The sequence below is a fragment of the Meriones unguiculatus genome, chromosome 4 (genome assembly GCF_030254825.1).
Source record: "Meriones unguiculatus strain TT.TT164.6M chromosome 4, Bangor_MerUng_6.1, whole genome shotgun sequence".
NCBI classification, from domain to species: domain Eukaryota; kingdom Metazoa; phylum Chordata; class Mammalia; order Rodentia; family Muridae; genus Meriones; species Meriones unguiculatus.
In genome coordinates, this window is record NC_083352.1 from 74,794,452 (window position 1) to 75,318,083 (window position 523,632).

Below are 523,632 nucleotides of genomic sequence, written 5' to 3' on the forward strand. Positions count from 1 at the left end.
ACATGGTAATTCATAACAGTAGCAAAATTACAGTTCTGAAGTAGCAATGAAATACCTTTATGGTTGGGGTCACCACAACAGGAGGCACTGGAGTAAAGGGTCACAGTGCTAGGAAGGCTAACTCTAGGGGAAGGGTGGTGAAATAACCAGTTTTTACAACAACACTATCATGTAGATATTATTAATCTACATGTTACAAATAAGATGTTTGAGGCTGGGGATGTAGCTCAATCAGTAGAGTGCTTGCCTGGCGTGCCTAAAGCCCTGCATGCACTCCACAGCATCGCATGCCTTTAGTCCCAGCTCTTAGGAAGAGGAGTCAGGAAAATCAGAAGTTCAAGGTCGTCTTTGGCTATACGGTGAGTTCCATGCTGGTCCGGGCTGCATGGGACCCTATCTCAAGAATGATGACACGAAATGAAATAGCACCATGTTAGTCTTATTTTAAAAATCCACATGAAATATTAAAAATGTAATCCTCTTACTAGATGTTTAAAAAGCAGAAGTATAGCGAGCTGGGAGAAAACTGGAATTTATTCCTGGTAAAAACCAGACAGTAGCCGGGTGGGGATGGTGTACACCCAGCACTCAGGAGACAGAGGCAGTCAGATCTCTGAGTTCTAGGGCAGCCTGGTGTATAGAGTGAGTTCCAGTATAGCCATGGCTACACAGAGAAGCCTATCTCGAAATATAAAAGATAAAACAAACAACAACAACAATAAACTAACAGCAGTTAGTTACTGGATCTTGACAAATTCCGGGGGAGGTGGGGGAAAGCTAATGATACAAAGCGAAAAATGATACAAAGAAAAAAAAAAGCTGGCAAAGAATTTGAACAGAAAGGTCCTCAGAGAAGATACATAAATGGCCAATACACAGCTGAAAAGATGCTGGACATGGCTTGTCACCAGAGAAGTAAAAATGTCACCACTGTGACATGCTACTTGGTGCACAGTAGGACTCCTAAAATAAAGGACAGACAAGAGCAAGTATGGGTGAGGATGCCGAGAACCTGGGACCTTCATACACTGTTGGCCCCTAGGAAGGCAGCTTTAAAGTTCCAGGGAAGTCAAACATGGGCGAAAGACCCAGCAATTCTACCTATAGGTGTGTGAACAAAAGAACTAAAACCAGGCAGTCATATGTGCAGGTACAGGAATGTTCACAGAATCAAGATCATGAAAGCCAGGAGAGGATGGAACTGACAAGCAGGAAAATGCCCTCCATGTCTGGTAACTATTGTTAGGGCCACACTTTGGGCTCACAGGAACAAGGCTCACTCAGCACTTGTGATGCCCCCCGGAACTCCTCAATCCACCCCCTATACTAAACCTCTCTGTCCCAGGGGCTGGCTCCTGCTTGCCTTCCCCAGCCTGATCCCTACATAACTCAGCCATTTTGGCTAAGCTGGTCTCTTGGTCTCCTAACCCAGGATGTCGCTCTTCGTTGGTGCCTCCTCTCTTGCTCTCTCTCCCTGCCTTTCCTCTTCCGTTCCAGTTAATCTGCTGGCCACATTCAGCCTGTACTCTTCCCTCTTCCTGCTTTCTTCCTTGTATCTACAATAAAAACAATCTTCCCCATACTTCTAGCTATGGCCGCTTCCTTTTATTTCATGTTTTCATTCAACCGTGGAAAGAAAACAAGTTTCCACAACTGTGGCAGCACGGATGAGCCTAATAAAAGAAGCCAGCCACCAAAGGCCATGTATGCTATTGTATTTTTGAAAGATGTTCAGAGTGGAAAATTCTGCAGATACAGAAAGTTTTGAGTGGCTTTGAGTGGCATGGATGAGGGAGAAGGAATGGTTAATGTTAATGTTAATGTTAATGGTTAATGTTCCATTAACCATATTAATGGAATCATGGTTTCATTTGGAGTCAGTGAAAACAATTTCAGTGTTGAGGACCCGACCCAGGGCCTTGTGTACCAGGCAAGCACCCTGTCATGAAGGTGCACCACCAACCCCCAAAAATGTTTTATAGTAGTAATGGTTGTGAAAGCCTGAATATTCTAAAATCTGTTGAATTACATTTTATAAATCCCATAGGATGTAAATTATACATCACATTTCTGAAAAAAACAAAAAACAAAAAACAGAAAACAAGGAAAGAATTAGATTGTCATTTAGTAAGAACCTTAAAGAGAAACAAAATGATTTTCTTTTTTTCCTCCTTTTATTAAAAACAGATTATTTTGTGTAAACTAATGTTCTGTTTAAAGTTTAAATTACAGTGCTTAAGAGAGCCATAAAACAAAATCCTTCTAACCTGTAAGCCCCACTTGCCCAAGGACAGATAACTTCCTGGAATTCTGGGGGCTGTTGTTCGTGTCAGATAAGAAGCCTGAGAAGCTGTGGGCTTTTGATTCTGTAAGCAAGCTTGGTTGCCACAACTGTACAGGATGTGTGCTTGATCACACCTTGGTTGGAAGGCCGTAGCAGGAAGTACGTCAGGAGAATGTTTGCCCCCTTGTTGGTCGTAGGCAGGAAGTACATAGCCTGTGGGTTTTGCCTTTACAAGCCCCAGACTAAGGTAATTTGATGCCATGTTCTGAGCATGAGTCACAGGTACGGTCCTGGCCAGTATTTAATAAAGCCTCTTATTTGTCAAAATTCTTTTCATGGTCAGGCTGGTGAATCTCTGGACCCCAGACACTGACATTTTGACATGCATTATATTCTGATTGCAGTTAACCATTCCTCTACTCCTCCCAGTTTTCTCTCCACCTTCCCTCCCGTCCTGATGCACCCATTTTGTTTTTCTTGATCCTAAACATTCCAAACATCCTTGGCCTAGGTGAAAATAGGGAAGAAAGAACTCTTGCAGGCTGCTGACTTAGCTTGGTAAAAGACTTATTTCCAAAGTGAAGCTCAGAGTTTTCAGTGAAGATGGCAGGGTGTGGCTGTATAGCTTCCTTGTAGTATAAGCTCCCTGACTTACACTACTTCCTGTTTCCTGGAAACAGTGGCTAGTGCGATTCACGACCTTTTAGGTAGAGGTATTTGTATTTTGCTAAAACTCGGTGAAGTTAGCTTTCAGAAAATCCATCCTTCTGAAAATGGGTAAAAATGGTAGCAGACATAATTTCACGTAAGCCAAGTGAGAAATACCTTGCAATTTCCATTTTATTTAAAAAAAAAAATGTGTGTGTTACACACACGTGTGACAGAGAGGATGAGAACGTCCTAATTTTCGTGGGCACTTCAGTGACTTTCCAACACTTTGGATGAGTGCTCTCTTCCTAACCCTGGCAGAGACGGCGTCTGGAAGGACCTAGGCCTCTGAGAAGTGAGTTTCAAAGGTGGAATTTTTGGCAGCTCTTTGTTAGCAAGTATCAAAAGATGTTTAACTCACAAAAGGATTTTTAGTCTCCAGGAGTGAGATTTAGGTTAGGAATTAATGCACTGACACAGTAATCAACCAATTCTTCAAACTCAAGGCCCACAGACACCCTCGGCAACATGCTCTAGAATTTTCTTCATTATTTGTCTCTTTACGTTTTGGATCAGTTCAGGTGAGAGTGTAGAAATCTACTGGCCGAGCTTGTCCCTGCAGGCATGGGGAGCATACCTGGAATCCCAGACACTTAGGGAAGGTCCTCTTAGCCAGAGATCAGTTGATCAAATCAGTTGGGCAATAAAGCACAACCAATCAGGAATTAAGAGGAGACAGTGAGAGGGGAAAAGAAGGAGAAGAAAGGAACACAGAAGAGGAGAGGCTAGAAAGGGGAGACAGTAGAACTTATATAAAGTCCTCTCAGAAGATATAGGTGGCTTTTAAGGGAGCTATGGAAACAATTCTTCCTTTGGCTTTGAGCCCAAAGGAAGACACTACTGCCTTTCTTTTCATTTTTATTAAACACAAAAGGCAAGAAGAAAATCAATGCTTGAGTTTTTTTGCATCTTTTCTCCTCTTTATCATACACACACAAACAAACAAATAATAAACTTTTTAAAAATTACCAAGAATCATTGATTAGTGGCCTAATCTCTGGTCCCTTCACTTCCCTAATGTTCTAAGCCACTCAAAGACACTAAACAAGATGAGGAGAGAACATTACTGAAAATAACATAACATAGAAAATTAGATTCCTAAAGTGACAACCCACTTTTTCCCACCAAGTATTAATGTTTGGCAAAGCCAATTAAATAACAAATTTGAATGGAAATGCACATACTTTATGAAATTCGCTTTTCACTAGGGTGAATACAGCCTGTGTTTATAGGTCATTTTTGTATTAAATAGTGAGCCAGCGTAGTTAAGTAGGCACGACATTAACAGCTAGTACCAATGCTAACAACCATTAGCATCTTTTGAACATCAACACAGGCACTATTAAGGTTGACAATCATCATGTCACTAGTACTCATTATAATGTTTTAAAGTATGCATTATTGTTATCCCCATCTATGGATTCAGTATGTGTGTTTTTCCTGTTGAAATTCTTTAAGAATAGTTGCAAATGCAGGTGCTTCAGAGAGCAGTTGATGGAGCTGGGAAGGGCCTTCAAGCTCACCTGATATCAAGTCCACCTGCTTCCTGTGATTCATTTCGGAAGAGTGTAGACTGTACCTTACCGCTTCATCATCAGATATTTTGAGGGTTCTACATTAGCGCACAAATAAGGCTCACCATGAATTTATTTGGTGCAGGGATAGTTTTAAACCTCATGGTGAATATTTGCATTTAAATTAAACAGAGCTATGAGCCAGCCTTGGAGGCTGGGGTTCTGCTGGAAGGCCAGCTTCATGTCCTTTCTAAAGCTTGGGCGGGCAGGGCATGACACTCTTCAAAATAAATATTTCTTAACACAGGAGAGGGTTTCCAGCTGCCCCCAAGGAAACAGAAGGAATAGATGCTTGGAACTCATGGATAAATCATCATTGTCTTCACTGATGAATGACTGTTGGACTATTGATGAGTTGAATTATACTGCAAGAGCAAGGGAGAAGAAAGCCCCAATGTATAGTAAAAATCCAAATTACATTTGACAGGGAAGGGATCCATGTAGGAAAAGAAGTCTGCAATCTTAGTAACACATGCTGGGTACAGCATAAGCAATAACTTTTGAGGTTTGCAGAATAAAAAATGGCATCACTGAGACAAAGGAAGAAAAGAGAGAAACGGGTGTGGAGGCTCTCAAAGGGGGACTAGCTTTGTTCCACTTCAATACAAAACTGTACTGTGTTTGTATTGAAATATAAATTCTAAACAATGCTTTATCTGCACACCAGTCTGCTTGCAGTAAAGATGTCCTCCTTGAAGCACACACGAGAAATCTCAGATGGTTAACTATTAGGAGAAGAGGATAATGAATCAGCCTTGATGCTTGAGCAAAAGTAAGGGGAAGATGGAGAGTTGGTGAGGTTTTGTGAACCAAAGCCTTAAGGAAAGGATGACAGCTTCTTCTGGTGTAACCTTTGATATTTAATGCATTTATGAATTATAACTCCATTATGTCTGCTATTCTTACTCTATGTGAATACTTATAATTTATTAAACTCAACTCCTGGGGGAAAACGCTGAGTGCCCAGCCAAACTTTTATCTGAGAAATGAATTCTAGAGAAAAGAAATATTTTGGAAATGAATTTGTGATCTCCATCTACTGCCCCTTTTGCGGTTTTTAATTGCTTTCTGTCCAGCTGGGAAGCTAATCTGGAATGTTCTCGGGGTTCTTGAGTTCGTTCTAGTCTTCCACCTAAAGCAGGTCACAGCTGCACCGGGAACATCCTCGGAGGTTTCCGTGCTATCTCCTGTAGTCTGCGTGTTGCTTTGACCTGCCAGTACCATTCGCCTTTCCTAGAAAGCCTACTCCTGAACCTTATAATTGCTACCACCAGCCGTTTTTATTCTGTAATATCCATAGTCCTACAAACCCAGGTTGGCGAAGATGAGCAAATATTTTACCAAGTGTGCTGTCTTTGGTGATAGCAAAGCAAAACCCAACAATCCAACTAAAGTGATGCGATTCTTTACATGCTTGTTTCCAGATGCTCATTTCATGGTTTCTCTTTATGTTTACATTATGGTATTTGTAAGACAGATGGGACCATTTGTCTGAAACTTTAAGCAAAATAAAGAGATGAGGAAAAAAATCAGACTAATTGCTTAAGGAGTTTTTTTTTTAATTTTTAACTTTAACAGGCACAGGTGTTAGGAATATTTTAGAGTAATTTGATGTATGTGTAATATTTTCTGAAATATTTACTAATATTTGCATATGAAGTCATAGGTATTGAATGTGATGCAGAAAGAGAGGAAAAGTAATGGAAAAAAATAAAGGAGAAAAGGAAGAAACTTTTATAAGGGAAAATGGAGACAACAAGAAAACCAAAAAACAAAACAAAACAAAACAAAAACAAAAACAAAAAAACAGGAAAAGAGGGAAATGTGAAGGGATTGCTTTCTACAAAGCTTGGTGGGGTTACCAATATGTCTCTGTATATGTCCATATATAGCTCCATCCATTTCTAAATATTTTATTTTTAATTGTGTGAGAGCCCAGTGCCCAAGGAGGACAGAAGAGGGCAGAGCTGGAGTCTCAGACAGCGGTGAGCCTATCTTAGGAACTGAGCTTCCGTTTTCTCCGTTTTCTCCAAGAGAGTAGTACATGCTCTTAATATCTGAGCCAACTCCCCAGCCCCGATATACAGCTTAAAAAGTGTTTTATGTGTATGGATAAGTGTTTTATGTGTTTTATGTGATGTTTTGCTTTCATGTATGTCTGTGTATCACACGCATGCCTGGTGCCTTTGGAAGCCAGAAGAGGGCATTAGATCCGCTGGAACTGAAATTGCATATGGCGGTGAGCTGCCATGTGGGTGGCAGGAATCTAAATCTAGGTCCTCTGGAGGAGCCGCTAGTCTCTGGCCCCATATCCATTTAAGTAGGTGTGTTTCCCAGTTACACAAAATTTGTAGAAATACGAGTCCTAAAGGCTTCTTTTTTCCCCATTACTTCACCTCAAAGAAAACACTTTTAAAGATGATCTTTACCTCTCAATGTTCTTGGATACAAGAGCAAAAGCATAGTTGTTGATTACATATGTTTTCAAAAAAGCATCATTTTCATAGATTTTCCTATCCTAATGTTTGCTGTTAAGAGGTCCACTTTTTTTTTTAATCTAGACGATAATTGCATAGCTAGAGAATCTTTATCTTGTACCAACAAAAGGTACTAACAATGCTGAAGTAACTATAGAGCCATGTGTATACAAGCTATTTTGATATTAAAATCAAATTCCTCTGGGGAAACAGATAGCTAACTCCTCCAGGGGGCAATGGATATAGGCCAGGCTCAAATGTTTGGCCCATCGAGAAAGGTCATTTAAGAGTACCTAGCTCGGGTACCAACATTTTTTATTTCACTTTCATACACTGAGTCAGTTTGGCCACCAGGATCACCTTGCAATTAGCACTCAGCCTGCTGCATGGGCTTTGCCTCTGTGGAATGCTACAAACCTTGAGAATACGTGGCTGCTCTAGTCAAGTCTAGCGCGCTTTAAAGTAACTATTAGCATTGTCATTTGGATTTGTGCTTCCCTAGTTTTTTCCAGATGTCTCCGCGAGATGGTGTAGCCCAGGGAACCCACTCGCTCACAGTGTCGCGGTTGTTGGCTCTTTGCCTGTGTGCAGCTACCTTGTGCTGTGTTCCTGTACCAGAAGCAGCTAAGGAGCAAGCCAAATGGCTACATGGTACTGATGGCCAGCTGCTGTGAAAGTCAGAGCCAAGGATAGCCTCATCTGAACATAGGAATCAATGGGATCCAAATGTGTTCCACACCCTCGAGAAAAGAGTCCCCAAATGGGAGATCTCTCAGTCCTACAACATGGCTGATACCCACTCACACACCTAGCTCCTCTTCTCAGCAGAAAACGGGGTATTTTGAAATGTGCGCCGCCCATGCTCCTGAACACAATGCTACTTTTCATCTATTTCTGGAGACTTTTCTTTCCTTTTGTTGCTGGATCCCCTACATAATTGTAAGCATCTCGCAGGCAGCCACAATGGCGAGCGGCGGGCGGACGCTCCCTCTGCAGATGCAGACAATGTCTGCCTGGCTGGCACTGTTTGATTCGGCCATTAACCCACTTTTACACGCCCTTTTGAGAGAGAGAGAAAAAAAAAAGATGCAGAAAAGCTCTTAAGAACTTAAACGAGAAGAAGCTTTTTAATTTCATTTCCTGACGCGGGATGTTTCTGCAAAGCAATCTGAAAATACTGTGGAAAAGAATCAGAAAGGCCTTCCAAAGATTCATAAACATCCTCTGGGTCTCATTTAGAGAGAATGATACACATAGTCTACCTTGGCAGTGAACTACCCCGCGACTCTCAAAGCAACTCAGCCAGATGAAGAAATGGAAACATACACTGCAAGCAATGTTCTTGGTGGAGAGAAGGAAAGATGCATGTGGCCCTTGGAAGTAGGCAAATCACAAGCAAGCTGCCCTTTCACGCCCTCATTCCCAGGCTGTGGAATGTCTCAGAACTGGGGAGATTCCCTAGTTGGGAAGTTCAAGTTTTCCTTCCTGACCTCTCAGAGGCAGAGATACAATGGCAGAGGATTCTTTTCCGTTCTTCCACACCCACCGGTTTCCCCATGCTGCCCATCCTCCAACCAGCTTCAGCCTAACCCCTCTGAGGTTCCAAGATTTACCTGTGACATCTGATTAAAGGGTTCAGTACTTGCTCTTCCCTAGAGTAGGAACCGTTGTCACAAGGCAAGCCCTTTACTTGCAGTGTGCTCTTGCAGAACTGGGCAGCACAGTGGATTTATTGACATTTATTGGATCTGTCCTGTGCATCCTATGGAAAGCTGTTATTCTTATCTCCTGCCCATTCTCTACTACTGAAATCTAGGGACTGCCCTGGCCCCCACCAATGCTCCCAACTGTTTCTCCACACATCAGTTCTCTGCTACTGACATCTTGCCCAGTGCTGGAGTTGAATCACATCCTTCCCAAACTTTTATTCAAGCCACTGCTGCAGTCTCTGTGAATGCACCTGCTGGGAAACAGGGTCTGTGCAGATGCTCAAGTGCTATGGTTTAGGTGTTGCTTGTCCTCCACCTGCATGTGGCAGTAGGAGGTGTTCATCCTCTTGCAGTCATCCCTTTGCTGTGTGACATCAGCATGGGATCCAGGGCTGATCCAATGCCAGCACCTTGCTCTCGGATGCCCACAGTTGTGAGCTAATGAATCCTCCTCCTCCTCCTCTTCTTTGTAAAATCAGCCTGTTGCAAGCATTTCTCTATAATAACAGAAGTCAGACTAACACTAGCATCAGCACACAGAGGAAAGATGATGCGATGTCGTCTATGTGATAACAACAGCAGAGGCTGGCCTGATAGTCTCTGAACTCTGGATCCCAGTGCAGCTAGGTGGGCAAATGGTGACTGTTCCTCTTCTATAATGAGAGTCATGTACATTTCCATTAGCCTGTTTCTAGAAAACAATTGTACCACATTTATTTATCCATGTGTTTGTTTGTTTGTTTATTATGGGGCTGCTAGCACGTGAGTGCTGATTCTGTTGTGTGGTTACTACTCTTTACTTTTGTTTTTCTTTTCTTTTTCCCTTTTTTTTTGGGGGGGGTTTGAAGACAGGGTTTCTCATTAGTCCAGCTTCAAAAAGTCCCCATAGTCTATCAGAGACTCAAGAATTTTTTGTTTTTTGTTTTGTTTTGAGATAGGGCTTCTCTGCCTAGCCTTACCCTGAACAACAAAGCTGAAAGCAGTTGGAGGAACCCTGTCTCAAGAAACCAAACAAAAAAACAAAAAACAAAAACATTGTTGAGTCTCTGATAGACTTCGGGGACTTTGTAGTTGGACTAGATAAATTCTGCAGTATGTATGGGTATCAGCCTGTGTGGGCCAGTGAGTGGAATGTGGTGGTTTCAATAGAAATGCTCCCCCACCCCTGTAGATTCACGCATGTGTTTGAATGCTTGGCCCACTGGGAGTGGCACTATTAGGAGGTGTAACCTTGCTGGAATAGGTGTGGCCTTGTTGGAGGAAGTGAGTCATTGTGGGAGGTTTTGAGGCCTTCTATGCTCAAGCTATGCCCAACATGGATCAAAATGTAGAACTCTTGCCTCCTTCTCCAGCACCATGTCTGCCTGCCATTGATGATAATGGACTAAACCTCTGCAACTATAAGCCAGTCCCAATTCAATATTTTTCTTTCTAAGAGTTGCCATGGTCATGGTGTCTCTTCACAGCAATCAAACCCTAACTAAAGTACATGTCGAGAACAAAAGCTTGCTATAATCACACACACTCACCAGCTGATCAATAGCACTGTCCAAGAATATGGGATTCACTGGGTAACAGTGGTGCATCACACCCCCACACCAACAGGGCACCAGAGAGAGGCCACAAGCCCAGAGAACACTATGAAGAAGACTGGTATTAATACCACAGTACCCATAGGCAGAAAACACCGTGAATGACAGCATAAGATGAGTCTATGCTAGTGAGAAGATGAGATAATTGCATGTGGAAAGACTAACTAAAAGAAATCTAGTGTCTTGCACTTGTGACAGAAACAATACCTTATGTTTATAATGCACAAGATACCAGGCAGCCCATCGCTAAAGCATCTGGACAGCTGTTTTCCTACTCATCTGCAATACATATGTGTGTCTTTGTGGTGCTAGCTACATAGAAAATGTTCAGTATATAATTCAATGGCATCAGACTCATTCAAACTGCTTTGTCTTTATCATTGTTACCAATTTTCCCATCATCTTCATCATCTCACACTGATATGATGCCATGGGTGAGAACATCTCATTCCCTTTCCTCCTTAGTCCCTGGTAACCGTGAGCATAATTTCTGTCACTTCCACTTTGGTTTTTCTAGGTACTTCATGTAAGTAAAATCTTATAGTTGTCCTTTTGTGTATGGCTTAATTTTAATTAACGCAATTTTTTTAAGGTTCACGAATGTTGGAATTTCACTCTGTTTAAAGACCTAGTGTTCCATTGTATGTTTAGATAATATTTTGTTTATTCATATATGTGTTGATGAACATTTAGGTTGCTTCTATTTTTTTGTTATCATCAATAATGCTCCTATAAGTTTTTATGCCACAGTTGGTCTGCTCTTCACTGTTTCTATATCCTAAAGCCCCAGAAATTAGATGAGCACATACATCAACTACCTGATGTTTTTTTCCCCTTGAGTTTGTAGGTACACTGAGGTACCTGAGCCAAAAATAGAACATTAATATCACGCTGCTAGGATGAAATAACTCTTCATTCATAGAATGAGTTCTGTTAGGGTGTTCAAAGAAATAATGTATTAACAATCAAAAATGACTAGTAGAAAAGTGTAGAAAGAAGTAGGTTTTAATGATGGAGAGCTGTGACTAGTTGCCTGTCAAGAGCAAGGCTATGGGACAGACTTCTTCATCATGGATGTGAACACAGCAAACTGTTACACTGTAGTAACACAGGTCATTGTTAAATTTTAAGTTAGTGCAAAAAGGAGTAGGGTTCATCATGGCATTTTGCACATGTGTATTTCATACATGTTTTATTATAATCCTTTCCCATGACCCTTTCCTTCCCTTCCTGTCACCTCCCGTTGGTCTCTCCTTCTGCCTTTATGACACAGATATTCTATTGTCTTCCCACTCCAGTCACATCTCCTCTTCCCTTCTTATAGTCCCCTTTCTAGTTTTAACACACACACACACACACACACACACACACAGATTCTCCATATGAAAAAAGGTGCCATTTGTCTGAGTCTGACTTATTTTATTTACAGTGATTTCTACTTCCAATATTTTGAAACTGTCATGAATTCATTTTTCTTTACAGCCAAATACAATTCCACTGCATAACACATATTTATAAAAAATTCTAAATTACAAACTTGAAAAAGTTCTATACAGGTTTGGTGACACATGTCTGTAGCCCCAGAACTCAGGAGGCTGAGTCAGGAGGACAATGAGTTGCAGGCCAGCTTGAGCTACACAGTGAGACCCTGTCCTCCTCCCACCCTGTAAAAACAACTCTTTCTCCATAACCTTCACACCAACCCATGAACATTCTGTAGCCCCAGAACTTTCTTACTTAGAGCTCAACTCTATAATCTGTTGTCCCCTGCTTTTTGAATGTGTGTTTCTCTCCTTGAAGCATGGTAGGACAAGGTTTGTGTTTCCTTTAGTGTGTGCACATGCACGAATGCCATACGTGTAACATACACAGAAACTTGTCAGTTTGGCTTGTGTGGTCCACTTAGACCTGGAAATTAAATTCTGGAACATGGAGAGATGAAGCTGCCGATGTTATCAAGACAAGACTGCATCATCATCTAGTTGAACAGGAAGCCTCCCCTATTGAAAATCCTGCCCACACAGCCGTTGCTACCCAGCAAACTCAGGTTTGCTCAAGCCCACAGGAACATAGAAAATTCTGCTCTTGCTGGGAAACAACCTGTGTAGAAATGTGGACAAGGGTGTAAATGACAAAGCCCGAAATCTGGATAAATAACAGTTTTCCCTCTTCTTTTCTCATTGCTGAGGATGGAACCCAGACACCCATCTAGGCAAAGGAATTGATCTCACAGTATGGCTAATACTGTTCCTTTTTGTTTGTTTGTTATTGTTATTGTTGTTTTTTGTTTGTTTGTTTTTTGACACAGGGTTGCTCTGTGCAACCTTGGCTGTCCTGAACTCACTTTGTAGACCAGGCAGGCCTCGAACTCACAGAGATCCACCTGCCTCTGTCTTCCAGACTGCTGGGATTAAAGGCATGTGTCACCACGCCTGGCTGCTAATAGTGTTCCTAATGACATTTACTTCTCTCTCAGACATCCCAGGCAACCATGAAAATGTGAAGGGGGATTCACCCAAAGAACCAAAGAATCCAGCATGCTCAGAATCCAGCTACTCAAAGAGTAGCAAGGGACAATTCTACAGGTTGAACTCTGCCTTTCTTCTTTCCTTCCTTCCTTCCTTCCTTCCTTCCTTCCTTCCTTCCTTCCTTCTTTCCTTTCTCTCTCTCTCTCTCTCTCTCTCTCTCTCTCTCTCTCTCTTTTGTTTCTTTCTTTCTCATTTCAATTTTCTTTCTTCCCCAAAAGAAGAGTGTTTTGTGAGTATGAAAGTGACCTGGCACAACTGTCTTTCCTTGAAAGTCATATTGTACATGGTAGACATGAGCCTTGTTAAAGCAACTTCCTCTAAGGAGCTGCTCAGTTCATGTTTCCTCTTGGAAAACTCATCCCTTATTAAAACAATACTGATTAAGATTCTGTCAACAGACAATATGAACACTGAGTCTCTTTCTCTCTCTCATTTTCCAAGACAGGTTCTCTCTGTGTAGGCCTGCCTGGTTGTCCTGGAACTCACTGTGTAGACCAGGCTGGCCTCAAACTCAGAGATCTATCCGCCCAGCCTGACACTAGTTACAGGTGACAGGACTCTCTTCTGGAATCTGTGGGCAACTGCACTCATGTGCACATATTTTCCCCCCACATGTATAATTAAAACAACAAAATAGATCAATCTAAGATGGCCACTGTGGAACCAGAAACCACCCCTACCACTAATCCCCCACCTGCCAAAGAGGAAAAAACAGAATCTAATCAGGAGGTTGCTAACCCAGAGCGCTATATTAAACACCCTCTACAGAACAGGTGGGCACTCTGGTTTTTTAAAAATGATAAAAGCAAAACTTGGCAAGTGAACCTTCGATTGATCTCTAAGTTTGATACTATTGAAGACTTTTGGGCTCTATACAACCATATCCAGTTGTCACTTTTTAAGGATGGTACTGAGCCTATGTGGGAAGATGAGAAAAACAAACGGGGAGGACGATGGCTAATTACATTGAACAAACAGCAGAGACCTCGATCGCTTTTGGCTAGAGACACTGCTGTGCCTTATTGGAGAATCTTTTGATGGCTACAGTGATGATGTGGGGGGGGGGCTGTTGTCAATGTTAGAGCTAAAGGTGACAAAACAGCAATATGGACTACTGAGTGTGAGAACAGAGACGCCGACACACACATAGGGAGGGTATACAAGGAAAGGTTAGGACTTCCTCGGAAGATAGTGATTGGTTATCAGTCCCACACAGACACAGCTACAAAGAGCGGCTCCACCACTAAAAATAGGTTTGTTGTTTGTTTAAGAAGACGTCTTCTGAATATTCTCACAGGAGACTGCATCACGCAATTGAGATTGGGAGCTGAACCAAAGCCTCATCAAAGCAGAGTGGACTGCATTGAAGCTGATTCCATCTAAATGTTGCTAAAATATAAGAGAAGTCTTATTCCCCTTTGTCTTGTACTTCTGTGTTCATTTTTATCCCCACTCCCACCCCAATTTTTGCTAGTGTGTCCACTATCCCAATCAAAGAATTACAGTATACATCACCCCAGAACCTGCAGGTGTGTTCCTGGCCCGCTCTGTAACAGCCGGTTAGAATTACCATGACACACACACATGCCTTTCCACAGTATTCGAAAAAGAACATGCATTTCTATTACTTTAGCAGGAAAAGATCTGTTTCTATTCCACTCTATGCAGGAGCAAATTTAGCTGCTGTGAGTCTGAGTATGGCTTTCTAGCAACCTTCTGTTTCCTTTCACAGCATTGTCCTTGCTGCCCTCTCGCTGATGGCTGCTAGACTTTAATTTATTTGCTTCCCTTCTTGATAACATTAGTGATTCTGATTTCAGTTTTTCATTTGTTTTGCTTTTGGTTTTTCCTCATGTAACATTGGTGAGGGATCCAGGAATATGACAGAAAGGTGGAATAAACATTAAATTTGTGCATTCTTTGGTAAATTTTTTTGTGTTTTTGTAACTACAAAGCTTTGCTACAAATTTATGCATTTCATTCAAATCAGTGATCTATGTCTGTGTGATCCCTAAACATAATTGTGGACTATAAAAATGTAACACCATAATTACACTCCTAACTAGAATTAGTATGTCTGCTTTTGTATCTTTATGCTGTACTTTAACACTTTGTATTACTTAGGTTATTTTGCTTTGGTTACAATGGCTCAAGTAGAAAAGCGGTCCCATTCATATTAAGACAGTGTACAAAACTGTGAATAAAATGCGTACAGTGAATTGTCTTTAAAAAAACAACAAAATGAATAATAATAATAATAAAAAGCCTTACTGGGCATGGTAGCATGGGTCTGTATCCCTGATTTCAGGAGAGTGAGTTAGGAGACCAGCCTGTGCAACATAGTGATAACCTGTCACAAAATAAAACAGAGAACCCCCCTCACACACACATACACACACAAGTTCCATTTTTATGTGTGTGCTATTTATACCAAGAACTAAAGAAAAGAATTGTTCTGTGACCTTTATATATCATATTTATCTCCGTGCCTTTTCTAGAAATTGAAGCCAACATATACAAGAGTCAAATAAAAAATAGATTCAATTTTTTTTTCAGGATTTAAAAACAAGAGCATCACAATTCTAATCCAGAATTCATTATATGGGCATCAATGGTAAATTTCCTTGTGAACTTACTCTTCTATAAGTTAATAACAAGGCAATATATGCTAAGAAACCTGTAAGCATCTTTTATTGAAAAGATCATGGTTGATTAAAAATGTTATTTTTCATCTTATGCAAACATATTTTATTGCTGTGCAAGATTGCCCTCTTGTGTTCTCTCTAGCTAAATCGTTATCACATTTATTGATTTAGTATTCTAACTTTTCTAACTAAAATTGACTTGCTACTAAATTAACTTCAAAACTAAAAAATGAAACATGACACAGATCAGAGTGTGACTTGTTGAATTGGGATAAACCTTTATCATCAACTATAAGAACTACGGCCTAATATTAAGAAAAACCAGGGTCAAGTAGAAGTAGTCACATAATAATAATTTTCTTTTCAGTGTTTTCTAACTGAAACAGGTACCCATTCCCATTGCTAGCAGAAATACAAGTCAGGTGTACATGCAAGCACACACATGCATTCACACACATAAACACTTACTACTCATATGTACACCCACACAGGTGCATACACCTTCTTCTTTTTGTGGGATGCCAAAGTGTTCTATCATGACGTTACATCTCCAGTTCTAGTTTTCCAGACAGGGTCTCACTGTGTTGCCTAAGATGGACTCAAACTCCCCATTTCTCTTTCAACCTCCCAAATATTAGAATTATTGACTGGTACATCTGTTTTGGCAAATCAAATTAGCACTATTCATTATGAGCCTACATTTGCTTCTAGGAAATATCTTAAAAGCACAATTCTAAGCACCCTCCCCCAATTTTATAGCCAAACTGTTCATGATAGCTTTATTTCCAATACAAACCTAGTAATGACTTAAGCATGGTTCCATGTTTAATTAGACTTGTAATACAATTACACATTAACATTTTATCATAGGGGATGAAGAGATTGCTCAGTATTGCTTTTGTGGAGGATCTGGTTTTGGTTCCCAACAATGATGCGAAAGCTCACATCCTCTTATAACTCCAGTTCCAGGACACCTGACACCCTTTTCAGGTCTACGGATGTACCAGGCACTGTACATGGTACACACACATAGAGGCTGGTACTAACATACAAATACTTAAGTGGTTATTTTTTTATTGTGATATTTTAATGGAAATAAACTTTCTTCTATTATGCTAAGTTAAAAGTATCAGGAAATGTGTGTGTGTGCGTGTGTGTGTGTCACAGTGACTTCTGAGCAAGGCTCCTAAAACTACATCTTAAAACTAAAACAGAAGGTTGGTGGAGAGATTTGTGCTTGCCCAGCATGCCTGGACCCCTGATTTCATCCCCAACACGTCAAAACAATAGTGACAACGACAAACACAGAATGCTTCAAAATATTAGCATTTGTCCTTTGGTGGGTTTCTCTTTATTGTTCATTCGTCTGTATTTTTATATATATTTCATACTCAGCATATATTTACTCTAGTGTTTTGATGGGTGAAATACTCAGGTTTGAGCACTGATAGAACTGAAATAATGTCCCTCTTCCCATAGGTATGTATTCTGAACCTTGCTGTTTAAACCCAGAAAACAAACAAATAAACAAGAACCCGGACTTCAGCATTCAGCTCAGGAAACAGCAACTCAGTGAGTACAGGTAGGAAAGTGGGGGCCTGCGTTGCTGAGCGACAAAGGTTTGTACATCGGACAGTAACTCCCCACACCTGATTCTTCAGAAGAGGAAGAAAACAGTCAGATAATGTATCTTTTCCCAAACACAAAAAAGAGTAAAGAAAGCAGTAGGTATTTCTAAGCACTGTGTATGCTAGTTTGGTTGAATGAGGCTGGATACTAAATGAAGGAGTAATGGAGTCAAGGATGACGCCAAACTTTAACTCCGGCCATCGTGTAGGACCCCTTTGGCTGGTAGGTAGCTGGTCGCCCTACCCGAAGTTTCTCAACAACCCCTTCCCTTACCTCCCACTGCACCCCTGTTCATTTTCCAGACTGCAGCAAGAACATACTTCCTGTCGTCTTTTGGGGTGAAGCTAAAAGCCTTTAGGTAGCTCGCAAGACCCTAGAGACCCGCCTTCTGCCTGCGCAGCTCTGCCTGAACTGTCATTAAGTACTCACTATACTGCCCCCTGGTGGTGGTCATTTTTGTTAAGACAGCTGTGCCTTTTCTCTGGCTCAACTCTTACAAACCCTTTAAGTCTCAGATGAAATGTTGCCTTCCTTGGGAAGCCTTAGTGGTCCCTGCTGCATCCTTCCTGGTGTAGTCCTTCACGGATGTTGCTGAGGTCTCTGTGTTTGGTGCTGGGGTAGAATCCAGGCTCTCATGCATCGCAGGGTAGTAGTTTACACTAAGCTGTTCCCCTAGCCTCTCACCCTTAACTCTGCTTTGTTTGTCCTTCCCTCCCTCCAGATCGTGGACTCTGTGAGGTCATGGCTAAGTCTTCCCTTCTCTCCTTGGCACAGACAGTGCTTAGCAAGGAAGCGACAGCTGTCCATTAAATGGAATGAGTGAGTGAATGAACGAAATAACCTGATCGTTTTTTTAACCTCTGCACACCTCCAGCAAAGCATTCCTAGACACCACTGTATCGAAACAATTATGATCCAGAGGAGGCTAGGAGTATTGCATCTGCTGTCAAATTCTCAGTTTTGTGCTGTGTGTCTGTGTATGTCTCTCCCCCTACTCCTTTAAAAAACAACTTTAATGTTGTTTTTCAAATGTTTTAAGGGGGGATGAAGGAATCAGTTTTGATATATTGACTGACCTCTAATACCATAAAGACACCTTTAATAATGAGGAATGAACAAAATAGAATTCATCAATGATTACAAATAATCTTTAAACACACAAGAAAATGTTCATATAATTTAAATTAATATTAACTACTTATTGATGTCATATACTTAATTATTTAATTAACAAATGGAAAGTATGCTCATATTTTGAACTTTGAAATGTTTATATACACTTTTTTTTTTTTTAAACAGGGTTTCTCTCTGAAACCCTGACTGTCCTGGAACTTGCTGGTTGTTCAAGGCCAGGCTGGCTTTAAATTCAGAACTCAGAGATCTGCCTGCCTCTGGCTCCTGAGTGCTGGGTTTAAGAGTGTGTGCCACAACCACCTGGGTATGTACACAATTGTATTTGCTATGAATAAAGCCTGTTTCAGGTTTTCCTTTCTAAAAATATTTTTAAAGTATACGAACTGAATGATTGAAATAAACTGCCATCTTTTATATAAAAATATATTAAGTATTTATTTAATTGAGATATAGGAAGTAGCTGGATGTGATAGCATACACCTTTAATTCCAGCAAATCAAAGAGGCAAAGCAGGTAGATTTCTGTGACTTTGAGACCAGCCTGGTCTACGTAGAGTCTACATAGGTCCAGGACAGCCAGAAATACACAGTAGACCCAATACATGAATGCATGCATACATACATACATAATGCACACACACACACATATAATTAAGACCAATCATGGTCTATGAGGGCCATTCTGTGTAAAATATTTTTTTCTTAGAGTTTTTCGGTGTTTTCTCTGAATGTACATGTATCACTTTTGTTAAAGGATCATAAATTTAAAAACCTTTATACTAGAATGAATTTTATGTCAATTAACCAATTTACAGTTATTCTAAGTGAGTCAGAGACCAGGCAAAAAGGATGCACCGGGCTCTAAGTAGCAGCAACCACAGCTGGCCAGGAAAAGCTCCTCACCTGCTCCACTTACCTCAACAAATCTAGGAAGTTGCTTTTCTTTTGCCTAACAATAGGTCCCAGTGATAAGCAAAAGCACTCTCCCCCAAAGCTCCTTGAAGTGCAAGAAGACTAAGAGGATCAAAGGAGCCACCAGCCACTCCCGGAACTTCAAAGGTTTCTTTAGTGGGAACTCTGAGAAGCGGCTGTCCCTTTTTACTTTGGAGACTTCCATTGCTGTGTGGAAACACATTACCTCGGAAGGTTACTGAAGCATTCTCTTTCCTCACTACAGTTGCACTAGCTGTTTTGTACACATGCTAAAAATGAGTTGCAAATCAAAGTACATATTAGGAATAGAGACCTATCCACTCCAATGAGCATTGTAGTAGTACTGGCTTAGAATTATATTTTTTGTTACTTTCTAAAGTTAGGGGGAAAAAAAACAAACCCTTGGTTGTTTTCTGAGTTTTCTCACATACAAAAAACAGTAAGAAGAGCTTTGTTTCAGATGATTTGTATTGTATTTAATGTAACATTAAAGTTTACAAAGTCTTTTCATAGCCTTGGTCTCACTCAGCCTTGAAAAATGTCCTTTTACTAAGACATTTCATTCAGGCTATGGTGACATGAAACCAAAATAACAAAGTCAACCACATAAACTGCTCTTTTATTGTAACCATGGCCTCCAAATGTTCAGTTTAATGATAAAATTGCATCTGTAAGTAATGATTTTAAAAAATGTTACCTTAAGCCCCAATTGTATCATTTATGTGATAAAAGAAAGTCCTATGTAATTAAACTTGGTTAAAGGCATTTATACCAATAGTGAGCTACATTCTTAAAAGATGTAAAACAACTAAATCTTACATCCATAACTTCAGAAGAAATTCGTCGCACAAAGACAGAATTTCTACTTTTAGAAATATGACTCTGGGAAAGAGCACTTGCTGTTCTGGTAGAGGACCCACATTCAGTTCCCAGCATGCACTTGGTGCCTTACATTGGTCTCTAACTCCAATTTCAGGAGATCTGCCCTCCTCTATGGCCTCCAGAGGCACTGCACACTCGTGATGCACAGACACCCATAAAATGAATATATGTGGCAAGATGAAGTTACATATAAATAAATGCAAGTTTATTGGAAGTGGCTCTCAGCCGTCATGCAGAGAGAGAGAGAGTGAGAGTCAGAGGAAGCAAAATGTCTGGGTTTTATAGTGAAGAGCCTCAGGGAGAGGGGAAGCCCTGCCCCCGGGCTCGGGAATTCAGGGTAGAGGGCAGGGTACGTCAGCCACACCCCACACTGGGTAGGGGTTTAGGGATGTTTGAAATCAAACAGTATGTTTAAAAATTTCTCTTCTAGAAGAAGCCACAGACAGACAAGCGAAGGGATGTTTCAAAGAAGCACAGACATAGATGTTTAAAGCATAGAGGTTGGTTGTTCTTTGGGAAGTGTGCATATCTGTGTAAAACCAAATAGAGTGATGGTTTCAGGCACCGGTGGCATTATGAACACAGCCACAGGGGCTAGAAATGACTTGGCATATTTGGAGAACTTTGAACAATTCATCTCTGAATTCACTCATTCATATAAACATTCACTATTATGAATACTTTGAGTTGGATATGTTACTAGAATAATGGAAAATGCACTAACACCAAGAGAAAAAAAAAGAAATCCCGAAGGGCATGGCAAGAAGAAATTCCACACAGGAACATAGTGATAGGGGCAGTAAGGAGGCGAAAGGTCCAGCTTTGGGTACACAGCAGGTGACTGTTATCAGAGAGAATGGGGTAGAGACCAACACCTTAGTTGAAGAATGACCCTGCACTTGAAGAGGGCAGGTGCCACAATGTGGATTAGTTTGTGGTGAAAGGCACTTGATACAGTACAGGAGAAGGGAGAGTTTCCAAAGGGAGCATGTTTTTAAACTCTGCACGGACCGTTCAGGGGCGGCTATGACTTGGAAGATCCAGAGGCCCTGAACCAGGCTGCGTAACTCTTGTAGGTCGTGGGAGGTGTGAGTGGTGGAGAACGGGGTGCCTTCCACCCTCTGGACTGGGGGAAGTAAGCAGCAGTGGAGTGGGGTGGAGATTTCAGACATAGATGAGTTGATTGGCTAGGGTGGCAGCCATGGTTAAGAAATAGTTCACTTTCTTGGTGAAATGGCAGCAGTTGCCTGTGGCAGTGTGATAAGCCAGCAGTGATTCCGCTGTGGTTGGCTGAGACTGGCCCCAGAGACTGGCTGAACAGTATCTGAAGTACCAATCGCTAAGGGCACAGCGAAGTTGGAGACCAATAATTTTCAACAGCTTTCAAATAGAGGAAGGATAATTCTCCCTAAGGCCTCTCACCAGCCCTGTTGGACCTACAGGACTGTTCCAATGAGTTCTGCCAGCTGAGTAGGAGGTAAAAGTAATGGGATGAGCACTGTTTGACCATATCCCTGTCTAGCTCTGCGGCCTCAGGTCTGTGCCTTCAGTTGAGACTGCCAATTACTGTTCTCAAAGGAAGGCAAAAGGTTAAAGAACAGATCATCACCCCAAGCCCTCAATTCGAAGAGAAGAATCAATGTTAATTAAAGCACTTTAAACAGGAAACCTCAGAGTGTACCAGGTTAGGGAGTAAAACGACTGTTTTCTAATATCTATCCATTGGCTAAATTATGCAACCCCCCCTGGATTGGAGATATGCCCTTTCTTTCACTAGAAGAAAAAAGTTAAGGACACACACACATCCCATGCTTTATGTATAATAGATAAGATTAGTAGGATTTAGAAGCAAACGACATGTAAAATAAAACTACACAAATACTTAAATTATTCAGTGTTTGTGCCTACGGCACATCGTGTTCCCCTGCTGAGTTAAGGGCACTCAAAGCATCTTTTCATTATTAATGTCTTCATTCCCACGGTTACCACGTAGGTAGAGACACAGCTCAGTTTCTCCCCTAGACCAAGCCAACAAGAGAAAAATGTCTTGCTGATAGAGAGACTTGGAAAAGAATTTTTCTTCTTCAGGGAGATTCCAGGAAGTTGCTTCAAGATGTTGTTTTGAAATTGCTGTTGGTCATTTTAACTGGTTTAATGAAGAGAGTGTTTTTCTTCTAAAATTTAAGATGTGTCCTTTTGTTATTCGAAACAAAACAACAAGTGGGTTTTTTTTAAAGTGACTATTGCATCATAGGATATTACAAAGCAATGAAAATACCAAATACAGGAGAAGCTGTATTACCCCCCGCCCCAGCTCTGAGCCATTTCTTTTTCTGTGAAGCTTTTGCTCATGAAGGTAGCTTTCTTTTTTAGCATTTCACAGCAGGAAAATATGCCTGCAGCATTATAGTGAATTAGCTCTATTTCCATGCTCAACAATGTTATCATCATGTCAAGTAAAAAAGTGGAAAAAGAAATCTTTTTATTTCCTAAGTAGAAAATCAAACTCTCCTCTCTCCTCTCTCCTCTCTCCTCTCTCCTCTCTCCTCTCTCCTCTCTCCTCTCTCCTCTCTCTGTCCCTGTCCCATTGTATGAAGCTACACAGACCTTGCCCCAGAGACCCTAGCCACCTCCCTACAGGCATAAATACACTGCCCTCCCCACAATAAACCAGTTCTCTGAAGCTGTTCCTGGGCATGCGTCCTTTGCCCGAGCAATGGCTTCACCAAGATCCTGCCACACCCACCAGCCCTGGCCAAGCTTCATTCTCTCCAGTCCAGCCCAGTGTGCAATGGGTCTGCATACCCCAAAGAGAGAAGCGAAAACAGAGCAGCACGGGGCTGCTGGCATACGCATATAATTTTAGCATTTGGGAGGTTGAGGTGGGAAGGATGTAAGTTCAAAGCCAGCCTTTGCTACACAGTGAATTCAAATTAAGTCTGGGCTACATGGTAAGACCCTATCTCAAAAAGCCACAATTTGGGAGCTAGAGAGATGGCTCAGAGGTTAAGAACACTGGCTGTTCTTCCTAAAGGTACTGAGTTCAATTCCCAGAAATCACAGGGTGGCTCATAGCCATCTATGGTGAGATCTGGTGCCTTCTTCTGGTGAGCAGGCACAGATGCAGGCTGAATGTTATATAAATAAATAAATAAATAAATAAATAAATAAATCTTTAAAAACCTTAAAAAAAAAACCCACAATTCCATTCCATTTCAAACATATGAATACATTATTGAAAATACACATTTTTCAGGCCGGATGAGTGTGGTGACCCTCTATATTCTCAGCACTCAAAAGACTGTAGGGAGAAAATCATGAGTTTGAGGCCAGCCTGGGCTGCACAATGAACATATATACGGGAACTGGAGAGATGACTCCGTGGTTAAAAGCATTTGTTGCTCTTGCAGAGGATCCAGTTTGGTTCCCAGCACTCATAAGTTGGCTCCCAACAATCCATGACTTGCTCCATGGAATCTGATGCCTTCCTTCTTATGACCTGCATAGGTACCAGGCATGAACATGCACATACATGCAGGCAGAAACCCATACACATAAACAAATCTAAAAAGAAAGAGTTAAATACACATGTATATGTCTATTCACATGTATATGGGTTTCAAAATACATAGTTTCTAAGCATTACATGGAAATTCGGCCAAAGAAACATGATCTGTGCAAATCATGAAGGAACGATGCCCAAAAAGCCTCACACAGTCCTCAAAGAAATATTTAAGGGAAACTTTCATTTAGAATAAAGTGTCTTAGCCATTCCCTTTGAATACAGCTGCATCAAAAAAAAAAAAAAAAAAAAAAAAAAAAAAGCACACACACATACAACTCCAAGTATAATAAAACAGAGTGACTAGTCTTCAAGGTTTTTCTGTATTGTTAGTTGATGTGAATTTGGTCACACTTAAGGGATAATTGGATATTGACTCTCAAAAAGTTATTTTCAAAAAAATTTCAGCATTATGGGACAGGGAGATGATTCATAGGTTAAAGGAGGTTGCCACCAAGCCTGATGACCTGAGCCTGATCCCAAGGACACACATAGTGGCAGGAGAGAAACAAGCCCCATTAGTTGTTTTCTGACCTTTACATGTGAGCTGTGACAGGCATATCCTCTCCTCTCTCTCTCTCTCTCTCTCTCTCATACATACACACACACACACACACACTTTTATTATTATTCAGAATTGTGAAGACCTCCTTAAAGACGACTGTTTATTTTTTTGTTTGTTTGTTTGTTTTGTTTTTTTATTCCCCCAGCTAACACATAAAGGAGCCTTAAGCTTTTTTGGTCCACTCATTCACAGTCTAAAGTTCTTATAGTAACAAAGTAAATTATTCTAGCATCCTTTATAATTAGGCAGAAATGTCTCTGACATCTGAGAGCCAGTGAGTTCTCTTTGTAACCCAGTATTAAAATCTCAGTAATGACCTTCCAGGTCAGATGACATCTAGAGATGTCATCTGGAAGATGCTTCATTTGCATACTCAGGGCCTGTAAGATCGGGGTAGAAAAACCTTATAAGCTCAAACACTGGATGAAGGCTGGTAAAGGTCAAGGTAATAAATTCTTACTAGGGTTGATGGTGGGGCAGACTGACTTTATGGTGCCATGTTGGCAGGGGCTCCTGCCAGGAGCCAACTCCTGTTTTCCTCATCTGAGGTATCTGGGGTTGAAACTCTCCTCAACCCTTCCTCTGTAATCCTGTGCCATTATGGTCACACAGGCCCAGGTTTAGAAATTAATTTTGTTTTGTATTTTTGAAGAGGAAAATGGGATTATGCCACACTCATGCATCTTATTTCCTTTCCCCAGAAGGTATTGGGGTAGGGTATGCTTTTATATTTGAGACAGGGTCTCATTATATAGTCTTGCCTAGCCTGGATCTCCACATATAAACCTGATTGGTTTTGAACTGTGGTGTAGTTCATTGGTTTTGGGATGTGTTTCCATGTAAATGCCTATGGAAACTCAGAATTTCCAAAATGGCCTGTCCTGGTTAGGGTTTCTATTGCTGCAATGAAACACTGTGACAACAAAACAAGCTGGGAAGAAAAGGGTTTATTTGACTTATACTTCTATATCGTTGTTCATCATCAAAGGAAGTCAGGACATGTACTCAAACAGGGCAGGGACCTGGAGGCAGGAGCTAATGCAGAGGCCATGGAGGGGTGCTGCTCACAGCGCTCACAGGCTTTCTCTCCAGGACTTGCTCAGCATGCTCTTTTAAAGAACCCAGGACCACAACCCAAGAATGGCACCACCCACAATGGGCTGTATCCTCCCACATCAATCATTAACTAAGAAAGTGCCTTAAGGCCTGATTTTATGGAGGCATTTTCTTAATTGAGGTTCCCTCCTTTCACATAACTTTAGCTTATATCAGGTTTACATAAGACTGGCCAGCAAAGCAGTCATAGGAGCTAGAAGAGTACCAATAGCAATACCTTTCAACTTTTAAAAACAATAGCATACTTTAACATTAATAGTCCTTAATTTAATTTAGGGCAGGGAGATGGCTAGATTGCTGTGGCAGCAAGAGGACTCTATTGAGTTCTAATCCCCAGAACCTATGTAAATGCTGGGTGGGTATGCTGGCAGTCCTGTAGTTCCAGCCTGAGAAGGTATAGAAGAATGATCTCTGGAACAACCTGCTTTGCAAAACTAGCTCTATTGGTGAACTTTGGGTTCAACTGAGAGAAAGATTTCTAACATCAGAGTCAAGGGTCCACATGCACGAATACATCTGTGTCCACATGTGACTGATACACACACTCAGTTCACATCCCAGAAGGAAAATGCCAAAAGCCCAAAGCTAAAAGCTCAGCTGATAGCCGGGGAGGAAAAGGTTTGCTAGCTCAGCCAACAGCCCAGGAGAAAAAAGCCAACAGCTAAAAGCCCAAGAGCTAGAGAGCTCAAGCCAAAGGCCAAGGAGCTGAAGAGCTCCTTCATCTCCACAGTGTCTTAAAGAAGATCAGGTGTGTGCTTTCTCTGTCTCTCTGAGTTTGTAAGTTTTCATCCCAGCCTCTGGCTCTTTAGTAAAATAGAACGGTTGGGATTTTCATTGTTTATAACAACACACGTTTTAAAGTTTAGATTATGGCACAAAATTGCAAACACCTTCTGTCATGGAAGCCTACCCCTGAAAACATTAATTTCTGGCATACCTGACTACCTCTATAAACCATTTTAAATAAATAAACAACCATTTTAATACATTTTATTTTTTAACGTGTATGGATGTTTTGCCTGTATGTGGGCATATCTTGGAGGCCAGAAGAGGTTGTAGCATCCCTCGGACCTGGGATTACAGACCAGTTGTGAACTGCTGTATTGGTGCTGGGAATTTAACCCTAGCAACAAGTGTTCCTAACCACCAACTCACCTCTCCAGCTCCTACAAACAACTTAAAACGAAAACTAACCAAATTAACTTGATTAGTATGCACGTGAGTCGTTTACGGGGACTCCCACCATAAGTGGAAACCTTCCAGCTGTGGTCTAGAGCAGACAGAGGTAAGCCCCACGTTCAAATATATGCTGAGGTTCTAGTTTCCTACACCTGCTTAGCAAGCCCAGGGGAGGATCCCTGAACTGTTTCCAACCTAACACAATTAACAATCACAGTTTAGGAATGTGCCTCGTAACCGTCAGTCTCTTAGGCCGTATCTGTCACCCTTCCCCGGGTGTGCCCTTAGTTGTCCAGCACCTGTTAGTCACATTTACACCTTAAATTTGCGGGATGGAGGAATAGGGCAAGAGGGTGCCCTGCAAGATGACTAGCTGTTCTTTTGTCCCGACCGGGTGATTTCCTACTGCAACATGCCGTCTGCACAGCTCAAAGCTTTACATTCCCTCTATTTCGCCGTCCAGTCCGGAGCTTGCTGCCGTTTTAACCGCGGCTCCCTGCTCCCCGCGCCAGGTGAGAGTGAAAGTTGTACCAGCGCAGAGGCGAAAGGCGCCGGAGCCTGGCTGTCCGAGCCCGCAGCCCTCGGGTGCTCAGCCTGGCCTCCCGGGAGCCTGCCGGGCGACTTCCGCCGGCCGGAGCCGCGGGAGACCCACCCCCGGCGCGCGGCCTCCCGGAAGCCCTGCGGAGACTCCGCGGGCCCCGCCCCTGCCCAGGTCACCTCCCTCCACGCCCCTTTTCTGTCCCGGCAGCCGGCAGGCAGGGAAGTGTCGTAAAGCTTGGCCCAGGAAACTTTACCCGGGGTAACAGGCGAGGCGCTTTACGGCGGCGGCGGCGGCGGCGGCGGCGGCCGGGCGAGAGAGGCTCGGCGGCGGCGGAGCGGCCGCGGCGGCGAAGGCGGCGGTGGCTGAGGGGAAGGAGCGGCGGCGGCGGGCAGCGGCGCGGGGTGAGCCGCGAGGCGGGGCGGGTGGGAGGCGGTGACACGGCCGGCGGCGGGGCTCGGGCGGCCGGGGACGGTGGCCGGCACGGCGGCGCGGCGGCGTGGGGGCGGCGCGGCGTTGGGGACACTCGGTGAGGGACGGTTTCTGCCTTTGTTCCCCCCGCCTCGGCCGCCCCCGGCCCGCCGGTCCGCACTGCCTGGCGCCGGTCGGCCGCCTCTCATGGCCTCCTCTCTCGGCTGTGTCGCTTCTAGGATGGCGGAGGTACCGCCTGGGCCTAGCAGCCTCCTCCCACCACCAGCGCCTGCGGCCCCAGCGGCGGCCGAGCCCCGCTGCCCGTTCCCGGCGGGGGCCGCGCTCGCTTGCTGCAGCGAGGACGAGGAGGACGACGAGGAGCACGAAGGCGGCTGCGGGAGCCCGGCGGGCGGCGAGGCGGCGGCCAGGGCCAAGGCGCGTTCCTGCCTTCGCTGCCCGCAGCTGCCTCCGGAGCAGCAGCAGCTCAACGGATTGATCGGCCCAGAACTGCGACACCTCCGGGCCGCGGCGACCCTCAAGAGTAAGGTTCTGAGTGCAGCGGAGGCGGCCGCCCCCGACGGGGCCCCCAAAGTGACTGCCACAAAAGGAGCCGAGGGACACCCTGTGGAGAGAGCTCCCCACTCGGTCCCCAACAATGCTAGAACTGCACTCCCCGGCCGGCCAGAGGCAGCGGCGGCGAGCGACCCCGCGGCGGCCCGAAATGGACTGGTGGAGGGCAACGACCCGGAGGTGGAGGAGGAGGACGAGCAGGTGCGGCTGCTGTCTTCGTCTTTGACCGCCGGCTGCAGTTTAAGGAGCTCTCTGGGCAGGGAGGCCGAGCCCGGGGAGGATCGGACGATACGATACGTCCGCTATGAATCCGAGCTCCAAATGCCTGATATCATGAGACTGATCACCAAAGATCTGTCTGAACCCTACTCCATTTATACGTATAGATATTTTATCCACAACTGGCCACAGCTGTGTTTCTTGGTAAGTGCATGGAATGAAAACGGTGAGCCCGGCAGAGATCCTGGCCCCTTGGGGCAGGGAGTGTGAGGGCCCAGTGTGTGGCAGTGGATGTATCCTTCATTTTCATACCTTACAGATGGGAAGCGCGACAGGTCGCACTTTCTTAGTTACTGTGTGGAAGGTAAGAGCTCGTGATCTGGGTCAGCTTGGTACTGCTGTTGTTACAGCAGCAATCCCGTGCAAAGCATGTTTCACATGCCGGAGTGGCTTCTGTCCTGTTCACAGTGGCTTCTAATCATGTTTAGCCTTCCTCCTCCTCAGAACACGTTGCAGTGATTTAATTGGAACGTGGTTCTGTTCACTTTCAGGCTTTAGTTACAACCATAATCAGGGAAGATTGTGTGCGGTAAAGGTGAAAACCATGGCGGACATGGTTGTCAGTAAACTTGCTGTGGGCCACATTGGGGAATGAAATCTCAGAGCCATTTTCATTGATTATGGACATTGTTTCCTTCAATAGGGCTGTTAAACAGTTAGAGTCAGCATGAGCTCAGGTGTGCCATTGCAGAAGGTGTCACTAACACATCCGGTGGCTGAGAGCCCCGTGAAACATGAACAGAAGGCCTTTTTGTGGGATGTAGGAAACTTAAGTATGAAACTATTCAAAAAGGTACCATGGTTTGTGTGTGGTATAGCTAACAGAAGGTTTTTTCTTTCTTTTTGTTTTTTTTAAACATATATGTAAGCAGAACAGATTTGTCTATTGGATGAGATGAATAATTATATTTACCTTCCCAGCACGGGTAATCTCTTAACAGTTACACAGACCCAGTTTTGGTCTGTCTGAAACCTTTAACTTAGATACCGTTAGACCTCAGGTGTACGCTATGTTCCGTGAGCACAGCACAGATTCATTGACATTTGCTAAAGGCAGCGGGCTTCTTAAGAGAGTTAAGCTGCCACTATTTATTGTTTTAACCTTGACTTAATTGCACTCAGTCTTCTTCTTCATGTTTTGACAAGATTTCAAGTCGTGTGGTTGTGGTTGCTTCCACAGCGTGGTGGTGATCCAGAAATACTGCTGGATAGTGGAGATACTGGTAGCTTGCTAGCTAGCTTCCTTGTTAATTAGGCTTCAGCTTTATGTTAGAACATTTGTTTAAACTTTAGGTACTGCTTAGTGTTCCAGAAAGTGTGTGCGTGTGCATTCTTAGAGTGTTGTATTAGAGAGGAGCTCTGCTGGATGTGGTGGTTCAAAGCCAGCCTGGTCCATACTTTGAGTTCCAGGGCAGCCAGTGCTGTATAGAGAGACCCTGACTCAAAAAAAACAAAAAAGTGCTAAGACATGTCAGTGAGTTTGGGGCAGTACTTACAACGCTGTTATAGATCTCATCAAATGCCATTCTTCAAAATTGTGGATTGATTTAATTGTAAGGTAAACCACAAATGGAGTGTGTAATGTGTAATGGAGTCATATTTTAAACTGAGGATGTGGCTCAGTGATAGTGGGCTTGAGTCATGTTCTATCTAGACCTCTGTTTTTCTGGCATTTTAGACTATGGTAAACTTCAGTCTGTTATATAGATCCCTTTTAATTGGCCAGTTAATTTGTACTTCAGCCTTCACTAGCCAAAGTTTAACATTAAATTATGACTATTTAGAAGTTGAAATGTGTACAAGTAGCTTGCTTCTAAAGTTTCTCATATGAAAGTATGGAGCATGACTCTAGAGCTAGCAAACTAGTTATACAACAGGCAGGTTACAACTAGATCTTTCACATTGGTATGGTTTCAAATTGAATTTCCCATAAGAACTAATTTTTACTAATACTAATTTTTTTTAATTTTTTTCAAATTATATCTGAAAGGACAACCCTAGAGATAATGTAGACCCACCTTTATTTTTTTAATGGAAATAAAAATCGTGGTGATGTATAATGTTCAAATCTATTCAGTAGCAGAGAGGTAAAGGTAGAATCCAGGCTTCCTGACCTGTAATGATGACAAATAAGATTTGGAGCCATGACCTACCCTTGACCTATTTTATGAAACTCATCATGGCACAAAGCTATCTCCACCAAGAGGCAGTTGTCCTTTTAAACATCAGTTTTAGGGGCTTAGAACCTCCAGAATGCCCCAGGCTAACATGTAATAGACCATACAGAGTTATGTGAGGTTAAACCTTAAAAATTGCCTATACTTGGTTGAGTCATAAAAACGAGTTTCTTAAAATTCTTCCTAATATTTGTTAACACTGTGGAAAATAGAAACCAGTACAAATTATGAGTCACTGTCAATTACCATAAGCTTTACCCCTTTATAGTTCGTAGAATTTTCACAGTTTCGGTGTTTTTTTGGAAGTTCTTAAATTTATGACTAACAGTGTACTACAGTATTTTCATTTATTTGTTCTAAATTTAACTTTCTGGTGCCCTCCAGTGTTCTCTTTGTAGTGTTCTGGAATTTGGGAATCTGTATTTTGCAATACACATTTTTCATAGTTCTATAGAGACTTGACAGGCTTTTAGCTTTGTGAAGTTAAAGCAGAGATTTGCTACTATACTTCAAAATGTGTACAGCAGCTTTTGTTTGGAAAATTCAGTAAGTAATTTAGTGATTGTTGTAAATGTTGATAAGCAGTTTATTAAGAAAAATTGTAATAATTGATTTTCATAATGAGCAAGTCATCATGTTTTTGTTTTTAGATAATATGCACAACTTGATTTATTCTTTTACATTCTTAAATTTGGGAAGCAATGTGTTTGCTAAGTTAATAATAACGTAATGTTTTGTTTGGTAAGTTACATGGTCAGGATAAATATTTGAAAGTCTGGTGTAGTGTGAAATTATTGTCTAGCTATATTTACTCATTTGAATTTTTCTTTCTGAGTGGTTTTATTAACTTTACAATATAGCTGTCCTATGGTCTTTGTATTTTCATTTCACATGAGCTAGCTTACTAGGTCAGGGCAATTTTTTTTTCCCCTGGCTGTTGTTACAGGTACATAATTTGGTCTGTGATAACTTTATGTATATGTGTACACAGGTCCATATATTTGACAGTCCAGATCAGAAGAAGGTATTAGTAGGGTTGGCCATGGAGCTCAGTGATGAGTACATGCATGTTATTGGCCCTGCCTTGGTTCATTCCTCAGCATTAAAAAGGCTGTCAGAATTGTTCATTTAGATAACTTTTGTCTTTGTTTCAGGTCTTAATACAAAAAGAAAGTAAATTGATATGTTATGAATGAGAAAACAAAATGGAAATTTTTTTTTTTTTTTTTTTTGGCCCAGAATAATTATGGAATGAGACAATGGGATGAGCTATTATCAGTTATTGAATTTAAGATTCATTCAAAAGAATTTCCTTTTAATCTAGTTCAGGTTTATGTGAAATGGATTAAAGTTATCTTGCCTACAAAGACTTTTTCAAAGTTTACTTAAAAAGGAATTGAGAGCTGGGTGTGGTGACACACACCTTTAATCCCAGCACTCAGGTGGATCACTGTGAGTTCAAGGGTGGCCAAGTCTACAAAGCCAGAACAGCCAGGGCCATTACACAGTGAAACCCTATCGTGAAACACCCCTCTCTGTCCCCAAAAAAAGAAATTGAGGAAACTTATTAAATAATAGACCACAAAATGTTATAATAAATTCATGCTAAAACAGATAATCAGTATATGCTAGGCTTTGCTTACTAGCTTTTTGATTAATTCCTGATGGTGTTGAAATAGGTATTTTTGGAAAGTTAATTTACAAAACAAATACTGCTTGCTGAGATACCGTCCTATTTATATTTTTCAGAATATACTATTAGAACTTTTTAGCAGTTTTGAAATACTTGAAAGTATTTGCTTTGACAATACTGAAATACCAAAATGAGTTGTCAGCATTATTTAACAGTTAGCCTTTAACACTGATAACCTGATAGTTTCATTAAACTATAAATAAGTTATAGTATTCTATTACACTAATGTAAAGATTGGAATTTTGCATGTGTTTGTGTGTGTGTGTGTGTGTGTGTGTGTATTTGGGACAGCATGTTTCTGTGTAGAGCAAGCTGGCCTTGAACTTAAGGATCCTTCTGACTCAGAATTGTAGCCTACTGAGTGCAAGCTATTGAATGCTTTATGATATGACCCATACTGTCTGGAATATACTGAAAATAGTTTTTGTAGTGCTAAAGTACATTATGAGTGGGCTCTAAGTAATACCTTCTAAATAGTGCTTTTTCTGAATAAATGTTTGGTACTTTTTTCTTCATCAAAGTTAACTGTCAGGTGTATTTTCAGTTATATTATGTTTTATATTTATCTTTCAGTAAATATTTTTTGTAATCATCTGCTGATGGGTAACTTGTACTGTATTTTATTGTATTCTAATAAGTAGACTTTTCTTTAAAATAATTTGTTCACTTACTCCTTCTTTCCAAAATGTAAATAGGTCTTTATTACAAACTATTTTATTTATGAGCACTTGGTGTGTAGTCTCTAAGAATTCTTGAGTGCTTTATCTTATACAAATTGTATCTCCCTGGCCTGAAGGCATTAATAAGCATTAAAAAAAATCATACTCTGAAGAACGTTTGAATTTTAGAAGTTTGAAGAGTTGAGATTCAGTTTTCTGGAACTTTCTGTGATTACTGTCTTGCTCTGGAGTTCTCCTGGTCTCTCAAAAATGCTGACCAAGAGTCAGTTGCTGTTTTCCCTTGGTAATTTTGCAGTACCTGATGGCAATGTGTTCTTCATAACTGTTTGTTTATTTTTAAGGCCATGGTAGGGGAGGAGTGTGTAGGTGCCATCGTTTGCAAGTTGGATATGCACAAAAAGATGTTCCGCAGAGGTTATATAGCCATGTTAGCCGTGGATTCCAAATACAGGAGAAATGGCATTGGTAAGGAAAATGTTATTTCACAAAGGTTGAATAAATAATTTTCATTTTCGTGTTTTGAAACAAAAGCTTTAAAAGTCCATATGCAGGAATAAACTTCAAGGTAAGGGAAGAAGAGTTTTAATTTTTTTTTATGAATTTATTGTGTGTCTGTGTGTATATATGGTTATACATGTGGCTGAGGACAACTTTGGGAGTGAGGTATCTTCTCTCACATGGGCTCTAGGGATCGAACTCATTATCAGGCAGTAGAGGCAAGCACTTGTGCCTACTTGGCTATCTCACAGTCCTTAAAGATTGTTTTTTTTTTTTTCCCCAACATTTTCAAAACATCATTAAAAATAGGTTTTATAAATTAATGTTTTTTTGAAAGATTGTCTTTTTAACAAGTAGCAGGTAATCAGTTTTTATCTTCAGGGTTTTTAAAATAATCACTTTCAGAGTTCTTTGTATTATATTCAGTACTGGAGGAAGTATTCCTATTTTTTTAGAGAGTTATGAGGACATTTAACACCAGCTTCTGTTCTCGAATTCAGTGGACTTTACCAAAGCTAAAATTATGGAGTAGTTGTTATCATTACCTAATGGTAATCATCAAGCCTGTTTTGAGAGCCCCAAAAAAGCTAATTATTTTTTACTATTCCAAGATTCATGTTCTTAACCCTTTTAAAAGTTGCATTCCTTGTTTTCTTTTTCTTTCTTTTTTTTTTTTTTTTGTGCGTGTGTGTCTGTCTCTCTGTGTGTGTGTATGTGATAAAGTACATGAGAAGAAGTCAGAGAACAGCTTGTGGGAATCTTCTATTTTGTGGGTCCCAGGGGCCTGGTTTGATCCCTTGCTTAGCCATCTCTGGGTCAGTATATATAATGTTTTTAACTGTCTTCAGAATCATCTAGATGGTTTGAAAGAAGATGGTTAGAGCCCTCCTTGACAGTCTTGTTGGTGAGACTTTCCCTGTTGCCTGTTTTGTAAGCCTAGTTAGACCTACTGTCCTGGTGTCTAGTACCTGCTGACTCTTTTTTACAATGGAGAATCAGATGGAGAAATGCTTTTTGGGATGTGTAAAATAAGGGATTTTACATTTTAGGCGAAGTCCATGTTCATAAAATATTATTTGCTGCTACTAGTACTATTAGCAGTTTTGTTACTTACAGCTTTAAAAGAATATAGATGTTACTATCTAATACTCATATTGAATCCTTTGGAAGTCAGGATCATGTCATGAGAAATCCCTGTAAATATATTAGGGTTTTGTTTATTTGTTTGACATTTGGTTATAGTGTCCATTTTTTCATTAAACTGCTGGGCTTAAACACATTCCTTCCAAATACCACTTGCTGAGCTAATTTAAAAGGTAATGGACTTTGTTTTTGGACAGGGTTAATGGCTTTCTACAAAAATTTGTTATGAATTTGGTTTGTTTTAGAGACAAATTTGAAACTTTAGTGCTTTTGGAAAGAGCTAAGGATTCATAAACAGTATTCTTGATTGGCAGATTCCAGTGGTAGAAACTGTTGTTTTAAGGTCACATCTTGGCCTTGCCTCTTGAGATGTGTACATACTTACATGCCTGGTTTGAAAACAAAGAGAAAAATAGAATAGAATTTAAAAATAAAATTTAAAAATAGAATTTGTCTTCTTTTGAGACAGGGTCTCCTGTGTAGCTTTGGCTGGCGAAGAAGTCTTTGTAGACCAAAATGTCCTTGAACTTACAGAGGTCCATCAACCTTGCCTCCAAAGTGCTAGGACTAAAGGTGTAAACTATCACACCTGGCATAATTTGTCCTTCTTAAAATCTCATTTGGCAGTTATTTCTTTTAATGTTTTATATATATATATATATATATATATATATATGACTTAAAGTTATGACAAAATTTTCTAGACATACCACCCACATGAGTAGAGTGCTGGCTTTGTTTTGCCAGGCTCACTAAATTTTACTGCAGCTGCTTTTGTCTTGGCCCCTGTGGTCCATGTTAGGTTGTTTGCCTTGTGTGTCCATAGATTTGGATGACATTTGACAAAATCAGCTCTGGTTATTTAGTAGCTTCTTGCTAGCTCATGAAATTCTGGGTTCCTCTATTCTAGCTTCCCCTCTTACCTTTTCCAGTATCTTGTAACAATACAAACTTCTGCTTGGAGCTAAAAATTACACCCAAGAAAAGGGGATATATCAGGAGATAGTCTTTCCAGGGCAGCCTTATTGCTATGTGGAGGTTCCCTGGGCTTCTTCCAGCTGATACATGGTTTATTTTTTACTTCAAGGTGATCAGTATATATACATTCAAGATAAATCCTACTATTTGACATTTCTTTGCAATTATGATTATCATAATTTAGATTCTTTAAGAAATTAATTACATTTTTCCTTCATTAATACTCAGATCTATATTCTAGGTACTAACTTGGTAAAGAAAGCTATATATGCCATGGTTGAAGGAGACTGTGATGAGGTGAGTCTTTAAAGTGTTTAATCCTGGTGTACTGGGCAGGATTCTACTGGATAGTATAAGTTTTACAACATTCTGTAGTAATAATACCACAAGTTTTATTGTAGGCCTACTACACAGATGCAGCTAGTAGAAAAAAATGTTATTTTGTTTAGAAACAACAATAATTGTGATCTAGAGTAAAATTTAAGATAATGGACTTGGATTTACTTATAATACAGAGTAAAATCTAAACATACTCAGTAAGATTCAAAAGCTTTGCTATCAGCTGAGTCATTTAAACATGGGAAAGCTAAACTTGTGTGGAGAACATTTCACTCTAGGAAAATGTATCTATTAAATAATGAACAGCTTGTTTGCGTATTAATGTAAGAACACATTTTTCTTCATCTTGTCTGTAAGGCCTCTTTTTGTCTGTAATTTCTTTATTCTTATAGCCCTATGTTTCACACATGCTTAGTAAATCCTGGGGATAACTGGGGATGTTAACATTGTACAGTGTAAGTAGGAATAGTTTTACACTAAAGAAGGAATACTTTTCTAACAGCAGTGACAACTAAGAAAGTTGTTATTGTACTAATTCATGAGCAGCACAAATGGCATTATCTTTTGAAAAAAGTTACTTTTTTTGTCTTTTAACACAGTCTCACTATGTAGCCCTGGCTGGCCTGGAACTATGTTGTTCAAGGTAGCGCTTGCCTTAACTTCTCAAATGCTGGGATTAGAGGCTTGTACGGATGCTCGGCACATGTCTTTACTATTAGAAAAGATGTCAGGTGCACGGAATTCGGTGATTTATTTTCTTTAACCTTAGTAAGGGTTTTGATAACTTTCTAAAGTGGAGGATTTTTGTTTTGTGTTGTTGTATGAGACAGGGTCTTTATTTCAGGCTGGCCTACAGTGTAGTATAGGCTAGCCTGAAACTTGCTATTATCCCGCTTCAGTCTCCAGAATACCTGGCTTATAGAAGTGTGGCCTACTAAAGCAAAGTTTTTTGGTATAAATAGCCTGTCTCTGTGTATTTACTAAAATTCCTCCTACCATCTTGTTCCTTAACTGTGTCCTTTGTACTGAAAGCTGGTTATTGACAACATTCACATTTTTTTAATCATATTTTCATGAAGCTATACTTTTTAGGTTTTATAGAAGTTGCTTAGCAGTTTGGAGAAATCTTTAAGTTGATACTATATTTTGATTTTCTGCTGCTGAGAATTATTTTTTGTGAACAGTGATGCTTAGGACCAGGAACTACTTTGTTTCTGGAGTAAGATTTTCATGAGTTATATTAGTCATTGCCTGTGAGGCAAGATGGTTACTTACTGAATAAGTGTTGCAACCAGATTTTTTTCAAAGCTTCTAAGATAGGCTATGGAGATTTTGAAAATACTGTTAGTATGTGGTTAAATCTTAATTTTATAATGCATTTTAGGATTGGATGCTGTTATTTATCTATTTGATGTGTGTGTGTCTATGTGTGCGTCTGTGTATGTGTATGTGTATGTGTATGTGTATGTGTATGTGTATGTGTATGTAGAGGCCATAGGTTGACATTGGTTGTCTTCCTTAATCACTTTCCACCTTAAATTTTGAGATAGGATCTCATTGAACTTCGACCTCATCAGTTCAGCCGGGCTTAGTAGCAGACACCTTTACTCACTAAGCCATCTCACTGGCTGCATACCACAAGGATCTTGAGTGAATTAATGGTTTGGCTTATTTAAAGAACTCACTGTGAGACACATTAATTTCTTAAGCATCTTCTGTGACTCTTTCACTTTGTGTGAAATTGTTAATTCTGCTTTTAACTGTTGTACAGAACAATAGTTACCATTTCATTTATCAGCCAGACCTAGTCAAGGTCCGCAGGGAGCCAGATAACTGGTCACAGTTGAGCTCTCTGTGAGCTTCCAGCCTACAGTATTAAAAAGTGCTGTCTAAATTGTGCCAGTTTGGCTTATCTACATAATAGTTTATTCCTAGGAGAATTGGTGGATCATCACTGTAATTATATTTCTCTGTTAAAGAGAATCAAACTCATTAAGCTTTAAAAAAAAAATGTGTGTATGTATGTACCTGTGTGTGCATGTGTCTGCCTGCCTGCCTGCCTGCCTGCTAGTCAGCTGGCCAGTCAAATAATGTATAAAGGTGGTCAAGAAGGTCAGAAGAGTAGGCCCGTTAGAACTGGAGTTACAGATAATTGTGAGTTGTCTGATACTAGTTCTGGGAACTGAATTGGGGTCCTCTGTGAGAGCAGTACATGCTTTTAACCACCCAGGCATGCCTTTAGCCCCTCATTGTTTCTTTTAGATCAGAAAAACCCAGAATCTTCTTTTGGCTTCTTCTTTCATGCTTCTATGTAAAGTAAAAGAGAAGCTTTGTAGGAAATGTCTAGTATAAACCTAGATTTAAAAAAAAAATGTTTATAAGAGATGAAGTGATAAAATGTTGAAAAATACTTTTTTCTTAGTATATCCTACTATGTTAAGGAATACATGATCTTTCTAAGAAGGAAATATTGAATGTACTAAGAAAATCTTTATATTTTAATTAGAGTAGCCATTTGTGTCATTTTTTAAAATATAATTGGGCTTAGTTAATCTATTAGGATAGTAACAAGCCAGAATTCAAATATCTATACATATGTGTATGTATATATATTTGAAGATTTTATTTTGTATGTGTATATGTAGGTATGCCATGTATGTCTTAGGAAGCCAAAAGAATGACTCGGTCTTCTAAAGAGCAGCAAGTGTTCTTAATTGCTAAGCCATCTCTCCAGCCCTAGAATTCAACTTGTAACCACACTTAAGTTGTATCTGTGTAGTTGTAGTTACCTTTATATACATTTAGGGCAGTGGTTCTTATCTTGCATCAGATGTTTACATTATGATTTGTGACAGCAAAATTACAGTTATGAAGTAGTAACAAAAGTAATTTTATGATTAGGGGTCACTACAACATGAGGAACTACAGAAACTGTATTAAAGGGTTGTAGTGTTAGGAAAGTTGAGAAGCACTGGTTTAGAATATTTTAGGTTGCTAATTATTAGTGAAAGTGAACCTAGAGCCCCTGGCCCTGGTTGATTAGAACTTGTGTTCACTGCTTTATCTTCCCCTGGGAAATAATGTGTGTGTGTGTGGGGGGGAGGGAACTGAAGCTTGGTTACTATGAAGTTGTAGCTTATGCTTGGACTTCAGTTTGTTTTTGTTTACTGGATTTCTTTTTAAAAGATTTGTTTATTTATTTAATATATATCAGTAGTGTTTTGTTTTCATGTACATCTGCACACCAGAAGAGGGCATTGGATCTCATGGGACTATAGATGGTTGTGAGCTGCCATGTGGGTGCTAGGAATTGAATTCAGGACCTTTGGAAGAGTAGCCAGTGAGTGCTCTTAGCCAGTGATCTATCCAGCCTGTTTACTGACTTTCTTGAGTTTCATTCATCCTTAAAGTATAGATCAGTGGTTCTCAGCTTTCCTAATGCTGCAGCTCTTTAATATAGTTCCTCTTGTGGTGTTGACCCCCACCATAAATTATTTTCATTGCTACTGCATAATTAATTTTGTTACTGTTATGAATCATTATTAAATATTTTTGGAGATAGAAGTTAGTTTAAGGGATCATGATCCATAGATTGAGAACCACTGATATAGATAACCATGTCTATTTCTTGAGGTTGCTGTCTAAATAAATGTAGCTATCCTTTAAAACTTTTTTTTCACTATTTATTACTGTGAATAAGTTAATAATTTTGCATTGTGGTAACCTTAGCTTTTTTTTTTTTTTCAAATTAAATTGCCTTTTTTAAGCAGTTTAGTCATTGGGGCTGGGGAGATGGCTCAGAGGTTAAGAACATTGGATGTTCTTCCAAAGGTCCTGAGTTCAATTCCCAGTAACCACATGGTGGCTCACAACCATCTATAATGAGATCTGGTGCCCTCTTCTGGTGTGCAGGCACACTTGAAGGCAGAATGTTGTATAAATAATAAACAAATCTTTAATACAGTTTACTCATAATTAGAGATTTGACCTAGTAACAAGAATTCCAAAAATTTCCCAAGAGAATTATTCATATCTGAAAACTTGTTCTAGTTTTAATAGCATTCATTATTAAAACTTAAATTTTGTTTGTTCATAGCAAATTTTCACTATGTAGTTTTGGCTAGCTCAGTGGTTATGGAGATCTCTTGCCTCTGCTAGGATTAAAAGTGTGTATTATCATATTTAGCCTATAGCTTCTATTTTTTTTTCCCTAAGAAGAGAGAAACTGACTTAATTTTTAAATAAATAAATAAATAAATAAATTTTCTTCATGACTTGTATTTAAGCCTTCCTAGAAACATTTCCACTTGATACTGAAATAATTACTTGATTTTGGAATTTTAAAGATTTTGGTTTATCATGTGATTACTTTTATTAGTTACTTGCATAGGCCTTTGGAAAATGATGCTTTCTCTTCAGGTATTCTGGTCATCTTAAAAAGCATGTTAATAGTTCTAGTGCATATTCAATATATGTCATATAATGAAAGGTACTAAGGACTCATTTAACAAATATGAGAAATTTCTGTGTGTGGGCAGATGTTAGGTGCAAAGGAAGCAGCTGGAAGGTATACAGTGTTCCCTACCTTTCTTTAGCTCACTGGCTAGAATTGATATAGTTAGCGAGCATTGGAGGATGCCATAGGAGAAGTGTAGTGTTGTAGAGCAATGTAAAAGGAAACTTGCATTCTACTGAATCTGTTAGCAACCAGGCCAGAATCTAGGAGGACAGAAAGACCATTCTTCAGACAGAAGAGAAGATAGTTTATATGAAAGGTCTAATCCAGAAAATGTATCCAACTTGTATAGAGACCACATGTTTCAGAATAGCTGTGAGTTTGGTTCAACACATTTGTAGATGGTGTCATATTGCATTGTTAAAAGCTTGGAGATGTTAAAAACAATGGAGGTGAAATAGATTGTGGTTGGTAGACAGTTTAATGTTGAAGATGAAGAGGAGGAAGAGGGAGACTTAGAGTGAAACTGACGATGTACATGGAAGCCATATCTTGATGGGTCTTTTAGCTTCAGATAAGTTTTAGATTATTAAGTTTGTTTTAAGGACACAGTCAATAAGTCATTTTAGTTAGGAAATTATGAGAGGATCAACTTGTAGAAAATGGGAGACTTGTTGAGCTGGTGGCAGTTTAGGGTGCTGTCAGTATGAAATAAAAATAAGAGGACCACTTTGTGAGAAAATTTGGGAGGCAGAATTGACAGTACTCTGTACTTGGATTGGTATAGGAGAGTGGAGAGAAAAGAGTTCAAGACTCATGGGTTTCAGGTTGAGGAGCAGGGTGGTGTGATGAAGAACCTCTCACTGAGATGCAGAGGTGTGCAGGTCCTCAGTGGGTTCGTATATAGCAAAATGAGGTTCTATCTTTTCTCTCTGTCACTTGAATTCTTACCCAAGATAGAACAGAAAGATCCTCATGTGCTTTGCTCTGATTTTGTTTATTGTACTTCTTCATTTTTCCCTCACTCTAAATGTATAAAGGTTATGACATCCTAACATAACTGTGGCTCAATGTGTTGATGCTTCTCAGTGACACAGGTGAGGATCAATAGAAAGGACAAATAGAGCAAAACGTTTATAAAAGTTGGGAGGGAAGAGGGTGTTTAGGTAGAGGGAAGTAGGAATAAGAAGGGCACATACTTTTCAGAAGTATCAGCTCTATGTTGTCAGAGCCACCAGTTCATTGATAGTCCAAAACACTCAAGTGGAATGTAATACTCTGTGATCCTCTGGTAAGTTTTGGTCTGAGTAATATCTAGACCAAAATATCTCAGTGACATCAATATCAGCTGGTAATTTGTTTAAAATGCAAATGTGTGGGTCCTGTGTTAGGCCTCTGTGTGTGACACACACACACGCACACACACACACACACACACACAGATGTATGTGCATGTGGGTGTGCATGCAAGTTGGAAATCTGAGACCAACAGAGAGTATCTTCTTTGGTTGTTTTCTGCCGTATTTATCTTAATTATTATTGTGTGTGTGTGTGTTTATGATGTGAGATTGCATATGCCTTTGCACACTTGTGGAGATAACTTTGTAGAGGCAGTTTTATTCGTACACCATTATGTGGGCTCCCACAGTCAGGCTTAGGTTGCCAGGCTTGCTCTGTACACATCTTCGCCTGCTTTGCCATCACCAGCCTTTATTTTTTAATTAAATTTTTATTTTTTTACATTAATTACATTTCATTTGCTTTGCATCCCAGCTGTAACCCCCTCCCTCATTCCCTCCCAATCCCATGCTTCCTCCCTCATCTCCCATGCCCCTCTCCAAGTCCACTGATAGGGGAGGTCTACCTCCCCTTCTATCGGACCCTAGCTTATGAGGTATCATCAGGACTGGCAGCATTGTCCTCCTCTATGTCCTGGTAAGGCTGCTCCTCTGAGGGGGGGTGTGTGTCAAAGAGCCTGCCACTGAGTTCATGTGAGACAGTCCCTCTTCCCCTTACTAGGGAACCCCCTTGGACACTGAGCTGCCATGGGCTACATCTGAGCAGGGCTGGAGAGATGGCTCAGCCGTTAAAGGCTAGGCTCAAAACCATAATATAAGCTTTTATTTTTTTTTGACACGGTCTCTTCATCTAACCTGTAGCTTACTGATTTGGCTAGACTGGCTAGTGACCTTTACGGATCTGCTTGTCTCCACTCCCTCACAGCTGACTTTTATGTGAGTTATAGAGACCTGAACTTAGGTCCTCATGTTTGTGCAGCAAGTAGCTTACCCTTCCTAGCCCTCAGCAAACTTGTAATCATCCCAAAAGGGGACTGATGGATCCTAATGTTTAAATTCCCTTGGTCTAGGTTTAATACATTTTTTTTTCCTGCAAAAGGCTAGATACTAAATATTTGAAGCTTTATAAGCCATGGGTTTTTGTGACAACTGTTTAGCTCGTTCTCTGTCAATAAAGGAGCCATAGGCATGTGCACACATGGGCATAGCCATGTTCCAATAAAACTTACCTTCTTTCTCCCCCCTTCCTCTTTTCCTCTTTATTTAGCACCTTCCGCCCTTTGATTCTTTGCTGAAGATTGGCTCCAAACCCTTCTCTGTGTGCTGGACAAGCACTCTACACTAAGCTTTATCCTCACCCACCAGGGAAATGTTATATATGGAAGCGGACATCATTAAGATGTTTGGCTCAATTCCTGTAGTTTGCAGACTAGTCCAGACTCTAGACCTGCGGTTCTCAGTCTGTGGGTTGTGACCCTTTTGGGGACATAGAGGAGGGGGCCTATGACTATCACAAGGGTTGCCTAAGACCATCTGCTTATCAAATATTTATGATACAATTTCTAACAGCAGCAAAATTACAGTTATGAACTAGTAATGAAAATAATTTTATGGTTGGAAGTCACTACAACATGAGGAACTGAAATGAATTAAGGGGTCACAGTGTTATGGTTGAGAACCACTGCTTTATACCAATGTGGAGTTGTTTCCAGGTTAATAGAACACCTTAGTTTTCTTCACAGGAAAATCATTGTTTTGTTGTCCAAGTCCTAAAAGTTGAGACATCACAAAAATCAAGAGAAAAGGTCTCAGTGATTTCACCCATCTTGACTCAAAAATAATTACTGTTATTATTTTGATGATTTTTTTTCTGTACAGCAGTACCTTTTTATCATAGTATTTTAACAAATCTAATTTTAAAAATGTTTGATCTGCTTATATACTTTGTCAGTTTTTAATTATGAAATTATAACAAGCTTTTTCCTTTTTTGAAGGTTGTTTTGGAAACAGAAATAACAAATAAGTCTGCTTTGAAACTTTATGAAAACCTTGGTTTTGTTCGAGATAAGAGGCTGTTCAGATACTATTTAAATGGAGTTGACGCACTGCGACTTAAACTGTGGCTGCGCTGAGAGACTGACAGCAAGGAACGGCTCCACCCACATGGAAGTGACTTTTGCATGCAATGCAATTTGTGCAGAATTGCTTTGCAGGTGGATTTAGTAATTCCCATGCAGCTGTTATCTGTCAGTGTCCATTGAGTGTCGCACAATATTTGTTGCACTTTGGCATGGCGCATTTGTTCTGAATTAAATGAGATTGTTTTAAACTTCAAGAGTTCTTTTGGTACCAACAGGATGTGCCAGTTAGTAGCCAAGAGTTGTTCATTTGCAAAGTCTGCTGACAGTGCTATTTCCATAGTGATCATTTTATCACAGAATCAGTTAAGTGGGACATGAATTTTGTCCTTAAAGAAGCCAATGTAGATTGTAAAAGTCTCTTAAGTATGCTAACATTTCACACAAAATCTGCCATAGTTTTCTGAAGGGGGTGAGGGAAAAGCTTCAATTTAGGTTTTATTTTTTCAATATTAAATTTTCCATTCTTGAATATTAGTACCTCAGTGATTAGTGGATGAAAAGTGTAGGGTGGAATTTGTCTTACAATGAGTAAAGATGACAATTAAATTGCGTCTGCCAGTGCCTGTGTAGATAAGTATTCTTGTCTTCATCTCTAGTTTTTGAATGCATGCTGTCTTTTCTTTTTCTTTAATACCTTTGCAAGCAAACTTGTTTTTATTTAAATTCTAAATTTGATAATAAATTATTTCAGATTTTTATAATTTGGACAGTTTTTCCAGGTGAGTGACAGTGGTTTGCTTTAGATGTCCCTTCTTTCCTTACAGTAAGAAGCTGACTCTCCTTGGGAAACTGAGAAATGGCTTAAAGGGATGGAGCTGGGATTTGTGGGGTTTGGATGCACTTTTTTGTTTTTGTATTTTGAGAATAGGGGAATTTTTGGAAAAGAATAGAAAATTAATGTAAATTGGTATGATTTTATTTAATCAAAGTGATTGCTAAGCTGTGAAGAACAGCTTCTATAAAGTAGCTGGGGAATTTTGTTTTGTTTTTTGTTTTTGTTTTGCTTTTTACTTCATTTGAATTCACATTGCTTCCATTTCTGAAAATATTTCACTTTTGGTTCTTTGTCTTAGAAATGAAATTTCAAGGAACATTGTATCTGTTTTAAACTGCATTTATTTTTTCACTCAATAGCAGATTCTTGGGGAAACCTTTGCTTTGTTCCTCCAGAAAGAAGAGTGGGATGAAAAAAAATTTTTAATGAGTTCTTTGGGTTTTCTGAGCAGCCAAGGTGTTTATTAGTTAAATAAATGAATTTTGGCTAATCAGTGTAATGTTAACAAATTTTAGCTCACTGTTTTGAGTAAACCTGTGGTGGATAATTTCTTTAACTAGAACACCTAAGCACTCATAAGGAAAAAGATGCATTTTCTGGAAAATGTTTTAAGGAATCTGGCATTCATGTTGTTATTTTCAGTTGAATATGCTTTTCTTCTGCTCTAATACTTGGTTTGGATTTTATTTTATGGCTGTAATTACTGTATTTTTTTTAAAACCCTACCTCCATTAACAGTTGGTAAAGGCCCCTTTTCAGGAAAGTTTGTCGCTTTTTTTTTTTTAAAGGAAAGCTGCTCTTTGCTCAGTATAGTATTTTGAAAGTGAACATGGTAACAAGTACTTTTAAAATAAAGATGCACAGTTTATATTTGAAAATAAAAACTTCCTGCTGGTGGGATCATTTATAGTTCCTTATTTTTAAGAAAATGTGTCTTTCCATTTTATATTGCTCTTTAAAGTTTAATGCAGAATTCTGGTAATATTAAAAATGTGATGACCACATAGTACTCAGCTTTTCTGCTAACCATTTTGAGTCTGTTCTGGTCAAACTTAATTTAGGCTTCAGCATTTAGAAGAATGCCAGTCATCATGAGCCCCTGTTTTTACTTTCATGGTGAAGGAATGTAGCTGAACAGTATACTTGACATCAGATTTTGTTTTGATTTGCTGATGCATAAGTATGAATTGTTGATGAACATACATTTTCTTGAATCACTCTAATGGGTATAGTTGTAAAGTAGATACATGCTAAATTTATCAGTTCAGAAGTTTTGTTCTTGCTAGGTTGTCAGTGAAAGTACCATTACTACCTTTAACTTCAGATTTGCTGAATTAACTGAACTGATTGTCTGATGACCTTAACTATGTGACTAAAATATCTGATCATTACAGTGCTGCTCAATGGATGGCTACATATTGAGTATCAGTGTATACATTGATGTTTTTAATTACTTGACTTTTTTTTTCTAAAAGATTAACCTCTAGTTTGATAACCTAGTAACAAAATTAAAACTTTCCAAGTTGAAATAACTTCAAATATTAATTTGATAGTAGGCTTTCATTTTTCCTAAATCAGCTTTAAGTGGTTCCATTTATAATTGACAGTGGGTTCACTTGGCTAAAACTGAGCAAAATTGGTGCAACTTTCTTTTAGTGGGGTGCTGCCTCTTTAAGACTAACTGTACTATCCACTGACACTGGTTTGGCAGTTGATACTGTTGAACATTTAATACATGCTACCATGAAGCTATATATGTTAGTATTGAAGAAAGCTAATGGGTATGCTACCAGTCTTGATGTATGAGCTGAATATATTCCCTTACATTGGGATAAAACTACATATTAACTATGGAATAATCAAAGTCCACAGATCATAAAAAAAAAATTAGTGCTTGATGTTGAAGCCAGCAAAATAAGCTTAGTATTAAAAAGTTGGTTTTAACATTTTTCTGCCCCTTCTCCAAATTTCTTTGTACACACATGAGACAGATCTCTGGAAAGGAGTTTGTCATGTCTGAAATCGTAGTGTGCCCTGTGTTAAGGTATTGGTTGCCATGTATAAGATTGGTTGTGTATATTTATTATGGTGTTCATCACTTTTCAGGAGCATAGAGGAAATCAGGTTGGTAGTACACCAGTGACTTTTCAGTACACCTCTACATCACTAGAATGAGTGCTATAATGTCCAGGGCTTTCAGGTTTGTAAAAACATAACCATAAGTTATATTGCCATCACATGATTTGAGTATCTGAACTATCACGTGTATCTCAAAAATAATGGACTGCTGTTTAATGACTGGGCATATTGCTTCATAATCTCCTATTGACCCCTATCCTTTTGGAGAGAGAGATTTAATGGGATTTGAAATGTGCAAGCTGTCTGAATAAGATACAGTCAAATAAAGTATGGTTAAGTTGTGTTTGCATTTTTCTTTAAGATACAGCTGTGTGCATTTTATAATTTGTTCTCAGATAAACAAAAAAGCAACCTCTCCAGCTTCTCACTGCCCTCAATCAAGAGTTATTTGGAAGGAATGATAAAGTTATCTGTCTACTTTGCATTCTGACAAAGTAAAATTGAAAATAAAATTACAAACTTGATTGCTAAATGTGCTCAAGTTAGTCAGCTGATATAGCAGTTCCAGGGAGAACATTTTTTAAGCATTCATTAACTGAAAGTAGTTTACTCTTTGTTCTCATTCCTAGCAATTTATTCATAAGACAGTTTCTATCTTTATTATTTGTGCAGTGCCTTCTTGTATAAGTAGTATTTTTTCCTTTTGTAAACACTGAAGTAGAGCAGGATCTAATGGACTTCTGACCAATTCTTGTGAGAAACTGAAATTGGTAGTTTTATATGCTTTTATGTTTGCAGTACTGAGTATCAGTGAGAGGATGAGATGAGCTCTGAATTGTGGCTGCTAAGTTTTTATCACCTCTCCTGAATATCTTGTTCTTTACAGTAGTGTGAAACTTGCATTAACAGTTTTGTTCTTTGTCACAGTGTAAAGTCTCTGACTGAGTTCATGTTGTACTTGGATCTGAATGCTTCATAAACTCAGTGTAAATGAGAACGAGAAATGGGAGACAATTGGTGTCCAGACCTTGATGATTTATTTTATAAATAGCTTAAAAACAGTTTAAAAAATTCTCAGCATATAGGACAAATATAAAAAGCATATGTAACTACCAGTTTAATTTTCTCACAAGAATTGGTCAAAAGCCATGAGATCCTGCTCTGCTTCAGTGTTTAAAAAAGAAAAAAAAAAAAAAAAAAAAACCAAAACCAAAAACAACTTATATAAGGATGAGTGCCAGAGACCAGATTCTGAGACTGTTGACACCTTTTAGCTTTAACAACTGTAGCATTAGACCAATGGTTTATTTAGATTAATTTGAAATACTTGCCTTTCTGAATAAAATAGGTCTCATTTCATTGGTAGTCAACCTGGATCATAGAGAAATGTCATACCTAAACTTTTTTAAAAGCAGATGAGGCTAAAGGCAAATGTTAATTCCAACAAGTTAGTATGTCTGTTTTCATGGGGCATCACTTAATCCTCACTGGTCGTTTGGTTAGCTGTGCTTCATTAAAAGGCAGCAGTGAACATGACACCTCACAGAAGATCACTTGGCGTGCTACAGCCTTTCGTGAGCTCTCAGCCTGCTGGGTCAGCAGCTTGGGTTTTGCTTGTTTGTTTTGAGACATGGTTTCTCTGTGTGTAGCCTTGCTGTTATGGACTCACTTTGTAGACCATGCTGGCCTCAAACTCACAGTGATCAGCCTGCCTCTGCTTCCCTGAGTGCTGGGATTAAAGGTGTGCACTGCCATGCCCAGCTAGTGATTAATTTTTGTGTGACAAAAGTTGAAGCACTGATATGTGCTTTCTAATACATTAAAAAAATACACTATAGGGCGTGTGGTGAAATATCAATATGTTTATATTAAAAATCAGTTTATCAGTATTTTTATATGCTAAAAAAGAATTGTACTTTTAGTTGTGCATTTTCATTACTACCACTTTGCTGTATAAATACATCTTAATTTCTTAATACCTCAGTCTCCTGAGAATAGACTTTTTTTTTTTTTTTTTTTGGTAAATAACTTGCTATTTCTCAGGGAAGAACCCTGTCTCTTGAAGTACTGGCTATGTGGCTATGTTATATAGTGAATCAACTTCAGGTTTCCTTAAGAATACTTTAGAGACTTGACTGAGGATATTTAGTAAATGCGCTCTAATAATATTTGCATTTTATGAAATGAATCCCCTTATTTGTTCACTTATAACTGCAAAGTTTGTATGTATTTGATACTTTCCTTTCATGCAATAGAAACCATTTTATAAAGTCAGAATGTTGTATGAATAACTACCTCCCAGAGTCCTATTAATGCCCCAAATAGGGGCTTTCAAATAGGCATTCACAAGTCTTCTTGCGATTTAAGTGATTTCACAGTTAAAGTGAGAGGTGGTAAAAATGCATGGTTTTCTAGTTCATTAACTGAATTAAGAAAATAGTGACATCTTAAGGGAACTGTTGCATTAATAAGTTCCACAGATGCATGATGCTTCCCAAGTTGTTTAAGATAAAATGTAATTGCTATAGGTTGTTTATATTTGTGATTCAATGCCCTAATATGTAAGGAATTGATTTCTGTTATCTTTAGGGCCAGGTTTTCTGTGATTGTTAATGGTTATTGATCATTTTTAAGGGAACTGAATGTATTGCGTTATATTTAAACTTGCTGCCTGTAGGTGCTGCTCTGCTCCAGACTGGCTGTACCTGTGGCTGCACAGTCATCATGAATACCTGCTTTTACTATGGATGCAATGAAAAACTCTTAAGCCCATCAAGTATTGACTTAACTAGGTAAATGTAAACTAATTTCAAATTCGTCTCCAACTAAGCCTACTCTTAGAATTGAGAAACAGTGCATTTATATGAATGAGAGCATTGTGTTTTAAGCTATGTGGTAATTATTTTTCTTCATATTAGGAACATTGAAAGTTCATGATTCCAAGCAAATTTCTTAATGATTCTGAACTTTTGGTGAAAACTAGAAGATTATGGAGAATAAATGGCATACTGTTATCTAATGCATAGTAACTAATTCTTAGCTATTAGTAATATAGAACAGCTTTCATTGTAAGTGCTAAAGTACCATTTGAACAGAAGTAGATACTAGAGTCTTAAATTTAAAAAATGTGTGTGTGTGTATAAATGTTTTCTAGCATCAAAACAACAACCAGAAAAGCACCCAAGTGTGTCAGACATATACCTCCTGGCTGGCACTGTAGAAGCAGTCATGAGTGACTGCTGTACTATCAAAACCACTGTGCAATTCATAGAAATCTAAGGAAGAAGAAAGTGTTGAAAGGATTGCAGGTTACCTGTATTCTTTGAACACATGGCAATCTTCAAATCCTAAGGGAAGCTTGAGAACATTTAAGTAGTTAAGGGGTAATGAGTCAGAACTATAGAAGGCCAATTTGAACTCTTGGGTGCATAAGAGAAAACCTGTGCCCAGAAAGCCCTTTAGACATAGGTAATAAAAGCAATGTAAATCAGCTTTTATCTCAGCAGCCTAGTTTTCTCTTTTTAGATTATAACAAGCATTTTGTAGCATCTCTGTAAAGAAAATTCTTAAAGACATTGGTGAGTGTTGATGCTTTTATACTAGCATGTGTATGTGCTTTTGTTAGGGACAGTAGCTCACACAAACAGCAAGAAAGAGTTGAGTTCCTCTTTATGAATGTAGGCTTTAACATTCCCCTGCCGAGAGCTAGGAGTGCTGCTGGCATGCTCTTTAGAGAACAGCTTCTTTAGGATGTACATCTGCCTAGAAGTGGTTTGCATAGTATTTCCTTCTTTCCCAGAGCACCCCAGATTCAAGGCCTGGTTGGTATGGAAGTAATGGCCTTGCTGCACTTCCCCCCAATTTGGAAGGACCAGAAATCCTCATGGGTTGGCTGAACCTTCGTTGGCACTACATCTTACTTCAGGTTTCCTCATCTTAGCCCAGCTCCCTAAGAATATTTCCCAACCAGCTTCCAGAGTGCTGATCTCCATCTCAGATCCTGTTTCCCAAGGCATCCCTCTGGGAACACAGTATGGCTAGGATGGTCAGAGGTGATTGGAGGCAAAAGTCTTCATAGATAGTTTTAATAATAGTTTGGTGTTTTTTTTCAATTCGGGATGATAGGCTATAGGAGAACTGAGGCGAGAAATTCAGATTCACTGAAATCTAGGCTTAAGGAATGAGCAGTGAAGGGTCGAAGCCCTTTTAACTAGGGTTAAAAGCATTACTTGAGTTGACTTTAGATTAAAATCATCTATGACTACTTAAGTTATATAGATATTTTAAACTTCATTTTCTTACCCAGGAGACAGGGATAAGTCGTTTTATGTGTTTGTGGTAGTGATTAAATAGCAGTTGCTGAATGTGGTTAAGTACTTGTTTATCTTTAGGGTCATCATTGTTACTGCTTAATTCTGGTTCATTTAGTGTTCAACCACACAGAGGAACCAAAGATAGCTAGGAAATGACATCAACCTGTCCATTGCATTATTTGCAGATAACATAAGAACAGACCCCAAATACAAGGAATACACAGTAGCTGTCTTAGGAGTGGATGAGTTAGTTCATCGAGTGCCAGGTGGTCTGGATGATAATGTTCCCCACCTGCTAAGAGTCCTTCCTGTCCATGGAATGAGGCTCTGGGCGGGAGACCTGTTTCTAGGTTGAAGAGCCAGTTTTTCATTGCTATCTTGAGCAAGAGCAGGGCCTTGGCAGTCTCAATGGTGTTTTGAAAATTTACTGAATAATCATAAGATACAGCTTGACTTCTGTGATCCCCAGATCTAAAGGGTGGGCAGAAGGGTTTACAGTCTTTGTTCATGTTAGAGACTGAGGAAACTCCAGGAAAGCATGTGTCAGGAGAGTACAGGACTAAGGGTGAAGGGCTAGGCGATTTCCACAAAGCATATCTTGTGCTTCTCAGACTTCTGTTAGGATGGGTTTATGATTCACAGAGGGCAAGATATGAAACTACATCTGTTATCAATCACTATCTGTCTAGTTATTATACTGAATAGTTACCACTTGTGAGTTTTGGATTCTCTGTATGTCATAGTTACCATTTAAATAGTTTTAGCTCTCATCTTGCATTCAAGTGAGTAAAGGTTTTAGGAACCCCCTCTCCCCACTTAAGCCTCCCCACTATGGCTTCTTTGCAGTACATCACCGTGAGTAACTGGAATGAGTAGTTCAGCTTGAAGTGCACACAGATTTAGGATACACTCATCACTCTAGGGTGAGCTCTGCTGGGCCTATGTCTGGGATGGTAAAAGGGACTGAGGACTCAGAGCTTTTGACAAATTACCCATTTCTTACATAGGGCATGAGAGACAGTGGCCAGTAACCTTGATGTGTGTGTAAGGTACTGCGCCACATCAGCTTGAGGAGTTCTGAATCAGGATGAAAGGCAGCAGGCATTGGACGTGGGACATGTGGCAGCACAAGACTGGAATTCTGTCCTTCCCATGGAGTAATTCAGAAGAGTTTCAGAACTAGGTTTTCAGTCATTCTTAAAAGGCGATGAACCACAGAAATAATATTGACCTTATACCTGTTCTCTCCCCCATGATCTGTAAACAGATTACACCTCCCATGTACTCAGTGCTTGCTCTCTGTTTCAGTGGGAACTTCAAGAGTATCGTATTTACAGTCAACAAATGTAATTTAGGACAAAAGCTTATTGATAAGTCAAAATCTTTTGTGGGTGCTACTAGAGTCTATGTGGTCTTAGACAGGCCCAGTGTGCATATAGCAATTTAACATGAGAGATCAGTGTGCGGCTGTTTTTTTCTTTGCTGTGTGTGGGATTCTGGTAGCAGAAAACATCTTTTTTGTGGGGGTGGGTAGGGTGGAGCTCCTTACTATATAGCTGTAGAGCTGTAGATGTCCTGAACTCAGAGAGAAAAGGTCTTCACAACTGGCAACCTGAGCTCTGTTTCCTAGAGTAGTTATCACCCCTTGCAGCTGAGGAGGGAAAAGGCCCAGGCTTTATTAGTATGATTTCTAATAAATCATGAGGGAGAGTGATTTCTAACAATTCTTTGCTTCTACTACCTGTCTTGGATTTCCTGTGCTATGGATCTAGGTAAAATACAAAAAGGTAAAACTCTAAGAAGATAGGGAAAATGCCAATAACCCTAAAAGGAAGCACCAATCGAATTTAACTTAGTATAGTCACAAATATATCTGTAGCTACTGGTGATGTGTTCGTAATAACGGTTGACACAATTGCGAATGTAGTTCTTTTCATAATTGGAAGTCAGCAGCATGCCTATAATAATGTACCTAGATCTTAGTGTGTACTGATAGCATTTCCTTTGTGAAAGAGATGACCACAGTTCCAGCAGATCTGTCAGGGAGTGTGTGAGGGCATGTTGCTCCGTGATTGTCTGCTGTGTATCCATACAAGGAAGACTGCAAACTCCTGGGCCCAGACCTGGAGTTTGAGATTGGATGATTTCCTTTTGTGTAATCCTGGCTCTTGGACAATCTTAGTTTATTTTTATAGATACTATTCAGAAATAGCTATTTAATTTTTTTTTTTAAGATTTTCTTTGTGTTCAAATGTTTGCTTGCATCCATGTACATTCCTGGTGCCCTGGGTACCCATGTGGGAAACTGAAAACAGAACCTGGGTCCTTTGCAAAAATAAGTGTGCTCTTGTGCCATATGTGGTGGTGCATGCCTTTAATACCAGCACTGGTTAGGGATGTGGGGGACACCTTGTCTTAAAACCAAAAAAGTGAACAAACAAGTACTGTAACTACTAGACCATCTTTCCAGCCCTATATTTGTCACTTTTAAAAGTTCAACTGAGAACAAAATATAATTACGTCTAGAAATCCTAATTAAAAGCATAAAGGAAGCAGTTAAAATAAGTATTTGTTTTAGACTCTAAGCAACCCCTTCCACCTTTCTCTTAACCAAAGTATCAAAACACCAGTTTGCCCCAGCAGTGAGACATTCCAGGGCGTTCAGCAATATGGTGACAGAAATATGACCCAACACATCTCGCTTGCAGAGCAGTTTTTCTTTTCCTTTGTTCTGTGTTTAGCTACTTTAAGTTGTTTTGCAATTGGTAAGGTGGTAGGACTTAGGGTGGTAGGGTTTTGTTCCTAAATTATTACCATAACCAGAGTATAGAGGGTACCAACAAATTTTGAAGCATGGCACAGAATCTTATATAGTGGCTAATTCTATGGACTTTAGCACTAAAGAGCCAGGGATCAGCCATGATCCTGGGGTGTATAGTGCACAGAATGACTGGCTATCTGTGAAGCTAAGAATAATTATCCTAATTTAATAGGAAAATGGAGATAATTAAAAACAGGGCAATTAATATGTTTAGGAGAGAGAGACTGTGGATCAGAATATTTAATGTAATTGAATGTGATTGAAACCAAGGCAAGCAATCACTCAGTTATATTTTTGACCCTGGGTTGCTTCTTACTTTTATTGTTATTGAAAACTGCTAGTGCTAATATTTTCTAAAATAAAATATTTAACTTGATAATCTAAATACGATAATTTCAAAGAAAGAAATTCAGGCAAGGAAAACTGGATATAAGTTATGTGTGTAATAGCTTATACCTTGGTGTGCTGGCTAGTTTTGTGTCAAGATGACACAAGCTAAAGTTTTCTTACTGGAGGAAACCTCAGTTTTTTGTTTTTTTTTTTTTTGTTTTTTTTTTTTTAAAATGCCTCCAGGTTAACAGCACTTAAGCTACAGGCATCCATATCTTTGCTGCCTTTGTCTTCTTCCAAGCCTGCCTGAAAATGTCACACTCTAACCAGGACATTTATAATAAGAAGTACCATTTTTTTTTCCTTTTTTCAGTTTTCGTAGTTTTATTTTAAACACAAATAAAACAGACACAAGCTACCTACTCATTTTCTTCACTGTGCATCCTGGTGTTGGGATTGGTGACTCTGATGGCCACCTGTGCTGTTCTTTCTACAATGGCTTTTCTGTTTTTGGAGGAAATACTGTGAGCAATCTCAGCACAGTAAGATCTGTTGCATATCCAGCATCGTAATATTGTGGACCCAAAACTTCTGGAAACCACTAGGCAGCATGTACTTGATTTTCTTGTTGCTTCTGTAATCAATGTTGGGCATCAGGATCTGGCTCTTGAATCTTCTTCGAACTCTGTTGTCGATATCTCTGGGTTTCTGGCAGTTTCACTTAATTTTGACATATCTGTCTGACTGGTGCCTGATGAACTTCTTGACCCTCTTTTTAAAAAACTTGGACTTTACCAGAGGCCAGAGGGCAGCCACCTTGTAGGTAGCACCGAGGAAGAAAAGACAAGAACTACTTTGAGGAAGAATCCAATGAGGAAAGTGTGGTTTTAATGCCAGTCCCAGCTACCGAGGAGCCCACCACAGAACATCCTATTGTATTGAATGTTTCTTCAACCATAGGCTTCATACTGCCTGCTCCCCCTCTGCCTCCTTCTGAGCAAATCAAACCCTCAAGAAATCCAGACCAGAGACCCCTTTCTATTAATGATGTGTCCCGGAACAGTCTTCGGGACTGGTGTTGTCACCGTAATTTGAGTATGGATGGCAAGAACGTTGAGGTTGAGCTATTCATATTCTAAACAAAAATGTCAAATTCCTAACATATCTCTTGAGACCAAAATGAAGCTGGTTCCCAAGAAGCCCACGTTTTAGCCACCAGAGGACTGCAAGAGTAGGAAGCAAAAGAAGAGCTGTATAGTGGAAGTTGTGACATCTGCTCAGAGTCCCTGTTTGCAGTCTGGGGAAGAACTGCGATGAGAGCTGTTCATTTTAAGGCTGTGAATCGTTGTCCTCTTCTCCCTTCTGTAGGGGCCTTTCTGCCACAAGACTTTGGATGCAGATGGTATGTTGTCCACGGCACATTCCTCCCTGCCAACAGGAAAGACTAGGTTTGCCTTCAGTTTCACACTGGTCATTCCTGTGTTCTAGACACTCCCCAAGGATAATTTCCTTTTACCAGCCTGTGTTTTTCCATCCCCAGGAATGGAAGATAATATGCTATGCCCTGAATGTGTTCGAAGCAATAAGAATATCACGACAAACTTTACAAACTTTACTGTGCAAAGAACTACAATACGCTACCCTAAATATGACACCTTAGACAGCATCAAGGTTTTATTGTGATCTGAAGGGAATGGAAGAAGCAAAGAGAAGCATTTTCTGTCCCCTATAATGGCTAAAAAAATACGTGGACATCAGTCTTCTGAAGTTAGTTCTCCTGTCTTGGTACAGTGTGGAGTCTACACACAAATCGGCAACCTACTAATAACACCCTACTGAATCCTAACATTTCCTCATGAGTTTGTGTTGGACGTTTTAAATGGCTAGCTATCTAGGAAATTATTTTGTTTCAGTGGGTTTGTTTTGCTGTACTTTTTTTTTTTTTTCGTAAATTTTTGTTGTTGGGGAGAAGTTTCAAATTAGGAAAGTAGAAGTAATCTTTCATTTTTTTTTTTTTTAAGTAAGGCTTTATCATGTATTAACTGTAACTGGCCTAGGATTTCTATGTAGACCAGGCTAGCTATAACTTGGGCTAATCCTCCTAAGTTTTGGGATTACATGCCTGAACCATGTGTTGATATATTATTGACTATAGGGTAGAGTTCATTGCTTGTACTAGACATTCTGTGGATGTTGACATGTGTCTAGAATACTATACATTAGAAAGCTACCTTTCAGATTGGCTTTTACCTAGCAGTATGCCTGTAAGAAAGTAAAAATAAATGCCTTCATAAGATCAGGCTGTAAGCAAACCTGTATGACATTTCTTAATTGGTGATTGATGGGGGAAGGCCCTGTCCATTGTGGGTGTTGCCACCCCTGGGTTGATGGTTTTGGTTCTATAAGAAAACAGGCTGAGCAAGCTAGGAGGAACAAGCAGCACTCCTCCATGGCCTGTGCACCAGCTCCTGCCTCCAGGTTCTTGCCCTGTTTGAGTTCCTACCCTCGCTTCCTTAGATGATGAACAGTGATTTGGAAATGTAAGCCAAATAAACCCTTTCCTCCCCAAGTTGCTTTGGGCATGGTGTTCATCACAGCAGTAGAAACCATGAGTCACTTGGCTAGCTAGCTGTCAGTAGGTCAGACATGGTCACCCCCCCCCACACACACACACACTGAGCTTTGTGATCTGTTGTCTGACAGGAAGAGCTGCCTTATTATTTTTTTTTAATTGAAAAGCGTTAGAGATCCTAGATAATACTCTTGCTCCATCTAGATTGAGTTACTAATGTTCTTTACACAGCTCTTTCCCAAGGTGAATGCTGACTGCTTACTTATTTATGGAAATTAAATCTTTCCTTTTACATGTGATTCTTTGTTATTAAAGAAGTTGGAACTTCTTCAGTACAGCAAATGGGTGGCAATATTATTTTTAATTTCCAGTTTATGAGGACAATATACTTTAAAAAAATACATGTGAAGTAGTTTTAAATTGATAATTTGCAAAATAAAAGGCTTTAAGAACTTTAAAATGTCATTTTGATAAGTTTTTCCTTCTTTGCATTTCACCATTATTCTTTGAGGACTTACTTTCTAATACAAGAAGAGGCTGTGGGGTCACCAGTCCCATTCTTGGTACAACCTGGGAATCATTCTTAACACAGCTCTGCTTCCTTTTAGTGAAGAATGATATTTGTAAGCCATGATCTTGGTGTTCATTGTTATTGGGTGTCACTGATTTTAGGCTTTCTTGGCAGACCAAGAAATACATTTATATATGTGATACACATACATATGCACGTGTACAAATAGACACATCTATCTGCCTGCCTCTAGACTCCCGAACTCAGGTAAAAAAAAGTCTACACTCATTCCTTCGATTATAGTCACAACACAGGGTTTATTTTTCCTTGTCCCTATGTGTAGCTTCCTTGTCTGATAGTAAAAGATCAGGCTCCAGTTACCCTCAATATATTGACTTATGTGACTAATAATCCTGTTTGGAGCTAGCATTGTTACTGTTTTGCCCCAGTTACAGCAACCAAATTCATGGCCTTAACTTTATGAATGGAGTGGAAGAGAGAGAGCCTGCCCAAAGTAGAAGTTCTGTTCAATGTAATGTATTTCCCTACTTAATTCCATCCTGAGTTCAGGACAGAAAGTTAAAAAGTGGAAGGTTCAAATGTCTTTTTGCTACTCATTTTACTCAGTTTCTCACGATGCACTCATTTTTAAAAATATGATCAATATTTAGGAATCCACTCAAATATACTGGTTGGAAGTGCTATGAATTACAGTCTTGGAACATTTAGCAAGATTGAAGAACAGATAATCTGCCTGATGAGTCCTCACAATCAAACCTTCCTTGTTACCACTCTCATCCTGGTTATCCCACAATACATGTTCAGCAGCTCTGGGGAATGTCAACAATTTAATGAAATCCCAGAAAGCTCAGGAGGAGGTAGCTCAAGGAGCAGCACAAGAAACACTGGATTAACATGTTCTTACTTGATCCTAGAAGAGTCCCTAGGCTCTTGAATATTGAATTGGTTACTGTGGCCTGTCAAGGCTTTCGTGAGCAGGTTGGTGTCTTAGTGCCTCACTGCTAGTGCCTTCGATCATGTGTGAGTTTGTTCATCAAAACTTTGTGTCAAGGGAGTTTTGATTCTTACAGATGTGAGACCAAAACTAGAATCTGGCGAGACTCGACAAAGCAGCAAACTGTTCTCCAGGTGCTGCTGACATGCCAGGTCTTCAGGCAAGAAAGCAGTATTTAGCCTTGGCTGGCTATTCTTGTTAAGCAAGACTGGGAGGTGACTATGGGCAGACTGAGGGCAGGGATTTGCTGGTTACAGTCTGTGCTCTCAGTTCTCATGGAACAGAGTCAGATGATTGAATTAGCTATATTGTCATAAAACAATCAGTAAGCTTATACTTAACCACGTGAAATACTTTAACAATGATTATTACATTCAGTCTTCATAAATCACCTGGTGCTAAATGACTTTATCCACACATTCCATAAATAAGGAAAGGGAGAGATGGGAGTGACACTTGCCATGATTATCCAGATACCATGTGGTCATGGAAACTCTCAGTCTTTGTCTTAAATTCAGTGTTTGGGCAATAAAACATTGTGTTGGGCAACAACTTGTAATACGACTTTTCCTTCCCAGAAGGCTATTACTGAGGGGAACAGACACTGTCATGCGTGAAAGTGCAAAGCCAGCAGACCTACTTTATGTTTTAGACCTAAGTACCAATAAGGTCATTTATTTCAGAGTGTTGTCTTCGTTTCCCAGAGTTATTTGCTCAGACAGAAATGTCTTTTACTTAACAGCATTTGGTCCAGTTAGTAGCCACACAGAATCTGTGTAGCTTTGGATTAATGAATGCCTACTCACTCTATTATAGAAACCATCGGAAGAGAGAGGGAAGGCATTTGCTCTTATTCATTTCTCCCTGCTCTTTGCACTGATATGAAAAAAAAAATTGTTGAAAGAGTAACTAGTGATGAGAGGATACAGGAAGAAAACTCGACAAATTTTGTTTCAGAGTGGGACCTTGAGAAAAACCCAAAGCAAACAAGCAAACCTTGGGTCTTGTTTTTTTTTTTTTTTTTTGCTTCCCAGTCCCCTCTCCCCTATCTCTCTTCTCCCCTTTCTCTTTCTCTCCCCTTCTTCCTCCGTTTTCTCTTGCTTTCTTACCCCTGATTCCTCACTTTTACTCCATTGAGAACTCTTACTTAATGAGCAAAGGTTATGTAGCATTGCATTAACAAGGAAAATGTGAGCCATTGTTGAAAAAGGCTTCAGAAATTCTGTGATGCTTCACCAGAGTCTGAGAGTAACTGAAGGATTCCTCTAGGACTACTATTTTTATAATAAAAAATTCTCTATTTTTCCTGATCTTAAAAAACCATATAGTCATCCTCACTCAGGCAAACAGGACGGACATTGGAGGAGAAAACAGGAAACAGGACAGGAGCCTACCAGAGAGGGCCTATGAAAGACACTACCCAGCAGTGTATCAAAGTAGTTGCTGAGGCTCATAACCAAACTTTGGGCAGAGTGCAGGGAATCTTAGGAAAGAAGGGGGAGATAGTAAGACCTGGAAGGGACAGGAGCTCCACAAGGAGAGCAACAGAACCAAAAAATCTGGGCACAGGGGTCTGTTCTGAGACTTGATGCTCCAACCATTCAGGGATATAACCTAGAACCCCTGCTCAGATATAGCCCACGGCAGTTCAGTCTCCAAGTGGGTTCCCTCGTAAGGGGGACAGGGTCTGTCTCTCTGACATGAACTTCTTGGCTGGCTCTTTGGTCACCTCCCCCTGAGGAGGGAGCAGCCTTGCCAGGCCAGAGAGGAAGACAATTCAGTCCTGATGAGACCTGATAGGCTAGGGTCAGACGGAAGGGAGAAGGACTTCTCCTATCTATCAGTGGACTTGGAGAGGAGCATGGGAGATGAGGGAGAGAGGGGGCTGCAGCTGGGATACAAAGTGAATAAACAGTAATATAAAAAATTAAAAAACTATATAGTTCTATTTAGCTATAAAACTAAATGGAAAATTTCACAATTGCATAAAAAATATTAATGTTTATATACTCTTCATCCAGTCTTAATAATAAGGAGCATATGTCAGGGCAGTTTCATTTTTCTCAGTTTTTGTTTTTTAAAGTACACGCCAACCCGTGTCATAAGTACTCTAGTAATTAACTCATCATGTAAGGTATTGTGCTTTCTGTGCTATCATAATCCACAAAAAAATAATTCAGTTGCTAGAATATAATTCTTGCCTATGCTCAAGTATCCATTGTTTAAAATTATCCTAAATTGTTTAGTAACAAACATACTTCATACTGCATCACTTCAAGTCTTTTTAGTCCATAGCAATTCTTTCTCATTTTATCTTTTAAATTGCCATTTGTTGTATAAACCCAGTCATTTATATCATATAATCTGTCTTTTAGGTTTGACTTATTGTCCCTTTGCCCAAATTGTTCTTTTTATCCTTTTTATTAAAACAAAAAAAGAAAAAAGGCTCATAGTGGCATGTTCTAGAAGTTCGGGGTGGCATTCCAGACCACTTGTACAGTGCATGCAGATTAGCTCAGGATAATTAACATACTCATCACTTCAGTCTTCCGTGGGGCTCTTGACTTTATATATTGCAAGAAAGTCCACACTTTGTCTTATCTTCTCAAAGATGTTTTTATAGTGAACAATTTGGAAGACAAAGATCATGTCTCTCATCTGCAGCAAAGTATAGGCATGCTCACCCATAGAACATTAAAATTCCATAATTTTAGTATGCTTTTCCTTGAGTGCAGCTCGCCATGGGCCTCTTTATGTTGCTCTGCTGGAACTAGGGCTCAAAACTAGCTCATGATGGTCGTTCTCTGGCTATTGCTGTTGCTATGGTCAACAGACTGTCTTTGTTTTCTGTATTAGTCGGGGTCTTGAGAAAACAAATCAATAGAGTACCTATGTATGGACCCTATCTCTCATCTGTCTGTTCCTCTTGCTCCTGTGTATAAAGTAAAAATTCCCTGTTTAAGAGTTACTAGAGGCACTGGAGAAATGGCTCAGCTGTCAGAAACTCATACTTATTTTGTAGAAGACCTGAGGTTGGTTCCCAGTCCCCATAGTGAATGCTTTATAACCACGTGTAACTCCAGTTCCATGGGATCTGATGCCATTTTCAGAACTCCATTGTGCGCTTGCATTTCATAGTAGTCTCTCCACATACCCCCACATAGTATTAAAATAATATAAATCATGTTTTTTAAAAAAGTTGCTTAAGCTGAGTGTGGTGGTACATGCCTATGTTCTCAGCACTTGGTCGGTGGAGGTGAGAGGTTTGAGATTTCAAGGTTTTATCACTGGCATATATAATATGAGGCTAAGGCCATCCTTACATGACACCCTGCTTTCAAAAAAATAAAATAAAAAGAAAAGAAAAAGTCCATAAATATTTTCTCTGGTTATGCTTCCATTTGATAATTGAGCTCTTTACATGTAATTGCAATTGACTTGTAAAACTATTCTCTAGAGTAGTTTTAGGTTTCCCCCAAGAAAACAGAAAATACAGCTTCTGGCAGTAGGAGACGGCCAGTTGAGACCCCACATTCCCCACTACTAGTAGTCCTCAGTAGGCCCACCTTCATAGACTGCAGGCAGTCTCCTCTGCTCTGGTTTCCACACACCCCCAAAGCCTGTGAATTCCAGCTCTCCTGCTCCACTTTGTCTCTCCCACACCTGACGACCCCTCAGCCTGTTCCAATTGCCTCTTCCCAGTCTGCCTGTAAAATCTATTTCCCCTTCTCTGGGAGATCCATGCATCTTCCTTAGACCTCTCATCTTTGTCTAACTTCTTTCGATCTGTAGACTGTAGCTTGGTTATCATTTATCTAATGGCTAATGCCCACCATAAGTGAATACATACCGTATTTGTCTTTCTCTGTTACCTCACTTAGGATGATTTTTTTTTTCTAGTTCTATCCATTTGCCTGCAATTTTCATAATGTCAAAATTTTTTTTTTTTTTGAGACAGGGTTTCTTTGTGTATGGCCCTGGTTGTCTTGGAACTTATAGACTTTATAGACAAGCCTGGCCTCCAACTCACAGAGATCAGCCTGCCTCTGCCTCCAGAATGCTAGGGTGAAAGACACCCTGTGATAACATTTAAAAAACAAACAAACAAACAAACAAAAAAACAAAAAAACAGCTGAGTAGTACGCCATTGTGTAAATGTCCCACATTTTTTTCTTTATGCATTCTTCTGATGAGGAAATCTAGGTTTAGTGTGCCTGATTTTATGTTGAGGTTTTTGATCTACTTGGATTTTAGTTTTGTGCAGGGTGATAGGTATTTGGAGTCTTCTATATGCAGACATCCAGTTTGATGAGCACTATTTGTTAAAGATGTCTTTTTTTCCGGTGTATGTTTCTGGCTTCTTCATAAAATATCAGGTATACACATATATCTGGATTTTTGTCTGGGTCTTCAGTTTGATTATGTTGATCAACATCTCTGTTTTTATGCAAATACCATGTGGTTTTTATTACTTTAGCTCTGTAGTACAACTTGAATCATCAGGCTTTTTCCAACAGCAGATGGAAACAGATGCAGAGATCCACAGCCAGGTATTACATGCAAAGAGAGTTTAAATGGGTGGTCTTCATCAAATGCTTTTCCCCAGAGCTCAGGTAATCCAGTGGAGACTGTTAAGAGCCAGAGGGAATGGAGGACACCAAAAGAACAAGGCCCTCTGAATCAATTAAAAAAGACAAATATGAGCTCACAGAGACTAAAGCAGCAAGCACAGGGCCTACATGGGTCTGCACCAGGTCTTCTGTGGACATACTACAGCTTTTAGCTTAGTAGGTTTATGGAACTCCTGACTGAGAACAAGTGGGTCTCTTGACTCTTGCGCCTGTCCTTAGGACTCCTTGCCTCCTGTTGGGTTGTCACGTTCAACGTTGATATAATAGTTTTTGCTTCCTCTTATTATATTTTATTTTGCCATATTTGGTTGCTGTTTCTTAGAAGTCTGTTACTTCCTAATGAGATACAGAAAGGGAATAGATCTGGAGGGGAGGATCTGGGAGGAGTAGATGGAGAGGAAACTATAGTCACGATATATTGTATAAGAAAAGAATGTTTCCAATAAAAGGAAAAAAGAAAGGAAGAAAGATAAGAGATAGATAGATAGATAGATAGATAATACAGAGTTCCCATCCATGCTCTGTTTCCACATGTACACATAGTAATATTAGCATCTGTACCACAGTGGTATGTGTTACAACTGTCATCACCCATATCTTAAATTTACATTAGGGATTCAGTTTGGGTGGTATAAATTCTACAGGTCTGATAAATGTATAACGTGTATAAAGAATGACTTTATGGTCTTAAAAAAATATCTTTGTGCTGTGTTCATTACCTGCCCCCATCCTTTGGCTACCACCTTTTTTATCATTGTTTTTGAAGACTTACTTTTCTCAGAAAGTCATATAATGGCAGCTGTGTAGCCTATAACCTTTTCAGGTAGGCCTTGTTTACTTAATATACACTGTTCTGTGACTTTGAATGGCTTGTTAGTTCATTTCTTTTTTTAATGCTTAGTAACATATCCTTTGTCTAGATTTAACAGTTTGTTTATCCATTCACCTACTGAGGAACATCTTGTTTGCTTCCAAGTTTTGACAATTATTAATTTGGCTTTTATGATCCCCTGTATGAAGGTTTTGTGTTGACATAGTTTTCTGTTCTTTTAGGACAGGAATGTGGTTATTTACACAGTAAGAGAATATCTAGTTTTGAGGGGTGGGGGTGGGGACCTGCAAAACTGTCATTCAACATGGCTGACCTTGCCATCAACAGGGAGAGTATTCAGCTGCTTCACTTTTTTTTGGACTCCTGGACTCCAGTTGTAGACCACGCTGGCTGTAAACTCCTAGAGATCTGCTTGCCTTTGTCTACCTAGTGCTGGTATTAAAGGCATGCACCACCATGCCCAGCTTGCTTCACAGTCTTACAAACATTTGTTGTTGTTTTCAATTTTGACCTTTGCAACAGATATGGAATGCACCTAGTTATATTTTAATTTATAATCCCTTAGTAACAAATGCTACTAAATTATCTTTCTTATGTTTACGTTCTTTCATCTGTTTGTTTCTTTTTAAACTAAGTCTCACTCTGTAGCCCCTGAGCTGTTTGGGAATTCATTATGTAGCCTAGGCTGGCCCTTAACCAGACATGATCTTCCTGCTTCATTCTTCCAACTGCTGGGATTATAGGTGTGAATCCTGTGCCCAGCTTACTTTCCATCTTCTTTGCTGTCATGTCTGTTAAGATCCTTGCCTGTATTTAATCATCATTCAGTGTTTTTTTTTATATTGGTTTCAAGTTTTAAAAAAATATTTTGAGTAGTTCTTTTATCATATATTATTCTTTTTTTTATATTTACAAAATATTTATTTGTTCTGTTAATATAGTGAATTACATTGATTTTCAGATGTCAATCCAGCCTTACATTTCTGGGAGAAAATTCATTTGGACATTATTATCAGTCTCATATTTTTTTGGTGCAATTTTGTTAGGAGTGTTTACATTTATGTTCCTAAGAGATGTGGGTCCTTGGTTTTTGTTTTTGTTAGTATATTGTAACACAGTTTTCAGGAAATGGTGTCTGAGTACTGTTAGTTTCAGAATATGTTTATGAGTAATTCACTCTTTTTTTAATTATTATTGATTACACTTTATTCATTTTGTATCCCCCCATAAGCCCCTCCCTCCTCCCCTCCCGATCCCACCCTTCCTCCCCTTTCTACATGCATGCCCCTCCCCAAGTCCACTGATAGGGGAGGTCTTCCTCTCCTTCTTTCTGATCTTAGTCTATCAGTTCTCATCAGGAGTGGCTGCATTGTCATCTTCTGTGGCCTGGTAAGGCTGCTCCCCCCCAGGGGGAGGTGATCAAAGAGCAGGCCAATCAGATTATGTCAGAGGCAGTCCCTCTTCCCATTACTATGTAACCCACTTGGACACTGAACTGCCATGGGCTACATCTGGGCAGGGGTTCTAGGTTATCTCCATGAATAGTCCTTGGTTGGAATATGAGTCTCTGGGAACTTCCCTGTGTTCAAATTTTCTTGTTCTGTTGCTCTCCTTGTGGAGTTCCTGTCCTCTCCAGCTCTTGCTATTTCCCACTTCTTACATGAAATTCCATTCACTCTGCCCGACAGTTGGCCATCAGGCTCAGCATCTGCTTTGACAGTCTGCAGGGCAGAGGCTTTCAGAGGCCCTCTGTGGCAGGTTCCTAGGTTGTTTCCTGTTTTCTTCTGGCTTTCAGAGGCCCTCTGTAGCAGATTCCTAGGTTGTTTCCTGTTTTCTTCTTCTTCTGATGTCCATCCTCTTTGCCTTTCAGGATGGGGATTGAACATTTTAGTTAGGGTCCTCTCTTTTGCTTAGTTTGTTTAGATTTTAGTGGGTTTATCGTATGTTGTATGTTTATATGAGTGAGTATATACCGTGTGTGTCTTTTTGCTTCTGGGACAACTCACTCAGGATGATCCTTTCCAGCTCCCACTATTTACCTGCAATCTTCATGATTTCCTTATTTTTCATTGCTGAGTAATACTCCATTGTATAGATGTACCACAATTTCTGCATCTATTCTTCAGATGAGGGGCATCTGGGCTGTTTCCAGCTTCTGGCTATTACAAATAAAGCTGCTACAAACATGGTTGAGCAAATGTCCTTTTTGTGTACTTCAGCTTCTTTTGGATATATGCCTAGGAGTGGTATGGCTGGATCTTGAGGAAGCACTATTCCTAGTTGTCTGAGAAAGCACCAGATTGATTTCCAGAGTGGTTGTACAAGTTTACATTCCCACTAGCAGGGGAGGAGGGTTCCCCTTTCTCCACAACCTCTCCAGCATGTGTTGTCACTTGAGTTTTTGGTCTTGGCCATTCTGATGGGTGTAAGGTGAAATCTCAGGGTTGTTTGGTTTTGCATTTCCCTAATGGCTAATGAGGTTGAGCATTTCTTTAAGTGCTTCTCTGCCATTCGATATTCCTATATAGAGAATTCTCTGTTTAGCTTTGTTCCCCACTTTTTAAGTGGATTACTTGGTTTGCTGCTTTTCAGCTTGTTTAGTTCTTTATATATACTGGATATGAGTCCTCTGTCAGATAAAGGGTTGGTGAAGATTCTTTCCCAATCTGTAGGCAGTCACTTTGTTTTGATGACAGTGTCCTTTGCTTTACAGAAGCTTTTCAGTTTCATGAGGTCCCATTTATTGATTGTTGCTCTTAGAGCCTGTGCTGTTGGTGTTCTGTTCAGGAAGTTTTCTCTTGTACCAATGAGTTCTAGGGTATTTCCCACTTTTTTTTCTAGCCGATTTAATGTGTCTGGTTTTATGTTGAGTTCTTTGATCCACTTGGACTTCAGTTTTGTGCAGGGTGATAAGTATGGATCTATTTTCATTTTTCTACATGTAGACATCCAGTTGGACCAGCACCATTTGTTGAAGATGCTATATTTTTTCCATTGTATGGATTTGTCATCTTTGTCAAATATTAGGTGTCCATAAGTGTGTGGGTTTATTTCTGGGTCTTCTGTTTGGTTCCATTGATCCACTGTTCTGTTTCTATGCCAGTACCATGCAGTCTTTATAACTGTTGCTCTATAGTACAGCTTGATATCAGGGATGGAGATACCTCCAGAAGATCTTTTATTGTAGAGGATTGTTTTAGCAATTCTGGATTTCTTGTTATTCCATGCGAAGTTGAGAATTTTTCTTTCCAGGTCTGTAGAGAATTGTGTTGGCAATTTGATGGGAATTACATTAAATCTGTAGATTGCTTTTGGTAAGATGGACATTTCTACTATGTTAATCCTGCCAAGCCATGAGCATGGGAGATCTTTCCATCTTCTCATATCTTCTTCTAATTCTTTCTTCAGAGACTTGAAATTTTTTTCATACAAGTCTTTGACTTGCTTGGTTAGGATTACACCAAGGTACTTTATGTCATTTGTGGCTATTGTGAAGGGTGTTGTTTCCCTAATTTCTTTCTCAGCTCTTTTGTCTTTTGTATACAGGAGTGCTACTGATTTTTTTGAGTTAATTTTGTATCCGGCCACTTTGCTGAAGGTGTTTATCAGTTGTAGGAGTTCCCTGGTAGAGTTTTTGGGGTCACTCACATATACTATCATATCATTTGCAAATAGTGATAATTTGACTTCTTCCTTTCCAATCTGTATCCCCTTGATCTCCTTCAACTGTCTTATTGCTCTAGCAAGGACTTCCAGCACTATGTTGAAGAGATATGGAGAGAGTGGGCAGCCTTGTCTTGTCCCTGATTTCAGTGGGATTGCTTTAAGTTTCTCTCCCTTTAGTTTGATGTTGGCTATAGGCTTACTGTATATCACCTTTACTATGTTTAGATATGTGCCTTGTATCCCTGATCTCTCCAATGCTTTAAACATGAATGGATGTTGGATTTTGTCAAATGCTTTTTCAGCATCTAGGGAGATTATCATGTGGTTTTTTTCTTTCAGTTTGTTTATATGGTGGATCACATTGATGGATTTCCGTATATTGAACCACCCTTGCATACCTGGGATGAAGCCTACTTGGTCATAGTGGATAATATCTTTGATGTGTTCTTGGAGTCGGTTTGCAAGTATTTTGTTAAGTATTTTTGCATCAATGTTCATAAGGGAGATTGGCCTGAAATTCTCTTTCTTTGTTGAGTCTTTGTGAGGTTTAGGTACCAACGTGACTGTGGCTTCATAGAATGAGTGTGGTAATGTTCCTTCTGTTTCTATTTTGTGGAATAGTTTGAAGAGAATTGGAGTTAGCTCTTCTTTGAAGGTCTGGTAGACTTCTGCGCTGAAGCCATCTGGTCCTGGGCTTTTTTTTTTGGTTGGGAGACTTTTGATGACAGCTTCTATTTCTTTGGGGGATATAGGACTATTTAATTGATTTATCTGGTCCTGATTCAGCTTTTGTCAGTCAAATCGATCAAGAAAATTGTCCATTTCATTTAGATTTTCAAATTTTGTGGCATATAGACTTTTGAAGTAAGTCCTAATGATTGCTTGGATTTCCTCAGTGTCTGTAGTTATATCCCCCTTTTCATTTCTGATTTTGTTGATTTGGGTGGTGTCTCTGTCTTTTAGTTAGCTTGGCTAAGGGTTTGCCGATCTTGTTGATTTTCTCAAAGAACCAGCTCTTGGTTTCATTGATTCTTTGAATTGTTTTATTTGTTTCTAATTGATTGATTTCAGCCCTGAGTTTGATTATTTCTAGCCTTCTGCTCCTTCTTGGTGTGTCTGCTTCTTCTTTTTCTAGGGTTTTTAAGTGAGCCATTTAAGTTGCTTGAACGCGCTGTTTCGAATTTCTTCTTGAAGGCACTTAGTGCTATGAACTTTCCTCTTAGCACTGCTTTCATTGTGTCCCACAAGTTTGGGTATGTTGTGTCTTCATTTTCATTGAGTGCTAGGAAGACTTTAATTTCTTTCTTTATTTCTTCCCTGACCCAGCTGTCATTTAGTAACAAGTTGTTCAGTTTCCATGTGTATGTCTAGGCTTTTTGCTATTTCTGTTGTTGTTGAGTTCCAGCTTTATTCCATGGTGACAGACAAGATACAAGGGATTATTTCAATCTTCTTGTATCTGTTGAGGCTTGCTTTGTGACCAACTATATGGTCTATTTTGGAGAAGGTTCCATGAGGTGCTGAGAAGAAGGTAAATTCTTTTGTGTTTGGGTGTAAAGTTCTGTAAATGTCTGTTAGGTCCATTTGATTCATGACCTCTGTCAGAGACATTGTTTCTTTGTTTAATTTCTGTTTTGTTGAGAGTGGGGTGTTGAAGTCTCCCACTATTAATGTTTGGGGATCTATATGTGGTTTAAATTTTATCAATGTTTCTTTAACAAATGTGGGTGCTCTTGTATTTGGGGCATAGATGTTCAGGATTGTGATGTCTTACTGGTGGAATTTTCCTTTGATGAGTATGAAGTGTCCTTCTCCATGTCTTTTTATTAATTTTGGTTGAAAGCCTATTTTATCAGATATTAGAATGGCTACTCCTGCTTGTTTCTTGGGTCCATTTGCTTGGAAAGTCGTCTTCCAACCTTTTACCCTCAGGTAATGTCTATCTTTGTGCCTTAGGTGTGTTTCTTGTATGCAACAGATTGCTGGGTTTTGTTTATGTATCCACTCTGTCAATTTATGTCTTTTTACTGGAGAGTTGAGTCCATTGATGTTGAGAGTGATTAATGACCAGTGGCTGTTAGATCCTTTGATTTTGATGTTGGCTGTGGTCATAAGGTTGTGTGCTTGGTTGCTTTTTGTTTTACAGTAGTAAGGTTAATTATTTCCTGTGTTTTCTTGACAGAAGCTAATTTTCTTGGGTTGTATTTTCCCTTCTAGTGTCTTCTGTAATGCTGGATTTGTGTGTAGGTATTGTTGAAATTTGTTTTTGTCATTGAATATCTTGTTTTCTCCGTCTATGAGGACTGAGAGTTTTGCAAGGTATAGTAGCCTGGGCTGACATCTGTGTTCTCTTAGGGTCTGCATGATATTCATCCAGGCCCTTCTGGCTTTCATAGTCTCTGTTGAAAAGTCAGGTGTGGTTCTAATGGGCTTGCCATTATATGTTATTTGGCCTTTTTCCCTTGCAGCTTTTAGTATGTTTTCTTTGTTCTGTATACTTATTGTTTTGATTATTATGTCGTGGGAGGATTTTCTTTTCTTGTCAAATTTGTTGGGTGTTCTGTAGGCTTCATGTATTCTTATTGGCCTCTCCTTTAACTTGGGGAAATTTTCTTCAGTGATTTTGTTGAAAATATTTTCTGGGCCTTGGAGAAGGGAGTCTTCTTTTTCCTCTATACCTATTATTTTTAGGTTTTGTCTTTTCATATTTTCTTGGATTTCTTGGACGGTCTGTGTCAGGAATTTTTTGGATTTAACATTTTCTTTGACAGATACATTGATTTCTTCCATTGTATCTTCTACACCTGAGATTCTTTCTTCCATCTCTTGTAGTCTGTTGGTTATGCTTAGTAGTTCCTGTTTTCTTCCCTAGGTTCTTCCTCTCCATTTTTTCCTCCATTTGTGTTTTCTTTAATTTTTCCAATTCTATCTTCAGGTCTTGAGTTGTTTTATTTACTTCCTTCACCTCTCTGATTGTACTTTCCTGTTTTTCTTTTAGTTCCTTCAACTCTGTTTCTTTTATTTCATTCAGTGCTTTAAGCATTTCCTTTCTAAGGGCCATAAACTGTTTGGCTGCAGCTTCCTCTATTTCTTTACGGATGGCAATATTCTGTTTGAGTTTTCTTCCTCTATGTCTTTACGTATCTTATTTGTTTCCTCTGTTATCATCTTCATGAGCATAGTTGTTAGGTCATCTTCTTGGATTTCAGTTATGCTGAGGTGTCCAGGGCTACTTGCCCCTGGGTAACTGGGTTCTGGAGATGCCATATTGCTCTGTCTTTTGTTGCTTGAGCTTTTACGCTGGCCTCTACCCATTGTGCTATCTTAGGTGTTCGGGGTTATTTTCTGGTGGTTCTTGGGGATCCTGTGGCAGAGAGAATCCCCTTGGCAGAAAGCTGGTTTTTCCTGAAGGAAGTCTTCTCAGCTTTTTGGGTATAGTCCCTGGATGGCTGGCGTTTTTTCAGGAAAAACTGCTGCTCACCTCAGGGATATAGACCTGAGTAGTAACTGTGGTCTTTGTTAGTTGAGAGGGTTCTCCTCTCACCCAGGGAAGTCCTGAGGACAGCTGCCCTGTTTCTGGTTTTTTTGCTGTAAATTTAATGATCAGCTGCTGTGACCCAGTTGGACATCTGGTGCGCAGCAACTGTTTGTGCCTGTGTCTGGAGCACAGCTGAGTGATGGCGGCTCGGCCCTGCTGGTCTGCGAGACTTTTTCCAGGGAAGGATTGGGTGATTTAAGTCAGTACAGTTTCCTTCCTTCCTTGTGGATTCTCTGGAGAAAGGGACTCCCAATCTCTTTTTTGCCCTTGGGCGCACCGCTCCATCTCAGCCAGCTAGCTGGCACACAGAAACTGCCTGTGTCTGCTTTTCCGGCCTTTGGGAGCCTGGGCATCTGCCTAAACTGGGTAATTTTCCCGAGACCTTTTCGGGGCAGGGGTGTCGGCTGAGTGCTCTGAGATCAGACCAGCCGTTTCCCTCCCTGTGTGTTTGTACCAGACAGTGAAACACAGTCTCTGGTGCCCTGGAGCCGACAGTTCTGTCTGGGGCAGCGAATCAGGTGCGCAGCCCGGGCTCTGTGCTTGAGCCTGTATCCCCGGCTCTGGCTCCGGGCTGGCTCCTGGGGCACCTGCAGAACCCGAGTCTTTTCCAGGGCATGTCTGGGTGACCTAAGCTCGGTCCCAATTGTTTCCTGCACCGTTGGGTTATCTCTCGACTGAAAATTTCAGTCTCTGATAGTGTGGTGCGCACGGTTCAGTCTGGGACCGTGACCAGAGACACTGGCTTGTGGCTCTGGGCTGGGGCTGGGGCTCTTGGCCGGCAGCCAAGCGTCTGGTGGAACCGGGATCTCTTCCATGTTTTAGCCGGTTGAGTTAAATTAAAAGCTGATTGAATCCCCCACCGTAGGGTATCCTCTCACCTGGGAAACAGAATCGCCTGTGTTTTATTGCCGCGAGTTCTGATTGCTGGTCCCTGTGCCGATCCTGCTGTGCTGCAGCTCAGAATGAGAGTCCTCCTGGTGCCGCCATCTTGCCCCGTCCCTATATTATTCTTTGTATAATTTTCTCTCTGTTTTTTACAGATTAAAAAATGTTGAGTTTAAATTTTCAGTTATTTCTTTCACGACTTGTGCCTCTACTGTCATAGCTAAAAAGTCATTGTCATATTAAAATCACCTAGGTTTTTTTTTTCTGTTGTCTTGTAGACATTTTATAGTTTTTCATATTATTGTAAAGTCTAGATTCTATTTGAGTCAGTTGTTAAGGGTTTCAGATCTGTCTACATTCATTTTGTTGAATGTGGAAGTCTAATTGTTCTATTTCTTTGCTTTTTAATGGCAATGGAGATTGAACCTAGGGCTTTGAACATGCTAGATAAGCATCCTACCACTCAGTGCTCTAGAGCGGTAGAGGTCCTGAAAAGAGGCCCTGTCATTAATGAAATGACAGTTCATTTCATTAATCTGTGAGGGTGAAGTCTTAGTTTCATTGGAGACCACAGGATATTGGATGTTCCAGGACTGTGAAATAATCGCCAAGGAAAGTGCAAATATGGAGTGGAACTGTTCCAAGGGAAGAGCTATGTTTGCTGCTGGAAGAGTGGGGCTATTTAAGCCCGTTAAAGCCCAGATGATTTTATCATGATCTCCAGATGCTGGATGTAGAGCTGCTAGATTTAGCGTTTGTCCTTCTGGATTTTGGTCTTTACTCTGATCCAGTCTTTCCTTGCTATGCTCCATCGTCCTTGCTGTTTGAATATGAATATGTTTATTGTGTGCCATCATATATTGGAAGTATGTAACTTTTTATTTTCATATTTTTATTTATAGATTTCATATGTGAGTATACCCTCTTCTCATGTATCACTAACCACCCCCTCTCTAGTTCATGATCTCTCCTTTTGTAATTGTAAATATAAATATTTTTGTTTATGTATATAACACACATATTCATACAATCTACACACATATATTCACACACATACTGTGTCTAATTAGTGTAGACAGAGTGAAATTTCACAAGGCCCTATCCCAAGATGAAAAGCTAATGGCTAGTGAGAGAGGGTATGCCAGAGTTTTCAGGGACAATCCCAAGTTTAATTTGTCAGCTCTAAATAGTGTCAACTTGACAGAATCTAGAATTTCTTAGAAAACAAAGCACTAGACTGGATTGAGTGGGAAGACCATTCTTCTTGTAGACAGCACCATCCCATGGAGTCCAGGACTGATAAAAAGGAAATTGGGTAATGAGTGCCAGCGTTCATCCTCTCTGCTCCCTGACTGTGGACAAAATGGCAGCAGCTGCTCCATGCCCTTACACCATTCTGATGTCTAGTATTTTCAAACCATGACTCCAAATAAACCATTCCTTCAAGTTGTTTCTGTCAGGTATTTTGTTGCAGTAATGAAAAAAGATAACCACTTCTAGTCTTTTTGTAGAATCCTGAGGACCATTACACACACCACATGACAAACACTAGCTTCAAATTTCTAACCTACAACAGTTAATTTTTCATCAGGTTTTATTTTTCGCCGTTTGCTTCACAACATAATTTTTTTGTTTTATGTTTTTTTTTTAAATTTTTGTTGCTTAAACAGAAAGCTAAACAACAAATATGCCTGAATAAGACATGTCATCTCATATTTACACCCTCCCTTAAATCCTCTTGTTCACTGATGAAAACCTGTTCTTGCAAGGTTAGTTTTTGGGGTGATCTAAAACATCACAATTGAGAGGTCAAGACTGGGGAAGGTCGTTGAGGTTGAAGACAGGCTACCTACCTGTCTCTCTTATATTAACCTGGTCCTGAGGCCTGGATTCAAGATCAAGAGTGAGGATCATTCAACTGCTGGTCAAGGGGAAATTAAACCACATCATTTTTGTAACCTCACCACTGACCCTGCCTGCATTCTTACTACCAGGTCCTATTGTTTGAAGAAATTTGCTCAGGGTTTTGTGTGACTGTGTTGCAGCAAGGATTTCTTTTTTCTTACCTGTTGGACTGAGACAATGGGAAAGACAGTCACTTTAAATTTAAATATTTCTGGTTGGTGATCTTTATTGACTCTATTTGCTTTGTGTTCCTGTCTGCAAGCTTTGGCATTTCATATCTTTCCACTGATGATGTTTTGTTAGCATAATCATCTTATATAGGCCAGTCTTTATTGACTAGTTCTCAGTTGTTAAAAACCCTTTCAGCTCACCTATCTTTATGTTACTATTTGTATTCAACTCTATTGTAGGCTGACTTATTACCATAAAATTAGAGGAGCATTAGGGAATTCAGAAACCCTGAATTTTCACCCCTTACTCATTCCAACCTTTCTGCTTGACATGTGGGTAGATAATTCATATCCCAAGACTTGACATAGAAGATTGTACCTTGCAGCGGACAGTGAAAGAGGTGTAGAGTAGGCTAACAGATTCTGCAGAGAAATAGGGATACTAAAAAGATCAAAAGCAGAACTGAGGGAGAGAAAGTAAGTTGTGGGATCGATTCTGCCTTCAGAACTCTTCTGGCAATGCTTCTTGTCCTACAAGTTCACAGCTTTCTCGGTTGGGGAGCACTTTCTCGGTTGGGGAGCACTTTTTAATAACTGGGCATGGCTTGATATACCTGCTTTTAATTACTCTCCTGGAAATAATGTCTTATTTTAAAGCCTTGGTATACCTTTGATAGCCTATATTTAGGACTATCTCTGAAATAATTAGGCAGGAAAGAAGTCATAAGCTAGATAATAGAAACTTTGCAAATAATAATGAAGTAAGAAAAGCAACTTAGAGCAAGAGTGAGATCCTCCTGCCTGCTTTCTAAGAAACAGCAAGAGGAATATCTCTGGCAGCTGATTTAGACCCAGAGCAGCAAGCAGACCAGACAGAAAGAGGTGAGGTGGCAGGGTCAGAGAGGAAGTAATTAAAAATCTTTGCTGTTTCCAAATTTCTTTTTTAATTAATTCATTCATTTTATACTTTACATCCTAGTTGTAGCCCCCTTCCCCCCCCTTCCAGTCCAGTCCCCTTGCTCTCCCCTCCCCCTTCCTATTCCTCAGAAAGTTATGAGGGTGGATATTCAGACCTAGGGAGAGCAGGGGCAAGAGGACAGAAGGCCTGTAGAGAAAAAAGAAACTGAGGATGGGGGCATTTCCATGACAAGCTGGAGATGTAGGTCAGGGTAGGCTCCTGGGAGGATATGAGGGGGATCCTGGCAGAGATTCCTAGTAGCTGAGGCCGTAGAGACTGAAGATGAAGAGGACATCCTCTAACTAGACTGGTCTAGTAAAGGGAGGGGAACACCAACCCACCCACAAAAACTTCGACCCAAAATTTGCTCTGCCTACAAGATGTACAGGGATAAAGATAGAACAGATACATCAGAAATTGAGGAAATGCCCAACCAATACTTGGCCCAACCAAAGACCCAGCCCGTGGGAGAGTGCCAACCTCTCACACTATGAACAATACGCTGCTAAGCTTGCAGACAGGAGCTTGTCAGAATTGTCCTTTGAGAGACTCTGCCGAGCAGCACCACTAAACAGATGTTGAGACTCACAGCCAAACATTGGGTGATGAGTAGGGAGCCCTGTGGAAAAGTGGGAGGAAAGAGAAAAGTACCTGGAGGTGACAGGAGCTCCACAAGATCAATAGAGCCAAGTAACCAGGGCCCAGAGGGGCTTGTTGAGAATGGAGCATCAACCAAGGACCATGCATGATGTGGACCTAGGCCCCCCTACAAAGAGGTAGTGGATGGGCAGCATAAGCTTCGTGTTTCCTCTAGTAACGGAATCGGGGACTGCATCTGACATGGACTCACTTGCCAGCTTTTTGATAACTTCCCCCTGGCTGGACTGCCTTGCCAGGCTATAGGAGAAGAGGACATGTTCAGTTCTGATGGAACTTATTGAGCTGGGGTGGATGTTTCCAATGTTATTTTGTGACCGATTTTATTTTTTAATATTAAAAAAATTCATATTTATTTACTTTACATCCCAAGGGTATCCCCTCCTCACAGTCCTCCACTCCCCACTTCCCTTCTCTTTCCCCCCAGAAAAGGGGAACCTCCACCTCTCTCCATATTAACCTTCCTTAGCACATCAAGTCACATCAGGACTGAGCATACCTCATATCCTGAGGCCAGGCAAGGTAGTACTTCCAGGGAGAAGTAATCCATAAGCAGGCAATAGAGTCCATGTTAGAAACAGCCCCACCTCTACTCTCCAGGTGACCCACATGAAGACCAAGCTGCCGGTCAGCCACATATGTTCAGGGGGCCTAGGTCCAGACCATGCATGCTCCTTAGCTGATGTCTCAGTCTCTGTAAAATCCCATAGGTCTGGGTTAGTTGTCTCTGTTGGTCTTCTTGTGGGGTTCCTGTCCCCTCCAGTTTCTTCCATCTTTCCCCCAACACTTCCATAGGACCCCCAGAGTTCCGTCCCATGTTTGGCTGCAAGGCCCAGCATCTGTCTAAATTAGCTGCTGCCTGGAGCCTCCCAGATGACAGTCAAGTTAGGCTCATGCCAGCAAGCATAGCAGAGTATCATTATTAGTGTCAGGGGCTGGCTCTGTACTGTGGGGTGGGTCTCAGGCTGGGCTTATTATTGGTTGGACGTTCCCTCAATCTTTGTTCCTTCTTTATCCCTGCACTTCTTGTAGGTAGGGTAATTTTTGGATCACAGGTTTTGTCAGTGGATTGTTCCTTCCACTAGTCCTGCCTGACTAGGAGGTGGTCACTTCAGTCTTCACGTCCCCTGCTGTCAGGAGTAAATTAAGGAACATTCATCATGGGAACAGCCAACAGAGGGCTCTCAAAGGAACTTGAATGCTCTTAAATATTCATGTGGCATATTTGAGTAGTTTTTTACCTCATCAAACTTTGAAAAGGAAAAACAAGTCAAGTGAAATGTTGCAAAAGGCTAAAGCTTCAGTGTGTATCACTAATTGAATTTTATGAAAAGCAAGGTAGTGCAGCAAAAGGTCAGTAGGTGGCAAATGTCTACAGCCCACAGATTCTATATCCCACACCTGGTTCTAGACAGTACTGAGGTTCCTGGATGACTCTGGCATTTCACTTAGTCTCTCTGTGTCAGTGCTCTTGATATTAGATGTAGATACTAATGCTGGCCCACAAGACTTCTGCAAGGACCAGTCATGCTAAGCAGTTAAAGAGTGCCTGGCACATATCTCAGTTCATGCAACCAGCTCTTGTTACAGCCATTGTTATCCTTTTCAGATCCTGGAGTTAAAGTGGCAGAGGACGAGCTATAGTGCAAGCAAACCAGCTCTCTCACAGGAGGCACTGGGATCAAACCTCTTTTCAGGGACCACATTCTGATGTTTTGAAAAATACTTTTGAGCTATGGAGTCTTCATCAGCTTATGGTATATCTTCTGAACCTCACAGTTGGGTCTGATTAAGGTCATCCACTTAGATGTTCACTTTCCAAGAACTTCTGAGATGTCTCTTTCTTTACTGCTTAATGAGCCTTACTTATCTAGAATGAGAAATGTGTTAGCACCTGCAGAGTTGGGGTGATACAAATGCCTCCCAGTGGACTAGGTGACCAAACACATAGGTTATTCACAAACATCTCTTAATGAACTCGGTGCCAGATGTCAAATTGGGGAGCACAGTTGTTAATAACATAGGGGAACTTGTGGCCCATTCTCTAGAGGAAACCATGGCCCAGGGAGCTTGTAGGAGGAAGTTTTGTTTAATTTTGTGTGATGGAGCTGAGTCTGGACAACATATGCTTGTGCCACTATTTTTTTTTTCAGAGTTATTTATTTTTATTGTGTGTATGGATGTTTTACCTGAAAGTATGTCCATGTACCACATGCATGCAGTACCTGCGGATGTCAGAAGAGGGCATCAGATAGATCCTCTGGAACTGGAATTACAGATAGTTGCGAACTGCTATATGGGTACTGGGAACCCAACCTGTGTCCTTTACAAGAGCCACATGGGCTATTGACTGTTGAGACATCTCTTCAGCCCCTAGTATTCCAGATTTGACAATTTCCTAGTGAAGGCTTAATAACGTGTTTTTGTGTTGATTTGTTTTACTGACGTTTTGGAAACTTGTATTGTTTCCAAATACATTCTAAAATACATTTGTAGATTATGTGAGGTAGTATTAATTTTGAGCTTTATTCCACAGTGATCTTTCCCACCTGATTTTACTTACCTCTTTCTTGAACACTTTCTCTCCGGGCAACTTTCTTACAAAGTAGCCTGAGAGATCTTAGTGTCTCCTGCAACATCATGGGATGTTTCTTGAAAAGCTGGCTTTACTTATATAAAATATATTCTCATCTATTTTTACAGGATTAAATTTGCCTTTATTGATGATCAGGTGATTTAAACAGGCCTTTCTTGAGTATCTCAGGCAGGTCATGAATTTTGATTCCCCTGACTCAGCCTCCTCAGTACTGGGATTACAGGCATGCTATGACCATGCTGGTGCTGCCTCTTCCTCCTGCTCTTCTTCTTTTTCATTGTTGTTGTCATCATCGTTGCTCTCTTCCTGCTCCACCCCCCTCCCCCAGTCCAGGCTTCTCTTGTAGTCCTGGCTGTCCTGAAACTAACTGTAGATCAGGTTGGCCTCACACAGAGATGCACCTGCATCTGCCTCCTGAGTGCTGGGATTAAGGGCAACTGCCATCACTGCCCAGCTACCACCATGCTTCTAAAGGCAAACCAGAGTCAAGCTTTGAGATGCATGATGCTGTGGAAAGTCTCCAGGATGGACACCTTTTGGTACCTTTCCTTGTGTGGACCCTTTTCATCATTTAGAATTTGACCGACTTGAATTAACTGATAGACTATGTGGAAGTAGTTTAGTGTGGATTCAATGACTAAACACTTGTCACATCTGTGTTCTCCAGCTTCCTCCAGCTGGTTTATTTACTGTCAGACATACTGGACTGGTTTCAAGGGAAAATTTACTGCCTTGCTGCACAGACTATGTGAAGAGACTCAGACCATGTAGAAAGTGATCAAATCTCAGTTGTCTTGTGCCCTAGCTCAGCCTCCATGTGACTCCAGTCTTAGTTGCCATCTGATTTCAAATTACATAAAGTAGGTTAAGATATCAGCAAAAGGATAACCCCACTCAGCCAGCTCCCCACAGAAAAGTAAGACAATCAAATGACCTTGGTTTCAGCCCCTCAGTTTTAAGGCATAGACTTACATCATACATGACAATCCTATTAACTACAAGACTCCAGGTGACATCCTTTCTGTGTACCAAAGTATACTTCCCTCAGAGTAGTTCATATGCAAACATGAGTGATTTTGATGAAAAACAAACAAACAAACAAACAAACCAAAGTAGTCAGTGCTCTCACCCCCTGGGTAATGTTCAGTGTTTTTATTCTCTGTCGTAAAACTCATCATAAGATGGGATCCTCTCTGTCTTGGTCCTCACCAGTGCTTGTGGTCTCCTTTCCTCTTCCTCAAGATTGTCTGAGTCAGAGCTGGAGCTGCCCCAGAAAAGCTGCTCCCGGGCTTCTTGTTCACGGAGCCATGTCTCCACCTTGCCAATTTTCTGGACACCATAGTCATTCTCTGTGTGGTATTCCAAGAATTCTTCATCCTGTGGACTTCCTGCAAAAGAGCAAAAATATTTTTAATTTCTCCTTGAGAATGATTATTGAAAATGCTTTTATTATCATAGAATAACTTACTCTCGGTTAATACTGGAAGAAAAATTAAATATTAGCCTTTTCTGTAAACTGTAAAACTGTTGTTTGCCATAAGAAATTAAAATCTTCTTGTCTTCTTCTATCTGGTAAAACCTTTATGCAAATGTTTTAATCACCCTACCCCTAACCTGGTAAAATTGTTGTTTATACAAAAGTCCTGCTGTGTTCTTGGACTTAAGTAACTTAAGTGTCCATCCTTTGCCACTTCTCTTCATTTCTTTTCTACAATTCTTTCAAAACTAGCCAGTTTCAAAAGATTGTAGGTTGGACTCCAGCCAATGCAGAAAAGACACAGTCACTATCTGTGTTAGAAAAAACTATGAGCACTGCCTGTCCCCATGTGCCTGCTAGCTAGTTTGGATTCTGGCATACCTTTTTGCAATAAGAATTGCCTTGCTACTTTTGCTTTGTTCTAGTTTTCCTTTGTGCAACGTTGAGATTATTCATTGTTTTAAACAAGAACAACACACAGAGACTGTTAGTCCTGTAAGTATTAATTTTTAGCTACTATTTAAAATTTCTTTAATGAACTGAAAGTAACAAGACTAGTGAAACAAACCTAGATCTCCAACTCATCCACACTATCTTTTGCCACAATATTGCTTTCAGCTGAACCATCTAAAAATTAGGGCACAGGATGTAGCTCAGTTGGTAGAGTGCATTATTAGCATGCATGATACAGACTGAATCACCAAATAAAATGGGGTGATGGCAAATGCCTGTATTAAGAAATCAGGAGGCAGAGGCAGGAGGCCCCGGTGTTCAGGGTCCTCCACTGATGCACACTAAGTTAAAGATCAGGCTAAGATACATGAGATCTGTCTCAAACAAAAGAAACAAATAAAACCAAAAAAACAAAAACACATTTTTATACTTTTGTCATTAGGAGAACAAATAATTGAATGAGCCAATGAGTAATCAGACTGGGTAGGTAGAAAGGAAGAGGAGAAAGCAAGCTGGAGGACCAGTATCCATCTCTACCTGCTTCCTGGCTGCAGATGCACTGTGGCCAGCCTCTCATTCCTGCTGTCATGTCTTCCCTGATGTAATGGACTATATCCCGGAACTGTGAACCAAAGCTTCTACAGAGTTCTTGTCAGCAATTTTGTCATAGCAACCATAAAAATAAGTAATAGATTTCTCTTTCTGGAAACTTCAGCAGCAGGTGAAGTTGCCTGTAGACATCTCCTTCCACAAGAGCCTAATTAATTCTTATCCCATTTTAATGAGAACAGTTAGAATTTTTACCTCATGCTAGCAAGTTACATTTTCTAGATACATTTTGTTAGGTGTATTAGCATACACATCCTGTTATCACAAAGAAAAAAAAATCCCATAGACTTTAAGAATTGATTGTACTCTCTGAGAGCAAGTCCATCTGAGGTCAGCTGATCTCCAGAATCCCTTGGAGAACTATCTGGAGATGCTTATTCAGGATGAGGATGGGACCTGGGAAAGTCCCCACTCCCCAGGGGATTCTGCTGCTGACCCAGTCTCCATATGTTGAGACAGCTGTCCCTCCCTGCATGTCTAGCAGAGGGCTCCAGCTGGGGTTCCTTTTTCTGTTCCCACCCACCGAGGTCCTTGATAGGGGCATATGAAGGCCAGCATCTGTGCACTCTTCAGCTTTTGTCTAGAACTCGAGAGTGCAGCCTCTTCAATGATGGGTAAGGGCTCACAGCTTAGGCCTGCATACTTTCCAGGGCTGTCCTAGACAAAGCTGTGAATTCTCAATATCCGACGGAGGTTGTGGTAGCAGGCAGGTCATGCAGGTCATGCAGGTCATGAAGATGTGACCTTGAATTCTGGCTGTGTTACATTATGGGTAAATGTCAACTCTCACCTTCTAGTTGTGTAAGAATTAAAGGAGAGAATGTGTGTCAATAACAGATCACAGTACCAGCTGCTTGGTCTGTTTTGGAGATGTGGAGTCCAGGCTGGAACCCAAAACTCACTATGCAGTTCAAGGAATTCATGGTGATCAAGACCTGGAATTACAGGTTTAGCTGAGAGAGAGAGAGAGAGAGAGAGAGAGAGAGAGAATCAACAGACTGCAGCTGGAACAGAGTGAAGCCTCTTTAAGAAACCTCAGAGAAGCAATGAAAAGCCCTTGTCTGCAGTCCTTTCTTGGTCCCTTCAAGCCTGACACATTTTCCAAGGCCCTTGCTGATGTAAGTATATTTGGCTTGTTCTCAGGAGATGATTTGGAGTGCTTAACTTTAGCTGAGGCCTTTTCTCTTAGTTGTTTGTCAATATTTTTTTTTCAGTTATGAAAGTTGTTTATTTGACAACAGAGCCTATCTCTGTCTGAGACTGAGGCACAGGTGGATGCCCCAACCTGATTTTCAATTATTCTGCTGTCATTCTGTGTCCAGTGGGAACGTGGGCCTTGTCAGGTACTGTCCTAGGAAACCCCTCTTCCCCATCCCCTCACATCTCCCCTCCATTCATCTCCCGCCCCCCCAACCCTGGCTGAAGGAGATGCAATCAGAGGATAGATAGTGGCCAGATCCTGGAAGGTTGAAGGTCCCCCATTAAAGAGTTTCTCCTCAGGTTCATAGAAATCTGACTGTGTTTTTAAAAATTGATTTTTATTTATAAGCATGTGTTTGTATGCCTGTATGGCATGTGAGTGCAGGTTCTGGAGGGGTCTGGAAGAGGGTATCAGATTCCCCAGAGCTGGAGTTACTGGCAGTTTTGAGCCACCCTACCTGTGGGCTGGAAACAAAACTTGGGTCCTCTGGAAGAATGGCAAGTGCTCTGGGCCCCTGAGCCAGCTTTCCAGTCCTGGTGACTGATTTCTAAGCCTTTCTAAGCAGGAAAGTGATACGGTCAGATTTGCAAATAGATCCATATTTATCACCCTGCACAAAAGTCAAGTCCAAGCAGATCAACGACCTCAACATAAAATCAGATACACTAAATCTAATACAAGAGAAAGTGGGGAATAGCCTTGAGCCTTGAATGAATAGGTACAGGAGACAACTTCCAGAACAGAATGCCAATAGCTTAGGCACTAAGACCAACAATAAGTGGGACCTCATGAAAACGGAAAAGCTTCTTTTAGTAAAAGGACACTGTCAATAGGACAAAACAGCAGCCTACAGATTGGGAAAAGATCTTCACAAATCCTCCATCCAACAGAGGGCTAACATCCAAATATATAAAGAACTGAAGAAATTAGACAGCAACAAACCAAATAACCCAATTTAAAAAATGGGGTAGAGAGCTAAACAGAATTCTTAACAGAGAAATCTCTAATGGCAGAGAAATACTTAAAAGAAACGTTCAACATCCTTAGTCATCAGGGAAATGAAAATCAAAATGACTCAGAATTCATCTTACACCCATCAGGATGGCTAAGATCTAAAAAAAAAAAAAAAAAAAAATCAAGTGACAACACATGCTGGAGAGGATGTGGAGAAAGGGGAACCCTCCTCCATTGTCAGTGGGATGGCAAACTTGTACAACCACTTTGGAAATCAATTTGGTGGTTTCTCAGAAAATTGGGAATAATTCTGCCTCAAGACCTAGCTATACCACTCCTGAAGATGCTCTACCATACCACAAAGACACTTGGTGAACTGTTTACAGAGCAGCATTATTTGTAATAGCCAGAATCTGGAAACAACATAGATGTTCCTCAACCAAAGAATGGATAAAGAAAATGTGGTATATTAAAACAATGAAACACTACTCAGCTATTAAAAACAAAGAAATTATGAAATTTTCAGGAAAATGGATGGAACTAGAAAAGATCATCCTCAATAAAGTAACCCAAACCCAAAGAGACACGCATGGAATATACTCACTTATAATATGTATAATACTTATACATAAGTATTAGCAATAGAGTACAGGATAGCCATCCTACAATCGACAGACTCAAAGAAGCTAAGCAACATGGAGGGCCCAAGAGACGATGGTTGAATATCACTCAGAAGGGGAAATAAAATAAACATCAGAAGTAGATGGAGAGAGAACTGGGTAAGGGGGGGGGAGTGGAACAGGGAGAGCAGAAATCATATGGTGGGAGAGAGGGATGGGGGAGGACTAGGAGAGAGAACAAATATTGCAGAGCAGGGCATTTCTAGGATGGGAAGAGGCTCCCTGGGGTCTATCGGGATGACCCTAGCTGAGACTCCTAGCAGCAGGGGATGTGAAGCCTGCAGTGGCCACCTCCTTTAGCCAGGCAGGATATTCAGTGGAGGAATAAGGACACAGTACCTCCCACCTAAAACTTTTCCTGCCTACAAGATGTGCAGGGACAAAGATGGAGCAAAGATTGAGGGAATGACCAAACAAAGACTGGCCCTACTTGAGATCTGTTTCAGGGAAGAGAACCATCCCCTCTCTGACACTATTAATGTTGTTCTGCTATGCTTTTATATGAAGCCTAGCATAACTCCTCTAAGAAACTTCACCCAGCAGCTGATGGAAACAGATGCAGATACCCACAGCCAAACACTAGGCAGAGCTCAGGGAGTCCTGTTAGAAGAGTAGGGAGAACGATTGAGGTAGCTGGAAGGGTAGCTTGTCTTCATGTGGATTCCTCTAAAACTGGAGCAGGGGTCCTCTCTGAGTCTCATGTCTGCCTTTGGATCCCATTCTCCTAACTGGGTCACCTTGTCTGGCCTCAGTGGAAAGGATGTGCCTAGTCCTGCAGTGGCTTAATGTGCCAGGTTGAATACCATGGGGGACCTCCCTCTTCTCTGAGGAGAAGGAGAGGGGAGGGTGAAGGGGAAGGGAGAGATGTGTGAGGTGGGGCTGAGATGAGAGAAGGGGGCCGCAATCAGGATGTAAAGTGAACAAATAAATTAATGAACAAGTCAAAATATGCTTGCATCTCAGTCTCAGAAAACGGAGGCAAGGAATCTTGAGTTCAAATTTGATTTTGTCTTAGAACAAAACTAGGGAGCCAGTGATGGAGGAGTTGGGTAGAGTCTTTGTCTGCCTTGTACCCTGGCATATACAAAGCCCAGTATGGCATATACAAACCAGGGATAGAGGTATCATACAGTGCTTGGGAGGTGGAGGCAGGAGGGTCAGAAGTTAAAGGTCAACTTTGTCTTCTTAGTGAGTCTGAGGCTAACCTGAGCTACATGAAAGCCTGTTTTAGAACAACTAAACTCCCAAACCAAACCAAAACAACACATGAATATTTTACTAAAGAAATGACTCACCTGGGTTTCTGTTTATGGTTTCATCAGGGATTATGGTAAGCACGTCACAGCCATCGCTCCTCAGTGTGTTTTGGGTGATTTTGTTGCCATTATGGTCCTTCAGCTTTTGCATATCAAGTATGGATTTACTATTAAGACTCATCCTCAACTCCATCTGGGCCTGAAAATAATCAGTTTGAAGTGGTTACTGTTCTTTCAATCTGTCTTCCCCAAAACAGATTAGCATCAAAAGTGGACAGTTCACAGACCCGGACACCCTTGAGCATACTGGAGTGGTTGTCTTCCAGTCACATGGTGTGGGAACTTGAATCACAGGCTTGTTAGGGGAAATAGGAGCATGCTCATTGCCTCACAGAGGTGTGGCCAATAAAATGAGGATGCCTGCTGCCCTCTGTCTGTAGGTGAGGTGTTTCGAATTGCAGAGGACAGACTCTTAGGATGCTTCCTTGGGGTGGGGATGGGAGGTGCGAAGGGTGTGCATCTAGGGTAGGACAGTTGCAGAGCTCCACTGGAGAAAGTGTTCCAGTGCTTCCTCCCAAACTCATAGGTTGGAAACAACCTCCCACCCCCACCCCAATCCCTATGCTAATTTGTAGGTGGTCCTTTAAGAGATGGTTCACCCTCAGGACTGAGTAAACTATTGTCACAGGAGGAGGCTAGTTCTCCCTGGGAAGAGCTATAAAGGCAGGCTTGTCTGTCTTGAGTTGCTCTTGCTTCTGACCCCTCAATCTCATGGGCATTGACACCTGCCATGTTCTCTGCTTATATTGTGTTGTGCTACCTCCTATCAACTGCCAGTATCTCAGTCTTAGACTTCCCAGCCTCCAGAACAACAAGCAATATATTCATTGTCTCTATTAATTACCGCATCTCTGGTACTCTCTTATGGCAGCAGAAAAGGACCAAGACAAAAGCCTTGCTTATTTTTTTTCTTTTGGGAACAGGACGTCACTCCATAGCTCAGGCTGTCCTGAAAGTTTCTATGTAACTCAGGCTGGCCCAGACCTTGTAGCAGTCCTCCTCTACAGCCTCCCAAGCGTGGGGGCACAACCATGCCCAGCAAAAGGTGTTTCTTGATAGGAACTTCTGTGGCACAGGTTATCGGAAGAGGCCTGCGTATCAGAATAAAGACTGACTTCAGTTCTCTCTGTTACTAAACCAAGAAATGAATATTATCGGCCCCATTTTCTGGCTGCAGCCAGAAGGTCAGAGGGCAGCTTGGGCTTTGTGGTGCACACCTTTGATCCTAACAGTCAGGAGGCAGGAGGCCATCTTGGCTTACAGAGTTAGTTCCAGGCCAGCCAGGGATATATAATGAGACGCCCATCTAAAAAACAAAACTAAAAGACAAAGAAAAAGGGACACTGGAGGGATTAGTGAGATGGCTCAGTGGCTAAGGGAGCTTGCTGCCGAGTCTGACAATCTTGAGTTTGATACCCAGAACCCATATGATGGAAGGAAAAAAAAACCCCTATTATCAAAATTGGCCTCGGACCTCCAGACACATACTACAGCACATGTTGTGTGCCCTATGCCCCCACAAAATAAAGAAATAAATGCATACATTAAAATTGAAGCACAGGTCTAATCTTGAAGAGAAGTTAAATTAAAAAAGGCTGAAGCAAAGGCCATCTTCCTGTTTTTGCCAGCCTGTGCCACAGCAGCTTCAGCTCTGGTGCTGAGTCTAGGCTGTACTCGGTGGGACACTGATGACGCCCTCCAAAGTTGGTAAATGTGACCCTCTTCTCTTTACCTGTTGTCTTTTATGGTTCATCTCCAGCATCTGCATCTTATGTAAATACTGTCTTTTCTGAGGAGTGTGCCTGGGAAGCTGAATCTTCTTCTCAAGTTCCTGCTGTGAAGGATGACATGTTAATGTGGGGTAATTGTTACTGACCTCTGCAGTCCTACATCTTTCAACCCTTCCTGGAGCAGAGGATCGTAATCCATCATAATCCACAGCGATCTTCTGTCAGGATAAAGGTACGCTAGTGTCTGTCCCTGAAAAGTTCTTTGTGTAGCTGTCAGTGAATGAAGTGGCAATCTGCTGTGTCTCTAATAGTGTTTTAAAGGTTATTGCAGAGTTTTGCAACCCTGGAATGCAAGGGTTTTGACAATTTCACTTTGATAATCTCACTTGCACACTGTACCATTTCCCCTGCCAACAGATGCTTTCAGTGTGTGTCTAGAAAAGTCTCCCGGTTTAGAACGGGGCCTCCCTTTCTCCTCTTGTGTCCTCTGCCACTGATTAGCTGGCTGTGAATTGAGGGAAGAACCCCCAAGTGGGTCAGTGGACCCTGTTTCTCTACTGTAGCACAGGGGTACGCAGCAGTTAAGGGAGGCTTTGAAATGACTACACATAAGTCTGGTGGTCTCCCTTTAGTTTGCCGTGAAATTCAGTGACATAGTTAAGGTGAGTACTGAGGGCAAGCAGAGGTGACTGCATTTTCATTTGTCACCTGCTGTTGGCCAGGGTGAAGGAGAGAGCTGGTGACAGCCCTTCGTGCTGCCATGTGGACAGTGTGTCGAACAGTGCAGAAACTTAGGGGGAGGCTGCCCCACCCACTGTCAGCACCCTAAGCATGAGCTTGAGGACTTGTAGTACCCCTGTGCTTCTTACTAGGCCATGCAGCTGCAGAGTGAGTCAGGACCTGGTTTGAAAATGACCCCCTACTAACAGCTTTCACTTTTAGTCAGCAGGACAAAGCTGACTGATCCTCCCTGGAGCCCCAGAATGGAGGGGTTTTTAAACCCTGGAGGCACTGGGGTAGACTTGTTTATTGCTGGCTTTCTCCCACCACAGATTTGAAAACTTCTAGAACCATCAGTTTCCATGTAAGATGCCCTTTTCATCTCCGTGTCTCCATTTCCTCCACAAAGCAGACATGGCCTGGCCTCATCTGAGACTGAAGAGCACTTGCCAGTTGGAGGCAGGCACGGGCAAGCACTGACGCTTCAAACATTCTGCCTGCCAGGCACGAACCGTCTGCTTTGACTTTGAACTCTCGTGTGAAGGGGAACCATGAAAAGAGTGACTCCCCCGGCTTCACCCACATCCCCCAGTCAGCAACTGCCACAGCTCACCTTCGCTTTGTGCCTTGTTCTTGCTTCTTGCTGGCTCAGAAGCCTCTCAGAGGTAATTAGTTGTGGCAGGTCAATGGGTTCAAGCTTCTAGAAGTCCAATATTGAGAGAATTCAGCATCCCTCTCGCCATGAGACGATGAAACACAAAAGCAGAGACATCAAACTCCCTGAGCCCTGTGTGAAGGCAGCACTTGTTCCTGGGCATGCGCAGGGAAGGTGATTCCCACAGTGCCACTGGTGTCATCTGTGAGAAAGGCTTTTTGACCTGTGGGGTTCCTTATTATTCTATCACATTGTTTCTAGGGAGCCAGTAAACCCAATCTTAGTCAGAGTTGAGTGCTTCTCCCTTTGTAGTGAGGGACCACGTTCAAAGTTACTAAACATCTGGGGTCTTAGACTGGTGAGGTGGAGGAGACACTGGAGACACACCTGAGCTTCCTTTAACCACACAGTGCTGTCCCAGTCCTTTCGAAGTGACCTCTTTGGAAGGTCTTTAGAGAGGCTCCCTCAGTAGTCATGGGTGACCAGACACACTTGAAAGGAAAGTGCAGCATGCTAACGCGTGGTAGGGTCATCTTTTTCTAGCAGTGGCTAGGCTTTATGAGAGGCATTTTATTAGAGCTTAAAAAGGTTCACTAAAACTGAAAAGGAGTATATCCATGGGTCTAACTGCCCCCCCACCATGTGTGTGTGTATGTGTGTGTGTTGTACATGTATGTAAGGTACAGCCGTCCATGTAGGTCTATGTAGAGACCAAGGGTTGATGTCAGGTGTCTTTCTGTAGCTCTTAACCTTATTATCCCAAAGTCTTATCCCAGTCTGTGCTGGGTTTACAGATGTTTCCTGTCATAATTGAATGCTTCCAGATCTGGCTTTTTAGGTTTTGCTTGTTTGTTTGTTTTGTGGGTATTGGGTATCAAGGTACTATCCTTGACCAGCAAGCACTTTACCCATTGAGCCATTGCCCCAGCCCACTGCCCAGCCTTCCTTCACCTCAGGAGAATTTGGGCTCTACAAGGCTGAGCATGGGAGACAAAGCTGGTGTGCTGACATGCAGAAGCATGTCTGCAGAGTTTGTTCGTGCAGGGAGCCAGAGCTGTGTTCTTCACATCCAGGCAGTCTGTGTTCAAGGCAGGAACTGTCTGTCTGTCCTGGGCTCACCAGGGAAGCATCCCTAGACACCTCAGCAGTAATCACTGGTGACAACGAGACACAGTCCCAGTGAGGTCTGGCCCTGTACCCTAACCCAGCAAAGCAGCAACAAGAGGTGACAAAGCAAAGCTTGTTTGTTTCTCTCACTCTCAGCTTTTCAGGGCATGAAGATGGTGGTTCAGGAGGTAACAGCTGATTGTGCCAGAACGCTGGAGGGAGAGACTGAGGGATAGGGAACCCTCTAGATACTCGTGGGAGGAAGAATCTATGACAGCTGGGGATAGGGGCTTGGATAAAGGGAAAACAGAAAGGTCCATGTCTCCTCAGCATGGGTGAGTCTTCAGGATTTGTGTATTCATGAGGCTGTATCGCTGTGTAGCCATTATTCCATACTATGTCCATGAGGAAATGCACTATCACATGTCGTCCTCAAGTGAACCTTGTGTATAAATTATGAGGGTCTTTGTTCTTTCTTTCTATCTATCTATCTATCTATCTATCTATCTATCTATCTATCTATTTATCTATCTATCTGAGACAGGGTTTCTCTGTGTAGCCCTGGCTGTCCTGGACTCACTAGACTAGGCTGGCTTTGAACACACAGAGATCCATCTGCTTCTGCTTCCCTGAGTGCTGGGATTATAGGTGTGCACCACTGGGCTAGGCGTGTCTCCGTTTCAGAAAGGCTAATGATGTGTCCAAGTTTGCCCTCCTGGAAAGTGCCATCACTAGGATTCAAGCTCAGGTGTGTGCCCAGTCTAAAGCTATCTTCTTCGCCTCATTGTTTGCCTCCCAATTGCATGATCCTTGGAATACCCTTGCACTGTGAAACAAAATCCCAAGGTGCTCCACTGGGGCTGGAGATTCCCCAGGTTTGGGGTATGTATGTCTTGGGAGTAGACAGTTTTTAAAAATCTCAGAGAGAGACTGGGGATTTCTCAGAGAGAGATTGGGTACCTTGATACCCAATACCCACAAAACAAACAAACAAGCAAAACCTAAAGACCCCATCTTTGAAGGATGGGGTCCGAAGTGATCCCACACTGCAACAGATGAATAAAGGACCCACATTCAAGTGGACCATAGGCGACTTGCGTTTGTAAGATAAAGACTGAGTCTGAAGAACTCAATATATTTAAGTCATTTCAAAGGTAATCTTTGGACCAGCCTTGTGGTTTGATAGTATGAATGCCTGAGCCACAGATGGCTCACTTTCTTTGTTCTCAGCTTTCTCAGCTTTCTAGTTAGGCTCACAATTCTCATCAAGGTTACTGTTTATGAATGCTCTAGGCAACTAGTTTCTGAAAAAAAAAAAAAAAAAAAAAAAAAAAAGAATTCAGTGAACACTCATTCTCTTTACAAAGCCACTAGATGGCAGCAAGTGACACTGCAAACACTTCCACCTGCATAGACTTCGGACTGGGAAGCAGTACAGAAAAAAATAGTTGGGAAAACTGGCTTTGTTTAAATGTGGCAGCCCAGTGATACTCCTTCAGGGCCCTGGGTTCACAAACACCTCCCTTTCCACGGAGGAGAAGATGATGCCTCACTTCATCCTTTGCATAGGAAACACACCGGAAGGACTTACTTAGAGAAGTGGTACTTTTTCATTTTTTAATATTAGGAAATATCTTACTTGTTTGAAGATTTCTTCACTTCATGATCAATTTAATCAGTTAGAATATGCGCTAGGGCTTTGGGAATGGAGAATAAATCAACCAAACACCACACACCTCTGCACTTGGTGGTAATCACTGACCTAGGATTTTTTTTTTAAGATTTATTTATTATGCATATAATGTTCTGTCTGCAAGAGGGCACCAGATATCATTATAGATGGTTGTGAGCCACCATGTGGTTGCTGGGAATTGAACTCAGGACCTCTGAAAGAGCAGTCACTGCTCTTAACCTCTGAGCTATCTCCCCAGCCCTGACCTAGGATTTTTATTACTACGAAAAGAAAGGTGGGACAAATAACCCAAAGCAAATGTAACATTTGTCTGGTGCTATGCCTTAAGAACATGTGTTTTCAGACTCTGGGAAGTGCCCTATGACAGCTCTATGTAGATGATTATCAAGACAACTTAACCCCAGGAGGAATTTCTGATCAAGTCCTTGCAGTGCAGTTGCATTTCAATAACATTCTTTATACCAAACAGATCTTCATGCAAGCCAACACAACACCAAAATAAAACCAACTAATCAAACGAACAACAGCAACAAAACAAGAAACCCCAAACACAACATGATTTGGCTTTAGTACAAGATAAATACTTCTCTAGATCAGAAAACAGAGCAGCCCTTACATCTAAGGCTCAGAGAACACTGTGGAAGAGAGGGTAGAAAGATTGCAAGCCAGAGGACCAGGACTGTAATATTGTGTCTTCTACACATGACATGGAAGCTTCAGCAAGCTCAACAATATGGCTGCCTAAACAACATCTAGAAACACCAATGGACATGGCACATGGAGCCGGGAAAACACACAAGGCCCCTCACCTAGATGAAAGCTACAGGCCATTAATGGCTTCTGAGGCCAGCCTAAACACATGTGAGCAACTTTAAATTAATGCAGAAGTTATCTTTATAAACTTAGACATAGGTGTGTACATTTAATAGTAACAACTAAAAAGAAGAGGCCATGAGTTTGTGGTGAAGGGCCTTGAGAGAAGCTGGATGGAGGAGGAGAATGGAAAAACATAAATTCAGTACTCAAACATGAAATTCTCAAAAGTAAACAGTATTTAAAAACAAACAAAAAAAACAGAACAGAAATGAAAATATTTGTGGAGAGCCAATCCATATGACACTAAGGGTAGGTGCTGGCTGTGAGTAATTTATAGTCAACACGGGGTATCGGAAAACACTCCATAGAGGATCCAGGCTCACAATTTGAAATGAGGGCTGAGTTCTCCATCATGCTGCTTATTGTGCAAGAGCTGCAGGGCTGGACTGAGTAGCAAAGGATGTTGATTTAGCATGTAAGAGGCCATGGGTTCATTGCTCAGTACTGGAAAACTGAAACAAGGTATCTGGGGCCAGGGAGGTAGCTCAGCAGATAAAATGCTCACCATGAAGTGTGAGAATTAGCACTCGGGAGCTGGAAATGGGATTCCCAGCACAAACTAGCTAAATGCTGAACTGGCAAATTCCGGGCTCAGTGAGTCTCTGTGCCAATAAATAAGGTGGAGGATGATTAGAGAAGACATCTGACATCAACCTCTAGCCAAGACACACACACATACACACACACACCGTAAATACATACCTCAACCTGTATGCTGGATGATTCATTTCATAAGACTTAGCAAAATATGAATATGAGGAAGATAAGACTCCACAGCAACAAATTCAAAAGCTTTGGTAAATGGATAATTTCCAAGAAATGCTCAGAATAAGATACTCAAACCAACTCAGACCTATAAATTAAGCTAGTAGGGAAAATTATCACTTTCCTTAACAGTCCAAGAGTCTAAAAATGGTTTTGGAGACACGTTTTACTGAATGTTAGGGGAATAGAGAAATCCTGTGTTATAATAAATGCTCTGGAAAAGAGGACAAGGAATCTTCTCATTTTACAAAACCAATTCAATCTTGATGGTAAAGCTGGCATAAAACTGTATTGAAAAAGTGTAGACCCATTCCACTCATTATAGCAGATACACAAAGCCTTAGGAAATCCAGCTCAGCAATTATGTGTTTACTTATCTCATGACCAAGTCAGTTTTACACCAGAAATGCAAGCATGGGTCAGCATTATAGATGTTACATTGTATCCACTGGAGAAAAGAAAACCCACAGAATCGTTTGTTTTTCTGTGAGTGGGCACATGTCTGTGTGTGGGTGTACGCGATTGTTTTAATAGATGGGGACACATCCATAACTTTTAACACTCAGCAGTAAGAAAGTCCTAGCATCCAAGCCTGAAGGAAATACCTAGAATTGAATGCTATGGTGCCAGGTGGCTTCCATTGGTTTCTACAATCCCAGTCACCCACTCGCCAGCTGGTCTCTGCCTGTACCCTTGCAGCAGTTTCTTGCCGCTGGCTTCCCATCGGGTGTGGCCACTGAGGGATGACAATGAGGTTAGGTATTGGGCTTCTGGCTAGTCACAGTGTAGCATCGACCGGGACCCTCAGTGGAAGGTCACCCTTATCCTCAGCCCTGCTTTCTCTGCCGGACTTTCTCCTTTTGGGCTCCAGAAAACTCTCCCCTTGCCTTGGCCTAGAGCTGCTTACTCATCATCCCTTTCTAACGGTTACTGCAGTATCTTTGGCCATTTCTCTTAACCAGACTTCTATTCATTGATAGTCAAAAATTAAACTTCCCTGAGTTACTGTAATTTCAGTGTGCCACATGTTTCCCTTGGGGACTTTGGTGCCAGCATGGATTCAGATCCTACTCTATGTGTTATATATGCTGAGTACCTTTTACTTGAATTTCTTGGGACCAGTAGTATTTCAAATTTGGGATCTTATATTTGATTTTCAAATATTTGCACGTATATAATGAGATGTCTTGGTAATGGGACTCAGGTCTAAAAAGAGTTTGTTCCGTGTGTTTACGAGGCACCGTAGCTGAAGGTAATTTCACACAGCATTTTCAGTGTTTCTGCTCTTTTGGCTGCAAACTATCCCATGAGATTAGGTATGGCTTTTTGTTTCCTCCTCCCGTGGCAATGTCAGTGCTTAGATAAAACTGGATTTTGGAGCATTTCAGAATTCACATATTTAAAATTAGGGATTTGCAAGTAAAATACCAATATGTTCAATGGGGAATAGTGTGCAGGGGAAAAGACAGGATAGAGAAGGTCTGAGGAAATCAACAACAGTTAATAGTTTGTTCAGGGTGAGCCTTATAGGGATACTAAAATTTGAACAGATATCTGGAAATCAAAGAATTATCCTGCTAGAGAACTTGGGTCTATACTCAGGGTTGGGGTGGTAAAGAAGGTACCAGGAGAGACTGTTAGGCTGCATGGTTGGAGGAGAAGCTGGGCAGGCCAGAATGGCACTGCTGATCAGTTCTACATGGGATTGGGGGGAGAGTAGGTAGGTGGAGATGCTGTCGATTTAAGCTCCCAGGCAGAGAGGCTTAGTTCTCACCTCCAGGAAGAGGTGCTCTCTAGTTCAGAAGTAGAGATGCTCAGGAAGTGGAGAGTGCCAAATACCTAACTCAAATTATTTAGGATGCAATTAGGTTTGGTTTAATAATTAAAAGTACTTTCAGAATTTTCTTTGGCAGAGATCAGGCTATTAATTAGCATGTCATGGGAACCCAGCATTTATTATTCTCTCAAAAACCCATTTGTGGTGAAAAATGTGCTGAGCCTCATTTGTGAAGATAATTATAGATGGTATCTTTGGGAGTGTCTGCCAAGTTCCTAGTGATTTCTCTTTTATCTGCGAGCTGACTCCAGAGCCTGCAGGGTGCCTCCTCTGCCCACAATTCTATGGCACAAGCATGTCCTCTGCTCCCAGCTCATTGGATCAGAGCTAGAATCATTAGTAGAGCTGAGCCAATAAGATCTTTCCTCCACAGGAATTTGCACGCCCAGCCATGGTCAGGCAACTCTGCCCATTTGATTGGATATATAAGATTCAAGTTTAAGGTGTCCCTGAGGAGCACAGAAAGGTGATCTTTGGGGGAAATGAAAGCAGATATACAGAGGAGAACGCAGGAGAGCTACATAGGATTTGGTCTTTCAGAGTCTCCTGGCTCTTGGGTTCAACAAAACACCCTATATCCTTGTAGTTCAGCACATTGCTATCTTTGTACACTTGTGTTTTACTGCAGCCAAGGATGAGCCCCTTTCATTTGTTCACTCTTAGAATTAGTGTGGTACATGTTGTCAGTGGCTGAAGACATCACACTGTAAAACACAGTCTCTGCAGTCAGATAATGAGGCTTGATTCTTTATTCTTAAGGTGGTCTGCTAGTTTGTGGGTTATAGTGTCAGACTCTGAAATATTAAAGTCCTCTTTTTGAGCGTGGTGGAATCCAAACCTGACCTTAACATAGTTTGGATTGGTAATTATTAATACTATTCTGTGATGTAGAGAGTACAACACAAATATATTTCTCTGTTTGTAGTGATTTTTTCTGTTTGAGCTAGCCAGTGTCAGGGATTCTCAGGGACATATATTAAACACTCCTTTAAAGGGATGCATTTCATTTAAGAATAAAGCCAGCTTTAGGTTGCTCAGCTAAGCTAAAGATATGCTCACAACTGTAAATTAGACATTAATTTATTACATTTACCCTTAACCTTGTTCAAACTAAACAATACCTTTGCACTTCCTGAAATTTCTGGAAGAAATGCTCTTTTGGAACCAAAGGTAATACCCACTTCAAATAGTAATTTTGAGTGTCCAAAGAAGACAAATAAATAAGACCTGAATGACACAGAAACAGTCCTCCACAAAGAGCTCCCTTAACCCCAGAACCAGTCTGGGCATCAGGATGAATTGTGGAACAGGCAGGGTTAGGCTGTTTCCTTTTCTCGATTCATACATAGCCCCACGCTTTCTGTTACCTGACGTTCATTTCCAAGGACCCACTCTGATCTCTTTCCCTTTTCAGGATGAGATGTCTTATTAGAATTTATGCCTCTCTAAAGGGAATTAATGACATCTGGCACTAGTGTCCCCAGCTTTAACAACTGCGTATAACATCGAGTATGAATAAAGGATTAAGGGGAGATAGAGGTCACTTACACTGACTGTTAGAAATACCAGAGGCCTGGCTAACAAAGCTGGTATTTTCTTTCCCATATTGAGCTAAAGGAGTACACGAATGACATAGATCAAGTTGCCTCTGTGGTGTTTGACTTGAACAATAGTAGTTGCCATTTTACAATAATCAACTAAGCGCTAGTTTCAGTTCCTTAAACTCTCTAGCCTATGTCCTTGTTAAGATACTTTTTTGGGTTATGAGCCTCAAAAGTGACATCACAGCTAAAGGAAATCCTAATACTATGGTCTTTGCAACTGTCAACATTTTTTTGTAACCATATTTCATTAATAAGGTATTTAAGGTTCTTTTATGATTATAGATGAAAACAGATGTAAGCATTAAAGTGAAGACATTCATTAAGAAGACTTTTAAGTTCATCTTACTTGAATTCTTCGGGGTGGATGCCTTTTGATAATACTTGTTTCTTCATGCTTCAGTGGGATGTCAAGATACATGGCTCTGGATACTTGAAGGATTGGGGGAAGATAATAAGCCATTAAAATCAATTTATTGTCAGATTAGGCATCCAGGCTGAGCACTGTGTAGTAGCCATCTATATAATTTTGAATCTTTCCATTAGATGTGCCTGACTCACTGGTCATATGTAGAGATGAGACACACAGAGCAGGGCTCCTCCATGAATGCAAGTGATAACATTTTAGTCTGAGTTCTTTATTTCCTTATCCTCCAAGGTTAATTTTTTAAAAAGGTTGAAACATTAACTATGTACTGACCACAAGTATTACTCAACAGAGAATTTAGCCTGGAAAATAGAATCTTATTGATATTGAAGAGCCTTATGACAGTCCCCTCTGTGCTGGAGGTCAAGGCCAGAGCCTCACTTCTACTAAACAAGGGCTCTATCTCTGAGCTTTATCTCCAGCCCACTAGTTTAATACTATGAGACCTCCCCCAAAATAAAGGGAAGAGGGAGAGTCCATTTGTGTTACTGATGCAGAGTGTGAACAAGAGAAAAGGTGACCCAGATGTATGGAATGTGTGCTAGATGACACCCGTAAACATGAATTTCTCATCCCTAGCTAGCACCTCCGTATTAATTATCGCTGTGGTCACCAGAAAACGTTTGACCTGTCGTAAAGATCAACCAAGAACAACTTGGAACCATTCAGGCTCAGAGCATCCCCTCAGGGTTGGAAAAAGTCCCTTAGTTCTGTGATGCCCCCACAAAGAACGCAGGGTTAGAGAAGGCTGATTCACCTACTCTCCCTCAGGTACTAAATCCGTTCTGTTTGGGTTGGTATCAAAATTCACACTGGGAAGTTTACTCCTAAAGTGCTACTCTCCCAGCACAAAGCCCGAGGCATTAGCTCTCCCGGAGACAGTGACTCACGCTCAGACTCCAGCTGGAGCGTGACTGCCGTCATTTATCGCATCTGCAGCTTTGTAATTTTCATAGACTACCGGAGTGGGCATACACACTGGAATCACAACAGACGAAGCTGAGACCGGACAGTTTCCCCTTCTTATTTGGAAGGCGAAAAGTCCTTTATGAGGAATTGACACAAACATTCCAATTCGGCCAACAAATATTCAGTCCTCGCTGGAAAATATTCTTCACCTCAGTGGTCTAGACTTTCAGAGATCAAGCAGACAGTCAGGGAAATCCTCCCACAGTACTCCCGGGCCCCAGGCACGCAAAGCTCACGTTTGGTGTTGGTGTACCTGCAGGGTATCTTCTACACCGCGGTTCTCGAAGAGGCGGTAGCTGTCCTTCCAGAGTTCCGTTTTGGTCCGGCAGTCTCATGAACGAGTATGAGCTCTTGCCTTCCAGGTCGTGGTTCAATGCAAAGAACGCAGGGCCGGCTAAGGGAGGCTTTGTTTCTTCGCTTTGGATAGGTGCGACACCAATCGCCTGAGGGTGAGCCTTGGAGAGACACAGACCCATTTCCCTTGAAGATATTTAGAAGAAAACCGTGATGGAAGGTTTGAGGGCCTTTATGGAGCTTGTTTAAGTGTTTTGAGGCAATTACCCCAGCTTACCAAAGCAGGTGTTTCCTTCATGACATCTTTCCAGTCTGTCCCCCGACACCAGACACTAACTTCTCCGGCCACTTCCTGGGAGGCTGGTTTCCATGGAGACTTCCCTTTAACTTCTACTTTGCCATTCCAGAACTAAAGAATGCGGTTAAACATTGACTTGGTTATTCTACTCTCTGAAAAACTCAGTGGCAGGGATAGAAACTTCTATTTATCATTAAACAAATATCCAACCCCAGGCCATTACCAGAGATGCTGAGCAGGGTTTTAGAGAAATCTTAGAACTGCCCTTTCATAGCAAACATTTTGGAAAGAACAAGCAGCCCAGAGGAGCAAAGCCATTGGAAATGAGAGGACAGATGCTAATGGCTCAGGACTGTGTTAATCTAGAATTCTAATTAGAGAATGTATCTTTCAGTTAGGAAAAGAAGCAGGGGAGTGGATAATACTTCCTTTGATTGTTCTGCCAAGGACTGGAGCTGCCTTTGAAGGATATGCGCACATTGTAGGAGAATGAAAAGGAAGTAAGACTCCTTCCTTCCCCATCTCTGTGCCAGGAATAAAGGAGCAAATTTATTAAATAGTCATCCAAATAAAAATTATTTTCAAATACAGCCTATTATGTTTTTTTTTAAGTAGAAAATAAAATGGAGGGAAATGCACCAATGTGTTGAACAGAGGATTATGGCTGATTTTTATTTCAGTCATTTACTTGGAATGGGACTCACATTCAGGTTCAAATTTTATGACCACAGATTGCAGGTGATTTTGGCATAGCTCCATAAAGGAATTAAAAATGTTTCCCATGTTGTGAAATCCATTTGCTAAAGGGATGAACATGATGATTGGAAAGTCTTCCTAGTCAATAATAGCTATTTAGGTTTAATTTTTTGCCTTATTAGTATGTAATTTTGAGAGGTTTTATCGCTGCAGAATATGAGCCGTATTTGAGGAAGCTGGTCAGTTGTAGAAATGATTAAAGAGACAAAGCTGCTACTTCTAAACCCTGTGACTGTTACAGATCATGTGGTGTCCTGACCTGCAAAATGAGGTTACTACTAAGACTTTGTGAAGAATGAACCGATTGGCTCCATCTAGAGCTGTTAGAATAATGCCTGTGTGCTTTTCTTCCCAGGTCAGGGTTGTCACATGTCCACACGCAGGATAGCTTAGGCTCCAGGAAGACAGACACAGTCCTGTGTTGAGTTAATACCTAATGAGGATAAACAAGGACCAATTAATTGATTTTTGTTTTCAACTAGGAAAACAGCACTATTTAAGAATTATTGTTTAAATCCAAGCATGGTGATACATGCCTTTACTTCCAGCACTCAGGAGGCAGAATCAGGCTTTCTCTGTGAATTTGAAGCTATCTGATCTACTTTGTGAATTCTAGGACAGTTAGGGCTACATAGTGTAACCATATTTAAAAAAAGACATCATATACATAATCTTATTAAAATAATAATGGAAAATAAAAATTGTCATTGAATTTGAGCTACAAAGTTAAATATAAGATGCAGTTTCTTAACTAAAAGATAAAAGAGTTGGAGCACATTAAAGAGCTCTCATCTCTCAAAGCCTGACTGCCCCCAAACTATTTAGGACACTTTATAATGATCATTTCCCCAGTTTTAGGATTGTTATGAACACACATTATTGTGAACAAAAACTTACAACCAAATTTGCAAATAGAAAGTGATACCATAAAGTTAACATTTTTTATTTATAAAATTTTTAATTAAAATTTTTATTTTCTTGAGAATTTCGTACATGAGTATATCATTTACTTCATTCCTCCCCTTTTTTCCCTCTACAAATCCTCCCATGTTATCCCCTTTTCAAATTCATAATCTCTTCTTTTAATTATTATTGTTTTATAATCTATAAACCTATTTTATATGATCTATATCTATCATCTATCTATCTATCTGTCTGTCTATCTGCCTGTCTATCTATCTCTCCATCTATCTCTACCTACCTACCTATCAAACCTATTAAGTCCATTGAATGTTGCTTGTATGTACATATGTATAGAGGGGACCACTTGGGACTGGGAACATTAGGGAACTCATTCTTGAAGAAGACTGATTCACCTTCTTTCAGCAGCTGTTGGTTGCTAAATGTGGGGCTTGGGAGATACCCCGACCCAGGCTGGCGTGTCATCTGTTGCTGTCCTAGTGCAAGTCTTGTTTGGGCAGGCAGACTGTTGAGACTTCATAGGTAGCTGCCCCATCATGTTTTAAAGACACTACCAGCAGCAGGTGTCCTCTGGCTTTCCCGAACTTTCCACTTCTGTTCCTTAGTTTTCCCAATGTAGGGTTACATTGTAGTTGTCCTAACTGGAGATGGGCAAAAATGAGACTCAGAAATGATTAACTTTTTTCAAAAGCTATTTTAAGTGCAAATGTTCATTGTTTTATTTTTCTTGTGTGTGTTTATGAGTGTATATGGCTGTGTGTGTACTTGTTGAGGCCAGAGGTCAACCTTGAGTGTTATTCATCTGAAACCATCCACCCTTTTCTTTTCTGAGACAGGGTTTCTCCCTCATGGACCGATTCAGTTAGACTGGTTGGTCAGCCCCAAGGATCGGCTGCTTGTCTGCACCTCTCCAGCAACTGGTATTCCAAGCATGCACGACTGTGCTTGGCTTTTTAGATGGGTTATGAGGATAAACTCAGGTCCTCATGGTTGAACAGCAAGCACTGTACTGACTGAGCTATCTGCAAAGCCCTATTTTTTTTTTTTTTTTTTTTCTGAGACAGGGTCTTGCCATGTAGCTCAGAATGGTCTTTAGTTCATTATGGAGCCCATGCTGGTGTCAAATTGATGACTCCTTTTCTTCCCAAATGCTGGGATTATAAGCATCACCACCATACCTGGCTGGAGTAACAATTATTAAAGATTAAGGGCACAGAGAAGAGAGAAAGTGGTGAGGTTTTAGGGGATATGGAAAGATCAGGAAAGAAGAGCCAGATGTGCTATTTCTGATGGTATGTAATCAAAGCCTCTAGCCTGGCACAGCAACACAGGCAAATATGACCTGGAGATTCCAAAGAAAAGTACAGGAATTAGTAGTGTCAGAGCCTGGGCCTTGGCACCCCTAACAAGCTAATTCACAATAAACCACTCATTCACAATAATCCAGTAGCAAAATGCAGAAAAAGGAGATTCATCCAATGTGGCCTCGTTAGGAAGAGGAACACTTCCCCTCCACATCAGCCTTCAGGGGGTGCACATGCTGTTTAGGTTTAGGTAGAAGGTAAGAAGTAACCAACTGTATTTTTTAAAAGTGTGCTCATCTCTGCCAGGATGCTTCAGGAATAACCTCGGTACCAGCTTAGGGTGCTAAGGCGCCACAATGAGCCTAGCTTAAGACCAAACCTATGAAGTTAGTTACTTTTCTCAGAGAAGAATCTTAGCTTTTGTTCTTGATTCACTCCAACTAGCCTTAGGGCAAGAGTGTTAAGCAGTGTTGTTTAGTAACTTTAGGTTCTAGAGAAATTCAATGAGATATGTGGGGTTTCCTGCTCTCTAAGAAGAGGAGTTTTACATTTGAATGACAGGAAACAAGATCCAGGGCTTTAAGTGTGAGCTTGATATCAGAGAGATATTGTGTTTCCTAAAAGAATTCTGACAACTGGAGAGTAAGTTAGAGCCAGCAATAGGTTTTTTCTTTTTTGATGAAAATACCATTTACCTCTGTCCTCAGGATTGTGATTTGACCCCCTTGCCTTCATTTTGATGGACTTCCCAGAGTCATCCACTCTTCTTGGCCCCACCTACTGCTAGGAGAAGGAAAATGCCCAGGAAAAAGAATTCTAGATTTATTTGCAGGTACTTTACAAACCACTGTATGAATCAGTCAACTCTTACTACAGTAGCACATCGAAAACCAGACAACCACTCACTGGCACCTTTTGTTAATGAGGAGTAAATCTTAAAGTTTAAACAATCTATGAGCAAAGAAGTTTCCATTTTTAAGTGGACCATAGGCAACCACAACTGGATGTCTGAAATGTTGCTGTTTCTTGGTAAATAGAGAAGATGGGCTGGAGGACCAAAACTTGGAGATCCTTAAGTCCTTTATAAAAAAAAATTTGCAAAATGGGCTGGCAAGATAGCTCCAAGGGTAAGAGTACTTGTAAAGCCCAAGGATCTGAGCTGGATTCTGGGATCCACATGCCGGAAGGAGAACACCAACTCCGAAAAGTCGTTCTCTGACCTTCACATGCGTATTATGGCACTTACCGTCCACACATACACACACTTGTGCACCCCCCCCCCCGCAAATAAATAAATGTAATGAAAACTGCAAAGGACGCACATTTAACTTACAAATATCCCCTATACTTAATATTGCTTATAGCAGTAACAAATACAATGTCACACTGTCTGAAGAGGAATTTTACTGCATTGTCTGTGGAATGACAGGAAGTATATCTGCACATATTCAGATATTGTTTAGACTCTTCCTCCATCGACACATAGTGGATGTTGAGCTTGCCACAGAGAGCCGGCGATGAGGCGCAAGGTGCGCACTTTGGCAACAGCCTTAGGACTGAGTGGTTGTCGTTTCAAGCCAGGCGAGTTAAACTGCCTTTTGCTTGTTTGGCATGTGATTTTCATGGAAGTCCACAGAATTTAAGCCAACCTGCACATAAATATTCCTTGGGGTATGTATTTAATTCTATATACACGTTAATTATTGTACATTCAGTCAATAGAGTGTAAATCCCAAATGCTTGCAGGATTCCTAAGTTATGGCCTCGTAAGCTTACATCCTCTCCCGGAATTGATCTGTAATGGAGAAGCAATCACAGGGGGCTGGGCAGCGATGTGAATTATGTGTTTGGCTGCCAGCTAAGCTGGGCTGATGCACGATCCGAGCCTTAATGTGCCTCCCAGTGATGACTTTCCCCTGTATTTATCGATGCACTGCGTGCAAGGTGACAACGAAGCCAAGACCCACTTGGTTTGGAAAGTGCTTAACCAAAAGAGCATGCTGAGGCTTCTGGTAGAGGCCGGCTAAATGAGTTCAGCTGAATAAACTCAGCATCTTTGGCCTTCATTCCAGCACTGAATTAAATACTAAAACCACGTATTGTGCTATTCTGAGTGCAGCCAGTGGATAAATTCTTCAAAAGACATTGCTAAGGAATTTTCTCTGATGAAGGAAATTTTGCCTATGTTTCACCGCTGAGAATGTTAACATTTACTTATGATACTTTTAAATACGTCTTTAGAAAAACCCTTCTTTTCTTCCCTCCCTTTCTTCTTTCTCTCCCATCTTTCCCTCATTTTCATTTTAAATATGGAGCCAGCAGTGGAGATGTGAGCGTTTAGCCTCTGGGATAGTCAATGACAGAGTGAATACAAGTATGATGTAGCATACGTCTCAAAGTTCGGGGTGGGAGATGTCCAGGCAAAGGCTTGGCATCATTGAATGTCACTCTGGCTAAGGCCAGGAACAGGAATTCCAGAAGATTTCAAATGTCAACCAGGGTTTTAGAACCCATCGTCTCTGAGATCAACTCAAGAGACCAAACCAAACCAAACCAAGACTGATGTAAAGTTTAGAAGACAGAATATAGGAGACCAGCCTTAAAGGTCCCCCCACCCCCGCTTTCTTTCCTCCTATTTCTCATCAAATGCAATGCCAGACAGTGGCAAAGGCCACCCTCAGTGCTCTGGCCCTCTGAATGGCAGTACTGTTCTTTGTTCGGATGCTTAGAGCCCCACACCTGACCTGGGACACTCGGCAATGCAGTAAGAACAGGAGCTTCCGTTATCTGTGGCAGGGCTGCTGCAGGCCAGATCTCTAGCTACTCTGATGCTATTTATTATTTCCCTGGGGGCAGGATTTATATCTCCATGACACACCCAATTCTAACTCTGTCATCTCTCTTGGGGTTTCAGAGTGCAAATTTCTGCATGTTTTTTTGTGTTTTCCTTTCTTTCTTTCTTTCTTTCTTTCTTTCTTTCTTTCTTTCTTTCTTTCTTTCTTTCGTGAACAGAAGTCCAATCTGCATCATTATTAAGCAAAAGGATAGGAGCAAACGATTTGCTGATCTTCTGCTTGCTTCCTTGCTACCAACCTGAAACTCAGGAAAGCTCATGGATCTTGGAGTATTTGGCTTTACCTATAAATGCATAGAACAACAGGTTCCATCTGTTTATTTCATTTACCTCTCATGAGAAAGCAAAACATATTATATGGAAGTGTTACAGGGTGTGTGTGTCTCAAGTTCCACTGAAGAATGTCAAGGACTTTTCTATCACATTAAGCTTGGACCCTTGAGTATTCCCAAGTGCTGTACACAAAGCCTTGCTGACAATTAGACCAGTTGCCTGTTCTACTGCCATGCCTGGCTCTCCTCAGCCTGTGTCAAGGGGCTATGCTTACAGGCAAGTACTCTTAGGGTTATCCTTGTTGTGAGTAAACACCATGACTGATAACCACTTGAGGAGGAAGGGGTTTATTTGGCTTACACTTCGACAGCACTGTTTACCATCTAAGGAAATCATGGCAGAAACTCAAACAGGGTAGGAACCTGGAGGTAGGAGCTAATCAGAGGTCATGGATGGGTTCTGCTTACAGGATTGCTTACAGGGTTGCTCCTCATCGCTTGCTCAGCCTGCTTTCTTCTGGAGCCCAGAACCACCAGCCCAGAGATGGTATCACCCACACTGGTACCATCATTGGTCACTAGTTAAGAAAATGCTCTAAAGGCCATCTACAGCCTGATCTTGTGAGTAAGTTTTCTCAGTTGGAGTTCTCACCTCTTAAATGACTATAGCTTGTGTCAAGCTGACATAAAACTAGCCAGCACAGCAATGCTTGGGATTCTCTTTGTCAGATTGGTGTGACACTATTACTTTATTTTCCCCCCAGGGCTGAGTTCTTTGCACAGATTTGAAGGTAGCTAAATGAGAGATGGCACTTCCCATAGGTTATGTGGTGTGTCATATGTAGAGAAGCTGACAGGGACGAGCAGGAAGGCTGCCATAACCTTAGGCTTGGGGATGTCCACAGGCAAAAGAAACTTGGTCAGTCCAGAGATTCCCAGAGATATAAAGAATGTTGGTTGTGAATGCTTAATCTTCACAGGTGCTGTGCGAAAAGACTTTTTGGCATTTTCTTAACTCATCTGCCCATCTCTGTGAAAAAGAGTAGCATCCTATTTGTACATGTGTAGAGTAGTTAGGAAACTAAGACTACCTGCTTCTAAGATGTAGAGCTCATCTGTCTGCCTCCGTAGCCTGTTTGATTTCTAAAAGGTTTGGGTCTGACATGTAATACAGACATGTAAGAAAACATTTATAGAAAACCATAAATTCCTGATGGGTAATTATGATGAGATCTCTTATCTTTATGCAGTCTCCTTTTCTCCCTGCTCCCACCATTCTCTCCTTCTTTCTGTTGCTCTCTACACTTCAAAATCCCCTCTGTTTTAAAAATTTTTTATATTAGTATATTACATGTGGAGTGGACCCCTCCCTCCCCTCTTCACAGCCCCCCCTGCTTCCCCTCCTTCTCCCTTCCCCTCTTCCTTTATCCCCAGAAAAGAGGCTCTCTCCCCCACCCCCTTATTAACCTCCTTCAGCACATCAAGTCACATCAGGACTATTCTTATCTTCATCCCCTGAGGCCAGGCCAGGCAGCCATGCCAGGGGAAAGGGATTCAAAAGCAGGCAATAGAGTCCATGTTAGAAACAGCATCCCACCCCTCCACTCGCCAGGCACCCCATATGAAGACCAAGCAGCCCATTGACTACATGTGTGCAGGGGGCCTAGGTCCTATTCATGCATGGTTCTTAGTTGATGCCTCAGTCTCTGAAAGTCCCCACGGGACTGGGTTAGTTGTCTCTGTTGGTCTTCTTGTGAGGTTCTTTTTTTAAATTTAATTTTAATTTTATTAATTACAGTTTATTTATAATTGTAGCCTAGCTGTAGCTCCCTTCCCCAATCCCTCCCAATTTACCTCCCTCATCTTCTCCTATGCCTCTCCCCCAGATAGGGTCGGTCCTCCTCCCCTTCCATCTGACCCTAGACTATCAGTTCTCATCAGGATTGGCTTCATCGTCTTCCTCTGTGGACTAGTAAGGCTGCTCCCCCCCTTAGGGAAAGGTGATTAAAGAGCCAGCCACTGAGTTCATGTCAGAGATAGTCCTTGTTCCCCTTACTGGGGAACCTTCTTGGACACTGAGCTGCCATGTGCTATATCTGTGCAGGGGTTCTAGGTTATCACCATGCATGGTCCTTGTTTGGAGTATCAGTCTCAGAAAATACCCCTGTGCCCAGATTTTTTGGTTCTGTTGCTCTCCTTGTGGAGCTCCTGTTCCCTCTAGTCTTTCTATCCCCCCCCCCTTCTTTCATAAAATTGCCTGCACTCTGCCCAAAGTTTGGCTATGAGTCTCAGCATATGTTTTGATACACTGTTGGGTAGAGTCTTTCAGAGGCCCTCTGTGGTAGACTCCTGTCCCATTCCCTGTTTTCTTCCTCTTCTGATGTCCGTCCCATTTGCCTTTCTGAATGAAGATTGAACATCTTACCCAGAGTCCTCCTTCTTGATTAGCTTCTTTAGGTATACAGATTTTAGTATGATTATCCTATATTATGTGTGTCTAATATCCACTTATAAGTGAGTATATACCATGAATGCCTTTCTGCTTCTGAGATACCTAACTCAGGATGATCTTTTCTAGATCCTACCATTTGCCTGCAAATTTCATGATTTCCTTGTTTTTAATTGCTGAGTAGAATTCCATTGTGTAAATGTACCACCATTTCTGTATCCGTTCCTCAACTGAGGGACATCTGGATTGTTTCCAGCTTCTGGCTATTACAAATAAAATTTCTACAAACATGGTTGAGCAAATACCCTTGTTGTGTACTTGAACATCTTTTGGAGCGGTATTGCTAGATTCCTAATTGTCTGAGAAAGCACCAGATTGATTTCCAAAGGGCTTGTATAAGTTTACGTTCCCACCAGCAATGGAGTAGAGTTCCTCTCTCTCCAAATCCTCTCCAGCATGTATTGTCACTTGAGTTTTTAACTTAGTGTAAGGTGAAATCTCAGGGTCGTTTTGATTTGCATTTCCCTGGTGACTAAGGATGTTGAACATTTCTTTAAGTGTTTCTTTGCCATTTGATGTTCCTCTATTGAGAATTCTCTGTTTAGCTCTGTACCCCATTTTTAATTGGATTACTTGATTTGTTACTGTTAACTTCTTAAGTTCTTTATAAATTCTGTATGTTAGCCCTATGTGAGATATAGGGTTGATGAAGATCCTTTCCCAATCTGTAGGCTGTCTTTTTATTCTGACGACAGTGTCCTTTGCTTTACAGAAGCTTTTCAGTTTCATGAGATCCCATTTAATGATTGTTGCTCTTAGAGGCTATGCTGTTGGTGTTCTGTTCAGGAAGTTGTCTCCTGTGCCAATGACTTCAAGGCTCTTCCCCACTTTTTCTTTTAACAGGTTTTGTGTGTCCATTTTTTATATTGAGGTTTTTGATCTGCTTGGACTTTAGTTTTGTGCAGGGTGATAGATATGCATGTATTTGCACTTTTCTACATGTAGACATCCAGTTGGACCAGCACCATTTGTTGAAGATGCTGTCTTTTTTCCATTTTATGGTTTTGGCATCTTTGTCAAAGATCAGGTGTCCATAAGTGTGTGGGTTTATTTCTGTGTCTTCTATTTGATTCCATTGATCCACCGTTCTGTTTCTATGCCAGTACCATGCAGTTTTTATAACTGTTACTCTATAGTACAGCTTGAGATCAGGCATGGAGATACCTCCAGAAGATCTTTTATTGTAGAGTATTGTTTTAGTGATTCTGGGTTTCTTGTTATTCCATATGAAGATGAGAATTTTTCTTTCCAGGTCTGTAAAGAATTGTGTTGGTAATTTGATGGGAATTGCATTGAATCTGTAGATTGCTTTTGGTAAGATGGCCATTTTTTTCCTATGTTAGTTCTGCCAAGCCATGAGCATGGGAGAGCTTTCCATCTTCTGATATCTTCTTCTATTTCTTTCTTCAGAGACTGAAAGTTTTTTTCATACAAGTCTTTGATTTGCTTGGTTAGAGTTACACCAATGTACCTTATGTCCTTTATGGCTATTGTAAAGGGTGTTATTTCCCCAATTTCTTTCTCAGCCTATTTGTCTTTTGTATACAGGAGAGGTACTGATTTTTTTTTTAAGTTGATTTTGTATCCAGCCACTTGCCTGAAGGTGTTCAGCTGTAGGAGTTCCACAGTGCAATTTTTGGGGTCACTCATGTATACTATCATATCATCTGCAAATAGTGATACTTTGACTTCTTCCTTTCTGGACTGAATCCCCTTGATCTCCTTTAGTTGTCTTATTGCTCTAGCAAGGACTTCAAGTACTATGTTAAAGAGGTGAGGAGAGAGTAGGCAGCCTTGCCTTGTTCCTGATTTCAGTGGAATTGCTCTAAGTTTCTGTCCATTTAGTTTGATGTTGGCTATAGGCTTGCTGTATATTGCCTTTATTATGTTTAGGTAAGTGCCTGTATCCCTGATCTCTCCAGGACTTCAAACATGAAAGGATGTTGGATTTTGTCAAATGCTTTTCAACATCTAAGGAGTTTATCATGTGTTTTTTTTTTTTTTTCAGTTTGTTTATATGGTGGATCACATTGATGGATTTACGTATACTGAACCACCCCTGCATACCTGGGATGAAGCCTACTTGGTCACAATGGATGATATTGTTGATGTGTTCTTGGATTTGGTTTGCGAGTATTTTATTTAGTATTTTTGCATCAATGTTCATAAGAGAGATTGGTCTGAAATTATCTTTCATTATTGGGTCTTTATGTTGTTGAGGTATCAAGGTGACTGTGGTCTCATAGAATGAATCTGGTAATGTTCCTATGTTCCTTCTGTTTCTATTTTGTGGAATAGTTTGAAGAGTATTGGTGTTAGCACTTCTTTGAAGGCCTGTGCTGAAACCATCTGGCCCTGGGATTTTTTTGGATGAGAGACTTTTGATGACAGCTTCTATTTCCTTAGGGGATATAGGACTATTTAATTGATTAACCTTTTCTTGATTTAGCTTTGGCAAATGGAATTGATCAAGAAAAGAAAATTTTCCATTTAATTTAGATTTTCAAATTTTGTGGTGTATAGGCTTTAGAAGTAAGACCTAATGATTGGATTTCCTCAGTGTCTGTTGTTATGTCTCCCTTTTCATTTCTGATTTTGTTTATTTCTTTTAGTTAGTTTGGCTAAGGGTTTGTCTATCTTGTTGATTTTCTCAAAGAACCAGCTCTTGGTTTCATTGATTCTTTGAATTGTTTTATTTGTTTCTAATTTATTGATTCATCCCTGAGTTTGATTATTTCCAGCCATCTACTCCTCTTGGGTATGTCTGCTTCTTTTTTTTTTTCCTAGGTCTTTCAGGTGAGTCTTTAAGTTGCTTATATGAGATGTTTCCAATTTCTACTTGAAGGCATTTAGTGCTATGAATTTTCCTCTTAGCACTGCTTTCATTGTGTCTCATATGTATGGGTATGTTGTGTCTTCATTTTCATTGAATTCTAGGAAGTCTTTGATTTCTTTCTTTATTTCTCTCCTGGCCCAGCTCTCATTGAGTAGAGTTGTTCAGTTTCCATGTGTGTGTAGGCTTTTTGCTATTTCTGTTTTTGTTGAGGTCCAGCTTTAGTCCATGGTGGTCAGATAGGATATAAAGGATTATTTCAATCTTCTTGTATCTGTTGAGGCTTGCTTTGTGACCAACTATATGGTCTGTTTTGGAGAAGGTTCCATGAGGTGCTGAGAAGAAGATAAATTCTTTTGTGTTTGGGTGAAAGCTTCTGTAGATGTCTGTTAGGTCCATTTGATTCATGACCTCTGTTAGAGTCATTGTTTCTTAGTTAAATTTCTGTTTTGTTGACCTGTCCTTTGTTGAGAGTGGGGTGTTGAAGTCTCCCACTTTTAAGGTGTGGGGAATCTATGTGCAGTTTCAGTTTTATTAATGTTTCTTTTACAAATGTGGGTGCTTTTTTATTTGGGGCATAGATGTTCAGAATTGTGATTTTTCTTGGTGGAATTTTCCTTTGATGAATATGAAATGACCTTCCCCATCTCTTTTGATTAATTTTGATTGAAAATCTATTTTATTAGATATTAGAATGGCTACTTCTACCTGCTTCTTGGGTCCATTTGCTTGGAAAACCATCTTCCAGCCCTTTACTCTCAGGTAATGTCTATCTTTGTAACTTAGATGTGTTTCTTTTATGCAACAGATTGTTGGATCTTGTTTACGTATTCATTCTGCAAGTCTGTGTCTTTTTATTGGAGAGTTGAGTCCACTGATGTTGAGGGAGAGTAATGACCAGTGGCTGTTAGATGCTTTGATTTTGCTGTTAGTTGTAGTAGTGTGTTTGTGTGTTTGGCTACTTTTAGTTTGGTCTAGTGAGGTTATTTATTTCCCGCGTTTTCGTGAATGTAGTTAGCTTTCTTGAGTTGTATTTTTCCTTCTAGTATCTTCTGTAATGCTGTATTTATGGATAGGTATTGTTTAAATTTGTTTTTGTTGTTGAATATCTTGTTTTCTCCATCTATGATGACTGAGAGTTTTGCTGTTTATAGTATCCTGGGTTGACATCTGTGTTCTCTTAGGGTCTGCATGTTCTATTAGGCCCTTCTGACTTTCATAGTCTGTGTTGATAAGTCAGGTGTGATTCTGATTGGTTTGCCATTATATGTTACTTGGTCTTTTTTCCTTGCAGCTTTTAGTATTTTTTCTTTGTTCTGTATACTTATTGTTTTGATTATTATGTGGTGGGAGGATTTTCTTTTCTGGTCTAATTTATTAGGTATTCTGTAGGCCTCTTGTATTCTTATAGGCCTCTCCTTTAAGTTGGGGAAATTTTCTTCTATGATTTTGTTGAAAATATTTTCTGGGCCTTGATGGAGGGAATCTTCTTTTTCCTCTATTGCTATTATTCTTAGGTCTTGTCTTTTCATGTTGTCTTGGATTTCTTGGATGGTCTGTGGCAGGATTTTTTAGATTTAACATGTTTTTTGACAGATACATTGATTTCTTCCATTGTATCTTCCACACCTGAGAGTTTTTCTTCTATCTCTTGTAGTCTATCTCTTGTAGTCTATTGGTTGTTTACCTCTGTAGTTCCTGATTTCTTCCCTAAATTCTTCCTCTCTGTGATTTCCTCCATTTGTGTTCTTTATTTTATTCAATTCTATCTTCAGATCTTGAGCCATTTTGTTGATTTCCTTCACTTGTCTGACTTTATTTTTCTGTTTTTCCTTCAATTCCTTCAGCTGTTTGTTTGAACATTCCTCGGTTTCTTTTATTTCTTTCAGTGATTTAATTATTTCCTCTCTAAAGGCCACAAACTGGCTGCATCTTCCCGTATTTCTTTACGGATGACAATAATCTGATTTCCTTTATCTTCCTATATTTCTTTTTTATTCCCCTGTATTTCTTTATGGATGGCTATAATGTGTTTGACTTTATCTTCCTCTAATTCTTTACACATTTTATTTGTTTTCTCTATTATCCTCTTCATAAGCATAGGTGTAAGGTCATCTTCTTAAATTTCATTTATGCTGGGGTGTCCAGGGCTGCTTGCCCCTGGATACTGGGTTCTGGGGATACCATATTGCTCTATCTTTTGTTGGTTGAGCTTTTACACTGGCCTCTACCCATTGGGCTATCTTAGGTGTTGGCTGTTAGTTTCTGGTACTTCCTGGAATCCTGGGGTGGAGAGAATTCCCTTGGCAGGAAGATGATTTTTCCTGAAGGAGCCCTCCTCAGATTTTTGGGGATGGTCATCGAATGGCTAGTATTTCTCAGGAATTAACACAGCTCACTTCAGGTGTATAGACCTGAGTGGTAACTGTGGTCTTCATTAATCAGGGGAGCTCTCTTCCCACCAGAAGTCCTGGAGACAGCTGCCCTGCTGTTGGGTTTTTTGTTCTGAATTTAGTGAGCTGCTGCTGTTCTTACACTGTTTTCTAGGCACAGCCCTCTTGAAGAACCTGGGAACCCTGTGGTTTGGGTCAGTTTAGCTAGGGATATGTGGTTGCCCCTTGGAGCAGTATCTGGGGGCTGATCTCGGGGATCCCAGGCTTCTATAAGTCTGAGGTTGGAGCTGTGTGCTCCAGTACCCAAGCAGTAATTAGTGGCAGGTTAGCACAACGCTCATGCTTGCAGCAGGAGGCTAGAGTCTAGAGCCTGTGGGGACCCAGAAACTTTTCCGGAGCTGGATATTCTGAGGTCAGACCTGATGTTTCTCCCCACTGTGGGGTTTTCTACCAACAGGAAGATCCAGTCTGTGGTGTTTTGGGTCCACAGTTGTGTCTGGGGTGGTGCATAGAGCATTCAGACACAGGTGAGTGGTGGCTCCAAGCTGGTGACTGGACACCTTCAGGAACCTGGGTACTTTTTCCCAGAACTTCTCTCTCTCTCTCTCTGTCTCTCTCTCTCTCTGTCTCTCTGTCTCTCTGTCTCTCTGTCTCTCTGTCTCTCTCTCTCTCTCTGTGTGTGTGTGTGTGTGTGTGTGTGTCAGCTGAGTGCTCTGAGTTTGGACCTGCTATTTCCTTCAAAGTGGGGTTTCCTCCCGACAGGGAAACCCAGTCTCGGGTGCTGTGGGGGCCACAGTTCTGTCTGGCATGGCTGAGTTGGGCTTGCAGCAGTTCTCTGGGCTGGCGGCTGAGCACCCACCGGACCCTAGGACCTTTTCCAGGGATTGACTGGTTTACCTGAGAGCAGTCTCGTTTGCTCCCTTCACCATGGGGTTTTCTCTCTACTGAAAATCCCTGTGTCGTTGTTTTGGTGCCCACAGTTCAGCCTGATACAGTGATCAGAACATGCACACGTGTAGCGACTGAGAGCCTGCCAGAACCCGGGAACTCTCCCAAGTTTTAGCTGGGTGACATGAACCCGATTGATTCCCATACTGTGGGGTTTCCTCTCACCTGGGAAACACAATCACTGGGTGTTAGGGCCCAGAGTTCAGTCTGTTGGTTGCTGTGCCTTCACTGCTGTCCTGCTTCTCAGACTCAGTGTCCTCCCGGTGCCGTCATCTTGGATCTCCCTCTTGTGAGGTTCTTGTTCCCTCCAGTCCTTCCATCTTTCCCCCAACATTTCCTCATGACCCCCATCTCACGCTTGGCTGCAAGTTCAGCAACTATATCAATCTGCTGTTGGCTGGAGCATCCCAGACAACAAGGGCTGGCTCTCTACTGTGGAGTGGGTCTCATGTTGGGCCAGTTGGGGCTCTGCTGGTGAGGTTGAAGTCTGGCATTTTCCAGATAGCCTCTGAGCTTGATATAAAGATCATGGACTTGCTTTCTCAGTGGGGTGCCCTCTCTGAACCCTAAAAACCTCTAAGGAGCGTCACATAGGGAAGATTACAGGCTGTCCCTTTCCTGATAAGAAACCTGCTTAGCAAACACTTGAGTATTCTTGGAAATACCCTACCCTATGCTAAGGAGATCTTATCTGTCAGCGAATGGCCTTCAATTGTACCTGAAGTTCTCCCACCCACATGTTAATTATGTACTATGTTCTTTTTTGTGTGATAGAAACTTGTTACTACATATAAATGAGGTACTGTACCGCTATATGTAAATCAAGTATCCATAGCACCTCCAGCTGCAGTGCATCAAGCACATTCACTCTCGAAACCCCTCCACTGCCCAAGGTTTATAAATCCCTAATTTCACAGGAAATAAATGTGCTGCATGATACCACCAGCTTTCCACCATGACTGCCTGAGACTCATCATTTATTCCGGGAAGGGAGGGTTCCCTTCCTCTCTGGAGAGTTGCCTTTGAACTCCCAGGGGTTGGCTGCTAGCCAGGCTGACTGGAGCCTGCCTGACTGCCAGGAGCTGGATGACTGCTGGGGAAGCAACCGCCAGGCCTAGATCTACCTTCTGGACCTGCCTTCTGGTCTCTGGGCCTGAGCCTCACCAGGCCTATATTTCAGCTGCAAGCTGACCAGGCATGAGCTTTCACTGGAACCCCTGCCATTAATACGTCGGCTCAGCCAAAGAACTGTAACACTTCATCATTGTCTGATACTGACAATCTCATTTAAAAGAACTGACTGTAGCACCCTATGGAAAACTCACTTTCGCCTTCCCCAGGACGATTGGGAGCTTTGCCTAGCACATGGGCCTCTCCCTAAAGTGCTCCAGCTATTCCTAAGAGAAAACGGTTCCTCTGTTCTTTATCCAGAATCCTACATTCCAGACTACCACAGGACAAAGAAGGATACCTTATTCTCTCTTCTGTCCTAGGCTCTGAGGAAAGAACTCTTGGTTTCTAATCAGTATTAAATCTTCAAAATAACATAATGAGTAAAAATCTTTAAATTCTCATTAAGCTGTTTATGAGTTTTATTGTAGCACAAATGAAGAGCAGTGACCATTTGGAATTGCAGCTGTCAATCTGTAACTATTGCATTGTATAGTCTCATGTGAAGTCTTTGAGTCATTCCCTTTGAAGAAAACTTCCCTAGAAGCAGAACTTGTTTTTAAGAAGACAGAATACATGCCAAGAAAATGTGCCAGGAAAAATGTGGCATCTCCCTACTCAGAAAACAGATGACTTCCCATCCTGTAGTTGACCTGTATTTCCTCCTGGATGTTCACTGCATATTTTATTATACTTTGTCCCATTCCCTGAGCCTGCAGAATAGGACACCTAATTTGAAAGAGTGAACTGCTTGTTCAGAAAGTGAAAGGACGAGTCAGAACATTCTGTAACTGTTACGTGACTTCTGGATGTTTCTGTGTGGGATAGATCAGCCTCCTGGGAAACCAGCTTAGTCTGGAATTCTTATGTCATGTCTCTGAACACCCACAGTGTACTGCCAGTCACAAAGATACATGTATCAATACTCCTGCAACCAAGAAACTAGATGAAATGCCTTGTCACAACTAGGGAGACAACCAGCCATGGTCCCATCATCCCCTCATGTTAAACAATATTTGATTTAGCCCAACTCTAATAGAGTACAAGCGCTCAGAACAAGCCTTGGCTGAACTTGACCTTCAGGCACTGAGGTCCCACCTCGCCCTTGGAAAAGTCTAATTCTGTATCACTTCAGCTCTGATTTCCTTTGCTGAAACAGTAGCTATTTTTTAATAGAGAAGTTGTAAACAAGGTGACTAGTGCAGCATTGTGGACAGAAATGAAAGAACCCTGGCACCAGGAAGCCTATGTTCTTGAGCTACCTTTTTTTTTCTCTGCTAGCACTAAAAGTTACTCGTTTTTCTCACCTTTTGACAACACAAGGCATTGTATCATGCATGTCATGTAACCTGAGTTAGAGGCCATAACTGATAGCTTGACTCAGGAGCCAGTTCTCTGCTTTAAACCCAAGTGCCATTGTTTTTTGGCTGTATGACTCCATGCTTTTGGGCACCTCAGGGTTATTATGAAGGTTAAGCCAGTTAAGATGTGTGAAGCACTTAATGGAAAGACTATCATGGTGGATGCTTATGAGCTCATTAGCGATCTTATCAGGAACAGAGCCCTATAGATCTGGTAAGCAGGCAACATTTACACCTTAAGAACGAGGAGATAATGATCCAAAGCAGATTCTAAGTGGGTTCAAGATGAAGTCTGGATTTTACCATGCTCTTACCTGTGGTTCACCCTTGGGCTTCAGTTCCCCTAGCTGTAAAAGAAGAAAATGTAGGCTGTGAGATGTTTCAAGCCCTAATAGTCTATACCCACTGCTGTCTCTCTTGTTCTGCGCTCGACACCATCAGTTTTAAATATACTCAGATCTTGGTTTGTCTACAAAGTTTTTATTTCACCTCCCTGTGGTAACTAACGTTCCTCATTCCAGTGACCAAATATCTGAATGAAAGCAACTTGCAAATATCTGAATGAAGGGTTTGACAGCTGCAGTCCTTCATGGCAGGGGAATCATGGCAGTGAGCATACAAGGCAGTCGCTGAGCCCACTCCAGAGTTAGGAGGCAGAGTAGTGATGCTAACTTTCTCCCTTTAAATCAGTCAGGAGCCAGCCCATAGCAGAGGGCTGACCACATTCAGGAAGGGTTCCTGCCTCTATTGAATCGCTCTTTGGAAATGCCACAGCCACTCAGACAGGTCCAAAACTGTGTCTGTTAGGCAATTCCAAATCCAGTCAGGTTGATAATGACGATTCACCAATACACCTGCTGTCCTTTAAGGGCCAGCTCCTGGTTGCAGAGGGCACACCCACTGGTCTCTCACACACCCTTCCACAGTGAGATCAGTGATGGCTCCTCTGCTTGCATATTTTTGGTTTCTCTCTGATTGGGTATCTTTGCAGAATTCAACCTGTCAAGATATTAAGATCCATTATTATCTGCCAACTTTCTATTCTCTATTCTCTGTGCTTGATAGACCTCCCCTTTAAATATAGAGTCAGTTTCATGTGGCTTATAATCTTGTGGCTCTTTCTCTCACTCTTCCCTTGGATGTTGGTAGTGGTGTCCTTTCCACATCAGTCATTGAGAACTGTATTGCCTGTTTCCTTTTATGGCCTTGCATTGTCTCAGTATGCAAACACATACTTGATTATTATGCTCTGGATGACATTCAGGCTGTTTTTTTTCTTTCTTTCCTTTTTTAGTTTTAAACAAAGTTACATGAACATCTTGCATATATTTTTAATGCACAACTGTGAATGTGTTCTAGCATCTTTCTTTCTTTCTTTCTATCCATCCATCCTGACTTGATGGGCTATAGAGCATTCTGCTTAACATTTTACATCGTCTTTATGTGAGCTGTCACCTCTAAGCTCAGATCTAGACAGGAATGCTTGTAGAGAAGGAAACTTAGTAGATCCAGCTGCAGAAATCATAAGCCAGTTTTGCCCAGTATCTTCCTGTTGAAATCCCCACTGGTTTCTTATTAATCTATTAAGTCTTCTCATCTCTCCAGGACACTGATAGGAGAAATCTATCAGTTCTTTAATTTTATTTTCAGGTCCATGGATGTTTAGCCTGCATGTGTATCTGTGTACCGCATGTGTGTCTGTGCCTGGCGGTGTTAGATCTCATAGGAATTAAACTACAGACCATCATGTGTCACCATGTGGACTCTGGGAGTTGAACTTGGGTCCTCTGAAGAGCAGCCAGTGTTCTTAACTGCTGAATCATCTTTTCAGCCACAATGTAGTAGTTTTTGACTCCTGCTCCAACCTGGACTTTCTGGATTCAGCTTTCTCTTGTCCTTTTTCATAGTAGTCTGGTGTTACAGATCTGCTTACAATCCAGATCCCTTAGCTTCTAAAGCAAGTGTTTATGGGCTTCTTGTCCTGGACTCAGCTACTTTCTAGTCCAGCGGCCGCCCAACCTTCCTCATCGTTGTTCTACATTGGAATACAGTATTAATCATTTTTCCCATTTCTAAACATATCTGTCATTTTCCCTTTCATATTATTCAATTCTAGGTCTTTATTTTGCTGTGCTTTCTAAGCACTCAAACTGGTAATATTTGCCTCCTCTAACAGTGTAATAGACTCTAACACAGTTTATTCCCACAGCTATACACCCCGCCTTCACCTTCTGTACGCTCCATTAATGCATTTCTAATGGTCCCTGTGACATCTCCATTTGGTTGTTTCCCATCATTTTAGTTTCAATATGTCTAAATCCAACAGAACCATCTGTTGGTGATCCTATCCCATCTGTTCCTTTCCCCACTTCCTTACCTCTATGAAATGATACCACACTTCTTTAATAACCCAAACTAAGAAATCTTGGCATTATATCCCATTTCTTTATTTATTTTCCACTTATAAACAATCTATCACTGAGTCTAAATAAATTTTCTTCTTTAAAAATATCATTGCATCCTTAATAAATGTGAATTATATTTAGAAAATATTAATGATTTTTTTGGTCAGCTTTTATTTTTCTGCATGAAGCCCAAGACAAGATTATAGTTGAAAAATGAGAGGAAAAAAACAAAACAAAACAAAAAAACAAAACATTGAGGCTGACTTTTGGTTGAAAGTGAATTGTGCGCATGTGTTTGTCATACTTCCTGTCTGAAATACCTCTATGATGGCTGTAAAAGTACATTTTATGAAGGCAAAGATACATTAAGAAATTATGGTAAAAAAGGACCAAAGATAAAGATAATGTGAATCTTCTTGAGGCAGTTAAAACCCAGGTTGCTCTTCTTTAATTCTGTCTAATCCAGAAAAAGATTAGTGGTTTATTCTTTGCCACCCTGTTGTAGGTGGGTCCTGCCAAGCACAGGGAAACACTTGCATTTAAAGTCTAGAAGCTTTGGTTCCCTTCCCAGCCAAGCACTCAAAGCTCAAGCTTCTTTGAGGAAGGAGATGAGAAATCCCTGTCTGGGTATTCTGGCCAGCTTAAGAGAGAAGGCCGAGACACTGATGTAGACACTCTCAAGGATATTATCTGGCCTCGTCATCTTCCAGGAGGATCACAGTCAACAGCCCACAGCTTACTAAAAACAGACAGACAAGCACACACACTTCAAACAGCGAGAAGTTCATGACCTCGCGGTTCTGGACATGGAGCATGGGCTAAGGGGTCAGCAGGGTCATGCTTTCTCTGTGCCAACCCATCTTAAGAACAGGCCAAGAACGGGCATCAGAATTGTTCAGAGAGCCTTGACTATGGGAGGCAGAACCTGAAACAAAGTAATAAAACCTCAAGATTCACACAGATAGAAGGAAAGGGGAGCAAACACTCTAACCCTTGATTGCTACTCTGAGAAAAATAAGTGAATACTTTCTATCTGTGAAATAAGGATACAGATGCTATGGGGTGAGAACAAACAAAGAGAAACTGAAGCAAAATTTAGAGAGCCAGACAGAGTTCTTGATGTCATCTGAGAAATTAAAAAAAAGGAAAAACCATAACAGACATTTAAAAGAATTTTTATGAAGAAAGTGAAAAGTAGCCAATGATGTATTCCAAGGTTCTAGCAAAACAAGAACAAACTGCATATCAGTAAATGACAAGAAAATCAGTGAAATGGAGACTAAAAGAGCAAGCCAAAAATTAATGAAAGAATTGCTTTTTTGAAAAAAAAAAAAAAAAAGCAAGATCAACAAACTCCTAGTCATAGTAACCAAAAGGGGAAAAAAACTCTCAAATTAATTAAGATAGAAATGAAAAATGAAAGGTTACCTATGAAATACATAGAATAATTAGAGAAAACTCTGAAAATGCACAGTCTCCAAACACTGGAAAATCTAGAAGAAATGGGTAAATTCACAGATATACATGGCTTACCAAAACCAAATCAATAAGATATAAACAACTTATAATTGAAGCAATAGAAAAAGTCTTCCAACGAAGAAGAGTCCAGAAATGGACAGATTCGCTACCAAGTTCTATCTAATCTTTCAAGAAGAGCTACACTACTGCTTCTCTGCCTACCTCGCAGACTACACTGGAGCCTCTCTACACAGCCTACAGTAGTGCTCCTTAATCACTCCACAAAGTAGACTACGTGAGTGATCCTCTAACGACCCTGTAAAGTAGAAAATGACCAACCAATTCTAAGAATCCAGCATTACCCTGCTATTAAAACTATATTAGAACACAATAAAGCTATTGGACAATTTTCTAGATAAACACAACAAAAGTTCTCATGAAGGTCTCATAAACAAATATTACAAACATATTAAAAAGGTCATAGACAATGACCAAGTTGGTTAAATGCCTAGGATGTAAGGAAGGTTCAACACACCCAAGTCAGTAAGCATAATACGACACACAAATAGATTTAACGGAGATCATATGATCATCTGAATCAAGGAGGAAAGGCCTTCAACAAAGTTCAACTTCCTTCACGATAAAAAACCCAAAGAAACAAGGATTATAGATAACAAACCTCAGGATAATAAAGGCCACACATGACTAATGTATAGCCAGTAGCATACGAGGAGGAAAATTTGGAATGAAGCAAGAATGCCCACTTCTCCCACTCTTATTTAGCACATCTTAGCTACAGCAACAAGACAAAAAGGAAACAAAAATGTTACTGCTAGGCAAAGCAAAAGTACAATTTTCTCTATTTGGATGCCATGGTCTTATACTTTAAAAGCCCTAATAATATTATGGCATTCTTCACAGAACTGGAAAAAGAGCAATCCTAAAATTCACATGGAAGCACAAAAGAGCCTCAGCAGAAAGACCATTGCTGCAGAATCATAATACCTGGTCTCAAATTATATTCTAGAGGCATGATGATAAAAACATGGTACTGGCACAAGAGCAGACATGAAGACCAAGGGGACAGAGTCGAGGGCCCAGAAGCACACCCTTCATGTTAGAGCCACCGAATTGTAAACAAACGTGCCAAAGCGTAAATTAGAGAGAAGACAAAGTCTTATCACATGATGCTGGGAAAGGTAGATTGCTGCCACTAGGGAACGAAACTAGATCTATATATCTCTCTCTGCGTAAACACAAACTCCAGGATATAGGCCTAGATAAGAAGTTTCTGAAAAGGGAGTCAGGAAATAATCCCATTTCTTTCCTCTCACATTTTTCCTCCAATTTTCTATTAGTATCTCCCATCAGGTAAGGTTCACTGGAAAGTCAGATGGCTTGAAATCCAAGTCGCTGCAGCCTGGTCAGAACCAGCCTTTCAGGTCTCAGTATTGGTTCACTGGGCATAAAGAACCCAAACAGCTTATAGACAGTTGACTGTGCTTGCTGCTGAATCTTCTCCCTTGTGTAAGATGCATTATAGAAACATTAAATTCAAAGTTGCTTTGTCAACTTTGACAAACTTTTTTCTTTCAACTTTTAAGAATGGAAACTCCTTACTCGTGGGGGAGGTAGAGGTGTCATAGCAGTTAAGAGCACTTGCTGCTCTGGCAAAGAACCCAGTGGTTGGGTCCCAGCATCCAGAGCTCACAATGGCTTGTAATTTTAGTTCCAGAGGATCTGATGCCCTCTTCTGCCCTCCATGAGTACTTGTGTAGATGTGGTGCACTTTATACCCATTATACAATAAAAAAATCTTTATGTGTATTACTAAGTCTGCCAGCAAGAGTAGCCGCTCTCATTTGCATTTTTTTTGTTTCATAATAATTATATTACAGCTATGAGGAAACAGCGCTCTATGTAGCTCTAGTTTAAGGCATGGATGTTGTCGGTATTATTTTAGTTTTAATTTTTTATGTTAATTACAGTGTATTCCTTTGTATCCCAGCTATAACCTCCTCCCTCATTCCCTTCCAATCTCACCTTTCCTCCTTCATCTCCTTCCATGCCCCTCTCCAAGGCCACTGATAGGGGATGTCTTCCTCCCCTTCCATTGGACCCTAGCCTATCAGGACTCATTAGGAGTGGCTGCATTGTCTTTCTCTGTGGCCTGGTAAGGCTGCTCCCCCCCTCTGGGGGAGGTAATCAAAGAGCCAGCCACTGAGTTCATGTCAGAGACAGTCCCTGTTCCCATTACTAGGGAACCCACATGGAGACTGAGCTGCCAAGGGCTACATCTGAGCAAGGGTTCTAGGTTATCTTCATGCATGGTCCTTGGAGTATCAGTCTCAGAAAAGACCCCTTTGCCCAGATTTTTTGGTTCTGTTGCTCTCCTTGTGGAGCTCCTGGCAACTTTGTTGGTATTGGAGAAAGGTGCTTGCCTACAGGATTTTAACTCTGGGACCATTTGGATGTAGGAGGCATAGCATCATCCTGAGAAGTCATGTGGCCTTCCTGAAAGCATGTACAGACCTGTAAAGCCCTAAGCTCATCTTTTTATTCTTTCATTTTAAGTGTGTGTGTGTGTGGGGGTGTGTGTGACTGTAGGCACAGACATGCCATAGCATGACTGTAGAGATTAGAGGACAGCCTTGGGTTGTTTGAGGCAGAGTCGCTTGTTTGTCAGTGCCGTCACATCACCCTCCATCTTGCCAAATGTGAGTGCGGGGGTTATAGATGCAGCCAACTTTCCATGGGTTCTGGGCATCCAAACTCAGTTCTGCACACTTACAAGGCAAGTGCTTTACTCACTGATGCAAGCTCTTTTTCTTTCAGAGTTTTCTCTATTAGAAGCAAGCAGCCAGGCCCATAGCCCTCAGAATATATTTTCACTAGACTTTTCTAGAGTGGCACTCAGAGCTGTATCTCCCATTGAGACTTGACTTCAGGTGACTAGAGGCAGTGCTTTGGGTAATTATTTTGTCACTCTGTACCTTGGGGTAACAGTGTACATTTTATTAATGAGAACATAGCCAGTGATACTGTTAAATCCAGCCACTTTACAGAGCCAATTCTAGATTCCCAGCATCCCCTCTTCTGTTCTCCTGGAGTCACTTTTGATATCAATGACCTTTTCAATCAAGGTTTATTTAGGAGAAAAGACTCTCGGTGAGATTGGTAGGACAGAATTTTACTATAGTGTTAGGCCTTCGATAGTGATGTGGGGAGAGACATAAGTGAGCTTTTGGAATAAGTGAAGAGATCAGAGAAATCTTGACTCGTCAGTGTGACCATCCAAGCACTTTTGGTTGTCCCCATCCTCAGAAAGTTTGTGTAAAGACAAATGGTGGGCAGTCAGGAACTTCTGTTTAGCCAGCAACTCTGCTCACCCTTAGCCTTACCCTCGGTAGTTTCTGTGGATCAGGGAGTGGGCATCATCTGGGAAGGAGGCAAACAAACAAACAGAAGACCTTCACAGAGTAGCCATAATGCTTTCATTTCTGCTTCCCGAATTTTCACACTCTAAACTGAAACTATATAGAGTTAACCACAAACTGACCGTGTTGACACATGGTTCACCTGTTGTGTGACTTTACCTGGGAGACACGAGTAAATTGTCTATTCAGCCCAGCCAGGAAACCGATGAGGGACCAAACAATTCTGAGATTTTTGTTGGTAAAACTGCCCAGTGTTACAGGATTGGGGCATTTAAACTGGTGCACCTGATTCCCATGATTTTCTGATATTATTCGTCCTTCTTCAGTGTTTTGATTATTCTGACATTGAATTTTCAACTTTCGAGCTGCTGATATTTTGAACTAAAACATTCTTTACTGTGGAAGATTGTCTAGTGCACTGTCATATGCTAAGCAGTCTCCACCCTCAACCCTCTCTCCAGTTACAACCACCAAAGTGTATCTCTAGGCATTGCCAATTGTTTGCCGGAGATTAAAGCCTCTTTCTCCCCCTCAGTGAGAGCCAGTAACCTTTAAACTAAATATTAATATAAAAATACAAAGAATATGCAAATGTACTTGACAGAGCTAGAATAAATCACTTGGGGCCACTGTACTTAGAAAAATAAAAAATTTGAGTGATGGGGAAAGAGAAGCCATACAATCAACAGCTTTAAGCAGATTCCTTCATATGCCTTGCATCATCAGATTGGCTGTCTGATTTTGATGGCAACTAAACCAAATAGTGCTCCATGAATGTGTACCTACCTTGCACTGGTGTTTATTTTCACTACCACATGGCTTTAACTATTCTGTCCGAGAGCCCCTTTGCTTCAAGGAGAGCTTATAGGGTCACAGCATTAAGAATATCTCATAACTGCTTTGCTTGTGTGTGTATTGGGTAAGGGGAGAATGTTAATGCTATTAGGGTGGGCAACTAAGAAGATTAGAACCCAGAGACTGGGCCCTTTGTCTTCCACTTCTTTAGGCAGACAATTCTGGGAGGCATTTGGAGTGTTGCTCTGAAGGGCCCTATGCCCTTAGCCCAAATGCCCATAGCAGTGACCTCAATGTTGCACCCTCATATTAGTTTTTTGTGGTTTTTTTTTTTTTTTTTTTTTTTTACTTTGTTCCTTAATCCATCACCCTCCATTAACCCACGTGTTTAACCCCATTCCAGGGAAAATAAACTAAGACTAAAGCCTTTATAGTTTTTATAGCAAACAAGATACTGTCCTAGTTAGGGTTACTATTGCTGTGATGAAACATCATGACCAAAAGCAATTTGAAGAGAAAAGGGTGTATTTGGCTTATACGTCCAGATCACTATTCATCATTTGAGAAAGTTAAGAACTCAAACAGGGCAGGAACCTGGAGGCAGGAGCTGTTGCAGAGGCCATGGAGGAGTGTGCCCATGGCCTGCTCAGCTGCATTCTTACAGAACCCAGGACCACCAGCTCAGGGGTGCTCCTCACGCATAATGAGATGGAACCTCTGCCAGTAATCACTAGCTAAGAAAATCCTTTACAGGCATTCCCACAGCCCAACATTATGTAGGCATTTTAAAAATCAAGGTTCTCTGTGTCAGATGTTTCACATCAAGTTGACATAAAACTAGCTAGCACAGATCCATCATCTAAAAATACATTTGCATTCAAAATCCAGCCACTAGAAGAAATTGCATGTTGTTCTTCAGTTTATTCCCACGGTAGTTAAAAATTCCATGGATAAGAGGACACTGTGTTCCTTTCCATTTTTAGCTTGCTATGTGCTTCAGATCTGTATCCAATATGTATGATACCTACTGGTCTAGAGTGGAGGATACATACTTTGAAAAAAAATTAGCAAAAAAGTCTATGCCTTCTATGGAGCTTACACTCCATTAATAGAACACTATAACCTAAGAAACTCACTTATCACAAGTTAGCTGATTTGGGGAAGGTATGTGGCACTCATAGCCTGAGAGCCCGAATCCAAACCAGTTGTCTCTCAACCTTGCATGACAGGCCTTGTTTTCCACTGCTCCCCGGAACAAGCTCATGTTTCTCTCAAACAAGTTTTTCCTCCTTGTTCTGCAGCACTTCAAGCTACTGAACCTCCAGCACCCCCAACTGTATCAGCTTTAGCATCTCCCAGTTTCTGAATCACCAGGCACCTCCCCAAGGCAACCCTCTTTGCCTCTGGGGTTATTGTCCAGCTAGATTTTCAGCCTGACACATCTATCACCATGGACACACATGACACTGATAATACACCAACTGCTTCCGTGATTTGCAAGCTTACACTTTCACGGGGTGATTCTCCGGCAGGGCAAGTGAAGCGAAGCAACAGGATCTTGCTTTAACAAAGACAGTGCCAGGTACCTGGGCATGGAAAACGTGCTCATCTGGGAACTGTAAATAGGATAGGAATGGCTGCAAGAAATACGATGTGGCAGGGTGGGGAGGGGGTACTTTGCAAATTGACTGCAGGTATTTTTCCTAGGAGAAATCAGGTGCTCTCAGTACCCACTCCAATAAAGCAAAGAATGACTGTTAAAAGAAACATCAAGCATCCTTCCCTCTTCAACAGGAGCAACTGGTGTTTTCCAGGGCCTGGGACAATGTAAGGCTCTTGGGTGCTTTCAGGTGCATGTCTTGCAATCCACTCTTCTCATATCCTGGGCTTGTAGAGGTGATACATACTCTGTGTGCACTTATAAGATCTGCTGTTGGCACATGGCTGGAAGCTTTGGAAGCTGTCCCCTTGCCACCTGGACTATAGATCCTATTTACTTCCATTGTATAGGGTGAGTAGGTGTCCACAAGGTGGAGCACACCAGATTGGAGTGGGGTTTGGAGTTCACTTAGGCCTCACCAACTGCCCACCTGTCCCAGCTTGTGGTTAGAACACTTGCTGTGAGAGGATAGGAGGAGGTTCCTAGGCAGAGCAGCCTGGCTGACAATTTCTTCTGAGTAATCTTCTGCCTGGTTTTCACAGTGGAGGTGAATCTCGATTCCAATGTCAACTCAGAAAATTCTCCTGGGAGTCTCAGAAAACAGAGACAAGTCCATAAAAAAAAGGATCTTCACCAACCCTATATCTGACAGAGAGCTGATATCCAGAATATATAAAGAACTAGAGAAATTTAAAAGCAATAAATCAAGCAATCGAATTAAAAAATGGGGTACAGAGCTAAACAGAAAATTCTCTGTAGAAGAATATAGAATGGCAGAAAAACACCTAAAGAGATGCTCAACATCCTTAGCCATCAGAGAGATGCAAATCAAAACGACCCTGAGATTTCACCTTATACCCATCCGAATGACAAAGGTTAAAAACTCAAGTGACAACACATGATGGAGAGGTTGTGGAGAATTTGGAATCCTCCTCCATTGCTGGTGGGAATGTAAACTGGTACAACCACTTTGGAAATCAATCTGGCACTTTCTCAGACAATTAGGAATAGTGCTTCCTCAAGATCTAGCTATACCACTCCTAGGCATACATCCAAAAGATGCTCAAGTACACAACAAGGACATTTGCTCAACCATGTTTGTAGCAGCTTTATTTGTAATAGCCAGAACCTGGAAACAACCCAGATGTCCATCAACCGAGGAATGGATACAGAAATTGTGATACTTTTACACAATGGAATACTACTTAGCAATTAAAAACAAGGAAATCATGAATTTTTCAGGCAAATGGTGGGATCTAGAAAAGATCATCCTGAGTGAGGTATCCCAGAAGCAGAAAGACAGTAAGATGATCAATACTCACTTAGAAAGACAAATGGGATGGACAGAGGAAGTAGGAGAAAACAAGTAACAGGACAGAAGCCTACCGCAGAGGGGCCTCTGAAAGACTCTAGCAGTGTATCAAAGCAGATGCGGAGACTCATAACCAAACCTTGGGCAGAGTGCAGAGAATCATATGAAAGAAGGGGGAGTTAGTATGACCTAGAAAGGACAGGAGCTCTACAAGGACAAAATATTTCAGGGCCTGGGGGCCCTCTATGAGACTGTTTCTCCAACCAAGAACCATGTAAGGATATAACCTAGAACCCCTGCTCGGATGTAGCCCACGGTAGCTCAGTAACCAAATGGGTACCCTAGTAAGGGGAACAGGAACTATTTCTGACATGAATTCAACGACTGGCTCCTTTACCTCCCCCACCCCCACCCCGAGGGAGGAACGGTCTTTCTAGGCCACAGAGGAGGACATAGCAGCCAGTCCTAGAGATACTTGATAAGCTAGGGTCAGATGGAAGGGGAGGAGGACTTCCCCTTGGAAAGGGGCAGGGAGGAGATGAGGGAGGGAGGGTAGGATTGGGAGGGAATGAGAGAGGGGGCTATGGCTGGGATACAAAGTAAACAACCTGTGATTAATATAAAAATAAAATTAAAATTAAAAAAGTCCATAAATATAAGCTTCTTTCCTATTAATATCTCTGGAATACTTTTAGAATTATAAGGAACTTTCATAGTGCAGCCATGGAAGAGCTTTTTATGTGAGAAATAGGCCCAAAGAAGTCATAAAGAGAATGAGAGCTCAAGATTGCTGCCTTGGTGATCCACTTTTAATACTTCCTATACGCGCTTACACTCTTCTTTGTCTAAGAATTTGTCAGTCATTCCATCAGGTGCTATTATTTTGTCTGGGAGTTTGTGTAGATCATGAGCCTCAAATTCAAACCCCACTTTGGCTGCTACATGACAGCATGAACTTGACAGGACTCTCAGCCTTGGTGGACTTAGATTAAGAGGCTCAGGCCACATCTCTCAGAAGAGCTTCTGGTCTGCCGTTAGAGAAAATTCTGCATATACTGCTGAAAACAGCCTTACTGGAAAATGAGCTCCAGTTCCAAGTGTTCCACAGTGGTTGGTTGAGTTCCAGTTAAATATCTGTGTAAAAGTCCTGTGGTTATACAGGTCCTGGCCTGTATAACTGTGCCTATTATCTAGCACTGATGAATTAAAGTAGAGGCTTAAACCAATCAAATGTGGTAATGAATGCCTTTAATTCTGGCACTTTGGAGGAAAAGGAGGCAGATATCTGTGAGGTCAAGACCAGTCTGGTCAACATAGTGAGTTCCATGTCAGCCAGGGCTATGTGGTACGATCCTGTCTGAAAAAGAAAACAAAACAATGAGTATTTCATGATCTGAACAACTCCATCAGTTGGCTAGGCTCAGGTGGGAGACCTGTTCCATCTGGGTCATATGTGGCTACACTTGTCTGTGAATTGGTGGAGGCTAGGATTTTCACAGTGGCTTTGTTCATGTACTGGGATGTACAGTCTGTCTGCTGGATGCCTCTAGCCTGGCTCTTCACAAGGTTGGCTGACTTCTCTGCCTTGCAGCTTAGGGCTTTGAAGAGACATCAAGGTAAATAGGGTACAAAGCCTATTAGTGCTGACGTCAAGGAGAAAGACACCATTCTCTCTGTGGCATCAGGCATTGAAGTGAGCAAGGGCCACTCAGATTCATGAAGGAGAGGGAACTAGTCCGATGTAACTATTCAGATCTTAAACAAACTCTATCTACTACTTTATACCAAAGCTGACTTTCTTTCATTTACTGGTTATCTACCAGGCCTCTGAGGGCATCTTTGAGTCACTGATCTGACCATATAGCCCAAATTGCAAGTAAGAGAAATAAGATGCAAATGGACAACACAATTGACTTTTTGTAAACAAAACAAAACTGAAACCCCCTAACCTTGACTTTATTATTTGTTACCTGTTCATTCTTTCAGCATCTCAGTAGAGAAGTTGATAGTTGGGAAGGTCAGTATTTTGTGCATTAAGAAAGACCTAGTCAGGTTTTCCTGGGTCTTTGGCAGTATACTTGGAGTGTACTTACTGTTCCTTGCGTTGGGGTAGTGATCTCTTAACATCTCATGGGATCAGCCAGGCTCTGTAGGCTTAGGCCCTCCAGACAAAGCAGGTTTCATTTGATGTCCTTGAAAAACCCCAAGGAAATAAAAGTGTTTACAGAACTATCCCTTGGAAGCACTTCATTTATTATCTTAAAGCAAATAATAAAAGCAGAAGTGAGGCTCAAGTGAGCAATATTACTTTGTGCAAACATTGCAGAAAATGCCTTTCATCTTGCACTGTAGACTCCGACAGAGCAGGAACCAGGCCATTCAGTAGCTCAGTACATTGAACAAAGAAGAGAAACAGTAGGTGTGCAGTCGGTGGAGGCACGATGGATTTTTAGGGGCTTGGTGAATGAGACGCCTTTGCTTCATGCATGGATTGGTAGTAGGGGTTGGTTTGCAGGCCAGTTTTATTCTGAGGTTAGCCCTATCATCTTCTGAGAATCATTTAACCTTCCATTTCTCATCTCTTGTGCTCTCCTAGGTTCAAAAATTCTATACCTCTTTCTTAAAATACCGGATCAGGAAATGGGAAAAATACATCAATATTCTCTAAATTTTCTCATTTCTTGGCTTCTGAATTTTCCTACTGAAAAATAAAAAAATCAATCAATCATTCTTGTGTATAATTTTGAGAAATGAAAAAGGCTTGAGTTGAAAATATTTGTGGTAGATAGTCAGTATGGATCCTTCTGATTCATTTATATTTTACATGTCCAAATCTTAGAGTAAGCAAGTGTTTTGGGAAAGGCAGAACCTGGGTTTATAGAGTAGATTGACTTCAAATTTTAAAATAAATTATTATGTGTATATATGATATGTTTTTTTGTGGGGAGGCATACATGCAGCATTTCACACGTATGAAGGTCAGAGGACAACTTTGTGGAGTTTGTTCTCTCATTCCACAACTGGGTTCCAAGAATTGAACTCAGGTTATCAAGCTTGCAAGGCCTTTACCCACAGAGCTAACTATTGGAAATAGTTTTCATTTGCCAAAAAAAAAAAAAAAAAAAAAAAAAAAAAAAAAAAAAAAAAATCTAACAAATAGACCAAGAAACAACAACAACAAAGATCTAGGAAATATTATTCCTAGATTAGGAAAACAGTCACTTACTGAATGCCATATTAAAGATGTATGTAGGGATATAATGCCTGACATTTGGTACCCAGTAAAACTTAGTAAGTGATTGAATGCCTGAACCAACAAATGATCTGGGATATTCTTCTTCTTCTTCCTCCTCCTCCTCCTCCTCTTCTTCTTTAAGCTACACAGGATTGAATCCATTACTTGTTTCTTTCATTCTCTCTACTTTTCTGTCCTGAAATTGTGTTTGCTTTTCATACTAATCAGTGATTTCCTTTAGCTCTGCTTTCCTCAGCATACAGGAGGATGTTAAGTCTCTGTAGTTTATATTCTCAGTCTCTTGTTGGAAGAAGGTGGACTATTTATTTTTGTCAGAGACAGCAGTAGAGCTTCAGTGATGCTAACAGGTCTGAAGTTCAGGCTCCCTTGTTTGCCCACTCTAACGGTTCAGCACTTTTTTAACAGGTGTGAAGCTATTATCACCATCCTCCTATGTGAAGGTGCAACACACATGCGAATAACTCTGTGTCTTCATGAGTTTATAAATGAGATCCTGGAAAACATGTGAGAGTAGAAATTAGGAGTGTTTGGTTAAAGTACAAGAAATACAAAGTTAAAGAGTTTTTTGAAATGTGAGATAAGATTTCTGATAGAAGAGATGGTAGAGGAAGAGAATGGAAGGAAAAAAAAAGGAGTGGGGGAAGTGAAGTTAGAAAAGATGGGCTAAAACTCCACACTGAAAAGTTGTCACAAATTACCCTGTCCAGGGCATTTTCCTATGGCTTTTGAACTTGATTAAGCATCCCCACAGCTGCATAAGACAATTTCTTGTATTTTTGTGAGAAAATTTCAAATACAGTTGTGTTAGTGATTTTTCTATTGCTATGATAAAACACCACAACTAAGGCAACTTATAAGAGAGTTACCTGTACAGATTTTAGTAAGATCCTCAATCCTCATTCAGAAAGGCAAAGAGAATGGACATCAGAAGAGAGGAAGAAAACAGGGAACAGGACAGGAGCCTACCACAGAGGGCCTCTGAAAGACTCTACCCTGCAGGGTATCAAAGCAGATGCTGAGACTCATAGCCAAACTTTGGGCAGAGTGCAGGGAATCTTATGAAAGAAGGGGGAGACAGAAAGACTTGGAGAGGACAGGAGCTCCACAAGGAGAGCAACAGAACCAAAAAATCTGGGCACAGGGTCTTTTCTGAGACTGATACTCCAACCAAGGACCATGCATGGAGATAACCTAGAACCCTTGCACAGATGTAACCAATGGCAGTTCAGTATCCAAGTGGGTTGGTTCCATAGTAATGGGAACAGGAACTGTCTCTGAACTGATTGGCCTGCTCTGTGATCACCTCCTCCTGAGGGGAGAGTATCAGACCACAGAGGAAGACAATGCAGCCAGTCCTGATGAGACCTGATAGACTAAGATCAGAAGGAAGGAGAGGAAGACTTCCTCTATCAGTGGACTGGAGGAGGGGCATGGGTGGAGAAAATGGAGGGAGGTTGGGATTAAGAAGGGAGGAGGGAGGGAGCTACAGGTGGGAAACAAAGTGAATAAACTGTAATTAATAAAAATATAAAAAAATAAAAAAATTAATTTCCACAGTACACTCTAAAAGAGAGAGAGAGAGAGAGAGAGAGAGAGAGAGAGAGAGAGAGAGTGTTACCTGGCCTTACATTTCCAGAGTGTTTGGAGTGTCGATTCAGCCGCTGGAGCCGGAAGCTGACAGTGAGCAACTTGAACCACAAGCAAGAAGCAGAAGAGACAAAACTGCAATAACACAAGTCTTCAAGCTCTCCAAGTTTTCCCTGGTGAAAGAAAGTGTTGGGATCAGTAAGCAGGCACTTCTATGGCCAGCTTCAAGGGACCTGATAGACCGGTTATCAGGCAGTTGTGAAGACACCTAGACCACCTGCTGATCACCTAGAACTACCTGCGCATGTCCCTGGGTCACCCTATAAGAGAACTGGGGCCCTCCCCTTTCTCTCTCTCTTCTTCCTCTTCCTCTCTCTGGCTCTGTTTCTCTCTGTCTCTCTGTCTCTGTCTGTCTCTCTCTCTCTCTCTCCCGCTCTCTGTAACCCCCTTCCCCTAATAAACCTCTCATGTGGAACCAATCTCGTGGTGTGATTTGTGGACCCGAGTGTAACCTCTACAGGCGCATGTCTCCGCACACATTTCCTAACAGAAAGACCTTACTTACTCCAGAAAGACCACACCCCCTAAACCTACCCAAACAGCACTACTGACTGGGGATCAAGTATTCAAATACCTGGGACTATGGGTGTCATTTATCATTCACAGTACCATAATAATGTTCATGGGTTCTGCTTCCCAGGTAGAAACTCTGTTCAACCTGTCTCCTAATTTAAAGAACACCATCCCAAACTCTTTGATTCCTGACTTGAAGTTGGTGGTTATTATTTTTTTAATGGTCTATTCCTTAATTTACTTCTTTGAATGTTTTGAAATTTTTTTATTAAGATGCTTTCCAAACACAGTTTCTTTACTGAAAGGACTTGACTGTGAGGCCCTCCTTTCCTCAGTGAACGTGTGACCTATGAATTTGAGTGCAGTTCCAGCAGTGGCTTACAGTTCATATCCTTTTGTGTCTGAGTCTTGGATAGGTGATTTATGCTTACATCACTTCAAAGGCATCTTCTCCTATCCCCTGATAATCTGTCTCTTTCTCCCAACATGTTTTCTTCTAAAAATTATTTATCATCTTTAGATAACACAAAAACATGTACTTCAATTTCCACAGTAATCTTTAATCTTCCTTTTGTTTCTAGTGTCCATTTTTTCTGGGGATGAGAAAGCATAAGACAATGGTCACTTAAAGCAGATCAGTTTTGTCAATAACCAGAAGGTCAATTTTTATTGTATTTCATCTTTAAATAGTCTACACTCCAATTTTCTTATTTTATTTATGTGATAGAAGCATTGCCTACTGCATTAAGGATCCAGATTAATATTTTTTATCTTTAATTTTTTTTTTTTAGGCATGGACTCTATGTATTCCTGACTGGCCACCATAAGTAGTCCAGGCTGGCTTGGAACTCTCAGAGATCCACCTGATTTTGACTCCTGAGTGGTGAGATTAAAGTTGTGTGCAGTAAGTCTCAGCAGATTTGATTCTCTTAATGTTCCCCATGGAAGGCTGTGGCAGGAAAGAGATACTGAGAAGATCCAATTAGAAGTTGGAAAGAGGCCTGCTTCTATTCTTCTCTGCTTCCTCCATGCCCTGAGCTTCTCCCTCTGCCCACTTGCCTGAAAACAGATGCTCTCTTGGCTGATGGTTGATGCTCAGAATGCCAGTGACTCAACAGGCTTGAACCTTAGATAGAAATTGAGTCTGTCACTTATGTATGAAAACTACAGAAATAGGTGAACCCTTAGACTACAACACTATGTGGAGGTAAATAGTCTTAGCAAAGCAAATTGCTGATGTGTGGACCTAGGTCATTGAGGCTAAAGGGAGCTAATTGTCATTCAGATCCTTTATCCAGACATTTCTCTGTGCTTTGCTACAGCGAGGAGATGAACTGACCTTTCCTCCTTCTGTACATTCACCACCTATTTTGGTGAGGCCCAGAGCAACCAAATGATTTATAGAATTCCCAATGAAGGTAAGGCATGCCAAGTCAGATGAACAGGTGGGAGGGCCCTAAAATCTGAAGTAGTAAGAAAGATGGAGGGAGCAAGAGGAAGGAGGGGAGCAATCTTCCCATGAAGAATTCTCAAAAGACTAAGGGCAAGCTCCTGTGCCCAGTGAAAGAACCTGGAGACATCCTGAACAAGTTGGAGATGCCATCCTGACTGAGAATATTGAATGTTTAAATTCAACACTTAAAATAAAAAAGAAAACAAAAAAAACAAACTGGAAGTAAATGCTAAATAAACTTGTTTTGGGGACTTTGTGTGCTTAGTTGGGTGACAATGAGACCATTGTGTTCCATTTTGTTTTAGGCTTAATCCTATTCTACAACCACCCTACTTCACAAAAAAGAGCGTATGACAAGAGTATAGTTAAAAAAAAATCACATGTCGTTGTGTCAGAGAACAGCTCTGGGAGATTCTCAGTCAACTGCACCAGACATCCAGTCCCTTTGAGGCTCTTAAAGTCCTACCACCTACTGCAACAAGTTTGACTTCATGTGTGTGAGCAGTGAGTCCTTGGAGGTTCATTTAACTTACCACTCCTGCCCAAAGCACATGAATAATTCATACTGCACTTAACACTCAGGGAATGATGCAAGAGCCGACCCCAAGTGCAACTTTTCAGCTACTGTTTAATCAATGGATTCCTTGGTTAACTATGATCATGGGCAAAAATAAAAGCAGAAACAAACAAACAAAATAGGTGGTGAAATTAAATTGAAAGGCTTCTTGAAACAAGACATTTATATTGATAAAAATTCTTTTACAAAGCCCAAAACTTTCACCAGCTGCTTTGGGGTGAGGGTCTGGGATAAGTAAAGTATAAATTCTGGGAAATACATGCAGAGCTTGTCTTATCAGACAGCAAAGGATCACCAGGTTGTAAAACTATATGCATTCCTGGCATTTCAGGAGAAACAGCTGTACAACTTATTCCACTGAAGAGGTAAGCTGTGTGTTTAACTTTCTTGGCTTCTCCAGGGATTATCTGTGTGTACAATGCTGTTACAGGAAATAGATGTTAGACGCAGTTAGGTGTGTCCTAAAGAGATGCAGCTTGTGTGTGCCTCTGAAAGCCTCCATAGATAAGAATGCTACAGGATGGAAAGTTCCTGCCTATTTTAAGTCAAGTTGCTTGGGAGAGGTGAAATGGTGAAATGGTTTGGCTCCTATTGGCTTGGAGACACCCACCATGACCGTGATGTAGTTCAGCCTGCCAAGGTGCAGAGGAGGAGCTCGAGTCTTCTTTTAGAGCAACTGAACCTTTACTAGCTCTCTCTCTCTCTCTCTCTCTCTCTCTTAGTTTGGAAGGGCCCTCATGCAAAGAGCTCTGGGTAAGAGGTAGGGATTTTCTCTCCTGGCTTGGAGGAACGGCAGAGGAGCAGCGATCAGGACATAGGTAAAACAGCATTCTAGAAAGAGCTAAGGAGACCTCTTGGATTTGGAGGAGCTCAAGAGAAAGGTATGCTAGCAAGGTAGAAGGACATAGATGGATTTCTAAAGAGCTAGCAGTTTAGTTGTGGAATCAGGCTTGTAAATACATATTTTGTATACAGTTCAGAAAATAAAGTTACCTCACTGAGCTAGCAGTTTACGCCTCAGTTTGCACCTCCTGTATAAATATGAATATAATTTAAATATGAAATAATTTAAAAGGATAAATATAAATATAAATATGAAATAATTTAAAAAGATAAATATTATACAATGCCTTTTAGCCTTCTGTATTTACTGACAGATTCTGATCAATAACTCTCCTTTCCCAAGCTAGCTCTACTTTCCCACTGTCTCCCGTTGTTCCCTCTGCTATGGTCTAAATGTTGTGTCCTCTGGAATTTCCATACTGAAATGCCAACCCTAACATGTTATTATTCCTGAGCACTGCAGCTGGCAAGGGGCAGGACCAGCTCACAGGCTCTCATTCATGATCCCAGGGTCAGCTCTCCTGACTGCCTCAGGTGGTGAGGAGTGAGGGGACAGAGGGACCCCCACCTCAGGCTAGGGGCTGGCTCACCCCCATCCTCAACCACATCAAGGACTACTCTGCTGCCCAGGCAGGTGCAGGGCCTGCCTTTCCATATGCTGCAGCTGAGGAAGAGCAGGGCCAGCTCCCTCACTCTCATGACCCCAGGGCCAGCTCTGCAGGTGGTAAGGCGTGAAGTGGGCAAGGCATCACCCCCAAACCCAGTTACCTCACAGCAGAGGAGAGGTGGGGCAGGGCCTGCTCTCTTGAGGCTTCTTACCCTTAGGGCAGGCTCACCTGACCCCCAACCCTTCTCAGGACACCAGGGTTCGCTCTGCTGTGCTGTCCAGTTGAGGACCGGCTCTTCCAAGTGCTGCAGCTGGTGGGGCCATGGCTAGCTTTCCCAAGTTCATAGCCCTGTGGGCACCTTTCCCAACTGTCATATGTGGTGAGGCACAGAGAGGATGGCATCACCTTTGCTCCTGTGTCACCTCATGCAGACAAGTGGCAGGGTCAGCTCTCCCACATTCGTGCCCTCAGGACTGGCTCACCATACCCCTGCTTCCAGGACCAGCTCCACTGTGCTGCCTGGGTGAGAGGCAGGGCCCACTCTCCCGAGTGCTGCTGCTGGTGAGAGGTGGAGTCAGCTCTCCCGAGTGCCAGTAATGCACAACCTGAACATCCATGTTGTCTCCACTGGCTGCCTAGGCCAGGGACATCCCCATGTTCTTTAGTGTGTTGACCCCTGCCACTGTGTAGCCGTGAACTCAGATATGGCCCTTGGGCGGTTCGGGCTGGGATCTCACCGTGGCCCCAGGTGGCGGAGCTGGCCACTCACAACAGGCTCCCCTCCTCCCCCCGCCCGAGTCTACAGTTCCACTTCTCTTTACCATGCTCAAGCTGCTCCACGTCTCTTTCTCTCCCGTCTGGCCAATTCACACTCGTACACTGAGGCGGCTTCCACTGCAGGCTGGCCACACTGCTGGTGGCCCACTGGGTGGTATCCTCCATTAGTGCTGCCTGTCTGGTGTGACTATGGCCCTCTTGAGCCACGCGCAGGAGTGCAGGTTTGTGGATGGCATGGTGGCCCACAGGTCTCTGTCTTCCTCCTCCTGCGTTGTCTGGATTTGATTTGATTTGATATTTGGGTCCTGGGCATAAGATGGCTTTGGCCACCAATGTAGGCATCAAGCTAGGATGAATGCTGTCTGCTCTGCCCTGACATAAGAACACCACCACCAGCAAGCTGTCTTTTTGCCCATTGCTGGGTGTGTGGGGTGGGAGTGGGGTGCTTTCACATGCTGTTTCTTAAGCGCAGGTATTTCATTGCAATCGCCTAGATGACTGTTATAATACATCCTTGGAGTAAATGATTCTTAACCTGGTAGAGTAGTGTCCACCAACAGGAATATAATGTAAGCTACAGATGTGAGTCTCTGTGACTTGAGAATTTCTAGTTGCTGCCATCAACAAAAGAAATGGGGAGGGGGTGTAGCTCAGTGGTAGTGTAGCTCAGTGGTGGTGTAGCTCAGTGGTGGTGTAGGTCAGTGGCAGAGCACTTGCCCAGCATGTGTGAGGTTCTGGATCCAATCCTCATTACCTAACTATAAAAATAAAAGTAAAAATACACGGATGACATCGCTTTCAAAATACATTTTATTTAACCCAACATATATGTATATAAATTGCTCTCAAATATCTATGGGTATAAAGCTAATATGAAACAGTTTACATTCTCTTTTGAAGAAACACAAAGTCTTCCAAACCCAATGTGTTTGACATAACATTTCAGTTGGTACTCGGTGCATTTCGAGATGCATATGTGGCTAGTTAGTGCCTAATGTGTAGGACCATGAGCCTTCAGATCCGCAGAGGTCTCTGAATTTATTCTTCCAGAATAAAACAACTAAATTTATGCTATTTTGAAAATCTTGCCAGGGTTCTTAGTCTGCTAAAGTCTGTCCCTAGAGCTAGGTGAATGATCCTTGGTCTTATACTTCCTCAGACCCCAGGACGATCCAGAGTTCTTGTGTCCAGCAAGTTGCCTTCGTTCTGGGGGCACACACATGGATTCATGCTGCCAACCACCATTAAAATATGCTCTCTGTCTTTGGGCTCTTGGTACTAACATCCTACTCCACGAAGAGCTCTCTCTCTTTTTATTTCACTTCCGGTTGCCACAGGGATTGAGGAGAAAATTCAAGAAAACAAAAGGACCCACAGTTAATAGAGCCTTCTTGTTTTACTTGCCAGAGATACACCTCAGGACCCAAATCAGACACCTTTTGTGTATGTGACAGGGGTTTATGGATCAGCAGGGAAGAGGATTTGTACTTCACTATCAGGGTGTTCTAATGCCCTGCTGGTTATAACATTTCTTCCTTTATCTCAGATACTGTCCTTCTCCCAGTCATTTGTCCTCTGGACCTTGACAAAGCGCCTGCAAGAAATTAACAGGCATGCAAACCCTGGATGAGCAAAATTGATTCGCCTATAATCTGTTTGTGAAGAGATCGGGACGTGGTTGAAGTGATTTTAATTTCAGAGCCGAGGCTGCTAGTCTGTCTTTTTGTCAGGCAATTAGTTCCATTGGCTGGGCATGAACGCTATGACTCAAAGTGCTGGGGGGACCAGGCATGGATGCGGCAGGAGCCTGGTCTGCTTCTTCCAACTTTGCCCATGCCAGCCTTCTTTTGTCTCTCTGGTTTATTTTGGGTGAAATTCTCTGCCCAGAACCAGGCTATGTGGCTTTGTGAGGGCACTGTGCCACGAGCCCCATAGTCGAAGGACGTGCCTGGGAGCAAAGCTGTGTGCAAAGGCCTAGACAAGGACCTGAAGGAGGCAGACGAGTCCTCTCAGAGTTGTTGCTTATGACTCTGGCACCCTGTTAAGACATGCTTTTAAGTTTTCAGTAATCTCAGATGACAATCAATCCTGTCTTATTTTGTTGACTTTGAAGGTGAGGGCCAGGAGAGGCTACCCTTTGTCAGAGTCATCTAAGAAATGCACATCGTGTTTACACATGGGTACCCTTGTTCCTGAGCTATACTGGCTGCTCAGTAACTCGTAGAGGCCGTTGCCTCTGGGACTCTGGAAGTGAACAGTGTTTCCACAAAGAGCTCATCAAGGTGCTTTTGACCACCGAGCAGGGAGCAGTCTTACTCCCTCTAGTGTCCTCCAAGATCTAGCTGCAGCTGGCTCGTCAAGGCACAGCACAGACACAGCGCTATCTGCTCAGTGACTGGAGGAAAGCATTGCCTTTGACTCTCACGATGACCATGAGAGGCAACAAGGAGAGGCATTGTTCTTCCTTATAGGCACCTCAATCAAAGGCAAGGCTGGGGTGGCACAGGATTTATAACCCTGAGGGGCATCTAAATAAAGTTTGAAGCTATTGCTTTAGCCCTCAGCACAACAACTTACTCCAAAGGTAACTGGATTCCTGCAACACAGCCTCTTTCTTGCACATCTGTGTATCCACCCCTCTTTCCACAAGACATGGAATATTTTTAAGATTACAAAGATCCCCAATCTACAATGCTGCCCAAGATTTACACAGGGACCAGTTGATAGCAATCTCACATAAAAAAAAAAACCAAACAAACAATTTCAAGTAACAATAATGTTTGAGTGACTAAAATAGTGAATAACACAGTAGCAAGATTATCTTCACATAGGCTGAGTTAGTTACGGGGATCCATATTAGCTAAGTTAGTTATAAAGGCCCACCGTACATTGAATGAGTGCTTTCTAAGATAGAGGATTCTATTTCTCGAAATGAACCACGCAAAAGAGCAAAAACAACTCATTGCTTAAAGATGTCAAAATGCAATTTAAAATGTCATGTATGTAATGCAAGCTTAGAGGGTTAGTCAGTGATTACTGCAATTTAACAGTAATTTAATGAGGCAACAGTAATGCTTGTACCAATATGGCATTTAAATAGCCAAAAGTAACTGTACATAGATAACAAAATAATTCAATTTACTAAGAACATTACATTTCCTTTGTGCCATTTTCCAAGAAGCTTAAAACATGTCTTGGAGCTTAAAATGTTTGCTGAGTTAATGTCATGTCATTTAGTTATGCCAGTATGCTGGCAGTGACTCTTCTAAAAGGAATAGAGAAATCAAAAGTTTGGTGCATTCAAGCTTTTATTATGATGCTAGGCCCTCTGAGTTCCTCTTTCTTGCCTGGGATTGCCTCATTTATGCTTTCAGGAAACTTAAAGAGGAGGGTAAGTGGGGAAGAAGGAGAAGGAGGAAGATGAGGAGGAGGAGAAGAGGCAGGAGGAGGAGGAAGAAGAGGAGGAGGAAGAAGAAGAAGAAGAGGAGAACAGAGACCATAAATGCTTGTTTTAATTGTCCTAAATCTCCAATGAAGCATGGAGTATCTTGAGGGTTAGACACCAGAACCAGCTTCTCAGGGTCAAAGTCCCTTTAATCAGTCCAGCATGCTTGCACAGAATGAAGGAGGCTCTCATGCATCTGACTTCTTTCAGTTACTAACTCAACCAGCCTCATCTGTGGCAATGCCTTCCCTCACTAAGGCTGATCTTATATAGTTCAGGCATGGGGATATCCAAGCACAGAACTGTGGGTGTGCATTCTCCTATGGGCTGCCTGTAAGAACTAGAACCAGGACTGCCACACAGATCTGCTCAGAAAAGCTCATGGTCTACTGGAAACTCAAAACACTAGGCTGGCAACAATGATAGACAGGGCTAGCATTTGCGTAGGTGTTTCCCAGAGATTGATGGTCTCCGGATTGTGGGGCTATTGAGAGACAGTGAAACCCTTGGGGGTTGGGACTAGTGGGAGAATGTTAGGTCACTGAGGTATGACTTTGAAGGGATATTGGAGTTCTGGACTCTTCCGTGCTACTTCCTATTGCGAGGTGAGCAGTCTCCTCCCCACATGTTCCCGCCACCATGCTATCCATCAGAGGCCCAAGGCAACAGGTCCAAATGTCTGCGGACTGAGACTCTGGAGCAGCAAGTGGAATAAACCTTTCTTACTTGTAAGTTGATTCTGTCAGATATTTTGTCACAACAAAAGAGAGAGAGCTGACTAACGCAGTGGGCACTCAGTGATATATCGGGGCTAAGTAAATCATTACATTATTTAGACGAGGGGATAAGAAAAGACTCCTAGGAAAATAGCCGTAGGTAATATGAGAAAGTCTAAGTTAACATTGATTCATGCAGAGAGAGAGAGAAAGAGAGAGAGAGAGAACAAGAAAGACAATATGGCTTAACTGAATAATCTTTTTAAAACTATTTATTTATTACGATTTACGCACTTTGTATCTGGCTGTAGCCCCCTCCCTTATCTCCTCCCAGTCCTGCCCTCCCTCCCTGCCTCTTCTTCCCTTATGCTCCTCCCCTAGGCAACTGATAAGGTGGTCCTCCTCCCCTACTGACTCTAGCCTATCAGGTCTCATCAGGACTGGCTGCATCCTCTTCCTCTGTGGCCTGGCAAGGCTGCTCCCTCCCCCCAAGTGGGATGTAATAAAAGAGCTGGCAACTGAGTCCATGTCAGAGACAGCCCCTGCTCCCCTTAAGTGTCAAGTGTCCAGGGAACTATAGGGCAGTGGGGCAGGAGTAGGCTCTCTACTTAGATTCCAGTATGGTAGCCAAATGGGAAACGCATTGCAAATGAACGAAATGGAAAAGATAGCTTCCCCATTTAAGGTGCTTAAAGGCAACTTGTTGCTACTGTCTCAGACAGTGTGATAGACTACATACATCATCCCATAAATAGAGAAAACCTAGACAAATACAATTTCCAGCATCACAGAACATCCTAGTCTGTATGGAAGATATAGATAGTGTTCATTAACACATAAAGTTTTAGTAGGAATTCCTGTCATAAAAGCTAGCTATGGGCAGTCAATAATGTGCTTTGGAGGACATGTCAAGGTATATAGATTTGATTTTGTGGACAGTGAGATGCCCTTAAAACAATTATGTAGAAATAGAATCAAATTTACAGTAGCAAGTCACTCTACAAGGATCACAGAGGCAAGGCTCCAAGTTAGATATCAGGGAAGAGAACAGGCAGACATGAAGGCTGCTCCCTGGCTTGGGTAGCTAGGAAAGGATGATCTTATTAACCTAGCCTGGAAACAGAGAGGGCTAAGTCTGGGGAAGAGTGTTTAATTTTACTTTGCTTTTGCTACATTTGAGGTAGCCAAGTGATCCGATAAAGTGATTCTAATATAAGTTCTAAAGCTCAATGTACAAACTTGGCTTGCAGGAGGAGTAATTTTGAAGTCACCAACATGTCGGAAACAGTTGACACCATGGGAACAGTTGAGAGAGTGAAGAGAGATTCTGTGACAGTCAAGAAGTGTGCAATGGGACCATCCTAGGAAGAGGAAAGCAGAAGGAGAATCAGGAGGTGGTGGTGGGTGAGACTATTTTAGCAGATTGTGGGTAGATGATCACCATATCAGCTGCTTCTAAGTAAGTTCAGAGTTGAAAGGGTTGATATGATTGTTAGCATGTTAAAGTATTGTTAAGTCATTAGTGATTCGACAGAAGGCACCTCTAAAATAACGATGTGAGCAGAGGGTGAAGGTTAATGGGGAAAGGAAACAGAACAGGAGTACAAGATGAAATGCCATAAAACACAGAACATTCTTTCAGGGAACTTGGTGGCGAGGGAACTTAGAGATGTCTGAGGTCCTCTCTATCCCACATCACCATTGCATGATGTCTCTCATGAAGATATCAGGCAGGGTGTTACCTGAAGCATGTTGACAGTTCATCTGGGTCTTTTTTGTCTTTCCATCTTCATCACTCCCAGTGTAATCCTATGCACAGAAGGACTCTGTTGGTGTTTGTTTCATGACTTCCTAGCTTTCATATTTCAGATTCAAGGCTGGAGTAAATATAAAATACATATTATTTTTATAGGTTTTCCAATTTGACAACTAATTCTTTTTTTTATTTTTATTAATTACAGTTTATTCACTTTGTATCCCAGCTGTAGACCCCTCCCCTCCCAATCCCATCCTCCCTCCTCCTTCTTCTCCTATGCCCCTCCCCCAGTCCAGTGATAGGGTTGGTTCTCCTCCCCTTCCATCTGACTCTAGTCTATCAGGTCTCATCAGGATTGGCTTCTTTGTCTTCCTCTGTGGCCTGGTAAGGCTGCTCCCCCCTCAGGTGGAGGTGATCAAAGAGCCAGCCACTGAGTTCATGTCAGAGATGGTCCCTGGTCCTATTATTGTGGAACCCTCTTGGACACTGACCTGGCATGGTCTACCTCTGTGGACGGGTTCTAGGTTATCTCCATGCATGGTCCTTGTTTGGAGTGTCAGTCTCAGAAAAGACCCCCATGCCCAGATCTTTTGGTTCTATTGCTCTCCTTGAGAAGCTTCTGTTCCCTCCAGGTATTTCTATCTCCCTGTTCTTTCATAAGATTCCCTGCACTCTGCCCAAAGTTTGGCTATGACATCTGTGTTGTTTCCAGCTTCTGGCTATTGCAAATGGAGCTACTATGAACATGTTTGAGCAACCAATCTTCATTAATAAAGGCAAATGAGACAGACATCAGACGAGGGAGAAAACAGGGAACAGGACAGGAGCCTACCACAGAGGGCCTCTGAAAGACTCTACCTAATAGGGCATCAAGACAAATAATTCTTAATGAAAAAGGTTTCAGTTACACTTAAGAAAAAGATGAAAAAGCTTATGATTTAACCAAATATCTTATTTTAGGAACCCATGTGAATTGTGGAGAGTTCTCCTTCCAAACAGAATAAGTAAAACAAAGAAAGTACATTTTAATAAAAATTTTATTATGATTATTTACATCAGTTCCTTGATATGCATATAAATGTAAACTTTTATTGTTGGCAATATTTCACATATCGTTTATTCAAATTCAGCATTGATACTTTCATTTGATGTACAGGTAGTGAGAAAATTTATATTCACAGAATATACACACAGGTGCATCCAAAGGTCATTTTCTTTTTAAGCCAGCGGTATGGACACTGTCCCGTTGGCCCTGCTTCTGCTCCGCAGGTGTACACTGACATCTGTCAGGTCCTCCACGTGCTCCTCGCTCTTCTTCTCCTTCAGGCTGTTGATGAATCTTAGAGTGATTTCATCCCACTCCTCGGGCAGCAGCATCAGGAGAAATCCGATACAGATAATGATGGTGGCAGCCAGGCGGACCACATTGAATATTACCTCCTGCTTCAGGAGATCCACAGCTAGGGAAGGAAAATATCACACCAGTCAAACCCTGTGGTTGTTAATGAGCCTTTCTGAAAGCCAGGACTGTATCTCAAGCCTTCCAAACACCGTAATCATTCTCCATCACCATCTATGTCCCCTTCTTTTTCTTCTCCGTATATCACACTTGTCCTTCCAGGCTCAGCTCAGAGTTCATGCACCTGAACTTCAGGACCTCTTCAGTTTTCTCTCTAACCCTTACTTTCCCAGGGAAGTATGCTTTCACCAGTCTTCAGTAGTACTGGACCGCTGCTGTTTTGTTTTTAATGACTCAAACCTGTTCTTTTCTTTTTTTTAAGTTCTTTTAAAATTTATTTATTTTTATTAATTACAGTTTATTCACTTTGTATCCCAGCTGTAGCGCCCTCCCTCATCACCCCCCAATCCCACACTCTCTCCTTCATCTCCTCCCATGCCCCTCCCTAAGTCCACTGGTAGGGGAGGTCCTCCTCCCCTTCCCTCTGACCCTAGCCTATCAGGTCTCATCAGGACCAGCTGCATTGTCTTCCTCTGTGGCTTGGTAAGCTGCTCTTCCCTCAGGGGGAGGTGATCAAAGGGCCAGCCACTGAGTTCATGTCAGAGACAGTCCCTGTTCCCATCGCTAGGGAACCCACTTGGAGACTGATCTGCCATGGGCTACATCTGTGCAGGGGTTCTAGGTTATCTCCATGTGTGGTCCTTGGTTGGAGTATCAGTCTCAGAAAAGACCCCTTTGCCCAGAGTTTTTGGTTCTGTTGCTCTCCTTGTGGAGCTCCTGTCTCCTCCAGGCCTTTCTATCTCTTCCTTTCTTTCGTAAGATTCCCTGCACTCTGCCCAAAGTTTGGCTATGAGTCTCAGCATCTGCTTTGATATGCAGCTATACCACTCCTAGGCATATATGCTCAAGTACATAACAAGGACTTTTGCTCAATCATGTTCATAGCAGCTTTATTCGTAATAGCCACAATCTGGAAATAACCCAGGAAGAGGGAGAAAACAGGGAACAGGACAGGAGCCTGCACAGAGGGCCTCTGAAAGACTCTACTTGCTCTTTTCTTGGCCTTTTATAAGTACTGTCTGTTTTCAGGGTTTATTGAGGAGAAATTCATGTAACCTAAAATGAACAACTTTATGAAGTGAATTGGTACACTCACAATGTGCTCTGACCCCACCCCACACAAGATCCTTTTCCCTCCTTGCATCCCATTTCATTCAGCTAAACTGTTCTTCAGAGTGATGCCCAAAGGGCTTCCAGTCATAACGCTTTAGAGAATGCCACACGTATGAGCTCTCAGCAGCATTCTGTGCCTGCATCCAAAAGCAATTGTTTCCCTGTGTTAGAATTATCCAGTTCCTCTGGTTCCCCACTCTGTGCTACTTTCATGGTCCTATGGGTGGAAACTGTCTTATCCAGGATCTGTCACCAGTGCTAGCAGGGTTCCTGATATATGCTTAGTCGACAGAAGTCATTTGTTGAACAAATGAATCCATGGATGAAGAAATGAACTTACTTGACAACTCCACTTCTCTCTGAGTTTGTTTTCCTCTGAGCATCTTATAGCTTTTGGAGTCTAGATCACACAATTTTTTAAAATTTATTTTTACCTTTATGTGCATTGTTTTGGCCTGTATGTATATCTGTGTAAGGGTGACAGATCTTGGAGTTACAGACAGTTTTAAATTGCCATGTGGGTACTGGGAGTTGAACCCAGATCCTCTGGAAGAGAGGTCAGTGCTCTTAAACCGCTGAGCCATCCCTCCAGCTAGCTCACACAATTTTGCACCCAATAATAAACTTCTTTGTAAAGGCCCTAGCTGTTTTGTGTATACCTACTATCTTTTCCAAATTCATCTCTAAGAAAGAAATAAATGCATTTCTTTCTTTCTTTCTTTCTTTCTTTCTTTCTTTCTTTCTTTCTTTCTTTCTTTCTTTCTTTCTTTCTTTCTTTCTTTCTCTCTCTCTCTCTCTTTTGGCTTTTTTCAAGACAGAATTTCTCTGTGTAGCCTTGGCTGTCATAGGCTCACTTTGTAGACCAGGTGGCCTAGAAATCATAGAGATCCGCCTGCCTCTGCCTCCCTAAGTGCTGGGATTAAAGGCATGTGCCACCACCAGCAGCCACTGTAAATTCCTTAAAGAAACACCAATGTAATTTCTTTTCTTTCTTGTACACAGCCCTGATCGCATAGTAAGTGCTTAAACACTGCCTAATTGTTCTGAAGACAAAACAAGATGACTTAAGAATCCAGAATGTTAAATTCGATATGAAGGAAACATCACTCAGAGAACTAATTTCTGTGGCTAGTTTTACTAGAAACTTGCTAGAAAAATATTAATAGCTTTTTCTCTTGTCCTTGAAGTGGGACAAATTGCTTTTCCTGAAGGGCCACCTGCTCAGGTCCACCTCCCAAGAAGCTTTCCACAGCTCCCCAAGGATCATCGGATGGGGAGCCAGCACCCTGCTCAATGCCTGCGCTTTCATTAGTGATGACTTCACAGTCCTGTGCTGCGATGCCTTTTGTTTCCATAGGACGTCCTCTAAAAATACCATGAAATTAGGTTGTCAGGGAAATCACATGAAACCCAAATGATACATTTGGTATTTAATTCTAAAAGCACGACCAAGGAAAACAAGTGCCTTTGTGGTTGCAGATTTCAAATCTGCTGCATACTCTTATTGCCTGCCATCTCTTGATATTTAGAAAACATCTTCCAAAGGAAGAGACATAATTCTGATTGTGAGAAGTAAGAGCCTAGAGCAAACACGCGGGCCACGCTATACCAGTACCTGCATTTCCGGGGACGCTGAGCACTGTCCCGATGGAGATGAGGATTGGGTATGTCAGTACTACTCCAACGTTCACCAGGATGTTGAAGGCTGTAAAGAAGGGGGGTACAGGACGAGGGAGAGCACACCGGTCAATATACAAGAACCAACACCTTTGCAAACTGTGCTTCCTCAAGGGTCTGCAGGTTCACTTAACCTTCTCATTTTGGTGCTGGGACCATGGATGGCTCGCTTGCATCAGTTAAATTCTTTGGTCCTCCTTTGCCACTCTGCCTGAGCTCTTGCCAGCTGGCTGACAGAGGTGTGTGGAAGAGGTGAAGTCATCAATCTTCCACACCGCATGTGAGTGCCAGAAGGGCAGTCTGGGGCTAGCCAAAGCTGAAAGCAGGGGACTGACTGAGCTTTGATACTTCTGTCTTTGTTACTTTGCTATTTAAGTCACAATATAGGGCAGTTTACAGGCTCTGGTGCCACTGACTAAGATAAGGTCTATTCAAGGACAGCAGGTCCTGCGCGCACGCGTGTGTGTGTGTGTGTGTGTGTGTGTGTGTGTGTGTGTGTGGAGGGGGTGTTTCTCTTTTCTTTCAAGGTCATATGGACAAATAAGGATGGGCTCAATTCTCTGGAGCCTGGAATCCATTTTCCCACAGTGATTATGCACAGATCAACAGAGGTCATGTCCACAGAGTAAGCTGATGCTCTTTAATTAATACTTTTGGACTTTTTCAGTTAAAAGACCATTACTTAAAGTAATCATCTAACCCTATCCAAGATTAACAAAATTATACTTTTCCAAGACTTATAAATTATAGACTATCAGTTTAACAGGTTAAATTAAACTTTTCAGAGGTTTAGAGATGAGTATTCACAAGTACAAAAGGTCCTTTAATCTGAGATGGTCTCTATGAACACGGCTGAAGCAAGCATGTTGCCCATGTGTCTGAAGATTCTAGACTCAAAGAGGGTTCTAGAATTATTTCAGTAAGGATGCTGTGCATTTGTTTTTGTTGTTGTTTTTGTTGTCATCTATAATTAGCTTCACCAATGTAGTTATCCAGAGTCATTCATGCCTGGTGATTAGATGCAATGGGTTTGTCCCTGGAGCCTCATGAGCAGACAGCACTGGCCATCAAGACAGGGGATCCTAAGTTTCTAAGTGTTCCTTTATCGTGGCCAGGCTCAATGTGAATGCACATTCCAGCACCTTGAATCTTTCCTTAATCTCATGGAGTCAAACAGAGAGAATCCAAGAAGTTAGGGGTTTACTAAATGCATCAAAGCTCTGCTGAATTCCTCCACTGTCCTTTTCTCAATGGCACCGGATTTTGGCAGACTGAGTGAAGGCAACGGTGTTGCAGATCTGAGGCTTCCTTACTCAACAAGGCCCAGGTGGTTTCCAGAGAATGGGTTGTCTATTTTTCCTTAGTTCTTTAGTCTTCTTTGATAACCTAAGGGAAAGCATTTCTAATTCAATGTGTGGATCCAACCCGAGTTTAAATGCAGTTCAGATATGTCAGATGGATGTTTGAGGCTGACCCATATTCAGACTAAAATAACTCCCCGGAGGGCAGGTCACAGCCATAGCTGCAGGAGACGTGGAGTTCAGAGCACATGCTGGTATTTGTCCATTAGCTCTGCCACTCAGACTGGCCCAGCTAGATTATGTCTGATTGCCAGGGAGAAGAGGGATGGAAACACAAACACCGGGAGCAAAGCTGTGAGGATTCTAAAACCCTGGAGTACATAGTACAGGAAAGAGGCTGTCTCTTCAATTTGTCACGGCTCTGCTTTGGCACGGTGAGCTCTGCCAGGCACTGGTGGGCCTGGTGGAGCAGCTGCAGTGCCAGTTGGCAGCATGCCTGTGGAGTGTGGAAACATGCTACTTAGAGGATCCAGGGTCTGACTGCCCCAGGTGGCCCAGCCTGAGAAGACTTACATTATAGATGTGCCCATGACTCTCACTGGTGGAGGGCTACTTTACAGAAGGCACAAGTTCCATGTTCACAGAGTGACCAAAAGTAAGTGACATTTTGGTTATGCTTGTCCCCAGGCCACATTGTTTCTGGCCAGGAAATAATCTGAGTGCTTTTAATTAGGATACTTTGATCTTATGGCAACACTGCCAACTTCCAAACATGTTATTGATTTCCACTCAACTTAGAGGCAATGAGAGATGATAACCATAAGGTTTTGGCCTTGGAAAGCAGAACTCCAGGGACCAACAATTAATGCTTGATCCTTCTCTTGAATGTTTTTAGTTTAAGGACCTTCCATGAGGGATCTAGGCTGGAATGGAAAAAAAGATGAGCTAATCAATGATCTTGCTAGAATCAAGACATTTTTCTCTTGGAACTGCAGTGCTGCTACTATTTCCAGTGTCACCTTAGCTTACAAGGTAGGAGAAAGGCAGTGGTGGCTCTGCAAGACGAGTGTGGCTGGAAGATGTGGAGCAATAGCATGGTTGACCTTGGGCACTGTATGGAAAAAGCAGAATGAAGCTGGATTTCTTCAGAGTAAGCACTGGAAATTGGAGTGTGCTGCTTTCAATGGCTTGCAAGGAGAAAGGGGGTCATTATATTTTAGACTCTTCTTATATCAAGTACTAGTAGGTGAACAGCTTAAAAGTCAGAGGGAGCTCAGTTAGACACACAGAAAAGAGTCCTTTTCCTAGGACACCTAAAAGAAATACTCCAGATGACCTTTATTTGACCTTCAACTGGCTGTCTATTTAGCCAGGGCTACCAACCTCAGCACCTGCCATGTTTCTTCTCTCCTGGTAGGGACTCCTGGTGCAAACCCATTCTCCACACTCAGCAGAGTGAGCTGCTTAAAAGGTAGGTGTGAGCCTGTCCCTTCCAGCTTCAAGATGAAGTGGATTTTGAACCCAGGCCCTCAGTGTGGCTTTCCAACTTCTTCATGATCTGCTTCTCTCTCTCGAATGATGCTCTTCCCTTCCCCTCTGCTCCCCTCTCCTCTGCTCCCCTACCTTTCCTCCCCATCCCCTTTTCTTCTTCACTTTCCTCTCAGCTGAACCCAGTGCTCTGGCTACTTTGAACCCTTGCGTGCATCATCCATGATCACTTCTGCCTGTTACACTATGCAGGTAGGAAGCATAATAAGTTTCATACCACATCATGAAGTCTAGATGAGGCTACCACCAGTGGTGGGCAGAGTGACCTGAACTTCCAACTGGACACTTTAATTCATGGCATCCATACTGTGGATAGCTCTGAGATAATCAAGCAAGAGCCTACCAAGAATCTTCCATGCATTCATTAATCAAAACCAATGTAATCTGGGTCATGGAGCATAAGAACACCAAAGGGAATAATCAAGGGAAAGATTATGTGATATAGAGAGTGGCAGGTACAGGTTCTGGCCACTTACCTAGCCATAGCCCAGCCATCCCACAGAGACAGCCCCAGGGCAGAGCTGCGAAAGAGGACCAGTGCTCCACCTTGGTGAAATACAGGATGATGGGGGTGAAGGAGATGAAGATCAAGTTGAAGAACCCCAAGGTGGAGACAAAGTGTGCAGCTTCACCAAAGTTGGCACTTCCCAGAAACATCTTGAACAGAACCTGGGAAGGAGAGAAACTCTTCAGCCACAGACCGAGAGTCTTTGCTGCAGGAGGAAGGTGAATTCTATTAAACTTACCAGCCTAGAGCTTCGTTTCCATGTCTCCATGCCCTGGCACCTCCGTGTTACTAAATGGGCTGGGATGCCAAGGAATTAAAAGGCCCTACATTGTTCACAATGGCACAATGACTGTCATAAAGTGAATTTCTTGTTTGATAAATTTCTAGGGGTACTTGATGGTAACACAACCATCAAGATGGGCATAGCATGAAGGATAAATAAGATTATATGAGGCCACAAAAATCTTCTAGTGTTGAGATGCCACCAATTAATTCTTCCTTGCAACTGTGGGATTCATTGCATCCTTATTATGATGGACTCTGAAAACTAAGTGGGCAGACAGCTTGTCATTAGATTAAGACAGATACTGAGGCCTTAGATTTGTAAGCACTCTCCTCCCTGAGCTGAAGATGTCTTCCCAAGCATGTGCTGTTCTCTGAATTAAAACAATTTCTTTCTCTGGATTATAAGGCCATGTGTAGAGGCAGGTGACAAGGAGAACTGCAGAGCTGACATAGACTCAAAGGACAGGCAGAAGTGGGATGCCAGACCTGGTCTGTATGCTTAACTTCCTTTTCCACCCTTGCTAATCCATTAACAAATATGACCAAATGCAGTAGCAGATTGTATCTGCCTGGAGTTAGAATTCAGATATGATTTTGTGCATGTGGACAACTGTTTCCTAGAATGAATGAATTCTATAATCTGGACAGGAGAATTCTTTCTCTATAACAGCCATCCTGCTTTCCCAGCAGTTCCCAGTACTGTCTTGAATTTTAACTTCATTAGTGTATTCGTTTTTCCACTTAGGAGACTTACTCTTGCTGTTCTTTGGTCCCATCAACCATGTTAGCACACAGGAGAATGGGTTGGAAACTCATGGGAAATGCATGAACTCTTGTCAAGCTTGTCACACAGAATCAATGGACCCCCCCACCCCCAAAATATGTCAGTATGGTATTTGACTTTGTGCCCATGTGCCACAACAGTGATGAATAAGCAAACCTCCAGGAGGGAAGTGGGGGTTTATTTTTGTCTGCCAGAGAGCTTGTTTCATCTATGCTTTTCATTTCATTGAAACTCTAGGAGAGGTGAAATTGGAATTGCCCTTTAGATCCACCAGGAAGTTGCCTTTTAAAGAAGCTGAGCTTTTGGAGAATAATCTTTTAGATTTGCTGTCTGAGTCCTTGCTTCTGAAGTTAGGTGCAGTGACCTTGGTGACATTTTCCTGGATGACAGGGAATTCAGGGGGAAAGTACACAAAGTTCATAAAGCAGAGGACAGAGTCTCTAATGGTTTGCTAATGGTTTGGGTTCTTTATAGTGTGGTCTCTTTATAGTGTAGCAAACAGCATACTCTCAAATGACAGGTTATTATTTTTAATACTTCCATGGAGTTAAATTATCACCATCTATTCAAATTAAAAAACCAAGAGGAGTCACTTTCTTTTACATTCTTGCTGCAACTGCCTGATAACTGGGGTCAGTGTTGGCTCCAGGCCAGCGTTGCAACCTTAGCTCACTACATCCTTGGAGCGTTATTAATCTTTCAAAGCTTCAGTTCCCTCCTCCACTTAGGAGAATAAGGATCCATGGCATAAAGACAACAGGGTGACATTTTCTGTCAGATGCCCACAACACAGCAAGGGGTGGGGGGAGGCTATTATTTACTCTTTATTTAACTTACTATCATTTAACACATCTGTATTTTTCTAAAGTTTTCATTGCACTTCCTTATTTTTTTGCTTAAACCTATGCTATGAGGAAGATACAGACATACCTTATACAGTGCAGATGTGGAGGCTGAGCCCACGGCAAATGCCACACCTATGATGGAGTCCGCGTGGAAATTATCTGCGTATGCCATCATGACAATTCCGGTAATTGCCATTATTGCAGCAACTATCTGTTAAGCAGAATGGAAAGAAACAGGAAAAAAATTATGCTTTCACATCCCAGCTCAAGCTGTTTAAACCCCATCAAAGCTCTACCTACTTCCTTAAGGCTAATTACCTCCTCTCTCATCAATGTTGACATGTAAGAAAGGTCAGTATTCTTGTGATGTCCTTAACCCAGTCTAGCTTCTATGTAGCCCACGGAATCAATTAACCTGACCCATAGGAGCTCACAGAGGCTGAATGGGCAATCAGGGAGCCTGTATGGGTCCTCTTCATATCTATTATGAATGTGTGGTTTGGTGTTATTGTGGGGCTCCTAACAGTGGGAGCAGAGGCTCTCTTTGACTTTTTGCTGGCTTTTGGGATCCTTTTCCTTCTATTGGCCTGTCTCATCCAGCCTTAATATGACGCCTAGTTTTATTGTAACTTGATATACTGTGTTTGCTTGATATCCCTCGGAGGCCTGATCTTTTCTGAAGGAAGTGGAGAAGGAGGAGGAGGGGGAGGAGGAGGAGTTGATCTAAGGGAGGGGAGTAGGGAAAGGTTGGAGAGAAGGGAAGGGAAACTGAGGTAGGAGGGGGGAAGGAAAACTAATAAATAATAAATAAAAAGTTTAAACAACACTATAAAAGAAGGATCAGTATAAAAAAGAAACCAGTCTGCTTATGCCACAGGCATAGGTTATAAAAAGCTGTGCTGATTAAAGACGAGAAACTTTGAATTTGTTTTGTTCATCTTTCTTAAGATTAATGTCTTCATTGGTGAAATGGATTTAACAGGAAGCCACATTAAGCATTTTTATCTATATTGAATTTTTCAGACAATTATGCACACATTTATTTAGTTCCTTGGATCAATGCACGTTTCTGAATATGTCCACCTCACCAAGACTTGATGCGGGAGGTGCAATTTGATAGAACTGAGAGGAAATCCCTAGATGAATGATGGAAAGACCTTCAGCAACATATACAGGAGCAAGCCAAATCTGCAATGGTCACTTGGAATGTCCTGTGAGTCCTCTTCTCCACACTTTTACATGCAAATTGATTCATTTTTAGAAGATAAACCACAGAAAGATAATTCCATTTGATTATCCTTTATTTTACTACTTTGCTGTAGCATTCTTTAACTTTACAAAGAGAAATATCAATAATCCGACCAGGGTTCTAACAATTTGCTGTAAGGAGATATGGTATGACATTGGGATGTTTAGGAGTTCATTCTGAGTGATCTGTTGCCTTGCATCTGTTTTATTAATTTTCCTGCCCATGTACACTTCAAAGTTAGAGCAAACAGCAAACAGCAAAACAAGAACCCTGCAATAGGGGACATGACATTACCTCACTGACTTTAAATTTGAGAAGAGAATCTGTAAAGAATTTAAATGTAGGAAGATTCAGTTCTGAGTATTTCAAAGCCAATGCCTCCGAAGCTGCTTTTTCACATCTGGGATGTGTCAGTCCATTTTGCATTATTTAAGATAATGAAATGTGAGTGAAAACTTGAGGGCAGTTCAGCGTGTGCTTCTGATGGTATATAACCCAATGACGCTTTTGCTAATGACCATCAACGGCAAGCACACGGGGGCGTCAGAATGGCTCTTCATTTAACTGTCCTTTACAGAAACCAGCAGCAACCCTTGGGAACAGACCCTTTGTGTCAGCAGAAATAGAATACCTTCATAACAAGTTACCAGGGAGAGGAGCAAATGTTGACTCCTTGGCACTGCCAGGTGCACGTTCTTGTTATTACTTGCCTCAGTGTGTGTGTGTGTGTGTGTGTGTGTGTGTGTGTGTGTGTGTGTGTGGTATTTAATACACACACTGGAAGGTGCCAGGGACACTTCACAAGTAAAAAATAATAGGCTTCTAAGTAAACCCCATGAGGGGCTATCTGTACTGGAGAGTTCTGGAAGGCAATAATTTGCTTTGACTGGGGATTAGTCAGGGATATAGCCCCTGTTCAGATAGGGGCTATAACCATTTTGGGCAGTCTCATTTCTGAGAAGTGAAAAGGCATATTGATCAACTGTGTTCTGGCTTGATTTTGTGTTTAAATTGTCTTCACCACCTAAAATGTTCATATGCAGAAAGAGAGTTCCCACAGAACACTGAACTTGGAAGAGTAAAATACTCAAAAAAATTTTACTGGCCAACCATCAGCTCTATTTTTCTAATCAAATAATTATTTAACTACTTCAAACAGTGAATAAAACACTGTTAATCTTAATGAACTTGAGCATGAGTAGTTGTGTTTATGACATAATACATGTATTTAGGTCATTGCGTGTTACATGGAATTCTGGATGAAGGAAACTAGAAAAACAAACACTACTGCCAAAAGGCAAAGCAAGCAAACAACCCAACCAACTAACCAAAACTCCATCTTTTCTTTCCGCACTAACCAGGAGTAAAGATAAGTGTGCATGAAAAAATTTCTACTGTAAATTTTCTCAAGATGGCTAAAGATGACATCATTTTATAGCAATTGGAAATTATAGCCATCACGAGCCTCTTTAAGAGCTTGTGAAAATATTCGCCTGAACTATTTGAATTGACATGCCAATTATACCAGTATCTGCTTCAATTGCTTGCATGGGGAGAAGTGGTTTTCTCATTAGGGAGCCAGATAACACTTAGTTAAGTTCCAAAAGCGTGAAAATCTGAGTATTATGAGGAATTAGGAAAACCCTTCCCCATGGCAGAGGCAATGATTTATAAGACATATAGTACATTCCTAGCACAGAGGTAAATGTTTTCTACATTTAGACTTAAACTTTACAATAATCTAAACAGATAAGTTCTCCACCGTGTACTCTAAGAAAGTCTGTGTTTCTGATGGATACGGCTGGAGTTGAGGAATGGGTCTCAGCTTGTTGGGAACATGCAGGGATGCGTTGAGTGGAAAGTCTGTGTGGAGCAATTGTTCGGATCATCCCTGACCAGCTCTGCTTGGCACCACTGGCTCGAACTTCAAAGAGGAAACACTTGAAACATTTCTATAGCAAATACCCTAAGTAGGGATCCAAGCCACATTTTCAGACTCAGTCTCAAAGACTTGGCCATTCTAGTCAATGGAAACATGGAAGGTTGCTACTTAGCACAGTGATTCACCCTCAGGAAGCCTGAATCTTAAACAAGCTCTCCTACATGCCCATTAATGTTGTGACCACCAGAGAAAACTGGGATACTCTGCCTCCCATGAAAACCTCTTTGCTCTCCCCCTCCCCCAAATGGAGTCTCTAGTGTTACCTGTTTGACTTCTGAAAGCATGGTTCTTCTGACAAATTATTCCAGGCTCAGTTTCCTAACCAACTCCAAGCACCTAAGACAAGCCATGCCATCAGCATCCTCTTAGTCTCATCTGGTGAGAATGCTAGCCACCACTGTGGCTAGCCACAAAACTGACAGCCCTGTCGTTTTTAACTTCCGAAGCTCTCTGCTCTCCTACACCGGTGTGGCTACTTCAGGTGAGCACCCCAGAAAATGGATTCAGCCATCACAATTTCCCAGCACGCCAGCCAAATGACACACCTTCTGAGCCAGTTACCTTCCTTTGCAAGCTGTCTCTCCAAGAGTTCTTGGCATTGACTTTCAGGGGCAATTTGTAGAGAGCTAGGGGACCATTTGGGCCTCTTGTTGAAGCCGAAACGCTTGACCTATTATACACCATTTGTAGTCCTAGAGGAGAATCAGGCTTCTTTTACCTTTCAAAAAACCATTGTAGTCTAGAGAAGCATCTGGATTTTGGCTGTTTGTGTTTCTGTGCATTTTTCTATTTTCCTTTTTCTGTGCAAACCTTCAAAAGCCACGAGGATCTGATACTTTCTGTATTATCCCGTTCTTTGTGATTCCCATTCACAAATGGTTTCCAGAATTATTTTCTGCCTAGCAATATCATCCATGCTAGGGCCCAAACATTGAGAGGAACTCATTCCTACACTCCTGCTACAAAGTTCCTCTAAGGAACTGGAACCTTAACATGTTTCCTTGAGGCCAGTTCTGCTTTTTGAAGCTAGATGAGTATGGAAGAATTTCACTGGTTCACAGTGGGTCCTTGAGCCCCAAAGCCATCAAGAAGTCCTAGAGCAAAGGTATTAACCCACCATGGTGACCATCATTACCCTCAAGTTCAAGGCTATATATCCCTGGTTGAGACTGAGGCACAGTTAAGAGCTCAGCCGTTGAGAGCTGTATGAGTGGATTTAGGTAGATCTATTTTCAAGGCATCACAGAACCTTTCAACTTCTATGCATGTTATATTTAAAATTATGTAAAGAACTATCTCTTTTATTCTGAACCATAAATTGAACAAGAGAAATAAAAGAGGTGTGGGGACCTATCGCCATCAAGAAGAAGCAAGAAGTTCTTAGAACATTAAGGGTACCGGACCCTTGAATTTCTAATCCCTCCATGACTAATTTTATTTGTATAAAATCCACTTAAAAGTGAGGTCTTAAGAAGACCTGGGTTGGAAAGAGGGAAAGAGATCCAGAGAGAAGGACTGACAGCTGTGGACAGACACAGTGCACCTTGACTCAGTGACTGAGGGTGTAGTCCTTGTGAGAATCAAATATGACGATGATCAGAACCTGGCTTTCTCCTTTCTTGGCTCCATTCATAAGGCTTGTTCTTCCAAGAGGGGCCTAATGGGGATGAGTCCACTGTCTGTCCTCTGCTGCTGCCCCTGGGAAGCATGAAGGCCCCTGTGAGTTTGCACTGTGTGTGAATGAGCAGTAACAAAAAGCAGATGTAAACTGAACATACTAAGCGAACATGAGGTCATCTTGGATCTTCTCTGAGTGTTCAGGGTTAGCACACTCCAGTGGTGGCTCTGCTCCCCCATCCCATTTTAGAGCCGTTGTGGGCTCAGTTTAATTCAAAGTACAGATTAAGAAATGAAAGAGTTGGCGCTCCTTCCGCTCTCTAGCTGAGGGCTCTTTGAAAGTCTCCAAAAGAGCCCCACTGGTGATGTTAGCTGCTTGGGAATAACGTAATGGGGAAGAAATGTGGTTGTCACAGGGACAGATACTGAAGGAACATAAGTTCATCCCCTCTGTCTATCTGCTAAGAAAAGTTGCGATCTGTTCAGATGTTCAACAACCACCGATTTTCTAAAATGTCTCCATTTCACTAATTTGAAAATGGAAAAAATGAAATAAGGAGACAACATGTAAGAGAGGATCAAGGTATCAAAGAAAGGTTTCTAAATTTCTAGTCTGGTAGCTAATTCTTGTCAGAATTAACAGGCACCATGGACAGGGAGGGAAATGCCCAGTCAGAGAGGGGTTCTGCTGTGTTCTTTGCTTCTTCGGTACTGGTGACAGATCCCAAGGTCTCTAGCAGCACTTTTTAATGGAGCAACTGCAGTTGTGGTTTTTGTGATTTTTAAAAAATGTACTTAAGTACACAGGATCTCAGAGGTGGGAAAACAGCCACACTGAAGGTTGCAAGAGGTGGATTATGGCTTTCTAATATTTCCAGAATTACGAAGTTTATAAATTTCCAAGGAATTATCACAAATCAGCTGTAAACAACTACTCCTAAAAGAATGTTCAACACACCACAGATTACCAATAAATTGGATGAAATGACTTTATAATAGAAAAATAATGAATAATAATTTTTCTTTCTATCTGAACTTTAATCAATAGCCCAGGAAACAAAATACTAACAAGTGATTCAAAATGGATAAACAATTGTTATATGAGTATTATCATTGTTATATGAGTATTATCCAGATACTTTGAGATGAAAAATAAAAGTAAAGAAAGCCATTGTTATTTATCTTAAATAGGATCTTTCCTTGAGCCATGCAAATGAGAACTTAAATCCAATGACTACCTGCTTAGAACCTCCCCTTTCCCCACTAGAAACTTTAGCCTGAGGTAGAAAGAAAAATGTTAACCTCGTGACTGAAAGCAGCCCTTTGAGGTTGGTTTTTGGAGTCCGGTGGGAATGACTTCTGGGGGCACTGAGCCTTGGATTATTTGTGGATGGAGACATTTAGGCTGCTAACGCTGCATTCACTCTCTTTTAATTTCTCTAATGATCTAAATATATATATGTGCTCTATGTGCCTCAAGAGGAAAAGAACTGCTGATTTGTCAAAAGGCAAAATGCTGACGATGTTTTGATGCTTCCCAGATTTCACAGCGTGGTTGTGGGCATCATTGAATTAGCTTTTGATAGTACTCTGGAGTTGAATATCGCTAATGCATCATGGAGAACAGTGAAGCACACCTGTTAATGATAAAGGAAAGCTTCAGATATCTACCAGCTCTCCTGACACCCATACTGTTTTGATGTTGCTAATGTCTCCACTTTGTGGGCAGATTTACTCACAAGTATTTGCTGGCTAGTTAGCATTTCTTCTCTCAGATTTATTCTTCACCTGTCACCAGAGGCTTCTGGGACAAGCTGTCACAAACTTGGGGACTTGAAACAAAGAAGATGGGGGCTTACACGGGCCTGCAGGCCAGGAATTCAGACTTACCCAAGCTATAGGGGAGAGTTTATTCCCTACATCCTCCAGAGACTGCTGGTCACCCTGGCACTTCTGGCATGTGGGTATGTGCCTCCAGTCTCTCTCTCCTCACAGCATTCTCCTTTAAAGTTTCTCACAAGGACTTTTGTGTTTAGGATTTAGAGCTTACCCTCATCATCTAAGGCGATGCCTTCTCTCCGTGACCCTTACTGACAAAGCATGAACTCATTCATTATGTCTTCAAACAGCAGCTGAGCTTGGACACTGTGCTCTACATTATTCTAGGTGCTGTTAACACCTGGGTTAACACACACATGGCTATCACCAGGGTAGATCTAAGGGTACTCCATGAGGGTCCCTATACGTAGCTTAACACTCTGTTGCCCCCTAAAAACAGCTAATTATTAAGCTACTGCTTATCTTTGAATGTCCCACAGGGCCTAAATACAGAGGTAGCCCTTCCTGAATGGCGGCATGAACAATGCAGGAAAGGTCCCTGTTCTCATGGGACTACCAAAGTTCCCAGTAGTTGACAGCCAACAGCAGTCCATCTGCTATAAACACATGACACCCCAGGCAGTTTGGGTACCAAATATAAGGTGATAGAGAGGATATGTACATCCTAGAAAGAAATAAAGAAAGAAGGAAAAAGAAAACGTTTCTTATTTTATTTCTTATTAAATATATCTTTTGACTGTTCATGTCAAGCTTCTACTCTGAATTTCTAAGAATTATCTCTCAAACTCAATCAGAAATTTAGTAACTGCATTTTTTTTCTTTTCTTTTTTTTTTCTTCTTCTCTAGAGAGATAGAATCTTTCCATTACCAAAACTGGCCTTGAATTCCTGATCTCAAGTGTTCCTCCTGCTTCAGTCTTTTAAGTGACTACTGCTACAGGCTGCATCAGTGGACCTGGCTCTTAATTTTCTCTGGAGAGAAAAAAAGCTGTTTTAGTCAAGGGTTGTACTTTCTCTCTTTAGAGATGTCAATTTCAGCATTTGGAAAGAGGCAAAGAAACTAGACATACTGCCAATAAGAACAATATTTGTGTGGAAAAAAAAAACACATTTCAAACCTAATTTCAGACAGCTTTTCCAGAGAATAATAAATTACATGATGCTGATACTTTATTTAAAAAAACTGCTCATGTGGTTTTCCTTGTAAAGCATTACTCCCTGGATATGGACAGGGGGCATGCCAGATATGAATGGGATCCAGCTTGAGAAATCTACACGGCTCCTGAGAAATCTGTTTCTAACATGGGATAATCACACAAAAAGTATATGTTATACATAATTATATAAAAATTATATATATATAATTTGAAAAGCCATGCTACTCCTGAAATGAATAAGCTTAGGACTGAGATGGTATGTACACATTTAACATAGTTCAATTAAGGATTTGTACCCCAAAGTACAAGTTGTTTTTCTTTCCATTCCTAGATTAGTCACACTAGATATATAGCCACTTTAAATAGTATTGTGCCATTACCAGTGACTTTAATTACTGTTTCGTAATCCTGTCTACTTACACCAATATTAATTAAATCCATCTGGGCAAGGGCAGGCTGGGGGTTGTTCCAAAATATGCTGATTGGCCAAAAGCACATCACAGTCTTTACTGCGGCTTATTCTCTCAGACCCTTCTTTACTGAGGACAAGGAGTGATGGCGATCCTAAGCCTACAAGCTCATTCTAAAACAGGAACTCAGTTTCTCAGGCTCAGGCCTACTTTCGTAATCCACTGACTCCCCAGTAGAAACAGCCCTTTCTCCTTTCACGCTGCTGCTGTCACTGCCGGGGCTTCCTAACACATCTTCGAATTGAATCAGTGGGGAAGTTTTAAAGACACTCCACGCAAGAGCAGTGCGGTGCTAAGACTGAGGACGAGGGAGGCTCCGCGCATGGAATTGAGTGTGCCATTACCCGCACTCCCATGAATCTGTCCTTGAGCACAATCCAGGACAGCAAGAAGACAAAGGCTTTGTTGCAACAGAACAGAGCAGAGACGTCAGTGGCCGTCAGCTTCTTTAAAGCCAGTAAATACAGGTAATTTGTCAAAGTCCACAGGATAGAAAAAGGAGCAGTTCTTTTAAGAAAGAGCTTCAATGTTAGGCCATCTTCACCAAAAATCCGACTGCATTCCCTAGGAAAGAAAAAGAGGTTAATACATAGCTACTCTTGGGGACCCATCTTGTCTGGCTGACTCTTTGTGGACATTGTTAGGGAAGAGCACAAACATCAGGGTCCATCAACCATCTCTGGAGTGTGCTGAGCCCAGTTTTGACATCTGTATGCTTTAGGAAGTACATGGGGGGGAGGCGTCCTAGGAAAGAGTCCACAGCTGATTTGCATAGAACAGGGCCCTCTCCTCATCATAGTCTCCTGAGTTGACCAGTCATTCTGCTGCTTCTGAAGGTTCTCTGAGAGGCCTGGAGAAACTCAAACATGGGTAGTCACTGAAATCACTAGCTACTGAAAAAACAAAACAAAACTTGAGGCTTCCCATGTGCAAAGGTGATAGGATCAAAATGGCTGCTGTAGTGTATGTGGGCTGCAGATGGTTCCCAGAATCCTGTGAACAGACAACTTCCTTGTATGCTAGTGAAGCCTCACATACCTTAGGGTTTAATCATTATTTTTGCCTCTTTTCAAAATCTCTGTTCAGTGACAAAGTTCTGTCATTTTTTTTTCTTTAAAGGTCCCCTGTGGGGAGCCATGTGGTAACATTTATTTGTTGTTGTTGTTTTTTATTAATAATTTTTTTTATATTAATCACAGGTTATTTACTTTGTATCCCAGCCATAGCCCCCTCCTTCATTCCCTCCCAATCCCACCCTCCCTCCCTGATCTCCTCCCTGCCCTTCTCTAAGTCCTCTGGCAGGGGAGGTCTTCCTCCCCTTCCATCTGGCCCTAGTTTATCAGGTCTCATTAGGACTGGCTGCAATGTCCTCCTCTGGGGCCTAGCAAGGCCACTCCCTCAGTGGTGGCAGGGCAGGGGGGGAGGGGAGTCAAAGAGCCAGCCACTGAGTTCATGTCAGAGACAGTCCCTATTCTCCTTACTAGGGAACCCACTTGGATGCTGAGCTGCTATGGGCTGTGTCTGAGCAGGGTTCTAGGTTATATACATGTGTGGTCCGTGGTTGGAGAGTCAGTTTCAGAAAAGACCCCTGTGTAGAGTAATAAAGAATGGCAGAGAAACACTTAAAGAAATGCTCAATGTCTGTCAGTTTTCTTAAAGCAGAAAAATAGAAAAAAAACAAACCACTTCTGTGACAAGCCTAAAAAGTAAGTATTGGGGCTGGAGAGATGGCTCAGAGGTTAGGAACACTGTCTATTCTTCCAGAGGTCCTGAGTTCAATTTTCAGCAACCACATGCTGGCTCACAAACATCTATACAGTTATCTGATGCCCTCTTCTGGCAGGCAGGTATACACACAGATAAAGATCTCATATACATAAAATCAATCAATAAATCAATCTTTAAAAAAACAAAAGTAACTATGAAACACAGGTTGGGAGTTCCAAGATGACGGCAACCACCACGGAGGGTATCTGAACAGCAGCTCAGTAGTGAGAGAAGAGTGACCGGCAGGCTGTACTGTGGACCCCAAAACCCCTATGTCTGTGTTTCTCAGGTGAGAGGAGAACTCATGGGGAAACACAAGGGTCCAGCTTCAGGCCACCTGGCTACCGGGAAAAATTCCCTGGCTCCTGCCCAGTTACTACTAAAGCCCTAGGCCACCCCAGAAGCCCACCATCTGTTTATACCTTTCTGGTACCAGCATCTCGACGCTTCGATCTTGGGAGCTCACTCTCACTGTCCATGGAGTGGATACCTTCTGGTACACAGTTTGAGGATCCTAAGCTGGGCACCTACTCTCACCGTCCCGTGGACACCTTTCCAAACTCAGGGCCCATTCTCACCATCCAGGGCAGGTAAGCAGCTTCATCGACAGGCCCCCTGATGTTTGAGACCCAAGGAAGCAGCCCAGACACTGCTCCAAGGCTCAAACCACCTCCCTAAGGAGACCAACAGGACCTCTGTGCTCAGTTTCTCTAGAAAGTCTGCGTCCAGCAGGCACAGTGTCTGAGCAAAGGGCCTGGGCTCACTAACTTAGACCAAGAAAGCCAGGGGTGGGGCAGCTGCCTCCAGAACTTCCCTCTGTGCAAGGAGGATCCTGAGCTCCTGAGAAGTCTACACGCTCCCAGGATCAAACCACTCAGCAGTCTGATCTTTCCCACCAATCTGAGAAGGCTCTTGCAGGAACATCCCGCTTCCTGCTCAGGGCTCTTTCTGCATCCCCGAGAACAGGCAACACAATCGACTAACATCAAATGCCAGAGACAACCGAATGGCTCATAAGAAAACACAATTAACAAAAGCCGAAGGAATATGGCATTCCCAGAACCCAGTTCTCTAAAGGCAAGCAGCCCTGGCTGTCCCAACACAACTGAAACACAAGAAAATGACCTTAAATCTATGCTTATGAAGATGGTAACAGAGGAAACAAATAAAATCCGTAAAGAAATATAGGAAGATACAGTCAAACAGACTGAGGTCTTTAGGGAGGAAGTAATTAAATTACTTAAGGAAATACAGGAAAGTTCAAACAAACAGGTGAAGGAATTGAATAAATCATATAATGAAAGGCAGGAAAATACAAAGAGGTGAAGGACATCAACAAAATGGTTCAAGATCAAAAGATGGAAATAGAAACATTAAAGAAAGCAAACTGAAGAAATCCTGGAGAGGGAGAACTTAGGGAAGAAAACAGGAACTACAGAGTTAAGTATCACAAACAGAACACAGGAGATAGAGGAAAGAATCTCAGGTGTAGAAGACGCAATGGAAGAAATCGATGCATCCATCAAAGAAAATGTTAAATCAAAAACCTTTCTGACATAAAACAGCCAAGAAATCAAGGACACCATGACAAGAAGAAACCTAAGAATAACAGGAATAGAAGAAAAGAAGAGTCCTGGCTCCAAGGTCCAGAAAATATTTTCAACAAAATTACAGAAGAAAAATTTCCCAATCTTAAGAAAGACATGCCTATAAGCATACAAGAGGCCTACAGCACACCAAATAGATTAGACCAGAAAAGTAAATTCTCCTAACACATAATAATAAAAACACTAAATGTGCAGAAGAAGGAAAAAATAATAAAAGCTGCAAGGAAAAAAAGACCAAGTAACATATAATGACAAACCTATCAGAATCATACCTGACTTCTCAACAGAGATCATAAAAGCCAGAAGGGCCTGGGCAGATGTCTTGAAAACCCTAAGAGATCACAGATGCCAGTCCAGACTACTATACCCAGCAAAACTTTCAATTATCATAGATGGAGAAAATAAGATATTCCATGACAGAACCAAATTTAAACAATATCTATGCACAAACCTTCCAGAAGATACTAGAAGGTAAACTCCCACCCAAGGAAGTTAACCACAACCAAAAGAACCACAGGATATAAAAAAAAAATTAACAGCAAAACCTAAAGTAGACCACCACACAAACTTACTACCACAACCAACATCAAAATAAAAGAAACTAACAGTCATTGGTCATTAATCTCTCTCAATATCAATGGACTCAACTCTCCAATAAAAAGACACAGACTAACAGAATGGATGAGTAAACCAGACCCACCATTCTGCTGCATACAAGAAACATACCTCAACAACAAAGATAGACATTACCTGAAAGTAAAGGGCTGAAAAAGGTTTTTCAAGCAAATGGACCCAAGAAGCAAGCTGGCATAGTCAATCTAATATCTAGTAAAATAGACTTTCAACCAAAATTAATCAAGAGATGAATAAGGACACTTCATACTCATCAAAGGAAAATTCCACCAAGAAGACATCTCAATTCTGAACATCTATGCCCCAAATACAAGGGCACCCACATTTGTGAAAGAAACATTAATAAAGCTTAAACCACACATAGATCTCCATACATTAAGGGAGACTTCAACACCCCACTCTCACCAAAGGCCAGGTCAATGAAACAAAAACTAAACAGAGAAATAATGATATGAACAGATGTTATGAATCAAATGGACCTAACAGACATCTACAGAACTTTTCACCCAAACACAAAAGAGTATACCTTCTTCTTAGCACCTTATGAACCTTCTCCAAAATTAACCACTTAATCAGTCACAAAGCAAGCCTCAACAGATACAAAAAGATTGAAAGAATCCCTTGTATGCTGTCAGACCACCATGGACTAAAGCTGGACTTCAACAACAACAAATATAGCAAAAAACCTACACATGCATGTAAACTGAACAATTCTCTACTGAATGACAGCTGGGTCAGGGAAGAAATAAAGAAAGCAATTAAAGACTTTCTAGAATTTAACGAAAAGGAAGGCACAACAAACCCAAATTTATGGACACCATGAAAGCAGTGCTAAGAGGAAAGTTCATAGCGCTAAGTGCCTTCATAAAGATATTCGAGGCATCTCATACAAGCAACTTAACGGCTCACCTGACATCCCTAGGGGGGAAAAAAAAAGAAACAGACACACCCAAGAGGAGCAGACAACTGGAAATAATCAAACTCAGGGCTGAAATCAATAAAGAAAACAATTCAAAGAATCAATGAAACCAAGAGCTGGTTATTTGAGAAAATAAAAAAGATAAAAAAAAAAAACACCCTTAGCCAAACTAACTAGAAAGCACAGAGACACTATCCAAATCAACAAAATCAGAAACGAAAAGGGGGACATAATGACAGACACTGAGGAAATCCAAAGAATTCATTAGATCTTATTTCAAAAGCCTATACGCCACAATATTTGAAAATCTAAATGAAATGGACAATTTCCTCTTACTAAAGTTGAACCAAGATCAGGTAAATAAATTAAATAGACCTATATCAACTAAGGAAATAGAAGCAGTCATCAAAAGTCTTCCGTCCAAAAAAAGCCCAGGGCCAGATGGTTTCAGCATGGAATTTTACCAGGTCTTCAAAGAAGAGCTAATAACAATACTCTTCAAACTAACCCACAAAACAGAAACAGAAGGAACATTACCAAACTCATTCTATGAGGCCACAGTCACCTTGATATCTAAACTGTCCAAAGACCCTCCCCCATAAAAAGAGAATTTCAGATCAATATTCCTATGAACATTGGCACAAAAATGCTCAATAAAATACTCACAAACAGAATCCAAGAACACATCAAAGATATCATCTATCATGACCAAGTAGGCTTCATTCCAGGCATAGAGGGGTGGTTCAGTATTCGGAAATACATCAATGTAATTCACCATATAAATAAACTGAAAGAAAAAAAACTACACAATCATCTCCTTAGATGCCAAAAAAAGCATTTGACAAAATCCAGCATCTTTTCATGTTTGAAGTCTTGAAAAGATCAGGGATACAAGGCACATACCTAAACATAGTAAAGGCAAAATACAGCAAGCCTATAGCCAACATCAAACTAAATGGTGAGAAACTTAAATCAATTCTACTGAAATCAGGGACAAGGCAAGGCTGCCCACTGTCTCTGTTTCTCTTCAACATAGTACTTGAAGTCCTAGCTAGAGCAATAAGACAACTAAAGGAGATCAAAGGGATAAAACAGAAAGGAAGAAGTCAAAGTATCACTATTTGCAGATAATATGATAGTATAGATGAGTGACCCGAAAAATTCTGCCAGGAAATCCTACAGCTGATAAATACCTTCAGCAAAAAGACTGAATACAAAATTAACTAAAAAAAAAAAAAATCAGTAGCTCTTCTCTATAAAAAAGACAAACAGGCCAAGAAAGAAATTAGGGAAACAACACTCTTTATATTAGCCACAAAAGACATAAAGAATCTTGACGTAACTCTAACTAAACAAGTGAAGGTCTTGTATGAAAAAAAAAAAACTTTAAGTCTCCAAAGAAAAAAAACTGAAGAAGATATCAGAAGATAGAAAGATCTCCCATGCTCATTCTTGGCAGGATTAACATAGTAAAAATGGCCATGTTACCAAAAGCAATCTACAATTCAATGCAATTCCCATCAAATTACCAACACAATTCTTTACAGACCTTGAAAGAACAATTCTCAACTTCATACGGAAAAACAAAAATCCCAGAATAGCTAAAATAATCCTATACAATAAAAGATCTTCTAGAGGGATTTCCATCCCTGATTTCAAGCTGTACTATAGAGCAACAGTAGTAAAAACTGCATGGTACTGGCATAGAAACAGAATGGTGAATCAATGGAATTAAATCAAAGACCCAGAAATAAACCCACATACCTATAGAAATCTGATTTTTTTTTTTTTTTTTACAAAGAAGCCAAAACCATACAATAGAAAAAGATAGCATCTTCAACAAATGGTGCTGGTCCAACTGGATGTCTACATGTAGAAAAATGAAAATAGATCCATACTTATCACCCTGCACAAAACTGAAGTCCAAGTGGATCAAAGACCTCAACATAAAACCAGACACATTAAATCGGCTAGAAAAAAAAGTGGGGATGAGCCTTGAACTCATTGATACAGTAGACAACTTCCTGAACAGAATGCCAACAGCTCAGGCTCTAAGATTAATAATTAATTAATGGGACCTCATGAAACTGAAAAGCTTCAGCAAAGCAAAGGATACTGTCAACAGAACCAAACAATAACCTGCAAACTGGGAAAAGATCTTCATCAACTCTACATCTGACAAAGGGCTAATATCCAGAATCTATAAAGAACTCAAGAAATTAAACACCAACAAATCAAATAATCAAAATAAAAAATGGGGTACATAGCTAAACAGAGAATTCTCAAAAAGAAGAATATCAAATGGTGGAGAAACACTTAAATGTTCAAAGTTCTTAGTCATCAGAGAAATGAAAATCAAAATGACTCTGAGTTTCCACTTTACACCCATCAGAATGGCTAAGATAAAAAACACAAGTGACAGTACATGCTGGAGAGGATGTGGAGAAAGGGGAACCCTCTTCCATCGCTGGTCAGAGTGCAGACTTGTATATACAACCACTTTGGAAATCAATCTGGTGCTTTCTCAGAAAATTGGAAATAGTTCTACCTCAAGACCCAGCTATGCCACTCCTGGGCATATACCCGAAAGATGCCTCACCATATGACAATGATGTTTGCTCACCTATGTTCATAGCAGCTTTATTTGCAATAGCCAGAATCTGGAAACAACCTAGATGTCCCTCAACTGAAGAATGGATACAGAAACTGGTACATTTACATAAAGGAATACTACTCAGCTATTAAAAACAAGAAAATCATGAAATAGTCAGGCAAATGAATGGAACTAAAAAAGATCATCCTTAGTGAGGTAACCAGAACCAGAAAAGCATTCATGGTATATACTCACTTATAAGCATATATTAGCCATATAATATAGTATAAACAAAATAAAATCTACAGACCAAAGAAGATAACAAGGAGGCCCATAGCACCATGCATGTTCCTGCATAACACCAATGCAGGAACATGCATGGAGCAGACCTAGACCCCCTGCTCAGTTGTAGCCCATGGCAGCTCAGTCTCCATGTGGGTTCCCTAGTAAGGGGAGCAGGGGCTGTCTTTGACATGAACTTGGTTACCTGTTCTTTGATCACTTCTCCCTGGTGGGGAGACCTTGCCAGACCACAGAGGAGGAGGATACAGGCAGTCCTGATGAGACTTGATAGGCTAGGGTCAGATAGTAGGGGAGGAGGACTCTTCCTTTCAGTGGACTAGGGAAGGGAGCTGAGATAAGAGGAGATGAGGACAGACCTCTACTCTTGCCTGATGCATCTAAAACAAAAAGGGGGAACTGTAGAGAGCTGTGGAATGCTATGCCTTAAAGATGGAGCTGGTTTCCGCCTTCCACCTTCCCGATGGTGAGTGCTCTCTGTCACGAACAACTCCACATTTGGCTAAGGCTGAGGATCTGGCTTGCTTCCATGTATGTGGACCTATCTGCATTGCCCACATGGCACGCCTGGGTTGGCTACCCAGAGGCTATTTAAGCTGTGGGCTGGCTTTCCCCAGGGTCCGAGGATTGTTCAAGGTTTCTGAATAAACTGCATTGAAAAAAAAATAACAACAACCACTCAAAAAAAAAAAAAAAAAAAAAAGAGGAGATGAGGGAGCAGACTACAAACACTATATAAAGTGAATAAATTGTTAAAAAGTAAAAATAAAAATAAAATAAAGCATTATGTCCAAATTGCAAAGTCCCCAAAGACCAGCAGGAAACTGATCATGTTGCAAAAACAAAGAGCCTTTATTTGGAGCTTAAGCTTGGACTTCAGTGGATCAGGGAGGGAGCCCTGGCACTGCAAGCTGGGTTGTTATTGTGGTTTGAGCAAGGAACGGGACTTTCAGTTACGTGATCAATGCACACTTAGCAGGAGCAAAGTGTCATAAACTGATGGTTGGTGCTGATCTAGGGGACTGGGTGGCCTTCGTGGAGTGCCCAAGTAACAAGATGTGCCTAGGTAACAAAAAGTGCTAACAAAAAGTGCCCAGGTAACGACATCATTTTGACTACCTAAGCAAAGGTTTCAAACTAACTTTAAATTTGACTGGTTAAGTGTTTAGGGAATTTTCAAGGTAGTTACTAAATTGTTGTTTCTGATTTTCAGGAAGGTTATTGAGTAATTGTATCTCATTTCCATGGGCTACAGTTTCATGTTCTGAGAAACAGAAACATGAGGAAAAGGTAACTCTGGACTAGTTACCAGGAAACAGAATCTCAGGCCTACAGTATCTTATGAAGCCTTTCATGGCAGCACAGCTGCTTGGGTCCTTCAAGAGAAACTCAGGTTGTACTTATGTTCAGTAAGTACTATCCATTTTGGATGATTCATTTGAACTTAATATATGAAAATCAATGAAATCTCTGATTTGTTTGATTTATGATTAAATTAGCTACTTATCTTTTGGTACCATTATAATAAAAATATTAAGACAGTAACATTTATGGATGTGGTAACAGTGCCTGTGTTACTATGGGCAGAAAAGACTCTCTCGGGAAGTTTACTTTAATTGCAATCATGAAGCGGAACACATAGTATTTGCTAGGCAATCATCATTTGCCAGCATGATAATTTTAAAAGGAGTATAAATATCTTGTTCAAAGCAACAATTTTCTAATATTTGGGCATATTTATAGTAGAATGCATTTTTATGACTTCAGACAGTACAAAGAGTAGTCTGGCTTTTACTGAAGAGAGACCATTGTTCGGAAAGCACCTAACATACTCTCAATCCTAGGTGCTAACTCTTCCATTTTACACACAGACATACACACAGTTTATAGCTCATGTGTGTGCACCCGCGTGGGCACGGACACACACACACACACGCCACATAGAACCTTTTTCACTCCAGGAATCCTGTCCTGTGAGTTGGCTTTCATGTGAGATAGATCCTCAAACTGGGGGTTTTCATAAAAGGAAAATGAAATTTCCTCAAGGGAAGTTTTAACTTGACAGAGACATGACTTCAGTGAAGGGAATCAATACCCTAATGGCTAAGTCTTTGGTAAAGCACACAGAAGTCTCACCTATCACGCAGAAAAACTAATGGCCCTTTTGCAGCCTGGCAGCCCCTGGTGACAGTATGAGGCAGCTTTGTACAGAGGGCAAGTGGCTGTGTTTCCAGACTATCCCAGATGCAAGGTTTGTTCCTGACAGGGTAGAGCATCTGCCTGGCCAGAAAGCAGGAGGGAGCTGAGAGTCTCCGGTTTATTATTTTATCCACCACCAGTGGGTGCCTTTGTAAATACATCTTTACCAAAACACGCGAAGAAAACCATTTCTTCTTAGATGGTTTCTCGCTTCTTATCCTTGGCTCTGTGCCAGTTCTTACTTGGAGACCACAGTCACCAGATGAGAGTTTCAGGCAAAGCCATGGGGGCAGGGAAGGAATACAGGCCCATGGGCAAAGTGGCCGACAAGGCTGAGTGCGAGCAGAGGTTGTTCTCATTAGCTGGTCATGTCTCCAGGTCCTTCTTTGTTCCTCCTTTTTGAACCCCCTCACGGCTATCTGCCCATATGTAACTACTGTTGCAGACATTTCAAATCTTCCTCCAACCCTTTCCCTTCTACATTCTAGGTGACCCATGTAAAACTATATGCAATATAAGCATTAGGTACTAAGAAACGTGAACACTCAAAGAACGTACATTTACAAGAGTCAATAAACAATGTGCTTCTCTTTGGGGTGATGGGAGCAAAATATCTAGATAAGAGGAATTGGCAGGTGGAAAATCTTGGGATGAAGCTAGAGGCTGGGGAAAATAAATTAATTATGCTCATCTGCATAGTATCAGCTATCTAGTTATTAAGCACTTTCTGTATGCCAAATGAGCATTTTCTGTATATCAAATGTCACTTTAGGGGTATTTCATCAGAGACTGATGTATCTTTGACTTTAACTCATTCTTTCTGGATATATCTTTTTTCCATTAATGATGTATCCTTATTAAAACTATATCAAATCCTATTTTCTCTGTAAATTTCAAATGCACCTGGGGCACATGAACTCTGGCAGAATTTAATTGGAACAACAGATTCATCAAAGTCCATGTCTAGGAGGGCGTGTCTTCTCACCTAGATTTGTCACTTTATGGAACATCCCTTTGATGTTAGTGATAAGAAAAAGAAAACAATGAAATTCTTCTACGTTGCTCAGGAGAAAAAATAGTGAGAGATCTAGTGCTGTGGGAAAATTCTGCTCTCAGTCTTTCACAGTAACTCAGGTCCCTTTGGTTCAGGCTTGAAAGCGTTGGGAGCACCTTCTTAGCAGATGTTGCTAATGAGTCTGCAGGGAAAAGAGATCAAAGATCTAAGAGTTTAGTTCTCATTGCTTTCACTAGAGAACAGTCCTCCCAGAGACAGTGTGCTCTGCTTCATAATAAAAGCCTTTTGAGTCCATTCCACAAACTGTCAGCCTTGCCCTATGCTGACAGGTGGAGGCATCTTGTCAAGGTACAGAATGCAAAGCTCAGAGTCGGTCCATTGCGAGGCATGTAGGGGAGACGCAGGTCGTTCCCCACGGCGCGGTTCAGCCTGCTGTAAATGTGTTCTCCTGGACAAAGTGGCATGGCTTGCTGTGCGGCGCTCTTAAGTTTTTAATTGTTTTTATCACAAGTGTATCTCATCCACAGGAGCTTCTGGGGAGAGCTCAGCTAGCACATTATCTGACACACACATCTGCTTTTAAATATGACAGCTACAGTTTGAAAATCTGTAACTCTTTCATACTTCCTTGGTATATTAAAAGAAAAGAAAACAGCATCATTAAACAAACATTTTGCCCCAAGAAGATTTCTAATTACCATAACCGAATACAGGGTATGTTTAGCAATCATAAACAATTATGAAGCTTTTCTTAAAAAAATATTGTTTTAGTTTCTTTTGTTTTTTTTTTTACTAAAAAGTTAGATTTTTAAATTTTATTTTATGTGTATGATTATTTTGAGTGCATGTATGTATGTATACCAGGTGTGTGCCTGGTACCCAAGGAGACCAAAAGAAGGCATCAGATGCCCTGGAGGTGAAGCTATGGGTGTCTGTAAGCCACCATGTGAGCACTGGGAAGCAATCCCAGGTCCTCCGAAAGAGCAACAAGCACCCTTAACCACTGGTCCACCTCTCAGCCCCTCTTTTTGTTTCTTTAAATTGGATATTTACGGCTACATACAGAAAACTAGCTCACAAGGCGACTTCACTATTCCCTCACACTTCCAAACTGGCAGCAAGAAATGGAAGCTGCTTTAAAATCTAATCTTAGAATGTGCCAATCATAATAGTCATTTTTTTTCTTGTTGAGCACAGAGGGAATAAAGAGGGGTTATTTGAGGTCCTATAACCTTTGCTGTCACTCTGCTGAAGATCAGGTGCTCTGACCTCCCGAGGATCCTGCAATGAGCATGGTTATTGCAGATGTTTCTTAGCTCTATTTATTTCCTTTCTAGAGAAGGAAATATCTTGTCTCTGTCTGTCTGCCTCTCGCCTCTCTTTTTGTCTGTCTTTCTCTGTATGTAAGTGGGGGGGGGGGGCGGAAGATAATTTGGCTGTCACTGGCCAGTCCCCATCCACCTTGTTTTTTTGCATCAAGGCCTTTCATTGGTGTGGAGCTCACCAAGGAGGTTAGGATGCGGTCCTGTGAGCTCCAGGAGTCCTCTTGTCTCTACTTCCCCAGTGCTTGGATAAAAACATGCTCAACCATACTTAGAATTTTTTTCTTCTCTTGTTTGTTCTGGGATAGAACTCAAATCCTCATGTTTACAAGGCAAACCTTTTACCTGCTGTAGTCCACAGAAATAAAACAAAACAAAAACCAAAACCAACAACTAAACAAACCCCGAAATCAAAAAATTGTGACCCAAGCATTGCCTCTGCCTTCCGGGAATGCTGTACACAGGCTGACATTAGCTCTGCCGGGTTACGATCACTCCCAGAGGGGACCTGGCTTATACCGAACAAACACCAGAACCTCGAGACAGCAGGCTAGCCTGCGCTGCACATATTTCCCAACAACACACCAGAACCTCGAGACAGCAGGCTAGCCTGCGCTGCACATATTTCCCCAACAACACACCAGAACCTCGAGACAGCAGGCTAGCCTGCGCTGCACATATTCCCCAACAACACACCAGAACCTCGAGACAGCAGGCTAGCCTGCGCTGCACATATTTCCCCAACAACACACCAGAACCTCGAGACAGCAGGCTAGCCTGCGCTGCACATATTTCCCCAACAACACACCAGAACCTCGAGACAGCAGGCTAGCCTGCGCTGCACATATTCCCCCAACAACACACCAGAACCTCGAGACAGCAGGCTAGCCTGCGCTGCACATATTCCCCCAACAACACACCAGAACCTCGAGACAGCAGGCTAGCCTGCGCTGCACATATTCCCCCAACAACACACCAGGCTCGTGTGTTTCACCAACAGAGACTGGAATCTCTTCTCGTTGCTCAGAGCTAAGCCTCCCAGCTCAATAAACAAGGCAATTTCATCTGTTAAGGCACCAGAGTGTTGGAAATATTAAGCAAATATTAAGTTTACATAACAGCAATGAACTTTATTAATATAGTTTTCCCCCCTCTAGAGTTTAAGACATTCGGAACACATGACCTTCAGAGACAAAACAAAAAACAAAAAACAAACAAACAAAAAAAGAATCTGAATTCAAATCAGGGTCCTATCATACACCACTAACCTTGGACCAGATTTCAGCCTTTTTGAAATCTATTTCATCTTGTGTTAAGTTGGAGATACTGACACCACCTGAAAAAGTATTTCTTACCATGGTGATGACACCCTAAGGCAAGGGATACAAGGTATTTATATCCCAAAGAGTGGAGACTATGCACCTCTACATGAGACCGGTCTCCTACAGATCATTCAACATGGAACCTACCTGAATTTTTTCATTGGCGACTGCTTTTCTTGAGCCGTGGCTAGATGGCCAGAATAATAGACTGGGAAAAACATAATGTTCCAGTTTGTTGAAAACCATGTCATGAAAAAGGGACAGTAAAAATTCTTGTAAGTAATTTTTACAATTTGTGTGGTTCCAACCCAAGATGATGACACTGACAAGATGATCAAGAGTCCCCAGATGGTCTTCAGAACCACCGACGTGCAGGACAGGCAGCGAGCCTTGGGTCTGCTCTCGCGGCTGCTGCTCTCAGGATGAGTCTGTGTCCCATCATCCCCTGGAAATGGAAGAGGAATACAGGTGTGGAGGAGTGGTAGGGAAGACAGCAATCAAACCTGTCGGCTCCTCTCAGATATACATCACTGCTAGTCTGACGACCAGGCCAGCCAGAGTTTGTCTTCTGCCATCATCAGAAGAGCTCTCCCTTAAATAATTTTTTTTTGAGATTTTACATATTTTTCTTTTATAAGTGTGACGGATTTGAATGTATGTCTGTGTAGCATGTGTGGCAGTGCTGCTGACAGTTAGAAGAGGGTGTCTAATCCCCAGAAGTGGAGCCACAGATCGTTGCAAGCCACCATGGGATGCTAGGAATGGCACCCACGTCCTCCGGATGATTGGGCAGAGCGCTTAACTGCTGAGCCACCTCTAGCACCCCTGCCCCCAACTCATTCTTTCCATGGACTTTGCTTTGCAGGATCCAGTGTGGATCTGGATCCCACTAGGAGGGAAAGATGCTCATCCATGTGGTGAATGTTACAGAGGAGGCCTGCTTTGCCTTTAAGAGGGTTCTACACCTCAGCTTCTAACTCTACAAGAATGCATGCAGGTTTGCTGACCTCCCATCCCCACCCAGCCAAACCTTCAAGAGCCGTCCAGGGCTCTACCAGATCTCTTCCTCTTTCTGTCTGTCACTAAGGCAGAAACTCCCCCAATAGATTAAACTGCTTGCTCTTCCAGCCTATGTGGAGGGGAGGAGCTCAGCTGAGCCAAAGCTGCCCTGTGTCCACCAACATGAAAGGTCAGTGAGAAGTAAATACTTGTCTTTATATTCTACTGACAGCTTTTAAAAACGGCACCAGATGACTCTTAAACTGAAAGCAGTGTGTCCCAAGAACAGAGCAAATTCAATGATACAAAGTCATTTCCCGTCTTGTAACAAATTGTTCAGTGTGTTTCAGGAAACATAATAGGTTTTGTCTGCATTTTAACTTTTACTAAGAACATTCAGTAGTATTTTTTTCCATATTAAAATAGTCAAAACCCTCTGGCGTTGATAGCCATCATCGCTCTTTCTCCTGATAGGAAAAAAAAAAAAGCTAGAAATGAACTTGTATACGTCTCAGGGAACTAAAATGGAGGACAGTCTCCTAGCTGAGATCCTACGAGGAAGCATCCCACAGGGACACAGAACTGCCTGCAAAATTTTATGTTTCTAGGAATGTATCTGACATGCAAGGACTATGCTTGAGGGGAAGCAGGGTGGGGCTTTTCTCAGCTAGCCTTTCTGGAGCATGCCTGAACGTGTTCCCACTGCTTGGTGAAAGAAAGCTGACTCCCTTCCGTACACCTGGGGTTACAACCTTTACCGGGCTAGGGCAATGTGCATGGAATCTTATGTAAGAAGTGGGAAATGGTAAGATCTGGAGAGGACAGGAACCCCACAAGGAGAGCAACAGAACCATAAATTTGAACACAGGGGTCTTCCCAGATACTTATATTCCAACCAAGTATCATGTATGGAGATAACCTAGAACCCCTGCACAGATGTAGCCCATGGCAGTTTAGTGTCCAAGTGGGTTACACAGTGATGGGAAGAAGGATTGTCTCTGACATGAACTGATTGGCCTGCTCTTTGATCACCTCCCCCTGAGGGGGGAGCAGCCTTACCAGGCCACAGAAGGTGACGATGCAGCCACTCCTGATGAGATATGATAGACTAAGATCAGAAGGAAGGAAAGGAGGACCTCCCCTATCAGTGGACTTGGGGAGGGGCATGTGTGAAGAAGGGGGTGGGAGGATGGGAGAGTGGGATCGGGAGGGGAGGAGGGAGGGCCTTATGGGGGGATACAAAGTGAATAAAGTGTAATTAATAAAAATAAAAAAATAAAATTATATTTAAAAAAGAATAGAAATGTGAACACAGCAATCACTATGGAATTTCTTAGTCTTATAAGTAGTACTGAATTCTTGGGGTCTTGGGTAACAGTAGGTGAAAAGGGCCATTTTCTGACTTATTCAATAAACTCTTTGGGGACTCTTAGACCTGGTTCTTTCCTTGAGTCTCAGCGGGGTCAGGATGGGTTAAAAAGTGAAAGACTTGAGTTTGCAGTCTGGAAAAAGATACTGACACAAGGTTGAGTTCCTACAAAGATGAGGCTCCATAGAAGAGCCGAGAATGTGGCCGGGAGGTATGCCCCTAAAGCAGAGACACTGAAATGAAACAGGCAGGGGGTTTAGCTAGCTCCCTTGACTATGCCTGGATATTATCTGCTCTCCATAACAGGACTGCAAATGTCCTGTGATTTATGCAGAGAGAAGAAGGGAAAATGAAGATTAATAAAAATGTTAGAATGAGAGACTATTCTGCCAGATCAGAAAAGAAACACAAACCTCCTTGTTCAGATGAAAAGAACTGAGGTTTGGGGGAAAGGTTCTGCAAGTCAGAAAAACTCCAGGTGTCTCTGCTCTGAGCACACATTCAGTCTAGGCTTTATTCACATAAAGGAATCTACTCATAAGTCAACAGGACTCTAGAAGAGACCTTTTATTTATTTTCCTGCCTCATTTTTACTTACCACCCCCCCCATTAAATTCACAAACTGTCATTTTTGTTCATTAAAAAGTTTCTTAACATTCTTCTTCGTTTTCTGTTTTTAACTAGCCAGTTATGTTTTTTGTTTTTTTACACTTACTTGTTTTATTTTTTAATTTTTATTTATATATGCTTAATTATTATAATTTATTCACGTTGTATCCCCGATGCAGCACCCTCCCTCATCCCCTCCTAGTCCCACCCACTCTCCCTCTTCTCCCCCTATGCCCTTTCCCTAGTTCCCTGATAGGGGAGGATGTCCTTCCCCTTCTATCTGACCCTAGTCTATCAGGTCTCATCCGAACTGTCTACTTCAGCTTCCTCTGTGGCTTGGCATGGCTGCACCCCCCAAGGGGAGGTGATCAAAGAGCTAAGTTAATGTCAGAGATAGTCCCTGTGCCCCTTACTAGGGAACCCACTTAGAAGTTGAACAGTTTATGTGCTTCTTTTGAACATAGAGTCTAGGTCTTTTCCATGCAAGGTCCTTAGTTGGAGTATCGGTCTCTGCAGGGCCTCCTGGGCCCAGGTATTTTTAGCCAGTTATTTTGAATGATACATTCTTCATTGTGTTTAATGCTTTTTGAAATTTGAAAGAGATTTTGGCATATGGCCAGCCAAGCTGAACAATCAGATAGAGGAGATTTTTGAATGCAGACAGAAGAGGAACAGAGGGGTTGATCATGGAAGAACTTCAATAGAGTACCTGACATTGGACAAGGAGGGAGACACACTAGTCAGGAAAGACCTTGCAGTGTTGGTAACTGGTGAACTAAATCTCATAGACTGGAGAGGGAACTGTTAGAACACAGTTTTTCTTTTTTCTTTCTGGGAAGGCATATGTCTGGTCATTTGATGAGAAGATAGAAAGTGAATATGAACTTGGGTCTTTAGAGTATTCATTGAGAAAGGAAATAAGGTGTCCAAAACCAAAAAGTCATAGTCTTTAGCAGCAACTGACAAATCCAGCTGCATCTAGAGAGTCATACTTTGCTCATGGGTGTGGCTGAGATCCACCTAGAGACCAGTAACCCAAGAGTTGGCAAGTGGTCAGGTGGAGGTGAGGAAAGACGGAAGATATCATGTGATCAGAAACCGCTGATCAGTTAAGTGCCACACAGAAGACTGCATGGGTGTCGGGGACTTGCAGTCATGAGAAAAGCAAAAGCGTGGTGCTGATGTTTTCCTTTTCTTTAGACAGACACAGAATGTTATCCCTGAATTCCACAGCTGAGCTAAAAGGTGCAGGCTTTGGCACCCAAAGACAAGAAAATGAGCTACCTTGTAAGTTTCATCAGAGGTCATTGACTAACTATGTTGTAAAAATTTTCAACAATAGATCTTGGAGTTTGGTTCTCTAAGACACTGTCTATCCCTAATAAACTACATCTCCCTATGTCCCAACTTCTTCCTCTCCCCATTGATCCCCATTGATCTCTGCACTCACTCAAAAGAGTCCAAGGAACATTTCTACCTTCTGTGTCTAAGGCAATGTCTTTCCTGGCTATCGAGAAGGCTAAGAGGCATTGCTGTGTAAGAGCAAGTCTCCCACATACCTGTTCTGCTCTGTCTCTCGACTCTGTGTCCACAGACTCCAGAGGATCCTCGGCTCTGAAGTTCAAGAATAGGAGCAGAAGAATCTTCAGTGACCGACAGAGGGGACAGTTGCCTGCTGATGCTGCTGTGTGAACTGGGGCAGTTGGATCCTGGTTTGCATCGAGTAACTGATGATCGGGAGGTACCTGGAAAGACAAAGTGCACACCAGTTTGAGAATGTCTGAGCAGAAGTGACTTCAATGTTCTTGGCAGTCAAGTTCATGACTGAGACAGTCTCAATGAACTCCTCTAAGAAGGAAACACACATAGGCAGGCTCCTTTTTTAACAGATAACTAGAGGTGACTATTAGAAGATGATGCTTGGGTGGAAATTTGCATTTTGTATTAAGACTGTCAACACAGCCAAACAGTTTACTTGAGAAAATCATGGCATTGTGCTACATCTGCTTTTACCCCTTTCGCTCTTTAAGTGGCACAGCTGCCAGCAACACCTTCTATCAAGGCTCACTGGATGCTTTTCTACAAGTTGGACTGCTAAAGCCCATTTTTATCCGTTGTGTTTATCCAGTGTGGTGCACAAACCTCAGCCTTCGGGGATCTGCTCCACAATATCTCATGCCTCTTCTGATTAATGTTCCATGTATCCCCAGCACAGCACGAGCTTCATGGGCCAGTGACCAGCCCATCTGTGTGAGAGCTTCAGCACAGCCCTTGACTCTCTCACCCCAAATGGCGCCTTGGGCAACGTTATGAGGTAAATGTTGGTACAGTGCTGTTGACCAGACTTCGGCCTTTATTTGAACCCCGCTCATTTTATCACTAACGTATTCCAGGATGCCATGTTCCATCCAGCCACCTGTGGTCTGCTTTGGTTTCTCATTTTCCCTAGTTTTAAATAATTTTGAATTTGAGGAGTGACAAATTGTTCCATGGAATTTCTCTCAAGTGAAATCTGACCTGTGTTTTTCACATGATAATGTTGGGGCTGTGGGATTGAGACACAATGGAAAGATGGAGTATCTTTTTGGTATCAGTCATGTATGTTACCAGTTTGTCGTTGGTGATGGTACCACATGGCTGAGATAGGATTTTCTAGGTTTCTTTATTTTTTCTTAAACAGAAAACATTTCTTTTTAATGTTTTGTTTATTTATTTTATGTGTTGAGGTGTTTTGGTTTCATGTGTGTTTGTGTACCACACAGATGCCTAGTGCCTGCATCAGCGAGAAAAGGGTATTGGAACCCATGGAACTGGAATTATAGTTGTTGTGAGCTGCTGTGTGGATACTGGGAATCGAACCCAGGTCCTCTGGAAAAACCATCAATGCTCTTAAATGTTAAATGTTAAACCATCTTCTCTTCCCCAATTTGTTAGGATTCTCACTCTCTTTTCTTGTGCTTGATTTCATAGGTAGTGACTAAGTCCTGTCACATTATGGGATAAAAGACAAAGGGTTTAAGTCACCTTGACTATTTGAAATTCTTTCACAAATAAAATTTTTCTCTTTTATTCTCTCATTTACTTAGTCAATAATTTATGATTGTACTGACTGATACATGACTCAGAATTTGAGTAATGATCAAACCTGCATTGTTGACTTTTTCTCAAACTGCTCAAGACGAGCTTCCAAGTCTTATTGACATAACCTCATTACATTGCCTATTTTTCTTTATTATTATTTACAATTTATTTGCTTTGTATCCTAGTTGTAGACTCCTCTGTCATCTCCTCCCAGTCCTACCTTCCCTCCATCTTTCTCCCTTCTCCCTTTCCTATAGTCCACTGATAGGGGAAGTCCTTCTCCCCTACTGTATGACCCTAGCCTGTCAGGTCATATCAGGACTGCCTGGATTCTCTTCCTCTGTGAGCTGGCTAGGTCAGCCCACCATGGAGAAATGATCAAGGAGCAGGCAACTGACTTCATGTCAGAGACTGTCTCTTTTTTCCTTGCTAGGGAACCCATGTAGAGACTAAGCTGCATATGGGCTACATCTGGGCAGGGAGTCTAGGTCCTAGGTCCTAGGTCCTAGGTCCTTTCTATGCATCATCTTTGGTTGATGCATCAATCTCTGCAGGACAGAACAGCAAGAGCTCAGGCTCTAAGGTCAACAATCAATAAATGGGACCTCATGAAACTGAAAAGCTTCTGTAAGGCAAAGGACACTATCAATAGAACAAAATGGCAGTCTAGAGATTGGGAAAATATCTTCACAAACCCTACAGCTAACAGAGGGCTAATATCCAGAATATATAAAGAACTGAAGAAATTAAACACCAACAAACCAAGTACAATTAAAAATGGTGGATGGGAGGGGCAAGATGGTGGCACCGGGAGGACTCTCATTCTGGGCAGCAGCACAGCAGGATCTGCACAGTGACCAGCAATCAGAACTCTCAGCCATAAAACACAAGTGATTGTGAGGATATCCCACGGTGGGGGACTCAATCAGCTTTAACTCACCTGGCTAAACTGCGGAAGAGATCCCGGTTCCGCCAGGTTCTTGGTTGCCAGCCCAGAGCTATACGCCAGTGTGATCTGGTCATTGTCCCAGACTGAACTGTGGGCCCACAACATCACAGACTGGATTTTCCAGTCGAGAGATAACCCCACGGTGCAGGAAACGATTAGGACCAACCTTAGGTCACCCAGACATCCCCTGGAAAAGACTCGGGTTCCAAGGGCGCCCCAGGAGCCAGCCTGGAGCCAGAGCTGGGGACCCAGGTGCCTGCACAGAGCCCTGCCTGCCTGCGTGCTTGATTCGCGGCCTCAGATAGAACTGTGGGCCCCAGGGCACCAGAGACTGCGTTTCACTTTCTGGTGCAAACCCACAGGGAGGGAAACGGCTGGCCTGATCTCAGAGCACTCAGCTGATACCACCACCCCGAAAAGGTCTCGGGGAAATTACCCAGTTTAGGCAGACGCCCAGGCTCCCAAAGGCCAGAAAGGCAGAGCCATGGGCGGGCGTCTGTGCCTGTGGGTTCTACTCGCCACCCCAGACAGAACGGTGGTCCCCAAAGCAAAGACTGGGTGTCCCTGTCAGGAGGAAACCCCACAGCAGGGGGGAATCATCAGGTCTAACACTCAGGATACCCAGCACTAAAAGACTTTCTTGATTCACACAGACTCTAGGCTCTAGCTTTCTAATGTAGGCAGGAGCACTGTGCTCAGCCGCCATTATTAAGTACCCCTAGGGCACTGGGGCACACAGCTGCATCCTCAGACCTACAAAAGCCAGAGAGCCATTACAGCAGCCCTCAGATACTGTGCCAAGGATCAACCAGTTATCCCTAGCTAGACTGACAAAACTGTGGGAATCCCTGGTCCTTCAAGAGGGCTGCACCCACAGTATCCGGACCAGAGCAGTGCCTGCAGCTGACATCCCAGACAGGGACACACAGCTTCTGGTCCAGACTCAGGCACCCAGCCTCCACACCAGAGTGGAGCCCTCAGTTACCAGCCTCCAGACCAGAGCGGCGCCCCCAGGTGCCAACTCAACCTAGGTGCACATTCTCCAGGCCCAGAGCGGAGCACTCAGCCTCTGGCCCAGACTTGCTGGGTGCTCCTCTCACTTTTCCAGACAGAACTGTGTGCCCCAGGATAACAGACTGAGTTTCCCTGTTGGGAGAAAACCCCACAGCTAGGGAATCAGCAGGTTCTTCAAGAGGACTGTACCTGGAAAACTGTAACAACAGCAGCAGCTCACTAAATTTATAACGAGAAACCCAGCAGTGGGGCAGCTGTCTTGGGAACTTCTATGGGTAAGAGGAGAGCCCCCCCTGCCCAACAAAGAACACAGCTACTACTCAGGGCTATACACCTGAGGTGAGCAGTGGCAATTCCTGAGAAACACTGGCAATACAGTGACCATAACCAAAAAGCAGAGGAGGACTCCTTCAGGAAAAATCATCTTCCAGGCAAGGGGATTCTCCCTTCTTCAGGAAGCACAGAAACTAACAGCCAATACCTAAAACAGCCCAATGGGTAGAGGTCAGTGTAAAAGCTCAACCAACAAAGGACAGAGCAACATGGCATCTCCAGAACCCAGCCATCCAGGGGCGAACAGCCCTGGACAACGCAGCATAATAGAAAATCAAGAAGATGACCTTACATCTATGCTGATGAAGAGGATAATAGAGGAAACAAATAAAATACGTAAAGAATTAGAGGAAGATAAAACCAAACAGATCATGGTTATCCGTAAAGAAATGGAGGAGTTAAAGAGAAGCAGATTATGGCCATCCGTGAAGAAATATGGGAAGATGCAGCCAAACAGTTTGTGGCCTTCAGAAAAGAAATAATTAAATCACTGAAAGAAATAAAAGAAACAGAGTTGAAGGAACTAAAAGAAAAAGAGGAAAATACAATCAGACAGGTGAAGGAAGTAAACAAAACCACTCAAGACCTGAAGATAGAACTGGAAAAATTCAAGAAAACACAGATGGAGGAAATAATGGAGAGGAAGAATTTAGGGAAGAAAATGGGAACTACAGAGGTAAGCATAACCAACAGACTACAAGAGATGGAAGAAAGAATCTCAAGTGTAGAAGATACAATGGAAGAAATCGATGTATCTGTCAAAGAAAATGTTAAATCCGAAAAATTCCTGACACAGACCGTCCAAGAAATCCAAGACAATATGAAAAGACAAAACCTAAAAATAATAGGTATAGAGGAAAAAGAAGACTCCCTTCTCCAAGGCCCAGAAAATATTTTCAACAAAATCATTGAAGAAAATTCCCCCAAGTTAAAGGAGTGGCCAATTAGAATACATGAGGCCTACAGAACACCCAACAAATTTGACAAGAAAAGAAAATCCTCCCACCACATAATAATCAAAACAGTAAGTATACAGAACAAAGAAAAAATACTAAAAGCTGCAAGGGAAAAAGGCCAAGTAACATATAATGGCAAACCCATTAGCATCACACCTGACTTTAAACAGAGACTATGCAAGCTAGGAGGGCCTGGACGGATATCATGCAGACCCGAAGAGAACACAGATGTCAGCCCAGGCTACTATACCCTGCAAAACTCTCAGTCCTCATAGACGGAGAAAACAAGATATTCAATGACAAAAACAAATTTCAACAATACCTGCACACAAATCCAGCATTACAGAAGACACTGGAAGGGAAAATACAACCCAAGAAAATTAGCTTCTGTCAAGAAAACACAGGAAATAATTAACCTTACTACTGTAAAACAAAAAGCAACCAAGAACACAACCTTATGACCACAGCCAACATCAAAATCAAAGGATCTAACAGCCACTGGTCATTAATCTCTCTCAACATCAATGGACTCAACTCTCCAGTAAAAAGACACAGATTAACAGACTGGATATGTAAACAAAACCCAGCAATCTGTTGCATACAAGAAATACACCTAAGGCACAAAGATAGACATTACCTGAGGGTAAAAGGTTGGAAGTCGACGTTCCAAGCAAATGGACCCAAGAAACAAGCTGGCGTAGCCATTCTAATATCTGATAAAATAGGCTTTCAACCAAAATTAATAAAAAGACATGGGGAAGGACACTTCATACTCATCAAGGGAAAATTCCACCAGGAAGACATCACAATCCTGAACATTTATGCCCCAAATACAAGAGCACCCACATTTGTTAAAGAAACATTGATAAAATTTAAACTACATATAGATCCCCACACATTAATAGTGGGAGACTTCAACACCTCACTCTCAACAAAGGACAGGTCAACAAAACAGAAATTAAACAAAGAAACAATATCTCTGACAGAGGTCATGAATCAAATGAACCTCATAGACATTTACAGAACTTTACACCCAAACACAAAAGAATTTACCTTCTTCTCAGCACCTCATGGAACCTTCTCCAAAATAGACCATATAGTGGGTCACAAAGCAAGCCTCAACAGATACAAGAAGATTGAAATGATCCCTTGTATCTTATCTGATCACCATGGAATAAAGCTGGACCTCAACAATAACAGAAATAGCAAAAAGCCTACACACACATGGAAACTGAACAACTTGTTACTAAATGACAGCTGGGTCAGGGAAGAAATAAAGAAAGAACTTAAAGTCTTCCTAGAACTCAATGAAAATGAAGACACAACATACCCAAACTTGTGGGACACAATGAAAGCAGTGCTAAGAGGAAAGTTCATAGCACTAAGTACCTTCAAGAAGAAATTTGAGACAGCTCATTCAAGCACCTTAATGGCTCACTTAAAAACCCTAGAAAAAGAAGAAGCAGACACACCAAGAAGGAGTAGACAGCTGGAAATAATCAAACTTAGGGCTGAAATCAATCAATTAGAAACAAATAAAACAATTCAAAGAATCAATGAAACCAAGAGCTGGTTCTTTGAGAAAATCAACAAGATCGACAAACCCTTAGCCAAGCTAACTAAAAGGCAGAGAGACACCACCGAAATCAACAAAATCAGAAATGAAAAGGGGGACATAACTACAGACACTGAGGAAATCCAAACAATCATTAGGACTTTCTTCAAAAGTCTATATGCCACAAAATTTAAAAAATCTAAATGAAATGGACAATTTTCTTGATCGATTTGACTTACCAAAGCTGAATCAGGACCAGTAAATCAATTAAATAGTCCTATATCCCCCAAAGAAATAGAAGCTGTCATCAAAAGTCTCCCAACCAAAAAAAGCCCAGGAACAGATGGCTTCAGTGCAGAATTCTACCACACCTTCAAAGAAGAGCTAACTCCAATTCTCTTCAAACTATTCCACAAAATCGAAACAGAGGAACATTACCAAACTCATACTATGAAGCCACAGTCATCTTGGTACCTAAACCTCACAAAGACTCAACAAAGAAAGAGAATTTCAGGCCAATCTCCATTATGAACATTGATGCAAAAATACTTAATAAGATACTTGCAAACCGAATCCAAGAACACATCAAAGATATTATCCACTATGACCAAGTAGGCTTCATCCCAGGTATGCAGGGGTGGTTCAATATACGGAAATCCATCAATGTGATTCACCATATTAACAAATTGAAAGAAAAAAAAAACACATGATAATCTCCCTAGATGCTGAAAAAGCATTTGACAAAATCCAACATCCATTCATGTTTAAAGTATTGGAGAGATCAGGGATACAAGGCACATATCTAAACATAGTAAAGGCAATATACAGCAAGCCTATAGCCAACATCAAACTGAACGAAGAGAAACTTAAAGCAATCCCACTGAAATCAGGGACAAGACAAGGCTGCCCACTCTCTCCATATCTCTTCAACATAGTGCTGGAAGTCCTTTCTAGAGCAGTAAGACAGTTGATGGAGATCAAGGGGATACAGATTGGAAAGGAAGGAATCAAATTATCACTATTTGCAGATGATATGATAGTATACATGAGTGACCCCAAAACCTCTACCAGGGAACTCCTACAGCTGATAAACACCTTCAGCAAAGTGGCCGGATACAAAAGTAACTAAAAAAAAAAAAAAAATCAGTAGCACTCCTGTATACAAAAGACAAAAGGGCTGAGAAAGAAATTAGAGAAACAACACCCTTCACAATAGCCACAAATGGCATAAAGTACCTTGGTGTAACCCTAACCAAGGAAGTCAAAGACTTGTATGAAAAAAATTTCAAGAAGAAAGAATTAGAAGAAGATATGAGAAGATGGAAAGATCTCCCATGCTCATGGCTTGGCAGGATTAACATAGTAAAAATGGCCATCTTACCAAAAGCAATCTACAGATTTAATGCAATTCCCATCAAATTGCCAACCCAATTCTTTACAGACCTGGAAAGAAAAATTCTCAACTTTGTATGGAATAACAAGAAACCCAGAATTGCTAAAACAATCCTCTACAATAAAAGATCTTCTGGAGGTATCTCCATCCCTGATCTCAAGCTGTACTATAGAGCAACAATTATAAAAACTGCAAGGTACTGGCATGGAAACAGAATGGTGGATCAATGGAACTGAACAGAAGACCCAGAAATAAACCCACACACTTATGGACACCTGAATTTTGACAAAGTTGCCAAAACCATACAATGGAAAAAAGATAGCATCTTCAACAAATGGTGCTGGTCCAACTGGATGTCTACATGTAGAAAAATGAAAATAGATCCATATTTATCACCCTGCACAAAACTGAAGTCCAAGTGAATCAAAGACCTCAACATCAAACCAGACACATTAAATTGGCTGGAAAAAAAGTGGGGAATACCCTAGAACTCATTGGTACAGGAGAAAACTTCCTGAACAGAACACCAACAGCACAGGCTCTAAGAGCAACAATCAATAAATGGGACCTCATGAAACTGAAAAGCTTCTTTAAAGTAAAGGACAGTGTCATCAAAACAAAGCGACTGCCTACAGATTGGAAAAGAATCTTCACCAACCCTTTATCTGACAGAGGACTCATATCCAGTATATATAAAGAACTAAGGAAGCTGAAAAGCAGCAAACCAAGTAATCTACTTAAAAAAATGGGGAACAGAGCTAAACAGAGAATTCTCTGTATAGGAATATCGAATGGCAGAGAAGCACCTAAAGAAATGCTCAACCTCATTAACCATTAGGGAAATGCAAATCAAAACAACCCTGAGGTTTTACCTTACACCCATCAGAATGGCCAAGATCAAAAACTCAAGTGACAACACATGCTGGAGAGGTTGTGGAGAAAGGGGAACCCTTCTCCACTGCTGGTGGGAATGTAAACTTGTACAACCACTCTGGAAATCAATCTGGCGCTTTCTCAGACAACTAGGAATAGTGCTTCCTCAAGATCCAGCCATACCACTCCTAGGCATATACCCAAAAGAGGCTCAAGTACACAAAAAGGACATTTGCTTAACCATGTTTGCAGCAGCTTTATTTGTAATAGCCAGAAGCTGGAAACACCCAGATGCCCCTCAACTGAAGAATTGATGCAGAAACTGTGGTACATCTATACAATGGAGTATTGCTCAGCAATGAAAAATAAGGAAATCATGAAATTTGCAGGTAAATGTTGGGACCTGGAAAGGATCATCCTGAGTGAGTTGTCCCAGAAGCAAAAAGACACACACGGTATATACTCACTCATATAAACATACAACATAGAATAAACCCACTAAAATCTGTGCATCTAAACAAACTAAACAAAAGAGAGGACCCTAACTAAAATGTTCAATCCCCATTCTGAAAGGCAAAGAGGATGGACATCAGAAGAAAAAGAAAACATGAAACAACCTAGGAACCTGCCACAGAGGGCCTCTGAAAGCCTCTGCCGTGCAGACTGTCAAAGCAGATGCTGAGCCTAATGGCCAACTGACGGGCAGAGTGAATGGAATTTTATATAAGTAGTGGGAAATAGTAAGAGCTGGAGAGGACAGGAACTTCACAAGGAGAGCAACAGAACAAGAAAATTTGAGCACAGGGAACTTCCCAGAGACTCATACTCCAACCAAGGACTATTCATGGAGATAACCTAGAACCCTGACAATACAGCCACTTCTGATGAGAACTGATAGACTAAGATTAGAAAGAAGGATAGGAAGACCTCCCCTATCAGTGGACTTGGGGAGGGGCATGCATGCAGAAAGGGTGGGGGAGGGTGGGACCAGGAGGGGAGGAGGGAGGGGCTTATGGGGGGATACAAAATGAATAAAGTGTAATTAATAAAATTTAAAAAAAAATTTAAAAGAATGGTGTGCAGAGAATTCTCAACAGAGGAATATCGAATGGTGGAAAAACACTTGAAATGTTCAATGCCCTTAGTCATCAGGGAAATGCAAATCAAAATGACTCTGAGATTCCACTTCACACCCATCAGATCAAAAATTCAAGTGACAACACATGCTGGAGAGGATGTAGAGAAAGGGAAACATTCCTCCATTGCTGGTGGGAATGTCAAATTGTAAAATCACTTTGGAAATCAATCTGGTGCTTTCTCAGAAAACTGGGAACAAGACCTAGCCATACTGCTCCTGGGCATATACCCGAAAGATGCTCAAACATACAACAAGAACATTTGCTCAACTATGTTCAGAGCAGCTTTATTCATAATAGCCAGAATCTGGAAACAACCTAGATGTCCCTCAACCGAAGAATGCATACAGAAATTGTGGCACATTTACATTGCTTATTTTTAAGTTTTTTACCTCTGAGTACTACAGGATTCTCTCTCTGAGCTTGCCTTTTATTTTTATGCCCCTCTTTTAGAATGGATCCTTATTTATTTAAAGAATGGTGTTTAGCAACCAGTGTCTTAGTGTGAATGAGTTCATTGTTATTGGGGTTCCTCTGACTCTGAGTACTCACTTGTCAGAGCTAGAAAATATGTATACATATGTCAAGTTAAAAACATGTGTATGCATATGTATATGTGTTCCTAGTCTTCCATGTATACATACCCTGAAGTTTATATGATTTTTTAAAAATCTGGGTAAGATGTTCTATTCCCAGTGTGACCGTAAACAGCACTTGCTTATGGTCTACCAAGGATCTACCAAGTTGATACAGAGTATGAGAATCAACTTAGACACATACATACCAAGGTAGGTATGCAGCTCTCTTCACTCTTTGGACCTTTGTATTTGCTCTTCATGGAAAGGCACGAGTGCCCTTATTACCAGTGAGGAGCAGAACATCATTATCTTTGTGCTGCGGCAACCTTGTCTTGATGTGGTTGTTCTAACATGGTAGAAAATGTCTAACGAAAACTGGAATCTTGAACCATCTATCAGTGACATCCTTGTTTAATTTGGCTTTGGATTTATCATGGCCTATATTAGGTTGATAACCATGCAAACAGTCAGACTCACAGCTGGGGAGTAGTGGTATCAAGGAAAAGGGAAGCTTGCATTCTTCAGCTCTCAAGAGCTAACAAGAACTAATGACAAGTGTGTAAGTACACCCTTAACTCAGTGTTCATTCTGTCATCCAGTGAGATCCACCCATTTTATCATATTTTTATTATATTTATCATATTTTCTTTCCCTCCTTTTTTCTTAAGCCTGGAAGAATGAATAGAGATATCGAAAGATTCAGTCAGCTGCATCGTCCATTACTAAGTGTCTCAAGTTGACCTGACTAAAGTGCATTCTTTAACAATGAATTCAGAATGTAGAGACACTCAAGAATCCACAAAAGTGTCAGTCACACACTGGTGCCTCTACTTAAAACAATACCACGTGTTAAGAATATCTGGGGTCTTATTTTCATATCCAAAATGTTCCCTGAACATTGCACAGAGATGTTTCTAATTGGACAGTGTCAGTTCAGGGTCAAGAGACTGAGATTCACATATTCTCAATGATGGAAGTGTTTCTAAAAAGGGTTGATTCACAGATACTCTGAGGGTCTTTCAAAATCAAGTCTTGCTTCTATGAGGTGTGCCACTTGACCATCTTTTAGGTTAATACAAGATTTCCTTTTGTGGTTACCCAGAATTTTAGATGGGAAGGAGGAAGTCTAGAAATATTCTGGGCTGCAAGATAAGATGGGGTTGAGGCCATGACCCCTAAAGCAACTTATATATAGGCATCATAGGGAGGTGCCGAAATTTGTGTTGAGATCAAGCTCAAAGTCTGTGCATACTAAGCAAATATTCCACAACTGAGCTACACTGCAGCCTGCAAGCAATAGATTTGTAACTCACATAAGTGATTTCTCTTTCTTCATTGTTTTTATTGGAAACACTAGATTCTGGCATCTTTGGTGGATGATTCTTCTAACAAACTCTTTCAAATAATGTTTTAATGAAAGCAACTGAGATTTTCGAATACTTTTTGATGGATGGAAGAGCTGTGTGTGCTATTTTTCATGACGATGTTAAAGTCAACAAAAAAACCCTGATACAGAAATAGAATTCTAGACTTTCTGTTAGTTGGCAGTCATAATTATCTGATTTCTTTTCTCATAGAAACACATAATGGTTCAACAAAACACGAGGTGGAAAGCTGTATTTCATTAAAAGAATCATTTGTGTGCTAGCAAGTTGCTTAAGCTGCAAACTGCCTTTGGAGACAACCAAATTCAGTTCCCAGCACCCATGTTGGGCAGCTCACAACTACTTGTATGGATCTCTAGCTCCAGGTACTTCACACCCTCTGCTTATCTCTGCAGGCACCAGCACACATCAACACACACACTCCAGCACACATGCACATATAACTAAAAACAAATCTTAAAAAGTCATTTGTGTTGAGTTTCATGGACAGAAAATATTCGACTGTAGTAGGATTCCTGTCATCAGTATTGGCTGGTGTTTAAGAAAACTTTCATGAGGTTTGCCTGAGGGTTCCCTGTTCTTTGGTAAGCATTAGAGTTATTGAAAAGAGTTGTTTTGGTGGGTGGTCCACACAGTAACGATACAACTTTCCATTTTGATCTGTTGTACTTATGTATGTATTTATTTACTATTTATACTCGTGGTGCTGGTGATCCTCTGGGCACAGCAAGCCTATACTTTACCTGTGAGCCACGGTCCCAGCTCTGTGTTCTTTAAGAAATCAAAACATCCCAGCCCCAGAGCTATACATTATGCTTGTTTTGTGCTCTGGACCTCTTATAACTGGCAATTTTTATTCATCTTATTATTTTTTTCTAACATAATATTTTATTGATTATTCATTTTATAATAAATAAATATTTGTTAAAATACTTGCTGTTTATATCATTGTCTGTATTTTTGTAGATCTTACATGTTTTATATTTAAGAAATTTAAAAATGTTTTGAATATTTCTTTTTATTTCCTTTTTTATTGGTGCATTGATGTTTTGCTTACATGTATGTCTCTGTGAAGATGTTGGATCCTCTGGAGCTGGAGTTACAGACAGTTGTGAGTTGTCATGTGGGTGCTGGGAATTGAACCAGAGTCCTCTGGAAGAGCAGCCAATGCTCTTAACCTCTGTGCCATCTTTTCAGCCCATTTTTCTTTAGATTTGTTAACTATCTTATTCCAAAAGATAAGTGTCTAACTGAAAAGCTAGGTTTTCAAGATTTGTATTTGAGAGATTTGGGTAGTTACACACTAAAAAAAAAAAGAACCTTTACAAATTTTAATTAATTTTTATTTGCTTAAAATCTGTACACGGAAGAAAACCCAATAGCATGCTCCTTTATATACATCTCATGCTTTAAATGTGCTTACTTATTCTGTCTAGAATATGATGTATCCTATGCATCTACAGTTGATTTTAATACCAAAGAGATAGCTCTACAACTGATTTTTATGACATAAAAATCATTGCTTAACACCTACTGTGTGCCGGGAAGCTTCAGCTACATGATCTCCTGGTGTTTCAACAACACTGCAGGAGAGATTCCACTATCCCCACTTTACAGATGCGGACAGGAATCTCTAACAGCCCAGGCAAAAATTAGTGCGTAGTAAAAAAGCACAGTTCTCCAGCATAGTTTCCACATCAGCAAATCAGTTTTATTAACCCACTTGTATACACGAGAAACTGGCGATTTTATTGGAAAGATGACTTGAGATCTTTTCTGCCTGGGTATTTTATATCTCAGACATTGGTAAAAGAAGGCAGAGTTTGGGTAGGACGAAAGCTTAAAAGATCGGCCAACACAGGTCAGGTCTGGATTCCCACAAGCTCAGCTTGCGTCTGTGAATTGCCTGCTTGCTTTGCTTTAGGCGACACACTGTCTTTCTTTCATAGTGACCAAGCCTCTGATTCCCCTCCTGTGAAGGCTTGATTTCCTTGTAACCTAAATGAGGTTGCTCACTTACACACAGGGTTACAGGTGAAGGGACCTTCAGTTCTTACGCGCCTTACTACCGCCCTCATGCAATGTCAACATTGCCCACCAACCTCGGGAAACACATAAATCCTGGTTCTAGAAAACCTTTGCTTACAAATTCCTCCCTGGAGCTTTTCTAAAACACATTCCCTTTCAAATGGCCCTGTTGAATTTCTTGATTGGCAGATTTGATAGAACATTAATAAAGGAGCCTCATCATTCATTATTGATCCAAACCTGTTTTGAGAGAAACCTGTGGCTTTTGGACAGCTTTTGTGATGACCTGGTCATCAATGAGATTGTGACCTAATGTGGGTATAGCTGTGCCTTAGCTCTCTGCTAAATGCAGGAGAGGAAAATAAGGCACAGTGCTTGCCCTCGTTTTGTTATGGTCCAGGAGGGGAAAAGCCAATTACAGAAGCAATTTTTGTAAAGTGAGCTAAATGCCAAGTGGGTGGAAAGGCTAGTCTCCGGGAGCCAGCTCATGGTACAGCCCCTTGCCAATGTTAATGGTCCACAAATGCCTTCTCCTTTAGGACCTGGGCTTTTAAGCAAGAAGCTTATGTATCAGTTCACAAAATATTTATGCCTTTCTAATGAGCAGGAGGGAAAAAGGACAGACACGCCCGCTAGGGGAAGAGCTGATGCTGTTCACACACATCAGTCACCCGAGGAGGAAGGCCAGACCGAAGCTGGCAGAGGCAGCTGCCTAGGCAGGTCTGTGGCTTAAACCACAATAGAAATAGAACTGTTTCACAGATCTGCCACCAAGGACACCAGGAAAAGCTAAACAACCAGCATTATGCCATATTTATAAACCTACACATACCAGGTGGGTAGGCAGAATTAGCCCTTTAACCCAAAGCCACTTGACAAGTCTCCTGCTGACATACATAGAAAATCTGTCTCAGTTTCAGTTCCTGTGGCTACGATAAAATACACAGGCAAAAAGAACTTAGGCGAACGGGTTGTTTGAGCTCTGTGTCCTAGGTCACAGCCCATGGCAAGGAAGTCAAGTCAGTAGGAGCTTGGAGCAGCTGGCCACATTACACCCACAGTTGGAAGAAGGCAACACTGAATGTACACTTTCATGCTTGGCTTGGTTTCTTCACGTCATACAGTCTAGAATGCCTTGCCCATGGAATGGACCTGCCACGATTAAGATCTGTCTTTCCATACCAATCAACAATGTAATCAAGATAAACCACCACAGGCCTGTTCAGAAGACTGTCTCCAACAGTTTTAGAGTTTTGCCAAGTGACAATACTCACAAGGATCTTCCCCATCTAGTGAAATCCCATTTTCCCACCCAAAAAAATCTCAAGGCCTGATATCAACCCTCTGCGTCCAGCGTCCACTACAGATGTGTCACAACAAGTCATCCTGTCCAATTATTCCATTTTTGTCCACTTACCACATTGGCCGGCAGTCATCCGGGAACTTAATCTGACCATTCTATTTCCATGTTAAGCCCATTCAAATGGCAGTAGGGGATTATCTTGGTTATAACATTATTATTTGATGTGGGGAAACACATCTTAATTGTGGGCAGGTTCATTTCTTTTCTTCTTCTTCTTCTTCTTCTTCTTCTTATTATTATTATTATTATTATTATTATTTATTACAATTTATTCAGTTTGTATCCCAGCTGTGGCCCTCTCCCTTGTCTCTTCCCAATCCCACTATACCTCCCTCTTCTCCCCCTATGACCCTCCTCTAGTCAGGTTCATTTCTTAAGCACAGTCTAGGGACAAGGCTTAGTGGTAAGGTACTTGCCTTACACAATTGAGGGCCTGTGTTTGCATCTCTGGCACACATGGAAAGCTGGTATGGTGGTGTGTGTCTATAATCTTAGAGAATGAAGGAGGGGATATGGAGAAAGGCAGATCCCTAGAAGCTAGCTAGCCCAGCTTACTTGGTGAAGTTCTAGGCCAATCAGAACTCCAATTTTAAGCAAATGTGGAAGGCATTTGAAGACCAACACCTGAGCTTGCCTTCTGATTTACACACCTGTACTGTGCCCACATAAACCTGTACCCACATGGATAAACACACACACACACACACACACACACACACACACAATTAGTTTTGTCTAAGTCAGCTGAATTGACAGAACATATTCATAAATCTAAAGAGAAATTGCAAGGAAGGATGCAGAATGTGGTCTTAGACAAGTACATGGAACTCATCCTTAGGAAGATGACTCGGGTTCATTAGGGGATTCAACATTAGAGTTCATGAGACACATTTGGGCTGGAGAGTTGTCACATATTAACACATGACAGTAGCTGTGGGAACAGCCAGGAGTTAAACTGGGCTTGCTTTCTCTCTCTAGTCACATGTAGAAAGCCTAATCCTCCAGTACCTGAGGATGTGACTTTCTTCTGAGACAGTAAGAGATAAAATTAAAATGAGGACATAGGGGGGAGTCTCATTCCATACAACTGACGACTTTATTAAAAAGAAATGTTACAGACACATACTTGGAGGGAGAATGCCATGGGAAGAAGATGGAAGAGATATGGCTGGTGCTTCACAAATGTCCAAGAAACCACCAGAGGTTAAGCAAGAGGCTTTGAGTCATGGATCTCTGAAGAAAGTAACTGTCAAAAGCTTTACTTCCAGGTCAAGACTTCCAGCCTTCAGAACAGTAAGACAGTAGATCTTGGATGGTTAATGTACTGAGTTTGTAACACTTTGTTATGGCATTCCTAGAAAATTGATAGGTAGATGAGGCCATTTCAAGGGAAAAATTTTAGCTGATGAATGCAGATAAGTAAGGCTAAGACTCCATAGAAGCCACAGAGTAAAATGGCAGCTGTGTCGATTCATTTCATATCAGTGTGACACAAGCAAGAATTGTTTGGGAAGAGGGACTCTGAATTGTCAAAACACCTCCATGAGATTGGTAAATCTGTGAGGCATTTTAAAAATTGTTGTTGTTTTTGTTTAATAACAAAACAAAATTTAATCATTAATTTATTATTAATGATTGATGTGGGAGGGCCCAGACCACTGGGGGCAGTGTGGTTGGGAAGGTGGTACCGAGTTGTATAAGAAAGCTGGCTGAGCAAGCCACAGAGCAAACCAGTAAGCTGCATTCCCCAATGGCCTGTGCTTCAGTCCCTGCCGTGACTTCTTTCGTGATGGATTGAAGCTGTACGATGAAGCAAACCCTCCCCCCGGTTGCTTTTGTTTGTGATGTTTATCACAACAGAAACCGCATCCAAGATGGCAGCAAACTTATGAAAAAGCACCCAGAACGGTCAGAGGAGGGTAAGCACATTACAGAAGAGTATAGAAAGCAATAGAAGAGAACAAGAAAAGGTGAGTGTGTACAGACAGTCTTTGATGACATAATGGCTCTTGTCATTTTGGAAAGAGCACTGTTGGTAGAAAGGGTCACAGATGGACTGGTTAGAGATGAGAAATACAAACAGCCAGTTTAGACAGCACACAGATGCAGAGGGAACTGCTATTGCATAAAGCATATGGATTTTTTGAACATGTAGAAATTAAGTCAAGCACAGAAATCTTATATGTAAGTGGATGGAGGATGGATGTGTGTGGGTGGGTTTTGGATGCATGGATGGACACATGAACAGATGGAAAGGGCTAGGCAAGTCAGGGTAGCTTTGTTAGAAGAATTGTGATCCTCACCCACAGTGCAGAGAACTTGTGGAAATCCACTACGGTTTGGTGATTTAACAGGAGACAGCGTCGAATGTTTTTGACTCCTGGAACATTTTTCTACCTAGAACACAGGCGAACTGAGTTGAGGTTTTGCCATCTCCCAGCTCCCATAGTTATTCCTTTGGTAAGCAAACAGGGGCAAATTATCTTCTGGGAGCACTGTAGTCAGCCATGGGAGGCAAATTACAGCAGCTGCGAAAGTGTTAGGATGCTTAGTGCACCGTTGCTGACAGTTGAGTATAATATAAAGGTTTCCTTTTACAGTGCCATTATGCATGCTGTCCTCTTGAAAGCTCACATTTCTCTGCTAGAGTGAAAGACAATTATTCTGATGTTCACACCATCTAGAAGACAAATTTGTAACAGTGGCCCTGGAACAAAATTAAGGTACCCTTCATAGCACTTTCCAAGCATTCCTTGAAGCCATCTCTTCTTCCCACCCTTATCCCTCTATGTCCCTCCATAACCAAGTGTCTACAATTCTAGGCTCCATGATTGTCGAGAGAAACAGCCATTTTAGATGGTAGCCAGCTCTGGAGAGCAACTGGGTCAACCTTGTCCCACACTAGCCAGCAGGCTAATTTTCTTCACGTTGGTTCAGTTCACTTACCCATAAACAGGGCTTTTGTGGTGGTTTGAGTGAGGCTGTGCTCCACAGCTTCATGCATTTGGATACTCGGTCCCCAGTTGGTGGTGCTGTTTGGGAAGTTTACAAAATCTTTATGAGGTGGAGCCTGGCTGGATGAAGTATGTCACTGGGGTGGGCTTTGAGGGTATACAGTTTCATCATTCTTCCTGTTTGTTCTCTGTCTCTTCTTCCTTTTTTATTTTAAAATAATTTTATAAGCTATATTGTAAAAGCCTTGCAAATAAAAATATCACAGCAAAATTAAATGAGCCCCAAATCTATACTCCACTTACTGTGTTCAGTTGAAAGTATGATCATCCCATATCTTATTTTTCTATTGTTGTGATAAGACACTGTGACCAAGTCAACCTACAGAAAAATCATTTTATTTGAGCCTTGTTAACAGTTTCAGAGGTTTAGAAAGAGCCCCAGGGCCTGGAGAGGGAAGCTGTGGTATATTAGCATGTTTTCCCTTGGTGCAAAAAGCTGGAGCCAGGTGCTGCTTCATAGAGGACATAGAGACCAAAGTCCAGGGCAGCTGAAGGAGCTTGAATTTATGAGCCCTTTGGAGGGGGAAGAGCTGTGGCTGTCTAGCTTGTAGGGAGCAGGTTTTCTATCAGCCTTTCTTTCCAGGCTAATATGCCATAGTGTGTTATTAATATACCAATAATACATTAAATAATAATATCAATCACTAATAATAAGATATATTATTATATAATAATAAGGCAAATAATATTTACCTTAGTAGTATATGAACCAAAGTTTGCAAGGTTGTCTCTGCTGCCAGCACCTAGGGTGGCAAACCCAGGTGGAAGACCCTCTGGAACGGAAGAAATAGACAGTGAATCTACTTATGAGCTCACCCGCTCAACCAAGAGATGACTACTGTCCCCACGTGCATGAAGCACTATAATAGGTACCCATCAGGCCAAATGGATAAAATGGACATAGTCTCAGTTGCAAGGCTTATAGTAAGTGAACAGACATATGGACACAGCATGAGTAAGCAAATTCACCAACAAGAAAAATCTATGTTCTGTGTATTATGAAGAAAGCAGGAGGAGAGAGTGAAAGAGAAGAGCAGAGTAGTATCTAGCTAGGTGAGGCAAGAAAAGTCTTTCTGAAGACAGAATAAATAAAATGGGTCTTTGAGGGTAAGGAGGTGATGACTGAAGGTGAATCGCTAGGGAAGATGCTACAGCCAGAACAGCTTTCTATGTAATAAAAATTAAATAAACCAGTGTGGATGAAGTATAGGAGACAACAGAAAAGCAAAGGGCAAGTTAGAGAAACCAGAAATTTTGATGCAAGAAGTTTGGACTGCTCATACATATTTGTCTCAATTAGCATAAAAGAGGCCATGGGGAACAGGACCAGAAATGAACCATGTGAAGCTGTGGGGTAGAGCTGTCCAGAGGGATGAAGAGTGCTATTCCGAAGGCATGAGAGAATCAAAGGCCTGCAAACAAAAAAGAATAGTAGGCAGGCCAGAAGCAGACTCACAGAGGTCAGGGGAGAGTCCAGGAGAAGAATTTCAGGAGAAGCAAAGACCACCACATCACACACCAATGCCCCTGACTTCCAAGGGTGATGCTCTGATAAACCCAGAGACAGCTGAGAAGGTATTAAGAATCTTAGACCCGCTGTGCTCTAGCTTAGCAGCCTGCTCCTTGAGTATTGGCTGTTTGCTTTGGTGGTCATGTGCCTGACCAGGAACTGTAGCTTGCACCAGAGCGTCTTCTACAGCACATGCCTGGCCCAGCAAAGCCCAAAACACAAAATGTGAAGCACACTCTCTACTGAATGTGCATTGCTTTTAAAGAGTAAAGATTGCAAATCAAACTCTCTCCTAAGCTGGGACTCTGTACTGTCTGAGGATGCAGGAAATGGAGGAGGGAAGAAACAGCTGCTGGCTGTGGCTGTCAGAGTGTCACAGATGACTTAAGAAAGGAGTTCTACTGGAGTGGAAGAGAGAGGGGAATGGGAACGGAGGCTGAGGCTGGAAAAATTGGAAAGTAGATGAGGTTGAAGTCCAGTGAAGGGTTAGTCAAGGTGTTTGTGGAAATTTCAATCGTAGCGATGTTTCTTCAAAAGGACAATTAAAGACAACAGGTGAGTGCCCTTACTCAGGTACTGGTCAGCGGGTGGTGCAAGAACACCCAGGAAGTCTGAAGAAGGTGAATGCATTCTCTCCAGCAATTGCTTGAGGGGTAGTTTGTCACCTTGGTACAAAAAGCTAGAGCCAGGTGCTGCTGCATACAGGATAAAGAGACCAAGGTCCAGGGCAGCTGAAGGAGATTGGAATCATGAGCCCTTTGGAGGAGGAAGAGCTGAGGCTGTCCAGCTTGTTATGAGCAGGTTTTCTGTCAGCCTCTTTTCCCAGGCTAATATGCCACAGCTTCCCTCTCCAGGCCCTGCGGTTCTTTCTGGAAGCTCATCGTTTGCCTCCACGACTCAGTTCAAGTGTCATTAGTTGAGCAATTCTTGGTCTTCTTCTGCATCCATTGTAATTACCAAGTGGTACTACTCTGCTTTGTGATTTCTGGTCTGATTATTCCCTTTCCCACATCCCTCCCTGCCCCAGTTGAGCCTCTTGACTTGTAGCTTTCCATGAGGCTTTGTGGAAGCTGCTTTTTAAGAGGGCAAGACAGTGCAAATGTTCCTCCATCTTGTATTTTTGCTAAAGCTGTTTCATGTTTGATGGAGAATCTCATGAAAAGCTACCCAACTGTATTCTAGGAACCCGAGGTCAGGACATCCTTGCTAACTTAGCTTTCATTGAATTGCCTGAGTGCACTGCTCCTTTCAGCTAAGCTTCTGCCAGACCACTTACAAGGAGGTCACCCCACAAGCTGGTGAGTGAGCTGCCAAGACAGCATTTCTGCCTTAAAAAACCCTGTGTTCAGATACTTGGGGCTACACTTAGGTCCCTGAGAACCCAAGTAGAGTCTCAGACAGCTGGAATAAATTCTTTCAATTAGCTATAAACTGTGTGTGTCCAAGTGGCCATCTTTGGTGGGCTACCCGTAACGTTTTGGAAGCCCCACAATAATTAAATAGACGGGATCAGACATTTAGGGGCCTTAGGATCCCCAAGAACAGGGAAGAGTATGCAGGCAGGAAAGAACTCTTAGGGGCCAAATGACCTGAGATGTTCCATAGCCCCAAGAAAATCCTCTTTGACTGGTTACTGTGGAGCATTCTGGAGACACTCAGATGCCACTACACAAAAGAAAAGAAAAAAAGGGAAGGGAAGGGAAGGGGAGGGGAGGGGAGGGGAGGGGAGGGGAGGGGAGGGGAGGGGAGGGGAAGGGAAGGGAAGGAAAAAAAGAAAAGAAAAGAAAAAAGAGAGGAGAAGAGAAGAGAATAGAAAAGAAAAGAAAAGAAGAGAAAAGAAAAGAAAAAAGAAAAGAAAAAGCTAAATAAAAAGTTATCTAGTCTTAACTCCTTGGTCTGTAAGAGGCTCCATCTGGTTAGTGACAGGAGGGGAGGTCGGCCGGGACTACAGACGCTGTGTCCAGGAGTCACCACTAGACTCTCCTCGTCTGTCCAGGTGAATGAATGTGTGGCAGCTGCCCCTTTTTGTCTTTACTATGTATCTCTGTTTGACTGCGTCCCCCTGTGTGTCTCTCTGTCAGTTCTGTTGGCTGGAGAAACAGATCTAAAATGGAAGGGGGGCTGAGCCATCTGAGACCACAGCCACAGCTGCCTGGCAGTGTACCGGCAGGCTCATTGGCCATGCCATCTCTCCTTGCTCTGTGGCGCCCCCCTGTGGCGATGACTATGGTCACACTATAGCTGGCTAATACTGATGTTGCTGTAGTGCTGCCAGTGGCTCCTGAGACAAGGCTGTAACCACCAGTTCCCTGTAATAACCAATGGCTTTCTCTGGTGTGACTCTTCCCCTCCCTCCCTTGGCTTAAGACCTGTGTTTCCTTGCTGCGGACCTGAATTTTTTGGTGTAATCAGGTCGCCCACGGAAACCCCAAATGTCTGGCTGTTCTCTCAACCTTGCTACAGGGAGAAGGAAATAGTTTCTGGAGGTGCACGCACCACTGCCTGATCTAAGTAGCTGGTTGCACAGGGCAATAGGGAAGTAATTCTTCAGTCCTACTTTGGGGTAGGAGGGAGTGAAGGTTCAACTTTGTCCCCATTCCTGGTCTATGCCACCTTTTCTCAGTGACTTGTTTAATTAAGATCCAAACCCCTCCATTTTCAGAGAATAAGAGCTGCAGGTCCTTACCCATCTGTTGAAAAATGTTTTAAGGTAAAAGGGTGTTGGAAGATTTTTTTTTTTAAACCAAATGTTATTGGGAGGGTTAAAAGCAGCAGCTGGGTAACTTAAGGTAACTCAGGTCTCTTGAAGGACCTGATGAATCATCTGCCGGGTTTCTGGAAAGGATCTGTGAGACATACCAGGTATTTACTGGCATAGTCCCAGACACCTTTGAATATCAGTCTCTTATCTCCTATGCACAGGGAATGAGGCTGCTGGGAGGTGGCGGGCCAATGCCTGGGCCATGTCTGGCTTTCAGCATGCTTCCTGGGGGTTTTACACCCCGTTACTCTGAGGGAGGAGGAGAGGGTAAGGAAGAGCTTGTGGGAGCTGGCTGCCAGTGCCCTGGAGTAACTGCTTTAAAGAAGGCAAGAAAGAAAGCATCAAGGCACGATGAGTATTAGAAGGTGAAGAGAGAGAGGGAAGAGGGAAAGAGTGTAAGGAGGGGGGGGGAGAAAGAAAGGAAGAGAGAAAACTTGAAAGAAAGGAGACCTAGATCAGACAATTGGTATCTGTGTCTGTTAATCTGGTCCCTTAGCTGACCATCTTATAGCCAGCATCAGCCAGACCATTGGTTCTTATTCTGACTGGGCTAACAGTGGGACTCTACATCATCATATGCATGGCCAACTAAGATATTGGTCCCTAGGACCAAATATACCTGCCTAGAACAGGATGAGTCGATGATTTGGCTCATTCCCATAGAACCAGTGGGTAATGAACAAGGCAAAGGTTCCTCCATCTTGTATTCTTGCTAAGGACATTTCATGTTTAACCCAGAATTTGATATTGATGGAACATCATATGGAAGATTGTTCAACTCCGTCCTAGGAGCCCAAGGTCAGGATGTCCTAGCTAACTTATTTTAGCTTAAATCTATTAAAATGCCTAACTTGTACAAAGCTCCCCTTCCAGCTAATCACTTAGCTTCTGGCAAACTGCTTGCTAATATGAAGGCCACTCTCAAGCTGGTGAATGAGATGTCAGGATGTCATTTCTGCCTGTGAAAACTCTGTGTTCTGGACACCTGGGCCTAAACCTAGGCTCCTGAATATCTGGGCATAGTCCTAGGCAGATGGAATAAAGGGTTTCAATTAGCTATAGACTGTGTTTGAGTGGTCATCTCTGATGGGCTTCCTGTAATACCTTGACTCTTCGGGAGGAAATTAAGATAATATTTTATGTAATGTCGATTTTTTTCTTTTTGTAATGTCTATTTACTTTCATGTGTATAGTCTTCAAAATCCCAACTACACATGCTCAAAGCTGTTTGTCAAATGACTAATAAATAAATAAGATTAGAAATGCTGTAATTAAGGATAAGAGCCAATCTTTACTTTTATTTATGTATTTACTACTATTATTATTATCATTGTTGTTGTTGTTAGCACTTGTAGTCCAGACTAGCATTAAACTCACTGTGTAGCAGAGTCTGACCTTCCACTCTTGATCCTTCTGTCTCTGTCTCCAAAGGGCTGGGATCACAGGCCTGTGCTACTATGCCTGGTTTCAGTTTCCTCTTGTTTTGGATCCTTGCTATCTCCATGAAAGGGTACTGGGTACTCACTACATATTTAGCAAATACTGGTGAAGTTGGGGTCTTAGGAAAGTGAGCAAGCTGCATATGCAGTCAAGTGTCGTTCATATCTCCGTCTCTGAGAGGTAGACACTTAATGATACTGTACAAGCAGTTGTCCTTAGGTCCTCAGGAATCTGAGGTGTAAGACAGTCGTGGTGGTAGGAACCTTCAATTCTAGCTGTCAGGAGCACAGGCAGGTAGATCTTTATGGGTTTGTGGCCAGCTTGGTCTACACAGAGAGTTTCAGGCCAGCTAGAGCTACATAACAATAATCCAGGTTAAAAACAACAACAACAAAACCCAAGACAGCAACAACAGCAACCAGAACTGGGCTTCTGAGGCGGGATCATTTGGCGCTTCTGCTCCTGTCTCTTGGGAGAGCTGCGAGCAAGCCTGTGCTCACACTTTTTAGGAGTCTCTGAATTTTCACCTCCCAGATGGAGTCCATTAGGGATTTAGATGAGAGTGAAATATCTGCAGCTGATAATGATAGACTAGAAGTCTCAGGGCAAAAGTCCCAGGAAGGTGGGACTTTGTCCCCTCCCTGCTATTCTTTCTCTTCCCTGCAATGCAAGCTTCAGAAGTTTCAGGTTCTCCCTGCCCTGGAGTCCTGGCTTATGCAAGGGAACACCTCAACTTGGGTAAAGCATTAAGGAGATGCTTTCCTAGGACAGCAAGAGTCATTGTGGACTTTGTTCCATCTGAGGTTTAGCAACATGCTTATCTTTGCCCACAGCAGCTTCTATGGAGTTTGAATGTGCACTTTGGCCCAGCTCCATCTACTGAGATCGTAAATTCTTTATACTGGTTTATACTGACCAGACTGGACTTGGGGCGTCTAATGTCCTGGGTGGAATGCCATCTTCACCTCTCACTGGCCAGCAGGTTGTCCTCCCTGTCCGTGCTTTAGGTTGTTCATTGGCAGAGGGGAAGGTTTCTTCAGTGAAATGGCACATCTGGTAGTTATCTTATTTGCAGAATAAGACTGCTGGCTCTCATCAGTTTTCACTAGTTACATTTTACGGAGAAATTGAGGCACAGGCAATCACTGACTTGGAAACTGTTCCTTTTTCTTTTTTTAATCAGTTGAGGATTCTGTGCATGCACAGACGTCTGTGTTCACACCCACCCTAAACATATGCTCTTTTAAGTGTGAATCCATTTCCACACATAAGCCATGGGGAAGACTGAGTTTGACTACAGTTTAGCACTAAATCCCCACCAGTGCATCCTAGTGCTGACATACTGTATGTTTGTAGAGAAAGATCATGCAACGTAAAACTGGTCATTAAGTGAAATGAGAAAACACCGACTCAAAGGGTTTCATGATTACTTTGAAAGTGACTGATGGTGGGAAAGCAGATTTGACCTAAGGAAGAAGTTGTAGGGACTGGAGAGGGTCCTCAGAGAAACTCTTCACATTTTCCAAATGTTCTCAGCACTGGCAGCCTTCATCTTAATTCTGCTCCATTCCCATCAAACCCCAAAGCTGCCTTCTATGACACATACTCCCCAACCACCCCAACCAACATCACTTTTTTCCCCCTCAGTAATGATAAACACTTATTTTATCTCATAATTAGCAGAATTGAGTATTGCTCAAGGAATAAAAAGGATGAAAGAGGAAGAAAACAAACACAGACTTTAACTAAGACCAGGACAGGAGAGATGGCTGTGATGGTTTGATGATGGCTGTCGTAGGCTCATATGTTTGAGTGCTTGGTCCACAGTTGGCAAAACTGTTTGGGAAAGATGAGGAAGTGTGGCCTTGTTGGAGGAGGTGTGTCACTGCGGGTGGGTTTTGAGGTTTAAAAGCCCACACTATTTCTAGTTAGCTCTCTCTCTCTGTCTGCTTCCTGTGTGTGGATTGGATGTCAGCTCCCCGCTGTTGCTCCAGCACCATTTCTGCCTGCGGCCATACTTCCCACCATGATGGTCAGGGACTCTAACGCTCTGGAACTGTGAGCCCCCAAATCACATGCTCTCTTTTATAAGTTGCATTGGCCATGTATTTTGCCCCAGGGGAAGAGAAATAACTACGACAGAGGCCTTTGGTTATAAGATCTTGCTGGTGTTGCAGAATTCAGTTCCCCGCACTCAAACTGGGTGGCTTATCACCCACCTGTAATTCCAGTTCCAGGGGATCTGACAGGTTTTTCTGACCGACATTGGCACTTAAATGTATGTGGTACAAATATAGACAAACACACATATACACATATATACACACATATACATATAACATAAATAACAAAACATAACAAAAATAATATACAAAATTAAAAAGAATAAGGAAAAGTTGAAAGAGAATTGGAAGCATAAGAACTTAAAAGTAGGGGTTTTGTGTGTGTGTGGGTGAGAGAGAGAAAGAGAGAGAGAGAGAGAGAGAGAGAGAGAATTGTACATCAGGCAATCATTTTAATGAAGAATCCAGTTGTCATGGCAGATGAAAATGTCTGTGTTTGCCAGATCTCTACACCTCAACTACAATGCCTTCCTCATCTTGAATAAGGATTAAATTTATCTTTTGATCAGCCTTATTCATAATTTGGATTTTAAAAAACGCCCTGTACATTTCACTTTAAAACTCCAGCCGTGGGCTGGACTAAGAGCATGATCAATTAAGTTTGAGCCTCAGAACCTAAAAGCCTGGTGTAGCAGCTCACACATGTGTGACCTCAGCATTGGAAACATTGTGGAAGTCAGTGTCTGGCCAGCCAGCCTACCTGCTTGGTAAATTTCGGAAAAGTGAAAGGCAAGGTGGATAGAACCCTAGGAATGACAGCTGAGTCTGTCCTCTGGCCTTCACACATACACCCATGCACGCTCCCACACGTAAACACACAGGCACATACACCCATACACACATGCACACCTGTACATGCTACACATACACCATAGCAGATGAACTCACACACATACATAATAAACGAATTAACTAAAATTACGAAAATAAATTAACTAAAAACTCAACTGTTCTCTTTTACTTAAAGATAAGCTTTTGCATAACATTTTTGTTAGATTATTTTATATTAATGTATTCATCATGGATATATGAAACAAATATCCATTCTTAGGTGAATCCGATGAGTAATATAAGCAAATTTACCTTACTATCTGTTCTTAAATATAACATTTATAAAGCTGCTTCAGTAAAAGCAATTCTAAAATATTCCTTTACTAAATATACTACTCACTTATGAAACATGATATTTCAATTAATGAAAGACATTGCTGTTAACAAGTGAGAATTGTAATTTTCTTCCTTTAAAGTTGCCTTCAAAGAATCAGAGTATTATAAAAGTCGGTATTAATTATTTACCATGTAATTTTTTAAAAATGCTAAGTGTTCCACTTTAACGCTGTTGTTTCCTGCTTCATTCTTTAAATATGGAGTTGGGCCAGACTCTCTTGAAATGCCGGCCGGTCTCCTAAGTATGACAACTCAATATGTAGAAAGTAAATATTTTACTTGATTCCCCCTGTATTCCTTTATTTCTCCAAGTGCTGGGTTCTTACACAGATCTTTCACTTTCATTTTTACCTACCAAAAGCTAGGTAAATTACTAAAATATGATTGAAGTTAAAAATCACAGATGGCCAGGGGCTGGAGAGATGGCTCAGTGGGTAAAAGCACTAGCTGCTCGTCTAGGGGACAGAAGTTGTGTTCCCACAGCCACATTGGGTGGCTCACAACTGCCTGTGACTCCCACTTCACATGATCCAAAGCCCTCTTCTGTCATTCATGGTCACTGCATACAAGCATGTGCATGAGTAAACAATATCATTAAAAATTAAAAAGTAGGGGTTGGGGATTTAGCTCAGTGGTAGAGCCCTTCCCTAGCGAGCACAAGGCCCTGGGTGCAGTCCTAAGCTCTGGGGGAAAAAAGTAATCTTTTTATATAAAAGGCCTAGAAATCACCATGGTAAGAACTAACAAAACAGTTCACACCCTGAACAACCTAAAACCTAAATACATAAATTCTAAGCACCTTTAAAAACACTTTCTCTTTGGGGATGTCTGTCTGATTTCTCTGAAGTAATTTCCAACCATAGAAATAAAAATTAATTTAGCTAGCAGACTTTCAGCAATGCCTCATGGATAGCCACTCATGCTGTGGTGGTGACCATGATTACAGGACCTGAAGCCCAGGGAGACAGATGTCAGGGTGGCGGGGAAGGGGGCGGGGGATGTGCATATGATGGGACACAGGGATGGATAAGACACCATTCTGCCAGAGGGGGCCTTCTCAGAAACAGTTTTCTCCTCCTTGGTACTTCCTCTGACCAGCTCTGTGCCTCTGTTTAGAGCAGCCAGCGTCCGGATGCCTTTCTGAGGATGCTGCTGAAAGCTACATGTGCTAATTTGCCGTTTCCTTGGAAACCATTTGCCACATAGTCAAACATCATTTGACCCACACAAAATATTTTTTTTAATCAGCTGTCAGACTTAGTGAGAATCTATGCAAGAACAAACAAACAACAAACAAATAAATAAATGGAAAAATCAAGATCGCTTTCCTTTTAAAGTGTGAGAGTGGTCATCCAAAGTGGCCATCCTTTATGAATGGGTAAGCGTGGATGAGGGCCGGAAGTCTATGGCACAGCCAGAAAATGTTGAATGCAGTGTCCCTGGCACATGCAATGACTGCAGTGATGTCCGTTCATGTTGATGAGGAAGGGAATTTCTCTGGACCATACAGGCAGATTAAAAAGTTACCGTATGCAGAAAAGAAAAAGCATGTTCTCGTTTAGGGATCTCAGAAACGACTGCTCTGTGTGCATTCACTTACTCACAGCCAGCAAGGACAGATCTGTGGGTTGCTGTACACGTGGCCTGTACTCAGGAAGCAGGGGCAGACATGGAGAGTGTCTAGGAGGACCTACAAGAGAAAGACTCCCAGCTAGAGCTTCCTGCAGGGAGAGAAAAGCTGACACTGCCCTCAAGAGTACTTTCTAAGATCGATTATGCTTTTTAGAGCAGTTTTAGGTTTCTAACAAAGCTGGGGAGAGGTTACCGAGATTCCCCATTTGTAACTTTCCCCAACCCCGCCAGCTCCCAACAATAAGCATGTTTCAGTGGATACACTCCCACGACACACTCATATCAGTCAAAGTACATTATTATCAGTCATTTGTGTTAACACAATGCCTCTCTCTTCCTGCTAGGCAATCTACAAACCTTTGCAATGTATATAATGGCATGTAGCCATCCTTATCATTTCTTCCCAGTAGTTTCTGGATAGGTTACTCTCTCAGTGTTGCTGGGACAAAGTACCCAACAGGACAACTAATCGGGACAAAGATCCATTTAGGCTCATCGTTTCTGCTTGGTTGGAATAGCATGGAGGTGAGAGGCTACAGTATATGAAATTCCTCTTATGATAGACAGAAAGAGAGGGTGTCTGGGCACAACCTTTAAAGGCATATCCATAGTGATATGCTTCCTTGAAGTCCCTGTCTCCTAGGCTTTCCAGAATGCCCCCAAATAATGGTCGCCAGCTGGTGGCCAGGTGGTCCACACACGAGCCTGTGGGGCACAGCTCATGTTCAATTCTTAACTGTTATGGTGAATGGAGAATATCTGTGCTTTGCTTGTACATTCTTCCCTGGCCCCAACTCTGAGGCAGTGCAGATGCGTTTTACATCGTGTCGTTGAAACCACACAATCTGTGGAGATCTCCAATTGGCTTCTTTTGCTCTGGGAGACCCACTGTGGCCCTCATGACGCCGTCTCACAACCTGACAGCTCATTTCTTTCACCAGGGATTGATATTCTGGTGTTTGGATATGCCACTGTACCCCCCATTCCTGTACTGGAGATCATCTTGATTTTTTTCTAGGTTTGGGCAATTATGACTAAAACTGCTATAGACATGCATAGGGTTTTGTGTGGGTACAGGTATTCAGCTTCTGTGAGTAGCCAGGAGCACAGGTGATGTGTTGTATGGAAAGGATAGGTTGGGCTTTGGAGAAACTGTCTTCCAAAGGTGTGTTGCAATAGGATTCCTTCTGCAACGAGCTCATGCTGTTCCCATACTCAGCATCACGTAGTGGTATTTCATTGGCTTTATATGTGCTTCCCTAATGATGACAGCTGATGTTGAATACCAAGCAGGAACTCAGCTGATCACACTCTTGGTCTGAAGAGCTCCTGAGTGTAACTGTGGAGGGCAGACAGGATGAGGGGTGAGTTCAGGTGAGCTGTGATGGTGACTGCGGTATGAAGCCTCCAGTATTAGAGACGAGTGTGACAAGGTTTGGTGGCAGATCATTTCCTGCAAGCGCTTTGAGAATTAATGAGTGTGTGTGAACATCAAACCCCAAACCTCTGGCGATTGCAGCTCTGGATTTCAGTGTCTTATGAACAACCGAAGAAGAACCGATACTGGGGTGGAAGAAGCTGGCACAGATCAGGTACAGTGGGCTCTGTGATCTGGTTTTGTTTTGTGTGTGTCTGTGTGTTAAGCTTGGGAGGCTTAGCGCCTGATGGCTTAAACAGTCTGTTGCTGGCAAGATAACACTGGGACAGCGAGAAGGAGAAATATGCAAATTGTCTGGGGAGAGGTTTTAGCAGCTACAAGTTTGGGTGAGAGGAGATAACACATAGACAGGATTAGAAGAGGAACCAGGAACCAACGTTTAGAAACGAGGCTGAGATTGAGGCACTAAAGGAGACCGATGCTTAACCAGTAGACACTGTAAGCCTGAAGCCAGGAAGGCCACAAAGATAGTAACCAAGCCGCGTTTGAATTGGCACAAAGAATTATTCCAGGAATTATAAACATATTCTTGGAAGCCAATGAACTGTTTTGATGTCTGAGAACAAATTTAAGTAAGTTCTGAAAACTGCACCAGACAATTTATGCCAACGTGTACAACTATACCAGCATAGACAGTACCTGCAAGCACTCGGTGGCTCCACAGCGTGCGCAAACATGATTTTTTTTTTCTCCAGGAAAGACGGGGCTGTAACTCAGAGTGTCCAGGTTTCACCAAGAATAACACTGCCTTCACCTCTCCATAGGATCTTGTTACTGTTTTGCTAGTTTAGGTCTCACGTGACTTTAGCAGCCACTTAAGAAAACAACTCGGGGTGAGAGGCAAGATGGCAGCGCCGGGAGGACTCTCATTCTGAGCAGCAGCAGCAGGATCAGCACAGTGACCAGTAATCAGAACTCGCGACCATAAAACACAGTGATTGTGTTTCCCAGGTGAGAGGATACCCCACGGTGGGGGATTAAATCAGATTTTAACTCACCCTGCTAAACTGTGGAAGAGATCCTGGTTCCGCCAGACACTTGGCTGCGGCCTCCAGCCCCAGCCCCAGCCCAGAGCCACAAGCCAGTGTCTCTGGTCATGGTCCCAGACTGAACCATGCACACCACACTATCAGAGACTGGAATTTTCAGTCAAGAGATAACCCCAGGGTACAGGAAACGATTGGGACCAGCCTTAGGTCACCCAGACATCCCCTGGAAAAGACTTGGGTTCCACGGGCACCCCAGGAGCCAGCCCGGAGCCAGAGCCAGGGACACAGGCTCCAGCACAAAGCCTTGCCTGCCTGCGCGCCTGATTCGCCACCTGAGATAGAACTGTGGGCACCAGGGCACCAGCGAATGAATTTCACTGTCCAGTGCAAACACACAGGGAAGGAAACGGCTGGTCTGATCTCAGAGCACTCACCTGACACTCCCAGCCTGAAAAGGTCCCCGGAAAATTACCCAGCGTAGGGAGGCACCCAGGCTCCCAAAGGCCGAAAAGGCAGACACAGGCAGTTTCTGCGCACCAGACAGCTGGCAGAGACTGAGCCGCCATCATTCAGCTGTGCTCCAGGCACAGGCAGTTTCTGCGGCCAGCCAGCTGGCAGACACTGAGCAGTGTGCACCAGGGCAAAAAAAGACACTGGGAGTCCATGTCTCCAGAGAATCCACAGGAAAGGAAGGAAACTGTACTGACTTAAATCACCCAATCCTTCCCTAGAAAAAGTCTAGAAGACCAGTGGGGCCGAGGTGCCAACACTCAGCTGTGCTCCAGAAACAGGCACAAAAAGTTGCTGCGCGCCTGATATCCAACTGGGTCACAGCAGCTGATCATTAAATTTACAACAAGAAACCCAGAAACAGGGCAGCTGCCCTCAGGACTTCCCTGGGTGAGAGGAGAACCCTCTTGACTAACAAAGACCACAGTTACCACTCAGGTCTATATCCCTGAGGTGAGCAACTCCTGAAAAAACACCAGCCATCCAGGGACTATACCCAAAAAGCTGAGAAGACATCCTTCAGGAAAAACCAGCTTTCTGCAAAGGGGATTCTCTCCACCACAGGATCCCAAGGAACCACCAGAAAATAACCCCAAACACCTAAGATAGCACAATGGGTAGAGGCCAGTGTAAAAGCTCAAGCAACAAAAGACAGAGCAATATGGCATCTCCAGAACCCAGTTACCCAGGGGCAAGTAGCCCTGGACACAGCATAACTGAAATCCAAGAAGATGACCTAACAACTATGCTCATGAAGATGATAACAGAGGAAACAAATAAGATACGTAAAGACATAGAGGAAGATAAACTCAAACAAAATATTGCCATCCGTAAAGAAATAGAGGAAGCTGCAGCCAAACAGTTTATGGCCTTTAGAAAGGAAATGCTTAAAGCACTGAATGAAATAAAAGAAACAGAGTTGAAGGAACTAAAAAAAAAAGAGGAAAATACAATCAGACAGGTAAAGGAAGTAAACAAAACAACTCAAGACCTGAAAATAGAATTGGAAAAATTAAAGAAAACACAAAAGGAAGAAATAATGGAAAGGAAGAATCTAGGGAAGAAAACAGGAACTACAGAGGTAAGCATAACCAACAGACTACAAGAGATGGAAGAAAGAATCTCAAGTGTAGAAGATACAATGGAAGAAATCGATGTATCTGTCAAAGAAAATGTTAAATCCGAAAAATTCCTGACACAGACCATCCAAGAAATCCAAGACAATATGAAAAGACAAAACCTAAGAATAATAGGTATAGAGGAAAAAGAAGACTCCCTTCTCCAAGGCCCAGAAAATATTTTCAACAAAATCATTGAAGAAAATTTCCCCAAGCTAAAGGAGAGGCCAATTAGAATACATGAGGCCTACAGAACACCCAACAGATTTGACAAGAAAAGAAAATCCTCCCACCACATAATAATCAAAGCAGTAAGATATAGAACAAAGAAAAAATACTAAAAGCTGCAAGGGAAAAAAGCCAAGTAACATATAATGGCAAGCCCATTAGAATCAACAGAGACTATGAAAGCCAGAAGGACCTGGACGGATATCATGCAGACCCGAAGAGAACACAGATGTCAGCCCAGGCTACTAAACCCCGCAAAACTCTCAGTCCTCATAGATGGAGAAAACAAGATATTCAATGACAAAAACAAATTTCAACAATACCTACAAACAAATCCAACATTACAGAAGACACTAGAAGGGAAAATACAACCCAGGAAAACTAGCTACCTTCAAGAAAATGCAGGAAATAAATAACCTCACTTCAGTAAAACAAAAAGCAACCAAGCACACAACCTGATGACCACAGCCAACATCAAAATCAAGAGATCTAACAGCCACTGGTCATTAATCTCTCTCAACATCAATGGACTCAACTCTCCAATAAAAAGACACAGATTAACAGACTGGATACGTAAACTAAACCCAGCAATCTGTTGCATACAAGAAACACACCTAAGACACAAAGATAGACATTACCTGAGGGTAAAGGGTTGGAAGACGACTTTCCAAGCAAACGGACCCAAGAAGCAAGCAGGAGTAGCCATTCTAATATCTGATAAAATAGACTTTCAACCAAAATTAATCAAAAGAGATGGGGAAGGACACTTCATACTCATCAAGGGAAAATTCCACCAGGAAGACATCACAATCCTGAACATCTATGCCCCAAATACAAGGGCACCCACATTTGTGAAAGAAACATTGATAAAATTTAAAGCACATATAGATCCCCACACATTAATAGTGGGAGACTTCAACACCCCACTCTCAACAAAGGACAGGTCAACAGAAGAGAAATTAAACAAAGAAACAATGTCCCTGACAGAGGTCATGAATCAAATGGACCTAACAGACATTTACAGAACTTTACACCCAAACACAAAAGAATTTACCTTCTTCTCAGCACCTCATGGAACCTTCTCCAAAATAGACCATATAGTGGGTCACAAAGCAAGCCTCAACAGATACAAGAAGATTGAAATAATCCCTTGTATCTTATCTGATCACCATGGAATAAAGCTGGACCTCAACAATAACAGAAATAGCAAAAAGCCTACAAACACATGGAAACTGAACAACTTGTTACTAAATGACAGCTGGATCAGGGAAGAAATAAAGAAAGAAATTAAAGTCTTTCTAGAAATCAATGAAAATGAAGACACAACATACCCAAACTTGTGGGACACAATGAAAGCAGTGCTAAGAGGAAAGTTCATAGCACTAAGTGCCTTCAAGAAGAAATTTGAGACAGCTCATTCAAGCACCTTAATGGCTCACTTAAAAACCCTAGAAAAAGAAGAAGCAGACACATCAAGAAGGAGTAGACGGCTGGAAATAATAAAACTCAGGGCTGAAATCAATCAATTGGAAACAAATAAAACAATTCAAAGAATCAATGAAACCAAGAGCTGGTTCTTTGAGAAAATCAACAAGATCGACAAACCCTTAGCCAAGCTAACTAAAAGGCAGAGAGACACCACCCACATCAACAAAATCAGAAATGAAAAGGGGGATATAACTACAGACACTGAGGAAATCCAAACAATCATTAGGACTTACTTCAAAAGTCTATATTCCACAAAATTTGAAAATCTAAATGAAATGGACAATTTTCTTGATCGATTTGACTTACCAAAGCTGAACCAGGACCAGGTAAATCAACTAAATAGTCCTATATCCCCCAAAGAAATAGAAGTGGTCATCAAAAGTCTCCCATCCAAAAAAAGCCCAGGACCAGATGGCTTCAGCGCAGAATTCTACCAGACCTTCAAAGAAGAGCTAACACCAATTCTCTTCAAACTATTCCACAAAATAGAAACAGAAGGAACATTACCAAACTCATTCTATGAAGCCACAATCACCTTGGTACCTAAACCTCACAAAGACTCAACCAAGAAAGAGAATTTCAGGCCAATCTCCCTTATGAACATTGATGCAAAAATACTTAATAAAATACTTGCAAACCGAATCCAAGAACACATCAAAGATATTATCCACTATGACCAAGTAGGCTTCATCCCAGGTATGCAGGGGTGGTTCAATATACGGAAATCCATCAATGTTATCCACCATATTAAGAAACTGAAAGAAAAAAAAACACATGATAATCTCCCTAGATGCTGAAAAAGCATTTGACAAAATCCAACATCCATTCATGTTTAAAGTATTGGAGAGATCAGGGATACAAGGCACATAAATAAACATAGTAAAGGCGATATACAGCAAGCCTATAGCCAACATCAAACTGAATGGAGAGAAACTTAAAGCAATCCCACTGAAATCAGGGACAAGACAAGGCTGCCCACTCTCTCCATATCTCTTCAACATAGTGCTGGAAGTCCTTGCTAGAGCAATAAGACAGTTGCAGGAGATCAAGGGGATACAAATTGGAAAGGAAGAAGTCAAATTATCCCTATTTGCAGATGATATGATAGTATACGTGAGTGACCCCAAAAACTCTACCAGGGAACTCCTACAGCTGATAAATACCTTCAGCAAAGTGGCCGGATACAAAATTAACTAAAAAAAAAAATCAGTAGCACTCCTGTATACAAAAGACAAAAGGGCTGAGAAAGAAATTAGGGAAACAACACCCTTCACAATAGCCACCAATGACATAAGGTACCTCGGAGTAACCCTAACCAAGGAAGTCAAAGACTTGTATGAAAAAAATTTCAAGAAGAAAAAATTAGAAGAAGATATGAGAAGATGGAAAGATCTCCCATGCTCATGGCTTGGCAAGATTAACATAGTAAAAATGGCCATCTTACCAAAAGCAATCTACAGATTCAATGCAATTCCCATCAAATTACCAACACAATTCTTTTCAGACCTGGAAAGAAAAATTCTCAACTTCGTATGGAATAACAAGAAACCCAGAATTGCTAAAACAATCCTCTACAATAAAAGATCTTCTGGAGGTATCTCCATCCCTGATCTTAAGTTGTACTATAGAGCAACTGTTTTAAAAACTGCATGGTACTGGCATAGAAACAGAATGGTGGATCAATGGAACCGAACAGAGGACCCAGAAATAAACCCACACACTTATGGACACCTGATCTTTGACAAAGTTGCCAAAACCATACAATGGAAAAAAGACAGCATCTTCAACAAATGGTGCTGGTCCAACTGGATGTCTACATGTAGAAAAATGAAACTAGATCCATACTTATCACCCTGCACAAAACTGAAGTCCAAGTGGATCAAAGACCTCAACATAAAACCAGACACATTAAATCGGCTTGAAAAAAAAGTGGGAAATACCCTAGAACTCATTGGTACAGGAGAAAACTTCCTGAACAGAACACCAACAGCACAGGCTCTAAGAGCAACAATCAATAAATGGGACCTCATGAAACTGAAAAGCTTCTGCAAAGCAAAGGACACCGTCATCAAAAGAAAGCAACTGCCTACAGATTTGGAAAGAATCTTCACCAACCCTTTATCTGACAGAGGGCTAATATCCAGTATATATAAAGAACTAAAGAAGCTGAAAAGCAGCAAACCAAGTAATCCAGTTAAAAAATGGGGAACAGAGTTAAACAGAGAATTCTCTGTAGAGGAATACCGAATGGCAGAGAAGCACTTAAAGAAATGCTCAACCTCACTAGCCATTAGGGAAATGGAAATCAAAACAACCCTGAGATTTCACCTTAGACCCATGAGAATGGCCAAGATCAAAAATTCAAGTGACAACACATGCTGGAGAGGTTGTGGAGAAAGGGGAACCCTCCTCCACTGCTGGTGGGAATGTAAACTTGTACAACCACTCTGGAAATCAATCTGGTGCTTTCTCAGACAACTAGGAATAGCGCTTCCTCAAGATCCAGCCATACCACTCTTGGGCATATATCCAAAAGAGGCTCAAGTACACAAAAAGGACATTTGCTCAACCATGTTTGTAGCAGCTTTATTTGTAATAGCCAGAACCTGGAAACAACCCAGATGCCCCTCAACTGAAGAATGGATGCAGAAATTGTGGTACATCTACACAATGGAATATTACTCAGCAATGAAAAATAAGGAAATCATGAAATTTGCAGGTAAATGGTGGGATCTGGAAAGGATCATCCTGAGTGAGTTGTCCCAGAAGCAAAAAGACACACATGGTATATACTCACTCATATAGACATACAACATAGGACAAACCCACTAAAACCTGTGCATCTAAAGAAACTAAGCAAGAGAGAGGACCCTAACTAAAATGTCCAATCCCCATTCTGAAAGGCAAAGAGGATGGACATCAGAAGAAGAAGAAAACAGCAAACAACCTAGGAACCTACAACAGAGGCCCTCTGACAGCCTCTGCCCTACAGACTATCAAAGCAGATGCTGAGCCTGATGGGCAACTGCTGGGCAGAGTGAATGGAATTTTAGGTAAGAACTGGAAAATAGTAAGAGCTGGAGAGGACAGGGTCTCCACAAGGAGAGCAACAGAACAAGAAAATTTGAACACAGGGAACTTCCCAGAGACTCATACTCCAACCAAGGACTATTCATGGAGATAACCCAGAACCCCTGCACAGATGTAGCCCAGAGCAGTTCAGAGTCCAATTGGGTTACATAGTAATGTGAAGAGGGACTGCCTCTGACATAATCTGATTGGCCTGCTCTTGGATCACCTCCCCCTGGGGGGGAGCAGCCTTACCAGGCCATAGTAGAGGACAATGCAGCCACTTTTGATGTGAACTGATGGACTAAGATCAGAAAGGAGAGGAGAACCTCCCCTATCAGTGGACTTGGGGAGTGGCATGTATGCAGAGGGAGGAGGGAGGGTGGGATCGGGAGGGGAGAAGGGAGGGGCTTATGGGGGGATGCAGAATGAATAAAGTGTAATTGATGAAAAATTAAAAAATAAATAAATAAATAAATAAACAAATAAATAAATAAATAAATAAAAAGAAAACAACCCGGAGCAGACATAAGGAACCTAAGGTAGAGAGTAGCCTAAGATGTTAGGATTGCTGAAGGGAGGGTCAGGCTGTGCTCCATAGAAAGGCAGCCTGCTTAGGTCGGAGTGCTGCCCCCTCCAGGTGCAAATGGGAACAGCTGGGCAGGAACAGTTCAACCGTGAGTCAGGTACCCTGTGTAGAAGACCTACATGAAGGGGACACTAGCCCATTCGAGCTCGTGGCTCTAGCAGGCCTTGCCCTTCTCCCCAGTTTGCTCTGCCTTGCAAAAAGTCATTTAGATTGCATTCCTAAAGGTAGCCATCAAGGTCCATTCTTTTATTTGGCCATTTCCTCCTCCTGAGGCTGACTACCAAGGTCCAGTTATCAAAGTATTGAAGTCCTGCAAGCAAAAGTCCCCTTTGGCTCACCTTACTAACAGGCCAAGTATTAAAACACACCTCATCCTAACACGGGGTTTCCCCTTTTCCTGTTATAAACCACCATTTGCCTGTGGGCCACATATGTCTTCTCTCTATCCAGAGACAGTCCTGTTGCCTTTCCTTCCTCCCAAAAGCCCTTTCCCCTCTCCATTGTCTCCTTTGTCCCTTCTCCCTCTTCATCTGTCTCTTGGCGTTGCCCCTTATATTTGCCCTCTGTCCGTCCAGGGCAAATACAATTCTTTTGTGCTGAGAACTTGGTCTTGGGGTTCCGAGCTGAAGTCTGTCTCTTACACTGTTTTCTAGCCTTCCTTTTTTCTTTTCTCCCCTCCCCTTTCTTGCAGTCCTGAGGATCCAACCCATGGGCTCGTGCATTCTGAGAGAGCATCTTATCACTGAGCGACACCCCTAGCCCCTCACTTTCTACTCTTCATTGCGGAGAGGGCACCGGACCAGCGTTTTCTGCAGCTCTGCTCCTAGTGGACCATTCCTTCCTGGAGCTCATCTCACGTCACTCTCCCATTAAGTGAGATGATGCCTACTATTCGCTTTGCTTCCAGATCAAAGCAAGCAAACAAACCTCAAAGGGGCTGATAGAAGTAATTATTTCTCATTTTAATGTTTTCCAAAGAAATAATCTAATAATTCTTCTATCTCAGAATCTTATGCTAAACATTTTCTAGGGATCAGGCACTGTTTGAAGTTCAGAAAATAGAAAGTAAGAAGTCAGCTGGGTGACTTCAGCTCACAGACTACTGGCACATTTTCACAGAGTTGACAGACAAAACTTTCTGCAACGTGCAGGTTAGATTTACATAAAAAATTTTTGTTGTTTATCTGACTCAAAGTTAACCTAACATTCTTTTTATCATTTGTTTATAAGGTTTGGTAACTCTATAAATCACTAGGATGACTAGACTTTCAATGAGCCACCCGGACAGTAGGGGCCTCTATTATATATATAATATAAAGTTGACTCCCAGTCCTTGGTTTTCCAGAAATTTATATCTACTGACAAAATGAAAAATACAAGCTGGCATTTGTAAACCACATTATAAGCAGACAACAAATTACAAGGCCTAAGTCAAGGCGAGTTTTCCCCTTAATTATCACATGTAAATATTTTTATTTACATAAGAAGCTAGTGTATGTGTCTCATGAATCCTTAGAGCTTCCAGTTTACTGATGAGCTCAGAGAGACCAAGTGGCTTGCTCATGAGGAAATAATACACCCAAGCTGTCTTTGGATTTACAGCTCTAGGGCTTTTTACCCTCCAAAGGTTAGATGCTAGTATCAATAAGAGGATCCCAAAACTGGACTTCTATACCTTCAGTTCTGGATGAAGCCCTGAAGACAGAGAACATTAGTAAATGTATCAGATCTTCCTCAGATCCTAAAGTCATGACAAGTTCCCTAATCACATTATAAAGACAAGTCATATCTGTGCCAAAGCTTCAGCTTCCTTAGGTGGCCTGTGATGGAGAGGAGTGCACCTCCCTCAATGAAGGTGAAAGGACAAAAAATGGACACATGGGCTGCTTGGTATATGCCCACTGGAGTTTCAAGTTCATAAGTTCTATAGAGATGAGCGTCCCAAGGAGAAGGTCATAGGTGGAATTCCATTTCTAAGATGTCCTTGTGGGTTAGCGAGAATAAACAGCAGTGCTGGAAGCAATTAGCTTTCCCAATGACCAGGGTATGTGCTAGGGACCCATGAGGGACCTAGCCTGGAGTTTTTCAAAGGGATCTTACTCATGATGATAGCCACAGAGGCAATGTGGAAATAGGGTTGGGGATACCTTCACCCGCTGTGGTGTGAGGAGACAAAAATTGCAGGGAACTTTCTGAAGCACTTCACAGCCACTAACTCTAATTGCCACCACAGTCCTGTGAACTACCAGGATTATATCATTGTGTCTATATTATAGCCAAGGAAATCCAGCTGTACACGCAGGAAATCCTCCAAATTCACAATGTTGGAGCTGGAGAAGTCTAGTCCAGAGATTGGCTCATTATATCCTTACTTTACTTCCTTTTTATACCACTCTACTATTATTCTATAGTTATTTTTATCCAGGTCTATAAACCGTGAGGTAAAAGGTTCTTAACGATTGACATATGTGGTCAAAGAGCACACACAAAGATTGAGTTTTCCTTTTCTTGACTGTACTACAGAAGAAGACATGCTAACTTTTTTTTTTTTCAGTTATGGAAGCATCCAGCCAGATTCTCTGTCTCCTACCCCCCATAGCATCTAAAGACAATTTCACAGATAACATAAATGAAGACAAAGAAATGTAAAACACACCATAGAAATGCTGGGTTTTGTATGCAGTTTCTGGCTATGTCTTAGCTTTTATCTAGTCCCTGGTGGCAAGTATGTGGTGAAAAATGAAGAGATAAAAAACAAAGATAATTTTACTTTAACTCGTATAAGAAAATATGAATGTATAAAGCACCCGCAGTCCCATGCAGTTTGTGTGGAAACATATGCAAACATATGAATATATGAAATATGATCCTCTCTGAGGAAGTTTCTGCTAGGACTATTGAATTAAAGGCAGCATCAATCTTCTAAGGTAATCAATCGAAGGGCTAAAAGTCACCTCCTGAAGGGCTTACCACCAGTAGATGACATCATTTAGAATATTCCAAATGACTGGTTTGAAAATGTGAACATCATTACAAATGCTTCCTGAGGAGATGAGGGCATGAGGCCAGCTGGGTTGGTGCTTTGGAGTCAAGTGAGACTAAAGCAAGAGTCAGTCTATGGTAGGGAAAGGCTGGCGACAGGAGGGAACAAATTTCCTAATGTCTAAACTCTTTACTATGGGCGACAGATATGCTTTCCAAGAAGAAGCTCTTCCCCCATTTCACTGTGTGGTTTATAAAGCCATCCCCCCAGCTGGGAAGAGCTTCACTCATCATCTTAACGTATAGTTCTACATCCCCATTGCATAAGGTTCTTTTAAAACCAATGAGTCAGCCCCAGACTTTGGGCTAAATCTTTGGGAATGGTACTCTTTAATTTTCAGGGTTACATACATCAGTACAATGCAAGTGTGGTGTTGTTAGGGTCATCTTTGTCATAGAAGATGGAGAGAGACAGTATCCTTATTGCCTGGACACTTGTGTCAAGCTTTAAGAAGTCAGCATCAGCATGTCACCTGGGACTTATTAGTTTCATGATACATTGTGTTTGTGTGTGTGTGTGTGTGTGTGTTTGTATGTATAATGTAAACCCAGTTTGAGTTAGGGGCTTGCCACTTATAACGACAGTACTGCCATTTCAATGGCAAGGAAGGCTAGTGATGTGACCTAGTCAGCTGTTGCCAGCACTCAGAAAGCGATTAGAAAAAAATGGCTCATTAGCTATATCAGAAGGCTAAATTGCTTATTCAGACTGTGACTTGACAGGATAAAAGAACCAAGAGCCTCACATTGCCATGTTGCCTCATTAACGATACCAATTATCCTTCCCATTTTTCTTTTCTAAGACCATTGTCTCATTCCTTTTTACACACAAACACATATTACAAAGAAATAAGAGTCACAGAAGTGTTTTCGTCTCTCCTGCCTTCATGTTAGTAAGGCATTTCTTTTCTTGAGAATAGTGTGGTGCTCTGTGGCTTCTGTGGCTCCATCATGGTGTTCGTTCTTTCTGCTCAGGAAAACAGAGGACCACAGAACATCCAGCCACTCAGACGATACATTTATCTGTGTTACCAGCACTGGAAAAAACTTTTGAAATTTGTTTTCATTTTGAAGCTGTCATAATCTATATGAAAATCATTACAGAAATATGATTGCCTTCTTGATGTGGGACTATATGATTTATTAGAGATTTGATAGAGGACAGGTATCATCTCAACAACTGTCTACTAGTAAGACTATCAACAAGCCCCCTGCCTTATGAAATTTGGTTTTCTGATGTTCTGGAGGAACAAGAGGATGACACAGGCTGATTGGTCCACAGATCTCTAGGAAATGCCAACTTGCTGATGACCACCACTAACATCATGAGGGTATTAGGCATCATCTCAATGTATAGACTGAGGACATGACTGCCCCATGGTATGTGAAGGTTTATTGGAGAGAGAGAGAGAGAGAGAGAGAGAGAGAGAGAGAGAGAGAAGAGCCTGAGGCATCTGAAAGAGTCAAGAGTCCAAAGCAGAGGGAAAAAAGTAGACTGAACATGGCCAACAGAATGGACATAGCCAGAGATAACTGGGAGAGAAGGAAGGGTAGCAGAGGATAAAGAGCAGAGAAAGCATAGTGAGAATAGTGAGAGCAAAAGCCTAACACAGTGAGAGTAGCTGGTTATAAGAAAGGAGGAGGAAATGGTCAGGTAACTCGTGGGTGCATTGAAATGTATGTGAAGGGAGTGGGATGGGGGCAGCATGGACCTTGATATGCTGATAGGCACCACAAGTATATCCTAACTGGGCAGCCATATGTCCATTTTGCCAGAGGTAAACGAAATGACTGCTTTTGGTAGTTGGGGACTGGCTTCATAATTTTTTGAGGAATGCTGCCTTTCAACCTCCAGAAATCTCCTACAGTTCATGTTGAGAGTATTTCTGAATATTTGGACTGCTTTCTGGAGTTTGGGGAATTAGAGTTTCCTTTGAACATGACACTCAAACCTTTCCTTAAAGCCAACTCTTTTCCCTCATTAAAAATCTCTCCTCTAGCCAGGCACAGTGGTGCTCAACTGTAATCCCAGCACTCCAGGAGGAAGAGGCCGGCAGACTTCTGTGAGTTTGTGAGCTCAAGGCCAGCCTGTCTACAAAGCAATTTCAGGACAGAGAGAAACTGTCTCATCCCCACCCCCCAAAAAGGGCCCTCCTCCTAATACATCCCTTCCTTTGACCAAGACAAACTTACATCACACAATATATCAAGGCCCTAGTCCTGAAAGGCGGGCATGTGAGAGGAGGGAAGGTTCAAGTTCTTCTTCAAGGGCCTCTACTTAATGATTCTCTTGAGAACTACTCTAGTGGACTGGGCTCTCCCACATTAATCATTAATCAAGAAAGTGCCCCAAAGACTTGCCCACATCAGTTGTATGGATCTATTTCCTCAACTGAATTTTTCTCTTTGAAGCTGACTCCAGCTTTTTTGTAAAGCTGACAAAACAAACAAACTAGCCAGCATACATAAGCACTACAAGCCTTTTATATGAGTGTTGCTAATTTGAGCACAGGTCCTCACACTTAAACACTGATCCACCTTCCTAGCCCCTGCACTTGTTCTGGGTGGGTTTAGTTTCCCTCAACATCGTGAGCCCATGGTAGCCCCCCCCATTGCAGCAGCTCCAGTTCTGTAAATCCCTCTGAGTAAACGAGAAAACAGTGTAGAATCTACCCCCATCCATCTAGACCCAGTGCTAAGTGAAACTAAATACAGAATGTCTCCAGATCTTAGAAAAGGGGAAATGTCAGACAGTTTCAAGCTGAGAAAACATACAGACACAAAGGGATTGAGTCAGCTGTAGACTTAAGCATTTTCTGTCACTTGAATTATGAGTCAGAGTAATTCTTCTGCTTATTTCAGTATTAGTCTCTGACACCCAACAAATCCCAGTAGCAACCTTGTACATCATATGCCGAATTCCATTTCAAAGACTCAAAAAACCCACTTTTTTTTTTCTATTTTCTTAGTAAGGCATTACCCTTATTTTATGAAGAGGAAAATTGAGATTTAGAGATGTTAAGTACAACAAATAATGTTATATAGCAGGTATAAAAATCACACAACCCTAATAAATCATATTGGATAATGCAATCCCCATAAATTTGGGTTTTGCACATTGTCTTTTTTAGAAGAGTATTTAGAAAAAGTTTCATCATTTCATCAAAAGGGCCATTTGAGGTAGAAAAGGAATCAACCAAAGTGTTATGAATAATATTAAGATAATATTAAAATATAAATAGAATCACCATAGACCTGCCTGAAGACACATCATTGAGATAACAGGAAATTTATGATGTACAGACACTAGGAGGTTAGATGAATTGTGAGTGAATTGGTGAACGGGGCTTGAGTTTGGGTAACAATGTTTTTCTCGTCTTTTCATCAACTCACTTTTCATACTAGAAGGTATTAACATCAGAACTGAAAATCAATACTGTGTTACAGAATAACAGATTTTACATAAACAAGTACAGAGAGCATAAAGAGGAAGAAGCAAAGATGATCAGTCATGAGCGGTGAGGCTGTTTCTGGTTAATAGCAGATTCACTGGCTGCATTTTAATTATTTTCTCAGAGGAAAGATGACCGTTTAAACACTGGTTTAAAAATAGAGAACTTCCCAGAGACTCATACTCCAACCAAGGACTATTCATAGAGATAACCCAGAACCCCTGCACAGACGTAGCCCAGGGCAGTTCAGAGTCCAATTGGGTTACATAGTAATGTGAAGAGGGACTGCCTCTGACATAATCTGATTGGCCTGCTCTTTGATCACTTCCCCCTGGGGGGGAGCAGCCTTACCAGGCCATAGTAGAGGACAATGCAGCCACTTTTGATGTGAACTGATAGACTAAGATCAGAAAGGAGAGGAGAACCTCCCCTATCAGTGGACTTGGGGAGTGGCATGCATGCAGAGGAAGGGGGGAGGGTGGGATTGGGAGGGAGGGGAGGAGGGAGGGGCTTATGGGGGATGCAGAATGAATAAAGTGTAATTGATGAAAAATTAAAAAAAATAAAATAAATGTCATCCCACTGTGTAAAAAAAAAAAAAAAAAATAGAGATGACAGGCATGCCAGAAAACCAAATAGGCTGTTGACAGACCTTCTCCTCTCTTTCTGTTCCTCTAGACACAATCTGTTAGTCTCATCCTGAGTGCTGCAACAAAACAACAGCTTCAACTGTCATTCCTCTCTGCCCACATGCATCTCCTGTGGACTCCACAGACCATTCCCTCCTAAACTCTTACCACTCCACTCATTGCTCCATCATTCCACCATCCCAAACCAGCAGGCATTCTCTGTGACGACACCAGCTGAACAGGCCAGTAGAAAAGACCACACACAATCATAAAAAAAAAAAAAAGAAACCAAGGAACAAAACATCCACCTAACAACAAGCCCAGAAATCAGCACTGAGAACTATAATCATCCCAAACCCAGATGCCTAGACATGAGCACAAGAATATGTTCAATACCAGCCAGAGCAACGTGTCTCCGCTAGAGCCCAGCTATTCTATCATAGCAGGCCCTAGACATTCCAAAATAGGTGAAGCACCAGAAAAATAACCATGAAACCCAACTATATGAAGATGATAGAGGCCCTCAAAGAGGAAATGAATACATTCCTTAAAATGTTGTAATTAGCTTAAACTTTTTACATAACTATAGCCCCTCCTTTGAGACCTACTTTAGATTTTAGCATACCTGTAGCTCCTCTGTTAACACATGCTGTCACCTTTAGCATATCAGAAGTCATTTTGATTGTCTCCATTTTGATTGTAAAGTGAAATAGAGTTGAAGTTCTCAGGCCCAACCTGCCTGAGACCAGAATACAATTCAATAGTTTAATACTTGCTGCTTGGGATAAAACAATAGATGATAAATGTATGTTCTGCTTGATTTAAAGATAAATGTGTGTTCTGTTAGAGTTAAAGATAAATGTATGTTCTGTTAGAGTTAAGACTGCAACATACTATTTTACTTTACTCCCAGAAAGCTGGAACTCCCCCCCCCAAAGCTTCCCTATCCTAAATTCCAGTCAATCAGCTTAAAGTGCATTATCTAGCTACCTAGATACAATAAACTTGAAGCAAAAAATAATTCTTACTTGTATGAGCACACTGTACCTGAAAAAAAGAAGATTTTTCCTGCTTGGTTGTGTCTTTTTTCACTTTAAAAACTTAATTTGAACACAGCTCATGGTTACAGTCTGGCTCCCAAGACCAGATGTGGCCCTGACTGGTCAGTTTTTGTCCAGTGTTCAATAAACTTCTTTCAGTCTGAGTCCAGTGTTTGAATGGTCAGCATGTGGCTATTCCTGAACCCATAACAAAATAAATCCAGTAAAACACAAATAAACAATTCAAGGAAATGAATAAATTCCTTAAAGAAAGCCAACAAACACACAAACAATGAAGGAAATGAGTAAAACGGTTTAAGACCTGAAAATGGAAATAGAAGCAATTAAGAAAACACAAATTGAGGGAAATGAAAAATTTGGAAATGAAAAATTCTGGAAATGAAAAAAATTTAAATGCAAACTACAGAGGTAAGATTCATCAACAGAATACAAGAGGTGGAAAATAGAATTTCCGGCATTGAAGATATGATAAAAGAAATGGATATATCAGTCAATGAAAATTTTGAATCTAAAAAGTTTCCTGACACTAAACATCCAGGAAATCTGGGACATTACAAAAAGCTCAAACCTAAAAATAGAAATAAGGGAAGGAGAAGAATCCCAGCCAGGTCAAAGGCCCAGAAAATATTTTCAACAAAATCATAGAAGAAAATTTTCCTAAACTAGAGAAGGACATGCCAATTAAGGTACAAGAAGCATACAGGACACAACATAGCCTGGACCAGAAAAGAAATTTCTCTTGATACATAATAAACAAAACACTAAACATACAGAACAAAGAATATTAAAAGCTGTAAGGGATCCAGGCTGCCACTGAGGACCATGTTGATAACTATCGTTACACTGCCCCCTGGGGACCAGCTTGATGTCCATGAAACCATGTTGATGTACACTATCCATGCTGCTGTTAGAAACCATGTAAAAGTATCCATGCTGCTGCTGGTGGACTGGGACAGGTGGTCATGGAAACAGGAGGGATCAGGTTGGGGTGAAAGATGAGATGGGGGGAGACAGTGTAGGGAGGGACAGCTGGAATTGGGGGGAATGGGGAGTGGTGTGGAAACCCAGTGAACTAGAAACTTCTGGAATCTGTAAAGGACATCCTAAGGAGGACTTCTAATTATGGGGGATACAGAATCTGAACCGGGCATCTTTTGTAGCGAGGCAAGGCTTCCAATAGAGGGATTCAGTTGCATTCAATTGTGTTGTTGGCCAAGGGGGTCCTATAGTAATTCTCAAACAACCCAGGTTGATGCTAAGACAAAGGGTTGCTGTTAAAATTATTTACATATAACTGTGTTTTTTCTCTTAACCCAGCTATCACACAAATAATTAAGACTTTATTATATTAACAAGTTTCTCAGCACAAGAAATGAGCAGTTTTAACTCTATTTTTAATCCTGTAAACTAATTTGGCTCCCTCCCAGCATGTATCCCAGAGATATTTGCATTTTGCAGCTTTTCTTGTGGAGCTCTCTCTTCTGGTCCCTCTTGGACATCTGCCTGTGGCTGAATCCCCTACTTCTTTTCCCCTGGCTGGCAGGAAGTCCAGCTCTCTTCTTTTCCTTGCTCAGCAACTGGCCATAAGCTGTTTTATTGGCATATCAGGGGGCAATTGGGGAGCAGTGTTTACACACTGAGACAGGAGAGTCTCAAAACAAGGACTGCAACCAGATATGTGGGGTACAGAAATCAGCATTTGCTTAACACAATAACCTTATGCATACAGGTTGCTTTCTGAAAATGGATAGAGGGTCCCTATTGCCAAGGAAGACATCCACAGAACTCAGTGAACATAGAGAAGTTGAGCTGGTGTCTGCATGGTATCTTTACCCCTGCATTCCAGTCTCTGGTGAAGGAAGGTATTCTGCAGGTTACCAAAAGAGAGATGTAGCCACCTACTCAGCCACAAAACCTCTCTGTCTTGCCTGCAAAATATGCTAAGACAATGGTGGCACAGAACTCATGGGAGTAGCCAACCAGTGTCTGACTTGACTTAAGGCCAGTCTATGAGAAGGAAACCATACCCAACCATATTGCTTGGTAAGCAAGCATCAGAGACTAGATATCTCATTGACCTATAGTAAAACCAAACATTACTGCTCTAAAAAAAAATCAATATATTCTGCCATACACATAGAACAGTGTCTTATCTAGCCATCATCAGAGAAGCTTCTTCTGGCAGCAGATGGGGACAGATACAGAGATCCACAGCAAGACATAATGCAGAGTGAGAGACACAAAATTGGAGGTCTCCATTAAATCTCTCCCCTCAGAGCACAGAGAATCTTGCAAAAGAGGAGGTGGAAAAATTCTAAGAGTCAGAGGAGATGGAAGACACCAGGAGAACACTGCCCTTGGATTCACATGTGAGCTCACAGAAACTGAAGCAACAAGCACAGGGCCTTCCTGGGTCTATATCATGTCCTCTGTGTGTATATTATAGCTATTAACTTAATATTTTTATGGCACTCCTGAGTGTAAAAATGGGTGGGTCTCTGACTCTTTTGCCTGCTCTTGGGACCTTTCCTCCTGTTGGGCTGCCATGTCTAAATTTGATATGAAAAGTTTTTTCTTTATCTTATTATATTTTATTTTGTTATATTTGTTTGTGATCTCTTAGAAGCCTGTTCTTTTCCTATGAGAGGCAGAAAGGAAGTGGATCTGGAGGGGAGATGAGGTAAAAAGGAACTGGTAGGAGTAAAGGAAGGAAAATTATAATCAGAATATATTTTGTGATAAAAGATTCTATTTTCAATAACAAAAATAAAAAATAGAGATGACTGAAAATCAGTTGGTTTTCATGGGCTGTTTCACTGAAAATCTTACAAAAGCCAACAGATACGGTTCAGAAAATATCCAGACACCTTGGCCACTGGGTGAGTCCAATTTCTCTGGACCTCTTTCTCATCATTTAGATGAGAATGTTAGGCTGGGTAGCTGTAGCTTGCAAGAAGCAGCTAAAATAGAAACAATTCCAAAATAACAAAGATCTAGATAAAATTTCTAAATAAAGTCATATAATTGGTCAGTTATAACTTCATGAGCTGTGTTACTAAAACTCAACCTGCAAATGCTTCAAAGTCCCCAAATTGGTAAAACTTGAAAATAGTAGAAAATGATTCATGCTATGTGTCAGTGTTCTATTGCTGTGAAGAGATACCATGACCACAGCAACTCTTATAAAGAAAAACATTTAATTGGAGCTGGCTTACCGTTCAGAGGTTTAGTCCATTATCATCATGGAGGGAAGCATGATGCTGCGCAGGCAGACAAGGTGATGGCGAAAGAACTGAGAGTTCTACACCAAGATTGGCAGGCAGCAGGAAGAGCTGTGAGCCGCTAGGCTTATCCTGAGCTTCTGATACCTCAAAGCCCACCCCTAGTGACACACTTCCTCCATCAAAGCCATACCTACTCCATCAAAGCCACACCTTTAAATAGCACCACTTCCATTGAAACTATGGTTTCTTTCAAACCATCACATTTTAAAATACCAATATTCTATGAAAAATTAAAATAAAATTTAATTCAAATAAAGTAAAAATTCATGTGCAAAGTCTTAACAATTCAGATGTTTTTGTAGAACACGACCTTCTATGCTGACATACAACAATTTATCTTCATTCATAGACATCTTAAGAATGAGAAATATTAGCCAGGCACAATGGCACATGCCTGTAATTCCAGCATTCCAGAGGCAGAGGCAGGCCAGGCTGGTCTAAAAGCAAGTCCAGGACAGTCACAGCTATACAGAGAAACCCTTTCTTAGAAAGCGTGGGTGGGGGGAGAGAAAGAGAGAGAGAGAGAGAGAGAGAGAGAGAGAGAGAGAGAGAGAGTGTCATTTGTCTGGACTCACAAAGAAATAGATTTGTCTTAAAAGAGAAGGATAAAGGCAGGTAAGATGGCTTATTGAGTGAAGACACTTGCTGATAAACTTGATAATATGAGTCTGTCACTGGCAGCCACAGGGAAGGAGAGAATCAGCTCTTGAAAGTTGTTTCTGACCCCCACAGGGAAGGAGAGAATCAGCTCCTGAAAGTTGTCTCTGACCCCCACAGGCATGCGTATACCCCACACATTTTCATTCTCTCTCTTTCCCTTCTCCCTCTTCTCCCCCTCTGTCTTTCTCTTTCTCATTTATGTACATACTAGAAACTCCAAATTAATGTAATACAAATGTCAAAAGAGATGGATAAATAACTTCTATATGCATACGAGCCTCTGTTTCTATTCTTTTCTCTCTTTTTTCCTTTCTTTTCTTTCTTTCTTTCTTTCTTTCTTTCTTTCTTTCTTTCTTTCTTTCTTTCTTTCTTTCTTTCTTTCTTTCTTTCTTTCTTTCTTTCTTTCTTTCTTTCTGAGACAGGGTCTCGAGACAGGCCTTGTACTCACAGAGTTCTTTCTGCCTCTGCCTCCCTGAGTGCTGGGATTACAGATGTGCATCACCACCTCCTGGTTGAGCCTCTGTTTTCTTAAGAGCCATTATTTTGGAACTATTAAAGACTTTCTTGTTTGGACATACTGCTGAAGATTTCATCATCAGCCCAAATCTATAGATATATATTGATTGCATAGACACAAGGGCGACATCTGTATACCTGGAGTGTCTGCATGTCTGGGCTTCCTGAGCCCTGCACTTCAGCAGAGCTTAATCGCCTGGTCTCATCACATTAGGTGATCCCACAGTTGTCAGTTAATAAATAAAATACCAATAAAGTCATTTTATAGGGTGCAAGGGGAACGTGGTTTTTTGACCTTGTCTAGACAAACTTTTAATTTACCTCAGCTGCCATAACCATTTCTTTCTGTGCTTAACTTTCACCATTGGTCAAAAGAGCATCGGTGCTGCAGAGTGAACTGACACCCTCCTTGGGGGCTTGTTTCACAACAAACACAGACAACAGATTATCTTGTTCTTAAATTGTTTCAATATTTTTTTTTCTGAAAAATTAAATGTGTTTGGAATATGTAAAAGCATCCTACTAATGGTGATCACCATATTTCATAAGATGTAGATATTTTTTCCATCATGGTCTAACAGCTCTGAAATCAACTTTTATCTTAGAACCAATGAGCTCAGAATTGCTGTCAGCCATGGAGCAGTTGAAGGGTCACTGATAATGTCTTTGAGTGTGCGTACTTTACTGTAATTCCAACTGGCATTACCAGACAACTTTAATCCTTTGATATCTCTTGGCATCTGCACATCATTTAAGGACCATCTAAGCAAGCAAAGAGCATTGTGGGGGCTGTCTGAAAGTCCTCATTAACCCTGACAAAGATTCTCTGCCTGGATAAATTTTAGTTAAGGCTCCTGAACTTCTCTTGAGCTAATTTCCGTTTTAAAAGGAAACCTCCCAGGTTCTTTCAGCATGTGTCAGCCATTCTCGATATCTGCTTACACCAGATAGGCAATGGAACTCCTCATCCTCCCACATCCACTTCTGTTGTCTGACCACCACGGCCTGCTTCCACCCCAAGTTTTGTCAGCTCTCTTTAGCAGAAATGCTCAAATATCTGCTCTTAGAGATTTTTCACCCCCAACTTCTCCCCCGTTCCTTGGCCCTTCTGTGTTCAAAATTGACCCTAGCTCTACATAGAGCTATTCCCTATTCCCTTGTAACAGTGCTGGATAAAATCTGGTTTTAATCCACTGTCTAATTTGGTAATACCATCTGCTAAGGTATAACAAACTATAATGTGCTATATGGGTGTCAACAGCCTTGCAAAAAATTTTGAAAGCAAACCTGGAGCATTGTCTGAAAAGTGGACATACGTCATCACTCATGACAGCACAGAGGAAGTTGCAGCGTGGAAAACTCAGACATCCCCAAGAGAGCTGCTGAGTGACTTCCATGACATAGGCATTTAACTTTTCACATATTTGTAAACTAGACATTAATTTTATGTCTAAATTAGACCCATATGGTTTCTTTCAATAAGCCTCACAATATGAAAACAGTATGTACTGTGATTTATTGCTACTTTTTTGTTTACATAAAATACTGGCTTACTTATTTATTTGAGATAGAATCTAGCTATGTAGCCCATTCTAGCCTCAAACTTCCTATGTAGTCCAGGGTGTCACTAGACTTGTGAACCTCCTGCCTCATCTTCTGAAGTGCTGGGATCACAGGTGAGTATCACCGTGCTCTGTTAGTATGTATAAAGCCTTAGATTTGACTACATACCGTGAATTTCAACATAGAAGCCAAGTGTGGTAAATCAGCAGGTCCCTGAAAGGTCAAACATAGAACGCCTTTGGGAATGGTGGCTAGGCTCCATGCAGAGGGAGGGAGTCAGATACGTCAGCTGCAAACACGGGGAGAAGAGCAACACTGCTTCAGCCTCCCCCTAACATGGTATCTTTTGTGTGGAGAGAAACTCTTATGCAGTATGTGGAAGCATCAACTGTCAATGAAGAGGTGTCGGTCTATGAGCTGAGGCAGGAAATAGGAGGTGGGGGTTCTGGGATAGAGTCAGAGAGAGATTAGCTGTACTCTGAGGAGGGTGGACATGTGAAACTAAGGAGAGGAAACCAATCATGCGGTACGCATAGTATAGAATAAGTGGGCAAATAAGTTACGGGCCAGCCAGGTGAGGAGCCAAAGCTTATGGCCTGGGGCTTTGTTTAGGAATGATAAAGTCTTAGTCATTTTAGAAACTGAGGCATGAGTGAAAAAGCCCATGCATCTTTGCCTTAATCTTCATTTAAGAATGTAAACATAGCTTATTACCTTTTCCTTTAGAAATGCAGAAGAAACTGGGTTTTTCAAAAAGCATGTTTGCTTCTTTTTCCTCCTGAAAAACAAAATCTACACTTCCTTTGACCTTTGGCCCCGACTGCGAGTCCTGGCACAGTATCTATGAGACCGACTTTTTTCTACCAGCTAAGACTCAAATTTAACTTGGTGAATTTTTGTTTGCTAAATCTGTGAACTCTAGCCCTCACCTACTCTGCTGTAGTCACTTGCTCTCCTGTCTTTTCCCTAAATGCCCAAGCATTTCACGTCCTCCTCATCCCTCAGGCCGCAACTGCAGTGGCACACTTCACATGTCTTGCTGACCACTGAACATAAATCAGCAACTTCTCTTGCCTCTGCAATAGTTCTTTCCAGTTTACCTTCTGGGCACCACTATTCTAAGTTCCAGGTGTATGGTCCAAGACCCCTCTTCATCTTTAATCTCATTCTCTCTGAAATGATCAGTCAGGCCTGTGGCTTCAGCACTGTCTACTGCCGAGATTATAAATATTTTCAGCTATTTTTTAGAATTTTTCTATAGCTCCTCCAAATCACACATCTAGCTCCTGGCTTGATGCCCCAACTTTGAGTGTCCCAAACGGACCTGTTTATCCTCTCATCTCCAGCGAGGTTTCTTCTCTCAGGCATATGCATCTCAACAAAGGATAGTGTCTCTAGCCAGTTGATATTCTTCTCCCAAACCTCCTGCCTCTCACTCATTAGCATGCTCTATTGTTTTTGTCAAAGCCATACCCTAGTCTATCTACTGCCCATCACCTCTTTCCAGCCCCCAACCCACACTTTCATCAGCACCAGCTACCGTTGTCTACTGATACTTCTCTTGGCTTCCAGAACTTCATCACACTTCACACTTATTCTCCAGAGATTCCTTTTGCCTTTCACCAGCTCCCAGTGATGCTCTCAAAGGGAGTAAGTATTTAAACACCAGAGCCTGAACGTATGTCTCTTCCTGCCTGTCAGTTCTTCCATGGTGTCTCACATAGCTGGAAGACACCATGGGGTCTCTATATGGACCCCACATAGATGGATGTTGTGGGGTCTCAGAGCAAAGAGTACATCTCCAATGAAGATGTCCTAATCCAGTATCTAATGCAACCATCCATCCGTTGCATTGCATGACAGTGCCCCTCATTTTTTCTTTGATACCCAGCTATGTGCTTTCCTGTACACAGCAAGTCTCCTCCACTGGAGTAGAAAGTTAGTAAGACAGGGACCTGGTTAGTCTCATTTGCTACATTTTGTGCCTCACACACAGTTAGGTGCTTAAAAAATATTGTTGCCTCGCTGACTAAATGACCAAGTAATTTGACAAGACTTAATTCCCAGATCTTGTGAAAGATCCCTTTGGCGTCCCGACCACCAAGAATTTTGAAAAATGGTGCATCCCGAGAGTGCCTTGGGATGGTGATAGGTTGAGCTGTCTCTGCTGCCACAAGCTCAGCCTGTGTTCTAGCAGTAGGGTGTCTGATATCACCCTCCTCCTTGGTGCTAGTGATAGTCAATGCACAGCAGCAGCTACCAATACCATACTGTTTAATCCTCAGTTTACTGAAAAGCAGCCCCATTTCATGCAGCAAGAAAACCTCATGTCAGCCCTTTGACTATGAAGAGTCCAGAATCCCTCCTCAGAAGCCAAGCGAGGAGCTTAGGCTAGGCACCAGATTTAGATGGTACTTTCTGCATTCATTTTAAATTCTGAAGGTATGGCTTTGGAATGTGTCTCTGTGTGAAGTGTGTACCAAGGTTCTGCCTCCAGTTCTCTAGTTCTCAGAGCCCAGGTCTCAGAGAGCTAGAGGGGCCAACAGTAAGTGAAACACAGGAGAGAAACATTTGTTTTCATTAGTCAGCAGCTGGCTCATGAGTGGAGACAGCACTGGACTGCTCAATGTTGCTTCAGGACAGAAATGATCCAAGGGTAGAGAAGCCTGAATGGGTGAGTAAGCTTCTTCAGTTCAAGCAAAGAACAAGCCAGGCTGTCTCATTGGACTGTCAGCATCCTCTGTGCCCTTGGGGACCTTGGAAAGAAAGTTTCAAGAGGAGAAAACAGACAGCCATTTGCTGTGTACTCTGAGCCCTAACATAAATCTTTAGTGGGATGCTAACATTATAGTCGGTGCACGTAACACCAGATAAATATATGTGGGGATGACTGGAGTTTTTCTATAGCATTATTCAAGTCTTTTAATATTTTAAGGACTTTCACTGAACCAGGAGCAATAGATAATAAGAAACCCCATGAACAGGCTTGCCAGCATCTGTGTGTTTGTGTAGGTCCTCCAGTATCCCGGGCCATTTTTAAGGCAAGTGCCTCTTTGTGGTAGCCGAAATTTGACCAGGATTTACCCTTATTTCTTACCACGAGGAATGCAACATCAGTGGTTCTGAAGCACTTTTCTTCTTCCTTTTTAATTGGCTTCTCTCAGTAGGAGGTGAGTTTGCCTTTAGAGACTCTCTAGCCACCTTTGCAACACTTCTTCCATTGTTGCAAATGCATGGTATGGGCGTCTCAACATGCATTCAGGGATGCTGCTAAACATCCCATGATATGAAGGACAATGAACTCCTCCACAAGGAGTTATCCTGTGAAAAATGCCAATAGAGGAGAGATAGAGAAACTCTGATTTACACCACAGTGTACAAAATCCTCTCTGTTCCAACTCTAATTATGAGTGCAAGAAAAGACCAGAGCTATGGAGCCAGCTCTCAGACAGTTCACCTTGCAAGTGATTTTTAATCTAGAATGTTTTAACCAGCTACTTTATTTCTTTTGTATTTAGAACTGGGCCATGCCATAGAAAATTCTGCTAGACTCTTTTTCTCTAATCATTTTCCATTCCATTGGCTAATTTCCCTTTATTTTGCAGTCAGTCCCTTCAGGCTCTTGGAAGGCTGTATCCTTGCTGCTTTAAATATAAATCCTCACATAGTCCTTAGAAAGTTCTACATCACCAAAGCTACATGGCCATTTACAAGGATTCCTTTAAAAGGTCTTTTATGGCTGCTTTTAAATAAATTATATGCTCAAAGTACTGGAGCATGAGAGAAGAAATAAATTTAGAATTCTTGTTGTGAAGTGCTCGCAATAACCCCCTGGACCAAATAAAACAAGGCCTAAGAGTGATAAGGCATTCAGTGTGATAAGGACTGTCTGCTCTCATTGGGAAAAGAATCCATAAGGGACAACATGTCAGAAGAGCAAGCAGAACTCCAGTTCCCACACTGAAGGACCAAGGTCTTGCAAGCAGTGGGGACCATCACTTGACTTACACCTGAAGTAAGTGTGCCTTGTTACCGCCTGCTGTTGAGTCTGTGTCCAACCTCACCAGAGTATTCAGACCTGGCCTCTCAGGATACTTCTTATCATCACAAGTTTTGATTTCTTTAAATTGCTGGGAATATAAGATTGTTTAGCTGCCTACTCAAGAGTGGCCTGGGCTCTTGAAAATGCTTACGTTGACAAATGCCATGAAACAGCTGTTATCTGTTGCCTCTTGTTGGAGAGAGGCTCTTCACAGATGGCCAAATTGTCAGGGCTGGGGGCAGAGCTGACTAGTGACGGCTTTTGTAGGGCTGCATAACAAAGGCCCACTGAGTGGTTTCAGCAATAGAAATGTATTGCTTTACAGTTCTGGAGTTTGAGTCCAAAACCAAGGTATCATTAGAATTGGCTCCTTCTGAGAGCTGTGAGGAATCCTTTTCATAACTATCAAGAGTCTGTGGTTCGTGGAAATCCGTGATGCTTTTATAGATGCATCCTCCAGTTTCTGCCTTCATCTTTACACAAGATCATGCCCATCCAAATCCCTCTTGCCCTGCCCTTTTCAACAGGGTACAAGTCAGATTACATGATTCTTCTCAGACTCTGCTGCAGTCATCTCAACTCGTTAGCAATGTAAAGAGCCATTCTTCCAAATATGCCCAAGGTTCTGGGACTCGACACTTCGGCATGTGAGTTCTTGGAAGACACAGTTCAACCCATCACAGGAAGCGAGAGAAGCAAGGATTTAGAGCTTCCAGCATTCTCCTATTTAATGACAGAGGAGGACCAAGCGCCTGCAAAACCAAACCACAGGACCCTGCAGGTATGCCATTCTTATTGGTTCTGTTTCCCGTGGTGGCCCTTAGTGTTACAGCTAGGACTGATTCTTCAGAGCATCCCTCTAGCTGTCCTAGAAACGTCTGTCCCTGCTGTCAAGAGTCACCCTGCCAATCAGTGTGCTCTTTCAGATGCATCTGAAAAGGGTGCATACAATTAACTAGCTCCTTGTTTATTCCCTTTTCTTTAAAAATAAGAAGAAAATGACAAACAGCTTATAAGTAATTCCTTCTCAGAGTTGTGTGTTGTTCAACAAACAGTTTGGTGCCCTGTTTGGGGAAGGGCAGGCCACTCTGCCAAGTGACATGGAGGGAAACAGCACATCTGTCATAACTGTGAGGAGGATTGATGAAAAATATAGTGCTTCGGCAAAACCCAGTCTCAGTGTGTGAGAACTGGCTCTGACATGCTTTGTGGCTGAGGGAGGATGTACTTAGGATGGCATGACTGCAGCTTTTGGGGGGGCTACGGACAGAGTGTGATCCTGGTGGCAACAAGGCTAAATCAAGTTGAAATCAAGTTTCAACATAGATAAGACCCTAAACATGAGCCTAAGTAACAACTGAATCTCCCCCACCCCTCTCATAAACTCTCATGGAATTCCTTTCTGCTCAGATCTCTTCCATAGTTGCCAGCTCTTATGTTTGTCCTTTGCTTTCTATCTTTCTGTGGCAGCCAGAAGAAAGAAGGAAGAGGCAGGAGGATCCCACCATGACTGTCATCTGTTTCGCCTTGGCTCTTATGAGAATGTTGCCTGTGTTCAGAAGCACTGGGTACAACTCTCCAGCACAGATTTTTCCTGACACAGCTATGTAAGCTGTAAATAGAATTAAGAGGCATCTCATGCTGTGGGTTTCCTCCTTATGTTGATAAGTGTTTCATCTGAAACCAACACATTGCTGGGAAAACAGTCATAATAATACACACACATCCTTCCCCAGATCCTGGACCTGCACTGGTCCTGGTTTTTCTCCACTGTGACCTCAGAAACATCACACATGAGACTCTGTCTATGGAAGCCATGTTGTCACCTGTTGTTGGATATTTCTTCTCTCTACAAGCTAAGGCACCTACACAGAAACCAGACCATCACTGCGATTTATTTAACACAACAATGTTTAATAGATTTAAACATTCTAAAATACTTGAGGAAAGAAACCTAAGATTAGGTGGGAAAGACTGTCTGCTCACCATTAATGGACCATATTTAGCATCATGTTATGAATACAGAAAGCTGCTGTACCACTTAGAGGAAGTTGCTTAACTTCTCTGATCTCAGGTTTTAGCGCTATTGATAGACCAGTTCTGCAAATCAAATGAGAATGGTCACAAAATGTAACTAGTGTGCCTGACACAGTGATGATGCCCAGCAGTTATTATGAGAGGATTATAAAGATTCAGGCAAGTTGCTTTTCTCCTTAGAGACTATTTTTCTTCACCCAATAAAGATCATAATTGTCACTTAGTCTCATCCAATAAGAGTGTAAGACCTTCAAGGACGGTAGTATGAGTCTTGGATGAAAGCCTCTCTGTGAAGTGAAAAATATGCGTTTTTTTTTTCTGTTGTTTTTTTCAGAGAAGATGTTTGCTTTAGTTTACCATGAAATATTTGTTTTTCTGATAGCTCATTAATAAAACCAGTGCTGAGTGTGTACACTTTCAAATGTCTCAATTCATTATTCTAAGTGCCTCTTTATCAAGTGGAGACATCTGTGTTGAACCAGCTCTGATTCGGTGCTTGTCACCATGACGGGAGCGTTTGTCAGGTCGACAATATATCTCTTTCCATGTTTGCATATGCTTAAGATGCTCAACAATTAGCTGGAGAGCAAGGAAGCTCCCGCAGCGCAGAGAAAGCAGACGGGACGGCAAAAGCTCAATGCTCAGGTCCTCAGAGACCTCCTGATATTTTTGCTCTTGGTTTTAGATGCAAAGACACACCCTTGGTTCTCAACCTGGACACTTCCTAAGGTGAGATCTGGTTTAAAAACATATGGCTCTGGCTGCTGGGTTTCTTCAGAGAAGTGCTAGATGTGTTGAAGCCTACTGAATGGATTATGCTTCATAAAAACAGAGATATTTTCCCCTGGCAGCCCCAGTCCCCATACAAAAAAAAAAGGCCCAGAACAGCAGCTTCTACAACAGTGACTAGCAAGCCCATCTATGTCTATGAGTGAATGCATAAGCCCATTGCTTCCCCTGCTTCCACATTTGAACACTGGTGGGCAGAGATGCAGAGATGTAAAAATAGGACTGTCAAATAGTCAGGGTCAGCAAGATCCTTTTCCTTCTAAAAGCCAGAGTCCTGGGAGTCATCATTTGGGAGACTCCTCATCTCCTGGGGTGCACACCTTTCGTGGCTCCTTCTGTGTCTGTATGACTGATAGAATATGTACAAAGGATAGTGTGTCACTTTCAAGATTAAGTTATAAGTGATTTGTCTTTGTTGCTGTTGCCTTTTATGGAAACACTTGCTCTGAGGTCCCAGCTGCCATGTGTGAGCAGCCCTGGGGTGAGGCCAGTTTGTCAGAGCAGCAGGCCTCCTGCCAGCATGCATGTGAGGGTGTGACCTGCAGCCTGGCCAAGCCCCTCAAATACTCTGACTCAACCTCCTAATTGATTTGGACCCTAAATAACAGAAACATTCTTAGAATCTTGACTTAGAAACTCTGTACAGTCATAAATACTTATAGCAATATGGTGTAACTCTATATAATGTAGATATAGTAATAGAGATCCAATATATTCACTGTGGCAATGCATGCCAGTTTGGACCGTTCAGTTTCTGCTGCACTGTAGATAAGCTCCGACAATCATTGCTTCACCCAGAATTAAACTGGGCAGAGCATTTTAACAAGACCCTTTGATAGCTTATCATACTATGAATACCCTTTAAAGCACTTCATCATTGCAGGCTCATCTTTGCGGAATGAAATGATTAATGCCAAAGTTCTTGCTACTTAAGATATTTTCAAAAGAATCCAGGGTTTTTAGGGTGCACAGCTAATCATAAGAATCACGGGCTAAGGAGAAGCACTGAGTGGTAACCTTTCCCTCAATGTGCTTTCATTACTGCCTTGACACATCAATCCTGAATGCACCTCATGCCTGATGGACCACCAGAGCTCTAGAGCAGTTGTTCTCAACCTTCCTAATTCTGCAACCCCTTAATATGGGTCCTCATGCTGTGGTGACCCCCAATCATAAAATTATTTTGCTGCTACTTCATAGCTATAATTTTGCTACTGTTATGAATCATAATGTACATAATTGTTATGCAGGATATAGGATATGTGACCCCCAAAAGGGTCATGACCCACAGACTGAGAACTGTTGTTCTAGATTCTCCAGGACATAATTTATTGATGTATTTCCCCAAGTCAACCTGGAGAAGTCAGACATATGACTCAACATTATTGACTTTTTGGTTTCCCTTCCACCTTTCTATGGACTTTTAAGTGTGTCAACAAAAATGATTTTAAACCAGCAATAACAAACCAGTAAGACCCAATCCTAATCTTATTGATGTTAGAAGGAAGTTTCCTGGAAGACTTGCCTTCGAGCTTTTCAGGCTAAAGAAGGACAAATGTCACAGACCTGCTGGTGATAGGTCACAGAATCAGTACCCTTTCAGAACACTTTAGCAAATGCTCGACTCTCCATGTAGTTTTGTGAGAAGAATTTGCTGGGTGCCCCTCTCCAAGCTGTGATTCACCGTATAAATAATGAAATTGAGTAATCTGAATTCTAACATGTTTCAAGAGGATGGAGATGTAACCTGATATAAAATACTCGCCTAGCAAGTGTAAGGCTCTGGATTCTCTCCCCAGCACTGTAAAACACAACCAAATGTAACAGAAGTAAGGAGCCAGGCAAAATGCTACAAACTGGTAGCCGTTCTCTGAATCTTGAATGTAGGGTTGTAGACTCAAAGGCATTTAACAACCCCCCAGGCAGTAACATAGAGGATAGGGTCACATGGAGTTTGCAAAGTTCGTTCATGATTTAAAAGACATTCAGAACAAAAGCTTTTCTTTAGACATTGCACAGGGCGTGGGACGTCTGATACCTTTGCCCAGATTTGGGCTACCACAGTTCACAACAGCACTGTAACATGCCGTTAGAGAACCATAGATTTCATGTCATGCCAGAATTCTATAACCCACGTTCAGCTTTTTCTCTCCCTAATCACCCTTTCAGATAGGCTACAGGAAATTAATCATTATTCCATTTTACTTTCTAGTGTCCACTGGAAGCAAGCTGATGTTGCCCTCTGGGCAAGAGGATGGGGCATCTTCCAAGAGCTGGGCAGCTATGCAGGATAGTCCCTACTATCCAAGCTCAGTCTCCATTCTTTCCTCCTTCTGCGGTCCCCAGGTAACTTCTGGGGACTCTGTGAACCGGGATCCATTGCCTTCCAGCGTCTAGTTGGGATTGGCCAGTATAAGTCTCAGCGAGAGACAGTGATAGGAGAGGGGTCCCTGAGGCCTGGCCAAGAGAGCCTGTGCTCCTCTGCATCAACAACTCCAATGTGGTGACTGCCTCCAAGTGCTGAGCAGAGTGACTCGTTCCAAAAAGCCACTGCCGGGCTGGCCACTTCCTGTTTTCCCACTCCTGACTGATCTTCCTTAACTTTGATCAGCCCTCAGCAGCTGCTCCCATCACCCTGAGATTCAGTCACTTCCTGGAGGTGTGTCATGTCCTCCCTTCCAGACCCTGTCCAGGCCACAGCTTTACTGTTCAACAAGCAGATTCTACTCTATTAGTATGGAAGTTACACAGTCTGCTCAGCAGCAGCCAAATACACAGAAGACTGGGCAATTTGTCTTTCAGTAAAACCAAACACTAAACGTGCTTTAATTATAGAATTAACATTTTTATCTGACTGCTGATCGATGATTCAGTTCTAGAACAAGAGTTTATGCTGTTCAGAGGGAAACCAGACAATCACAATATTGACTTTATCTAGAAGAATACTCCTGAGAGCCTCGTAATTGCTGATTCTCATTATCAGCAGATGCTGGGCCCAGTAGCTTCTGGAAGCAGTAATGGAAGCTGCCGAATAAGTTACTTATTCTGACATTGCAGGGAATGTGAGCCAGGAAGAAGTTAAAACCTAAAACCTCTACACAATTGTTCAGTAGTCACAGGTTATCAGCAACACATCTGGGACAAGTGTCAAATTCATTTCCATGGGGTTCTAGCAATGGAATCCACTGTAGGCAGATGCAAATGGAACTTGAAGATTTCCACAAATTGGTCTGCTGGTGACATCATGAGGGACCTATAGGTTATTGCGTTATGAGGCTTTTGTGTAATGCTGATTTCTGTACCCCCATATCTGGTTGCAATCCTTGTTCTGAGAATTTTCTGTTTCTATGTTGTGTAAACACTGCTCCCCAATTGTCCCCTGATAAAGCAGCTTGTACCCAGTCACTGAGCAAAGGAGAGAAGAGAGCTGGACTTCCTGCCAGCCAGGAGATGAGGAGTTAGAGGAGGAAGTAGGGGATTCAGCCATTGGAGAAGTCCATGAAATATCAGGAGATGAGCTGGAGCAGGAAAGCCAAAAAGTGCAAGTATTGCTTGGATGTACACGAGGAGGAAACCAGTTTAGCTTAGAGGGTTAGAAATAGATTCATAATTGCTCTGTCATTATGCTGTGAAGCTTAGGATTAATCAAATATAAATGAGTCTCATATTTATATCATTTATGTGATATCCAGATTAAGAGAGAAACAAAAGCAGTTTTATAAAAATAACTGTAGCAGGGACCTTCACAAAGAGTAACAATTCAGTGCCATGCCTATGGGAAGAAGTTAAGGGATGCCCGGGGCCACCATGCAAAGCCATGATTGAGATATTGAAAATTAGCAGTTCCCAGTCATGGTACAAGCCACATATGTGGTTTATTTGGCCCAGAGGCCATTTTTATCTTTAAAAACTAGTTATCAATACTTAACATTTGGGAGATTTTATATAATAATGTGGATGTCAGTTTTTATTAAAAACTAAATTCTCATAGCAATACAATAATATACATATGACAGAACACTTGATTAATGGGTGGAAATAGTCATGGTGCAAACTAAGGGACTGAGGGATGAGGAGGATTTAGCATTGCCACAACCTAGAAACACGTTGGTCACGGATCTGCTGATGCCAGGCAGTCACTGGAGAGATGCACGCAGAGCTCACATTTAGGTCAGCCTGGCATTCAGTGACTACATCAGCTCTTGTTTTAAAGTTCCTAAGGAAGAGCTATGTCCAAAGGCATGTCCTTCATCACCGTAAGATCCAGCATGTGGAATGTGGCAGGATGCCAAGGATCCGAGTTCTGAGTCATGGGTTAAAGTACAGAATGAGCCTGTTTCTCTTCCCCACTGAACGTAAATACAACAGTGACCCGGAAGCACCCCTCTGAGAACTAGGCATTCTGACCTCGAGGCTTGTCCCAGTGACTGAGATGTATGAGGCCACAGTGACAGAGGAGACCCGGGCTTGACATCAGTTTTGCTACATTTCTGAAAAGGGTGGGCAGGCAGGGTCCGTGTGCCCCCTGCTTCATGGCAGGCTGACTTAACAATGTGATTCCACATCATGGTGAGGCTGAACCATCCTGGAGATCTTCTTTCACATCTCTCTTCCCTTGTGCCATACAGTTTACACATTTAAACCACACACACATTTCACCACCCCTGCCACATCTGGGAAAAACCAGAAGTTTACAGAGAGGGAGACATGTGCTTGAATGTTGCACATTTTATTATTTAATTCAGGTCTTGCTGACTCGGTTCATAATCCCCAAGACCCAATCCATTCACACCACAACTTTACATTTTAAATAACATCAACAACAGTTATCACCCACTCAGCAGTTGTGGGCCTTTCTTTAAAAGTCCTCATTTAATCTCTTAACAACCTTGGAGGTAAACAAAATCACTATCTAAATCTTAGGAAACTGAGTGTTAAGGGGCCTTGGTTGTGACAGGATTCCTATGAGATTTTAGGAGACCTTGCTCAATCATCCTAGAAAGGAATGTCTGATAGTCTGTCTCACCAAGGGGAAACAATTTCAGGAAGAAGAGGCGCTTAACAGATCTACAGCTACAACAATTTCCTCATTCCTAAGCGCCTCCCTCCCTCCTATAGAGGGTTGCCTGCAGCTTTTCCCCATGGAGGACCCTTCAGTTTCTGTGTGAGAGACACTGTTCCTTGCTGTGTTCACTAATAAGGATAGTCCCATCTGTTGAAATTCAGACTTTGGTCTCTTTCTATCCTCTGTCTTTTTATGTTTCTTCAGAAATGTAACACTGAGGTTCAATGACTTCAGCCTTTAACACCAAAACCCAGGATCCCAGTCAGATATCCATAGGGAAAAGAACCCAGGGGCCCAGTCATTCAGCCACAAGGAAATGAAACCAGGGCTCCTGTCATAAAGCCATAAGGAAATGAGCTCAGGGCTCTCTGTCATACAACCCTAAGGAAAAGAACCCAGGGCCCCAGGCGTACAGCCACAGGAAATGGGCCCAGGACCCCTATCATACAGTCACAGGAAAAGAACCCAGTCAACACCTTAGCGTGTGAATTCTCAGCTGTGGTAAGAACACCACTTATTCGACATTTCCGTTTCAACTCTGGGGAATCTTGAGTTGAGGGCCCAGTTAACCTGTATCCAGATTCCCAAGCCACAAAACTGTGAGCTTATAAGTGTACATTGTTGGGTTTCAGACCTGGGACAAGAGGCTGAGGTGCCTATTTAACATATCAAAGCGGATTGGGTCTCCAGCATCCCTCGTCCCTACCTCTACCCTACACTCTACCCAGAACTTTCCAGCCCAGGGGGTGGGTTTTCCCTCCCCCAATGCTGTTCCCTATACAACCCAGACATTTTGTTCTCTCTTTTTCTCTCTCTGTCCCTTCCCATCTAGCTATCTGCATGGCAATTTCCCTGGTCCCAGCAATTTCCCTTGGGACCCATGAACCTACCTGAGAGCTGCCTCCAATAGACCTGCTTTTATACTTTTAATTTGGCTTGAATTGGCTTATTTTGTCAGCAGAGAAAACCTATCATACATGAACATAAGCTATCAAGTTCATTGTTATACAGCAATGGAAAACAGAAAAACAAACAATGAAAGAAGGATTATGTCCTTCCCTACCCTTCAGTGCTCCCAAAAGAAATGCCTGATTTGTTTTTCAACTGATAGTGTTTCCTCAGGAAGCAAAAGACAGGCAGGCCACCCATCAAAGTGGCTTAAGTGTGTCATTTATTTCCAGACAGTATGTGTCCAGGAAAATCACCTGTACCCGACATTCAGCTAGTAGAGGAAGGATTTCTAGAAGCTGCAAAGACACTGACCGCTGTATCTGTCCACAGGGAGACAGTGATGACAAGTAAGGAGCTTTAGTGTGGAATGTTCTAGAAAGATTAAACACATGGGATGGTCTGGAGCTAGAACTGGAGCTATGAAGCCTGCAGTGAGGAATAGACATCAAGTTAAACAGATTTTTGATTGAGATCATCCACGACGAGGAAGCATAAATTAGGCCAATGAAAGAGAGTAGAGAAGGTTGTGCAAAACAGCAGGGTCACACACGTGAGCACTATGCGCAGAGGCTCATGTGCTCTCCAGGGTTTGTGGAAATGGCATAAGAATGGGGGAGGGGAGGGAGAAGAAAAGGTGTTACTGCCGAATCATAGGGCACATAGCCCCTAAATGCTGTTAAAGAAAGTGTCACATTAAGGGCTGCTTCCAAGCACCTTGCTGTTGGGGGAGGAAGGAACAGACCTAGTACTGCTTTTCCTTGATAAGGAACAGGCAGATCTAGGGCCACCTTGTATGGTCCTTTCTCATAGAATGTAAATAGTCCATCATACAAATACACCTGATGCCATTAGTCCTTGGAAGAATGCAAATGAAAACCAGCCAGATACTATCCCAATGCTCATGGAAGAGGCTAAAGTAAAGCAGGTGGACAGCATCAATCACAATAAAGCTATTAAGCCAACGACCTTCCACACACATTGGCAGGAATCAGAAATGGCAATCTCTTTGGGAAAGGGTTTGATTTTTTTTTAAATAAACACGTCTGTTTTGTAACCACTTCCATCCCCAAAGTGAAAACACATTTATAAAAAGACTTGCACAAGGATTATAGAAGTATTATCCATAGTAGCCAAAACAAAAAGCAAGCAACAGACAGAAACAGAAAGCAAAGAAAATGAAACTGGATGGTATCCAGGCATACATCACTAGAAGAACAAAGAAACAAACTACAGTACAACAGGGCACTTCCTCACGATAAAAACAGAATAGACTGTATGTTAAGGACCACAAAAGATCTAGGCTTTTACCCTACTTGTAAGCTAACCTGCCAGCCCACCACGTCTTAACCTATGCTGATAGAGGACGCAGGACTCCACGGTCAGAAACAAATGATTTCATTGTGCACAGCTACCACGGACGCCAGAGGGGATACCTTCTTGAGGTGCCATTCCAGTGAAGAGGGAGCTAACATACCAAACTGCATCTTTCACAGTGGGTGGTAGGCACACCTGCCCTTTGCTCCTACACGAGACAAGATCTATGTACAAAGCCCCTCACCACACAAACATCCCTGAAAAATGTTTCTGCCAAGAGCTATATTAGCTCAAATCTATCTATATCTATCTGTCTATCTATCTAACCATCCATCTATCTATATAGATATATCACCTCAGCAAGATGTTAAGAAATTCTATAGGTGGTGAATCACTTATGCACAAAATTCTAGAACAGTGTTTTTGATGTAGTTGTTAGAGAGGGAGTCATGTCAGGGAATTCTGTGCGAGAACTGTGGTTTCTACAGGTGTACAGATGTGTGAGTGATAGCACACATCTATTTGCATGTTTCATCTGCATAAGTTGGCATACATCGTACAAAGATATTAGGGTCTAGTTAATTATCTGACTTAGATTGCACAGTGCTGGAGTAAGTTCTCCGGGGATGTTCCTCTCTTAGCAGCAGAGGTTCATGGCCCTTAGCACAGGGATGTTTGCAGAGTGAGAAGTTTTGGAATGCAACGATGCTCGTGCTCGTTTAGAGTGGAAGTGTGCTGCTGCCTGTAATTTGTGTTGCAAAGTGAAAAGTAAGCTGGGCGAATGGCTGGATAAGGGGATGACTAGGTGCAGAGCAATGCACACAGCAGGTACAATAAGATGTTCTTGGTGGAAATCTAGGTGTGTATGTACAAGTGTTCTCTGTAAAACTTGTTTGTTTGAAATAGTCACAATTAAGAGGTTGAAAAAAGTGCATGAAAATCCATAAGAATAAGACAGTGATGAACATTAAGAGATGATCTTTGAAAAGTCATAAAAGGGGAATTGATTAATTACATGACTTCCAGGATTATACAATAATTAAAAATACCATTGGCACATAAACAAAATGAAAGGACATTGTGGAAAATAATTATAACCTATTCTACTGTTGAGTTGTTAAAAATAAGCGTTTGCATAAATAACAAAGAAAAAGATTAATGCCAGTTAATGCAAGGATTAGCGAATCTGTGAAATTAGCATTTAGGAAGTTGAGTCATGAGGGCCGCCTGGGTACATGGTCAGTTCCGAGCCAGCCTGGGCTATGTAGCAAGGTTGATAAATAGAAAGGAACACAATATCAATACAATAACAAAATGTGCAGTATCATTAGTAACCAACGATGTAAACTAACACATCGGTACTAGGAACTGACAAAGACAATTTTATATGACCGTGACTGAGAACAGGGTTGCTGTGACTTGAGATTGACTGACTAGCCTGGATGCCTGAGTTTGAATCCTGCTCTGTCAGGTGGACAGCACACCGTTCTTAACCTCAACTTTCTCAATATTCTCTCAATATCCATCTCTAACCATGAAAACCAGTAGCGTTTATTCCCTGTGTGATAAGAGTACTTTTCTACCCACCCATACCCTTAGGTGCAGGCCAGAGGGGAATCTAAGTTGCTAGAAAACAAAAACAAACAAAACCCCTTGGCCTTCTTTAGATAAACGTATCTTCTTGTATAAAGAATCCCAGATTTCTCTACGAAAATATTTTTAAAAATATCGTTTGAAGGCTCTAAATGTAAAACTGTGGTATTATTTTTCACCAGAAGTACAATCCTGATTCAGGAGCCAACCTCCCGCCCCACGTGCCCCGGACCAAAAACAAAACAAAACAAAACAAAACAAAACAACAACAACAACAACAAAAAAACCAGCTGCTTTCAACTCTGAGTTCCTTTTCTGCTCCAGGGAAATTTCTATTACTTCTCTGCTTCCATCACATGTGTTAGTTCAGTAGATGACTCAGACCCTCCTCCCGTTGTGGACTAGCCTTGAGGTTAAAAAAGTCAAACATGAAGCCCAGTGACAGTGGTCAGGACAGGAGAATCTGCGCTGCTGGCTTTGTGGCTCAGCTCGGATGCAGCTCATTCACACCCTCTATACTGATGGAGGTCTGCATGGCTTTCTGGAGCTGTGCTAACTTTCTAAGTTCCTTCCTTCATCAGTGAGAAAATACCCCATTCGTATCTTTCAGTAACTCCTTCCCTTCATTTTCCTCTTTTCTCACGGGGACAACTCTGAGGAAGGGAGGCAGAGTGACTCTTCTACACTCATTTTGAAGGCGGTGGGGAGGGGTAGCTTGCATCCTCTCTCCAGCATCTTACACTTCAGGGAGCTTAGGGGTCCCCCCCCCTTGGACCTCTCTAGCCCAGAAGTAGCAGTAGTCTCTATGGTCATATCCCCCACCCTTAATGGCTCAGAACAAGCTCTCCTTGGCTCTTCCCTTGGCAAATGGATCTTTGAATTAAAACACCAACACAGACCAGTCTTCCCTTCTGCATCTTCGCCTCTACGGGTGACCCTCCTTAGGGGGTCTTCTCATGTCCCTGGGCTCGGAAAAGGAGAAGGTGTCTTGTCCACAAGAGGGTTTATAAGCCAACACTGCAGATCTGTATTCGCCAGCCCTTGTCCTCGGGTCGGGGGAGGGGTGGTGGTGGTTGCTGGGATAACCAGTACTTTTTGTTTTCAGTTTTAAGCCTAAACTGTAAATATGAACCATGTGAAACATGCTACTTTATGCTACAGCATGACTTGAATATTCTAGAAATCCAGAAAACAGACTATAAGTGGATTAATATATGTGATTTATGTGCGAATATCAGCTACTTACTGTTTTGTAGGAGAGATGGGTTAGTTACATCTTTATTGAAAATACGGGTAAGCGGTCTCATTAATTCTGAGCACGACAAAGATATTGAGTCACCTTAGGCCCCTAACCTCTGGTGGCAGCAACTGAATCTACACCATCCTGCTGATTTAAAGGTCTAGGTCATACAGGATAAGAGGTGCAGTCAGGTATGGCCTCAGAGGAAGAGTCGGAACATCACTTGACCTGGTCACCGGAAATTGGACCTCTAAATTTATTTTGCTGCCTGGAGGGGATTTATAAACAAAGAATGTCTTTCAGCTAGAAATGGACAATTATAGAGAATTTTCTTTGCCAATGATATGTAATTTCCTGAAAGTGAAAATAATCTTCCTAAATGCTAATGTTTTTCAGTTTTTCCTCAGTTCTTTTTGGAGTGTGATTATTTCCAGAATAACGCAGTTCTTTACTGTCCTAAGCAAAGTTTGCCAATAAATTCTCACTCTCCTTCATTCCTCCATCTCTTTAATTCAAGGTCATCATTACGAACTGCATTCAGTGTTCACCTGGCAGGAACAGGTGCTTTTGACCCATACACTAACCACATTTACCCACTTCTTAAAATTGTTTGCTTTTTACAAATTTGTCTTCAGAGATGTTTCCCTTAGAAACAATTAGGTGACCCTTCTCACTGCTGTATTCTGGCCAAATGAAGTCTTACAATGTGATACTCACTGAACTCAGAAATCAGACAACCACCACATTCCTTTGAAACTCATGAGCAGGAAGAATCAATAAGCTCACAAGACAATGTCTGAGCAGTATCCCAATAAAAAAAAAGTGTGACCCTCAGCACATGTGACCCACAAGTTTGCTGCCCTGGGCCACTTCACTCCTGGTTCTTGGCTATGTTTGAGAAGAGCAAGCTTACCAGAAACCTGAGTTCCAAGTAAGTAAGGCTTAACTGAAGCTTTTAGAGTGAAACTTGGTACAGAGAGAAAGTGTATGTTCCTATAGCATTGGGTTATTTCTTTTAAAAAAAAATCCACAAAGAGTTGGAAACGTAAGGAAATGTTTTAATGTTACCAAAGAGGCAGTTATTTACCTGGCTCATATCTTGAAATTAAATTAATTCCTAAAGGTATTTATGCCACATGAGCTATCCCTAGGCCCATTTAAAGGATGCTATTTCCAGGCATGAGTTCAGCCATTCAGGACAGTCTTGGGATTTTAGGGTGAAAAAAAAAATCAAATTAGTCCAGCTGGCCAATAGCCAAAAGCCATTAGAAACCTCCAGTTCTCTTGGAAACAGCTCCCTGATCTTCGAACTCTCTTGCCTTGGCACAGTGATGCTTAGCAGGAGAACCCCGTTTCTGATTGTTTCTGGCATGGGCTGCAGGCAGGTGAATATGTTGTTAGAAGCGCATTGATCTTGCTCCAAAAGCCAAAGGGAGAGTTGTTTCCTCTATCACATGTAAGGATATTCACATATTCTGGCTAGGGTCAGAGGCCTGTTGATAACTGTAGATGAATTTTATGACTGTAAAATGTAGACCCCCACAATATAATGAGAAAATAATCACCAATGTGACTATCCAATAAAATTTCTGATTTAGTAAAAATTATTCTTGCCTGTCTATCTAGTGATAGATGACTTGCTTGCTGTCTTTCTACCATCTCCTCAGTTCTTTCCACCACAGAGGAGACCCCGCCTCCTGCAATGACTGAATTAGGTTCCTTCTCCTAATTCATATTAGTTATAATCTACAATGTCTCAGAATGTGAGAGCACTGAGATAGAGCGTTTGTGGTCACTAAGTCAAAACAAGAGCATTAAGACAGAGCCGAAGCTAGCAGAACCAATGCTTTTAAGAAGTGAGTACGGCAAGCACAGAAGGCAGACCATGTGAAGATGACAGGGAGAAGACAGACACTAACACATTCAGAGAGACCTCAGCTCTGCTGATGTCTTGATTTCTTGCTGATATCTTGGCTTTCTGCCCTCCAGAGCTGAGAAAAAATAAATTCTTCTGTAAGCCATCCAGTTTGTAATACTTTGTTATGGTGCCTATAGCTAGTTAATACAAGTTTCTTTGTAATTAATTTTTTTCTTTACATTTTCTTTCTATTTATTTATGGGGTAAGAGGACAAGCTTAAAGAATCAGTCATCTCTATCATGGAAATTCCAGAGATTAGGCTTAGTGTCTTGGTGTTAACTTGTTGGGACAGTTAGCTGCTTTGATATTTAGATCTCAGAGGAGACTGCTTTCACCATGGCCTTCACTGGAGTCAGTGATAAATTTCCAAGTCTATTTCCTTTTGTCAAAATCTTACCTCCTGTTTCACTTCCTTGTGAATTTAACTCATTGTGCTGAGATGCTTTTGCTGTGGCAGTCTGAAATAAAGCAAGGCATCTAGCTTCCACTATAGCCTCTTGGAAAGGTCCCATGTGTTGTATGTTGGTTTATTAATTTTAATCCTCACTCCCGACTCAAGAACTGTTTGACTCTGCTGATGGGCTCTGGCATTAACTGAGCCATGTTGCCAGTCTGTAATACAAGATTTCATTGGTTGAAATTCTATGAGAAAATGCATCAAGATATACAGCCTCAGTGGTACCAAAGATGGATAGTACTTGGAGTTATAACTTGAGAATACATTTTTTCTCAGCAGCTGGACTTGTTTAAATATATTATGTGGGCCGTGTGATGTAGCTCACTTGGTGGAGTGCTTTATTAGCATGCACAAGGCTCTGGGTTCCAGGAAGCTCAAGGTCATTTTTAAGTATGTATCAAGTTGGGATACATGAGATTATGTCTCTAATAAATAAATAAATAAATAAATAAATAAATAAAATAATCAAAACAATGAAATCATGTGTATTATTTCCCCAGTAGTTAGCTCTTGTATATCCTGTTCCAAACATAAAATGTCTTTCCTATTCTGAGCATTAGTCTTACTTTCCAGGCTGCGAGAAACCCTTTGCAGTTGTATGGTTTACAGTCTTGTTGGCTCCTTCATGGTTGTTTGCCAGCAGGATTACCTCTCCCTTCACTGTGGAGCCAACTCCTGTATTCCTTTATCATTCAGACAAAGAGGAGACACCCCTACAAGACAGAGGAGACCTTACTACGAGACAGATGTCTTGGCAGGTATTGCCATTCAGTGTCCTGTGGTTCGTCCTGTTTCCTCTTAGTACAGGCTACAAAGAGCTGACCAACTAGTACCGAGTCAACTCTTTTAGGAAGAGGAACTTCATCAACACACTGAGATGTCATTTCTGAAGAACATAAAGAGAGAGCCTTAATTTGGGGCAAAATTTTCAATACTGTCTGAAGATCATAACAGCTGTGCCCTCGTGTCAAAAATATTACAAGAGAAGGTGGATTGTCACACTGGAGAGTATGGAGTTACTGATATGCTCCAACAGAAGGGTAGTTCAGATCCAGGTGCATATTAGAGTCTCTGAGGTATGCTGGGAGGATTCCAACAGCTTTCATTTGGAGCCTGACCTAATTAGCATGGAGTAAGGTGCATCACTTGGCATTTCCAAGGAATTTAAGGATGGGTCATTAATGAGGGAAGAGGTGTTGGTGAGAAAGAGAGACTGAGAGATAGATGGAGAAAAAAGGACATTGATTTATTTTTGTTCCTAACTACTGTGTTTAGAAGTGTGGAAACCAGCATTGCCTTTGAAAGCAAAACTTGGAATAAATTAGGTTTGATTGCAGCTAAGAGCATCATATTACAACCTTGGAAAAACAACTAAAATTGCTGCATTGCGAATGGATGTTATCTTTAACTACAGCATCATCATGAGACAGCTTTATAAATTACAGGGTACAATGGGTTATTTTGAAGAGATTGTGGGTTCTCTATATTGCCTACTCAGATAGGGATAAGAACAGAATACAACTGTGTATGTTTATAGTTTCAATTGAAGAAGCCCCTAACAACGCTCAAGATGAGATGAAAGGTGATTGCAACTCCAGAGCAAGCATGTTTGTTTCATAATGAAGTTGGCACCACCTCAACCTCAGTGAGGTGTCAAGGTGAGCAAGCTTCCCTTTAGAAGTTACCAGTAATCTACCCTCTAACTGTAGCCCAGCTTGTGTGGCTGTTCTATCTAATATGAGTTTGTTGATTTCATTGAGTCGTTCAGATGATAAAAAATTGGAAGCTCAAGTAGGATTGCCAGTTGTTTAAAAGCCTCTCCATTATTTTCCATTATAAATTAATATAATCTTATTCGTTCACAATTCTAACTAGCAACAAGGAGAACATGGTTGAACCAGTGTGACTAGCAAATGATAGCTGTTGGGAGAAGGAGGGTCAGCTTTGTTTAAGGGTGTGAGCCATCCCTAGTAAGTAGACATGGCTCCAGTAGAAGGCCCCATCCTCGAGAGTGTTTGGGCAGCACAAACTGGACTCTGTGGGTTTTAAAAATCAGTAAATGAATAAATAGTAATGTAAATAGGACATAAAATTGGGTTGGTGGAGAGATGGGGTAGATCTGGAAGCAGTTAGGAGAGGGAGCTGAGGATGGTTATGATATATTTTATGAAATTCTCAAAGAATAAAGTTATTAAAAAATAAAAATAAAAACACCTTATAATCACATTACATTGTCAACTAAATAATATAACTATTTTCTTTAGTAACTAATGGACTAACAGGTTATGAGAAGGAAAACTACTATTTATTCATAGGAGATAACAATAAATAAAAGTTTGAAATGAATATGTTACTTTAGTATTTAGTTTTCTACATTCAATACTTTATTGATGTATTTTTATTTATCTTTTTGTAGTTTGTTTCATGATAAGTTAGTACAAAGCATTAAAGCTAGTGACTGGTGAGATAAAGAACAACAAACTATAGTTATTATAATGAAGGCTGCAGATTACATGCTTGAAAAGGTTTAAAGAAGAATTGGAAAATTTACTTGTATTTCATGTGACTAAAATATAAATATGTATGTATATATTAATATACTTAACACATTTAAGCATATCAGTAAAGTCTATATAATCCCATTAAAAATTGTACAATATGAAGCTTAGCACTGTGATGGTTAAAGAAGCTCTGTTTTATGCTAGGCATGCATCTTGGTACCCACTAGTTGTATGTCTCTGACTCCAGTCCCTGGAAGATAAATTCCCAGTAACTGTGACTCAGTGACCCTTCACCCGGAAATGGACAGCTGTGGTTATCTGCTTGTTATTTGTAGACATTCAAGCACTACATTGAGGTTGCCTTGACTACCTAATCTTGACAGAGCAGAACAGCCTTTGCTTGCTTGTGCAGACACTGAAGTTCTTCTTGTAGTTTTTGCCTTTAAAAATCTTCCCCTCACCCCCTTTTATCTGGCAGTCTTTAATTTGGCTCAGAGACTGCTGACTTCCTAGAAGCTTTAATAAATCCAAATTGAGTCTGTGGTCTTTCCCGGGGTCACAAACTCTACAACAGCACCTGGGAAAGTAACCACACATAGGGATAACGGCTGAGATGATGTTTAAGTTGCCATTACAACTGTAGTGATGATTTTTTAAATAAAGATAATAAATACAAACAACCAAGGAAAGCCTTTGTCCTAACTCACCTACCCAGTCCGTCAAGTAATGTCTCCTACTTTTCTCCTGGGTCTCTCCCCCACCATTTAACCCACAGCCTTTAGGTGACTTACATGCTTGCCTGTAGAATGCCAACCATCTCCCAGCGGAGTGCCAAGCTGTCCTAGCTGCTCAGCTGTTCTTAGGAATAAGGCACAATTAAAACAACAAAACATCATCAAGGACAAGAATCTCTGCCCTGAAATCATTGTCCCATCCCCACCATAGAACAAATTTCCATCTCATTAACAGATGAGTCTTGTGAATATGAAATTGAGCATATCACTGTTTTGCCTAAGGTTGGTCTCTGGCTACCCAGCACACATGTTTTAGTATTCTAACCAATTTATCCCAGGCCAAACTGGAGAATTCCACTTTTTTTCCTGTTACATATCTAATCTTTGCACACCCTAGTCCTTTCTTCTAAACTATCTTTCTGTACTTCCTGTCTTAATCATAAACAATTCTATCACAAACCCAAAGCATAAAATTGTATTGCCAACTGACCAAGCCGGCATCTTTTGGGAGAAGTCAGTGGTTGCCTCCCTGTTACACGCACAGACTCTTACAGAGGGTTAGTTATTTGGCAATAAGTATCGAGTGCCTGCGGTGTGATGGAATATAAAATCAGAAAAGATATACTTTCATATTTTCATGGAGCTAATATTCAAATTGTGTGATACAGTTAGTCAATAAACAGAAAGAACAGTCCTTCCAGTGAGATGCCGGCAGAAATCCAACCGGGACATTTGGAGCTGAGAATTGGAGATAAGCAAATGGAGACAACTTAACTCTTTTTCAGTTTTTTTTTTAATTATTTACCTTATTGTTTTTTTAAATGTGCACTGGTGTTTTGCCTACATGTATGTGCATGTGTCAGATTAGAGTTACAGACAGTTATGAACTGCCATATGTTGCTGGGATTTGCACCTGGGTTCTCTGGAAGAGCAGTCAGTACCCTTAACTGCTGAGCCATCTCTCCAGCCCCCGCTCTTTCAGTTTTTAATTGACTTTCATGTCTATGGTGTCCTTTAACTGTGACCCACAAAAGAGCAATGGCATCTTATTACTTAGGGTAAATAAGAATAGCACAGTGTCTAGCTTACAGTAAGGAATCAATACACATTCTACAAAAGAAATTAAGAAAGGAAAGGAGGGAGTGAGGAAGGAAATTAAGAAAGGAAAGAAGGAACATGTAAAGAAGAAAGAAAGGGAGGGAGGAAATGAGGAAGAAGAGAGTAGGAAGGAAAAGAAGGAAGTAGCAAAGAGGGAGAGGAAGGGAGGGCTGGGGAAGGGGGAAAGAATTTATGTTACAGAAGTTTCAGAAATAAATCTAGAAATACTTTGGCTGAGCAAACAGAATGTTAATTATAGCCATTTAGGTGAATTGTTGACCCTGTATCTGTAATCATTGTGTTAGTTTTCCACCACTATAACAAGGTTTGCCTGTAAATAGTTGACTGTATAGCTGTCTACTCTGAGCTGTTGAGTCACTTCATCTCTCTCTGTGGTGTGTACGTGTGTATGTGTGTGCGCACACGAGTCAAATCCAGGACCACGTGTACCTCCTTTATCAACAAATCCCAGTGATGAGGGATGCTCTCTGGTTGCTCGTACTGGAACACCAGCAAGGAGCTCCAGATTCCCCAAAGATCCCTTACTTACTGTGTGAAGGGCTAAGCAGCAGCCAGCAGCTCATATCATATCATAGCACTCATATCACCCATTTTTCTTATTCCTGTGTAAGCCTCCACCTCTAGACAGAGCCGGCATGCTAGGAAGTCATGGGTACACAGTGGGGCTGGCTGTATTAATGCTTCCAGATGAGCCTGTCACCTACTGCATCTGCATCTGTCATCTGCTGCATTTTATAACTTCTCATGTACCTAGTTAAGAAATTTAAACACAGCCAATGACAAGGAATGCTACACTATTGCTCCGCTATTCCAAAAGCTGTTTAGTTAATTGGTCTTTCAGCAATGTGTAAGAGAGCCCATTGTGACTCTCACAGAGCAGCTCTTTCCAAAGAAATAGTAAATGTGGGCTTTTGTTTTGGCTCACAACTCTGTCTTGAAATAATAATAATAATTTTTTTTTTCCTGAAAAGAGTTGCAGTGACCAAATGATTTGGGCCTTAAAGCCACCTGTTAGTTAGGGCGAAACTTTCCATGAATACAAAGTGGATCCTGACACCTCCTCTCAGTCTCTGAAGTCCTCCGCTGACTTAGCGGAGGTCAGCAGAAACCCGGACAGGATCTGAGCACAGGTCAGACATCAATCTTTTCCCAAGAACTTTAAATTGGCTTCACTTGGCTGAGTCAAGCCAGAAATAAAGCAGTTTCATATAGCTCAACTCCTTAGTGGGAAGCATGTATCATACAAAGGCAAACAATTAAAGATGTAAAATCAAAGGGAACAGCAGCTTCCTAGTCAACTGAGGGCAATCAAGGACATGTTTGTGTTTGATGGTGGGATGCAGTGTAGGAGACATGACAGGGCTTCTGGGTGCGGTCAAGAAGCACCCTTGGTTTCCCTCATGTTTGGCTACTAGAATGTGCATAGATACATCCACTGACTACTAAATTGTTTCTTGAACTTTGAACAAAAATAATGTATATTTTGAGTGTCTTGCTTTTTTCATTCTATACAGTGTTGGTTAGATTCACATAAACATTTTGTGCAGTTTCAGTGAATTCATTTCATTTTATGAATATATCACAGGTAATCTAGTCTCTTACCAATGGATATTTCATTTTTTTCTCCTTTGTGAATTGCATGCTCACCATGCAATACCTAGTTTTAAACAACAAACAAACAAACAAACAAACAGCAACAGCAGCAAAGAAAACATGGGTTCTAGGGATTGCACTCAGGCCTTCATGTTTGCAAGACATGAATTTTGCTGACTGAGCTATTTCCCCAGGCCAACCTTTTCTCATTATCTTAATTCCTCAGTATTTAGAATAGTGGTGGAAAGCTGGCTAAGATGATCTTTCATGGCCTTTTCTTTTTTTCTTTGCATTGCTTTAGATATTTATATAATAAAAACAGAAATAATGCTGGAGGCATCTTCACTTAACTATCTCTTTCACAAGGTACAACAAAAGCTTTAAACATGTCCTTATTGTGCTGGTTTGACTAAAAATGGCCCCCATAGGCTCATAGGGAGTGGCAGTATTATGAGGTATGTCCTTGTTCGAACAGTTGTGGCTTTGTTGGAGGATGTGTGTCAATGTCGGCAGGCTTTGAGGTCTCAGAAGCTCAATCCAGGCCAGTGTGACTCAGTCTTTTCCTGCTGCCTATGGATCCAGCAGTAGCTACCTTTCCAGCACCATGTCTACCTTTGTGCGACCGACCCTGCTTCCTACCATGACAATAACAGACTAAACCTCTGAACTCTAAGTCAGTGAAAAGAGTCATGATGGCTCTTTACAGCAATAGGAATCCTAACCAGGACACTTAATACTGTGATATTTGTGATATATGTCTTGTCACAGGCTTCTAGTATGATTTTTAATTTCTGTTTCCCTAATGATGACCGATGGTTTATTGCTTTCTTGTTATGCTTTTGATTTAGGTGGCAGAGTGATGCTAGCTGCATAGAAAGAACAGGGAATTACTCTCTCCAGTTCTAATTTTTAGAACAGATTGTGCAGGGTTGGTATTATTTATTCCTCAAATGACAGGTAGATCTTATTATCAAAATCATCTGGACCTAGTGAGCTTTAAATTCTTTTACTATACATAAGAAATCACATTTCTAGTTCCTCTTTTTTATATTAGCCTTTTAAATGTTTTCCATAATGACCCTATTTTGCCTGAGAAAGTTTTGCATGTCCTGGGTGTTACAGGTATATAAAATACATACGAAAATTAAAAATGCTCACTGATAATACATCATAAACTAAGTAATTTTAAAACAATTCTTTGGTATACATATAATTTTACCATTTGTTAAAAATGAAAGCAAATTTTCACAGTAGTGAGATATACTAATTGAGGTTTACATAAGGAGTTTCATTGTGGTTGTATATTCAATGCTAAAGGAAGGAGAGCATCTTCAGTGTGTTTTTAGAGTTGATAAACACTATTTTATAATTCTTACTGCCAAGAGCATGGCTAACATAAAGAGGAAGCACAAAGGCATGCTTAGGGACATTTTAGACATTGTTGAAAATTCTGACTAAGCCCAAGTCAACATTTATTTAATGATATTTTAATCTGAAGTTCAAGTCAGCCTACAGCAATTTTTCAAATCAAACATTTTTTTCTGCATTTAATTATACAAATCCACATTTAGTTGTGTGAACCCACGAGATTTCAAACCAGTAATTATGAAGCTGTAGCTTATACCATTCTAATCACTTCTCCTTCTTATCTAACTAATTAGATAAGGGTAAGTGGCTATTGTGATATTGACAACTTTTGTCTTAACTTTTGGTTTATTTGTTTTGTCAATTTGTTTTTCAGTTTCATCTTTTCAGAGAATCAGTTTTTTTTTTTTTAATTCATTGATTTTTCTCTACTTTTATATTGTTTTAGTACCTTGCTCTCTGGTTTTAAAAATTTGTTGGTTAGTTTGGTTGGTTTTAAAACAAATTCTTGCTATATTGCCCAGGCTGGTGTGGAATTCCTGAGCTTCCTGCCTCTGCCTCCTGGATGCTGGGATCACAGGACTGAACTGCCATGCCTGGCTCAGCTTCACATGTATTATTACCTTCTTCTTGATTTCAGGTTTCTTCATTCTGTTTTCTTTCTTTCTTTTTAAAAACTTTCTGAATATAAGAACGTAGATCATCAAGACACCTACATTTTTCCAATGTGAGTATTTTATTATACAAACGACCATCAAAGATCACTTTAGTACATCCTACAGATTTCAATGTTTTTTTATTTTCATTCCATTCAAAATGTTTCAGTTCCCGTCAGATTGCCTCTTCCACATTTATCTTTTAGTAAGATGCTGATTAATTACAATATGTTGGAATTCTTCAGATTCTCTGGTGTTCTTTTTAAGTTCAATTCATTCATGGAAAAATATGCTTAGTAAGATTTCAATTTCAAAAATATTTGCTAGGATTTAAGTTATGATAATTATAGAACATTAAAAAAATTTATATTAGCAAAATTGTGCTCTGTTGAAGACTCCACAGAGCTTACTTGCCTATGTATGAACTAGACAGCAAGCACTTAGCAAAGGCAGAATACTGCTTCCATTTGACTTGAGACTGTACTACTATGAAAATAAATTTTATAGTCTACAAACTAAAAAAACCCAAATAAATAATTTTCCTAAATGATTTATTATTTATGATTTGAAATTTCATTAAACAGAAGTACTATTTGCATATAAATAGGATTCATTAGTATAGCGAACTCAACACCTGGGAGACAGAGACAGGCATATGCCTGTGAGTTCCAGAACTTCACAAAGAGTCCCTGTCTCAAAACAAAATCAAACAAAAAAACAAACAATCCAAAACAAACTGGGCACAGTGGCACATGCCTGTAATCCCAGTACTCTGGAGGCAGAGGCAGGCAGATTGATGTGAGTTCAAGGCCAGCCTGGTCTATAGAGTCCAGGACAGCCAAGGCTACACAGAGACAGAGAAACTCTTTCTCAAATACACCAAAAACCAAACTAAAACAAAACAAAAACCTCAAAGACCCCAAAATAAAGAAAACAAACAAAAGGAAAACAACCCAAAATCTTTAAAAAATTATTTGCTAAAGATAGTTCACAATTTGATATGCATTTTCAAATAAGCTGTATATAAACAACCATATACACACATGTGTTTGTATACACATATATTTATAGATGCTTATATATGGATACATATAATACACTTATGGAGAAAAAAATCATACTGTTAAGAAGCTTTGTAATCTACTTGGTGTCTGTAAGAAAGACAGATTAGTGGCTGACACTAATATTCTTCTCCAGATATATCCATAGAAGTGTAATTACTTTTGAAGGATGAGCATCTTTTTATAGGTTCTTGAGGCATTCACACCACTGTCCAATGAAGATTTGTATATTTGTTCTTCTAGTTAATTTACCAATCCACCATTATAGAGTATAATAACATAGCATTTTGAAAACAGTTTATGAAACCTTCCAAGCTATGCTGCTGTGGAGACTAATGTGTCATAAAGCTATGCTGAACACGGTTCCAGCCCAGACCTCAGAGGAGGAATGTGCCCCATCTGTAAGTGAATCCCAGTAGGACGACAGCAGGCACCAACAAAACCAAAGCTGGGAATGTGCTGATTCACTGATTGCCCTTGGAGTGTGTCGATCAATTTAGAAGTCAATGAACTAGTTAAGGACAGTGACCCTCCAGGCACTCAAAGTCCTTTTACCTAGGAAGCAAAGCTGCCTTCTGTGAGTGTAGATAATGTGGAGATGAAGGTGTTTTGTAGCACACAGGCTATAAATGTGTATCTTAATAAGAGGAATGCTGCTTTCCACTACAAAGACTTCTTAACCCAATGAAAAAGTCTTCTTGATAAGAATGAAATTAAGATGCAGGGTTTGGGAACCATTTTTTCTATGATAGAGCTTTCAGATTCCATGGCAATGTGTAGAGAGCTGATGACTATGTCATGAACATTCTTTGAAGCTTTTATCTTTATGGTCTTCTGTATTCAACCCCATTTTTTAATAGGAAATATTTGAAAATTATGGTCAGTAATGTATGACCAATCCCAAGAATCTCTTAAATGCAAAAAACCTCTGATCACCAATGAAAAACACAAAACACAAAACAAAACAAAACAAAACAAAAAAACTGGCTCATGAAACAAGTTCCAGATATTTATTCTGTGTATTGAACCAAGCCTCAAGGTAGGAAGTTTGGGTCATTCATCTTTTAAATACAAAAATTTCCATAAAATACATTAATCATACCAAAAGAGACATCATTCCAGAGTCATCATCTTACACTAAGAAAACAACAGCATACCTAACTTGTCGCACTCAATAACGCCACCCAGGAGGAAGAAACCAGATTGGGATGTCACCAATATTCCCTGATGGTAGGGTTCCCTCACCTTTTGGAGTGTATGGGAGGGTGATAACAACTGGAGATAGAAACAAGTTAGTCAGATTTAACCAGAAAATGTATACTTCTTGTTCTTGTCCCAAAGCAGGAAACATTGCTGCTTCTGTTCAGGCCAGAGACCAAGAAAGCCAGGAAAGAGTTCTTATCTCGTTATCTCTTCTAAATGGGCACCGCTGACAGTACATGAGGGTGCCACTGAAATTCCACTAATCCATTTTGGAAAACAGCCTTGGAACTGGATCTCCAGGTTTTAGTGGGGGAACTAGATTGCATATATTCCCAGTCTCAGCCCATCCTCTAAGTGTTATTAGGCTCTCAACTTTCAGGGAGTACAATAGTCTTGGTGGTCACTGGAAAAGAATAGTAGGGTTCTGTTGAGGACCATTTCTTCTTAGTCAAAAGAACGGAATCAACCAATGGTCCCGGGTAGACACATGACATTCAGATCCACTCTAAAATTAAAAAATTACATACTATTGTTTTTTTTTTTTTCTCTCAAGAGTTGATCTAGCTACACCTGACAATTCGATGGCTAGGAGTCCACCCAACAGGAAATCTGACTACCTGAGGACATACTAAAGAGAAGAGAAAAATGTTGGTGAGATAATGTACCCATTCTTCTACAAGCCCTCCCTTGATGCAGTCCCTTACAGAGACACTAACATGTAGCTCTGCTAAACCTCAAACTCAACAGTCCTCCAATCTCCAGATACAGGTTTATTCCAGCATGTCCAGTTCTGTAGAGCTTTGGTGTAAAATTAAGTCTAATTGCACAAATAACTTGTTTATTCTATTTATTGTGTGCATTCAGAAAGGTGAAAGAGACCAAATGTGCAACAGGAGCATGAGGAAGACAGCCCTGATAGAGAACACGCGGCTGCTGCCTTGACTGCAGGGTGGGTGTGTTTGGAAATCCATTCACTTAAATTGGTAGGTATCCAATATCAGCCTGTTCTAGTCACTCTATGTCCTTATACTTTAAATAAAATGCTGTTACCAGTGGTAGCTGTGTGTATCTGCCTATATGACAGGTAGATATTCATGTGAAAATTCCAAGCAACTCTTTTTTGTCATCTTTGATTTAGGTTAATAAAAGATTTCATTCCACAAGTTGGTAATGATCGTTCATCAAATTGTCTGCTCTGCACATCTCTCAGGAGGGCTTATACGAACAGAAATGTGGAAAACATGTCAACTTCTAATCCAAACATTTTGGGACTAAGGGTTTTCAAAGCTAATTTGTTTCAGGCTAGTGAAGTATAGTACCAGCCAAACATCTTTTCTTTTCAAAGATGCTTTTCATTGTGAATAACATTTTCTCTGTAGTTTCCCATGAGACGGATCAATCTAATCTTTGTCTCCTGTATGAGCACATTTGAGCAGAGAAGGCTAAACTTATACACAGATAGAAAAGGAGCCCCTAGTGCTTTGTTAAGGCTATGTCAGATGAGGTGGTTTAAAAGAAAGTGGCTCTCACAGGCTCAGAGGGACTGGCACTATTTAAGAGGAGTGGCCTCACTGGAGGAAGTAAAATTACCGGATGTGAGCCTTGAGGTTTCACATGCTCAAGACACACCCAGTGTGGCAGTCTTTTCCAGATGGAGCACGCTCAGCTACATCTCCAGCACAATGTCCACCGCACGGCACCATGCTTCCTGCCCCTACTGTAATAGGCTAAGCCTCTGACCTGTAATGGAGGCCCACTTAAATAGTATTCTTTTTTTTAATTTTAATTTTTATTTTTTATAATTGATTTATTAAACATTCCTTTTTCTATAGTTTCTTCTCTTGAGTATGTAACACTGTTACATATACCAAACACTTCTTGACATGTGCATTAATACAGATGGTTAGAATGGTAGAAAAGAATTCTAGGAACTCCATGGACATCATATATGTCAGAATTCATGTGATTATGAAACATCTTCGTGTTTTCACTAACACCATTTGATTTTTATTTATTTAATACAAAGATAACTGTAAATTAAATTTGCCTGGTATATTACTCTATCATTAATTAGCTTTGTTCAATTGTTTTGCTGTTTTGAGTCTTTAAATCAAGATAAAGTTTTCTAAGTCTTTCATTTAAAATTATGATAATCCAATACTACATTTTGTTCATAAATTTTTTTTCATCAATTACACTTTATTCATTCTGCATCCCCCCATAAGCCCCTCCCTCCTCCCCTCCCAATCCCACCCTCCCTCCTCCCTCTGCATGCATGCCCCATGCCCCTCCTCAAGTCCACTGATAGGGGAGGTTCTCCTCTCCTTTCTGATCTTAGTCTATCAGTTCACATCAAAAGTGGCTGCATTGTCCTCTACTATGGCCTGGTAAGGCTGCTCCCCCCCAGGGGGAGGTGATCAAAGAGCAGGCCAATCAGATTATGTCAGAGGCAGTCCCTCTTCACATTACTATGTAACCCACTTGGACTCTGAACTGCCCTGGGCTACATCTGTGCAGGGGTTCTGTGTTATCTCTATGAATACTCCTTGGTTGGAGTATGAGTCTCTGGGAAGTTCCCTGTGTTCAAATTTTCTTGTTCTGTTGCTCTCCTTGTGGAGACCCTGTCCTCTCCAGCTCTTACTATTTCCCAGTTCTTACCTAAAATTCCCTTCACTCTGCCCAACAGTTGCCCATCAGGCTCAGCATCTGCATTGATAGTCTGTAGGGCAGAGGCTTTCAGAGGCCCTCTGTGGTAGGTTCCTAGGTTGTTTGCTGTTTTCTTCTTCTTCTGATGTCCATCCTCTTTGCCTTTCCGGATGGGGATTGGACATTTTAGTTAGGGTCCTCTCTCTTGCTTAGTTTCTTTAGATGCACAGGTTTTAGTGGGTTTGTCCTATGTTGTATGTCTATATGAGTGAGTATATACCATGTGTGTCTTTTTGCTTCTGGGACAACTCACTCAGGATGATCCTTTCCAGATCCCACCATTTACCTGCAAATTTCATGATTTCCTTATTTTTCATTGCTGAGTAATATTCCATTGTGTAGATGTACCACAATTTCTGCATCCATTCTTCAGTTGAGGGGCATCTGGGTTGTTTCCAGGTTCTGGCTATTACAAATAAAGCTGCTACAAACATGGTTGAGCAAATGTCCTTTTTGTGTACTTGAGCCTCTTTTGGATATATGCCCAGGAGTGGTATGGCTGGATCTTGAGGAAGCGCTATTCCTAGTTGTCTGAGAAAGCACCAGATTGATTTCCAGAGTGGTTGTACAAGTTTACATTCCCACCAGCAGTGGAGGAGGGTTCCCCTTTCTCCACAACCTCTCCAGCATGTGTTGTCACTTGAGTTTTTGATCTTGGCCATTCTCATGGGTGTAAGGTGAAATCTCAGGGTTGTTTTGATTTGCATTTCCCTAATGGCTAGTGAGGTTGAACATTTCTTTGAGTGCTTCTCTGCCATTCGGTACTCCTCTACAGAGAATTCTCTGTTTAGCTCTGTTCCCCATTTTTTAAGTGGATTACTTGGTTTGCTGCTTTTCAGCTTCTTTAGTTCTTTATATATACTGGATATGAGTCCTCTGTCAGATAAAGGGTTGGTGAATATTCTTTCCCAATCTGTAGACAGTCGCTTTGTTTTGATGACGGTGTCCTTTGCTTTGCAGAAGCTTTTCAGTTTCATGAGGTCCCATTTATTGATTGTTGCTCTTAGAGCCTGTGCTGTTGGTGTTCTGTTCAGGAAGTTTTCTCCTGTACCAATGAGTTCTAGGGTATTCCCCACTTTTTTTTCAAGCCGATTTAATGTGTCAGGTTTTATGTTGAGGTCTTTGATCCACTTGGACTTCAGTTTTGTGCAGGGTGATAAGTATGGATCTATTTTCATTTTTCTACATGTAGACATCCAGTTGGACCAACACCATTTGTTGAAGATGCTATCTTTTTTCCATTGTATGGTTTTGGCATCTTTGTCAAAGATCAGGTGTCCATAAGTGTGTGGGTTTATTTCTGGGTCCTCTGTTCGGTTCCATTGATCCACCATTCTGTTTCTATGCCAGTACCATGCAGTTTTTAAAACTGTTGCTCTATAGTACAACTTAAGATCAGGAATGGAGATACCTCCAGAAGATCTTTTATTGTAGAGGATTGTTTTAGCAATTCTGGGTTTCTTGTTATTCCATACGAAGTTGAGAATTTTTCTTTCCAGGTCTGTAAAGAATTGTGTTGGTAATATGATGGGCATTGCATTGAATCTGTAGATTGCTTTTGGTAAGATGGCCATTTTTACTATGTTAATCTTGCCAAGCCATGAGCATGGGAGATCTTTCCATCTTCTCATATCTTCTTCTAGTTCTTTCTTCAGAGACTTGAAATTTTTTTTCATACAAGTCTTTGACTTCCTTGGTTAGGGTTACTCCGAGGTACCTTATGTCATTTGTGGCTATTGTGAAGGGTGTTGTTTCCCTAATTTCTTTCTCAGCCCTTTTGTCTTTTGTATACAGGAGGGCTACTGATTTTTTTGAGTTAATTTTGTATCCGGCCACTTTGCTGAAGGTGTTTATCAGCTGTAGGATTTCCCTGGTAGAGTTTTTGGGGTCACTCACGTATACTATCATATCATCTGCAAATAGGGATAATTTGACTTCTTCCTTTCCAATTTGTATCCCCTTGATCTCCTTCAACTGTCTTATTGCTCTAGCAAGGACTTCCAGCACTATGTTGAAGAGATATGGAGAGAGTGGGCAGCCTTGTCTTGTTTCTGATTTTAGTGGGATTGCTTTAAGTTTCTCTCCGTTCAGTTTGATGTTGGCTATAGGCTTGCTGTATATTGCCTTTACTATGTTTAGATATGTGCCTTGTATCCCTGATCTCTCCAATACTTTAAACATGAATGGATGTTGGATTTTGTCAAATGCTTTTTCAGCATCTAGGGAGATTATCATGTGTTTTTTTTCTTTCAGTTTGTTAATATGGTGGATAACATTGATGGATTTCCGTATATTGAACCACCCCTGCATACCTGGGATGAAGCCTACTTGGTCATAGTGGATAATATCTTTGATGTGTTCTTGGATTCGGTTTGCAAGTATTTTATTAAGTATTTTTGCATCAATGTTCATAAGGGAGATTGGCCTGAAATTCTCTTTCTTTGTTGAGTCTTTGTGAGGTTTAGGTACCAGGGTGACTGTAGCTTCATAGGATGAGTTTGGTAATGTTCCTTCTGTTTCTATTTTGTGGAATAGTTTGAAGAGAATTGGTGTTAGCTCTTCTTTGAAGGTCTGGTAGAATTCTGCGCTGAAGCCATCTGGTCCTGGGCTTTTTTTGGATGGGAGACTTTTGATGACCGCTTCTATTTCTTTGGGGTTATAGGTCTATTTAGTTGATTTACCTGGTCCTGATTCAGCTTTGGTAAGTGAAATTGATCAAGAAAATTGTCCATTTCATTTAGATTTTCAAATTTTGTGGCATATAGACTTTTGAAGTAAGTCCTAATGATTGTTTGGATTTCCTCAGTGTCTGTAGTTATATCCCCCTTTTCATTTCTGATTTTGTTGATTTGGGTGGTGTCTCTCTGCCTTTTAGTTAGCTTGGCTAAGGGTTTGTCAATCTTGTTGATTTTCTCAAAGAACCAGCTCTTGGTTTCATTGATTCTTTGAATTGTTTTATTTGTTTCTAATTGATTGATTTCAGCCCTGAGTTTTATTATTTCCAGCCGCCTACTTCTTGGTGTGTCTGCTTCTTCTTTTTCTAGGGTTTTTAAGTACGCCATTAAGGTGCTTGAATGAGCTGTCTCAAATTTCTTCTTGAAGGCACTTAGTGCTATGAACTTTCCTCTTAGCACTGCTTTCATTGTGTCCCACAAGTTTGGGTATGTTGTGTCTTCATTTTCATTGATTTCTAGAAAGACTTTAATTTCTTTCTTTATTTCTTCCCTGATCCAGCTGTCATTTAGTAACAAGTTGTTCAGTTTCCATGTGTGTGTAGGCTTTTTGCTATTTCTGTCATTGTTGAGGTCCAGCTTTATTCCATGGTGATCAGATAAGATACAAGGGATCATTTCAATCTTCTTGTATCTGTTGAGGCTTGCTTTGTGACCCACTATATGGTCTATTTTGGAGAAGGTTCCATGAGGTGCTGAGAAGAAGGTAAATTCTTTTGTGTTTGGGTGTAAAGTTCTGTAAATGTCTGTTAGGTCCATTTGATTCATGACCTCTGTCAGGGACATTGTTTCTTTGTTTAATTTCTCTTTTGTTGACCTGTCCTTTGTTGAGAGTGGGGTGTTGAAGTCTCCCACTATTAATGTGTGGGGATCTATATGTGCTTTAAATTTTATCAATGTTTCTTTAACAAATGTGGGTGCTCTTGTATTTGGGGCATAGATGTTCAGGTTTGTGATGTCTTCCTGGTGGAATTTTCCCTTGATGAGTATGAAGTGTCCTTCCCCATCTCTTTTTATTAATTTTGGTTGAAAGTCTATTTTATCAGATATTAGAATGGCTACTCCTGCTTGCTTCTTGGGTCCGTTTGCTTGGAAAGTCGTCTTCCAACCCTTTACCCTCAGGTAATGTCTATCTTTGTGTCTTAGGTGTGTTTCTTGTATGCAACAGATTGCTGGGTTTAGTTACGTATCCATTCTGTTAATCTGTGTCTTTTTATTGGAGAGTTGAGTCCATTGATGTTGAGAGAGATTAATGACCAGTGGCTGTTAGATCCCTTGATTTTGATATTGGCTGTGGTCATCAGGTTGTGTGCTTGGTTGCTTATTGTTTTACTGAAGTGTGGTTATTTTTTTCCTGTGTTTTCTTGAATGTAGCTAGTTTTCCTGGGTTGTATTTTCCCTTCTAGTGTCTTCTGTAATGCTGGATTTGTTTGTAGGTATTGTTGAAATTTGTTTTTGTCATTGAATATCTTGTTTTCTCCATCTATGAGGACTGAGAGTTTTGCGGGGTTTAGTAGCCTGGGCTGACATCTGTGTTCTCTTATGGTCTGCATGATATCCGTCCAGGCCCTTCTGGCTTTCATAGTCTCTGTTGAAAATTCAGGTGTGATTCTAATGGGTTTGCCATTATATGTTACTTGGCCTTTTTCCCTTGAAGTTTTTAGTATTTTTTCTTTGTTCTGTATACTTACTGTTTTGATTATTATGTGGCAGGAGAATTTTCTTTTCTGGTCAAATTTGTTGGGTGTTCTGTAGGCCTCATGTATTCTAATTGGCCTCTCCTTTAGCTTGGGGAAATTTTCTTCAATGATTTTGTTGAAAATATTTTCTGGGCCTTGGAGAAGGGAGTCTTCTTTTTCCTCTATACCTATTATTCTTAGGTTTTGTCTTTTCATATTGTCTTGGATTTCTTGGATGGTCTGTGTCAGGAATTTTTCGGATTTAACATTTTCTTTGACAGATACATCGATTTCTTCCATTGTATCTTCAACACCTGAGATTCTTTCTTCCATCTCTTGTAGTCTGTTGGTTATGCTTACCTCTGTAGTTCCTGTTTTCTTCCCTAGATTCTTCCTTTCCATTATTTCCTCCATTTGTGTTTTCTTTAATTTTTCCAATTCTATCTTCAGGTCTTGAGTTGTTTTGTTTACTTCCTTCACCTGTCTGATTGTACTTTCCTGTTTTTCTTTTAGTTCCTTCAACTCTGTTTCTTTTATTTCATTCAGTGCTTTAAGCATTTCCTTTCTAAGGGCCATAAACTGTTTGGCTGCAGCTTCCTCTATTTCTTTACGGATGGCAATATTCTGTTTGAGTTCATCTTCCTCTATGTCTTTACGTATCTTATTTGTTTCCTCTGTTATCATCTTCATGAGCATAGTTGTTAGGTCATCTTCTTGTATTTCAGTTATGCTGGGGTGTCCAGGGCTACTTGCCCCTGGGTAACTGGGTTCTGGAGATGCCATATTGCTCTGTCTTTTGTTGCTTGAGCTTTTACGCTGGCCTCTACCCATTCTGCTATCTTAGGTGTTTGGGGTTATTTTCTGGTGGTTCCTTGGGATCCTGTGGTGGAGAGAATCCCCTTTGCAGAAAGCTGGTTTTTCCTGAAGGATGTCTTCTCAGCTTTTTGGGTATAGTCCCTGGATGGCTGGTGTTTTTTCAGGAGTTGCTCACCTCAGGGATATAGACCTGAGTGGTAACTGTGGTCTTTGTTAGTCAAGAGGGTTCTCCTCTCACCCAGGGAAGTCCTGAGGGCAGCTGCCCTGTTTCTGGGTTTCTTGTTGTAAATTTAATGATCAGCTGCTGTGACCCAGTTGGATATCAGGCGCGCAGCAACTGTTTGTGCCTGTGTCTGGAGCACAGCTGAGTGGTGGTGCCTTGGCCCCACTGGTCTGCTAGACTTTTTCTAGGGAAGGATTGGGTGATTTAAGTCAGTACAGTTTCCTTCCTTCCCTATGGATTCTCTGGAGACACGGACTCCCAGTGTCTTTTTTGCCCTGGTGCACACTGCTCAGTGTCTGCCAGCTGGCTGGCCACAGAAACTGCCTGTGCCTGGAGCACAGCTGAGTGATGGCGGCTCAGTCTCTGCCAGCTGTCTGGTGCGCAGAAACTGCCTGTGTCTGCCTTTTCGGCCTTTGGGAGCCTGGGTGCCTCCCTAAGCTGGGTAATTTTCCGGGGACCTTTTCAGGCTGGGGGTGTCAGCTGAGTGCTCTGAGATCAGACCAGCCGTTTCCTTCCCTGTGTGTTTGCACTGGACAGTGAAATTCATTCGCTGGTGTCCTGGTGCCCACAGTTCTATTTCAGGTGGCAAATCAGGCGCGCAGGCAGGCAAGGCTTTGTGCTGGAGCCTGTGTCCCTGGCTCTGGCTCTGGACTGGCTCCTGGGGTGCCCATGGAGCCCGAGTCTTTTCCAGGGGATGTCTGGGTGACCTAAGGCCGGTCCCACTCGTTTCCTGTACCCTGGGGTTATCTCTTGACTGAAAATTCCAGTCTCTGATAGTGTGGTGTGCATGGTTCAGTCTGGGACCATGACCAGAGAGAGACACTGGCTTGTGGCTCTGGGCTGGGCCTGGGGCTGGCGGCCGGCAGCCAAGCGTCTGGCGGAACCGGGAACTCTTCGGCGGTTAGCCAGGTGATTTAAAAGCTGATTGAATCCCCCACCGTGGGGTATCCTCTCACCTGGGAAACACAATGACTGTGTTTTATGGCCGCGAGTTCTGATTACTGGTCACTGTGCCGATCCTGCTGCTGCTGCTCAGAATGAGAGTCCTCCTGGCGCCGCCATCTTGCCCCTCCCCTAAATAGTATTCTTAAAATAGTTGCTGTGGTCATCGTAACTCTTCACAGCAATATGATCCCTAACTAAGACAGCATGGTGGAGTAACAACAAGAACTGAATGTTAGAAGCATGCAGACCAAGTCAAATACTGGTCTTGCTACCTGCCAACCAGGCAATCACCCCTGAATGCCATTTTCTTCATCTGTAAAACGGTGTGAATTGTGCTATCTTTGCAGGGATGAATTTGGGTAACCAAGTAGGTAGAAGCATAGAAAATGGCACACAATGGATGCTTGGATATCTACTCGTTCTCATTTTCCTTTCATATCTTATAAAAAGAACAATAAATCACAATGGGAGTAAATCAGGACCTTTTGTTACTAACCACGAACAAATGTCAATGCACCAATTTGCAGTATGGGGCTTTCCGACTACAGAAGGCAGGGTAAGGGAGATGTGTGCAGCCCTCAGAGAAACTGCTTGAAAGTAGCCAAAAGACAGATGTGATTAAGCTTTTTGTTCTTGTCATCACATTCCATCCAAAGCATTAATAGAGGGAACAAACACCAACATGTGGACAGTGGGAGAAGTGAGCCAGTGTGCACAGGGTAAGCCGATTCTCAAAGCCAGCAGTCGAATCTGCTTAAAGCATGTAGTAACTCTTAAGAGGTATAAGTTAAACCTCTTAAGTATAAAGAGGTTAAACTTAGCATACACTTTTTTATTACATCTATCTATCTATCTATCTATCTATCTATCTATCTATTGTGTGAGTGTGTATACTTATGCTATGGTATATATGTGGAGGTTAAGGAATAACTCATGGGACTCATTCTGTCATTTCACCATGAAGGGTCTGGTTTGAGGATTGAATTCAGGCCAACATTATTGGCTGCAAGCACCTTTACCCTCTGAGACATCTCACTGGTCCATAAGCAAAGTATTTTAATACTTCTTACTTATTAGAACAGGGCTAAAAAGCTACTCAAGATATGCTATGCATTTCTTCAGAAAGAAACCTAAAAGCTGCAAAGATTTGTCTTAGAATTGATTTCACATTTTTTCAGTATTTCTATTGTTATACCTGAGCGTTTGAAAAGAAGTGCTTTAAAGGACTCCTCTTTATTTTTTAGAAAAGCCTACATGGGCACGACAGTGAGCCCCTCCCACTCCCCACCTTCAAGGCTGCCTGCTAGAATTTTTTGCCACTGCCAACTCAGATCCCAAACTAAGAGTTGTTTAGCAAAATGTTTCTCACTTTGTCTGAAAGAAATAACTATTTCTCTATACTGGACTTATATTAGATTATTCCAAATCATTTTATTTAAGTAATAAAGAGAAGAAAGAGCTCATTAGATGGTCTGAGTAAGTGTCTGACTTCTTGTGGCTATTTGGTAGCAAGTTTCTTATCAGACCTTTCACTGCAAACAATGCAAACCTCTGGACTGAGGCTTGGATTCCCAGGACCACTTGTGGCTCCGATAACAAGGCTCTGGGAGCTTGACACCTGTGCTCACATGGCCACAGTGTCTTTTAATATGATTCGAGTCAATGGCAGATAGTGATTCTTGCTTTTAGACAGCTCCTGATAAAAGCTGATTGCTCACACATCACCTTGACCCTTTGAAGACTCTATGGTGCCTATTCTTATATATCCTGAAATTTTAGGAGCTGATATGCCTCCTTGAAATTTTCTGGCTTACTTGCCACCGTTACTGTGGTTGCAGGAGAGAAGGAAGAGTTGGTTAAGGAAACAGAAGCATGAGGAGGCTAAGGTTTGTTCTCGCTACAGGTAAACTTGGACCTCTGTACAAATTAGGAGCTCGCTTCTGCATATCTGCACGGCAAGTCAGCTAGAATGTCTGTGTTTTTATGTTACATGTATGAGAGAAAGAGTGTGTGCCTACCCTTAGTCACTCTCGTCTGAAGTACTGGCAGAAGCTTACTTTGCTTACAGATGGGCCCTCAAGGCTTCCTTCTCCAGAGTCACTGGAATGATTCTTAGCCAGGGCCTCTTTTCCAATTAGCTAGATAGCAGCCACCTCTGTGCTGGCCACAGGCTGTCACCAGGAATACCTTATTGAAGAAATAAGGACAAAGAATACAAGTTCTCATCTGTCCGTGTTAGACAGGCCTAGGAAAGTGTTCTGCAAGGGAAGTGAATTGATGGTTGAGAAGGACGGCCTTCTCAGATGGATACTTGCATACAGATGGCCCGGTACTAACACAGCACTGATTATTAGTAGCGATCAGTGCCAGCATCTAATTTACAACAGCACAAAACATAGAGCACACATGCAAGCATTCAGACAAACAAGGCTATCAGGATTAACTCCAAGCCTTTTCACTAACTTAATGACTGTGGAGATATTAGCCACGGTGAAGCTCTTAGTCTAGAATAATAGGCAGTAGTAATTCTGATGCATCTACAGTTACCATAAAATCTTACATCATTTATATATGAACTGGGCTGATTCTTGTTTAACCTCTTCAACCAAGGACTTTCATTTCCTACTATAAACTGTGCCTAGATTTTCCCACCATCCCTTTCTAGTCCCCTTAACTCTTTCCTCCACAGTCTAAAACTTGTCAACAAAATCTTTAGTTGAAATCTTTAGACTGTGTCATCTGTCACCTGTTGAGGAACTGACACTGTTTTATTTTAATTAATTGTAGGCATTTCCTGAAAGTCAGTCTTTCCTCTCTACCTACAGGTAGCTAGTATGGCCTTTGACTTAGGCCTTTGATTTCTTTCTGCTTTATCTCCTCACCTTCAGCCTCTTTTCCATTTTGAACACAAAGAACAATATATTTCAGGCACAAAAAGGTGGACTCACATGGCTAATGATTATTCAACGGTGTTTCTTCAAATGAAGCCCCATATAACTTCTCTTTAAAATGAACAAAGGGCAAGTGTTCAGTTGCCAAATGACCAGGACTGAGCCTTTTTATTCCTATGCTGGAAATGTTTATGATAATGTCACTTATTTATTTCATATTTATTTCTTTAGTCTACCATGTGGCAGGCCCCATCCTAACCAGAAGAAAACAACAACAGCCAATTAGACAAAACGCTCCTCACTGTCCAGGATCTTGCTATGTGCTGTTAAAGACCCTGGGGTTGGTGTGTGTGTGTGTGTGTGTGTGTGTATGTGTGTGTGTGTAGGTCACACTGCTAAACATGAAGAGTACCCTGAAGAAGAAATCCAGATGCTGGCCGAGCATCTGGCAGGTGACGTTATTCACCTCAGATGCTTGGGAAAGCTTCTTGGAGGAAGTAAGCTTTAAGTTGAGACCCAAAGTAGTGAGGTTGGAAAATAAGTAGAGGGGTAGAGAGGACAAGAGGGAAGGGAGAGTATGTGCAAAGGGTAGGAGGGCAGGAGGACAGGAGGGAGGAAAGGGGATCACATGTTAGGCAGTGTGGTTGCGGCAGAAAGGACACAAGGTGAGGCTGGAGCGGCAGTCTGATAATGCACATCCTTGTGACCAAGTTAAGAATGTAGGATCTATCTTAAAGCCAACAAGAAGGTATTGAGGGCCTGTGAGGGGTGGAGTGGCACCACCAGGTTGTGAAAATCTCTCTGATGTCTGCGGGGAGGATGGATTGATGAGGGTGTGAACAGATGAGGGAACACTGATTTTCAGCCAGACACTTTTAGTCAACGCAAAAGATTATTTTGTTTGAACTAAGGATGGTGAAGGTGGAGAGAGTAAGCAGGCCCCAGCAATACTGAGAAAAAAGAGCCAGCAAGAGGTGGGATCTGGGAGGATGTGGAGAATGAAGAAGGTAACTTCGTGTCAATTTAAAGTTACAGGGCTCAGTAGATAGATAGATGAGGATCCTGCTTCCTGAGAAAGGGAACATGGCACCAGGACGGCGTTGGAGCACCGGGAACTCTGTCCATTGGGCTAATTGAGAGAAAATAGTTAGGAGTGTCTGGGTCACACAGCAGATTCAAACATACCTGCCAGAGTTAGGCAGCTGCTGGATAACACTGATGTACACTAGCAATGCCTCTCCTCTGGGATTAAGTTGATGTTGAACGGGCCATCATTTGATGTGGTTCACTTTGAAACTTCCCTGCAGCTTCCATCAACAAGATGCTAGAAAGAGCATATAGAAACACACATACCTATACATACTTCAGCCGATCAGCTCCAAACATAATATAGAAAAGTGTCAAACTCAAGGGAAGAAAAATAAGCCGTATGCAGCACGGCGCTAAGATCAAATCAATCCATGTACCCCAAAGCTATTTTAGCACTATTGGAAAACACTTATTCAATTAACTTACAGCCTGCAGTGAAATTCAAGTTTAAAACCTGCTTCACACTTAGGCTGATACTAGGAAAGGCAGGGGAGAGAGTACAGCGTTTGTTTCTAATTTTAAATAAGAGTGCACTGTGGAAACGAGCTAGGGAAATAAGAACACCTCATGGCATATGGAGGTGCCATCCTAGAGCCTAGATGCCTGTCAGTGGTCTCTGTCTTGCATGCGGGGCGGGGGGAAGCCCCACAGGGACACTGAGGTCTATTTCCCTGGGCCTGGCTGCCTGCACTTTATTTTCTTAGAAGCCTATGCCACTTCCTCAAGCTGTGTCCCCTGCTGTGGAGGCCCAGGGTCCACTGATTTTATCTTCATGCTAAATCACAGCTGTGAACTACACAACATGATACTGTTCTCCAAGTACAGTCTTATCCCAAAGGTCACTTAAAATTAGGGATTTACTTTACTTTGCTTCTGTCTGGCGCTGGTACGTTACTTGTATTGATGGAAGTATGCTGGCCGTGCGCAGTAAAATTGCGTATTTATAAGACTCAGATTTGATATAATTAGCTACTAGCTTGAGTTAATATTAGTCTATAAGTTTAAGAGCTATTCAATGTATTAATATAAACATCTTTATATTTGTTTATTTATGTATTTATTTATTATTCTTGCTGACAGAGTCTCATGTAGGCTGGCCTTGAACTTCTCCTGCAGCCAAGGAGGGCTGTAAACTTCTGATCTCCCTGCGTATGCTTTACTTCCCAAATGCTGCGTCTAGAGGTATATACCACCATGTCCAGTTAGTGAGTTCAGAGAGTCAAATGCAGGGTTCCCTCAATTAGCAGAGCAAGCCCTCTATGAACTGAGCTCCAGACCCAGCCCAAAAATGTTGTGTGTGGTTTTCACACACAATATTTTGCATGTGAAGATACACGAACAGATTGGCTTTAGTGTGGATGTTTTCTTTTTTTCCTCCAATCCCAGGAGAAATTTATACCTCACATTTAATTACCTTCTGTGCTTACTGTTATTTCTGAACTGCTTTAACAAATAGATGTTTTTTTTTTTAAGTAGAAAAGGAATATTTTAAATTTATATGGCATTTGTTTCTCTCTCAAGAAAGTATTTCACATTTACAGTTGGTAATGATGAAAGAGCTAAATGACTGCTTGAAATAGGAGCAATTTCAAATGTATTTAATAGAAAAGTTAAAAATTGAGTCTACGGCTGGGTAATTGTCATTGTCTAGAACAATACTTCCCTACCTATAGGGGGTATTAAATAAACACTGTTCGTGATTTTGTTTTATATTTTCTGACACCTTCAGCTTCTTGAGAGAGAACACAGGACTCTCATTAAGCATCTTTGATGAGTAATCCTGGATGTCAGCCGGCTTGAGAACTGCTTTGGAGATCAGTGAAGTGCACCCTGAGGGCTCCTGAAGGTGTTTTCAGAGAGGATAAACCATCTGACTGTGCGTGGTACCATCCCTCATAGTCTGGGGCCTGGATGGAATAAAGGAAAAAGAGAAAAGCTCACAACACCAGCATTCTCTCTGTGTGCTTCTGGCTGCCCTGGTGTGAGCTGTTCTGCTCACACCTTCTTCCACCACAGTGCACGGAAGCCTTTGAGGCTGTGGTGCCCTTGAGTCTCCCCTTCTTCAGTTGCTCTGCTCAGATGTTTGGCTAGAAAGGGAGAGACGGTCCGAGGAGAGATCCATGAAGCCAGGAGCACCCGTCTCGAATCCCGAGTTCCTCTTTATCCTGCCCCATGCCCCACTGCAATGAATCTCCAAATTCTGCCTAGCCTCTCTTTTAATTAACTTCTCAATTTCTCCTTTCAGCTCTGTCCTCATGGCTACACTTGGCTTGAGCCTTATCTGTCATCGTCCAGTCCTCCGGGGTTCTGGGCTCATGCTTCTCCACAGAGCCTTTCTGCTGTTCAAGCAATTGTGCACAGCACAGGAACTGCAGCCTTTCAAAACACAGAGCTCATCATTTCCCCGCAGTCTGGTGTTTCTGGTAAGTTCTTGAGCCTAGTTTCCCTGAGATGACTTTCCCTTTAAACTTTGCCCTTTTCCCCTTTTCTTGCTCATAGAATAAGCCTGATGTTGAGTGCAAGAGTTTTCTTCACCTTCTCCAGTTTTCGTAGCCCATCTCCACCCTACAATCTAAGTAGGACCCAAGACCAATTACCCGGTTCTGAGTTCACACTCTCCTGGTGGACTTCTTTACACACCACACATTTTCTTCTCTCTGCTGGGGTACTATGTCACCATCTCATCCTTTATGTCTGAGCCAAACTGGGTAGAGGCCTCTATTTTTTTTTTTTTATTATTTTTATTTATTTATTTATTTTTTTTTAGCAGAAGGTCTTTTCTTTTCTTTTTTTTTTAACCTTTTTAAATTTTTTATTAATTACACTTTATTAATTTTGTATCCCCCCATAAGCTCCTCCCTCCTCCCCTCCTGATCTCACCCTCCCTCCCTTTTGCATGCCCCTCCCCAAGTCCACTGATAGGGGAGGTTCTCCTCTCCTTCTTTCTGATCTTAGTCTATCAGTTCTCATCCAAAGTGGCTTCATTGTCCTCTTCTGTGTCCTGGTAAGGCTGCTCCCCCCTCAGGGGGAGGTGATCAAAGAGCAGGCCGATCAGATTATGTCAGGGTCTCAGTGTCCAAGTGGGTTACATAGTAATGGGAAGAGGGAGGCTTCTATTTTTGCATTTATCACACTATTTAGTAATTCTGCTTCCGGGTTTCTGAATCCGTGCTTTCCTCTTTAGAACACAGGTAGAGCAGAGAGGTCTTCCACATTTTACCTTTACTAGTGCAATTTCAGTTTTTGGGAAATTACGCTAATGTGTATTATTTTGCTATAGACTATCAGAAGCTTCAGACAATGATAGAATTGCCTAAATAAGTCTAGTGTTGTTGCTGTAATTCTGTCTCATTCACATCTTTGTTTATTGTTCAACATTGCTACAAATGATGGCTAGGTACATATGTATCATCAGAAAGAAGTTATATCCAAAGCTAAAAGAGACAGAAGCATGTGTGGGTATAATCTTAATATTTGAACCAAGAATTAAGAAGTATCTGGAAAAAAATATTCAATTTTAAAATCATTCTTTTCTTTTTTTTCTTTTTTTAAGAAAAGTATTTTTTTTTACTCCTAACGAGGTTTAAACATGTTGTCTTAGAAGAAAGGCAGTGACAGCTGAAAGGGACAAGTTGTTTCAGGGTGTAGAAGAACAAAAGGACTCAGGTAGGAGCTGAGAAAGAGGAAATGTCCTTAGGAGAGAAGACTGTGAAGGCTTTCACACCCTCCTCTGAAAACCTCAAAGGTCCTGGTAGGGAGATACCATGGTCTTATTCTCAGTGCAAGGCCATCTGTTGTGAGTGTGCTAAGCATTTGTGTCTTTCTACCATGTTAGAATTTATATCACACAGTAAGCAGTCTGAAGTAAGTATAATACACATATGCACATATGTGGATAAAAAATTAATACAAATTGAAGAGGCTGAAGTAGAGTTCAAAACTGTTCAGAAGCTGCCTCAGAGGGCCTGCATTGAGATATGGACCATACTATACCGGGAGGGGCTCCTGCTATAGACTGGGTTTGAGAGTAAAGCAGCCGGGTCTAAATAAGAGGTGAAAGGCCAGGATCTGAGAGCAGGAGAAGATGGGTTCAGGTTCATAGCGGATGTGCAGGTAGTCCCTGTCAACAGTGTGAACAAAGCTGAGCCAAAGCTCGCTTGTTGGTCCCTGACACCTGTACCGGGTATAGATCATGGCTTCATCTGTAGTCACGCCATTGTGATGACAGGTGCTCATCACTCTGCGAGATGCAGCAAGGGAGCTTCATCTTCCCCTCAGTCTGGTGTGTCTGGTAAGTTCTTGAGCCTAGTTTCCCTGAGATGACTTAAGACACCTACGTGTCCCTACGGTCTCAGTTTACCTGTCTGCACTTCCACTCCCGGGGATAAGTCACTGATCTGTCTGCCCTGGACAATTTGTGATACAGAGATGGTTGATAAAAAAAATTCAGTTCAGTTTTGATAGCTAGATTAAAGGAATCAGACAATTTCTCTTCTGCTCTTTGTTTTTCTTTTCTTTTTGCACAATTTTCTTGCCACTTAAAAAAAAAAAGGATTTTACACTTGAGACCAAATGTCATATTGTGTGGTCAAAGACACATGCTGTTCAGAACGCAGCTTATTAAGGTCGTGGGGATAGCTCCCCGCCATGAGGCTAGCATATACAATATTTGAATTAATGTAAAAGTAATGAGGAACACTTTAAGGAAAGGGTTATTTTCCCTGTTAGGTTTTTCAAAGAGGAGACTTTGACAACGGCTCCCCTCAAATCATTTGATGCCACCTCTTAGTGTTATTGAGGAACACGTGACAACCCAGATAATTTTGAGTCCCATGACATAACCCAGGTGATATTGTGGAGGCTGGATTCCCCAGGAGAGTACCCATTGCTGTGCTTTACCCAGCCTCTTTTTTCACCGGTGAGCAGCAGCTGTGCCTGCCTTCATGTCCGGGCATTAACAGTAGGCCCAAGAACTTACCAGACACACCAGACTGAGGGGAAGATGAAGCTCCCTGCTGCATGTCACAGAGTGATGAGCACCTGTCATCACAATGGCGTGACTACAGACGAAGCCATCGTCTGCTCCCCTGTGCATGTGTCAGGGACCAACAAGCGAATCACTGTCCCCGGAGCTGTGGCTCAGCTTGGTGCCCACTGTTGACAGGACTACCTGAACATGGTATCTGACCCTGAACCCGTCTTCTCCTGCTCTCAGACCCTGGCCTTTCCCCGCTTAGCTGGACTCTGCAGCGTTAACCTCACCTTCAGCAGCAGCCCCTCCCAGGGCTACCCTGCTTCTTTAGCTCAGTACAGGCTCTCCCAGGAAACTCATCCTTACACCAGTTGTTCTCACCCTATGGGTTTCCACCCCTGTGGGGGTCCCCTAACACTACTGAAAAGCACAGATATTTACATCATGAAGGAAATTACTAGTTTTGAAATAGCAATAAAAATAATTTTATGGTTGGGGGCTCACCATAACAAGAACTCTGGGAAAGGGTCACAGCATCAGGAAGGTTGACAACCACTACCTTAAAGAGAAGCTTGAAGATTCTCTGTTCTTTTTTTTTTCTGTAACTTACCTTGCTACTAGATGCCATGCTATTAGATACCAAAGTAGATGTTAGGGGGAAAAAATCAGTGATTATAAGTAAGTCACTTGTTTTTGCATATGCATACTAAAAATCTCAATTCACCTGTCCAGTACCAACTTAGATACGGTGAGAGCACTGTGTGAAAACTTCCATGGTATTGATCTCAAATGTTCATTCTGCAGTCCTCTCTCTTTTGTATTGTTAGTATTTTCATTTGGGTCAGCCTCCTTGTAAATAGCAAACAAAATGATAGAAAAAAAAAATGCAATCTGGTCCCTGATTGTGTAGAAATAAAAGAAGTGTCTTTGATTTTTGTTCTTAAGAGGCCTCTTCACTGTGACTAACCTAAACTTAATTAAAACAAAAACAAAACACAACAAAAAAACTGAAAAACAAAACAAAACAAAACAAAAACCAACAACACACCACTGCCTGAGTTGGTGCAGCCCTGAAAAGTGCTGGCAATACAGAGCGCCTTATTTCATCTCTCCCTGTTTCATTATTTAGATCCACACGCTTCTTCAGCGACAGGTACCTATATTTATCTCCTAAGTCTGCCAAAAAAAAAAAAAAAAATACTGCAGTTGCTTTGTGGGCTGAGTCTACAGATATGAAAAGGCCAGTGCTCTTCAGAAAAAGCTTTTTACACTTCAAACCAAATGTCATGTTGTGTGGTCAAAGACACATGCTGTTCAGAACGCAGCTTATTAGAGTTGTAGGATAGTTCCCAGCCATGAGGCTCGGGTATATTACATTTGAATTAGTGTAAATGTAAGAAATACTTTTCAGAATGGGGTTATTTTCCCTGTTAAATTTTTCAAAGAGGAGACTTTGACAAGCCAAATAGACCATTTGATGCCACCTCCTAGTTTTATTGAGGAAAATGTGACAACCTAGACATTTTCAAGTCCTGCAGCATAGCCCAGGTGAGATTCTGGAACCGCACTGTCTAGGGGAGAAAGTGTTGCTTCACTTTATCCAGCATCTTCTTTAACAAGTGAGCAGCAGGGCGTGGCATGAAGCAGGGGCTTCCACTAGACCCTGTGCAGCAATTATGGCTGCCTGAAATCAGATATTGTTTCCTAAAGCGATGTGAATTATTTTATATGGGTGCATGGGTAGAGGATCAATGCAGACCTTTCCCTCCCCTTGGAGGTAAATCTGCGAGAGTTTGCTGTGCAGGAGCCTTCTCTTCTCTTAGAACAACCAGAGACAGATCTGTGGTCTTTCCTGGTGGGTGAGATGCTCCTGTCCATTCCCACAAGTAGTACTGGTCTTCCTAGTGAGAGTGCTTCAGACCCACCTTCAGTGACGGCACTCTCCTATGTATTTGCAATAAGACAGTAAAACATCATTTCCTCCAAGTCAGAACCAGAGTTGATTTTTGCTACTCATAACTGAGATTCTAGCAGGTTCTGAAAGCAGATATACGCATTAACGAAATGTTCCTGCTTGTGCCCAAAGCAGAGAAAAGCTTAAATCTGCTCTCATTTAGTTCTAAGAACTGATGGGGTTTCAGTGTTATGCCAATATTATCTTGGAGTTAAAAAAAAATCACTGAAACCAGAAGTTTTTTGGAAGAATAAATATTCAACTTCAAGATAAAAATCAAGATGAAAATGCAACACACATAATCTAGCTAAACCCAGGGCTAGATTAAAATTTAGGAGAGAATAGTAAAATCATTTGGAAAGACATTATCACCATCTAGACACTCATTTAAAATAGTTTCATTATATTGTTATCTATTCCCTGCTTAACAGTCTCAGAATGGTGAATTTTTCTGTTTGGAATTTAATTTTCTGAAATGTAAAAGAGGATGAATTACAAAACGCTAAAACGGGGCATTACATCACACAAAAAATCATTTCTATAGTGGAGTCTTGACTAAAGCACTTTTGAAGCATAGCTTTACCTTCTGGTGGTGTGGATGCTGCAATTACAGGTTTTTGTTTCTCAAATTCTAAACTTAAAATCAAAATTCTGGAATTAAGGCCCAAATAATTGACAAAAGGGACCTTTTAAAACTAAAAATTTGCAGTACAGCAAAGGAGAGGAGTGATCAAATGAAGAGGAGGCCCAGAGAGTGGGAAAAGATCTTTGCCATCTACACGTCTGATAAAGAATTAATGCCCAGAATAGATAAAGTATATATAAAAACAAAAAGAAATCAAGAAAACCAACAACCAAATTAAAAATGGGCTCTGGATCTGAACAAAGAGTTCTCAAAAGAAAAAAATAAAAATGGCTAAGACACATCTAAAAAGTGTTTAACATTCTTAGTAATTAGAGAAATGCAAATTGAACCTACTTTGAGGTTTTTGTTTTATCCCAGACAAAATGGCTAAGAGGAAAAAAAAAAAAACTGACGATAAATGCTTGTGAGGATGAGGAGAAAGACGGTCATATGGGGTTGCGAACTAGTGCATCCACTAAGGAAATCAGTGGGGAGAACTGTGGAAAGGATGAAAATAAGTGTACACATATGACCCAACTATTCCACAGCATATCCCCAAAGACTCAGTATCCTCCTACAGACACGCTTTCTTGTCATGTTTAAATGCTGCACAGGAAATGAAAGCAGCCTAGCTGTCCATCAACCGATGAATAGATGATACAAATGTAGGGTGTGCTGGGCAGTTTCATGTCAACTTGACACAAGCTAAAATCACCCAGGAGGAATGAACCTCAGATAAGAAAATGCCTTCCTAAGATCAGGCTGTAGGCAAGCTTGTAGGGCATTTTTTCTTAATTAGTGATTGATGGGAGGGAGGGGTAGCCCATTGTGGGTGGTGCCATCCCTGGGCTGGTGGTGCTGGGTTCTATAAGAAAGTAGGCCGAGCAAGCCATGGCATCAGTAAGCATCACTCCCATCCCATGGCTTCTACATCAGCTGCTGCCTCCAGGTTCCTATGCTGTTTGAGTCTCGGTCTTGACTTCCTTTGATGATGAACAGTGCTGTGGCAGTACAAGCCAAATAAACTCTTTCTTCCCCAAGTTGCTTGGGTCATGATATTTTGTTGCAGCCATAGAAACCCTAAGACATAATGCATATACTTGGTATATTTCACTGTAAAGTAAAGTGTAATTATGAAATTTGCAAGTAAATGGTAAGAACTGGAAATATACTCAGTGTCTTTCAGGCACAGAAAGACAAATGCTGTGTGTTCCTTCTTATTTGTGAATCCTGATCTGAACCTTTAGATTTGAGTATGTAACCTGGAGGAACTGCAGAAGACAGGAGAGTAGAGAGGGAAAACAGTGGGAGGGATAATGATCCTCAGAGAAGTGGCTAGCAGGACATTAGTGCAATAAAGGAAGAAGAGGTGGTATGGGGGATCTTGTCTGGACATAGGAGAAGGGGTCAATATAAAGGGGGAGGGAGGAAAGAGATAAATAACACAAAGGATGTTTGAAAAAGCCACAGAAAAACATATTTTATAACCTTACTTAAAATACATATATCGTGTATGGGTATATATATATATTTTTGTTTTCTAGTGGTGTTATGCCACATGGGGGTTTTAATGCCCCCACCATAAGCCATAGACTAGCTAACAAAAACCCCAGTGCTAGACAAGAGGAACACCTTCATGTTGTTGGTCAGGAGGCCCAAGAGACCCATCAAACAACACAGGTGTTTCCATTGTCCTTGGTTGCTTTCCAGAATTTGATGAAGATATCTCACTTTAGACATGTGACTTGGAGAAACAAAGCTGGAACTTACTCTGATAGGATTGGATGGTGCTATTTAAGTATATAAGGAGAAAAGTAATCAATAATCCCACCCATCTTGTTTATAAAACTTACAAACTCTAACAAGGACTGGATAGGCAAGATATCCCCATGGTACAACAGTGGCACTTATATTTTGGGGGTAACCAACAAATCCGATAAGACTTACAGTCAGCTCAATAGGGGGAAACTCAGGATCGGTACTGTAAATCTAGCCAACTACTTATGGATAGAAAACTAGGTCATAGCTGTGTGGTGGTGGTGGACGCCTTTAATCCCAACATTTGGGAGGCAGAGACAGTCAGATCTCTGTGAGTTCAAGGCCAGTCTGGTCTACACAGTTTGTTCCAGGACATTCAAGGTTTCACAGAGAAACCTTGTCTCAACACACACACACACACACACACACACACACACATACACACACACACACAGAGAGAGAGAGAGAGAGAGAGAGAGAGAGAACTAAGTCAAAGATCTTACTGTAGAACCTACTGCTTCCATTTTCCTAATTCAATATAGGTTTTAACTGTATTTTAAATAATTATCCTTATATCCACAGGTGAGTATATCTCTCACCCTCATTAAAGAAACTTCTTTTGCAACAGATGGATGAAACTACAGACATTCACAAATGGTCAAATTCAGAGAATAAGAAAGTGACGATATGGTCACCAGTTCCAATTGGTGATCTAGAACATATTCCTGTTCTTGATGTTCAGTGAACAGCATAGACGGGGAGGTGGAGAAAAATTTCATAAACAGAAGACCAGGATGCCTGGCGTAAGACAGTGTCTTTTGGACATGACAGGGGTACTGTACCCATGAAATATTAACAGTATACTTGTCTAGACCAGACCTGCATAATGCCCATACCAGTTGACACACCTATGTGTGTACAGGAAATTCCACAAAATTCCATGTAGATGAAAAGCTATAGGCAGTGGAGGGCTGGTGGGTCCTGAACACATGAACATAGGAGCAACATGAACTGGATTCAGTAGTTCCTTTGTTTGTTCTAGTTTTTTTGTTTTTTTTTTTGTCAACTTGACACAAACCTAGATATATCTATGAACACGAACTCACAATTGAAAAATTCATTTCACCAGACCGGCTTATGGGCTATGTAGAAGTAAAATGTCAACTTGACACAAGCTGGAGTCATTAGAGAGGACGGAGCTTCAACTGAGAAAATGCCTCCATAAGATTCGGCTGTAGCAATACCTGTGGAGCTTTTTATTATTATTATTATTATTATTGGTGATTGATGGGAGGGCCAGCCCATTGTGGGTGGTGCTATCCCTGAGCTGGTGGTCATGGCATCTATAAGAAAGCAGGCTGAACAAGGTCTGAAGAGTATAGCCAGTAAGGGGTCTCCATAGCCTCTGTGTCAGCTCCTGAAATGTGAGTGAAATAAACCCTCCCTTCCTCAAAGTTGCTTTTTGTCCTGGTTTTTCGTCAGAGTAATAGTAACCCTAACTAAGATACCATGCAAATATTTACACATCACCATGTTGTAGCCATGAGCCTTTTGGAAATCAGAAGTTGAGTCCCCCAGCAGCAGTGATTAGGCAGATTGTGCAGTGATTGTGCAGAGATTAGGCATGGTGTTAAAGAGCTTCTGCTGGAACAGCAGAAGTACCTGATGAAAAGTTTCACAGGCCATTCTCATTGGATGATAGGACTGAAGAGTCCTCTGATCTTTATTGGAAGGAAAATCTACTCACAAAAGAACTATCTAGAACATCATACATCAAACTGTTAATACAAGAAGATAGAAGTTACTGTCAATTTCTAACTATTTAAAACAACTTTCAAAGTCTGTGCGGGAAACAAAAATGTTCACTTCAAAGTTCACATTGCTTTTTGAAAACAAGCCACCTGCTCTTTCCATGAAAGGTTTTAAAGTCTTTGAAGAAAAGTATTATGAGACTAAAACAGGAACAATATACTTTGCAGGTTAAGGTTTCTGTTGGCAGTTAAGACAGGTAAGTTCCTGTTTGTCCTGTGTTGAGTCCTTGCAAGTTAAGGATTCTATTTGTAATTAAGAATAAGTTCCTGTTCATTGATCTGATGTAAACTGCAAAATGTGTGTTTCAACCCACACTGAACTTGTGATCCCATTCACATGATGCATATCATTAACCCTTGTTTTTTTTCTTCTTCACTGTCTCTTCCTAAGAACATATAACATTCAACTCTCTCACCCCTGTGAAGATATTATTTCTCCTATAAAAGTGACCTAAAGAGGTCAGCAGGATTACTCTCTCAAATCCTGACTTAGGGTGAGATAGGTGGTTGGCCAGTCTTGGGTGCACTCCAAAATACAGCATGCTTTAATTGAACAATCATGGATTTTTTTTTTCTCCTTACAATTCTCAGGATTAACAGTATATTAATGGAGCAATGGAATTAATGGTTGAAGAAAGAGCAGGTATCCTGGTATGTCTATGAAGCCAAAAAAGAAAGAAAGAAAGAAAGAAAGAAAGAAAGAAAGAAAGAAAGAAAGAAAGAAAGAGAGAAAGAAAAAGAAAGAACCCCAACACCTTGAATACAGGTAACTTATCTCCAGAAATGGCCAGCATTGGCTGCTGTGCAGCAGGACTCAGCTGCTGTTTGGTATGAGCCAGTGGCCAGAACACAGGGCCGTGTAGGCAATCTCTCTCTAGGTCTGCAGTCTACTGGCCTCACAAGCGCGTACTTTGAAATGAGAGTTTCACGCTGAGAAATACCAGCAAATTTAAAAAATCTGTTCCAGGAGCTGGAGAGATGCTCAACAGTGGACATCCCCTGCTGCTCTTCCAGACAATGGAAGGGCCTTCTCAGCACCCAGGCTGCCTGTGACTCCAGCCCTGCCCCCAGACACAAATGGATCAAAATAGAAATATTTTAAAATCGGATCCAAAAAATGTGTATTTTCTTTAACAAAAATAAAGCAACAAAAACTCATCATGATTTCTAAAACTGCCTCATGTAGTCAAAGAGAAGTAAAGAGATGTTCAAATATACAAGGCATTTAGCTAGAATGGGAAAAATAACCCCAAATCTCATTTTTTTTTGAAAAATAAAGTATAGTTTTTTCCAATTAGTTGACATTATAGAACATATTTTCACTTTAGAATTTTATATCAAAAAGCAAACACCTAGCTGAGCACAGTGATGCATGTCTGTAATCTCAGCACTCAGGGAGCCAGAGGCCAGGCTTGTCTAGAAAGTGAGTCCAGGACAGCCAAGGCTACACAGAAAAACCCTGTCTTAAGAAACAAAAACAAAACAAAAAACAACAGCAACAAAACAACCCAAAAAAAGAGTAAATACCAAACCTTTTATGGTATTGTTTCTATTTTGATTATGTAAAAGAAAATCTTCAGGTACCTTAAGACAGCTTTAGTATTGTTGCCTCAGGGCCTGGGTGTGACAAAGCCATTTTATTGAAAGGTCAGATCTCACAGAGGGCACTGCCCCTACTAGTATTTTAAATACAAAACATGGACATAATCTTGCCATTTTTATAATGAAAAGGAAAACGAAGAAGCCCTGGCAATGATCATCTGATTAGCTAATTCCCAATCAGCCTCCCATCCAAGAGTCCCATGCTGTATAAATAGACAGTAGTATTCCTAGGCATGAGAATTTGGCAGTATGGTGACATTTACCTATAATCTCATCATCTGGAGGCAGAGGCAGGAGAATCTCAAGTTGGAGGACAACCTAGGCTACATATTGAGAAGTTGTCTAAAACGTCATTAAAAATGGAGAACAGTTTTGGCTAGGTAATGTGATAATTAGTAACATAAAAGAAAAAAAGTTCTGAGTTTGTTCCCCACCCCCTTGCTGCCAAAAAAGCCAAATGCAGTGGCGTACACATGTAATGACAGTGCTGAGGAGGTGGGGACAGGTGTCCCTGGGGATCAATGGCCAGGTAGCCTTATCTATGTAAGTGCCATCCAAGCCAGTGAGAAACTGAACAGGATTTCAAGAAGGCAGGAACCAGGAGGCAGGAGCTGACGCAGGGACCATGGAGGGGTGCTGCTTATGGGCTTGCTTCTCATGGATTCCTTAATGAACCCCAGGATTAACAGTCCAGGGGTGCTCTCCCCTCATCAATCACTAATTAAGAAAAGGTACTACAGGCTTGCCTACAGCTGAGTCTTTCAGAGAAATTTTCTCGGTTGAGGTTCCCTGCTGACTCTAGCTTGGTCAAGTTGACAAAAAACTATAATGTGTGTGCACTCACTCCTAGGACAGGTGCTTTTTGAGGCAAGGAGTTTTCCCTGAAAGACGGTGACCTAGGCCAGAGTTCACTAGACATTTAATATCATGGTGATGTGGAAAGTGTTTAGAAGACAAGCAGACCCGAGCTGGCATGGTGCCTCCACCCTGTCACCACAGCAGGACTATGAGTATCCAATAAAGTGACATCAAGTGTCAAGCACATGAGGGGTACTTAATGGGCATCTTCTCCTCTCCTCTCCCTCTCCTCTCCCTCTCCTCTCCCTCTCCTCTCCCTCTCCTCTCCCTCTCCTCTCCCTCTCCTCTCCCTCTCCCTCTCCCTCTCCTCTCCCTCTCCTGTCCCTCTCCTGTCCCTCTCCTCTTCCTCTCCTCTCCCTCTCCCTCTCCCTCTCCCCCTCCTTCTCCCTCTCCCTCTCCTCTCCTCTCCCTCTCCCTCTCCTCTCCTCTCCCTCTCCTCTACATCTCCCTCTCCTCTCCTCTCCTCTCCTCTCCTCTCCCTCTCCTCTCCCCTCCCCTCCCCCTCCCTCCCTCCCTCCCTCCCTCCCTCCCTCCCTCCCTTCCTTCCTTCCTTCCTTCCTTCCTTCCTTCCTTCCTTCCTTCCTTTCTTCCTTCCTTCCCTAAGTGAGTTTTCACACAGTCACAAAGGAAACCCACAGAGATAGAAACAAAGACAGAAACCTGATTGATTTCCCAGCCATTCACTAGGGAGAGGCATCTACTGAAATGTCAGCATGGTAGTTTTCCCTATAGCCAGAGATCCCTCCCTGCAATTCATATGTAAACAAGATCCAAGAATACAGTGGGTTCAAAAATATTAAGTGAGGACGACACTAGAAAAATCACGGGAGAGATTTACTGCAATAAAATCTGTCATATGTTCCTTTTAGTGACCTTCTCAAAAGGCTGTGGCATATCTGGGAAATGGAAAACAAAACAAAACAAAACAAAATCAGCCAACCAACCAACCATCCATCCAAACAAACAAACAAACAAAAACCTTGTGAAAAAGGAAGAAAACCCCATGACAAGAAAAAGGAAAAAAATCTTCAGTAGATCAGGCTCTTCTTAATTACCTTTCTTTAGCTTAGTACCCAGGAACAGTGGGGCAGTATTTCCAGTTAGCAACATCTTGGTGGCTTCACTGCCCGTGAGTCTTCTGGGTAAAGCAAGTCCCCTAGAGATGCTGTGATCAGCATCTCTCTGAGGAACAGCAAGCTTGCTGATCCTAACAGGCAAGTTCTAACAGCCCCAAGAGGTGCCATTGTTTTACAAGGAAACAATAGCTACCAATACAACGCCTCCTATAAGTACCTGCTGTGTCATGGGCATTGACACAGCACTGACACCAACTCTGAGCCAACTGTATTTTGTTCCCCTCATACATATTGTGCTCTGCTTTCCTTCTTTCCTCAAATGTTCTACACCCATGAAGATGGTTCTGATTCAGAAGTCCAACTATTAAAGCACAGGTTTCTCAGCCTGTGCCACCCATTCATTGCCTTAAAACACCAGTGCTTTATTATGGATTTTGACTCTGCAGTTTGGTGGAACTGTTTCTCTCCTGGATTCAGCTGAGCTCATTCATGCTTCTGCATTCAGAAGGTCTAAGTTGGCCTTACTTATGTCTGCACTTGATAGAGGTGATGGTGTGGGTGTCTCACTTCTCTTCTTAGCCACACATTTTATTATGTGGAACTAGCTTTTTTACATGATTCTCTGTGCGGGATGGTTTTATGTCAAGTCAACACAAGCTAGTGTTGTTTGGGAAGAGAGACTCTCAATTGAGAAAAATCCTTCCATTAGACTGGCCTGCAGGCAAGTCTTTTGGGAATTTTCTTTATTAGTGACTGATTTGAGAGGACCCAGCCCCTTGTAGGTGGTGCCGCCTCTGGGCTGGTGGTCCTGGTGTGTTTAAGAAAGCAGGCTGAACAAATTCTGAGGAGTAAGCCAGAATTTGTACTGAAGTAGTGCTTCTCCATGACCTCTTCTTCAGTTCCTGCCTCCAAGGTCTTGCCTTGAGTTTCTGCCCTGATTTCCCTACATGCTGGACTACAAGGTGTAAACTGAAATAAACCTTTCCTTCTTAAGTTGCTTTTGGTGATGATGTTTTACCACAGCAATAGAAACCCTAAGTAAGACACTTGTGGAACATTACTCCTGTGTTCTAAGGATAGAGAGTAAAAGGTCCCTGGAATCTTAAGGTCTAGCCTTGGGTCTTCAAAATGCTATTTACATTGTATGCCAAAGAAGAAGTCCAAAGGCTAGGTAATTTTTCAGAGGATGAAAAATAGACTCTGTCTCTTGATGGGTAAAGTGGCAGACATGTTGCAAAACAAGGCTGGGAAGAAATATTACAGTTATTTCAGAAAGCAATCTACTGCAGAGAGTTCTAAGCACTGGTTTAAGCCACTTGTACTAGTTTAAGCCACTTGTCCTGCCTGCTCAGATGGAAAAGAGCCCTCTTAAGCCTCAGACTCAGCCCAGTGCTTCTGACTATGATCTCCTAGGACTCAGAGTCTAAGCCTTCCATCAGAAGTGTAGTAACATGCTTCTATCCCTGTTTACAAGTAGAGTGTTGAAGAAGCAAAATAGCTACATTTTTCTTTTTTTTATTTTTTTCCTTTTTCCTTTTTTCTGTCTTTCCCTATTTTTTTTCAAATAGGGAAAATGGGGGAGGGGTGTAACTTGGAAAACCAGGAGCCCAGAAAAATCTTTAAGCCCACCACCTACATGAGGTGGGCTTAATTCAGATGGCACAGTAGTCGATCTGCCTCTCAGGATGTCACTGTGAGCACAGCTCCTTCTCCACATACTCAGCAAGTCTGACAAGAGCCAGGAGGCAACTGCACAGCAGCAGGTGGCGGCTCAAGTCTGGAGTGGTACTAAGAAGTAGAGCTCTGGCCTCTGCTGCGATCTGACTGTGAATCCGAAACATCTACTTTTCCCCATCCGTGTCTGTCTTTGTGTGATGATGTTGCAACTGCCCACAGAATATGCAGAAGACATGTAGATGAGACAAAATGGGGTGGCAGGTGGAAGGGGAGTGAGGCATCGTGGCTCAGTGCAAAGAGCTTGACCAGTGTGAGTATTTCAAAGGCCTTGGGTTTGATCTCCAGCTTAGAGATAGGGAGAAGAGAGAAAGAAACACACAGACACACAGACAGAAACATACATACATACACACACACACACACACACACACACACACAGAGAGAGAGAGAGAGAGAGTATAATACAAGAAGATGATTTCCTTAATATTTTGACTGCTGCTTATCTGTGGGACACTGTAAGAGACTGGGGTCTAAATGGAAATTTAACCCGAGGTTTAAAATATTTCCTTTGTGAAAAGGCTATTCATCAAGTTCTTACATAAGAGTGGGAACTGAAATTTCACTCCATATCATAATAAATGGTTTTGGGAAACACTGTACTTTTCTTTCTATAAATAAATAACCAAACTGAAAAGATTTTTAAGGTGAGGACCTGGGAGTGTAGATTAATGGTAGAATGCAGCCTAGCTTGTGAAAGACTGCAGTCCCCAGTACTCACACACATACATACACACACACACACACACACACACACACACACACACACACACACGATACTTTGAAATGCCTGATACTGTGTATGGGGAGAGATGGGACAGTACGGGGAATGTAAAGAATTTCATCTATTCCCAAAGCAACTATTGACTGGTTGTTGATCTTTTAATCAGTTACAGTAGGTGATAATCTACCAGAGTCATTGATCACCTCTTTTCCAATCTGTTTCTCAGGAGCCCACAATCCTTAGGATATTGTCTGCCTCCTTTTCAAGGCTAACTGAGGCTAGCTAGTTATTTGGTTGAAAAGAAAAAAAAATGTCTGCCTCTACCCTTTGACTCTTGACTGTGAGGGGTGATGCTTCAAGGTGAACAATGTCCAGAACTGTGACCAGATAACTGGAAAAGTGCCCATAGCAATGACAAAACGGGTCATTGAGGTATCAGAAGTCAAACATGTACCCTGCAGCCAGCAGGGTTTGCCAAAGCCTCCAGCTTTAGAATATGTGAGTGCAGATCTCAGCTATGGACACATTATCACTCCTCTGAACTCTCCTGTAGTATCTGAATGCACATTTTATTACTGTAAGCCATGCTACATTGGGCTTTCTCAAAGAGGCAGAAATGCAAACAGTTCCAGCAGGATGTATCCGGGCAGCTGGAATGAAGCTGCAGATGAGCAGAAGCTTGGCAGCCACTGTCTCCCAGGGCAGAGTGGTAGAATTAATCGTTTCCAAATGCAACTAATTGGATCTTCTACTCCGAAGTAAATAGTAATAAGGTTTATTAAATTACAATATTTATAAGCAGAGAAGGCTCAGCATGAACCAGGGTGGTCAGAAGAAAGAAAATTCTACCAGGGAAAGGCTTTAAACAGGCTTTGAGTAAGAAAGTTTTAAGGAAGGCTACAAATATATGTACTAAGAAAAATTTGAGAGGTGTCCTAATTATGCCTGCAGCTCCAGGTTCAATAATTTACAAAGTCAATTTCTCAATTCAAAGTGCTGCTCCATCCCTACTCTGGGAGAGATTACATTCCATCTGACTCCTGTGGAGTGCTTTCTGACCTGTACCCAGTTATTGATTCAACAAATTATTGCAAGTGCCTATTTATAAGGCCCTCATTCATCTCAATATCACAGGCAACGGGAATCCAGACAGAAAGAAAAATGACCCCATCTTAGGAAGAGGAGTTTCTAAATGTTTACCTGGCTTGAAGATTTTCCTGCAAGCAAATCTACCTGAGTCCACCTGCCTGGCAGGATCCTGCCCCACTATGTTCTGCTGTTCCCGTGCATACCTATGTCCTGGTGTGGGTTATGACATGAAAAAGTATTTTTTTGAATAACAAAATGAGCAGGCATTTCAGCCAAATTAACTCTTATTTCTCAAAAAATCAGTACACGTCTTCCTGATTGCAGATTTAACATTTCAAGCTGATTAGTGCCCACAGGCAGACTTTGTTTCATTTAAATTTTTTTTTCATAAATAAACACATATATACCTTGTCTACACTTGAAGCTGCAGCTTCAAATGTGATTCAGGAGAATCTCAGGATTGAGGATAGCCTTCCTTCAGACTGAACACAAATTATTTCAATCTCTCTTTGCAACTTGTAAAAATAATACCTTTGCACAGTTCCCTGGCCATGAGCAAACTTTGCATAAGTAACCATTTATTCCGAATCTCCTGGGAACATTCACAGCTCACACAATGTCTCGGTTACTTTTCCGTTGCTATGACAAAACACCAGGGCCAAGGCAACTTATCAAAGAAAGCATTTAATTTGGTTTACAATTCCAGGGGGTTAGAGTCCACAGTGGCAGAGTGAAGGGACAGCAGCAGGGACAGCTGAGAGCTCACATCTTGTTTCACAAGCAGGAGGAAAACAGCTGCTCACTGGAGATGGTGCAATCTTTGGGACACCTTCTCCAACAAGGCTACACCTCCTAACCCTTCTCAGACTGTTCCTCCAACTGGGAACCAAGTATTCAAGCATAAGAGCCTATGGGGCTATTCTTGTTCAAACCACCTTGCACACTATTCTCAGGGGTAGGGTTTCTAAGAATGGAAACTCAGGAGCAGATAGCGTTGGAATAGAATCTACAGGATGCTTCCAGTGCTGATGACAACATTCACAATCTCAGGTATTATAAAATTTCCACAAAACATGCCACAATCATCCTGAGGAAGGCTACATCATTCCTGGGGTCTTAGATACTTAAATACTTAGATACTTAGATACTTAGATACTAAAGAATCACTCAGCCCCACAAGGTCCAGCTTTCACTAAATACTATTCACTTTCTGTCCCCTTGGTCACTGGGAGGTTTCTATGGATGATGTTTCAGTGTCAATCTGAGCTGTTCTCTGCAGACTCATGTTTGATACTCTCGTTCCACAGCTGGTAACATTTAGGGGGTAAGGCTGGCTGGTCAGTATAAGCCACTGAGGTTGGGACAATGAAGGCATATGCTGTGCCTGGTTCTCTCCTTTCTCCTCTGTCATGATGTGAATACACTTCTCCTCATGCTCCTACAATCATGAATTTCTCTGCCATGCCTTCCCATCCTAATGTACTGACATCCCTCAGAGATCATGAGGTCAAAGAGCTCAAAATAACTATATTTTTTTCTTCAAGTTATTTTAGTCAGGTATTTTCATAATGCCAAAGCAACTAGCATATGTGATAAAGTGAAACAATCTGGCTGTTTTGGTTAAGGTTCTATTGCTGTGATAAATACCATGACAAAAAACAGCTTAGGGACGGAAGGACTTACTTACTTACTTTGTTTGCACTTCTGCATCAAGTCTACCACAAAGGAAGCCGGGACAGGAATTCAAACAGGGCAGGAACCGGAAGACAGGAGCAGATGCAGGGACCATGTACGATTGTTGCTTACTGGCTGCTCCTCATGGCTTGTTCAGCCTGCTTTCTCAGAGAACCCAGGACTACCAGCTCAGGGGCGGCCTCACGAACAGTGAACTGGGTCCTTCCCCACTGATTACTAATTAGGAAAAGTTCCTACAGCTGGATCTTTTGAAGGCCTTTTCTCTATTGAGGTTTCCTCTCAATGACCTTAGCTTGTGCCCAGTTGTCATAAAACTAAGCAGCACACTGGCGTTGCATAATGGGACTTATGTTCTTAAGCAAATAGCTAGGTTCAACCAGGAAGTCCATGGTCTCCACAAGCAAGAATGAAGAGTTGTCTTAACAACATCCCTTTGTTGTTGGCGGAAGTAAACAACACAGCAGACTCCAAAGACCCTCCGCTCTTCCTGAATGAACTTCCTCTCCTCATGTTGTTCTGGGATAGCTCAGCAGGGATGCTTGAGGTGTGTGACTTAAAAGTAGACATTATGGAGTCTTAGTCAAAGCCTCATGAAACCTCCTTACCCTATTGATCACATTCCTTAACCCTGCTGAGTCTCCTCACCTCAAACTCAGAGGTAATAAATAATTCCTACCTGCAAGTTAAAAGTGAATAGAAAAATAATCAGTGTGGCTTACCTCACACAGCACAGGCCTTTAGCAAATGCTAACTATTGTTATGTTTTATTGAAAATGAAGGTCACTGACAACCTGGCTCTTGGGAAACTGGTACATCTATTTGGGACCATTGTTTTTTAAGCTGCAGAATTCTATTTTTGAAATGGTTTAAAAACATCTATGATCACTATCCATATATTTCTCTTTACAAGTATACACTGACATAATGTGGGTCATTTTATTTCAGGACCGTGGGTACGTTTTTAATTGTGGCTGTGCTCCTTCTCCGTGGCTTGCACAATTCATCTCCAAATAGGCTGAAACTCTGAAGCTGCCAAACTACTTTACACTCTGGAAATCCTCAAGGAATGCTTGCTGGGAGAAAGATAATAGTCATTCCAGTGTGTGTATGTGTGTGTGTGTATGTGTGTGATTGGTTGTTTTGTGCAGTTTCAAAATAACTCAAGGGGTAGCTATTTGTAAACATCATCTATTAACCAGAAATGCAAGGACAGGAAAAATGTGTTTTTAAAAGACAAGAGAATGTCTGTGAATAGGTGAAGGGTACATGCAGTCATGAGTATGTCTGCTAAGCCTGTGTTCAAGTCCATTTCTCTTAATTCTCTAACTTATTCTCTGGCTCTCCCTCTCCCTCTCCCTCTCCCTCTCCCTCTCCCTCTCCCTCTCCCTCTCCCTCTCCCTCTCCCTCTCCCTCTCCCTCTCCCTCTCCCTCTCCCTCTCCCTCTCCCTCTCCCTCTCCCTCTCCCTCTCCCTCTCCTCCCCTCCCCTCCCCTCCCCTCCCCTCCCCTCTCCTCCTCCTCTCCTCTCCTCCTCCTCCCCTCCCCTTCTCTTCTCTTTCTCCTCTTCTCTTCCTCTTTTCCTCCCTCCCTCCCTTCCTCCCTCTGAGTCTTTCTCTGTCTGTGGTGTATCATCTTGTTAGTATGAATGTGTACAGCAAGTGTTTATGTGGTGGGTATGCATGCATGCACATGTAGAGAGGCCAGGGGTTGACATTGGGTATCTTTTTTTAATCATCCTCCACGTTTATTTTTGGAGGCAGGTCTTGCAGTGACTCTGAAGCTCATGGGTTTGGCTAGAGTTGCTGGCCCTAGAGCTTCAGAGATCTGCCTAGGTCAGCTCCCTCTCCTATCCCCCTATGCCACCCCACCCCCTACATTGGGGTTGGCAAGCTGACACCATTGTGCCTGGCTTTTAACATGAGTTCTGAGGATCTGAAATCAGGTCCTAATGCTTGTGCAGCTGTCCGTTTGCCAACTTAGCATCTCTCTGCTGGCCCTTTAACACTGTTTCTAAGAGCCCTGAAACCCCTCTCCTAGGGACAGGGTGCCTATGGTCATCTGCCCCCAACAACGAAAGGAACCAGAAAGAAACTCTAAGTAGGAAAGCTTTTGAGATAGCCTGTTCTCTAGGGGAACTCTCCTCCATTTGCTGGTGGGAGTGCAAACTTGTACAACCACTGTGGAAATTAATCTGGCATTTTCTCAGAAAATTGGGAATAGTGCTACCTCAAGGTCCAGCTATATCACTCCTGAGCATACACCCAAAAGATGCTCCACCATCAAGGACAACAAGGACACTTGTTCAACTATGTTCATAGCAGCTTTATTCGTAATAGCCAGAAACTGGAAACCACCTGGATGTCCTCAACTGAAGAATGGATAAAGAAACTATGGAACATTTACACAATGGAATGCTGCTCAGCTATTAACAACAACATCTTGAAATTTGCAGGAAAATGTGTGGAGTAGAAAATTTCATCTTGAGTGTGGTAACCCAAACCCAAAAAGACATGCATGGTACATGAGTAGAGATTAGCCATAAAGTACCGGATTACCATGCTACAATCACAGACCCAAAGCAGCTAAGTGACAAGGAGGGCCCAAGGGAGGGTGCTTGAATCTCACTCGGAAGTAGAAATAAAATAGGCATTGGAGGTGGATGGAAGGAGAGATCTGGGTAGGAGAGAAGATGGGGAGGAGAATAGAGTTGAAGATTAGGAGTATGGAGATTGGGGGAGAGAGGGCATGGTGAAAGAACAGAAAACGGAGGTAGGGGTCCTCTCTCAGATTTGCCAGAGACCTGGAATAGGGGAGGCCCTAAGAAGTCTATGGTGGTCAGCCTAGCTGAGACTCCTAGCAGCAGGGGAGATATGGAGCTGAAAGTGGCCACTTCCTGTAGCCAGGCAGGGCTTCCAGTGGAGGGATAAGGGCACCAACCCCTCCAAAAAAACATTTGACCCAAAGCTTGTCCTGCCTACAAGATGTACAGCAGCAAAGATGGAGCAAAGATTGAGGGAATGGCCCACTAAAGCCTGGCCCTACTGGAGACCCGTCCCATGGGAGAGAACCAGTCCCTGGCATTATTGGTGTTACTCTGCCCATCGCGTAGACAGGAGCCTGGCATAACTCCTCTGGGAGGCTTCACCCAGCAGCTCATGGAAACAGATGCAGAGAACTACAGCCAAACATTAGACAGAGCTTGGAGAATTCTATGGAAGAGTTGGAGAGATGATTGAGGGAGCCAGAGAGGTCAAGGACGTGACAAGAACACCTTCAGAATTAATTAATGCGGGCCCATGGGGGCTCACAGAGAGTGAACCGCCAATCAAAGGTTCTAGGCCCCTTCCACATATGTAGCAGATATGCAGCTTGGTCTTCCTGTGGATCCCCCAAAACTGGAGAGGGGGCCCTCTCTGACTCTCTTTGGATCCTGTTCCCCCAACTAGACTGCTTTGTCTGGCCTCAGTGGAAGAGGTTGTGTCTAGTTTTGCAGGGCGGGTTGTACCCATAGGGGACCTCCCCCTTCTCTGAGGAGAAAGAGAGGGGAGAGTAGAGAAGAGGAATGCATTTGGTGAGGATTGGGAGAAGAGGAGAGGGGCCTGCAATCAAGATATAAAGTGGATAGCTAAATTAATTTAAGAAAGAATATAAAAAATAATATAAACATCATTCCATTAGGAATTTCAAAATCCTGGAAGTAACATAAAGCAAAAATAAAATACATATTTAAGAAATAATACCCCTCAAATATTTCTCTTACTGTTTTTGAGTTGTTTTTTTTTTCCTCCAGAACAAATAGTGCATAATTTTGATATGAAGACTTTATACATGGAGCTGAGGTCTCAAAAGGACTGATGCTTACTGTGGGGGCTGAGCTGGACACAGAGCCGCCACCCACAGCCTGCAGAAGACAGGCTGTTCTGCAGTGGTAATTCAGAAGCACTTTGTGCCCTTGAAAGAAAATGTGACGTTCCTACTGGGGTCCTCCATGCTTCAGAAGCACAGTGCTAAGGGCAGAAGCACAATGCGAAGGGCAGCCTTTCTCTTATGTGCTTCTCTGAAGATGATTTTAATTTAGCCTCCCCATTTCCTTAAACATTTGCATGTGAAGCATTTCAAACAGGTTAAAAAAGCAAAAAAGTGGATAATGGACCTCCAGGTACCCAACATCCAGAGTTATCAATGAGCTATCTGGGTCCAATCTTCCTCTCCCTATACTCCTTATCCCTCTCTCCCTGGATTATTTTGAAGCAAATCATACATTCTAAGATTTATCTATGAATATTTAATTATGAAATTTTAAAATAAATATTAGAATTCTATTCTCATGCCTAACCATAATGCTGTCGTGCCAGATGAAAACATTCATAGTAATTCCTTGATGCCATTAAATATACCCAACCCATCTCCCCTTTGAATAAACTTACAGGGGTTAATTGTATACAAATGGATACATTATCTCAAAGCCTACCACTGCCACTAAGCACCCTAGTGCATATTAAATTATCTGTGGAGAAGACTGTAGAGCAGGGCTGCAAGATCAGAAGTCTATTTCAGTAAAGAAAGTGATCCTCTTTCCAGAGCACTGGCTTTTCCAGGGCACTTACACAGCACATTTAATCCATCCACTTAACCAAACATGATGGAGGGCCTGCACATGGAAAGTGGAAAGCCTTTTATTTTTAGGTTCAAGTTGTAGAACTGTTTACCTGACCGAAACATCACAGAACCCTAATAAAGTCAGCCTGGCCAAGTGGCAGTTGGCTAATTCTTTGGTTTGTTGAATAGAAATTGTCTGAAGTTTTCACTGTTGGTTAGAAAAATCAGGACTATGTACTAAGGGAAGTGACTGAGTGAGGGCTGAGGCAGATCACATGTATAGGTTTGATTCTATGGGGTTTTTTGCATTTGTATTTATCATCCTGTAGTTTTGTACCATGTATTTATCACCATATTTAAGATACAGACCCATTCCCATGCAAGGACTTTTTGTGTTACCCTTTTTTAACCAGCATTTTAAAAGCATGATTCAGGAACAAACAGAATCAGCGTCATCTGAAGTGGAAATATGTGGGACTTATGACGCTGGGGCCGATTTCAAGAAGAGCTAGACTAGAAAATGCTGGATGGTGGGCTCGGGAATCTTCACATTATCAAAACTGCCAAAGAAATATTTGTTTGTGTTGTGGGCTGAGAACCTTTGTCACAGTCCCACATGCTTTCATAGTGTTTACACACTGTTTTCTTTAAAACTAGATCTGAAAGTATAGAGTTGTCACAAAAAAAGAATTAAAATGGTTGCATACAAACATAGTGAATCTAGAGTGAGCCAAATGGATGGGACTTACAGAGTTAATTTGGGATCACAGATTGTGTGCTTGCGAGTGCATGACCTGTCATGGCCATCTTGTTGACAGAGTCCCAAGGTAGCCTAGGATATCACATTGCAAGAGACAGAGAGCACATTCCATAGATGCTTCTCTCCCTGTTTTTACAAAGCCACCAGCACTTAATAATAGGGACTAACCCCAATGGCCTTATCTAATACTAATGACTCCCCAAAGGCCTGATCTCCAAACACCATGGTCCAGGCAAACTTTCATCTTCCTTATAACACCCACTGAGGATTACAACTGTATGTGGAAGCCTAGAGGGTGTTCAACCCATACCTAGACCACAGCACGTAGGGCCAAGTAACATTGCAAAGCTTAGGCTAATATGCCCCCAAATGCTCAATATGAAACAGAAGTCCTTGCTAGTTCCTATGTGCTGTGCTAAGAATTTATAAACACAGGGTCCACATTTTACAAATGAAGAAACAGGAGCTCCAAGGAAAGATGCTTCCAGCAGATGTACAGCTGGCAAGCGGTTGGCTTGGAATTCAAAAGCACCAAACAGGTGTACCTGACATCAATATTCACACTTTGTGATGCCAAGATTTATATATAAAGCATGGAGTAGCTGCCATGAACCTGCTCCAGATTTTCTATTTTCAAGATTGAAAATTGATCCTAATGTTGCTGCTTTTTTTGGTCATCCTTTGAGTTAGGGGGAAGAGTTCTAACAGGACAGTGCTATGCAAAATATGTGACCAGACAAGAGAGGTAAAAAAGGGAGGGGAAGCATTGTCAAGCTTTCATAACAACTTGGCATTGCTGGGGCAGCCAAGAATGGATTCGTCTCACCAAGCACAACACCAGCTAATTCAGGCTGCCGACTGTGTAACAGGGTCCTGTGTTATTCAAGCCACATGTAGAACTACAGAGCAGGTCTGTGCACTTCTCGATGGAGGCACCGTGGGTAGTGGTAACGCCGGCCACCAGATGTCCTCCTCTGGCCTCATGCGCGTGTACAGTAGGATGTGCCTGTAGAAATGCTCTCTCTCTCTCTCTCTCTCTCTCTCTCTCTCTCTCACACACACACAGTAGAGCCCCCCCCCGAATTCTCTCATATACCACCCTGAGGGCAGCACCAAGAAGGGGCCGAGCACGCTACAGTTTGTCACCCAGCCATCAGCCCTGCTCCAGGGCCTACGTGACTGACTGTCTTGCTTTAACTCTTTTGTTTTATTGTCTGAGGCAGAAAGTTCCTGTACCATAACTGCTGGAAAGAAAGGTGTCCCAAGATGGGCAGCTCTATCAATTTAGGATTTGTGCACAGACAGTTCCTTTCTGTTTCAGGTCTAGTCAAAACACCAGGACAACAGGAAAAAAAAAATCCCTCTATGCATCCTTCACGCAGAGACAAGATCCTGTGCAATTATTACAGCAAGTCTAATCCTTCCTGATTCAGTGTTGCCTTCTGTTTGGATGATCGCCCCAGGGTGGAAGGAAACTTCCACTCAGGCCTCCTTCAACTGCTGCAGACTTTTCTGACAAGACAAACTTATTAACCTCCCCACCCCCAGCACTTAGACAGACTGTGCTCATAGTTGTAGGTCACTGCCTGGAACCCCAGGGTCCTGTCCCTCACCTTCATGCTGAGCAGTTGTTCCTGACATTCTCAATCACTTTAAAACAAAGGCTTCATTTTCCATTTGCCTTGATCCCTATGAAGTGGGCAGCCATCCCATGTCTCTTATATTATTCTGTCTAACACAGGCCTCCAGGACTCTAGGAGAATGAAGACAGGAGACAGTGAATGAGAAAGGGATGGAAAAGTCACTGCTTTCAGCAGGCAGCGGCATGGCCACAAAGTGGTGAGCAGCACAGTGTGTCCCATTTTCCTCTCATCCTCCTCTGGACTAAAGCCAGAGGTGGTGGAGAGGACGAGGTCGGCGTGAAGAAGCCAGGCCGGGAGAGTGGTTTGTTTTCCAGGACTAAGCCCTGGAAGTGGGCTGTGATGTGCTAGGCAAGGGGCACCTCAAAACCAATCTGCCTTACATGCCTTGCGGATGGCAACACCTGTTCTGATCTCCAGGGGCACCTGCCTCCAGTGGACGTCAATTAGGCAGTGTCTGATCACAGTAGGGCTCACCATGAGGGTGAGGGTCTGGGCATGACAGAGACATACTCAGGGCTTCAATTGGTAAAGCTGAGCCATGTGTTTTATGACCAAGAACACTCAGCCACCAAAACCTAAGTAACGATATGGGGTGCGTGTAGTCCATGGTGCTCTTCCATAACAAGGTCCCATTACCCCTTCCCCCATACACATCTTACTATGACTGGAGATGAAGGGAAATAAAGAAAAAATTAGGAGTGGCAAGCATAATCCAAAGGACTTGTGTGAAATGACAGCGGCACCATTAGAATGTGGGGTTGACAGTGAATTCTTTCCTGCCCCCTTGCAGGTGGGAGTTCATACAGAAGGTCAGACTAATTATGAACAAGAATAATATATTAGCTTGCTCACCTAAGCTTGGAATTCCATCACATCTCATGTTGTCTCTGGTGCTGCACTGAAACTTCAGCTCTCCATTATAAAAGAGCACAAAGATGATGTGCATACAATTTTCAGCTTTAGTTTCATAATTTCAAAGTCCTCCTCAACAAACCATTTTTTTTTTTTACTCACATTTGACCATAGCAGTGGTTCTCAATCTGTGGGCTGCAAATCCTACCTGGGTCACATATCAAATATTTACATTATGATTCATAACAGCAGCAAGATTACAGTTATGAAGTAGTAAGGAAATAATTTCATGGGTGAGGGTCACCACAACTTGAGGAACTGTATTAAAGGGTTGCAGCATCAGGAAGGTTGAGGACCACTGGACTACAGTTTTACGTAAGCTGCTCTGTACCACCCAGTCTCATTGGTCTTCAGCTCTGTCGGGCTTTCAGGAAAGATACCACTCTTGTGCACATGTTGTGAGGAATGAGAGCATGCTGAGTGATTTGCCCAAGGCCACAGAGCTGTGAGAAGGGCACCAAGAGGGGGGCCAGGCCAGATTCGCTCTCCAGCACTCTCTGCACTGTGCTGTGAACTTCTCTGACATCGTACAGTGAAACTGCTAATGTTTGGCCAAGGCAGCAGGCTTCCTCTTCTCTGCTAATCCTTATCTCCTCAAGGCAAGAGAACTTCTCGGGGCAGGTGCTCTGTTTTCCTCATTCCTGCCTGGAAGCTTATCAGAAAACAAGCATCCAAGGTTATAAATATCCTTCCAAACACCACTCCAGCAGCATGTGCTATTTTACTTTCATTCAGTTCAAACTTCAGAGAAACTCTGGACTCCTTTGCTTGTAAGTTTTTCATTTCATTTCCAAATGTTTCAGGGAGAGAGTCCAAATGTCTGCCTGTTATTGATTTCCAATTTAAGTCCATTGAGGAAGAGAACTTTCCATTTATGACTTACGCCTCTTCAATTCAAGACTTATTTTCATGATCAGAATAAAGTCAGTCTTGGGTATACTTTAGCATAGTCTTCTGTTTATTATGTATAACATTTTGGAATTAAGTTAACATGTAACATCTTGCTGTTTGCTTTCTTGTTGTCCCATCTGTTGTATGTTCTGTTTCCATATTGGTGCTACCTCCTTTCAGGGAAGTAAAGGTTTCTATTATTTCATTTCATTTCCATTGTTGTTCTACTAACTATAAATGTGAGGGTTCTCATTTAATTATTCTAGTACTTTATTTGCCATTTTTAGTGCACATGTGTGCACGTGCACACACATCCACATAACATTGCGACTCATCTTTGAGCAACAATACAACCCAAGACACAATGCAGATTAAGAACTTTGCAGTGGTATGCTTTCATCTCTTCTCTCTCAAATTCCATGAATTCTTTTCATCATCCTCTTTACCTTTACTTAGGCACTCAGCCCCACACTTTACTATTAGGTTATCCTTAAAGAACAGCTACTTTTCACGGCAATTTAAATTGTATCTTAGTTCCTGTTGCTGGAATTAAAACGCCTGGATAAAAGGAATTTAAGATTTAGGATTTCTTTGGCTCACATTTCAAGGTGGAATCCATGAAGCTTGGGAAAGTCAAGGCAACAGGAGCTTGAAACAGCTGGTCTCATTGTAGCCATAGTCAGAAGAAGAAAGCAATGAATGTGAGTTGCTGCCCAGCTCCCCACCTCCATTTACACAGGCCATGATCCCATCCTGGGACTCCTCACCTCAGCCAGTGCCATCAAGATTACCACTCCACAAAGACTTAGAGGTGGTTCTAGATGTCATCAAGTCAATAATTCACAGTGACCGTCATAAACAAAACAGTCTTAGCTATTTGCTCACATAGACTAAACTTACAGAATTTTCCTTCCTTTATATACATCCAGACTCCATTTGTCATTCTTGGTCTCCTCCTCATTTTCTTTCTCCTCCTCCTCTTTCTCCTTCTCCTCCTTCTGTTTCTCTGCCCAGCTCTCTATTTCTCTCTCTCTTTTAAAAAATTAAGTCTGGGTATCAAAACTAAGACCTTCCTCATGCTAAGCAAGAGCTTGACTACTGAGTAACAAACCTCTCTACCCCTGTTTTTTATTCATTTATTTTCCTTCTATTGTTTGGGAACATGGTATCATGTACCCCAAACTTGTCTTAAACTGGTTCTGTAAGTGAGAATGGACTTAAACCAACTCCTGGTCTCCCCCTGAAGGGATTGGTATTGGCTCCAGACATCTAAGACCAAATTCTCAGCACATAGGAGATTTATTTGCTCCAGAGGACAGGAATAAGAGACAAAGACAGGGAATAGAGGAAGAGGGAGAGGGGAAAGGGGACAGTATTTTTCCAGGGGAACAAAGGACCACCTCTTAATAGTGAGTAGACCAACACGGCCCATAGGCAAATGGTTTATAAGGGTAAGAGGGGAAACCCTATGTTAGAATGAGGTGTTTAATTTTAATTGGACATATTAATTAGGTGAGCCAAAGTGGGCTTTTGATTGCTGGACTTCAATACTTTGATAGCTGGACTTTGGTGGTTAACCTCAGGAGGAGGAAGTGGCCAAATAAGGAACTCGACCTTGGCGGGTAGCTTTAGGAATGTAATCTAATGGTTAAGAAGGCAGAGGAAATGGGGAGAAGGACAAGGCCTGTCAGAGCCATGTTTGTCCTGCACAAGCTGGCCAGAGTCCCGTCTCTGTGCTTTTTCTGAACATATCCCTTGCTTTGAGAAGCTGAGCCTTTGCCTTACCTTGCAAGCAAGTCAACAGCATGTCCTAATACCACAGGAAGCATTACACTCAGGCTCTTCAGGCTGTTCAATTTGCCTCCAAACAACATAACAAGCCTTACTATGCCTGGGACTTCCTATGGAACCAGCCTCTACCAGTTAAACTAAATGCGTTCTTTAATATTAAATTATGTAGTCTTCCTTGCCCTGACCAAGAAAGGCAGTCAAGTAAATTCTTCTCTTGTAAACTTTACTAAATTTTTTTTGATCGAGATAGATTCCTCATTCCTTTCTCATATCTTATTTTCTGTGTTGCTCAATAAATACAAGTGCAAAGCTCTTTGTTGGGGACAGATGACAGACAACAGAGACAGAAGACACAGGGAGAAAAATGGAAAACAAAACAAAGAATTCAAGTTTGGGCTTGCTCTTGGTCTAAACTACTCCGAAAGTTTTGTTTGTTTGTTTTAATGTGGCACCATTGTGCCCAGAACTAAGGTAACTAGCATGTACCATTCTGGCTGGCCAACCTAGCCTTTTTTAATTTTTGAATCATAATGCCACAAATTTGCTCAAGATGGTCTTGAACTTACTTTGAATTGACAATTTTTCTTGCCTGAGCCTCCTAGGATCTGGGACTATAAGCATGAGGCCTCGGTCATTTTTCTGTCTTTATGTTTCTATTTTGTCTGCCCATGCCAATGTCTCTGTCTGTCCCAGGTCCGTTTCTACTAGTGACTCACTCTCTCTTTGGTGCCCCATCGTCCCTGGCACTTTGTAGCAAAAGGGAGTTCAGTCTTGCTACCCAGGCTAACAGAATTTTATGCTGCAGACCTCCAGGACTTTGCCTCTTTCCCACTGAGCAATTCATTATTTCTTAGATATTTTTGATATTAACCCCTTCCCAGATAAATGCTTGGCAAGTATTTTCTCTAATTTTTAAGGCTGCCTTTTCTGTCCGTTGCCTTTGTTTTGCACAAGCTTGTAGTTTGATGTTTTTGTACTTGTCTGTTCTTGTCTTTTGTTGCTTATGCTTTTGATGTCAGATCACAGGGATCTTTGCCAAGACCAATGTTATCCACTCTGCCTTCACCAAGACCAGTGCTATCCACTTAAGCCTTTGCCAAGACCAATGCCGTCCACTTCTGCTTTCACAAAAACTAATGCCATCCTTCTTGCCTTCATGCTTCACTTTAGAGTTTCAGCTCAAGACTGAACGCTGCATTCCCTCAGGACTCACCCAGTACTATGTTCTCTTAATGATGAAAAAATAAATTCAACAACAAAACATTCAGATTCAGTGTAGCAAAGACAATGACAAAGATCCACTGACTTTTTCTCACAGGAAAATTTGTTCAAGGCTTGGACTCAGTGAACAGGGACTCTGAAGAGCCTTACTGTGTCATGAGATCTTGTAGTTAGCAGATCAGCATGAAAAATCTGAATTTTCAGAAATTTGTACCCATGTTCACCTGGACACATGCTATTGATTAGGTGATTTTACAGCTTTGAAATGGTGGCTGAAGTTATCATAGACAATGTGTGTCTCATGGTGCTCTGGTTATCTTTTTATTTATTTTTAACTTGACACCATTAAAGTCATCTAAAAAGGGAACCTCATTTGAGAAGATAGTTCCATCAGATTGGCCTATATGCAAGTCTCTGTGTGTGTGTGTGTTTCTTGACTATTGATTGATGTAGGATGGCCGATCCCACTGGGAGCAGTGGGAGAAGCTGGCCTTGGGTGATACAAGAAAGCATACTGATCAGTGGGAGGGGGGTGTAATCCAGTAATGTTTCCATGGCCTCTGCTTCATCCAGTTCCTGCCTCCAGGTTCCTTCCTTGAGTTCCTATCATGACTTCCCACCATTAGGGACTTTAACCTGTGAAATGAAATAAACCCCTTCTTTTCCCAAATTGCCTTTGGTCTTGGTGTTTGTTTATCTCACTAATAGAAATCAGACTAAGACACATGGTAATGCAAATGAATTGCCTGAAGATACAAATAATTTCTATCTGAAAGAAATGTGAATGTAGTTTCTCTGTTTTGTAGAATACTAACCACTTTTAAAGTCTAAATGATCAATCTCAGACAAGTGATTTTAGTTCAGCAAATAGAAACATTTCTGTTTTTAAACTTCCCTTTAAATCAGCCTGGTTGGCTAGTTTTCCCATGGATTTGATAAATGCATTCTAAACGTGTTCAATTTTGATTTTGTGAGCCACATATTTCATTTAATACTTTTTAAATGCACTCGCCAGTACCCATATACTCAGCCTCAAGATGCTCTATTTTTCTAGATGATTTATGTGTAAATATGTTTCATATTTGTTTGGAGGGGTGGGGAGAGAGAAAGTGAATCTCCTTAATACAATTATGACATAAAGAATATTTTCAACTAGAAAAACTAAGATTGAAAATTATTGAATATTTAGAGTAACTATCATTTACTGTCTCTGTGATCTTGGGAAAGTAACCCAATCTTTTGTTTATTAATGTTTCATCTTCTACAAATTGATGATAATATTTGTTGGGCTATATCTTAGTTACCTTTGTATTGCTGTGGTAAGACACCATGGACAAGAAAACTTGCAGAAGTAAGAACTTTCTACTTATTTGAGCCTTATAGTTTCAGAGGGTCAGAGTCTATGACCACCATGGTGGGAGCACGGCAGCAGCAGGCAGGTATGGTGCTGGAGCAATAGCCGAGGGCTTACAAGTTGATCCTCAAGTATGAGGCAGTGCGAACTAACTGGGGATGGGGATGACTTTTGAAACCTTAAAATGACACAACTCCTCCAACAAGGCTCTATTTCTTAGTCCTTTCAAAACACTTCCACCAACTGGGGAATAACTATTGAAATGAGCCTATTGGGGCCATTCTCACTTAAACAGGTTGTTGTGAGGACTAAATAACTTGGGATCTACCTGCAAATGGCTCAATGTAAATGCCACACTGTAAGTGATTGCAAACTAAAATTACAGCCATTTCAAACCACCATTCCTCCAGGACATGAGCTAAACAGGATATAAGTTGACAGCTCATTTATAGCCATTCACTACATAAATATTGAAGATGATAAACTGTCTCTTTGAGTGCTCCCAGATTTGACCTGTAGTCTGCTAGGAATTTTGCATTTGCCTTTTCCTTAAAGAAAGCTTGGCTGTTATAGAGAGCCAGGATTTTTGAAATCTCACTTGGAGAAAAAACTTGAAAACACTATTTTAAAAACACAATCAGGGGATGAAAAACTTACTCAACAATTAATAGCATTTTTTTTAAACCTGGATTCAGTTTTCAGCACCCATACGTGGCTCACAAACCTGTGTAATCCAGTTTCAGGGGATTTGATGACCTCTTCTGACCTTTATAGGTACCAGATATGCACGTGGGTCACTTACATACATACAAGCAAAATATCCATTCAACCAAAATAAATACATTTAAAAACAAACTGTAAGTAGTTTTATAGACCTTGAGGAAAACATAGATTGGAAGATGAAACTTTGATCTAAAGGGGGAAAAAACTTCAATTACACAAAGTCTATCACCAAGACCCTTCTAAAGATATAGAGGTTTGAGGTTGTCACTCCAAAGAGCTGAATATTTTGAATAACAATGTAGAATTTATCTTATTGGTAAGCCATTTCACTTTGTAGGTAATATCTTAAAGCAATGGTCTTCAAGCTTGAAGGTTTCTTTCTCAAAGATTCATTTTTATTTATGTGTATAAATTTTTAACTTCATTGTTTACATGTACCACATGTGTGTGGTGCCTATGTAGGCCTTAAGAGAGTATTAGATCCCCTGGAATTGGAGTTACAGAAAGTGTTGAAACAACATATGGGTGCTGGGACCCAAACCTATGGTGCTGTGGAACCAAACAAATGGGTGCTGCAAAGGCATCAAGTCCTCTTAATCTTTGAGCCCCCTGATTGCTTTTTAAAATATATTAGAAATATTCCTCATTATTTTATTATTAGTTTATTTGGCTATATAAAAACATAAATGAAATATGGCTTGAACACCTATTATGTTTCAGGCATTGTTATAGGTGCTGGTGATGATCTGAAATGAAGAGAGTCTATGGATCATGCAATGACTACAGTGGCTTGTAGATAGAAAAAACAATTGTATTTTGTGAAATGTATGCATACTGTTCAGTAGCAATCTAATAACACCAAAAGGCCACAAAGGGTGTGGAAGGGAGTACACTCGATGCTGTCAGTTGGCTGGAAAAGGGATAACCCAGGTGGGCAGAAATGAAGACTCAGAAAGTAGGCGCCATAGGAAAGTCAAGAACCTCTCTTCAGATACCTGTCAGTAAAATACAGAAAAGACATAGGTCATTCTTTAGTGATGGAAGGCTGAGAGAGAAGACTAGCGAATCAGAAGATAAGGAGAGATAGATAAAACGTGGATTAGGAGGTCTTGAATAAGCTATGCCTTATGTCAAACAAGCTTTTTGGGAGTACAACATCTTTTTTACTATTAAAAAAAAAATGGGACATATGATTCCCTGCATTCTGTCAAAGGTTTGGTTATGAGTCTCCTCATCTGCTTTGATACATTGCTAGGTAGAATCTTTCAGAGGCCCTCTGTGGTAGGCTCCTGTCCTGTTACTTGTTTTCTCTTACATCCAATGTCCATCCCATTTGTCTTCCTAAGTGAGGATTGGTCATCTTACCCCGGGACCTCTTTCTTGTTTATCTTCTTTAGGTATATAGATTTCAGTATATTTATCCTATCTTATAGGTCTATATAAGTGAGTAAATACCATGTGTATCTTTCTGCTTTCGGGATAACTCACTCAGGATGATCGATTCTAGGTCCCATCATTTGCCTGCAAATTTCATGATTTCCTCAAGGAGTAGCCTTGCTAGGCCACAGAAGAAGACATTGCAGCCAGGCCTGAAGAGACTTGATAAGCTAGGGTCAGATGGAAGGGGAGGAGGTCCTCCCCTATTAGTGGACTTGGAAAGGGGCAGGGAGAAGATGAGGGAGGGAGGGTGGATTTGGGAGGGAAGGAGGGAGGGGGTTACGGCTGGGATACAAAGTAAATAACCTGTGATTAATATAAAAAATAAATAAATTAAAAAAAGAATAGTAAAAAAAAATAATGGGACAAAGCAGAAACTCTCATACAATGGGGTGAAGTCAGTGGGAAGCTAATCAAATAATGTCACACAAGGAAAACATGGGGTATCTCAAGAACATGGCAGACTGAGCACACAGCAGCCAGGACAGATAGCCATAGCCTTTTATGGTGGGAAGAGTTAGGATCTGAAGCCACAATTCCCCCAAGGGCCAAGACATTACCAGTTCTGACAATCACACTCCTTGCTTTAGAGAAGGGACTCTGATCCATCTCTACATATCAGGGCCTCAGGAGAAAGCTCCCAAGAACCTGGCTCCAGCCTATTACAGGCTCTGCCAAGTATGTTCCTGGTTTTAGACAAGAAACTACATCCCTTTTCCATACATCAGGGCCTCAAGAAAAGCCCTGGATAAGCCCAGTCCTTAACATGTACTACAGTAGGAACCATAGATTTGAACCTCTTGAGAACCCACAAGAAGTCTGAACTTTGAAAAAGTATTGTCTCCAAAATATTGAAAATGCTATTCAACGTTAATAGAGGTTTAATTAAATGTCTATGAAATACAGCATTGTGTCAACAACATTAACTGTTAAAATTAGTATTCATTAAGAAGTCATTACACTTTGGAAGTGATTAATTGATCACACCATCTCATTTTGAAAGAAATCTCAGAACTGCATGATTTCCAAGAAATCATCCGTAAATCTAAATTAAATGACTTGCCAAATAATTGAAAAATATACTCATATCATCAGTACCAGCAAGGCCACACCTACTCCAACAGGACCATACTTCCTAATAGTGGCACTCCCTATGAACCAATGGGGGCCATTTTCATTCAAACCACCACACCAGAAAGCTGTAAAATAATAAGAAGAAATAATACCAAAAAAGAGAAGGAAAAAATAATTAAAGACAGTACTGAAATAAATGAAATACAAACAAAAAGATGACAAAGAATTGATGCAACATGGATTTGGTTCTTTGAGAAAATAAACAAGACTGACAAACACTTAGTCAAATTAACCAAAAGATGAAGAGAGAATGCCAAAGTTAATAACATTAGATATGAAAATGAGGACATTACAATAGACAACAAGGACATTCAGAGAATTTACAAGGGCATCCTTTAAAAATCTGTTTTCTACCCACTGGAAAACCTGAAAGAAATGGATGAATTTCTTCATAAATATGACCTTATCAAGTTAAATACCAATGAAATAAGCAATCTAAACAGTTCCATAATTCCTAGTGAAATAAAAACAGTAATTAAAAATCCCCCAACCCCCCCCAAGTAATTTGAAAGCCAGATAGATTCAGAACAGAATTCTACTATACCTTCAAAGAATTAACACCAATGCTTTTTAAATTATTCCACAAAACAGAAACTGAAAGGATAGTTAGTAATTAATTTTGTGAGGGTACTATTATTCAGACATAATAAAATAACTCAAAAGAAAAATTATAGACCAATATCCCTTATGAACATAGATGCAAAAACATTTTCAGTAAAACATTTGCAAACCAAATTCAAGAACACAATAAAAAGACTGCCTACCATTATCAAGAAGGCATAATTCCAGAGATGGAGGGATGACTCAACGTATATAAATTTGTATTGAAACATAATCCACATCATAAAACAGACTGAACGACAAAAACTGTCTTATTGGACACAGAAAAGGTCCTTGACAAAATGCAACACTCTTTCATGAAAGAATTTTTGTTTTCTTTCCTTTTGTTTTGTCTTCTCTGTCTTTTGCTTGTTTGCTTTTTATTTTTGTGTGTTTTTTTTAGTGTTTTTTTTTTGTTTGTTTCTTTTTGAGAGAAAGCAAGCATAAAGTTGGGCAAGTAGGAAGGTGGGAAGGACCTTGGAGGAGTTGGGTAAGGGAAATCATGATCAAAATATAGCATATAAAATATTAACAAAATAAAATTAGTAAATATCTCAAATAAGAAAGAGGCAACATTGGTTCTAATTTTCAGTTGCTTTAAATATTCTTGATTGTAAGAGATAACCAAATTAGAAACAGAAATAATGAAAAAATCAAACAATGCATTCCCTTCTGAGAGCAGGACAGCTCATTTACCTCAGTAATATTAGTGTGAGCCATAATCATTACGAGCATCTCCCATAGAATCAGAGTGACACACAGCTTGCACTAAGAATCCATTTTGTCGTTCTGCATCACACCTTTCCCATAAGCTACTGTAGTACTTTCTCTTTTTTTTGCATTTTTTATTATTTTATTTTATTTTTTTACATATTAGTTACAGTTTATTAACTTTGTATCCCAGCTGTAGCCGGCTCCCTCATTCCCTCCTAATATCACCCTCCCTCCCTTATTTCCTCCATGTTCCTTTCTAAGTCCACAGATAGAAGAGGTCTCCTCCCCTTCCATCTGACCCTAGCTTACCAGGTTTCTTCAGGACTGGCTGCTTTCAATGAGCTTCCACAAGCAAGAACTGCTGCGGAGCCAGGGCCCCTCTTGGGCCAGATCTCTGTCCTTTTCAGACATGATTGTTTTGAATTCAGTCATAAGACCTAACTAATATGCCTGTGTTCTTAGTTCACTCCTGTGCAAAAGCAGGATTTATTCTCTGATAAATATGCGTTAGACTATTAAGCAGTCTTCCAAAACTTCTGAATCTGTGTAGAATTAGCCTAAAACGTCACCAAAAAATGTTTAATTTCTGTTGTCTCTGTCTTTTAACAGTCAATTAATGGAAACTGGCCTTCCTCAGTTTTGAAGAGGACTTTGTGCTTTCTCGGTCAAGACATCTCTCCTGAACACTATGACAGAAAACTGCAAGGCACGAGGATGTCCAGAAAAGCAGTCAATGCTGAGCCAACAATGTCCTCTGTGCAGTGCTGTCTGGTGTTGAGAAATTCTGTAGCCATCTTTCACCCCACCCTTGGAAAAAAAACTTGAAAATGAATTTTCTATCTCTTTTGTGAAACTCAATGTAATACTAGTACTTGGAATGAGTTTCAGTTGCAATGTCACATAGCATGAAGCCAAAGCTTTTTTTTTTTAAGAGCAATCATAGCTTCCATATTTTACTGATGCTTTGCATTAATCATTGAAAAATACCATCTGCCCTTTTGCCAAGAGCCCCAACCTGGATTTAGATGAGAAAGTGCAATAAAAATCCCTCAGACACAAAAATCAAACTCTGTGAAAACACTAAGCCTCAGATAAGTTCTGTGTACACAGAGTTTGTCTCAGGTGACTCATTTGGAACAAGGAAATGGAAGCCCCACTTCACCAAGAGAAGAGCCTGTTAAAACCCAGCTCATCAATGGCAGGAAAGTGCACTTCAGGGGACCATTCAGATGAAAGCGCTGAGGCTCCAGCTCTCCCTGCCTGACAAGTGGTGACAGTGGGAAGGCAAAAGTTTCTGAAGGACAGGGCATCTACCCTGGTGTGTGGTGTGTAATGAGATGATGTTGTTCTGCCAACCTGCGGTGTGTGTGTGTGTGTGTGTGTGCCTCTGTGTGTGTGAATGTGTGTGCCTGTGTGTGTGGTTGGAAGCAGGATGATGGGCATGGCTTGCATCATTTTACAATGGAAAAGTCAGGAATAATTGTATTTCTGGCTTAGCAGTCATGATTGAGATGGGTGCTATCCTGAAACCAGTAAGCAGGACTCCAGAGAAACGAAATAAAATCAAGCATTCCAAGTGGTGGGGGTAGGGGGAAGCAAGGGCAGAGGCTGACCTTTGGTATTTCCTGCTGTCATGGCCTCTCCTGAGCTCTACGAGTGCTCCAAGGACCTTGAGCTGTGCAGATGGGGGAATCTCTGGGCAAGGACGGCCTAGTGTGCACAAGGGCTGCTGTGTAAATGTGACCTTCAAGGACTGTCCAGTCAAACTTTGCAGGTTTTGTTCTCCAGGGCAGGTGGAGAGTGTGGGAACTTAGACTTTTCCTGGAACTTTCAGGGCAGTTTATTACCGCATAAGTCAGAGTGTAAAATAGTGAACTATCTTTGTCTTGATGCATTCGCATTCACACCCCCACTCCTTCGTTTGTCCCGCACGTTTGGGGACCAGAATTTCTGCACTTCCGGTTTCCTAATGAGAAACACCAATGCACTCTTTCTCCTGCTGAATCTCAATGGTCAATTTCAGATTTCATTTCAGGCTTCTCCTGTAGTCTCCTGGGAGCTCTACATCTCATAACCAATTTCACTGTTATTTCAGGGCCTGATGAGTTTTCTGGCATAAACGGATTCTTTCAGGTAGTATAGCCTTACTTCATATTCGTCTCATGCCGTTTCTCCTTCCTCTAGTCTCTGCAAGTCCATTAAGTCAGACCTCATTACTCACTCTGAACCTATTGGCTCTAAATTAACCTGACAGGAAATCCCTCATCTTGCACACGTGACCTCCATTTTGGCTCATAGCACACAGCTCCCTTTAATAACTATAAACACTATCAGGGTCACATACACGTTAGGCAAGCATTGTATTACTAAGCTACATCCTTGCCCTAAAACCATCTTCCTGACACGAAGTCTCAGATTCCTCAGCTCTGTATTTATAAGTGGGGCCAAAGATACATTTTATAGTTTAAAGCATACCTCAGACAAAAAGTGTTGTAAGGTTAAATGTAATTTTTAAAGGCTACATCTATCTATCTATCTATCTATCTATCTATCTATCTATCTATCTATCTATCTTTTTTGAGACAGGGTTTCTCTCTGTAGCCTTGGCTGTCCTAGAACTCACTCTGTAGATTAAGCTGACCTCATACTCATAAGAGATTTGCCTGCCTCTGCCTCCCAAATGCTGGGATTAAAGGCGTGTACCACTACCTCCTGGCTTAAACACTTTTCCTAAACACAAAGAAATTAGGAGGTGAGCTTAATTTTTTAAATGTTTATTACATTTTATTAGGGGTGTGTGAATATTTTGTGTATGAGTGTTTGTGTGTGTGTGTGTGTGTGTGTGTGTGTATGTACGTGTGTGCTATGCTATACAGGTAGAAATCAGAGAGGACATGTTGAGGAACTTGGTTCTTTTCCTTTACTTTGTGTGTCTCAGAGATTGAACTCAGGCTTTCATCCTTCTCATCAGATGCCGTTACCCACTAGGCCTTCTTTCCAGCCCAGGAGATAATATTTCTAGTCAATAGACCAAGATAGGATTGAAGTGAGTCCACCTGAATACAAAGTTTCCTAACGTTCTAGGCTCTCCTTTTACAAAGCCGTCCAATAGTTTAAAAAGCACAGCTATATTTTTCTAGAGACAGTAGCTATATTTCACAGAATGTATTCATAATTCCACTTAGCATAGCACGCATTATCTTTAGCTTTCTGATCTGGTTCCCAATGCCTTGTGTATCCTTGTCTATCCAGGCACATTTGTGCATAGAAATATGGAAACATGTCTGAGAAACAACAGCAGACTCCAGGCTTATATAACATACTGAACAATACGCACTGCTAGTCACATTTTCACTACCAGGAAGTGAAATGTCATGCACAGTGATTTAACAAAAGGAGGGGAATTTTGTTTTCAGGTTTTCTCTTCTGAAACTCAGAAAAATATATAATAAATGTCAACTCAGGGAATTATTTTTTGCAATAAAAGTAATTGGATGATAACCAGATATCTGAAGCTCCCCCACAGACACATATGCAAGCTGAATAATATTAGTTTTTTGCTGAGAACATAATAATATGTTAGACATATGTCCAAAATGAACATCACTAGGAGTTACAGTCAGGACCATCTTATAGATGGTAGATGAGATAGCAGGCATTATCTCACTGACATTTATAGCTCACAGTGTGTTAACAGAATGATTATGGGTTGTTTCTGGTGCTCACACATGTTGCGTCCTGTGACTTCACTCCAGCCTTTGAACACACTCACGCTTGCACCATGCAGCCGCCATGCCCTGCAATGCCAACAAGTCACCCTGAAACATTTCAGCTAGGATTCAAGACTGCTATGTGTTATGAGTTGCAGTGTCTTTACTGTACATACAAAGCTCTCTGACACTATAAAAATCTAAAGCTTTAATTATTGAAATCAGAGACTTTCAATATTTTCCTGTTGCTATTCCTCAGCATCAATGTATAAAATCAGTGCATCTTTGGATGCCGTTGTGTGAGAGAAGCAGATCATTAGGGACAGACTTTGAAGGTTATCCACCACGGTCTGCAGCCTGTGTGTGATGCGGCTGAAACAGCTCCCACCACACTCTCATTACTATTGACCAAGCCTCTGCACTGTGCCTTCCCTGCTCTGAAGGACTGAGATTCTCTTAAGCCATGAGCAAAAATAAATTCCTTTAGTTGCTTCTGTCAGGAAGTTGGTCACCGAAATGTAAAAAATTAGTTAATGCAGAAGTTGCTACTGGAAGAGTGGGCATGTGGATGCTATGGCACCAGAGTCAGACACGGGACTTTTAGGCTTTGGAACTGATTTAAAGGAGGACTGTGGAAGACCCTGGAGCTGGAGACAGAGAGCATGAAATTTCAGGTCAGCATAACATTCAGATTGTATTACAATTACTGCTCACTATACAATTATTGTCTTTAGCTGAGATTGTAGTGAGACTCAGTAGTGAAAGAAGTACAGAAGGATTTTGGAAAAATGCAGTTTGGGAGCACACATTTATTTAAGTCTGCAGACAATGAAAATGCAGATGAAGCAGGTATAACCGTTAAAGAGATTTGTGTTACCAGAGTGACACGATACATTCTGCTTTGGGATAGAGGAAATAGAAATAGAGGCTCAAGGGCAAACTCTTTCCCATTGAAGCCAGGTCAGTTTAGTGGCACACAGCTTTAATACCAGCACTTGGGAGGCAGAGGCAGGTGGATCTTTGTGACTTCAAGGCCAGCCTGGTCATTATAGTGAGCTACCAGACAGCTAGAGCTATTTAGTATGACGCTGTCTCAAAAAAGACAAATAAATAAGTAAGTAAAAAAAAAAAAAAGGTAAAAAGAAATACGTAAGTAAATAAATAAATGAAATGAAATAAAAGAAATCACAAATGAGCCAAGAAGCAGCATCGTGATTCAATCTGAAATTCCAGTCCCTGGCAGCCACCTCCAAATCCAATAAACCAGAAGTTACTAGACGGAGAAGACACAAATCTTACCCCTTTGATTAAAAAAAGGATAGCATAAGAAAATATGTGTTCAATTTCTAAACAGAGTTAAATGAAAGAAGTGATGCATAAATTAAAATATGAAAGTATTTCCAGAGTAAACTTATGAATAATTAAAAGATTCATCATTAAGATATTTTAAGTTTTTATTTCTAGAGAATAGACCTCTTGACCTTGTGCTTCAGGCTTTGTGACTAATAGTCACTGTTTGTCTTCATCTAGTGCAGGACACTTCATTCCCTCAGCTAAAGAATAAACTGTTAATTCTTCATCTTTACAGCCTAAATCAGAAACAGGAATGTTACTGGGTAACAAGAAAACAATATGACTTCCATCTATGTCTCCTGTTTCAATCTGACACATGATTTGTCAAACTTGTGAGCAAAAGCATTAACAGAGTGGACAAAATACAAAAGAACAGAAAGACAACAGAAGGTCCTCAGGACAGCAAACCCCCAAAAAATGAGTTACAGCTCTTCCCCTTCCCAGTATTTTTCTTATATTTGTTTCATGTAGACATTGCCATTCTCCTGAATTATACCTTCTGAATGAAGCAAGGAGGCACGAGTGGCTCCTGGCCACAGAGCAGAGAAAGGAACTAATGAAGTCGTTAGATGCCAAGCCGAGGGCACATGTGGTGAGCGTGCACACTGTCTCTTTACAGATCTCGCTTGACGCTCATGAAATCTCAAATGACAGAGAACATAAATTATTAACTACTTTATAAGCACTGATAAGATTAGATGTGCTCTTGCCATTCAGGCAAAAATATGTAAACACGCTAATTTGAGCTTGCACGTATCTGAAATATCTAAAACATCCTCATCTCATAGCTCTTTACTATACAAATGAAATGCTGCTCTAACTCCCCAGTGATGTTGAAGACTCAATTTTTTTTCTCCCAAAGGCACCTTTAGACGTAGCTTGTCAACCTGACCTCCAAGAGATCTGTGAGTCTCATCCAGCGCCCAGCAGCCCCCAGCTCTGTCACCTCTGCCAGAGGTGGATACATGCTTGCTGCCTGCTGGGCATTTTGCAGGCAGGACTCATTCCTGTTCCTTCTGCCTCAGATAATCTATTATTTTGTTTTTAGCATTTCCAGTGTAGGCAGGCCAGCTGGATTCCTCCTGGGAAGTGGCATTGAGATTATTCATGGGGCGCAGAATGAGACCAGACACCCAAATTAAAGGGGAAGAAGGACTTTAGAATACCCTGTTCACCATGGCCATTAAAGTATATTGTTCCTGACTAGCCCTGTGTTCTTGTGCCAATCACCTAATCTCTTCAGACTTCAATGTCCTTATCCATAAAATGACAGAATAATACCTTCTGTTCAAAGATTCTATAATGTGTACTTGCTTGCGGTGATAGGGCATTATAGAGCAGTGAAATTTACAGAAGCCTATTTAGGAAGAAGAAGGAAAAAAAAAGAATGATAAAAGGTGCTTTTAAAAGTACCTAGACAAATTCAAGTTTATTTATACAAGTCAGATACAGAAAAAAACTCTGAAACTCCAAACAGCATGTAAAACACTGTGGTAAACAGAACTGTTCGTGTCAGATTGTCTCTGCTCTCTAACGGTACACTTGTAACTGGGGATGTTGGAATGTATTTTCCAACCCCTTTATACTGGACTTGGAATGTGACTTGCTTTGATCAATGGGATATGAGTGAAAGTAATACAGACGGGAGCTTGAACTGTGCTTGTGATTTGGGATTTCTCACCTGAGCTTCAGCTATTGCCAGTGGGAAAATGTAGCATAGTGACCAATGTCCACGAGCCTGAACCCTAGAAAAAAGCCATGGAACAGCCCTGAAGCTGTCCAGCTGAGCCAGGCTGAACAGCAAACACAAGTGCATTGTACCGTTGCGAGCCAATGAGATTTCAGTGTTAGGCCACAGCATCATTATAACAAGACCTGACAGACTGACTCTGAGAAGAAGCAAAATATAAAAAACTAGAATGACCAGGTCCCGCCTCTGAGAAAAAGGTATCGGACGGGTCTGATGCTCTTTGGGTGGATGACACCTAAATGAACATCAGTACAAAGTCCCAATTTATTTCTAATATCAGAGATCAGACCTCTACTCTTGCCTGATGCATCTAAAACAAAAAGGGGGAACTGTAGAGAGCTGCGGAATGCCACGCCTGAAAGATGGAGCTGGTTTCTGCCTTCCACCTTCCCGATGGTGAGTGCTCTCTGTCACGAACAACTCCACATTTGGCTAAGGCCGAGGATCTGGCTTGCTTCCATGTATGTGGACCTATCTGCATTGCTCACGTGGCATGCTGAGGTTGGCTACCCAGAGGCTATTTAAGCTGTGGGCTGGCTTTCCCCAGGGTCAGCTGATTGTTCAAGGTTCCTGAATAAACTGCATTGAAAAAAAAAAAAAAAAAAAAAAAACCGGAATGAACTGCCTAGAGGGATCTAAGATATTAAACACCTACCTATACAGAACCCACCCTGCTGCAGAATTTAGAATCAGCTGCTCTCAACCCAACTGCAAATGTGCCAAAACAACAGTCATATTGGATTGAAAACCACACACAAATTGCAAGATGTTTTGCACCAAATTTAAAATAAGCACAATTAATAATCTTATGTAGTTAGTTTGCTGACAAAATTAGTCTTTTATTGGGTAGGAGGCAGAATTGTGGGAAAGATGTAAATAATCCTGAAGCTTCATTTGGAACATTTGTCTTTGCAAACTACCATACATTGCCTTTCCTGTTTTCTCAGATAAGAATGTTACAGTATAAGAATGTTACGTATCCTAACCCATGAAGTATCCTGCACACACCTGCCGCACCTGCTTTTCCCAGGATCCAGAAGCTACTGAATCACAACAAATAAACTTTGTGCAACTCATGCACCTCTCTGTTCTATAATTAAATTGTACTCTTAACGCTGTCATATGACTTTTATGCTCTCCTGCTGTTTGGAGCCAGGGTATAGTCTCATTCTGTCAATTTTAGGATCATTTTGGTAAATGCAACAGAGTCTCAGTTTCAACAGACTGAGCAGGACCAGATTAAATGAAGTGGAGGATAATCAGCGAAAGCTAAATCAAACACGAGACTAAGAACACACTGAGAACAATGATGTAAGTTTTATTTCGTGCCACCAGGTAATAGGCTCTATAACTCGGGGCTTGGATGTAAAATCCCAGTGGGCTCATGTGTGAAGACTTGGTTCCCAGCAGGAGGTGCTGTTTAGAGAAGTTGAAGATTCAGGTGGAGCACGGCTGGAGGAAGTACTTCACTCAAGGGACTGCCTGCGGGTTTGCAGCCTAGCCCCACTTCCTGCTCTGTATGCTTCCTGACTGCCGCTGCAATGTGCCGAGGCAGCTTCCTGCTCTTGTTTTGTCTTCTTGCTGCTGACATGCCTCCTCGCCAGGATAAACTGTATACCTCTAGAACTGTGAGCCAAACTAAACCCTTTCTCCCTTAGGTTGCTTTTGCCGGGTGTTTTATCCGAGGAGTAGAAAAAGATGCTAAGATAATAAGCAGCCAAATTTTAAAGACGTTTAAAGTTTGTGATAACTTATAACTTGCTATAATTGCATGATTGTAATGTTAAGTATAAAAAGCAGCATAGAAATGGTTTGTACAGTAAATAGCACAAGGTGTAAAAGGGAAAGGCTTCGGAGTCCAGGTTTGGGGGCATTATTAGAATATTAGCACAGTGCTTCAAAGTTGTGGGATACTTTTTATTTTTGGTTTGTTTTGTATTTACCATATTTCTATTTTAAATATCATTTGAAATTCATTTTCCTAAGTGGTAATTTTTCTCTTTCAAAACTCTGAATTTTTTAATTGTTTAATATAATTTGTTTTTGTCTTCTTTCACACATTTACCCCAAACAGGTGAAAAAAATTAACATTACATTAAACCTTACATGTTTATATCACATTAGTAACAATGTATTTTTTATTCCATAGCTAAAATGAAAGCTGGAATTTTAAAAACAGCACTCATCAGAATAATGAAATTACGTAATTTCTACAAAGGAGCTAAAAGTGCTTTATAGCATAGTCATTCATTAAAAAAGAAAGTGTCATTTTGTTATTGTGCATTTTGACATTACAAACAATAGGAGAGTATTGTCTTTCAAAGACATATTAATAAATTTGTAATTATTTTTAACAGAACAGATTGGCTTAACTCAAAATTTATATTAAAATAAATTATAAATGTCCTCAAAAAATAAAGAATTAAAATTTTGTTCATCTAAGAAAACTTCAAAGATTACTTAATAGAATATCTTGATCTCTGTTTCTTCAAAAACACATAGAAACCAGGGATATGGAATGATTTTCCTAAGGCCACACAGAGTAAAATGTAATGCTGCCAGATGCTCACTGATTTATGAATGTCTCCCAAATGCATCATTGAAAATACATCACCACTGGCTGTGCAGAGAAGGTGTGCGTGTTTTTTTAAACAGTCTCATGCTGCAAAAGTAATTTTCTTAAAACCAATATTTAATGTTTTCATTTCCAAAACAAGAACTTGAATAAACTAAAATGACTTTTCACTTGGCTATGTGAGAGAATTGCTACTAATAACTATTGTTAAACAGCCCGCAAGAACATGATATTCCATCTCATTGCCTGATAGTAATAAGATTGGCAGAACAGGTAATAAATTAAAAAAACAAAACAAAACTGTGCTACTGGTTTTAGCTTCATGAAAATATATGAGCTTTTGATATTTGATCATTTTGTGTATTTAAAATCTAGTAACATTGGGGCTGGAGACATGACACTCAAGAGCATGGGCTGTTCTTCCAGAGGACCAAGGTTTGATTTCCAGCACTTACATGGCAACTTACAACCATCTCTAATTTCGGTTCCAGGGGATCTGATGTTATCTTTTAGCTCTCAGGACAGCAGAAATTCATATAGTGTACAGAAATGCATGCCGTCAAAACACCCATACACATAAAATAATAATAAAAATAATTTTAAAAAATCTGGTAACATTCATTAAAAAACAGCCTTATAAGCAATGTAACTCTACCTTTAAAAGCATTCAGAATGCATTGTTGATGCTACATGAAATCAATCATATAAGACTACTGTTTCCCACTTCAAAGTTTTCCCTAAATTTCTAGGAGGGCTTAGGAATAATTGCTGGAGTTTGTTTAATGTATAATTTTTCTTATTACCTGTAAGAGCCAAGAAAGAATAAAAATGACTCCCTACCTATCAAACGTATACATACCAATTACATCCCAACTGCTAAGAGCATCCATGTATGTCTTTCTTTCTGTGGAGCAGGACTATATTTTATTTTTACCATGTTAAGGAGAAGCCACTTCAACCTGCCTATGTTGTCTAAAACGAGTGGCTTGGATTTGTGGGAAGAAGTGATGATCTAGTTCCAAAGAATAGGGCCGACATTCTAGGTGTTATTTTATTTTATTTAGTTTTTTGATTAATTTCTTAATTAATTTTATGTGCGTTGGTGTTTTGCTTACATGTATGTTTTGTGTGAGGTTGTCAGATTTCCTGAAACTGGAGTTACAAGACATTTGTGGGCTGCCATGTGGATGTAGAGAATTGAACCCAGGTCCTCTTGATTAGTAGCTGGTGCTTTCAACTGCTGAGCCATCTCTCCATTTGTGTGTCTCTCTGTGTGTGTGTGTGTATCTGGTGTGTATGAGTGCATTGCCTGCACATATGTCTGTTTTCCATATGCATGCATGGTGCCTATGGAAGCAGTGAGGTTCCATGTGGGTGTTGGGTATCAAACCTAGGTCCTGTGCAAGAACAAGTGCTCTGAGCCACTGAGCCAGACCTCCAGCCTCAGTTTAGGTTCTTGATATTACAAAGAAGTTCTCTCCACGCCTGGTAAAGTACCTCCTTTGAAGGAATGCTGCCCCATGAATGCTCTGTAGGGCAGGCTGAGCGTCTCTGCCTACATCTGGACCCGCATTGTTAGCCATTCAGGTAGCCAACAGAGCCAACCCTCTCAGCATCGCCCTGTCTTTCCCGTAGCGTGGCCTCATCCCTCATGCTACATCTTGTATCTCACCTTGTTTAGAAGCCCATGGCACTATAGCACTCTCAGTCACCACTGAGGGACTTGACAAAATTCCAAGCCAATCCACTGCCTGATGTGTAAAGTAGCTGTTACTCATCGTTTATTACAGGGTTCCTCCATGTGAGGGATTCACTCACCAATGCTTCAGTCTACTGTTTCTACCATTATTTATTAATGTTTTCATTTAAAAGGCTCATTTTTTTCCTTTAAAGTATTGTTCTAAAAGGAAACTATTTTAATTCCATGAAAGGAAAGTACATACCCCATTTGTCAAAAATTAATATCTAAAATACACAAAGCATTTGATTATATACTAGGTGCATTATAAAAGCTGGAGGATGACTCCATGGGTAAAGCTATTGTCACACACATATGAGGATCTGAGTTCCCATCTCTTGCTTTAGGGCCTGTGAGAGGGTGGGCAGTCAAACAAGAGGACCTCATGAGCTCCCTGGCCAGCCAGTCCAGCCAAACCACTGAACTCCTGCCGGTTTCACTGAGAAACCTTATTTGAAAAATAGGATGGAGCATTGACTGAAGAAGGCAACCCAACACCACAAGCGCCCTGCACACACATGCACACACATGTGCACACAGAGCTTTATAAATATTAACTCTTTGAAATCTCATAAAATGAGATTTAGTATTTATGATGGGGATGATATGGTCAACAATTCTGCCGATGAGCCGATGAAGGTATGGAGAGATTAGGTATTTACCGAAGGTCAGGCAGTTCACAAGGGTTGAACCGCATCCTGACCACATGACTCACAGTCAGCTCTTAACTACATAGTGGCCACAATGTCAAAATCAGTGAAAATAAACTAATGTTATCACATTAAAATGAAACTCAGGGCATACTAACCAATTATCTACCAAAAATTCACACCTGAAAATTCTGAGCCTATCCCGTTTGTTTCTTAAAATGCCCATGCTCTGCTAATTCTGTGACAGGAAATAGTAAGAAATTGCTCTTTCTTATTCAGCTTTATTAATATTTTTTTTCTACCAGAGAAAATCTGCTTCTAGAGAGAGCTGAAGAGTTGGCTCAATGGCTAAGAGCATGGGCTGCCTCTTCTACGTGACCTGGGTTTGATTCTCAGCACCCTCATCAGATGGCTCACAGCTGCTTGTTACCATCGCCAAGAGATCCAACACCATATTCTGGAATTCCTGGGCATACATGTAGTACACACACACACACACACACACACACAAACACACGTGTATGCACAGAATAAAAAAACAGAACTGACAGCCACATTCCTCCAAATTGTGTTTTAGTGCGTATTGACTGTAATGTACTGGCTTTGCTCTCTCAGCCAGCTTTTCCCTAAGACTGACACTCTGAATGAGCAGGACTCTTGCGGCTTAAGCCCAGAATTTGTTTTTCTTCCACAGTCTCCTTAAAACTGGCCAGGTGCTGTCTCTAACCCTGGCCTTTAAATAAGCCATGCATGGATAAAAGAATATTGACTAAAACTTAAAATCACAATTGTAGGGGCTGCTTTTGAGTCACTCATGCTCCTATAGTAGCCTTTCATCCATGCTTTTGTAATAACCCCAGCTAACCCTAGGTGGAAACATTTCTTTGGCACATTGTTGGTGATGTATCTGGAATGGCTAAAATGTGTCCTCTCTCTACAGAAAAAGTCATGAAACATTTGGCACTCAACCAGAAAAATTACACAATTGAAGATCTGCTTTGGAGGAACAGTTGCTTTGCTCATAGGATGGGTGACAATATACACAACTGAAGGTAGGCTAGCCATCCTTCTTCACAAAGTCTGGAATGATATGCCTTTCTGTCGTAATAATTACTGCAGTGTTCTTGCTTGTGATAATAAGATATACAGCTGAGGCTGGTCCACCAAGAGCAGAGTCTACATGGCCATCTTCTGTATGATATGAGATGGCACATCTTGATCTTTCTCATAAGTGCAGGGATACCCTTGTGACAGCTGATGGTGTGGGGGTGAGCATGTATTGAAGTCTTGAAAGTGGAGCAAATGGGGCATTATTGTAAGCGGTCTGTGATGGTGTTGCTTAGCCTTTGTTGTGGGTGATAGGACGCAAAACCAGAACTCTGATCCCTTCCCAGAAAGAGCTTGCTAGTGTAATGGAGGAGTTACAATGAGAAAAAGACATGCAGATGTCTAGCCTCTGATTTGGCAGAAAAGTGAGCCAAAGGGAAGATGGGATGGAGAGGTTGGTTTGCCATGTTTTGTGGCTGCGTGTGGATATATCAGGGAGAGTACAAATTAGATCTCTGCAAAATCGTTCCTCCTGGAATCCAAAAACAGGTAGTTTGCATTGATTTGTATAAGACTGGGAAATTCTAATGATTTCAGGTGGTGAACTTTCTGTTTCTCCGAGTCCTAAATACCAGTTTTTGAGAGCATAAACAGAATATATATTTCCCAGAAGCATTCTGACTGCAACAAAGCAAGGCTGGTTTGTATTACTCAACTGAAAGAAAGAGGAAAGGAGGGTAGCGTGTAAGGAGCAATGATCTCAGAATATAGGTTTAAATTCAGTCTCTACCTGTAACTGTGTGACTTGAGATGGGAGTTACATAACTTTTAAAGGCTCAGTTTTTCATGTCAAGGAAAAGATCTTTCTAGGGTCAGTATGACAATTAATAATAATAATAAAATATAAAATATGACAACCACCAAGAGGTCTAATATTTTGTACATGCATGCCAGATGCTGAGCAAGTAGCCTTCCCATTCCCCCTCAGAGCTCACAACAGAAACTGAAACATATGGTACAAAGTACCTTAGGTTTGCAAAATGCTTTCAACATTTTAAACACCTTCACAGCTGTTTCCTTACTTTGTTTTTATTAGGAATAAAAGGAAGGCAGGAAGGCATGAAAACAGGAAGGCAGGAAGACAAGGAAGAAAGGCATGGTATAAAAAAAGAAAAATCAGAACTTAGAAGCTGCACAGGATGTTACATAACAAAGACACAGGCCTCTGGCTCTGTCGGACCTGAGACTGTGGCACACAGTGGTCTCCAGGAAGTTGCTGAGGACAGGGCTCGAAAATTAAGTTCCTAGGAAACAGCGTCCACTTAAAACAATAGGTCAGGCACCTGAGTTTGCTGTGGGTTTGACCTAGAAATTAGTTTGGAGAAGAAAGGCGTCTCCTGTTGCAACTGCTGGCAAGTGGAGCTTCCATGGCACCTGGCCTTGCTAATCACTGATGTGCATTCCCCAGTGGGACCCGGGGGATGTGGTAGAAGCAGCTATCCTATTAAAACTTCCTAAATATAGCCTCCAGCACCATGTTTGCTAAACCCTGTTACATCTCAAGACCCGAATCAAGAAAAGCTCCACCATAGATAAGGAGACCAAGATGAAGCTCAAATTGTGCCCCATTCCCCCCCCCCTTCTACTCATGCTTGCACGAAGCCCCTCAGCATTTCCCAAGATACAGATCATACTAAAGGCAGGCATCATCCTGGGCAGACAGTTCTCTCCTTTGGCCTTTGACTGAATCTTGGGAGCTGGAACCTAGAGAAATGGGTGCACCAAAAATGCACTGTTGTATTTATTGCAAAATATATGGGCCAAATATCTGAGTGATATTGCCCATAGCAGTTGGCCTTGCTTTGGGAACATATGACAAAGTCAGACAAGGTGTCCCATGCCATGGAGGATAGTGCCATTTTACCCAGTGGTCAAATATCCCGGGGCCTTGTGAATTTGGTGTTAGTACAAGTTAATGTCGTTGTTGAAGTACACAACTCGAAACAAGTCTATTAGCTCCAGCAGCAGCTGTAAGACAGATGCAAAAATAGAAGCATCGCTTAAGATTCTTTCCAAAGTGAATTCACCTAAAAGCAGTGTGTCTTCACTTTCTTCATATTACCATGACTACAGAAAACAACAAGTGTGCATTATAATTCTATGACAGGATGTGACTGTGGTTCCGTTTGGGACCACACCTCACAAGAGGTCCTGGGACATGCCTTTTCTCCTCTAGGCATCAAGGGATACTGACAGCCGGGAGCAAGTAGCATGTGTGTAGCTGTTGTGTGCCAGGTTCTGTTCTAAGCATCCCATCAGTTGGCTTATGTGATTCTAAAGCTAATCTTCAAACACAAATATTTTTATTGTCTTTTTTTTAATAAGTGCATCTAAAACAGAGAAATTGAGTAATTTGCCTAAGTTTACTCAGACTCAATGAAGGCCAGGTCCAGCCTGGCAGTTAGACCCAGAATGCTCACATCCCAGTATTAATATCTCAATACCGTGATAGTCCCCACCCCCAGCCAGAAGTCCGCTCCAGGGCACTCATTCTCACAGCTCCTGACACCCAGTGTCTCATGAACATTAATAGATATAAAGAGCAGCTCAGTTGCGTGTGTGGAGAGAAGCCCAGGAAGACACAGAGCCAGTGGGTTGATAGAGCAGGACAGTTCAGAGAAGTAAACAATGGCCAGATGATCATGGAAAGGATTCACAGAAGGATTGCCAGGGCTGGCTCTATAGCAGAGCGTATATTCTGTACCCTGAGAGAGTGATTACAGTAGAGATACTTAGAGTTTTGAATGAGTGAGTTTATTGAGTATATAGCAAGTTGAAGTAAAAGAATAATCAGTAGAGGATAGGTATAATAGACAGACAGACAAATAGCAAAATAAAGTCAGAGTTGACTTGGGGAGCCCCAAGCTGGAGTTCCCAATAGAGTCCTGGTCAAACCAGAGCTCCCTCTGATGAGATTTCTAAGTAAAAGAGCAAATCACCCCCGAAAGGTGACGCCATCCGCCGGAGGCTTACAAGCAGCAGCAGCAGATGTCTGGGCTAGAGTACCAGATGGAACTTTCTGTCTGATGAGCTTCCCATGGCTGAACTCTCACCTTTTCTTGTCCACTGCAGGCGTGTTTATACAATGGGATAAGCCAGTGGTCCTCAACCTTCCCAATGCTGTGGCCCCTTTGTAATGAGACTAAATAACTTCTAATAATAGAGTTCCTCATGTTGTGGTCAGCCCTACTATAAAATTGTCTTTGTTGCTACTTCATAATTGGAATTTTGCTGCTGTTGTAAATCCAATATAAATATCTGTGTTTTCTGATGGTCTTAGGTGAGCCCTGTGAAAGGGTTGTTAGACCCCGAGAGGGTCATGACCCGTAGGCTGAGAACCGCTGGGATAAGGAATAGCAGCCTCCTTCAAGACGTTCTCAAGAACATGATGTTTTTAACACCTGCAGCTGCTTTTCTGCTCTTTTCTTTCTCCGTCACTGAGTTAGAGAGGTCAGCCCATACTCAGACACGGGACGTGGGAAGACACTTTGGTGCACCCGTGCGTGGGTCTGCAGTGGGGTGGAGGTGAACTCTGCTTCCAGAGCCCGCTTCTCAGTGCGGAGCAACATTCAACAGTTTGTTGATTTAATGTGCATTAAACCAAACCACACAAGGTACAAAGACAGGTGAAACTAGTAAATTGCCGTAGTACTCAGGGCTCTGGGGTTCACTGACTAGTGAATCATGGTGGACTTTTTGGAGTCTAACCTCAAGGTGAGAATTAAGCTCATTCTACTTTTTGCTACAGGTGACACTGTTCGAATTGCTCCCACACCGAAAGGCCAGGCACAGCCGGAAGTGTCTGCTGTACTTCATATGCACCTTGCCGGCTGGAAACTAAATTTCTGAGAGGCAGAGGGTGTTTTGCTTGTGTCTCAACAGTTCCAGTTGTCATAGGCCTTCTTTTTACATAGAAGGCCACAAGCGTAATACTTTTAATAAACATTTCCTACCTAGAGTTGGCTTATAAAACAATTACAGACAGTAGCTTAGGAAAGCTTGATTTTATGAGCCTATGAGAGTACATCCAACTCACTCTGCTTTTCACTCTCAGCAGATTGTACAAGTTGCTGTTTTGTTATAAGATTAGAAGGTTAGAAGATTTTGCCCAATCGTAGGTTAGGGAAGGACACTGCACCTGCTCAGTTAGGTGGGGCTGATCCACGACATCTGGTAATCAAGTATACTGAAAGTTCTCTCAACTTGAGAGGTTTTTGTGCTTTGATGGGTCACTGAGACGCAACCTCTTGTCAGTCAAGAAATGCTCGTACCTTCAGCTTCCAGATTTTCTTTTGCATAGGCAGCAGCAAACATTAAACTAAAACATGATAACAAAATGGAAGACTTAGAGCAAATTCTGAACAGAGTGCTTGCGCGCTAACTCTGTGCTCGACTCTTAAATATTAAAGCAAAGTCTGGCCCCAGCCATAATAGTGGTTTAGGAGGCTGAAGCAAGAGGATTGCTATGGGCTCAAGGCCAACTTGGACAACATAGAAAGCGCTAGGTCATCTGGATCTACATAGGAAGACTCTCAGAAAAAAACAACACAGAACAAAAGAAAGCAAAACAATAGCAACAACAAAAATGGAATCTCCTCTCCAGACAGAGGGATAACCCCAAAGTAATGCATAAAATTCAATCTGGGACTGGTAAGATGGCTCAGTAGGCAAGAGCACTGTGGCCAAGCCTGACAACCTAAGTTTGATTTCCAGGAATTGACTCTGAACAACTTTACCCTCTGACTTCCACATGCATATCATGGTTATGGGCACACACACACACACACACACACACACACACACACGTACGTGCACTCGCACACGCATATGCTCCTGCCCTCCACCCCCTGGTTGCTTCCCCTCTGTCAAGCAACTCACTCCTAGCAGCATGCTGACTGTTAGCACTCTGCTAATTCTAAGCCTATTAAATCAAATGTCATCTGATGCACTTAATAGCTGGTGTTTTTCTGACACCAGCGAGGCTGAGGCTGGGCACTCACTCTTTTTCAAAGCTTTTCAAATGGAAAATGGTGAACTAAGGTTAGCTTGAAACACAAGTTGTCACTCTAAACATCTCAACTCCTGGTGTGGACGTAGGACAGGAGTGGAATGTGGTGGAGTGAACATAAATTAAAGGAGACCTAAGCTTCCTTTCAAATAATCCTTGCCATGGAAACTGAAAATCCCCTGCTCCACAGAGGGGAAAAAAGGAAAGAAAGAAAAGAACAAAGACTTGGGAGTTTTATGCGTGACAGCATCTCAGTAAACATTTGAAACAAGGATAATACGTAGAGTTTGTGGCTCAATCCAGATAGCGCCTTGCTTTCACAAATAAAATTTCACTGCCCCCAGCCCCACTCATTTGTTTCTATATTCTCTGTGATGGCTTTTGCAACACTGCAGCTGTGGAGCTGACGAGTAGCCAGAGATAAAATGCCCTGCAAAACTACAAAAATTATGAAGCACACTACAGAAAGCCCCCCAACCTTTCATTTAGAATAATGCCAAAGTCACAGGTGCTGATCAGAGCAGCAATTCAGAGTGCTGAAAAAGTCTTTCCACCAGCTCCCAGCCCCGCTTCTTCAGAAAGTAGAATTTAATTAGAGCCATTAAATATTTTTAGGCATTTGTGTAGTTCATTTGTTGAATTGCCCTTTGTTCTCACGAAAGGCATGCGCGTCAGGCTTAACTAGGGAGACAGAGTGTAAGAGTCTTGCTGTTGATCCTGGTACCTGACATCTAACATCACACACAGACCATGTTTATTATCATTATTATATTTCCACATTAAGTGAGTGTTTGACGTGTGCCTGACTTCCATGACTGAGGAAAACTTCGTCGAACCCACTAAAATGCACAGTAAAAAAACAGTGGAAAATTCATCCCATTAATTCTTAGCCTGAGGTATACCTACCTCAGTTTACTTCATCAGTGTGGCCCATGCAGCCCCGGCATTTGTTTGATGTTGTGTGACACCTCCTTGTGTGGCATTTCCCTGTGACCCCTACTCATTATGTTTTCCTTCCCTTGTCCCAAGCTCTTCCTAAGCAGGCCGTCTCCCAAGATGCTTAACCAGCCAAGAGGAACAGTGGCAGTGCTAACATTTTCTCTGGTAAGAACTCTTCTTCCTTTGTCTATGTGCTCAGGTCCTGAGCACACGAGCACACAAACCGTAGGGTGTAGAAAAAGAGGTAGCTTTCAAGATTGAAAAAAGCGTGGTGAAGAGTCAATACACAGTAAAGAAAAAAGTGGGAGAGAAGGGGAAAGATGTGAAGGATTACATGAGCAAAATGGTATTCCCATCAAGAAGCAATAAAGCCAAGCTGTCAGGAGACGAAGTAACAGTGTAATGGTTGAGCTTCACACAGGACACACAACTTGTGGTCCTGTTCTTTTCATATACGTCTTCCTTGTCTCAGAAAGGGTGCACCTTCTGTCGTGCTTCAGAAACCTGCTAGTCAGAGAGAATTACAGCATTGATTGTAATCTCTCATTCTTTACTAGACCCGGTACCATTTTCAGAGGTGACACACATTTTTCCTTTTTTTATTTTTCATTAAATAGAGCCTAATGGCTACCCTATAGATGAGACTATTATGTACAAATAGGACATTCTGAGAGATGCAGATAGTACGTTTTGGAACAAAACCACATCAAATACTGAGACTCAGTCAGCAGCTTCCAACCCTCTTCAACTCTCATTCCTCCTACTCACATAGAATGTGAGTGTCCTTGCATTGCATATTCTTAATATTCAGAAGCCTTGGTAGGGACGTACATGATTTGGGATCTGCCATTTCATTCCTATGAACAAAACATCTATTATCTCAGAACCAGAAGGCATATTATTTTTTTAATAATATGCTAGTTTCATATCCTGAATGTGTCGCTATATTAATAACAAAACAGTAGTCTACTGTATAGATATTGAATCTCACTTACTCATAGCTTGGCATGCTGAGCTAAGAATGAGCTAGGCATGGTGTCTAGTCCATGGTTTAAGGGCCTATTCTCTTTCAGAATTGTGTAGACACAGAGTCAGCTATCTTTGAGCAATAGGGTGTGGGAGTTTGTAGGTAAATGCTTCATCCATGTGGCCCCCAAGGGTACAACATGAGTTGCATTCTAGAGGCAGTGGTAAAGGGAGTAATGACTCCTGTTGTCCACAGCAGTAACAATTTAACAATGAACTTTTCACTTGCTATTGCCTTCCCCCCCCATCATTCTTTTGAAAGCTCCATAGAGTCACTTCTCAATGACTAGTTCCTACATTCAATCATGAATCAGAAGTTTCACTTTCTAGAAGTAGCCAAGCCAAAAGACTTGATATTGAGATTTACTATTGAAAGCAGGACACAGAATGGGACTGTGGAGTTAGGGAAAATCAGGGACTGCCATTCTTGCCCTCAACTTTACTGGGTGGAGATGGAGTACATGTAGAACAAGACTTCCATTTTTACCAGTATACAGGAATGACAATGATCAGGATTGCAAGGTTAGTGGGGGTTGGTTTACTCAAACATAGGGCAAGACTGTCAAGAATTCAGTATGGGACTTACCATTTTTTAAGTAGAGTTTAGGACACCTCTGAGAGCCTGGTGGGGAGAGAATGGACCTAAGACCTAGACATAGAAAACCCTGAAAATCTTGAATATCTACACTCTTTTGAATTCTTCATACTCTGATAAATAGTAGCTGGGGAATGATCTTGTCTTAGCTGGAGACCCTAAAAAAGCTTTGCTTAAGGCAAGTACTCCATGTGATGAAGTTTGTCTATATCAATGGCTACCCCTCTTCCTCCATCCATAACAGGATGCACTGTAGCCTGTGGAAGGGAGTAAGTCCCTGCTCTAGTAGGAATGAGGATATAAGCTCACAGGACGTCGGGGTCCAGTGATGAGTGGTAAGAATCCAGAGAATGGGGAATGCAGATAAGAATGGATCTTTGGGGGTTTTATTCACTTGGAGAATGTGTGCCTCTTCTCTCCAGAACCTTCTGGTATGTTTATGATCCTGGTTCCATAGGGTTGTTTCCTAGCCGTGGACACAATCACATCTCTTTGATGTTGAAGCTGTGATAACTTCATGAGCTGTGGTTATATGGGTCCATCAAGCACTCCAGGGAGCCTACAGGCAAAGGAATTATCCTGGTAGAGGTTGAAGTTATTCACCTTGATTGCTCTAGAGATCTAAGATTGATGCTATGCAACCTGAGAAAAAAGGAGAATGTTTTGGATACCAGGGAATTCCTTATAGGTGGATGGTTGTCATTATGCATCTATGCCTGGTAGTAATGTTAAATGGGATATTTCTGCAACCCTGGTCCAGCAGGTGTTAAAAGTAAGAATAAAGAGATGTTCAGACTTCTGAGGAATGCTGATGTGGGTTATTGACCAAATGAGCAAACAAGTGAGTGGCTTAATCTGCTTAGCCAGTGTGTAAGAGTGAATGGACTCTAGAATAGGTTACAGAAGAGCGAGATGATGAATATCAATTGCAGCCTTGGGACCAATTGCATGTGAGGACTGTGGCTTGCTCTAATAACCCTGCTATTTTACACTTGTCAGAGGATTGCAGCAATTCTGCTGATAGCCTGAAAAAAAAGACGTTTTACCAAAACCCCACAGAAAAGCTCACATTTAATGATAAAACCTTAAAAACATTCTCTCTGTATATAGTTGATAATTCCTACTACTAAGATAGCTAATTAATCCCCTACAGACATCTCAAGCAATAACTTAAAATCATGAAAAAATAAAAAGAATGAGAATTGGGAAAGATGAGATAAAATAAACATTATCCACAGTATAATTGTCAGAATGTGAAAAGTGAGAAAACCTTTAAATACATTACTGGATTGATAATAAAATAGGCTAAGTTATAAAATACAACTTCTAAAACCAACAATTCATTTATATTTATAACATTGAATTTTAGTTAAAATTTAAAGGCAACTTTACCATAATGAAGCATAAAAAGATAGTTTTACATGAAACAATTTAAGAACCTTATGGGGTTTTTTTAGAGGTAGAAAAACAAACCCTGCAATATTCAAGCTTCTCATAAATCTAACGTATTTGAAGGGGGACTGAGAAACTCTCTAACAAACAGTAGGCTTATAAATGGTCCTATTGCTACTATAAAACATGACACACGGGGATTGTGTATAGGATCACATATAGTTGGGGGACTAGATATATCAACAAATGGTGCTGGTCAGACTGAGGGCAGTATGTTATGTATAAATAGGAAAATAGATCCATATCTACAAAACTCCAAATGGATCAGGAACCTCAACGTAAACCAATCACTCTGATGCCAATAAAAAAAGAAACTAGGGGATAGACTGCCATTCATTGGCACAAAAAAGATTTTCTGAACAGGACACCAGTAGCGTAGGCACTAAGACCAACAATTAATAAGCTGAACATCATGAAATTGAAAAGCTTCTGTAAATCTCTTCAATCATTTGGAGAAAGTGGCAACATACAGAATGGGAAAAGATCTTTACTAATTACAAATCCAGTAGAAGGTTAATGTCTAAAATATATAAAGAATTAAAAAAAAACCCTGGACATCAAGAAAACAAATAATCGAGCCCTTCTCCCACAATTAGCAAAGAAACCCATTGTTGGTGGTGGAGTTCTCATGTCAGGGGCAGAGCAGATGGACAGGAACCTGGAGGCAGGAGCTGAAGCAGCGCAGTGAAGGTGGCTCTGGTGGCAGGAGTGTGGGAGAGGCCATCCCATCACTCATCTGCCCTGAGGTGGCACAGGTGTGTAGGTGATGTCCCACCCTCACCCCTTCCCCCCTCTGCAGTAGGAAAAGCATCCCACAGGGTCATGAGCTCTGGTGAGCTAGCCCTGCTCCTCACCAGCAGCAGCACTTGGGAGAGCCAGCCCTGCAACTTGGACAGTGCAACAGAGATGACCCTGCTCATGGAGTTGCAGGTGGCAGCCCAGAGGGCAAGAGCAAGGGAGAGCTGGCCCTGCCACTCATCTGCCATGAAGTGGCATGGGTAAGGGGTTGGTGCCTCCCTCCCCTCATCTCTTGCTACCCATGGCAGGCAGTTGGGAGACTTGGTCCTGGGGTAATGAGAGCCAGTGAGCCGGTCGTGTCTCTCACTGACTGTAACAAGCAGGAGAGTGGGTCCTGGACCTTGCCTGGGCAGCATGATGGAGCTGGCTCTGGTGAAGGGGGTGTAGGTGAGCTGGCCCTTAAGGTGAAAGTAAGTGGAAGCTGGTCCCACCACTCACTTGCTACTTATAATAGTTGGGAGAGCTGCCCAGGAGGGTATGAGAGCCGGAGAGCTAGCCCTGCCCCCTCACTGGCTGTAGCACTCAAGAGAGGCAGCTCTCCACCTTGCCTGGCAACACAGTGGAGCTGGTCTTGGCGGCAAAGGCATGAGCGAGCCAGCCCTGAGGGTGTAAGAGCAGGAGAGCTCTTCTCTCCTCCTCCTTCTCTCCAGCCCCTCAAAGTCTGCAGCACTTGGGAGAGTAGGTCCCAAGCCTTGACTAGGAAACACAATGGAGCTAGTCTGGAGATGTGGGTCCAGGCTGGGGTGGGGGGACTAGCCCTGAGGGAGTGCAAACAGGAGAGCTGACCCTGCCTGCTGCCAGTAGCAGCTTTGGGTGGCCTACATGCAGCAGTGCTGGAGAGCTAGCCCTGGTGGTGGGAATAAGGGAGGGCGGGTGCACTGACCAGCTCAGCTACCACCCAGGCCCAAGTTCAGGGCTCTGAGTTACCCCCTCCCTGCCCCCAACTCTATATCATCTATGCCATCTGTGAACTGTTTGGACATGTGAAAGGACCAGTCCTGCTGTTCCAGAGCTTCAGGATATCCATGACACAGGGCAACAACAGGATAACTGGGAGAAGTCCTGATGAGGATCCAATATTGATGATGTCACAGAAGCCAGAGATCTCGAACCAGACAAGTGACTCATTGCAATGAGCATTTGCAAGTGAAGAGGTGTAGACAGAGGGATATATTGTGGGACACACTGGGACACACTACAGCTTCCACAATGAGATGTTTTCTATGCTTTTGTTGTTTATGTGTGTGTGTGTGTGTGTTTTATTTTGTGGGGAAGGTTGCAAGCATGGAGGGTGGGTATGAGAAGATGGGGAGATGAGTGGGACTGAGGCCCATGATTTAAAACTCACAAAAAATCAATTAAAAGGTAAAAAAGAAAATAAATAATCCATTAAAAATGGCATACAGAACTATACAGAGAGTTCTCAAAAGAAGAAACACAAATCACTGAGGAACACTAAAAATGTTTTAACACTCTTAGCCATTAGGAAAATGCAAGTTAATACCACTCTGATATTTCATTTTATACCAGCCAGACTGGCTGAGATCAATAAAACAAATGACAGCTCTTGCTGACAAGGATGTGTAGAAAGGGAAACATTACTCATTTGTGGTGGGAGCACAATCCTTTACAGCCATTATGGAAAGCAGTGTGTTATTTCCTCAGGAAGCTTGGAGTAGATCTACTTCATGGCCCAGCTATACCACTCTTGGGTGTATATCCAAAGGACTCTACATCCTACTAAAGATATGTTTGCTCATCCGTGTTTATTGTTGCTCTATTCATGGTAGAAGTTGGAAAGAGGGGGCTGGAGAGATGGCTCAGAGGTTAAGAACACTCACTGTTCTTCCAAAGGTCCTCAGTTCTATTCCCAGAAACCACGTGGTGGCTCATAACCATCTATAGTAAGATTTGGTGTGCAGGCAGAATGTTATATAAATAATAAACAAATATTTAAAAAATAAAAAAGAAGTTGGACAGACTCTAGATGTTTGTCAAGCGATGAAAAGATACCAAAAATGTGGTACACTTAGACAATGGGGTATTTTTTATCTGTTAAATATGAGATTATAAATTTACAGATAAACTGATAAAGCTAGAAAAGTCATCCTGAGTGTGGTAACTCAGACTCCCCCCCCAAAAAACAAACAAACCAAGCATGGTATGTATTCTTTTATATGTGGATTATAGTTTTTAAGCATTTGATAGCTATGCTGTAATCCATAAAAACAGAGGTTAAGTATAAAATAAGGAACTAGGGTGAGGGAAGGTTTGCCCAAGAAAGATAAAATATAATATATAATATATAGTATATAGAGAGATAGGAAAGAAAGATGGGAGGATTAAACAGAGAAAGGAAGAAAAGAAGTAGGTAAAGGAGGGAATATGGGGAGGGGCAACTAAAACAAGGACCATTTGAAGAATCATATGGAAACCATCTAAGTTTAAACATCTTAAGATATATACACATATGAGTGAAATCTAAATGGAAATACCAAATAACATGGAAGATAGAGCCCTAAACTAAACTCTTAACACTAAGAGAAACCTCCAATACCTGGAATGGATTATATCTAAATGAATTGTTGGCCAAAGGAGCACCAAAGAAACCCATAAACAACACAATAGAATTGTGTCAATTCTATTGGTCGTTCTTTACAAACTGATCATAATGCCCTATTGCTAAAGAAAACACATCTCAATGAACATGGAGAAGTTGAGCTGGTGCCTAACTAAAGCCTTCAGCCCTACTAACTGTTGCTCATAATATTGGAAGGCACTCTGCCTGCTACCAAGGAAAAGGTAAGCATCAACCCAGCTACATAGCCTGTGATGTGCAGTAGTGACCTGTGTGATATGCTGGTGCATAGTGGCTCAAAGCTTGTTAAAGTAACCATCAATATCTGATTGGATTTAAGGTCCAATCCATGTGATTAAACCCAGCCCCAACACTGTTTGGGTAGCCAAGAACCTGAGATCAAATAGGCTATGGATTCATGGGAAAACCAAATGTTATTGTTCTCCTAAAGGAACACAGGGATAAAATGACTTCTAACAACTTTCTGCTATACCTATAGGTCAGTGTCTTACTCAGCCTTCATCAGAGAAGCTTCCTCTTGCAACAGATGGTAACAAAAACCAGACACCCACAGCCAGACATTATGCAGAGTGGGAGAGACCTTGGAACACTCAACCCTAAATGAGTTAAATGAGCCCCCTCACGGCTCAGGGAACCCTGTAGAAGAGCAGTCAGAAAGAGTCTAAGAGCCAGAGGGGATGGATCATCCCAAGGAAACAGTTGCTTCCAGATACACAGGACTGGCACACATGTGAGCTCATTGAAACGGTGGCAGCATGTATAGGGTCAAAGCCAGACGGTGTGGCAGCACTGAGAAGGGACATGGACATGGGTCCCCCATCTGTAACCCGGAAGCTATCTCCAACTGACCATAGCTCACAAAGGAAAAGCTAGTTTCTCCAATGGAGTCTTACTGGTGTCCAAACCATGAGCAGACCCCACACCCAGCAGGAGATGGCTAACACAAAAGAAACTCAGTGTTATTTTGGGGATATCTTTTTTTTTCTCATGTTGTTTATTTGGTCATTTTTGTCTTATAGGTCTTATATATATGATTTTGTGTTTTTATGGTTTGTGTGCATGTGTTTCATTTTTGTGTTTTGTTTTATTTTATTTTTTGAAATTTATCTTTTTTTTAAACAGAGGAAAAAAATTGTGGAGGTAGATTGATGAGGAGAATCTAGGAGGGGCAAGTAATGTGGCTGCTATAGAAAAATTGAGGAAGGTCATACTGTCAGGCACCAGCTTGAGATCTTTTCACTACTCAGGGGACCTCCTTCAATTTTATGTTCTTGCCTTCATCCTAGCCCTAGCCCAAAGTACACAAACAGAAAAAGTCAGTGTCCTGTAGCTTCCCGAGGCCATGCAGACGTCTCTGAAGCTGAAGTCCTCACAGGAAACCCTAGGGACCTGCAGGCCTTTACCTTCGTCTTGGGGCATGTTGCATTGTCTGATTCGGACACTCACCTGCCTAGAGGTAAATTTCTCAGACTCTCGCTTTGCAGCTTTTATCCCCTTTCTGTGTCTGTTGGTACCTTTCTGTCAATTACATCATTGTTCTGTAGTCTCACCTAAGTAACACTTAGAACTAAAATTAGATTCTAAATCAAAGAAGAGAAAGGAAATAAATCAGAATCCTCGTCGTCGGGTAGAGAGTCGACTGCCTGGCAGGGAGAGGAGGTAGCATACAATGGCAGACCTATTGACTATGTTCATGTAAAGAGTCTGGTTCTTAACCAAATCAGTCTCTCTTTCCCTCCCTCCACCCTTCTCCTTCTTTCTCCCCCCATTTCTTTCTCCCATTAACAGGTTTTTAAAATTAGAATGTTCCCAGTTGTAAATAATGTGAGTAACTTAATATCAGCAAAGAAATAATATTGTTGTCCTAAGGATAAATGACCAAATGTTCAAAAGGCCTCCTGGGGCTCCAGGTGTTTCTTGATGCAAATCAACATACCTTAAAAATCCTTGTGGTAAAGCAGTTCCCTTAGTCACCCCCCTGCTCTGAGTTGGCACTCCTTACCAGTGTGGCTTCTGTTTTCTCTTTGGACAGATTTTTAAATCTGGGGCAGCTTGGGTGTTTTTGTTTGGGTTTAGCTGCCTCCTATTCTGTAAGCTGGTTCTATGAGAGTTCCCAGACAGCTCACAGCCACAAAGAGACAATTTCTAAGCAAAATCTACCCATAATGTAGACTTTTTTTGTGAACCCCTGGTTCAGATTTGTAAGGGCCAAGACCTTACATCAAAGACAGATCATGCCATCCTCTTATATAAAGCCTACAGCACCCACAGCATTTTCAACACCATCCTTTTTCTTACCATCCAGCTTTCTTACCTTGGGGAAGCCCTGTGTGACTTGGTACCCCTTACCTTTCTGAATCATTTTACAAAGATCTGTCCCTTACTTTCCCTGTTCCAATGTTCCTTGCTTCCTCCCTTTCCACCTAGCTCATCCTCATGGCACAACCCATAATAAACTTATCTTTGGTTTGCTCATCATTATCGGTATCTCTGTCTAGTAAGTAGGAGTCTTGGCTGTCTGGGCAGCTTGCAATTTGATACTATATTCATCCTGATCCTAACAGGTCCATGTTTTTGCACAGAAATCCAATGCATGATGAAAAACATCTTAATTTTGAAAAAAGAGAAAGAGTTTAGCTTTGTGACTATTTGACATATTATTTGATCGAATTACATAAACATTTTGAGTATAGAAGTGAATGAATAAGAAAATAAGTCACACATAATTTCACTGTTTAAATAAATAATGGAATAAATGTATAATTTACTATTTTGTCTTCTGTACTCTTAGAAATGTTTTTCTTGAGACTGGACAGATGAATCATTATTAGTTAAAAAAACTGGCTGGTTTTCCAGAGGGCCCCAGTTTAGTCCCAAGTACCTCCATGGTAGCTCACAGCCATCCAGTTCTAGGGGATCTGGCATCCTTTTCTGGCACTCCACACATGTGAACAGATATCAATCAGACAAAAACCCATAAACATACAAATAAATAAACACAACTTTAAAGGAAATGTTTTTCTTCTATACAGACAGTTTCTCAGAGTTGAACTTCCACTGAGTTTATATTATATTCCCAAGAATCAAGAACCTTTTGGGACCTTCCAATATGTTAACAACAAAGGCTCCACCTCCCCAGAGTTTGGATTAGTTAGAGAAAAATAGATAATAAATAGACACAGATATAGATAAGTTGATAGATTATAGATAGATAAGAGACAGATAGTCATATACATAGATGATAGTCATATATATAGACAGATAGATGATAGTCATAAGATAGATAGATGATATATATAGAAATAATATGTATATACTATTAGATATTATGCTAGTATATATATATGCATATATTATATATACTAGTATATATATATATACTAGTAGATAGATAGTCATATATACAGACAGACGTTAGTCATATAGATAGGTAGACGGATAGATAGACAGACAGATAGCTAGATAATTGATAAAATATAGAAGCAACATGTTATATTAAAACAAGGTATGGAGAATGATGTATAATCATAATGTTAGGTTTTGAATGAGGTTATCACTCACTGATTCCTTAAAGAGGCAAGGAAACCAAGCTTGAAGAGGCAAGAAAAAAGATGCCCCAGCCAGAAAAAAAATACCTACTGAAAAATTCCTCATCTGGAAACTAACCTGGCTTGTTCTAGAAAAATATTTCAAGGATGGTGTAGCTGTTACGGGATAAGATAAAGCAGCAGAATGGAGTTGTAAGACTACTTAGGGCTATGGCAGCTCATTGATGAGGCTGAAAGGAGACAATGCCAACAAGTTACCAAAACACTCTATGAAAGAAAACTGGACCCAGGTGGAGAGAGGTGCAGGAACATAGACTCAGAATACATGTTGATAACAGAAATGGCAACATAACCAGAATGTGGAAGGTGGGGGCAGGACAGGAAGGTGCCAAAATCTTAGGTCTGAGAAACTAGAAAGGAGGGAGTTGCAAGTTTTAGATAAGGAAATCAAATGAGCAGAGACTGGGGGTGGGATTTGGACTGTTGAAGATAAATAGTGTTTGCTTTAAACAACAAAATAAATTTATCATTAATTAATTGGCTTGTTATACTTGCATATTTATCATAAAAATTGATGAAATTAATTATGGAATTTCCACTTGTGTACCTAATAGATATGTACAGCCTCCATTGTTTCCTCTTGACTCTGTTGCTTCTGTGAAGAGTGCCATTGAAATTTTGATGGTGACTGAATCAAATCCATGATTCACTTCCAGTAATATGGCAATTTTCACCACATTGAGTCTGCTAACTCATGAACATGGTCTGTTTCTCCATCATCTAGTGTCTTCTTCAATTTCTTTCCTTAATGTTATGAAATTCTTACTGTAGAAATCTTTCACCTCCTTGATTAAGATTGTTTGTAGCTTTTGTCAGAGGATAAGGGTTGAGACAGGGTCTCTCTATGTAGTCTTGGCTGTATTGGAACTTGTGATGTAGACCAGGCTGGCTTCAAATGCACAAAGCCAATGCCTTTGCTTCCCAAGCTCTGGGATTAAAGTCATGTGACACTATGCCGGGATGTTTGTAAATATTTTAAAGGCTATGATAAATGGTATTTTCTTCTTGATTTCTTTCTCAGAATATTCATTATTGGTATACTGAAAAACTCCTGAGCTTTGTATGTTGACTCTCTATTTTGCTGTTTTGTTGGAGGTGTTTAGCTAATCTAAAAGTTTGCTAGTAGACTCTCCTAGGTCTCTTATATATGAGCATAGAATCTGCAAACAGAGATGATTTTCAAAAACAATGCTTGATGAATAATTATTTTATCACATTAAAAAGGAGGAGGTAGGAAGCAGTAAATAGTGAGTGCAGATAAGTGGAGAAATATTACAGTTTTTTTTTTTTTGTTTTCTTATTGCTGTGACTAAATACCTGATGAGAAGCAATTTGAGGGATGAAAAAATTATTCTGGTTTGTGGTTTGAGGGATTGAATCTACAGCAGAAGAAAAAGCATGCTCGGAAGAGTGCTTCAGACTAGGGCAGTGGGAGCACTCACATCTAGAAGGATCATGAAGCGGAGAGTGATGAATCTGGTGCTCATCTGGCATTCTCCTTTCCTCTTTCTTATTTAGTCTGATACTCTAGCCCATTGTGTGGAAGTAGATTTTCCCTCCTCAGGGAAACCTCTCTGAAAATACCCTCAGGGGCACACCGAGAGGTATGTATTCTCGGTAATTTTCAATCCAATCAAGTTGACAAATAAGGTTAGCCATTGCTGGTATTAGATAACTAACATAAATCATAAATAGAAAAAAAGATTCTTCTCTGACAATTAGATGTGTTTATTTGAGAGGGTCTCTAAACAGCTATCTAAGGGATTTGATACTCTCTTCCTACCCACTTACACTAGCTTCCCAGAATGCATCAGTTCACCAACTAATAAAATACACCCTCCCAAGCTTTCGAGCATGTTCTGTTGAGAAAGTAATTACTGATTTTTTCTCTTGAGGGAATTATTGTCTGTCCTCATTAAATATAACTCCTTGTGTCCATAACAATGGAAGGTGAAAGAACTCAGGATTTTTACCAAGTCGTCTAACATGTCCCCTGACGTCGTGGAGGAAAACAAGAAGTGATATGCAATCGCAAAAAATCAGATGCAAAGAAAGAGCAAATAAACAAGTTGTTTAATGGGCCCTTGGGTATCTGCCTTTCTACACGCATGAACAGTTTAGTTTCCTCAGCTGAAGATTCTCTGGCTTCAACAGATAACCTGCTTTACATTTTGGTCAGCAGGAGCTCTTCCGTGAATCCCAAACCCTTCTAATTAGCTCTCCTTCCAAGCTGCTTCTCAGACAATTTTTGCCCAAAGAAATCAAGAGTTCTGTACAAAATAACGTAGCCTGTCACGCAACATGCTGCATTCCAACGAGTGCCAGCCGAGAGCACAGAAGACCCTCTAGATAATTAAGTGGTCTTGAACTTTACTTGTATACTGGAATCCTTAGTAAGACGATTTTTTTTTTGAAGAAAAAATTCCCCAGATTCAATGTCAGAGATTTCAATTTCTTTGGTCTGGGAAGAAAGAAGAGACTTTTTTTGAAGCTCCGCACAAGATTATTCTTTTAGGATTAAAATAATCACATCAGAAATCAGGATTTTCATATTTTCATATAAATCCTGATTTTATAGACAAACAACCAGTAGATTCGATCCCTCAAACCGCAAACCAGAATAATTCTTTCAGCCCTCAAATTGCTTCTCATCAGGTATTTAGTCACAGCAATAAGAAAACAAAAAAACTGAAATATTTCTCCACTTACCTGTACTCACTTTTTACTGCTTCCTACCTTTACCTTTTTAATGTGATTGCAAAACCCATTGAAAGAGGATATTCTAAATAGCATCTTATAATCCAATACCATAGGAAACTTCAGGAGGGGTGATTATATACAAAATATAGACAATGGTATATTTACATTTTGAAAAGATATAAAATTCTCTTTCCCTAGCAGCAGAATGTCCTGGTCCCTGCACATCCCTCCCCACAATCCTTTCAGTTTAATTTTTTTCTGAATCTTATAAAAGCACTGTATTTCCTGGCCAAATTCTTTATGAACATATGGGGAAAAAAAATCACATGTCTCAAAGTATTCCATAGAACTTTCCATGGTCTTGGTGGCCATCTCCTTTCACAGGTAGCTCGTCATCTAGAAATCTGGGCAGGGGTTAGAATATTGCTCTTACACAAACTGTAAACCGAGCAACACAAGGTGGGGTTTGGCTTTCCATCATGAGAAACAAAGGGAGTGAAGCTTTGCAGGAACATCTTGAACACAGAACAAGGTCATGCAACAGTGGTAACTAGAATTCAGGTTCTGCAGTCCGTGTGAAACTTGGCCGGGCCCCCAAGCAAGTAGATGCTGCTAAGATCAGAATGCACAGGCACAGCCTTTCATAGACAAAGGAGCAGTGAGCTGCAAAAGATGTAGAGAGGCACTGGAAGCAGCTCTTGAGCTGTAGTTAGGCTTTCTATTGAAGGAGGAGAAAACTGAACAGTAGGGATTACTTTTGCAAAATCATTCTGGCAGGAAGAGAGAGAGAGAGTCTATAGATGGGGGCGTGGTCATGAGGGTAGTAAAGATGGAGGGACCTAAGTCAAAGCTCGAACAGCTCCCATGGAAGTGTCCATCAACTGGTGTACAGCTCTGACATTTAATAAGAAAAATACCAGGGAGGGGCAAGATGGTGGCACCGGGAGGACTCTCATTCTGAGCAGCAGCAGCAGGATCAGCACAGTGACCAGTAATCAGAACTCGCGGCCATAAAACACAGTCATTGTGTTTCCCAGGTGAGAGGATACCCCACGGTGGAGGATTCAATCAGCTTTTAACTCACCCAGCTAAACCGCGGAAGAGATCCCGGTTCCACCGGTCGCTTGGCTGCCGGCCGCCAGCCCCAGCCCCAGCCCAGAGCCACAAGCCAGTGTCTCTGGTCACCGTCCCAGACTGAACCATGCACACCACACTATCAGAGACTGGAATTTTCAGTCGAGAGATAACCCCAGGGTACAGGAAACGATTGGGACCGGCGTTAGGTCACCCAGACATCCCCTGGAAAAGACTCGGGTACCAAGGGCACCCCAGGAGCCAGCCCGGAGCCACAGCCCTAGACCCAGGCTCCAGCACAGAGCCCTGCCTGCCTGCGCGACTGATTCGCCACCTGAGATAGAACTGTGGGCACCAGGGCACCAGCGAATGAGTTTCACTGTCGGGTGCAAACACACAGGGAGGGAAACGGCTGGTCTGATCTCAGAGCACTCAGCCGACACCCCCAGCCTGAAAAGGTCCCCGGAAAATTACCCAGCTTAGGGAGGCACCCAGGCTCCCAAAGGCCACAGGCAGTTTCTGTGCACCAGACAGCTGGCGGAGACTGAGCCGCCATCACTCAGTTGTGCTCCAGGTACAGGCAGTTTCTGTGGCCAGCCATCTGGCAGACACTGAGCAGTGTGCACCAGGGCAAAAAAAAAAAGACACTGGGAGTCCGTGTCTCCAGAGAATCCACAGGGAAGGAAGGAAACTGTACTGACTTAAATCACCCAATCCTTCCCTAGAAAAAGTCTAGCAGACCAGTGGGGCCGAGGCACCACCACTCAGCTGTGCTCCAGACACAGGCACAAACAGTTGCTGCGTGCCTGATATCCAACTGGGTCACAGCAGCTGATCATTAAATTTACAACAAGAAACCCAGAAAAAGGGCAGCTGCCCTCAGGACTTCCCTGGGTGAGAGGAGAACCCTCTCGACTAACAAAGACCACAGTTACCACTCAGGTCTATATCCCTGAGGTGAGCAACTCCTGAAAAAAACACCAGCCATCCAGGGACTATACCCAAAAAGCTGAGAAGACATCCTTCAGGAAAAACCAGCTTTCTGCAAAGGGGATTCTCTCCACCACAGGATCCCCAGGAACCACCAGAAAATAACCCCAAACACCTAAGATAGCAGAATGGGTAGAGGCCAGTGTAAAAGCTCAAGCAACAAAAGACAGAGCAATATGGCATCTCCAGAACCCAGTTACCCAGGGGCAAGTAGCCCTGGACACCCCAGCATAACTGAAATCCAAGAAGATGACCTAACAACTATGCTCATGAAGATGATAACAGAGGAAACAAATAAGATACGTAAAGACATAGACGAAGATAAACTCAAACAGAATATTGCCATCCGTAAAGAAATAGAGGAAGCTGCAGCCAAACAGTTTATGGCCTTTAGAAAGGAAATGCTTAAAGCACTGAATGAAATAAAAGAAACAGAGTTGAAAGAACTAAAAGAAAAACAGGAAAGTACAATCAGACAGGTGAAGGAAGTAAATAAAACAACTCAAGACCTGAAGATAGAATTGGAAAAATTAAAGAAAACACAAATGGAGGAAATAATGGAAAGGAAGAATCTACGGAAGAAAACAGGAACTACAGAGGTAAGCATAACCAACAGACTACAAGAGATGGAAGAAAGAATCTCAGGTGTTGAAGATACAATGGAAGAAATCGATGTATCTGTCAAAGAAAATGTTAAATCCGAAAAATTCCTGACACAGACCATCCAAGAAATCCAAGACAATATGAAAAGACAAAACCTAAGAATAATAGGTATAGAGGAAAAAGAAGACTCCCTTCTCCAAGGCCCAGAAAATATTTTCAACAAAATCATTGAAGAAAATTTCCCCAAGCTAAAGGAGAGGCCAATTAGAATACATGAGGCCTACAGAACACCCAACAAATTTGACCAGAAAAGAAAATCCTCCTGCCACATAATAATCAAAACAGTAAGTATACAGAACAAAGAAAAAATACTAGAAGGTGCAAGGGAAAAAGGCCAAGTAACATATAATGGCAAGCCCATTAGAATCACACCTGACTTTTCAACAGAGACTATGAAAGCCAGAAGGGCCTGGATGGATATCATGCAGACCCTAAGAGAACACAGATGTCAGCCCAGGCTACTATACCCTGCAAAACTCTCAGTCCTCATAGATGGAGAAAACAAGATATTCAATGACAAAAACAAATTTCAACAATACCTACAAACAAATCCAGCATTACAGAAGACACTAGAAGGGAAAATACAACCCAGGAAAACTAGCTACATTCAAGAAAACACAGGAAAAAAATAACCTCACTTCAGTAAAACAAAAAGCAACCAAGCACACAACCTAATGACCACAGCCAACATCAAAATCAAGGGATCTAACAGCCACTGGTCATTAATCTCTCTCAACATCAATGGACTCAACTCTCCAATAAAAAGACACAGATTAACAGACTGGATATGTAAACAAAACCCAGCAATCTGTTGCATACAAGAAATACACCTAAGACACAAAGATAGACATTACCTGAGGGTAAAGGGTTGGAAGACGACTTTCCAAGCAAACGGACCCAAGAAGCAAGCAGGAGTAGCCATTCTAATATCTGATAAAATAGACTTTCAACCAAAATTAATCAAAAGAGATGGGGAAGGACACTTCATACTCATCAAGGGAAAATTCCACCAGGAAGACATCACAATCCTGAACATCTATGCCCCAAATACAAGGGCACCCACATTTGTGAAAGAAACATTGATAAAATTTAAAGCACATATAGATCCCCACACATTAATAGTGGGAGACTTCAACACCCCACTCTCAACAAAGGACAGGTCAACAAAAGAGAAATTATACAAAGAAACAATGTCCCTGACAGAGGTCATGAATCAAATGGACCTAACAGACATTTACAGAACTTTACACCCAAACACAAAAGAATTTACCTTCTTCTCAGCACCTCATGGAACCTTCTCCAAAATAGACCATATAGTGGGTCACAAAGCAAGCCTCAACAGATACAAGAAGATTGAAATAATCCCTTGTATCTTATCTGATCACCATGGAATAAAGCTGGACCTCAACAATAACAGAAATAGCAAAAAGCCTACACACACATGGAAACTGAACAACTTGTTACTAAATGACAGCTGGATCAGGGAAGAAATAAAGAAATTAAAGTCTTTCTAGAAATCAATGAAAATGAAGACACAACATACCCAAACTTGTGGGACACAATGAAAGCAGTGCTAAGAGGAAAGTTCATAGCACTAAGTGCCTTCAAGAAGAAATTTGAGACAGCTCATTCAAGCACCTTAATGGCTCACTTAAAAACCCTAGAAAAAGAAGAAGCAGACACATCAAGAAGGAGTAGACGGCTGGAAATAATCAAACTCAGGGCTGAAATCAATCAATTGGAAACAAATAAAACAATTCAAAGAATCAATGAAACCAAGAGCTGGTTCTTTGAGAAAATCAACAAGATTGACAAACCCTTAGCCAAGCTAACTAAAAGGTAGAGAGATACCACCCAAATCAACAAAATCAGAAATGAAAAGGGGAATATAACTACAGACACTGAGGAAATCCAAACAATCATTAGGACTTACTTCAAAAGTCTATATGCCACAAAAATTGAAAATCTAAATGAAATGGACAATTTTCTTGATCGATTTGACTTACCAAAGCTGAATCAGGACCAGGTAAATCAACTAAATAGTCCTATATCCCCCAAAGAAACAGAAGCGGTCATCAAAAGTCTCCCACCCAAAAAAAGCCCAGGACTAGATGGCTTCAGCGCAGAATTCTACCAGACCTTCAAAGAAGAGCTAACACCAATTCTCTTCAAACTATTCCACAAAATAGAAACAGAAGGAACATTACCAAACTCATTCTATGAAGCCACAGTCACCTTGGTAACTAAACCTCACAAAGACTCAACAAAGAAAGAGAATTTCAGGCCAATCTCCCTTATGAACATTGATGCAAAAATACTTAATAAAATACTTGCAAACCGAATCCAAGAACACATCAAAGATATTATCCACTATGACCAAGTAGGCTTCATCCCAGGTATGCAGGGGTGGTTCAATATACGGAAATCCATCAATGTGATCCACCATATTAACAAACTGAAAGAAAAAACCACATGATAATCTCCCTAGATTCTGAAAAAGCATTTGACAAAATCCAACATCCATTCATGTTTAAAGTATTGGAGAGATCAGGGATACAAGGCACATATCTAAACATAGTAAAGGCAATATACAGCAAGTCTATAGCCAACATCAAACTGAATGGAGAGAAACTTAAAGCAATCCCACTAAAATCAGGGACAAGACAAGGCTGCCCACTCTGTCCATCTTTTCAACATAGTGCTGGAAGTCCTTGCTAGAGCAGTAAGACAGTTGAAGGAGATCAGGGGGATACAAATTGGAAAGGAAGAAGTCAAATTATCACTATTTGCAGATGATATGATAGTATACGTGAGTGACCCCAAAAACTCTACTAGGGAACACCTACAGCTGATAAACACCTTCAGCAAAGTGGCCGGATACAAAATTAACTAAAAAAAATCAGTAGCCCTCCTGTATACAAAAGACAAAAGGGCTGAGAAAGAAATTAGGGAAACAACACCCTTCACAATAGCCACAAATGACATAAGGTATCTCGGAGTAACCCTAACCAAGGAAGTCAAAGAATTGTATGAAAAAAATTTCAAATCTCTGAAGAAAGAATTAGAAGAAGATATGAGAAGATGGAAAGATCTCCCATGCTCATGGCTTGGCAAGATTAACAAAGTAAAAATGGCCATCTTACCAAAAGCAATCTACAGATTCAATGCAATGCCCATCAAATTACCAACACAATTCTTTACAGACCTGGAAAGAAAAATTCTGAACTTTGTATGGAATAACAAGAAACCCAGAATTGCTAAAACAATCCTCTACAATAAAAGATCTTCTGGAGGTATCTCCATCCCTGATCTTAAGTTGTACTATAGAGCAACAGTTTTAAAAACTGCATGGTACTGGCATAGAAACAGAATGGTGGATCAATGGAACTGAACAGAAGACCCAGAAATAAACCCACACACTTATGGACACCTGATCTTTGACAAAGATGCCTAAACCATACAATGGAAAAAAGATAGCATCTTCAACAAATGGTGCTGGTCCAACTGGATGTCTACATGTAGAAAAATGAAACTAGATCCATACTTATCACCCTGCACAAAACTGAAGTCCAAGTGGATCAAAGACCTCAACATAAAACCAGACACATTAAATCGGCTTGAAAAAAAAGTGGGAAATACCCTAGAACTCATTGGTACAGGAGAAAACTTCCTGAACAGAACACCAACAGCACAGGCTCTAAGAGCAACAATCAATAAATGGGACCTCATGAAACTGAAAAGCTTCTGCAAAGCAAAGGACACCATCATCAAAACAAAGTGACCACCTACAGATTGGGAAAGAATCTTCACCAACCCTTTATCTGACAGAGGACTCATATCCAGTACATATAAAGAACTAAAGAAGCTGAAAAGCAGCAAACCAAGCAATCCACTTAAAAAATGGGGAACAGAGCTATACAGAATTCTTTGTATAGGAATATCGAATGGCAGAGAAGCACTTAAAGAAATGCTCAACCTCATTGGCCATTAGGGAAATGCAAATCAAAACAACCCTGAGATTTCACCTTACACCCCTGAGAATGGCCAAGATAAAAAACTCAAGTGACAACACATGCTGGAGAGGTTGTGGAGAAAGGGGAACCCTTCTCCACTGCTGGTGGGAATGTAAACTTGTACAACCACTCTGGAAATCAATCTGACGCTTTCTCAGACAACTAGGAATAGCTCTTTCTCAAGATCCAGCCATACCACTCCTGGGCATATATCCAAAAGAGGCTCAAGTACACAAAAAGGACATTTGCTCAACCATGTTTGTAGCAGCTTTATTTGTAATAGCCAGAACCTGGAAACAACCCAGATGCCCCTCAACTGAAGAATGGATGCAGAAATTGTGGTACATCTACACAATGGAATATTACTCAGCAATGAAAAATAAGGAAATCATGAAATTTGCAGGTAAATGGTGGGATCTGGAAAGGATCATCCTGAGTGAGTTGTCCCAGAAGCAAAAAGACACACATGGTATATACTCACTCATATAGACATACAACATAGGACAAACTCACTAAAACCTGTGCATCTAAAGAAACTAAGCAAGAGAGAGGACCCTAACTAAAATGTCCAATCCCTATCCGGAAAGGCAAAGAGGATGGACATCAGAAGAAGAAGAAAACAGGAAACAACCTAGGAACCTACCACAGAGGGCCTCTGAAAGCCTCTGCCCTACAGACTATCAAAGCAGATGCTGAGCCTGATGGGCAACTGTTGGGCAGAGTGAATGGAATTTTAGGTAAGAACTGGGAAATAGTAAGAGCAGGAGAGGACAGGATCTCCACAAGGAGAGCAACAGAACAAGAAAATTTGAACACAGGGAACTTCCCAGAGACTCATACTCCAACCAAGGACTATTCATAGAGATAACCCAGAACCCCTGCACAGATGTAGCCCAGGGCAGTTCAGAGTCCAATTGGGTTACATAGTAATGTGAAGAGGGACTGCCTCTGACTTGAACTGACTGACCTGCTCTTTAGTTGGATATTGCCTGAGGCATTTTAGTCTGCCTCCTTAATGGGTTCCATTCTTTGAGGTCTCACTGCCTCTAGAGTGGTGACAACTGTGAATATTAAAAAAAAAAATCACTGAAAATCTTCACATAGGTTGTATAGTTGGCATCACTGACAGTTTGAAGGAGAGTGGCTTCATGGAAAAACATGGCACAAAGAATAATCTCACAGTAAATATAATTTAGAATGAATGGAAAAGAGAATACAGAGACAAGCACAAATTTTATTTCCATTCTTTTTACTTATTCATTTTAAAACAGGATCTCACTGTGCCTGGCCTATCTCTGGCTCTTGGGCATTAGGATTAGAGGTGTGTACCACTATTAATCACAATTTTCATTTTTTAATTATTGCATTCCATTATCTATTCTCTGTGGCAGATGGGCATATGGAAGGCAGAGAACATCTTGAAAGGGTCAGAAAGCTTCTAAGAGCCTGTTCTTGCTCTCTCTTGCCATTTGGGTCCTAGGATCTAACTCAGGTTTCAGTAGCATGAGTAGTAGCTGAGTAGTAGCCTACATGAATACATTTATTGTCTCTGTTCTTGACTATGGATGAGATAGGACCAGGTCCCCTCAAGCTCCTGCTGCCATGACTTCCCACTTTGATGGAACAGAAATAAATCCTCTCTCCCTTAGATTACTTTTGTCAGGGTATTTTACCACAGGGAACAAAACTAAGATACTTCTCAACCCCATAAGGTCCATTTCTGCACAAGTCATCCTTGAAGTGAGTTCAATGGGGCTGATAGTACCATCTGCTTATTGTAGGAACTGGGGTACAAAAAATGGAATAAAGGCAAAACAATATCTGATTGCTAACAAGACATTGCACAGACATTTTGTCTGGTTTTAGCATTTTTCCCTCTCAGCTCTGATTTTCCCACTGTGCTCTTACTTCACTTTCTACATTACTTACCTCACACCAGTCAGTCAAGCCATAGCTAGTGCGGTGGTGAGGGTTGGGGGGCACTCTTGATTCCTCTTTCTTCTCTCTTTCCTGCTAGCAGATACCACATTCTGCCACTCTCACTCCATAAAATTTCTGGAATCTTCTTCCATGTTATTACACTGTGATAACCCTGTGCATTTCCTCTCCTTAATGTGGTACTGTTGCTGGGAAACAAATCTCCTGGCCTCCACTCGGTTTTGTCTCTTCTCTATTTGAACTTGGAGAGGAACAATTTTTATGTGACAGTTACACACTCAAACCCAAGATTCCTCACTGTTTTTATGATAAAACCTGAATCTCTTTGCTTGACATTCAAGATGCAGGAGGCTTGGGCACCTACTTTTGAAAAGATTTTCTTTTACTGCTTTGCTGTATTTCATTTCTAGAAGGCATTGCTCCACAGGGCATCTGGCAAGAACTTCAATAATAAAAATCTTAAAGTGTTGCAATACAGACTAGATAACACTGTCCAATATGCAGACTCCAAAACATTTTCCAGTGATCCGGGATAATGATACTCATATATCTCTGTGGTTCTCTCTCTGTGAGCATGAACTGGATCTAGTGATTTACTTCAACAAGTACAATACAGAAAGATATATGGCATCCTCTTCTAAAAACGGGCTGTAGACGACTCTGGCTTCTACCTTGCTTTCTCTCTATTCTGGCTTGCTTGTTTTGGTGTTGTGAGGTACTCTGAGAGAAGCCTACAGACAGGGTACTAAAGGAAGCTTCAAGCTAATAGCTCACAAAGAAACGGAGCCTCCATTCAATGCCTAGCAAGGAGCTGGATCCTATCCACAACCACATGAGTAGGCCAGGAAGGGAATCCTTTCCAGGTCACTCTCAAGGTCACTGACGTCCTGAGAGAGACTCAAACAGAACAAGAGGACCCAACTAAGGCCATGCCTGTATTTCTGACCCACAGAAACTGTGGAATATGTTTTGCTATAAAGCCTTTAAGGTATAGAGCAATTCATTAAGCAGCGACAGATTAACAGTAGCTGCCTTTGCTGAACAGGCAATTAAAAATAATTTGATATTATAATAGGTAATTATCTACTCATATCTAATTTTGGCATGAAAATTAGAAGAAATATTTACTCATTTGACAGGATTTGATGAGTATCTCTTCTGTGAGAGGCATTTCACATGGTCTTGGAGGAGAATAAAAAGCTGAGGAAGGCTGGCAGCCTGCCATGACACTGATAGTGAGAGTCTGAATGAGATGATACTAGAAAGAGAGAGCACACCACTGAGTTGAAGTGTTTCAAAGATATTGCAGTCTATTGGGGATATGAACAGAACCCAAACCAAACCATAGCTAGGTGAAAAAAACGAGTACTACAAGTTAAGGGAGGTTTCAATAAAAGCATCCACGAAGTTAAGGGAGTGCACAGAGGGAGGACAAGCACCCTTAGGAGGATCAGAGAAATTAAACTGAATTTTTACTGGAAATGTAACTACAAAGCATTGGGGGAAGGTAATGTCAGAGGAAAGACCCAACTTAGAAAGCACAAAGCTGGAACACCTAGATTGAAAACAAATGCATTAAATTCAAATTGAGTGTCCTCAAACCAAATTCTCCTTACCTAAGTCCCATAACTCACAACTGTTAGTCACTCTGAGCCCACTTGCAGTGGATGAGGGCAGGTAGAAGGGAAAGGGCAACCCAATTTCCTGGAGCCTTGGAAGATACCCATGCAAGTGAAGGAGTCTGAATTTCCTTTACATTAGCTTCTAAGTATGTGTGCCTCTGGGGACAGGCAAAAGACTCATTTTTCCCTCTGGGTTCGGGTTTGCAGGCAGGATGGTAAGGACCACTACCAGGCTTTAAGGAGCAAGCTCACTGTTTTCTCTATGGACACTTCTCCAGTTCTGATAACTATTGATATGATAACAAAACAGGTTAACAGGAGAGGCATAATTTTTTATATTCCTCAGTTCCTTTGTGCATGAATTGTAAAAATCTGCTCCCAAATGGTTTACAGACTCTATGTAATGCAAATTATAGGAAAATTGTGATATGTGACACAGGAAGCTGATTTCAGGAGATGTTTGATGCCATGAAAGGTCACACTGAGCGCTGGCTAGTTCATGTCAACTTGACACAAGCTAGAATAGGAAGAGAGGAGAGAACCTTGTTGAGAAAGGGCCTACACAAAATTGAGCTGCAGGCAAGCCTATAAGGCATTTTTTAAACTAGTAATTGATGGGGGAGGTCCAAGCGCATTGTGGGTGGTGCGATTTCTGGGCTGGTAGCCTTGGGTTCCATCAGAAAGCAGGTTGAGCAAGTAAATGGGACCCCCTCCATGGTTATTGCATCGGCTCCTGCCTCCAGGTTCCTGCCCTGTTTGAGTTCTGTCTTGACCTCCTTCAATGATGGGCAGTGGTGGGAAGGCAGAAGCAGAGCAAACCATGTACTCCGTAAGCTGCTTTGCTTATGGTGTGCTATCAGAGCAACAGTAACCCTAACTAGGATACACTGCAGCCAGCACAGCTGAGACACAAACGCGGGACCTTTGGTGCCAGAGAAGCCTCATTTCAATAGTTGGAAGACATCTCTGGGTTTAGAACTCAGCTCCAAACTTGCTAACTATGTTACTCAGACAAATTGCTTCTTTTCTCTGAGCTTCACTTTCCCACTCAATAAATTACAAGTTATAAAGTGAACACTGCCACATTATTGAAAAGATTAAAGGATGGAACCTGTGTGCTTGGCATGGCACATTCTCAGTAAATGCAAGTAATTATGGTGCTTGCTGTGCTGTGCTCTTTACACTGAGCCAGAAGGCAACCTATCCTGGCAGCCTGTCTGTAGTTACTTTGGGACAGAACAATGCTTAGGCCTGTGGAGCTGGAAGGCATGTGACTGGCAGGAGCTGGACCAGAGCAAGAGTGAGGTCAAGGCATATCCAAACCCCGAAAATCTCATCTTGAGGCTTGCAGGAGCAGGAGTGCTTCCTTCTGCTCTAGCCCTGATGTCCTGGTGCACATAGCCTTACACCTCTTACCTCTTTCACCCCTGAGATGGTGGCCAGGTTAAGGGTTACCTTCCTCTCTCCTTATAAGGTCATGTTCAGCAAATACCTGGAATTCTTCATGCAAATAAGGCATTCCCAGCACCTTGGCCCTGGCCAGTGATGCACACTCACCCCAAAAGTCTCTACCCACTCCCCAAAGTTTAAATGGCCTTTGTTCTCCCTTCCCCCAACTAAAGAAGTTGCCCCATTGAAGCTGTCTCCTGAGAAGGCTGTTCCGCATACACTCATTGCCACTGAGATCTTGCAATGCACCCACTTGCCACAGCTAAGCATCCCTCCCTCCAGTCCAGCAATGTGTGCAGTAAGCCTGGGTACCCCCAGGAGAAAGCAGAACCGGTGCTACATAGACCACATTAATAAAAAGCAAGAGACATCTGCAGCCTCTTAGCATCTTAGCACACCCCTTTCCACACATGCTTTCCACGCAGATGCTGTTCCCTATCTGGCACCCCAGCTTTAGGTGTTTAAAATGCTTCGTTCTACACCCCCCCTTTCCCATGTGAACTTCACCTGTGCCTCATGCCTTCTAGATTCTGTACTTTCTGAAGTAACATGGCACTATACGGCACTGCTTGCAAAGCTGAATAATGCACTTCCCTGTCCACCCCATTGCCCTGAAATCTATCTTATTAGGATTCCCACAGTTACACAGTTTGTCTACCCGACACAGAAAATCAAGATATTAGATCAGGCTGAACTTTCAGGTTCATCTGACATAAGTCATTTTGTGTTGTGATTTTATATTGCACAATATTGTTTTGTTTGCAAACTTAGTTTTTATGGCTGTGTGGTATTCTATATGGATGTAGTTTAATTTATGAAACTACTTCCACACTGCTGAACAGTCAAAGGTGTATATTATTATGGAATTTATAAGTAACATTATTACGATTGCACTGTTTTATGGATAAATTGTTAAAGGTTGAATTACTAGATTAACATCGGATTGACTATTTTATTATTTTTTTTTGTGTCTATGGGCGTCTGTGCACTGCTTGTGTACTGGTACTGGCGGAGGACAGAAGAGGGCATCATATTCCCCAGAATTGCTGTTGCGGATGGTTGTGAGTCACCACACGGCTCTGGGAAATGTATGGAGGTTCTCTGGAAGATCAAAGTATGCAAAGGTTCTCTGAGGAGTCAAGGAAGCCTTGAGAAAATGACAAGGACCCATGAAAAAGTCATAAAGCCTTCCCTATACGATGCAGGCTTAGAATTGGAAAAGCCCGAGTAAATGCTAGCAGTGTGCAAACTCCCACAACTGCAACTTCCTCCACTTCTGCTTACAGCCTGAGACTGTTCCCTTGCAGAGCTCCCAGGAGACTAGTTAACTCCTCCCACAATGTTGTACATAATGTGCCCAGCTTCCTCATGGTTGTGCTTTAGTTGGTATTTACTCCATTAGAGTGCACAAAACTGACCCCAAAGTATGTGTCTGTTTTTTCCTGTGCGTCACTGTCTTTCCTTCATTCTCTTATCAGCCCTCATTAGGCCAAAGCACCAGGCCTCAAGGATCACAGTAGCACCCAGTGTTCTTCACCACTGAGCCTGTAACTGGCTATTTCTAAGTGTACAGCTCACTTACATTTAATTTTTTTGAAGTCCCTCACTAAAATGTCACATTTATTTGCATCAGGTTTGTAGAAATTTATTATCCCATTAAAAATGCAAAATGTTCATTTTGTCGGAGCTCCATATGCAACGGCTGTATGACCAAGCCACAGCTCTACTCTGCAAAGATGGTGTTAAGTGGTCTATGTGATAAACTCTTCAGACAATAGATCAGTCAAAACTCCACGGATCTGAATGTGCTCTAGTGGGGAGGGCGGCAGCGGAGGACAGCTGAGGATAAGATTGTTACTGAAGGGGTGCTACAGAGTTCAAGACTTGAGTAGAACGGGACACAGCCACCATTTCCCTTGAACCTCACGGAGGGTCAGGGAGAGGAAGCTGGTGAGGAAGAAAGTACAGGCTGTGACAGTAGATGCAGTCCAGCGGGGACAGGTGAATATGCCAGCTTCATTCTCCTCCAGCCCCTAATCTTTCCTTAAAACCCAGCTCCATTCCCAAGGGCAGAGCAATGGAGCTTGGTGGCTGTGGACAGAATATTTGTTCACCTCTTGGAGGCGGAGTATTACTGAGTAAGGGTAAGGGCTACACTACATAGATTGGCGAGGTGCTGTTACTTGCTTTCCTCATCAATGTGACGAGATGTCTGACAAAAAGAAACTTAAGGTATGCTTGTTAGTTTTGGACAACTGCCCACCTCAGGAACTCCTCAGGAAAAGTGAAACTCAATTGAGGAATTGCCTCCATTGGAATGGCCTTTGAGTATGAGGGCATTTCTAGAGAGGTTTAACTGAAGAGGGAAGGGCCACTCTAAAATGGATGTATCACCCTACAGCTGGGGTCACAGGATGAATGCAAGTAGAACACCAGCATGCACCTTTCTCTGCTGCCTGACTGCAGAGGCAACGTGACCAGCTACGGCCCAAGGTGCTCTTAGTAATGCTGTGTTATCACACAACAGCGGACCAAACTAAAACATAAAGATACGTTTTATTTTGGCTTGTAGTTTGAGGTTACAAACTATGGAAAACTTTGCAGAAAAACAAAAACAAAAACAAACCATAGTGGTGCGAACAGCTCTAGCTGTGGCAGCCAAGGTGGTGAAGGGACTTTGGGGAAGAAATCTGATTTCGATGAGGTCACAGGAGAGGAGTCCCCATGACAGGGTTAATAGCCACAGCCATTTCACCCCTTCTTTCCACCATGAAGATGAAATAAAAAGGCAACTATCAGCAAAACACCAGGCATCAAAGATTCTGACTCCTTCATCTTATGCTTCCCAGCTTCCAAAAACGTATAAGGTAAATGTTAAGGAGACAGTCTATGGGATTTTTTTTGACAACACTCCAAACTGACTAAGATACTGTTAGACTGAGTCATAAGGGTCAGCTTCTCAGCACACTTGGGAGGGGGTGGGGCAGCAAGTGAATCAAGAGGGTGGGAAAGGGGAGAAACTGAGGCTCTTCAGCATAGGTGGCATTAAGAGATGAGAGGGCTTGCAGTATGGCAGCAGTGTCCCTCACAAGCTACTACAGCCTTCAATCCACTGAGCGTTACTGTTTTCTGTGGGATTCTCAAGCAGCAAGTGGGGAATATTACTGTGTAATCATGCGCCTTTATTTCAGGAATTTCAGGAGTGAAAACCCTGTTGCTTTTTTCTCCTCTAGAAGCTAGGGTGTATTTGTGGGCCCAATAAAGTCTTTGTAAAACAGAAAATACATTAACTGTATCTTTATATTACCCTGGCAGAGGAAAGCATTCTGAAAAGCAAATGGGCGAAAACCCCTACTGTGCCTGAATTTAGTTTGTTTTTTTTTTTTTTCCAGAGAAATGTACAAAGTAGTCATAAATGTTTCATTTAAGTGCGTTCTAATCATAAATGTATATCTGTGGCTTAACAAGTGCTTGTTTTTTTGCACTGGAACTCTCTAAGCTAGCAAACAACTCAGGAAAATTGTCTTTAATCCCTCACAAATGACTCAGAAATGCCACTGAGGCTTTAGCACACATTAGTTAGCAAATCCATGCATCTCCAAGCCAGGAGATGTGGAAAACCATAGCAACCAAGGGAAAGAATGGGAGGTGGCCAGTGCTGGCAGCAGCATAAGCCCTTCTGATGCCCAGAAGCCCCTCCCTCCCAACTACCCCTGTGCACATAATCTTGTTCAGCCTCTGCAAACTCAGGACAGGAACCGGCAACGGAGTGATTTCCAGAATCTAACTAGTCTAGTTTCTGCTTTTAGATACTTTAGGAAAAGGAGACCTAGAGACTTTAAGCAGCTCATCCAAGGTTACAGAATGAACAATTTAAAAATGTAAAATGTACTACAATCAAAGCCTTGGGGCGACCATTTTATCAGCTGTGACTTTCTTTTCATTAGTTCTAGAGATGGGATGTGACGGGGTGGATCGTGATGAGGTGGGGGTGGGGTGTGACGTGGAGAGATAGGATATGATGTGGTGTGATGGAATTTGTGGTGAGACAGGGCGGGATAGGGTGAGGTGGAGAGGAATGGAATGAGATGGGTAAACTAAATTCTCTGATAGCCATAAACTTGCTGTTACAGCCATATTGAAAATAGCTTTGTGTAACCAGAATTAATCTTTGTACAACTAGTTTGGAGAACACTGTGAAGTGTTCTGTGAATTGTTTTCTGTGAGCACAGCCTACAAAGAGCTAAGATATTTTTCTTATAGATGTTAGAGACTCTGTTCATTTAGTTAATGACAAATATTGTAAGAACACTATTGCAGGTGTTCCTGGAACTGAACAAATGTTAATTAAGTAAACATTACTAGCACAAAGGTTACCTGCTTAGAGCTAAGAGGAACACAACTGATATAACACTTGCTGGCATGTCATTACCACCATCATAATTTAATTTCAAGGTGATTTCACTGGAGAAAGAACTTTGAAGTGCTTTTGCACATGCTGATGAGCTTTGCTAAGGTTTAGGCTTAGCGTTTGGGCTTAGCTTCGCTTGTCCTGTGGCTGTCCAGACAGAGTTCTCAGACTGCATCCTGGAGATCTGACTAGTGTTCTGGGATGGAGCCCAGGTATCAGCATGCTGTAAATATGCCCCACGTGACTCTTAAAAAGCAAAACACAGATGCCCGGGCTTCGTCCCAGAATGGCTGACTCAGACATGCTGGACTTTGCAGCTCGGCAGATCTTTGTTGTGAAAAATCTTCCCCATGTGATAGAAAAGTATTCCAAGGAGTGAAATATCCTCTCCTCGACTAAGAGCTATAAATCTCCCCACATCATCAGGGGTTTATCTTGAAGCAACAAACCATGTTAAATGAATATTTGAGTACAGACACCAGCCATATCCACAACTAACCTCTTGTCAGCTTTCCAATTGGTATAAACACTGTTTACTCTGCAGGGTAGCTGTTGTGTGTATTTAAATACACCCCGGAGATTCCACCAGCAACTCTGATGCAACTTTTATCCATTCAAATATTCACAAAGCACCTCTATGAACACTAGTTTCACATCCAATAAAAAAAAATTGTACATTAAGGAAAAACAAACTCCAGCAATGGCCTCCATTTGAAAAGTATTTAATTTTACCTTAAGAATCTTTTTGTTCCCTCTCTTTTAATATGTTAAGAAAAATTGGAATCTATTTACAGAACCTTATGCTGAATTAAACATAAAACATAAACACTTAACATAAATAATAGCACTCTTTACTAATTAAAAAAACATCAAAGGCAGACTCCAAACTTTGTCTGAGAACAACTTGGCATTATAAATTATAAGATCTACTTTCTTATAGAACAAATCACTGAGTATGGTTTGGAATTTCAGCCCACAAGGACAGAGAGTTGGCTCAATGGTCAAGAACACTTGGGTGTTCTTCCAGAGGGCCCAGTTCTGATTCCCAGTCCCACATGTTGGCTCACAAACATCCGTAATGCCACTTCCAATGGATCCATTGCCATTTCCTGCACCAGGCACTTATATGACGTACAATGCACATAAAATAAAATAATTTTTAAAACCTGCAGCAGCATACAAGTGTCAACACCAAAAGAGCTATGTTGGTCAGGCGGATAGAGAAGCTGAATTTGGCTCAAGCAGAAGTGACTGCAAAATGTTTTGCATCCCTAAACAACCAGAGTACATCAGCATGTGTTTTCCCTACACAGTCGTTCTCTCTATACAAGTTCTATCCAAGAGCTGTAAAAAGTATAAATTACAGGGTGCAAGCAGTGAAAAATTCTATACTCACGGGGAGGTCAGGAGTGGTAAACATGCAGGTTTAAACACAGGCAAATATGCTTTTTGCCTACAATCGAAATGAGGACCGCTGCAAAAACATCTCACTAGAACTGGCCCCTCATCCCTGTTGCCGGTAAAGGGAGGGGGGATGTTGGGATGGATGTGAGAAAGGATAGTGATATAACTAAACCATTCTTCTATTAATGGAAAGTCTCAGTGCTGTGGAAGAGTGTGGCATATTTACTCCAACTAAAATTAGATCAAATCCTCCTTGTCTGGCATACCAGTACAGAGAGCTGCCTCTCAGAAACCCAAAATAGAACAGCAAAAGTGCTAGCAGACCAATACAGAACTTTCTCTTTGCTAGGAAAACTTGAAAACAGACCCGAGGTTAGTCATTTTGACTATGAGGTGACACATGCTTGGGTAGGAGGCCATTTCTCCTCCCACCACACTATTTTTCCTTATTAAAAGATCAAATTATTCAAAATGTCACAATGCCCAAGTGGGTCTAGTGGCGTGTCTCCAGTTACACCCGGCAGTTCAGAAGCTGTTGTGAAGCCATGTGACCAACAGCTATCTCTTAATTACTTGAAATTGGAACAGGATGGATGGGGAATAGAATTAGACTTCAGTCTTAATAGAAAACTTTCCATAGAAACTAGAATTTCTAACTCTCTGACCCGCAAGCCTTTCTCGACTCTCCTGAAAAGCAACAAATGACTGATTTGCATTTCACACCCTCTCCCTTCTTTCACTCTGCCTCACTCTGTCAGCAGAATAACATTTAAAGCTGACTGACAAGAAAGAGCAAGAGGCAGAACAACAATATTCTATAGTTTATCCTATAATTAGGTACTTATGACTCAAAAATTGGCTCCAGAAAAGTGACCTCTGCCTACTTTCTGATACCTCTATCATTATGGAGTCATAGGGGATGCCCCAAATTGATCATGACTAAAACCTCCTTTGCCACTGATCACTGAAGGACACTGCCCTTTGTAGCCTCCCCACTCTGTCAAAGGTTCCATCATTCTGCCATTAAAATTACACCATTGACCCGACTCCATCTCATCCCCATACCAAACCACAAGTTTCCAAGTAATTATCACTATCTATTCCCTTAGCGTCGACTCGGGGTGCATCTTGGAGTATGAACACTTGGAGCAGGCCATCCAGGAGAAGATGGAACCACCGTCTAATCTCTTTTCACTTAATTTGCATTGTTTTTGACTGAGAGATAAAGAGCAGACAGAAATGTTCTAAGAAAATGTGTTAGAATGGGTTCTAAAAAACAGATCAAGAAGTAGGTGTGTGAGCACCAGGCACATTGAAAGCTACTTGCTGACCTAGCTGTGTATAGTCCAAGGAGGAAAAAGAAGGTTCTAGCTGAATGAATCTTCAACCACACGGTGAGAATCTTGGACTTCTAGTGGGGCCAATGCTTTACAGACCAGTAATTTGAATTACAACTGGAATTCATGCACTGCTTATGATATTCTTATCTGCTTGATACTTTTTCACAAATTCACTTATGCCATGTTAGTTATTTAATATGAAACTCTCACTTTAACCCTTAGACATTATATTATAGATAGTCTGTAATATAAGCAACAGAAAAATTGGTTTATGTTAGTATTATTTGTATCTAAAATATTACCCTAAGCCTGTGTAGCAAAGGCTTAGCCCCCAACTTGGAATGGTAATTGCTTTAAAATGTCCTGAAAGAAAGTTTTGGGTGACTTGGAGTATGCAGTCCAGGGGAATTGTGAAACCACAGTATCTTCTCTTTTTATTCCCTGTCACAGATGAACAATGTCTTTCACTCATGCCATATCTGTGCTACCAAGCACACACACACACACACACACACACACACACAGAACAGGGCTGGTTAGTTACAAACTTAGGCCTCCAAACCATGAGAAAAATTAATACTTTAGCTTTAAGCATTGATTTGGCTCAGTTATTTGTTAAAATAATGGAAATTTAACACATTATAATAAACTACATGGACCCAGCCCAACAAATGTCAAACGTTCCCAAGGTGCTTTCTTTACCTCCCCATAAGCACCACAATCACCTCCACCTGCATATACTCGTGCGTGCTCCCATTAAGCAGAGCACAGACACTCCACATTTTCACCTGCACATTTATAAAGGATAATAGCTTTTCCTTAACACATTTGCAATATCATCATCACACCTAAGAAAGTTAACTGCATCTTTTAAAGGTCATCTCTGGTCCAATACATTAATGCTATATGTCAGTGACATTAAGAAAAGCTGAATATATTTGTCATAAGCTTTTAAAAGTAAATATTGGAATCCACTTTGAGGTGTGGGGCAGCTGAAGCAGACACCGAGTGATGCCGTGCTTTGCTGCCTGAGGTGGTGGCCGCCACTACAATGAGCAAATACGTGATAGAGAAGTAGGAAAGATAGAAAAAACTGAGTGGCATGTGTGCTACGGAGGGAGGGCAAACTGGAGACATGATGAAGTTTGTTCTGTGACAGGTGAGAGAGAGGGCTGAGGTCCACATGCTGTCATCGCCCAGTCTGCAGGATGGTGTACAACAGTCTGGAGCTTGCGCAGATGTGGACTCAGCCTCTGAACCAGCTGCCTGGCTGTGAAATTCCCCCTAGCTCTGGGAAAGATGAGGAAAGGTTTGCTTTCTGGTTTGGACTTCCTCAGAGAAACTACCATGGTTCATGATGGCACTAGAGACCATGTCTAGTATTAGTTACATTTTATTAACTCTGTATCCCAGCTGTATCCCACTCCCTCATTCCCTCCCGTTCCCACCCTCCCTCTCTCATCTCCTTTCTGCCCCTTTCCAAGTCCACTGATTGGGGAGGACCTCCTCCCCTTTCATCTGACTCTGTTTCATCAGGTATCTTCAGGACTGGCTGCAAAGTCCTCCTCTGTGGCCTAGCAGAGGAGGTGGGGAGGTCAAAGAGCCTGCCATTGAGTTCCTGTCAGAAATAGTCCCTGTTCCCCTTACTATGGGAAACCAATTGGTTACTGAGCTACCACGGGCTATATCTGAGCAGTTATATCCATACCTGGTCCTTGGTGGTGTATCAGTCTCAGAAAAGACCCCTGTGCCCAGATATAATAGGTCCTTGTGGAGCTCCTGGTCTCTCCAGGTCATACTAACTCCCCCTTCTTTCATATGATTCTCTGCATTCTGGCGAAGGTTTGGTTATAAGTCTCAGCATCTGCTTTGATACACTGCTAGGTAGAGTCTTTCAGGGGCCCTCTGTGGTAGGCTCCTGTCCTGTTACTTATTTTCTCCTACTTCCAATGTCCATCCCATTTGTCTTTCTAAGTGAGGATTGATCGTATTACCCCGGGTCCTCTTTCTTGTTTATCTTCTTTAGGTGTACAGATTTTAGTATGTTTATCCTATCTTATAGGTCTAGTACCCACTTATAACTGAGATTACTGTGTGCATCTTTCTGTTCCTGGGATACCTTACTCAGGATGATCTTTTCTAGATCCCACCATTTACCTGCAAATTTCATGATTTCTTTGTTTTTAATTGCTGAGTAGTATTCCATTGTGTAAATGTACCACACTTTCTGTATCCATTCCTCAGTTGATGGACACCTGGGTTGTTTCCAGGTTCTGGCTATTACGAATAAAGCTGCTACAAACATGGTTGAGCAAATATCCTTGTACGTGAGCATCTTTTGGATATATGCCTAGGAGTGGTATAGCTGGATCTTGAGGAAGCAATACTCCTGATTGTCTAAGAAAGCACCAGATTGATTTCCAAAGTGGTTGTACAAATTTACATTCCCACCAGCAATGGAGGAGGGAGGAAGATTGTCTTTAAAGAAATACATTTCTCATTTATTATTTAATTATATGTCTGCATGTCACCTAAATCACTTTGTATTTACTCAGGAATATTTCACTTTCACTTTTGAAGACTCTGCTACTAGAAATAAATTATTTAAGAATTCTAGTCTGAGAAAATCCACAATTTTTGCAAAAGTGTCCCATACAGAAAGGAGATATGATGAAGCCTTGAATGAAGGATAAAAACCCCTTTCTATGTCCTGAGATGATCCACTTAACCCATTACTTCGTGGGAGCTTGCTTGGTCCTGATTGACTAATTCCTCTAGTATTCATTCATATATGCTTGCCCAAGAATAGACTTCCTCTATGGGAAGGTTGTTGGCATTGGCTGATATTACAGTGTCATGGGGAAGGGACACATATGGATATAAGGGGAAGAAGAAGAAAGCACACATGCTACCAAAGAAGCCAAATCAAATGTGTCAATCATTAAGATTCCTGATATTACACACAGGTGGCCTTTACACTGCACACCATCATTTCTTGTTAAAAATTTATTTATGTATATGTGTGTGTGCCTGCATGTGTGTATGTGCACTGTATGCATACAGGAGCCTCCCCAAAGGCTGGAAGCTCTTTTGAAACTGGAGTTACATGTGTGAGTTGGCATATTGATGCTGCTAACTCAACTTGGGTCCCCTGAAAGAGCAGCAAATTCTCTTAGCACCGAGACATCTCTCTAGCCATCTAAAGCATCAGTTTTTTGAGTTTTACTGTCATCCAAGTTCTCTCCCCCTCTCCTAGCCAACTTCCACCAGGAAGAACTTCAGTGCTAGGCCTCTGGTCCTCATATGTACCCTGTTCTCTGAGTAAATTAACAAGCTTTCAATAAGGTCACAGTAGAACATTTTCGAGGTTATTTCTCACTGCTAGTGTTAGTCTCCCAACCAGGCATCCAAATACCATCATGGCTTCTTTCTTTCTTTCTTTCTTTCTTTCTTTCTTTCTTTCTTTCTTTCTTTCCTTCCTTCCTTCCTTCCTTCCTTCTTTCTTTCCTTCTTTCCTTCCTTCCTTCCTTCCTTCCTTCCTTCCTTCCTTCCTTCCTTCCTTCCTTCTTTCTCTCTTTCTTTCTTTCAAAAAGGAATGCTCCATTGTCTTTGATGTGTTATTTAAGAACATCTCAGATATGGTCCTATTATGGTTTGAACCTAACCTGTTCCTTTACATGTGTTCATGTGTTGAATACTTGGTTCCTGTTGGTGGTACCATTTTAGAAGTGTCTAGAAACCTTGGGAGGTAGGGCCTTGCTGATGGTTATGGGCCATGGGGAGTAGACTTTGCATGTCTATTTTCCTCGGCTACCTTCTGTCACTCTCTGATTCTGGGTTGGCAATATGCTACTGTCCACATTTTGTCTTCCCTGAAGATGTAGGGTCAGACTAACAGGAGATGAATCTTTTGAAACTATGAACTAAAGAACTCTCTGTTTCTTGAAGTTTGTTCTGTTGGGTGTTTTTTTTTTTTTTTACAGTGGTGGAGCTAACACAGGCTCTTACTTTTCTTCCAGATTTGCTTCCTGATATTGTTTCCGAGGTCTTTTCAGTAGGTGGCCTGTTCTCATTGCTGCCATTCAGACATATCAGGCAAAAAATCATTTATGGACACTGAATAGTTTAATGCTATTGAAATATTTTACTCATTAACTTCCACATCTCCCTAAAGTACTCAGAAAAGTCCTTTCTCAAGACTTTTGTTAGGGTTTGGGAATGTAAAAGCATTTAAATGTTGTTTTCTGGTTTGGCACTGTGTGATATTTATAAGTCCTTTAATTAATTCCTTTAAATAATTTGAAATCATGTATATATGTGTGTCTCTGTCTGTGACTACGTGGACATGAGTGCAAATGCCCACAGGGACCACAAGAGAGTACCCAATTACTTGAAGCTGGAGTGACAGGTAGTTGTTAGCCATTCCACATGGGCAATGGAAACCAAATTTGGGACTTCTCAAAGATCCTGGAGTCCTGTTAACTACTGATCATCTCTCCAGCCCTAAATTCTATTTTTGCTTAAACTAGGTAAAATTTACTGCATTTTTATTTTTGCAACCAAAATCTCTTTCCAGTGTATTCACTGTTGCTCTTACTACCTCAATCTAAGAATTTAGAATGGCCTCCTCAGTTCTCTATTGACTACACCTGACCCTTCCACCACATTACAGCTTTCCTAACTTTTCTTTCTTAATCTTTCTCAAACATTCTGTCCAAATCCACACAGATTATTGTTTGTGTCACCCATAGAAAACTCCATGCTTGCCTGTTTCACGCTCCATCTCTGTATTTCTTATCTCTACAATTTGATTTGAGGTTATGCACTTTCACAATGACTTTGTAGTTAGCCAGTTCTTCCTGTGGGCAAACTAAGTGTGCTTAATGCCTGGGGTATTAAGGTGACTAAGAAAAAACATTTCCTGTCCAGCAGCGCACAGTCCAGTGGATGAGTGAATGATGGAAGGGAAAACAACCAGACTCTGTAATAGAGGGTCTTGAGTTTGGGTAGATTAAACACTCAGTTTCTTTAGGAAGTTTCTGAGAAGAGGAGGAGGGAAGAAGTGAAGCCTGAGGAATGAGAGGAGTTTACCAGGCAAGCAAAGAGAGATAAAGGAGAATGTTTCTGACTCCTTAAAAACACCAGAATTCCCCCAAGTATGGCTTATTTCCCAAATATTCCATGTGTGTAAGCCGTCTTCTAGAAGGGGTAGCAGCGTGTGTGCCTGAAGGTTCCAACAGACACAGATTTTGATTCAGAGACAATAAAGAAAAAGCAAGAAATGAAACAAATTAGAGTCAAGCCAATATTTTTCCCCCAAATCAACACTCCGTTATTGAGCGCTCCTTTTGTGAAATGTAATTTAACATTGCCTCTGCCTTCAAGGTCCAGTGTTTGTTTAAATGTAGTCTGGCTTGTGAGCTATACTTAAAGAAAGTTAAACAATAAAAAAACCTGGCAGTTCAGTCTCACAACAGAATATAAAAGGCACAAGGAACACATGACCAAGCACCAAATTAAATGCAGCCCTAGAACAGTCTTAAAAGAATGATCAGCTTACAATGTGCAGGCCAGGAGGGATGCTATGGAAATGGCAGATGTACAGTGAAAGGCAGGAAAATGCAAGTCCATAGTTTGTAAATAAATCCATGAGGCTGAGACAATGAAACTGAGGTGGGAAGAAGAGAAAACAAAGACCCTGAGAAATAGGTGGAGGTAACTTCTAAAAATTTCAGGCAAGGTCTCACTTTGTAGCCATGGCTGGCCTGGTAATTGCTGTGTAGATCAGGCTGGCATTAAATCCCCAGAAATCCACCCACCTCTGCCTCTCAAGTGCTGGGGTGAAAGGCATATGCCACCACACTGGTCTGATATTTCACCCTTTTTCAATAGAAGGACTCATTTTGTAGTTCAGGCTGGCCTCAAACCTCAAACTCCTGACTCCTCTGCCTTAACCTCCCAAGTGCTGAAAATTTCTGTCATGGGCTATCACACCAGCTAGAGATCACATTTGAGTCTGCCATGGATGAAACCACAAAGATGGAAGAAGCTGCTTTTATAACTCTTATGACCATACAAGTATCACTATGTAAATTTTAAACAAATGAGGGAGCTTAGAGAAACTGTTTGTTTAAGGACATTCTAGGAATGTCCAGATGCCAAAGACAGGGATAGTTTCTGTCTCCCGAGGCTTTGTGGTGTAACATTGAGATAGCCTAATGAGTCTGAATTTTACTACTGGACTTTTGAGCCAAAGAAGCTCATTCATCAGGACTTTTCTGCATTTGGCACCAAATATTATGAAAACTAACTATGTCTTCATGCCATGTCCATGAGTTGCATTTCACAGCCTTTGTGGTGGTAATTCTTGACCCAACCTGAATACCAGAATCACCCATTGGACTTTGGAAAAATGCACATATTAGGATACAGTCTCAGAGGTCTGAGTCAAAGCTCGGGCACCAGAAGCTCTGAAGGTGTCACACAGAAGAGCCTGACACACAGCCAAACTTAAGGACTTGATTTAGGTTAGCATGAATACACAGCAACTCACCTTCTTTCTTCACCATACCAAAGACCTAAATAAGAAACACAAGTGTTGCCATCCAGGCAACACTAACAAGCTATTAATGAGACAGTAATGGCAACACTGCACTGACATTAGCAGCTACCTCTTATTGGGGCCTATTCTGTGTCATCATGTGTTGAGGACACAAAGGTCCTTGTGCCCATAAAGCCCGAGGGAACCAGGAATGTGAAACACAAAAGGGCCTCTTCTCAAATGAGGAATTACCTGTTTTCTACCCAGAAGGCCGGGTGGTCTTTTTAGCTATCTGTGAAGGCACATACCACCTTGTGTTACAGAGCCAGACCACAACCAGCATGTTTATCCCAGACTCCTCTCTCCCTTGACCATTATCTTTAGCTGCTCATCCTTAGGGGAGTTGTATTTTATATATAAAATACATGTATTTTATAGCCTGATGAACTTTATGCTGTCTCAGTCAGAGTCTACACCAGGTTCTAAATCTTTCAGCTATAGAGCCCACCCTTGTGGCTCCATGTACTTTGAAAAGGAGTTTCTATGTAGTCACAGAGTAAACTTTACTGTGCACCTGGAGTTGGAATGATCACAGCCTGGATACCCTTTCCCAGATTGTACTGTGTTTTTAAAGTGCTGCCTGGGGACAGACTTCCCAAGCCTGATTCAGATTGATGAAGTCAGTCTTAACTGAGTTAAAATTCTTACCTTGTCATCTCTTTGTGGTTCAGTTCCCTGTCAGGAGACCTGCAGGGTCCCCCTCATCCATGCTGTTTGTTTGTTTTAAATATTTGTTGTTTTAATTCTTACAAAATCCAACATGGAATGAATCTTTAATATTCCCAATTTCAAAGGCACAAAGCTAGACCAGAGAGCCAAAACCCAAGCCCAGGAGTTCACTGATCTAAATTAAATGCCCTTTAATGCCACTCACTAGATAGAATATATAAAGGGAAACCAGTAATTGATTGACTATGTGACTGACTGTTGTCCATAAGTCAGGGAATGTGTCCTCAAACACACACAGCCTGAATCAATATCCACACTCTCAAAATGAGAGCATGTTCAAAAGGATAAAAGATAAATTTATCTCAGAGACTACACCAAAGAGGCTGGAAATAGGATGAACAATCTTTGTTACACAGAAGATAAATAAAGATTTTATTATAAGAAAATCGGGTTTTCTAAAGAGGGTTTTAGAGTGATGGAAACATACAAATGAAGAAATGAACTATGGCTCATTCCCAAGGCTTAAGGCTTTCTGAATCTCAGTCCCTTTGTTCATTTCAAGATGCTGAAGGGTAGCCTTTAGATTATCCATTGATTATCCATTATCCATTGATTCCCAAGCAGAAACCTCTTGCTCATGACTGAGGATCACTAAAATGTCATTTGATATGGTAATTTTCAATGTGATTTTAGCAATCCACAAGTATCTTCTTAGATAAAGGCCACTCACGGAATCAGCTACTTCTTTTTTTTTTTTTTTTTTTTTTCATTTTGTACCTATATTTAAAAAGTGAAAACTAGCTTGGGCACTGGATGCAATTTGGTTAAACAAGAGAGAAAAGCACCTTGCCCCACAGGGCCTCACCCATAGTTTAGCAATCATATTTATTACAAGACTTTAAATTATACTGAAGATAAGTTATTAATTAATCATGGTACACGCACCATGAATTATTGGGACATTCGAACATCAGATGATGGCAGCTAGTTATAAAAGGTAAGAAGGAGGTGTGTCTGGAAAACTTGGCAATCGCAGATATCAGGCAAAGGAGATGGGGTTTATTCATAGGCATCTAGTCCCTGTGAATACCTGAATCAGCGATAAAGACAAACAATCAGGCACAAGGGTAAGAGGCGGGAAACTAACAGAGGCCTGGAGGAAGTAAGGCAGGGAGAACCAGATGCACTCACTAACATCAAGGTTTGGAAGGTACCGGTTTAAACACAAACAAGCAAGACCCTGTACGTCAGCAGGAAAAGTTTGGAATCAGATCTTCGTTTGATTCACATGGAACAGAACCGGGTGCCACTGGTCTGGTCTTTCTGATTCTTGAAACTCAAGTTTCCTAAAGGTCAAAAATTAGTCTGGAGAGCCATAGCTAAGTATAAATGGTGACAAGTATTGAATGCTCAAATCCAGTGATGGAGACTATAGACCCATGAACTGAAGCCAGGATGCCTGATAGACAGGTACTGCATAGTACAAGATATCATCATTATTTTGAAAGCTTGAGGTCTGAGTCTGTTCATCCTGTTTGTTGAAACAGGATGAATGTTGGGCCTTCCAGTGTTTGGAAATGAAACAGAGGAGATCTCTCAAACACTAAGCTATTGCTTTGTCTCATCACATTTTGGGGAACAATAATTTTCCTGTTTAAAGAAAATTCTTCAGTAGAGATAATTTTTGTATTAAATTATTTCTTTGTCTCTGTCTTTCTGCTTCTCTCTGGCATAAATGCTGAGCTATATTCTGTGCTAAGAATATGAAAAAAGATAGAAAAATAATCAATAAAGGTTATAAATTTAGCAGAAAACAACATGGTTGACAGCTCGTCTATGATGTTTATTTAAAAATATTGTATGCTACTTTTACAGTTTTAAACTATCTAATCTATTCATAATAAATGATTTTTTTTCATTTCTCTGATAAAAAGGCATTTCGAAATAGGTTAGAGAGTCAAAACAGCTAAATATAGAAAGAGATTATCCTTGTTAGGGGGCTGGGGATGTTGTATTTGCCTCTTTAGACCCAATCACCAGTCAGCTTCACCTTCCTTTTATCCTAGAAGCCGAAGAGTTGAAGGCTTCCAGTAGAACACCCCTTATTTCACTTCTATGCTGTGTGGTCCATGAAAAGCACACATGGGAGCCAATGGGAGAGAAAGGAGACAGTGCTATTGTTGAGATCACTGGGAACCTGATTATACCCTGAAACTCATGATAGGATATAGATGGCCTGTCCTTTCCATATAGGTACTTTCAGAAAGGCCTTTCGACACAGCCATGCTTGATGAATTCCCTTGGAATTCTCATGGTCCACTGCTCCTAATTCCTTTGGTGTTCCTACTTCCTGCTTATTCTTCCTTAGCAACCAGTTCAAGGGATTATCTATTTACTGTCAGAGCTTGGACTGAATACTGTTAAGTATTGTAATTCCATAGCCCCCCTTCCTTGGGCAGGTGGGAGGGCAGTGGAATGCCCACAGACAATTCTGTTTGGATTAGTGGGGAACCTGTAGGTCCCAGGGATAAAGAAGACTTGCTGTTTTCTGGCCAAGAACTTAGAGGACATGGCCAGACCTCTCTGTTTCTTAAATCAGTTCAACAAGTTGGGACTGTCTGGATATTGTTAGGAAAAAAATTCCATGGCACTTGAACATACCAGTAAGACAGAACGACAACAAGGAAAACGTGAGAGGCTGGGGCGGAACAGCTCTGAAGCATGGCTCCTCTCCACCCAGGACTTTTCCTAACGTAGTCAGAACAGTTGTCTTCATTTTATAATAAGAATCTTTAAAACTGAATTTGCACTTAGCTCCTGAAATAAGAATTGCCAGAGACATGTATTGCATTCTGCCAAAGACAAAGTAGAAGTCTTGGACTATTTCCCTAGACCTTCAGGTAGAGGAAAACCTGAGCCATGGAAGGGTATGACTTCAGGTTGACTTCAAGTCCCTCTAGTGGAAAGCAGGTGTTGGAGGTGGTCTGCCCAAACATCAGGTTCTAGCCCTGACACCTGATCCAGCTCTTGGGCCAGTCAACCTTTGTGAGCTACCATTTTCTCTCCTGTCACAGGGTGACCATATCAGCTCTTCACAGAGCAGCTGTGAAATCATGGCTGTTATTGCTTGATAATGATTAAAATGGGCACAGCTGTAAAGTAGTGGCTGTAGGCATCCAAAATCTTCTGTGTGTCATAGAAACTTAAGACGCTTGTTATTTCTTATAAATATTCGATCTTCACCCAGTCCCCAAAAGTTACTCTTCAAAGATTTCTTCCTGATATTGATTATAATCTTATTATGACTATGGATGTATGTTCTATTAAAAACTATGGGAATGTTAACTATTCAGACATGGTATAAGCTGTTTTAGTTAGGGTTCCTATTGCCGTGAAGAGATACCATGACCAAGGCAGTAACTCTTACAAAGGAAAACATTTAACTGTGGCTGGCTTACATTTCAGAGATTTTAGTCCATTATCATCATGGCAGGAAGTATGACATGGTGCTACAGAAGGAGCTAAGAGTTCTATATCTTAACTCTTGAAGGCAACAGGAGGAAAAACTGGCCTGGCTTAAGCTTCTGAGACCTCAAAGCCCACCCTCAATGACACACCTCCTTCAAAAAGGCCAGACCTCCTAATAGTACCACTCTCCATGGGCTTAGGGGACCATTTTTATTCAAGCTACCATATAAGCTGAGATACCCAGATTCCTGGTTTTCTTCTTGGAGAAGCATTCTATGTGCTTTCTAGCAGGATGCCACATCTCCTTGGGGTATATATGTAGTACCTTTACATAGAGCATGCAACTTAAAAGATGACAGAAGCCTCAAGAAGAATTCAGATCCTGTGCCTCATTTTTTCATCCTTTATCAGGTAACCACACCAGGTTAGGAGAGACCCTTAAGTGGAACAGCACAGAGCTTGTCTTCTTATTTCCTGATTTTTGTGTTCTTCTCAGAAAAGAGACCTAAGCCATACTACGAAAGCAGCTGTATGTTCTATGATACCAACAAATATAACTGGAATGTAACAGAAGTTAAAAGCCAGTACAGTCCTGACAACTGCTTTGTGAAAGACCGCACAAGGCACAGGGAGTCAAATTCACAATATTCACAGCAACTTTTGTTCCCCAGTGGGCCATTCTGTTTGAGGAGGCTACCCTGCATCTGTCCTTGGGAGTACAGAGGGAAATCTTGGGTGAAGGTGCTCAGATAAGCTCTTTTGACTACACAGTGACATAACATGTCCAAATCAGAGCACATACTTACCTCCCTCTGAACTTCTTCCCAGATGCAGATCCCACCAATTCTAAGCCTTGCTATCTGCTCCATGCTCCACAGACCTGATGGGATTCCTTCCACATCAGCAACTGTGCATGTTCTTGCAGTACCGAGGCTGGTTTCTAGGGCAAGTGGCTTGCTGCAGCCCACTTCCTTTCATTTAGCCTTTCATAATCAACACGCAGCACACTGGCCTCTGAGTGCAAGTCATACAATTTCCTGAAATTATATGCCCACTTTACAGATTAGATTAACCAGAAATGTATATGAGGTCGCAGTAAGACTTTTGTAATCAAGAATGTGTCCCAAGGGGCTGGGATGATGGTTCAGTGGTTAAGAATGTTTGTTATTGTTCCCAGAGGACTGGAATTCAGTTCCCAGCACCTACATCAGGAAGCTTACAGTTGCATCTAGCTCCAGTCCCAGGGGAGCCAACACCCTCTTCTGGCCTCCACAGGCACCCTCACAGATATGCATGGCACACACGTAGACACATAAACTAACGGTAAAAATAATGTTTCTTGAGTTATTGTAGGTGATGAGAAACCGCACTTGGGAACTCTCAAATGAATGCAAGAGTTAGTTATCCGCACTGATTTTCATCACAGACTCTGACAGTTAGAAATGAATCCAAGTAAGGGTGATGTGTGTGTGAGGAGGGCAGATAGAGCATGTAGGAGTACACGCTACAGACCCAATCCTGATCATCCCGAGTCTACAAAATGGCTCTTAGAGAGGAGAAGATGTAGAAAGCCTGCTGTAACTGGCAAAGGGAGAGATCCTTTCTTACCTGGCAACCTACAGACTGGTCCTGGCCACCCGCTGGCCTACGATAAACATAGAAATATAAATATAGTTGACAAACATAAATACTGAGAAATCAATGCACCAACTCAACACTACTATTAGCACCATGGTGGTTTAGTGCATGGTTGTGTCTTCAAATACTAACTTTTATTGATTTCCCCAGACCTCTGACCTATGATAAGTTGGAAATTTAGGATATAAGTTGGGTTGGTGAAGAACCAGCTAGTTGAGGAACATGACTGTAGACTCTGATCATGGTTTTGCTACTCATTGATATCTCTTAGATTTAAGAAGTTCTGATACCTGGGTCTCCTAAAAGAATGTGTTTTAACTAGGACAGAATGCATTGAGGACAGTGGGAGTATTTTTAACTCCAAGGTGTTTTGAATATGAAATGAAGTATTTGAGAATCATTTGTTTCATAGCGGTAAGGGGTAAGAGATCTATTTAGAGATTAGGGAACTGAGAATGTTCATGAAAGTAATCCTTTATGCTTTGTTACCTTAGAATTGTAAAAAAAAAAGAAAGAATTTATTATGTCAAGGTCACTTATACTTCAGACTTTTGTTGTAAACAAAGGTAAAATGGACCAGTATACTATGATATATAATTATGTGAGGTACAATTATTTTTGTTTTTGAGACAAAGTTTCACTCCATAGCTCTTGGCTGGCCTGGTAATCACTCTGTAGACCAAGCTGGCCTCAAACCTGTAAAGAGCCACCTACTTCTGCCTCCCAAGTGCTGGTATTAGAGGCATGTGTCATCACATCTGACTGTGAGATGCAATTTTACAGCAAAATTTATATTTTGTATGATCTTCATACAGAAATGAGCACAAACCTTAACTGTACAGATTGATGACATTTTTATAAAGTAAACACATCTGTGTAGCCAGAATTCAGATCAAGTGACAATATAATATTAATTGTTCTTATGTCATGATATCTAAAACAGCTTCCTACTGAGAGGGAATAGAGATATTCTACTCTGCCACTAAGAATAGGCTATTTATTTTGGTTCATAAAAATCTAATTCAAGTCAAGAAATTTCAAAGAAAGAAATAGAAAGTATCATGATTCTTTCTGGGAAAGATGGCAGATTGAGTAATACATTCATCTATATTTCTTCATTTAGGAGATTCCACTAACATTTCAATAAATGAATTTTAAAGGCATACATCCGGAAGAATGGGAGAATCAAGAGAGAATATGATTATAACACTTTAGAAGCCAGAAAGTAAGAAATGACTTGGCAGGTCTGAGAAAACTGAAACATAAGCAGAAGGAGAACAACATGGAAATTAGTTTCTTTTGCAACAAATATTTCCAAAGCCCCAGAATTGTGGTACTAGTTACTACTAACAGAGAATGAAAGTGGTGTTTGTAGCTAAGTCTATCTGATAGAGCTGATGGCTTCTTAACTCCGACCCTCATTCTCTACAGTCCTGGACTGACTGTGCTTCCTTCTGTGTGGCCAAGACAGCAGGTTGGTCTCTTTGGATGTTCAAGCAGAAGTCTACAGTGACACCAGACATGGGTGACGACTGTTCCAGTCTTCTAAAACCACAGGAGAATTAATGAACCTACATACTCTGCTTACTGGGACATGCAGGTTTCTTTTCAATCCAATTTACAGAATACGGGTCATCGGGAGATGAAGGAAACCTTCCATGATCCAAGAGAACAGTCTTAAAGTGAAAATTAATAGCCAAAGAGGAAGTCCAATCATTCAACAATGAGGTCCTTGTAGATGGGCACCCATTGGGAAACAATTATCCATAATATCTCTTACACTCCTGCATATTCTGTGCAAGAAAAGATTTTGGTCTGGACACCTTTTCAAGAGCCTATTCTATGAGTAGGTCTGGAAAGTTTAAAAGGTTTCGTGTAGTACAGAAGGCAAGTTTGTTAATGGTAGTAATTACCTTTAGTCATCAACCTGACACATCTGGGAAGAAGGACCTCAACTGAGGAACTCCCTCCACTAGACTGACCTGAGAGGATGTGTGTGAGACATTTTCTTTATAGCTTATTGATGTAGGAGGGGCTGGCTATCTGCTGACAGTACTATATCAGGGCAGGAAGTTCTGTTGTATAAGAAAGGTACCTGAGTAAGCTGGGGAAGCAAGTCAGTAAGCAGTATTGCTACATGGTCCCTATTTAGGTTTGTGTTTCAGCTTCCCGTTTTGAGCTCCTGCCTTGATTTCCCTCAGTCAACTATGACCTAGAAGTACACACTACAATAAGCCTTTTTCAACCCAGGTTGCTTTTGCTCAGAGAGTTTTATTACAGAAAAACACTAATATATTACCAATTTATCAAATTTAGGTAGGCTTGCCTATAACTCATTGTAAATGAGCTTTGCTGAGTTCAGAATTCCTTAGCAGTGAAACACGCCTACATATTACACACACACACACACACACACACACACACACACACTACTGTTGTTATCCATATTGTATTCGTGGAGCCTACAGAGCAATAGGGACAAGATGCACATGAAGTCATGCTGCTTGCTATACTGTGAGGGACCTTTAACTCTGATCCAGGAATCTCATGATATTTGTCAGAACATATGAAACTGCGGCATGCTAACTTGGTACCTTGAGGGAAAACATCAAGAATTTCTTAGTTCTTGATCATCGACTACTATGGTTTGATTGTGGAATGTTTTTTACCCTGTGCTCAGGGCCTGGTTGTCAGCTGATAGGCTTCTGAGAAGTGATTGATACTGAAAGCTGTGACCTAGCCAATGGATTTTGGATCCTGAGTGGCCTCGTTGAAGGAAGTGGGTCACTAAAAGCATGTCCCAGGGCTGCACCTTGTCATGTGGCCCCTCTTATGACACGTTTTCTCTGCTCAATGTCCACCACAAAAAAATTTTCTCTACCATAGTCTTCTGCTGCCACATTCTTCTATCCAAGTGTACCCTGTCGAGCGACCATGGGTAGAATCCTCCAAAATTGTGAGCCTTTAAGTTGCTCTCTCATACATTTTTGTCACAGTTATGATAAAATTCACCATCCTTTGTCACAGATTCCAAAAAGTTATTGACTCTTTATTATAGAACATAAGCAGTCAAACAAACAAATAAAAAATGCTTACAAGATTATTAACTCTGATAGATTTTTTAAAGGCATTTTAGGGGAAATAGCTCATTCAGAAGAAGAAGACTTCAAAAATATATTTATATAATTAGGAAAGTAAACATATATTATACCCATAAATAAGAACAGTATGCCATAATTTTTAAAGAAATACTCATAAGACAAAAAGGAATTATCAACACTTTAGTGAAATTTTCAGCTAGAAAATTACCAGGCTTGAAGTAAAGAGATCTTTTGCAGAATACATTGAAGAAATACAGTAAGTAGGAGAGGAAGGACTTAGGGTCTTGTTATTTTTTATAGTAAAGGCCACTAAACCAGAAACATAGCAATGTTCAACTTCCTGTCCTTCAAGAGAGTAAGTTTCTTTATTGCTTATCTAATGTGCTTACCTAATGTAAACTGAGCTCTTTTTCCTGTCAACCTACAGCATCTGACTGGTTACTAAGCAGTACAAATATGCATCATTTGTGTCCCTCCAAATATTAAACAGTTGAAATGTTAAAGACTCATTGTTCTATGCTATAGAAAATGTCTAAGAAGCTACATCATGTCATATCATGAATTGTTTCTAATATGGCTTTAATTCTACACCTTGAAAACTAGTAGTTAAATTTTAAAATCTAATCTAAATAATTTTTTCCCTTTTTTTAAAATTTTTCATCAATTACACTTTATTCATTCTGCATCCCCCCATAAGCCCCTCCCTCCTCCCCTCTCAATCCCACCCTCCCTCCTCCCTCTGCTTGCATGCCACTCCCCAAGTCCACTGATAGGGGAGGTTCTCCTCTCCTTTCTGATCTTAGTCTATCAGTTCACATCAAAAGTGGCTGCATTGTCCTCTACTATGGCCTGGTAAGGCTGCTCCTCCCCAGGGGGAGGTGATCAAAGAGCAGGCCAATCAGATTATGTCAGAGGCAGTCCCTCTTCCCATTACTATGTAACCCAATTGGACTCTGAACTGCCCTGGGCTACATCTGTGCAGAGGTTCTGGGTTATCTCCATGAATAGTCCTTGGTTGGAGTATGAGTCTCTGGGAAGTTCCCTGTGTTCAAATTTTCTGGTTCTGTTGCTCTCCTTGTGGAGACCCTGTCCTCTCCAGCTCTTACTATTTCCCAGTTCTTATAATTTAAGAACCTTAAATGACTTTCAAAAGTGGAGGAAAACATGGAGTTAGTCAATTGGCATGGAGCACGTCTCACTCCTGGGGGCAATGGTCTCCTGAACCTACTCAGACCTCGGACACCACCACTGCTAGTTCTAGAACTGATGCAGGATGTTCCAACGAGGGGGTTAAGGCTTCTCATAATATTTCCTATAAGCCCACACCTGTTTGTTTATATCCCCCATTTTTATTCATTATTAGCTAGATAGAGCCAAGTAATTGTGGTAATGATACTTGCTTTTTTTGCCCAATGCTGGAATGCTAGTAAATTTAGGTATGCCCTGGTTACTCGCATGCTTCGCTGAGTGCCTGTGCCTGTTGATGCCCCTCACGCTATGACTCTCTTCAGACAGAAAAGGGATCTTGGAACTACAGCCACCATTGTTACTGCCATCTCATTGGCGGCTGTTGGAGCTACCACAGCGGCATTAGCCATGAGTCATACTGGGCAGACTGCTCAGACCCTGAATAATCATTTAGCCAATGTAGCTCATGTCTTAGTTGTACAAAAAGGAATTAATGTTCAACTAAAAGGAAGCTTGATGGTGTTCAATCAGAGGATTGACCTTGTGCAGGAGCAAATTGATACCCTATGGCAAATCGCTCAACTTGGCTGTCAATGAAAATATGCTGGACTTTGAGTCACTAGCATATAACATGAGAATTTTTCCTGTGCTGCAAATCTGTCTAAACAATTGTCAAACTATATTTTAGGTAATTGGACTGGAGAATTCGATACTACTATGGAGCAGCTGAGAGTGGCCATTGTCACAGTAAATTCTACCAGAGTGGACGCAAGACTAGCCACAGGATTATCATCATGGATTGCTGCAGCCATGAATCATCTGAAGGAATGGGCGGGCATGGGAGCGTTAGCAGGCCTTCTGGTGTTGGTCTCCTTGGTTTGCCTGTGGTATATATGCAAGATTACAGTCTCACAACAGCGTAATGCAGCCATGACCATTCAGGCCTTTATAGCCATTGAAGCAGGACAGTCTCCCCAAGCATGGTTGGCTACCATAAAAAGCTAAAATGTTACGCTCAGGATGCGAGGCTAAGCACTGCACTCAGGGTCAGCCGCTTTCGACCCAGAGAAGAGCATGTCTGATTGCATGTGGGTTGATGCCCCAGGTCCTGCTTCTGAGAAAAAGGTATCGGACGGGTCTGATGCTCTTTGGGTGGATGAAATGAACATAAATGAACATCGGTACAAAGTCCCAATTTATTTCTAATATCAGAGATCAGACCTCTACTCTTGCCTGATGCGTCTAAAACAAAAAGGGGGAACTGTAGAGAGCTGCGTAATGCAGCGCCTTAAAGATGGAGCTGGTTTCCGCCTTCCACCTTCCTGATGGTGAGTGCTCTCTGTCACGAACAATTCCACATTTGGCTAAGGCTGAGGATCTGGCTTGCTTCCATGTATGTGGACCTATCTGCATTGCCCACGTGGCACGCTGGGGTTGGCTACCCAGAGGCTATTTAAGCTGTGGGCTGGCTTTCCCCAGGGTCAGATGATTGTTCAAGGTTCCTGAATAAACTGCATTGAAAAAAAAAACTAATCTAATCCAAACTATAAAGTATCCAACAAATTTCCCTAATTGATATTGCTTTTCAAATGCAATGCATTAAACCCTACTTGAGACATGGGACAAGGAGGAAAATGCAGTAAGGCACCATGGGCTTTCCAGAAAGGAAAGAGACGATGAATAGAGAAACTGGTGAAAGCCAAATAAAGTTTAGAGTTTGACTGATATCAAAGTACCAATATTGGTTTTATAGTTTTGACATATGTCACAGAGTGATGTAGTGTTCATAATGGGTGAAGATAAGTGAGGGAACACAGGAAAGCTCTGGACTGTATTCGTAACTTTTTAGCACACCTGAAGATATTCCAAATAAAAAGGCTGTCTAAGTCTACTTGAAATTTTTAATAAGGCTCAATCATTCAACTCAATTTATAAAGTGCACATATTCTGTTCTTTGTGATAGATGTGCAATACTGAACAAATGGACCCATCCTTACCTCTAGGGAACTGAGAGTCTAACAGGCAGGGAACACAATAAATAGTCACAAACATGAACATAAACTGTAATTGCAGCCCGTAGTAAGTGCTTGAAAGCAAAGCACATGAAATGATAGAAGTGCAGAGCTTCAAAGCCCTCTCTGAGCTGATGACACTTAATATAAGACCTGATAAGTGATGATGAGGCTACCAGGTAGCAGCCCCAGGAAAAGAGAAGGAAGTCTTTTTCAGTCTAAGACATGAAAGGTTCCGAAGCATGGGCCTAAGATGACCCAACATAAGAAAAGTAAGGAGAAGTGGGGATAGCTGAAGAGTCACCTATGTAGGACTCTGTGGTCTGGCTTCAGAATATTACAGTTTTCTGAAGAGTTTCAGCCACTACTTGTATTTGTCACTTTCCAGTCTATGATCAACGAAACTTATGGAAGTTAGAGTTTATTTTGACTATGGCTTTAGAGGGATAAGAATCTTTCATTGCAGGGAAGCATGGCAGTAAGCATGCAAGGCAGTGAAGAAAGCCGAGGGCTTATGTCTTCAAAAACAAGCAGGGAGTAGAGAGCAAAGAGGAATTGAGCTAGAGGTTTTATGTGTTCAAAGCTTGCTTCCAAGTAAGAAAGTTAAGCAACTACTTAAGCAAGTTCACAATCCTTCAGCCTCTACAAACACCACCACCTGAACCTATGAGGGACATTCTCATTCAAAATGCTATGCCACTGAAGACCTTAACCAGAGGAAGGCTCTTGAAAGATCACCATGTGGTGGGCGTGATGGTGGTGCATACCTGTAACCTCATTTAGAAGGTGGAAGCAGGAAGATTGCAAGTTCAAGATCACCTTGGGCTATATAGTAAGACACTTTCTAAAATATTATTTTTTAAAAAACACACAATTTTAAGTCACTGTGGTTAGTAGCTCAATGTGCATCAGAAAGACCAAACCAGGCTGAAGCGGCAAGCCACCTACCTGTAGCTATCTTTTAAAAAACTAGACTTTACCTGGAGTGTAAAGTCTATCTCTCTTCCTAACCCCCCCCCCACACTTAAGTAGGAAAGAGAAAAGATTAGTGGGGAGAGGGAGCCCAGATCCCTTTACTTTTTTTTGGCTCTTTAGGGCCAAGGGGTTCTTTTTAGGACTCTAGACCCATCTCTGTCAACTGTAGACTCAGCCAGCAGCCTCCTCCAAACCGCTGTACCCCAAAGCATTTCTCTTCATCTGTCTGCTTCAAATGCCACAGCATCTCTGGTCTCTCCAAACTGTTACATGCCACATGCCAACACCAAACACTGAAGGCCACATCGAAAGCCACACCTTCTCTTTCTCTCATATTTATACTCTCAACAGTCTTAAACTTCTACCTTCTTCAGCTAGCAAAAGACATGTTCCGCAAGAGACAATTAACAGGTGTGGACAACCTATAGCCCAACTAAAATCCCACACTTAAAATTAAACAAAAGCATTAAAACAAAAGCATATTTACATAACACACAAAGAAACCAAAACTTCCATTACACCAGGAAGCATCCACTTCATGTATTGGCAGTTGTTAAATAATTGAAAACTAAAATCTTTTCAACTTCTATATATGTTTGTGATAAAAAGACTTTGGCAATTCTAATTGTACAATTTCAGGCATGCATGCCACTTTGGTAGAACCTGCTGCTCTGACTACAAGCAGGGATAATGATGCTCCAAATAGTTCCTGAACTCACTGGGTCTGAATCTTTCCTCTAAAGTGCCTATAATTAAACATGGATATAAACAAAAGCCCAAGAGAGCGACCAAATACATGGGTGTGGAGCCTGGTAAAGTGGCTACAGTAAAACTTGCATGTTCTCACACCCTCAGGATTCTCATCTTTACTAAGGCAAAAACAATTCTTACTTTGTATGTCCAGTTTTCAAGACCAAAAAACATTATTGACACCTCACTGGGGCCATCTTGGCTCTAGCCCAAGTCTAAAAATAGCAAACCCCAGGCTGCAGAAAACTGTAAATTTCAATCCCTGTTTAAAATATACAATGTTAAATGTCATCCTTGATTATGGTACACTGAGTCTGAAGGCACTGGTGTGTTGCCCTCCCTGACCTAGAAAAAATATATCTTCCAACCTTGATTTAATCAGTGATCCTCAATAAAGCCTCGTAAACAGCCTGCAGTGCCATTTGCAAAATCCCTAGAAACTTCACTCTCAGCAGACACATGCACTTTCCAAGTTTGCAATATTGGACAGTGTCCATAACCTCACTAAATATGATCTAGACTCATGTTAAAAGGCTATTAGGACCAAAAGAATAGATTGAAACTTGGGGAAAAAAAGGGAGTTTTTATACATTTGCCTGCATGTGGAGGTTAAAGATTAACTTCAAGTGTCTCTCCTCAGGCACTGTACACTTATTTGTTGTTGTTTGTTTTTTGTTTTGTTTGTTTTGTTTTTTGAGACATGATCTCTGCCTGACTTGGAGCTTGCCCATTAGTTTAGGCAGACTGTCCAGTGAGCTGCAAGTATCTGCTTGTAACTGACTCCCCAAGTCTGGGATTACAAGCACACACACATTTAGCTATACGTGACTTTTGGGGATCAAATTCAGGTTCTGTGCCTGCACCATAAAAGCTTGACCTGTTTGGGCTAAATGTCCAACTCTAGATTGTTTCTGTATTAAACTCTATGATTTAGTAAAAACAAGTGCATGCAAAGCTCTGTGAAACAAATTGCTATCAAGGTGACTTTTTGGTTAACTGATCCTTTTCCTTAAAAGCTCTCCTGCTCTCACCATCAATAATGTGGCAGGCCAGCCTGGTAGGAAGGATGGGAGAAGTCTGACTTACCACAATCAATATCACCTAGAGTATGTACGTGCCATAAATTGGAGCAAAGAGTGGCTTTCCCCAGGAATCTAGATCTAGAAGTAAGAGATTCTTGCTCAGTCTGTCTGTGTTCTTGAATAGAGGACATATAAACACTATAACTGGTGGCAGTGACTATTTTTGACCATTTGGGCAAGGAAACAGGGAAGCCAGCCTGCTGCTGAGAGAAGGATGAAGAACACCTACCAGAAAAGAGAGAGGGCTTCCTGTTCCCCCAGTCGCAGGCTACTGCCTGATTTCTACTTACAGCATTTTATCCCTTTCCTTCAGACACCACAGGACCCTTCAACAGCTTCTGAAACAAAAGAGCCACCACGAACACTCTGCGCCCTTCTATTCTATTTAGTTTCAAATGACTGAGAATCAGTTTGTTCACATTCTGTAAGCCAAGATCTCTGAAAGAATCCAATTCTGGCCTTTCTGGCCTCTTAAAGCAGTTTTACAAATCGATGTGAAATATTAAGTAGTTAAACAATATCAGGTCACAAAAATGTGTTTGTGTATGCATGTGTGTTTGTATGTATGTGTCAAAATTATAGGTACAATGGTAATACTATAGTTTCTATTTGTTAAAAAAATTAAAAAAAAACCCAAAGGCCTATATATGTTTAAGATATTGGAAAGAAATTAGCCAAATTATAAGTAGTTATGTTAGGAAAGCAAGGTTATTTTTCTTCTTTATATTCCTCTTTTTAGAAGTAATTAAATGTTTTTTAACTTAAAAACTATAACTGTAAAGATGACAAAGATATTTTTAACTACAGCATAAAACAGTCTGACTATTATATTTACTGCTATATAAACAGCGTTTAAAAGAACATTACTACTTCCTGTAGACCATGACCAAAGGTACCGTACCCACCACCTCGCCTGCCTCTGGTGCCACTTTATCTGACCTGCACCCTATCTGCTCAAAGCATACAGCCTGCCTCTACGAGTCCGCTCTTTCCTGCCCTCCCCCCGACTCTCTCCAGCCCCTCTACCCACCTGGACACCTGACTGCCCACACCTCTAGACATGCGGACTCATCCTATTTCTTGTTGACTCTGGATTTGCCCCCCCCTTTCTTTTGTATTAGTCCATGATATAAACACTCTTGACATATTTTAAATAAAATATGTCTTGGAACAGTCCAAGTAAGAGTGTTTTGATTGCAGCATTGGGTCAACCATAAATAGATGGAAGGAAAGGCAATATCCACAAAATACATAACTGTGAATGCTATCATTTATAAATCGCCTTTAACATCTCGATAACATAATTTTACCAACAGCCATTCAAAATGCAATGTTGAATGTGAATAAAAAGAAGCACATCATTTACTTAAGTGAAGGTTGAGTAACTTTGGAACTTTTTCTTCCTTCAAAATCTTGATGGCTTTCATATGTTGAATTGGGCAGTTAATAGCCAGATATTTTATCTACATTGTTTATTTACTTCTCTCAAACACTTGTGTGTGATGGCTGATCTTGATTGTCAACCTGACACCTGGGGAGAAGGGTCCTCAGCTAAGGAGTGTTTTCATCATAGTCATCTGCGGACCTGTCGGTGGGGGCATTTTGGGGGTTGCTAACTGATGAAGGAGGTACCAGCCAACTGTGGACAGGGCCACGCCTGCGCAGGTAGTCCTGGGATATGTGAGAAAAGTAGCTGACCGTATCTGGAAGCAAGCCAGTAAGCAGCAATTGTCTGTGGTGACTGGTGACCGTTTCCTGCTTGAACTCCTGTCCTGGCTTCTCTCACTAATGGACTGTGACTTTAAGATGAACTAAACCCCTTCCTCCCCAGGTTGGTTTTGGTCAGTGCTGTCACAGCAACAGAAGACAGAAACAATACACTGTGAAACAAATCTTACCACCTCCTGTTTACAGAAATGAAATTGTTGTCCTGAAAATTAATCTCCATATGCAAATTTAAAAGGCTGCCAGTGGCAGAGCAAAAGGATAGACCCATCTATGTTTTCCAGTTGTCAGAGTTTATGGCCTCTGTGTTAGACCTCAGTCTCCAACAGGTCATACACTAAGCAGCCCACATATGTCTGAAATGAAAAGCTAAACTTAATGATGGAAAAGAGTAGTGGTATTTTATAATATGTTTGTCTAGTTTATTATGTATTTGTGTTTTCAGCACAAATATATACCATAGTAAACTACCACATTATCCAACAGCACTATAAAGATCTACTCAGTGATGCCTGTCAATGGCACTTATGTGTAGCTGTTTACAAGACGCAGCCCTCATATGTAAAGAAACAAGTCTAAATATGAACAGAAGTAAATATCCATCACAGTAATTTCCGTAGTAAGTTGTGGTTGCATAGCTCTCCCTGGTGCGAGTGCTTAGAGATGCTTTAACATTCTGTCATGAGGATCATCAGTTAGACCATTTCAAAAGAGGGAGGGGGAGACTCCTTTTTTCTTGCTAATACCTTTCATGAATGTATACACTATTCTGTATTTTTAGCAATTACCTTTTATGCCTTCACTCAAACACGGAACTCTTTAAGGCAGCCATGAGGACTCATGAGTTTAAGCTGGAACCTCTCAGGTCAGATGACTGCTGCCATTGGCTGTTTTCAGAACAGCAGCATCCTCTTGATTCACTTGTTGGTGGTGATAATTTTTCTTGTCCTCCCATCACTACCATCCTGCATTATTTCTTTTTCAATGGAAAAGATATTTTTTTCCCAAAGAAAACCGAAATCTTTCATTCATTAGTACAAAATACTTGACAGAGATGAGCAATTTGCCCAAGCTGAAAAAAAGTAAGTCCCTGCCCTCTCCAAGCTCTGAGAGTCAGAAAGTCTCAAGCAAAGCCAAAGGCCCCCATAGTGGTTGTGCTCCAGGAGAGGTCTACATACAACACTGAGAGTGCAGAGGAAGGGTTAATACAGCGGGGCCAGCAGACAATGTGCATAAGACAGCATTTAAAACAGAGCCTTCACATATAAATAGGAGCTTTTCCTGCTGTGAAGGGCACCTGGAGAGGGCATCTGGGCCAGTGTATAGTAAGACTCAGAGAAAGATAAGTCCATGAGGACAACAATGCTATTAAAACAGTGAGCTACTTCCTGATGAGACTCAGAGGGCATGTAAAGACCAGAGGGGATATGAGAAAAAAATCAGGTCTAAAGTCACATGTGGCGATTAGTTAAGTACATTATCATTCTTATATGTATGAGAAAGGGTAGATAAATTAAAATTATGCTATTGATAGAGAGCAATAAGAAAAATACTTGGTACAAAGTAAAGACATGTACATGTGCACTTATAAAAAGATTGGAAGTATGCATACTGAAGTGTTAACACTAATCACCTCTGGGTGGTGGAATTATGAATAATTTTGTTCTAATCTCTCTTTGCTTCTGTGTTGTCCAGATTTTCGGCATTATTTGCATTATTTGGCACTTTGGATGGTGAGGGATGTGTGCACTAAAATAGAAGACATTAGCTGGGCTTGAACTGTGACATCGTAAAGAGTTTGGATTTTATTTCACAGAAAATAAAAGACTAGTCCAGGTATTTGATCAGGGAGGTTAGATGAACAGACTTTTACAGAAGGAAATTTCCAGTAGCCATGCTATGCTAGAAGGACTTGGGACTGGGAAAGATGTGATAAACACAACCAATGCCGAGGCAGGAGGGACAGAAAGTACACGCCTGGAGTACAATAGATAGCATTTATTAACTAAATAATAAGCAAAAGAAAAGGACAGAGGTAGGGAAGCTCTCCAGACCTCTGGTCTGGGAGAATGGTTGGTATAGATATTGGAAACTAACAGGTATAACAAGAGAGAAAAGGATAGAATGATGACTTGTTTGTATATGTGCCCTATCTTGAGGACATTCAGGTAGGTGTGCTACTGGAAAGTTTGGAATATGGGCCTAGTGTAGAAAAGAAGATGCGCCCAAAAGTACAGTTGCATAAGAGATGGAGAAGCAAGAGTGAATGAGCTCAACTAGATAAAGCAGAAAGCAATGAGGACCTTGGGAACTGCTGAGTCAAAGCAGCCATCGCTTACCCAGAGAACAAAAGTGTCAGGCAAAGGCGGAATTCTTTTCTTCTTTTTTAATTGACATATATTATATGTATTTCTGTGGCATAATGCAATGTTTAATTTGTAGATGCTTTGGGTAGTGATCACATCAGATACACTGATATGTCACCTTACATTTTATCATTTGTTGATGGTAAACGTAATTAAATTCTTCTCTTCTAGGAGTGGAAAGAGTTCTTTGAATAGAGCTAGCACAGAGCAAGGGACTGAGATTCACCTACAAACCTTCAGCTGGTGATAGAACCAAGTCTCAAACAGTCTTCAGAAAGAAAACAGGACAAGGTCAAAAGCATGGGACAAAGAAAGGCTACTGGTCACTATCTGTACTCAGTGATAAATGGGAAGGTTTTTAGAAGTTACTGATAAGCCTTCAGGGAAGGGCCCGACTCTTAAACCCAAGGCTGATCTGCAGCAAAGCTGTGGTGAGATAGTGATCCAGACCTCTTTTGACAAACAAGGAGTTTTGTGTCAATAGAGAAGTGTCCCCTGTCCCATTTTATCCCACGTTTCAGTTGTCCCTCTAACGACATAACTCCTAACTTTATTTCCACTAATTTTTGATGGTGTCAAGACCTTCAGCTGCTGAATATCCCCATGTTTCCCCCAACTGTCCATCTCCTGTCTTCTCTGCTTCTGCCAGCATATGTTTAATCAATGCCATCTCCCTTGATACAGTTCCTGTGCCCCTGTTGTTCTCACTAAATCCACTGGGTAACCTTCTCCAACCTTGTTAAACCCTCTTTACTTGTTCTGTGCCTTCGCTGTGTCAATGAAGAAGATAACCTATTGGCTACTCTCAATTTAAATCTGTGACCAGAAATTTAAATAACTGTTAGCCCCTACACATGCTTAGTTCATCTTCTTTTCTGTTTAACAATTCACTCTCTTTCTCTCTGACAAGCTCTATTGCCTCATCCCATCCTCACTCAGTTGATAGTTTTGCTTTCAGCGTGAAAAAAAAACTAAAGCAGTTAGAAGAGAGGTTCAAAATATTTCCACTGTTCCAATGATCCCTCTTCCAGAGCCTAGTCCACATCTTTGGCCTCTCCATATTCCTTTTAAAATGATTGCTATATTCCGTCTCTCTGACATCAGTAACTTTTTTTGTAAGTCATTTATCTTTGTATGCAAATGTCCCGTATACTTCAAAGCCATTGTTACTCTACTGCCTTCACTTCTTCTGTTCCTTTTGCACAAAAATCCTTAAGGAATCTATATTTACAGTTTCTGGTTTCTTCCATCAAGTCTCTTTTATGCATTCTAGGTCATGTGATCCCTAACCATACTCTTGTCCACAGTCTCATCAAGTCTCTGTGGTCCTCCTTTGTCAAGTGAACGTTCAGTTATCAGCTTCATTACACTTGACAGTTTGAAGCACTGGGCTCCTCTACCCATTCCTTCTGAAGCATCATTGGTTTACAGGATGTTGCATTCTCCTAGGTTTCCTCCTACCCCCTGGACGTCTGTCTTGCTCTCTTTGAATGGGTTCTATTTTATTCCTCCAGACCTCTTAATGTCAAAGTGCTCCTGGGCTTAGTCATTCCACTTGTTCTTTTCTCTACAGAATACTTACTCCTTGGAGATCTAACCACTTTCAGACTTTTTGTGTTTGTTTGTTTCTTTCTTTGTTTTGAGCCAGGGTCTCTATGTGTAGTCCTGGCTGTCCTGGAACTCTCTCTGCAGACCAAGCTGGCCTTGAACTCACAGTGATCCACCTGCCTCTGCTTTCTTTAATGCTGGGATTAAAGGAATGCTCCACCACCTCCTGGCCCACTCTCAGGATTTAAAAACCATTTAAGTGCTGTAAAATCTTCAGTGCATCTCCAATCAGACTTCTTGGAACTCCAAATTTACTCTGCCTTCCCAACATACCTAGTATATCTGAAATGTTATTCATCCTTCCACACTTCTAATCCTGACAACTTAACTTAGTCAAACCCAAGACATAAACATAACTTTTGTTCTAATTTTTCCTACCAACAACACATATAATACTCCAGTAGACCTTATTGCTTTTAATTTCAAATGTACCCAGAACACTTATCTGAACACTTATCACCACCTCTAAAGCTGTCACTCAGGCCACTATCATCTCTCATCTAGGTTACCAAAATAAAGTACTAAGTGGTGCAATTGATCCTTTTGAAAAGCAAGCCAAGTTATCTTATTCCTCCTTTCATACCCAAGGAAAGCTTCCCATGCCATTCAGAGAACAACCCAAATGACTGACAAGGACTTCTAAGGTCTTCTTTCTCCTGATTCCCTCTATTCTCAGGAACTTCCCTGAAACTACACTCCCTGTTGTTAACAGCATCTCCATCATAAAAGACTGCCTGACTGTGTCTCTGCCATGCCCACCAGGTACATATCATGGCTGATTCCACTACCTGGAATGTCTTCCTCCTGGTGTTCACATGGCTAAATCCTTCGTATTTTCATCAGTCTTGCTTAATTGTTCCTGTTTAACAGTGTGGCAAGCTCTGCCTCCCATAGTTTTAAACCTTTCACCCAGTTGCAGTCTTAAAAGTCACTACCACCTTGACATATAAAAAAAAAATATTTATATGGTTATTTTCTGGTTTCTCCCCATGACAATTAGAACTCTAAAAATAAAAATACTTTTATATGTCTCTTCAGACACATTCCTTATATGAACAAAGTGCTCTGTTAACAGTCAATAAGGCCATGAGTCTATTTCTCCTACCTGATCAGAGGTTACTCAGTATATTTTGATTAGCTTTTACCTGTTTTCTGCATGAACACACACACACACACACACACACACACGCACATACACACACCCTTCATTCTTGTTCCCAATAGCATGATGTGTGTGTGCACATGCATGTTTTTGTGCATGCATGCATGTGTATGAGTGTGTGTTTTCAATAAATTCATTAAATGAAACAAAAATTTTTAGTGAATCATTGGCCCATAAACACCGTTATTCTTGTAAATTTGACTGCATTCCTTTATTTCTTCAGCCTATCAGAGTTTGTTCTGGATGGGATGCAAGTTTGGAATCAGGCTACATTAACATGAGAATGATATTGGTATGTTTTCACAGAAGTGAGTATCCATCTATCTTCAAAAAGGCAAACAGCACAGATCTCTAGAGAGCACCCCATCCTGAAGCTCTCAGATGTGATGAGTCAGGAAAGAGAAAAGTCACCTTGCCTTCACATATCTGGTACTCTTCACTGTAGCCCTCTTTCCTAAATAGATTCCTCCAGACTTTTTTCAAGCTGTTGCTCAGTCCTGGTAGCAGTTAAATCAATTGACCATATTGTACTGGTTTGCTTCAATGTGTTTGTTTACTAGTTGAAGCCTACATTAAGGACAGGATTATTTCACGGTGTTTGGTTTCCTGGCCTTCTTCCAGCTTTCCTTTCTCAACCTCTGTCTCTCTGTCTCTGTCTTTCTGTCTGACTGTCTGACTGTCTCTCTCCCTCTGTGTGTGTGTGTGCAAAATGACAATGTCTTTCTTCGTCTGAAGTAGTGTATATCTTGAGAGTTAAATTTGACTACCCTTAGCTCTCTGTTCTGAGATTTGCTGTCTTTACTGTTAGAATTGTGTAGCCTGAATTTAGGCAAATGCCCACCACTAATAACAATGCCAAAAGCATCTTCATCCTTTTTCTGCTTCCAGTTACAGCCTTGGCCAATGCACTTTTTTTTTTTGCCCTGTTATTGTCTTGCAAATGAAACACGTGCAGCTCTTTGTGCAAGTACAAAAATAAAATATGAACATGTCCTTATCTAAAATGCCACTTTCCCCATACTCTTTTTTGGTTGCTCTTCATTAACCAAAGTACCATTGTTACACAAATTGTAATACTCTGTAATTTTAGAAACATGCTCTACATTCTCTTGACCACTCAAATGCCTGGTTTCTGGTTAAAATACTCAGAGGTGACATTCAAGTAATATCTACAAGATCTTGTGAAGATTTTAGTTACCTGTCTAGGGTTAAAGGAGACACCCATTGCCAATGGAAAAAGAAAAAGAAAGAGCGAGCAACTACAAAAATTTGAGCTTGTAGATTTCAAAGAATGTTCCACAGCATGTTATTTTCCTTCCAGAAAATTCTAACACTATATAATTACTTTTGTATGGAAAATGAATAATGTAAGTGTCTACTGCTAAAAACAGCCAGACAGAAACATTCAAAGTAGATAGGCTTTCCCTAAGCAGATAAAATACTAAATTGGAAAATATCTGCATACCGGCCCACAGGACAATGCTCTTGGTTTATTATTTAAAGGACAGACGGCATAGCCCAGGATAAAATTACATGGGAAATGAAATGCTTTCTCACGTATGTGTTAAGATTTGTATGGGTCCTGTTTCACACAGAACCTGTAATATTGATGGCATACCAAACTATCACAGAAAAATACCAATCCGAAGTGCATCCAAGGCTCGTCTGGTTAAAAATAACATCAGTTGAGATCCTCCTTTGGCAAAAAAAAATAAACAACACTTTGATAAAGAAAAACTGAAATTCCACCTTCATGGAAATTAAAGTATAGCCACTTTCCCAGTTCAGAAAAACAAAAACAAACAAACAAACAAACACCAGGTTTCACTTCGGTGTTTGGCAGAACTAATCCCAGCAGATACAGTGGTGGGTTTGGAGACTAGAAACACAGAGATCCTCACTGTACCCCTTCACTCTTGTTCCCAACAGTGTGTGTGTGTGTGTGTGTGTGTGTGTGTGTGTGTGGTGTAGATGACACTGCTTCCAAAACCTGAGAGCAATCATGCAGACTGGCTTAGTAGAGCCAGAATAAAGCTGGAAACCAACAGCTCAGAGGTGGCCGCGAGGTGTGGCGGGGGCGGGTGACTGTGTTTCGCTTCCCAAACCCACTCTGCCAACCTTCTGCATGATTTCTTGCTACAAGCTCCGCAATTCAGACACCTAAGCAGGTTCTCTTCACTGCCCAGGGTGGAGAACCTTCTAAGGACGTTTTATCACGAGCAATTCCCACGCTGGCAACATCTCAACAGCCCATGGTGAACAAGCTGACCCACCCACCAGCCCAACCGCAATCAAATAAAGTCCCCCACTGTCTTCCTCCTCAGGGCTGGGTGAGAGCTCTGGCACTCAGTAAAGCCTTTTGAGTGGGTAGCCCAAGAGGCTGATGGTCAGCTAGTGGAACAGCCATGTTAGTCTCCTCCAGGCGTAAATCAGCCACTGGTGAACTGACCGACGAGGATCAGGAGCGCTCGCCCTGTCCTCTGCACACCTCTGTCCCCAAAACTGCTACTGTCCCCAAACTCCTGGGTTCAAGCGTCTGGCCCTCATGGCTGCCTCAAGGTTCAGCACCGAGGACAGCGGACGGCAGACATACTTTTCTCCCCGCCTGGCCCAGGAGGCCAGCAATGTGTTTTTGACCCGCCAGACAAGGCTGCAGGTGTCCCACCGCGCGCCCTCTGGCACCGCACCTTTGTGCCCTGAGCGCCCATCTCCCACCCGCATCTCTCTCACGGCCGCCTCGCGGCGTCTTACTTTTCTGGCTGGAGTAACCCGGGTAATAGCCATAGTAGCCAGTAATCCTCAGGATCCGGTCCTCGATGGTGGCCACCCCGTTGGGGGCCGCCTTGACATCCATAGAGAGCGCGAGGCAGCGGTTCCCGGCGCCGCGGGGCGTAGAGCAAAGCGCCGGGCCCGGGAGCTGCTGCAGGTACCGATGCCGCCGCAGCCGCCGCCGCCGCTGCTCTTGCAGCTCGTGCTCCCGCGCCCCGGCTCTGACTCCACCGCCCGGCGCAGCTCCGGCTTCGCATCACAGCGGCGGCGGCGGCGGCGGATCGGCCCCCACTCTGGCCGGCCTCTCTGTCAGCCTGGCAGCTCTCTCGCCCCGCCACCAGCTCACTGCTGCCCGAACAGCGCCCCCTCACCTCCGACGCCCACCCTGGTCTGAGACAGTTGTGGGCGTCCAACCTGCTCTCTGACTTTCACGATTAACCCTTGTGCCAAAAGTAGGCATCCCAAGCCCACTTGAAGGAAGGGATGGTGGCTAGGTGCGCAGGCTCAGCAGCTGTGGGTGGGAGAGACTCAGCCAGAACTAGGGGCTAGCAAGTCAAGAGATGCACGCTGCCCTTTAGCACTTTTGCCCCCACCCTGCATTTGTTCCGCGTTGCTGCCCATCCCACCTTGAATCTGTGAATATGGAAAGCATTCGCAGGCACTAGTCCCTGCAACTTGTCTAGAAAACCAAGGATCCTTTTTTCCTTTTTAAGAATTTTCAAGAAGAAATGACTCCCCATCAGGTGGTGTGGAGAATGATGACGGTGAACGCAAAGGTTTTAAGAGGTCAAGCTCTGAGTCTGACAGTCCATGTGGGATCTGCCCTTCAATAAACACAGTCAAGGCTAGGGCCGTGCGCCTGAGCACAGCACATTCATTTGCACAATTCCGAATATCCCATAATAGAAGAAAAGAGTATTTTCTCCTTTATTGTAACAAACTTACTGCCTTCCAGATTGTATCTGGGCACACGAGTTGTTGTCCAAAGAGAAAGCCTTCCTACCTATGCCGACAGTTCTCAAAGCTCTATGATCAGTGCGAGCAGCCACCACAGCAAGGTGGTTCTGAGTTGATGAGAGGCCCTAGAGTTAGGTGAATGGAAGGAGCAAACAGCTACCGTGTTCACAGTTTTCAGCCACCATCTCCTAAAGAAACAATCTTCTAATCTCCATCTCAGAAGGAAAAGGACAGGCAAGAAGAGACAGGAGGCAGCCATCAGCTTAAAGGTGGTCAGGTCCACCTTTCCCCAGGAGGTGTTTGGTTTCCCTGCCATTTTCGACGTTTGTAAAGATTTTTAAAGAGATATGGTGAGCAGAAATAAGGGTTGATTTCTCAGCCCTTCTCAGAAGCCTCCTGGTATTCTCTTCGTTGTGTGTGGACCCTTAAGAACAAAGAAACATGCAAACCATTTTTCTAAGATAAAATGGGTTTAAGTATATGAAAACGTAGTATTAAATTTCACAATGTGTTGATCATCGTTATGCAGGTACAACACTCTAGAAGGCATCTTGAGAAGAGACTGAATCTCCGATGGTTGTGGCTGTGAAGAGAGTCCCCAAAGAAACCAGTTTCCAGTTGCACCTGTGTACTGCGTTAGAGGAGCAGTGTGAAGTCAGACAGAGCCAAAGCGACATGTGACACTGAAACAATGATAGAAAGCCTTTTAAAGCATAGCAAATCACATATAAAATACATTCACTGCACACAGGAAGATGTGTTAGTCACATTTATTTGAAATGTTCCTTTTATTTAAAGTTCGTATAAATCATAAATTGCCTGCATTACAGCTAGTATGCTCTGTTTGACCTTCTGAATGAGAATTAAGCAAAATACCATTCGTTATAACAGAACACACCAACATGTGCTTTTAATAAGAGAACAATTGAGAAATAAAAAGCCTTCACAAGTAACAAACATATTCATAAGTAGACTTGAAAAGCAACTGATTTTGTCCCATTAGTGCTTATAGTGTTTATAGTCTGACTTAGAAATAAAATCTTAAATAGAGAACAATCACAGATGTCTTTAGTCATTTGTAAAAAGACTATCGAAATAATAAACACAGGTAGATGCTGTAATCTAGGACAAGTTTTTTCAATGGAGGGATCTGAAAGTCTTGTGTGTGTGTGTGTGTGTGTGTGTGTGTATGAAATTCTGCTAGTGATAAGGGTTCACTTGTTTGCAAATTTAATAGTTGTTTTTAGCTTTTTAAATTATAGAAATTATAGGGAGAGGAAAAATTTTAAAGCATTTTATGTTTTGCATGCTAAATCACTTTCCACAAAGAAGACAGATATTCAGTTTGATAAAATTGCCTCAAATTTATTCTGAAAGAATTAAGGAAAGATGTAATTTAACAAATGAAGTCCAAAAGTGGTTTGTGCTTCTCATGATAGTCCTTATCATTATCAAGTTTCTCTTATCATTATATATCATTTTTCATTAAAAATTGTCTACAACTTTTTTAAAGATTTAAAAATTGTGTAAGTATAGGTGGTGGTGGTTATGTGTCTGTCAGTGCAGGTGGGGTCAGAGGTCAGAAGAGGACATCAGATTCCATGAAACTACAATTACATTTGTAAACTTTAGACGGGAATTCTGGGTCCTTTGAAAGAGCAAGAAATGCTTTCAATCATGGAGCTGTCTCTCTAGCTCCTATCTGCAACATTTTAGTCATATCTTCAAGGCATTTAACTAAGGGCATCCAACTGTGATTGTGAGTTTTGATATCTGGGATGTATTTATTTTAGTGATCTGGTAGCTTAGATATTTATGTTAATTGGATATAAAAGGCTATTTGGTAAAATATATTGGCTCATCTGTAAAGTAGTTCATGTGATGGGTACATCACACACTAGCACACACAGTATGCACACACATTGCTAAAAGGAGTGGAAATTATTCCCTACTCCTCTGAAAAATTAATGTAGTGTGACTGCTTTGTTGAGCTAAAAGTAATAAGACTGCTCAGAGAGCCAAGAATGTTGAAGCTTTTCTTCCTGATGGAAACCACTCTTTTGTATAATCATTTGGGCTGTTCACAGAGTTGACCCCAAACAACTTACATAGTGTTAATGTTTAAAAAAGGTCTGGCTTTTAGCCAATCAAGAAAGGGCACCTGGGAAGGGAAAGTCGTGGCCTCATACTCCACCTTAAAGAAAGCTGTTTTGCATATTTAGCTATTACATCATCAGCTGCTCCACTTGGATTGCTAACAGGGCCTTTCTGTTCTAATTTTAGGCGAAGGCAAGCATTGCTAATTTACCTTTCACTTGAAAGGTGTTGGGGATCCAGAAATCTGGGTGTCTTGAGAAGTCAGGGGAGAGTCTACTTTTCTTTGACCTCAAGTGGTAGAATGGATCCAGGGAGTATTTTCCACTCTCACTTCCCTGGAAATGCACTGAACTTCTTTAGAGATAGTCTTGAGTAATTTCAAGAAACACTGAAATTTAGAATATATTTGTTCCTTCTCTGTCTCTATCTTTACTCCTCTGACTCTTCCTCACTGGCTCCCTTTCCCTATCTTTCAGTGGTATGGCACAATGGTATTGGAAAAAAGACTTTGGAGCCAAACTGCTATGGGTCCTATATGGTCTCATCATTCTCTAGTTGGGCAGCTTTGGTAAATGTCTTAAATTATGCCTGATTCCATTTCTTCACCTTTAAAGCAGGAGCTGTCATGCTTCTTTGTCTCCCGCAGCACACCATAAGCTTCATAAGTGGTAGGTAACCCCGTTTTCTCTTGTGCAGACTTTCGACCCTCTAAGCTATGCTCCTCTTCTGTGAAACTGGCTCATTGCCTCTACTTTACAGTATTTCTGCAGCAGTGAAATTGATAGCATATAAAAATATGATTGAGGCCTGTCTCCAAGGCATGGACAAGAAATATTAATGTCATTTGTCCAACCCTACCCATGTTCCATTCATTATTTATTGCTTAAGTTAGTTCATACGTTAGCACCCAGAGGAGCTTTTCCATGGCAGTTACTTTCACAGGTTGCCTTCAGTTCTTTGAACCATGACAGGACTCATGAGAGGTAAATCTTGTTTACCCAAGGAATAGCTGAGCTTCAGAGGAGAAGGAGTGCTCAATACTGACATCCCTCCCCATTTTTTGAAGAGCTATAAGGCCAGGAAGAATTGGCTCCAGGATGAGATAGGGACAAAGACTAATGAAGCTCGGTTCTAAGAGGAAGCTACCATGACTCGGTGGCAGAGTTCTAAGGAAGCTGAGAAGATCTCTGGATGCTCTATGGGAGGCTGAACCATTGCCAGTGGGCTTCTCTGTTAGGACACAAATTAAATAATGATGATTACAACAGATCTTATATGAAAGTGGTTTATTAGATGACGATGAAGAGAGGGAGAGAAGGGAGAGCAGAACATGATGGGGAGAAAGAGAGAGGGGATTCCCTGATGGAGAAAGGGGAGAGCAAGAGGGGGCAAGAGGCAAGAGAAGCAAGAGAGAAGAGGCCAGGAGCAAGAGAGAGACCACCTGTTGGGTTGTCCCTTTAAGGGGCAAGATAACCACACTTTCCAGGTGTGGCCACCTGGCCAGCAAAATGATGACATCATAGGTTGCTAGGCAACCCAGTAGCAGTTTTAGTTCCAAAATCCTAACGTTCTCACCCTCAGCCATGTCTGGTTCCTCCAGCTTGCCCTGCTCAAATGTAATAGATCTTTGTACTGTCCAGAGGACTGAAGTCTTAAGCATCTACCTGGAGTTTGTAGCTAGCCAAAGATCTTCCCAGGCAGCCTTGCCTTGATACAGAAGCTCCAATAATACCGAGACTACATTTCCTACTGTTTTTTTTTTTATTTATTTTTAATCAGGAATGGGGAGTCAGAGTAAGATTTACAGTAACTTAAAGTGCATAAGAATTTTTCAAACCTTTCAGAACAGCTGTGTTGGTGGTTATATACTCAAACTTGCTACATACTCATTTTGCAAATAAGCTTTGCTATAATTTAAATGTCCAAATATGCTCTACACACCACAGTGCTTTGTACTAAGCACTGTGCTTTGTATAAAGTGTGCTTTGTATTATTATCACATGAGGTTAACATAACATTAACTGTAAGAATGCCACGCTTGCTGAAGCAGTCTTTAGTACCGGTTGCCAAATATTTATCACCCTCCCCCAGTTTAGCCATAGGATGGAATTGCACTTCCTGCCCCCTTGTGGCTGTGAGAAGTTAAAGAGATTTGAATAAGACTATATTTAATTTTAAATTAAAATCTCCTTATCCTTTGGGTTTTTGTTTTGGTTAGTTTTGCTTTCTCTTGTTTGAAAATTTGTTTATTTATTTTTTATTTGTTTGTTTGTTTGGCAAGGTCCAGTCTAGACTTCTCTGTGTAGTTCTGGCCAGACCTCCAACTCGTAATATTCATGTTTCAGCCTTGTGAGTGCCGGGATTACAGGCATACAGCACCACACAAAGTCCTTTTCCCTAAGGGCATACCACACATATCATCAATTCCTAAAGCAATTCGTCAGTGAATTGTAAGAAGACAAATGTATAACGTTAGATTAAAACATCATGAATGGAGTAGAATATTTAAAACTTATTAGAATATATTAATAAGAGAGAACATGTGCTCAATAAAGCAACACTTGAAACAACAACCACTATTAAAAATTTTCAAGGAAGAGTTTGGCTTTTGTGTAAAGAACTATTAAATATTTTAGAAAATATATTCTCAAAGCTTTATTTCATTATTATTTTCAGTGTCAACCCCAACATGCTCCTTAAACACCATGAGATAATACGGAAGTGGCACACTGGACAGTTCTCTTTCTTTCTCTAACTACCAGATGATGCTGGAAAAGAAAAGTCAGAGACAGCCTAGCTCTCAACTAGTACATGGGAGGGTTTGTGCCAAATGCCTTTTATACCCTGGTTCTCTCATTTAATCTTCAGAATGACCAGCTCTGAATGAATTTCCATGGCTTCAGAAAAAACAGAAGCTGACAACCAGAGGCTTTCTTGTTGATGGTGAGATGAATGCATGTCTACTTGATTCAGGATTTGAACCTGAAAGTTCAGGATGGATGTAGCACTGGACCAAACTGCAAAGCCAGGAGATTGGAGCTTATGCAAGAGGTCTTCTCCATTTTATTCTTAGTAAGTTGCACTGAGAAGTCGTCACTTATGCAATCTCTTGCCCACAAGACCAAGCAATCTGTTTACTACTCAGTCTGGATGTTAAATCCTGGTCAGTACAATAACTATGTGTCCTCAGAAGCATACACCATAGTATAGAAATCACTATTTCTTCCCCAGGCCCCACTTTCTACAGAATACAAATGAAGACATTAATTTTCGCAGGTTCTCATCATCCTGTCCAAAAGCTGAGTTAGCAACTAAGTAGAGAAATTGTGGGTCATCTTGGCAGTGGGTAGCAAGTCAGTGGTATAAACTATGAAAGCATTTACTTTAATACTTCTGTGGTTGAAATCTTAGATGTGGTATTTTTCTGTTATTCATATAATCAAAGTACATAATCTGCCATGTCCCCAAGGCCATTCAACAGCATGATCTGAAGGGAGAAGGTTTAGACACCTTTGTCTAGTCAGGCTTTCAAGTAATGCTTTATGGAAACCAAATGTCTCCTGAATTCCAAAAGGGAAAGAGCCTAAAGTAATATTTAAAGTTACCACAAGTTCTCTATTCCTGTGGTCACTGAGTAACTGTACTGAGAACAAAGAAAGAATGGAATCAAACCAAATGTCAAGACATAAGAAAATGTTTTGGCAAACAACAGTGAATCCATTGACTAGAACTTAAAATAATAATAACAAAGACCATGAAACAATAAGAAAAAATTTAAGATTATGAATATGCTTGAAAATATTCTAAAATATGATTTACTTGAGGTAGCCATTCCATTGGACTTCGGATAGTCACACGCGTGCAAGTCATGCTGTCTCTCTATTCTTGTTGTTTTCAATAGACACCTCCTGTTTTGCTTGGTTAAGCCTCCTGTTTTGCCTAGTTAAGCCTCCTGTTTTGCTTGGTTAAGTTTCCTGTTTTGCTTGGTTAAGTTTCCTGTTTTGCTTGGTTAAGTTTCCTGTTTTGCTTGGATATTTTTACTTGGAAACCTATATAAGTGGTTTACTCTGTAATAAAGATGGCTCCTTGATCAGAGCACCGTTTTGGCATCACTTCTTCCTGTTCTCTGTCTCTTTTAATTCCCAGACCCTTATGCAGGCGGTTACTATTGGTGGTCTCGGGTGACGACAGGTGGTGCCAAAACCCCGGGATTGAACCTGACAATGAGGGACCTGCTGAGGAACGCTGTGACTTGTCCGTTGGGCCAAAAGGAAAAGACATCGGTGATCGCCCATCAGCGAGTGCAAGGTAAGGGCCAGACAGCGCAATATGGGACAGAGCAATAGCAGGGAGTGTTTATTGAGACACCAATTACTCAAAACACGAGGAGTTGGGTTTAAAAGTCAAACTCTTTAGGATCAAGTAGATGTTAATTATCCCTGGTTTCCTGGCCTAAAGGGCCTACCATTACCCACTTTCAGGGAATTGGGCATTAGTTCTCAAATGCTTACTTAGAAAGATGAGGAAGAAAATTCAGGAACTGTTAAACCTTTTACACATCCTGGACTGCATAGATGACACATTTTATAAACATTTTGTATTTAGATGCCAAAGTTAACTAATTGCAAAGTTGATTTACTTTTTTTACAGCAGTTCTGTAGAGCTGCTGTTTTAATGTACTTGGGGTTTTTTGGTCCGTCGGAAGAGTAAATGTAGAACAGTCTACTGAACTGCAGTTTCTGAAATACATTGTTTCTTCTGAAATAAAACTGAGCAATAGCTTGTTAGCAGTGCCCATCTTGCAACTATGCAACTTTGAAAAGTCCAGTTTGCAGGTTTCAGTGCTGGCCAAAGTGACTCTGTCGTACTTCATTGTGCTATGCATTTCCAGGCAGTTTTCCCATGTTTGGGTAAAATGTTTAACAAGCTGTAAACTTAATACCTTATGAAAAGGTTGAAATAAACACTTCTGCAGTGAGACTTGGAGTGATTCGAGGGACATTTTATATACTTTTAAAAATCAGAATTTGATTAGGATGCCAGATTTCCAGCAACTTGTATCTTTAGTTTTCGAGATAATCTGGGAATTAGCATTTGATCAAATATTAAAATTTTGTTAATTTATAATTATTTATTTATTTATTTTTATTAGTTACATTTTATTAACTCTGTATCCCAGCTGTATCTCACTCCCTCATTCTCTCCCAAACCCTTCCTCCCTCCCTCATCTCCTCCCTGCCCCTTTCCAAGTCCACTGATTGGGGACAACCTCCTCCCCTTTCTTCTGACCCTGTTTTATCAGGTATCTTCAGGACTGGCTGCAAAGTCCTCCTCTGTGGCCTAGCAGGACTGCCCCTCCCTTGGGGGGGGTGTCAAAGAGCCTGCCATTGAGTTCTTTTTTTTGTTTTGTTTTGTTTTTTTAAGTTTTTCTCAGACAGATCTTTTACTTGCTTGGTTAGTCACCCCAAGGTACTTTGTTATTAGTGGCTATTGTGAAGGGTGTTGTTTCCCTGATTTCTTTCTCGGCCCTTTTGTCTTTTGTATGCAGGAAGGCTTCTGATTTTTTTGAGTTGATTTTGTATCCTGCCACTTTGCTGAAGATGTTTATCAGCTGTGGGAGTTCTCTGGTTGGATTTTTGGGGTCACTCATGTATACTATCATATCATCTGCGAATAGTGACACTTTGACCTCTTCCTTTCTGATTTGTATCCCCTTGATCTCCTTTAGTTGTCTTATTGCTCTAGCTAGGATTCAAGTACTATGTTGAAGAGATATGGAGAGAGTGGGCAGCCTTGTCTTGTCCCTGATTTCAGTTCGATTGATTTAAGTTTCTCTCCATTGAGTTTGATGTTGGCTATAGGCTTGCTGTATATTGCCTTTACTATGTTTAAGTATGTGCCTTGTATCCCTGATCTCTCCAAGACTTTAAACATGAATGGTTGTTGAGCTGTGTCAAATGCTTTTTCAGCATCTAAGGAGATGATCATGTGGTTTTTCTCCTTCAGTTTGTTTATGTGGTAGATTACATTGATGGATTTCTGTATGTTGGATCACCCTTGCATGCCTGGGATGAAGCCTACTTGGTCATGGTGGATGATATCTTTTATGTGTTCTTGGATTCGGTTTGCAAGGATTTTATTGAGTATTTTTGCATCAATGTTCATAAGAGAGATAGGTCTGAAGTTCTCTTTTTTGTTGGGTCTTTGTGTGGTTTAGGTATCAAGGTGACTGTGGCTTCCTAGAATGAGTTTGGTAATGTTCCTTCTGTTTCTATTTTGTGGAATAGTTTGGAGAGAATTGGAGTTAGTACTTTTTGAAGATCTGGTAGAATTCTGCACTGAATCCATCTGGCCCAGGGCTTTTTTTTGGCAGGGAGACTGTTGATGACTGCTTCTATTTCCTTGGGGGATATAGGACTATTCAATCTTTCTACCTGATCTTGACTTAATTTTGTTAGATGGACTCTATCTAGCAAATTGTCCATTTCTTTTCAATTTTTGAATTTTGTGGCATATAGGCTTTTGTAGTAAGACCTAATGATTTGCCGGGGACCAAGAGCCCCAGGCATCTAGTTCTGGTAACTGGAAAATCACTGACACCTGGGTATATAATCAACTTCAACCACCTGGAGAGGACTTTCCGAGAAGTTGCTAAACCACCCCCGCCCTGACTGATTTTATCGATCCCAGGAAGAGCCACGGAATATGTCACTTATGCAAGGGATAATTTGCCCCCTTTTTCCCGCTTGGGAGGGTAGTTGCTTCCTTATTTCAAAAATATAAAAGTATAGCTCCAGCGAGCAATAAACATACCTCGACAACTCATTGCCTGGTCTTGTTCCTTGTCTCTTGCCCATTTTTCTTTCAGGCTTGGTTCTTCTTGGACCCCACAAATTACTAGGTCTCATGGGTCAGGGCAATGATTGTTTGGATTTCCTCACTGTCTGTAGTTATGCCCCCCTTTTCATTTCTGATTTTGCTGATTTGGATAGTTTCTCTCTTCCTTTTAGTTAGTTTGGCTAAAGGTTTGCCTATCTTGTTGATTTTTCTCAAACAACCAGCTCTTGGTTTCATTGATTCTTTGAATAGTTTTATTTGTTTCTAATTGATTGATTTAAGCCCTGAGTTTGATAATTTCCAGCTGTCTGCGCCTCTTGGATGCATTTGCTTCTTTTTTCTGTAGGGCTTTCAGTTGGGCCATTACATTGCTTGTATGAGATGTCACAAATTTCTTCTTGAAGGTACTTACTGCTATGAATTTTCCTCTGAGCACTGCTTTCATTATGTCCCATAAATTAGGTTATATAGTACCTTCATTTTCATCGAATTCTAGGAAGTCTTTAATTTCTTCCTTAACCCAGCTGTCATTGAGCAACAAGTTGTTCAGTTTCCATGTGTTTGTAGGCTTTTTACTAATTCCATTGTTGTTGAGGTCCAGCTTTAGTCCATGGTGGTCAGATAGAATACAGGGGATTATCTCAATCCTCTTTTATCTGTTGAGGCTTGCTTTGTGACCAACTATATGGTCTATTTTGGAGAAGGTTCCATGAGGTGCTGAAAAGAAGGTATACTCTTTTGAGTTTGTGTGGAAAGTTCTATAGACATCTATTAGGTCCATTTGATTTAGGACCCCTGTACGTGCCTTTATTTCTTTATTAGGCTTCTGTCTAGATGATCTGTCCCTTGGTGAAAGTGGGGTGTTGAAGTTTCCCACTATCAAGGTGTTGGGATAGATGTGTGATTTAAGTTTTAGTAATGTTTGATTTATGAATGTAGGCGCCCTTGTATTTGGGGCATAGATGTTCAGAATTGTGATGTCCTCTTGGTGGATTTTTCCTTTGATGAGAATGTAGTGTCCCTCTGCATCTTTTTTGATTCATTTTGGTTGAAAGTCTATTTTATTAGATATTAGGATAGCTACCCCAGCTTGTTTTCTGGGTCTGTTTGCTTGAAAGACATTTTTCCAGCCCTTTACTCTGAGGTAGTGTTTATCTTTGTTGCACAGGGATATTTCTTGGATGCAGCAGAATGTTGGATCTTGTTTCTGTACCCATTCTGTTAGTCTGTGTCTTTTTATTGGAGAGTTAAGTCCATTGATATTGATAGATAATAGTGAGTAATGAATGTTAGTTCCTTTTATATTGGAGTCAGTGGTCTTACTGTGTTCTATTCCTTGTTTTCTTTTAAATTTTGTTGGGATATTATCTGTATGCTATGTTTTCTTGGGTGAAGTTGTTTTCATTAGATTGGAGTTTTCCTTCTAGTATCTACTGTAGGGCTGGTTTGCTGTGTAGATATTGCATAAATTTAGTTTTGTCATGGTATGTTTTGTTTTCTCCATCTATGTTGATTGAAAGCTTTGCAAGGTATAGTAGTCTGTATTGGCATCTGTTGTCTCTTAAAGTCTCCATGACATCTTCCCAGTACCTTCTGGCTTTCATAGTTTCTGATGAGAAGTCTAGTGTGATTCTTCTAGGTCTATCTTCATATGTTACTTGGCCTTTTTCCCTTGCTGCTTTTAATATCTTTTCTTTGTTCTGTGCATTTAGTATTTTGACTATGATGTGACATGATGTGTTTCTTTTCTGCTCTAGTCTATTTGGTGTTCTGTAAGCCTCTTGTATATTTATGGACATCTCTTTCTTTAAGTTAGGAAAATTTTCTTCTATGATTTTCTTGAAAATATTTTCTGGGTCTTGGAGCCTGGAGTCTTCTTTTTCATCAATTCCTATTATTCTTAGATTTTGTCTTTTCATGGCATCCTTGATTTCTTGGATATTTTGTGTTTGGGACTTTTCTGATTTTACTTTTTCTTTGAGAGAAGTATCAATTTCTGCGCGTGTATCTTCAGCTCCAGAAATTCTCTCTTCCATCTCTTGTATTCTGTTGGTGATGCTTTCCTTTGTGGTTCCTGATCTTTTTTCCAAGTTCTCCAGCTCCAGGGTTTTCTCAGTTTGTGTTTTCTTTATTGATTCTAATTCTGTTTTCATGCCTTGCACCATTTCCTTCATGTGTTTGAATGTGGATTCCTGTCTCTCTACGATGGTCTCTATTTTTGTTCATTTCCTCTCTATATGCCACTAATTGTATCTCTACTTGTGCCTCTATTTGTTTGGCCATATTTGCCTGTGTTTCTTTAAGAATTTTGTCCATTTCCTCTCTTTGCCTCCAATTGACTGGCCAAATCTTTGATAGCTTTGTTCATTTCATCTTTAACTGTCTGAATTTGCATGGCTATTGCTCTGAGAGAATTGCTTGTTTCCTCTTTATGAGCCTCAAATAATTATTTGAGGGTAAGCATAGCTTTAAAGTCATTTTCCTGTGCTTCTGATGAATTGGAGTATCCATCCATTTTGAGTGTTGCCAGTGAAGTCATGATGTCCTGATTTATGTTGGATGTGTTTTTTCTTCTACCCCTGGCCATTGGTTTATCTGAAACCTTCCCTGTTTGTTTCTGGATTCTGCAGTTCAGACTGGTACTGTCTCTCTCTGGCATCTGGAGAGTTCTTTAGGAAGCTGAGGGAGGTCCCGTTGCCTCAGCATGTGCATTGGTGCACTATCTCTACCTGTGGGAGGAAAGTACCCGAGCGCAGAAGGGCAAATGCAGGCTTGCTTGCATATGTGCATGCGCGCACGCATGTGTGTGTGTATGTGTGTAAGTGTGTGTGGAAGTGTGTCTCGAGAGACAGAGTGATAGAGAATGTTGAACCTTTGAGTGTGTGGGAGAATCTCTGCCTTGCAGGCTTCTAGGTGGTTATTTGTGCATGCACTGTATATTTAGCAGGTGCTGGTGATGGTCGCTTCGCAATTTCCGGCATTAACTGCCTTAACTTCTCAGTTGGACCTGCAGAGCAGGGGCTGCAATGTTCCTAGTGACCCTCTGTTTCCCACAGTGGGTATGTGGGTGAGAGGGGTCCGATGCCTGGCTTCTATTTTAGAAGGACCCTGGATCTGGGGCTCTGCAGACACTCAAGGGCATACTCACTCTTAAGCAGGGACTGGGGTGTCCGGGCTCTCTGCTCTTTGGTTTGGCGCTGCTTGGTCTTATGCAAGAGGACTGAGGTACTCCTCCAGCTCAGCGCTGCTGCAGCCGCCAGGTTAGGAAGTCCAGCTGCAGCTGGAGACTGGGTTGCTGGTCCAGATGCCTTCTGGACAGTCCTGGGTGCCCTCCACTGTGCTCTCCAGGCCTGGGAGGCCCAGCGCCTGGTATGCCTAGCTTGTATGGTGGGTTTGCTGGGCTTTGGTGGGTATATAACAAATTATCTGTCTCTGAGGGTTTGGGTGGGCCATTCAGTCAGTGGCTGGGCGACCCTGTGGAGCCAGTATGGTGGCTAGCAGATCTGGGACTCTGGGAGGATGGTGCTGCAGTTCAGGACCCGTAGAGCAGGGGCTTAAATGTCTCAAGTGATCCTTGTTTCCCACAGTGGGTATGTGGGAGGAGGGAGGGGTCTGATGCCTGGCTTCTATTTTAGGACCCTGGATCTGGGGTTCTGTAGACACTCAAGGGCGCACTCACTCTCAAGCAGGTCACATCGGGAGGGATCGGGGTATCCGGGCTCTCTGCTCTCAGGTTTGGCCCTGATTGGTCTGCAGGAGGACTGACATGCTCTGCCAGCTAAGTGCTGCTGCAGCCGCCATGTTAGGAAGTCTAGCTGCAGCTGGAGGCTGGGATTTGGGCAGGCTGTTCAGTCAGTGGCTGAGAGACCCTGTGGAGCCAGTATGGTGGCTAGCAGACCTGGGACCCTGGGAGGATGGTGCCTCAGATCTGGGACTCCAAGACCGGTACAGCTGGCAGTTGCTGCTAAGGGGCTCGGGGCTCCGTCTTAGCCGCTGCAGACCCCCGGCCATGAGCACTGAGCTGAGAATCTTGGTGAGCCAGCTGTGCTGAGGAGGAGGGAGATCTGAGAAAGGGGAGTGCTGGGAGATCAAAGGATCATTTCTCTCCTTCCCCAAACAAGTCCACAGGTGACCCCAGACCAAAGTTCTCATCTCATGTGATGTTCCCTGTTGTTTAGAAATTTCCCTGGCTTCAGAAGTCCTTCCACTCACCCACTCAGGCATTCAGCTCTTCCACAGCTCAGAAACTGTGCATGCTAGTCGCCATCTTGGCTCCGCCCCCCCTTATTAATTTATAATTTATTAATGTGTTGGTACTGTAATTGAACATGTTGTGGATATTTTTAAATTCGGTCTTTGTAGAAAGAACTGTATTAAGCAAAATTATATGCAGAGATTGTTGTTCCACAGACTAGATATTTTAGCAAATAGTTAACAAAATCTCAGTTGCACTTTGCCTTCAGCACATAATGCGGAGCATTGTACCTGTTCAAGAGCAGAATCGCTCTCAGGCTTTTTGCAGCCCGAGACACCTGTTCCAGAGACCAGGGACCAAAGTTTATGTGCCTTCTTCAGTCTTCCTATTTGAGACTAAGGTACGTGTCCTTGAGTGTGGAGGGGGGAGCTTGCCAGTGGATTGAGAAGGAGCAGCTGCGCCCCGAGGCCAAACGGCAAACCAGCTTGCCTCCCCAATATCCTTGGCCATCCAGAGAAAGAAGCCTGGACCCGTCTGAGGACTGTGCTTCCTGTGACAAGTATATCCTGCGATAAGCGTATCTGTGCCTACGAGATGATGATGCAAATGAAAGACACTCATCAAAGTCTGCTCCCAAAAGAACTTTAAAGAAAGCTACTAATCTTAATTGGTCCAGCATTTTAGACTGTTCCAAACAGGACTTTTATTAAACCTGAAATTTGTCAACATTCAAAGACTGGACCATAAATGTTATTACTTGCTTAATTAACCATTTTTTCCCCAATTTTCTTTGGGCCCCATTACAGGAATTCTACATGTCCAAAATGTCAGCTAGAAGAAATCCATAAAAACGGCGTCCAATTTTCCTTAGAGGGGGCTGAGTAGGTTTTTGGTTGTTCTCTATGGTTATGAATGTTTATTGTCATTGGGGGATGTTTATAATTATTAATGATCTTATTCAAAGTGAAACAACGAATATACAGGGATATCTTATAGAAGTAAGTAAGACAAAAGGTAGATTATTGAATCTACTCAACTTAAGGTTTTATTTGTTGTTCTCAAATAAGGTTAATTTTAACTATGGCATAAGATTCTGCATATTAATGCAAAAATAAGTCTATTTTTGATACATTGGTATAAGCTTTAGTGTATTGATACAAATTCAAGATTACTTCCAAAACTTTTAAACAGCTATTAAAAATGAGTTAGGTTATTAGGTAATGCAAGTTAATTGCTAGTTACTCAACTTATAGTCATGTCAGACACTAGTCCACTTTTATCACAGGAGTATTCATTCTAGGATTAACAGATACATACAATTTTGTGGACAGATCGATTATATAAAGATAGGTAGTCTTCAAAAACTTCAGAGACCTACAGAATATGGCATTCAAAAGTGTCTTTATTATTTTAAAGATTCTTTGACAATGAAACAAGTCATCTCCTGGCAGTACCCTGCCTACCTCAAAGAAGAAAATGAGCGTCGAAGAACCTCCATATGGAGATGGCTTCAAATGTGGCAAACAAGCCACTTGGGTAAAGAAAATTCCCTCAGTCACAACAGACAGAATCCTGCCAAAAATGGGCAAGCTTAAATGCAGGACAAGTTGACTTCCGAACTCTGCCAAGACAGGGTAAGCAAGTCCTAAATAGTTCCCGCTTCACATATATGTCTGTCAAATATTCTGAGCCAGAAGGCTGAAGATGATGCTCCAACATTATAAAGGGTTATGGGTGACTGTTCAGGCAGCAAACTGTCTCTGTCAATTTTTATTTTTTGGAAGCTGCTAACATGCACTTCCTATTTACTCTAATAACTAATTTTATTCCTTCTCAAGTCTCTGATGGGGTTGAAGACCAAATAGTTACAGTGCCAAATTTAGCGTGAGTTGTTTAGAAGTTAAGAAATCCTTTCATATTGGTATTGGTAATACCAATAAGGATAAAAGTTAATTTAGGTATAGAACTCTAAACTTGTCAAGATAGACAGAATAATCAGATACTTTCCCCTAAGTTGCTAAATACACATAGACTGGACATTGCACCTGTAGATTTTACCTAATAGTTTTCATAATTACTATTGTATTAAAAGAAAAGAAACCTTATGAGTCTTTGGTCATGGAACTGAGGTAGCCGTTCCATTGGACCTGAGATGGTCACATGCATGCAAGTCATGCTGGCTCGCTATTCTTGTTGTTTTCAGCAGACACCTCCTGTTTTGCTTGGTTAAGCCTCTTGTTTTGCTCAGTTAAGCCTCCTGTTTTGCTTGGTTAAGTTTCCTGTTTTGCTTGGATATGTTTACTTGGAAACCTGTATAAGTGGTTTATTCTATAATAAAGATGGCTCCTTGATCAGAGTACTGTCTTGGTGTCGCTTCTTCCTGTTCTCTGTCTCTTTTAATTTCCAGACTACATTTACTGATATTGCTCATAATAGAATGACCATGTATACATACAACAAACTGTAAAATCCTTTCCCATGTCTGTTCTCCACTGCTTTATGTGCACTGTACCATCATGTGCTGCCTGCACATTAATCTCTTCAGTAATTGCAATTATTTGCATTCCAGCAAATGCCACAAGATCTGCCTAAAGGTCTCTAATTTTTCTGTCTCTTCATATCCTCATAAATAATAACCTAGAGCTCCATGACAACAAATGCATACAAGTTTCGTAGATTTCAAAGTTTTGCACTAATAGGTGCTCCTGAGACACAGAACTCCAGTTCCAAATGCTAGTTGATTCTGTGCAATAGAACCATTGATCAGGACGCCCATGCCTGGGTAGCCCATATCTGCATAGATGCTTTGTTACCTAATGCTATCAATTGCTTAGCTACTTATAAAGGTTTTTTGAGAAGCCTTTCTTTTGATGGCCCACCTTCTTCCTGAAAGGGTCAAGAATTTTCTCCAAGAGAGACCTTTGCGCACCACATGTCTTTTCCATGCTTCATGCTTAACATTCTCAAAGGTAAATACTATGTTTTGTATTTCATTGTATGACCAGTGAATGACCAGTGCTCCTCGGAGGTTCTGGTTCATATCAGGCAGTCAGAACACACAAATGACCAAACTGTAATAAACAAAAACTTTCATTGGTAACATTGGGCCACTATCCCAAAGTAGAGGCAAGGCAAAGACACTGATAGTCTCAGGACCAAGAATGTAAAAACCTGTTAGTACAGAGTTTACAACGAGGATACTAAGCTGTGGAGAGAAAAGTCAATGGCTCAGTGGCCCTCCATACAGTCTGTGGCAGTCATTCACAGTCTCATAGGGAACCCTTTTTCTGACACTGAAGAGTGCTAGCTTCTCTTACATGGCTTTCTGACTTGTCCTTGTGATCATTCAGATATACCTTCTTCTGATACCCTTCCTAATCTGACTATCTGCCTGTCTTTTTCCACTCATTTTCTCATGCTCTGACTAACCCGGGACTCAGCAGGTAGAAGGATCAAAAGATCCTTAAGTTAACCTTGATACTCAAGATGTCTACTCCCTAATCCATGTGAATTATATATGCTGTGAGCTATACTTGCTCAATTAACAGTCTTGGCATCCAATTGTGCTGAAATGCTGCCCTTCATCCTTGGAGATGTAGGGCAAAAATAAACAAATCTAGTATTTGTAAATGAGTGGAATTATTCATCTTCTTAACTTTGTGGATGACATTTTCAGTATTCATTGCTAGAGTTAATATGGGTTCAGTTTGACAAGTTTTTTTGGATGCATAATTAAGAAGTTTGGATTTCCTCTTTTATGTGTAATCTTCTGCTCTCATGTGCATGACACTTGTTTATCCACGTTTTCCTCGACTTAGGTAAAAAAAAAAAAATCTGCCGAACATCGAGAACACAGCAAGGACATGAGTTGAGCGCAGTTATTCTTTTTATCTTCTCTCTAACCTCCTTCCTTCTCTAATCCCCCTCTGTTCTGCCATCTGCTAGGACTTTCTTATCCCTGCGCTGTATCAACATTGTATTCCTACTGGCTAGCTTTTACTGCATGCCAAACCTTAGTACCTTTATTACCATTGGTAATTTACTATTATTTGTCAGTGTCGATTCTACTGATAGTTCCAGACTGGCTTGTCGTGGCTTGGCTCACCTAGGCGTTGATGTTAGCAAGTGGCCAGCTGGGAACTGGTCTAAATCTCCAAAGTTTTACACAATTGACTATTGGTCTCTGAGCTTTGCATTGTCATGAGCAAACCTGGAATAATTGTCTGCACTGTTTCACAATGCAGAGTGGTAGACATGTGAGAGAAACCCCATTCCCTGGTGACCCACATGCTAACAAGCACAATCAATTTCTCTACCTTTCTCATCTGTTCTTGTCTTGCAAATTATTTTTACCAACAGAACATGGCATATATAATACATTGCAAATCCTTCTAGTTGATGGAATTTCTGCAAAGACATAGGGTCATTTCTGGATTCTACAACACCTAGCCATACTAACTCAGACTTGATATTGCAAAAACATCATCTGAGGTTTGATGTCTTCTTTTTAAAAATATTATTTTTTAATTTAGCCAGAATGTGACTTTTAAGCAGAATTCCTTGATTCCAGATCAACCCCAAGAAATCTGCCAGTGGTGGATTAACAGAGGCCTAATTTTATGAGGCAGAATCTAGCACTAAAAGGTAATCTGAAACAGTGAGATAAGATCTGAGTAGAAACCTTTTACATGACATATAATTCCAAAGCCCTGACTTCAAAATGGGGGTTAGAACATCCAACACCCATCCAGGCTGGGCTTACACAGGCACAGTCAGATGCCAAACAAAAAGACTAGTGATTAAGTGTGTCTGTTGCTGCAGTCACGATTTTAGGACGTTCTCTCCTTACTGGCTGTGGGAGCATTTGCTACAACGGGTAGCACAGATCTTGTGGACACCCTTCCCCACCACACACTGTAGTTCTAATTTCTTAGAAACACAAATAAATCTTTTAAACCCACACTTATTTTCTATAATTACAGAACCTGGCTGTTAGAAGAAGAGAAAGAGGGAGGAAATTATTTCTATGACTCAGAAAAAGACTAACCCAATATAACCACAATTATATTTTTAAAATCCCAGTTTTAGCCAAATACTCAAATATTCTAACATATGAAAAACATTGAAATGCTAGGTGAAAATAAATTACTATTTCAAAACCAGAAAACTCCTAGCTTCCTTAGAAGTGATGATTAAATTATAATCCAAACAGAAAAGCAGTGAGAAATACAGATTTTGCTTATTTAAAAAAAATGAAACTTTTGCAATAAAAATTTCCAGCTATTCATTTTTTTTATTTACAGTTAAATACGCAAAGGACACCTCTCTCTCTCTCTCTCTCTCTCTCTCTCTTTCTGTTTCTCTCTCTCTCACACACACACACTCAATTAACTGCTTAACTCCTGTCTGGCCCTACATGTTAGTCTCTTAGACCATGATGGTCATTTTAGTGTGGAAAATTTGTTCTACTTGGGTGATGCCAAATTCACAATTATCTTGAGATCTACAAAATATTCATCATTGTACTTTCCCAATAGTAATTTAAGTTGTAAGAGTCTTAACATGTCATGTAACATTAAGAAGAGTTGGGGACATAGAGTTTGCTGGACTCTGTCATTAACTGCTTGATCTGAAGAATTAGGATATTTCTTATTCCCTCCCCACAGTTGGACAACTTCCCCTTTCTGCCTTGAGCCTGCTCTACCTGACATCTAAGTACTAAAACCTGTGCTCTGGGGATGCCAAGGGTTGCCACAAGTACGACAGAGTTCTCAGCTCTCATTGCCATGTCGTCCTGCTTGTCTCATCTTTTACCCACCCAGTTACTCTTCAGCCAAGCTGGCTAGTACTGCAGGTTTTTTTTTTAACTCTAGACTGAACTCTTTTCTCTTTGAATTTCACATTTCACTGACCTCTTCCAACCTAACCATCAGTGTCCACCAGGAGGAACTCTTTTAAGTCATAGTTGTAGATTGGGAATGGAGTCTACAGCTCTTCATTTGGTTTGGTTCTGCTGTTCTATAGTGGCCTACATTTGCTGTAAAGAGAAGTTTCCTTGATGAGGGGTGAAGATTATATCTACCTGTGGCTATAAGAACAAATGTTTATTGATAGTTGTTAGGGATTATATTAGTTTAGTAAATTAGTTGTTGTAGATTCTCCTCCAATAACTGACTTCATTGGCACTATGTAGTTAGCTAGATTTCCAGTGTCAGGCATGGTGTTCCTCTTGTTGTTTGAATGAGTCTTATGTCTAGTTAGGGAGCTGTTGGCTCCTGGCAAGATATGAATGCCACTATCTCAACCTCAGAATTATTGTGTCATGTTGGTCATTGATGTAGCTCATAGTTGGGTAGGACTGTTGGCTGCCTTACCTCCTTTGGAAGCTTGCATGTCACCCTACAGTACCTTGAAAGCTAGTTCTCAGGGAGGGGACATTCAGCTCATTCCCAGCTCAGGACCTGTATTCCTGAAGTGCATGGAACTTATCTTCTGCCTTCAGGGGGAGCCAAGTGCAACAGTAATAGGCTGAATATTTTGAGAGTCTCTTGAACAGCCCTGGTCAACAGCACAAAAAAAAAATATGTTTCATGTCTGGTATTGGGGCTTGGTTAAGTAGTTTTTATCTCTTAGAGGGAACACTGTCTGCCCAGATGATAAGGGCTCATTAAAATTATACATGTATATTTAAACATGGGGTTGCATGTATTAATATTTTTTGGTAAATTGGTAATAGTATGATTCTGTGTGGCTTCTACAAGCATCTTTATTACCATTTTACCTACCTCCCAATTTCTTCTTTATTTAATTCCCTTCCCCTTCTTAAGGAGCTCCCATTTCTCATTTCCGCATCAGATCACATCTATTGTAACATTCCACTTTACCCTCTTTTTTTTTCTACCTTCTGCATTTACCCTAAACCTCCTTCCCTCTTTCGCATTTTACCTATACCATACAAATCCCTTTTCTATTGTTCTCTAATCCTCCCATTCTGGCAATGCTTCAGTTTTGCTTTCTTGGTTTCTGTAGTTATTTCAGGCTATGCACTCAAACCTGAAGATTTGTAATTAGGAGCTTCCAATGAGAAGGAATATATGACTTTTTTTTTCTGGGCCTGAGTTATCTCACTCAATACTATTTTTTCTAATTTTAGTTATTTACCAGCAAAGTTTGTGATTTTTTTACAGCTGAATTTTATTGTGCATGTGTGCCACATTTTCATTGCCTGTCTGTCGGTTGAAGGGCAGTTAAAATGTTTTCACCTCTTAGCTGTTGTGAAAACAGCAACAATGAACACGGCTGGCAAATATCTTTAGAGTAGAATGTTGAATTTTTTGGGCACGTGCTAAGGAGTGGTGTAGCTGGTCATATAGCAAATTTACTGATAATTTTTGAGAATTCTCCACACTTGTTTCCATAGTATCTGTACCAGTTTGAAATCCCACTAATAGTGAATGATGGTTCCCTCTTTCTTCCATCCCCTCCAGCATTTGATGTAGGTTGTTTTCCTGATATTTGTCATTCTGACTGGAGTAAGACAAAATGTCAAACTTGTTTTGATTTGCATTTCCACTATATATTTTAAGGAATTTAAAAAATCATGTGTATGTTCTGCATACATGGACATATGTGGGTCACAGGTGTGTCTGTTGCTCAAGAAGCCCAGAAGGTATCAGGTCTTCTTGAACTGAACTTACAGATAGTTATAAAGAACTATGTGGAAACTGGGAACCTATCTCAGGTCGTCTGAAAGAGCAGTAAGTGCTCTTAATATCTGAGACGTCTCTCTAGCACCCAACCCCACATTCCTCACCCCCATTATGATTCCAAATACAGACAATGAGCCAGTCGGATGCTCTAGCTATCAAACATGCCTGTGGCCAAACCTGGTGATCTGAGTTTGGTCCCTGCCACTGAAAGAGAACTGATTTTTGAAAATTGTCCCTTGACTTTCACAGGCACTTACACACAGACACATATGCATACACGTGTACACATACACACAAAATCAATAAAGTGCAACAATTTTTAAAAGATAAAATATGGACCACAACAGTTAGCAATTTTAAGTGTGTTTTAAGTCACTTTGGTTGGATAGTGACATTAATCTTTTTACGCAGAACAAAATAGTAAGACATCATTTTAAGTGTTGACATTTGCTAATGTGCTCAGGGTGTTCTGAAGAATGTTTTTCAGATTACCTGGAGGCCTCATAGGTTGCAGCTACCTTTATGTTTTTGTTTGTTTGTTTGTTTGTTTGTTTTAATTTCAGAGTTCAACCTTCATCTTTGCAGGTCTAGAAACTTGAATTTCTTGGTACAAGGGTCAAACAAGTTCTTTAGAAAAAAAAAAACTACTCACACCAAACCAACTTGGCCAGGTCACTGTGCCCCAGTAAATGAGCTGGTTTTATAAAGGATTCATCTGTTATGAAAAACATGGCATAGGGAGAATGAGCAAGCTGGTACAACCAGTACTTTTTTCTCCTACTTACAGATATTAAATAGTATATTTAATCAGATATAATCACAAATTTGCTTACTGAATCTTGATCCAAAGAAAGCTGTATTTTTAAAAGAAACAATGGAGTCCATCCCAGTGTGGCTTTCCCTAAGACATCAGCAATGGATCTGTATCCAGATCTTTCTGGAGTTCATACTGCCCACCTGTTCTTTAGACTCACACTTCCCTCCTCAACATAATAAGACCATCAATCACACCTTGAGGGACAGGTAGCTAAATATTCTCACTCCCCAAAATCTTTGTGCCTGAATTGTCTTTTACATATATCCCTGTGTGCTGATTTCAGCTTGAGCTTCCTGACCATGAAGGGCACCAACAGCCCTCTCTACAGGTACTTTTCTCTAACACATTTTTCTACCAGGATTTTGATGTAAAACAAAAGTTAGGAACCACATAAAAATGTTTGTATGAGCTGGGCATGGTGGTGCATACCTGTAATTCCAGCATTCAGGCAGATGCAGGAGGATCTCTGTGAGTTTGAGGCCAGCCTGGTTTACAAAGCAAGTCCTGAGTAGCCAAGGCTACAGAGAAACTCTGTCTCAAAACAAAACAAAACAACGTTTCTATGAATGAAGTATCCCATACATATAATAAGAGGGGTGATATTAATGCAGTTGGGTTTTTTTGTTGTGCATCTGATGACCCAAGTAATTAACCTCTTTAGAATGATCATAAAGCTGAACATGGCTCACACATATACTCCCACTTGGGAGATGGAGGCAGGAAAATACACAATGAGATCCTCACTCAAACGAACAAACAAAATCCAACAAAACAATTAACTAATGAATAAGTAAAATGGCTGTAATATTAAGACTCTGTGCCTGAAATGCTTGTTATAAGGATTAAATGAGAAAATGAAGTTCAGCCCACAGAGTAGGTCCTGAACACTATCCCTTATAGGAGAGATGGCTCAGTGGGTAAGAATGCTTGCTGTGCATTTACACGAGGACCAGATTTGAATCCCAGGATCTATATTAAAGACAGGCCTGGTCCCATATATCCTTGTTAGCCTATCACTGACAGGGATAGAGTTAGGAAGATTGCTAGAGCTGGGGGCTCTCAGCTTAGCCAAAGAAGGCAAGCTCTAAGTTTATCAAAGACCCTGCCTAGTGGAACAAGGGAGTTTTAGAGGATACCCAATACCTTCTCTGGTCTCTGTGCTTATATACAGGTATATGAACTTGAGCACACATGTATACATAAGTCACACACACTTGCATTTGCAACACACACACACACACACACACACACACACACACACTGATTCCCTTTAACTTAACAAAATTTATCAAAGTAATGTAAATAACAATATTGCCTATACTGCAGTTCAGACATGCAGAGACTAAGCTTTCTTCTGTGTTTTGTGCATAATTAGTATGGTCTTCTTGAGCCCCCTTTACATAGATTTGGGTTTTAAAAGTCTAGTACAATCTGGTTTCAAGCCTAATAAAATAGATACTTTGAGTAACACCTCCAGGTATGCTTAAATTTGGGGAGATTTTGATGCCTCATTTTCACCCTTCTTCCTTAGTTTCTCTTAAGGGTGGCATTATCAAGTGTGTGAGGATCAGCATATTTTACAGAGCCTCTTTGAGACAAACATCCTGAGTTCTCTTGGCATTTTCTGGCCTTCCTCATATCTTCTATTTCCCACATGGCTGCCATCCAGATCCAGCCCAGGCAGTGGGGGTTCTGAACATCCACCTCCCAATTTCCACATGATACCTCAGGCAGGGGAGGGACAGAGAGAGGGAGAGAGAGAGAAAGAGAGAGAGAAAGAGAGAAAGAGAGAGAGAAAGAGAGAGACGTTGAACACATACTTCTCAGTTTGAGTGTGTTTTATCATCTATCTATCTATCTATCTATCTATCTATCTATCTCATTATCCATTGATCTATCTTCTATTTATCATCTACATCTATCTATCATCTCTATCATATTTTTACCTATGTATCTACCTATAATCAATTTATCTAAATTCTCTCTCTCTCACACACACACATTTTTTTATATGCCTTGGATAGAAAAAGATGGGGGAGGGGGATCCAAGATGGAGGCCACCAGCACGCACTGTACCTGAGGGGCAGAGGATCTGAAACTCCAAAATTGGTGAGTGGAGGAGCAGCTGAAGCCAGAACATAGACATTGAGGCTTCCTGGGAGAGAGGGGAAAACCGGTGATGACTGAGACCATTTGGATCCAGGTCACCTGTAGACTTCTCCGGGGACTGAGAGTGGCGAATATTCATTCCCCCAGCACTTTCTCTTGCTGGGCCTCCCTCCTTTGTAGAGGTGGCCCACAGTGCCCGCTGCTCCTAGCACAGAACTCACTGCTTTGCATCTGAGACAGAGAAGATGGGCCTCCCAGTCCCTCAGTGGCGGGCTGCCAGCTGTATAGGCCACACAGGTCCTCTGGCCCACCCCGGTCTGTGGACAGCTGTAGGAGCACCCCAAGGCCTTTCAGCAGGCATCTGTCCTGGTGACCTCCCAGTTCTGCTGCTGTGGCTGAATTCCCAGTGGACCGTTATACAAGCCTCCAAATTCTGTGACTGCAGCACCAATGAGCTGACAAATCTTCTGCACTTGTGTTTGCCCCAGCAGGCACAAATCTGAGAGTAGAGAACAGGGGGAACCCCTGTGCTTTCTGATTAGACCTACTAGAGAACGAATGCACCTTTCAGTGACTGTGCAGAGCCCCAGATCCCGGATCCCTCTAAGCTAGCAGGCAGACATTGGGTCCCACACCCACACCCTCACTGTGGGCAACATAGGGATTCTTGGGACAGCATTCTCAACCCCCATTCTGTGTTTCTACCAATGGAGTCCAGGTAAACAACTCCTGGACCCCAGACAGATCTGAATACAAGAAGGACAGTATGACAGGCCTGTAGGCCATGATTTTCTGGGAATCTGCACATGCACATTGTGCCCAAGAATGGTACCAGCGCCTGCACCCCCTCCTGCACCTGCACTTGCCTTCCCCACATTCCAGGCATCTCCACTCTCTAGCACCCTGACCTTTAAGGCACACTTCCATGAACACACACACACTTGCTCACCCACACTTGTGTACCTGCACCTGCTGATCTCCCCCCTTAGGTACAGCTGAAACACCAGCGCACACCCTCAAACCAGTGGACCTCTCTCATCTTCCTAAAGAATACTCCAGACACCAGAGAAAGACAGAACCAGTCCAAAGTACAGACTCCAGGAACAAACAGTGAAGGTTACGGATAAGCAGATGACAAGATGTCAACGTAAGAACACGTCCAACAAAAATCAGGACATCGTGGCTTCACTGGCAACCCCCAAAATCAATGGGTACTCCAATTCATCGGAAACACAGGAAAATGATTTTAAAGCTATGCTTATCCAGTTATTAAGGCACATAAAGATGAAATGAACAAATATCTCCAAGAAATAGCCACGCAAATGGAGGAAAATAAAGAGGAAACTAACAAAACTCTCAAAGAAATACAGGCAAATAGAGCCAAACAAATAGAGGCACAATGAGTGGCATATAGAGAGGAATCAAACAAACAACAACAACAACAAAAATAGAGGCCATCACAGAAAGACAGGAATCCACATTCAAATAGATGAAGGAAATGGTAAAAAACATGAACAGAGAATTAGAATCAATACAGAAAACACAAACAGAGAAAACCCTGGAGCTGGAGAACTTAGAAAAAAGACACAAAGATAAGCATCACCAATAGAATGCAAGAGATGGAAGAAAGAATCTCAGGTGTTGAAGATACACTCGCAGAAATTGATACTTCTCTCAAAGAAAAAGTAAAATCAGAAAAATTCCAAACACAAAACATCCAAGAAATCAAGGATGCCATGAAGAGACGAAATCTATGAATAATAGAAATAGATAAAAAAATAAGATTCCAGGCTCTAAGGTCCAGAAAATATTTTCAAGAAAATCATAGAAGAAAATTTTCCCAACTTTAAGAGATGTTTATTAACATACAAGAGGCCTACAGGACATCAAATAGACTATACCAGAAAAGAAACTCCTCACATCCTCATAGTCAAAACACTAAATCTACAGAACAAAGAAAAAATATTAAAAGCAGCAAGGGAAAAAGGCCAAGTAACATATAAAGGTAGACCTATCAGAATCATACCAGACTTCTCAATAGAAACTATGAAAGCCAGAAGGGCCTGGGCAGGTGTCATGCAGACTCTAAGAGACCACAGATGGCAACCCAGACTACTATATGCAGCAAAGCTTTCAATCAACATAGATGGAGAAAACAAAATATTCCATGACAAAACTAAACTTAAACAACTACACAGCAACCCAACCATACAGAAGATACTAGAAGAAAAACTCCAATCTAATGGAAACAACTAAACCCAAGAAAACATAGGATACAGATAACTTCACAACAAAAAATTAAAAGAAAAGAAGCAATGAAACACAGTAACACCACCAACTCCACAATAATAGGAACTAACATTCATTGCTCACTATCTATCAATATCAATGGACTCATTTCTCCAATAAAAAGACACAGACTAACAGAATGGGTACAGAAACAGGATCCAACATTTTGCTGCATCCAAGAAATACCCCTCCCCAATAAAGATAAACACTACCTCAGAGTAAAGGGCTGGAAAAACGTCTTTCAAGCAAACAGACCCAGAAAACAAGCTGGGGTAGCTATCCTAATATCTAATAAAATAGACTTTCAACCAAAGTTAATCAAAAAAGATGTGGAGGGACACCACATTCTCATTAAAGGAAAAATCCACCAAGAGGACATCACAATTCTGAACATCTATGCCCCAAATACAAGGGCGCCTACATTCATAAGTCAAACATTACTAAAACTTAAATCACACATCTATCCCAACACCTTGATAGTGGGAAACTTCAACACCCCACTTTCACCAAGGGACAGATCATCTAGACAGAAGCCTAATAAAGAAATAAAGGCACGTACAGGGGTCCTAAATCAAATGGACCTAATAGATGTCTACAGAACTTTCCACACAAACTCAAAAGAGTTTCAGCACCTCATGGAACCTTCTCCAAAATAGACCATATAGTTGGTCACAAAGCAAGCCTCAACAGATACAAGAAGGTTGAGATAATCCCTTGGATCTTATCTGACCACCATGGCACCATGGACTAAAATTGGACCTCAACAACAACAGAAATAGCAAAAAGCCTACATACACATGGAACCCGAACAACTCCCAACTCAATGGCAGCTGGATTAGGGAAGAAAAAAAAGAAAGAAATTAAAGACTTCCTAGAATTTCATGGCAATGAAGGCACAACATGCCCAAACTTATGGAACAAAATGAAAACAGTGCTATGAGGAAAATTCATAGCACTAAGTGCCTGCAAGAAGAAATTTGTGACATCTCATACAAGCAACTTAATGGCCCAACTGAAAGCCCTACAGAAAAAAAGAAGCAAATACACCCAAGAGGAGCAGACTTCTAGCAATAATCAAACTCAGGGCTGAAATCAATCAATTAGAAACAAATAAAGCTATTCAAAGAATCAATGAAACCAAGAGCTGGTTCTTTGAGAAAATCAGCAAGATATACAAACTCTTAGACAAACTAATTAAAAGGAAGAGAGAAACTATTCAAATAAGCAAAATCAGAAATAAAACCAGGGGAATAATAACAGACACTGAGGAAATCCAAACAATCATTAGGTCTTACTACAAAAGCCTATACGCCACAAAATTTGAAAATCTAAATGAAATGGACAATTTTCTTGACAGATTCCATTTACCAAAATTAAATCAAGATCAGGGATATAGATTGAATAGCACTATATACCCCAAGGAAATAGAAGCAATCATCCAAAGACTCCCTTCCAAAATAAGCCCAGGGCCAGAAGGTTTCAGTGTAGAATTCTACCATAACTTCAAAGAAGAGCTAACTCCAAATTCTCTTCAAATTATTCCATAAAATAGAAGTGAAAGAAACATTACTAAACTCATTCTAGGAAGCCACAGTCACCTTGATACCCAAACCACACAAAGACCCAATCATAAAAGAGAACTTCAGACCTATCTCTCTTATGAACATTGAGAGATGCAAAAATACTTAATAAAATACTGGCAAACTGAATCCAAGAACACATAATTATAAGATATCATCCACCATGACCAAGTAGGCTTTATCCCAGGCATGCAGGGGTGGTTCAGCATATGGAAATCCATCAATGTAATCCACCATATAAACAACCTGAAGGAGAAAAACCACATGATCATCTCCCTAGATGCTGAAAAGCATTTGACAAAATCCAATACTCATTTATGTTTAAAGTCTTGGAGAGATCAGGGATACAAGGCACATACCTAAACACAATAAAGACAATATACAGCAAGCATATAGCCAACATTAACTAAACAGAGAAAAAAATTAAATCAATCCCACTGAAATCAGGGACAAGACAAGGCTGCCCACTCTCTCCATATCTCTTCAACATAGTACTTGAAGTCTTAGCTAGAACAATAAGACAACTAACAGAGATCAAGGGGATACAAATTGGAAAGGAAGAAATCAAATTATCACTATTTGCAGATGATATGATAGTATACAAGAGAGACCCCCAAAATACAACCAGAGGACTCCTACAGCTGTTTAACGCCATCAGCAAAGTGGATGGATAAAAAATCAACTAAAAAAAAAAACAACAAAAAACCAAAAAACCAAACCAAAACAAAACAAAACAAAAAACCCAGAAGCTCTCCTGTATACCAAAGACAAAAGGCCTACAAAAGAAATTAGGGAAACAACACCTTTCACAATAGCCAGTAATAACATAAAGTACATTGGGGTGACTCTAACCAAGCAAGTGAAAGACCTGTTTTAAAAAAAAATTTCATGTTTCTGAAGAAAGAAATGAAGAAGATATCAGAAGATGGAAAGCTCTCCCATGTTCATGGATTAGTAGGATTAACACTGTGAAAATGGCCATCCTGCCAAAAGCAATCTACAGATTTAACACAATTCCATCAAAATACCAACTCAGTTCTCTACAGACCTTGAAAGAAAGATTCTCAGCTTCATACGGAGAAATAAAAAACCTAGAATTGCCAAAACGATCCTGTCCAACAACAGATTGTCTGGAGCTATCTCCATCCCTGATCTCAAGCTATACTACAGAGCAATAGTAATACAAACTGCATGGTACAGGCATAGAAAAAGAATGGTGGATCAATGGAACTGAATAGAAGACCCAGAAATAAACCCACATACCTATGGATACTTTATTTTTGACAAAAATCCAAAACCATTCAATGGAAAAAGACAGCATCTTTAACAAATGGTGCTGGTCCAACTGGATGTCTACCTGTAGAAAAATGAAAATAGATCCATATTTATCACCCTGCACCAAACTAAAGTCCAAGTGGATCAAAGATCTCAACATAAAACCAGACACACTAAATCGGTTAGAAGAAAAAATGGGGAACAGCCCAGAACTCATTGGCACAGAAGACAACTTCCTGAACAGAACACCAACAGCACAGGCTCTAAGAGCAACAATCAATAAATGGGACCTCATGAAACTGAAAAGCTTCTGTAAAGCAAAGGACACCGTTATCAAAACAAAACAAATGTCTACAGATTGGGAAAGAATCTTCACCAACCCTTTATCTAATAGAGGGCTAATATCCAGTATATATAAAGAACTAAAGAAGCTGAAAAGCAACAAACCAAGTAATACAATTGAAAAATGGGGTACAGAGCTAAACAGAATTGTCTGTAGAGGAATATAGAATAGCAGAGAAACACTTAAAAAAATACTCAACATCTTTAGTCATCAGGGAGATGCAAATCAAAACGACCCTGAGATTCCACCTTACACCCATGAGAATGGCTAAGATCAAAAACCCAAGTGACAATACACATGCTGGAGAGGATGTGGAGAAAGGGGAACCCTCCTTCATTGTTGGTGGGAATGTAAACTTGTACATCCACTTTGGAAATCAAACTGGCACTTTCTCTGACAATAGGAATAGCACTTCCTCAAGATCCAGCTACACCACTACTAAACATAAGTCCAAAATACGTTCAAGTACACAACAAAGACATTTGTTCAACCATGTTCATAGCAGCTTTATTCATAATAGCCAGAACGTGGAAACAACCCAGATGTCCCTCAACTAAGGAATGGATACAGAAATTGTAGTACATTTACCCAATGGAATACTACTCAGCAATTAAAAACAAGGAAATTGTGAAAATTTTAGGCAAACATTAGGATCTGAAAAAGATCATCCTGAGTGATGTATCCCAGAAGCAGAAAGACACATGGTATATACTCACTTATAAGTGGATATTAGACATATAATATAGGATAAACATACTAAAATTTACACACCTAAAAAAGGCGAGCTAGAAGGAGTACCCTGGGTAAGACGATCAGTCCTCATTCATAAAGACAAACAGGATGGGCATTGGAAGGAAGAGAAAACAGGAAATAGGACAGGAGCCTAACACAGTGGGCCATTTCAATCCAGCACTGATACTCTTCCCAGCAGTGTATCAAAGCAGATGCTGAGACTGATAACCAAACTTTGGGCAGAGTGCAGGGAATCTTATGGAAGAAGGGGGAGATAGAAAGACCTGGAGGGGACAGGAACTCCATGAGGAGAGCAACAGAACAAAAAATCTGGGCCCAGGGATCTTTTCTGATACTGATACTCCAACCAAGGACCATTCATGGATATAACCTAGAACCACTGCTCAGATGTAGCCCATGGCAGCTCAGTTTCCAAGTGGGTTCCCTAGTAAGGGGAACAGGGACTGTCTCTGACCTGAACTCAGTGGCCAGCTCTTTGATGACCTACCCCTGAGGGTGGAGCAGCCTTGCCAGGCCACAGAGGAAAACAATGCAGCCAGTCCTGATGATACCTGACAAGCTTGGGCTAGGTGGAAGGGGAGGATTACCTCCCCTGTTCACATGCTTGATATCTTGTTTGTGCAGTGGCAGTTTTTCTGGGCAAGCACTTACAAAGATAGTCTTCCCTGGACTGGAAAAATGTTACAATATAGATTAATTGGTCTATGATTTGTTTGTTGAAGGAAAATCAGGCTTGTGCAAATCCTTTCTTCAGATATCATGGTTCTTTAGACTGTCTTCTTGCTATAGATACCATGTTCTTCTCCCACTGGTGGTAAGCTTCAAAGGTAGAAGATTGCAATAGCATGAATTTTAAGCATGTAATGGGCTTGTATTCAGTTATTTGCCTCTTTCTGTGTTCATGCCATAAATTGTGAAATATTGCTGTTCTACCTAGGAAATGTGGGTGTTCTTTCCAGCCCTAACTTCAGGCCTGTCCATGTGACGTGTTTTGGCTAACAATATAATGCAAGCAGGAGCTAGGGCAATTTTGCCTGCCTTCTTTAAGTTCACTTTGTGAAGAAGAAGGAGAAGAAGAAGGAGAAGAAGAACAAAAAAGAGGGAGAGAAGAAAGGGGAGGGAGAAACAGCAGCAGCTGCCCTGAAGAAGAGAGAGTTAGGGTGAAGAGCCTGACCTGAAGCTTGAAGCAGAGTCCAGTCTACATAAGCCAACTGCAGCCTCCTGCATGTATGTGGGAAATACATGCCTGAACGGCTATGCCTGTGAGATTTACTATACAGCATGACCGAAGAGCCAATTAATTCAAGATGGAAGTTGGAATATACCAATTAAACATTTGCAAAATATCATATCTATTCCATTATCATGATCTTTAGGTGGTAAGCAGTCACCCGGCTTGTCTTGCTTCAAAAGGCCGATTGCTCAAACTCTGTGACAGAATAAATCTAACAGTAAAATATCATTGGCATTTTAATACCTCATCTCTCCAAAGGAGATGTTACCACTAAATACAAATATCGTGACCAAAAGCAGTTTGAGAGGAAAGTGTCATTTTCAGTTTCAATGAGCTGCTTCTTACACAAGGCCTGACCAGAAAGCAGGTAGCTAGATCAGAAGCAGGCAAGCCAATAACCCTCAAGGCTTACTTTCCGACCCAGCTCCATCAGCTGGGCTACCTGCTCTAAATGTTCCATGATGTCCTTAAATAGCGCTCCTACCCAGGGACAACATTATTTAAAAACATGAGTCTCTGTGGGACATTTCATATTGGAGTCATATCAAAAGGCAGTTTAGGCTCAAGTTGTAAGAGGCTTTCCTCTCATTTTTTAGAATAGGCTTCAACATTGTTATTCTAAAAACTATCTTTGGTGATTCATAGTCTTCTCTGGGAGTATGTGGCCAGAATGAGATGGTGGCAATGAAGGCTAGCTATCTTTCTCCACCTAAATATATGTTTCATTTCAACTGTGTATCTTTCAGTCTGCTAGAATCATCTATTTTTCTAACCAATATTCCTTTCTAACTCTTTGTACTTGATTGCCAGTGTTATTTATAAACTCCAACTAATTTTAAACTTTAAAATCACAAATGTGAGAAGAAAAATTTCTCCAACTATCAGGTCTGCTGATGGAGTTAAGAATAGAAATGGATAAAATGACTTCCAAATCATAGTGTCAGGTTCCTGGACTATTTAAGCAGCTGTTTTAGATTTTCTAAGTTCTTCCTCAGCCTTTTAGCAATATTTACAAATCTTAAGTACCTTTATATCAAAACAGTGACTATAAATCTTTTGTAGACACTTCTTGTTTTCAGAATACCAAATAAGCAAAGTTGAAGATTACCAGGACATCTGTTCTTCTTTAACAGGCTTTGGCTTCTAATCACTTATGAAATCACCTTTCACAGCAGTGCAGACTCAGCCAGTAGACCATGTGTAGTAAGACGATTGAAAACAATTAAGTGCACACCCACCCTTTCCAGAGCTATAATCTCCAAATACTGAGTATGAAATTTGATTTCAGTGTTCAAAATAGATGGGGGATGTTTTCTGTTTGGTTTCCTTTTCACTCAAGCTACTGATTCTAGGTTATCTTTCCAAAGTGTATAGTTCCGAGATTCCTAATGAGGTATTTCCTGACAGAGGCAGCCATTTCTATCCATAGCTCCAATATTTCACGTATGTCACAGCCAGGCATAGGAATAAAAGCTTCCTACAATGTGTCTGACAATCGCTTTCCTCTGCAATTCAGAAATCAGTTGTTAAAATCTAAGATCTGACCCAAGGATAAGTTTGCTATTATGACTAGCATAAGACAGACAATAATAGCAAACGAACCCTATGCCCTCTCCAGCTTCAGAGAAACAATCAGTAACAGGTCACTTTATAAAAACACATGGGAGGTATGCACTTCCATGTTGGAGACACCTCCGCCCACGTTGCGATTCGGCGTCACAAACAGCAAAATGCCACAAACTTCCCATTGGACCCAGTAGCACATGTCAACGTTGCCTCGAAACGGGCTCATTAAATACACATGTTGCTTATCGTTATTGGCTATGTTGTCATTTGGAAGCTCAATTAGGGAAAACCTGCATCCAAGCTCACCAAGGTGTTTGGCAGAATTAACTTCCAGAATTGGAGTGAAAATAGTCTCCACAGAATTTTATTTATTTTACATCATAATGTAACTCAGAGGAAGGGATGACTTGTTGTTCCTTGAGGCTTGCAGATGAGAGAAAGGAGGGGGGAGGGAGAGACTTACACATTTCCTTACTGTTCTCCTTCCCCCTACCAAGAATTTGAGGAGGAAAAGAAATTGCAGTTTCCAAGTGTCTACTATGTATTTGTACAGCTAAAACCAGGGGCCTCTGTATAAGGTTATGACCTTTGGCAGGGTTCATTACTAAGCATTTGGCCACACAGAAGCAGCTAAAGGAACTACTCAGAGTACGGAAAGAAAATAGGCAAACAACATTACTTCGTATAAGAATGGAAGAGTGGACCAGGTGCTACAAGTTCATCTAGGGAAGAAAAATGAGGCCCAATGGGATAAGGATCCAGAGAAAGTAGATGTGGCAAATAGGCAAGATACCAGAAGAGAGGTGATTTTTAAGTAGATGCCTAGACTACCACAGTTATGCAAATCTGTAATTTCAGTGATAGGAATGCTGAGGCAAAATACTCTTGATTTCAAGGTGGTTTGTGTTATACTCATTTTTAAAAAATAATAATAAAAAACAATCTACTTGAGTTTAGAACAGCAGCAGGCTTTATGGGGAATGCTTCTACTCTAATTTTGCCTTTGTGCTTACAATGCTACTGTGTCGCATGCTCATTTGCTCTTTACCTCTGTTATTCTCAGACTTTTGCTAGTCACAAGAAGGCTTCAGTAAAGGAACCTGAGAGGGACTGGGGAAAAAAGCAGTAAGGGCAATGATAAATTCCATCTTTCTTTATAGAAGAGTAAAAGTCCATTGGAAATGCATGGCCCTCTATCTCTTCATCTGCTTTTGGACACCTAGACTGATTTCATAGCTTATCTCTTCACACTTACTTTTTATGGCATCTCAGGTAAGAAGTACCTAAGAAGGAAAGTGACCTAGGTACCTCCAGAAATTCAGTTCAAATGAAGAAACATGGGTCTTAATTATTTCTGCTTGCTAAAGGGAAGATGAGCTTTCAGAGACACCTCAGAGGGGCAGTGATCTTTCAGATAACTATTGATACCAGTTCATCTCCCTGTGGTCTCTTTCTGTTTTGGAAACACAGTGGTAAAAGCCACAGCCTTTGTTTACTGTGGAGAGTCAGAATCTTTTGCAGCAAGGAAAGAGCAAGTGCTCTATTGCAAATATATTCATCAAAAGAATTAAGTTAACATCACCATGCTCCATAAACACACATTAGTATGTTATTGTTGGCACAGCCATTATCATCATTTTAAGTGATATAACCTACTCCCCCAACAAAAAAAAGATATGGGGGAAGGCAGAGAGCCATAACTGAGAAATTAGACTGTTTCCATTGTTTCAAATTAGAAAAAAAATTAAGAATTTATCTCATTCTTGTTTTGAACATATTTTACTTTACTGAATGTAATCGATCTTTTCAATACATTTTATTGAACTTGTTCATACACATGTATAAGGCTTTGGTATTACTCTCACCTCAGAATCTTCCTTATTGCCCTTCCATCCCCTTTATCCTTACAAATCTCTTTCTCACATTCATGTCTTTTTGTTCTATCTTGTGACTTGCTGGATTTAACCAGGGCCATCTGCGTGACTATGAGTTTGGAGCCTGTTGGAATTCATAAGTAAGTATGCAACTGAGGACAATGACTTCTCCTCACCCAGAATTCATCACCAGCCATTAAGTAGTTCAGTAGGGAGGTGCAGGGTTCTGTCTTAGTTACTTTTCTGTAGCTATGATAAATATCTGCCCCAACCTGCGGGGCTTCAACGTGGGTTCCTAAGGGAGGAGAGTGGAAGAAATGGGAGGGGACGAGAAGTGCAAGGAAGGAAGCCAAGTCTGTTTGTCTGATCAAGGCTTCATTTGTTAGAAATTTTTACCTAACTTATATAGGGAGAAGGCAGGAAAAGGGCGAAGGTAATTAGCTGCTGCAGGAGACAGGAAGAGTGCTTTCATGGGTTAAATAGGGTACCTGCAAGATACCATAGGGATGTTTTCTCACGGATGCTCTAACAAATGGATGTCCTCATAGTCTATCTATCACCCATGAGTTAGGGTCCTAGATAACTTTCACTAAATAGCTTTAAGTCTCCACTAAATGACCTTTGCTCACTATTTGGCTTTGGCCTAGTAAACACCTTTTGTCTCCACTAGATAGCTTTGACTCACTAATTGGCTTAGGCTTCAGTAGATAGCTTTGGCTCCACTAGATAGCTTTGACTTTGGCTTCAGTAGATAGCCTTGGCTCCCGGCAAATATCATACTCAAAAGCACATTTAAAAAATTTATTTTGGCTTATGGTTCCAGGGCAATAGATTTCCAAAATGGTGGAAAATGAATGGCAGCAGAAGCAGGAAGCTGAAAAATTGTAACAATCAAAAGAGCACAGAGAAAGAACAGGAGGAAATGGGACATGGCTACAGGCCTTTCAAAATCCTTCTTTGGTGGAATATTTCCTTCAACAAGGCTACACCTCCTAAAATATTCATAGCCTTCCCAATTGGTGCCATTGAGCTGAGATGAGACCAAATGCTCAGGTAGATGGACTTTTAGGAGACATTTCTCATTCAAACTACCACAAGCTCAGGAGCCCTTTCCCTATTTATGATCGGCTGCTGACTGCTTACAGGCTCAGGCTTGTGAAGGCCCAGTACAGCAGCCTCAGTTGCTGTTCACTGTTGTCATAGTATTCCTCTGCCCTTCTCTCTATCTTCCAGCTCTTACTTTCTTTCTTCCTCCTCTTCCCGAGCCTTAGAGGGAGAGGCATAAATGTCGTCTTTGGAGTCAAGCACTTAACCATCACTTAACCTTGGTAGCTTGGTCAGCCATGAATTTCTGCATTCAGAGCCATTAATGGCAAAAAGACATTTCGGTGATTAAAGCTGAGAGTGGCATTTGCCTGTGGGTATAAAGATGAATATTTTGAAGGCATTTTAGCACCATGTCAGTTAAGCTTAACATCAGTAGTAAGTTTTTTCATAGGACCTAACACCTACTTAGCCATGATTTTTTTGTCTGCTTTCATAACATAAATCACAGATTCCCTGTTGTGGCGTGGACCTCAAATCCAGCCAGAGGGCAGTTGATTACCCTTAGAAGAGTCATGCCTTTTGTACCAGTGGGTACAACTTGACTGGCAAGATGTGTTTGTGTTATGTGCCTTTTAATGCTCTAAACATAGAAACTTGTCATTTAAAGTATCACCCATTAGACAGCATACATTATGGTATACTGAACAACTGAAGGCTAAATACAAATAGTCTGGAAAATGCATGTGCTTTCTCTTCATTCAGAGATTAATAGCTGAATGAATGGCCACCATAAGCCAGTGCCAGTCACTGAGATAACAATGTCAAACAAGACCGAGAAGTCATCTGTCTCAAATTTGCATTCTGCTCAGCTATTTGAAATATGTTTTCGTCTGGATTAAGTTTCCATCCAGACCAAACTGAGGATAGTTCAGCTGCTATTTACCAGGAACTTTTAGATCTGCTCTAGATAAACTGTGAGGCTTCTTAAGATAATTGATCAGTGACTTCATCTACAATCTTCGTGCAAAACTGATATAATAGCTCTTTTTGGTTGCTATCTTTATTACCTCTGGAATAACCATATCCCTAGCTGCTGAGTATACCTGTGCAAAATGGTTTTTGATTGGATCATTTGGGGTGGGAAGACCCACCTTTAAATCTGGCCAGCACATTCTGGTGGCAGCCTATGGAAAGGGCATGGAATAAGGAAGCTTTTATTTATTTTTTTTTTTGCCTGCTTTTTCTCACTCTCACTAGTAACTTCATTCTTTCATTATAGGCCACTTCTTTGGGATTCTGACATACACTGAAGACTAGCTGAAACATTCAACCTTTTAGGCCAGATAATATTGAATTCTTGGACTTTTCATTGGGAGATAGCCATTGTTGGACTAGATGGGCTACAACCTGTAAGCCACTTTTAATAAATCTTTTAATATATGTGTAGATTTATCCTAACCATTCTGTTTCTCTACAGAGCAATGAATGACAAACTCTGGAAGGACCTTTAACCCCTTTCTGTGAAGCAGCGGGCTACACTCAGCTTCCTGTACAGTGCCAGCATAAGGAAGAGCAGGCCACTAAGAAAGCATAAACTATGTTGGCACATTCCTCTAACTAGTGTGAACAGCACAAAAACTTGAAATACCCCTTGAAGCATAGCTTCAAGCCATGTGACCTAGATGGTCAGGGCCAGCACTCCAGGGAAGCTGTCACACAGCAATTTCTGCCAGGTGATTCATCTTCAGCAAGAATAGTGGTTAGGAGGAAAGCTCAGTGCAAGGCAGGGACTGTCAATACTGAAAGCTGCAGAATGTCATTGTGTTTCTGTGGTGTTGGGAGGGCTTCTGCTTGTAGCAGTGCCTCTTAAGGTGCTCATATGAGAGCGCATCAGTGGGACAAATGCCAAGCTGTGAACATAGATTGTGTCTCTATTATATGCAATTACCTTAGACAAATTATGCCCTAATTTTTTAAATGTCTCTTATTAAGATGAATAGCTTTTCATAAGAAATACACTCTGTTGCTACTAACGCTATCATTAACCAGGCAGGGTGGCACATGCTTATAATCCCAGCATTCTGGAGGATTACCACAGTTCAAGCCAACCTGGTCTATACAATGAGTTCCTGACTCATGAAAGACAGAACTTTTTCTTAATCTACTATTGCCAGAACTAAATTATTGACTTATTCACTCAGTAAATGATCACTGAGCCACTTTAATAACCTGGCACCAAGGATGTGGTATAGAAGAAGATGAACACAAGTCCTTCCATTGTAAAGTTTATGGTCTATGAACCTGGAGATCACTCACATTGCAGCTCAGAAAGTATTTCCTTCTTGCTCTTTCACTATGTGCAATTTATTCTTCTTTAATCTATTGAATTTGGATTTGGATGTTGATGTTGAAATAGGTTATTGATTTGCTGTAATTAAAAGAATGTTAGCAGTTGACAAGTGAACTCATTCACTAGCATGCTTTTCTCCTGAATTACCCCCATCTTCCTGAGAGCAGTGTGCTTCAGGCAACCACTGTCCAAGATGTATGGGAGAAAATGTACAGACATGGACCCACCCATATCCTGAAGACAGACAAAACCCAGCTACCTGGATGGACACTGCTGGGGAGAGCTGCCAAGTTAGCTAAACTGCAGTTGCAGAGTCCACGAGAGTGAAAGCAGTACTTATATTTAATGAGTTTGGGGCTGGCATGTCTCATACCATGATTATAGGGATAGTGCTCAAAGACAGAATAAAAAATGTGCATTATTCTGAAAGTTGATTTTTATGAAAACTGTTACATCACAGTGGAGGCATTTTGAAAACTGCCTGAAAACCTTTACACAAGCTGTTTGCCTATGCGCTCACCATAACATGTCTAGTTTGTGACTGATAGTTTAAGAAAACTGTGAAGAAACTGGAGAAGACATGGAAAATAATAAAAATTGATATGAAAAGTCTTAAATTCAAGGCATAGAACTGTAGGATAGTCGAGTTCTAGGCCCATAATTGGATATCTAAAAATACCACTGATTGATGTCAGAAGATAAACATGAAGAAACAACTAATTAAAAAACACAACTAATTAAAAAATTAATTAAAACAACTAATTAATAAAAACAACTAATTAAAAATATTGATTAATGATGTATAGTGTGAGTCTGTGAGGTCATGAGATGCTTTCATTGCCCTATTGGGACCCTTGGATGAGGGTCTACCTCAGAGGACTTGCAGGCAGCTAGCTCCCTTCATTCACAGTTGGTTCCATGGAAATGTTTTATCAGAATGCTTCCCTGGCACTCTGGAGAATTAACCCAGCAAACCAAAAGCATCCCTCCTGCGTTTATCACACCTAAACCAATGACAAATGGTAACCTGATGATCTCCACCATAGTTGGTTTCTTTCTATGACCCTCTGGGGCTTGTTTGTTTACTGGAAATCAATGTTGAGCTTTATCTGCTTTCATTCATCATCAATGGATGTGGATCACTTTCAATTTGCAAACACACACACACACACACACACACACACACACACACCACTGTTCATTCCTGGTCTTTTGATGCCTTGCTCCAAGTTATTGGTTAAGTTTGAACATTTTGCAAACGTGTCCATAGGTGAGGTTGGTCCATGGCTCCTTCCTTTTTTAACAAAACTAGTACCATATTTTTGTGAATACAAATTAAGGTGTCTTGGATTTTTAAGTAATATATGAAACAGTAACATCTGAATTATTTAGAATTCCTATAACTTCTCTTTTGCTTTCTTTGTACTTCCATTAGAAGGCAGTTTCCAGCTATTGCATGCATATATGGCAATATGTGTTTAAAATTTTCTGGGTAATTTTGATAACTTCACTAGGAAATAATCTCCTGAGAGAGTTTTAAATATGTTGTCACTGGGCTCTATGTAACTCTTTCATTCTTATCTATGTTATCTTTATCTTGAATATTTGTTTTTCTCTTTTTTTTTCTTAAAAAGTTGCCTTAGTTTTAGTTTTTCTTCTTCAACAATGTGAGGACTCTAAGCATAACTTTCACCTTACCCCATAGATTTTCAAAAGAATAGCCCTTTCCAGTGATTCCTTTGATTTTCTGTTTGCCTCAAGGGTTATCTTAACTAGGTTTCACAGTTTTCAAGTAATTACATGTTGAGATCTTATTTTGGTTGAAACTTAGATCAGAGAATATGGATTATAATTACTTCTCTTGTTTTAAGGTTTTCTTTGGAAAAACAAAGACAGGACAGGAGCTCCAAAAGGAGATCAATAGAACCAAAAGCAAAACAAAACCCAAGGGCAATGCATGGAGAGGATCTAAAACCCTGGCTCAGGTCTAGACCATAGGCTCAGTATCCAAGTGGGTTCCATAGTAAGGGGAACAGGGGCTGTCTCTGGAATGAACTCAGTGGCTGGCTCTCTGATCACCTCCCCCTGGGGGGTGCAGCCTTTCCAGGCCACGGAGGAAGACAATGCAACCAGTGCTGAGGAGACCTGACAGGCTAGGGTCAGATGGAAGGGGAGGAGGACCTCTCCTATCAGTGGACTAGGAGAGAGGCATGGGAGGAGATGAGGGAAGGAGTGTGGGATTGGGAGGGGAAGAGGCCATGGCTGGGATATAAAATTGAATAAATTGTAATAAATTATAATAACAAAAAATATTAAAAAACAAAAACATGAATACAAAGAATATAGACTTTTTTTTTCTTTTTCTCACTAAAGGGGAAACAAAATTAGGTGAGCTCTCTGAGTGGTTTTCAGTAGATACAAGAAAAGAACAGCAGCTGAAACAGGATCCTAAAAAGGTTGTCCTGGCTAAATGCATCCAAGGAAAGGAAAAGCAAGCGATGCTGGACCTTATCAGTGTTGGAAGAAAGGACTGACTCACGAATATTTGGGTATTTCCAGGCTTTAAATTCTTTTATATGGCAAAAATTCTTCTCTATCCATTTTCTTGTTATTTCTTATAAGTATCAAAAGATACCTGAACAAAGAAAAAAACCAACCAAACAAAACACTTCTCATTGTCTTGAAGGGCAAAACCAAAGTTTCCTCTGGCTCACTACTTTCTTCATTTTTAAGTAGAAAGGAGGCTCCCCGATCAATAAAACTGCACAAAGCATCTACAACAGCATTGCTCGTACTGCTTTACAGGGTCCTAAACCAGCCAAAGCACCTTCCTCAGCAGAGGTGCTGTTCCATGAGAAGTGTAGCTTCCAGGGTAAGGAAGGTCAATTACAGTAATAGACTGACTCCTCTTGTTAGGTATGCAGTTCTTTAAATACTGCAGAAAAGCCAATGAATTTATTTTAAGCATTATTTTATTATTAACATATATTCATTGCATAAATGTGAATTTCAGCATAATATTTTCATACATGTATATCATGTACTTTGCTCAAATTCACTTTCCATTACTCTCTCTTGTATCCTTTTAGTGAACTTATTGCTTATAGATATTATATAAGAGTAAAAGATTCCCAAAGGATTCCCCAAAATTTGAGAAAACAGTAATGTGTATTTGGTAATCAGCTTCCAAAAAATGTTATGTGTTCATTTATTACTCAATAACTTTCTAGTATTTTAAGGGAAAGTTAGTTTGGGGGCATCTCTCACATTTTTGGCTATTGATATTCTCCTTCATCTCATCACTTCTAATCATTGCGGACCGAGATCAGGAAAGGGTGTGATTTGTGAGCACTGTGTATGAGTCTATGATGCCATGTTGTAGGAAGGCTCTGAGATATCCTTCCACCACTACCTCCCGGAGGACTCCAAGAGTGGCAGTCTGGCTGCACGACCAGGGTGAGCACGCAGAGGCTGTGGCGGCCTATCAACCAAATCCTTTAGCACCTTATGGGCAGCTAAAAGGCTTGCCAAAAATAATTCCACGTGTTCATCCACAGCTCCCAGAATCACTTGGCAGGAGAGGAACTGGAAGATGTTACAGGAGTGAGTCATTTAGAATTTGCACGACCCATCATGGTTATCTATACCCAATCAATCCCTGGAATGAGAGATGAGCAGTATATTACTTATTTTGCTTTGCATCTGAGGAACAAATGAAGTAGAATTAGAATTCTGACTTAAGCTGCAGTCTCTAACTGAGGTAATGAGTTGTCATATTTATCCTGAAATGCTGCATGTACACGTCTCCTGAGTATCATTTGTTTAGTGTTGCCTGTAGTTTCATCAAGGTTTCTAACAGCCTGAAATACTAGAGACAGCCTTTTAAATGCTGACTTGTAAAAGCCAGTCTGCAAACAGTTGTTATTATTGGCTTCTGTTTGTTTATATAGCCCATTTTTTTTCTTAAAAGGAAGTAAAACACCCAAAGAATGAAAGTGGAATTTATTAAAGACAGAATATCACCATGGTGCAAAATGCTTTCTATCAGTTGGTAACCACAGGCTGAATCTCTGTCACCTGCTTTCCAGAAGCTCTGTGGAGGGGCAGCCGGGCAGAGACCATGTTCTGCTTCCTCTCCCGAAGTCACATTGGTGAGACACAGAAGCAACAAATTCCCTTCCTGGGTTCACTTTTGCGTCCCGGCCATATGCACGCTGTCTCCATGTGTCTCTCTCTATAAATGCAGGAAAAGATACTAATAGCTAATGATGCACACTGAACATGTGATATATATACATATAGCATATTTAGTATATACATATATATGATGTACATATGATATTTCATTTAAACTTGAACTTTATTCTTTGAAGTAAATTTATTCCCACCTGTCAGATTATTAAACCAAGGCTTAGCAAAGCTAAGAACTCTTCTTCAAGGTTCCTTAACTTGTAACTTTAAACATTCAGGATTCAAATCCAACTTTATCAGTCTCCAGAGCCCATGCTCTTCACCATGATGCAACACCACCTCCCAAGAACTTACTGACTTATTTAATAAGTTGTGTAACTGTCAGAACAGTGTCCAAGAATGGAGTCACATGAGATTTCTTATGAAACTATTTTAAGTACTTGTGAGAAAACACCAGCAAAACAAAACAAACAAGCAAACAACAACAACAAAAAATCCAAGAGTCTTGGGACCTCAGTTTCTTCAGAACACAGATTTGCTTTTGGAATGTTTGCGTGTGCCTCCCAGGTGTAGCAAACAGGAGTGATTTTGCTTCAGCTGTTATTCATAGTCACTGTAGAAAAACATGTTTTTGCCACATATGGCTTGTCCCTGTGACTGAACACCTTATTCATGGGATTCTTCTTAACCCTCAGAGTAGAAATTTCCTGATGCTCTGAATAAAGCTGGCTATTTCATGAGACTTTAGTTCACCTCATTTCTAGGCTTGGCTCTCCTAGGCTTATGCAGCCAATTAGAGCAGCAACATATTTCTTCTGTAAAATTAATCACATCTTGTGGGCAACTCAGTTAAAACTCTCAATGCATGTCCATCATCTGTCATTTATCAGAGGTCTCAGCTCCTGGTGGCTTCCCCTTTCTAGAAAGGAAAAGACTTGTGTTTGGCCACCATACTGATTCATCCTGGAGCACTCGACACTAAGAGGCACATTACAGGAAAGGAGCCATACTCTGCCATCTGTCCCAGCTGGTTAGTTGTACTGTTCACCTTCCACTCTTTAAAGAGCGAAACAATGATTTCAGTGTAATGGGACCCTCTTTTCCATGGTAACGAAAACAAACCAACAAAAACCCTCAATGAAGGTACTACGAATTTCAACCCAAGTGTATCATATTCACACAATTTTCCAATCTAAAATGATCAATGAAATTTAAAAAAAATAGTATTTTGATTTAATTCTAAAGTCACATAACTAAATTGCTTACACTCACACCTTGAATATTAATACAATTAAGTGATTCCCTGTACCGTTTTGCTAAAGTCATGCCAGCCAGTTAGTAGAAAATAGTAAATGAAGATAGACCAGAGGCAAGCAGTTTATAACTATATTTCTTATGAAATAGAACAAATAGCTGGTTAAAAACTGTACTTGACATTATTGTACAGGTTTACACAAATATTATTCAAGGTATTTTATATTGACATCAGGGCATGAAATATAAAATTAAGTAGAGAACAATTCTTAAAATAAGCTAGGTACAGTGGCGCAGACCTGTGACCCCAGCTCTCTGGGAGGCAGATGCAGGCGGATCTCTGTGAGTTCAAGGCCAGCCTGGTCTACAAACTGAGTCCAGGACAGCAGGGCAGCACAGAGAAACCCTGTCTCGAAAAACCAAAATAATAATATAATAATAATAATTCTTGACTTTTATAAATCATAATTTATGTTTCAAGAAAATGGTTCAAAAGAAGAACAGTTGAGTAAATAAACAGTCCCTTTGTGACACTGTTTAGTAGCAAACAAATACAAATACAAGTGTTCGGCAAGAGAAAAACTGCTCTGCAGCTGTTTTACTTATGCAAATGTGGCAACCTTTGAAATAAGGACATCTAGATCCTGTTATTACCCAGATATATAATACAGCGCCAAGTGACAAAAACATCAGAACAGAAAAATAACAAAAGCTTCGTACGATGTAAATGCACTTGTATGGGACTATATGCCAATGGCCTTCCCTGGCTAAGTTGTATATTTATGTACCTTTCTGAATTTTATTAAACTTAAAACATGTGCTAGTAAGTTGTGTTTTTTTCCTTACCAAATTCCAATGCAAAACTATTGCTTGAAATAATTAACTCTTACTCACCCCAAAGTAATAATAACATTAAATAGTGCCAGTCATTTTTTATATTCCTCTTGCTGGGAAACATAATGCATCATGAATCTTTACAAGCCTTGAAAGTAAAAAAAACCACTTGGGAGTTTCAGAAATAGACAGAGTTACTTGAAATTTGTTGCTAAAAAATTACACAACTAAAGAGCTGCCACAATTTCCTCTCTTCAGCATGTACCCTAAGTCAGTGTGCAGGCCTCTTCTCATAGCCCCTGCAGTGCCCGCAGACGAGTATGCAGTGAGCACCCAATTCGCACAACGTTGATCACAGTCAGAAGCTATAAGGCTCAGGCGTCTGAAAGGGAGTCTGCCTGGGTATTCAACAAAGCCATCCTGTAGGAAATAGAGTTCAGGAACTTTCTCAGCCCACACTTCTGTGGACAGAGACCTGACTCAATCGTCTAGGACAGACTTGGGCTATCCAAGCACATGGCCTTTCAGCCTGCCAGAGGTCCCAGGTACCATTGTTATATGATATGCTAGGTTGTGTATTTCTGCCTTGCTCAGGAATCACTTCCAGAATCTACAGTGCACTGAAGCCAAGCAGTGATTAGGCTTGTCAATGAGTGTCCTTAAAGCTAACAAAGGGAATCCTGATGATTTTGTGTTTTTTGTGATCTTTTGTCCTAGCATGCTATTACTGCTGTAAACCCACTATACTTTATGGCAGTTTATACAACTGCCCCCCTATAGACTTCCTGTGCACTCTTCAAGAACAGGGTTCATGCCCCTGATGCCCAATAAATATGTACTAAATTATCATTATCAAACTGGACTTTATTCACCCTAAAATACAATCCAGACATATCAAAATACTTGTCAGGTTCAGTAATTATGACCCTTAAGAAAGCACAGAGTAAATTCTTTTGAATGTGGAGTGGGGAAAAAAAAACATTCGAAGACAACTCAATATGCCAGTAGATCAAATAAACATGTCAATTACTATCTGGGAGAAGATATATGATTGTGAGTAAATAAAAATTATATAACTATACCTCCATGTAATGAAAAAACATAGCAGTGAAAAGAAATAAATTATTAATGTATGCCATGCCTTGAATGAATCTCATAGACATGGTGGTATGAAACATGATCCTAGCAACATAAAATATGGTTCCATTGCTGGAACCCGCTGGCAGAGTCAAACAGTTCCTGAGTGGGGAATGAGGATTGAAATAATTAAAGCAAAGTCACACTACACACAGAATTAGCTCGAGAGGGCTGTCAGTAAGACTGCTGCATGAGTTTATTCCACAATTCCTTTTTATAGGCAAAGCAAAAACAAGTCACATCAATACAAGAAAGTTCCTGGAACTGCCAAGCTTGTTTTCTAAAACTACTTCCCTGTAGCAGATACAGGGAAGCAGATACACAAACAAATTTTAAGGAACTTGTAGAAACTTTCTCTTTTCTTTGTCTCAAGGTGAAGGCCAGGGCAAACATGATTTTCTGCTGAATAACAAAGCAGCTTAACAAACAAGCAGCTCTCCACAATTCATTCCTCTTCAGTTGAGTTACAGGTAAGAACAATTTTGCTAATAAGGGGTCAGAATAATGGTTTTCTTAGGAGAATAGTAACTGGAAAGCAAATGGGTGAATCCTCTACAATATGAGAAAATTTCTCTATACTGATCTGGACACAGTGAATAAGTTCATGAATTTATATGTCCTTAAAATGTGAGCTTTCATTAAGCTAATTTTTTTTTTCTAGAACCTTGAATGGAACGTCTTTTTTGTGACCTTCTGTCCTGGCATTCTCTTACTACTGTAAACCAACCATACTCAGCGGCATTTATCGAATTTCAAGGAATAGTAAAGATCTGAAAGATTGAACAGACTACACTCTTTCTCTGCATACATGTTGTTGTGTTACATTCTGTTCTTACTGACATCATCTGTCTGGAAGACCAACCATCTCATAATGTGGTGTTTATGAAAAATTCACTTCAACTCATCTCAGGAGTTTTATTGATTTACTTGAGCACACCACCATAGAAACCTACATATCCTGACACCCAGGATTCCAGAAACCCTTCTTCATCATAACTTTACCAAAAGCACTAAAGATTTAAAATATGCATGAAGATGTTACACACACACTCTTGCTCATTCCAGCCACTGCTGTCACTTCAGAAATGTTAGCATGAAACGTGGTCCTAGTGTGTTAAGAGACTCCCTGATAGCGTTAAAGCTCCTTAGTGTTGTGTGGAAGAGGACTTCCTCATACCTTCGGCCAGATCTACAGCTTTATTAAACTGTCAGCATGATAAATGACAAAGAGAAGGCACGGAGTGAGGGCAGAGCTAGCCCCACGATGAAATACTGTGGTCATAAAACATGAAAAACTAAAAAGCACTTAGGCAAGCATCCAAACTCTCCTTTGTAATCTCCTCCTTGCAAAGAAAGAACTAAGAGATTGAGGTATCAACTCCCAGGTCCAAGCAGAAGGCAGTGGGGCAGTTACCCTCAGCCCTGAGATGCAGCTCACAGAGCAGTGGTGTGCTGTCCAGTGGTTCCATTTCTGGTCCACCCAGTCCCCTTAGAGTTCAGTGAAAACACACATTATTCACTTTGTGCAAAGATAGAATATACATAGCTGGTTACCCTGCTCATCCTTTTTTGTCTACAAAAATTAAAAAGAGAGAGAGACATCGTTGAACTGGACACATCGTTGAACTGAACTGAACTTGGTTACTGGTACCTACAAATTATCTGAAGAGCTACTGCCAAATTCCTGATCACCCTTCTCCTAAATTTAGCCTCACAGATGACCCAGTCTGAAAACAGGGTGCTGGCAATTGTTTTCTGAATGTTAGGGGCCTCAAAATGAGCTTCAGTGAGTCTCATTTTAGTTTCCAGGCAATGATGAGACAATATTACAAGATAATATTAACTGGTGATACAAATCTAATGACTACAAAAGTGCTAGGAAGCTAAACTACCTTTGAATATCCCTTCTTCGGGGTGTAGTGGGATTAGTAGAAGCAAATTCATGAGTAATCTCCATTCATATCTTGTTTCTAAAAGGAAACTGGAAGGTTTGGTTATCCTAAGGAAGAAACTAATAGTCAATAATCAGCATATATAGGGTCTTATTTACTTAAAACTTTAACCAAGATTGGTGGTGACAGAATATTAATGGAATTATTTCACTAACAAAACAGGGCTGACCAGACACATGGTGATGCTTTTCTGCTGAACTACTTGTCTACTTAAGAACTACAACCAAGGAGGAGGGGCAAGATGGCGGCGCCGGGAGGACTCTCATTCTGAGCAGCAGCACAGCAGGATCAGCACAGTGAACAGCAATCAGAACTCTCGGCCATAAAACACAGTCATTGTGTTTCCCAGGTGAGAGGATACCCCACGTGGGGGATTCAATCAGCTTTTAACTCACCCGGCTAAACCGCGGAAGAGATCCCGGTTCCGCCAGACGCTTGGCTGCCGGCCGCCAGCCCCAGCCCCAGCCCAGAGCCACAAGCCAGTGTCTCTGGTCACGGTCCCAGACTGAACCTTGGGCACCACACTATCAGAGACTGGAATTTTCAGTCGAGAGATAACCCCAGGGTACAGGAAACGATTGGGACCGGCCTTAGGTCACCCAGACATCCCCTGGAAAAGACTCGGGCGGGTTCCACGGGCACCCCAGGAGCCAGCCCGGAGCCAGAGCCGGGGACCCAGGTTCCGGCACAGAGCCCTGCCTGCCTGCGCGCCTGATTCGCCGCCAGAGATAGAAACGGCGGGTCTGATCTCAGAGCACTCAGCTCACCCCCAACCTGAAAAGGTCCCCGGAAAATTACCCAGCTTAGGGAGCCACTCAGACTCCCAAAAGCCACAAAGGCAGACACAGGCAGTTTCTGCGCACCAGACAGCTGGCAGAGACTGAGCCGCCCTCACACAGCTGTGCTCCAGGCACAGGCAAATTTCTGTGGCCAGCCAGCTGGCGGACACTGAGCAGTGTGCACCAGGGCAAAAAAAGACACTAGCAGTCCTTGTCTCCAGAGAATCCACGGGGAAGGAAGGAAACTGTACTGATCTAAATCACCCAATCCTTCCCTAGAAAAAGTCTAGTAGTCTAGTGGGGCCGAGGCGCCAGCACTCAGCTGTGCTCCAGACACAAGCACAAACAGTTGAGGCGCGCCTGATGTCCAACTGGGTCACAGTAGCTGATCATTAAATTTGCAACAAGAAACCCAGAAACAGGGCAGCTGCCCTCAGGACTTCCCTGGGTGAGAGGAGAACCCTCTCGACTAACAAAGACCACAGTTACCACTCAGGTCTATATCCCTGAGGTGAGCAACTCCTGAAAAAACACCAGCCATCCAGGGACTATACCCAAAAAGCTGAGAAGACATCCTTCAGGAAAATCCAGCTTTCTGCAAAGGGGATTCTCTCCACCACAGGATCCCCAGGAACCACCAGAAAATAACCCCAAACTCCTAAGATAACACAATGGGTAGAGGCCAGCGTAAAAGCTCAAGCAACAAAAGACAGAGCAATATGGCATCTCCAGAACCCAGTTACCCAGGGGCAAGTAGCCCTGGACACCCCACCATAACTGAAATCCAAGAAGATGACCTAACAAGTATGCTCATGAAGATGATAACAGAGGAAACAAATAAGATTCGTAAAGACATAGAGGAAGATAAACTCAAACAGAATATTGCCATCCGTAAAGAAATAGAGGAAGCTGCAGCCAAACAGTTTATGGCCTTTAGAAAGGAAATGCTTAAAACACTGAATGAAATGAAAGAAACAGAGTTGAAGGAACTAAAAGAAAAACAGGAAAGTACAATCAGACAGGTGAAGGAAGTAAACAAAACAACTCAAGACCTGAAGATAGAATTGGAAAAATTAAAGAAAACACAAATGGAAGAAATAATGGAAAGGAAGAATCTAGGGAAGAAAACAGGAACTACAGAGGTAAGCATAACCAACAGACTACAAGAGATGGAAGAAAGAATCTCAGGTGTAGAAGATACAATGGAAGAAATCGATGTATCCGTCAAAGAAAATGTTAAATCTGAAAAATTCCTGACACAGACCATCCAAGAAATGCAAGACAATATGAAAAGACAAAACCTAAGAATAATAGGTATAGAGGAAAAAGAAGACTCCCTTCTCCAAGGCCCAGAAAATATTTTCAACAAAATCATTGAAGAAAATTTCCCCAAGCTAAAGGAGAGGCCAATTAGAATACATGAGGCCTACAGAACACCCAGCAAATTTGACCAGAAAAGAAAATCCTCCCGCCACATAATAATCAAAACAGTAAGTATACAGAACAAAGAAAAAATACTAAAAGCTGCAAGGGAAAAAGGCCAAGTAACATATAATGGCAAACCCATTAGAATCACACCTGACTTTTCAACAGAGACTATGAAAGCCAGAAGGGCCTGGACAGATATCATGCAGACCCTAAGAGAACACAGATGTCAGCCCAGGCTACTATACCCAGCAAAACTCTCAGTCCTCATAGATGGAGAAAACAAGATATTCAATGACAAAAACAAATTTCAACAATACCTACAAACAAATCCAGCATTACAGAAGACACTGGAAGGGAAAATACAACCCAAGAAAGCTAGCTACATTCAAGAAAACACAGGAAATAAATAACCTCACTTCAGTAAAACAAAAAGCAACCAAGCACACAACCTGATGACCACAGCCAACACCAAAATCAAGAGATCTAACAGCCACTGGTCATTAATCTCTCTCAACATCAATGGACTCAACTCTCCAATAAAAAGACACAGATTAACAGAATGGATACGTAAACAAAACCCAGCAATCTGTTGCATACAAGAAACACACCTAAGACACAAAGATAGACATTACCTGAGGGTAAAGGGTTGGAAGACGACTTTCCAAGCAAACGGACCCAAGAAGCAAGCAGGAGTAGCCATTCTAATATCTGATAAAATAGACTTTCAACCAAAATTAATCAAAAGAGATGGGGAAGGACACTTCATACTCATCAAGGGAAAATTCCACCAGGAAGACATCACAATCCTGAACATATATGCCCCAAATACAAGGGCACCCACATTTGTGAAAGAAACATTGATAAAATTTAAAGCACATATAGATCCACACACATTAATAGTGGGAGACTTCAACACCCCACTCTCAACAAAGGACAGGTCAACCAAACAGAAATTAAACAAAGAAACAATGTCTCTGACAGAGGTCATGAATCAAATGGACCTAACAGACATTTACAGAACTTTACACCCAAACACAAAAGAATTTACCTTCTTCTCAGCACCTCATGGAACCTTCTCCAAAATAGACCACATAGTGGGTCACAAAGCAAGCCTCAACAAATACAAGAAGATTGAAATAATCCCATGTATCTTGTCTGATCACCATGGAATAAAGCTGGACCTCAACAATAACAGAAATAACAAAAAGCCTACACACACATGGAAACCGAACAACCTGTTACTAAATGACAGCTGGGTCAGGGAAGAAATAAAGAAAGAAATTAAAGTCTTTCTAGAAATCAATGAAAATGAAGACACAACATACCCGAACTTGTGGGACACAATGAAAGCAGTGCTAAGAGGAAAGTTCATAGCACTAAGTGCCTTCAAAAAGAAATTTGAGACAGCTCATTCAAGCACCCTAATGGCTCACTTAAAAACCCTAGAAAAAGAAGAAGCAGACACACCAAGAAGGAGTAGACGGCTGGAAATAATCAAACTCAGGGCTGAAATCAATCAATTGGAAACAAATAAAACAATTCAAAGAATCAATGAAACCAAGAGCTGGTTCTTTGAGAAAATCAACAAGATCGACAAACCCTTAGCCAGGCTAACTAAAAGGCAGAGAGACACCACCCAAATCAACAAAATCAGAAATGAAAAGGGGGATATAACTACAGACACTGAGGAAATCCAAACAATCATTAGGACTTACTTCAAAAGTCTATATGCCACAAAATTTGAAAATCTAAATGAAATGGACAATTTTCTTGATCGATTTGACTTACCAAAGCTGAACCAGGACCAGGTAAATCAACTAAATAGACCTATATCCCCCAAAGAAATAGAAGCGGTCATCAAAAGTCTCCCATCCAAAAAAAGCCCAGGACCAGATGGCTTCAGCGCAGAATTCTACCAGACCTTCAAAGAAGAGCTAACACCAATTCTCTTCAAACTATTCCACAAAATAGAAACAGAAGGAATATTACCAAATTCATTCTATGAAGCCACAGTCACCTTGGTACCTAAACCTCACAAAGACTCAACAAAGAAAGAGAATTTCCGGCCAATCTCCCTTATGAACATTGATGCAAAAATACTTAATAAAATACTTGCAAACCGAATCCAAGAACACATCAAAGATATTATCCACTATGACCAAGTAGGCTTCATCCCAGGTATGCAGGGGTGGTTCAATATACGGAAATCCATCAATGTGATCCACCATATTAACAAACTGAAAGAAAAAAACCACATGATAATCTCCCTAGATGCTGAAAAAGCCTTTGACAAAATCCAACATCCATTCATGTTCAAAGTATTGGAGAGATCAGGGATACAAGGCACATATCTAAACATAGTAAAGGCGATATACAGCAAGCCTATAGCCAACATCAAACTGAATGGAGAGAAACTTAAAGCAATCCCACTGAAATCAGGGACAAGACAAGGCTGCCCACTCTCTCCATATCTCTTCAACATAGTGTTGGAAGTCCTTGCTAGAGCAATAAGACAGTTGAAGGAGATCAAGGGGATACAAATTGGAAAGGAAGAAGTCAAATTATCACTATTTGCAGATGATATGATAGTATACGTGAGTGACCCCAAAAACTCTACCAGGGAACTCCTACAGCTGATAAACACCTTCAGCAAAGTGGCAGGATACAAAATTAACTCAAAAAAATCAGTAGCCCTCCTGTATACAAAAGACAAAAGGGCTGAGAAAGAAATTAAGGAAACAACACCCTTCACAATAGCCACAAATGACATAAGGTACCTCGGAGTAACCCTAACCAAGGAAGTCAAAGACTTGTATGAAAAAAATTTCAAATCTCTGAAGAAAGAATTAGAAGAAGATATGAGAAGATGGAAAGATCTCCCATGCTCATGGCTTGGTAGGATTAACATAGTAAAAATGGCCATCTTACCAAAAGCAATCTACAGATTCAATGCAATGCCCATCAAATTACCAACACAATTCTTTACAGACCTGGAAAGGAAAATTCTCAACTTCATATGGAATAACAAGAAACCCAGAATTGCTAAAACAATCCTCTACAATAAAAGATCTTCTGGAGGTATCTCCATCCCTGATCTTAAGTTGTACTATAGAGCAACAGTTTTAAAAACTGCATGGTACTGGCATAGAAACAGAATGGTGGATCAATGGAACCGAACAGAGGACCCAGAAATAAACCCACACACTTATGGACACCTGATCTTTGACAAAGACGCCAAAACCATACAATGGAAAAAAGATAGCATCTTCAACAAATGGTGCTGGTCTAACTGGATGTCTACATGTAGAAAAATGAAAATAGATCCATACTTGTCACCCTGCACAAAACTGAAGTCCAAGTGGATCAAAGACCTCAACATAAAACCAGACACATTAAATCGGCTTGAAAAAAAAGTGGGAAATACCCTAGAACTCATTGGTACAGGGGGAAACTTCCTGAACAGAACACCAACAGCACAGGCTCTAAGAGCAACAACCAATAAATGGGACCTCATGAAACTGAAAAGCTTCTGTAAAGCAAAGGACACCGTCATCAAAACAAAGCGACCACCTACAGATTGGGAAAGAATCTTCACCAACCCTTTATCTGACAGAGGACTCATATCCAGTATATATAAAGAACTAAAGAAGCTGAAAAGCAGCAAACCAAGTAATCCACTTAAAAAATGGGGAACAGAGCTAAACAGAGAATTCTCTGTAGAGGAATACCGAATGGCAGAGAAGCACTTAAAGAAATGCTCAACCTCACTAGCCATTAGGGAAATGCAAATCAAAACAACGCTGAGATTTCACCTTACACCCATGAGAATGGCCAAGATCAAAAACTCAAGTGACAACACATGCTGGAGAGGTTGTGCAGAAAGGGGAACCCTTCTGCACTGCTGGTGGGAATGTAAACTTGTACAACCACTCTGGAAATCAATCTGGCGCTTTCTCAGACAACTAGGAATAGCGCTTCCTCAAGATCCAGCCATACCACTATTGGGCATATATCCAAAAGAGGCTCAAGTACACAAAAAGGACATTTGCTCAACCATGTTTGTAGCAGCTTTATTTGTAATAGCCAGAAGCTGGAAACAACCCAGATGCCCCTCAACTGAAGAATGGATGCAGAAATTGTGGTACATCTACACAATGGAATATTACTCAGCAATGAAAAATAAGGAAATCATGAAATTTGCAGGTAAATGGTGGGATCTGGAAAGGATCATCCTGAGTGAGTTGTCTCAGAAGCAAAAAGACACACATGGTATATACTCACTCATATAGACATACAACATAGGACAAACCCACTAAAACCTGTGCATCTAAAGAAACTAAACAAGAGAGAGGACCCTAACTAAAACGTCCAAACTCCATCCAGAAAGGCAAAGAGGATGGACATCAGAAGAAGAAGAAAACAGGAAACAACCTAGGAACCTACCACAGAGGGCCTCTGAAAGCCTCTGCCCTTCAGGCTATCAAAGCAGATGCTGAGCCTGATGGGCAACTGTTGGGCAGAGTGAACGGAATTTTAGGTAAGAACTGGGAAATAGTAAGAGCTGGAGAGGACAGGGTCTCCACAAGGAGAGCAAAAGAACAAGAAAATTTGAACATAGGGAACTTCCCAGAGACTCATACTCCAACCAAGGACTATTCATGGAGATAACCTAGAACCCCTGCACAGATGTAGCCCAGGGCAGTTCAGAGTCCAATTGGGTTACATAGTAATGTGAAGAGGGACTGCCTCTGACATAATCTGATTGGCCTGCTCTTTGATCACCTCCCTCTGGAGGGGGGGAGCAGCCTTACCAGGCCACAGTAGAGGACAATACAGCCACTTTTGATGTGAACTGACAGACTAAGATCAGAAAGGAGAGGAGAACCTCCCCTATTAGTGGACTTGGGGAGTGGCATGCAAGCAGAGGGAGGAGGGAGGGTGGGATTGGGATGGGAGGAGGGAGGGGCTTATGGGGGGATGCAGAATGAATAAAGTGTAATTGATGAAAAATTAAAAAAAAAAAGAAAAAAAAAAAAAAAAGAACTACAACCAAGTTCTCAAATGCAGCAGGTCAAACCCAAGAATTCCTTGCCTGCATTAGGATTAGGGCACATTATGCTTTTTCTTCTGGCCCTATAGTGGACTCCTATAACACTCCTATAGTGGAGTGTTGTATTGTCAAGTGGATGACAAGTGAATAACTACAGTAGTCATTTGGCTATAGCAATGCTTTGATCTGATTGTTACTTGGGCATTTTGCCCAAGAAATAAAGCTGAGAGATAGATCCATAGAAACACTCTGTCTCTTCCAACACATACATCTCTGAAGCAATTATTTGTTTAGAGCCAGTGAGGCAGCAAGCACTTAAGATATCTGACATTTGTTACAGCTATTCGATCTGGATGTCAAGATTTCCATCGCATTAAATGAAAAGAGGAGGTCAGCAACTCTGTAAGAGTTCTACTGCTTTGGGCCAAGTCACTAAAATGCTTATTAACATTCCATGTTTGATTAGTTTTCTCCATGTTCCTTGATTGACTTAGTTTTTCTTTGTTGTGGATTTTAAAGATGGGTTTCTTAAGAATGTCATTCATTATGTGTATAAATCACAATCTGTGGTTTAAAACTTATTCAGGAAGGCTATGAAGGAGTCCACAAGAGTGCTCACACCTCCAGGGTGAACTTTGGCTTTATTTTGCTCTCAATGGCCATCAAAATGCTTCATGACCAACACTTCTGGGGTTTCAGAAGCCTGAGGCAGGAGATAACTCACCATGGTCCCAAGGAAGGAAGGGACAGATCTAGTCTTGGTGCTAAACTTGCTGGGTAACCACCACACTCTGTTCAGTGCTCCACATCTGAAATCACTTTAGTGCACCGTACAGGAGAGGGTTTCCCAGAGCTGCGGGGAAAGCAGCAACACACACTGTGTGAAACTCTCTGGCTACCGTGGGATACTCCGTGAGCATTAGAGCTCTGCATGATTGCAAACTTGTTTGGCTTTAAGTGAGAGAATAACCTCTGGAACTGGCTTTACTAGAAAGGATGTATTACCTTATGGAACAGGCCAGTGAGAACTGATTGGAGGACAGCCGTACTTGAGAGTTTACTACTGTAAGGATTTTCTCTGCCCCTCTCCGGGATCCACTTTAGTCTGCTATCATGGGGTTCTTAGAATTCTTCCTTGAGGTTGCAGGACATTCAGTCTCTTCACAGACCAGTAGGAATAATGTGGATGTCCTCCAGTAAACACCCTACTCTGATTTTTACAAGGAGCATTTGTCTAAATGGCTAACGTTTCCACCACAAGTTTATTAAAAATTAATTTTCTTTTGGAAGCATTAAATTTTGTACACAATGAAAACCTAGTATAATCTAATTAATATTTAATGTAAATGTCAGTTCACTGCCATAAGACAAGATTTATAAATCTCTGCAAAACTGGGCATGGTGACACATGTATTTAGAGTCATGCAGAACTCTATGTGTTCAAGTTCAGCCCACTTTATATTGTGAGGACATTGAAAACATAGGTCACATATCTCCCTGTGACTCAGCAACACATTTTACTGAATATATTTATTTCCATAAATATTAGGGTTTGTGCTGCTGTGAAGACACACATGACCATGGCAACTCTTATCAAGGAAAATGTTTAATTGGGACTGGCTTACATTTCAGACGTTCAGTCCATTGTCATCATGTGGTAGGCATGATATCACACATGTAGACATGGTGCTAGAGAGGTAGCTTAGAGTATTACATCTGGATCCTCAGACAGCAGAAAGAGAGAGTGATACTGACCCTGGCTTGAGTATCTGAAACCTTAAAGTGGCATACTTTCTCCAAAAAGGTCATACTTACTCCAAAAAGACCACCTATCTTAATGGTTCTAATTCCTAATGACCTTTGGGGACCATTCTCATTCAAATCACCATATTGTGAATTTGACAATGATGTGAATTTTATAAGGTCTTATCCTAAACAGCATAATTGACTTTATTTTGCTCTCAATGGCCATCAAAATGCTTCATGACCAACACTTTTGGGGTTTCAGAAGCCCGAGGCAGGAGATAACTCACCATGGTCCCAAGGAAGGAAGGGACAGGTCTAGTCTCGGTGCTGAACTTGCTGGGTAACCACCAAGGATATTCTTGCAGAGAAAAGAGTGCCACCTTTTTACTTCTAGTTATTAGCTTGGCGATAACTAGACACTCAGTATTTGAATAAAGAATAAATATAAGTACTTAGGAGTTTTATATCCTGATGCTACTCTACACTAATGTGTCTCACTGGCAGATCCATTAACCATTTAGCTTGGAATGTGAGGTTTACACAAACTGAATTATTTATTTCATCATTAGTATGCCAACATCTCTGTTAGACATATCTGCTGGTGGTGAAGTTCCACTAACGTGCATTTATAGTAGGAGAAAAAAGTAACCAACAATACTTGGCATCTCTCTTATACTGTAGACTAAAGAAAAATGTTCAGTAGATTGAGAAAGTTTTAGTCAACAGTGTCACTCATATCCAGAGGTTAACTAACAGCTCTTTCGTCAGACTTAAGACCTTTTCAATAAGGGGCAAATCATATCTGGTACTGGAAATCTACAACTAACCCTTTACAAGACCCTCATGGATCTTCGAGGAGAACCTACTGCCATTAATTTGCTAAATCAGCATAATACCTAATGACATTCTAAACATTTGTCCTTTTATAAGCTCACAGATAACTGTAGTACTCATCCTGACTCAAGGAAACCCCTCATTGCCTTAGATGGAGACCATCTCAGAACATCACATCCAATCAAAGTGCAGAATTGTGGAGCACAGTCTCAACAGCTACATCTACAAAATAACTCCCATACCTGAGGCTCAGGAACCACTGAGGAAGAGGGAGTGGAAAGATTCTAAGAGCCAGAGGATCAGGGAATTTTCTGCGAGACTGTGTCTCCTAGAAATGTCAGAATCTACATAAAATAAAACTTGATAATTAAAAACTATTCCTCCATATGCATTATGACGTAAATTCTCAATATTGTCTTTCCTCAGATGTCCTTTGATTTCCGCTTGTGTGCCATGGCTTGTCCCTCAACAGACATGTGTCATACATATACACTAAGAATAAAAAAATGATTAAGTAAAATTATAACTGAAAGTGTAATAAAAAGAAAAAATAAAGGGAAACACAGAGGGCAAAAAAGGAAAAGAAACAATATGAAAAGTTGGAGCAACTTGTTTCTGGGTCCTCAAAAACTGGAGACAGCCAATAATATTCACAGGATATAGGATGGAGAGTGAGGAAAGTGCAGGCTGGATTTGTGGAGTATTGTCTTTACTGTAGCTTATGGAGGTGTTGAGCCTGTGTTGGACACGCAGGCCAAGCTTGGATCAGTGTGGGAACATGCTATACAAAGACACAGGGATCATGAGGTCAGGATCCCAGGGGCGGCCCTTCTTTTAAGCTCTTCACCTCTGTCCTGTTAGTTATTCTTTTGGCAGTTAGTAGAATGCATACTATCCACAGCATTGCTTCAAATGCAGCTGTCCCTCAGACTTGCTTTAGATGATGGAATGATTGCCTGCAGTGGAAAGCAAGTGAACTCAGACTCAGGTGATGCTGGTAAGAGACAGAGTTTTGTACTCCATTCAGAGTGGGTGACCACAAAAAACCAGTAGCAGTTAGAGAGTTTCCCTTTAGAAGATGGAGATTTCAGAGAGAATACATGTTATCCTGAAAAAGATAGGCTGACAGCATGAAACAGGCAGCAGAGAGCAGACCGTAAAAGTACAGATGGAAAAACACAGAAATAATAAAGGAATATTTGATTCTCTCTCATTTTCCTGATTCTTTTACTATGCTTTTTCCACTTTTTATCCCCTGCTATTCTTTTCCTTTCTCTTGCAGATAGCTGGCCATGTCCAGTCACCTGGCAATGTTCAGTCTACTTTCTTTTTCTGTTCTGGACTTTTTCAGATATTTCTGACTGTTCTCTCTCTCATATCTACAATAAAAACCTTTCCCTTAAACATGCAGCCATGCCATGAAGATATATAGTTTCAATGTAAAATGTTTCCATAGATTCAAGTATCAGGGACACTGTCTCTAGCTGGTAGCTTTATTTAGGAAGAAAGTAAAATCTCATTTACTGAAAGAAGTGAGTCACTGTGGCAGGCCTTGATGCTGTATAGACAGAACCCATTTCCTGTTCTCTCTCTTGAGTTTAGATGCAAATGTAACCAGTTAGCTTCCTGCTCCAGCCACCATGCTTTTCCTGTCTGCTACCATCTCTTTCCAGCAAGACCGACCGTATCTCTCTGAAACTGAGATCCAAAAATAAATCCTTGCCCCCTTAAGTTGTTTATGTTGGGGTATTTTGTCATAGAAATGAGAAAGGAACTAAGGCAGTATTGAATACTCTATTTTCACATACCAGTATAACTTTGACATCTTTGGTACAAGTCTTTAATTACAGAAATACTCTGTCCTTTTTAGGCTGATTGGTGTTTTGTCTTAGGAATGTTGCATGACTTATTTAACCCAACCTCCAGCACGGGACATTGTAATTATTTCTAGTTACTCACCAATAATGCCTATCACAAGTAATGCCTGAGGAAACCTTTTATATATAAATACCCTTGCTTATTTGCAGAGTAGTTCTATGGTAAAATTTTTCTAATAGTGACACTGCTGGCTCAAAAAAAGCACTCACGATTTGCAAATAAACATTGCCTTCCTGAGATGTTGTACTAATATGGATGCATCTGTTCAACACTGTACATACGTGGTTAACTTTCAAATAGACTTGCCTATAAAATTATTCATTATCTGGATACACTCCTGCCAAATAGCTCTGAACTTGGTCTGTCATAGTAAAAACGTTAAGAATTTGGAAAAAGACATTAGTCGTTACAGTAGAAGAGAAGATATGTCAGGTAAGGAAGACACTGTACTTACTCAAGGAATTACGTATGCATTTCAACAAATATGAGGGGTCTGAAATCTTCACTGTCACAATATGGCTCCAGTCCAAAAGCTAGTGTCTCCTTGACTTTCCCATCACTTTCTAATTTTCAATATTCTTAATGAACTTCATCTATCAACACAAAGTATCTGGTGAGTCATGGTCACCGGTGTGTATCAGCTTTATCTATGACCTTGATAGTAGTACTTTAATTTTAAAATTGAATGCAAGCAAACTAATTTATGAGGGTGTTATTTTTGAATGGAGTGGTGAGGACATTTAAATCAATAAAAATGGAGATGAAATAAACCCAAGGCAACATAACAGCTACCCAGGACCTGCATCAAGTAAGCAGCTGGAAAGCACTACCGTTCTTTCTTATGTGTGTCTGCTAACATAAGTTGTGGTCACAGCTTGGCATTCACTGTTAAACACTTCAGTTTCCTTGTGGACTCTAACAGTCAGTACCTGCCAGTCATGTCCCTTTCTCTGTCTTCCTTGGCCCCTCTATACTCTTCATTTTGAAGGAATTGAAGCGTGTGTGAACACAGCCATCAGGGACCCAATCCTCCACCCCCTGAGTTCATAAGGATCAACCTTCCTGAGGGAATTTATCACTGTTATCTATTGTGGTCCATGTTTAACAGTTCTGAAGGTTGCATTGTGATAATGTTAGATGGGTGGAAGTAGGTAAAAGAAGAATTGTGTGATGAGTCAAGAAGTTAAAGTGAGGAGGTTCCTTTACAACAACTCAATGTGTGTGTTTATTCTTAGGTATGCACATCTGTATGTCTTGTGTGGACATGTTTACTGTATGATGGTACACATGGAGAGGTTACGGAACATCTTCAGTTACAGGTCCTTGCCTTCTATCTTTTTTGAAATGGTGTCTGTTGGCTTGAAGTGTGTGTGCCAGACTAGCTAACCTGTGAGCTTCTACGAATCCTTTTGTCTCCAAATCCCAACTCAGCCTAAGAGTGCTGGCATTATAGACACACACCACCAAACCTAGCTTTATTTACACGAGCTCTGGGATTTAACTCACTCATGTGCCATGTACTTTATCTATGAAGCCATCTCTCCAGGCCACTTTTATGAAAACCATGTTAGGGTCCACTAGCACACTGTAGTCTCTGCCACAGGCTGGGTTTCTGATGACTCTACCAGTACTTTTTATTCTCTACCTCTTAAAGGGTCTGACACCTTTCATGACATAATACAAAGATGTGGCTTCTAATACACAAACTCTCAAGAACCACACTCTCCAAACTATACCATCTCTTAAAGTGGATTTGCTCAGTGAGTAAACATATCTATCTATCTATCTATCTATCTATCTATCTATCTATTATAGATATGAGTTGTGTTAGGACGGCTTATTGTTTGTGGTTCAACCATTGCAGCAATGGCTGTCTCCCAACAGAAACTCCAAGAATGCAGTAGTTGTTCAGTGTGCAAAGCTGGAAGTCTCAGTTGTTCTTTAGTATATTTCATAATTATGAAGAAATAGGCCTTAGTAACAGTGAAGGAGCAGACATGCCAGAAAGAATAAGGGCAATCAGGAAAAAAGTGAAAGCTTCCTTCTTACAAGTCCTTCACATAAGCTGTCACCAGACAATGTGAGCCAGGTTTAGGGTGAGTCTTCCCACACCAAATGATCCAATCAAGAAAAATTTCTCACAGATGTGCCCTGCTGCTTGAGCTTTAGTTAATTCCAGATGTAGTCAAGTTGACAACCATGAATAGACATCATAACATTGAACATTCTTTAATATATGCTTCCTCTCTCCCCATGTATCTTCTTAGGTAAGGCTTTTGCAGGCTCCTACATTTCTTTTTTTTTAATTTTTTTCTTTATTAATTACACTTCATTCACTTTGTATCTCCCATGTGGTTCCCTCTCTCCTCCTGTCCCAATCTCTCCCTTCCTCCACCCTCTGCATGCATGCCCCTCCCCAAGTCGACTGATAGTGGAGGTCTTCTTTTCCTTCCTTCTGATTTTAGTCAATTAGGTCTCATCAGGAGTGGCTGCCTTGTCTTCTTCTGTGGGCTGGTAATGCTGCTTCCCCCTCAGGGGGAGGTAATTAAAGAGCAGGCCAATCAGTTCATGTCAGAGACAGTCCTTGTTCCTATTACAATGGAACCCGCTTGGATACTGAACTGCCGTGGGCTACATCTGTGCAGGGGTCTTAGGTTATCTCTATGCATAGTCCTTAGTTGGAATATCAGTCTCAGGAAAGACCCCTGTGCTCAGATTATTTTTTTGGTTCTGTGGCTTTCCTTGTTGAGTTTTAAGAGTTCTTCGATTACTTCCTCAGTCTTTTCTATGTCCTCTTCTCAATGAGATTCATGCACCCTCCCTTCTTAGGTCCTCCTTGTTACATAGCTTCTTTGGGTCTGTGAATTGTACTATGGTTATCCTATACTATATGGCTACTATCTGCTTATGCAAGTACAAACCATGTGTGTCTCTCTGTTTCTGGGTTACCTCACTCAGGATGATATTTTTCTAGTTCCATCCATTTGCCTGGAAATTTCAAGATTTCCTTGTTTTTAATAGCTGAGTAGTTACTATTCCAATGTACCACAGGAACCTAGCATAGCTGTCTTTTGAGAAGCTTCACCCGGAAGCAGATGGAAACAGATGCTGAGACTCAAAACCAAACATTGGACAGAGCTCAGCAAGCCTTGTGGAAGAGTGGAAGAAAGGATAGAAAGACCCAGAGGTCTTCTCTACAAGAAGACTAACAGAGCCAACTGACCTGGGCCCAAGGAAGCTTGCAGAGACTGAAACACCAACCAAGGACCATGTATGGACTGGACTCAGGCCCCCTACCATATGTACACAATGAACAGCTTGGTCTTTATGTGGGCTCCCTAGCAAAGGGAGCAGACAGGGTGTGGGATCCTGTCTCTGATAAGGACTCTCTTGCAGGCTTTTTGATCACTTCCATCTGGCTGGGTGCGTGGCCAGGCCACCGTGGTAGAGAGAGTGCTCAGTCCTGATATGACTTGATGTGCTGGGCTGGATATGGAAAAGGGGCTCCCCTTTTCCAAGGGGGGGATATGGGGAAGACGGAAGGATGGTGGGACCAGGAGGAGAGGGTGGATGAGGCGACAATTGGGATGTTGTAAAGTGAATAAATAAAACAAATTTTTAAAAAGATTTTTAAAAAATGTTCTTAAAGTATTTGGATATCAGTCTTTCATGTGACATGAGATTTGTAATGTCTTCCCCCCGTTGGCTTAAGAGACAGTATTTCTGCTATAGTAAGTACATTAGAAAACTGGAGCTGGTTGGGGTCCATTTCCCTTCCTCTTGGATGATCCAGCTCAGGCAAAGACCCAGCAGAAAAGGCTCTGCTAAAGATTTCTTCCTAAGGCAGCTTTCTACAGGACAAGATGCTCTGGCATAGTTTTCAGTGGTTGCTTTCTCCTTGCCCTTGTCAGTAGTCCAAGATGAGGTTTCTTTATTATAAAAATTCAGGTACCCAAGTTTCCTTCCCTCTTGTGGCTCCTCTATTGACTTCAGCTAATGGGAAATTCTAAAGGTGGCTAAGACCATTTTTCACATTTTGTTGGTGAGAACCAACCACCTGGTCACACCTGGATACAAACAGTACTGGGAAATAAGTTTGTGATTGAACAGTTCCCTCCCAACAAAATTCACAGTACAGAAGATGGAATACAAATCCTGGGGTGTCAGCCAGCATTCTCAGAGGTAAGAACCATGAAGTTTACATACTTAAAATTCTTTGAAGTATCTCACTCAAGTTCAGCAAGCATCAGTTCTAACACTAGCTTTTAGTTAGGTCAAAATCCAATATTTTCTTTGTCTTTACTTTCTTCCTCCTTCCCTCCCTCCCTCTCTCCCTCCCTTCCTCCCTCCCTCCTCCCCTCCTTTCCATCCTTCCTTCCTTTCCTCTTTTCTTTTACTTTATATTTTGAGATAGAATCTCAGTGTGTAGCTCAGGCTAGCTTGGAACTCACCATGTAGATCATACTGACTTGAACTCACAGATTCACCTCTATGGTAACACCTAAGCCATACTCTTAGAAACTTGGCAATGGGTGCTATAGTCTGTTCTAGAAGGGCCAGCAGATCAGAATCTCAGTCCACTGCCTGCAGCTCTACTGTTGGGACCTCTGTGGTGCAGGAATTGACCTAAACAGGGAGATGTGGAAGCAGCACACAAACACACACATAGAAAAGGTGGGATCTGGTGGGCTGTGTACTTTGATAAAGACTCAGAAACAACTTGGAAACTCAGAACGTTTGTTTCATACATCTGAATTAGATGGTGAGTTTATTGCATACAGCTGAATGTAGGGGCATGCTTAGCCAATCTCCTAGAAAGTCTCTGTAAGAAAGCAAATCCAGGCAGTAAACACCTGAGAGGAGAAAACAGTATGAACATACTCTGCATACACTGTTAACATTAACACACAAACAAGAGAGAGATTTGATGGCTCCTTGAGAAAGCTTTGCCATTACCATGGATCTGAGACACTGTGGCCCTTGACATGGCTGTACTCATGTCATCAACACACATCTATTCAGTACTTTACCTCCTCCCATGTCTCTCATCCTTTCCCCATCCTGAAATTCTTCACAAGGTAATTACAAGTTTGGAAAAAAGATGTGTTTATTTCCCCTCATACTGACTTTAATAAAATAAATACATTTTAAAAACTGCCAACTTACAGTTTGGAGTCTGACATAATAAACTCTCAGAAACTGCCATGCCATGCTGGCATGTTAAAAATTATGTTTCTCAATCTCTGCTGCTAAACTAGATTAATTCTGAATCACACATCTGAATCCCATTGTAGGATGGCATCATCTGGACCATGTCAGAGGAAGACCATGTCAGGGGAATTTTCATTTTTCCTTCAGTGATTTTCAAACTTTACTGAGTATGTATATATGGAAGGTTATTAAATAACACATGCCTGAAATATAGCAGAATTCAGCACAGCCTGTTTGAGGTAAACCAGGAACTTATGCTAATGCTACTATTGATACTTTCCCTATTTCAGAGTTATGGCAGACAAACATCGTTAACCAATCACAGAGCTCTATATTATTCAGACTATATATATATATATATTTTCAACACCACAAACAACTATTGATAACTGATGGTGGTGTGAGCTTAACCTGCCATGTGTTAACCCAAGGCTTAACACAAGGCTTAGAATAGGTCCGAGTTCACTGTAGTGAACAAAGTATGGGACCTATAGAAGACTATTATTGTCAGTGTCTGAAGGAAATGGTCTCAGAGATTCAGAATTCTTTGTTCCACCACCCCCTGCCCTGGGACTGTTGTGTGAATAAGAATATAGTGAGACATAAAGCCCAATTATGCTGATAATGAATTTTCTGTTATGGGTAACTTGGCTCTGAGCAGCAGAGACTACAACACTGTCTAGCTTTGCATTTTTAATAAAGTCTCTGGTCGTTGATTTCCATGTTCATAAAATGTGACATTATATGAGCTACATGAGTTGTCAAGTCACCTTTGCCCCTGTGCTAACTGGTTCCGGTGCTGGGGCCAATAAAAATCCAGAGAGGAGAATTCTTTTGTCCAATTTCTAAGAAATAAAAGCCAAAGACTTCGGCGATATGGGTTTGGTAGTCCATTCATATTTATTTGCGTGCCTACTGTGTGATTGGAAACTTTATAAACTTTCATTTCATCCCTTAGAACTATGCTGATGTCATTGTGTCTATTTTTCAGATGAGAAAATCAACTTGCAACCATTGAACTAAACAGCCTAAGTAATCTAACAAGGGCAAAGCTCTGAAATGAAAAAAAAAAAAAAAAACAAAAAAAAACACCTTTTTGGTTCCAAAGTATATTCTTTCTAATATTACCAACACAAATGTGACTCGAACACATTTTCGAAAAGGAGTAATATCGGGATTGCATGCGGTGCTGAGTCATATGTTATTGTCAATATTTCATCATCTTGCCCTATAGAAATAGAAGTTCCCGTATTCAACCTAATAGCTCACTCACAGGCGGTTCTTCACATCAGCTGTTCTTGAGCAGATTTGTTTTGCTGTCACATTTTCCTCCAAGCACCCACAGGGTCAGGTGAAATGACCCTTGCTGATGTCTGAATCCTGAATTGTGCTAAGCTTGGCAGGTTATTCAGAAGCATCCTGGGCTTTGGAAATGGAGCACTACTATCTTCTAGCAACCTAAAGCCCCCGAAAAGCAGTGAAAATGCCTGTCTCAGTTTTTGAAATCTGCGGCTATATAAAGCCCGTCAGGTTGTTGTCCCTGTCCACATTTGCTCTCAACACCTCCCTTGCGATGTCTTTCTCCCCCTTGCTCCTCTTCTCTATCCTTATCTTGTGGCTTTTCTTAGAGTCTACCAAACTGTCTTTGCACTTTACTAGATGGAAGAGCCAGAGAACTGACTGAGTGCATAGAGGGCTTTCCTTAGAGAGCTGGCAGATGGATGATTTGAGCATTCTTGGGTTAGTAGTGTCTGTCTGTCACTCAGATCTCAGATTAGGTTTTCATTTGTATGTTTTTTAAACTATAGAGAGTGACAAAGAATGAAGAGTTTCTCTGAATAAAGACTTCTGTCAGTAGTTTACTTTCAACATTTTGAAGGGTTTGATGGGTTTACTTGCAGAGTTTCAAAAGATAGCCTCATTATATGTTTGTTTCCTGTTGCTGTCCCTCACCGGAAGCAGGGGTGGTTAAGCCCTGCTGTGACTGTTCTGCAGCCCTGTGGGCACTTATGCTGAGTAGATGAGGTGTCGAGCTAAAATGAGCTACAATCTCAGAGAAGGAAAACGGGCATCTGGAGTGACCAGCATTGAAAATAGAAGACGCACCCCAAAGCCACTGACTTGAGTCTGACTTTATAGTGCAGCCCAAAGTCACCAACTCAAGTCTTATTTTATGGTGCAGCAGGTATGGCCTTCCCTAAGCTGAGAGAGCTTCCCTGTGGTAGCACCCACCACCTTTACATGACCAGGCCTGATCAGTGGGCTGGGCTACTCTGCACGTTGTCTTCTTTCAGTCTGAAGAGGCACAAACTGCCTGGAAGGATGCTATTTCTTAGTAAGTGATGGTGGCAACGCCTAACTCAGTAGTCAGCCTGTGGGTCTAAGAGGGTTATCACAAGCACAGTTCCTTGCTTCTCAAAGGATCTGGGCCAAACCCCAGTCTTCTCCTGGTTGGTGGTCCAGAAGAAATCAAGGTTTAGAAACACATAATTTCAAAATCTTTTCTCTGTCTTAGAGAAACATTTCACTCTTTGTCAGAGTAATTGTGGTAAGTGTTGACTGAAAATATCTGTTTTGAAACAAACACATATTCATATAAAATATGATAAATAAAATAGAGAGAACCCTCTCTCTATTCAGTTTTCCCAAGAATAGATAGGTACAGAACTGTAGTGGAAATTCACAACTAGAAAACTGACTTGATAAGCTCAAAACAGAACATTTCTATCACTACAAGAAGCTTTGACTACTGTGCGTTTGTAACCCAACCCACTTCCCCCTCCATCTCCCTTCCCCCATAGGAACCATTGCTCTGCTTTCATGTGAAGATGGTAATATAGACAAGATCATGTAGAGCCTAATTTTCTATATGTTCATTCACATTCCTTGCCTTGCTGAGTAGCATTCCAAGATTCAAATGAATCACACTTTCATAACTCATCTCTGGGGAGGCCAGGTTATTCCTAGTTTGGGGCTATAACAACAAAATGTGCTGTAAACATACGTGAATGGAGCTTTGTATGGGGTTCTTTGTCCTCCCCCTCACATGAATACCCTGAATTGCAGCTGCTTGGATTTGTGATCACTGTACAATTAGTTTTTAAAGATAGTGATAACATTATGCATTTTTACCAACCAGGTGATCCAGATTCTCACATGATCACTACTGTTTGGCATTGCCAGGGTGTTTTATTTTAGAAATGTTGACAGGTGTGCAGGGATACTGTATTGTGGTTTTAATTTGCATTTTTGAATAGATATGGAGGGTGACGATCTTTTCATGTGCTCACTTACCATCTGTTTCTCTTCTCGGACGGGAGATCATCGTCTTGTGTTATTCTCCCATTTTCAAAGTGAATTGTTTGTTTGTAGATGTTAAGTTTTGAGTCTTTCACAAACTGCAGAGTGTACTCGTTTGATGGGTAAGTGGCTTGCAACTATCTTCTTCAGATCTGTAGCTTATCTTTTCATCCTTTCAACAAGGTCCTTCCCCAAACAGACTTCTTTTCAATTTGATAAAATCTAATGTTGCTCTCATTTTTCCCATTATGGATCACATTTCTTATTTTAGGTATGGAAACCTTTTAGATCATATATCTATTTATTTATGTCCAGTCAAGCTGACATTGAAGATCAACTGCCATACAGTCCCTCTTCTCTTCCGAGCTGGAGACCTTCTGGGGAACCTGTGTATCTACCCAACCTGGGCAGTACAGAGCCACTCCTCCTACCAGGACGCTGACACAGGTAGAAAAGTGAAGAGTTGGAACTCTCACCCTCACTCAATGGTGACAGTTTCACTTAAGACTTTAAAGTGAACTGTCTTTCTCCCATAGGAGTATCACAGATGGGTTGGTCCCCTTAGTGATGTTATTCTGAAAGATTTTGGGAACCCAAGGAGATAGAGCTAGCCTAGAAGCAGTAGGTAGGTCCTCGGTCCTTATGCTGAAGCCCTCTCTACCTCCTGCTTTTTATGTCTTTCTTCTCTACATGTTCTCATTGCCATAATGCTCAGTATCACTGTGGTCCAAAGTCAATGGTGCCAACGACTGTGGTCTAACACTTCCAAGGCACAAGGCAAAGCAATGTTTTTCTCTCTTTAGTTGCTTATGTCAGGCATTATTTGATAATGTTGAGGGAACAACATAGTTCCGTTCAGAGGTGTCAGTGGGGATGACTACAGCCAAAACCCCTGCCCCACCTAACAATAACAAGGAGACTCCTACCGTGGGTGTTTACTGGTGTTGAAACTGGGAGTGTGAGCTTTTACAATCATCTGGAGGTAATAGGACACTGCTTCCCCTTCCCCATCCTGTCAACATAGTAAATAAATCCAGTTAAAATAGTAGCTTGAAGTAAGAGTCACAGCCCATAGTATAATCTGAAAATGTTTCAGTTTATGTTATCAATAGAAAAGTCATTTGTCATATCAAGAACATAGAAGATCTCAAACTAAATAGAAGAAAATATGGCCAAATGGTGTCAGCACTAACATTACAAGAAAATAAATCTAAAAAGATTTAGAAGCAGTTGTGATTAACCACACTTTAATAAGAACAAGACTGAATAAAATAAAATAAAAATTTAAAAACCTTATGAAGAAAAATATAAAAGAATCAATTGGGAAGCAAATGTTCAACATATATTTGTGTCAATTAAAAAATATATATGCAGTAGCTGAAATAGAAAGCTCACTGGATATTTTCAGCCTTAGAATGAAGAAGGCAGATGAAATAGCTTGTTGTGGTTGATAGGACAATAGAAAATAGAACACCGGAGAAGAAACAGATCAGAAGACTCTAAACAGAGTCAAGCTTACAAGAGGAAAAATACAGAAACATGAGCAGTTTTGAAGTGAAAGTGGTTGGGAAACTGCAAGGGTGGTGGGTTTTGACTGAAGGTGACATGAAGATTTAGATGTCTAGAAGGTGAAATTCTATTTTCCTCTCTGCTGTGTTCCCTTGTGGGTGGCCAAGGGAATTGGTCTACTACCTTAGCCTCTCCCTGTTCAATAATCAAGCTGGAAAAATCAGTGGTGAGATCAAAAGAGAATAAAAAATATATTTCTGCTTATCTTGAATATGAATCCGAGTTTGGCAGAATCACCAAGCAGAAACAGAGGCATTTAAGATGTACTGACTCTCAGATCTGTAACTGCTAGGGCATGTTTCTCATTTTTGTGTCCAAGCTTCCAAAACTCCTCCTATGATCACTTCTTTAAGAACAGGTTTGTCATGCACCACATTCCTTGGCCACTTCTACTGCTAAAACATCCGCAGTTGCTTGTAAGGTTAAGAACATGAATTATTGAAGAGAGAAGAAAAGACTGTCTAATCCACTTCCTCCATAAGACACCCACATTTAATAAAATGTCAGAACAGCATGAAACAAAGACAATAAATAAATGGGAAGTCTCCTTAGTCAGCACAGCAACAAAGAAAATCTTCCAGAATGCATCTCTAACCCTAACCCACATGGAAGCTTTAGGATGACTGTTATCAACACAAATATGGAATACTAAAAACTAAAGAGTATATTTCAAAGAATTTCGACAACTCACTTTTGTTAGATTTTTCAAAAGAGAGAACACACCTTGTGATGGGCAAGGGAAGAAGTACTGCATAGTCTTGTTCCACAAAAGTGTCCAAAATGATAGTGCTAGCAAAAACTCTTTGTGCAGAACATTTTCTCCTCAACTCTAATAATAGATCTGAAATTCAGGCAAAATGAAAACAAAAAGATTCTGAACTAGCTAGCAGAACGTGCAACCAGTAAAGTCAGTTTGAGTCTTTCTCTGCCTCCTTCTTCTAGAGAGGTCATGGAGCCAGAAGGAAGTCCATTAGTTTCATACAGATTTCTAGCAGTGCTTCTAGGGGAAGGTGTTCTTGGAGATTCATGGTACTTTCCAGCTCCTCCCTAACACCACCAACATTTCCTACCACACAGTGTTCCATTAATCTCTTAGCCATCCCTAACCAGTGGCTCACAGTCTCTGGGTCTGATTCCTGTGGGTAGAAATACTGGAATCCTGCAGATCGTTGGTGAGTCACTCATTTCTGCAGTGAGAACTTTTCCATTGTCTCTCTTCTGCTCCAGAATGCTGTGCTCAGGAAAGCAGCTCAGTGAGGAAATCCAGATGCAAGTGCTCTATGAAGCTATACTGGAAAATGTGTGTATTAATAGAGTGCAGGTGCCTGATCTGCAAGAGGCGAGCTCCTCCCGAAGACACAATTGCTTTCAGAAGCAACACGGTGTAGGAGATGTTCGTGTGCTGCCCTCAGTCCTCAGCTCACATGTCAAAGGAAACCAACCTGCTCAGGCTTCAGGACTAACACGGTCCTGAGACTGCAGAGAAGACAAGCAGTCGATTAAAAATAGCTAATCCTTTGGGGAAGCTCTGAAGTGGGAATGAGGGTGAAAAAAATTAAGACTAATAAAGTTCAGCAAAATATTCATGTGATTTTTTCATATTTAAAAAAAATATCAAAATCATTGAGAACATTATATCTAATAGACTTTAATAAGTAATGTTTTCACCTTCTTTATATCACCGGGGATGAGAAAGAAGCCCAGAGACTTTCTAAAGGTTACACAATGGACCTATATCTGAGGCAGAAACAGTTTAGGTTTTCTTGATTCCAGGCTCCCAGTACACCTCTTTGATGGTGCCAAGTTTTCTGAACTTGACACTTATGTCTTGTTTATAACTTTCCAACGCTTTTATCCATACATCTATCAAAAATCATCATACCTAAATTATAATTTTTTCCATGTCAATTATTTGTTCCAATTTATAGCATTAGATGAGGAATTTTAGTCATTTTAACAAAATTATTGTCTGACAAAGGTAAAAATTAAGAGAGAGATATAGGGACACAGGGCTAGATGGATACTCCCAAAGGCATGTACAGATGTGATAGCCAGCTGGCTTTGTGATATCAACTGGAAAAAATCCAATTAGCAATGAGAAACTACCATGAAAGCTGTGCAGAAAGAATATTAATATTTTATATACAGCAGTGTCTTCAAAATAAACAAAGCACATGGCACCATCCAATAGAAGACTGAAAATGTCCCAAGGAAATAGTCAAGCTTGGGTAATAATCAGCACTAACCATTCCAGCCCTATGTCGGTATTTGTAACATGCACTTTTAAAATTTTGGTTGCTTGTTTGTTTGTTTGGTTGGTTGGATTTTTAAGATAGGATATTATTATGTGCCCCCATTTCGGCCTAGAACATGCAAGGCTCCAAATCCAGCATCCTAAGGGATGGGACTGTAAACAGGATTCAACATTCTGGAATAGATAAAAAATATCTTCATAAAATACAAAGGCAGAGTATCTCACAGTGGGCTTAAAGTGATAAAAATCCCCAACATACTTATTTATGAGGAGTTGGGGATTCAGCTCAGTGGTAGAGCCCAAGATACTGGGCTCAGTCCTCTGAGAAACAAAACAAAACAAAACAAACAGCAACACCAAACAACAAGCCTCTGAACTTATTTATGCCTGTCATTGACTGTGTTAGAATTCCTTAAAGAGCTCAGAGGCCCATTTTGTGGTTTTGCCAGAACATTTGTATGTTTTATACAACATGAGTTCTACTTAGAATACTTCTCCTCAGGTTCCCATTAACTTGAAATTTAAAATTGTAATATCAAGCCAGTAGAGTTCAGTGGAGTCTGTAAGTTTAGATTTTGTTTGTTAAGTTGAACCAAACATGTACTCTGTTTTTATGAGGAAGCTCTCTAGAGCCCAGTTGTTGCTCTCTAAAAATGTCTCTACTTCTTCACCACCTTTCAGAACACTACCATTTCAAGAGATGCCAAGAGAGAGGTCAGCTTCAAATCACTATCTGTAGATAGCGTGGTCAAATGTGCTAATTACAGACTATTACAACTGTAATATTATTTTTATTTATAGTCCTAGTTTTAATATCCTTCCATACCTATATGTACACACACACATACACACACACACACACACACACATATATATATATATAGATAATGACCATCTACTTTATCTGAACAAAGATCCTTTGAAAAAGGAACCAGATGTGCCAGTGTATTATGGGGTGATGTTAATAATTCATAAAGACAGCAGGCACCAGCTAGGGATGTTCTGGGTAAGTTAGAATACTTGCCCTACAAGTAATAGAATGTGATTTGCAGCTAACCTCCACATGTAGATCATAGAAAAGCTATAAACCTCATCCTCCATTTCCTCTGAATTAAAACTCATCTACCATGAGAAAATAATATCTCTCAATTTTCCTGATGAAAGCAACCTCAGAAGCATGAGGAGGCAAAGGTCTGTCTTAATTTCCTCTGGGGTTTAGTACAGCAAACATGGCGTCTGTCTCATTCAAAGAGTGCGCAAATTGCTGGGCTGCTCATTGCTTACAATACAGGCCTCCTAAGCACAGAAGCTGTGCTGTGGTGACTAAAGACAGTCACTCGACCTCCTCATTTCATTAGAAAGGACTTTGCCTCCTGGAAAGTACCTCTTCTCTTATTGAATATGAAGGAAAACCAGAGAACAATGCTGATGTCAGTCAGTTGAGTAGCTCAGTCAGCCAATTCTAGATCAACAAACGATATCTTTCCTACCTGGCACTCTGCCACCTGCTTGCAAAAGGTCACTACGTGGCATTTTACTGAAGTCAATACAGATGCTTTAACCAAGTATTGACAAAATGAAACAGAGCCAAAAACGGGGAGTGGGTAGAATTTTATGTGTAGACAACCAATACTCTGATAAAGCCTTCCTTTTAAAATTGCATCAAGTACAAAATTAAAAAAAAAATTGTTCCAATTATCTATCATTGAGTATATCCAGAGCAAAAAGTCAAGACTTGCTATGAAAGTAAATTAAATTACTTTAATCTAAGTGGAGTAGCTTTGCTTGAAGAATGAGATATTTTGTTTTAACACTAGGGATTTGTCCTCAGTTTCTGCTTAAATCAATTTTATTTCTACAAATTCAGGTAAAAGGCCACTTGCAGTCAGAATAGAAAGCCACTGACTCATTCTGACAATTAAGGGACTTTCATGTCTGAGTCCTAAGTGAAATGGCTCTGTTTTCTTACCAGCCCATTCCTAAGGAGAATTATAATGACAGATTGTCAATCACAGGGGATGCCATTATGTCATTCTATTACCAGGAGGCCTGGACTTGGTTTAAGACACTAGCTCTGCACAGGAAATAAGCCAGATTCCTCCAGGATCTTTATAGGGCATTTTCTTAACTAGTGATTAATGGGGAAGGGCGCAGTCCATTGTAGGTGGTGCCATCCCTGGGCTGGTGGTCCTGAGTTCTACAAGAAAGCACGTTGAGCATAACATGAAGAGCAAACAACCCCTCCATGGCCTCTCCATCAGCTGGTTGCCTCAAAGGTTCCTGTCCTGTCCTCTTTGAGTTTCTGTTCTGTGATATGGGAGTATGAGTCCAATAAACTCTTTCCTCCCCAAGTTGCTTTTGACATAATGTTTCATCCTAACAATAATAAACCTGACTAGGACAGCGAATAAATAGAGGAATAGTCTAGAAATAAACTACAATGGTCCCTACGCAGGCACTTACTAAGAATATTGAGAGAAATCTGAGCAAACCAGCCTACCCTTAAAAAAGCCCATATTGGGGCAGGCTGAAAATAAGCCTGACATTCTACTTTGGAATATATCAAATATATATTAAGGAGCTGACATAGGTTTTGATATTTAACAATGAAGAGTTGACAACTTAAAAGTAAGTGATGAAGATATTACAGTTGTCATAAGAGTATCATTTTACATAACACAGTCTGACAATGGGGAATCAGAAGACACTGGCGGTTTAAGTTATAATAATAATCTAGATATGCAAGCCCAAATTAAAAAAAATAATAAAAATCATATCCCAAAGAATGAGTGCTCTGCCTGCAGATCAAGGAATTTGGTGATGAAGGAATTTGGAAATGGGCAGGTGCGACCCTAAGATTGGGAATACATAGCAGATGAAGCTCCATGCAGGATATGAAACAACAAGAAGATAAAAAATAAACAGTAAAGAAGGACACTTAAGTCAAAACTCAGTGTGAAGCATTATCCATTCCAGTAGGCAAATAGAAATAAGACAAATTCTTCTTTCTGAACATTTCCAGTTAGAATTCTCACCTCTTTCTTTTCTCTCCACTTCTTAACTGAGACAAATCATGGCATTCTGGAAATAGCAAAAGATGACTGGGTGTTTATTCTGGGAGAACATGAAGGTATTTGGATTTAAGGAGACATGAATACTTACAAAGGCTAGAGATAGACCACAGGCTAGAGATAGTGCCTAGAACATGGCAGGCTTGGGTCAGAAATGTTAGCAATAGAAGACATACCTGTTAGTTACCTTTCCATAATTAGAACAAAATGTGAAATGATTAATTTACACAGAGAAAGGGCTTACCTTGGCCCACAGTCTTCATGGAGACTATACTCCATGATATTTTGGGCTTGTGTTAGAGATATAGCAAGGTAGCAATCATAGGAGGAGTTCACAGCAAAGCAAATCTTGTTTGTGTCATGATCCAAGAAAGAGAGAAGAGGAAGGCAAGGTCCCAGAATTCCATTTGAGAACTCACCCCAATAATCTAGGGACCTTTCGTTTGGTCCCACCTCATGAGGGGTTCATGTTGGAGGACCGAGCCTTCAACTTGTGGATTTTTGGAGGACATTCATTGTCCAAACTATAGCAGTTTGCAAAAGTAAGACTGAATTAACAGCTTCTGACATTCAAGACTAGGGCCTTTCAATAAAATAGTAGACATGCAAAGTTCAACAAGAAGGTTCAAAAGCTGGGCCCTAGCATCTCATGCAGATTATGTCTGATTTGGAGGAGGAAGGGAAAAAGTCACTCCTTTTCAACCCCAGAGCACTGTGGGAAGAGGATATGAGAGGGAGCAGCAAAATATATACACATTGCAACTCTCCTTTCTCACCCCCAGCCCTGACAGTCAGGCTAATGGACAGGTCAAGCTCACAATGAAGGCCACATTGCCTTTTTCGAGCTTCCCTGAACTCCTGTGTGAGCTTGATGTGTTTACACACCAACCTAGATTCTAGCTTGGAAGCTTTCCAAGAAGATTCTCTCCCATAGTGGGCTCCAAGCAGTCTCCCGGAGTTGAGACCAAATGGGCGTCTCAGCTAGACTTCGAAGGAGTCGCCAACTAAACTATAGGGATAATGGGACTGACAGCTAAGGAGCATGACCACAGGCATTCTAGGACAAGAAGAAACAACCGTCAATTTAGGGATCTAGGTCAGCACAGCAAACACCAGTAGGCACTCACCCAGACATCATCCTTGAGGACCAAGGTTCTTTTGTATTTCTCTAGAATCAAGTAAAGCCACAGGAAACAAACAGTGGGAGATGGTTGACGGCTGTCTGAGAAGCTTAATGCTTTTATCATAGATAGGCTCAGAATGATCTAGGAAAGCTATTTATAAGATTGGATTATTTTGGAATTTGATCATACAACTAAACAATTTTCTTCTGTGCTTTAGGGTCAGGTGGTAGGGCAGGCATTTTAGAGACAAAAATAAAAATATTACATTCTTCTTCATTTGTGAGAGCTCTTGAGAGAATTAAATTTGCAGTCATCCTGGAAAGTGTTTATCAGCATGAACGTCCTCTAGAAGGTGACTGATGACTAAGCATATTGAGTGGTTAAGTAAGAACTAATAAAAACCATTGGATTTGGCAATGAAAACATTTTCACTTGTATGTGTGTTTAGTGATGTGTTAGATTTAGTGAACCTCTAGCAGTTACAGAGATGTTCAGCTGAAGACCATTGCACTGCGGCGCCCTACCTTGTAGGGCTCTTATTCTACACAGAGGCAAGAAGGCAAGGAATGGAAGACGAGATGACAGTTCTGCCGGGCCAGTGCTCAGTGTTGTCATACATTAGGGCAAAGTGTCCCTCAAGGAATCTTAAATCTTATTTTTGGAAGTTGGCTTTAAAGTAATTATCTTGGTGAGAATGGTTGTTTCTTTCTAAGTGAAAAATGGCAGATAAACAAGAAAAAAAAAGTCATTCCTCCAAAGTTCTACCCAAGGATTTTTTTTAGTAAAAAACAATCATGATAAAAAATGAATTCACTCCATGTAACCTAAAATTTTGGCTTAGAGTCATTTTTAACCACCTCATAGACTGGAAGGATTCTTGATTTTCTCCAAGAGCTCTTATCTGTCTCATTTTAGAGAAGGTTTATGGTTCACTCAAGCTTCCAGAGCCAAGACTCCCTCAGTGATTTCTATATAATTAGACCTCACTCAGAGGCAGAGGGGTCCCTCACAGAGAAAGAGTGCAATGGAGTGGTGGGTCCTCATTGCACAATTTTCTTCCCGGCATTATGCTGCCTTACAGTGTGAAAATCTCTGTTCTCTGATTACCTGGGTAGGCCCTCTTCCAGATGTGACTAGGTGACTGCTTCTTAACTACACACTCACACAGTGGCCCTGGATGTGTCCTTACCTTCCTCCTCCCTCTCCTGCCCTTCCCTTTCACTCTCTTTCTCCTCTCTTTCTTTTTTTCTCCTCACACTCCTGCTATTACAATTTGCCAGTCCTGTGTTTCATGATCTCAGGCTCCAAAGCCTCCAGGGACAAAGGCAGCAAAGCCCTTCACATGGCCTGACACCATTACCAGTGAGTGTGCATTGAGTGCTGTGCACAGACAGTGTGAGCTTCATTGGTTATTAGAGAAATGCAATCAAAACTACAACCTTGTAGCTCTTCACTCATATCTGTTAGGATAGATACATAAAAGATGTGAAAAATGAGCTGTGTGATGTGGATACCGAGAAGTAAATTTAGGTCTTCCACAAGAATATCAAGCACTCCTAAGAGCTAAGCCATCTCTCCAGCCCGTCTATCTTTATAACTTCCTTTTTCTCAATATTTTTAATAGTGTCTATGTTGTTTTGTGAACACTTTTACGGTGCAGCTGTAGAAGAAGCTGACATGCACCTTTAAAGTGACTTTTTGTCCTGTGGTGACATTGCGTTGATTAATTCTTTACTTTTGGGTCACAAATTTACTGTTCATTTTGTGTTAAGATATGCTTTTACATATGGTCATTTTCTTGTCAGTTTGCTAAATCCCACTGTCATTTCAATGCCATTAAGCTTTTAAGTTTAAATCATAAAAAAGAAAGAGAAAACTAGAGAGCCATGTAGACAATAACAACAGCCAGTGTCGCTGAGGACGTGGAGACCTTACTGTGGGCTAAAATGACACATAAAGACAATGACAGTACTCAAAAACTTAGCCGTAGCATTCACTCAGGTCCTGGAAAGTCTACACCTAGGCACATATCCAAACACTTGGGAACAGGTCCTCACACAAATACTTGTGTGCAAATATTCACACCAGCACCATTATCATAACCAAAATGTATGCTGGGCTTTGGACATGCAGCACCTTCAAAAAGGTCTAGGCTCCTAGTGCAAGCAGTGTTCAGAGATGGGATATTAGAGAAGGGACTGGGTCATGAGGCTCTTCATTCTTTCAAGATTTAATCTATTGACAGATGTGAATAAATGATTAGTCAAGGGATGAACTCTGAAAGTAGGTCCTAGTTGCAGGAATTCAGTAACAGGACCATATCTTTGAAGGGCACATCATGCCCCAGCTCTTTCCTTCCCTTTGCTCCTGGCTGCTATGAAACACTTTGCTTTATTCCACCATTTCTCTCTGTTTGGTTAGTACAAAGGAAAAGTTTTAAAACCAGGAGATCAAATAAATCTTTTTCTTTGTAATTGTTCCTCTCAGGTGTTTGACACAGGTGTGGAAATCTGACTAATATAACATGAAAACACTATTATGTACAGCAGATAAATAGATACATGTTGTATTCTAGATTTTAATGAAATGTTATTCAGCTATAAATAAAGGAATCAAGCTGTGTAATGCATGTTACAACTATGAGAGTGAATATTATATATATTTTGCTAAGTCAAAGAAGACAGATATAAAAGATCCCGTATTATAGGATTTCATGCATAAAAAATATTCAGAATAGGTAAATACAGAGACAGAAAGTAGAGTCTAGGTTGCCTATAAGTGGGAGAGACGGGATGGTGAGTGGCTGTTCAGTTGATGACTGGTCTTATTTTGAAGCTGCACATTTTGCTCTTCTGCGGGACAGCACCACCTGACACCCCCTGTTCCGTAGTGTGTGGCATCAGACTTCCATTATCAAACATTTCCTTCCTACGAAACTCCTCATGCTTACTGAGAAGATTTCAGTTTCAAGTTAAATCATTAAAATGCAGGGTGACAACTAGTCAAGAAAGAAATAACTCAGTAGCAGTGTAACACAGAAAGATCATTCAAACAATAAAACAAGGTAGAATTCTCTAAAAGGAGTTGAATCATACTGTCTGGTCAAGATTCTAGGCTGAAATTAGTTTTCATCTTCTCACTCAATCCTAAAATCCCTATAGTGAGACTCTTGCTTTCCTTATTGCCACAAGTGATGGCAGATAACATAATTTCAGGAACCCTTTGAGTGCTAAGATTTTTATAGCTAAGGCATCTTTCCAAAACAAATCATGAGGAGATGAGCAGCTCCAAGGTGTTTGTGTATCAGTGAGGTGGCATTTTCAGACTCTCATGACAAGCTTATCAATGTCCCCTGTAATAGCTAATCATGATTGTCAACTTGAAGGCAACTTTTGTCAACTTTTTTTTAATTGAAAATAGTCTTTCACACACATATTCTTTTTTTTCTTTGTAATTTGTGGATTTTTTAAAACTTTTATTAGTTACACTTTATTTACTTTGTTTCCCCCATAAGCCCCACCCTCCTCCCCTCCTAATCCCACCTTTCCTCCCCCTTCTTCACACTTGCCCCTCCCCAAGTCCACTGATAGGGGAGGTCCCCCTCTCTTTCCTTCTAATCTTAGTCTATCAAATCTCATCAGGAGTGAGTGGCTGCATTGTCTTCCTCTGTGGCCTGGTGAGGCTGCTCCCTCCTCAGGGGGAGGTGATCAAAGAGCAGGCCAATCAGTTTATGTCAGAGTTAGTCCCTCTTTCCATTACTATGGAACCCACTTGGACACTGAACTGCCATGGGCTACATCTGTGCAGGGGTTCTATGTTATCTCCATGTATGGTACTTGGGTTGGAGTATGAGTTTCTGGAAAGAGCCCTGTGTTCAAATTTTCTTGTTCTGTTGCTCTCCTGGTGGAGTTCCTGTCCTCTCCAGATCTTACTATTTCCCATTTCTTTCATAAGATTCCATGCACTCTGCCCAACAGTTGGCCACAAGTCTCAGCATCTGCTTTGATAATCTGCAGGGCAGAGCCTTTCAGAGGCCCTCTGTGGGAGGCTCCTAACTTGTTTCCTGTTTTCTCCTTCTTCTGATGTCCATCCTCTTTGCCTTTCGGGATGTGGATTGAGCATTTTAGTCAGAGTCCTCTCTCTTGATTAGTTTCTTTAGATGTACAGATTTTAGTAGGTTTATCCTATATTATATGTCTATATGAGTGAGTATATACCGTGTGTGTCTTTCTGTTTCTGGGACAGCTCATTCAGGATGATCCTTTCCAGTTCCCACCATTTACCTGCAAATTTCATGATTTCCTTATTTTTCATTGCTGAGTAATATTCCATTGTGTAGATGTACCACAATTTCTGTTTCCATTCTTCAGTTGAGGGGCATCTGGGTTGTTTACAACTTCTGGCTATTACAAATAAAGCTGCTACAAACATGGTTGAGCAAATGTCCTTATTGTGTACTTGAGTCTCTTTTGGATATATGCCTAAGAGTGGTATGGCTGGATCCTGAAGAAGCGCTATTCCTAGTTGTCTGAGAAAGCGCCAGATTGCTTTCCAGAGTGGTTGTACAAGTTGACATTCCCACCAGCAGTGGAAGAGTGTTCCCCTTTCTCCACAACCTCTCCAGCATGTGTTGTCACTCCAGTTTTTGATCTTGGCCTTTCTGATGGGTGTAAGGTGAAATATCAGGGTTGTTTTGATTTGCATTTCCCTGATGGCTAATGAGGTTGAGCATTTCTTTAAGTGTTTCTCTGCCATTCGATATTCCTCTATCAAGAATTCTCTGTTTAGCATTGTTCCTCATTTTTTAATTGGATTACTTGGTTTGTTGCTTTTCAGCTTCTTTAGTTCTTTATATATACTGTATATTAGCCCTCTGTCAGATAAAGTGTTAGTGAAGATTCTTTCCCAATCCGTAGACATTCGTTTTGTTTTGATAACGGTGTCCTTTGCTTTACAGAAGCTTTTCAGTTGCATGAGGTCCCATTTATTGATTGTTGCTCTTAGAGCCTATGCTGTTGGTGTTCTGTTCAGGAAGTTGTCTCCACCTAGCATATTCTGATCATGGTTTTCCCTCCATTATCAGTCCTCTGTCCAACAGGAGTTTGGTGAAGATATTTTCCCATTCTCTAGATGGCCATTTTGTCCTTATGACAGTGTCCTTTTCCTTTCAGAAGCTTTTTAGTTTCATTTATTAATTGATATTAGTGCCTAAGCTGTTGATGTTCTGTTCAGGAAGTTGTACCTGTGCATTCAAAACTATTCCCCACTTTTTTTCTATCAGTTTTAGTGTATTTGGTTTAATGTTGAGGTCTTTTATCCACTTGGACTTAAGTTTTGTGCAGGGAGATAGATATGAATTGATTTGTGTTCTTCTACACATCAACATCCAATTTGTTGAAGATGCTTTTTTATTCCATTGTATATTTCTGGCTTCTTTATCAAAAAATCAGGTGTCCATGGAGTGTGTGGATTTACTTATGGGTCTTTGATTTGATTCCATTGATCAATGTGTGTGTGTGTGTGTGTGTGTGTGTGTGTGTGTTATTTTGCAAGTACCATGTGGTTTTTATTACTATTGGTCTGTAGTACAATTTGAGATCAGGGATAATGATACCTCTGAGTGTTCTTTTATTGTACAAGATTACTTTAGGTATTTTGGTTTGTTTGAGTATTGTTCTTTCAAGTTCTGTGAAGAATTGTGTTGGAATTTAGTTGAAAGTGCATTGAATCTATAGATTGCGTTTGCAAGATGCCCATTTTAACTATGTTAATCGGACCAATCTATGAGCCTGGGAGGTCTTTCCATCTTCTGATATTTTCTTCAATTTCTTTCTTTAAAGACTTGACATTCTTGTCATACAGGTTTTTCACTTGCTTGGTTAGAGTTGCACCAAGATATTTTATACTATTTGTGGTTATTGTGAAGGGTGTTGTTTCTCTGATTTCTTAGCCTGTTTATTGTTGGTATATAGGAGGGCTACTGATTCTTTTGAATTAATTTTGCATTCAGTCACTTTGCTGAAGGTGTAAACTGTAAAATATTATGCAGTCTCTTTCTATCTTTGTTCCTTCCTTCCTTCCTTCCTTCCTTCCTTCTTTCCTTCCTTCCTTCCTTCTTTCCTTCCTTCCTTCCTTCCTTCTTTCCTTCCTTCCTTCCTTTTTTCCTTCCTTCCTTCTTTCCTTTCTTCCTTTCTTTTTTCTGCCCCTTGCTTTCAGACATAATCTTTTTCTTTAGCCCAGGTTGGTCTGAAAATCACAGTCTTCCAGTACTAGGATTTTAGGGATACAGCATCACACCTGGGCGTACCTAGACATTTAACATGAAAACAACAACCAAAGTTGATCTGGACACCACATTATCACCAAGAACAAAGAGCTTCTAGGCAATATAAGCAATGGCTTCCAAAAGCATAAGCAGTAGCACCCCTAAGCATGTGGTCCTGGGTTTTATAAGAAAGCAAACTGAGCAATTCAGGAGAAGCATGCAAGTAAGTATTCCTCCTTTCTGCTTCAGTTCCTGCCTCCAAGTTCCTGACTTGATTTCCTAACCTGACTTCCCTTCAAAATGGATTAAAAACTATAAGATGAAATACGTCCTTCCCTCCCCCAAGTTGCTTTTGGTCATGACCTTTATCACTGCAATAAAAAAGAAAGAAAAAGAAAAGAAAAGAAAGAAAAACTAAGACATCCATGAATACAGTTCACTTTCCCAAACTCACATATGCCTCTGGACAAGAAGTTCTGTGTGAAGCTGTGCTCTGACTTTCTAATAAGAAAGTTTGAGACTGATTTTCTTTTTTTTTACTTTGCAGGAATCACAGTTAAGGACTTTGTACTTTTGAAATGATGTTCTATGTTTTAAAGAGACTTCAGACCTACTCCTCTAGGTCATTGCAATATCTGCTTTCTGACCCTCATGGCTGTAGCTCATGGATTCAGCAGGTTTTTCTTCTAGACACAACTTGGCCCATTCCCAAATCACTCAGGTGGTATCCTCTGTTCATATTCTGCACAAAAATCAACAGACAGAGTGCATTTTCCTTTATGTTCTCAAGTCATTCCCCCTTCACCAAGTCCCAGGGTGACCAAATCAGATTCTGCTATTTACTGACTCAATTATTTTTTATTTTTAAGAAGAAAACATGTATTTCCAGAAGTTCATAATAATTTTTGCAGCCTTCTTGTCATGAGCTTTCTTGTGTATATGAGTTAACTCAGTAATTTATTTCACCTTGAAAAAGGAATCTTTTTTGACCAAAAGCTCTGCCAAGGTCTCCCCGATCTGAAAATCCATTCTTTTTCATATTTCTTGTTTCCTAATAAAGAACAGTGCTCATTGTGTTCCCTGCTTCACTGTTTTCATTTCTTTCACTTTGTCCTCATGATCACAGCTGTCCAATCCCAGAGTCATCACCAACCTTTCATCAACCTGTCATCATGAGGCCTTCATGACTCACCTCTCAGATAAGGTGGGAAGACCTCCGAAATAGGCTGTGTCCTTGAGAATTACTAGGGAGGCCACATATCAGCCTCTTGAATTTACTATTTCTAACTTGAGTCTTAGCAGAAAAAGGCTACTGCATAAGTGGAAATGCATTCCCATTGCAACACAAATCATAATTAAGAGGCAACTACCCTCTATCCCACCTTTTACCGGGTGAGAAAACAAGAATTTCATAGTCGAGATGTTCACAGCTATATTATATATAAATATATATATATAAATATAACAGATATAAATAGAGCCTATATTTCAACCTTGAGGGTTGGGGCACCACTGTTAACAGCAGTTTGGCACAGTAGCCAGCCAAATGGCTTTTCTGACATGAAGAATTATTAACAAGCAAGCCATTTCTTGGTAGCTTGGCTTCCTTTGGGGCCTTCCAAAAGGGTTAGATTTCACTTCCTAGCCATGATGAGGATGTTTGACAACTGTGCTTATTTCTAAACATTGACAAGTTAGTGTCTCATAAATTGAAGGACACTGATTTGGCATAAGTTTTAAAGAACTTTTCCAAAGTAGTTCTGGTCCACTGACATCTGAAACAAAGGAAATTTACTTAATATCCCACCAAGTTCCTAAGCTCTTTCAATAAGTGTATGGAACTGCTATTCCTTGGTCATTAATATTCACACTGTTCTGTCACTCTGAGTAGCTAACATTGGTCACAACAACCCTGTGCAGTTGAGGCTTATTTCCCTCTAGTAGCATACTACAATACACAGTGAGGACCTCCCCTCCGCCATAGCTAACCCTTCTAGCATTAGTGGTCTTAAAGGTTATCATATGAGGACAAGCAAAAGCAGGAGCTTTTGATCCATTTAAGGAGCAACTAAATGTATTGCCAGAAACATTTCCACTGGCCAGAAACAAGTCATGTGAGCATAGAGTTGAAGGGGGCTGAAAATGTGGAGAAAGACATAGATATTTATAACCAGAAGCATGCTTTGTTGCCATTCTTCATATGCCAAGACCAGACAAGCACAGGAAAGAATAAAAAGGAAAAAGATTTGTTTTTTTTTTTTCTTTCTTTTCGGGCATAGCTCACTATGCTCCTAGTCTTTCTGGTCCTGTACTCCTGTGCTCCAGTGTTCCTTTTCCTCAGCCTTCTGAATAGCTGAGACTACATGTAACTGTACCCAAAGAAAAAAATGATGACTCAGTCAATTCAACAGTGATTTAAATTTTCTGAGAGGATTATATGACATTTATTTTGGCTAAGCTGAGGAGTAAGTTCAGGCAGGAAAAGTTCTAAGAGAAATCCATTTTCCTGATCAGAGGATCAAAAAAGTTGAGTGTGAGAATGTAGAGTAGAGAGAATGCCTGTTTTCTGTGACCTTTATTCTCTTCTAACCTGGAAAAGTACACTACTGTAGTGATAGTGTTCTTGTCAGAGGCTCCAAAACCCCAGGAGGAAGTCTATCTCTCAGAAGTAAAATCAGAAAGTCAAGTTATATAAGGAGATTAATGAGTGACATCCTCCTTTTGGTGTATTATGTCTGCTCAGTCATGATGAACTGCACTAAAAGAACAGGACAGACTATAGAGAACTTCATCCTTCTGGCCATTAAACATGAAGAGCTGTCTAGAAGTCAGAAAAACTGGGAGAAGGGAGTCACCAAATTCTATTTATGGACAACAAAGGTCCAAGCTCACTTCCACACAGCATTTACACAACATCTGAAATACTCATAGAGAAAAATAAAGGCTGCAAGTTGTTAAAAATAAAGCCCTGACATAAATTACTGTTTCAACACCCATGTAGCTGGTGCACACACATCTAACATAGTGAGACTTTGAATCAGAAATAACATTACTCTAAATAAAAAGAATAATGAAAATATAGGCAATTCTCAAGAGAGAAGACAGTAATAAGATACCATACTGAGATGATCCAGATGATGAGATTAGCAGATAAAGACATAAAGATATAAGAGCTGTTTAACTGCTATAACTACCTGCTGTGAGGTCAAGGAGAACATTCTGGACTGAATACAAATGCAGATATCCTCAACAGGAAAACAAATTGTTTTTAAATAGAAAGTTTGGAACTGAAAATAAAATACCAGCATCTGAAAATTTAAAACTTAGTGCTGGTTTAATTATCAAAATAGAAATGACAGAGGGAAAAAAATCAATAAACTTAAAAGACAAATCACTGGAGGACACCTAATAAGAGACTGGATCAAACATTGAGCAAAAATTTAAGAGCCTTATAGGCCATGGTGCAATCCTGAATTCCAACGTTCATATCACAATTTCCTGAAGAAAAGATTTGTGCAGAAAATAGAGAATTAATATACAAAATATTTCTAAATTTGGTGAATGCATGCAGCATGCATGTGCTCACACACACAAATAGACAAATACACACACACACACACACACTAAATTAAATCATAGTTAAGCACAGGCCTGGTGGTGCCTGTCTATAATTACAGCACTAGACAGGTAGATATAGATATAGTAGGATCGGGAGTTCAAGGGCATCCTCAGCTCCATGATGAGTTCCATGTCATCATCAGCCTAAGAGTGTTGAGCCCTTACATTGACTAAAAAAGAGAGAAAGAAAGATGATATAAAGTCGATCTTCATGATTAAAAGATTCCGTATTTAGAAATGTGCTTACTCTTAAAAATGTATTTATCAATATCCGTGTTACTTGTTTGGTCATCCATGGACGTATATAAAGCAGTGAAGTGTTTGGATCTCCCAATATACACACCTCCAGGTAATAGTGGACAAGGTAATTCATGGCCTTCTTCTTCTGGACTCCTGCAGAGATGGCCAGTGGACAACACAAGATAACACAGGAAGTTGTGCTTGCAGAAGTCAACTGAACAGGGCTCGAGCTCCAGCTCTGGCACCTGTGAGTGGCGTCATCTCGGTCAAGTCATGTGATACCTCTGAATATCATTTTTGTGTGTGTGTAAGAAATAAAAGAGACTCTACTAGGATGAGCCATTTACAGAATTTAAGATTATTGTCTATCCAGGCAGAGTTTTTCATGTACTGTATTGATTACTTTTCTTAGTGTTGTGACTACATTTCTGATGAGAGGTAAGATTCATTTTGGTTTTGATATTACTTTACAGTTTTTTTTTTGGGGGGGGGAGTGCATTTCATCATGGGAAGGAAGGCATGGCAGGCTGAAGGAGGAAAAGACTGGTCACACTGACAAATGCATCTGCACCCAGAAACAGAAAATGAACAGGAAGTGGGGTTACCTATAAAACCTCAAGACTTCCCTCTGGTGACCCATGTCTTCCAGTGAGGCTGGACCTTCTAAAGGTTCTACAACCTTACAAAATAGCCCCATCAGTTGGGGACCAAGTGTTAAATGCACGAATCTATGAGGAGCACCTTATATACACACCACAACATGGATGTATTTCCCCAAAAAATAATGGTGCTGTTTTCTAACTCCGTGTTTGCTGCAATTTTGTAGAACATAAAAAAAAAGTAATTTTATTGTTTTATTCAGCCAAAAAAGTGAATGAAACAAATGTTTACAGCACGGGTGAGCCTTGAAAACATGCCCAGTGAACAGTCAGTCACAGAAAATATATACAGTCACATTTATGCACATTCCAGGAAAGGCTAAGCCATGGAAGGCTATAGATTAGAGATCTGAGGGTGGTGAGAATGGTAAGTGCTGTCTACTGCGATTTCTTTCTAATGTGATTAACTCTTTCATATTGAGACGTAGTATTGTGGATACAGTAAAAGCCACTGAATACTGTGTTTTAAAGGATGAATTTATGGCATGTGAATTAGATTTCAATTTTAAAAAGAAACATCATGTTTTGCTGCATGTGACTCAGATGTCTAAAAATTTTAAGGACAAAACTGACCGTAGCAAGTGTAGATGAGGATGTAAGAAGATTGACATTCTCATTTGCTTGTGCTGACATGTGCAATTGTGCAGCCACTGTGGGAGCCCAGCTGGCCATTTCTTATCAATTGAGCATATATTAACATGCAACCAGTGATCTCACCTTTGGAGTGGAAAACTATCTTTACATGAATATTTACAAAGCCATAATTTACAAATAATATAGGTATCTTTTAATTGAAGCCAGGCATGGTGTCATAGGTCTGTCATCCCAGCATTCAAGGGTCAAAAGCAGGCAAGTCACAAGTTTGAGGCCACACTGGGCTACATAGTGAGACGCTGTCTCAAAATAGGTAAATCCTCCACCTGAATAAAAATGCTGCAAAGCAGTCATATAACTACATATTTGTTCCACCACAAAACAGAATCAGTTATTGACACATACAGTGGCATGGATGGGCCACAAATGCATCTTGCTAAGTGGGAGAAGGCAGAGGTAAAAGTTTCACAATTTCGTTTATATAGCATTTTAGAAAAGATAAAACTAAGGGAATGAAAAACAATTTGGCAGTTGCCAGAGGCTAAGGGAAAGAGGGGACTTAACACAAAGTGGCAGGCAGCAGGAGAGACTAGGGAAAGAGACAATCAGACTGCTCAGTCCCTTCACTGTGGAGGTCACTACTGGACTTATGAATTTGTCAAAACTCATGTAACTGCTCACCAACAAGAGAATTTTTTTTTACATACACGAATAATAAGATTTTTGCACTGGGGAGATAGCTTGGTTAGTAAAATGCTTGCCTTGCAAGTATCCGGACCTGAATTCAGTCCTACAGAACTCAAGCCTCGTGTGCTGGGATAGGCTTCTAGTCCTAGCACTGGGAGAAATGGAAACAGGAGGATTACTAGAACTTATTGAGAAACCAGTTTGGGCTCATTAGTGAGCTCATGGCTAATGAGAACCATTTCATAGAAGATGTGTGAAGTTGTCCACTGGCTTACACACACACACAGGCACACACACAGGCACACAGGCACACATGCACACATGTGTATTGTTGCATATACATGCACTTTACACACAAGTACACATGCACACACACACATTCTCCTCATACATGCTCAGTGATGAAAAACAAATTTATAAAATTAGAGCATAACTTGATTGGTAGAAAACTTCTTACTCTGCATATTATTTGGAGTATTTTAAACTGATTTTTGAAAAAGCAGGGCCTTAGATGGGACCCTGTGCATAGATGTTCATTCTACAATATCCAGAATGTCTGGGTGAAGCAGGGGGACCAGAATATCAGTGGCAACAACCAATGTCCTACATGTCACATCATCCACATACACAAGAGGGTCACTCCCTGGAGAGTCTGTTTGCCACAGCAGGATACTGAGAAAGATGGACTCAGAATTGCTCCCAAACAGGCTTGAGCAATTGGCACAGGGCCTCTTGCAAAATTTTCTGAGGGGAAACAAAGGCAGAGTACAGTCAGCAGGGTTAAAAAAACAGGCTCTGTAAAGGGATAAAAGGAAAGGAAAGGGGTAGAAAGGAACTTGGCTTGTTGGTGTTTAATTACTTAAGTTCTTTCTATATTTTGGATATCAACCCTCTCGTCTGATGTAGAGTTGGTGAAGATGTTTTTCCGTTCTGCAGGATGGAATTTTGTCCTTTTGATGGTGTACTTTGCCTTACAGAAGGGAGTATTTGATTGTTATTTTTGAAATACAGCTGTAATCCATGGTGGTCTGATAAGATTACAAGCTATTTCAGTTTTCTTTTATCTGTTGATGTTTGCTCTGTGACTGACTATATGGTCAGTTTTGGAGAAGGTTCTGTGATATGCTAAGAAGAAAGTATATTTCTTTGTGTTTGGCTGAAATTTTCTGTAGATATCTGTTAGGCCCATTTGATTCATAAACATCAATTAGTTTCATTATTTCTGTTTTGTTCCTTAATGACCTGTCCATTGGCAAGAGAGGGGTGTTGAAGTTTCCTGCTTTTAACTTGTGGGGTTTTATGTGCAATTTAAGCTTTAGTAATGCTTGTTTTATGAATGTGGGTATCCTCACATTTAGGGCATCTTGGTGGGATTTTTTTCCTTTGATGAGTATAAAGTGGCCTTCCCCATTTCTTTTGGTTAATTTTGGTTGGAAGTCTATTTTGTTAGATATTAGAATAGCTACTCTAATTTGTTTCTTTGGCCTGTTTGCTTTGAATTTTTTTTCAGCCCTTTATCTTTGTTCCTGACATGTGTTTCTTGTATGTAGCAGAATTATGGATCCTGCTTTCTGTATCCATTCTGTTAGTCTGTGTCTATTTATTGGGGAGTTGAGTTCATTGATTTTCAGAGTAATTAAAGACAAATGATTGTTAATTCCTGTTATTTTGATGGTAGTGGTGGTGTGTGTATTTCCCTTCTTTTTGTTTTGCTGGTGTGAAGTTACTTATTTCTAGTGCTTTCTTGTGTGTAGTTATCCTCCTTGTATCAGAATTTTCCTACCAGTATCCTCAGTAGGGATAGATTTGTGGAACTATATATATTGTCTAACTATATTGTCTAAATTGGTTTTGTCATAGAATTGTTTCTCCATCTACAGTAATTAAAAGTTTTGCTGAGTATAGTAGTCTGGGCTGGCATCTGTGGTTATTTAGAGTCTTCAAGACATCTGCTCAGATGTTTCTGGCTTTTAGAGTCTCTGTTGAGAAGTAGTCGGATGTAATTCTGTTAGACCTGCCTTTATATGTTATTTGGTCTTTTTCCCTTGCAGGATTTAATATTCTTTGTTCTGTACATTCAATGTTTTGATAATTATTGATCAGGAGGATTTTCTTTTCTGGCTGAATCTGTTTGGTGTTCTGTAAGCTTCTTGTGTGTTTATAGGTATCTCTTTCTTTAGCTTAAGAACATTTTCTTCTATGATTTTGTTGAAAATATTTCCTGCACCTTTGAGCTGGGTATTGTTCCTTCTTCTAATTCTAGTCTTTTCATAGTGTCCCAGATTTCTTGGATGTCCTGTCTCAGAACATTTTAGATTTAACATTTTCTTTAACTGATGCATTGGTATTGATTTCTTCTGGCATATCTTCTATACCTGAGATTCTCTCTTTCATCTCTTGTATTCTGTTGATGATGCTTGCTTCCATAGTTCCTAGTTCTTGTTCTCTTATGTAGGTTTTCCATTTCCAGACTTCCATCAATTTGTGTCTTCTGTATTGCTTCTATTTTCATTTTTGGGTCTTGAACAGTTGTATTAATTTCCTTCACCTGTTTGATTATATTTTCTTCTATTTCTTTATGAGATTTATTCATTTCCTCTGTAAAACTTCTATCATCTTCATAAAGTTGGATTTAAGGTTATCTTCTTTTACTTCAACCATTCGGATATCCAGGGCTTGCAGTAGTAGAATAGCTTGGCTATGGTGGTAGCACATTGACCTGGCTGTTGTTGATTGTATTTTTATGCTGGCCTTTAGCCATGTGTGTTTTGCAGTTATTCTAACTTTAGATACTGATTTCTGAGTGTATCTTTGTTAGATGGGTTTTTTGGATATTTCCCCTCTTTCTGTTTCCTCTCTCTCTACTGATCTGAGTGGCTGGAGTTCTGATGATTGGCTAGACCTCAGGTCCAGTGGTGTATCTCTCCTGGGATTTTTGTGGCCTGTGTGACCTCTGGTGTTTTGGCTGCTACCCTTGCCTTTGGGGTCCCTAGTACTAATGGTAGCCTAGGGTCCCTGGTGCTGGTCAGCCTCCAGGAAAGCAGGCAGAGTTGTGGGCTAGAAAATGGTGTTCAGGGGATGGAGTGCATTTTAAGGCTGATGGGGGTGTTTGGGGTAATATGGCAGGCAAGGGCTTGCAGCAGGGCCTTACCTGGTTGTCCCTTGTGGCTACAGGCCTCCAGGAATGCAGTCAAAGTTCTGGGGCAGGCAGGGAGTGACACACAAGATATGGAGTACAGTTTACCTTGGTTTTGTGTGCTTTGGTGTGTGGCAGAGGGCTTACCCAGTAGTCCTGCTGCCAGCAGGCCTCTGAGAAAGCAGGCAGGGTTATGGGGCGGGAAATGGACCATAGGGTATGGGATACAGTTTATGGCTGTTGGTGGTGCTTCCAGGGCAGTTGGAGAGCAGGGGCTTGAAGGAGGGAAGGGCTTACCTGCTGTTCCTCATGTCAGCCCGTAGAGTTGTGGGATGGAAACAAAACAAAATGATGATAACCAAATTTTATACTGAGACTGTAGATAATTCTAATCAGGGTATGCTTATTAAGCAAATAGGGCTGTGACTTCATATACATAAATCTCAGGGCCTGAGACTGTGTCTCTTAGAAATTACATGGAAGCTTCACTCAGTAGTATGGCTTCCTAAACAAGACCTGAACACTGATAAATACAAACAGATATAGTAACAAGGAAGGGGAGAATCTCTTGGGACCTCACTCCCAGACAGAAAAGAAGTAGTCTTCCCCCAGGAAGGAGCTCCCTAATTGGCTACACCATGTGGTCATTCATAAAATCATGTACATGTAAGCAACACTGAACAGGCTCAGTAGGTTGTATTTGTGTGTGTGTGTGTGTGTGTGTGTGTGTGTGTAAAAGAGTAACAATTAATAATGAAGGAAGTTGATGGGGAAACATGAAGGAGCTGAAAGAAAGAAATGGAATGGAAGAAAATGATGCCATTTTATTTTAATTCTAAAATGCTCAATTAAGAGAAATAATGAACCCAGAAGAATCAGTAGACCTTTGATTATCCTGCCAGCATCCCACTTAGGAAGCAGTAAAGGATCAAAGACCAACAGATGAAGTAACTTCAGCATTATGCCGGTCTCTCTAGGTCCTTGAAGACCTACCCTCGCCTGTATCATATGATCTGTTTTCCCCATCTGTAGAGAGAAAATTCACACCAAGAAAAATCTAGGAGCCCTCTGATGGGCACAGACACTCATCCTGTCAGAAGTGAGGTTGACCACTAAGGCGATGGTCCAGGTCTCCTTGAAGCTAATGGTAGGAACTCAGTCTCCTTTCAGGACTTGCAGTGTTTCCATGTTGAGTGAGAATATAGATGACTAAAGTTCCTAGGGAAGACACACCGGCCCCAGTGCATGATTCTGGGCAAGTGTGAAGAGGAGAGTTTTCAATAGCAACTGCCAGAAGAGCCAAAGTGAGAGCGTGGTGCTGGCCGCCAGTCCCCGGTGCAGGCTTTGTCTCATCCTGAGTCTCTAGCCGGATAAGCAGCAAGTCTCAACCCTCTCCAGTTGCTCAGGGCAGAAGGATGTCAGTTTTAGGCTGCTACCACTTGATCCAGACCCAGGGACTTAGTAAGTTATGGGCGCAAGAAGTCTGGCTTCTTGTACCCTATAAAATCTGTAGAGATGAAAAACCATCTCCTGGAAAGCAAATTATTTTTAATAATTCATGGGCTTGCCAGGAGATATAGAGTCCCAACAGAGTGCTGAGGACATCCGGCGGAGGAGAGAGAAAACGCTGGCAGGCTGAGCTGCAGGGCTGTGGCAAGAGCAGAGCCAGAGAGTAAACCTGATGACCTGTCTGCTTTGTGAAAGAGAGGACAATTCACACTACTTGAGCCTGTTATCTTATCCATGTTTTTCTCCATTCTAGAATGGCTTCTTTATGTCAGCCCTTCCCAGCACTTGAAAACAAAACAAAACTAATTTGATTTGAACTTCTTAAAACCTTTTAGGACATCGGAGATGGAGTGCAAGATTGCTGCTATGCCTTTAGTTCTTAGCTGTCATCAGCTTCCTACCATCCCAGCTTCCATTTCCAACGTGGTCTGCTGGCCTTTGTCTTCAGCTAGTCTTAATGCTCTGCCCAGGACCATGGCCCATGTTTCTCATTCTACCTTAAATGCTTCTACTTATTCTCTTAATTATTTCCTTCCCTTTCCTTTTTCAAGCCTCAGCCCTCTCTTGCCACAGAAGATAGGTCATTTTTTTCTGTTTCTGCTCACGTTGTCTCTTTAGATGCCGTTCATGGTGTTCTTATGGTTTTGTATTTACTTACCAGGATGAGTTTCTACTCAGATGTAAGAGTGGAGACCTGAACTGCCCAATTTCCAGCACAGGAAAGGTGGCTAACAAACACTTCTGATGGAATAACTGAAGGAGTCAGGGTTTTGATCTTGCAATTCTGTGCAATTCCGGACTCTGGACTACTTAAGCCAAAGTTAATACTCTACTGTATTTTGCCTGCAGCTTTAAAGCTTCTTTAAATTTTTTAATTTATAAGCTTGCATTTCAAGATTCTCCAAAAAACAACAACAACAAACAAACAAACAAAAAGAAAAAGAAAAAAAAAAACAACAAAAACAAAAACAAAGAGAAATTACCCCTGTGTGGTTACGAGGAAACACTGAATGGACCTGAAGCTAGGACCAGCAAATGGGAGTAATTTGAGTGATTTGTTGAGAGGCAGAGTACAGAGGGGATCAAATGGGCATCATCTCAAAAGTCTGCAGTCTGATCCTCCTTGGCTGATCCTGAGGAGGGATCTAAGGTAGGGTTGGTCGCCAAGAAAGAATAGAATGTAGCTCAGATTCTCAGACTATGTTAGGAAAAAGAACTTCTTTTCTTTAGAGTTGGTCTCTAAGAAAGAATAGGATGTAGCCCAGATTCTCAGCCTAAGTTATAAAAAAGAACCTCTTTTCTAAGATTTTTCAGCTCTCTACATGACACCTTGTATTCTGTGGTGTGTAGAGGATAGTCCTTGGACCTGAGCATAACCCTCAATGTGCAAAACAGCAAACATCAGCCCAGATGGGTGAGAGCCCTGTTACATAAGTTACTGATTACAGCAATAAGGAGCCCTGGCAACAGCCTATACATTCTTTGTGCAAAGGAATCTTCCATGCTGGGATGTCTCCCAGGAGAAACATTGTAAGCTCCTCCCTTTCCCCTGGCCTTGCTGTGCCCTGCCCCCAACCCTCTCCCTACAGCTGCAGCTTCTGGTAGTGAACAGTTCAAACCTCAGTCTCGTTCATCCTCCTGCCCCATCAATGTTTAATGAGCATCAGACCTGCAATAGGCTAGATGCTTATCAGTACTAAATAAGAAAAAGTAGTAAAAGAGAGTGCTTGCCACGCTGCTGGGAATGTATGTGGAGACTTGATAACTGTGGAGACTGCAATGTCAGAACCTAGGAGACTCCTCTAAGCCCTCTCCTTCCTCTGGACCGTTTCTGATGGGTGATGAGTGATATGTAGAAGTTCCACCTCTTCCCAGGTGAGAAATCAGCCCGGACTCCTTCCTATTTATATTTTTCTGAAGTTTAATGAATTCTTTCAGCCCCTCTAGCAATCTTGACTTCCTTCACTCTACTGATCTGGCTTGCTGCTGGTTCTACAGCTGATTGCCTAGGGACAGGCAAGATTGACAGGCACAAATGGAACCGGGCACTCGGGTGGGCTGCAACTGTCCCTTAGAGCATTTCGTGAATATCTTCAGCCCAGCACCATTTTCCACAGCAGCTCTTGGGGTGGGAGGCTCACTGGAGAAAAAGAACTACAAGCTCTGGAGCAGGTTCTGTGTTTGCGTTTCCTAGGAGGCAGGAAAAAAATTTTAAAAACCTGTTGACATCAGGTGGAAATGGGTCATCTGACTTTCTCAGCGTTGAGTCTTCCCATCAGGCTTCTGTTTCACAGGGGACTGGCAACTAATGTAGAACTGCATAGGTGCGGAGGATGGTGGCTTTGATGCCTACTCACCTAGCCCCAGGAGTGCCGTAACACAAAAATGCACCTCCCAGAGCTCCTGGATCTCAGCAGGAGCTGAGCAAACCTTAGGGGAGATTCCATGCTCCTCCCACATAACTAAATCACCCTTCTGGTAAGCAGGTGTCCCACCTCAACAGGGGTCCCTTCTCAGAAGAATAAGCCACAGTGATGAAGGACGGTGGGAAGCAAAGGGTTCCAGGAAAGATCACCCACTTGTAACAGCATACCAGCAGCCTCCCACATCCACTAGTGTTCAGTGTCTCTATGAAGGCCCAAGAAGTTCAGTGTACAAGGAGACGAAGAATGACCCACAATTGTAGCTTGAGTTAGGAAGAGAGAGTCTGGACTTTAAAAAGAATAAATAAGTAAAGTCTCTTGAAAACAAATCTAGAAATAATACCTCACAATCTGTGAAAATGTCCCAAGGCCTAAAAATGTAAAACCTACTTTTCTAAGTCTCCTAAAGAAACTCCAAACCTGAAAGGTTATTATGGGAACTAAGAAAGTTAAATGGTTTTTGAAATACCTTTCTGCCTATGTCTGACCACAGGGCCAGGGGATGGGGGTAAGTGTGTGGGGGACGGGTGGCACAACCCATGATTTTCCTGGGAGGAAGGAATGACACGGAGCTTTGAATGCCATGCCACTGCAGAAGCTCTGCACTGCGTGCTTGTGAAAGGCTGCCGTGGGTAATGCAGAAGGCAAACAGAACCACAGGCAAACAGAAAAGTGATGGGTAGGGTGTGGTGAGGACCCAGCAGGGGGGTGGGAGATGATGTAAAAGGAGTTATGGACCCTGGAAAACATCTTTGTACAGACAGTCTCAACATAGATAATGAAATCTGAGGGACATTGCTAGGCTTCTATGTACCTCTGGCGTCTCCCATGCTTGTTTTCTAGAACGGTTGTTATACCCACGGGGAAAATGCTATTGTGTTAGATCATCTCTTATAATTCCAAAAAGCCTTACCTTAGAGTATGGGTTCCTATGATTGCTATAACAAATTACCAGAAGCCTGTGGCTTAAAGCAATGTAGGTTTGTTCTCTCATGGTCTTCTACTAGGAAAGAAAGTCTGATAAGGGTCCTGCTGGGTTAAAATCCCTACATTCTTATCTTGAGGTTCCAAGTAAGAATCTACCCTTATTTTGTCAGCTGATGGCTTCTTCCTTCATCTTCAAAGCTAACAATACCAGGTTGAGGCTTTCTAAAGTAGCATCACTCTAATTTCCTCTTCTCTCTCTCTCTATTGTCTTTTAAGCACACTTGTAACCAACTTTGGCCTGCCCAGGTGATCCCAGATAGGCTCTCTATTTTAAGATGGGCTGTTAGCATCTCTTAGTTCATTTTCAGCCTTCTCTCTCCTCCACAAGGTCAATACGGTGGTTTCAATGAGAATGGCTCCCATAGGCTCAACTATTTGAATGTTTGCTTTATAGTTGATGGATTGTTTAGGAAGAATTAGGAACTATGGTCTTGATGATGTGTGGCCTTTTTGGAGGAGGTGTGTCACTGGACATATGCTTGGTATTTCAAAAGCCTGTGCCAGGGGCCTAGTCTCTCTCTTTTCCTCCAATGTGCAGATAAAAGGTAAGTTCTCAGCTACTGTTCCAGTGCCACACCTGCTGTCATACTCTGTGTCATGGGGCCATCGACTCACCCTCTGAAACCTGAAAGCAAACCACCAATTAAATGCTTTCTTTTATAAATCGTTTTGGTCATAGTGTCTCTTCACAGAAACAGGACAGTAACTAAGACAGTAACATATCCACAAGTTCCAAGGATTTGGACATGGACATCTTTGGAAGTCCAATTTTCTGCCAACTGAACTTAGCATGCAGATTTGTTCCCTGGGAGAGATAATCACAAATTATAAAACTGAATAGTTTTCGCCCATTATAATGCATAAAACCAACCTTCTAAACCTCAGGTCAGATACACTTTGATGAAAGGAAGGACTTAAAAGGCTAAACATCATAATGAAGAAACCAATGTTTAGTGTGAAGACTGAGAAAAAAAAAAAAAGGCACAGCCCACAAAGCCATTTGTCTAGGTGAGAGTCTCTACCTGTCTACATGCAGCCTGACTTTCTTCCCAATTATGGTTTCTTTTTGTTTCCTAAACCCCAGGCACAAGAAGAGCAGAAGGGGCCCTTTGGACTGGAGCAGCTATTATACCCAGCATCTGACAGCGGGACGGAGCTGCCAATGCGCCCTAGCGTGCTCTCCTGATACGTGGTCCACAGCCCACGGCATGAGAGTCTCCTCACCAGTTTTGTAGAATTCTGAAAGAGAGGCCCAGGATCTGAGTTTTAAACTGAATCTTGACGACTTCTGTGGCAAAGTCTCCCTCCTGGTCAGCACGCAGCCTGTCCCAGCTTTCACCCGTGTTTCTAAACAATCTGTCCAATCAGCTTCTGCACCGGCTGTGAGCCCAGTACGAAGTGTTGCTTCTGCCGCCTGGAAGGAAACTGAGCAGCTTGTTACTTCAGGGTAAGTCCATAATTTAAGATCCTCTAACTTGTCTTAATTTTTTAAGTTCTTCTTAGTTTCTTAGTTTCTTATTTAAAACAATTTTTAAATTAAATATATTTTGAGCACAAGTCCTTCCCGGTTTACTCCCCCTCTCTACCCATCCAATTTTAATTTCCTTCTCAAAAGACAAACAAGAACCCAACACAAACAACAACAAACCCCTCAAAACCAAGAAAACAAAATAGAACCACACCCCCAAATAAAAAACACAGCAAACAAACAAACCCTAGCAAACTGTAACCAAATAAAACCACACACACATGAAAAAGCTGTGGAGAATACATTGGTCAACTACCCCCAACATGAGGCCTGCCCTGGAGAGGTTGATAAACTTTGTGCCACTCTATTGGAGAAAACTGATTTTCTAGCCAGTCTTAAATATTAACCCCAGGCAGATGCCTGATGGACACTAACAGCACAAATTTCTTTTCATAATTTAACAAGTTGCCACACAAACTGTTTTTTAATTATAAAACCACAGGGTCATGTTTTACAAATCAATTCTGTGAATAAATACAATACAAAAATGATATGTAACTTCTACCAAACTGGTCATTACAGGCAGCTTGCCTAAGGGATGGAGCATGTATTTGTCAAAATTAAAACCCTCAAGAATTTAAAATCATTTTATAAAATAGGAACAAAAGGCAAAAGTCTTAGAACAAAGCTAAGGTCATATTAGTGTTTGCCATTGATAATTAAAACCAATAATTTGATGTTAATAGGAATTTGAATTCTTACCCAGAATAATAATGAACAAATTTCAGTTTTAAAATAAAAATATTTTCACATATGACAGTTTTTAATTATTCCTATTTTTCATTCCATTAATTATTTCATGATTTTTAAAAAATTAATTCAGTAGGTGATCTGAACTAAGGCCAGCCAAATAGAGATATGTCCAGCCTTAATGCCCTGAAGGGAAGAACTAGTCTTACTGCATTCTTTTCCTGCCCACTAGAGATAAGGTTGCTAGGAAATTGGCCCATCCCCCTAGGGAGCGACACCACATCATTAATGGTTTGGGGACCTTCCTATAGCCCGTCAATTCACAGGAAGCAAATGCTTTTAGTCATATAAATGGTACTAAATGAATCCATTGTGTGAGTGTAAAAGTGATGGTACTGTTCAGAGGAAAGTCCCCACTGAGCATGTAACCAATTAACCAAATCCCTCCTTTCTCAGGATAAGAGCTAACACCACTATTTCATCCAGGTACTGCTCTAGGTTGACAACAGTGGGTATAGTCATGTATTGTGAAACATTGTCCTCCAAGCACAGCAGCATTCTGTCTTGATCAGATCCGATGTGGTACACACAAGAGACCTCAACAAACTTAGGCCTGTTCACATTGCCGACAAAAGGATGTATGGGAAAGGCAATGACCCCCTGCCCCCAGTCCAGCCACTCACTTCTGCACACCAGCCGTAGGCTGCTAGAGCTGCACATGGTCATGGCAGGTGCTGAAGAAAGTTTACTGAAGCAGGTACTCTACCGATGCAGCCTTGCGGTTGTCCTCCGTGCTGCAGTAGGGATTTTGGTGGTTGCAGCTATTTGGGGTTATTCAAGCCCTGTGAAGCAATCCCTCAGTCACATTCCTAGAAGCAACCTCAATAAGTTCAGCTGGTGCCCTGGCTGCAGTGAAGGGACTTTTTCTCAGGTCTCTCCTGGAAAAGTTAATACACCATACAATATATTCATAAGAATTTTGAGTTGGTTCCTTTATAACTTGTGTTTTCTCTCACTCCATTCACAGAAGTCTTTCTGGGTGTGGTGGTGATAGCTATGTACCAAACATGGTTCTGCAGTTCTGCATATGTCCCGAGGTGATTCCCATAGCAACTTCTTAAGAGTATGTTATCATGATCATTTATTTCCCCAAGAGGGGTCTGAAGTACCAGGAGAATTTAGGAACCACATTTCCAGGCTGGGGTGTGGCTCAGTAATAGGTTTCCCTAGCATGTATGTGGTTGTGGATTCAATTTGCAACACACACACACACACATGGTAGATGGATGGGGGGGAATATAAGAAGTGGGTAAAAGAGAGAGGAAAAATGAACATGCAACCACAGCCACTTGCCTGTAGTCAATATAGAGTTAAATATTATAAACCCCAAATAATTGAAGTTGCCTCTGATTGAATTGAGTGAGAAAACTATCAGCCTTAATACCTCTGGAAGACATTTGAGAATTTCAAAGGCAACACAATGAATTTACAATTAGCCTTTATTTTGATAGGTAAAAGAGAAGCTCAGTAAATATTTAAATTCTAGTTATTATAAAGGTCACATAGATCTGTAGTTGACTTTGCATCCTGGTGGCATGGAATTTTAAATTCTTGCTCTTCATGAAAAGCCAAGAGCTTTATACAAAGACTTTGGCTTATAACCTTGAGATCATGAGTCCTTGTTGGAAAAGAAAATGCACATTTGTCAGCAATTCATTGGGGACACCATTGCCCCTGACCTCAGGAAGATTCCTCACCAAATGTGCCTTCACTGTCTCACTCCAATTAACTCAACAAGTGCAGAGCCACTTAAAAACATAGCTAAGGGCATTCTTCTCTTGTGAAAGTTACTTTGTAAGGAAAATAAAATTGTCTAATATATTCAACTTAAGTCCTAATGTGGGTTTCTCATTTCCTCTAAGTTACAGAGCTGTTTTCACATGCAGACTTTATGGCTCTAGAGAGAACATCCTTGCCCATTGCACAGTGGCACACCTCTACACACTCTCTCTTCTTGTGTGCTCTGTAGTTTTCCACGGGCTGACTCCTGCGTTCTTCTCTTGACAGTCATTTCAAAGGTCGCTAACATGTCACAATTCTAGTACTGTTGCAAACATAGCACAACCTCATTCTCTCGCATCCCTTCTTACACTGCTCTCCATAATGCTCTAAAGCAGTGATTCCCAAAGTGTACTTCCTAGCCAAGTGGCAACTGCTGTTAACTGAACTGAGCAAAATGAAGACTTATCAGGTCCAACCCACAACTTCCAGGGGTGTCAGGGCTGGGGGGGGGAAGACTCTGGGAGAGGCCCACCATCTTGTGCCTCCACAAACCCTCAAAGAGACTCTGTTGTACCCTTTACACTGACAATTGTAGGATTAGAACTATAGGTCAGTACAACTGCTTAAACACGAGAAACTCTGTGACAGCTGAAAAGATAAAGTCTCTTCACAGCACCAAGTATAAGACAAATTGTCAAAAACAGAAACATCAAGATTAGTTTCATAGCGTGTTCTCAGATAATGTGTACAATTTAGAAAAGTAAATCCAAATTCAAAATGTACATTCAAATATTAACGCAGTGTTAATATTCTGTTAAAAGAGGTTTTAAGATATGACATTCTGAGGAGGTCATGTGACAGTCAAGAATATTTTTCCAAACTCCTGATCAGTGGCAGGTGATGGTGAGATCCTTGAGTCCTGGCCCCAAATCAGTACACCTCACACAACAATCAGCACTATGATTTAACCAAAGAACATCATTAAGAAAGGATTTACCACAAATTTAGAAAAATCTTAATATGTAGAATACTGTGGTAATGATTATGAAGGTAGTATCAATTTGGTGTTTGCCCTAGAATAATATCCATTATTATTGCCAAATAATATAAAGAAAATAGTAAACTGAAAATGTGGTATTCTGGCTGTCTTACAATTTTTTTTTTAAGTTTTTTAGATTTATTTATTATGTATACAGTGTTCTGACTGCATGTGTGCCTGCATGCCAGAAGAGGGCACTAGATCTCATTGTAGATGTTTGTGAGCCACCATGTGGTTGCTGGGCATTGAACTCAGGACCTCTAGAAAAACAGCCAGTGCTCTTAACCTCTGAGCAATCTCTCCAGCCCCTGTCTTACAATTTTTACTTGATGGCTTCTATTATAAAACATAATGATTATATTTAATACTATAGCACACACACACACACACACACACACACACACACACACAATTTCAGGAGGAGGGTAAAGGGGGCCAAAAGTAAATCAAGATTATCAGGCATGATGACACATGCTTATAATTCCAACACTCCGGACACTGAAGCAGGAAGGCAGCCTGGGTTACACAGCAAAATAACAAGATCCTGCCTGTCTTTAAAGAAAAATAAAACTTCAAATAAGGAAAATTATGAAGGTGAAGCCACTGGAATCTGGCTCCAAACATTACCATGTCTGACGCTCTGAGGTACTTGCCTTTGCCAGGAGTATGATACCAGGAATAAGAGATTGTTTAAGCAGCTTGAGAACTTGAGGAAGCACAAATATAAATTGGATATCCTGACTGCAAGATCTTATAAACTAGGATGGGGTATAAGTAACTGGCTTTGGGGAATTTTCATTTTCCAAAATTGCCACCTACAAAATAAATGTGAGCATGCTTGTCTGTCTTGATGAAGGACAGTGAACAAAGCTGAACATGCTTGGAGAATAGATGATTCTCCGTTGTAAAATTGATCCCTGACCATCACTGCCAAAAACAATTTAAAACAAGTGTGGTGGGCCACACCTGTCATTCTCACACTTGAGAGGCTGAAACATGAGGATCAATAAGTCCAGACCAGCCTTGGTCATTGTGAGCTTTATCATATATATATATATATATATATATACACACACACATATATATATATGTATGTATATAGATATATACATATATATGTAAACGAAAGTAAAAAAAACCACTCACCTCTAACAGGAAGCTCTGAAATCATCATCAGTGACAAGATGGCTGTCCCTTCAGAAAGCTTATATGACAATTATCTAAGTTGAGGGGCCCAGGAAGAATAATAGACCCAACAGAGATGTATAAATTAAAACCTATTCATAGCAGGAAGCAGCCTACCAACCAATTATTTATAAAAAGAAATGTATCTGCCAAGATTCCAAAAAGATTCCAAATCTGGCCAGTGCTGTAACTCCCCATTGGGCAAAACGTTCAAGGAAGCCAAATTTATAATTAGGAAAAAGGCTGTTTGGTGAGGTTACAATCAGACCTGGCTCCAGAACTCAGATGTGTGAAAGCATCCGGCCCTGCAGCATCTGACTCGGATACTGAGCCTTGTTTGTGTCCTTGGCCCCTGGCCACATCTCTGAGTGACATGAGAACAGCACAGAGCCCTGACCTTGGAGAATTTCCCTTTTCCTTGCCCCCTGGTGCTGACCACCCTCTTCCTGAAAGGCATTGTTTGTCCTTCAGATTTGCTAACTCCTAGAGGGAGTTTCACTTCAGCACTGGTTGCTCTGGGATAGCTTCCATCCTCAGAGTCATCTCTGCTCTTATTGATGGACCACACTCAGGTTAATGAGTTAGCAGATTAATGGCTTGCTTCAATGTTACTTCCATCAATCTCACAGTTACAATGCAAAAATTAACAACCTGCAAAGTGTCTCAATTCAGGCTTTGAAAGATTCAGTGCATCTCTGCCAGGCAGGGCATTTAGAATGAGAACAACGTTCATTAAGATACACAGACGTCTACAGCCATACCACCCTGAATGCTCCTGATCTTGTCTGATCTCAGAAAATATATAGAGTTCTAAAACTGTCAACATAATTTCCATACTAGATAAGTTGGACTCCTACAGTCTTGTTTGAAATATAGTTTTATCTTGTAAATGTTTTCTTCCTAAATTATAAACTTTAGATCTACCCAAAACCACTAAGTTTTTAAAGAACAAGATTTTAGTGGATTAAATCTAGTGAACTGAATGTCTGTGAATCTTGGGACAGGGGATTAGACAAGAACCTAACGTACAAAATCAGTTCCTCTCACTGTAAGGCGCTCCTCTATTGTGACTTCACTGAACTTCAGAGCAGGTTAGGTTTCAGCTTTTCATTTTTATTCTTCAGCACTGGGGAGGGTTACGTTAACCTTGGGGATCTTTTGGTTTTGTTCTTTGTTATTGTTATTAGGTTTGTTTATTTTGTTTGTGGAAGGGTTGCCTACAACACAGTATGTGTGTGGATATAAGAGATCAACACATGCAAGTCAGTCCTCTCCTTTTACTCTTCGGTTCCCAGAGATCAAAGTCAGGTCATCAGGCTACTGAGCCATCTCACTGGCCCTTGTGTTATTGTTTTGAAGTGGTGGAGTTTCTCTCTCTCTCTCTCTCTCTCTCTCTCTCTCTCTCTCTCTACCTACCTATCTATATCTAAGTCTGAACTAAATAGAAACCAAAGCTAACCATGGAATATTGAAGCCCTCCTCATGCCTGTGTGTCTGCTGAGGAGCTGATAAGTGACCATAGTTGGGCTCTCTGACGTGTTTAGAAATCATGAGAAGCTGTTCTCCAGTGGACAAATTTAGCAGGTATGTGACTGGAAGTAGGGTACCTGCCAGGTTAATCAACCCACTTCATAATCACTAGCAGATGTCCATCCTTCTAGAAGGAATCACAGTCCTGCTAAACACATTCAATTCTTGTGCACCAAGAACAACACAGACATGAACAAGGGGGCATTATTAGATTTCTCAAAAAATGGTCTGTAAGCTGAATTCCTATGACGGTAATCACCACTCTTTCACTCAACTGCAGGAAGAGCACTGAAGTTTCTTTGTAGTGGTGGTGTATTATTTAGCAAAGAGTGTCACTGTCACCCTCTTTCCAGTGCACTTGAAATCCTTAAGAGAATAGGTGGAAGCCACAGCTATACCTTTCCCTCTGCCTGACTCTTCTCTTCATTTATGAAGGAATGGAAATGTCATGCACATTATTTTTGTTTCCCCACTATCTTTATTGAAGGGCCTTTCCCAGCATTCTCATTGAATGATCTAAGACCATTCTCTTAACCAAGAAGAGACCTGAATTTTCACATTTACCCCCAACAGCTACTTGGGTTTGAAGCGCTACCTTTATGGAATTATCCAATTGTAAGCTATTACTATCAAAGAATTCCAAACATAATGAGACTTAATAAAGTCAAATATACTGAGTTTATAAGCAGGAAGCTGGCCTCTAACTCAGGTATTAATACTACCTAGCTGTATCTGCTTAAGCTCTTTAACTAGCAACTCTGAGTCTGTGCCCTCACCTTGGAGAAATCATCATTTTCTTCCCACCAGAAGACAATGAGCCTGAGACCCAGTGAGAAGGAAGGGTAGTGAGGACCGTGGGCAACTGTATGAACAGCAATGATTGCCTAACCGAGGGATCTGCTATGATAGTTGATAGACAGGTTGGTTTTAGAGAGGAGAGGAGAGGAAGAGACCACCATATAAAGTAGCAAGCACTGGGGAAGAGATGGGAACAGACAAGGCAGGAGGCGGCAGTGCTTCTGAAGACATAACATCTTGATGTCTCTCCGAGGACTCACTCGAGCCAGGAAACTGTTTGAGTAAGACTGTGTAACAATCTGCTTGGTGTCTTTTCAAGCCACCAGGATCTTCTTTTGTCTTCCACTGTCCTTTCATTGGAAGTCAGGGTTATGAACCAAGATCATACCCCTATGGTTCCAGATGAGCCAACCAGAGGAGAGCCCTAGACCAGTAGAACCAATCAGAATACTGATGACTCAGAAACCATCATTCTAAGATTCTGGAGCTGAAACATCATGAACTGTAGAGCCAGAATTGACTAGAAGTTGACCCTCTGCCACCTGACTTCAATGAAATCTGGTCCACTGAAAAGAAAACAGATGGCTTGCAAATGTACAGTAAAAGCACAAACAGCGAACAGAGAGAAGCCAGTGTAGGTTTGTGGGTCCTTCATCCTCTTCCAGATCTCTGGTTGAGTTTCCCTAGAAGCTTGCTTATTTCATAAGTTCCAGTTTTGTGAGATGCTTTAATATCCTCAGATCAGGTTTCTTTTTGCCTTTGAAAGTAGCTAGTTGGCTTACACTAATTATTATAACCCCAGGATCCTACAGTGTAACTCTATCAGCAAGGGATCATGAAAGGATAATTGTAGTTCTCACAGGCTACCAGGCAAGGAAATGAGAATGGTCATCTGGCTGTCTCAAAAATTGGTTCTTAAAATAGTTCAGTGCAAATGCAAATTGAAATTCTAACTTTATAGAGTTCATGAGTCCCTTAGACATACTAAGACTGGCACTTCCACGGCACAGAGTAAGTATGTTAATGACCTGAAAGATATAAAACGTATTTCCAGGCTGAAGCTCTATTATTAACTAATAACTGTTGTTGGTTATGTAACCCCTGAACTGCTGAGTCAGACTTGAGTTTGGTACTTAAACTAAGTCAGTCAGGAGAAAAACAAAAAAAAGTAAACAAGTTTTTTAAATGAAATTATGATAAAGTATTAAGAAGAAAATAAATATGAGGCCGAGATGAAAGAGCTGTATAGCGTCAATTTCAACTGTCATGATCAGGGACAGCCTTCACGAGAAGCATCTTTAGAGTGAGGACTGGACATTGTGTCAGCTCAATCTCCTGAAGATATCATAAGGAACATCATAAGTAAGCTGCCTACAGCAAAAAGGAGCCCAAAGTGCAAAATGGCATGTGAAGCCACACACAAGGCAGGTACACATGGAGATAAAAATCACAGGCAGATTTTTAGCTCATTCTAAACTTAAAAAAAAAAAATTGAAAATTGTTTCATTTAGGATGCTGTTTTGAATTACTTTTGTAATTAACTTATTTTATTCTTGGCAGTCTCATATGTGTATACAGGATGTTGTGATGTGTTCATGCTCTTGTCCTTTCTTACTTTCTACTGACCCCTTTCTTCTTTGCAACTAGTTCCCCTCCCATTTCTCTGTGGGAGAGTGAGTGTATGTCTTATTCAGGTCACTCCAACTGCTCTGTGTTCAAGATTGTTAGGACCATGCCGCATGAAAAGGACAGAATTTCACAGCCCTCCTTTCCATCACCCCGTTCTTACATTCTCTATATTCTACTCCCTCTTCTGCAATATTTCCTTGGCCTTGGAGAAGGTGATACAGATGTCTCCAGGGCTAAGCACTCCTCATTACTGTTGTCAGCTGTGTGACTGGTCATGAGTCTCTGCTTTGGACTCTGCCCATTATTTTACAAAAGCTTCTCTAACTCAGGGGATTTATTTTTAAAGCAGAGTGCTGTGCTCACTCAACATGAAGGATCCGAACCTTGGAGCTTCAGAAGATTACAGCATGGGTCCTGGTGGGACACCAATGTGACCACAGCAAAGAAGATAGCAGCCAAGCTGGAGAGAAGCAAATAAATTCACAATAGTGTTCTGATACTTTACTACCGGGGCACGCTGCACTCCAGTAGAAAGTAGTGTTAAAAGGAGATAGGAAAAGGGGAAGTCTCAAAGTACCATGTCAAAGAGCAGAATAGCTCTAATGTATTCTCATTGCATAGAAAGGAACAGAGAGCCCAAATCAGTGAGATAACTGGTTCAGAGATATTTGACTGATTCACCTTGTCCCACCTCCTGGCTCTTAACCTAAGGTGTTCATTTCCCTTTCTTCACCCAGAAGCATGCAGTGGTCCCAGTCAGGGAAATAAGAGTATGGTGTTTACAGAACACCACATCCAAACCTATGTCATCTCCATCCTCATACCTTCTGAATGCTTCTGTTAAACACACTCTGTAAAACAAGACATAAAGAAGTTAAATGTCATGCAAACAGTGCTAGTTGTCACAGCCTGTCCCATCACACAAACTACCCCACTGTTGGAACAGTACAGGAACGGAGTCATGTGAGAAGAATTCAGAGTGCTTGTGAGAACACTCCAAACAAAACCAAACAAAAAACAAATAACAAAAACAAACAAACAAACAAGACAAGAGTCTTGTGACCGCAGTTTTTCCAAAACATGCACTTGTTCTTGGTTGTGTTTTCATGTTCCTCAAGGCAGATAGGAGTGAGTTTACTTCAGATTACTCATTATTGTTTGTTGTTGTTCAATTAAACATTTAAACTATTCTTTACCTACGTCCATGGAAAAACATGTTTTTGGCCAAGTGCAGCTTGTCCTTGTTTTTGTATATTTTGTATATAGCTAGAACTCATGAGAACTTTACTCATGTGACCTTTCTTAACCTTCAGAGTATAAATTCTCTGAGGCTCTAAATAAAGTTGGTTATTGCCTGAGATGTTACTCTGCCTCATTTACCAGCTCCATTCTCTCAGGATCCGCTGCCTCTAGAGTGGAGACACCCGCTATTCCCCCACTCCAACCACCACCAACAAACTTCCAAACATTGAGTATTCTAGTTGTCTATTGCCTTGTGGTAACTACTACAAATGGGGTGACTGCTACAGCTCTGACCTAGGGAAAAGCTCGGGCTTCTTGCTGCCCCTAAAGCACCTGTTCTGCCTGTTCCTGTCACCTGTTGTCTGATGATGATATTTTTCTGTTTCTGGCACACACCAGAATCTTTATGTAAGCCCTGCTGTGCCAGAAAGAAAAGAAAGAAAAGAAAAGAAAAGAAAAGAAAAGAAAAGAAAAGAAAAGAAAAGAAAAGAAAAGACATGCCTACTAAGCACCCAAGAGCCTGTGGAGCTGTCTGTAATCAGTGAGATATTGTCTCCAGAACAACAGATTCTGGCCATAAATCACAACTTCAACTGGATCCACGTACCTTTCCATCTTCTCAAAATGTATAGTAGCATTTTCTAGGAAAAGAAAAAATGAAATAGCAGCATCCATCTCCCGTGGCTGTTGTGGAGATGACTTAGCACAGAGCACTAGGATCAGTGTTTTGTACTAGGGAAGGAGCTAGAAGTTGGTTCTCACTGTCAGTATTGTGTTCCACATCAAGGGCTAACTGGTGTGATTTTGTCTGCAGTGGGCAGGCACCATGCAGGCTTCCTCACAGTAATATACAGTCACAATTTTCTAGAAAATAAAATTTTATTTTATTTATAAAATAAAATAAATTATTATTAAAATAAAATAAATTTTATTTATAAAATAAAATAAAATAAAATTTTATTTTCTAGAAAATCAAATGAAAACAACAGGTACTCTGCTATCCTGCTTTGCTGTGGACGGTTTCCTGTTAGAAGAAAAAGGAGATGGGGCTCTCTGGGTGTTGACCCGACCTGCCTACAGGTATCCCCCTGTACCTCAGTGAGGCTAAATCTGGAGGATCAAAGGTTAAGTTCCAAAGATCTGTGTGTTGGAAAACTAGAGAACTCCAGGCTTATGGCTCAACAGTAGTGCAAACAAAACATTTCTCATTTTTATCATTAAAGCAAGCAGAGGATGAGGTGACTTTTATGGTTAGATTAAGCAAATAAAAATATAGTGAGGGAAAACACCTCGTGTTATGTCTTGCCATCTTTGGTCATCTGAAAAGAACCAAGAATATTCCTCCAAGGGCTTTGTTTTTCCCACAAAGATAATATGGACATGCCAGGGGCTTTCTCTTCGTTTTCTTGCTTTCAAGTGCATTTAATTATCATCATTGATGCAATTCTTTCTAGAAGACCACCTTGTGAGAAAAATGTTCTGCCATCTGCCTCATCCACAGTTCAGTGTAAGTTCACAGCTTTCTTGCAGAGGTTTCCATACTTGGAAAATCAATGCAATGGCCATCTTAGGCACAAGGCATGGCCCAGGACATGAGATGGGAGGGACCTTAGAGAGTCTTCATTTAGACTCATTTGGTATGTAACACAAAAGTTTACTTCAGTTCGCCTCAGCCAGAAAAGGGAATATTTCCCTGGTCCAAAGAAAGCACAAGCAGGAACTTGTGTGTGGAACTGAAGGCTATTAGTATGTTCTCCTCTTATTCAACAGAATCTCACTGGTGACACACTTAGAAATAGAAAGTCTCCAGGGCACTTCTAAAGCCTAGCCTGCCTCACCGCACCAGCTACCCCACCATTCCCCAACTCCAACCACCAACACCACCGTTCCAGAGGTTCTCTAGTTGTCTATTGCCTGGTAATAACTACTAAAAATGTTTATGCCTGTTTTCTCCCTCCAACAGGGAACAGGACAGGAGCCTACCACAGAAAGCCTCTGAAAGGCTCTACCCTGCAGGGCACCGAGGCAGATGTTGAGACTCATAGCCAAACTTTGGGCAGAGTGCAGGGAATCTTATGAAAGAACTGGGAGATAGTAAGACCTGGAGAGGACAGGAGCTCCACAAGGAGAGCATCAGAACCAAAAATTCTGGTCACAAGGGTCTATTCTGAAACTGATACTCCAGCCAAGGACACTCATGGAGGTGGCCTGGAACTCCTGCACAGAGGTAGCCTATGGCAGTTCAGTATCCAAGTGGCCTCCATAGTAATGGGGACAGGGACTGTCTCTGACATGAACTGATTGGCCTGCTCTTTGATCAGCTCCCCCCGAGGGGGGAGCAGCCTTACCAGGCCACAGAGGAAGACAATGCAGCCACTCCTGATGAGACCTGATAGACTAGGGTCAGGGGGAAGGGGAGGAGGACCTCCCTTTTCAGTGGGCTCGGAGAGGGACAGGGGCGGGGAAGAGGGAGGGTGGGATTGAAAGGGGAGGAGGGAAGGAGGTACAGGGGGGATACAAAGTGAATAAACTGTAAATAATAAAAATAAAAATACTTAAATAAAAAATGTTTATGCCTTAACCCATCAAAACTTTTATTGGTTTTCATACTATAGAAGGTTAGGAATCAAGACAGGACTCTGGTGGTTTCTGTTTCATGTACCTGCAGTGGGGGTCACTTCACGGTAGTCAGATGGCAATAAATTCATGTTATACCCAAGACAGCTTAACACGTTTTGTGGTTGTTTTGTTGTTGTTGTTGTTTTAAGGGAGCTCTGGTAAAGCTTTATTAAAGGAAAACTTTCCTGATTTACTTTTCACCAGTCTGTTCCGGCATGCTTCTAATAATATCAGAATCACCTGGGCCAATGATAGCCAGTGTGCATACTCTGTAGTATTTTCCACACGCTGTGCCCAGTTCAATATTATCGCCGCTGTAGCGATGGACACCAGTTTTAGCGAACATGGCATAGTATTCTACTTCAGATTTCCTCAGAGCCGGGCAGTTGTTGGCGAGAACAACCAATTTCGCTTTGCCTTGTCTGATCATCTTCAGAGTCTCTTTGTATCCCAGAACATACTTTCTGCTTTTCTTAACAAGCTGGAGCCTAGAGCTGATCTACTCCAGAGACTTTTTCGTCTTCTTTGCAGCCACCATCTTCCTGCCTTAGGTGCGGGACAATCCCCAACCAAGATCAGCTGCCAAGATGGCCCAGCTTAACACATGTTAAAGGGTCGTTTCACCTTGGGATGTCCACTGTGCAACATTGGTCTTCCTGCCCAGGTGGAAAGATGTCCAGGAAACCCTCAACTTTAAAGCCTGGGAAAGTATCCCAGCTCTGAGGTAGGGTAGTGTCCCAAGGGAGGGATATACTGAGATACAGGAGCCCAGGAGCCACAAAGGTCTAGCGTGGGACAGAGTCTCAAGGGAAGGATATCCTGAGACACAGGAGCCCAGGAACCACACAGCCCCAAGAGGAGGCTTCCTCAGTGGACACACTGCATCTCCCAAAGGAGTGCATCCCCAGCTGAGCTGAGGAGCCTAGGAGACCAAGCTGGCTCCTCCTTCTTCACTTATTCTCTTCTGGGTTCTTGGCTTCTTCCAATGAGAGGGTCACAAATCAATCTCTTAAAAGAAATTTACTGAAGGGACAAATCCAGAAGAGGAGGGACGAACCCAGGAGTGGCTGCCTCTGTTCCCAGGAGGAGACAGCAGAGAACTGAGCAAACACAGCCTTTATATAGGATTTTTTAGGGGTGGAGCTCTAGGGCAGATTTCCAGAGTGAGGTGTGGTGGGATTTCAAGTCCTGTGCATGGGGGGAAACTTAGAGATTGGTAGGTTTTTGTTCAGGCTTTTCACCTAAAGTTAGCATAAATCAGAAGGGGTCCCACTGAGGGCCTGGAGAAAGGGGCTGGAACTACTAGTTTGATAGAGAGGTGTGAGGGAGGGGCCTATTAACTCATGCCTCACAGGATTTACACAGACTAAAACTCTAAGCTAAACAAAACCACTTTCTTTAACTAAACTATGAACTTATAGTAAGGGGTCAGATTCCTGGTTCTGGCCCCTAGCTGGCAGTGCCAGTCCATACAAAGCTCCCTGTTTGGGAGGAATGGCTAGTTTACACATAGTTGCCACAAAGGGGGCACCAGAGCCCACAGACTAGCTCTAGTCAAACCAGCCTCCCTCTCCCGGAGTTTCCTGTCAGCTGGAACTGAGGCCTCAGGTGCAGCGGCTTTCTCTGTGGCTTCATCTTCTCAGTTTCTTCAGGAGTCTGATCTCCGGTCCTAGGGCTTTGGAGGTATAGCCTCAGCTGCTCTGGAGTCCTGAGGTATTGCTGTCCAGAGGTGTGGAGAGGTGAGCAGCACAGCCTGAAGATCCAGGCACCCCTTTCAGGGACCACAGTGGGTGGCATCCAAGGGAGCTGAAGAGCTGAAAAGGGTTACCCAGGGAAAGATATAGGGGGAGCCCAGAGGCAAAACTTATAGCAGCCCCTGGCTGCTGGAGCTCCTCAGCAGGGGCCTGGACACCTTCCCTGTAAAGTATGCAAAGTTTACAAAGTGTGCAAAGTTTTAATTGCTCTTTGATCGCTTTTTCCTGTTGGGCGGCCTTGCCAGGCCACGGAGAAGAAGGAGGCTCGCAGTCCTGATGAGACTTGGTAGACTGGGGTCAGATGGTAGGGGAGGAGGGTTCCCTCTTCTGAGGACTGGGGTGGGGGGAGGGTGAAGCCAGGAGGAGATGATGGAGGGAGCTACAATCATGATTTAAAGGGAATAAATTATAAAATAAAATAAAAATAAAATTAAAAAAGGAAAAAAAAAGTTTTATTTCCCCCCCCCAAACAAAACAAAACAAAAAACGAAGGGAGTCTTGCAGGGAAGGCTTTCCTTGCTGTGACAAGCAAACAAGTACCAAGACATATCATCCCATTTCTTACATGATGGCTCATAACTTCCCAGAAACCCAAGTGGAAGCTGCAAGGCTTTTTTGAATGTAGCTTCCAGGTGTCTGAGAAATATCACTCCATTTGATATATCCAAGTGAAACATGTCACTTGCTCAGGTTTAAGGGGAAGGACAGTAAGCTGACCAGGAAGAGGATGGATAGATTTTGAGACTCTTTAGTTACAGACAAGTCACCACATAAGTATCCATGCTGCTTGCTTAGATTCAATGGGAAAGCTAAATGAGAAACGGAACTAAATGTCTGATCTGCTGGTTCAGGGGACTCAGGACATAGCTTCAGGATAGGCCATTAGCGGATTTCTCTGGAAAATTTATCCCCCGTAAATCTTGTTCATTTCAAGAACTGATGTAAAGAGGAATAGGAACAGTCTGTAAGACAAAAGGATTAGTACACTGGTACTTTCCGCATAGTGTTGGGCGTGATAATATTGTAGAATGCATGTGAAGGGCGTGGAACAGTGATTGGCACACAGTAAAAACATCATCAGTACCAGCTCCATGATTATCATCATCACCACGCCACAATGAAAACACCTCCCAACAACAGGCAGGCATCAAAATGTAACTCCTCAGAGGCTTGTGGAAATGTGATTCTTTTGAACCCTTTGACTGTTATAAGCAAACTGCCAACAGTAACTCATTCAGAGTTTTGTTTTTTTTTAAATTAATAACTTTCAGTCCAGTGAGTTCTCTAACCAAAATAACATCATTTGAGAGTCCTTAGAAACCTATCTACACAAACCTCAGGAATGATTATATTATGTAAACAGTCAATGGTCAGCTACAAGAGACCAAGCCAGCCAATATTACAGGATGGATGCATGGTTGTGTGTGGGGGTGGGGGGTGGGGGGAGGCTCACAAGTACCCACTCCTAGCTCAGGAGCCACGAGAAGTTGACTTCTTTTGGAAAGGAGAGAATCCATTTTCTCCAGTGATCCAGGAAGTTCCTGGCAGGCTCTCCATGGTCCAGTAGATGACTGACATCCATGGAGAGCTCAAGGTGGATTCAGTGAGTTATTGAAAGAAAAAGAGAATACATAAATAGGGGAGGGAGTGTTGGGGTAGAAGATCCTGAAGGAGGGGTTGGAGTGGATGTAATCAAAGCTATATACATATATAATTATAAAGTAATTTAAAAAATAAATAAATTTGATAGTCAAGGTGACCATTTTGTGACAATGGCACTTTTTAGATATTTCTCAGAGTCCTTAAAACACTTGATATATATCTCTGTGGCTGAAACAAAGTATTTTTTTCACTGCCAACTTATTGTTGGGATTAGTTTGGTGTCAAACATGCCTTCTGATAGAAGTTGGAAGATGTTTCTGCTCCTTAGCTCCTTAGGAATTGAAAGTTATAGGCTCAATTGTTATATTTTCAAATCCCTACAAATTCTTGCACTGAGCCATTCTTACTTCCAAATAGATGGACACAAGAGTGAAAATCTCATAAGCTACTTTTCTGTGATTCAGAGTTCCTCACTCCAGCAGTATATCCAGAGCCAGTTCAGAAGATTGGAACAGTAGTGACCTACAATAAATGGGGTAGAGCTGTTGGATGAAACTGGGAGGTTCAGAGGTGAGAATGACAGAGGAGAGATATCATAGGACAACTACAGATCCATCCAATGAACACTCCATTTCAGAGAACACTTCCATTATCTAGAATTCATTATGGAGAGAAGCCCTGAAATAACTGAGCTGCTTCAGTTACCCATCATCTGAAAGCTGGTGTTGAAAATGAGGAACCTTGCCTCTGAGTTGGGAACCATGGAACAAAATTTACTGAGAAAATGCCAAATGAGAGCCATTAAGTGTCAAAGGCAAGGTGGATATAATGGCACTACTCAGCAAAACTTGAAGTGGAAAACAGGGTGCCTAGAACAACAGAGACCCGCAGGAGCTGGTACTACAAGGAGTGAAGAAATGCAGAGCCAACCAAAGCATTATTTGAGTTTTATAACCAGTGAAATGAAAGGACAGAGCCCTTGTCAGCTATAGTGATAAAATTATATCATTTCCAAATCTGGAATTGTAAAAGTCCTGGGACTTTTTGGCTTTAGGGAAGGAAGTCAGCTTACAAAAGGAAACAAGAACATAGCGTAAATACAATAAATATCCTATTGATTTATCCCCCAAAGCCCACGTATGTATAGTGAGAATTTTGGAATTTTGGTTTCTTTAAAAAACACAGAAATGGATCTAAGATGGTGGCGCTGGGAAGACACTGTGTCTCAGGAACAGGGCAGCAGTGACGGCACAGTGACCAACAAACTGAACTCTGGGCCCTAAAACATCAGCGATGGTATTTCCCAGGTGAGAGGAAGCCCCAAGGTGTGGGAATCAACCAGGTTCAAGTCACCCAGCTAGGACCCAAAAGAGCTCCTGGGTCCTTATAAGAACTCGGTCTCCAGCCCAGAGCCACATGCCTGCATGTTCTGATCACCTTCCCAGGCTGAACTGTTGGCCCCACAACACCCGAAACTGGGATTCCCAGTAGAGAGAAAACCCCATGGAGAAGGAAGCAATCAGGGCTGACCTCAGGTCACCAGTCAGTCCCTGGAAAAATTTGGGGTTCAGCAGGCACTCAGCCGCCAGCCTAGAGTGGGGTGCTCAGCTGCCAGCCCAGAGGACTGCTGCATGCCCAACTCACCATCCCAGACAGAACTGTGGGCCACAAGGCACCAGAGACTGGGTTTCCCTGTCGGGAGGAACTCCCACGATGAGGGAAGTAGCAGGTCCAGACTCAGAGCACTCAGCCAACCCCCTCCCACACATAGAAAAGTTCTCAGGAAAATTTCCAGGTTCCTGCAGACATCCAGTTGCCATCTTGGAGCCACTACTCGCCTGTGCCTACGTGCTCTACGCACTACTCCAGATGGAACTGTGGATCTCAAGACACCACAGACTGGATCTCCCTTTCTGGTGGGGGGAAACATCAGATCTGACCTGAGGACATGCAACTCCAGAAAAGTTTCTGGGTTCCCGAAGGCTCCAGGATCTAGCCTTGTGCTGCACTCATGAGAGCTGTCATCATCTGCCACTGATTACTGCTTGGGTACTGAGGCACAGCGCTCTAACCTCAGACCTACAGAAGCCTGGGATCCCTGAAATCAGCCCCCAGATACTGCTCCAAGGCGCAACTAGTTATCCCTAACTAAACCGACCAAAAGAAGCTGGGGCTCCCAGCTTCTTTAAGAGGGCAGAGCCTAGAAAACAGTGTAAGAACAGCAGCAGCAGGTCACTAAATTAAGAGCAAGAAACCCAACAGCAGGGTAGCTGTCTCCAGGACTTCTCCAGATGAGAGCAGAGCCCCCATGACTAACAAAGGCCACAGCTACCACTCAAGTCTGTATGCCTGAGGTGAGCTGTGACAGTTCTTGAGAAACACCGGCCATTTGGTAACCATACCCAAAAAGCTGAGAAGGCCTTCTTCAGGAAAAACCATCTTCCTGCCAAGAGAATTCTCCCTACCCCAGGATTCCAGGAAGCACCAGAAAGTAACAGCCAACACCTAATATAGCCCAATGGGTAGAGGCCAGCTTAAAAGCTCAACCAACAAAAGACAGAGCAATAAGGTATCTCCAGAACCCATTTATCTTGGGGCAAGCAGCCCTGGACACCCCAGCATAAATGAAACTCAAGAAGATGACCTCACATCTATGCTTATGAAGAGGAATGGCAGAGAAACACTTAAATAAATGTTCAACGTCCTTAGTCATTAGGGAAATGCAAATCAAAATGACCCTGCTATTTCACCTTACACCCATCAGAATGACTGAGATCAAAAACTTAAGTGACAACACTTGCTGGAGAGGATGTGGAGAAAGGGGAACCCTCCTCCATTGCTGGTGGGAATGTAAACTTGTACAACTGCTTTGGAAATCAGTCTGGCACTTTCTCAGACAATTAGGAATGGTGCTTCTTCAAGATCTAGCTATACCACTCTTAGGCATATATCCAAAACATGCTCAAGTATACAAAAAGGACATTTGCTCAACTGTGTTTATAGTAGCTTTATTTGTAATAGCCAGAAGCTGGAAACAACCCAGATGTCCCTCAGTTGAGGAATGGATACAGAAATTGTGGTACATTTACACAATGGAATACTAATCAGCAATTAAAAACAAGGAAATCATGAAATTTGTAGGCAAATGATGGGAAATGGAAAAGATCATCCAAAGTGATGTATCCCACAAGCAGAAAGATACACAGGATATATACTCACTCATAAGTGGATATTAGACATATAATATAAGATAATCATACTAAAATCCATACACTTTAAGAAACTAATAAAGAAGGAGGACTCTGGGTAAGATGCTCAATCCTCATTCAGAAAGGCAAAGAAGACAGACATCAGAAGAAGGTGAAAACAGGGAATAGGACAGGAGTCTACCACAGAGGGCCTTTGAAAGACTCTACCCAGCAGGGTATCAAAACGTATGCTGAGACTCATAGCCAAACTTTGGGCAGAGTGCAGGAAATCTTATGAAAGAAGGGGGAAATAGAAGACCTGGAGGAGACAGGAGCTCCACAAGGAGAGCAACAGAACCAAAAATCTGGGCACAGGAGTCTTTTGTGAGACTGATACTCCAAACAAGGACCATGCATGGAGATAACCTAGAAACCCTGCACAGATGTAGCCCTTACCAGCCCATTGTCCAAAAGAATTCCCTAGTAATGGGAACAGGGACTGTCTCTGACATGAACTCAGGGTCTGGCTCTTTGATCACCTTCACCTGAGAGGGGAGCAGTCTTCCCAGTCCACAAAAGAAGACCATGCAGCCAGTTCTGATGAGACCTGAGAGGCTAGGGTCAGATGGAAGGGAAGGAAGACCTCCCCTATCATTGGACTTGAGGAGGAGCATTGGAAGAGGGAGGGAGGGTGTGATTGAGATGGGATTCAGGATGGGGCTATAGCTGGGATACAAAATAAATAAACTGTAATTAATAAAAATAAAATAATTTTTTTAAAAAAGACAAAAACAAAAGAAAACAAAACAAAACACAAAAATGGTCTGGTGAGATGTCTCAGAGTTTAAGAGCACTGGCTGATCTTCTCAAGGTCCTGAGTTAAATTCCTAGTGACCACATGATACCGTACAACCATCTATAATGAGATCTGGTGCCCTCTTCTGGCATGCAGGTGTACATGCATGCAGAACACTGTACATAATAAATCAGTTTTTTAAAAAAAGACAGAAATGTTTTAAGAACATGCTTTCTTATAATAAATAAAATAATATGTTTTCTTATAGTAAACATAATAAATATAAGATGTGGGGATATGAGGCTGCTTTGCCGCAGTTGACTATGATTTGCCTCATGCTCTAGCAGAGGCATGGTTTTGCCAGCTGCAGATAGTTTCTGCCATTGTGTGACGTTGTGAATTCTGCAAACATTTCAGAGGGTGTATAAATGCTAAAGCCTTGGTTGGAGAGGGGGATTGTTAGTTGGTTGTTGGTCATTTTTCATCACAGTTGGTTAAGTTTTCATGCACAAAGAAGAACAAGAAGAAATTAAATATCCTGATGGAGAAGATCAAACTTGCCCCAAGGAACTCAAAGAAAAAGTCTAATGATAATGTTGGCCACTTTCCGAACCCCTGACTTTGTTCAGGGATCTCTTTTCTTTATTCTTTATCCCTTTTTCTCTTCTCTAGTGTTAAGGGGTTCAAAGGGAAGAAGAAATGTTGTGGAGGTGTGGAAGAAAGAAGAACATACAAAGTAGCAATATTACACATGTGTCCATTTTCTAGAGTGACTCCAGATATACAGGAATGTTTAGGTTTCTGCTTCATGAAATACAGTCACGTTCCTTGTGTTTTCAAGTGTGGATTAGCTATGAAGGCCAGCTGATAAACAGAATTATGTTTGTAATATGTAAACTGGGTACATATTCTCTGTGTAAAAGTCTTTTATTCGTTTGCATACGGGTATGGGTGAGTGTCTACCATGGCCAGAAGAGTGATCTACTGGAGCAGAGTCACAGGAAGTTGTAAGCTGCCAGATGTGGATTTTGGGAACTGAATTTACATCATTTAAAGAGCTGCAAGTGCTCTGCTGACCTATCTCTCAAGTCTGTGAGTAGAGATTCTTAATAGCTAAGAGAAACTTCACTTTCTTTCCTGGTCCATTGATTAAGAGCCATTTTTTTCCAGATTAAAATGTTTATTTTTTTAACTTTTATTAATTACACTTTATTCACTTTGTATTCCCCCATAAGCTCCTCCCTCCTCCCTTCCTAATCTCACCTTCCCTCCCCCTTCTTCAAGCATGCCCTTCCCCAAGTCCACTGATAGGGGAGGTCCCCCTCTCCTTCCTTCTGATCTTAGTCTATCAGATCTCATCAAGAGTGGCTGTATTGTCATCTTCTGTGGCCTGGTAAGGCTGCTCCCCCCTCAGGGGGAGGTGATCAAAGAGCAAGCCAATCAGTGCTTTCTCAGACAACTGGGAATAGCACTTCCTCAAGATCCAGCCATACCACTCCTAGGTGTATATCCAAAAGAGGCTCAAGTACACAATAAGGACATTTGCTCAACCATGTTTGCAGCAGCTTTATTTGTAATAGCCAGAAGCTGGAAACAGCCCAGATGCCCCTCAACTGAAGAATGGGTACAGAAATTGTGGTACATCTACACAATGGAATATTATTCAGCAATGAAAAATAAGGAAATCATGAAATTTGCAGGTAAATGGTGGGAACTGGAAAGGATCATCTTGAGTAAGCTGTCCCAGAAGCAGAAAGACATACACGGTATATACTCACTCATCTAGACATATAATATATGAGCCATTTTTAATAGAAAGACTTAATTGGAATGTCTTAAAACTGTTGCCGCCTCATGCCAAGAGAACAGAACAAAAACCATGTCAGCTCCTGGGTGAAAACACATAATTTATAGCTATCACCCAAACCAGAAAGTATGTGTGCATGGCAGTCCCAATTAAGTCACCTGTCAGCCAGAAACACTTGAACTATGGACCTTATGGGTGCACTCAGCATCTTTTTCAGCATTTGACCAGACTGGATTACTAAGAGTAAGAGCACATAAGAAACCTATCTTATGATTGAAAGTTGGAGTTTATTTTTTATATGAAAATATTGTCACTGTTACATGCTCAGGACAAAGAACTTTGCTCAGGGAACATACCATGTAATGTTTTTATTGTTTCTTTACAGACTAGCCCCTAGTCCTGCTTACTCAAAACAAGCCTAATAAATTGTCTTTCTGTATGAACATGTACCTGTTAGTGGTTACCTCTCAGTTTGATACTGATCACACTTCTGAACAGCAGATATTGGTCCTCCTGTTTTTTTGTTTCACGTGAAAGTCTTGTAAAGCAAGACTTGCAGATGTGAGTTCACCGATGTGAGCACATGGTTCATTCTCATGAGCGAAACATTCTGTTCACAGCAAATGGCTACCTCCTGGCTGCTACACAGTATCTCTTGCTGCTGAAGCCATGCAGGCTGCTGATAGTTCTCCGGGACAGACGCTTCTAATCTGTGGCACAGATGGGCATTTACAACTGCACGCTTCTGCAAAATGCCTGTAAATAATAGTCCTTCTCATGTTAGGTAGCAACGTCTCCAAGCATTTCCTTAAGTTATCATGTATAGAGTTTAAGGAGGTATGGGCACGCTTTATCCTAAGTGAAACAGTACACAGAAACAATCTTGAAAATACCTCTGTTGCCCAGGGGTGGGGCCAGGAGGGGTAACAGAAGCAAACGTGGTATTTGTATTTTGCTGACAAGTGTTATAAAAGATTCCTACCCCCTTCACTGTGTCTTTACTGTACTGACAAAGGCAAAGCATACTGCTGCATTGTAAGCCCAGGCACCTAGCTAACTAGCACCAGCTTGTCCCTGGGGAACGTAAAGTGCATTGCCACTCCCAGCCAGCAGGGAAGGGGGTCTGTGGAGCACCGCTTTGCAGGGGTCCCTAAAAGTGGGTGATGGTCTGAATTTAGCCACCTTTTGACCTCCCCCTCATGGCAACACAAATGTAATTCCTAAAAATGATGCACTACCAACCAGCCTTTTAGCCTGTGAACTGTTCATTTTCTACACAGCAGGTCATAGTGAAGACATTTTAATACTTGAGTTTCTAGTCTTTGGATGTATTTTTACAGATGAAATATTTAGGAAGATTTTTATCTGCTTATAATTTGGAAATTTTAGTGTGCAATCTAAAGGAAAAGATAAAGACATCATGTTATTAGCATTAGTCCACCTCCCAAATAGAGTGTTTTTATTGCCAATTATTTTTATATTCTGGCTCCAATTTATTTTGCACCAGTGCAGGCCTGAGTTGCTGCTGGTTGTATGTAGTTTGTGAATAGAAGCTCGTAAGTGTTAACAGACCTTGTAACGTTCACTGTAAGATGAATTATTCAGGATGTGAGGAATCTCATTAAGTCTTAAAGTTAATTTAAATTAATTTATCTGTTTTCTCTAAGAAATGTTTACTATAAAATGTATATGGAATTTACCCTTTGGTATAACATCCAGGAAAGTATGTGCAAATGAAGTTGCTCCAACTTCTAGTTTTCTAATTGTCTTAATGAGATTTATTTGTTTTAGGGAAAGAACAACTTGTTGAAAGCATCCAGTTCTGTCTTACATACATATTGTCACAGCCTCTTCAAGATGTGCTTGTGCCACCTGTGACTTAGTTGTTAGTTAGAGTGAAAGGGTGACCGCTGACTCATTGTTGATCTTCTGTTTGGAACGGAGCTACGGCATTCGGTGGAGTACTGTACTGTGAGGAAGTATTGCAGTATTACATATGCCTGCTGCTCACCCCTGCCTGAAGATGACAGCACCGACTACCTCCTCAAGCATTTGTCTGTCAACCACGGGCACCGACCATCAAGCTGGCTTTAGCTACTCTGTGTTGTGTGTGGTGATAACAACTCTAACCCTATAAAGACCAAAGTGAACCCTGACTTCTGTGTGTCTTTAATTCAGTGTTTTATCTAGTATTTTAAAATTACCTTGCATAGTGTTTAGATTACCTCAGTGTGTGTTGATTCATGTTGTTTACAAGTAAAAAAGTTTTGAAAATACACTTGAACTCATGTTAGAATGAAACAAAAAAGGGGTTGCTATTTGAATGGCACGCTGCATTCTGCCACCTCAGTGGACCGTTTGTTCTTCTGCAGACATGGGCCTAGTACTATCTTTTTGTGCCAGATGTCTTACTCTGTTAGCTATTGATATTTTGAGGTTTAAAATTACACGATAGAAAATAAAAGATACAGTGTTGACGTTTTTTAAAAAAAGTCACCTGTCAGCCCATGGAAATAAGAGAATTTGTCAGGGCAGAGTACAGTAGGCTACCATACTTCCTCACATTTAAGTGACTGGTGACCCCAATTTCAGCAGCTAGACCAGAAACAGCACTATTACAGAGAGATCAGTACAGCCTCTGGCACTTGGCCGCTGACATAACCAGTATATTCTTGTCCCTTTATCAACAAGGATGGCCAAAGCTTGCCTTTTACATGAGGAATGCAGCATGTATTATCATTCCCTACCTAAAAGTTTTATTTCACAGTGCATCTGCAGCGATATCAATGGTCTTAAAATTCTGGAGATGGTATGTGTTATTCACCGTTTGTATAATAGCAGTACCAATCATACCTAGGGAACAAAAAAATAAGCTTTTTTTTAAATGTCCTAGTAAGAAGTAAGGTGTTAATGGGTTTTAAAAAGAAACAGTCTGAAAGGAGATGCTACAATGATGAAGGTTTTGAAGGGGGACAATGACCTAATGTACACTGTTTAAACCCTACCTAAGGTGTGTGTGTGTGTGTGTGTGTGTGTGTGTGTGTGTGTTAGGCTAAGATAGCTAAGGCTGCACTGTTGAAAGGATACCCTTAGTCATATATGACTATTTTGGCATTTTTTATTGTTGTTTTTGCTATGTCGCTCAGACTTGCTCTAACTCACAACCTTTCCAGCTCAGCATTGACAGTGCTAGAATTACAGACATGTGCTACCTTATTTATTTAAAGCAACTGAAACGGGATACAAACTGCATTCTATTCTAAAGTCAACTTAGCCACATGCCAAGTGCTCAATATGGCTAAATAGCCACTATATAGTATCACACAGATACAAAATACCTCTATCATCACAGGAATCTCTTTGGATGGTTCTTTGAAAGGTAGTAGCATTTGGATCCCAGTTCTGAAGCCACAGGAAGAAACACAGCTTGCTGAACAGAAAGAGATTCCCCTGTATTCTCTGTACCTGGAAGGCTACTGCCAAGCCTTTGAGCTCTTTCATAGACAGAAGCCAAACATCACCAGCCATGAGGATACCCTGAGAAGCTAGTCCTGGTTTTTATCCTCTGAGCACATGTCCCCATCATGCTTGGGGATTGAAACTGTTCATCACCTCCAGGAAGCAGGGCCCAGGCTTTGTTTTTTAATGTGTATTTTCACATCTAATCAGAGCAATAACTATATGAGGTAGAAGCTGTCACTATTATGCCTATTTCAAAAAGAAACTGAGGCTTGGGGGATAATCTGAACTCACTAGTGGAGAGAATGAGAAAGAAATTTGTTCATGTAGTAGCAGCCAGGATTGTACAGCCTTGTAACTCGATTATTTAGCAAACATGACATCATTCTACCCCCACATTATAAAAATGAGGAAATGGGACACAGGCCATGCAATCATAGATTATGGCAAAAATGTTTTATAGGTAAATTTTGTTTCCTTCATCTTTTAGAGGGTCACCTTCCTGCCAAATTTACATTACCCTCAGCAGTAAGTAAATGAGATGTAGCTCTCCACAGACCACTAACTTAAAAAAAAATTTAAAAACCATGCTCAGCAAGACTGCAGAGTATAGGATATAAACTCCATTAAGTTTGAAGTTTTCTTGCTACCAAGTAATAGAATACCCTGTTTAAAAAAACAAAAGCAGTTGGCAGTCATCTCATATGTTTTTCTTATATGTTTAGCTAAATAACAAAAATATAGCATTACCTGAAAAGTTTTTTTTTTTAAGGTCTCCAGTTGCCAATATTTCTTACAGCACAGACACTGACTTCTGCTGCATGTCAAGTGAGTTTTCTCCAGCTTCTACCACCTGTCAATCATTCCAAGTCCCTAATTAGGATTCTTCCAAGGAGACTCTGACATCCTAAAGAATGATGCTTCCACATAACCCTTCATCCTTTCTCCAGATCAAACACAATGTCAGGAGACATGGTCAAAGAAGACACTTTCTATTTCTTGGGGATACATTTTAGAGGACATATTTTTTTCAATATAGGTGGAGAAGATAGAATGTACTTTTGGAACGCTGAGTCATCAGAACCCAGGTACTAGAACTTCCTGTTGCCTGAAAAAAATGGCTTCCAGAGCCCTAGTCTAGTCAACAGAATTTGCATGGTGTTCTGGGAGGTTTGTGTGGTAAAATATTGTGGGTAATATCTCCTGAAAAGCATGTACTCATCAGAAACAAAGCTGGACAGTGTCAAAGGGTTTCTAGACACCAGCTGTGTTGACAGATGCTCAGCATCCCAACTTCCCTGATGAAGCAGCATTCCTGTATTCGGTAAGAAATGTTTTACTTATAAGAGCCAGAGAGAATCACAGAAAGCAATTTGAGCAGTAGTGAGAACTGGGGGCCAGGCAAAGAGAAGAGTGGAGGAGGGAGAATAGAGGAGAGGAGAGGAGAGGAGAGGAGAGGAGAGGAGAGGAGAGGAGAGGAGAGGAGAGGAGAGGAGAGGAGGGGAAGAGAGAGAAAAAGAGAAGAGAAAAGAAGAGAAGAGAAAAGAGAAGAAAAGAGAAAAGGCAGATCATAAGGTAGGTGTTTGGTAGTGTCATGAAGATGACATTAACACTCAGAATGACAAGTATGAGGTATTGGAGATGCCACAAGACTTCTTTCTTTCTTTCTTTCTTTCTTTCTTTCTTTCTTTCTCTTTTATTCCTTTCTTCCTTTCTTTCCTTTTTTGTTGTTACTATAGTTGTGTTTGAAACAAAATTTCTCTGTGTAGCCCTGGCTGTCCTAGAACTCATTCTGTAGAATAGGCTGTCCTTGAACTCAGAGATCTTCTTCCCTCTGCCTCCCATGTGCTAGAATTATAGCATAAGTAATACTTGTGTTTCTGGAAAGCATACTAACTACCAAAAATGTCAAAGCACCCCAGAACAGTATGGTCCTCACCTCATCAGTATTTTTGAACTCTCAATGCAATGAGCTCACATTCTCTCCCAACTTTTGGAAAGTTGGTTGAATCTCCATTCCTGCTGCTGCTGGACATGCTTCTCAGATTAGACTTTTGGCTGCCATGGCTCTGACCTAGACACCAAATACGGCTGCTCAGGGCAGTAAGGCAGGCGTAGCCTTTCTGCTATGCCCTCTCTATGGCCACTGAATTTCAGTTTCACAGATTTTCCTACCTCAGGCATTTTTCCCCTTGTCCATTTACATGATAGAGTCTCATACTAGTATCTGTGATGGCCAATAATCACTGTAAATGTGAATGGTTTTGGAATCACCTAGGAGACTTTTTTTTTTTTTTTTTTTTTTTTTTTTTTTTAGTAAATCCTGAATATGGGCAGCAATATCCAATGAACTGGCATCTCAGAGTGAGTAAAACTGGAAAAAGATGAAATTAAGCCAATCACTACCTGCTGCCCTGTCTCTTTCTACCTGACTGTGTGACTACAATGACAGTGTAACCAGCAGGCTGCCTCATGCTTCTACCATAAGCTTTCTCTACCATGAAGGAATGCTCCCTGAAACAATGAGCTAAAATATGCCTTTCTTTCCTTAAGTTGCTTTTGTGGAATTTTTTTTGTCATAGTAAAAAGAAAAGTAACTGACACAGGGTCCTCAAAAGTGAAAGGGACCATTTGTTCATGTTTTGGGAGGCATTATTAATAAGTATGCATTAAGTACGTAAAGTAAGTACATACATTAGTATGGAAGGGGCAAGAGCTATAAACTAGGACTATGCAAGACCAATCAGTTATATGTGTCTCTCTCAAATGAAGCTACTGCATGATTTGAGGTTTATAAATAACCGTGAGGAAGACAGGATTTCAGAGACAATAGGAGTGAGTGGAGATACCACCTTGGGGTATGCACTTCGTTCTTTGTACTGCGCTATCTCAGAATTCAGGAGCTTGATAGAACTCAGCTTCATGGCAGGTGAGCTGTCTGCTTTCCTGATATACTCTCTCTTTTATTCTCCTCCTCCTTCCACTGTTCAATAGCTGTTCTTCTTTAAGGGTCTGTCACTACAGAGTCGCCTGTCCAGCTTCTTGAGTGGACTAATACTTCCAGTGCTTTGGGAGGCAAGTAGCTATCTAGGGAGTCTTCCTACAGGTGTTACTACTGTCCTGCATGCATGGCACCCCAGTTTCTAAAGCTCTGTAAAGATTCAGGCTCTGTGTCTTCCAGGTAGAGAGACAGGACAGAAAGCTTCTTCCTTTTTCAATAAGAAAAGCACACCATCTCCCTGCTCTCCACAAGGCAGTTCAGTTCCTTTCTTGTGTAGGTTTGTGCACTTTCAACAAATGAAATGTTGATGCATTTCATTCAAGCATTATCCCCCACATAACAGGCACCTGGAGGCAGATCAAGTGCTGAGCCACCATGGCACACATGAAAATAGGTAGTCAACCCCTCCTAACACATGTGCAGTTCTCCCTCTGCTGTGCACACTAGACACCTGAGGGGAAAGTTCACATGCCTTGACAGACTATGGAGATGGTGAAACAGCCGGTTATGCACACATTATGCAACTTGGTATAAGGCCAAGAACCTAAGCACTCAACCTCATGACCTGTGGTGAGACCTCTCTCTTGCTCAATTAGTTGTAGGACTCAAGCTAGTAGTGGCAGCTTTCTAGCTAGCTTGCATTTCTTAATCTGCTAAGCCAATTCTTCTCAAAGTATGGCCTATAGACATGTAGTTAGGGATTAACAAGAAATTCATTAGAAACACCAGTTTGCAGGCTTTTCTTAGAACTACTTACTGAGTGGGTTTCTGAGAGCAGTTCTCTGCTCTGGGTACTTTAAGAAGACCCCAGGTAGCTCTGGTACATGCCCCTTGAAAATTACTCTCTTTCATTAACTTCCCACCATCTGCCCATATCCCGAGGGAACAGATGTAAAAGCGTTTTCTAGGTCATGGATACCTAGCCCTAGATGTTCTTGGGGTATTAAAAATAATGGTGTATAGTCCCCAAGCTGGACCAATGAAAGGAGAACCTGGATAAAGGTGCTGGATGGGTTACTTCTACAAGCTCCTCAGAGGTGGATCTCTTCTGTAGCAAAGTATGGAGCCGCAAAGTGACAAGCCACCCATTGTCATCTTGAAGTATTCTTTTCTTCTCTTGGAAAGATTTTGTTGGTATAATTTTTTTTAATGTATACACCTTACCCTTGTTCATTTAAATACTGATTTCTCCCCCACCCCACCCCCAACTCTCTGGTTTCAATCCAGATATTGCATTGTGATACTCATTCTAAGTATTTTGTCTCAACTCTTGTGTAAACAGGACAAAATAAAGCAACTAGACACAATGTTGAGCAGGGAGGAGCCAGAGGACAGGAAAGAGGGGAGGAGCCAGAAAGCAGGAGATAAGTGGGAGGAGAAGGGGCAAGAGAATAGTTAGGAGAGCAGAGCTGGAGGAGGAGAGATCTTGGAGGATGTGGAGCATGAACCTGACCTAAGATTTCACAAAAAGCAAGTTTAATGTGGGAAATCTAAATGTTAGGAAACTGAGGGCTTGGAGGTTTAGGAGGGAGTAAATATTGTCCAGCATTGTATTATAGGTTAACTAAAAACCCAGTCCCTGTGTGGTGATTTGGTTATACAACTGTTTGTAGGAGAAGGGGCCATTCATGTTTAAAACTTGTGGAATAGGAGAAGAAGAGGGAGGGAGGGTGAGATTGGAGGGGATGTGGAGGGGCTACAGCTAGGATACAAAAGGAATAAGCTATAATTAACAAAAATAAAATAAAATTTAAAAACTTGTGGAATACTGGGATATTGACCAATAAACACTTCTAAGGCAAGTTTCTTTATCACACAGTAGCAGTACAGACATTTTCTGTGTGAAAAATTTAAAAGCCAAGAGCTCTTTAGTCATCTGAGTCAAACACATACTTAATGTCTAGTATGTGAATTAGAAGTTTCTGGTTTGGCCTATCTCCCATCCATAATTCCATAAACACTTGCATATCTGTCATCTGGGTTGCTTTCTTCATCCTCACCAGAGTTCTTTCTCCTGGCCCATGTGGTTCCTTCTTCATGCTAACTCATCATGGCATCCCCCTTCCTCTACTTTTCCTGTCTCTCTGTCTCTTTCCTGTAATTCCTATCCTCAAAAGCCCAGGAACCTTACCACACCTATCTCCTTCTACCCTGCCCAGGTACAGGCCTTTTTTTTTATTAACCAATCAGGAATAATGTCTTAGGCAGGTTTACACAACAAGAGTATGTGTATGTGGGAAGTAACCAGACCTTGAGGGTCAGTAATTAGCATCAAAATAAAGCATCAGACCAACCCCCAACAATGTAGTGATTTTTTTTTTCCTAAACCTAGAAGTGTTATGTGAATATGTTTTAATCCTAGGTGTGGGATATGGGGCTGCTTCAGATAGTTCATAGCAGTTGACTATAATTTGCCTTGTGCTCTAGAAGAGGCATGATTTTGCCAGCTGAAGATAGTTTATGCTGTAATTCTGGGGACTCTTGAGAGGGTATATATTGCTAGAGCCCTGAGAGGAGCTGAAGTGGGCTTTTGCTGCTTGCTCCGGCTGCTGTTACTGTTTGCTGTTTGCTTCTGCTACTTTTGCTGGTTGCTGTTTGTTGCTGTTTGCTGGATTGCTGGATTCTGGTTGCTGGTTGGAGGTATCTTGATGAAGAAGATCAAACTCACACCAATCAACTTTGCTAAGACTAAGTGGCCAGTCCTCCAAAATCCCTGCTTTACAAAGTCTGTCAGATATTTTGGGCTGATATGCTGAAAATTGGATGCCCCAATGATACAGAGGAACCTCTGCTGACTGTCCAGGCAGACAGCTGACTCTCATTTCTATAGATCTGGAAAATGCTTGCTCTATGTTTCCTACATACTTAGATAATATTATTTCCTTCTCAAGTCTCTGATGGGGTTGAAGACTAGATAGTTCTAGTCTCACTACAATTAAACTTAGTTGTTTAGGAATGAAGACAATGTTTAGGTCTAAAAAACTGCTTAGATAGGTGTGTTTAGGTTGATAGATACAAGATAGATAAGATAGTTTTTTAACTATACAACTTTGGAGTCACCAGGATAGGATAGATAGTGGAATACTTTTCTGAGGATTTCAAATGCAAATAGACTAGACATTATAAATGTACTTCTTACCTGATAATTCTAATAGTTAATCTTTCAGTAGATCATTTATTGATGTTGGAGAGAAAGCCATTTAAAAAACAAACAAACAAAAAGGGCAATATGAAGTGGAAGTTTCTGGTTTCTGTGTCGTGTGAACATATTTTTGTTTTGGTTCCAAGTGTGGGATATGGGAATGTATCCCCCCACCCCCGCAGAAAACCACCCCTGTGAAAAAGCCCGTGTGATGTTTGTCAGCTGGAAACTATCTCTTGCAAGGGGCATAGTTTTTGCCAGTTGGAAAACATCCTTGTGTGGACTCTGAGAAGGGATCAATAAAAGCCCACAGACAGTGAGACGATGCTTTTTTGCATCCCTTATGCTGTGAAATGGTTCCCATTGCTTTGCTGGTTTTTGCAGAGAGAAACACTCCAGAGAACTTTTTGTGATGCTTTGGTGGAGTTTTGATGCTTCAGCAGATTCATGCCATTTGGGCAGAGTCTGGTCACTTTTTGCTGAGTGGCACCACCTTTGTTGCTGTTGCTGTGGTTACTGCTTTGGTGTTTGACCGGACTCCTGATATTCTGATGACTGAGATTGTTATATCCCCAAAGAACCCAATCAACAGGAAATAGCTAAAAGAGGTCTACAGCCCCTTTCCCTAGTAATCTCCTACCTAGAATTGGGAGATTGGCACGGAAGTAGAGGTGTTTAAGAACCTTAAATAAAGTGTGTGTTTGAAAAATCTAAGCCTACACTTGTCCCTAATCAACAGAAAGTAGTCTAATGATATTGGGGACCCTTTCCTCTCTAATCTTCTTTCTCTCCTTCCTAGTATTGGGGGGTTCGAAGAGATAGGGGTAGTGTAGGGAAGTGGGAAAAAGAACCCAATAAAGTAGCCCAAGAAAGTTCAGCTACAGAAGGACATAGCCCACTGTGTGTGGTACCACATGGGCAAGCGGTCCCAGGTTGCAGAAGAAAATAACTGAGCAAACCGTGGGTGGCAAGCCATCGAGCAAAACTCCTGCATGCTCTCTGCTTCATTTCCTACTTCCAAGTTCCCATTTTGGCTCCTGCCCTGGTTTCTCTCTATGAGAGACTGCCAACTGTTACGTGAAACAAGTATTTTCCTCTTGGTATGGCTTTGGTAAATTTTTTTTATCACTACAAAAAAAGAAAGAGAGAAAGAAAGAAAAGAAACAAACTATGATGCAAAAGTCAGCTCCTCCTTGCTCCCACTGTATCTACATCGAACATTTCTCAAAGTGCAGCTACTATGTGTCTTCTGTCAGCAATAGCAAACTAGTACGTGTTATGGTCTGCACAGGATATGTTCTCAAGCTCATATGTGAACAGTTGGTGCTCACTAGTTGGACTATTCATTTGGGAGAGAGAAACTTTGTGGACTAGAGCAAACATGGAAGAAGTAGGTCACAGAAATGTGTCTGTTTCCTTCTTGTTCCTGCTTCCTGCTTTCCACAAGGAAAAGAAACTTCTCTACACAGCCCTATGCTCATGATGCTCTGCCCAAGTGTATGGGACCAACCATGGACTGAACCCTCTGAAACTATGACTCAAAGCAAATCTTTCCTTTTTTAAGCCATTTACAGTTTGTATTTTGTCACGTCAAGGTAAAAGCAATTAATAGCATAAGTGTTTGAGAATCTTAGACTTTCCAATCTTGCTTTTTCCTCTCTTTCCATCCTTGCCTTTTCAGCTATTTGGGAAACCATGGAAAACAAGCCAGAAATCAGCATTCCTACATGGTTCTCTGCTTCAGATCCTGCTTCCAGGTTCCTGCCTGATGACATCTCTCTGAGCTTTCATTTCTTCATGTTAAATCATGGTTCTCAGCCTATGGTCTCCAGACCAGGAACATCAGCATTAACTGTGAACATGTTAAAATGCAGATTGCTGAGTCCTGCTAAGTCTATTGATCTAGATGTCTGTGGCGGGGCTCAGAAGTCTATTTTCATCAACATTTTAGGTATACTGATGCATGCTAAGTTAAAGAAACACTGCTATGAACTTCCTGTGTGTTTTCACAT

At 41.2% G+C, this 523,632-nt stretch overlaps 3 protein-coding genes and 4 pseudogenes across 10 annotated transcripts; 3 read left to right on the forward strand and 4 right to left on the reverse strand.

Annotated features, from left to right (window-relative positions):
- Window positions 1-13,514: 13,514 nt before the first annotated feature.
- On the forward strand, window positions 13,515-14,255 carry LOC110562346 (eukaryotic translation initiation factor 4E-like; annotated as a pseudogene).
- A 13,060-nt stretch (window positions 14,256-27,315) lies between these two features.
- Window positions 27,316-46,912, forward strand: Naa30 (N-alpha-acetyltransferase 30, NatC catalytic subunit). Its single transcript, XM_021659067.2, has 5 exons — window positions 27,316-27,458; window positions 27,705-28,458; window positions 33,206-33,329; window positions 35,725-35,780; window positions 43,571-46,912. Exons 2-5 carry the CDS (start codon window positions 27,706-27,708, stop codon window positions 43,706-43,708), a joined length of 1,071 nt encoding a protein of 356 aa, XP_021514742.1. The 5' UTR covers window positions 27,316-27,458; window position 27,705; the 3' UTR covers window positions 43,709-46,912.
- Window positions 46,913-47,058: 146 nt separating this feature from the next.
- Window positions 47,059-57,067, forward strand: LOC132653664 (developmental pluripotency-associated protein 2-like; annotated as a pseudogene).
- LOC110562347 (large ribosomal subunit protein eL32-like) lies at window positions 54,455-54,869 on the reverse strand (annotated as a pseudogene).
- Window positions 57,068-79,108: 22,041 nt separating the features above from the next.
- Window positions 79,109-97,957, reverse strand: Ccdc198 (coiled-coil domain containing 198). 8 transcript variants are annotated; one of them, XM_060382183.1, is made up of 8 exons: window positions 97,613-97,957; window positions 97,295-97,521; window positions 95,995-96,077; window positions 87,725-87,811; window positions 86,394-86,495; window positions 84,641-84,800; window positions 81,358-81,463; window positions 79,109-79,359 (listed from the first exon to the last, which is right to left on the reverse strand). In XM_060382183.1, exons 2-8 carry the CDS (start codon window positions 97,515-97,517, stop codon window positions 79,344-79,346), a joined length of 777 nt encoding a protein of 258 aa, XP_060238166.1. In that variant the 5' UTR covers window positions 97,518-97,521; window positions 97,613-97,957; the 3' UTR covers window positions 79,109-79,343. The 8 variants fall into 8 exon arrangements, 7 of the variants coding, with proteins under 7 accessions (XP_060238166.1, XP_021518454.1, XP_021518452.1 ...); XR_009591441.1 differs by having other exon boundaries at window positions 79,226-79,359; window positions 80,439-81,463; window positions 97,613-97,956; XM_021662779.2 differs by lacking the exon at window positions 81,358-81,463 and having other exon boundaries at window positions 86,394-86,492; window positions 97,613-97,949.
- Window positions 97,958-142,633: 44,676 nt separating this feature from the next.
- Slc35f4 (solute carrier family 35 member F4) lies at window positions 142,634-392,560 on the reverse strand. The gene is made up of 8 exons (XM_060382185.1): window positions 392,050-392,560; window positions 177,679-177,864; window positions 173,290-173,587; window positions 159,810-160,029; window positions 151,278-151,403; window positions 149,247-149,439; window positions 145,860-145,949; window positions 142,634-143,072 (listed from the first exon to the last, which is right to left on the reverse strand). Exons 1-8 carry the CDS (start codon window positions 392,150-392,152, stop codon window positions 142,831-142,833), a joined length of 1,458 nt encoding a protein of 485 aa, XP_060238168.1. The 5' UTR covers window positions 392,153-392,560; the 3' UTR covers window positions 142,634-142,830.
- Window positions 392,561-503,029: 110,469 nt separating this feature from the next.
- Window positions 503,030-503,458, reverse strand: LOC110563560 (large ribosomal subunit protein eL30-like; annotated as a pseudogene).
- Window positions 503,459-523,632: the final 20,174 nt, after the last annotated feature.

Excerpts from the sequence above, each read along its gene's own strand:
- Naa30 (XM_021659067.2), top strand. The coding sequence starts at position 27,706 with ATGGCGGAGGTACCGCCTGGGCCTAGCAGCCTCCTCCCACCACCAGCG. Across the intron at positions 28,459-33,205 it reads GGCCACAGCTGTGTTTCTTG|GCCATGGTAGGGGAGGAGTG; the intron begins GTAAGTGCATGG and ends TTTATTTTTAAG. Across the intron at positions 33,330-35,724 it reads ATACAGGAGAAATGGCATTG|GTACTAACTTGGTAAAGAAA; the intron begins GTAAGGAAAATG and ends TCTATATTCTAG.
- Ccdc198 (XM_021662777.2), bottom strand. The coding sequence starts at position 97,517 with ATGGGTCTGTGTCTCTCCAAGGCTCACCCTCAGGCGATTGGTGTCGCA. Across the intron at positions 86,496-87,724 it reads GAACAAGGCACAAAGCGAAG|CAGGAACTTGAGAAGAAGAT; the intron begins GTGAGCTGTGGC and ends CATCCTTCACAG. Across the intron at positions 79,360-84,640 it reads AACCATAAACAGAAACCCAG|GAAGTCCACAGGATGAAGAA; the intron begins GTGAGTCATTTC and ends GCTCTTTTGCAG.
- Slc35f4 (XM_060382185.1), bottom strand. The coding sequence starts at position 392,152 with ATGGATGTCAAGGCGGCCCCCAACGGGGTGGCCACCATCGAGGACCGG. Across the intron at positions 173,588-177,678 it reads CGAGAGACAGAGCAGAACAG|GGGATGATGGGACACAGACT; the intron begins GTATGTGGGAGA and ends TTCCATTTCCAG. Across the intron at positions 160,030-173,289 it reads TCGCCAATGAAAAAATTCAG|GGAATGCAGTCGGATTTTTG; the intron begins GTAGGTTCCATG and ends TTTCTTTCCTAG.